Source organism: Anolis sagrei, chromosome 4, assembly GCF_037176765.1.
Source record: "Anolis sagrei isolate rAnoSag1 chromosome 4, rAnoSag1.mat, whole genome shotgun sequence".
In the NCBI taxonomy this organism is placed as follows: Eukaryota; Metazoa; Chordata; class Lepidosauria; order Squamata; family Dactyloidae; genus Anolis; species Anolis sagrei.
Window position 1 is genome coordinate 194,542,269 of NC_090024.1, and position 576,716 is coordinate 195,118,984.

Below are 576,716 nucleotides of genomic sequence, written 5' to 3' on the forward strand. Positions count from 1 at the left end.
ATTATTTCCAGTTAAGAGCACGGGGTCCGGCAATGTCATGCTGAGTGTTGCTGTGTTTCCAAAGTGCAAATCTGCAATGCTTCATTGTGTACCTCATAAGCCATTTTTAAAATTAAATCTTTATTATAACATACACAACAAAAATACACAAAGCAAAACTACAAACAAAACAACAAACAAAACCATCACAAATTACCGCCTCCACGCCCACATTCACAAATAAAAACAAATCAAAAATTGACTTCCCACTCTCCAAGCCAAAGACTTCAATAGGAGATATTTTAAACATCTCATTACTATACAACTATACATTTAATACTTCCGCCTAATAATTAAGCAATAAAACTCTGTTTTTGATGCCCACAAGTGTTATTTTCCCTTCTTTCTTCTCTACACAGTGTAAATGGTACCCAGTCTTTTTAAAAAAAAGTTGTCCAAAGACTTCTCTTTAATTGAAGTAAATAATTGGTTCATTTTTGCCATTTGGAAAATCTTCCAAATCCAGTCCTCTTTTGTTAGTATTTTTCCACTCCCATTGGTGATGTTTACTTGCCAGGCTGAGTTAACTGCTGCCATTCTAATTACCAAGACCTTGAACGGATTCATTTTGGGGGCCTTTTCCAAGCATGCTTGTCTCAAAGCTTGGAAATGTAACTTTTTTTATTAGAAATCCCTTAATCTCTCAACAAACGTGGCCATGGTTGAGAGATTCTCGGTGAGAAAGTCTTTAAAAGCCGCATTTCCAAGCGTCTAGTTTGTCTGTGCCTGTGTATCTATGGGATACATGTTTACTACATAAGCTGGGTTTTAAATATTTGTGACTCAAGACAAAATCAGTGCATTGTTGCTTTTGCGTTATCCTTTCTGAGTGAGATCAGGATTTGAAATTGGCAGAGCATGGTGAATCAGAACCTACAAACCAATGCTTGAACACAAAACTCTGGTTTTCTCCATGCCTGCCTTTAGTCCCTGTGGTTTAGAATAAGTATGTAGCATGTGCCCAGAGATCCCTTTCTTGCCCCCTGCTTAATGGTGTCCTGCAGCAAAAGGTCCAAGTGTTCCTCTGGGTAAATAAACACTTATTTTGGTTTCTTCCTCACCTTTCACTGCGGTGGATGGACATAGGAAGAGACTATATTCATGTTGTCACAACATATCTTACTGTGAAACATTATTCCGTGTGCTTCATGTTGAAAATACAAATAATATATTAAAACATGTTATTATTGTACAAACAAAGGACATGTTTGAAGAATAGGTGATTTTATTGATCTATTGCTAGTGAAGCAGTTATATTTCAAATGGAAAGAGGTTCCATTATAAAGATTGTATTCATTAACAAATGCACTGTTTTATAAGGTGGGGTGGGACACTTGTAATTCTCCAGATATTGCTCAACTGCAAATCTCAGCATCCCTGACCACTGGCTAATAATGGCTAGGGCCAATGGAAATTGCAGTTGGACAACTTCTGAAGGGGCAAATATTGTCTACCCATTGTAATGTATAGTTTGGGACAAGACAAGGATTGTTGTATATGTTGACTGTTTTCTTACTGAGGCTTGTATTGCAAATGTATTTCCAATGCTATGAACACTGAAAATAAACTTTGCTGAGTACCAGGCTGTTTGGTCAGAGTGTTGTTTTGTAATACAGAAAGATAAAATGTTCACCATTGTTGTGTTTTTGCCTTTTTAAAAAAGGCTCCCTGGTGTTGAATTCTTTCCCACCTATAATAAAGCAAAAGTTCCTTTTATGATAAATTGTCATGGACCATTTAACTGGAGGGCTTTGGAACCTAATTAACTTAAGTTCTTCCTCAAATGATTTGGCAAAATTGGACCTCTAAGGGTACACGTAGATGTAGTTTTAGAGGGTCTTTAGCCCTTTTGCCAAAGAGTGTTCATGCCTCACCAAAGTACAACTCCCGTGATTCCATAGCATTGAGCCATAGGAGTTCAAATGGTGTCAAACTGCATCAATTCTACATTGTAAACACAGCCTAAGATGCCTATTAGTTGAGCCTCCTTAGAAATTATCAATTGGAAGTATTCTGAAGCCCTCCCCCCCCCCCAAAATATGAAGACCACTGTTGTGGTTGAGCCCTCCCAGACAGCATTAATAAAAGCTACCAGCAATTTATCCTATGCATACTTAAAAGGTAATGGTAAAGGTTTCCCCTGACATTAAGTCTAGTTGTGTTTGACTCTGGGGGGTGGTGCTCATCTCCATTTCTAAGCCAAAGAACTGGCGTTGTCCATAGATGCCTCCTAAGTCATGTGGCCAGCATGACTGCATGGAGCGCTGTTACCTTCACGCCAAAGCAGTATCTATTGATCTACTCACAGTTGCAAGTTTTCGAACTGCTAGGTCGGCCTAAGAGTGGGAGCTCACCCCACTCCCCAGATTTGAACCATCAACCTTTCGGTCAGCAAGTTCAGCAGTTCAGTGGTTTAACCCACTGCGCCACCAGGGGAGTAAGTAAGCCATATTGAAATATGGGTGAGAGTAGGGTGCCTGATTTTTTTAAATGATATGTATATATATTTTAAATTGTTTGATATATATACTGATGGATCTGATGACCACAAGCTGTTTTAACTATGTTTAACTATGTTTATTGCTTTATCCTTAATTTATTGTGTTTTGTTTATGATTTCTCAGTTCTTGTGGGTTTTTTCGGGCTATATGGCCATGTTCTAGAGGCATTTCTCCTGACGTTTCGCCTGCATCTATGGCAGGCATCCTCAGAGGGTGAGGTCTGGAGCTGGGAAAAAGGGGGTTTATATATCTGTGGAAAGACCAGGGTGAGACAAAAGGCTACTGTAAGATGGGCTAGGTGTGAATCTTTTCAATTGACCACCTTGATTAGCATACAATGGGCTGACTGTGCCTGGAGCAAACTCTTAATGAAAGGTGATTAGATGTCCCTGCCTGTTTTTCTCTCTGTTGTTTTAATTTTAGAATTTTTTAAAACTGGTAGCCAAATTTTGTTCATTTTCATGGTTTCTTCCTTTCTGTTGAAATTGTCCACATGTTTGTGGATTTCAATGGCTTCTCTGTGTAGCCTGACATGGTGGTTGTGAGAGTGGTCCAGCATTTTTTGTGTTCTCAAATAGAATGCTGTGTCCAGGTTGGTTCATCAGGTGCTCTGCTATGGCTGATTTCTCTGGTTGGAGTAGTCTGCAGTGCCTTTCATGTTCCTTGATGCGTGTCTGGGCGCTGCGTTTGGTGGTCCCTATGTAGACTTGTCCACAGCTGCATGGTACACGGTAGACTCCTGCAGAGGTGAGAGGATCCCTCTTGTCCTTTGCTGAACGTAGCATTTGTTGAATTTTCTTGGTGGGTTTGTAGATTGTTTGTATGTTGTGTTTCCTCATCAGCTTCCCTATGCGGTCAGTGGTTCCCTTGATGTATGGCAGGGACACTTTTCCTCTGGGTGGATCTTCATCTTTATTCTTGTGGCTTGTTCTTGGTCTTGCAGCTCTTCTGATGTCTGAGGTGGAGTATCCATTGGCCTGTAGAGCCCAGTTGAGGTGGTTCAGTTCATCTTGGAGGAGGTGGGGTTCACAGATTCTTTTTGCACGGTCTGTCAAGGCTTTGATGGTGCTTCTTTTTTGACTTGGGTGATGGTTGGAGTTTTTATGTAGATATCTATCTGTGTGTGTGGGTTTTCTGTAGACGGTGAAGAAACAGCAACCAAAAAGCCCACTATATGGTTCAGATATGTGGATGACACTTTCACCATTTGGAGCCATGGAGAAGAAGAACTCAACAGGTTCCTGGAACATCTTAACAGCATCCACCCTAACATCCAGTTCACTATGGAAATAGAAAAGGAAGGAAGACTGCCTTTTCTAGATGTCCTAGTCATCCGCAAACCAGATCAACAATTGGGTCACACCGTCTACAGAAAACCCACACACACAGATAGATATCTACATAAAAACTCCAACCATCACCCAAGTCAAAAAAGAAGCACCATCAAAGCCTTGACAGACCGTGCAAAAAGAATCTGTGAACCCCACCTCCTCCAAGATGAACTGAACCACCTCAACTGGGCTCTACAGGCCAATGGATACTTCACCTCAGACATCAGAAGAGCTGCAAGACCAAGAACAAGCCACAAGAATAAAGATGAAGATCCACCCAGAGGAAAAGTGTCCCTGCCATACATCAAGGGAACCACTGACCGCATAGGGAAGCTGATGAGGAAACACAACATACAAACAATCTACAAACCCACCAAGAAAATTCAACAAATGCTACGTTCAGCAAAGGACAAGAGGGATCCTCTCACCTCTGCAGGAGTCTACCGTGTACCATGCAGCTGTGGACAAGTCTACATAGGGACCACCAAACGCAGCGCCCAGACACGCATCAAGGAACATGAAAGGCACTGCAGACTACTCCAACCAGAGAAATCAGCCATAGCAGAGCACCTGATGAACCAACCTGGACACAGCATTCTATTTGAGAACACAAAAATGCTGGACCACTCTCACAACCACCATGTCAGGCTACACAGAGAAGCCATTGAAATCCACAAACATGTGGACAATTTCAACAGAAAGGAAGAAACCATGAAAATGAACAAAATTTGGCTACCAGTTTTAAAAAATTCTAAAATTAAAACAACAGAGAGAAAAACAGGCAGGGACATCTAATCACCTTTCATTAAGAGTTTGCTCCAGGCACAGTCAGCCCATTGTATGCTAATCAAGGTGGTCAATTGAAAAGATTCACACCTAGCCCATCTTACAGTAGCCTTTTGTCTCACCCTGGTCTTTCCACAGATATATAAACCCCCTTTTTCCCAGCTCCAGACCTCACCCTCTGAGGATGCCTGCCGTAGATGCAGGCGAAACGTCAGGAGAAATGCCTCTAGAACATGGCCATATAGCCCGAAAAAACCCACAAGAACTGAGTGATTCCGGCCATGAAAGCCTTCGACAATACATTGTTTATGATTTATTTATTTATTTATTTATTTATTTATTTATTTATTACTGTGCTTGTATACCGCCGTTTCTCAGCCTAAATTGGCGACTCAACGCGGTTTACAACAGTACAACAAGCATCAATATTCAGTTTAAAACCATAAAAAACAACATACACAATACACAATATTGGCCCGTTTGATATTATGTATATTATGTATATTGTTTTGTGTTGTGACCCTCCCCAACTCCCTTTGGAGAGAGGGGGCGGGATATAAATACAATTCTGAGTGAGCATTCTGATTTTTAAAGTTGTCACATTTAAAGATGTTTTGCGTAATAATGGATGTGAAAAATAATTTGCCCTCAACCTGTGAGATGGCAAAATGAATAATGAGCTGTCTGACCAGGACTCTGTATAAACAGCTTTAGTTCACAGACTGAAAGATATTTTTTTTCAGTGCAAACCATTGTGAACCAAACTTTAATACAAACAGTTGTGAAATATTGTTCCAACAATAACAGTGATACTATTAGTCATGATATATGTATTCATTTCAAAGACCAATAAGTGGCCTTTCAAAGTAAATCCTCCCAAGGTGATGTAATAACGGACAATAGGCATCACAGAGCCAAAGAAAACATTGATTAAAAAATTAATAATTTAATCCAAATAGCACTATAGGCACACAACACTAACTCAACGATAGCTCCAGGAAGCTGTTGGCAGCTTCAGGGCCTTTTCTGCAACCCTCAAACTCTTCCTTCAACGCCTCCTGAAGCCAAAAAAGTCTATTTTGCTAAGAAAATTGCAATATTTACTCCAAGGAGCCTCCAAGGGTGATTTAAAAGATATAAAAGCAGGACACAACACCCTCCACATGTTGCTTTTGGCCCCAAATCCCTGAAAGAATGGAGAAAATATATATTCAGTGGTAGCTGTCTTGGCTATGTGGCAAAATACAGCAAAATCTATGGGAAGCGATACCTTTATTCGGCCAGCTATAAAAGCTCAACTGGCTTTTGCATCAGGCAAAATGTTAAAAATCATACAAGAGAAAAAGAGTGATAACAGGCCAACATTCTGAGCTGTTAGTTAAAGTGGGGTTGAGAGAACTCCTTTTGGCACAAGAAATCTTTATTTAACCTGGAGTATATAGGTATAAAATAGATATAAAATCAAACATTTACTGATAACAAATAATCATTTGCGAGGCTTGCTAAACAGGCTGATTTTCCTTTTTATGAAGTACAGCCGAAATATCTTTTGCAGATGCAGTATAAACAATGCATAACATATTCATATGAAAGTCTAAAACAGCAGCTAGGTGACATTCGGAAATTTTTTCAGGACCCCAACAGTGAGCTAAGGGGTCGGCATCCACAGTTTAAGAAGCAGTGCAATAAATTACCCAAGTTGATATATATTGTACCACCATATCTTGTGGTGGAATCTTCAAAGACACTACCACATATTATATGTTAGCATAATCTATTTTTTTAAACTGTGTTTTAATCTCTGTGTTTGTGTGTGTGGTTGAAACTTCTGTACCTCATTCTTTTAAAGGACATTTTCTCTTGCATTTCTCCCTGATTTTCCAAACAACCTGAAGGATTTTATAGTGTAAACCACAACCCTGATGATCTTACATTTTGCTGCTCAGGAACTAGCCAAGCAACTTCTACTGCAGAATGAGCCATATGACAGTATAACAGCAGTATGTCACCGTAAAACACTAACAGCATTCTGACCATTAATCCCTGGTTATACAATCAAAATACATAATCTAGAAAGCCAGTCCTTTACCATATCTGAGCCACTGCAAGCAAAAGGCAAGTAAACTCTGTGCTTTCCTCCAGTTTCTCCATACATCCTTTGAACCCTCCCAGGATCTGATCCCAGATTATTTGCTTTGAACTGGACTATATAAATCTACACTGACATATAATCTGGGTTAAATATCCAGATTCTGGGATATAAAGCAGGGTAGAAGGGGGCTCAGAGAGCTTTCTGAAGGCTCACAGTAGCTATGATTCTGTGTATACTTACCTGGGTAACCTACCCTCTTCTCCAATATCGTATTATTTAAAATCTACCAGAATTTTTTAAAATCTCTAAAATTAGGATAATAAATAAAGAGCAACACTAAAAAAGCTGGGGAATTCCAGCCAAGAATCACGGCCAGCAAATTCCCCCAGGCAGCAACTAGCCAGGCTTTGAAGCTGCAAAGCCATTAAATGTGAATCAAGGTGGACATTTGCAACATTCACACTTGCCTCAAGCAGTCAAAGAGCTGTCGAATGCTTTCATGGCTGGAATCACTAGGTTCTTGTGGGTTTTTTCGGGCTATATGGCCATGTTCTAGAGGCATGCCTCTAGAACATGGCCATATAGCCCGAAAAAACCCACAAGAACCTAGTCAAAGAGTTCTTTCTTCCACCCTGGATATTCCACAAATATATAAACCTCACTTGTCTAGTTTCCAATAGACTCCTCCACCTCTGAGGATGCCTGCCATAGACATGAGCAAACACATCAGGAGATAATACTTCTGAAACATGGCCATACAGCCCGGAAAACTTACAGCAACCCAGTGATTCCGGCCCTGAAAGTCTTTGACAACACTCTACCTTTTAAATAATTGTGATTGCATCACCTCCTTAGCAAACCCGTCTCTCTTTTGCTTCAGGCACCTATGCACACTCACACACACATGCACCACAACTGTGACCTAGAAAATACTTATTAATTATCCAATGCAGAGATACAAGGGAGAGAGCTGCTAAGAGTTGTTTATGTGAAGCAGTTACCTAACATCTCTGCCTTTCCACCACAGGAGTTCCAAAGCTTGTCTACTATAGTAATTTCTCTGACCCAAGAGATGGAATGCTAGAACCATTTGTTCTAAGCTGTAAAAGGCTATATCCTCCAACATTTCACAGATAAAAAAAATAACACATTAGAGTTCAAAGGGACCATCAGATCCAACTCTTGCAATGCAAGAATACGCAATTGCAGCACTGATAAAAGATGCCCACCCAACATCTGCTTAAAGATCTTTGAAGATGGAGAGTCTCTGAGGCCAATTATTCTATTGTTGCACATCTCTGAATTCAGAGTAGAAAAGTAGTTCACATTCAAGTTAATTCACCAAGGGAGAGGAGGGGGAGAAAAATGAACAACACTTCCCTGTAAGCTCAGACAAAAGTAAACAGCCATAGCCTCTCCTGAATTGTAAATTCTTCTTCATTTTGCCTTTGTCTAAATTGCATTTTAAAGTTGTGAGATGCCTTGCCTCTCAGTCAAGAGATAAAAATAGGATATTATTATTATTATTATTATTATTATTATTATTATTAACACCCTGATGTTGCTTGGCTATATGTGTCCCAGTTTCCATCTATAAAATGTTGGAAAGTATACAAGGAAGATAGCTTGGTCCCCTCCTTCTTACCTATCTACTGGCAAGTAAAACCTTTATATTCTGACACATTTTGGCAAATGTCTGGCTGTGGGTGACAAGACTTTTACTTAATGGTACTATTGGAAGGGGCAGGGGAAAGGTGATGGCTACATTTTAAAATTCAAACATATTTATGTTTTAAAAATTGTCCAACTGTGTTTTCACAAGACTTACTGTGCTTTTATTTGTGCCTGGCTTTTAATCATGGATAGTGTGAAAGAGGCCATAAACTTGGTCCCTTTCACACTATCCAATTATAACACAGTGATCCCACTTCAACTGCCAGAGATGGAATTCTGGGATTTGTAGTCTAATAATGCGCCAGAGCATTCTAACAGAGAATTCCCTAAACTGCAAATCCTAGCTCCCTAAGGTGGAACTAAGGCAAATAGAATGAAATCATTATTAGACTATATTTGGGAAGTTTGAAACAGAGTGCCCATACAGAAAAGGCTGGTTATGCCAAATGTCCCAACATGCAGAAAGTTTGACATCTCATTTTGGATGTTGGTTTGTATGCTGCAGAACACGGATATGATATGCTGCAGTGAGTCATGCAAAGGATTGGCACTTTGATTATGGTTGCCTAAGACATTTGTGGGGGGAAATTGAATACTTCCTAGTTCACACCCTAACATTTGGATAAGTAAAACTCCCAGGGCTTAAGCTAGCCAGATAATCTAGGGATTTCATTACATTGAAGCAGGGAAGTGTTTGATAGAGTACTTTTAACATAGGGCTCATAAGATAGTGGGTTATCATAATGGGTTACCACTTCTAAACTCAGTGGTAAACTCAGTGGAATTTAGTAAATGTGATGAAGCAGTTGATCTGTGAGAACTGGACTGGGGAAGTGTGTCCCTGTTGGTTCTGCTGGACCTATCAGTGGCCTTCGATACCATAGACCAGGGATCCACAAACTTTATAAACAGAGGGCCAGGTCACAGTCCCTCAAACTGTTAGAGGGCCGGATTATAATTTGAAAAAACATGAATGAATTCTTATGCACACTGCACGTATATTTTTTGTAGTGCAAAAAAACACTTGAAAATAATACAATAATTAAAATTAAGAACAATTTTAACAAATATAAACTTATCAGTATTTCAATGGGAAGTGTGGGCCTGCTTTTGACTGATGAGATAGGGTTGTTGTTGTTGTTGTTGTTGTTGTTGTTGTTGTTGTGTGCTTTCAATCATTTCACATTTAGATTGACCCTGAGCAAGGGCTGGGTAAATTACCTTGGAGGGCCATATTCGGCCCTCGGGCCTTAGTTTGAGGACCCCTGCCATAGACCATAGTATCCTTCTGGGATGCCTCACGGGAATGGGTCTTGGAAGTACTGTTCTGCAGTGGCTCCGGTCCTTCCTATAGGATTGTTTCCAGAAGGTGTTGTTGGGGGACACCAGCTTGGGCCTACAGCCATTGTCCTGTGGAGTCCTGCAGAGCTCAGTATTATCCACCATGTTGTTCAACATGAGTTTTGGAGTTCAGTGTCACCTGTATGCAGATGACATTCAACTCTATCATTCCTTTCCACCTGTTACTAAGGAGGCTGTTCAGGTTCTGAACTGGTGCTTGCCAGCTGTGATGGTCTGGATGAGGGCAATCAAATTGAAACGGAATCCAGACAAGACAAAGATACTCTTGGTCAGTTTCAAGGCTGAACAGAGTTGCAGCCTGTGCTGGATGGGGTTACACTCCTCCTGAAGATGCAGCTTGGGAGTTCTCCTGGACTCATCGCTGAGCCTGGAACCCCAAGTTTCATTTGTGCGCCAGTTGTGCCCATACCTTGGGAAGTCAGACTTGGCCAGTAGTCCACGCTCTGGTTACATCCCGTATAGACTACTGCAATGTGCTCTACTTAGGGTTGCCTTTGAAGACTGTTATAGAATCATAGAGTTGGAAGAGACCTTGTGGGCTACCCAGTCCAACCCCCTGCCAAGAAGCAGGAAAGTCGCATGCAAACCACCTCTGACAGATGGCCATCCAGCCATGTTCAGAAGTTTCAAATGGTCCAATGAGCGGCAGCCAAGTTGGGAGCATACAACACTCCTGTTGCATCAGCTCAATTGGCTGCCAGTCTGCTACTGAGCACAATTCAAAGTGCTGGCTTTAGCTTATAAAACCCTAAATGGTTCTGGCCCAGCTTACCTGTCCAAACGGCTCTCTCCCTATGAACCATATCAGAGTTAAAAATCATCCAGGAAGGCCCTACTCTCAGTCCCACCTCCTTTGCAGGCGTGACTGGCGGGAGCAAGGCAGGGCCTTCACAGTGGTGGCCCTTGGCTGTGAAATTCTCCCCCAAGGGATATTAGATCAGCCCGTTTCCTCCTGACTTTCCATAAGAGAGTGACAACGTGCCTCTTTGACCACGCCTTTGGAGAACTTGTGCAATAGACAGATATAGAATTATGTGAAAGGACTATTAGAACAGCCCGGATTCCTATTATGGATAGTGTGGTATAACAGTGGTAATATTGGTCTAAAGGTTTTTTCAATGTTTTGATGTATTTTATAATTCTATTTAAAACGTTCATTTTAACTGTGTCTTGTTTTTAATGGCATTGAATAGCTGCCTATGTGTAAAGCTGCCTTGAGTCCCCTCCAAAGTTGAGAAAGGCAGGGTAGAGATGTCACAAATGATAAATAAATAAATAAATCTATAAATGTCACCTCACAATTATTTCTGTTTAAATATTTACCTGAAAAAATGATAACAATAATGACGGTAGGAAACTATTTTTATTTTGTTAGCCAAACTGACCTTCAAGCCCTGACCATTAGCTACTGGCACAAATCCTAACACTATTGTCCCGAGTGTACTTCACATTCAGGATTGGCTTTTCCAAGCGTCATGAACAAAGGGTGTCCCTTGCCACACCGACTTGTTCAGCAAGTTTTCACTTAGCAAAAGATGTTGAAAAGCATAGGCTTCAACGTTCACTCACCTTTCAGCAGATAGAACTGCAAACAAGCTTCAGTCCCATTGTGTAAGTGTATCTGACTACAGGTTCAAACTGGAGAGTGTTCATTTGCATTCCTGGTCATACTGGTCCTAAGTGAACAGAGAGCATTCTCATTTGCAAGGCAACTTCCTATTTCGATATTAATGTACAGTGAGGGGTTTTCCATTTTGGAAAAAAAATTAATTTTTTTCCAAAATGGAAAAACAGTATAATGGAAACACTTCAAATCATTGTCAAGGGCAGAGGAACTCAGGAATGTGTGTGCATGCTTGGAGAGTCAGTATCGTGTAGTACTTTAGCACTGAACTATGAATCAAGAGACCAGGGTTCAAATCCACAGTTATCTATGGAAGCCTACTGAATAAACCTGGGTGAAATACACATTCTCAGTCCCAGTGCTATCCACTGGGATCTCATTCCAGTACCATCACCCTATGGATTCCGAAACAACAAGTCTCTTAATGTTCAGTGCTATAGTAACAAGATGCCTCTATAGTTTATAAAGTATTTTCAAGCTGTGGATGGTTGAATCTGTGAATGGAGAAACTGTGGCTATGGCAGACTGAATGTGTGTGTGTGTGTGTGTGTGTGTGTGTGTGGAGAGAGAGGGGGGCAGTCCCCAAATTGCAAACATCTGACTTAAAAATGACTCACAGTTAAGAACGGGGGTGAGACAACAGGAAGTGGGAGAAATCTATCTCTAGGAAGTCCTGAAAGAGTTATCATGTGAAAAAGATGTCTCAACTGAAGCTTTATTGCTAATCCTTGTATACCAAATTTTTCAAAATCCAATTGTCACAGGGACAGAAAGGAAGGTCAAATCTTCTGAACAGGACATAGGTAAAAAACCAAACACAATAGAGGTTGGGACCCTTCCCTGTGTTATCGAAAGCTAGAATGTGTGTTTGTGTGGCTGGATTTACACTTTAAAAATGTATCTGTTCTGACTTACATACAAATCCCAACTTAAGACAAACTGACAGAACCTATCCTGTTCGTAACTTGGGGACTACCTTTACACACACACAATCTCTTTCCTTGCACAGAGGTCCTTACACAGAGGTTTTCTCCAATACCCCTCCCAGCATGGACTGGGTGTGCTGGGGGGTTGTATTGCATCAGATACATTTTGAGATGAAATCCGGCTGAAAAAGGAATTTCAGTTGTTCAGGATCCTAAGGGACAGGGGAGGTCAAACCCTTACTTTGAAATGTGATTTGATGCTATATTGGGGAGAAAATCACCCCCACAACATGGCAGAATTGGAATTGGGAGGCTTCATAAATTTGGAGAGGGTTTTAGGAATTGAAAAAATGTGGTTAAAGGGCTGTATTTTGTCATAGACTGCTCTTCCCCAGCCTTGTGTTCCACATCTAGACATTTTATAAAAACCAGTCACAACACAAAAGAGAGAGCAATCAATTGCTGCCATTCTCATTGGGTCTCTTAACATTACTTATGGTGCCCTTTGCTAAATCACAAGTCTCCAGACTACAATTCCCATCCCCTGTGACGGTGCTGATCAGAGAGATATTTCATAAATACAATGTTCTGAGTTTGAGAAAGGCTGCAGTGGGCATTTGGAAATGCCTTGGTTTATTCTATAACATCAAAATACTTTACTGTTTAGTACATAAGATAGTAGAGCAGAGCATTGGACATGCAGAAAAGTTGAGACCAGAAGGGCAGATTGGTTCAAATACTGGAACAAAAATAGATTTATTCTCAAAAAAGCAGTGAGGTAGATTAGCTCATGTAATAAAAAGAGTCTTATTTTTAGGGACTTAGATCATCCATTTAAAAAGTGCATAGGAAGGTACTTCTGAAATACACTTTGTCATTTTGAGCAGGATTTGAGTGGTATTTTTAGACTTGAACTCCCATCAGTCCAATTGAATATAGAAAATAGCAAGGGACTATGGAGCAGTCCAAAAGAAAGAGGAAGAATTTCAGCTCATGAAGGAAACTCAGTGCATGAAAATAATCCAGCTCTTTTTAATTTAATAACTGTAGGAAGAATATCTAATTTTCACCTCTCTGAGCTGGTCTGGTCAGGAACTGAGACATTTTCTTATAGCATTTGACCATAATTTACAGTGAAGGTTTTTCCATTTTGAAAAAAAAATTAAATAAAGCAGGAAAGTGAGGATCTAAGTTATTGATCTCCATATGACAAAGAAATGTCTTGGGTGCAAGCTTTGCTGTCTGGTTTCTTTCTCCCCAGATATAATGTTGCCTTCCCAAAATGGAAACAAGTAATATCAAGTTGGGGGATGAATGATGAATTGCAACCAATGTAGGGCAGGTTATTGCACAGTTTGTTTTCACAAGAAATACTAAAACTGAACCTTCTGGCACTATTTGTAGGGTAGAAAACAGAAAATAACCATTAGCCAAAACTGAATGTGCTTCTCTATTCTTTGTAGGCTGAATTATGAATGCTGGGCATGGCTGATGCAAACACTATATTTAGCATCATGTTCTATGAGGCTTTTTCAAGGAATGGTTGCACTTAATGTTGTGCATTTATAATACACTTCTGCAAGGCAACGATGTTTTAAACTGAAAGCTTAATTACACACACTGCAACCATCCCGATTAGGCAGGGACAGTCCTAATTACTCCTCTATCTTCCCAACTCTTCCAGCTGCTTTTAAAATGTCCAATTTTCTCATTTCTCCTTTAATTTTCCTCCTTTGTCCTCAGCTCACTTCAGTTGCTGCAAACCAATTTCAAAGTGCAAAAAATTAGTTTCTATTGACATAATTCAGCAGAGGGGAGAAAAGAGGAGGGGGGTGAAACTTCTACTTCTGGTAAAAGCAAACTGCTGCAACCTCTCCTAGCTTGTCAACACTTTCCTATATTAATACATTCATAGAATCTTAAAATCATAGAATTGGAAGAGACCTCATGGGCCATCCTGTCCAACCCCCTGCCAAGAAGCAAGAATATTGCTTTCAAAGCACTCCTGACAGATGGCCATCCAGCCTCTGTTTAAAAGCCTCCAAAGAAGGAGCCTCCACCACACTCCAGGGCAGAAAGTTCCACTGCTGAACAGCTCTCACAGTCAGGACATTCTTCCTAATGCTCAGGTGGAATCTCCTTTCCGACTTCTTCACCACACACTGATGTTGCTTGGCCACACATGTCTTGATTTTCACCTGAGATTGTTCTCTTTCATACTTTCTAATAAGCATGCAGAGGCGCAATCTGGAACAGAACAACTGTATGAAGGTAGAGGAGTTAGAATTAATGTAGTTTTACAACATTTTTACTGTCAAGACTCAATATTATGAAATACTGGGAATTGTAGGTCTTTTGCCTTCTCTGTCAAAGAGCGCTGGTGACTTACCAAACTACACCTACCATGATTCCATAGCATGGGCCATGGCAATTTAACTGGTGTCAACCTAAATTCATTCAGTAGTGTAGAATGATGTACCCTTAGTCTCTCATCCTCTTAGAAATCTCCTCTTCCTCAATGCAGCATAGTGCTAAAAGAAAACAGCATAGTGAATCATCTGGAAGTTACATGTATACTTGCATAAAACATTTAAAGGGAATGCCACACCCAAAATTACTGAGTAGACTCTGAGCTCTCTTCTCAGCAAACACCATTACATTTTTTATTTGATGGGGGACAATAAAAAGGGATTCAGGATGCAACATATGGCCAGATGCATCTCCTGGCTTTTATTTTTCGAACTCAAACCCCTTTCCAGTTGTGCTTTCTAAGGTGGGTTGTCCACAAAGGTGGAGGGTGAATCCTTTCCTTCTTCCTACAACGCTGCTTCCTGTCCAGAAAATTGTTCGTCAGGAGTGGTAGCAACAGAGGCAATGCCATAATCATATTATGCTGAACAAGGGCATCTGGCTTCCTGCAGAGAATCCCATTACAATACAGTTATAAGTTGTTCTCACCAAGTGCAACTATCCTGCAACAAACAAGGGAAAGTCTTTATAAATAAAGAACCTGGTTATAGTTAGTGCTCTTACAGCAGAAAAATGTGCCTTCTTTGGCTAATAGAAAATTTCCCTTCACTGCCTATCAAAGTGTTTTTGAAGATACAACTTGGGAGGTCAATGGCAGGATTCAATAATGCCCCCAGAATTGTTTCAAAGGGGTTCTTTATGATTTATTGCTTTTATTTATCCACAGCCATTAGGGTAGAGATTGATATGAAATGGCAGCATGCTAACAACTTCATCCCACAAAAGGAGGAAAGCGGGGGGAGGGGGGGCATCTTCTTACAGTTTCTATTCACTTTAAAGATGGAGTCCCGTGGTGCTCATCAAACAACACAGGACTGTTTGAGGTGGATTTCATCTTTAAAGTGTAAAAAAATGGAGACTTGTGTTGCTGAGGAGGAATCAATGTTACTGCTCTTCCTGCAAAGTTGAAGACACTTTAATATTATTCAAACTATTTCCCTGAAACTGGGTATTTAAAGGTGAAATGGAAGCTGCTGTATTTTAAGGTGGGATGGAACTATTGTTAAATTCTCAATTTCCTTTGGAAATGGAAGGCCACTGAACATCACACTTAGGGACCCATCACACTAGAGAATGAATCCATTTAAATCCGGTTGCTGCCTCCTGCAAAATTCTAGGGTTTGTAGTTTAGGGAGGAGCCTTTAACAGCCTCACTAAACTACGGACCCCAGAATTTTGCAGGAGGTAGAAACCGGATTTAAAGTAGATTCATTCTCTTGTGTGAGTAACTAGTTAGAAAACGGCCCTCTCTGTTCCCCCTCCCGTTGTTGGATGAGGTCCTAAGATATTTTAATTGCTCTGAACAGGCAGGATTATTTTAATATATATGTGTTGCTAGCCGTCCCCTGCCATGCGTTGCTGTGGCCCACATGGGGGTTCTGTGTGGGAGGTTTGGCCCAATTCTATTGGTGGGGTTCAGAATGCTCTGTGATTGTAGATGAATGATACATCCCAGCAACTATAACTCCCAAATGTCAAGATTCTATTTTCCCCAAACTCCACCAGTGTTCACATTTTGGCATATTGAGTCTTCGTGTAGAGTTTGGTCCAGATCCATCAGTGATCTCTGGATGTAAGTGAACTACAACTCCAAAATCAAAGGACACTGCCCACCAAACCCTTCCAGTATTTTCTGTTGGACATGGGACAACTGTGTGCCAAGTTTTGTTCTATTCCATCATTGGGGGGGGGGGGGGTTCAGAATGCTCCTTGATTGTAGGTGAACTATAAATCCCAGCAACTACAACTCCCAAATGACAAAATCATTTTTTTTGAGTGAAGGGCATACATTGGGTTGTTCGGTGTCTTGTGTCCAAATTTGGTGTCAATTCCCCCAGTGGTTTTTGAGTTCTGTTAATCCCACAAATGAAAATTTTTATTTATATAGATTGTGATAATTTTATGCTTATGTTGTTTTGTTAATTTTATGTTATGCTGTTTACTCTGCATGTTTTGCTGATGTTGCTTGGAAACTGCCCTGAGTCCCCCTCGGGGAGATAGAGGGGTATAAAAAGTATTATTATTATTATTATTATTATTATTATTATTATTTATAAAAAAAGTATATGTGTACTGACATATGTAAGAGAAAACAGTATGTTTATGCATTGACCTTCATTTATACACATGTATTAATTTATAGCCTCCTGCCAATAACAGGGGTTTTATTTGGCTATTACTAATTAGGCTATTTTTTATTGTAGCTGGCGATGTGGAAAGTTCTGTTTCCTATGTACCAGACATTCCTTAGAAGTCCCCTATTATTGATGGCTTTCAAATCATTTCCTGATTTCCTTTATTCTATCATGCCATGAGGTTTTTAAACCACTTAGGAGATGTAAAAATCCTCAAAAGTGTTTAACCATAAGCAAGTTATTGGGCAAAGCTATGTTTCTCCTTCTATATGATATTTGCTCTCTACATAGATCCTACTTCAAATGTATTCCAAACCCACCTACCTCTCCTTTATATATACAATAATAAAAAGGTAATTGGAGACTTTGCAATGATCAGTGAAGTTCTCCAAATGTTTCAGCTTGCTATGGAATAACAATTCCAGTTGCTGCCCATTGTAGTTGGATGATTGGTAATTCTAGTAAGATACTCACAGCAATGGTCAGTCACGACAGGCTTATACCTGACTCCATTCTTGTTTCTTCTGCCTCCCAATACCGTATTGTATTATAGTAGGTCAAAAATATTTGGAGGATGTATTAATGTTATTTCAATTCAACAAGCCAGAGAAACAGCTCTTAGCCGATGTCATTCTAGCAATAAAAAAGTATTTCAGGATTTTCAGGAGTTTCAGTGCTAGCTAGTTGGAAAAGAATCGCTTCACCCAGGCCTAGAATCAGCTGTAGCTGGGACAACCTGAGACAGTTTTCTGCTTTAAGTAGAACAGCTAGCCATCTGCATCAGAGTCCATATGAGTCCAAGCCAGCCATATTGTTTCAGCACATGAGGGAGGACAATATCCCTTGCAATAAAAAAAAACAATTGCTACAAATTAAATAACAGTTAGCTCATCGTTCATGCTAAACTAGCCATAAAAATGAGTTTCAAGCAACCAATTCCTTTTTCCAATAATGGGAGTTGTATTATGATTGCAGTTTAACATGGGATAAATTCATAGTTTCTGCACTATAGCTATAGCCTTTTGGTTACCTTTAAAAGGGTATAACCTGACTAAACACAGGAAGAGGAATATTACACGATGCAAGTACTGTCTCTCATGATGTGTGCTATAACATTCAGGTTTCCTTGAAATGAGACACAACCATTTCAATTACTTTTGGAGAACTGCAAAATGAATTATTAATTCACAATGGTGGTCCCTAAATACATATGGGAGTCTTGAACCAACTGTTATGTAAGTACAATTGATGGACTGCCATGTATTGTCCATGCTTTGCGTGTATATACAGTGCTGTAGCCGTCTGATATCACTTTACTGATCAGACTCCATCCAGTGGAATCCTGTGGAGTACCTTGAATTTTCTGTTGGAGAGTTTAAATGCTGTAATTCACAAGGCTCTACAGCAGAGGTAAATATTTACATAAATAACAAATCCTATAATCCCACAGAATTGAGCTGTGAATGTTAAAGTAACATCAAATTGCTGGACTTGTGTAATATGGATTCTCTCTAAGAAGATGCATCTTTAATGCTCTCCTATTCTGCCATAATGATGTTATGTTGAACTGGGAAAAATTAAAGTGTCAACTACCAACTGGCTTGCAGTGCTTCTTCTCCTACTGTAAGCCAAAAGAGGCATCAATCAATATAAGGGTAATTCATTCCCAAGGTTCTTAGACCTGAAGCCAGCCTTGATTTGGAGCATGTGCATACTATACAATAATGACATAATGATTCCATTTTAAGTGCCATGGTGACATTCTATGGCACATGTGTCAAATTCAAGGCCCCGCGGGCCGAATCCAGCCTGCCATGTCATTTTATGTGGCCCTCCAGATGCTGAACTACAACTCCTGTATCCCTCATCATTAGACATCATGACTAGAGCTGATGCGAGTTGTGATAAAGTAACCTATGGAAGGCTGCAATTTGTTCTGTTTAGTCAGGACAGTGGATATGATGTCTGACTTTAAAATATCTTTTAACCTTTCCCCAATCTCAGAGCCACAAGTATTATTGAGTTGCAATTCCCATTATCCCAAGTCTGCATCTCTGATAATCAAAAGTGATGAAAGTTGTCATTCAATAACCTCTGCGGATCAACACTGGGCAAAAACTTTTGGAAAACCATAATCTTTATAACCTTTTGGAGAAAAATGACATTCACAACCATTTGAAAATGATATTCTTTTATAAAAGTATGATCTTCTTGAGGAAAGCCCAAAAACTTGTTTGGGTAAAATCATGTCTTCAGTGGTATATAACCATATGTACTAATGCAAGGCAATTTGGCTTCCAGTTGTTAGACTGATAACCTAGTTGTCTGTGATCTGTTAGGAACAGAGGTTATGCCAATGTATAAAATACAGCAGTTCTTCAGAAGTGTTTTGTTTCAGTTGTCCAAAAGTACATCTACCCTCCCATAAAATATCTTATTTCTATATCATGCCCTCAAGAGACAAAAATAAAGTAGACTTTCTGAAAAATAACATATTTGCTTTACTCACAACCTTCATGTATTCATAAAGGTACATAACTTGTCAAACCAATTACAGATAGGTTTGAAGTAGTTTCTCTGTTTAGATAACACAGGGCATCTTTGTTATAACCAACAGCAACATCTTTACATTCTGAGAGTCTAATGGAGTCTGTCCTCTAAAATGGAGTCAGAGCTCTGAGCAGTCTCAGATCTGATCATGTGGACTGCAGCCCCTCCCACAACTTCTCAGGAAAACATAGAGTAAAGGGAAATCTGCATACCAAAACATACATATACAATACAGTAAGCAAAATAGAATCATATGCAAACAAATTACTGGTGGAGGCTTGAAGAATGTTGCTATTTCCAACAAAATTGAAAAAGGACTGACAACTATGTAAAGATAGATAGATAGATAGATAGATAGATAGATAGATAGACAGACAGACAGAGAGAGTTGGCTCTTTGTATCCACAGATTCTCTGTCCATGGATTCAATGGCCCTTGGAAAACAACCATAAGGCTCAGGCCCGTAGCCAGGATTTCGATTCGGGGGGGTGAGTTTTTTTCAGGGGGGATTTGGGGGGGGCTGAGTTTCGGGGGGGCTGAGTCTGAGTGAAAGAGGGTCTACCCTAGCAAACCTTTTGTATCATTACCCTGATATCCCCATGCATATGGGATATATTGAGTATGGTGATCAGATCATGATATGAATAAACATAACAGTTTAAATAATGCACCAGTAAGGCCTATTTGTGAACCACCATGAGAATTTCGGGGGGGGGGGGGGGCTGAAGCCCCTCAAGCCCCCCCCCCCCCCAGCTACATGCCTGATAAGGCTGATGTGGTCCCAAATGAAAATGACTTTGACACCCTGGTCCTTTGGAGTCCTGGGGTTTGGAGTTTGGTGAGACATGGAAGCTTTGTCTAAGAATCCCGAATGTCTCCACCTAACCTCCCACAGGATAATGGCAGGATCCCACATGATGATGGGCAGTGGAATCACAGCACTAGAATTGTGTAATGAGGTGCAGGTGGGTGTATTGTGCCTTCTTGCACAATAGAACCTTTTCCCTGACTCCTCTCCTACACTCTAAAACGGTTGTGAGTACAGAACCAGAAGAAGCAGTTATCCTTCTTTTATGAACTTGGGGTAAACAGATAAAATTTGATTAACGTGCCTGCTGTGTTTCTGCTCACTCAAAATTAAATCTTTGAAGAGGTCTAAATGACACAGCAATCTGTCATTTCCAAAAGGAAAATGCAATTATCATTCATCCCCCACTTTAAAAAATACACGCTGTTTCATCCCCAAGGACTTCAACACCATCAAGCCAATTAAAATAATAAAAACGCGCCACATTATGACTTGTGGATTTCAGCCATAAGTGCTTTTAAGTCTATATATGTTCAACAATTAGTATTTTCAGCATGTAAATTTGCTTTTAAAAGATTGCAATATTCTCCCAATGCCATTTGTTAGGGTCTACCTTTTTCATACTTGTTTTTGACTGACATAGTTATGACACTGTTTTCCTCACTGAGTGTGGCTTCTTTCTCATTCAAAATAAAATCATTCCAGCCAACTGGGATGATACATAGAACACAAAAGCATCATGGTGCAAAGTAACCAATCTTTGTTTACATATAATGCTATCATAGAGAGCACGTAAAGCCAATCAAGTTAATATTTCTGTGACAAATAAAAGTGTGGATTTTGGGTGCTCTTAAAATCATAGAATCAAAGAGTTGGAAGAGACCTCATGGGCCATCCAGTCCAACCCCCTGCCAAGAAGCAGGAATATTGCATTCAAATCACCCCTGACAAATGGCCATCCAATGGCCATGCTCTTCTTTGCTTTATGGTAGATGCAAAGAGAATACCTCCCATGTCAAAGCACAAAGTGCTGAATGTAGTTTGCTTTTCCCGACTGACATTAAAGGTGGCATTATTACATTTTGTAATACACAATTAAAATTAACAAGATGAAAGTTAACATTTTGTAATAATGCTGTTCCCACTAGAAATCCTCCTTCTAAATGTCACTGCTAAAAGAAGGGCTGTAAGCACTAAAACAACTCAGAATGTGATGAGACTGGAAGTGTTTTAATTGTGTATTCATGCATGCTATGAGGTTGGACTAGATGGCCAACTCTATGATTCTGTTATTCCATCCATAAGCTGCTATGGCAGCTGCAGATCTTTGTATTTGCTGAAGCTGATCTAGATTGGTCAAGTACCTGCTGATACTTGCTGATACTTGGTGGTGTAATATTAGCTTTTCTATTTCAGGTGGTTCCTGTATGATGCTTAAAGCTTCCTGGTAATGTTCTTGCTTGAATTACACAGGGATTGTGCCCCTGCCTTTTGTCTTTCCCTTCAGCTATGCTTGGCCAGCTGATTCCAGTTGAACCTTCTACCTTAAAATAGAACTTTATATGTTAGCTTGCTTTTTTAAAAAAATGGATCATGTCTTCACTCACACAGCTTGAATCCCATCCAGAGATCATTTTTGTTACCTGGAAGTGAGAAGATGCTGGGAAGACAAAATGTTGTGGATGTATGGTTGTGAGCAGCTTGTTTTTAATTAGCCCAGATGGTGTATGACAAAGCGGATTTTCATGCTTGTACTAGCTTTCACGCAGTGATCTATTCTGTGCAGAAAAGCACAGACTTCAGGAAATAATATAAAGACCACCATGACCTGCAAAGAAACATTGTACTGAAATTTGCTAAAAGGTATCATGCATGTATGTAGATCTGGAGACATGGATGACCATCTTTCCATACCTGGGAACTACATTGGACCTCCTAGAACCTATTAAGGATTGGACAGTTGCATTTCCCACTGCCAAAATCTACTGACAACTGCTGCAGCTCTCTGCAACTAAAGTGTCTTCTTACCTTGCATGATCCCAAGGAAGAGTGTCCGCTTTCCGTGAGCAAGTCATTCTCTCGCAGCCTCAGAGGAAGGAACAACCTCCCTCTGAATAAATGTTGCCAAGAAAAGTATGTGATAGCATTGTCTTGGGTTTGCAATAAGTTTGAAACAACTTGAATGAACACAACAAATAACAGCAATAACAGCTTTGAAGAGGCGGGTTGTCTGTCTTGCATCTATGGCAAGGCAATTGGATACCTGAGTTCTAGTGTTATGAGGGGAAGGGGAAATGTTTCTCTGCATGCTTCCTTTGTGCTATCCCAATATTTATAAATACCTGTCATATATATCTTTTGGATGACCTGCAGCTCCCTGAACACTGGCAGAGCAAACTCTTCTAAGAAACCTGGAGAGACCAGGAAAATTGTACATTCTCCAAAGTGACATTAGTAAGTTTCTTGTCAGGATGCCGAGAATTACCAAACAAGTTGAGAGAAGGAAACTGCCAGATTCACTGGAAAATCTAGAAAATGCAGGTTCAGCTGGTTGCCAGGTAAAGAGATTCCCATTCAAAGATCAAAACAACTTATGAGTAAAGAACTACTTTTGAGGAAGAACTTTTCAAGGTATTTCTAAAGATAGTAGCTGAATTCTAGGTGGGTTTCTATGAACAAATGCTTTAAAATTCTTGATTGTGGGGCTACTAGGACAATGTAAGTACTCTAGTTTTAAGATATGTGCCCAGGATCCCTTACTACCTAGCTCAGTGTTTCTCAATCTGGGATTCAGGACCACTAGGGGGTCACAAGGGGGTGTCAGAAGGGTTGTCAAAGACCATCAGAAAACACAGTATTTTCTGTGGGCCATGAAGGTTCTGTGTGGGGAGTCTGCCCCAATTCTACCATTGGTGGGATTCAGAATGCTCTTTGATTGTAGGTGAACTATAAATTCCAGCAACTACAACTCCCAAATGTCAAGTCTATTTTCCCTAAACTCCACCAGTGTTCGCATTAGGGCATGTTGAGTATTTGTGCCAAATTTGGTCCAGATCCATCCTTGTTTGAGTTCACAGTGCTCTCTGGTTGTAGGTGAACTACAACTCCAAAACTCAAGGTCAATACCCACCAAACCCTTCCTGTATTTTCTGTTGGTCATGGGAGTTCTGTGTGCCAAGTTTGATTCAATTCCATTCTTGGTGGAGTTCAGAATACTATTTGATTGTAGGTGAACTAGAAATCCCAGCAACTACAACTCTCAAATGACAAAATCAATCCCCTTCAACCCCACCAGTATTCAAATTTAGGCGTATCTGGTATTTGTGCCAAATTTGGTCCAGTGAATGAGAATACATCCTGCATATCAGATATTTACATTACAACCCATAACAGTAGTAAAATTACATTTAGGAAGTAGCAACAAAAATGATTTTATGGTTGGAGGTCACCACAACAGGAGGAACTCTATTAAGGGGTCATAGCATTAGCAAGGTTGAGAACCACAGACCTAACTCATCTTTGGGCCTTGTGTGTTCTGACCCTTTCATATTTTACCTTTGAGGAGACTTGCAAGCTTGAAAAACTTGATTTGTTGGCTCCTAGCTTCCGAGCATTAGTATGTGCCCAGTATTACCAACACATCTTGTCAGCTCCAAAGACTAAAAGTGGGGCTGTGCTTGAAGTATAATGTGACCCCTTCAATATCTCTAAAGCCACTTCACCATGTACATAGAAATGACACAGCCATTTTGCATACTGTTCTTCTGATGTAGCAATGTCCCAAGTGGCATTTGAAAGGCACCAAGGTCATGAGTAAACAACAAAAAAGCCATGTTTCTTCTGACTGTTCCATGATTAAGCACCTTGGATAAGTCCTTCAACATTTCCATTACAACCACTTCTATATCAAACATGGTAAACATCTGACCTACATATCAATGCTGTTGAGATATTACCTCAGTTAGTTTATATTTGCCAATCGCAGATTGATAAATTCAAAGGCATTTGTCACCTTGGCTGCTTCCCTCCTTTTCTGTTTTTCTAATTAACATTATAAAGTTACATAACTCACATCCATATAGATTGCCTCCTCCTCATCTTTTAAAAAGGTGGAGAGCTTTCCTGACTTCCACCCAGCCTTCTTTATTGCAAAACTTACCACAAACATGGCATTATTATGTACATTAATTAAGTGGTCACAGACTCCTCACCCTACAAATATATTGAACTAGATTGATGCAATAAGATTTTTTTTTTCTAGAAATGGATACAGGTCTTTATCATTTTTTTCTTATTGAGCCCTTACACAAACAAATCCCCTGTAAATATAATTTTTGTTGTTGTTGCTATGCAAGCAAACCCCAGTATTGACCCTATAACAGGATTTTCTTGGCATGACTTAATCAGAGTAGGCTTCCCTACCTTGTAGTTTGAGTATGATTTGCCCAAGATCACCTGTCAGTTTCAGTGACTGAGCAGAGGATATTAATACATTTATATAACACCTTTCTGCAAATACAATGAAGATAGTTTGCTATTTAATGTAACAGCTTCTATTCTAAGAGAGAGGATACCATAGGAAAGACAGGAGGAAAGAAATGTGAGGAAAAGACAAAATAGAAATCAGCTATTTCAGAATGTTACATAATGAAGGTACATATCAGAATATAAAATGAGGGAATTGAAAGAAATCCTGCTTTCTCAGCTCTTTTTTTTTTGGTACCAACGGGTGTAATGGTCTCAGACAGGGAAACACACCAGAAGAAACCTGCCTAATGTTAATAAAAATATTATTTAACTCATTCCTCCTCTACTCCACCATGACATAGTGATGGAGTTATCATCATCATCATCATCATCATCATCATCACTATCATCATTAATACCATTCCCTGCTTTATCTCCCCCAAAGGGGACTCAGAGCAGCTTAACATAAAAGCATCAGCATAGCTATTCAAAATATACAAATATACGAACATTAAAACAGGATTAAATATAAATAGTATTTTAAAATTCCCATTTAAAAACCATTAAGACAAATTCAGAGTTAAAAACCACAGCACCCCCTGAATTAATCTTCCTCTTTAAAAAGCCTGTCTAAATACAAAGGTTTTAGCCTGCTACCAGAAAGACATCAAGGAGGGGGCAATTCTGCCTTCCCTGGGCAAGGAGTTCTAGAGCCAAGAGGCAGCCACCGAGAAAGCCCTCTCTCTTGTTCCCACTGAGTTTGAGATGGAGTTAGGACCAAGAGAAAGGCCTCTCCTGAAGGACTCAGGGCTCAAGCAGGTTCATACAAGGGGATGTGGTCGCCCAAATAGCCTGGACCTGAACTGTATAGAGCTTTAGAGGTCATAACCAGCACTTTGAATTGTGCCCAGTAACAAACTGGCAACCAGTGAAGCTGTTGCAACAGAGGGGTTTTCCACTCCCTGCAGCCAGCCCCAGTTAGCAACCAGTTAGTTTCCAAGCACTCTTCAGAGGCAGCCCCACGTAGAGCATGTAACAGTAATCCAGGCAGGATGTAACTAAGGCATGCACCACTATGGTCTGATCTGGCTTCTCAAGGAACGGGCGCAGTTGGCGCACAAGTTGCAATTGTGAAAACGCCCTTCTGGCCACCACCAACACCTGTGCCTTCAGGTTAAATGACAAGTCCAAGAGGACCTCCAAACTGTGAAGCTGTGTTTTCGAAGGGAGTGTAACCCCATCCAGCACAGGCTGAATCCCTCGTCCCTGGTCTGCCTTATAACAGACTAGAAGTACCTCTGTCGTGTCTGAATTAAGTTTCAACTTGTTTGCCTTCATCCAGTCCATTACTGATGACAGGCACTGGTTTAGGGTCAGAACAACTTCTAAAGCTTTACTAAAGCTCCTTTTGAGGCTTTTAAACAGAGCCTGGATGGCCATCTGCCAGGGGTGCTTTAAATGCAATTTTCCTGCTTCTTGGCAGGGGATTGGACTGGATGGTCCATGAGGTCTCTTCCAACTCTGTGATTCTATGAAAAGTCTTTGCTAATAATGTTGAGCAGCCCTTTGCTTGTATGAAAGATTAATGCAATGTGTATGTGGTTACAGCAGTCCTTGGTGTCTCCTTCCTTGAGGACTGGAAGTTTGAAACGCAGATTGTGTGTTTCCAATCTATGAGCTATTCCTTTGGTTTCAATATTTGTTGACAGATTTTAGTAGAACTAGGGCAGAGTCTGTACCCTGAAGCAGCTCTATTCCGGGACCTGGTGATTTATTTCTCCCAAGTGCAGTTTCTAAAATTGGAAGTTCATCTTCAAATGGTTTTCCTTGAATGAATCTGTCATCCTTTCATCTCTGTTATATAATTCTTCCGGTATGATTTTCATTGTCTTTTTGTTTCTACCTGGCCATACAGCAGCCCACGCTCTCGGTTTAAATTTTCGTTTGGTTTCTCAGACCTCCGCCATTTTCTTTGCATTGATTATTATAGTAGTTCTCTTTGTCTCTGCACACAAATTGCCGAACAGTTGCATTTGGGGTTCTGATTCTATTTCTTTAGCCTTTTACTAATGCTTATTGTCAGTCTTTAACTACTTGAAATTTCATATATCATCCATTGAGGCTTCTCTTTCTTTTTGACTGCAGACAATGTCAGGTTCTAGAAGGCTTGTCTTTTTTAATCTATATTTTTCAGCAATAGAAGCATTGTTATACAATTTATAAAGATGGTAATTTCCACCATATGACTTATTTCACTTCGTTGTTGTTTATTTGTTCATTTGCTTCCAATTCTTTGTAACCTCATGGACCAGCCCATGCCAGAGCTCCCTATCAGCCATCACCACCTTCAAGGTCAATCCAGTCACTTCAAGGATGCCATCCATCCATCTTGCCCTTGGTCGGCCCCTCTTCCTTCTTCCTTCAATTTCTCCCAGAATCATTGTCTTCTCTAAGCTTTCCTTTCTTCTCATGATGTTGCCAAAGTACTTCATCTTTGCCTCTACTATCCTTCCCTCCAACGAGCAGTCGGGCTTTATTTCCTGAAGTATGGACTGGTTGGATCTTCTCGTGGTCCAAGGCACTCTCAGAACTTTCCTCCAACACCACAGTTCAAAAGCATTCCTTATTATGGTCCAGCTCTCACACCCATAGGTTAATTTCACTATATACACTAGTTTATATAGTGAAATTATATACCTTCCCCACTGAAAATAATAATGAAAATTATAACATTGAAAGAAGTTTTGCTTTGATGACACACATTTAGTCAGGCATAAAGAAAATCTTTCTAGAGCCAATATGGTGGACTAGAACTCAGGTGGACCATGGTTCCAATCCCTACTCAACTATGGAAAGCTACTTTTATGTAAATAAGGGACGTGGACCCTGTGGACTTCCCAATGGTTTTTGAACTTTAGTTCCTAACAGCTTTATAGTGCCTGACCAGTGGAGATTTGGAGCCCCTGGTGGCACAACGGGTCCAACCCTTCTGCTGGCAGGACTGCAGACCAAAAAGGTCGACTGTTCAAATCTGCGAGACAGGGTGAGCTCCCATATGTCAGCTCCAGCTTCTCATGTAGGGACATGAGAGAAGCTTCCCACGGGATGGTAAAGCATCCAGGCGTCCCCTGGGCAACGTCATTGCAGACAGCCAATTCTCTCACACCAAAACCAAATTGCAGTTTCTCAAGTCGCTCCTGTCATGAAAAAGTGGAGAGCTTATGAGCAGTTTATCAGCATCTAGAGTACCAAAGCTTTCTCCTCATATTACAATATTTGGTAGAATTCGAACCAAATTCTTTAGAACACAACCCTGGTCATAACTGCTCATCTCCATTGAGTGCAATGGGAAAATGTGTGTAATCCCAGGAGAGCGCATATAAATTGCAGACATAATAGCTGTATTCATTCTCTGTGTGAGAGAAGATGGTTAAGATACGAAACGTGATCTGCTTTACCTTGACATGTTTGCATAATGCAAAGACATTATTCTTTTCTGTGTGATGCTGGAGTTTATTCTGAATTATGTAATCTGAATTCTGGAAAGAATAGGTTTATGAATTTTGTTTTTCTATAGGCAACAGAGCTGCCTTTCACAAGTCATCACAGACACCCAACATCCTGATCCCTGATGACAAAACAGATGGAAGCCAATTGGCACAGAAGTAAGAGTAGGCTGGATCAAGGCGCGAGTCTTCATTGAGCCATGAAACTCATCTTGAGCCAGCATCTGACCTTGAGCCATTTCTTAGCAAGGGCAATCTCACAAGATTGTGGAACAAAATGTGGATAAGGGAAGTCATGTACACTGTCTCTGTGCAGAAAAGGCGAGATAGAAATGTAATCAGCAGTGACAGAAATTGAAGTAGGAGCTGAAACCAGGAGCCATTCAAATGTCCAGTGGCTTAAATTAATAATCCTGTTGTGCAAATTGGCATTTCCAGCTTCACCAAGTAAACATTATGAAGATAGATAAAAAGCATGCACGCACCCCAGAAGCACTCAAGCAAAGAAAGAGATAAAGAACACATGACTCTCCAGCATATGCTTGAATCAGTTTATATGCCTGTGTTTTGCTTTGCCTGGAAAGAGAGAAAGAGGGACACACAGAGAGAGGGAGGGAAGCTAGCAAAAGCATTCTAAAAATTGCCAGTTAGCATCTCAAATGCAGCAGGTGAAATATTTATAAACTCAGCTTCCTCCAGAGGGAGTTTTCTGCGTAAGCAAAGCATCAACCACTCCAGCCTTGCCCCAGCTTGCCGGATTTGACAGTCACGGTGTATATTCCTTTCATTAAAAAATATAAGTCACAGAAATTCCAGAAAAGAACAAAATAGAGATTCTTTTCTGCAAGTGTGCTCATTATAAAGGTTCCCGTGTTCCCCGCCTCCTCTGCACATTTTGTGCACTTTGCTGTACATTTTGAAAGGCACAAGATTCCACATTACCATTTCAAGGGAGTCAAGCAGAGCCAAATGTCTAGAGAGACTTTGGAAGCCTTAGCCTGATGTAACCTCTGAGCAATTGCTTCAAAGTAAATGTTTTGGTGGTAATCATAGCTGGTTGCTGAGCAGGGATGCCCTCTCACTGAGCAGAGTGAAATGGCTACTGGACATCTGGAACCACTGTTGACCACTGAATTATATGTAAACATTTTTCATATCTCACCACAGGCACCAAGAATTTTTGGACTACTACACTACTGGTTTATCTCTAGGAAACAGCAACATGGTTGTGCAGGCATCATCTTTGCATGGTTTCAGATAGCGGAAAATAGCACAAAAAGAGACATGTGAGATGCCTCTATTCACAATTCCCAGAATAACAGAATGAGGACTTTTATATAAGCAATTTACATGTCTATTTTGTGGTATTGTGCTCAGCCGCACTCTGCAGTATGCTTTGCACATGCCTGAGAGATATGTTGTTTCCCATTGATCAGGGCTCGATCCTGGCTATGCCTGGATTCCAAATGTATCATAGGTCAGGGATAGGACTATGCAAACCTCCAGATGTTTTTGGACTACAGTTCCTAGCAACCTTAGCCAGCAGTCTATGGTGAGGATTGTCGGACTGCCCAACAACATCTGGAGGGCCAAGATCGTTTAGCATGTTTCAGTATCTGAAAGGATGTCAAGCTTGGTTTTTTTCTGTTTGCTGCTCTAGAGAGTAAGACATGGGGCTTTGATTAGGTGTTTCTGCATTATAGGGAATTAGACTGGTTGGCCCTTGCAGTCTGTTCCACCTCTATATTTCTATGCTTCTGAATCTCATGTCTGTTATAAATGCATAGCTCTCCTCCAGGATCTAACCCAAGCCTGAAAAATCTGTAACCCTCCAGATGTCATTGAGTTCTCATTTCCATCACACTCAAACAGCATGGCTAATGGCCATAGGGATGAAAGTTCAACATCATGATGATGGGGTGACTTTGGGAAGGGGGACCACCATGAGTCTTAATTGACTCAAGGGCAGTTAAAAACAGCCAAGACAGAGTCCAGAGAGAGGGCTCGTGTAATGGATTTACTCAAAGGTTGGATCCTATATATTAACTAAATGCAGATGAAATGCATTGAATTGGATTATGTGGCAATTTATACTCATATTCAGTTCAGTGCAGTAAATCTGCATTCTGAAACTGGATTATATGGCAGTATTGACCCAGCCTTAGTTTGCTAATCTGGACAAGATGTTGTAGGGTTTCTGGATTGGAAACTTTGGGTGTATCTGCACTGTAGAATTAGTGCAGTTTTACAATACATTAATTGCCCTGGCTCTAATACTACTACTACTACTACTACTAATAATAATAATAATAATAAAAATATATAATATTTATAATATTATAATGTAATCTATATAAATAAAAATGTAATGTTAGTTTGTGGGATTAACGTAACTCAAAAACCACTGGACATATTGACACCAAATTCGGACACAATACACCTATCAGGCCAACAAGTGACCATCACTCATAAAAACAATGAAAAACATAGCAGAAGAGCAAAAAATATATATATTACATTACAACGCATGTGCAGTACCACATATATACACATATACACAAATATATATACACAGATTGGGCCACAGCAACGTGTGGCAGGGGACTGCTAGTACAATATAATATTACTAATAATAATATGATATTATAATTATATATTTTATATTACATGTAATATTACTAATAATATTTCAATATAATATATTATTATAATATACAATTTCTACAATATGAAATTATTACAATATAAAATTTACAATATAATGGTATAGTACAATATAGTAATATATAATACTGATATTGTACTATGCTATATTGCATATATATATATCTTGTAAGCTGCTCTGAGTCCCCTTCGGGGTGAGAAGGGCAGAATATAAATGTTGTAAACAAACAAACAAATAAATAAACAAACAAATAAATCTGGTGGGCCACTAATTCTTCATCCAAACTTTTTATTTTCACCATGCAGAGTTGCATAAGACATGCAAGTTTGGACAAATTGTCCACTGGTAAAAGGCATGTTTCTAAAATGCAGGTCTCAGCAATTATGTAATCATTTTACATCCAGCTTACAGGGCCACAGCCAGACACTTCTCCAATCCTGTCCATTCTCCATGAGACTATAAGTTAAGTTGGTGTATGTGATGAATTCTAGTTCTGCATGCAGAGCTACGCTGAGCCATACATGATTGTGGTCAATATATGAATGAAAACGTACTTTGGCGTGTTATGTTCATTATAGGCTGTGGCCCTGTGCACATGTGGAAAGGGAGTATTTTATTCTTTTCATTGCCCGGGCCTGAGGAACTCCTAAAACATCTGTTCACATTTCAAGGAAAGTTGCCCTTCCCTTTATGACTCCCCCTTTGATGACTGAGGGGTCAATCTGTGTCTGTAATGGGGTGTTGTACGGTTTCTGGGCTATATGGCTGTGTTCTAGCAGCATTTTCTCCTCATGCTTCACCTGCATCTGTGGCTGGCATCTTCAGAGGATCTGTGTCTATAATGTTACATAATCACCCCATATTTTACCATGAATGTTAGTGAGATATTGGTAAATTTAGTGCTTAATGCTGGAATTGGCCTGAGATATTGAGATGGACATCCAAGACAAAGAAACAGCATCTGGTGAAGCTACAAGGGATGCCGACATGGTGGAAAGTAATAGAATTAATCAAAGACTATGTCATTCAAATGTGTGTGTGTTTCAACAAAACTAATACAGTACATGCAAATTTTCGGGCAGTGCTCTTGTTCTGAAATCCTTCTGTTGGAGCCTGTGGACTGAGGAAAAGGTCCAAGTGCTGAGACTTAAGCCAGGTCCTCAAAACTTATATCCTATACATACATTACAAAGTGTGGTGGGTCACAACTTCCATTCTCAGTTCAGGGCAGGGGAACAAAGACATCCTCCCCAGGGAAAAATTGATTGATTGGTTGATTGATTGATTGATTTCCCATATTTGTATCCCACCTTTCTCACTCCAGAGGGGACTCAAGGCAGCCTTACAATAGGCAGCAATTTGATGTCATACACACATAAAATAAACAATTAAAACCACATAATCCAAAACATAATCCAGGGCCAATCCGTTTGTCAATTACATTGATTACATTGATTTGTGGTCACTTATTGCATTGCTCCATTTGCTTATCAAAAGCTTGGTCCCAAAGTCATGTCTTAAGTTTTTTTTCCTGAAAGTCAAGAGAGAAGGGAATGATCAAATTTCGTTGGGAAGGGAGTTCCATAGACAAGGGGCCACCACTGAGAAGGCCCTGTCTCTCGTCTCCCCCAGTCGCACCTGCAAAACAGGTGGAACCGAGAGCAGGGCCTGCTCAGATCTTATTCTCCGAGATGGTTCATAGAGGGAGATACATTCGGACAGCTAAGCTGGACCAGAACAATTTAGAGCAGTGGTTCGCAACTTGTGAGTCCCCAGATGTTTTGGCTTTCAACTCCCATAAATCCTAACATTTGGTAAACTGGCTGAGATTTCTGGGCATTGTAGGCTAAAACACCTGGGGACCCACAGGTTGAGAACCTCTGGTTTAGGGCTTTATAGGCTAAAGCCAGCAGTTTGAATTGTGCTTGGTAGCAGACTGGGAGCTATGCTGTGGTTTCAGCTATGCAGGGAAAGTACTTCACTATCCCTAGGCACCCATGGCTGTGTGTAATTACAGCAGCCAGGATGGTGTGGTTGTTTACTGGAATATGACTGCAGAACAGTGTTGAAATCTGTGTTGGATCATCAAAACTCTCTGGGTGACCTTTGGCACGCTCAGCCTCAGTGGGAAGGCAAAGGGACTCTCAGTTAACCAGAACTCAAGCAATTAGAACTCTCAAGACAAAAGTAACGAAGTGGCTAACATTCATTGCCAAATCTGTGTGCACCAGTTGTGCCCATACCTTCGAAAGTCAGATGTGGCCATGGTAGTCTACACTCCGGTCATATCCCGAATAGACTACTGCAACGCACTCTACGTGGGGTTGCCTTTGAAGACTGTTTGTAAGCTTCAACTGGTCCAATGGGTAGCAGCCAAATTGCTCACCGGGGAGGCACACAGGGAGCACACAACCCCTCGGTTATGTCAGATGCGCTGGCTGCCAGTCTGCTACAGAGCATAATTAAAAGTGCTGGCTTTAGCCTATAAAGCCCTAAACAGTTCTGGCCCAGCTTACTTGTCCCAACAGATCTCTTCCTATGAACCATCTTGGAGCTTAAGATCATAATCTGAGGAGGCCTTGCTCTTGGTCCCGACTCCTTCGCAGGGGCAACTGATGGGGACAAGAGACAGGGCCTTCTCAGTGGTGGCCCTTCGGCTGTGGAATTTCCTACCTAGGGATGTTAGATCAGCCCCCTCCCTCCTGACCTTCCATAAGAAAGTAAAAACGTGGCTTTTTGATCAAGCCTTTGAAGATCCTGTGCAATAGACAAAATTGGAATTATGTGCAACAGCTATTGGAATGGCCCAGACGATGACTTTGGATAATGTGATTAATGGTGAAGGCATTGTTTTATATGTTTAAATGTTTTAATGTATTTTCTAATCCTATTTAAATGTTTATTTTAACTGTACATTGTTTTGGAAGGCATCCGGGGTGGAGAAAGGCAGGATAGAAATGCTGTAATCCATCTATACACATCTTCTATCTATACACATAATGAAAGGGAAAATGTGTATGTGTGTATGTAGTAGACAGACTCCCGCCTCCACAAACAGTTCCCACTGAGCAGGAGACACCCATGTCCCTCCTTCCACTGATACTGCAGGTTATAGTGAGCACCATGAACATATAACCCAAACCCTGCCAGTATCCTCCACACAGAGGCGGCCCTAGGTAATTTTCAACGGTAAGCAATTTTCAACGCCCCCCCCCCCCCCATATCAATCACTGATATATATTTTCTGTTCATCATGGGAGTTCTGTGTGCCATATTTGGTTCAATTCCATCATTGGTGGAGTTCAGAAGGCTCTTTGAATTTAGGTGAACTATACATCCCAGTAACTACAACGCGCATATGTCAAGGTCTATTTTCCCCTAAGAGCGCCTCAAGAGCGCCCCTAGGCAAAATGAACTATACTGCAAATGCTTACTTTGTGTAATGGGTTGAGCTGCCCCTGCCTCCACAAACACTATACTACCGGCCCCACCCAAGTGAAGGCTTTCATATGGGGACAATTTCATCCTCAATGTTCTGTTTTTCCTCCATATCCCAGGGTTCCTTTCTCCCTCAATTGCTGTGGAATTTGCATGACCCTGCACACTGCCTCTCCCTTAACACTTTCCTATCCTTTCCTATGGCACACAACAAACAAAGGAATTGGAAAGAATTAATCCCTATCAAGAGAGCCTTGAATCCAGCCGACGACAGATCTGGACCAAACTTAGCACACAGACCCAACATGGCCAACTGCGAAAACTGTCAGGGTTTGGGGGTGATTGCCCTGGGAATCTGAGAATTGTAGTTCACCCTTATCCAGACAGCACTGAACCCAGCCAATGACAGATCTGGACCAAACTTCAGTGACATTACCTAACATCCCAAAACAAAAAATGCCTAATAACACGAGCACGAGACCAGCTTATTTATATAGACCAGCTTAAGCACACGAGTCCTTAAGCTGGTCTATATAAATAAAAATGTAATGTTAGTTTGTGGGATTAACATAACTCAAAAACCACTGGACGAACTGACACCAAAGTTGACCAAAAGACACATAAGAACCCAACGAGTGACCATCACTAAAAAATAAGTCACAAGGACTTAAAAATCCCAAAAAACTAGAAGATGATACAGCTTATGCGCATAAATGACTCCCCTCCCTCCTACATGGGGGAAAACAAACCAAACAGCTGCTTCAATCTAGGAAGGAGGAGATGCAGTGATTCTCAACCTGTGGGTCCCCAGGTGTTTTGGCCTACATCTCCCAGAAATCCCAGCCAGTTTACCAGCTTTTAGGATTTCTGGGTTGAGAACCACTGAGATAGAGGCTTTTGGAGGAAGAAGAAGTGGGTTCAAAGAAGGTGTTTTTCAACCTTTGGAGGAAAATGGACTTTTAGGGAAGCACCTACCCAAGGAGAAGGACTCACCGAGAGCGCAGACCTGCCTGCCCCTCCGGAAGTGGCGCTATGGCAAAGGGGAGCATGAGGGAAAGGAGGCTAGGAGCCCCCAGGCAGGGCAGGTGCCCAAGAGGCAGGAGGCTGAGGGAGGGCGGTGGGCACACAGCAGCCACGGGCTCCGTGGGCCCTTCCTGCCCCTTACCTACCTGCACCTGCCCTACGCCTACTATCCCAGTAAGGATTGCCCTTGGCCCTCATTCCCCTGCAGCTGGGCTGCAGCTCCCAGTATCCCCTGGATGGGACCATGGTGGGCGAAGGATTGAGGTGCAGTCTAGGGGGATCTCCGGAACTGAAAGATATGCGAGAAAGGGGAGGCCAGGACCATCAAAGCGCTCACGATAGATAGCCAACCAGTTGGAAGAGTGCCCCAAAGGCCATCCAGTTCAACTCCCATATTCCCTCCCTCCTTCCTTCCTCTCCTTTTCTTCCTTCTCCTTCCTTTCCTTCTTTCCCTCCTTCCTTCCTTCCTTTCCTCCCTCCTTCCTCCCTTTCTTTCCTTCCCCTTCCTTTACTTCTTTCCCTCCTTCCTCCCTTCCTTTCCTCCCTCCTTCCTTCCCTTTCTTTCCTCCCTTTCCTTCCTTCTCCTTCCTTTCCCTCCTTCCTCCCTTCCTTTCCTCCCTCCCCTCTTCCTTCCTCCCTTTCTTTCCTTCCTTCACCTTCCTTTACTTCTTTCCTCCCCTCCTTTCTTCCTGCCTTTCCCTTCTTCCTTCAATACCTCCCTCCCATCCTTCCTTTCCCTCCCTCCTTCCTTCTCCTTCATATCTTTTTTTCCTCTCCTTCCTTCCTTACCAGACTAGGCCACAGCAATGCATGGCCAGGTTATAGCTAGTAATAAATAAAGCTGTATTACGTTAAGCTTGTCTTTATTTGTCTTCATTGGCTTTTAATGACTGTATTTCCATGTGAATATCAAGACAATACAGAGTTTTGTATTTATTTATCGTGTTATCAGCAACCATTGCATTACAATTCTAACAGAGCACTGTTTTAATGTGGTGAGATGTGTTCCACACTGGGCATGCATACTCAGCAGCAGAGTAGCATAGCGCAAGGGCAGATGTCTTCACTGTGTCTGGTTGTGATCCCCAGGTTGTGCCAGTCAGCTTTCATATGATGTTGTTTCTAGCGCCCACTTTTTGTTTGATGTTCAGGCAGTGCTTCCTGTAGATCAGAGCACGGTTCAAAGTGACTCCCAGGTATTTGGGTGAGTTTTGTATTGAGGTAGGCTGTTAGGAATTGTGGGAGTTGGGAGTCCAAAACACCTGGAAGGCCAAAGTTTGCCCAGGCCTGGGGTATATAGTATTAGCTCTATTTTTATAGCAACTCTCAAGCAACCAGAAGGTTGCCGGTTAACTGAGAGTCTATTGATATTTTGCCACAGAACTCTGACATGAGTCGCCATACATCGGGAACGACTTGAAGACACACAGCAACGAGGGGTCTGTGGTCACCGCGGGGGTCTCACGCACGGACTGGGGAGCGGAGAAAGCCAGGGCTACCACTTCCACGGAGGCGTCCCCAGGTGGCGCTGATCCGCCCTGAACCCCGCCTCAGGTGCCCGGGGGGTTGTCAGGACAGGCTCCACCGAGGGGGCTTCAGCTTGAGGGCAGAGAGAGAGAGAGAGACGGGCTTTGAGAGAGCCGTGGGTGCCGCGTCGGGGCGGGATCCGGGACGGCGAGATCGTGGGCGCTGGCAGAGGGGCGGGGAGGGATCCGGCGCGCAGGTGTTGGCCAGAAGGATCCCAGCAGGAAGGAAGGAGGCAGGCAAGGAAAGGAAAGGAAAGGAAAGGAAGGAGAGCTGCGGTGGGTCGGCTCCGCGCGTGGATCCGGCTTTAGGGCGTCGCCGTCCGGAGGCGGCGGGGGTCCGGAGCGGAGCAGGAGCACGTGACTCGGGGGAGACGACGACGACCCCCTCCCCTCTCGGTTGGGAGGCAGAGAGAGAGAGAGAGAGGGCGAGGGAGAGGCAAGGAGCGCCTGCTTCTCCCCCTCCTCGTCGTCGTCGTCCTCCTTCCCCGCCGCCGCCGCCGCCTGCTGCTGCTCCTTCTCGGGCGGGCCTGGCGGGGCGAGGATGTGGTGGTGGGACGCGCGGGTGTCGGCGCTCTTCCAGCGGCACCTGCAGCCCACGCTGACCTACTGGAGCGTCTTCTTCAGCTTCGGCCTCTGCCTCGCCTTCCTGGGGCCCACGCTGCTCGACCTGCGCTGCCAGACCCAGAGCTCCCTCTCCCAGATCACCTGGGTCTTCTTCTCCCAGCAGTTCTGCCTCCTCCTCGGAAGCTGCTTGGGGGGGATCTTCAAGCGGAAGTAAGGCCACCGCTCCCCCCTTCCTTCCTTCCCCTTCCCACCCTCCCGAGTCCCCTCTGGATTGGAAGGAAGAAGGAGGATGCTCTCCAATGCTCTCCCTCCCTTCCCCTGAGCATCCACCAAGGCTGCTTGGCTCATCACCTGCACAGGTGCCACTGATCCGACTTGGGTCTCCTCTTCTCTGATGCTACTCTGATCCTGTGGGCTCTCCTTCCTCAACTTACAACTTCATCACACTAGAGAATGAATCCACTTTCAATCTGGTTTCTGCCTCCTGCAGAATTCTGGGGTTTGTAGTTCGGTGAGGTTGTAAAAGGCTAAACTACAATGCCCAGAATTCTGCAGGATTTGAATTGGATTCATTCTCAAGTATGATGAGGTCCTTAGGTGGGTGGAAACTTGGAAATTCCACCGACCCCATTGATTCACAGGCAGGAAGGTTTGTGTAGACTACATCTACACCAGGCATGGGTCAACTTGGGCACTTCAGGTGTTTTGGACTTCAACTCCCACCATTCCTAACAGCCTCAGGCCTTTTCCTTTTCCCCCTGGGCCACGGGGGACCCACCAAGAAAATCCAACAAATGCTACGTTCAGCAAAGGACAAGAGGGATCCTCTCACCTCTGCAGGAGTCTCCCGTATACCATGCAGCTGTGGACAAGTCTACATAGGGACCACTAAACACAGGATTGCCCTGACACGGATCAAGGAACATGAAAGGGCCTGAGGCTGTTAGGAATGGTGGGAGTTGAAGTCCAAAACACCTGGAGGGCCAAGTTGGCCCATACCTGATCTACACTGTAAAATGAATGCGATTTGGCACCTACTTGAACTGTCAGGCTCAATGCTATGGAATCATAGGAAGTGTAGTTTTGCAAGGGCTTAAGCGGCTGAGGAGGGAAAGGAAAGGGCCTGAGGCTGTTGGGGAGTTGAAGTCCAAAACACTTAGAAGGTCCAAATTTGCCCATGCCTGATCTACACTGTGAAATGAATGCAGTTTGGCACTTTCTTGACTGTCATGGCTCAATGCTATGGTATCATAGGAACTGTAGTTTTGCAAGGGCTTAAGTGGCTGAGGGGGGAAAGGAATGGGCCTGAAGCTGTTAGGAATGGTGGGAGTTGAAGTCCAAGACACCTGGAAGGAGGGCCCAAGTTTGCCCATACCTGATCTACACTGAGGAATGAATGCAGTTTGGCACCTGGTATGGACTCATGGGAACTGTAGCATTGCAAGGTTTTTTGCCTTCTCTATCCAGCCATGCAAACGGTACCTCCCAGCATTCCAAAGTAGTGCAATATAGAGTTTAAGGGGTGACAAATTCCACTCATTCTCCTGTGTAGATGCACCCGGTACCTCAGAGCAAAAGGTTCATTCAGCAGGCTGTAGTGATCTGGGAAAAGAGACATTCCCACAATTTTTTTTATGTCATGAGCAACTTGAGAAACTGCAAGTCACTTCTGGTGTGAGAGAATTGGCCGTCCATAAGAATGTTTCCCAGGGGACGCCCGGATGTTTGATGTTTTACCATCCTTGTGGGACGCATCTCTTCTGTCCTGACAAAGGGAGCTCAACCCACTCTCCTTGGATTTGAACTGCTGACCTATTGGTCAGCAGCCCTGCCGGCACAAGGGTTTAACCACAAATGACTCAACACTTATGTTTGGGTTGCTGTGAGTTTTCTGGGCTCTATGGACATGTTCCAGAAGCATTCTTTCTAACATTTTGCCCACATCTATGGCAAGCATCCTCCGAGGTTGCGAGGAAACCAGGAAAGTGGGGTTGATATCTCTGTGGAATGTCCAGGGTGGGAGAAAGAACTCTGGTCTGTTTGAGGCAGGTGTGGATGTTGGAATTGGCCACCTTGATCACAGCAATCCAGTGATTCCAGCCATGAAAGCCTTCAACAATACTTGTGTTTTGGTTTTTAAACAAACAAACCTCTGTTTCTTAATGCTTGAATGTTCTGTGTTGTGAAGAAACTGAGCCTGTTTGGATGTATATCCAGAAGGAAGTTATGGTTTATTTTATGTAGACACTATGGGGTATTCTCAAGACATGGTACACAGATGATAGCATGACATGAATAGCTTTGGTTTGGTTGCTGTGAAGTAGGTAGGGTGTCTGTCCATATATTGGGCAATCATAGCAATTCAGCAATATTGCCTTCATACCACAGCATCTCTCGCTTCCTTTGCTGGCAGCATTGCTGGCTGGATCTGTTTTCTTTCCAGCCTTACTCCTGTGTCTTTAAGAATAGCCTGACTCCTGAAATCTAACAGCTGAGTGGCAAATGTGTTGTATTTGTTTAAACACAGATTACAGCAAAGCAAGACACTTATCTTAAATATAATTAACCTCATAAGGTGATCCAAGAAAAAAAAAAAACCTTTCCAATAGCCTTGAACACAAAAGGAGTCTGGCTTTTCCAATGTTTTTGTTCTTGCTCCTGGCTGAAAAAGATTGCTTTCTTTGCAGTATATGCCAGCAGTTTTGTTTAATGAACAAGTTGTTGAAGCATGTGGTGATGTGGAATATTATCGCAGGGAATGGAATGGAAGAAGCACTGTGACAAACCTTGAACAGTCTCATCCCTCTGAATAGAAATCTCTAATTATCAGTAGATTACATCTACTCTCCTAGAAGTGTGGCATATGTTGTCAAAGGCTTTCATGGCCAAAATCACTGGGTTGAGATAAGTTTCTGAGCTGCATGGCCATGTTCCAGAAGCATTCTCTCCTGACATTTCACCCACATCTATGGCAGGCATCCTCAGAGGTTGTGGGGTCTGTTGGAAACTAGGCAAGTGAGGTCTATATATCTGGATGGCCAAATGGCTGGATGGCCATTTGTCAGGGGTGATTTGAATGCAATATTCCTGCTTCTTGGCAGGGGGTTGGACTGGATGGCCCATGAGGTCTCTTCCAACTCTTTGATTCTATGATTCTATCTGTGGAACGTCCAGGGTGGAAGAAAGAACTCTTATCTTCTCAAGGCAAGTGTGAATGCTGCAAATGGCCACCTTGATTAGCACCTTGATCCTTTGTTGGGAAGTGTTAGCTGGCTCTGATTGATTCTTGTCTGGGATTCCCCTGCTTTTTGAATGTTGCTCTTTATTTACTGTCTGATTTTAGAGTCTTTCAAAATACTGGTAGACAGATTTTGTTCATTTTCATGGTTTCCTCCTCTTTGTTGAAATTGTCCACATGCTTGTGGATTTCAATGGCTTCTCTCAAAGGATTTCCACAGGCAGCAACCAGCCAGACTTTGAAGCTGCAAGGCCATTAAATGCTAATTAAGGTGGTTAGTTGCAATATTCACACTTGCCTCAAGCAGACAGGAGTTCATTCTCCCACCCTGGACATTCCACAGATATATAAACCCCACTTGCCTAGTCTCCAACAGACCTCACCACCTCTGAGGATGCCTGCCATAGATGTGGGCAAAACGTCAGGAGAGAATGCTTCCAGAACATGGCCATACAGCCCGGAAAACTCACTGCAACCCAGTGTGCCATATGTTTATCGGAAGCACATTAGGGCCAGAATTTCCCTGAGTAGATATCTTTGTAAGAACTGATAGCTTTTATTATTTATTTATTTGGGTCATGCTTTTCTCCTAGTGGGGAGATAGCATTCATATCTCAAAATGTGTTTGATCATATGCTTCCATGAGGCAGTTCTTATCATATTTAATTTTAGCATCTTCAACTGTATGCCTAAATATATTTTTCTTCTTGTTACTAAGCAGAGCTTTGGCTACTGGTAAATCGATACTGTAAAAAAAACTCACTGACTGAATGAAATGTAAGATCTTGTGAAACCCAGAAATCCCTTTCGAGGAACACAGTTCACAGTATTCTTTAAGACAGAATTTGGGCTAATATTTGTATCCAAACACTGTATATAGGAATGCAGTTGTTCCTTTAAATAAAGCAAGCTACATCCTCTACACTTCCAGAAGCATTCTCTCCTGACGTTTTGCCCACATCTATGGCAGGCATCCTCAATAGTTGTGATGTTTGTTGAATCATAGAGTTGGAAGAGACCTCCTGCCGAGAAGGTCCTCCTCCTGCCGAGAAGGACCTCCTCCGACCCCCTGCCAAGAAGAAGGAAAATTATATTCAAAGCACTCCCAACAGATGGCCATCCAGCCTCTGTTTAAAAGCCTCCAAAGAAGGAGCCTCCACCACACTCCGGGGCAGAGAGTTCCACTGCTGAACGGCTCTCACAGTCAGGAAGTTTTACCTAATGTTCAGATGGAATCTCCTTCCTTGTAGTTTGAAGCCATTGTTCCGCGTCCTAGTCTCCAGGGAAGCAGAAAAGAAGCTTGCTCCCTCCTCCCTATGACTTCCTCTCACATATTTATATGTACATGTCTATCATGTCTCTTCTCAGCCTTCTCTTCTGAAGGCTAAACATGCCCAGCTCTTTAAGCCGCTCCTCAAAGGCTTGTTCTCCAGACCCTTGCTCATTTTAGTCGCCCTCCTCTGGACACATTCTAGCTTGTCAATGTTGTGGTGTCCAGAATTGGACACAATATTCCAGGTGTAGTCTAACCAAGGCAGAACAGAGAGACAGCATGACTTCCCTGGATCTAGACACTATACTCCACAACATCTGAGGATGCCTCCCATAGACGTGTGCAAAACGTGAATGCTTCTGGAACGTGAATGCTTCTAGGAAGTGCAGAGGACATAACCCTGCGAGTTATTAATATTGATTAAAGAGGATTGTATTCTGAAGAGTTTCCAGATTGTGTTGGCCCTCAACAGCACAAGATTTCAAGCACTTACAAGGTTTGTGGAGACAACTTGCCAGCTTTTAAGGGCAGATAACATAACTTGCCAACCCCCAAGAACATAGTTTTTCCTGCATTGTTGACATTGTGTACAAGACTGTTGAAAACATTTGAGCAAGAAGAGAAAATAGAATGAAAGGGCGACTGGTATTTGGGAACATTGGAACCATTAAAATATTAAAATGATGGCATTTGTTCCAGTCCAGTCACTCCACCAACCTCACTATACTGTTCGTCCTACTCCTTCTGTACTTTATGGCTATTTCACTTTGAGCTTAATACTTTCCCAGTTGAACCAAGACAGGTGTGGACATGCTGTGACCTCTAGAATCTAATTTTAAGGTTTCTGATCCCCTCCCACCAGTTTTCAAAACTCCCTCAACACCCCAAATTAAAAATAATAATAATGTGATCTTTAGGTAATTTTTGTCCCAAAAATCCTCCTAGAGTTGTGAAAACATTGAATATCCCAATTCATTCCAGCATGCACCCCAGACCCAAATACCTATAAGTAGTCACAAATATGTCATTTTGTGTAATCATTTTGGGAGGGATTACAGAGGAAAACAGAAGTATGTGGACTTGTTAGAAGGGTCCGCACATGGTTGTTTACCCCTGTTTCTGTTTCTGTTGGATCTGCCAAAAAAAAAGAAAGAAAGAAAAAAGTACCCCTCTCACACCTTTCTTGTTACCTTATTCCTTTCTGATTTTCTCCTTGCTTGTACAGTATTTATCTACCTTCTTGAATTATTTAAGAGTTTATCTTCAAAAGCATTCAGAGGGCTCATCTGAATAAGATCAAAGTAATCTGGGTGCTTCCTGATTGACCCAAAAAATGATCCGGACAGGTTTGACACGGAATCCATGCAAAATGAGTCTTATGTAACTCGTGCAGCACTTAGTCACTTGAGTGACTCCGCTGAAATTGTCAAGTCTGCAAGATTTCTCCCCCCTCTCTGTGGGACCCTGGCTCCGTTGCAGAGCCCACGCAGGCAGGCTCTTGGATTGGCTTATATGATGTCAGCGTGGTTATCTGAGGTCTTCCTTCTCACGTGGAATTGGTTTTAGAATTTGGGAAAGTGGCGCATATGGCACAGATGTGAGAAGATTTACAGTTAGGACAGTACAGTGCACAGCAGTTCCTCATATAGACAGACAAGGACCTCTCCGCTTGCAAAGGTCCTGCTGAGGAGCTCTCAGTGTGTTTTTGGAACCTAAACGGGCTGTTGTAAAAGGCTTGTTTTAACAACCTTGATATCAAAACTCAAGCTGTCCTCTGATCTTCCCCCCAAAAATTGGCAAGCCACATCCAGTGTCAAACAAGCTCATAAAAGTAGATCTAAGGTATAAGAAAGCACCGTAAATATTCCCCTTCCATACAGAGTTTCTGGAAAGAACAATGTTGTCTTTTGCAAATCATCAGTGATCCCATCAATGAGGAATTAGCCCTGCTCGACCAGAGATCACTCTAAAATAAACATATTTTCAATAGTGACACTGCCTTCTAAATAACACTAGAGTTTCCAAATTAATTTGTTTTAGGCATTCTTTTTGAGGTATTTCACTATTTTCATAGGCAAACAGATGTTTAATTGATCAGCAGACACAATGGTTTTGATGTAAATTGAAGTTTTGAATATTATTGAGGAAGTAGGTGCATCATGGAGCCCCTGGTGGAGCACCAGGTTAAACTGCTGAGCAGCTGAACTTGCTGACTGAAAGGTAGGCGATTTGAATTCGGGGAGCAGAGTGAGCTCTTGCTGTTAGTTCCAGCTTCTGCCAACCTAGCAGTTTGAAAACATGCAAATGTGAGTAGATCAATAGGTACCGCTTCAGCGGGAAGGTAACGGCAGTCCATGCAGTCATGCCGGCCACATGACCTTGGAGGCATCTACGGATAATGCCAGCTCTTCAGCTTAGAAATGGAGATGAGCACCAACCCCCAGAGTCAGACACAAGTAGACTTAATGTCAAGGGGAAACCTTTACCTTTACCTTTAGGTGCATCATTGGCTTGGCCTATCTGCTGATAAAAATTTTCCACTTGTTTCACTACCTTACTTAAAATATTTTAGTTTGTAGGATATTTACGTAATAATTAATAGTCTCGTTACTGATTTATGCTTTGTAAAATAATCTTGAAGCATATTGCTTGAATCAAGGCAGGCACATAAAGCAGTCAAAGCTTCCAGTAACCTATTGACATATCACAAAGCATTCTTCTGCAGGGAATGGCTTTAATTAAAATTAATTACACTAATTATAATTTTCCCCTTGCAATTATGAATTGGGCTACATAGTCTTGGGTTACTAGCCCTTTAATTTTCTGTTGTTCATGTGGCCATGTAAATGAACGCTCAGTCACATTCTAACACTTCATATGCTGATTTTACTCTCTTCAGACTAAATATCCCAAAGCAGTGTTTCTCAAAGTGTGCTTCTCCAAGTGTATTGGAGTTCAGATCCCCGAAATCCCAGCCAGTTTACCAGCTGTTAGGAATTATGGGATCTGAAGTTCAAAACATCTGAAGGACACACAGTTTGAGAAATTCTGCCCTAAAGGTACCAAAATCCAGTCATAAAAGCTAAGTAGGGTGATCCCTGATTAATTCTTGGATGGGAGGCTGCCAAGGTGTTATATGTAGGCTATATTTCAGAAGAACTAGCAAAACCACACCTGAATATTCCTGACTCAAGAAAACCCTATGACATTCACAGGATCACATAAGTCAACAAGTAACCTGGCATTAACTAGACAGCACAAACACAAGTATACCCATGCAAACACAAAACCCTTGTTTTAAAAGCAAGCAATCACAATGCACCTGGAAGGGGTTGTGGAGTTTGCAATTTAATTTCATACCCAGAATCAGGAAGGCAGCATATGTTAGCAGGAAACAGTACAAAGACCTTTCTGTCTTGGTACCTACAACATTCCTCCTAAACCTCTCCATGACAAAGAATTCTGGAGTATTTAAGAGGAGAATTATGTCTAAGGCAGATCAACGACTCAAAAATACTGACAGTGGATTCCATGACTTCTTTATCTCTGTGGCTGATGGGTTTACCTGTCCAAATGTATCTCCCTTTACTAACCTTCATGAAGTTTAAGATCACCTGGAGAGGCCCTCCTCTCGATCCCACCATCTTTGCAAACACGACTGGTGGGGACAAGAGACAGGGCCTTCTTGTTGGTGCCCCTCACCTGTGGAACTCTCTCCCCAGTGAAGTCAGATTGGCTACTTCCCTCCTGTCCTTTAGAAGGAAACTTAAAACCTGGTTATGGGACCAAGCGTTTGAACGATAGAGGCAGCAATTGAGAATAAGACTCAAGTGATATAAAGGACAATGGACTGACCAGGACTTTGTCTTTTATTTTAAATGTGCGTGATTTTAACAAATGTTTACTAATGTAATTTTTAAATGAATTGTTTTAAATGTGGCAGGCACTGAATAGTGCTTGTTATGAAGCCGCCCTGAGTCCCCCCTCGGGGCTGAGAAGGATGGGGTACAAATGTTTGAAACAAACAAATAAGTAAATAAATAAATTTCTTCAAGGTGCCTACAGTAATTTCTGTGCTTCTGCTAACAAGACAGTGAGTAAAAAGGAGTTAATGGGGAAATCCCTTTTCAGGGATGCAGGAGGCTGTTAGTGGCTGATTGGTATGCTGTCGTTCTCCGCTGATGTTCTTTCTGTTCTTGCTAAGTCAGTGGTTCCCAACCTTTTTTTGACCAGGGACCACTCTCCAACATTAGTACCAAAAGGATTTGGTACTAAGCGGTTTTTGGTCAACTTTAGATTCAGTTTGGTTATTTGGGGTGCTGATTCAGAAAATTGCATTGGATCGACCACATCAGTTCGAGTTTCTGATACAGAACATATGCCATCCAGTAGTCGTCATTTGCTCACCCAAATATTTAATAAGCCTCACCACTATAAGAGGGTTTTGTGAGACCATTCATTCTCATTGCAATGTGTAGTAATGGTGAGGCCATGGACCATATTTTAGTTCTTGCGGAACACTAGTGGTCGACGGACCACAGGTTGGGAACCACTGTGCTATGTGATGGCAATATTGCCACATTTTTGTCCATCTGGGCCATTTTCAGAGTCTTTTATTTCCATAGGAAGTGGTTCTGACCGTTCCCCCTCCTGATCTAGAGCTACTAGTGGGACACTGAAATATAGACCTTTCTCTGTATAGAATATTAGAGAAATGGATGGTTCCATAGCTTTTGTTTTCCAAAATACTATTAGTGTTGAACATATCTTTGTAGGTCATCATGTCTTGTAGTCATGTGAATATTCCTGTGTAGGAAGTAAGTAAAAAGCAGTGTGTCGCTTGCCACATATAACAATTTGGTGGGTGCATTGTTGTTTGTAGACATATTATGATGCTTCTAAGTATTTGTGCACTAAATATTTGTAGAGTGAAATATGTGAGCATGTTTGTGAGCAATTTACATGTAAGACCTAAACCACGGTGCGCTGGAAGTTGCAACAGAGCTTTCTTTCTTCTCCATACTGCCTCAAAATGGGGTCCAGAAGGCTTCCTTCCTGGTCCTTAGCACTCCTTCAGAAGAAGTTTGGAGGCACAGTGAAGACTGAATGTCCACAATGAAAAGTCCACTGTTGGATCTTGTCCATAGGTTTCATATTATCTCTTACGTGGCAGTGCTTCCTGCTTATTAAAAACTTGAGGTTTCACTTGATGGGCCATCTGTTGCTTTACAACCTTACGTGTTTGGTTAAACATAGACTTCTCCTATATGTTTGTATTTGCAACAGTTTTTTTCCTGAGATGGGGAAGCATTTATCCAGTATTTGAAAGCTTTGAAGGTTGCTTGTTGGCTCTTTGGGCAAAATCCAGTGGCCATGGTCTTTGCTTTGTATTCTATGATGTACTTCCTGGAGTTGAGGTAGATGTTCTGAGCTGTGTCCATGAGAGAGTCAACGGGTTTGTGCCGCATTTATTGACTCTGGAGTTTTCTACACACACAGGCCCGTAGCCAGGATTTTGATTCGGGGGGGGGGGGGGGGGGCTGAGTCTGAGTGAAAGCGGGTCTACTCTAGCAAACCTTTTGTATCGTTACCCCAATACCTCCATGCACATGAGATATATTGAGTGATCAGATATATTGAGTTATTCATATCATGATCTGGTGATCAGATCATGGTATGAATAAACATAACAGTTTAAATAATGCACCAGTAATGGGGGGGGGGGCTGAAGCCCCTCAACCCCCCCCCCCCCCCCGGGCTACATGCCTGTACACACATATAAACAAAAGACCACTAAGTACCTGCCATCCTAGAAGATGGCTCTAGGTGGCATTTCCATCCAAACCTTCCAGTATTGCTGCCAATGCTCAATGTGAGTGCAGTGTTGACTGCATTTATGACTGTTTGTTGAAGTGATGCTCTGATGGTTTAATAATTTTCTAAAGCAGTGTTCTGATTAAACTCTTAAAATAAATAAAGTATATCCTTTTCAAATAAACCCATTAGAAATATCTTTTAGATGTAGAGTGGGAGAAATATGTGGCCTGTAGACTACATGAATCCTCAGAGCCAGGCATGTAGCCGGGGGGGGGGGGGCTTGAGGGGCTTCAGGCCCCCCCCCCTCCCCCCCCCCCGAAATTCTCATGTTGGTCTGCGAGAATGCCTTACTGGTACATTTAAACCAGGGGTCCTCAAACTAAGGCCCAGGGGCCGGATGCGGCCCCCCAAGTTCATTTACCCAGCCCTCGCTCAGGGTTAACCTAAGTCTGAAACTACTTAAAAGAACTCAACAACAACAATCCTATCTCATCGGCCAAAAACAGGCCCACATTTCCCATTGAAATAGTAATAAGTTTATATTTATTAACATTGTTCCTCATTTTAATTATTGTATTGTGTATAAGTGTTTTTTTGCACTACAAATAAGATATGTGCAGCATGCATAGGAATTCATTCATGGTTTTTTTTTTCAAATTATAATCCGGCCCTCCAATAGTTTGAGGGACTGTGACCTGGCCCTCTGTTTAAAAAGTTTGTGGACCCCTGATTTAAACTGTTATGTTTATTCATATCATGATCTGATCACTATGCTCAATATATCCCATATGCATGGGGGTTATTGGGGTAACGATACAAAAGGTTTGCTAGGGTAGACACTCTTTCACTCAGACTCAGCCCCTCCCAAATCAAACTCAGCCCCTCCCGAATCAAAATCCTGGGTACGGGCCTGCCCAGAGCTATTTTATGCTCTAAGAACCTGTATTTTTTTAATGGCCTGCAAACATCTCAGTCCATTTTTTAATGGCCTGCAAACATCTCAGGCAGTTCCTGAGTTGCAAACATCCACCTTACCCACAAGTCAGAGTTAAGAATGAGGATGAGATAACAGGAAGTGAAAGAAATCTACCCCTCAGAAGGGAAACTCACTCCTGAAAGAGTTATCATTGGGAAAAGGTGCCTCCACTGAAGCTTTCTCATCAATCCTTGTTTCCACAACCAGACAATACTTTCAAAATCCAATTATCACAGGGAAAGAAAGTGAGGTGAAATCTTCTGAACAGGGACCCAGACAGCACAATAAACACCATAGGGGTGTTGAGTCTTCCCTATGCTGTCCATATATATGACTGGAGTTACACTTTAAAATGTACCTGTTCTGACTTACATACAAATTCAGCTTAAGAACAAAACCACAGAATCTATCTTGTTTGCAACTTTGGGACTGCCTGTACATGGTAGAAAACTGAGACAAAACTTCAATGGGGAGTACAGTCCTTTAACATCTCCTAGGGGAATAATGCACCCTCTGAGCCTTGAAAGGTTCCTGCCCCCTTTTTTGATCCTATAGAATATGTACAGCAGGCTCTTAGTTAATCAGAACTCCCAAGCAAGCAGAACTCTCAAGCAACCAGAAAACGTTTATCAACTGCAATTTTACTAAAATAATGTACTGCATTTAGAAAGCTGTTTTTATAATACAGTAAAACTGTTACCAGGGCCTCTTGGTGGCACTGAGGGTTGAACCACTGAGCTGCTGAACTTGCTGACCAAAAGGTTGGTCATTCAAATCTGGAGAGCAGGATGAGCTCCTGCTGTTAGCCCCAGCTTCTGCCAATCTAGCAGTTCAAAAACATGCAAACATGCCATAGGGACTGCTTCTGAGAGAAGATAACGGCATGACATGCAGTCATGCTGGCCACATGACCTTGGAGGTGTCTACGGACAACACCATTTCTTTGTCTTAGAAATGGAGATGAGCAACACCCCCAAAAGTGTCGGGGGACACTTTTACCTTTACTTAAAACTGTTACATTAAGTCAAATTTGTTTTTTGTGTTGGTTTGCTTTTAATTACTGTATTTCCATATTAATATCAAGTCAATACAGAATTTATGATATGGTATAGTATGGAGTATAGTGTTATTTAGGTCAAAAGTAACTCTCAACCAGTCAGAAACTAAATGTATTTGGCATCTTCCAATCCCCATGGGTGCTGGTTAACTGAGAGTCTACTCAGTTAACAAGCACCCATGGGGATTGGAACAACCCCAAAACTGCACTAACTCTCATCTGCAAATATATTGCTGGAAGACACATCTTTAAAATAACAGTTACAGACCCCAAGTATATTTACAAAGCATTGCTGAAAAAATCACAGAAATTCTGGCTTGTGGTTCATGTGATATTTAAATGATCATAAAAGGTTCCATCATTTTATTGACCTCTTTGTTTTTAACTCATCAGGAATTCACTATTCAAACTTTTTTTGGAAGAGGCACAATCTGAAAAGAGTGTGAGAGAATGTGATCTAAACCCCATGACATTCTAAAAGCTGGGTTGAAAGAAGGGTGCAATTTCACCCTATTGTCTTGAGACACAACAAGCTGTTACGATACTTGGTAAAATACTCCTTGCCTGTCTATTTGTCTGATTATTTGCCCTTCATGTTGTTAACTAAAACAGTGCCTCTCAGGTTGAAAGACAGAGATGTCAGCTAACAAGTTCAACCCCATCCTGGTCACTAGATTTAACATCTAATACTTTAAGTGCATTCCTGTATTGAAATTGCATCATAATGTAGGGCTGCATAGATAATACAATTTCCTTCCAGGTGTCAGTAAGTGCTAGTGATGTTGTTTTCTGTATTGTCAGTCTTTATTGTTCTGTTAAGTTGTTTAGGGGTTTGTGTGGTTTGATTATTTTTATCATGCACAAAAACTGATTGCTGATATTCATCTTCCCATTGGCGGCTGTCCACTAAATGGCTCAGAGGCTGACTTGACTATTGGAAAAAACAATAAGGAACTCATTTGTGCAATATTTCCCAAGTATGTGTTTCCAAGATTATTAACATTACAGTGTCTTCAAATGTGTTTGGAATTGAGTTGCTGCAAATGCTGAAATCTATTTTCATGGATAGAGATGGATAAGATGATAATGTTGCTGCTGATGATGATACAATTCTTAATGGGTTGTTGTAGGTTTTTCAGGCTATATGGCCATGTTCTATAAGTATTCTCTCCTGACATTTTGCCTACATCTATGGCAAGTATCCTCAGAGGTTGTGAGGTCTGTTGGAAACTAGGAAAATTGGGTTTATATATCTGTGGAATGTCCAGGGTGAGAGAAATAACTATTTTCAGTGGTTCCCTTGATGTATGGCAATTCTTAATTGTTTCTCTCCTTTTGCTCTGAAAATGTAAAGACAACCACTGTTACTTTCACTGAAGTTATCCCTCCCTGAAAAGAATATTTATGTACTTATTCTCCAAGGTTTTCCTTATCTTGGAACTCAAGGTGGCTTGCAAATTTAAAACAAATATAGGTAAAAGATCATATTACTTAAATCATACAAAGGTTAAAGTGCAATTCAACTATCAGTTTTGAAAACTCACAACAAACAATATTTTCTTCATATTAGTTGCTTAGACATGCAGACACAGACGCACTGCTCTCCCATGTCTTTTTTCCACATAGAACATTGGTCCCCAATAAAAATGCTGCCCTCCCCATGACATTTCCTTCAATTTTGAAAATTTTAGTCATGCAGAGATTTAAAATTTCATTTGAGCATTTAGAAATATAATTTAAGACCTCATCACACTTACCAATTTAAGCATCCTAGGATGCTTGCCAGCCAGTTGAAGGACAGATGGGCACACAGCCCATTACACAATGTCTCTCAACTTCTTCCTTGTCAGTATGGGAAGGTTCTATTCTGGCCATATTTCCCCATGTGATGGGGAAAGCATTGCAGCACTGGAGCGGCATGTGGTGACGGAGTCACCCCACACTCCTGCTGGAGAATCAGCACTAGGGATGGGGAGTGGGGTGGTGGTGATAAAGTCCTTAGTCAGCCATAGGAAGAAGGCAAGCAATGTTGGAAGGGGAATAGGAATGTGTATCCAGCAATTTTAGGTATAGAATCATAGAATTCTAGAGTTGAAAGAGACCATATGGGCCATCCAGTCCAAACCCCTGACGTGCAGAAATGCAACATCAGATGGCCATCCATCTCCCAGAGAAGGATACTTTATCACACACAAAGATATCACATTCTATTGACATCAGGTCTTACTCTCATGAAATTCTTGGTGGAATGTCTCCTCAATGTGACATCCTTTCACACATTTAAACATGGCTATTGTATATCCTCTTAATGTTCTCCTCTGTGAATGATTTCTGATATTTTAATCCCAGAATGGTAGAAACTTGGAGAATGAAAGAAAATTTCAAAAGGAGGGGCAGCATTCTTATTCTGAGTAGACAATACCCTCGTTTTGACACCCCTCCACCAGCAACCTCCCTGTTTCCATTCCAGCTGTGCTATTCTTAAATTTTTCCATCACAGCTGTGCTATTCTTGGGAGGGGGGGAAGTTTGCCTGTAGCTTCAACCTCTTCTTATTTCACACTCTAGGCTTCCATTTAAACATTGCCTCATTCTTTCTCCAACTGATGAAGCCTCTTTTCACACTGAAAAATGAACTGTTGGATCCATTTAGAACTACAGCAGTTGCTGAATTTAGTTTCTCTCTCTTTCCTGAATTCCAAAGTATGTTTTTTCAAAGGTTTTTAAAAATGTTTAAGATTTTAATTGGTTCTTGAAAACTGAAAAGTTCTGCGCAGAGTTGGTCTTGAATGTCAAAAACAACAAGCCTCTGCAGGATTTGAAATGCTGCAGGAGTTTAAAAAGCCCCACTAGTCTAATGTTCAGTTTCCCAAAGGCCAGTTGGGTGCCTCTTACAAACAGGGCACTGATCCAATATACCTTTACAGTTGTTTGTCTCAAGTGCCTGTGTTTGAACACAGTATGATGCTCTTGGTATTAAAAATTCCACAATGCAAGCTGCTGTGATAGTATTGTCTGAGGCAACAACAGTCATCTTTGCATAACCTGTGGGTTCATTTAGTGGTGCGAGTGAAGAAAAGTCCTTATTCGTGAATAGTTGCGTCTTAGGGTGCATTTACATGATAGAATTAGTGCACCTGTCACCACTTGGAACTGCCATGGCCATGGTGAGACACCAGCACTCTTTGGCAAAAAAGGCTACAGACCTGTAAAACTGCAACTCCTTATTATACCATAGCATTAAACCATTAGAGTTAAAATTTGTAGATTGGTGAGACACCAGCACTCTTTGGCAAAGAAGGCTACAGACCTGTAAAACTGCAACTCCTTATTATACCATAGCATTGAACCATTAGAGTTAAAATTGTGTTAAACCACATTAATTCTACAATGCAGTTCACCCTATGACCAGATTTCAAAGCAGTGGGAAACGTAAGTAAGAAACCATGCCCATATTCTACCCAGCATAGCAGATTCCCATACATGTGGCATCAGGGAATTATTCTTAAACCACTAAGTGATCAGTAGAAAGTAGAGGCAGTTCTTTTCTATCATCACTAACCTATAGTGTCTGAATTGTATTAAAGTGATGCTTCCCAGTGGTACTTCTGTTGTCTGACCTGACTTGCCACTTGTTGTCAACCATCAGTATGTGAGCCAGTTTCCCACTTCATTTATTCTGGTAGTGCTCAGGAGCATTAACTAACTTATGGACGCTTTTATAACTGTAGCTTAATATTTACAATGTACCAATTGCAAAATCTTTGAACAGATGCTATTTCTACACCATTTATATATGAGGTGGAAATTATTAAACCTTCCAGAAGTTATTGTATGGCAACTTCTGTCAGTCCTAGCTAGCCTACCACTGATAAGGGATAATGGGAGTGTCAGTTCAGGAGGGGACCTATTATTGAATATAGCAGGCGACTCAGTCTTGGTTTACACAGTAGCCCTTCATGTTTTAACATGTGTGGTGATGGTGGATGTCTACTCTCCTTGGAGATGAACTAGACTCAAGCTCTTATTACCTCCTGCATACAAAACATGTGATCTTCCACTGAGCATCTCTTAGGCCGAAAGGATGCATATGTGTTCTACAGGATACAATAGGGTTGTTCATGATCCCAATGCCTACAGTGGTTTATTTTAAGCAGCTAATACAGATACTTCCTAAATTCCTAGAACACATTTGACACTCCAAGCCCTGTGTTGTCTTGTGAGCCAGCATGATGTAGTGGTCCTTATGACTAGACTCGCAGAAGCTGTTCAGTGGTGCATAGAACAAGTGATTGTAATGGTTGCTGGAAGTGCGTAAGAAAGTATTTCCATAATTACTGTAATTATATAACAAAAGTTGTTTTTTTTTTCTTCTCTCCTGCTTCAAACAGTCTCTTGTAAGCAACACAGACTTTTATATTGGTCTAAAGAGGCCACAGAAAGCAATTAATGTTTAACTCCTTAGCGTGTTCTTATGCCAAACAAGGATAGATGAGCTTTTTGTTAATTCTATGGAGCATGCATAAAGTTCCAGCCTTGGCACAGTTCCCTTCTTCTGTGTGTCGGTTGCTAGCATCTGTATCTTTATTCCCTGGGGTGCTCTTTTTGTGTCCCAAAGGTGTTGTTCTTGGGCCTGTTGCTGACACATCACTAGCATTTGGCAATTGTTTTTCAAGCAGTGTCAGTATTATGCATTAAGCATAGGCTTATTTAAACTTGATCGACCTTCATGCTTAAGGGCATTTTGTGTAAGACTCGGTTGGTTGCACATCGATAGCATTCAACTTTTGGGAAGATTGAGTTGACCACTTTTCTCTCTTTGTGCATTTATGTTGCTTGTTATCCTATGATAGTCACATTAGTCCAGGGATATTTAGAGGGCTAAGCTGGACACATGTTCATCTCTTATGTCTTACTGTTACAAGGATAGACTGAAGTTTTAAGGGCAACCAATCCAACTTGGACCCTATCTGCACCTCGCTCTATTTTTTTGGTTCTCACCATGATAAGCAGACTTCTTCCCACTCCTTTGTAATAAGGCAACATACCCCTGTGACCATATAAATATCATTCTTGGGGACATGGATTCTGCTGGTGTCAGCCTTATCCCAGATTCACACACTGGTTAGCTGTTGTTCTCCAGTCTTGAGCACCTTCCAAAAGCTGCTATGCAATTTGAGCTCTGCTCTCTTTAGGAGAGTGAGCTGACTAGCTCCTTGGTCATAACTGAGCATTGTGGTACTCTTGCAACAAACTGGAATTGTCAACACTGGTCCTGTTTTTCAAATTTTCATTTTTATCATTCTTGTTCTCTTCTGATTATATCTGGCTGGATAAGAAAGGAACTTCCTGTCCTGTCAGTAATCTAATTGCATGGAAATGCTTCAAAGAATTACTGGCAGTGACAGGTTTTTCAATAAGTAGTAATAGCTGCATGTGAAGTTTAGAAGATGCAGGATGTTATTCATTTGAGACCATTACTCCTGTAGGAAACTGGAGCCGGGGATACTTGGGAACAGGACTGGCCCTGATCTTAACTCACAATGGTTGGAAGTTCAGGATAATTGCAGGGCAGTAAATTGTCAAGTGACTCTGTTTCCTATCATGCACCTCTTTAGCTGGGCCATTCTGGGAAAGAACAGCATATGGAAAAAATTGAGTCCATTAAATTGTGGGGTAGGGAAAAAAATCAGGTTTCTCAGATCTCATTTGTTTTTATCTACAAGCATGAGATTCTCAGCTTCAGGGAATGACAAGGGCAAACCGTTTCTGAACAAATCTTACCAAGAAAGTCCCATGATAGGTTCACCTTAGGTTCACTTTCTGATCCTAGAAATTTGTTTTGAGCGCCTGTATAATTTATAGGGAGGAGTCATGTTGTTGCTATTATTGTTACCATTACTAAACAGGTAGGAGCCAGAAGTGTTTATGCATCTGTTTAAAATCAATTTGAGATTTACTGATAGAACCTGATCTACCTTGTGTCCAACCCCCCTTTAAACATTTGTTCTTCAGCTGGTGGTTAAAACCCCACAAACTGATGAAGGGCATCCTTTTCCAAGTCTGTTCTCTCCAGCATTCTCAGTCTCAGTTTTCCCTAGTTATGCTGGGCTGCCACTCATATACCTGTCTGCATGGTTGGGGATGATGGGAGCTGTATTCCAAAATATCAAAAGAGCATCTGGTTGGGAATGGCTAATTTAGGATTTCTCTAACTGGGTGGAGGAGAGAGAGGCAGGGAAAGACTTTGGCTTTTAAAAGTGGGCAGTAGAAGGAACTGTGGTCATGGCAGTTTGGCATGTTCTGTAGAGAAGCTGCCTTTCCAGAACTGCATCTATTGAGGATAGGGCTGGGCAGTTTCGTTCGTTAATTTCGTAATTCGTTATTAATTCTTTTTTTATATATATAACGAAGTGATATTGAACCATTCAGGAGCAACTAAAAAATGAAACAAATTTTTCCAATTCGTTTCGTAATTGTTTTGAAATTGTTTTGTAATTGTTTCAAAATTGTTTCGTTATTATTTCGTTATTATTTCCGTATGTCTGGTGCAAGTTTTATAGTCGTTGTTTGTTTTATCAGTGATAAGGAAAAAAAATATCACACCAACAGTCAACAACAGAGGGAGAGGGAAGCTTCAGAAGTTCCCCCTGTCCCATTTGGAGGGTTTTTTAGCGTATTGCGCAATCACGTCCGCCATTAACGAATCGATTTGTTATTGTTTCGAAATTGTTTCGTAATTTCCGAAATTTCGTAAATATCAAACTTTTTAAAAGAAAAAATTCGGAATTCTTTTAAATAACGAAACGCAAAAAACCCCTAAAAACGAATCGAATTTAGAAACAAATTTTTCCGTGGTTGGACAGCCCTAATTGAGGAGTCTGAAAAGAGCTGTCATTCTGTGGTTCTGGTTTAGGTGGATGCATAGTTGGGAATACAATCTGTAGATTGTATACAGCTCTGCATTCCTCCAGAGATGTTATGTGAAGTTGGTAGTCACTTGCCTGCCTAACTGTTCTGCTGCCCATTGTTCTGGTGATCTTGGGATGGTAGCCTGTATGGTGGGAAAGTGGGAAGTCTCAATCAGGTTGAACCAGTATCATTGAGAAGGGACCTCATCAGACGGAGGTCTATAAGCTGGTGGACAGCAGGGGAATCCATGAGCAAGGGAAACCATTGGGCAGTGCCCCACATCACCCCTTCCCATCTGCCCCTGGCTTCATCCTGCACTGTCCCTGGCTTCTTGAATGAGAACATGGGTAGTCCCCCATGTTCTCAGGGCATCCTTTGAATACACTGCTGAGATGGAGCTGGGACAAAGCCCTTCTGGAAGTAGCCCTGTTTCATGTGATGAGTTCTGGCGGACTCTGTCCTGGCTGTATTTTGGCAGTGTCCTAGGATGGGGATCGAACCTGGTGTTGTGAGGTCAAAGGAGATAAGGAGCAATACATTCAGTGAAGACAGCTGGGTAATGGAAGAGATATTCACTTCCTTCACTCCCCATGATCCCCAAATCTCATGAGACAGAGAGGGAGGATTTAAATTTCCCCATTCCATTATGCTTAGGTATGGGAGTATGCTTAGTGGATTTGCAAGTTTGCACACAGATGTCTTAAAGTCTGAAATGTTGAGCCCCTGACATACAGACTCAAATAAAGAAAAGTGGCACTGAATTCCAGGCTGTACCCTGAGCCGCTCCTTCAAATGGTAAGTTGTGAACAGATTCTGAGCTGAGACCAGGATTTAAATCTGCACTTGGATATGGACACCCACTGGGTTGGATAATGTGACCTTGGACAGGTCACATTATCTCAAAGGAAGGCAAAGCATTTTTTTCATTGATTTAATTAAATCATGTATGCCTTGCTTTGCCAAGAAAAGCCTGTGATGAGTTTATCTTTTGGTCACTGTAATCTTAAATAACGTGAAGGCACACAGCAACTATCTTTCACCAGAAAGGTTTCATGACTGAGCAGAAGTTTGAACTTGAGCTTCTCCTATGCTGGTTCAGTGGACAATCTGTATAGTATAGTATTGTAGATGTCTCTTTTCTAGTCCTGTAGATGAGAAGCAAGGGAGAACCAATGAGGTTGATGAGGAAGAATGCTGGACTTGGGTTGATATTCAGCTTCCAGTTTGGCAATGCATGGAGCTTGCATAGATATGTAGACAGGCATGGGTAGGTTAATACCTTGATTGAGGTTCTGTTGTTCCACTTTTAGTTCATCATGAGTGAGATGTAGTTTGGATGTGGACAAAATGAATACTTGTGGGATTTAGGTTGTTCTTAGCATTACTAGATCACCAAGTTCAGCTTGCACCAAAGAAGTGCACTTTTAGTTACAGAACTCTAAGAGTAGAAATTTGTTATGAGATACGAACTGAACAGAGCTCACAATTCTTTTGCACATAATCACATAAAAAAGCAATCAAAGCTTTATTTAATTTTAGCACTATAATTTAAAGTATCTCTTTGTTGTTCCTGGTACTATTCAACAACTGGGAAATCCTTCTCAATTACTGCATATCATTCAGAGACAAAGTAGTCAACTTCACATAGTTGCTGTGAAGTTAATAAAATAATCTGTCATACGATAGACAGTCCATCCTTCACATTTGCTGTAATTAAGGGCATAGGACCTCCATGAAATTTTGATAACTGCAAATAAAAAGCTTTTTTTATTTGAGAGAACACATTTCTAATAATCTAGATCCTCAGGGCGAGACTGTGGACAGTTTTCATTGGAGGTTGACCATAGAGTGACATAGGAGGGCCTAAAGATTCTGAAAGAAACCATATTAATCAAATCCATAAAAGTTAAACCCACAAAAGTGAAGGACCAACTGTGCTGTGAGACTTCCATATTTGCATTGTACAGTTGCAGTATTTGCACTACATATGTATGCTACCAAATGTAGAAAAGTGGACTAAGAAATCTTTTGTCACTTTGTATCATAAGTTACAAGTCCTTAAGGCTGTGAAGAAGGTGTTTAGACAAGGAGAAAAGAAAAGGAGGCATTTCAGTATCCTACATACCTTACTGATTCTGGTTATGATGACATCCAAAACAAAATGTCCTGATGATTTCTTTTTTTCATTGTAGTTTTTTAGAATCCAAGTGTTCTAAGTACATAATTTGAGATACCTTGCTACTGTATCTTGAAAACCAACTTTCTTTTAACCAAAAGAAATAGACTAGTAATTTGTATCTATATAAATGACAAAAAACAAAGTCAAAACTTAGACTAATCCTGTGGCAGTCAGTTAGGGAGAGTTCACAGCAGGGAAGCCATGCCTATGTTCAATCAGGCTCATGCTGACCAAGGTACACGAGTGGGAGTGGGGGGCAGCACTGGACCATTCATCAAGACAGTTTCAAGGTTGGTGTAATTTTTCCTGATGGGAGGCATTCTCCAGGACACCCCTTTTTCTTTTCACCACAGTTGAAGCATTGGTAGCAGTATATTGGCAAGAATATTTTATATTGGCAAGAGATTTTAATTGTTACAGCAGAGAGGTTTCCACTAGCAAAGGAAGGTCTCTTCTCTGATAGGAGATCTACATCACTGATGCCAGAAATGAGCATCCATCAGACCCTGCATCCCTTGAGCACAGTTGGAGCTGGTGTAGTGATTGTGCATTTTCTGGCTGCAAGGAAAGTCAGAGAAATACTTATCTGACTAGTTTATTGGGCAACATTCCATGTAGAGCTGAACATGTTGAATATGTTTAAACCTAGACTCATATCTTGAATATGCAGTGTGATTATCTGTATCTGTGGTAGAGATGTTCCTGAACTTACTGTGTGCAATAATGAATCCTATTAAAATGTACAACTTCTTCTGGTAGTCACCATGCTGTCACTTTGGAGAACCTAGAATTTTCCTAGAAAGGTATACCCTCTAGAAATTTCTTAGGTCCTCAATGGTGAATCCATGGTAACATTTCATGGAAGTATACCATTCAATTGCCTGGAGGACCTACAAACGCTTCTAGAGAGGACTCCTACATTTCCTAATTATGATATGTTATATTTTAGGTTACCCTTAGATGTAACTATAAAAGGTGACTTAGGACCTTTCTACTATATTCTCTTTTTCCCCTTTTTGGCATTTTTCAGGTGTGGGGGGGGGGGGAGGAAGTTCTCAGAAGGTGAGGCCATCCACTGGTTTTGTGAATGACATAAATGCTGACCAGTCAGGCTTCTCAAATCTTGTTTTGGCTGCTGTAAACCAGAGAAACAGGTTTTTTCAACTTTTATCCAGGGAGAAGATATATCTATCCAAAAATCTGTATTTCCTTTGCAGTTCATGGCAAATTGCTACACAGTGTGCATGTATGTGTGTGAGAGAGAGAGAGAGAAAGAGAGAGAAAGAGTTGTATGTATAACATGAAATATAGTCATGGTGGTCCATAAGGTTAAAAAATTACAATTGGGAAATGAATTTATTATGACCTACTCAATATCTTAAAAACTAAAAATATTATTCACATCTCTACACACAACAGACCAACTGGTGGAATTGGATGATATTTCTTTCCAAAGTGGTTCGTACGATCACAAAGCTTGCTACCTACTCTGTCCACAATAAATTAGGCACATAAAGTATATCATCAAAGCCACTTTGGGTACTATTGATCTAAATGTGCAGGAAATGCAGAAGTCTGGCCAAGCAGCAGGATCACAAAGATACTATGAAATTACAGAGGCTGCTCAGTTATTTGTGGCTTTCGCAGAAAACCTTGGTGTACCATCTCCTAGTTTAGAAGCATAAACATCCCTAGTCTGTGGTAAGAATAATGTTTAAGGCCTTTAAAAACCTTGAGACATGCAAGTGAAAGAACAGTAGCTTCTTGAAGATGTTCCAACTACAGGGCAGATAAAATCAATCATCTTGGAAATGATTTGCTTCAAGAGTTGTACATACAAGAACATGATATTTGTGGGAATCAGTGTAGTAGAATGTATGGTTCTTCCTCTTTCTCGGGGATACTGCACCCCTAATCACCAGCAAATGTGGAGGGCTAGCTATATGTTTCAAACAATTTTTTTGGTAAAAAATATTGTATTTAAAAATACTTTAAATTTAAAATTTCACTGGGATAAAACATATGTTTGTACACCTGATGGCTGGGGGACATGAGAGAAGCCTCCTCGCAAGATTGCAAGACATCCGGGCATCCCCTGGGCAACGTTTTCATAGACAGCTGATTCTCTCACCACAGAAACGACATGCGAGTGTGGAGAGGAGCAAACCACTGACCACCTGCTGCAATGCAACCTGAGCCCTGCCACATGCACAACGGAGGACCTTCTTGCAGCAACACCAGAAGCACTCCAAGTGGCCAGATATGGTCAAAGGACATTTAATCAACTACCATACTCACAAATTCTGTATTTTGTCTGTTTGTTTGCTTCGTTCTGTTAGAAATGTAATATAATTGACTGGTTGCCCTGACACGACAAATAAATAAACCTGATGGCTCTCATCCCTGATCTTTTTCAGAGTTTGAAATGTTTTTCGTGTAGATCTTTCCTTTGGCCGCTGCTGCTCAGTTGTAAAAATCTGCATTTAGGGAAAATTATTTGAGTACTCAAAACCTGTTAAAAGCTACTCAAGTATTTGTGGGTGATACTCTCTTATTTAGACCAATTTCCATCTGGCTACCAATCTAGTATTGAAGTTGGAGGGTCTTTTGACACTGTTGGCTGACCTTCATTGGGGAAATGTGTGGGCCTGTTAGTTGTCTTTGGAATCTTGGACAATTTAAAAAGTAACATTGTTGGTGGTATCCTACTGGGCCAGCTGCTGGTAGTGAGAATGGGAGACAATGTGCTCTACTGGTTTCACTCCTAATTGATGGATCATTTCCAGGTGGTGTTGGCAGATTATTGCTCTGCCCATTGTATGGATCTTTTCCAAAGCACCATCATTGTTGTTTAACATCAATTGAAAATGCCGGGCAAGATGATTTGGGGATTTGGAGAATAGTGTCAGCAGTATTTCTCCTTTTTATTAAATCCACAGAAGGCGGTGAGACATATTGAACAAGTTGTCTAGAATCAGAAATCAGCACAATTGGGTGCCAGTAAAGCTTGTATTCTGTCTCATAAAAGATAGTGGTTCTGTTAACTAGTGATATAAAATACCAGGGTCTTGGGGTACAGTGTGATGGATTGGGCTCCACCACTTAGAAGACTTGGGAGCTTCAATTTTAATAGATCCAGTCCTGAGAGGCAGTCATGGAACAAACCACCATTAATTTGCCAATGTTCCTGCTGTGAGTCTTTCTGCAAAATGGTGATTCATACCTTGGTAATATTCTGATTCACTGTAATGTACAATATGAAGTGCTGCCTGTGAAGACCATTAAAAAACTACATTGTGTTCTGAACAGCTTGATGCTAGAATACTGATGGGTTGAAATGGGAGGAGAGGGGGTCTACCTTAAGGTCTGCTTCTTTGTCTCCAAAAATAATTCAGAATGATGGGCCTGATCTATAAGAAACCTTCCTCAAAAGTCAGGGCTTGGAGTTTTCTTTGACTGGTTCAAACAATATTTAAACAATCTCATTTTTAAAACATCTTTGTTGGAAACCCATTTTGACTTCCAGAAGTTTTAGCCCAATTAAACTACAATTAAGATGATAGATCATTTTATGTAATAGTGGCTCACAATTTAATGTCAAAGTCCCACACATTATTTCATGGATGAAGAATACATGGTCATCCTGATGTGGAGAGGCTTCACTTTCCCATCATCCCTCACATTGGTTGTGCTGGTCAGGGCTCGTTTGAATTGTAGCTGGACAAGATCCAGCATCTAGTGGCTTGAACATTGGACTACTCTGGAGATCAGGATTCAAATCCCTGTTCAACTATGAAACCCGCTGGATTGGAAACAATGGAAGACACACACAATAGCATCAAATATGGAAAGCAACATATTCTTCATCGGTTTTTTAATCAAGTAATCTTGTGTTTACTTTGATTATTTTTAGGTACAGTGCTGATATCTTATTGTTTATCTCGGTTTTTATGGATCCTTAAGCAATACTGCTGCTATTTATAATTTTCAATGTGTTGTCCCCTTTTTTTGGTTTAGCATTTAAGCTTATTTTGCTATTAAGGGTAGTTTCTCCCTCCCTCCCTCCCTCCCTCCCTCTAACCTGTCTCAAAAACTATAGTTAGTAGGTGAGATGTAAACATTATCAATGACAACAAATACAAGAGTACATCTTTCTCTTTTTCCTCTTCCCTTTGTTCCAGGTTGGCTCATTCTCTGCTTGCCCTCTTTGCATCATCGCTTGCTATCTCGGTGGTTTTTGCCATCATCCCCATCTGCCACAATGTGGTGGTCCTCGCAGTGGTCATGGCTATGGCGGGGCTGGCCATGGGGTGCATCGATACACTCTCAAATATGCAGTTGGTGAAGATTTATCAGAAGGATTCAGCTGTCTTCTTGCAGGTGAGACAAAGAGCTGTGGGAACCTGGCTTCCTTTTTTGGACCCTTGGATCTTTTGCTGTTTTGACTCCTTGCCATAGTACTACAAACTTTGGCTGGACTTGGTAGCTAGCCAACATACATACTTGGTTCTGAACTTAGACCCAAATTTTCCAGCTTCCCCAGGTTATAGTTTAAAGGTTTTTTTCTTGTTTCACTGAACCCTTTCTTGATGTTCCTAAAGTCAGAATAGATGCTTGGCAGAAGAATGACTAAATTGGGCTCTATAACCTAGACAAAATATACATTTGCCGGTAACATCACAATAAGTGCATTTGTCAACCCTCTTCTCCTGCCTCATTCTCCTGCTTTTATTTTATCACCCTATTTTGTGGAATTCTTCATATTTTATATCTGGGCAGTTGTGTCACAGTAAGCCCTGGAGCATATATGTACAACACTTTTCCTGTTCCAAAGTTAGCCCTTCATTTGTAATCTTAGGAGTCCTATTTGGACTAAGGATGACAAAGAGACAAACTACAACAATTAAGAAAAGGCAGCATTGCTTTCATAAGAATAGTGCAGTGCAATATCACAGGATCCTAACCTGTGCACATGTCCTGTCCTGTGGAGATAGTATTGTAGTTTCCTTCTATCACATAGCATATCCCTCCAGAATTGTTTGCACCATATGAATCTGACTAATGAGGGTTAATGGAACTATTTCATTATGTTTAATTATTTGCTATAAAAATAAAAACCTGTATAGGGATGCAGTGTGAATAACACAACACATTGTAATATTGGTTTGATACAGTTTTATTTGTTTTTAATGTTGCTACTTTTTTACTATGCTATTTTTGCTATGATCATTTTTGTCACATAGTAATATTATAAATCAGTATCTAAAAAGGACTTCAAAGTTGCATTCTAGGAGACTACTAGGTTTCTTATCACATTGCAGTACTTATGGAAGAGGTTTGATTAGGAAAGCTGCTAGATCAGAATCCAGCAATTCCAAGCTACAATTGAAGGTGCAAACCCATGGTGCTCACTTCATATAAATATGTATGGATGGGAATCTGGTGACATTTATCTGGACATATTTGTCAGCAGAGATGCCTGGAATCATTATGTTGAAAGTAATTCCTGGTTTCCCTTTCCATTTTGTAGGTCCTTCATTTCTTTGTGGGTTTCGGTGCTCTGCTGAGCCCACTGATAGCTGACCCATTTTTGTCAGACACCAATTGTATCTTGGCGAATGGCACTGCAACTGGCAATGACAACCTCCCTCACATCCGGAAGTCTCTGGTCCCCCATCATCCTGGGAACCTGTCCAGTTATGACCTGCCTACCAAAGGACTGGTGGTGACACGGGTATCCTATGCCTTCTGGATTATGGCTTTGATCAATGTAAGTATTGCTGCCTTAATTATCAGTCCTTTTAGATCAGTGATTCTCAGTGTTTGGTCCTCCAGGATTTTGGACTTCAGCTCCCACCATTCCTAACAGCTGGCAAATTGGCTGAGATTTCTGGGAGCTGAAGTCCAAAACAACTGTAGGAGCAGAGGTTGGGAACTACTGCTCTAAATTAACATAGTTCAAGATTTTGAAGACAGGACTGGTTGTGTTTGGGCAAATATCTCAAGTCCAGTTCATAGTTTTTAGACTTGAAATATTATTGTGTTTCACTAAACTGTCTCCATTGTTCTGTCTCTGCTTGTGTAATTATGACACTGTTGAATGAAGCGTGGACAGGGAAGAACCTAAAATGGACTTACTTTATTTTCACGGGTTTGTGAGGCTTGTATTCCATATTTTGATACTTAAGGAATCTCATCAATGTTGGTGGTTCAGTGCCAGAGATAATTTGGGGGAGGGTGGTGATTGCAGCTCTTTATCTTTTGACAGAATTATTGTGCACAGAAAGAACAGGTTCAGCCAAACCGACAGGAAGCAAATAAAACTTGTCTGTCATTTCAACCTTCCTAAGGTAGGAAACTATTTTATGGCCATTTCTTCTCTGTTGCAGATGAAGTTATTTCCTTGATAATCACTTTATACACCGCATAGTACTTTGCAAAATAGGAGGCAGTAATGGTTCTTTCACTCAGCAAAAACAGTCCTTCTGAGTGTTTTTCCCATCAACCATAACCTGTATAAATATGAACTAAATGAGGTGCCTCTCCACCAATAACAAACAAAAAATGCAGTAGGCAGAGCTTCCTGCTACAAAGGATTGCTTTAGATAGCCAAAACTGTAACAAGCTTCACATCTCTAGGCTCCCATAAAGACATATGAGATTTTTTCTATAATATTTTGTTCTCTGGGTAATATTTCTCACCCAGGATAGTCAGATGATCTCTGACCTACATCACTGCTTACCACAGCTCCCTGGACAGTCTTTTCCTCTGTAGAAAAATTCAAGATATCAAGAAAGAAAGGGCTGGAACTGGAAAAATTGCACTGGGTTAAAAGAGGGGAAGGCTGATATTGCCTGTCAAACTGCTTAGAATGAATTTATACAATTTCCTTCCATCTTGTAATGTTAGATTGCAAATTCTGTAGTCCCCATCCAGCATAGTCTTTGCTATAATATAGTCTTCTTATGTGTTAGCTATAACTCCCATCATTGTCCATGCTGGCTGATAATTGAAGTTGCAGTCCACAATTTAAGGGAACCAGGTGGGCGCAGGGTCATTGGTGCAGTCAGCAAATGTACCAAAAGGAAATCTAAAATGTCAATCAATTGGAAAAACCTGTTCCCCAGTCCTCAGTTTTCAGCAGGAACAATTCTGTAAAAAAAAGAAAAGAAAAAAGAAATTGGTCTTAATTGCACACTCATGATTAAGCCATCCCTAAATTCATTACAACCTGAATAGCTCACAATATAATGTCTACTCAGGAAATGGCACCACAACACTCTGAATGCAACCTACATTTTCTGATTTGGAAGCTAAGCAGGGTTGGTCCTGCCATGCATTTGGAGATAGGGTTGACAGGTGAAATTAACAACAACAACAACAACAACAACAACAACAACAACAACTCTTACCTGCCTCTCCTTGTGGCAGGTTACAGCATAATTAAAACACATAAACATTGTAAAACTTTTATAAATTCACATATAGAATCATAATCATAGAATCACAGAGTTGGAAGAGACCTCATGGGCCATCCAGTCCAACCCCCTGCCAAGAAGCAGGAAAATTGCATTCAGAGCAATTTTATTAAAACGTTTTTCTATTTTTAAAAAATGCATATTAAAATGTATTTCTATAAAATACATATTAAAATACATGGAACAAAGATTAAACACAAGACACAAGTTTAAAATTCAGGGCCAGGGCAGCTGTCTTTTCAATAATTGCAAAAAAGAAGGAATTTCATCAAGTGTTGTTTGTTCTTGATGGAACATGTGTGTGTGTGTAATCACTAGCAAATAAGCAGCAAAGACACCAGTAGGGAAAGAAAGAAACTAGGGACCTTATCACACTTGGGGCTCTTGGCCCCTTTCTCCTCTTCTGGGATGGGACCTGCTGAGCGCCATCAGATGACACTGGCTTGGCCCCTCCCCATTGATCCCCGAAGTGGTGCCACTAATGCAAGGTACTGGAAGTTGTATTTTGGGTAGCCCGATCTGATGGGGACAGGGACAGGGCACCAACTCACCTTGCCCCATTCCCTCCTTGTCATAGGAAAAGAGGGTGGGCACACGAGGCACTCTGCCATTTTGCCAGCAATTGCCGGCAAAAAGGAACAACAGGGAGGTAAATGTGAAGAGATCAATCTCCCAGACAGGAAAAGAATTTGGAAGTCAACAAGAAGATTTTATTTTTATTTTTATTTTTACATATTTTTTACAGTTTTTCTTTTTCCCTTTTTTCTTTTTTTTTTTAAGAAACTTTTTTCTCTCTTTTTTCTTTTTTTCCTTTTTGCCCCCCCCCTTTTTTTACCTTTCCTTCCCCCCCCCCTCCCCCAGACCTTCCACTCCAATCTCCATTAATAGGGAGACTTCCATACCCCTTTAACCATTGTTAGCTTCTTCCTTTTTCCTACCCATTAAACTTTCCTACTCCCTATTACCCCCCCCCCCTTTTTTCCCTCTTCTTTTTTATTTTTCTTTTCTATTTTCTTTTCCCCTAAAAATTCAATAAAAATTACTTTTAAAAAACTCCAGTGAAGATAAGATAGATAACTGTTCAGAAGTAAACTCGTTTAACTATTGGTAGATACGAGAAAATAAAGTGTCAGTAAAGAAAAGGTGAGAAGATCCTTAAAAACATCAGTTTACATCTCAAAGGTGGGAATAGGTGAATAGGATGCTAATTGCATTGATGTGGGGTTTTTTTTATAAATTTATTAGATATGATTATATTTATTATGTTCCTGTTTATCTTTATTGTATGTTATGTTTTTGCTTTTTATATGTTGTTCGCTACTTTGAGTCCCAACCTGGGACAAAAGCAGGATAGAAATACATACATACATAGAATCATAGAGTCAAAGAGTTGGAAGAGACCTCATGGGCCATCCAGTCCAACCCCCTGCCAAGAAGCAGGAATATTGCATTCAAATCACCCCTGACAAATGGCCATCCAGCCTCTGCTTAAAAGCTTCCAAAGAAGGAGCCTCCACCACACTCCGGGGCAGAGAGTTCCACTGCTGAATGGCTCTCACAGTCAGGAAGTTCTTCCTAATGTTCAGATGGAATCTCCTCTCTTGTAGTTTGAAGCCATTGTTCCGCATCCTAGTCTCCAAGGAAGCAGAAAACAAGCTTGCTCCCTCCTCCCTGTGGCTTCCTCTCACATATTTATACATGGCTATCATATCTCCTCTCAGCCTTCTCTTCTTCTGGCTAAACATGCCCAGCTCCCCAAGCCGCTCCTCATAGGGCTTGTTCTCCAGACCCTTGATCATTTTAGTCGCCCTCCTCTGGACACATTCCAGCTTGTCAATATCTCTCTTGAATTGTGGTGCCCAGAATTGGACACAATATTCCAGATGTGGTCTAACCAAAGCAGAATAGAGGGGTAGCATTACTTCCTTAGATCTAGACACTATGCTCCTATTGATGCAGGCCAAAATCCCATTGGCTTTTTTTGCCGCCACATCACATTGTTGGCTCATGTCTAACTTGTTGTCCACGAGGACTCCAAGATCTTTTTCACACATACTGCTCTCGAGCCAGGCGTCACCCATTCTGTATCTTTGCATTTCATTTTTTCTGCCAAAGTGGAGTATCTTGCATTTGTCATTGTTGAACTTCATTTTGTTCGTTTTGGCCCATCTCTCTAATCTGTCAAGATCGTTTTGAATCCTGCTCCTGTCCTCTGGACTATTGGCTATCCCTCCCAATTTGGTGTCGTCTGCAAACTTGATGATCATGACTTCTAGCCCTTCATCTAAGTCATTAATAAAGATGTTGAACAGGACCGGGCCCAGGACGGAACCCTGCGGCACTCCGCTCATCACTTCTTTCCAAGATGAAGAGGAAGCATTAGTGAGCACTCTCTGTGTTCGTCCACTTAACCAATTACAGATCCACCTCACCATAGTTTTGCCTAGCCCACATAGGACTAGTTTCCTTGCCAGAAGGTCATGGGGGACCTTGTCGAAGGCCTTACTGAAATCCAGGTACGCTACATCCACGGCATTCCCCGCATCTACCCAGCTTGTAGCTCTATCGAATTACATACATAATAGGAAATTAAGACACTTGGAGTCAATCAAAATTCTTTACACATATTGGCTGTCTTATTCAAGGGGAGTATCTACTATGGAATTAATGGAGTTTGACCCTACTTTAACTGCTAAGACCCTGTGTTATGGAATCATGGAAGTCAGGCCCGTAGCCAGGATTTCGTTTCGGGGGGGCCTGAATTTTTTTCGGGGGGGGGGGTTCGGGGGGCTGAGTTTCGGGGGGGGCTGAGTCTGAGTGAAAGAAGGTCTAGCCTAGCAAACCTTTTGTATCGTTACCCCAATACCCCCATGCATATGGGATATATTGAGTATGGTGATCAGATCATGATATGAATAAACATAACAGTTTAAATAATGCACCAGTAAGGCCTTTTCGCGAACCACCATGAGAATTTCGGGGGGGGGGGGGGCTGAAGCCCCTCAAGCCCCCCCCCCCCCCCGGCTACATGCCTGATGGAAGTTATAGCTTTGCAAGAACTTTAGCTTTCTCTGCCAAAGAATTCTGGCCCCTCTCCAAACTACATCTCCCAGAATTCCATAGCATTGAGCCATGGCAGTTAATGTGGTGTCAAACTGCATTGGTTCTAAAGTTTAGATGTACTCCAAGAGACATTTAACTTTTCAAGTACTGAGTGTTGTTGTGTTTTCAACAGTCCTGAGAGTTAAATCTCTCCTTACTGGGCATACCAAGTTGTTTGCTTTGAGGCATGCCGGCCTACATTGTAGCAGTTAAAAAACTATTTGGTGCAATGGGATTTATTCCCAAATTAGCTACACATAGGATTGGTGCCAATGACAGCTTCTATTCCAGGGAGAATAACAGCCTTGCTGGGGGCGGTTTTTATCGAGATGGAACTGCAGAGAGGAAATGCCACATCTCTTGCTTCCCATTCTAACTGAAGCACCCCCCCCCCCCCTTTCCCCTGGCTGCTTTATGAAAGCATTTCATATTCGAACTGGTTGGCTTTATAGTCTAAATGTTTCTACACTGAACTACATGCTATTTAGTTCAAAAATCACTCCTGGGTATAATATCAATACTCATAGAAAATAAATGAGTTTAAATCCTCCAGATCTTGCTCTGAAAAAATGTGCTGTTTCTCTCATGCACACAGTCTTCTTTATCTTAGGGGTGAAGGTAATGCAGCCCTTCAGATATTTGTTGGATTGCACATCCCAGCATTAGCCAGCATATCTAATGGTTACAAATGCTAGCTATTGCAAAAGGCAACATCTGGAATGCTGCCTGATTCTCCCCTCCCACAACACCCAGATGCACAATCTGATGTCCCTCAGACAGCAGTAATGTTTCCAAGCTCCTATGGGTATATATGTCCCTTGTTGCTTTAATCCAGGTGACTTTTGCATTATATTAGGTGCAATGCAGCAGAATCATCCAATAGATGTTTTGATGTGATTAGACCATTGAACATCTCAGAGACTAACAAAGCATTAAAATAGAAAGAAGTTTTCTGGACACAGAATATAACTGTAGGCATAGCAAACAGGATCTTAGCAATTTGTGACTAATGCTCAGAGTATTAAAGGTGTTATAAAAAGATAGCATTACAAAGAATTCTGTACATCATTTGCTCAGTCTTTGGGAATTATGGCAATTCTATCTTTTGCCAGTCAGAGAGTAGTGGCACAAGGCGCCAAACAAAGACCTGACGGCCTTGAGTTAGATAAGTTCAGTTCTTAAGCCTGGAAGGGATCTCTTTGAAGAAGAGTGGTGTCAGAATTTTTCATAGGAAGGAACTATTTTTAGATCCCTTTAAATTCCCTGTTGTTAACATGGAGTACATACACTGAGGAAGCCAAAAAGGAGGAAGAGCCTTCTTATGAACATCAATACTAACTAATCTGTGGTTTGCTGGCAGGCTCAGTTTTAGCTGAACAGGATGGTGGACTTCCTAGCAACAGTTATATATGAGTAAAGGAAAAAAGGTTTGAGGAAATTAGCATTAATCTTGAGTCAATGCATCTGGACATATGTATTATAGGAGTCACTTATAAACAATAAGCCATAGTCCAATGTCACCTGAAAATGAATATTAAGAGGTAGCTTTAAGGCTGAAAAAATCAAATGGACAATATAACCGTTCAGTGCAATCTGTTTCTTCTGTAAAGATTCTAACTTGTTAGTCTTCTCTTTTACAGTACAACTCTGTATCTACAGGATTGGTACACATGGATTCACTTGCCCACATCTGAAAAAAAAATGTTTCCTCATCATTCTGAAGATGTATAACAAGTGGTGTCACAAAGTTATATTGTTAGTCTAGTTTTATTCAGCATCTTCAGTGATAGAAACAGAATGCAAACACATTAAATTTACAAATGACAACAAACTGGAAATATTAGTTCATACCTCAGCACTCTGATTTGTGATCTGGGCCAAAATGAATTTCTACTAGGATGAATGTTCAGGTTAAGAAAAGGCAGATCATGAAGACGAGATGGGTGACACCTGGTTGGCATGAATAATTGGGGAAGGATCTTTGTCTGACCAGGTATCAGCCAGTTGGGGCAAAGCTATACCAACAGTTCTAAACTATACCAGAAGATTAGTAGATCACTAAATCAGTGATGAGATCTCATCTGAAATACAGTAGCAAGTTCTGGGCACCAATATATAGGAAGGACATTAACGGACTGTAATGTGTCCAGAGGGTGACAAGGGTGATAAAAGGTCTAGAAACTAAACAATATGAGGAATGTTTGAGGGAGTTGAGTATATTTATCTTGGATGAGAGATGATTGAGCGTGGAATCAGCAGTTATCTTTAAATATCAGGAAAATAAAGCCAGCTTATTTCCTGCTGTTCCCTGGGACAGAGTGTGAACCAAGGGATTCATATTTCAAAAACAGAAATTTCACATAAACATCATCAAGTACTTTGTAAGAGTTATTCAATAATGAAATGGACTACCTTGAAAGGTGATGGAGTCTCCTTTGTTAGGTTTTTAAAACAAAGTTGGGCCGACAGTCTCAGGTGTGCTTTACTCAGCAGTGGGTTGAACTCAGTGGACCATGGAGTCCCTTACAATTCTATGATCCACAACCTTCCTCCACAGACTTCCAGAAAAACTCTTTTGCCACTTGCATAGCAGGGGAGCAAGAGCTGTGGATCTCTCTGTTCTGCACTTTGGAGATCTGTAGTTCAATGTGCTTTGGTTGATGGAGCAGGACTTCTGCTCCATCCTGTGTTCCAGTAGCTTACTTTCCATGATAGCATTGGACTGTGCCTAAAAGAATTTGAATATGGAAAATAGCATTACCGATAGATGTCTTCACTACAAGCCACTTATTTTTCAAGTACTCCTCACATTAAAAAACAAAAACATTCCCCAGGTAGGCCTGGACTAACCTGTGAAGTGATACAGACAAAGATGATTCTATTAGTCTGTGCTCCGCATGGAAAGCTTTCCTAATCATTCTTCTTATAAAGGTTGGTAGCTCTGAAGCCTTCTGACATTGTCTCTTAAAGGAGTACAATGACAAGGGTGGGAGGCCCTAAAATTGTATTGGGAGCCCTGTTGTGTTTCCACTCATCTTTGTTGTACTGCTGTCTCTGTAGTACATGACTGACTTCTTCATTACATTGTCTTAAAACTGCAAAGCAACTGATATCAACATCAAAATAAAATTACGTTACAAAACAGCTGAACAAAATAAGCTATTCTAGTTTTGGGGTTTCTTTCATTTGGAATTCATATGCTGCTTAAACTGCTAAAGGGTATTTACAACTAAGGCTGACATCTCAGATATGTTTAATAGGAAGTAAACCCCATTGAGCACAACGAGACTTACTTCCTGAGTAAACAGTCCTATGTGCTGTACAAATATTGAAATAACTATCATTAAAAACGCATGATATGCAATGTAGCAGTAATTATACCTAGAAACCTATAGTGTAAAAGGCAAGTATCAATTAGAGATAAGGATGCATTTTTACTATATAGTTGCAGCTCTATGATTCCACCTTAATGTCCATGGCTCCATCCTATTAAATCTTCAGGTTAGTAGTCTGGTGAAACATTACAGTTTGCTGGCAGAGAACAACTACCAGTAAATACCTCACCAAACTACAGACCCCAAGATTTTATAGGATGGAGCCATGGTAGTTAAAGGGATATCAACATGTTATAATTGTATAGTGTGAACAAGATGTATGTTCTTTGATTTGATCCTGTAGATGTTTTGGATTATTATTTCCATAGGGGTTTTTTTTTTACCATTTAGGGTTGTGCCAGGTAAAGTTGAAAATATCAAAGTATCCTTACTTTTGCTTATACATTCAGGGGCCAGTGGGATATACGCCTTGGATACTCGCCTGTGTGATACATCCTTCATTATGACTCATGAAATGACTGCCTCATATATTTTTGAGGGCCTAGTTATGTGTTACATAAGCAGTTGGGTTTCCACTCACAACAAGGTTTCCCCCACTTTATTCCTAGGTTTAAGTGGAAGGTGATTTCTCTCAAGATAGTCACAGTTCCATTGAAGATTGCTTCCTATCTTGCACACACAGGGAAGCACTTCATTAATATTGTAGCAAATTTTGTAGCAAATATTGTCCAAATTTTGTGTGTTAGTCCAAATTTTAAAATGACTTGTGCAGTGTAATCCAAATGCTAAGATTTCCATTTTCTGGATTAAGCTCCCTGCATCCAAGATAAGAATACTAACTGTAGGCTCCATTTCCTCTTGTTGCAAGAGTTTTAAATGAACACCACTGGTTTCCAAAATAAATGGGAATCTAAGAGAGGGGGGAAGACTTGGTAATATTTTCTGCTATAAGTTTCTTGCAAGATTTAATTTTCAGGTTCCCTATGTTTTGCAGTTAACTATGAGCAAACCCAGTGATTCAGACCTGAATATCAACATTGCTGCCACATCACTAAGGAAATATGGGTGTAAACCAAGCAAACTGAAAGCAAGAAAAGCAGGACAAGAATCCATGCTGAATTACATGTCTGTTTCCTTTTCTGTATCACTCAATAGACTCTCACCTTGCCTGTTTCTCTGCTATTTCATATAATGCTTCTTGAGAATGGTGCAGAGTAAACCTGACCCCATAAGCATCCTGGAGAAGGAACTTTTTGAAAACTGAATGTCTAAGACTTCCAGGCATCCTCAAACTGTGGCCCTCCAGCTGTTTGGGCTTCCAACTTTCAGAAGCCCCAAGGGATTGTTCAATTGTCAGGAATTCTAGTAGTTGAAGGCCCAAACAGCTGGAGGGTCGCAGTTTGAGGATGCCTGGACTAAATCTTGTTAGCCTTCTTTTTGGATAAGCAACTGGTGATAATATCTCTGTTTTAACTTATTTAATTTTAACATCTAACTTTATCCCAGAAATGATGCTCAAGATCTCCAAAAAATGATGTGTAATTAAAAGCACAATATAAAAACAAATACATTTTAAAATGAGTTGAAATAGTTCTGTGTAAGTGGTAGTCCATGGACCACTTTTGGACCCCAGTACACTTGTTCCAGGAAGAAAAGAATGAATGAATGAATGAATGAATGACAGACAGACAGTGGACACAAATAGGTCCCTGTTATATTGATGGAGCAAATTATTGCCTGTGCATCACATCAGGTAGCTTTAGAAATGCTGGTTTAAACTACCATGTTGAACACAACATCAGCTCCCAGAATATCCTCAACAGCAGACTGGCTGACATACCAAAACGCTTGCCTGAATGAAAATGTTTTTACCTGCTGGCAGACAAACAACACATAGAAAAAAACCTAGCCTTCCATAATTCAGGACTCTGAGAGCAGCTATCTTCAGTGTGTTACTTAGCTTTGTGCATTTACACTCATACAACCCTCTCCACAAATGGAAGTGTCATCTTTTCAAGGTTCTGCTAGATAAGAGATTTTGAAAGGGTTCTTCATCATCTGGTTCTGCTGGCCAACCATTGTGGGATACTGACCAGCAGGTTAAAAAAAACACCTGTAGCCATACATGACAGTAATATAATCACTTCAAGCCTAAAGGCTGTATGCGGACTAAAAGAGTTTTTCGGGTGCAGCATTCCAGTAGTGGATGGGACATGGTGGGAGCCAGAAGTGCTCACATATGTTATCTTAGTAGTTCTTTCTGCTAGTAACAATGTTAGGTACATTTCAGCCTTTGAGAAGGGGCTGTCTATACAAAACCAGAGTACTAAATCACAAAACAATGTTGTTATGGAGAAGATACCATGAACACCTAGAAAAGCCTAAAAGACTGAATTGGGTTAGGTCCCTCCACAAGGTATGGAATTCCTCCATCCCAAGGTGAGAGGTTCCCCATCCCTGTTATAGATAACACCTCTGATTTTAAAAGCATGTACATAGAAGAGGCTTTTAAAGTATTCCAGGTAATTAAACCTCTCACTCTTTCTTGACATTGCAGTTCCTTGCAAACCCAGTTGCCACACTATAGTAGCCTCTTCTAGACAATGTTTGATAAAAAGGTTCGTTATGATTGTCTTTTCTGATAATCTCAGAGGAAAGCTTTGTTATGATTAATTGCCTCTGAGGGTATTGGCACCAGCTTTTTAAAAGAACTCCCTTGCAATCTGCTTGCACAATTTTCAACACTTCACAGCCTCTACTAGGTTTTCTAGGCCTTGGGTGGGTGTCCTAGCTTCTATTTTCTGCTTTGCTTGGGAAATATTAGAACAGCCAACTGTGCCTGCCAAAGACTGATGCAATCAAACATATGGAATTGGTGGAATTAGAGAAATGGATGTTCTTCGCCTAAGAAAAAATAATTCTCACCTGTGTTTTTGCTAAGGGGGATTTTAATGGAGTGGGCAGGGTGAAAGAACACAACTCAACTTGTGAAAGAAGTATCTGTGGTAAATTTTAAGAAATGGGCATGAGAACAATATAAAATACCAGATATTATTAAAATTGTGTAAATTATGTCACTTTTTCTCCAGGAAATAATTGGGTGTGTTTTTTAAGATGGCAGAAAAAGATTTAGATGCCAGCTTGCTTACTGTTTTACTTCTTGCTTCTATGCCTGCAGTCTAAACTTGTAAAGCACTTTTAACTACTTGGCTAAAGAGGACAAAATGTATAGGTTAGCTCTTCCATATAGTGAAATCTTTTAGACAAAAGATTTTGAGTATGAGCAATCTTATCTGAGCAACAAAATGTTGCATTGCAGGAGCAGTACTCTTAAGACATTGTCAACTATTGTTAAGTTTTTCTTCTACTGTTTATAAAGAGGAAATGGTACCGAACTGTGTACCTATAGAAATAAGCAGTTGCGAAACTGTCAAAACCATATTTCAAAAGATAAGATGAGATTCTTTGTTATTATTGGAAACTGGCAGATACTTGTGTTACTCGGGAACCATTCCTGTGGAGGTGAATGGAGTGGGAGACGGTGACAACAAACAATTCAGATTAACCTTGAAGATCACTTGTGTGTGTGAGCAGGTTTCTGTTCTTACTGGGTTGACATTACAATTCAAGACAAGACTTCAATGGTCTGTCCAAAACTGGTTTCAAAAATAGGTCTGCTCTGTCATACTGTTGACTGCTGAAGGGATGCATGTGGCTTGTGTGATGACGAGGTTTGTTGAGTGCATCTGTTTTTTAATGGGAATTATAACCCATAAGATTGTGGCTGCTTTTGCACCACAAATGATCTGCAGAATCAACAGGCACTAAACATTTTAAAGCCCTTCCAAAAAATATATGGGATCTGAGCTCTTTTCTCTCTCCAAGGACCAAACTTTGTATCATGCGAAGAGATTGTGGCTAATCTTCCTTTGTTTTGATTTTGCCGTATTTTTAACTTTTCCATAAATGGGAGAGCTCCCTGAATAGAGACGGGTAAGGGAATATGGGGAGAGGGCTGACCATATATTTCTCCTAGACATCATGTCAATAAAGTGATTGGATGCACAATCTGCAGTTCTGAAAAATAGTGTTGGTTGATGGACTGATTACAGATTTCATGGCATCACCAGTATCTTATCTCAAAAAAGTGGCAAAGTTTACACACAATCCAATGTATCTCAGGGTGATGTAATGGCAATGCAGAGATACAGGAAACACAAGAGGAATGAAAATACAACTTGCCAAACATAGTGGATTGGATCCAGACTGGCCAGAAGGTGTCAGGATCTAGTGGAGGTTCCCCATTGGAAAAAGATGTCAGCATATTTTGCTGATATTTCATCCCTTTTTGCTATTCTTTTGCTATTCTGATAGTTTTCCATCTAGTATTTGTTACCTTTTTGTTCTGCAACTTCCAAAATTCCTCAACTGGAAGCCATAGTGGCTGATGACTCTTCAGAGTTGGAATCCAGAAATGTAATCTATCCAAACTCTGTGTACATGTTGTTAACTTTTTAGTTTCAGTCATATTAGTTGAGAACACATTCGTCTTCTTCAGTGTGCTGCACTCCAAATATTTGGATGGCAACAGTCACCTGCCTTTTCCATTGATTGTGATGTTTGGAGTCTGATAGAAAGTTTATTCCAAAACATGTGGAAAACCAAAGATTGTGGTGGTTATGTAAATCATAACAACCCCCCCTAATTTAGTGAGTAGGCAATTACAGAAATGCACATCCGCAAGATAGAAGAACAAATCCTCAATGATGATATCTGCTATTGAGATGCATAGTAGCTTTTCCTGGTCTGAGTCCATCCAGTTGGTTGAGCTACAGTCTTATCCTTCAATGTGAGCCTGCTGGCTTAAAAGATGATAACAATCCAATATATCTAAATGGAGCCTGGATGAGGAAATTTGGGTTTTTTTAATCTGTCTACCTTTTATGTCTACCTTTTACTGAATATATGTTGCATCCACACAAATGCTGGTTCTCCTTAGCATTGTAGCCTGAGCATTTAGTCATGTGTGAAATGATTTTGATTCTGCTGTTTGTTTAGGCTTGCACTTGGCTGCTGAGCCCTGTGCCAAGGCCTCTCATTAAACAGTGCACCAGGAGGTTCAGTATGTCATACTAAAGCAAGCATGTCGGGTTGTGAGATCCTGTAATAAAACGCCTTGGCCCTGCCCATGTGTATCTTGGCAGATGAACCTGGCCATGGCAGCCAAGTCAGCTCATCAGCACCATTCAGTCTTAAGCTGGAAAGAAAGGGGGAAAAGGAAAGGAAAAGGAAAGGTAGGATGCAAGAGAAAATTAGAGGAGGCTGAGATATGTGCAGATGTCAATATAATGCATATTCACTGCCATATCATCTTGATTATCAAAGCAGATAATCCCCATTATATGAGTCTCTATTACCATATAATCCAGATCAAACATATAATCTGTATTTTGTATGGCAATGCAGAAGGGGCCTTAAGCACAGGAAAAAATAACAGTGGGCCGCTTAAGCTCATGCCTCCATAAAGCTGCTATTCTACAATGCTTTTGGATTTGAGGGTTGTGAAACATGCAGCCAAAGACCTAATTCAGTCCATAGACTGATCTTGTGCCTCCTTTGGACTAATTTCCCCACATCTTCTGCAAGTGCAAATGGTCCATCTCCCAACAGTCCATTAGGTGGGAAGTGCAAAAGGCAGAGACGTGAATGGAAGATGGAGAGATGGGGGAGGAGGAAGATGGCTAAAAGAAACCTACTTTTGATTCTTGTCCTGTCTGCTGCTGGCTTTACCTTCCATCCGTCTACTGCATAGTGACCATTTCTTGATTATCCAGAAGGGAACATGGTGCTAGATAAATAAAAGTTGCCAACTCCTGTTTCAGTTTGCTATGACTATCTTTGCGTGTTTGTTTTCTAAAAGGAGGCCCTTGTTTTTTAGAAAACAAAACTCCAGTAGGCGTCTTGTTTCCTTCACCTCTGATATATGAAGTTTGAGGATAGGCAGCACTGCAGATGTCAAAGCACACGTACTTGTTGGTCTTTGTAATTTGGTGGAATCCACAACCAAGCCTGTGTATCAGTACTCAGGGTTGCTGTCATGTCTGACTTGTCAGACTGCATTTTTTGCAGTCAGACCATTCCTTTACAATTGTTTCTCTACAGTAGTAAAATGTTACGTGATGGATGGAATAGCAGCCAAGTGATCCTTCCTCCCCCAGACGGTGTGGGGGTGGGGGAGGTGTGATCATTTCTGAATTTTTGTCTCAAGTCCAAATTGAATATATACTAACTTCTGTACTTTTTAACCTCCTATGTGGTGGCATGTTAGAGTATGGAAGAGGAAGCCCATCAACTCTGCACTTCTTAACAAAGGCCACTGGCACTAACCTACCTTACAGGAACAATATTGCGTGTCCTGTTCTGGGCACCACAAGTCAAGAAGGATATTGACAAACTGGAACATGGCCAGGGAAAGTGACCAAGATGATCAAAGCTCTGGATGCTTTGATGGATGACAGAAGGAACTGGAGATGTTTAGCTTATAGAAGGGGTAACTGAGAGGTGACATTAGCTGCTCTAGAAACTGGAGAAACATGAACCAATTGATTTGAATTACAAGAAAAGACATTCATAGAATCATAGAACCCATTGTACCCATTGTACCTGAGCAATGTATTGAACTGCCCCAGAGGGTGGTGGGTTCGCCATCTTTGAAGATCTTTACACAGTATTTGGATAGACATCTTTCAGGAGCTGTGTATTCCTGTATGGCAAGGGATTGAATTAGATGGCCCTTTTGATCACTTTTGGCCCTATGATTCTGGAATGGTTGTGAAGATAAGATTGGAGAGAGAGTGCCATATATGCAGATGGATTTAAAACAAATAGTGGTGTATGTGCATGTATGTTCCTCTTTCTGTGTGTTATAAAATTCTTTTGAACATGGCTTTCTGGGAATGACTGCTAGGGAAGGAAAATAGTTCCCAATAGGCTGTCTGATATCCTAGTAAACAGGCTGTTAATTTCATGCATTTTTCAAGTCTCTTATTAGTTGGGTCCCTAAACTTTGACTAATTATGTATATGTTCTTGACTTAGCAGCAGTTTACCTGGGTGAACACACTGTGGGGCATTCTTGATAATTTCTCAAGTCCCAGTAACAGATATGCATAATAATAATAATACATTTTATTTATATTCCGTCCTTCTCCCCTATGGAACTCAGAGCGGATTACAACATTTACATACATAGGCAAACATTCAATGCCTTTACAATCATATACAAATGAGGCACACAAACACAAATAAAGGCAGAGGCTTCTCCTTTTCATTTCCGGTTTCTGGAGGCGGTGCTTCATCTCTGGCTATGGGGAGGTGCTTTCCTCTATATTTGAAGCTGAGGAGCCTGCATTGTCATTTCTTGATTGTGTGGCCGGCAAGATTGCTTGGAGCGTCTCTTGGCCTTTTCCCACCAAAGTGGTATCTATTTATCTACTCACATTACATGTTTTTGAACTGCTAGGTTGACAGGAACTGGAGCTGACAAACAGGAGTTCACCCCGTCTTATGGTCAGCAGTTCAGTTAAATTCACAAGGTTTTAAACCATCACAACACCGCGGCTCCTCCTAAGTTGGGGTGTCACCAAAATAAATTGATTTCAGTGCATTGAGCTTGGTTGACCTTGGTTCCCAGTTTGTGCTATCACTGGAAACTTGTGAGAAGTATTTACAGAGGTCTTCTTTCCCAGACCTCTACAGCTACCTAAAGTTCTTTCCCAGAAATGTAGGTAGTTGTAGGTACATAATTCAGGTACTGCAATTGATAACTCTGAAGTGCTGTTTGAATAACATTTCCAAGGCAGCTTCAAATGTGGTAGCATATAAAGTTGAAAAATACAAAAGTGAATGGTATCAAACACAAACATATACCAAACAAGGCCATTACAACATTTTAAAAAAGAAAATTAGATTACAAAAGTTTTAGAACTGGTAGAAATGGACAAATTGTTTTGATTGAGTCAATTGATCTCCTCTTAAAAGAATGGGAACCATTTATATTATTCATAAAGGGAAATGCTAAAACACTGCCAGGTTTTGAAGATTGAAAAAAAAATGTAGAATGAAGAAATTTTCTGAAATGATAGATTGATGAGATTATAGCTGTTTTTTGACATGCCTGTGGTGTTTGTTTTGCTGTTTGTGCCCTTGTTCAGAAGATTTCACCTCACTTTCTGTCCCTGTGATAATTGGATTTTGAAAAATTTTGGCTTGTTGTGGAAACAAGAACTAGTGATAAAGTTTCATTGGAAACACCTTTTCCCCCGTGATAACTCTTTGATGAGTGAATTTCCCATCTGAGAGGTAGATTTCTCTCATTTCCTGTTGTCTCACCCCAGTTCTTAACTATGAGTCTTTGTAAGTCAGATGTTTGTAATTCGGGGACTGCCTGTATATAGCGATATAAGTCAAGGAGGGGAAATTATTGTCTTGATAAATTGTATGATAATACATAAAGTAAAGGTAAAAGTTTCTCCTGACATTAAGTCTAGTCGTGTCCGACTCTTGGGGGTGGTGCTCATCTCCATTTCTAAGCCGAAGAGCCGGCATTGTCCTTAGATGTGTCCAAGGTCATGTGGCGAGCATGACTGCATGGAGGACCATTCCCTTCCTGCAGGAGCAGTACCTATTGATGTACTCACACTTGCATACTTTCAAACTGCTAGGTTGGCAGAAGCTGGGCCTAACAGCTGGAGCTCACCCTGCTCCCCAGATTCGAACCACCAACCTTTCAGTCAGCAAGTCCAGCAGCTCAGTGGTTTAACCCACTGCGCCACAAGGGGACCCTTATAATAATGCTTACATTATTGAGATATAACAAATTGATAGATTAAAAATAAATGTTTTTAAAATATCTAAAATGAATAGGGGAAGTAGTAAGTGACATTCAATTCATATTAATTTTTAATGTTTCAATATCAGTTACTGTTTCTTTTGTTTATTTGTGATAAGTTGGTTTATTTCTACTCAGTATATGGGGCTTCTTGGATGTACAAATGCCTCGTGCTCATGATCACTGTCCTTCAGGATGAAAGATTTGCAATGTTTGGAGGCACATCTGAGGCTTGGGCGTATTTCCTGCAGGAGTTCTCCTTTTGCCTTTGTTGCAGCTGTGTTTCAACCAGATGTGTGCATAAGGGACAGCTGTGCATAGCATATGGGCTTCAGGTGTTATAACAACTAAAGCCACTAGGTCACACACATGTTCTCTCTTCTTTTTCTCTTGTTTTATTTCTGAATTTGCTATTGGTTATTATTAATAGCATTTGGAAGAAAAAAAAGAATAGGAAACATTCTGTTTGTTTTTGCAAAGCAGTGTTTCTTTTGCATGAACTGGAGGGAAATTATGGTCCAGTTAAGAGAAAATACTTCCATTTCTCTAGAACCATCTTCACCAATAAACATGAATGTCTATCTAGGGCATGGTTTATACCATTCCTCTTCACTTCTTTGACTGTCCTTGCTGAAGTCTGGATTGTCTGAAGAGTTTTGTGCTCTTGATAGCCATAGCTGTTTTTGAAGGACGAGAAAGGGGAGACATTTTGGAGGGGAAAAAAGTGAGTTCTTGTATCCAGTTTAACATCCTTGCTAAAGACTATCTCAGAGTACATAGTGATAGCATTGTGATTCTATTTTATCTATCAGCCATGGCAACATCCTATGGAATTCTGTGTTGTTGTTTTTAGCTTGTTGGTGCATTAATGCTTTCTAGCTAAGAATTCTAAATACTCTTTGCTAAACTGCAAATCCCAGGACTCCATTGGATGTGGTCACAGCAGTCAGAGTAGAACCATAATATTATAGTTGTATATTATTATTATTATTATTATTATTATTATTATTATTATTATTAAATGTTTATTTATATCCCGCTGTACTCCCACGAAGGGACCCAAAGCGGCTTCCAACGTTAAAATACAATAAAGTACAAAACAAAATCATTAACAGTCAAAGGCACAAGTACAAAACATAATGAACTGTCAATAGCATTTAAAAACCATATACATTCTTGTGGTGCCTTGTCAGATCTTACTGCAATTCATACTGCCTGGCGAAGATTAACCTTCTCATCACTTCAGCCTAGATTTCATCACTGAAGACTTGTTTAAAAGGGAGGATCTTCAATGATGTTTCTTGAATGGTGTTAGGGAGGGTGCCATTTTAAACTCCCTAGGGAGGGTATTCCAAAGCCTTGGGGTGGCCACCGAAAAGGCCCCCTCTCTCATCGCAGCCAACCGTATTTGGGATAGTGGCAGAAACCAGAGTAGGGCCTCCCCTGATGACCTTAGGGTTCGGGCAGGTTGGTATGAAGAGATGTGGTCTGATAAGTAAGTTGGATCTGAACTGTTTAGGGCTTTAAAGGTTAAAACCAGTAACTTGAACTGAGCTCGGAAACAAGCTAGTAATCAGTGAAAGTGATGTAGCAGGAGGTGGTACACTTCCTGTGTCCAACACCTATAAGTAATCTGGCTGCAGCTCTTTGGACTAGTTGAAGTTTTCCAAGCACTCTTCAGAGGCAACCACATGTAGTGCGTGTTACAGTAATCTAGGTAGGATGTAACCAATCTAGGTAGGATGTAACCATGGACCACCATGGCCAGATCTGGCTTCTCGAGGTACAGTCACAGCTGGCACACAAATTGTAATTGTGCAAAGGCACTCATAGACACCGCCAACAGTTGAGCTTCCAGGTTTAGCGCTAAGTCCAGAAAGACCCTCAAGCTGCGGACCTGTGATTTCAAGGGAAGTGTTACCCCATCCAATACAGATTGCCACTCTATACCCTGACCTGCCTTACAACTGACCAGGAGGACCACTGTCTTGTCTGGATTCAGTTTTAATTTGTTTGTCCTCAACCAGTCCATTACTGTAGATAGGTACTGGTTCAGAATCTGGGCTGCTTGACTTTTGGTGGAAATGAGTTGGGTGTCATCTGCATACAGATAGCACCAAACTCAAAAACTCTGGATCATCTCTCCCAGAGGCTTCATGTAGATGCTAAACAACATGGGGGAAAGTGCAGAGCCCTGTGGAACCCAACAGGACTATGACCGTGGGGTTGAGCAGGTATCCCCAAATACCACCTTCTGGACCAGTTCCTCCAGGAAAAAAATGGAGCCACTACAAAACAGTGCCCCCAGGTCCCATCCCAGCCAGGCAGTCAGAAAGACACCATGGTCAATTATATCAAAGGCTGCTGAGAGGTCCAAGAGAACCAACAGGGATACGCTCCCCCTGTCTAGTTCTCTGCATAGATCATCTTACCAAGGTGACCAAAGCTGTCTCAATCCCTTGGCCGGGCCTAAAACCAGATTAAAATGGATCTAGAAAATCTGTTTCATTAAGAAATCCCTGGAGTTGAAAGAACTTTGCTCAAGAAGGGGGGCGAGGAGAGGGTTGGAAACTGAACGATAATTACTCATTTTGGCTGGGTCCAATGATGAATTCTTTAATAAAAGTCTTACCACAGTCATATTATGACAGGACCCTTAGATGCAACTTTTGTGAACAGGCTGTCGTAATGCTGCATCATAATATAATATTTGGTAGTGCTATCCCCATCCATTGTTTTCCTCCTTGCAGTCATATGCATAGGGGATTGAACTAGATGGCCCTTGAGGCCCCTTCCAGTTCTAAGCTTCCATTATGCCACATGCATAGTGGGTTACTCTTTGCATTTTGTGGAAGGAAATGGTGAGTTTTGATTGGGCAAACACAATGTGCTTGACTAGTGCAAATTTTTCCAAAGGGACTGATATTTACGTCTGTTTATGTGGCTTCGGAGCAATATTGCCATTAACGCAAACTGGTCCTGACCTCCGGAAGGATTCTAACTATGAGGGGGAAAGGTTTTCCTTCCATAGGGACCAAAACTGGCTGTTCATGTTCCTATTGTTCAGCAAACAATGAAGAGCTCTTAAATGAATGCAGTTGAGGAGAGTGGAAGGGGGAGCACATAAATTGAACATTTGAGCCAACAAAAACCAGGAAATGTGGAGCTACGGCTCTTTTAATTCACAGACACAGAGAAAACAAATTCAACAATCAGCTCTTCATTATGATTGTCCTTTTCCACATTAATCTGGTTATTTAGCTCCTTTCTTGTACCATTTCCTCACCTTTAAAACATACACATACATACACAAACACATATGCTTAATAAAATCACTGTTTCACAGAATAATTGAGTTGATCCGACAGATAACCATTAGAAGGTGTTGCACCAATGTATTAGAATTGTGAACCTTCCAGAATTGCATTGCAAGTTAGATCCCCAGGCTGTCTCTGCCAGGTTGCAAGGTGGGGAGGACTTAGGTACCTCCTTTTAAATATATATCTCCAATTAGTTGTAGCCTAGAAGTTTTTTGTGTGGAGTGCCAAGATTGCTGGCAACAGTGGGGCTAGGCTGCCACCTGCCAGCAGAGTAAGAGAGAGCATTTCAACAGACTGAAGTAAGGTACAGTTACAGTATGACCCTTATATTTGTGCAGGATATGTTCCTGGACCTACCGTAGAAATGTGATACTGTGCCTAATAGCAAGCCCTATTGAAATAAACTGTTCTGGTGAAAGCATACCATATAGTCACACTGGAGGAGCATGAAAATGCTTAGAGATAACACTGTTCTAGCATTTCTAGGTCCTCTGGTGCCTTTCTATAGTCAGCTTCTGGTAGAAGCATATCATAGAACCATGTAGGAGAACAAAGAAAATTTCTAGAGAGAACGCCACTCCAGCATTTCTTGGTTATCCTTGCAATGCTCTTTCAGCTTCTGGAGGAAGCATACCTTAGAATCATGCTGGAGAACCAAGAAAATTGCTGGAGATAAGATATTATTCAGACATGGGAAAGTGAAACTTTAAGTAATCAGTCCTGCAAATTTGGGGGTCATATTGCACTTTACTCTGTTGATCATATGAAAACTGGTATGTCTCTGGGCAGGCCCGTAGCCAGGATTTCGTTTCGGGGGGGGGGGGGGGGTAAAAAATTTTCAGGGGGGGTTCGGGGGGGGCTGAGTTTAGGGGGGGGCTGAGTCTGAGTGAAAGAGGGTCTAGCCTAGCAAACCTTTTGTATCATTACCACAATACCCCTATGCATATGGGATATATTGAGTATGGTGATCAGATCATAATATGAATAAACATAACAGTTTAAATAATGCACCAGTAAGGCCTTTTCGCGAACCACCATGAGAATTTCGGGGGGGGGGGGGCTGAAGCCCCCCGAGCGCCCCCCCCCCCCTGGCTACATGCCTGTCTCTGGGTCTTGAACATACTAATCATGAATATATGTTAGATTATATATATGTTAGATTATATATACAGTAATGAATTACATGCTATCCTATATATAATTAATGATCTGATAGAAGAAAATGAATTTGGCATGGGTGTGAAAGCTCTCTCTCAAAATTATATGAGAAGTTATATTCCAGTTTTACCGCTTAGCTTGCTGAGTGCCTGTGGATAATAATATAATAATAATAATAATAATAACTACTTTATTTTTATACCCCACCAACCATCTCCCCTAGGGGACTCGGGGCGGCTTACAAGGGACACACCCAAAATTACAATTAAAACACACATGTAAAACACTTAAACAATTAAAACATCAGATAAAAACAAATAATAGCACAATTGAAAGCAATATAAAACAATATGGCTAAAAGAAACATAGCTGAAGTATAGATTCAATGAATGCAATACATCTTTACAGAAGCGCAGGAAAGTGCAACAATATTTCATTTCCTCCTGTGGCAAGGCAAACTGGTGAACAATCAGCCGTATGTTGGATGTGTCCTTGTGGCCACTTGTTCCTGCATCTGTGCCTTATATAAGAAAAGTGTGCATTTGCAAGTGTGTTGTTGGAGTTTCTGGGTGGTAGAACATCTTATGTCATGTGCTTCTTCTCACATACTACACTGCACTTCTAAAAATCACAGCTAAGAACAGTTGGTTTCCATGCCTCAATCCTACAGAATCCTGGGATTTGTAGTTTGGTGAACCATTATCAAAGAAAGCAATAGACTTTGTAAAACTGCAACTTCCGTGCTGGCAGTTAAAATGGTGTCACACTGCATTGATGCTATAGTGTAGACTGACATCCTAACACTGTAGGCAAAAAGCAAGCATCAGTACTCAAATCTGCATGAAACAAAGACATACCAAAACCTTTGATTAAAATCTGTGGAAGAGTAAGATACGGGAGCAGCAATGTTGACCAATAAACAAAAGGGCACAATCAATTGACCAACCAGAATAGTGCAAAATTAATCATGCTAACTTTTAAATCCCACTACGTCATCAAAGGCAAAGATGCTTTTAAAAAACCACAAAAAGGGAAGAAAAGTGGCACTGTTAATGTCATAGGTTTGCTTGAGGTGATTGGGGGGGGGGGGGCACTGTGGCAACAAACCAGTGCCATCTAGTGGCAGAAGATCACCAGTCTATATGAAATGACAGCTGTGCTTGGCTAACCCACCTTTCTCTGCTATCTCCAGCTGCCTGTCCCCATTGCCGTGTTCCTGTTGCTCTACAAGGAAAGGCTGGTGCCGTGCTGTCACAAGAACAGCCCCCCATTGCTGCCAGCAGATGAACTGGCCCTGGAAACCCGGGCAGCCGACGGGGATGAGTCTTCTACTTCCTCTCCAAAAATTCAAACAGAATTAGGTGAGCACTCCTACATCAATTGTGGCATGGATGTAGATCTTTGAATAGTTCCTTTTTTAATTGTCATTTCCCATAATCTCCCAGCCAACATGATCAGGCGTCTGTAGACATGGGATATATCAGCCCACTTGCTCTCACACATGTAGTGTGCTGTTTCATGAAGAATGAGACAAATTATGGTGTGTTCATGATCTCCTTTGGGAAAACTGTCTATTGAGGTGGGGAAGATGCAGTTAACATGGATCTCGAATTCCAAAATATTCCTTAACTTTCTTCTGAAAGAGTGCTGGTTAATTGTGCTTTCTTTTAAGTGTAGTCCTTTAAGCTATAGCTACTATAATTCTCCATCATTGGCTAAGCTGGCTAGAACTTCTGCATCTGGAAGGCCCCAATTGTCAACTCTCATTCTAATGTTTCTTTCAGGGATGTGCAACATTTCAATATCATTATTGAATCACTCATCGTTTGCTGCTGGTGGGTTGTAGACCAAAATACCTGAAGGGCCCAAGGGTTCCTCTCTCTAATACAGTGGTTCTCAACCTGTGGGTCCCCAGATGTTTTGGCCTTCAACTCCCAGAATTCCTAACAGCTGGTAAAGTGGCTGGGATTTCTGGAAGTTGTACATCAAAACATCTGGGGACCCACAGGTTGAGAACAACTGCTCTAATTTACATGGAAAGGAGTAACTCGGTGTTTATTAAACATATACCTCAAAACACAGAAATGCAATGTGGTAATACTTTCAGAATGCTAACCAGATAATTTAGTGCTAAACTAGCATCCTAATCCATTTTGGTAATTCTAGAGTGATTCCCCGAAGCTTCCTCCACATATACGAGGTTAAATGAGCCAATTCAAATAGTGTAATCCTATAATATCATAAGCTGTTTGGGCATATTTTAAGATAGTATTAGCTCTATAAAATATGACTTCTCTGGGCCAGTTTCCTGCGCTAGCATTTATCCAGTTCCTAACACTTTGCAGTTGGTTCCATTCTGGATAACATTTAACACCCAGTCAATGGATAGACAATAGAGGATGCTTTGTCAAAGAAAGATGTGTCCTACCTACATTGGCTTCACCATACACATAGTGTTTCCCTCTAGGCAAAGGTATTTGTTTTCCTAAGTTGCAAGAACTCTTGAGAGTAAAAATCAGGCAATTATCATTGCTCACAAAGTGGTTTGAAGATGAAAAGCAGAGTATGTGCCAAGAAGCTTATTAGTGAAACCGTGTCAGAAGCAGCTACAGTGTGCCTTCTAAAAACATCTCTGCTCATTTATTTTGTAGTTTTGTTTCAGCATGTAGTAATTTACTAATGTACTTACGCATTCCTCTCCCCACCCACCCCCCTTCAAGATCGGTAGGCCCTTTGTATTTATGCCAGTTCCCTGATGCATACAAACAGGTCTTCATATCTGTGTGCATGTCTGTTGTGGTTTCTCTGATTCAGACCCCACAAGCTTTGCCATGTAAGTTGTTTTCCCTTTGGTGCATTTGGTAAAGTAGGAAACCTGAGACATTGATGTAGCTGGCACATTCCCGGTGGTTGAAAGGATATGCAAAACCTCAAGTAACTTGCCTCAAAGTTACACTTTGAGTCTCCATTAAGAGAAGAAATTGGTAAATGATGGTGATGCATCCTTCCTCAATGTGGTACCCTCCAGGTATGCAAGACTACATTACACATAATCTGCAGAGCTATATGGAGAACTATGGGGTGCTAATTCAATATTTCGAGAGGATACTGAGTATCAGAAAGGTAACTGGATCATTTTGCTAGCTGCAACATCCAGCTAAAAAGAACAAAAGAAGTCAGGCATGGAAAAAATAATTTACTAGTTTATAAATATCTAACTATTTGGAAACTATTGAATTCATTAATTCAGCACCTTTGTTGACATAGCACACTAACTTACCACACACACACATACTTTTTTGGTCACATTCCCACAGCATCCAGCCAGGCATGAAGACAGCAGTGCTTCTTAACTGCAAACTCAAATCAGATATTTTTCTAATATGGGAAATCGTTGGAGGCAAAGTTTGTTTTTGTTCCATTGAACCGGAACTCCATTCTTGTGCATATGTGTATGCCAAATGTCCTTGTTTTCAAAAGTCTTAACACCTAAGGTGGGTGTGAGAAACACAGAGATGTCTTGGTGTCTCCTTCCACCTGTGGTAGTCTTGGTGGGAAAGAGTCCCAAGTGCTCCAGTGGAAAGCTTTAAAAACCCATAACCCTAATTGAACAGAGGAATGTTGACTGTCTAGGGAACTTCATGTGTGAGAAGGGAGGATTTTGTGGCTTTGCCCCACTCACTGTTGGTTATGGCTGCTAGGAAATTATTCCTGAAGGAATGCAATCCTTTGGGTGAAAAAAATACCCTGCCTTTAAGGAAGCAAAGCAGTTAGGTGCCAAGATGAGGTTCTTAATCAATGTCCCAGAGGCGAAACAGGTTTTTTCATTGTTCTCCCTTCTTTTCACACCCCCCCCCCCCCGCAATGTTTAAAATATGTTCCTCCTGACATGTTTCTCAAGATCTTGAACTCAGACAATAAAACAGCTAGGAAGCAATTTTAAAAAGCACTAGTGTAAACTGGTGGACTGAAATCTACAAGCCAGAAGGTCACAATTAAGCCATGTTCACAAAGTCCCAAAACCTTGACAAAAGAGCCAGGTTTTCATTTATGAGGATATCACTGCAGTGTTGTGTGGTTTCCAGGCTGTATGGCTGTGCTCTTCCACCATTCTCATGATGTTTTGCCTGCATCTGTGGCTGGCATCTTCAGGTGATCCGAAGATGTGAGATCTGATGGATATGAGGATATCACAGGCAAAAATCAGGTCTCCAAGAAGACAGAATTTCCAGAAATGGGACCCCACACTTTATTCCTTCCCATATATCAAGGATGGGGAATGTTTGGCATGCTAGATATCCCTGGTTATGCTTTCCAGGACTAATGAACATTGCAGTTTTAACAGCATCATACACAGAGAAATGTGGACAATACCCCCTTTGCTGGGTTAAAGTGCACTGAACCATCATGAAAGTGAAAAAAATGTAAATAAAGAATTTGCTAAAAAAAAAATATTAGAGAGAACACCTCTCTAAGAATTTATAGATTTTCAAGCACAACTCTATGGTCAGTTTCCACCAGAAAGTGACCATAGAATGGCATTGGTGGACTTAGGGATTTGGCAGAGAGGTGCTCTCTCTACAACTCTCTAGGCCAGTGGTTCTCAACCTGTGGGTCCCCAGGTGTTTTGGCCTACAACTTCCCAGAAAACGCCAGCCAGTTTACCAGATGTTAGGATTTCTGGGAGTTGAAGGCTAAAGCATCTGTGGACCCATAAATTGAGAACCACTGCTCTAGTCCTCCAGGGTGACTGAAGGAAGCTGACAATAGAATCTCCTGGATGCCCTAGAAATTCCTAAAGGGTACACTTTAAATCAAATCCATCAGTACTCAAATCTGCAAAAGCCAAAACCACAAATGTGAAGGGATGGCTGTAATACCACATTTCCTTGCCCTCGGAATGGGATGCATTATGACTAAGCTTTCCTCTTTTTTGAGAATCAGATGACACCTGGTGCACAGGCAAACACATTCATATGATCCCAACATTCAATTGTTGCTAAACCAGTGCTACACATAGAAAGAAATCGTATGGTATTGTTTTCTTCTTCTCAGGCCATAATGATCTCTTTGGATGCTGCCAGAGCAAGAACTTCAGAGGAGCTCCTTATTCTTACTTTGCTGTCCATGTGACCGGAGCTCTTCTTCTCTTCATGACTGATGGAATCATGGTAAGAGGCAAGCAGTGGGGGAGAGCTGTGTTGAACCCACACAGAGAGCCCTTTCACACTACACCATTGTTTCCCATATTGGTCTCCCAGGTGTTTTGGGCTACAGATCCCAGAATCCCTGATCGTTAGCCAAGGCAGCTGATATTTTGGGACTCCAAAACATCTGAAAGGCTAGAGTTTGTGAATCACTGCATTACACGGGTTTAATGCTATGCTTCCACTTTAACTGAAAGCCAAGTCCTATAAGGAGCAACTTAGGGAGCTGGGCATGTTTACCAAATCCCAGAATTCCATAGGATTCGAACTATGGCATTTGTGCTATAATTGTGTCATGTAAAGGGAGCCCTGTATTACTATACAGTCTGACCTCTCCAGAGTGGGCAGAACAAAGGCTATCTATTATGGTTATTTTTGATTTACATTGTAGAATTTGGAGAAGTTGTGTTTGTGTGAATTCATGTGCCAGTAACTCACTGGTAGCTAAATTTCATTTGGTGGAAACATTCATTAGCCAAGATCCTACATTACTACAATATGACATAAGTAACAACTCACATACTTCCATTATGTGATCTTACTTTCAAGTCTTTCCAGAGCCATCTAAAGACTTTCTAATCCTTCAGGCCTTTAAAACTCTGTGTTTCTGTTCATTTTTGTTGTTCTTTGTTGTGGTTTTCCTCTGGAATTTTGTTGCTTTTGCATTCATCACTTCCTTTTATGTGTGGTTTTAGGGATTTAAAGACTTTGTTTTATGTGCTTATGTTATTATTGTGATGATATTTACAATTGGTCTACGTGGAGGTATGTAGCCTAAATCCAACTGTGAATCCTAGGTAGAGTAGACCTATTGAATCAGTGAAACTTACTAAGGTTCCATAAGTCTGTTCTGGTTGCGATTAACAATTTGATTCAGAACTGTGTTTTAGTTGGCTTTAATTTTTGGCATATCATTCAGATAATTATTGTTGTGGAACAATTAGTAATTTGAACGAATAAGTGAATGCTAGTGTATGTTAATAGGAGACACTTAGAAATTCAAGAGATAAGTTCTATGCTGTGCAAACCTAACATGGGTCATTTTTAATTTTTATTTCAGGGGGAGTATTCTGGTTTTGTGTACAGCTATGCTGTGGAGGAACCCCTCTCTATAGGGCACAAGATGGCTGGCTATTTGCCTAGTCTCTTTTGGGGTTTCATCACTTTGGGCAGACTCATCTCCATCCCGGTCTCATACAGGATGAACCCTGCAACCATGGTTTTCATCAATGTGGTAAGGTCAAATCTGAGTCTCCCTTCCTTTCAATGCAGAGTAGATACTTGATCATGGTCAAGAACCTCAGGTCTGTTCCTTCACTTTCAGGCCAGTGAGCAATGCTAATTTAATCAACAACTGACAGCCTCATCCGGAGATATTAGCAGTTCTTTCACAGAGATTTTCACAAATGAGGAAAATGTAAACCATCAAAATGGGTTGCTTTCTTTCAAGAAACTCTGATAACTGTAGAAGCTAGAAATCCCGAACAGAGTAGTATCTGTACCTTTAAACCCAGTGTTTCCAGGGGCTCTTTGGGAATTCTCACATCATACCTTATATTTTAATATTTTATTTTTAGCTCTCTGTTTTCTGACGTTATCAGTCCTTTAACAATCTTTTTCCAGGAAGAAATTGCTGTTGTAAAGAGATTTTTCAAAAATCTATCCTGCTCTCATTCTACACGGAAGGAAAGCACTTAGCGATGTAAATGAAATGAAATTGTGACTATAATGGGTTGGTTCCAGACTGGCCATTCTATGAATTTAAAAGCTCATTTATCTTGTATTCCACACTGATATCTCCCCTCTGCTTTATTGTCCTTCCAGGTTGGGGTGCTTATAACATTCTTCCTGCTACTGATCTTTTCCTACAGTGTGGTCTTTTTGTTTGTGGGGACTGCTTCTCTTGGCCTGTTTCTCAGCAGCACTTTCCCCAGTGTGCTGGCTTACACTGAAGACATCCTTCAGTACAAAGGTAATTCGAGTCTCTCATTTCCTTCTGCCTTAGAGCTTTGCACTGTGAAGTATCTACCAGAAAATAAATTAAAGAAGAGTGTCCATATTGAGCTGCAATATGAATATTCTGGGTTTTCAATATCACACAGTGGCCCTCCAGATGTGGACTCATACTCCCATAAAGCTTATTCATCTCAGCCTGTGTTCAGGGATGATGTCATTTGCAAGTGAATAGTGGTATTTTTACCATGGATTTCAATCCTTATCACTTGAATAGACTGTTTTGCTCCATAGTTGTTGTGTTTCCTGGTATGATGGAAGCCATATCCACAGAGCTTTCATCTAAGACTAACATGTCCCAGAATCCATGAGAATAACACTTTCAGGTTTTCCATACATATGCTCTAAAATATGGAATATAAACATCCTGCCATACTATTCCAGTCTTCATCTCACCTGCTTGTCTATTTGAAACACAAACAAAGTGTAACTGTGTGTGTGTTTCTCATTTCAGGCTGTGCTACTACTGTGTTGGTAACAGGAGCAGGAGTTGGAGAGATGGTTCTGCAGTTACTGGTTGGGTCGGTAAGTGTGCAAGATACAGTATGAGCAACCTGGTGGGTATAAGTTAAGGGTTGAATCCTTCCAAATGATGTTGGGCTGCCACCATTGGCAAACTTTGACCCAATTTGGCATCCCAGCCCAGAGTTTAAGAAGCTCTGCTCTTCACATCTGACAAACCCCAGAAGGTCACAGAGATGCTTCATCACTCCATATGCAGCTACAGAAAGATACCTGGATGTTTCTCCACATCCCCACTCCTCACTGGCCAGTAAATGTCGGGTTGACTGCAGCAAGTAAAGATGGGTTTGGAGAGGGAGTAAGGTTGTTGCTCAAGGTCAGTAGACAATTCTGACTACTGCAATGACAAAAGAAAAAGAAGACACAGGCATAAGTCACTTATTGAAGTTATATTGATTGAAGCCACAGTGAATGACTGCCATCTTGTTAGTGACATACACATGCACAAGTCTGCAGTGTAAATTGTTCATCCCTTTTTAGCCTTACACCAAGTCACACCAGTGGCCCTCTACCTCAGTACTGGCTATTGAATTGGCAGTAGTTCTTCAGGTGCTTCTTGCCTGGAGATGCCAGAAGTTTGAACTTACCTGCAAAGCCAGTGATCTACTGCTGAGCTTCAGCCCATCCCAACATATTATGTAGCAGATCATCATTGAATAGATAACAGGGTTGGAGAGCATATGACCATCCATAGGTTGTAAGATCAATTATCCCCACCATTCCTGGCCATTAGTGATGTTAACTGGAGTTGGTCAGAGCTGTAGTTCAGGTTTTAAAAGGTCACAAATTCTCCAGCTCAGTACCAGTTTCTTTAACAATGATCTTTATTGAAAGTTTTCATTAAAACACAGTACCACTTTTATGGGACTAGAAAGACATTCTTATTAGGTTATTTACTTTCACAAGCACTATTCATATTTTCCAGTCTGTCTGTGGCCATTGGTCATGTTGGTCAGGGTAGATGGAAGTTGTAGTCCAACAAGTTGAAAATGACAGAGACCAGCTCATAAAAGAAGCAGTTTCATACATGCTTAATATCAGAAACCGAACAGTAGACTTCTTCGCCTGGAAGTCTCTCCCTGGCTGGTGGAAAACCCAAGGAAACAGATGGCATTTGCCCCCTTTCCCTTGGAGGTCAGACAATCTGCCCCAAAGAACCTGCTCAAGGGAAACAGATTCTCCATATCCCCAACAGCATTTGCTGAAGGGGTTGAACATTATTATTTCTCTGGCTTCAAAGCATATCATACTAGTGCTGCTGTTGTGAGTTTCTGGAGCTGCAGAACATCAGCTTTATGTTTTTCTTTGTTGATAGATCATTCACGATCAGGGCAGTTACAGTTTCCTGGTCTGTGGAACTATCTTTGGAGCCTTGGCCTTTACTTTCTACATCTTCCTTCTATTCTTCCACAGGATGCACCCACAGCCCCAGTCAGGTAAGAAGTGCCAGCTCATTGACACCCCCTTACACTTTTAAAAAGAAAGGAAGGGGAGGTCTACATGTTACGGTAGAGTGGGCTGGAGAGTTCCAAGGAGGAGAAAATGCAAGGAAATGTGTATTTTACAGCTGCTTCCTGTCATTTCTTCCTGCTTGGATGGGCCCACAGTGTTCCAACACCAAACACCCATTTACTTTCTTTACTCTTGGAAGTAGAGTTCAGGGAAAATGAAGCATATTGCATAGACAGGAAGTGTGTGGGGGATATCATAAAATGTGTTGAAATTCTGAAGAAGCAAAATAAATGAGCAAACAGTAGTTGGCTTTCTTTGCTGAACTCAGGAATACAGAATCATTTATGAGGATACCTCCTATTGCTATTCTAGCTGAATGATGGAGCCATCCCAAGACATTTTGCTGCCTGAATTGAAGCAGCATATGCCCCACCCAATTTCCCCTAGTTTAAGATATTACCTAGCCAAGCCAGCCCTGGTATTTTGGAGCATAAGTGCTTCTGGTTCCCCTTGAAAGTAAAATAGTGAACAACTGCATGCTCAAAACATCCCGGGTCTGTTGCCTTGGACTCAAATTTTATTGACAAGCATAACTGTGGCAATCTACTCAGTAGAGACAGGGTCACAACAGAGGTATGGTGGTTGCAGGTGTTGTGATGATAACCAAAAGCTCCACCTCCTGAGCACCTTGGCAAAATGGCTTTAGCTGGAATCCTATTAGTGGCATTCATAAACATAGTTATGGCTTATGTGCTCATGTGCCTATTTTTGGATGGGGTGTGAGAGCTAATGTTTAGCCCTTTTTCGGTTAAACAACTTCCCCACCCCAGCAGATTTTAAGCCCTTGGAGAAAGTGTTACTGTTTCTGATAGTTACTAATGGGGAGAGGATGAAGCAATGGCAGCTCAAATAACGAAGATGCAGCTGGTTTAGTCTTCAGAAAGGATAATATAGGTGTATTGTATTCATATATGCACTTGTCTTGGCCTTCCTCTTTTCCCAGAGGTCAAACCATCTTTATCTTCAGGATAATCTCCTGAATCTTTCCATTCCCATGCCATCAATAAGGAGAAGCAATTCCTCCCAGGTCCAGGAGCAAACACAGAAATATAGAGCATTATGCTGTGCTTGGTTATTTTAGGATCTTGGCCCCTTTCTCATTATGGTCACAGTTTTTGTAAGCATCCTTGCTATGCCCAACCCAAAACAGTGAGTCATGTAAGTGTAACAACTCTTTATGCCACCATAAGTCACCAACAGAATCCCAGCCATAGGAGGCTTCTTTGTTAATGCTAATAAAGCCAGTTCTGAGAAATTACAAATATTCAGTGGGTATAAGATAAATAAATGAACAAAGCCATTACATCTCCTACTCTGCTACAAATATATTTCAAAGTGAAAATACGTGATTTTTTTCTTTTGGGGGAATATTTACCTTGGAATAGTTGTCATAGATTGCTAGGAAGAAGCAAAATATCAGTATAAATCCCACTTACAATTCAAATGTAAACCAATGTTATACAATTCTGTATTGCAAGCATGAATTTCCCATGATGAATCAATGGAAGAGAAATGTTTATGTCAAAGATGTAGGTAATACCAGGATCTGGCCATGGTTACTGTCCTGTATGAAGCAGCTCTTGATGAATGGAAGGAGTGGAAAACATTTTACCATGTTCTTCATTGAACAGTCTGTGAATAGGCTTTATTGTTTGTTTTTAAATGGCAGTTGACATTTTGTTTTGCAGATATAGATCTGTCACCTGACAAGTCACCACCAATAGCTGAACCCGGACTTTATCAGAGCTAAATGAAGCCTTGAGTTTGTATTTGGATCAAGCACAATGTCACTCTCCAATTGAAAGAATTGCTCTCACCGCCTGTTTTCAAACTACCTGAATTTTCTACAATCAAACTTGTTGGATATGACTTGTTCCCATCAACCAGTCATCCATTACCAGAGAAGGTTCACTGCAGCAGGAACTAAGAGAAAAACTGCAACATTCTAGAAGGGCTGAAAATTTTGATACGTGAAAGCATAAACTCCTCTGGTGCACTCCTCAATGTCCGTCCAGGAGCGCTGGTGGTGGGGAAAATGTATTGATGTCATTTTACAGGCCTCAAGTGAGAGGTCTCCTAGGTTTTTATATTCACTGTAAACAGGAGGCAGCTACAGGTAGTGGGCATCATTTCCTCATTTGGTAAACTGCAAACTATTTGCTACTGGGTAATTTTTAAACGCCCTCTAATCCCAGGTCTTTGATACAGCCAACAAGATTAAGAAAAAAAATGCAGTGAATCACCCAATCAAATTGAAATACTGAAATCTTACGGTTTGCTGCGGCCACACAGTGGGAAGTATGATAGCTTGAGCTGTGTTGACATTTCAGAATTAGCACCTTAGAATGAATAAGATCTGTGGGCTGCCCTATTAGGCAGAACAGACTAACTCCTGAAGTACATGAAGCCAAATGTCAAGGCCTTTCCATTTGTGCAATATAATAGGTGCCTTCTAGGAGCAGCACTTTTGAGAGGTACTGAATGTCCAGATCGTGGTGGTCATTTTTATGACTGCTATAAATGAAAGTATTGGGATAGTCTAAGATAGAGCTTTAGCAGAATTAAGTTGGTTTTGTTACAAATGCTGTCCCACAGATATACATGTGTATGTATATAAAGGAATGTTTTAATATTGTTCTCGTCGCATGAACTCGTGGAGTGACTTTTAAGATGGGACCTAGCAACTTCACTCAAGCAGAGCTATTTTTCCCCCAAGAGGCTTGTTGCACTACTCATTTCAAAATTGTACATTTATACTAAATTTGTGTTGCCATTTGGCTTTACAGATTGCAATGTTGCATGGGTATGCACACTCATTTTTGATTTTCATGTCGTCCAATTAATATACATCTTCCTTGATTACAGAGCTTGTGTGTTCTTGGGGCCTTAAGTTACATGGACACTAAGGGACCGTTTGTGCCTGCTAGTTGGTGGAAGTTTCAGATTAGGATACAGAACCAGGTGGACATTAATCGGATCAGCAAAACATAGTCTTATGTGGTCCTGAGTAAAGCAACTTCAGTAAAAGAGATGATAGCTGTTAAGAATTATAAGGAATGTGTAGAAACTGTACTCTGTCCTCCAAAGAGAGAAAAAAAGCATCTCCTGCCATTTTGGGTAAAACAATAAAAACATATTTCTTCATAAATTAAGATTTCAAACTTTTAGCTATATCATATCTGCAGGGAGATAGACAGGCATAAGACAAACTTTACACAAACTTGTTCCTGTAACAGTATTTTAAGGAGTTTAACATGTGACTATGTAAAACAACAATTAGAAGTATGTATTTTGAAGTCAAAATTGAGTGGAATTTCAAGATTATTCTAATGTAAATCATGTATATTTTATTAGAACAAAGACATTGAATGTGTGTGGCATAAAACCATCTCCTGCCAAGTAATGGAAGAAGAAAAAACAACTGACTTTTTGTCCTCTACCCATTCTGTCCATTTTTCTTTTCGTGTTAGGAGCAACTTGAGAAACTGCAAGTCACCAAAGGACAGCTAAGAAAACTTAAATTTGGCACCCAAGCACTTACACTGGCATGGCATGCTGCATTGGATGCCTATCAAGCACACTTCTCAGAATAAAATTGTTGTGATGGTTGCAGTATTTTAGTTTTAAAGAATTTGTGGGGAAAGAAAATTGGTACAAACCTAAAAACAGAAGGAGTGGAAAAGAAGAGAGGATCTAGGCGTAAATCCAGCTGATAGCCTCAAGTAGAATAGATCTATGGAAAATTTCCATAACAGGTTGCTCTTAATTCACCATATCTAACCTAGTTGGCACTATAATACAATGGTCTGGTTGCGGATGACACAATAAATAACCTAATGGCACTGATTGGCTATAGACCCTAGATCAGGAGCCATCTACCTTTTTAAGCACGGGGGGGGGGGGGGGGGGGCAGTTCATAGTCCCTCAGACTGTTGGGGCCTGGACTATAGTTTGGAAAAAAAACCCACAAATTCCTTTGCACACTGCACATATTTCTGTAGTGCAACAAAATGAAAGAACAATACAATATTTAAAATGAAATACCATTTTAACTAATATAAACATACCAGTAATTTAATGGGACTGTAGTCCTCTTTTTGGCTGATGAGATAGCCAAGTTAATTAGGATTGTTATTGTTATGTGCCTTCAAGTCGTTTCAGAATTAGGGTGGAACCCCCGATGGCACAGTGGGATAAACCCTTGCACTGGCAGGACTGTTGACCAACAGGTCAGCGGTTCAAATCTGGGTGAGAGCGGGTTGAGCTCCCTCTGTCAGTTCCAGCTCCCCATGCAGAGACATGAGAGAAGCCTCCCACAAGAATGGTGAAACATCAAACATCCAGGCATCCCCTTGCACACAGCCAATTCTCTCACACCAGAAGTGACTTGCAGTTTCTCAAGTTGCTCCTGACACAGAAAAAAAAAGAGTTAGGGCAACCCTAAGCCTAAAGTTTAGAGCAGGGGCTGGGTTAATGATTTTAGAGGGCCACATCTGGCCCATGAGCTTTAGTTTCCCTAGATTCAGTCCTTTTATCCACATATGAGGTTCAGCACCATGCATATTAGTTCAGTCTGGCAAGTGCAGGTTCAAGTGTTGGGTTAAGTGATCAAGCAACTCTCTCCTGAGTGCCCAGTATCCTTGGGAACATAGAACTCCCGGTCTAAAAGGAGATACCATCTGTGGTAGATTGCCAGGCCCATGTGATTTCATCTTCAGTGATTTCATTGAGACTTGAAAGTATTGCATCCAACTCATTGGGGGCGGGGCAGCTGCAGGGATCCTATTTCTGGAAACAAAATGTGTTGGGCTGACATGTTACTTCCTCCACTCAGATTTCAACAGTCAGACATATTTTGGACAGTGTAAAAGAAACAAGCCAATAAAAGTTAAATAAGAAAAGGTTAGAAACAGAGTTCCTAAGACAGGATTTCTGAACTGTATTCTGATACTTGTAGCCGTTAATGGATACATCTGTGTCTTCTGGACGAATGAGAATTCTTCACACAAAAATATGCACTATTTGCATTCAAAATAAAAAGGTACTTATACACACATAAACAAATATTAAAAAACAGCCTGTCAATCACAGACGGTGTGGGTTTAAACAATCCTTCAGAGTTACACAACCACGGTGTATATAAACTATATTGCAATAGCGATTTCTTACTACTACAAAAGAGAACGGCATTCAGGATTACAAATTTTGTTTAAAAATATTTATTTAAAAAAATACAACTGTTTTCCAAGTCTGATTGCACATACATATTAACATGATTTGCTACATTTAAAGCCAGCTTACATTATTATACAAAGCAATTTTTGTCAGATTTTAAAATATTTAACGTTCCCTCAAAATTGTTTTTTTTAAAAAACTGCCACAATTTTTTTCTTTTTGCACAGAAGTCTAAACAATAGAAAAAACACCTGATTCTTCACAAAAGACCTTCATTATGTTTTGATAGGCAACAAATAATACACCAACCATTAAATGCAAACCAATCCACGAAACAGTATGACCCACCGTGCAGTCCCTGACTGAACACCTTATATTGTAGAATTCATGGTTACATTTAAAGCATGTTCCTTTTTTAAAAAAATTTCCCAACATTTTCTTCCCTTTCTAACCAACATCATGAAGGTCCTCCTAATATCTCATTCAGAGGTGCTTTTGGTCAAAGCAGTAACACTGAAACGTCACTTAGAACTTTGGCTATTTATGCAACTGTATTACACACCAGCATCATTTTAACAATGGCATCAATATACTGGATATATGAAAAGATAAAACATTTTCAATGGTTAAAAAATGGAACAAGACTTGAAGAAACTAGTTTCTCACAACTAACTCCACACAAATATTGTAACAATAAGCTAAATATTAGGAAGATATTAAGAAATCAGACAGCATAGCCTTGGATGGATGTCCTGCAACATCTATGAAACATGTAATATCCAGCAATCTGTTTCAGTGAATCTGAGAGACATGTCTTCATGTTGAGATTTTGGCTACTGGAATCATTCAGCAATTGGAAGAGATGGTTCTCAGGTGCACTGAAACAGACTCCCAGATATTTCAGGATGCACAGATGTTGCAGGACATCCATGCAAAGCCAAGAACCATTCCACTTTCTGCAGTGGGTCACAAATGTTTGCACAAGGGCAGGTAGGTGATAACATAAATTTAGATGTGGTTTTTCCTCTCCAAGAAATAGTGCAAAAGCTTGATAAAGGGAGGAAGGCATTCCAAGAGTAGGGCCTTTCTTTTGTTCTAGCTTAGAAGGTGATACCATCTGCAGTACAAAAAACACTGTGATCCAAACATAACTTTCTTCACTTCCTCCTTCCTGTGCTATTTAGCCTGGAGGAGGATCACGTCTTCAGTTAGAAAGTGAATAATTAAGGCTGTTCTACTTTTTTCTGGCTAAAGAAGAGATTCCTCTAGGAGCACTAACCAAATTGTTAGGGAAAGAAGAAATCAACTATGTTAGCTTACTAGTAAAAGAGCAATGGCAGGACACCATCTACATCAGGGTGGGCTGACTGTGGTGGCTGGACAGAGTTGTTTCTTAAAAAGAAATACTCTCCTCCATTTATTTCAATCAACTTCAAAAAAAATTCAAAGCATACACATATATCCTTGTCAAATAAAAGCCTCCATGCACACACCCGCTTGTCAAATAGACTCCACACCCAGGAAAAGGCCTTTATGTAATAAAGATGTAAACCAGATGTCAATTCCTGTTGACTTTACTTATTGAACAAAGGGTCTAAAACAGATCTACATATTCCCTGAAGATGTTGAGTGATTGGGGAAAAATTGAAAAACTTGTTCACAAAACAATGAAGTGGTGGGCAATGTGACCCAGCAGGTGGCCAATGTGGCCCGCAAACTTGTGCAGATAGTTGCCCACCCTTTATCTGTATACACCTACTTGAAATCATGCAGGTCCTGCAACCACATCTCTTCTCCTCAAGGTGCCTCTAAATCATATATATGCTAATTGGCTCGCTTTCCCACTACCCTCTCACTCTTCTCAACCTCTCGATTTCCCTTGCATATTCTTCCATGATGCAGAAAAGTATTAACTGAGAAAATAAACAGAAAACAAAAAGTTTGCTACTGTACTTATCACAAGCACTGTGATGTACATAAGGCCATCTGGTAACACTGCAATAACATACAAATGAAATTTTTACAAATTATGTAGGACAATATTTTTCCGTTTACAAAGTATTCATGAAAAGACATCCTTGAACACTTACGAGCATTTAGAAGTGGGTGCAACTGCACAGCAAGAATGAAAGTCAGTGATGTTACTGAGAGTTTCAAAACTTATTACCAAAGAAATCGCACAGCTCCAAAGGCCTCCTAGAAACCCCAAATATTCACCTCACCATGCTTTGCTCTACTATTATGTCAACCACAAGAAACACCATGTTATAAAGATCATCCAGATGTGAAGACAAACTGAAAATAGAAATTTCCAATTAATCTAGTCTTCTTTTTAAATAAAATTCACAGCTACAATATGTTCAGTGTCCGAGATGTTTTCAAAAGGGGATAAGATCAATTTGCAGAGAAGAGGTTGCTTTTGAGTGAATCACTGTATATAAAAGATTTCAAAATAAATGTTTTATCAAATTCAAATTTGACAACAATTCAGTTAAAGACCAGTTCACTCATTCATATTAAGTGCTACTACCAAGGATCACAGAAAAGCAAACTGAAGAGATGTTTTTCATTTCAAGATTGAATATTAGTCAAGTAAACGATCACTTGGGGGTGGAGAACATTTCAACTTCTGCGCCAAAGGTTCCCCAACTTGGCTTAATTTCAGTCATTTGGATTACTAAATGATATGAACCACTGAATGGAGAATGTTACACATGAACCCATTCCCAGATGAGTTTAAGACACTTTGGGAGAAAATCACACCATATCCTATAGTTTAAAATTTATATTACAACAGATAGACAAAGGATAGCATAACAAATAGAACTAGAAATCCTGAAAGTGCAAGATACTTTAAAAGCTGCAGTTACAAAGTGCAGTACATTTCATGTATATATAATAAATACACAATCTAGATGCCCATATGGGTCCTTTATATTATAGTATATTGACTCTTAACGCCAATTTTCCCCGAAACATTTGGATTAGCCTCCTCCATTTGATTAGTAATATTCTATACCTGGGGGAAAGCGGGATGAGTGTTGGGGAGAAATGGAGAATCATGGAATTTGTTCTTTCATTATAAAGAGTGTTTACATCCAAATTTTGGAAATAGCAGCAAAACCCTCACTGCTGGTGTAACAGATTTCAAAAACTAGTCCAAAGTGGCATTCAAAGAAAAGAAAGATCAAGATATCCACTGGAATCACATAAAGGCTCTTGCTTGACAGTTCTCTGGATGAGTCAAATTATGTCTACATAATTTTATGACAGAGGGACCATTCACATTTTAGTCAGATTTTTCTATAGTTTGAAAAGAATTGAATAGCCATGACAATAGCAAAATTGTTATGCTTTTGTGATCAGTACTTCTTTTGACGCAAACAGTCTTAGCCGGGCAACCTGAAATGTGCAATCATTGAGACAGGTACTCTCAGCATGGGATTGTTTGGATAATGAGGAAAATATACTGTATAGTTGGTACACTTATCTTTCTCCAAATTCAGTAACTCATCCTCATTTGTACTTAATTTCTCATAGAAGATGGGACTAGCAACTTTTATGATGCTCTATTGAGTGATTGTGCTCACTAGCTAGATTTCCTATTTTGAAAGTAAAAGGACAACTAAAGCCAATATTGCTTGTTTCACCCAACCAAGCACTAAACCAGACAGAAAACAAGGAAGACTGTTCAGTGGACAGTTGGCAATGCAATGATCGGTATCACATTGTGCTCACTAACTTGAATAATGAAAAAGTCACCAAGAAAATGGAAAAAAAAACACTCATGATGAAACTGACAGGCAAAAAATGACTTTGGAAATGAGCATTCCTGAAATAACAAGCCATTGGGTCAAAAGAAAGAAAAATACAATTATACACCAAGCTATCATAAGGCCATGTTTACTGCCATTTGAAAAGGGATAGATAAAAGAAAACCTATATTATGAAGACTTAAGCTTTGAAAGATGCCCTTTGAATGGACCAGCATCCTATCCTTTCACTTTTCCAAGACTGTGGTGTTACACAAACTTATATTGAAACAAGTCACATTGGAATCAATAGCATGTCTGAGTAAACATACAGTGTATGTATGTTTTGTGTATAACAAGAACTCCATTCTTTATCCCACCACACTCTTTTCCCAGAATAAGATGTACTCAAACACAAGAACTGAGCAAATATGTCAATTGTGTTTACATAACTGATCATGAATAAAGAATTTCTGTGTGCTAACGGGAAGATTTGCCCAGCTTTTAGTTAAAAGAACACATCAATGCAACAAAACAGATACTGAATTAGGTCAGATGCTGTATTCTCATTTGTTCCCTCCTTCCCTTGCTGATTACACTGTGGTTTAATTATACTAGCATTTGTCATTATACAAAAATGGGAAATTCAGATTAATACTAAATTCCAATGATCTCCTGAAGACCATTTGTCATTTCTCATTGAGGGAAATGAAGAAAGAAAAGGGGAAATCCTTACTACAAAATTGACAAATTTGAAATATAAATTTTAGTTGATTGAGCATCTCTTAGTATTTTCCTTTTTAATGACAAAATGTCTGTTATATATTGTTCTGTAAAATGCAATAACAATGTGGAGTAGATAGATGAATGATATAGGATGTCCTAAAGATTGTAAATTCTGAATGACGAAATAAACCCATTACACACTTGGATGGCACCACTACTGCCAACTTGTTAGACTATGAGCATTGTTCCTTTCTCTATCAGAAAAACTAGGAATAGAACTAAAATATCATTAATTACTAAAGAAAACTCAGTGACACTTCAGAGTGACTCTGTTGTCAGCAAAATACAAATAAAAAGAAAGCATCAGACATTCATTACATCAATCATAATCGAAAATATGGGCAATTACAGATATTTAAAACAGCTATGTTGCGGAAAGGAAAACTGACATGAAAGTAGTAAGTTCTTTCCTTACTTGTATCCAGTTGAATCACAATCTGAAAATATATTTTGGGAACAGATATTTCCTTACTGGGGGAGTGAGGTCCTGGCAGGAATCATTTATTTATTTGTTTATTTATTTATGACATTTACATGTCACCCTTCTCACCCCAAAGGGGACTCAGAGCTAATTTACTCAAGTGGATTGCAGGCCAGAAAACTTGGAAGGTTGTTTAGGTGAAGGCCCAATGGCATAAAATCACAATGACAATGAAAAACGAGGAGAAAGAGCCAATAGGCAAAGAAGAACAAGCTGCCTTTTAAAAACTAGGCAATAACTTCTGCCTTTATAATCAGATTTTTTTTCAGAATTCTTTACTTTCACATGTGCATTTGAACAAAGACGGAAATTTTCAGAACCAGATGCATTGGTCCAAATTTTGGTTCCTGACAATGTTCAGCCCTGAATGGAAATAATCCATCAAGAGATCAATGACTATCTGTTATAAACTCTCAAATGACTGATATTTTTATGAGGCAGAGACAAAGATTGAAAACCACATTGATATATATATACAGCCTCCATATAATGAAACCACAGAGTTTCAGCAAATTGAAACTTCAGCCTTGGATGGTCAACCAGCTTCCACAGTGGAACTGTAAAACTGGTGGATCTGGTTTATGAAAGTAGAATAAAAAAAAACCTGTTACTAAGATAATCTGGATTCACTTGTATGTCTAATTATATATACTGCACAGGTGCATCGCATATAACACAACCAATTACAGTTCTTTTCAGAAAGATTTTCTTCCTGCTAATGGAAAACAGCAAGCTAACAGTTTAAGAGCCATTCTTTTAGTGCTCAAAAAGAATTTAAAGCAAGAACCACACTTGAACACTCTTCTACTTAATACACACACCAACAACAACCAGTTTTGTTAAAAAAAACTGCCCTTAAAAAGTGCTATTACTTGCCCAATAGAAACAGCATAAAAATCACTGTGCAAACACAAAAATGCAGGATGCACAACCTCGTCTACTATTTTCAACTGTTTTTCTGTACATTTTTATTGAAAAGAATCTATAAAATATTGCACATTCAATTTTGGTACAAAAGAACCTTTCAAATTCCATTTTTAAGAAAGGGCAACTGTGACAAGTGCCCAGTGGCCAATTTCCCCTCTGCTCTGAAGAGACCATGTCATGGGTTGAATGTCCCAAAACAGAAGTTTCCAGGAATCCAACTTTTAAAAAATGAATTTTAAAAATGCAGAAAAAGTCATCTCACATCCAAGCACAGCCCTGACTTCATAAGGGAATTACTATTTGCAAAGGCTTTGAGGAGCATTCATTCCCTTTTACTTATGGTTTTGAATGGGGGAATTTGGGGAGAGTTGCACAAACACATTGAGGGCTTCAAACAGTCCTTGAATTAGCTACTCATTCTCTCATTTGGTCTTGAAAAGAACTCACAGTAACCTGCTAGAATTCATAGACAGCACACACAAGTCAGAACCCTATGTTACTTTCCAAGGTGAAGGGAAGTCTGGCAAAATAGTAGTTCGGAGCAGACTGCTTTTCTGATGTTTATTTCTCTATATCTGCGCCTTTCCCCTCCTACTGGAACCTTCTACACTGGCAAGTGCCTCAATAAAGTCCAATCTATGTCTACTGTCTTTTGGGGGGGCTGATGAATTAGATACAAGTTGAGTATCTCTTATCCAAAATGCTTGGGACCAGAAGTGCTTTGGATTTCAGTATGGAATATGAAACTGAGGAGTATGCTTTGGAATATGCTTACATATTACATGTACATACTGAGATCTTGTAGATGGAAATCAAGTCTATAAATGAAATTCATTTATATTTGATATACATCCTACACATTGCCTGATTGTAACTTCATAAAACATTTTAAACAATTTGGCACAAAGGTTGTGTACAATGAATTGTCACAAAGCGAACGTGTCACCATCTCAGACACTACATGGATGGTTCTGGAGAATTTCTAATTCCAAATAATGGATGCTCAAAGCTGTACTCTTTTCTTCTCATCAGACTTTTTATTATGACTGTGTTTGGGAGGGCAACCAAATATAGTGGTTCCTTCGTGTTCACTAAGGGTTTGTACCGGAACTTTCTTGTGGATCTCAAAATCTGTGGATGTGGATCAAATCTCATCATATTAAAATGGCATCCCATATATAAAATTACAAACAACTCAAATGAATGCCTGAGAAGAGTCCCGGAGGATCTGAAGAGGGCTTAACAACAGCATTCAGAGCTGCTGTGTTACGTAACTCCTATTATCAGGAAAACCGCCTTATCAGAGTCCCCAATCAAGAGAACTCTGTAATTATTTTCAATCTAATGTGGTTACAAAACCCTCTTCAGTCCTCTGTATGGCCTCTGATACTGCTGGATGCCTGGGGACATTCAAGATAGTTTATGTCTATTTCCCTTTTAGAGGAAAATGCCCAAATAGAGTTTGAAATTAATCTAGATCTGAAGAAATCCCTTTAGGACAAAACTCAAGTAGTCCATTATTCAGGGATTCACAAAGGCCCAATCTTGGATGACTCCATGCACACAAAACTGAACTACCACCTTCCCTCCAATCCAATAATTTTAGCTTTGCACCAGAGATATTGGTGCAAATGGTTACCACATTTTCATCATCTTTGCACCCAAAGAATCCACTAATAGTCACCATTGTGACTATGATGAGAATTCAGATGTAGTTCTGACAGAAGACAACCAAGACTTCCCAATGCCATAGCTTCCACTCCCAAGCTACATGACCTGATCACTGAAATATTATCAGGCACCATTTCTGGTACTTAATTTCTAATAAATAGTTCCTAGAACTACACAATATAAGGTGCTTTCAGAAATTAGACTTATGAGCTTGGCACCTGCCAACCCAGAGTCTGCATGTTAACATTTATGCAGAAATACTCTTAACTCTTTGTGCATCTCTTTATACCGAAACTACCACTAGTATAAACATCTGTTCTGGGTATTGCATCTGAAAAAAGTGGGTTAATATCCATGAAATCTCATGTAAAAATAGTCTTAAAATTGCTACTATATTTCATCTTTTACTTCTCCCTTTTCTTTCCTTCTTTTTATGCTGCGAGAGACTTACAGGGCTACAACTATGAAAATTATTCTGAGTGAAAACAGTTCATGTTTTCCAATATGGATCATAAAAGCAAGACATCAGTACCTGCAAGTCAACAGAATGTTGTCTCCAGATAACAAGGAATGCTGACATATCACCCCATTCTGAAGATATTTCTTTGGGGATGGAAGGCTGAACTATTCTCTCACCAGAAAGTTAAAGACTACCATTAACTCCCTTCAGATTATAACCAAGTTATACCACTCTCGCCTTACCATCGTAATCAACAGAAAAGTTTCCAGTAATGATATAATGTTTTTGGCTGTAGGAGCATCTATGCATCCAAAATGTTTAGTTCAGCTATTACTCAGACTTAAACACAAAATATATCACACAAAGGTGGGGCCAAGCGAAGTGTTTCCTTTTTTTAGAAGCCTTATTTTCTTGTCAAGCAGTTTGATAACACAACATTTACAACTATATAGTTAATCTGATGACATAACACACCTACAGCACAGCTGTGCCAGCAGGACTGAAGATCGACAGGTTGCAGGTTTGAATCCGGAGAGAGACGGGTGAACTCCTCTATCAGCTCCAGCTCCTCATGCGGGGACATGAGAAGCCTCCCACAAGGATGATAAAAACATCAATTCATCTGGGAGTCCCCTGGGCAACATCCTTGCAGACGGCCAATTCTCTCACACCAGAAGCGACTTGCAGTTCCTCAAGTCGCTCCTGACACACACACACACACACACACACAAAAGCACAGCTCCCTAGTCTGTTTATTTGCTAATTTACCATGTTCTTTTCTCTTTTCTTTGCTACCAAGTAATACCTCACTTGAAGAATTCAAATCATTTTTGAAGACCAAGCCTTTTCAATCCATGATCTATGCACCTTTGAATCATTCAACAGTATGCAGCTGAAGGGCAAGGGTACAGGAATTATCCAGACCTCCAGATGTTGAACTACAACTCCCGAGAACCCTAAATCTGCTTAGCCAAAGAAAGAATGCTGTGAGCCGCCAACATGGAAGCCTGCAAGGGTCCCATCCCTCTGCTAGGAGATAAACTGACGTTTTTTAGGATATGTATATAGAATTTTTTAATCTACATTCATCACCCCTAGTAGTTTGTTTAAATCTCTTGTATACCATCAACATACACTTGTAGAGTTTCTCCTTTCAAAGCCATACATTACATTCCTGTATCAGCAGTACAGAAATTAATAATACTAAAAACAATCTTAAAGGCTTTCCAGCTGTTTTTTGGAATCCAACTTCCAATAAAATAATATAGTGAAACAGAAAAAGAGCATAAGATTATCCAACAAAAGGGTGGCTGTCTGTGGCTGTGATATCAGTTACTACAAATTAAATCAATGTATCCATACAAAATTAGGTTCCCTTTACCAAGAAAAAAAATTCCTAAACCAAAAAGAAGCAAGCGAGAGAACAGATAACAGAGCAGAGTCACCAATTAAGGCATTTCCATATTAATTCCCTTATGTCTTGAAGGGAATATCTGCAAAGGCATTTCAACTGGGAATGGCAAAATCAAGTCAGTATATATTGTTCCTGTGGAATTACCAATCACTCCTTGGGTTGCATCATTTTAATGAACCTTCCTCTCATTTTCCAATGTGTCCTTTTTCGAGAAAGCCATGTGCTATGTTTTCTGTAAATCTGGAGAAAAAGGCCCAGGAGTGGAGGGCCCATCCATTCCTGACAACGTAAATGGTCCATGAGTATTCAGCACCGATGGAAACTATAAAACAAAAGAGAATAGTAAAAAATTAATACCAGCACAAACATTTCTTTTTTTGGAGTGTCAAAATATTAGCAAAAGTCACCAAATACAGTAGAGTCTCGCTTATCCAACATAAATGGGCCGGCAGAATGTTGGATAAGAGAAAAAGTTGGATAATAAGGAGGGATTAAGGAAAAGCCTATTAAAAATCAAATTACATTATGATTTTACAAATTAAGCAGTAAAACATCATGTTTTACAACAAATCGACAGAAAAAACAGTTCAATACTTGGTAATGTTATGTAGTAATTACTGTATTTATGAATATAGCACCAAAACATCACAATGTATTGAAACAGCTGCAGATCTGGGCAGGAGACAGACTGCGTTGGATAATACAGAATGTTGGATGAGCAAAGACTGAATAAGCAAGACTCTATTGTACATCCAAAGATCTTGATCTGAATTCCAGGAAAGCACGGCAATGGCCAACTTCAAATGACCATTTTTACTATAAAGATCAGGACAAATTTGTTGTTTGATTCAGTACTCCTGATGTTAAAAGTGGCTTGCTGAACAGGACTACAAGTGAACATGTCTTGACCAAGGTTCTTTTTTATATAAAAGAGTATAATAAAATCACAGCACATGAGGGAATGTACAGGGTCATGTACATTAGAACCTTAAGCATCATGATTGATTGAACTTTTCCACATTTAAATATTGGTCACCGCCAACACCTGAGGCCCTACGGTCAGCGATGGGTCCAGGATCACCCCCAAGCTGTGAACCTGTGTCTTCAGGGGGAGTGTAACCCCATCCAGCACAGGTTGCATCCCTATCGGAACTATCCTTCCTTTTCTATATTAATGAAAAAAATACTATAATGTTCATGGTTCATTGAGAGATTTCCATTGAGAGAAACAAAGAAGGACTTTCAACTGTAATTGGAGAGAATCACAGAATTATATACCTAGAAGAGACCACAAAGGCCATCCAGTCTAATCCCCTGCCATTTAGGAGAGCCTTCAATAGTTCTCAAAAAACTTTATAGAAGAGCTAGGGAACAACAGTCTTGATTGTGAAGACTATGTGTAAACTATGGTTTGCAGAATAAAGAGTGCCACAGTTTCTGATACAGAAGTTACAGACTCTAGGGTGAGAAAAAAATATTTGCATATAAAAATAAAAAAGCTGAACAGAGCTATTATGTTGGGTGATCTATCTTTGGTTCTCTAGTTGTTTTGGACTTTAACTTCCAGAATCCCTAACCATTAACCAAGATGGCTAGGGCTTCTGTGAGCTGAAGTTCCAAAAAGCCTGGAAACCAGTATTTAAAAACCACTGATCCAAACTGTCATTTACTTCTATAGGTATAAAAGAGTTCATGTTTAAACAAGCCCTCGTGAACCAACATTAAATGTTTCTGATGGCTCTTTAACAGAACGTATCTGATATCCTTTTCGGAAACATACCTGGAAAAGGGTGTTAGCACCTTGTAATCTTGCCGGACTGAGAGGAGCAAATGGACTAAGGGTGCTCCAGAAATGGATACTGGAGAGCAAGGGGCTTGGAGTCAGCAAAATAGGTGTCTGGAAGATATACAAAATGTTACAAAACCAGTTATGAGTATATTTAATATCTGAAGCTCCAACTACCTTTAACGTAACTACGAATTGCTTGTTTAAGCACCTCTCAGATGAGATCAGAACACAAACAGGGAGTTCACAAAAGATTGGAAAGTGATTACATAGATTTGACAGAGCATTTGATTTATGTGTGCAAACCTAAAATGGGAGCCTGGTGGCATATAGAGAGATGTGAATAAATATACCCTCTTTCCCTGACTACTGTTCATGTAAAAGTCCAGAAAGAATGAAAATCTTTGGGCCCCATGCAGGGGGAAAGGGCAAAATATAAACTCAATCAACACATTACAAAAATTGGGAACTGACAGTGTTCTAGCTACCTATTTTCTCCTCAAACACCAACGAAGCAAACTGAAACAAACTGTACATAGTGGGCTATTAAATTTATCTTTCAATTAAGAATGATACTCTAAAAGAGATGATAATAAAAATGAAAAATATAACATATAGCAGGAAAGTATCATGTAAGCTTTTCATTTGCTCCCAGTAGATTCCCATTCTGAATCAAGAGTGGAAGAAACACTTGAGCAGCCATTCTGAAATATGCCTAACTACACCATCACGGTTAAATAAAAGTTGAAAGATTGCATGTTTCTACTTCTATTCCTTTATGGAGTGGAAATTCCCATAAACTGTATCAAATTATTATGTTGATAACAACATAAGATGAGCTAGCATTCGTGCTCAAACTAGGACAGGCATGAGAAAACTTCAGCCCTCCAGGTATTTTGAACTTCACTTCCCAGAAATCCCAGCCAGCTTACCATTAGAAATTGTGGGGGTGACATCCAAAACACCTGGAGGGCTGGAGTTTGCCCATGTCTGATCTAGGATCTGTACCTGAATTAAAACTGATGTTTCAGATCTTGTGTGAAGCAGGAATTGTGGCTATGTTTAACATAGCAGCAGACATGAAAATTAACTACAATCAGACCAGGGAGGAATACTCTGCACTCCACAAGAAGGGGAAGGGGAGATGTAGTTTCACAGCAACCTAGGTGACCCTATTACATGTTTGTTTTTGTTTTGTTTTGTTTTGTTTTTTTGAGAGAGATTTATTCTGAGGTGATTTGCCAGTGTCTTACTCCTCTTAGTATGACTTTCCATGGTCTCACAGACTCCTAGTCCTGTGGGAGATCAGGTCCAGCATTCACAGTTAAATAACTAGGAGCATTGGGCTGGATCAAGGATCTGCCCTACTTGAAGGAAAAGATCTATGCTCACTGAAAATGTCTCCATCTGATTTTAATCACTCAAGATTCAGGATCCCACCCAACTCCTTGTAACACTTCTGTGGTTACCATGAGGAAAACAGAACAGGGTCCACACCATCTTGCACATATCTAAATTTGGATGCTATGAATTCTGTTGGCCCTTAAGGGAACAAAGAAAAATCAGCTCAGAAAGCTTTGATATCTCCGTGATATTTACACCTCCTCCACCAAAAATTACAGCAAATGTAAGCAACTTGTACTACTTGCGTGTATACATACAGAGACACTAGGAAAATGTACTGAACAGATGGCACTGTGGCAATGTATGTGAACACAGTCAAATCAGGTGAGGTTTCCATTCAGTCTCTATTTCTGCTCCAAACTTTCAATCTTTTCCTCCCAGAAAAGCCATATATCACCAAAATGTTTTTCCAATTCCCCCAATGGGCTTGAAGGCTATTTTGATGTCTCCCTATGCCAATAACAATTTAGGTCCATAAGAGATGGGCCTAAATCAATCCCAAGATTCTTAATAAAAATAAGGCTTTCCCTGGGCCTAAAAAGCCCTTGAAAGATGATTCAGCAAAGTTAATCCCCATACCCACTATGAGATGCATTTAAGCATTTGCTCCCCCCACTACCCCCCCCCCCCCCCAAAACACACACACAAAACCAGTGAGGCTCTAAAAGTGACAAAAACTGTCTTGGGGTATGTCTGTGGGTTGCATTTTGTCTACCCACTATACAATCATACAGAATTTTATTTAGAAACAGAAGACATGATTACCTGTGAAAAAAGTGCTGGTGTAAGAGAAGCAGTAGGGAGAGAAGGACTTAGTATTCCCAAAGGGCTTGGGTCACTGCCAGTAACGACAACAGTGGGGGCAATCTCCAGCCCTTTTGGCTTCCTAGTTCGACTAAGACGAAGTTCCTTTTCTACCATGAAGGAACTCTGCTCTTTAAACTCCAAGATTTGATCCTGAGATTCTTCCAGCTCCTGGCAAGTGTCAGACTCTGTGTCTATAATCAGATCGGGATTAGAATTTAAAGACGGCAAAGGAGATCTGGGAGGAACCTGGAGAGCAGGGGAAACGGAAGCTGAAGGAGGCGTAGGGGTGAAATTGGTGGTCAAACTTGGCAAAGATGTTGAGGTTTCAGTGGTCGCCATTTTTGGTGTTACTATAGACTCTACAACCTGGAGACTTTCATCAGAGCTAGAAGAGAGGGTAGGGACAGCTGATATAATAGATGTTGGTTGAGCAGTAGAGGCAAGGGGTGATGGTGAAGGCTTTTTGGAGCACATTGTCACAAATTTTATGACTGAAAGTGTAGACTCCTGAGGAATTTTCTTCTCTGCCACTTTCTCAATTGGATTCTCCATCTTGATTGGCTTAAAGAGTTTTACACAAGAGGAGGAATTAAGGGAGTTCAAAGTAAATGAAGAATATAAGCCTGAGTGGATATAGTCATTACGACTAGAGGATTTTGCGCAGGATTGAGGCTTCTCCTTCCCACAGTTCTCAGTTTCCTTGGTAGTGTTGTTAGCATCTACAATGCCTGTCTGTGCTTCAGCATCACCCTCAATCCTGCCAACTGCTAGAGGATCCATATTCAAAATTTCTGGATAGGACACAAACTTGTAAACAAACTTTTGACCATTCACTTTCTTAATGATATTCTGTGAAGATGAAAAAAAGAAAAGAAAAAAGCTATCAGCTACACCTCCCATTTGCATTTTTGTCAAAGAGATTTATTCATTTGGTTAGATCCAGATGAGATCTTATGAAAGCTACATTTCTGGACTACATCTCCTAGAATACCCAGATCAACATGACCACTGTTTCAATTTTCAGAGAAAGGAACACCTCCTAGTTCCTATTCAGATTTATTAGGACCAACTGAGAGTATTGCAAAAAGTAACCCATGACTGATTTCAACAGACCTAAGTGCTAGCTGATCCTGCATCGGAATGTATGCCTCCTTTCTCATTTGATAAGCTAAAGAGTGGCTTGCAAGGTGACTCAATGGTCTCCCATCTATCTTCTAACTAAGGCACCTCTCTTTGTTTCACTTAACTCATGGCATCTGGTGATTCCACAAAGGTGTATGTTTAAGAAAAGCATTGCCATTTCATTCCTGTCCAACCATCCAATCATCAAAAAGCCCATCCAGGATCAAGATGAATGAAGATGGCTCTGAAACTTTATTACCATTTTAAAAAATCTTCAACATAATGGCTATTCATTCAATTACCTCCACATTTTATGACCTTGATTCAAAAAGTACAGAAATTGAGGCTCACATTCTGAAGACAGGCAAAACACTTCTATCAGTGTGTGCACAGTGTTACAGCACCAAGGTTAAATATTCAAAAGGGAGAACATTTATGTAACATTTTGACGTAGCTGAAGAAAAGCAGCTGAACGCTTCCACAGAATGGCGTGAATAATAACCATTTCAATGCTTCTCAGCAATATTCTGCGGTACTTAATATCTTTTCTACTCACTAAGTCAATCTGTGCATTTTAAAGAAAATACGCAATGCTAGATAACCAAGCCAGTGTTCAAATCAGCATGCCCACTGGAGCTGACATTATCTCCTGGAGACTTATTTTCTTGTTTGTATACTCACACAAAAGCAGCTGCAAAACAAACCATTTGTTAAGATCTCATGATAGATCAACATCTACTGTTCTAAGGCACTACTGATTAAAATGTCTGGTGCTCCTCCAGTTTCCAAAAACATAGAAAATGAAGCAAAGAAGAAAGAACCAATTCCCCTACCATATACTATTCTGCAAAAAGCCAGACAAAGATATTTGGAATAATACAGAAGGATATAGAAGGCTACTCAGGTTCAAAAATCTAAAGGAGAATATGGCAGGGGGTTGGACTAGATGGCCCATGTGTTCTTTTCCAACTCTCTCATTCTATGATTCTAATATTTCAGAGAGAGACAAAATGCAAGAGATTAATTTGTATTGTTAGGCTTGCATCTCCCTCAAGAAAGATGGGATTGCTTTGCTTGGCCCCACCTTTGTGATATATTTTGTGTTTAAGTCTGAGTAATAGCTGAACTAAACATTTTGGATGCATAGATACTCCTACAGCTAAAAAGGGAAATTTCAATTAATTGCCAGATACAGAGTTTACATACATGATGAATATTATGCATTGAAATTTTAAAACAGCCAAATCTAAATCACCGCTACAACCAAGGCCCCTCCTCTGCTCATTAAGCAAACGAAACAAGAGTCTGGGAATTAACTACTTGACATTCTGAAGGCAACCACAATCATAGGGCCAGAACTACCATGAGGCAAAGTGAGGAGATCACCTTTGGCCCCAGATAAGAGGAAGAAGCAAAGGTGCTGAGGAAGAGGAGTATGTCTGCTATACAGACTTTAGCAAAGGAGGTTATCTTGTTGCCTGTACTAAAGAAAGTGTCAACTGACAGTTAGTTTTTGTATGTGGGGATGGGGAGTGGTACCATTATGGACAAAGCCTGCTCATTCAACTAAGGCAGGCCAACAACATTTTTTTATTTACATTCCACTTAACATCAATAAATTGTGTAGCAACAAAACCAATATTATGCTGCACCCTCCTCCTCCCCAACTTGAAACAGAACAAGAAATCTCATTAAATGAAAGCTATAATTCAAGAGGGTTAAAAGACTCTTGGGAAAACAAAAGACTGAGTTACCTTCACATAATAATATCTGAGAGCACGACTGAGTTTATCGTAGTTCATACTAGGCTTGTTCTTACGGATCCCCCAAAGGCGAGCCACCTCCTCTGCCTGCAGAAGTTTGAACTCTCCGTCGTTGGAGGTCCAACAAATAATATCCTTGTTTTGAGAGTCCTGAAGGAGTTGCAAAAGGAACTGCCACAAGGTGATCGCGTTGTCCATAGCAGTGAGCTGAAATTCAAAGATTAGAGAGGAAAAGATCATCACGGAAGCTATGCACAGCCTTCTGAGAACACATAGTAACATTTTCCCTACCTGGAGGTGGGTAGTAGGAAAGGTGTACGTGAGATAAGAAGGTTGGCCAGCCAATAGAAGTTAAACACAAGCAGCTTAGGAGGCACGTGCAATTCCTGACACTTTCTGTTTTCCTCATAGAAAAATCAGGTCAGTTTGAAGAAATACATTTTCTCCTTACATTTATCTGCAGAAACCTCGTGTGGGCTTAAACTATTGTCTCAAAAGAAACTGTGCCATTACAGTAGCCAAATAAAACTTCTCTTCCATTCAAAAGCAAAATAGCACACAGAAGTAAAAGCAATTCCATTGAAGTTACAATAGTAACAATGTTCTCTCTCTTAAGAAAAAAACACAATGACTGTTATATGAAAGCGTGGGTTTTTCTGTCTGAGGACATCTCGCCATTTAGATTTCAGCAATACATTGTGGGTTTTTGGATAAATGAATGACATCAACCAAATAAGAAAATGACAGGATCCAAGCCTATGGGACATTTGCTATATTATACATTATCAGTAAAGGTACATTTGCAAACAAAACACAAACTTTAAAGGAAAACTTGGGTAAAATTCGCTTTCTGATGAGATAACTTGCAGTTCCACATCTGAAAACATGTCTTGGTGACATTCATATACTGCAGTTTTAAGAAGGCATCTAAAATAATTAAAATAATTAATGTGTCAAATGGCACATTATTTTAAGTCTTCATTAAGATGTAAAGAGCAGGGATGGTTGAAAATATGTTTTAACCATTACATCAAAAAACAAACAAGAATCTACTTCAAAGAAGGGAGATGAGCAGCACATCAACTATGACAGTGGGCACACAGGCCAGCCTGACACCGTTTCCTCAACTGTCATGGAAGCTATAGTGAAAGGAAGTGTCAGCCTCCAAAATCTTGGTACATCTTAGTATCAATGCACACGGTCCCCAGTGACAACTCTTTTTTTTTTTGTTTTGTTAAAGTACCAACAAAAAACTGCTCTTAACCATGTAAAGGGGAATTCTAAAAACAAGAGGAAGTTTGTAGCTGTTTCTAAATTTATTCAGTGTCAAAACCTTGTAAGCATTCTTATCATTATTAGCCAAAATGCTGAATTTGTTTCTTGTCTCTTCCAGCCAGCAAAAAGCTAGAAACATCCACTGTTTGAGAAAGATGTAGCCACAGCAAGTCCTCCTTTAATTGTCTTTTTATATAGACTATAATTACATGGAGATGTTCTTGAAAGATGTCTATGAACTACAAATGGAACAGAATGTAATGGACAGACCTGTGAGTCATGTGTTTTATAGACCATGTAGCACTGGTCCTGAATCGCTTCACTTCCAGTTCATTTCTAAGAAGAATTCAAGGTGCTAGTTCTTATTTATAAAGTTCTCAATTGGTTTATGGCAGGCATGGGCAACTCTAAAATGCCTGAATACCTGCTTCCCGCCTCAAAGACTCTTGAAAATAGGATGGATGGATGGATGGATGGAGATATATATATATATAAATAAAAACTGGAAGTGGGCACAACTCTAGTTTCAGTTTTAATATTGGGAGGCGAGGTCAGGAGCTTACAAGTCCATGTGACCACTTTAAGGGCCTCATCACACGAGCATTTATCCACTTCAATCCACTTTAAATACTGCGACTGCCTTCTGTAGAATTGTGGAGTTTGTAGTTTGGGGAGGGGCCTTTAAATTGCTCATCCGGAGAAGCCCTGAGCCTTCCTAAACTATAAACCGCAGAATTCTACATGAGGCAGTCACAACATTTTAAGTGGATTAAAGTGGATAAATGCTCAAGTGTGATGAGGTCCTAAGAGCAAAAATTTTATTCAGATAAAAACAATTCATCAAGGAGATATCAGGGAGGGCAGCAGGCTAAAACGGTCCAAACTCTGCATGCCCTGGTTTAGGACCACAACTGAAGAACAGCTACCATCTCCTATATATATTTGTTGTTTTGTGCCTTCTAATGAGTTATGGCAATCCTAAAACATATAATGGATCTACCAGTGATAATCATAAATTTAAACATTCTGAATTATATCATGGGGTTTTCTGGGATTGAGTATGTGAATTCATGATTAACATGTGCAGTCCCATTATACATAGGTTGGCTCTTATTAATATCAGATGTGGCCTCATTTATGACCTCCCTTTTCAAGGAATGTAGAATGATAATTTCTTTGCTGTATTTCCAAAAGACAGCAGCCAATACCTGTTTTCTCAAACTTTTAATGGCGTTTTTCAAATTTTTATTTTTTACTGAGCATGTTGTTAGTTCATGTATAGGTGGTAATAGTATACCAAATGTTTACATCATTTATGTACTTAACACAAGCAATCCAACAAATAACAAAGAAAGGAAACAAACATCAACAAACACAGAGAAAGGAGAGAGAAAATTAACAGTTAACATCAGGTTAGGATAGGCATGGGCAAACTTCGCCGCTAGGCTGTTAGGAATTGTGGAAGTTGAAGTCCAAAACATCTTGAGGGCCTAAGTTTGTCCATGCCTGGACTAGGATGATGGAATGTTTTGTGGTTAAAAAAAAAAGCTTTATTTTGAACAAAGTCTGTGTTTGTTTATGGAAGTTTTTCTGTGGTCAATTGAAGAAGCTCTGTAGTGTAAAGTTTCCTTCCAGAATGCTTTCTAGGCAGGTGGAGGTTGATGCTGCTGTGAACGTTCGTTTACATATTCAAAAAAATACAAACAAATCTTCGTGAAGCTGTTTCTCACTTGTCCATTATATCATTTAATTCTGTAGGAAAGTTATTAGACATGTTATTCTGGTGAAGAAGAATCTGGAAGTTATTTCAGATAGTTCTCCACCAGATATTCAGAATAAATATTCCTGATTTCCAACATTTGACTATCTCCATTCGTTCAACCACAATAAGAAAGCAATTTATTTTCTGTGCTTTAAATATCTATTGTTATTAACATACCTTGAAAGTAGAAAGAGGACAAAACAAAAATATACAGTTTGGTGTGTAGAAAAGGAAATCCAGAAATCTAATATACTGGCCACATATGTACTTGTATATATGAACAAACGGCTTTACATCCTCTCCAGCAATATGATGGGGCAGTCTTAACCATTCTTGACAAATGTACTCTTGTAAGATACCATTTATGCACAATTTTAAAGACATTTTCTCTTGTGGTGGTTTCAGGTGCGATTCCAATCTGAATCTGTAATATCTGATGTCAGGTGAGAGTGCCATTTGATTGGGTAATGCATTTCCCTGTGCTTGATAAATTAGGGAATTCGTTGGTTTGTTTCTGTTGTGCCTTTTGCTAAGGGACCATCCACGATGGGAAGTTTCTCAAATGACAGCTGGTGGACATGTCGTTTCTCTTGTAATGGTGAGTTGTCATGAAAAGGCGATGATTCAGTTTAATTGGAAGCAAGTGGGGTTGGCAGTTACTAGGGAACTTTTTAGGATATTGGCACAAAGGGCAATCTTGTGATGGTGCTCATGGTCAAGCCAGTTATGTCAGAGCTGTCCCAGGTTAGATTTATTAGCGGTTCAACTGTTAGAGCAAAAATAGGAGGAGATAGTGGTATCCTGTGGATGAGATTTTCCATTCACATACAAAGTTAAAATTTGAGGATTAATTCCATTTAGGCAAGAACTATCCACAAAACCGACTGATATCTATGCAATACAATCCAGTGCAAAAGAGTTAGGATCCAAAATCTCCTTTTAACATATCAATAATTTTTCATTTTGTTTTTATTTTGCATTTCTTTTATTAATCTTTTTTTTTCCTTCTATAGAGGCAGCCACCTATGCATATTGCAACAAAAACAACATAGTCCACAAAACCTCATGGTGTCGTTTGTGTGTCGGGGTTCCACAGGTTTGCCTTGTGAAATTTGAAGTAGGTAGGAATCATGATAAGCACTCATAGTTTTTCTGCTTCTGGCAATCTATGTTTTGGATGCCTTCCAGGTATCTGCTATTAATCACTTTGATGTTAGCATATTCATTTGACAAATGAACAAAAGGAGGCAAGATAATCACGCTGTTGATGATGCAGAAGTATTAAATACCAGTAGTATGAAAAATGACTTGAAGACCAGAAGATAGCATTGAGGTACAAGATAAATCATTTATATGTTCTTCTGGAGTCCTCAAAGGAGAAACATATCAAGACTGAAAAAAGATACTCAAACTCACAATGAAGAAAAGAGGTCAACAGCTCAAGTCAATGTTTTAATACCTCAAAAAATAAATCAGTTGATTTTTTTAATTAACATCCTTGAAAAATATTCTGTCCCTGACATTAGTATATACTTGAAAAGTTAAAAAATAATGTTAAACACCTACAAAGAATTGGAGCAGAGGACTATGGTATCATGCTATCCCTCGATAAAAGAGTGGGTAATCTAGTGCCCTCCAGGAATGCGTTTGTGGTCCTTGATGCCTCCGGAATCTCCAGACTATCCTTTTTCTGTCTTAAAAGAAGGCAGAGAACAGCTTCTAGTGCAACAATTCATCTTTTAAACTCACCCAAAGCCCCCTTTTTAGACTGCAAAAGAGGAAGCTAAACTGGAGAAGCGGGGCTAGCACTCCCAAACTTGTCCTCTAATCCCAGTTCCTACTTGGCACTCTTCACCCTGAAGGGACAGCACACAACAACATCTAACAGCCATTCCCAGAAAGCCCAGCCAGGGCCCTTTTACACAGCCCTATATCCCAGAATATCAAGGCAGAAAATCCCACGTTATCTGAGTGTGAACTCAGATAACCCAGCTCAAAGCAGATATTGTGGGATTTTCTGCCTTGACATTCTGGGATATAGGGCTATGTGGAAGGGACCCCAGTTTACCAGCTGTTAGGATTTCTGGGAGTTGAAGGCCAAAACATCTGGGGACCCACAGGTTGAGCACCACTGGCTTGCAGGGTAAAAATATTTATATGTGCTTCTACATTCTTGTTTAAATCATGTTTGTTTTAAACAAACTTCCAGCAAAGACATAAGTGTTCAAAGGACGAACAGCAGTCTTACAATGCTGATTACAAATCACTCCCCTTTCCTTCTAGAGATCAAAGTCTGGAACGGAAATACAATATTTCAGTACTTTAGCTGTTCTTGTCATCCAAGTTCCATGCAAATAGGAATGCATTTTGTACTTTCAGTTTCCCTGCCCACTTCATGCCACAAGTTGAAGCCTAGCGCTTTCATGCAAAGGCAGTCATTGAGTGCCCCATCTCACTTATTGTTTCAGAATGATATCTGTAGAGGTTTTTAAACACACAGTAAAATGCTCTTATATACAACACCAAGACACTATCAAACATTATTCAAGAGAAGTGAGACAGAAGATCCTCTACTGAAAAAATATCAATTGCTGGGAAATTCAAGTGACAAATGTTGGTACATAAACTCCTCTGCTAGTTTTGGAGTTTTTAAAAATATACATTTGTTTATTTTTCCAGTTAACTCCTACCAGCCACAAAAACATCCTGTTGTATCCTTCTGCTCCTGTAGTTACCACCCACTACCATCTCTTGACCAGGACAGATACAGAGCACAGAGCTGGGGAGGCAAGCATTCAGCAAGCAACATGGAGAAATAACAATATCAAAATATATAATTTTGGCCCCAAACTTGGCCTAGACATGAGATTGACTTCTACATGAATATGCATAGTATATAGATTAACATTAAAATATAAAGTACCCTATTTATTCATGTACAAGTCTACAAATTAGTCAAAAAAAATCAACAAAGAAACTGGTTCAACTTATCCATGGGCCAATGTCTTAATCTGTACCAAAAATGAAATCAGGCCTTCTCCAAATAGACTAGCAAAAGGCAAGAGCTTAGTCTTTCCTAGGAGACCCTAAAGGTGCCAACCCGCTCTACACTCTCTGCCATGGAGACATTTCTGCCTCTCTGAATGCCTGGGTGGGGAATGACAGGGTGGAACTGGAGCTTTCAACTCTCTGCAGACTGACCCTAATCCACAGATCACACCAAAATCCATAGTTCTGGTCCCCAAATCTGGCCTCTATTTATACATAAAGTTGACTTATACATCCGTCTATATGATAGCCACAACAGTAAACTACTTAAAATAATAAAAACTAGCTAAAATAGCACAAATAAAACAAATTCTTCTTTAAAAAAATCTTTAGTTCTAAAAGTCGTTTAGTGTTTTAAAAAATTCTTTGCAATGAAAAGCAATGAAGGAACTAGTTTGGCCCCTGTGGGAAGGAAGTTGATACCAGGAGCAGCCACCAAAAAGGTGGTGGGAGTGAAAGAAGGACATCTTCTGAGAATGTCAGGTTCCAAACAGGCTACTATAGTGAGGTCTCTCAAACAGCCTGGACCTAAGCCACAATCAAACTTGTTAGGAGAGAAATATGAGGCAAAGTTTGCCCATGCTTCCAATTGCCTTTTTAAAGGTAGTGAAGATGCAAAACCATGTAAATGATTTTTTTAGTTTAATAAGGTAGGGAAAGTATGATTTTGCATAAACGTTAACCACGTTCACATTAGTAATTTCAGTTTAACAAATCCCCTTAAATCTTCAATACCATGAACATGAAGAATACAAGTATGGACTGTTCTACTAAAAATGAGTATTTCTTGCAAGGACTGCCTATTAGCGTGTATGGCTGCTTTAGAGAGCACAACAACAAAGATATTTGGCTACCCCACATGACCTCTATCCTTATTAAGAATGCAACCAGAACAGAGGTTGCAATCTCATGTGCTGAAGAAATACACGCTACAACATGTTGACACTCATGTAAAAGCAACCTCTGTGACAGGAAAGAACTGTCACAAGGAGCAGCAAGTGGATGGAGGTGAGTATGAGAAGTTGTAACTTGTGTAGAGTTGAAGTATAGACCCCAGGGAGCCACAGCAGGAGACCCTGAAGATGGGGAAAAGTAGAAAGATACCAGCATTCCTTAGGAGTCACTAATTAAAGAGTCAGTTAAACAGAAAGGGTTAAATTCTGCAGGCTGAAAATTAAGGCCCAATGGCTACAGGACAATGCAAAGCTGCCAAGAGGAACTGATGAAGTCCTGGCAGTACAATTCACAATGACAGACTTGGATTTTTAGTTCCAGGAAAACCAAAAGCCTTTCTCTGTCATTCTTTCTCTGCCTCTTCTCTTTAAAATGAGAGGCATATTGTTATGGCAAAGGTATGATCACAAAGGGCATACAAAATGCCACAAAACACCATGCCTATCAGTAATGGTATATTGATCAATAGCAATGAGAAAATGAATAATAAAGTTAATAGTTACAGAAAGCTGTTCAGTAAAAACAAGCAGGGGAAAGATGAAAGCAATGGGAGAAAGCAATGGGACACAGCATATTATTTGAGAACACAGAAGTGCTGGATCACTCTCACAACCACCATGTCAGACTACACAGAGAAGCCATTGAAATCCACAAACATGTGGACAATTTCAACAGAAAGGAAGAAACCATGAAAATGAACAAAATCTGGCTACCAGTATTAAAAAACTCAAAAATTACAACAGCAAAACAACAGAGGGGAAACAAACAGGCACATAAAATCACTCTCAACAAAAGATCCCCCCCAGGCACTTCCAAGCCATTGAATGCTAATCAAGGTGATCAGCTGAAACATTCACACCTAGCCCCAGCAGACAAAAGTCCTTTGTCTCACCCTGGTCATTCCACAGATATATAAACCCATTTTTCCTACTTCCAACAGACCTCACTACCTCTGAGGATGCTTGCCATAGATGCGGGCAAAACGTCAGGAGAAAAATTGCCTCCAGAACATGGCCATATAGCCCAGAAAAACCTACAACAACCCAATGGGAGAAATGCATGCACAGTGGACTCGTCATATCCACTGAGATTAAGTTTCAGGATACCAACATCTGTTGACATTAAGGTCCAGTTATATACAGCAACAGAGTCAAACTGGCAAAATCAACATTTGCTTTGCAGAACTTTGGGGCGTGGGGGGGAGGTATTTTCAAGCCAGGGATGGTTGAATTCCTGGATGAAGAATCCATGACTATGGACAATGAACTGGAATACTGCCTTTAATATCCTTCCTCGCTGTCATTCCCTTTTCCTAGAGTGTCTTGTTTTATTTAGATTATAATCCTGAGGGCAAGAAACTGTCAAATTAACAATATGTAAGACTAACAATTAATATGTGAGAGTCTTTGTGGCTGAAGTCTTGTGTAAGTGTGTTTATGTGCCTTCAAGTCATCTTTTGACTTATAGAGACCTCATTGATTTCACAAAGTTTCTTTAGGCAAGGAATACTTAGAGGTGCTATTTGCCACTTCCTTCCTCTGAAATATCGCTGCTACTTGTTAGCTGCCTCCCATTCAAGTATTAACCAGGGCTGAGTATGCTACCTGCCAGGATCAGATGGGGCTGAGTGCCTTGAGCATGTGAATATTTTAATGGTTTTATATTATTTTAAGTATTTATTTTCATAGTTCTATGTTTAGTTTGATCTTACTGTTAGGAATTGTGGGAGTCGAACTCCAAAACACCTGGCAGGCTGAAGTTTGACCATGGCTGTTTTAAAATGTGAGTAAGTAAAACTTGATTTATATCCTGCCCCATCTCCCCATGGGAACTCATGGCAGCTCACAACATAAAAAGGCAAACATTCAAATGACATAAAAATAAATCAATAAATTAAGCAGTACAAAGAAATAGTACAAACATTCAACCAGATAACAAATCACAATAAGAGCAGTAAAACATGTTACCCAGTATCAATAAAAACAAAGTTTAAAAGCTATGTCCATATTCCATTCCTTGTATCAAAGGCCAGACCTTTAACCATTCCCTTCTCCATAGGCCTGGGTGCTTAGGAAGGTTTTTTATTTGTATGGATTCCGGCTGTTTCTTCCCAATGTAAGCTGTGGAATCAGACATTTGTTATGCTATTGTTACGGCTATGTTATGTGATTCGATCATGGGGGGAGTTTACGAACAAAGCTCTTCAGCAAAAGAAGGGGAGCGACAGCAACACACACACACACCGGTGGCCAGAACTGAGAACAGCCTCCAAATGACGAAGATGGGAAAGCTTTGTATATACCTCTAGCTATGTACAACTCTTTGTCTTGTCAGTGTATAACAGCACTGAATGTTTGCCGTATATATGTTCTCTGATCTGCTCTGAGTCCCCTTCAGGGCAAGAAGGGTAGAATATAAATACTATAAATAAAATAAAATAAATGTACTATCGTGGTCCCACGTAGAGCTAAAATGTAAAATGCATTGTTTTCAGCATTCTTAGGATCTTTGAGGGCCTTTCCACACAGCCATGTAATCCAGAATATCACGGCAGAAAATCCCACAATATCTGCTTTGAATTGAGTTATATGAGTTCACACTGCTATATATTTCAGTTCAAAGCAGATAATGTGGGGTTTTATTCAGCTGTGTGGAAGGGACCTGAGTCTCCCCTGAGATAGGAAAGTGGGATATACATATTATAAAGCAGGAGATCATCTTTAAGCAGGGTATACTTAAAAATAGTTAAAGAGTATAACAAGCATGAGCAAACTTCGGCCTTCCAGGTGTTTCGGAATACAACTCCCACAATTCCTAACGGCCTACCAGCTGTTAGGAATTGTAGGAGTTGTAGTCCAAAACACCTGGAGGGCCGAAGTTTGCTCGTGCCTGGAGTATACCTCCAAGGAAGGGCGACTAGGGAAACTCTGGCTCTGGTGTCCCTTTGAATCAGTAAACAAAGGAAGGAGGGACATTAAAATAAACTTTAGTCAGCCTTTGAGGAAAATGTAATTCAAAACCTACAATATATAAACCAGACATGGGCCAACCTGGGCACTCCCTCCTGGTGTTTTGGACTCCTACCATTCCTAACAGCCTCAGGCCCCTTCCTCTCCCCCCCCCCCCCCCCCCGCCCTGCTTAAGTTGAAGTCGAGGGTTGAGAAGGAGGGGATAGAAATACGAGAAATAAATAAATAAATAAGTCCAAAACACCTGGAGGGCTCAAGTTTGCTCATGCACTGGGACTGTGGAGCAGCTGGCTGAGTGTCAGCTGCATTAAGATCACTCTGACCAAAAGGTAATGAGTTCGAAGCCAGCCTGGGTTGGAGTGGGTTTCCAACCAATTCTGTAGCCTGTTGTTGACCTTTGCAACCCGAAAGACAGTTGCATCTGTCAAGTAGGAAAATTAGGTACCACCTTAAAGTGTGGGGAGGCTAAATTAACTGATTTATGAGGCCATAAAGAAGACTCCAGCAAAGCATTCCAGCGGGGAAGGATGCGGGGATTGTGGAAGTACTTCATCAATCTCGCAGATGGACGATGAAAGCGACAGCTCCCCTGGCGGTCAGAAAAAGTTAAATAGCCTCTGTGTATGTCTGTATATGTTTGTATGTCAAAAATTGGCATGAATGTCTGCCATATATGTGTACACTGTAATCTGCCCTGAGTCCCCTGCGGGGTGAGAAGGGCGGAATATAAAAGCTGTAAATAAATAAATAATAAATAAATAATGCCTATTATTATTATTATTATTACATACATTTTTCTTCCCACCCTTCTCCCCACAAGGGAACTCAGGGCGGCCTTACATAAGCATCCGATGATGCTATCAACATAGACACCAATAAAATTACAATTAAAACAATAAAATCCATTTTAAACATTATACAGATTCAACAAATAAATAAATTCATTAACAATACATTAACGTGCCAATACACCAAAGCCAAGCTGGGAGAATCCAGTGTCACAATGTCCAAAATTTTCTTTCATATCACCACTAAACAATTGAGAGTGCCTATAAGGCAGGCATGGGCAAACTTTGGCCCTCCAGGCAGGCCTGTAGCCAGGATTTCGTTTTTTTTGGGGGGGGGGGCTGATATTTTTTTCAGGGGAGGTTTCGGGGGGGGGGGGGCTGAGTCTGAGTGAAAGAGGGTCTAGCCTAGCAAACCTTTTGTATTATTACCACAATACCCCCATGCATATGGGATATATTGAGTATGGTGATCAGATCATGATATGAATAAACATAACAGTTTAAATAATTCACCAGTAAGGCCTTTTTGCGAACCACCTTGAGAATTAGACTTCAACTCCCACATTTCTAACAGCCTAGGAATTGTGGGAGTTGAAGTCCAAAACACCTGGAGCGGTGATGTTTGAGCATGCCTGATATAAACAACTGAGAGTGCCTATAAAGTCCACACATGGGTTCACAACGTAAAAGGGAGGTAGATGGATGCACTTTTAAAATGAGATCTGTGTTATGAAGACACGTCCCTCCTAAGCATGTGACTTATGAGGGGGAGGAGGCTCCTGAGCATGTCCAGAGTGCATTTCTGGCCGTCTAGGGGCAACAGGCCCCTGTCAGGCGAAAGGACTCGGGGTGGCCCCAACCTAGACCCACTCACCTAAGCCCGCTCCCTCACGACGGCGGCGGCAGGTGTGGCGCTCCCTGCCGAGGCCCTGCCTCTCATGGCCCGGGACCCCTGCGGAAACTCGCGGGCCGGGCCCCCATTCCTCTTTCTCCTCCTCCACCTCTTCCTCCGCTCCGGACGGACTGCGAGCCTCCCTCACTCCGCCTCAGAACGACGCCTCGCGCCCATGACGGCCGCCGTAGCCGCCACTTCCGGCAGCACACCCCCCTGAATGGAAAGAGGGGCATGCAAGCCAATGGCAGCGAAGCTCTTGAACGCGTCCGCCAATAAGAGGGCTTGTCCCGCCTCTCTTCCGCAGAGCATTCTGGGGGTTGAAGTTTTTCAGTGGTTCTCCTCAGGCCAATGAGGAGCAGGGCATGTGCTTGTGTTGGAATAAGTTCTGTCCTGTTTGAAGGCTGCTTTGGGCCCCTTCCACACTGAACTGGGTTATATGGCAGTGGGGACTCAGATCAAAGCAGATATTGTGGAGTATTTGCCTTGATATTCTGGGTGATATGACTGTGTGAAAGGTCCTCACAACCTCTGAGGATGCCTGCCATAGATACATGCAAAACGTCAGGAGAGAATGCTTCTAGAGCAGTGGTTCTCAACCTGTGGATCCCCAGATGTTTTGGCCTTCAACTCCCAGAAATCCTAACAGCTGGAAAACTGGCTGGGATTCCTGGGAGTTGTAGGCCAAAACACCGGGGGACCCACAGGTTGAGAAGCACTGTTCTAGAGCAGGGGTTCACAAACTTTTTAAACAGAGGGCCAGGTCACAGTCCCTCAAACTGTTGGAGAGCCGATTATAATTTGAAAAAAAACGAATGAATTCCTATGCACGCTGCACATATCTTATTTGTAGTGTAAAAACACTTTAAAACAATACAATAATTAAAATGAAGAATGTTAACAAATATAAATGTATTAGTATTCCAATGGGAAGTGTGGGCCTGCTTTTCGCTGATGAGATAGGATTGTTGTTGTTGTTGTTGTTGTGTGCCTTCAAGTCATTTCAGACTTAGGTAGACCCTGAGCGAGGGCCGGGTAAATGACCTTGGAGGGCCACATCCGGCCCCCGGGCCTTAGTTTGAGGACCCCTGTTCTAGAGCATGGCTATACGGCCCAAAAAACCTACAACAACCCAGTGATTCCAGCCATGAAAACCTTCAGCAATACATTGTGTGGAAGGTATTGGCGCATGTAAGAAATCGGTGAGTGTGTTAACTGAAAATGCAAAGCATGAAGCTGATTGGTTGGGCCATGCCCAGGGAGATAGCTGAGCCTGGGAGTTTTGGCAACAATTACATTTTTAGGCTTAGATGTGCTGGAGCTCAGAGAAAGATATGTTTTAGTGTTATTGCTGCATGAGCTCCTGGAAGGAGATTTTCCACATGGACACATAAAGACCATTTGAAGGTCTTAAAAAGGATATTGTGTGAGTCAATGCAACTGTTCACATCATTGTATATATGTTGCTCTGGTCATCTCCATGCAGAGGCGGCCCTAGGTAATTTTCAACATGTAAGCAAACAGTATTTTGGCATACCCTCCCCCCCCCCCCCCCCCAACCAATCACTGATATATATTTTCTGTTTGTCGTGGGAGTTCTGTGTGCCATATTTGGTTCAATTCCATCATTGGTGGACTTCAGAATGCTCTTTGATTGGAGGTGAACTATACATCCCAGTAACTACAACTCGCATATGTCAAGGTGTATTTTCCCCCAAGAGCACCTCAAGAGCTCCCCTGGGCAAAATCAACTAAACTGCAAATGCTTACTTTGTGTAATGGGTTGAGTCGCCCCTGTCTCCATGGCATATTTTCTTTTCTCTAGCAAGATAGTGTGGCCTGAACTATGTGGACTGAACGTGAACTATGCATGATTTTCATTATGCCTCAGGGCCCTTCCACACAGCCCTATATCCTAGAAACTATAGAAACTAGAATGTAGAAGCACATATAAATATTTTTATCTTGTAGGCCAGTGCTTCTCAACTTGTGGGTCCCCAGATGTTTTGGCCTTCAACTCCCAGTAATCCTAACAGCTGGTAAACTGGGGTCCCTTCCACACAGCCCTATATCCCAGAATATCATGGCAGAAAATCCCACAATATCTGCTTTTGAACTGGATTTTTTGAGTTCACACTCAGATAATGTGGGATTTTCTGCCTTGATATTCTGGGATGCGCCTTTAAGCATCATGATCTGCAACCCTTAAAAGTGAAATATGGATTATCAAAGCAAAGCAAAGGGTTTATTTTAAAGGATCTCTTTAAACAACGTAATAATTAAGGCACCTTCCACACAGCTGTATAAAATCCCACATTATCTGCTTTGACCTGGGTTATATGGCAAGGTGGACTCAGATAGCCCGGTTCAAAGCAGATATTGTGGGATTTTCTGCCATGACGTTCTAGGTCAGTGTTTCTCAACCTGGGGGTTGGTACCCCGGGGGGGGGGTCGCAAGGGGGTGCCAGAGGGGTCACCAAAGACCATCAGAAAACACAGTATTTTCTGTTGTTAATGGGGGTTCTGTGTGGGAAGTTTGGCCCAATTCTATCATTGATGGGCTTCAAGGGGCTCTTTGATTGTAGGTGAACTATAAATCCCAGCAACTACAACTCCAAAATGTCAAGGTCTATTTCCCCCAAACTCCACCAGTGTTCACATCTGGGCATATTGAGTATTCGTGCCAAGTTAGGTCCAGATCCATCATTGTTTGAGTCCACAATGCTCTCTGGATGTAGGTGAACTATAACACCAAAACTCAAGGTCAATGCCCACCAAACCCTTCTCATGTTTTCTGTTGGTCATGGGAGTCCTGTGTGCCAACTTTGGTTCAGTTCCATCATTGGTGGAGTTCAGAATGCTCATTGATTGTACGCTAACTATACATACCAGCAACTACAACTCCCAAATGACAAAATCAATCCCCCCCAACCCCACCAGTATTCAAATTTGGGCATATTGGGTATTTGTGCTAAATTTGGTCCATTGAATGAAAATACATCCTGCATATCGGATATTTACGCGATAATTCATCACAGTAGCAAAATTATAGTTATAAAGTAGCAACAAAAATAATGTTATGGTTGGGGGTCACCACAACATGAGGAACTGTATTAAGGGGTCACGACATTAGGAAGGTTGAGAAACACTGTTCTAGGTTATATGGCTATGTGGAAGGACCCTAAGAAGCTGAGTCACATAATTGATATTGCATGTCTTCACTGAGGATGCATCTACACTGCAGAATTAACACAATTTAACACCAGTTCAGCTTCTATGGAACCCTGAGAATTGTAGCTTTACAAGTCATTAAGTGCTGGTGCCTCATCAAACCATAAATCCCAGGATTCCATAGCATTCAGCCATGGCAGCTAAAGTGGTGTCAAATTCTGCAGTGAAGATGCACTCAAACACACTGGGAGACTATAATTCGAACCCTTTTTTGGCCAGAAAGGCTCACTGAGGCCCATTCTACACTGCCATATATATCAGATTATCAAAGCAGATAATTGGCATTCTCTGTTTTGAACTGGATTATATGGTGGTGTAGACAAAGATAATCCAGTTCAAAATGGATAATGTGGATTTTCTACTTTGATAACCTGGATTATCTGGCAGTCTAGAAGGTTACCTGACCTTGGACATGCCACACTTTCTCAGCCTCAAAGGGCAACCCCCTCCCCCCCCCCCCCACACACACACACATACACACAAATCCTGCCAAGAAAGCCCCATCATTGCCATGCGTTAGAAATAATTTGGAGGCACACAACAAAAATAACAATATAACAAGTTACCAACTTCAAACTCAGAAGACTAGAGGAGGAGGAGGCTAAGGACAGGCACTGGCAACCTCTGACGAATCCTAACAGCTGGCAGGAGCTGAAGTCCAAAACACCTAGAGGGCCAAAGTTTGCCAGTGCTTGGGTTAGCATGCACTGATTAAAACAAGATTGATCCTGCCATATTTTACTATTTTGTGTGAAGGGCCAAGCAAATTAACACTCTGGAGATGTTGAAGTTCTGTGTGTCTGTATATAGCTTTTTAAAAAGATTTTGGAATAGGAGAAGAATGAGTACCTCTATATGTTGAATAGAGGTCATGCTGGACTTGGAATAATTGCTTGCGTTTTAAATCCAACTGAGCCCAACAGATTTATTTCCAAGTATACTTGTCGATATAAGTCAACTGTAAAGTCAGTCACAGAGTTGGAAGAGATCACATGGGCCATCTAGTCAAACCTTCTGCCATGCACAAAAATCACAATCAAACCATCTTTGATAGATGGCAATTCGGCTTCTGTTTAAAAGGCTTCAAAGAAGGAGCTTCTAGTACACTCCTAGGCAGAGAGTTCCACTGTTGAACAGCTCTTACGGTCAGAAAGGTCTTCCTAATATTCAGGTGGAATTGCCTTTCTTGTAATTTGAACCCATAGCTCTGAGTCCGCTGCTATATTAAAACTTCAGCCAGCAGCTGCATTCCCCTTATTCTAAACTACTCTCTTTAACTTGGCATGTGGCCAAGTAAGAGTTGCCTAAGTCCACTTATGTCCCTAGCCTTCACCTGAGAAATTATCTCCCTGCCAGACAGGCATTTATCTCAGTAAAAGGCCTTCTGTTTTCAAGGCTTGAACAGCAGAGGAGATTTTCTCATTGGCTTTGTCCCAGTTCCTCGCTCTTTAAATCATGAAGGCATCGAGCAATATTTGCCTTACATAGGGCTTGGTTCATGCAATCAATAGAAAGGGTTATTTCAGTGTCCTTTGCTCACAAGAGCTATCCATTTGCCTGCCCAAACACCAATCTAGGCTGCTTTTTAACCATACCACCCTTTAGTGTAATTTTAAGGGGGGAAACAGTGACTACATCTCAGCTCTTGGGAGTGTAAACTACAGGGTTAGTCAAAATGCATAGGCCAATAAGCCATTATTGTCCAGTGCTAACAATGCTGGTAGCATTGCCTTACTATTTATTATTTATTTATTTATTTATTTACAACACTTATATCCCGCCCTTCCCACCCTGAAGGGGACTCAGAGCAGCTTACAAGTTATATGTAAATGCAATATATTAAATTATTAGCATAGCACAATATTAGTACCATACATTCCCATATTGTACTATACCACTATACTGTAATATTATTAGTAATATTACACGTAATATAAAATATATAATTATTATATTGTATTACATTATAATATTATCAAAATTATATGTGTTTATAATATATTATTAGCACAGCACAATATTAGTATATATTACTATATTGCGTTATATCATTGTACTGTAATATTAGTAATATTACATGTAATATAAAATATATAATTGTTATATTGTATTATTATTAGTATTATATTGTATTACATTATAATATTATTATCAATATTATGTGTATACAATAATATTGATAATAATATTATAATGTAATACAATATAATACTAATAATAATACAATATAACAATTATATACATAGGGTTGCCCTTGAAAAGGGCCCGGAAACTACAGTTGGTCCAGAGATCTGTAGCCAAACTACTCATGGGAGCTGGTTACAGAGAGAGCTGTTTAAACAGCTCCACTGGCTTCCAATAAGTTTCCGGTCCCAATTTAAGGTGCAGGTCATATAAAGCCCTAAACGGTTCGGGACCTGCTTATCTTCACGATCACATCTTCCCCTCTGAACCAGTGCATACCTTGAGATCTTCTGGGGAGGCATTGCTCTCTCTCCCCCCACTGTCACATGCATGGGGATGAGGGAGAGATCCCTCTTGGTGGTGGCCTCCTGGCTCTGGAACTCCCTCCTAGGGAGATCAGACAGGCTCCCACCTTATCCTCCTTTCGGAGTCAACTAAAAACCTGGATGTTCCGGTGCGCTTTTGACTAAGCAGCTCACCAGTAACTTTCTTGTCCCTACTTGAAGTTCCGCACTTTACACAGGCCCACATTTTACACTGGCATACGTCCTACCTCAACATGTGTTTGACAGTATTTCCTGCTCAGTTTACTATATTGTTGCACTTTCCTATGCTCCTATAAAAATGTATTGCAGTCATTAAATCTGTACCTCAACTATGTTTCTTTCAGCCGTATTGTCTTTATATTGCTTTCAATTGTGCAGTTATTTGTTTTATCTGATGTTTTAATGGGTTAAAGTGTTTTACATGTGTGTTTTAATTGTAATCTTGGGCGTGTCTCTTGTAAGCCGCCCCGTCCCCTAGGGGAGATGGTTGGCGGGGTATAAAAATAAAGTTATTGTTATTATTATTGTTATTATTATTATTTATGCCAAGTTGTGGGGAAAGTTTCTAATGTTATCATAGGTAGCAGGTTTACTCCACTTTTATCCACCTCTGACCTTGTTAATAAGAGACCTTCAGCCTTGCTCAGGTTTTAGTCTTAGGGCTGTATTTATTATTATTATTATTATTATTATTATTATTATTATTATTATTATTATTATACAGTGTATCCATATGCAGTGTGATCTTCCTCTTTCCCTGCTGTCTTCTACCTTCCCAAGTATTATTGTTTTTCTTAATGAGTTATGACTTCTCTTGGTATGTCCAAAGTACAGTAGTCTTGGTTTAGTCACCTTGGCTTATAGGGAGAGTTTGGTATTGATTTGTTCTAGGACCCATTTGTTTTTGTTTTTCTCTTTAGCAGTGTGTGTTATCTGTAGAACTCTCCTCCTGCACATTTCGAATAAGCTTCCTTCACTGACCAGCCTACACAACCATGACAAGTTAAATCAGGGACCGAAGTGAAATAAGGGACTGTTGTCTTCAGATAATCAATTGCTACGTAAGAAGGCCTTCATAAATCATACTTGTTTTCATATGAAAGGAAAGAAAGAAAGAGAAGGAGGGTGGGAGTCACATGGTTACCATAAAACATCTTCTTTTCATAAGGAATGCCGTGGCTGGCAAATGAATCTGCCAGTTTTGATGGCTTATTCAGTTTGTTTTTCTCTCTTGTGACATATGCAAATCTCTCTCTCTCTCTCTCTCTCTCTCTCTCTCTCTGCATGGCTGGGCATGAATCCTGCCTTTCTGCACCTGTGAGCACAAGAGATCTTTTTTGTGGGCTTTAAATAGCAAAATTGCCATTGTACATTTTTCTGCAGGAGGTACTTTTCAATCCCTCTCTTGGTTACTTCCACTACCAGAGGTTCATTCAATGAGAAGGGTAATGCGGCAGCACATATTTTATAGGTTCATTTAGAAGGCTGCATGGAAACTGAAACAGCAACTTGGGATAATGTAGCCGGAGAGCAAATTGAATTTGGATGTATAGGGCTCTGGAGCAAGAGAAAAGTGAGGTGGTGTGAGTCACCCAAGCTGGCACATAGTGAAAAAGAAGGTGCCCAAAGGGGAAGGTGGCTGGAACATTCAAGGCAAGCAAGAACAAGAATTATCCCCAAGCAAACATCTTGCAATCATAGGCTTCCAAGTAAATATATGTAGATACTGCCTCCTAGTCTTACCACATTATAAAATGATTGTTCTCATCATCTCGTAAGATCTTGTCCAGCACATCAGGGCATGCTGGAGGTGCATAAGAAACAAAAGAACAAACATACAGGTATTTGCCTCCCTAGTACTTGTTACATTGCATCTTTGTGCAGTTCAAGAACATGGGAAAGAGAATATTCCCCATTACTCAGATGAAAAGTCATTTATTTTGCAGCAAGAATACATTAATCCAGAACTTGAGAAGTTACTTTTATCAAAGTAGTTTATTTTGAGTTTTAGGTCTGCTGCCACCCCAGAGGTTCATTATTGTTATAGTTAAGCATTTCAAAATATCTTTTCCATTTTCATTTCTTGAAAGTGAATGGAAGATTTTTTTTTCACATAGTTGAACAAAGGTATCTGAATACAAGTTGAACATCCCTTACCTGGAATTCTGAAAACCAAAATGCTCCAATATTGTCCACACTGGTGGCTGAGATAGCGACACCCTTGCTTTTTGATGGTTTAGTGCACACAAACTGTGTTTCAAGCACAAAATTATTTGAAACATTGTGTATAAAATTATCTTCAGGTTCTGTGTATAAGGTGTCTATGAAACATACATGACTTTTTGTCTAGAATTGGGTCCCATCTCTAAGATGTATACGCAAGTATTCCAAAATGGGGAGGAGGGGATCGGAAATACAAAAGACTTCTGATTCCCAACATTTTGGATAAGGGCAACACAGCCTGCAATACAAACTGGTCCATTCTTTGTGCTAAAATCACCGTCACTTCAATAGAACACAAGGCAGCAGCATGTGCCAGCACTCCTCCCTACACTTGAGGACAGGCCTGGGTAAACTTGGGCCCTCCGGGTGTTTTGTGCTTCAATTCTGCTGACTGTTAGGAATTGTGGGAGTTGAAGTCCAAAACACCTGGAAGGCCCAAGTTTGCCCAGGCCTGCTCTTGGGCTTTTTCACATTACACAATAATAGTGTTATATTCCATTTACTCACTGTGGCAACATCTTATGGAATCCTGGGGTCTGCAATTTGGAGCATCACTAAAACTCTCTGGCAGAGAAACCTAAATTCACCCTTCCACACGCACATACACACAACTGAAAACCTAACGATTGCATAAGATGGAAGCATGGTAGCTAATGTGGAATTATAGTGTCATAGCCATAAACTGCAAAAGGGCTCTGTAGTAATTTTAAAAGCAACTAAAAAGTTACACTTTCCCTGCAAAATGGGTGACATCCCCCATTAAGCTGAAATCATGATGTAATGAAATGATGCCTTCATTACTGAAAAAGTGACTTCTGGCTCTGAAGTAGTAAATCTGCACTAGATTTTGGTCTACATTTTAAATGCACTACCAAGGTTCAGAATCTTAGGCTGCATCTACATTGTAGAATGAATTCAGTTTGATACCGTGTTAGCTGACATGGCTCAACACTATGGATTCATGGAAGTTGTCGTCTGGTGAGGCACCAGTACTCTTGTCAAGTGACTCACCAAACTACTTGTGAATTCTCATGATTCTCTCCCAAGAGTCCCCTGCTTTGAGCCATGGCAGTTAAAGTGGTGGCAAACTACATTGATTCTACAGTGATAGCCCTCAGTCCAAAATAGATTCAGCACTTCAATGTTTAAACCAAAACCCAGGGCAGAATTGCCCAGCCACTAACATGGAAGGCACCAACTCCCCTTGCGTTATTGGAATATACATTAATTAGTTACTCAAAGCTCCAGTTTAAAGTAGCTGTGAGTTACGTTCCAGAGGTGTAAATTAAGGCTTGCAAAAACAAAGCAGTGTCTTGTGGCTGGCTGGTTATAATAGAATAGTTTTTAAGGAAAAGATAGTTGCTTCTACAAAAGAAACATCATGAGATTGAAGTATAGCAATGTAATAACTACAAAAGAGGAGCTTTTTAAATCAATATTCAGCCATGAAGTGCAAATGGCTTTTTATCAGTTGCGTCCTTTACCCTGAATTCTATGGTGAAAGCAGAGTTAACAAACTCAAGAAAAAAAATGAAACAACCCCTTAACCAACAACAAGGAACTACGCCCAGGCCTCTAAACACTGGAGCCATTTTTTATGTATGAAAAAAAATCAAATGAGAGAGCAACGATCACATGAACTCAATTGAAAAGAGGGAGAAATCAACTAAAATTCCCAAACTCTGTCAGCCTACAAAGGGAACTCTGAAGGTTTGAACCCCGTAAGCCCTGCTACATCCCCAAAGTTTACAGAATGGGCTGAGCTGAAGATACCTTTTCTTGCCTGTTAACAGAGACAAAGGAGAATCTGTTTTTCACCATACAATTCTCAGAAAGAAAGAAAGAAAGAAAGAAAGAAAGAAAGAAAGAAAGAAAGAAAGAAAGAAAGCACAAAGTTCACTCTGTATGCCATTGTAGGCACTAAAAGTCACCATTCAGAACACAGGCATTTAAACAGGCCGTGAGAGCCAAATCACAGTAATCCAAAATGCAGCGAGTTTCTGCAATGATTGCCAATGAAATCCAAGAAAATAATACTGAATACTACAAAACCTAATGGGCTAAAAACGGTTTTACGAAGGTGAAGCTCATATTTCAAAACAACGAAGTTGAGAATTCATCCAGAAATAGGAATTCTTGGTTTTGGAATCTACCTTTCATAATTTTCAGACTTGCTTCCACAATTTTAGCAGGCGTCCATATAGTGGCATTATTGAAAATTAATGTTCATTTACATTGTAGGATCAGTGACAGAGTGATAAGATAGGATGCTGATGGAAACAGAAATGCTGAAAGAGGCACTCCTGTTTCACTTATCATCCCATGCGTACACAATAGCAAAAGGGTTAGAAATACTTTAAAATAGTCCTGATTCCAAAATGTAAAAGTGAGAATTGTATTCTTCCCACCACAACTTCTTTAAATGTTGCATTTCTTCTTCAAATGTTGCAGAAAGGCTCACAATTATCAAGAGTGACTGTAAGGTATGTTCAGGTGGATGCCATCCATATATTTTAAGCTATCAGTTCCTTGTCTCCTTTCTTCTCAGAGGAAAATCATATTTTGTGTTTCCATCAGATGTCACTGAGAAGCTTCTCTTGGGACAGCAGCCAAGGGAGGGTTAACTGTTTCCAATACAACCTTGCGCTGTCCGACTTCCCAAACTGAATGACCCTTTGTGGATTTTCATATGTTTGGATAAGTGGTCACTGCGGGCAAACTTCTTCTCACAGACTTGGCACTGGTAAGGCTTCAGTCCCGAATGAGAACGCTTGTGGCGAGAGAGCTCATCAGAACGGGAAAACCTGCCAGACAGAGGACAAGATGTTTACTGCACATTTGTGTAAACCAAGGAGACTGCTTTCTTCAGCCAGTATCATCATCACCAAACCACATTATGCAGAAGAGGCTCCTGGGATACAGAATAGATGGCGGAGAAGTTTGTGCTTTAGTTTCAGTCTATTTTTCCCTCATTTCTAAAATTATGCTTCCTTGTCATATTTTCAAATTACATATAGATATATCACAATTAACAAAGTAGATTCGTTCCTGAACATTACTTCTTTTCAGTACAAGAGGCAGAAATAACACTAAAAGAATAAGGATATTTAATTAAATACATTTCAGTGAACATTTTACTCAAAACTAACTGCAAATGGGAAATTTAAAAAACCAGATCAGGTAGGCATTGCAAAAGTAAACAAAACATTTTGTAATTTCTGATCCCATGAAAGCTTCTTCCAAAATCCATCTTGAGACATAATCTTTTCTGTCAACATTTGTAATGATTTCTATTATTGATGACCAAACTTTGAACAAGCTAAAAGTACATCAGGTGAGGCAGGTTTATCTGCTCTCCCCCTTTCTCTATGTTTGGCTGTTCATACATGTTTAGTAAGGTATTCTGGAGGCAGCTGCCATTCACATTGCCTACAGATAAGCACACAGAACTGCAGTAGAAAGGGCTTCAGCAGAATTCCATTCTTTCCCACATTGAGCTTCGTTGAACTGCATCTTGTACTGCAGTTAGGCTTTTACAATCCAACACCAAAAGTCTGTAGGAATGGGCAAGTTCAATTCTATGGATAAGTTCACACCGTCCTTCAGGATCTATGTTCTCCAGGTGTTGGAAATGCCAACTTGTCTCCATATGAAAGAAGCAGAAAAGGAGAGATAGAGTCTTGGAGATTCAATAATAAAGATTTCCTAAAGGTTCATTATTCACATATTCCTCTTCTAACTCACTTCTGTTAGTTGTGCCTTTCCTTCTTTTTTTCTTTTATACACATACATACACACCCGTTCCTTTTCATTTATGAATTGGAATACAGATATCAGACACATCAGTAAGCCTTGGCAAGAGTTTCAACAGAGGCTCCTGATAAAGGAACTCATGTTTTCGTGAAAAACCGTCTCCCTGGAGTGAAGAAAGCAGAAAGGCAGAAGAGAGCACAACTTCTCTGGTGTTACATAATCCAGGAACAGAACAGACATGATCTCATTGCCATTGCAGGAAGAAACCCCAACCAGATACGGTCCCCCTTAATTGTAAAGGGGCCATTGTTCAACTCAATTTTCATTTATGATTGAAAAGATATCGGACAGGTTTGGGCAACCTGCAGCCTATGGCACAGTTTCAAAAATACTCTGCACGTGATCAGTTGTGGGGTCTGGCAAGATGGAGCTATCCTTTCTATGCATAGTCTTGTGAGCAAAATGGAGAAAGAGAGATAAAAGGGTGAGATAATAAAGGAAAGAATGCCAGAGAGAGAGAGAGAAAGAGAGAGAGACTGCAGTGGAAACGTAGGGTGCCAGATAGAAAAATAGAAAATGACAAAGAGAGAGATAAAGCTGGGTGGCAGCAAAAAGGAAAAGAAGGAGGATAACAGAGAGGTAGAGAAAACTGTAAAAAAGAGAAGAGGTGCCCTCATCCACTTCTAGTTCTGTCCACAGTTGGCATGGAGGTCAGAACAGATGACACTAGAACAGGTATGGGCAAACCCAGGCCTGGGGGACAGATGCGGCCCCTTGGACTTTTCTCAGACCTTCCTCTCACACCATCTTATCCTTCCTCCTTTCTCCCTTTTCTTCCTCCTTCCCTCCCTCTTTCTCCTCCCCTTCCATCCTTTTCTCCTTCCTTCCTTCCTCTCTCTTTCTCTCCTTTCCTTCCTTCCCTCTTTCTCCCTCCTGACATTCCCTTCCATCCTTCCTTCCATCCCTCTTTCTCCTTCCCTTCCTTTCTTCCTTCCTTCCATCCATCCTCCCCTTCCATGCTTTCATAATTCCTTCCCTCTCTCCCTCTTTCTCCTTCCTTCCTTCCTTCTCTCCCTCCCTCCATTCCCTTCCTCCCTTTTGCCCTTCCTTCTCTCTTTCCTTCCACCTTCCCTCTCCCTTCTTTTGTCCTTTCTTCCTCTCTTTCCTTCCTCCTTCCCTACCTTCCCTCCCTCTTTCTCCCTCCCTCCATTCCTTTCCATCCTTCTTTCCCTCTTTCCTTCCTCTTTCCCTTCCTTCCCTCTATCCTCCTCTTCCATGCTTTCATCATTCCTTCCTTCTCTCCCTCTTTCTCCTTCCTTCTTTCTTCCATCTTTCCTTCCTTTTTCTCTTTCCTGTCTCCCTTCCTTCCCTCCACTCCTTTCCTCCCTTTTGTCCTTCCTTCTCTCTTTCTTCCTTCTTCCCTTCCCTCTTTCCTGTCTCCCTTCCCTCTCTCCCTCTTTTTCCTTCCATTCTTCCCTTCTTCTCTTTCATCCTTCCTTCTCTCTTTCCTTCTTTCTTCCTTTCCTTCCTTCCTTCTATCACCAGGCAGCCAGTCCTCCTAGCAAGGAGTGCTAGCATACGGCCCCCAAGATAGAAAGTTTGCCCATGCCTGCTCTAGAAGGAATGATGTTGGAGCACCTGTGGCTCTCTCAATATTGGTGGATTATTACTCCCATCATCCCTCACCGTTGACTGGATTGGTTGAGACTGAAAAGATGTACACTTTAACTGGAGAATAACATATTCCTCAGTTCTGGGGGAAAGACTCCTCATCCAAAGGCTGCTCAACAATCGTCATCCTGACTAGTATGGTGCTTAAACCATGGGAGCAAATGGTGTGAGGCTTTAAAAAGTTGTGTACAATTGGATTTAGAACATAAAGTGCATGACAATTTTCAAATTCCAAAATTTACATTAGTAAAATATCTCTATTAGCTAAGGTGAAGGGATTTTTAAAGAAGGAGGGGAATGAGAGAAGGTTTTCTTATTTCTTCATTAGGTATGATACTATAAAAAGCAGGTTACAGGAATGGCAAAGAATTGTTCATGAAACAGGATAAAAATTATTGGCTTGGTAATGATTAATGGGAGCAAAAATGGGTTGAGGGCCCTTTCCATGTCTCTGAACCTATGCATAGGCTAAACTTCATCATTCTCTGGAGCTGAGACCAATATGGATAAGAACGAGCACATCCAAGATCATGAACTTTGCAAACATTTTGCTTCCTTTCTCTACTCTAGCTTTTCTCATGAGATGAAACACAATGACCACTGTTCTGGAGCAGACTAAATATCAATTTATTCTAGCATCCTGCACTCTTGCATCTGTCAAGGTTCAGACTCTCCAGTCTGGCGCAGCAAGCGTATAGTTTCAAAAAATAAACAAGCTCAGGCAGCATTCTTCTAAGAGAGCTTTACTAAAGCATCTACTGCATAGGAACTACATTTTGAAACTAAAAAAGATGGCGACGGACACACAGTATAATACAAGCAGACAAAAATAAAACATCCTGTTCGTCAAGCTGGGTAACTCCCTTTTTCTTCCCTGGGCAAAGGAATTTTCGTTATCTCTGTCTCAAGGTTCTTTCTCTCTCTGCCTCTTAATAACAATTCTAACACATAGCTGAATCCATCTTTGAAAACCAATACTAATACATTGTAATACATTATAATACTAATACAAACACATTGAAAACATACATATGAAATAACTATAACCACTCTGACAATTCCCCCTCTTTTTCAATGTGTTACAATACCTTTCTTATATACATTCATGTGGTTTGCATAATAGTAACTTATTGATTCTTGACTCTCAACTTCAATATTCACTTATTCTTTACTCTTTAACTTTTCTTAGCAATCTAATAACATTTCTATTACATCTTAAACACATATAATACTTCTTCCATATTACTCTGCTTGCTTCATTACTTCTTATTACATATCATTCTTTAAGTACAATATTCATTTGTTCTCTCAATTTTTCATGTTTGTTGGTGGTTAGTGGTTTTGTCAAGATGTCTGCTACATTAAATTCTGTTGGACAATACTGCAATCTCACCATTTTTTGTTCAATCATTTGTTTCACCAGTTGGTATTTAACCCCTATATATTTAGTTCTATTTTTTAGATTTTCGGTTTCAGTCATTGCTATACATGCTTGAGAATCTTCTTTAACAACAATGGGTGTCTTACATTGTTCTCCTACATCTACAATTAATTGTTGCAACCATTGCAATTCATTTATTGTCTCATTCAGAGCCACATACTCTGCTTCTGTGGTGCTCCGTGCTACACAGTTCTGTTTTCTGGATCGCCATACCAACATGTTTCCAGCATACTTAATAATCATTCCTGATACTGATTTACATTTTTGTTCTGTGGCAAAGGAACTATCTGCATAACCTTCAATATCTTCATCGCTGTCTCCAAATGTTAAACAATAATCAATGGTACCCTTTAAATATCTCAATATTCTTTTCAAGGCAATCCAATCGATATCTCTAGGTTTTGCTACTCTTCTGCTGAGACATCCCACAGCATAACTAATGTCGGGCCTGGTATGGTTGGCGATGTACATTAGGCTCCCAATAACTGAATGGTACAAATCTGGTCTTTCAAAAAGTTTATCAGATTCTTGATTTATATAATCCACTAACATTGGGGTGGATACAATTTTTGCATCTGTGAGTTGACATTTTTCAATCAGTTGCTCTATTTTTTGTTTTTGACTCAAGTGTATTTTCCCATCTTTTGTTTTATTTACTTTGATTCCTACATAGTTTCTTAGCTCACCCAAATCTTTTATTTTGAATTTGTTTTCAAGTTCCTTTTGCAACTCAGCTATTTGTTGAGAATCTTTTGTAATTAAACACAAGTCATCTACGTACAACAGAATTCCTATCCAAGCATCATTTGTTCCTCTGGTATAAACACAAGCATCTGCAACACTACGTTTAAAGCCCAATTTACAGAGTTCTTCATGAATACAAAGGTTCCAGCAACGTGCTGACTGCCGTAAACCGTAGATTGCCCTCCGTAGGCGACAGACCTTCTTTTCAGGTTGAAAACTAAAACCTGGGGCTTGTTCCATGTATATATCCTCCTCTAAGTTGGCATTTAAGTAGGCTGTTTCAAAATCGAAATGTCTAATCATGAGTTTCTTTCTAGCTGCCAATGAAAGCATCAATCTCAAACTTTCTGGTCTTGCTGTAGGCGCAAATGTTTTGTCATAATTTTCATATTTCACTTGTGTAAACCCTTTTGCAAGCAATCTTGCCTTATATTTTTGATTCCCATCAGGAAGTGTTTTTCTTTTATATACCCATCTACAGTCTACAATTTTTTCATTTTTGGGTCTATCCACAATATCAAAAACTTCTTGATCCATCATAGAATTGAACTCAGTAGTCATGGCTTCTTGCCACTGTTCTGCATCTATACTTTCAGTGGCTTGTCTATAATTTTCTGGTTCCTCACTTGTTATTAGTGTGGTTTGATAAGATACTGGTTTACCATAACGGTCTGGTGCTTTCCTTACCCTTCTACTTCTTCTTAACACAATTCTATCTGCGCCACTGTTTTCTTCTTCCTGATCAGACACTGGTTTATCTCTCTTTTTCCTGTCTCTCAACCTGGACCGTGGTGATGGAACATTTAGTACTTCTTCACTATCAGACAGCATGGAGTCATCTTCACTACTAGTATCTATACTTCTGACTTCATCACTCTCATTATCTCCAGTTATAAAAACCTCTTTGTTACAGTGTATCCTGTCCCAGCCACTATGGGTTTCAAAATTGGCACTCCTGGACAGAATTACTTTTCTGCCTCCAGCATAGAAACGATACTTGTTCCCTTCATAGCCTATGAATCTTAATCTTTGACATTTTGGTTGTCCTTTTCTCCTTTGCTGTGCAGGTATTAGTACGTATGCAAATTGTCCAAAAATTCTTAAATGTTTAAGATTTGGTGGTCTATTGTACAGGGCAAAATATGGAGTCTGATTAATAGCTGATGACCAAGTTCTGTTAAGTACATAATTAGCAGTGTGTATGGCTTCGCCCCACAAACTATCAGGTGCATCTGCATCCATTAACATACATTCCTTCATACATTTCAGTACACCTATGCGTCTTTCTGCCAATCCATTTTCAGCGGGGGTATAAGGATTAGTGGTTTTATGATGTATGCCAATCTCTTTTAACCATTCTTGAAAAATGTTACTGCAAAATTCTCCCCCTCTGTCAGTAACTAACGATGCTACTTTATGTTCAAAAGTCCTTTCAATCATTTGTACCCACTGTTTAAACACAGGAAAAGCGTCACTCTTATTCTTTAAATTGTACACAAAACTATATCTCAAAAATCGATCTACTATCACCAAGAAAAATCTTGCCCCCCCTGCACTCTCTGGGAGTGGGCCAGCTAAATCAGCATGTACTACTTCAAATGGTCTACTTGATTTCATCTTACTTATCTTTGCTACTGGGTACGCTTTAATTTTCGCTTGTTTACAAATTGCAGAGTCTAAAAAATGATCACATTTATACATTTTCAAATCTGGACAAACATTAGTTAATTTTTCAAGGTTTCGAAAACTTACATGTCCCATAACTCTATGGAAGAAGTGAGCACAAGAATTGTGCAACGGTGCATTCAAGTCCTTACTTGTAAAATTAACACAATCTATATTGTCCTTATCCAAAGTCTCGTTAATATCATCTTCCATAGCTGCCATCATCACTCTGGCTTCTTCTGCACTGTTTGGGACAGTTTCTTCATAATAGTCCCTTCTGCTTCCGTGACTTTTCTTTACTCTAACTCCAGGGACACGGCCCCCTCTGGACTGGTATCTTCTCTCCACACAATTCCGAGCATAATGTCCAATTTTACTGCAGTTGAAACACCTCCGGCCAGCCTGGGCAAATTCTTTGGAAAGTTCCACTTCTCTGGCTGCAGCTGACACCACACAGGAATTTATCTTTCTGCTGCTGTTTCTCTGTTCATCTTCACAGTAACTGGTCTCGGCTCCATATCTCTCACAGGCCGTTCCACTGAGTTGAAACTTCCTCTCTTTGCAATCTCTTTTATAATGCCCTCTTCTGTTGCAAAAATAACACCGATGACGGTCTGCACATCTCACCGACGATTCATCACATCCATCACTCCGTCCGTCATTCTCATAAATTAGTCGGAACTTTGAAAAAGCCATTTTGCAACCTCCGGAATCCCGGATTTAATCCCAGCTGTAAGAAAAACAGCTTCTGGCAGTTTTATGGCTTGGCAGATTCCAACATCAATCACCTCCTTAATCACTTAATTGGCCCAGCGCGCCCCGCTGCGTATCTTCTTCCAAAACTCAGCCGCGTTACTCACCGCAGCAATCTTTGTCATCAACTCACACTGAATAGCCACGGCAAAATTCTCTCTTTTTGCTCCGTCAGGCTGTTTCAGTTCCCATGCTCCGTCAGCCTCTTCTGTCAACTGGGTTGCAATTCAGGGCTCCGGCAGCATGCTTACAGGTCTGCTCCTTGGTACTCTCATCATCCATAAATCAGGTCATCAGGGCGTAATTCTGGGCGTAATGCAGGGCCCATAACCATTGTCAAGGTTCAGACTCTCCAGTCTGGCGCAGCAAGCGTATAGTTTCAAAAAATAAACAAGCTCAGGCAGCATTCTTCTAAGAGAGCTTTACTAAAGCATCTACTGCATAGGAACTACATTTTGAAACTAAAAAAGATGGCGACGGACACACAGTATAATACAAGCAGACAAAAATAAAACATCCTGTTCGTCAAGCTGGGTAACTCCCTTTTTCTTCCCTGGGCAAAGGAATTTTCGTTATCTCTGTCTCAAGGTTCTTTCTCTCTCTGCCTCTTAATAACAATTCTAACACATAGCTGAATCCATCTTTGAAAACCAATACTAATACATTGTAATACATTATAATACTAATACAAACACATTGAAAACATACATATGAAATAACTATAACCACTCTGACAGCATCCACAGTAGTTAATTAGATATGTCCTGAAACTCAGAAAGCAATATGTGAAGACTACAGTCCAGTTGTGCCTTACAGCTTTTGACAGACCTGTCCTTCAGGATTTGTCTACTATTTCTAAGGCAGTGCCATCCTTGGGTAAATTAGTGGTTGTAAATCCATTAATTATTGTGCAGAGAAGTATTTTACTCTCTTCCTGAATTCCTTGCCTCAGGCTTGGAAAAGGTTTGTTGATCACAGTTACTAGACTCTCCAAGGTATCATGGTCCAAAAGAAATCAATGTTAATGTTTTTATTGTAATTTTCTGTCTGTTAGCAAATTGTCATGACTCCCAGTCTAGTAGAAGGTTAGGGTATAAACAAATGATGGATGTGTCCTATTCTGCAAGCAAATGTGGTTTCCCCCTACTTCATATTTTGTCATCTTCTCCAAAGTGAAGGAAGGTGGACTGATCCAGACAGAAAACCAGCACCACTATTTCTCCACCACAATGAGATCCTTGCTCCAGAACTTTCCGAACCCAGAAAAGTACTCTATAACAGTGGTTTTCAACCTGTGGGTCTCAGGGTGTTTTGGCCTATAACTCCCAGAAATCTAAGCCAGTTTACCAGTTGTTAGGATTTCTGGGAGTTGAAGGCCAAAACATCTGGGAACCCACAGGTTGAGAACCACTGCTCTATATAATGGTTGGGGAAAAATTACAAACTACTAACCTAAACTTAAGAATTCCAGGTTTGATTCTCTGCTGTGTCATATATTCCCTATGTGAACCACAGTAAATGACTTGGCAGGTGAAATACAATCTCTTCCCTCACTTGTAACATTAGGTAGGTGAAATACAATCCCTTCCCTCACTTGTAAACTCCTATTGGGGAGTTATAGGCTGACTTACTTCTGGGGAGATTAGATCTGGCCAATTCCATAACATTTGGATCCAATAGAGAGCTACTGTTATATTGCCATGTAACAGAAAGCAACAAAGTGATTGTTGAATAATGACCCCAATGAATAATGGGAAATGCATTGGTTTCAATATGCATTTGGGCACTCATACTTGTGTCCAGTTATTTGTCTTCCCAATTCTTAGCAACTCTGCTATGTAGTCAAGTAACTGTAAAATTATGTAACATGGATGGAGATATAGTATTCCATTAATTATGGGGGCTGGCTGACAACTCCAGAGCCCTAAGTATCATGACAGGCATGTAGCTGGGGGGGGGGGGGGGGGGGGCTTGAGGGGCTTCAGCCCCCCCCCCCCCGAAATTCTCATGGTGGTTCGCGAAAAGGCCTTACTGGTGCATTATTTAAACTGTTCTGTTTATTCATATCATGATCTGATCACCATACTCAATATATCCCATATGCATGGGGGTATTGGGGTATTGATACAAAAGGTTTGCTAGGGTAGACCCTCTTTCACTCAGACTCAGCCCCCCCCCCCCGAAACTCAGCCCCCCCTGAAACCCCCTCTGAAAAAAATTAAGCCCCCCCCCCCCCCGAAACGAAATCCTGGCTACGGGCCCGTATCGTGACTACTGATGGTTGAGAGGTTTAGGGATTTTCAGTCCAAAAAAAGGAACTTTTTCAGGTTTTTTGTTTGTTTGTTTGTTTGTTTGTTTGTTTTTGCATCACTGGGAAAATTTTAAATCTCATACCTCTGTACTGGAGTGTCTACAAGGGAAAGGAAAGAAATAAGCTTTCAAATGAAATCACTGAATTCCTAGCAACTTTCACATATGGTAGAGTCATCAGGAGTGTTTCATCATAATGTACAGTGAAATGTGGAGTGAGGGGCTTGTTATGTTTACCATCTTTCCAATTCATCATCTGCATTTGCAGCCTGTATCTAATGTAGCCAAGGCTTCTACAGAGCATGACAGAGATCAAACAAATGCCTAATACATTTACCAGAGTTCCAAGTTGAAAAAATATAGACTAACTTTCTCTATAACAAAAAAAGAAGTGCATACCAAATCTCAAGTCATTATAGCCAAAGCAATTGGAAGACAACAGACCAGCCAGCACTTTCTTGAGCTTGATAGCCTGCAGGCTAAAAGGAAGCAGTAAATTAAGAGAGTAGCAAAGTAGCAAGGGAGGGAAGAGAGCATGTAGTTTGTTGCTTCATGTATTCATTCTGCCAAACTTCTGAAAGCCTTGCATTCTCTCATTCTTATAAAAGAAGTGTGAGAGAAACCTGGAAAACTTGCTTTGTGGGACTGCAGTTCCTAGAATACACATGCCAGCATCGCAGAGCTATAGGTCAAAATAGGTAACATTTCCAAGTAGAGAGAAAACTGGTAAGCATCTGTCCTTCTATTATTTTAGATCAGTGGTTTCCAACCAAAGGGACGCAGATAGGTAGCAAAACCTGAAATAAGGTCTGCAGCTCTAGATTGTTAAATATGGTTTTCTGGAGGCGAGCAAATGGGGACTACTAGATAGCATATGTTATGTATCAGAAATGAGAGCTGATGTGGTCTATCCAATGCAATTTTCTGAATCAACACCCCAAATAACCAAACCTAATCTAAAGTTCACTAAAAACTTATTCATATTCCTTTTGGTACTATTGTTGGAGAGTGGTCCCTGGTCAAAGTGGTCCCTGCTTAAAAAAAAAAAAAGGTTGGGAACCACTGTTTTAGATTAATATAGGGAGCTGCTGCAGGTCTTTCTTTCTCTATATAACCTAAACTGATAGCTAACAATTATCTGTAGTTTCAGACATACAGTATAGAGCTACAGACTTTCTGTACAGAAACATGTGCACTATCACTGAACTATGGCTCCTTTTTGAGGTTCAAGAATGGCCCATCCATTGGGTAGAGGGAAACATGTGTTTTAGGCAGCAGTGACATATCCTTGATTGACAGATCTGTGTACCGTATGCCACAGGGACTGTGTTATATTTTTTAAATTGCAGTATTTAAACTACTGTGAAGGCTGTGAAGGCTGCTCGTCAATTGCCAATTTTCAGCCTAGTTAGCTTCTGCATGTAGAACATGGGAGAAAGTTTCATCTTTTTTTCTCTTTCTCATGCCCTCTTCCATGTCAATTCTGGGAAAACCTAACCAGAAGTTATGCTTAACATTAAGCACCTCTGTTCCTTTATCCTGCCCCAGACTGTCAAAAGCATAGATAATCTGTTTGGGAAAATGTAAGTTAAAATAGAGAAGTTATTTTAGGATTCTGGGCATTCCATGCATCACCTGAGTGATTCTGAGAGTTGTAGTCCAAAGAAGTAATTTTCCCATATTCCGGGAAAACTCCTCTGTGTGGTCATGTGTGGTCATGCACAGGACCAGCTACACTCACACACATCCCTCCCCATTTTGATTTGGGATTAGTTTGATCCCTACAAATTTACTCTATTTGATACCCTTTAAGCCTGGATACATACATCCTGCTTTGAAAAGAAAATGAGATATTTCATCATGTTCCTCTTCTTATCATAAGCAGTTCAAAAGACTGATGCACCACAGCTCCAACAGACTGTTGCAAAACTCCCTGCAAGCGATGGCAATTGCACATTCATCAGCCAAACACTTCTGGCATTTTGAACATCTTCGCTACTCCAAGGACAGCTGGAAGCCTTTAAATTTTAAATACAACCATCTGTTTGAGAAATAGATACATATATAGCTTGAATGCATATAAAAACAATTTCTCAAGGTTTTGCAACTTCACTGTAGAAAAAGTATCTTATAGTTTGAAAAAACTTCACAAAAAAGTGCATAGAAGTGATTTTCTGGTATGTTCCGAAATCTATGGCTAAGTCCTTTGATTAGAACCAATCCAATATGTTTAACATTGTAGGCACTCTTTCAAGATCTCCACATCTTTTTATAATGCAAAATATAACAAAAAAGAGAGTGATGCTGATGAGGAAATAAAAGGTGTCTTGATGTTAAAGTAATAGTTTACAAAGCTAAAGCCTTTATATGAAAATCAGTGTATTCCAGGGGACATAGAAACTTATAGGTTTCACTCAACCTAATGAAGGAAAATATTCTGGTGACAGTAGCAGTAATGAGGTGAAAATACAGTACTTTCTCTGCATTCACAGAGTTGCAACAGTTAGTTCTTGAACTAACTGTGGCAACAGGAACTGTGGATAATAGTGAACCCTACTGAAACAAATGGCTTCCACCTAAAGGTACTATATATAGAGCTGCCCTAAAGGACCTAGCAAATTCATAGAGAGCATACTCCCAGGATAATTCTATGTCTGGTGAAAGCATACCATGGAATTACTTGGATGGTCTAGAAAATTCCTAGAGAGGACATATTTAGTCAGATGCTGGTAGGTTAAATCATGTATATCGGTCCCTCCGATATGAAGATTATACTGTATCCATGTAGTCATGTTGGATGCAATTCTGTGGAGCAGGGGTGGTCAGGAGGGGTAGGGGCAGCACTGTTTTTCTTGCAGGATAAGGTTCCTGTGCCTTTAAACTTGGCAACAAGCATCAAATCAATAAGCGGGACTTTCTCCCATACTGCTGATAAGTGTGAGAATAAGACTATTGGTATATCTTGCACAGAACTGTCTACATCATGAGGGCAAAAAAGGAGACCATTGGATTCAGGTTGCCATCAATATTTTTTGGCATCTTAAGCCCTCAGAATCCCACAAGAAAGCATGAAGAGCTTTGCCTTGAAACATCGTGACCCCTACACCCCAAGACCACCACAAACCCCACAAACCAGCAAATACCCATCTGAAAATACCAAAATTATGAACTTTTATCAGCTTGGGGATAGAATGTAATTAATTTAAGAAAAGGATTATAGGATTGCATTATTGTTTGAGAGAAATAATTAAGGTGATTTTGAAAGAGCTAATCTCACTTTCACTTATATGAAAAGCAAGACAACTAATCTACTAGCAAAGAATGAAGTCTGAACAGCAGGACAGGGAAAGCAGCATTCAGTGATGTATACTTACTTCCAGCCGCAGTCTGGCCAAGTACATATATAAGGCTTTTCCCCAGTGTGACGTCGGAAGTGTGCTTTGAGGTGAGAACTCTTGGTGTACATTTTTGTGCAGCCAGGATGTGTGCACTTGTGGACTCGGATGGTGGAAGGAGAAAACTTGGGGAGTTTGGCCTCAGTGCTCCTTGTGCTTCCAAGAACTCCAGGTCTCAATGCCACAGGCAAAGGGGCGATGCGGACATACTTTTGGTCTGTGCCTGTGGTAGGGCTTTGGACAACCTGAGGAAGAATAGTCAAGCTCTGCCCTTGCATTTTGATGACCAATTGTGTCACTCTTATGCCCCCAGTAAGACCCTGAGTAGACGGATCACCTTCAGTCACTTGGATGGGTTGGATCTGAAGGACAACAGGGATAGTTCCCAATGTTCCAGGTATGCTTGTGACGCCAGCCTGAACAGAGCATGAAAGGCCATCATCCAAAGTGGTTCCAGTAACAGACTGTTCTCCAGGGCTTCCCAGGTTGATTTCAGATTTTATCTCAAACTGTCTTCCTACTGGCTGTTTCTCACTGAGCTCATCCTTGAGAACTGCCATTTTCTCATTCAGGAACTCTTCAATCTCCTCCAGGGTCGGGATGAAGTCCCTAGAGAGTTCTGTGCACACATCTGGTAGTTTGAGATAAGCTTCATAGACAGTGGTCTGTGGTTTCTCGATTTCCTTCTTTACCTTTGATAATGAGACACCCATCTCTGATGTGCAAATTAGGTTGGAAACATCTTCTGGGTTAAACACTTGTTCCCCACTGTAGTCTTGCAGATTTAGTGGTGACATTGCAGGCTTGACAGCATCTGAGGTATTGTCTAGCTGCACAGAAACTGAGGCCGTCAAGGATCCTGAAGAAGACACTGATTCTCTATTAATTACCGAGACCATTGGTTCCTTTCTCATAAACAAGTATGTAGATTGAGGTATATATAACTGTTAAGTAGGTCAGTTGAAAATGATGCAGCTTGGAACACTATAGACCCACCTACAAGAAGACAACCACAATTTCAGACGTCAACACAGGAAACAGAAGCAGAACACCTAGAAAGGACTACATTCTATCAACGGAAGCAAGAAATGTCAAACTATGTGATGACATTTAATATAAAAACTTATTTTATGCTCAAACATACTTTAGAATCTACCACAGCACTCTTTATAATTTTGTTTTTTCATTCCTTGAGTTTGGATCAGATTTCAATTTCCCAATTAGCAGCCATAGTACCTGCCATAGTTCTGGAAAATATACCGATTATTTTTTCAGGCAATCACATTTTCTATCCATATCACCTTTGGGGTAAATTATGTGACACTCCTTTTTGACAAGGCTCTGTTAATTTGGCAGCTCACCCAACATCTAATTTTAAAATTAGATTTTGAAATTGCATGCGCAATGAAAATAATTTCAATATTTAAATAAAAATAAGACTTCTACATCAAATACAAGAGACTAACACAAAAGAGTCTGGCTAAACTCTATAAAAATAGAAGTTGCAGTTTCAAGCCAGGTACATTCTACAAGTTTAGTGTAAGATAAAGGTAAAAGTTTCCCCTTGATATTAAAGTCTAGTTGTGTCTGACTCTGGGGGGTGGTGCTCATCTCCATTTGTAAGTCAAAGAGCAAATGTTGTCCCTAAATACCTCCAAGGTCATGTGGCCAGCATGACTGCATGGAGCACTGTTACCTTCCCATTGAAATGGTACCTATTGATCTACTCACATTTGCAAGTTTTCAAACTGCTAGGTTGGCAGAAGCTGGGGCTAACATCGGAAGTTCATCCCATTCCCCGGATTCTAACTTCTGACCTTTCAGTCAGCACATTCAACATCTCAGCGGTTTAATTTGCTGCACCACTGGGGGCTCCCAAGTTTAGTGTAGCCACAGGAAACAAACTGGTCCCGGCAACTATGACTCTGTGACAGTGTGTAAAATAGTTGCCACCTGAATCTGTGCATAGGCCACCAGTACTAATGAAATCATAAATCTTCACATTATCAACTTATTGGTTAACAAGAAACCGAACATACTAAAGATTAATTAACTATATTATACTATGCCTGTATGCCAGTGAAACATAATATTTGTCCCTTAAATAGTTTCTCTATTCACTCACAGTTAAAAGGGACCTCATGCCTTTTGATATATTTATGGGATATAAATATGGCAAATAAATAAATAATCAAAAGGCATGAGGGACTCATAAGCATATACACATAAATGTATGGAAAAGCTACAGATTTCTCCATAACACTCTCTTTACTATTGTTACCTTTCCAAACGATTGAAAATGCAACTAGAAATTCAAGGAAGCATTCCTGAGTATACACACCCAGGCCCTAAGAGCACAACACTTGGAATACTCCATGGCCTCCCAGTAGCAAACATCCATGTCAAAGAGTTTGCATTGCACAATGTATTTCATAACACTATTCACAAAAGTGTGTCTACTTCCCACCCTAAGTGGTTCTAAGGTAAGTGAAAAGTTTGTGAGTAACAAGTCTTATTTTTCTTTATCGTTCTCTCCTAGAGGTAATAAATAAATTTAATTGATTAGCCCTTAGGTTCTCTCCCAGATTGTTTGCTAGTAGGATTTCATAAAAGACCAGAGTTTGTTGAATTTTCTCTGTTTCCGACAAGTTTGCTGGTTAAACCAGTGATGATACAGTGCTAAAAAGCTTTGTAATTTAATGTATTTTTGCAACAATTTGCAAGACTGAGATTAGAGCCACTCTGTCCACATGTGATCAGGAAGTAAATGGCTTTCCTAGCTGATGCCAAGAACTATTATTTCACAGACAGTGCCAAACCACAACTTGCAAAATTACAGTTTTTGGGCTACAGTTCCCAGCTTGTGATCCAAAAAGAGTTGATTTCTAAACCCTGATAAAGGCAGCCTACTCCAAAAAGTTATTGTGAACTTGGCCCTTCAAGAAGGGTGCAACCCCATCTAGAGCTGTTCCGTTTCAATCAGCTAGTCTACTTATCCACTGTGCCTTCATATTTTCTCTACGTTTCATCAAACTGCTAGGTTGGCAGTTCTTGCTTCCCACCATCAGTCACAAAACCATCTCCAGACACCTGTTCAAGAATTTCATGGTTTCCTCAAAATTTTGAAGGTAGAAAATGGAAACTGCGTGTGTCGTTACTGTATGGCTGACTCAAGCCTACAGTCATCATAACAAAGTGATCTCATGCATGCTTTAAAAGGCACTAGGGACAAGGTCAAGCCTTGTAATACCCCCATATACCCAATGCGAATTTCCATCATAAGGTTGTGCATCCTAAAGCCAATTGCTGTCCTGTGTGATTAATGTGTATTTTACAGAAATGCTTTGATCTGTATCTTTTGTGGAACTGAATTTAAATTTGTGTTTGTATAATTTTTATAGTATTTGTGTGTTTTCAACTGTGCTGTGACCCACCTCGAGCAGTGGAGAGTGGCAGGGAAGAAATAAAATTATTATTATTATTATTATTATTATTATTATTATTATTAAACACATAACAAGATTAGTACACAGCAAACAAGATCACTATGCAGGCTTTTGTATTTAATCACACGTCGGACACTTCCCAAGTATCTAGGACTGTGTGATCCAGCGATATCAGCGAATAATGTGTGCATATCTGAGTAGGGTGGTCTTTTGCAGCTGACAGATGGTAATTTTGGCAGCACTAATTGTTTTTAAGTGCATGCCAAGGTCTTTAGGCACTGCACCCAGTGTGCCAACCACCTTTACTGGTTTGTGCCAGAGTCTTTGCAGTTCTATCTTTACATTCTCATATCGTGTAAGCTTTTCCAGTTGCTTCTCGTCAATTCTGCTGTCACCTGGGATTGCAACATTGACAATCACCACTTGTTTTTTTTCACAATTGTGAGGTCAGGAATGTTGTTGTTGTTGTTGTTGTTGTTGTTGTTGTTGTTGTTGTGTAGCCAGACCAGAAGGTACCATGGTCAGCATGATCAATAGTCAGCTGATCCAGGGAAACTTTTAGCATGGCACTCCCTGCATACATTCCTCAGTAATAGTTGTCCACTAGATGATCAGAGCTGTTTCTAGTCCCAAATCCAGCCTAAAACCAAAGAGGTCTAAATAGTAAATTTCTTCTAATGTTACTTAAATTTGAGGAGCCTTACTCAAAATTAGAGGAATTGTCATCAAGAAATAATTGTTCTTAACCATTGGATCAAGAGTGATTTCAGGGTTTTTTAGGTTGCTCATCATCACCTCCTTCAAGACAACAGGAACAGTGCTCTGACACTGAGAAGCACCAACTGACTGAGCTCCTACATCACTGCAACTTTACTCTTGACGGAGCTACATAAAGACTACGCATTCGTGAAATATAGTACTGCGCAACTAAACATGCAAATAAATAGCCAATGCATGATCGCAATGTGCAAGTCATACCTGCATGATATGGCACAACATGAATAATACCATTGCATGCACAACTCTGTTTTCACAACCTCCAACTGAATATGGATTTGGATAAACATGCCTAGCCACCTCTGTAGGAGAACTGTGGACGTCTCTTCCAGACTGTGGCTCTCGCTTCCAAGGCCAATTAGGTTTGTTCTCCTTTTTGTCAACCTGCCAGGAGACAAAGGCCTTGTCATTAGGGGAGATGTCTGGTGACTGACTGGCTGTGGCTTTTTAAGTGTTTGTGCAGGTGTCACACTTCTCTGACAACTGTGTGTTTAACCTGAGTTCAATTGAATTACTGTGTAGTTTAATAATGCATGTTTAGTTGTATTTTTAAATCCCAGGCAAAGGGGGAAAGTCATAGGGATATACAGTATGACCCACAGAAACACAGTGGATACATTCCTGGACTTCACATAGACATACAAAACTGTTAATGACAGGGAATCCCTACTTTTCTGGGCACTCCTCATGATGAAGCTCTTTTAAAAGACCAAAACACAACTGGCCAGAAGGTAAACAATTTATCTCCCAAGTGGGAAACCACACCATTCCCTTGAGAACCCTTGCTTACCACCCTTTTGCTCTCACTTCCTGTTCTCTGCCATGGTCCAACACTGATCCTGAACTGACATGGTCCATTTGCATCAGCACATCTCACTGGACTGGGTAAGAAAAAACTCCATTGCAGATACTGTGGTTCCTGGGTTTGGTTCTGACCCGCAATCAGTGGATACTGTGGCCAATGCCTATCCTCGAACTAGTTTCTGGGATGTTTGTATAGCTGTTGCAAAGCAAATCCGATTCCTTTTAATCCACTTCTAAATTGCATTACAGAACTCTGAGCAGTCCTAAGATGAGCCTATTGAAAATAATATGTGCAAAATGTCAGCTTCTTTGGCTGCCATTTAGCACACCTCCTTTACTATCAAACTACCAATATCAGTATCTGACCCATTCATAATGGAATCCCGCCTTCTAACCAAACAGTCCCTGGCCCAGGCAGTTTAGCCTGTTTGGCTGGATTCCTCCACCTTAAACCCTGATTATTTTGTTCTGCATTAACCCTTTCCTGGTTGAAATGTCAGGTTGGAAAAACAGAGCCAGGATGCCCCGACAGGCACGTGAGAAATAGGTCCATCTACTACATTGTAGAATGAATGCATTTGGATCCCACTCAATGCTATGGGATCCTGGGAGTTGGAGTTTGACAAGGTCTTTACCTACTTTGCCAAAGAGCACAACAAATCCCAGGATTTCACAGCACGGAGTCAGACCTCACAACCTCTGAGAATGCCTGCCATAGATGCAGGTGAAACGTCAGGAGAGAATGCTTCTGGAACATGGCTGTACAGCTTGAAAAACTTACAGCAACCCATGGCAGTAAAAGTTCAGTGGGTCTGGCATGTAATCGTGAGACGAGAGCTCTCATTAGAAAAGATGATAATGGTTGGTAGGCTGGAGGAGAGCAGGAGAAGAGGAAGACCACCTTCCAGATGGATAGACTCAGGGTGCACCTGCACTGTACAATCAATGCAGTTTCACCTCATAAGTAAATGCTGTTGAGTCATATAAGTTGCAGTTTTGTAAGTTGTTTTGCCTATCCTTCTGGTGCCTCGCCACACTACAAATCCCATGATTCCCTAGCATTCATCCATGGCAGTTAAAGCAGGGTTAAACGGCATTCATTCTGCACCTTGGCAAGCTCTTAGGACGCATCTTCACTACAGAATGAATGCAGTTTGACACCACTTTGAACTGTCATGGCTCAAGTCTATGGAATTGTGGGAGTTGTAGTGTTCGGTGGTGCCGAACTGCATTCACTCTACAGTACAGCTCAGGCATGGGCAAGCTTGGCCCCTCCAGGTCTTTTGGACTGCAACTCCCACAATTCCTAACAGCCTACCGGCTGTTAGGAATTGTGGGAGTTGGAGTCCAAAACACCTGGAGGGCCCAAGCTTGCCCATGCTTGGCATAGATGCACCCCAGAGCGTAAGAAGAGTAAGTATCTCAGAAAGCTGCAAATCCTATAATTCCAAAGCATTGAGCTATGCCAGTTAAAGCGGTGTGAAACTGCATTAATTCCACAGTGCAGTGAGGAGGATGCACCCATACTTGCCACGTTTGGAAAGGGAAAACTCTTTTCACCAAACCCCTCCTCCTCCTCTTCTTCCTCCTCCCTTCTTTCTTCCTCTTCCTCCTCCTCCTCCTCCTCCTCCCTCGTAGCCCCTTACCATGTTGTCCCAGCTGGCGACTAAGGACGCTCTCTCTCTCTCTCTCTCTCTCTCTCACATGATGCAAGGAGAAGGTGCCAACCGGAGTTTGGGGCGCCCCGCCCACTCAGAAGGCTTGGCTCTTTCCTGGCTCCTCTATTGGGCCGCCCATCGCGGGGGCTCGCCTGGCCCTTCCTCCTCCTCCTCCTCCTCCTCTTCCTCCTCCTCTCCTCCAAGAACCACGTGGCACCCACAGAGAAAAATGCCTGGGGAGGAAGGCCCCGCCCCCCCTCCCCCCAGCCTCTTTCGGATACGTGGAGAGACTCCCTGTCTAAGCGAAAGGACTGTGGGGCGTCTACACTGTAGACTTGATGCAGTTTGACACCACTTTGTGAGAGCTGGACCATAAGGATGGCTAAGCGAAGGAAGATTTAAACTGCATCAAGTCTACAGTGTAGATGCCCCAGGGTCCTTTTGAACTGTGGTGTTAGAGGAAAATTCTGAGAGTGCCTTGGACCACAAGAATATCCAACCAGTCCATACTACCCAGCTACTCATTGGAGGGAATGATAGTAGAGGCCAAGATGAAGTACTTTGGCCACATCATGAGAAGACTGGAAAGCTTGGAGAAGACAATGATGCTGGGGAAAATGGAAGGAAAAAGGAAGAGGGGCCGACCAAGGCAAGATGGATGGATGGGATCCTTGAAGTGACTGGTTTGACTCTGAAGGAGCTGGGGATGGTGACGGCTGACAGTGAGCTCTGGAGTGAGCTGGTCCATGAGGTCACGAAGAGTCGGAAGCCACTGAACAAATAAACAACAAGAGACATCACTTGAACTGCCATGGCTCAATGTTATGGAATCATTGGATTTGGTCAGGTGATGGACTCTTTGCCGGTGACGCCTAAAGACCCTGTATTTATTTATTTATTTCCTACATTTGTAACCCGTCCTTCTCACCCCTGAGGGGGGACTCAGAGCGGCCTCACAGCAAGCACCATCCGGTGCTATCAAAATTATAAACATTCAACAATGCAATTAAAACATTAAACAATCGATTAAAACAATTCATTAAAAACAGTTAATTAAAACAGTAAATTAAAACAATCGATTAAAACATGCCAATTCAAATCCAAATCCAGGTCCAGGTAAATTCATTTTCACGAGCTGCTTAAAACTTCACACATTGCTGCTGTTCACTGGTTGAACACTTGGTCCCACAACCAAGTCTTGAGTTTCCTTCTAAAAGACAGGAGGGAGGTGGCCAGTCTGATGTCCCTGGGGAAGGAATTCCACAGATGGGGGGCCACTGCTGAGAAGGTCTTGTCCCTTGTCCCCACCAATTGCGTTTGCCAATCCCACTGCTGGTGGGATCGAGAGCAGGGCCTCTCCAGATGATCTTAGACTTCATGATGGTTCATAACAGGAGATATGATCGGACAGGTAAACTGGCCCAGATCCATTTAGTGCAGTGGTTCTCAACCTGGGGTCCCCAGATGTTTTTGGCCTTCAACTCCCAGAAATCCTAACAGCTGGTAAAATGGCTGAGATTTCTGGGAATTGTAGGTCTAAAAACTTCTGGGGACCCCAGGTTGAGAACCACTGGTTTAGGGCTTTAAAGATTAAAACCAGCACTTTGAATTGTGCTCAGAAGCAGACCGGCAGCCAGTGGAGCTGGCGTAACAGAGGGGTTGTGAGCTTCCTGTATGCTGCTCTGGTGACCAACCTGGCTGCTGATCAATGGACTAACTGAAGCTTCTGGGCAGTCTTCAGAGGCAGCCCCACGTAGAGTGTGTTGCAGTAGTCTATTTGCCATATTTATACTCCGCCTTTCAAGGCGGCTTACAATGGCACATGCACAGTGCCCCAAAACAACAGATTGTTAGACTCTTGTGAGTTCAGAGCATTGAGATATGGCAGTTTCATGACAGTTTCATTTTGTAAAACTATAGTAATGAGCCCAAGGGACAGCTCTGCTCCTGGGTACAAAGGATTTCCCCCAGGCAGGTGGGAAGCAGCCAGGCTTTGAAGCTGCAAGGCCAATTGCAACATTCACACTTGCCTCAAACAGGCAAGAGTTCTTTCTCCTACCCTGGACATGCTACAGATATATAAACCCCACTTACCTAGTTTCCTCCAATTGGAAAAGTACTCCCTATGGAGCATCCATACAAAAGACAGGAAGTGGTGCATCCACCTTTCAACCTTAGGATTTGTCAGAGCCCTCCAAAGTACTGAATATTAGGCTCAAATTAATAATAGTAGTAGTAATAATAATAATAATTAATTAATTGTGTTATTGAAGGCTCTCAAGGTTCTCATGGCAGGGGAAAAAAAGATACAGAGTTAACTTAAACTTAAAATTCTCAGAACTTAAAATGGACCGGTTAAGCCTGCCAGAAGAGATGGGTCTTCAATTATTGGCACCTTGGATAGCTCCACTAGAATCATAGATGGATGGGACCACACAGGCCATCTAATCCAGTCCCCTGCCATGCAGGAAAAGCACAAAGTATCCCTGACAGATGGCCATCTAGCCTCTGCTTAAAATACTCCAAGTAAGGAGCTTCCACCACACTCCAGGGCAGAGAGTTCCACTGCTGAACAGCTCGTAGAGTCAGGAAGTCTTGCTAATTCCCTTGTAAAAGCTAAAGGTTTCCCCTTGACATTAAGTCTAGTCGTGCCCAACTCTTTGGGATAGAGCTAATTTCCATTGCTTAGCCAAAGAGCCAGCATTGTCCATAGATGCCTCCTAGGTCATGTGATCAGTATGACTGCATGGAGTGCAGTTACCTTCCCGCTGGAGCATTACCTGTTGATCTACTCACATTTGCATGTTTTCGAACTGCTAGGTTGGCAGAAGCTGGGGCTAACAGTGAGAGCTCACCTCGCTCCATGGATTTGAACTTCCAGCCTTTCAGTCAGCAAGTTCAGCAGTGCAGTGGTTTGACCCTCTGCGCCACCGGAGGCTCCCTAGTGTAGCTTTATTCAAAAACACCATGAAAATTGAGAAATGGTCTAATCATGGTTTTTAAAACATTGAATTACTATTTTGATGTGAAGCAGGAAAGGGCAAATTAATGCACCTGCATTAGCAGAATTTTATCCATCAGAGATGGAAAATTACCTCTGTTGATCTCTGTTGATATCTAAGGGCCCTTCCACACAGCCATATCACCCAGAATATCAAGGCAGGAAATCCCTGGGCTGGGTTATCTGAGTCCACACTGCCATATATTCCAGTTTATTATTTATTTATTTATTTATTTACAGTATTTATATTCCGCCCTTCTCGCCCTTCAGGGGACTCAGGGCGGATTACAGTGTATATATACATGGCAAACATTCAATGCCATAGTCACAAAACATATAGACAGATACACAGAGGCTATTTAACATTCTAGCTTTTTCATTAGGATATTCTGGCCACCAGGGGAACTGTCACTTCACCATCCATTTGTGACACTGATGAAGTACTTCCTCATTCTTTGCATGCTTGCTGGAGATTTTTATGGCATCATAAAGTACCTAAATTTCCTACTTGACAGATGCAACTGTCTTTCGGGCTGCTAAGGTCAACAGCAAGCTACACAAATTGGTCAGAAAGTCACTCTGACCTGGGCTGGCTTCCAACTCATAACCTTTTGGGCAGTAGTGATCTTAATGCTGTTCAAAGCAGATATTGTGGGATTTTCTGTCTTGATATTCTGGGTTATATAGCTTTGTGGAAGGGCCCTTAATACATGCATTAAGGGCTTTTATAGAAGCAGTTGGATGGTTTTATCTGAGGCGTACATCTACATTCAGGTCAAGGTTAAGGATTCGGTTGAGTTCAGTGCTGTTATGCATGTAGATGGGCATTCAAATTGTGCATTTCAGTTGTGTAAACAACTAAGCATTCCATAGTGTATCAGGTTCTGTAACATTGCAACTCGACATAACCAATACATGCCTCCAAATGTAAGATCTCAGCCAGTGAAGCCATCCACAACAAAACAGCAGCTAGATGACATTCTTGGATCTAGAGCAACATTCAGCTACTGGCCACTTATGGGTAGCAACAGCAAGTTGTTATGTTTATTCATTGTCATCAGACTTTCCAGGCTCTGCTGTCAGCTGCTCAAGAGTGCCAGCAGCAGGTGCTAGCTAGGCCCATCCTCTGATTTCCCTAACAGCCATACACTGGTCAACAGGCACAATGACTGTAAATATTCAACTTATAATATGCATGCTTTTTTGCAAGGCTTGCCTGCTATTGTATGACTTTTAACACAATTGCTTGAAGAAGAAGCCAGTAAAGTTTCAAAAGTTCACATACCAGTAGAATATCTCATATTTTGGAACTGGTCCCAAAAAAGTATCATTACTTGTGGATTCTGCATATACTTGTAGCTGATATGAAGAGTTCTGAGCTGTGTGAAGCAACCTTCCACAGCCTTTCAGCACCAAAAGCAAGCTACTGGCTAGCTAAAAATGAACAGAAAAGGAAATTTAATCATAGTGCTGCTGTGCTCAGGATGTCTACAGCACCATCTACCGGGGAAAATGTAAAACGCATTGAAAAAGGACTCTAAGCCTTACAAGCAACTTTCAAAAGGCAATGCCACAGTATTGGACAAATCCCTGTCCAGTGCTCCAGTGATATAGTTTCAGCAATTCTTCTAGTGTTGGGAGCAGGCATGTAGCCAGGGGGGAGGCTCGGGGGGCTTCAGCCCCCCCCGAAATTCTCATGGTGGTTCGCGAAAAGGCCTTACTGGTGCATTATTTAAACTGTTATGTTTATTAATATCATGATTTGATCACCATTCTCAATATATCCCATATGTATGGGGGTATTGGGGTAATGATACAAAAGGTTTGCTAGGCTAGACCCTCTTTCACTCAGACTCAGCCCCCCCCCCGAAACTCAGCCCCCCCCCCGAAACCCCCCCTGAAAATTTTTTAGCCCCCCCCCCCCCCCCCCGAAACGAAATCCTGGCTACGGGCCTGGTTGGGAGGACAGAAAAATGTAGCTGCTGACCTTCATCCCTAAAAAGTATTACTTTACTTACTTACTTAGACAATTCCTTGTAGTCTGAGGATGGTGGTCCTCCAAGTGATGTGTCTTGCCGGTATTTATTTATTTATTTATTTATTTTATTTATGACATTTATATGCTGCCCTTCTCACCCTGAAGGGGACTCAGAGTGGCTTACAAGATATATATACATACAATATATTATATTATTTTTTAAATTATAATTTTATTAATTTTATATATATATAAATATATTATATTATTAGCATAGTACAATTTCAGCATTATAAATTACTATATTGTACAATACCGTTATGTTGTAATATTATTAGTAATATTACATGTAATATAAAATATATAATTATAATATTGTATTATTATTATATTGTATTACATTATAATATTATAAATATTATATGTATCTACAATATATTATTATATTATATTATTAGTAAAGCACAGGAGACAAGATGGAACTGTTCCTTGACACACACCCCTCTCTTCACTCTGGCTAGAGCAGCAGTTGGTGCCGGGGGGGGGGGGGGAATCCCAACGGATGCTATAGGCAGGAGACAAGATGGAACTGTCTTCTGTCCCCCTTTCTCTTCACTCTAGCCAGAGCAGCAGTTGGTGCCAGGTAGATATGAAGGGGGCTGTGGAGCCCTATTCTTGACCTGCAAGTTCTCCCACAGTGAGGGCATTGGTTTCCAAGTGGAAGGTGGTCCCGGTCAGGGTTGGCTTGATGTGCCTTCCTCTTGGCATGTTTCTCTCTTTTGCCCTCCATTCATGTGTCTTCAAATTCTACAGCACTGCTGGTCACAGCTGACCTCCAGCTAGAGTGCTCAAGGGCCAGGGCTTTCCAGTTCTCAGTGTCTATGCCAGAGTTTTAAAGGTTGGCTTTGAGTCCATTTCTGAATCTCTTTTCCTGTCCACCAACATTCCGTTTCCTGTTTTTGAGTTCGGAGTAGCTGCTTTGGGAGATGGTCATCGGGCATTCTGACAACGTGGCCAGTCCAGCAGAGTTGATGGCCGAGGAACATTGCTTCAATGCTGGTGGTCTTTGCTTCTTCCAGCACGCTGACATTTGTCCGCCTGTCTTCCCAAGAGATTTGCAGGATCTTTCAGAGGCAACGCTGATGGAATCACCTAAAACATCTAAAAAGTATTATTTGCTATACAATTTATGCCAGGTCAAAGGCTAGCACTTTAACCTGACTTTTTTTTTTCCTGATTACAAAGTTGTTCAGGTTCTAAACCAGTGCTTGGCAGCTGTGACAATCTGGATGAGAGAGAACAAATTGAAACTGAATCCAGAGGCTCTCCTGGTCAGTCATAAGGCCAAACAGAGTATAGGGTTGCAGCCTGTGCTGGATGGGGTTACACTCCCTTTGAAGACACAGGTCCGCAGCTTGGAAGTCCTCCTGGATTCGTTGCTGAGCCTGGAACCCCAGGTATTGGCAGTGGCCAGGGGAGCTATTGCACAATTAAAACCCTTACCTTAGGAAGTCAGACTTGGCCACAGTGGTCCACGCTCTTGTGACATCAAGAATAGACTATTGCAATGTGCTCTATGTGGTGTTGCCTTTGAAGATGTTTGGAAGCTCCAATAAGCAGCAGCCAGACTCCTCTGGGCCAGCATTCAGGGAGCACACAACCCCCCCTGATGCGCCAGCTCTATTGGCTACCAGTCTGCTACCAAGCACAATTCAAAAGGCTGGCATTAACCTATAAAGCCCAAGCCAGTGGTTCTTAACATGTGGGTCCCCAGCTGTTTTGGCTTTCAACTTCCAGAAATCCTAACAGCTTGTAAACTGGCTGGGATTTCTGTGAGTTGAAAGCCAAAACACCTGGGGACCCACAGGTTGAGAACCACTGCCCAATCCAGCTTACCTGTCCGAGCATATCTCCCTCTATGAACCATCTCTGAGGTTAAGATATTTGGAGGAGGCCCTGCTCTCGGTACCACCAGCTTTGCAGACATGACTGCTAGGGATGAGAGATAGGACCTTCCCAGTGGTGGCTTCACAGCTGTGGAACCCTCCCCAGTGAAATTAGATCAGCTCCCTCCATCCTGTTCTTCAGAAAGAAAGTGAAGCCATGGTTGTGGGACCAAGCCTTTGAACAGTAATCTGCAAGTGATCTGCAATGTAATAAGTGACTAAGGAATAGTGCAATTTATGGAGAGGCTCCTGGAATATGCCTTTGGGCTGCGTGGTTTTTAATGTAACTTTTTTAAGATTATGTGTTTTAACTACTGATTTTAATGTACATGTTTTGTTTTATTTTATGTATGTTAAAGTGGCATCAAATTGTGCCTTTTTTTTTTGTGTAAGCCACCCTGAGTCCCCTGTGGGATTGAGAAGGATGGGATATGAATGCTGCAAATAAATAAATAAATAAATAAGCTGTTTCCACATTTTCCCTCAAATTAGATCTACATAATTACAACCTTTAATTTCTTCAATAGCATGACACTCGAGATATCACTCAAATGTAATTTTGTTCCTCAACATGAATTTATTGACTGGGGTTAAAGTAAGTTGATGCAGCAGTGCCAGCATGAATGCTCATCTCCATCAGCATCATTCATCATGGCATGCCAGAATTTTGTAGGACCAAAAATGGAATCGCAGAACGGGCTGAGTATCCCTTATCCCAAATATGTCTGACCAGAAATGTTTTGTATTCAGGGTCCTGTCCCATCCTATCCCCCAATCTTGGAATACCTATATTTGCACATATGTATATGATGGGACCCAAGTCTAAACATGAAATTCATTTATGTTTCATATATACCTTATGCATCTAATCTGAAGATCATTTTATACAACATTTTAAAATAATTTTGAATCATCAGAAATAAAAGGTGTCACTGTTTCAGCCACTGATTTAACACATTTTCAGATTTTGAAATATTTTGACATTTCAGAAAAAACATGCGAACTGCAATTGTATGGCATGAAAGGCCTCCAGTTGACCTTTCCCCCCTGAATTGCAATGTTCTTCACACATGCCTATTCAATTTTCAACAGTTCAGTGTCTCTCTCTTTTTTTTTTTGCTTAAAAGTGGAATCTTCTATTTTATCTGCCTTTATCTCTCTGAGTATTCAGTGATAGAGTCCTCCCAGGGGTGAGAAAAGTGGTATATAAATACTATATATAAACAAACAAACAAACAAACAGCTAAAGGTTGTTTTTTTTTTCATGTCAGGAGTGACTTGAGAAGCTGCAAGTCACTTCTTGTGTGACATAATTGGCTGTCTACAAAGACGTTGCCCAGGGGACACCCAGATGTTTTATCATCCTGTGGGAGGCTTCTCTCATGTCCCCACATGGGAAGCTGGAGCTGACAAATGGGAGCTCACCCCACACCCTAGAGTTGAACTGCCGAGCTTTCAGTCAGCAGACCTGCCAGCACAAGGGTTTAACCCATTGCACTACCAAGGGCTCCTACGGCTTAAGGTAAAGGTTTCTCCTCGACATTAAGTCTAGTCGATTCTGACTCTGGGGGGGGGGGGGTGCTCATCTCAATTTCTAAGCTGAGGAGCCAGCATTGTGCATAGACACCTCCTAGGTCATGTGGCCAGCATGACTGCATGGAGTGCCCTTACATTCCTGCTGGAGCTATTTATCTACTCACATTTGCATATTTTCAAACTGCTAGGTTGGCAGAAGCTGGGGCTAATGACAGGAGATCACCTGTCTCGTGGATTCGAACCACTGACCTTCTGGTCAACAAGTTCAGCATCTCAGTGGTTTAACGTGCTGCGCCATCACGGCCCCATTGAAACTGCTAACGTTTGCCATTATACAACTCTTAAGACATAAGAATCCTGCCTAAGAGCTGCCGAGACCTGCTGATACCTTTCAAGAAAGAATGAGAGAGAGTAAGAAATGGAAAGTCAATATCTCTGTCAATTTGGGTATGATGTCTCTCTCAGTGTGAAGTGTGTATATGCCTTCCTAATGAAGTGCAAAATTAAAGACAACACAGTGAGTACATTGACCAATTGGGTATTTGTAATTTCTCCATTCTTTAGAAGGATTTTCTTCTTGCAATTGTCTGTGTTTTCAAAGAATGTATTATTTTGGTGTTTTGCAATAAGCTGCCATCAGTTCATTGTAATACAGTACTTCAAATTCCTGTTCTTAACCGGCAGCTGCTTTGTCTTCTGGAGCACTGTAATTCTCAGCTTTTAATCCTATCTTCATAAGCAATGTCTTATTGTAATACCTTGATTAATCGGCATGTTTGAAACAGCTGTTCCAATAAAGCATGAGATGAAAGCAGTAATTAATTATACCTGCAGTCATGTGAATTCCGTCTATTATCTTCAGTTTTTATTATTTTTTTTCAGTTTGGGACAAAAAATAAGATTCATTCAGCATCCAGTTCCAAGTCCAAAGAAAGTTCTCATTGGGTCATTAAATTATAAACACACCATTCTTAAAATTACCACTCCTTAATAGACTTTAATATCCCCTGAACATAAACTATACAAAATATTTACTTCCGTAAATAAATAAACACAAATTGCAGATAGCAAGACACAGCGAGGGAGACGTGTTCCCTTTCAAACAAATACAGTTCAAAGAAATCTCTTGTTTGGAAGTAAAGGCACCCATCCAATCACTGGCCTAAACATTTTCAGTAACTTCCCTTTAAATAAAGCTATGTGGGGGGAAAGCAGGTGGACATCAGTAATGGAGGAAAAATCCATTGCTTGACAGAAAACACTTGAAAGAAAAACTTGTTAAAGGGAATGCCATTGTAACTGAGGTGATGTTAAATATACAGCAACAGTTGAAGTGGGTTGATCCATTATCCAGTGGCTGAATACTTGGTTGGGATGGAGTCTTCACTGGCCCATCTCAACTATTTCTGACAACTAGAACGGGCTAAGTGCTAAAGAATGTGAGCAAAACTGGAAAGAACACTGCACTGTGGGACAGAGTTACAAGCAGCAACTGGAATGGCTCACAAATCAGCCCTCAGTCACCCCTTATTAAACAAAAACAATGGCAAAGATACATTTAACATTCTTTTTGCAATGCCCATGTCACTGGCCTCATGAAACAAAAAAGTGAAAAAACCTGAAAGCAGGACAAGTTGGGTAATCATTGGGATTTCACATCATAATTTTCCTCATTCTCCACCCCAAAGACCAGACCAAAGATACTTGTGATCCAAAGAGGGCAAAGGCTTTCTTCTCATTCCTCTATCTGAAACACTTGTTCAAAATAACAAAACAATTATTTTAGATGTTTTTTAGATCTTTGGGGCTACAACTCGAAGCACAGTAAACTATAGTGTGGTCATCTTCTTGCCTTGGCTGATGTCTAGGATGTAAAAAAAGGAAAGCAAATTTGTCAATAGGGCACAAAGGACAGTTGAATTCCACACCACTGGTTTCAAAGTGACAGAAGTATATGTTGGACTCTAGCTGCCATCAGCCTTCATCAGCATGGTCATTCCTCAGGGTGATGGAAATTAGTCTCAAATCTTTGGACGACACCAAATTGAGAAAAGCTGGATTATGACAATGTACTTCTCATTTTGCTTCTATATTTTTAATATCCTGTACTTTATTCCCTCTCCTGTTTGAGTTCTGAGATTGTTGGGAGATTTTGTGGCTCTCTCATAGTTTCGAACAAGTCCCTTGGGGCGCTTCCACACAGCCACATAACCCAAAATATCTGCTTTGAACTGGGTTATCTGAGTCCACACAGCTATATAACCCAGTTCAAAGCAGATAATGTGAGATTGTATACAGCTCTGTGTAAGGGGCCTCAGTTGGGAGAGCTCCCAAGTCTTTTTGCTCCTATTTAACTTTAACTTGTAACTTTACTTCCAGAGTAGCAGACTCTACCCAGCCACCCACAAAATTGGAAAGACTACCACAGTAAGATCTTTTACAGTGGTTAAGGCTGTTCTCCTTCCACATTCTGTGCTGGATCCCTGGCTCACCTTCTTGAAACATTCAAAGATGGCCCTTGTATAGTCAACTACCATGAATATGTGGCAAAAAAAGATTAACCAGTAATTCCTTAAGATTATTTGGTAGGAAACAATCATATTTGACAAAGCTTTAACTGATTTTCACATTCAGCCTCAGAAAAGTTTGCCTTCATTCAAATCCTTTACCAATTAGGAAAAGGGAAACAATAGTTTTATATGGCAAATGCTGGGTACAGGAATGCTGGGAGATTTTTGAGTCACAGAAATAATATATATATGCCGCCTTCCTCTTTGCACAAGATTCAAGGTGGTTAATTATAGCATTGTGATTCCACTTTAACTGCCATGGCAACATCTTACAGAATCTTATAGAATCCTGGGGTTTGTGATTTGATGAGGCACTACAGCTCTCTGGTAAAGAATTCTAAACACCTCTCTCTAAACCGCAAATCCCAAAATGAAACCATGGCAGTGAAGTGGAACCATAGTGTGTGTGGTGTGAAGGGGTCCCTACTCTGGAACTTTATTGACAGAGGTGGCTGACTAAGTGGTTTTCCTGTCACTACAGAGTCCTTGTGGATCAAACCATGGATGAGAATGAACTTGGGAGAGCACCCAGCCCATTCAGTCCACAAGCTATCACCACCTACAAGTCTACTGAATGGTTACCTATATAATTACTTCATCACTCAAAAGGGCAAAAGGTTGGAATTCAACACTGATAATGGGTGTGAGGGCCACATTAGATGTGCCATTAACCAAATTAATATGATTAATGTGCCTGTGTATTTCTTGGAATTATAGATCAAAAAACTAACTTTTCTAGGCTGTTACATTTTATTGCCTCAGTAGCCATGGGTTGGGTTTCACCTTCAAGTGCCCTTCTAACCCAAATATTCCATGTACCCTGATTTTCCCTTACTAAGAGTTGTTCTACTCCTGGTTAGAAACAGCTGCACTGCCTAGTGCTGCATGAATAGTTGCGAGCCACATATATTACTTGCTCAAAACTGATTTGTTGTTTTTAAAAAATGCAGGAAAAATTTACAGAGTTCAAAGAGAGCCATTTGTTCTGCAAAATTTGCCTGATGGAGGGAGTGCCTCCATTCAATCTGGGTGGCAGAATGGCTAAATCACACACTGGAAAAATTCAGCTTGGTGCCTGTTTTGTGGTATTAAGAAACATGGTCGGTTTTTCTATAGAGCCCTTTAGTACTAGCAGGCTGTAGGATGCGTCCTTAGTAGGAAAGGCAGCATGTATGAGAGAACTTTTACCACTCTGGCACACTATGCCTCCTTTTCAGGACTGCACACAGTGAAAGGCACTGTGGTTTGTTTGTGCCAGTCAGTCACTAAAACCAAGCCTTCCAAAAGGGTGTGTTCTTTGGCTGATGTTTATGCGAACTTCTCTGTTTGCACTCACTGCAAGCTCAGTTTAGAACAGAGGTGCGGGGGAGGATCAGATGATGACCAAGTTTTTCATTTCCGTCAGGCCACTGCTCAGTTGCTGCTAGTTCAACCAAAGTATCCACACCTAAACAAGTCCCCCTCCCAGTCCTATGTGATACTGTTCAGTTTGTTTATATCACCTCAGTCTTGACTTACAAGACACCTGGGTAAAGGGAGTGAATTATTTCTACCTCTCCTTTTAGAAGTGCCAACTTATAGTCCTCTTTTCATGTATTTTCTGGATCATGCCAAGACAAGGAGACTTACATTACAATAGTGTCTTTACCTATAAGACAATCTGGAAACCAACCAACAGCAGTGCTTTAAAATTTACAATAAAAAAGTGAGGTGAACAAGAACTTTGAATAATCTTTGGCCCCTTCTGTGCCAGTACCTCCCACACAATTTGACATAGTAGTCAGAGTTTAGGAAAGTTAGCTTTCTGAATAACAGCCCCATCATTCTTGGCAACAGTAGTCCACAGGAGTAAATGTTCCCATCTCTAATAGCAGTTATGCAAATGTTCTCCCTTTACTTTTTAAACCTGGAATCCTCTTTCTATAGGCTTCAATGCCAAAGCACTTTGGTGTAGGCATTACGAAGAAACAGGCAATGTGATACTATACTCCCTTTCATTAGATACCCTGAGATTAGCCCAGTATTTTTCTTTTGTTTTCTTATCCTTCAGCCAGGATTTTTGCATATGTCCCTTAACAATGCAACCTGGGAAGAAAGAAGACACAACCTGTATACAAACTGACTCTTCTCCACGACCCTTTTTCAAGTTGGAATTTGAGTCACATCCTTTCCCTTCCTACAGTGAATACTTGGCCATGTCACTTTTGTCAAAGGTAACTTTGGTTGCAAAGTAAATGGCCACCAAGCCAAAACCAGTAGCAGATGCCATATAAGCAGTGACTGACTGAGTGAATTGAACAAGTGAACCCATGAGGAGGGATGGGATGACCTGGGAAAGGAGAAATGCACTGTCCAAGATGGCCAGGTCTGAACATATGCCTCGGCTTGCAGCTGCAGTGTCTGCATCTCCCACCATCATCATGAGAGGGACTTCACAGGGAGAGCCGACGCAGAGGGAAGAGCCAGCACCAGGGGCGGAGAAGAGGTTTCCATTGTGTCCATTTTGGTATGTCAGTTTCTGACCAGAAATATGGCTTTTGAGGAAGCCGTGCTTCTTGTCTAGTTGAGCTGCATCTTCTTCTTTGCTTTTATACTTAGGCAAATATATCTGCAATGACAGAAAAAGAAACATCAGATGCTGCTCCAGAATCCTGCAAAGACAAAATCAGCTGTGAAATACGCAAATAGCTGGAGCAAGGCGGAAATTAGGAGAGTGGAGCTACTTGAGGAAAATGGAACTGACTTCAGATCCAAATCAAGCACATTCTAACCTGGTTAGGACTGAGTAGACCAAGTTAATTTTGGCACAAGGATGATCTTACTAGGAGGTAGCTGCACAACTCGGCATTACGCAGAAAGCAGCATTTTGATTGAAGGCAAGAGCCTCTTCTGCTTAAGCATACACTTTTATTGCTCAAAACAGCTGGAGATGAATAAAAATGTATTGAGCTCCCAAGTGGCACAATTGATTAAACCCTTATGACGGCAGGACTGCTGATCAAAAGGTCGGCAGTTCAAATCCAGGGAGCAGGGTGAGCTCCCATCTGTCAGTTCCAGTATCCCCATGTGGGGACATGAGAGAAGCCTCCCACAGGATAGTAAAACATCCAGGTGTCCCCTAGGCAACATCCTTGCAGATGGCGTATTATCTCACACCAGAAACAACTTGCAGTTTCTCAAGTCGCTACACACACACACACACAAAACCCAAGAATTGATGACTGAGTTAGGGCAGGGTTCTCAGCCCGTCATCCTCCAAATATTTTGGACTTCCAAATCCCAGAATCTCTTTCTACAGAACATTTAGACTTGTGCTTCTTAGAGTTGAACAAAAAAAAAAATCAATTACAGAGTATGATTAGAGTTGAGATCAAGAGGGAAATACAGTCTTACCACAAATCATGCACACACCAGCTTGAGAGGTTCTGAACTGGTTGAAACATGGACATTGGGGAAACAATATTATTATTATTATTATTATTATTATTATTATTATTATTATTATTATGGAGCGTATAATAAAGCACACCAGAAAGTGCTACCGGAGGGGAGCTCAATTTCATTATCTTCAAGTAGCAGTTCTTGGTATAAGGCAGGCAGGACCAAAATGGGGCCTGATTGTTTATTGTATATCTGCATAGTGAGAGAACAGACTTTCACGCACTTTTCCATACACAGTGCTTCTGGTCAGTACAGATGTGAAGGAAGAACATAATGCTTTAAGAATATGCCTGTCAAAACTACAGTGTTTCCTACTAGAAAACTGAATGCTTGTACTATAGTAGGAGAACATACATATTGCTAAAACACAAGAAAAACAGTGCTGGATGAGTCCATATTTTGCAGGCTCCTTTTTCTCAGGGAAGTGAAACACATGCATTTGGGAAAGCATACCAGGAGGATATGAAGACAAGAGCCCCCTCCTTTCACTGCTGCCTTGAGGCTAATATTTTGTGGCAAATTGCTTCAGCACTCTGTTTCTCTCACTAGCTTCCAGATACCAGTAGTATGTAAAAGAGAAAGATATCAGGTTGAGATCAAGACTTTAAAAATATATTTGTTGTCCTTTCTGAATTTCTATTCATAAAATAGTACTATTATAGCTATTTTTAGTTTTATAGCTAATGGGTATCGACAAGTTTATCTTCTACACATTTCTGTAATCTTCCTGAAAACTCACTTGTTTGCTATAGTGCCCAAGTTATGAGGAAGGAAACTTGCAGCCATTGTTAAATATGCCAGTCAATGCCACTGCTTAGTTTTGCTCATATAGGTCTTCCAATCACTTTGCTAGATCACACACAACCACACATGCATAAGCAATCCTTCCATTGTTTTATGAGCCTCCATACTGAAGCCATTCAAAATATTAATCAGTCCTCCAAATACATTCCAGTGTCCACAGCATGCCAAATTAAAAATCTGCCTAACACTCATGTTGATGCACGTATCATTCCAGAAGTTGTATAACCTCATAATTTAAGTCTCTAGGTAGAGATGTTTCAGGCAGTAGATTATGCTGTGGAAGAGAATGCCCTGGGCGAGGAAGAACTTCTGGTGCAGAAATGTTGTTTAGGATCCAATGGTTAACTAGCTAGATATTACTCTTTGCAAAGATTGTTCCTCTGTGTTTTGTAATCAGGGTCTTGTTTTAAAACCTTAGGAATTATCAACACAACTTCCACAGATTCCACATTTCCGAATCTCAACTCTTCCTCTGCACACAGCCTACAAGTAACAGATGCAGGTTGCATGGTCCACATTGGACCCACACCAGGTAACAAAGTATGACACATGTCATACTTCAGTTTAGTATGACATAAAGCCATGTTACTGTCTATATTCACAGCTACATTTGCCCAGGCCAGCCTACACTATCACTCAACCTAATGGGTGCCCATTCATAAAGCAAACACCACCTCATAAACAAGCTTGCTCTTGGAAATGTAAAACTATGACAAAAATAACTGTAACTCTTGTCTATTTGTCTTTGATCAAGCGGCACTTTCCACTTAAACACAAAAAGATTTCTTGCTATGCACCATCACTCTTTGATCTGCACTCATGAAAAGGCAATGAATGTGTGAACTACAAGAATACAGAGAAAACAAACAACAAATTCACAATCTCAATGGCACTTTTTCAGGCTATCAGTTATAGAAGGTGATGCTGACTCTATCAGTTATTCATAATACACACATTTTGGTCATCATGGCTGTGTCCAATGCAACATTAAACTGTAGTAAAATATTACATGTGTGTGATTTCAGTATTACATGCAAGTATTTTGAGTTAATACACTCCCCATCTGTCTTTCTCTTGTACAGCCATTAGGTGATCAGAAGGCTTTGTTTATGTTTTCAGTTGACCAATGTTATTACATCTAAATCTGAAACTGTTGCTAATCTAAAAGGAGGGGAAAAGAACCTTTTTTCAGTCAGAATTCAGTCAAAACCTATTAGAGGTTACACTTCAGCTATTGGTGCAGGAATCCTGTTGGTGCAGGAATCAAATCCAAAACAGGGCATGTTCCAAAAAACAGACCAATATGACATTTGGGATGCAGGTTTCCTACCCATGCTTTAGGAAACTAACCCAACTTAATATGAGCCACAATACAAAGCTGACTTGGGCAAGAAATATAGGTAGTTAAGTCAAACAACAATTTTAAAAGCTTGGAAAAAAATTCAAAGAAAATAGCAGGCTTGGAGATGGTGAGGAAGGCTACTTTAATCTTTTCATTCCCTTTGATTGTCATTGCCTACTATCTGCATAATGCTGGACTGGAGGACATACTAGATCAAAGTAAATCCTAATCCAGATCAGGAGGCCAATGCCATTTTGGCAACTCTGAAGCAGGCTGGTCATGAAAGGAGCAGAGAGTACAAACTTCAAAGTAGAATTTTGAAAAGCTGCTCCTTGGAAATAAAGCTCCTTGGAAATAAAGCTAGTGACCATGCAGAATGGAGGATTCTGGAAATAGTAATCTGATAAAGTAACATTTCTTAGCTCTGCAATAAATTGTGCATCTTCTGGGTTTTCAAGAATATCTTCTGTGTTTTCAAAATTCAAACAGCCAAATATTAATTCCAGAAGAAGACACTCAGGAAAAAAAAACAAAACACATAAAATGCAAACTGTGTGGTTGTGTGGAGAAGCTGAATGGCAAAAAGAAGCTTTTTCAGTGTGCATATTCCATCTCCAACATGTCCCATTAGCTTCAGTGGGGAAAATGTTACCTATATCAGCTCCAAGTTACTGTAGGCAATGGACTGAGCCCAAGGCTTCTCGGGGGAAAAGAGGAATTCCGTATCTATGTCCATCTTTGAGCAGCCCCCTTGAATACACAGGGTATGTACTGGGGCGTATCCTTGCAGGGAACAACTTCAGCAGTTGGAACTTTTTATGGGTGTCCCCTGGACCAGAGAATGTGCCTCACCCCTATTTGGGCCATCTGCAGCCACAGCAGCTGGTAGGGGGTTAGGATTCCTCATTTAAGCCTTTGGTCCAAACTCTAAAATGTTTATAACGGTTGTCAAAGTAAAGATCGCATAATGCTGGAAGTCTGAAATAGATCTCTGCAGGTTTGAATCAGGAACAAAAGTATACACAAGGAATTGTTACACTCCTCTGAAATTCCTAGCTATTATTTGAGTTGAAATGTAGTTCAGAAGAAGAAAGACAGTCTTTGTGGGAATTACATTCATCATCATAAACCAAACCAGAAGAAAACAGGATTCACAATTTACAATTTGGGTAACAAAAGGTTTTGTGCCATGTTACCTGTCCCAAGATTTTCTTAGGGCACTTAAAAGGGTGAAACGCCGTAATGAGATGGTCCAAGAAGCAGCACATCACAATTGAAGGGCATGTGAGAAATGCAAGCGACTTACGGGGCTTGCGAACGTGAAGCATCAGACAGGGTTAGTCTCGCAGGCTCTCACAACACTGGAATGGCAGCAGTTATGGAGTAACTCTCTTAAGGGGAGAGAAGCAAAGAAACACAGGAAGCAGACAGAAAGGATTGACAAGAAGCAAAGAAAACAGGTGGCTTAGAATAGTAAAACCCCTAAGAAAGAAATGGCTACAAAGAAAATATTAAGTCTTAGCGTAATTAAGGTGGGAAGAGTTAGATATCTGTTTTAGACACAACTTAGACAAAGAAGCAAAAGTAGTAATAGTCATGTACTATGTAATATTATGGAGCCCCCAGTGGTGCAATGGGAGGTTAAACCTTTGTGTTGGCAGGACCACTGGCCGACAGGTCAGCGGTTCAAATCCGAGGAGAGTGGTCAAGCTCCCTCTGTCAGCTACAGCTCTCCATGTGGGGACATGAGAGAAACCTCCCACATGGATGATAAAACATCAAACATCCGGGCATCCCCGAGGCAACGTCCTTGCAGATAGTCAATTCTTTCACACCAGTTTCTCAAGTCACTCCTGACACACAAAAACAATATGTAATGTTGTGGCTGTGTGCCTTCAAGTCATTTCCCACTTATGGTGGCCCTAAGGTGAACCTGTCACAGGAATTTTTTAAGCAAGATTTGTACAGAGAGAAATGTTAATGCCTTTTTCTGAGGATGAGGAAGTGTAATTTGCACAAGTCCACCCAGTAGGTTTCACTGCCTGACCAGAGATTCGAATGCTGGCCTTTCAGAGTTCTGGTCCAAACTCACACAGAACACCACACCGTTATAAATAATAAAATACAAGATTAAGAAATACATTATTTCACATTTTCAGTAATGAGACACACATTCAATGGGGCAATTTGAAAACCCAAAAACATGTTCAATGGTTTATCAAGAGCAACCATGCTCTGAAAGCTCAACAGCTAAAACTACCAGGGTGAAAACTGGAGAGAATTCCTGTGCTTTTGATGGCTGTGTAAAAGAGGAAATTTCAGCAGATGTTTCTTGCTATCTGACAACTGCTGAAACTCCCTCTTCCACCTAACCATTAACCATATCAGAGATTTTTCCAGTTTTCATTCTATTACCTTATCTACAGTACAACCATCCATCAGATTTTACTAATCACACCAAACCAATTTCGGTTAAAACACTTGTATTCATGCTAACCTTTAATCAGTTAGATACCATGGTCTTTAAACAACACCTCTTTGTATGTTTGCAGGGAGGCCATGTGAGGGGCAGAGACATGAATAAAAAAGCTGGGGGTCGGGGTCAGAGGCTCAGGACTTTCTAATTAACAATCTCATTTATCACCTTCTTTGAATTCCCTAGTTCCTTCTGGAGCTTTTGGCTCCAACCCAAAGAGTAGGTGAACGAGATACTGATTTTCTACAGCTACAATGTATTGTTATACCCATTCCCATCGAAGTGTTTTGAGTGCCTTGGTCATGAGTGGGCAGTCCTATTAACTATTGTGTGTGCTTAATACCAATCAACACAACTGATTGCACTTTGAGAGTGTAGCTATAAGGACTGTTAATGACCATTGCTTCAATGTTTATCACTGCACCACTAAAGGCCCTTCCACACAGGCATATAACCCGGAATATCAAGGCAGAAAATCCCACAATATCTGCTTTGAACTGGGTTATCTCAGTCCACACTGCCACATATTCCAGTTCAAAGCAAATAATGTGGGATTTTATTCAGCTGTGTGGAAGGGGCCTAAGAAGGGCACAGGATTTTGAGCTTGCCTCAAGCTCCAGAATTGTTTATTATAGCACAGACACCCTCTGTCCAGCTTCTCTCAGATGCCCTGAGCTACCGTAATGATCTCATTTTTTTGTGCTCAGTTACATCAGAGTCCAATCTGTGTCCTGAAAATATAAAAAATCAAAGACTGGACTTCTGTCAGGAAATTGTTCCAGGAACCCCCCCCCCCCCACACACACACACACATGTAAGCAAGAAGGGTCACAGTTCATCACTGTCTTTTGAAGGCATTGCAGTTTCAAATGACCATCTATCCTTCTCTTTGAGATAGGAGTAGAGAATGTTTGGCACTCCAGGGATTGTTGAACTAACACGTTCATTTGCCCTAGCCAGTTCAGTCAACAATGCCTGCTCTAGACTAATAACATCTGGATTTCCCCACATTTCTCCTCCCTGCATTATGACATGTCTGGCTTGGAGACAACATGCAATCTATTCTGTGAGATGTCTAAGTTGCATCATTACCAAGCAACCATGGACTTGCTGGAGGGTGGATGAGGAGAATACACAAGGTGTATTAAATGGGATGCTGCAAACACGTTTTGATAGCCTTGAAGAATGTTGCATCCTATGATATTGGGTAGGAACAAAGGGTTGTCACTAGTCAGTTGGTTTTCCATTACAGTACTTTTTATCATTACAAAATTGGAAATGTATAGCCAATACTGGATGAGGAGAGAGACATCATTATCCATACCTTTAAAACTTGGTTATAAAAGGGACTTCCAATGGGCAATTCCGGGTTCACAGCTGCCACACAGTTACCATGGGATAAGGATGATGACCACTGAGGGCTTTATGAAATAAGGTAAAACTAGAATACTCCAGAACAGTGATTCCCAAAGTGGGCATTACCGCCTCCTGTTGGGCACTGCAGCAATCTGGGGGGGGGGGTGGTAATGGCCACAGGTGCATTTGGGGGCGATGAATAACTGTAAGGGGGCGGTGAAAGCATAAAAGAAAGAAGAGAAGATTTAGAAAAAATGATTTCCAGGGGTAAACCAAATAAGTTGGGAATCACTGCTCCAGAAGAACAGAATAGAACAAAAGTTGTTAGGCCTTTTAAGCTTAGTTTGGGCAAGTCACTATGGATTCCATTTTGGCCAGGTTGCTTATTCTCCTCCTCACCCATTTCACCTAGAAATACCCCAAATGTCTCCTAAATACTTTCTCTTTTCTGCATCTATATGAATACATACCTGTTTTTCATGATGGTAGAGTGATGCCAGTGTGTACGGTAGGATCTGCAGCACTGAGAAAGGGAAACCTGTCAGGGCAGCAGAAACAGTGACTATAACGATGCTCTGAGAGAAGCACATGATGAAGGCAGTCAGTGGGAATAAAGCCACACTGGCCAGGTAGACCATTCGTGTCCCAAAGTGTTTCACCATCCAGTCCATGATTGTCGAGAAGAAGATGGAGATGATGCACTGGAGAAAGAGGCCCAGGCTTCCCATACGAATTCCTGAAATGAGACACATGGTCATTGGGTGAAATGGAAAAGAATCTTTGGGCAGACTAATCAGAAGTCAGTCTATTTTTATAAAACCAAATAAAATCAAAATAGTGGTCAACCAGTGAGAGTTTAACAATGCAAACTTATATATGTCTACTACTCAAAGGTAAGCTCTAATGGTTTTAGGGCAGCTTACGCCAAAATTCATGAGTATGTAACTTAAACCTAAAAGCCTTTATTAAGTTTTAAACTTTCATAACCAGATAATAACAACAGTAACAACAACTACTACTGCTACTGCTTATTTATTTATTTACTGTGCTTATAGACCGCTGTTCTCAGCCCAGGGGCGACTCACAGCGGTGTACAACATGGAGAATAAGGTGCAAATTACAGAACATAATCCAACAACAACCTAGCAATATCAAAACAACATCAAAACAGCATTACTACTACTTTATTTTTGTACCCAGCCTCCATCTCCCTGGAGGGACTGGGGGCAGCTTACATGGGGATGAGCCTGATCAACATAGTTAAAATAGAACACATTAAAATACATAAACAACAACATAAAACAACAACAGATATTCATTGAATTCTGTCCTAGGATTTTGCATGGGAACTGCAGCACATATTGTTAACACCAAGGATGAGGTAGTATGATTAAATTGCATGACGACAACAAAAATTGAATTAACTATTGCAAGCAGTGCCAAGACCAGTTTCTCAACCATAAAACTATCAAGGATATCTACAGAGACATGGAAATGGATCCATGGACATGGTCGTGGTTTGTTGCAATCCTTCAATGTTCTTCATTGTGCACACACAATCAAACTTTGAATTTTGGCAGGGCTCATTGGCAGCACTGGGCAGAGATGTTAAAAATTAAATACACTCGAGATGGGTCACCCAGACCTTGTGGTGAACTATTGTATATGGAACATCAGGCTGGCAAATGATCTAGTAGCTTTAGCAAGGAATGCTCAAGAATTCCCACATCTGAATTGTTTTTTCTATGTTAGAAAAGAAATGAGACAAATGTTTAGATTCAGATTGTTGCAAAACTCATGCAACAAGAGAATTCATATATGAGTAACATCTCCAGCCAACTCCAGGCTAGATGTTAAAAAGTGGGTGTTGCAACAGCTGTGTCATCTGTTCCTTTCATAAAGAACTATTTTTGTTCAAAGTCCACCACAGATTATTTTTGGTTTGCTGATTCATCCAAAGCATTTCATTCAATGCTGAAGTATCATGCAGGATGAAATGCCAAGTATCTTTTAGAATGGGTGTGTTAATGAGTCAAAATGATATCCAATAGAAATTGGCTCTTTGCAGTGGAAGGGAGCAGGTTGTCCTCATATTTGAACAAAGTACAGTGAATTAGATTATTGCTTCATATGGTGGAATCCCTCCAATTTAAAAATGGCCTTGGACAGTAAGCTAGATTCTTCTCCAAGGTTTCTCAGACTTGCTGAGTGGTCCTGTGATCTCAGCAGATCACTGGTGGGATTCTATTGTATACAATACTGTATACAATATATATAATACTGAATATATGGTGCAATATTTTATATATTGTATTGGCAATATATACAATACTGCACCATATATTCAGTATTGTATATATTGTGCAGACATGAATGGTAAAACATCACCCCCAAGTAGTCTTAATAAATATATCAATGAAAGCAGGGCCCTCACAAGAGACAGTGGGTTTCAGAAAAATACTCTTACATTCGATGTTTCACGCATATGCTTTTCTTCACAGAATATACATTGGAAAGAAAATTGTCCTGGTACCGAATGGGTCACAAGTGGATAATAAAAAGCTTGTTGACTTATTAGCATCATGGCACAATAAACTAATACTTTGATAAGAATTTAATTCTGGAGAAACATTAATGCTGAAATTCCAACTTAAGACAATTTTGCATTTCATTAAAATGCAAAATATTTACGCTTCATTTTAAATTTTAGTACCTATTCTGACAAGCACAGAAATGGTTCTATGCTTAAGGATACAACTTAGTGTTTTCCAGGTGTTTTGAACTGCAGCTCCCCAAGAAAGCTCAACCAGCAATGCCAATGGGTATAGTTTAAAACATCTGAAGAGCACTCAGTTGCTGATGCGAGGTACATGTTCAGGCCAATGGACAGCCTAAGCCTCTTAAAAAGTAATATTTATATTTTGGATTTTTGAAAAGTGGAAAAAAAATGAGGGAATTCATACTTGAAGATCTTCAAAAGACTAAAGCATTTGAACAAATGCATTTCTGCATATAAAGGTTATAAAATGTTGGTTTCCTGATCTAAGTCCAGGACTACCCCAGGACCACACTGATACTGGCTTCATTCCTCCTGCCCTCAACTTCCTCCCCAAATTCCAAGTTAAGCAAAAACCAAGGATTTGCAAAGTACAAAGGAAACTTTATGCAAGTCTGCTTCACTTGCATAATGTATTGGAGCTTTGAGAGTTTCAGTTACATAACTTGAATGACACTAACATCTTCCAAATTTAGAAGAAGCAAATACCTCCCACCACTACCCCAGCTCCTGAAAAAAAATCATCAGCTTACCTTCATCATAATGTCTCCTGGCCTCTGTGCCTGGTTCAGCTCTGGGAACTCCCTGGTATAGTCCTTCCCCAACAAAGTCAGTGTAAAAGAGCATGAAGGTCATGAGAGCCATCCAGCTGCACAACTCAGCGACAAAAAGCTGCCGGATTACCTTGGGGATACGGCAGCATACTCCATGTAGGCGTGGGGCCAAGGCACAAAGGCTCCTAAAGGCTTGCACTAGATGCCTGGTCCTGAAAAAGTTCTGTGGAAGCCAGAAAGAGCAGCAGCTAAAGGGTGGGGATCTGGAGGATTCCTTCATTGCAGGGCCTGTGAGCACTTCCACCTGAGCAGCCACCTCCTCAGTCACAAAAGCAGTGGCCAAGACACAGCCAAGGAAGATGATGGTAAGGAGGCTGAAGAGGCATTCCTCCTGTCCTCCCAGGTAAGGAGCCAAAAAACTACTGTCCCAGTCAATGGCTGGTAGTAGGTAGCCGATGCAGCCCCCCAGGCTAACCATGAAGGAATACATTGAGAAGGCCTGGCGACAATTGTCTGGCTCCTGGAAGAGGTCAGAGAGAAGAGCCTCCAGGGGAGTGAAGCAGACTTGGCCACAGAAGTCAAGCAAACCAATGCCCATGATGAGGAAGGCTAACTCCAGAGAGCGGGTATCCAGGGCAATAAGGCTGGCCAGACGATGAGCATGAGGAATGATCAGAAGGCTCAGGAAGACTCCCAGACATAGGACCCAGATGAAAGGCCGGCGACGGCCAAAGCTACTGTGCCAATGATCGCTGGCAGAGCCAATGAGCGGCACAAAGACTAGGCCTAGAACTGGTCCAATCCCTAGAATTAAGAAAGGAAGAGAAATGTTAACTGAGGTGATGAGATTTGACAAGATGATCACTCTTACTCAGCACTTGGAAAAGGTAACTTTTATGGATGACAGTTCCCAAAATGTCCTGCTGGCCTGTTCCTTGGGGGGAGTGTGGATTGTGGAAGTTCACCATTGGATATATTGGCTAAAACTAATGAGAGCTGTAGGCTAAATAGAACTAGAAAGATAAAACCCTCAATTATGGTATATATACAAACTCCATAATGATTTGCATCTCTTTAATTAAGCATTGCCTCCAATGGAAGGTAGCCTCATTCTAGTGGGGGCCGGGCTTAGCACAGCAGGCTAAACCACTGTGCTGCAGAAAAATCCTGTTGATTGGGTCAGGATTGAGCATTTAGTCCCAGCTCACCTTCCCACCTAGCAGGTCAAAAGCAAAAATGTGAGTAGATAAATAGGTACCGCTTTTAGAGGGGAGGTAATAAAGAGGCCCTTAAGTACATCGATTGAAGGAAAAGCTCCTCGGCATGGAAGGTGAAGTGACAGTGTGCGGGCACACATACCCCTGGAGTCAAGCACAGCCTCCAAGATGCTGGAAATTAAATGGAAAAAACTGCCTTTACCTCTGTTGTGTTGTTTGTCCTGTTACTGTATAATTGGCATTGAATGTTTGCCATATGTGTGTTCTGTAAAACCACTCTGAGTCCCCTTCGGGATGAGAAGGGCAGGGTATAAATACTGTAAATAAATAAATCTACAATGGTGGATGAAGCCCTTCCACATATTCACATCAAAGATTGCCTCTGGATATCTCTCTGTGTGCATACTTGCAACACTATGCAGTTTTTGTGTGTATTATGTATGTGGCTTCAAGTCATTTATTGTGACTTAAGGTATTCTTAGGCAGGGGGATAGTCAGAGGCAGTTTTGACAGTCCCTTCCACCCCAAAATAAAGACTACAGCACCTAGTATTCTTTAAAAGTCTCTCATCCAAGTACTAACCAGATCTGATCCTACTTAGCTTCCAATGTCAAACAAGCCTGGGTGCATTCAAGGCAGTTTAAACCCTCTCAAGTCAGACATCAGACCTCACATAAAGAATGCATACCTTATTAAAATACAATAAAGAAACTACCTACCTAGAACCATTGTCATGAACTTCTCTTCCACTCCCACTTCCAACAAGAGTGGGGGCACATAGGTGATGCCTGCAGCAAGACAGACTTCCAAGCCAAACGTTAGAGAGTTGACCAACAGCAGCTGGGCTTTGCGGTTCTGGAACAGTGTGCTGAGCCAGGCTTTCTGAGCCATGCTCCCCTCGCACCTCAGCACCGGAAGGCTGCGCCAAGCCGAAAGCATTCAAGGTAATCCAGAACAGGATATCTGAGTCCTGTGTCTTCTTTTGAGACTCAGTAGCAAAAGGCTGAGAGCCATGGTATACCCAGTAGTAAACACCTTCTGTTATGCTGGCCACTGGTCAAAATCAGCAGAGTGTCTGGTCTGAAAATGGCGGCATGACGATCCGGAATGTTTTCCTGTGCTTCACATTCTGCATGAAAATAGAGAAAGTTAAGCCAAACTCCCCATCAATACCCAACATCCTCACATCTACACTTTTTAATAGCCGCAATACCTTATAGAAAATTCCTCTGCTGCTTAGCAATCCCACAAGCCTTCCTGCCACCCAGGTATAGACTACTGGCAGCTTCTTTCATTCATAATTGAGAACAGTCTTACTTTGAGTGAATTTAATAGCTCATCTTCCCCCTTAAGTAGCTTCCACATGGAGCATCTAATTGTTAGGAACTGTAATGTGGAAATTATGTATTGAGACCCATAAGCTCTAACTAAGTTGGGGAACTGTTTCAGGTCAGAAGTTGAATTTCAGTTTGGAAAGGCTCTGACTCTGAAAGTGGATGGATTGAAGGGCATGGGGTGGAGAGAAGTGTAATTCTTACTTAGCTAGATACTTTCCATCAAGCATACAAGGTACAACCCAATCCTGCAAAGGTCTGCAAAGTGCAAGAGCTTTATGGGCCACACACCAAAGGACAGTTCCATACTATTACACGTCTTATCTTCAATCACTGACCATTTTTAATAGCCTTTAAACTCCAAAACAGTGATAATAAATAAGAGATGTTGGGATGAAACACTCTCCAAGGGCATAAACCCTAGAGTTTTCTTATCTCTAATCTATCAGAGATAAGGGAGAGTCCCTGGTTAAACCACTGAGCTGCTGAACTTGCTGACCAAAAGGTCGACAGTTTGAATCCGGGGAGCGCGATGAACTCCTACTGTTAGCCCCAGCTTCTGCCAACCTAGCAGTCTGAAAACATGCAAATAAATAAGCAGCACCACTTCAGCAGGAAGTTAACAGCATTCCATGCAGTCATGCCAGCCACATGACCTTGGAGGTGTCTATGGACAATGCCTGCTCTTTGGCTTAAAAATGGCGATGAGTACCACCCCGACTCAGACACAACTAGACTTAATGCCAAGGTGAAACCTTTCCCTTAATCTATCAGAACTAAACTCCTTAAATCTCCTTGGTTAGGAATGCAATGCTATACAAGCACATTCAGATTTAATCCCCAGAAAAATAACTGCAGCCTTAAACCAGTTTAATTGTCTAATACAAACTCTGGGACTCTCTCCAGTGGGGTAGAGTGGCACCTTCTTTATTCTCTTTCTGCATGCAGATTTATTTTTATTTTATTTTTTAAAAACACTTTTATTCTTACAGGCTTCTGAGAATTGAGTTTCTGTGGGAGAAAAAGGGTTTGCATAGCATGCTGGATTTTTAACTCATTTTAATCACTGGCAGGTCAGTTATTTTTAAATATGGCGATCTAGGTTTGGTTTTAATGGTTGCAAGCTGCCTAGCATCCCAAACTGGGGAAATTCAGCCACAGTAGTAGCAGCAATGTCAAAACATAAAAAATGCAAGCATTAGTGAAAAGGGGAAAATGAGAGAAAGACAAAGATTGGCAGGCAAATGAAATATACCCAAAGCTGCTAAATGAGGTTTCTGTCTTAATGAGGCTATTTATCTATTTATAATTTTACATTTGCAGCTAGCCCAACAGATCATATGGTACATTTAATTCTCTGGATGAATGGGCAACAAATAGCAAATGTAGCAACTTTAATTAAAATGATGCATCTCAAATTGAGGCCTCAAACAAAGCATAACAAAGGCCTAGCACAGTGCTTCTCAATCTTCCTAATGCCACAAATACTCAATATTCCCAAATGTGAACACTAGTGGAGTTTGGGGAAAATAGACCTTGGCATTTGGGAGTTGTTGCTGGGATTTATAGTTCACCTATAATGAAATAACATTCTGAACCCCAACAATGATAGAATTGGGCCAAACTTCCCACCCTAGTGGAGATATTAGTGAAAGTACATCTTTGAAAAGTCAATTTCATTTGAGTGAGACGATTACAAGAGAGATCAAAAACAAAACTAACAGTATTTTACTTCCCCTATATAAACCTATGTTATGATCACACACTGAAAAGAATAATCATATCAACAACTGTAGAACTGGACTGGGAGCCAATGTGACATAGTGGCTTGTTGAACTATGCCTCTGGATACCAGAGTTCAAATTCTCGCTTGGCCATGAGACCCACTGGGTGACCCTGGGCAAGTAGGGGTCTCTCAGCCTCAGAGGAAGCAAACCTCTTCTGATCAAATCTTGCCAAGAAAATATTGTGTTAGGGTCATAATGGGTTGAAAACTACCTGAAGACACTCAACAACAAGAGCTGGATAACATAAAGGGAAGGGCAATAAAAGTGATCATAAAGCTGGAGCAAGTCCTCTATGGGGAAGCACTATATCCAACAAGTTATTATGGCCTCATTATCATGTGATTATGGTTACTGGCTCAGGCCTTCTTCTTTCATGATTTGTGCCAGAAGAATGAGGACAACAGGGAACTATTGCTCTCCTTCAAATCCAAGACCTCATCAAAAGGTCTTCCATGTAAAAAACATACTGGAGTTTTGCACATAGGACATGTAGCTGAACAGAACAATAAATGGTACTACAATGGATTTGCCCCACGAACCCGATCCCTTTTTTTTCCTGCTAAACAACCACTCACCAAACAGTTTAAATTTTATGACCAAGGTTTTTTTGTGTGTGTCAGAAGTGACTTGAGAAACTGCAAGTCGCTTCTGGTGTGAAAAAATTGACCATCTGCAAGGACAATTCCCAGGGAACGCCCAGATGTTTTACCATTCTGTGGGAATCTTTTCTCAGCCTTGGCTAAACCGGCAGGTGGAGCTATTGCTTCCAAAACCATGCCATACCTGTTCTTATACATTCACTCCAATATAGTCCATCCTTTATCCAATTAGTATTTGTTTGGTATCTGGACAGTACAGCCCAAAATATGGAGGCCCTACTTTCTCTTATTATGGGGGGTCAATGAAGATAATATTTTATATCACGCGCAAGCACAGTTCTCTGTTATAGGCCAAATTGCCTTTCTAAAAATTACTACAACTGGGGATAGAGTTATTTTACCAGTTTCTTAACCAGCATATAAGGATGCACGTTACTTCTGTACTCTGGATTCAAAATTCACTAAAATTAGAGCAAGAGATAAATAAAAGCAGCCATTTAAAAAGGAACCCCCATTCCAATATATTGAATAATACCTTCATATGTAATTTCTGCCTTATGGTGATCCTAACATGAATATATTGTGGTGTTTTCTTGACAAAATTTGTTCAGCCAAGGGTTGCCTTTGGTTTCTTCTGAGGTTGAGGAAGTGTGACTTCCCCAAGGTCACCCAGTGGGTTTTCATGGCCAAACAGGGATTTTAACCCTGGTCTCCAAAATCTTAGTCTGATGCTCAAACCATTAAATAAATTGCCTCTCTATAAATTGCTTAATATATCTGAACCAGGGTGCCTTTTTAGGTGGCTGCGGAGTGCTTTTTATTTACCTCTTGCTTTTTCTTCTTTAATTTTGGTGCACTTTGACAGAAGCGGATAGAACTGCCAGTCAAACTTCTGTGCTGGCAAAAGTATTCATAAGTGCTATTTACTCCAGTTGCTATAATTTCCAAAATAAAGAAGTCTAGAAATCCGATTTGGGTTCAGAAAAAGAAGGTGATATTATTGTGTTGTAGAGTAGATAAATCATTAGATAGATTAATATCAGTTTCAACCACCATATCTGACCTTATAAGGTCAGCTTACTTAGTGTGGGAACTATGAAACCCTAACCAACACAACACATAATGAAGAATGCTGGGGCCTGAAATTCAACAACACCTGGAATGTCACGTTCTGTAGCTGAATAAATATTATATGAAGAGCAAGTGTCTACATTTATGGAACCAATCTTCTTTTCTGGATGCTCTGCATTGCATAGTATGAGGACAAAGTAGTCAGGAAAATGCTAAAAACGCACAGAGGTGCTGCAAGAACTCAAGCCAACTTGAAGTGTTCTGATTTTAAAATTAGGAACACGGGCAGATGTGTAACAGACAAGCCTTTTCTAATTCAGAATCATGGGAATGGTTCTTGAACCAGATAATTTGCTAGACGTTAGTATCCATCTTTTTTTTCCTAATCGCCACAACTGATTTTTGTCGAAATCACAACTTCTATACATTTGTTTTCCAGCCGGCAGCCGAACTGCTTCTCACATACAACCATACTCAAGCAATTATAGAAGGAGAAGCATAAAAGAAAACAAGAATACTAATAATCCAATACTACAAAGATTCAGATTTTTGGAAGCAACTAGTGGGAAGCATTCTGGGAAAAGGTGCTTGCATTTTTTAAATATTTATGTGCAGAGATGTCCTCTAATGATGTTGACATTTCCTATTTGCATAAACTTATCCTTGCCACAGCAAGATAATGATATCCAGAAAGCAGTGAGTCTGTTGCCATAAACAACATTGTGTATTCCAACTGGCACCAAGGGAAAACGGCTGCATGATGAGTCCAGATGATTTCACTATTCTCTAATATTCAAGATTTGATAAAATACAGAGAATTAACTTGAAAAATTTCAACTCCCATTAACGGACTCCTTTAATTGACTAATTCAAATGTATAGGCTTCACAGAAGGTCGATGCTCTCTATACCAGGCACATTGACCTCTCCCCGGAGAAGCAATTATGGCCCTTAAGGGAGGAGCATCTTTGCTTAGAGTTGAGAAGTTCATGGGGCCATCATCTTCATTCGACACATAACTAGTACAGACATTTCATGCCTCACATCTTCCCTCCCTTCCTCCCCCCTGACAACTCATTTGCTCCCACCCATCCTCATGGTTTTAATGAGTCTGCAGAAGATTGCATTTCTCTAGAATATCTATTGGGGGAAAAGGTAGGGAGAAAGATGCTTTGATGCTTGAGGTGGAACAAGTGGCACTGATCCACGCACCCAATTTACAAATGCCAATTGCACCCAAGTTATTTTAACGCCAGATGAAGATTAAATCCAGAAATCCATCTTCCTGTCCCTGGTAGTGAAAAAGATGAGGGGGGGGGGGAATCAAGAACACATTCAACCATTAACCATTGGCAGCCTTTCCATTACATAAAAATCTGCTCTTTTACTCTGTTTTATGGTAGGCTGACCAGCACAAACTGTATATAGAAATATGGAGAGAAAGAGAGATAGTGTGTGCTCTCTGAAAGATGGATGCCACTGCAAGTTTCTTCATAATCTTAAATAGTGTCTCTTTGCGTCATTTTCCTGCCCTATAAGTGGAAACTCAACTGGGCGGAAGGGATGAAATACAAAGAGAAATGGAAACAGCCTCTCACAGTGAACATGTTTTCCAGTTTTAAAATGAGCAGAATAAAGTTATGAAGATTCTAAGAGATGCTTCTCACATTTATTTACTAATAGTCCTGAGCAGTAACAGCAACTCATTTGGAAAGCTGAGAAGCAGCACTGTTCAGAGAAGTTAGGGCTCAGTTGCATCAATGCAGCCCTATGTTGTAAGGAAAAGCAGAGAACTTTATAGTTCCTTAAACAGTTAAATATTTTCACATATTCGTGACTCACATGTGAATCTTTCCACTCTCACAACACACCGTTTGCATTTGTGTGTATATATTTATATCCTTTTCAATAAGAGGAATTGCAGTTGAGCTAATTTGGAGGACACTAGGCACAAGTATTTATTTATTTATTTACTTTATTTCTACCTTGCCTTTCTAGACCGGGGGAGGGGGGGGGGGGGAACGACTCAAGGCAGCTTACAAACTTGGCAAAAAATCAGTGCCACACAGGTAAACAATAAAACACATCCCATAAAAATAGAAAAAATCTAAGCATATAAGCAATTAAAACACATAACAATCTATCAAACTGATTAAAACCACATATAAAATGTCGTCATGTTCTCACGTCCATATTGTTTTCCAAAATCCATAGTCCATTATTCAAGCCATTGAAATCTCATTCAGTAGTTTCCTATTCACCAAACGCTTGCATAAAAAGCCAGGTCTTAAGTTTCTTTCTAAAAACCAGGAGGGATGGGGCCTGCCTGATATCACTGGGGGGGGGGGAGTTCCACAACTGAGGGGCCACCACTGAGAAGGCATTGCCACTCATCCCAACCAATCACACTTGCGAAAAGATTGGTACGGAGAGCTGACCTTAAAGCTCCAAATCCTTTTCCTGGAAACTTGCTCCGAACCCAACAGCCAATGGCTCATGGATTACTACTGAGCCACAGGCTATCACTTTGAGTAGCACTGCTCTAGGATTTACTCAGAAACAAAACACTGTATTACAGAGGCTGTGTGCAGAACATATGAGCATATGAACTGCACATGGTGTTCGGTTTTTTTAAAAAATCTTCTCCTAAGACACCTGGTTTGAATTAATCATTGCTATCACTACACATGAAAGACAAAGGTGACTGCTGATTTTCTGCACACATTAATTCAATTATATATATGCTAACTTTAGACATTGCCTCTTGACTAGTAGGAGTTGAACTAGTCAGCCATAAGGCACATGTGTGCACACAGACACAGTCAGAGCATTTTAAAACTTGTCAGAGTGAAACTCTCTTTGAGATACATACACTTACCCTAAAGCCATGAAACTCAAAAGGAAATATGAAATATGATCTCCAACAAGCACATCACACAATTTAGATACAGGTAAGAGTTTAATCTGTAACATGCTGATTTTGGGAGTGCTTCTCCGTACAAATATGGTTAAGCTTAACCATATTTAAGCTTAACCATAAGTATAGATAAGTTGATCTTCTACCACCTAAGCTCTTTTAAGGCTAAATAGTAGCCAGGAAAAATGTTATGTGCCAGAAGGAAAGAAATCCACAGTCTGAAGTCAAGATTTATTGACGGGCATGAAAGGCAGGCATTTATTTGTTTTTTAAAAAAACATATCTACTATTGGCTGCTTTACAATTCTATTTCTCCACTATCATTTATGAAAAATGTATTCCCAGCAGATTTTTAACTGCCATATTTTACAAGTGAGGTCAAACAAACGACCACAGCTTTCCATTGAAATTACATTTCTCTCAAAATATTTGCAACACTTCCAGGAGGAGCGTTCAGCAGCCTGGAGCAGAAGAGAGAGAAAGAGAAGAAGGGGAGATAAAGGAGGAATCAGAGGAATTACTCTGGGACAGAAACATGAAGCAGTTGTATATGGTCACAGCAAGATTGTGCTACTCCACTCCCTTGAAATCTTCTGAAAAGCTACCGCTTTCTGTGGACCAACTCACCTGACAGTCTGAAGAGGCTGTGGACCAACAGGTGAACACATTGGTTTCATTCCCCAGACAAAGCTTTTGCAGCAGAGAGTTCAACCAAGACATAGGGAGTGTGCCATTCATTATGAGAAGCAGGGAATATAATTGCAGGAAGGAGAGGCGGGGCCAAGTTAACCTGTACCTGTATATTCAGCACACCTACCCTATGAGGTTTGGGAGCCTTCCCTCTCACGCTGCTGCCTCTCCAATCCCCATTGTCAACACAGAAATCACACTGTGAAACTATTGTATATTTTACAAAGAGTAGGAATTCTATTCTTTCCCTTTAATCTTATAATTCACCTCAAAGGCCCTTCTTTATTTGCCTCCCTTCCTTAAAGATGCCGATCTTTCAAATTAGCAGACCTTAATGAAGTCACTTTTCTTTAGCCTACAGCTCCCAGAATCCCTCTCACCATGCTCACGTTAGCAGAACAGATTGCAGGGGTTGTAAAAAGGGAAATATAGACATGCTGAATTGAATGCCATTATACTTTTGCATGCCACTGATACCTTGCTACAAGGCACTTGTACATTTGGGGCAAATACTTCTCCAGAAATATCTAGCTTCTCCAGGATGATTCAATATAATTTCCACTGGATCATACTAGAAGACCTAGGTATTCATAGAGAGGTTTTTAAAGGAATCTTCAGGTATTCCAGCATAGCTCTATGATCAACTTTTGGCAGTCACTGATTATAGAGTTGCACTGGAGGACCCAGAGATTCCTAGATAGTACATTTTTAAAATCAAATCCTTTAATAATAAAATCCACAAAAGTCAAATTTGCCAATGTGGAAGGCTGAATTATATATTTTCTTACTTAGCCTTTAGAAATTTACGTAGAGTGGGGGAAATCCTCAGAAACTGTAATTTTATGAACACAGAACAATGTCCTTGTGAAGCTCCACCCAAGAGGAACCACAAACTCAAACAGTGATTTACTTGTAGTGAGATGTTAAATAATAAGAAAAATACAAGGGGAAAAATAAATAAAGCAACACAAATACAATACAATAGACCTTGGTTCTCATCTCACAACCTTCTTAGTACATAGACATAAGATCCTGGAACAACCAGGAAGTCAACTAGTAAAATAGCAGTCTTTCTGTACATATACCATTTGTCACAAAGAGTAAAAAGCAGTAGTGGTATGTTAAGCATATAAAGGGAGGAGTTTTTTTTAGCACTGCTTATTTAATTTATCTTTAGGTTGACCACAAACAACTGGACTGAAGCAATGTATTGGAAGAGACAGAAATCAATAGAGGAAAAGGATGCCAAGGACATTGTTAACATTTGACCAGCACAGTAAACATATTTCTGGTCTAGAGCACTCGTTCCCAAACCTGAGTGCCTGGATATTGTTGGACTTCAACTTCCAGAAGTCCTTGCCACCGTGGCAAATGGTGAGGTATTCTGGTATTAGCAGTTCAACACCTGAGGACCCAGACTGGAAATCCAATGATTTAGAATGAAGAACAGTATTTAAAACAAGATAAAACAGATCCTAATTAACATGGAAAATGTGAAGAGAAGATTATTCTTTTCAAAGCTCAAATGATTTGATTCTGTGATTACACTCCAAGCAAAGATGTTTCATGTAGCTTTGCCACAATACAACTCATGTTTAGGACTGTCATGTTGCATATTTATTTAGTATTTATTTATTTATTTATTTATTTACTTCACTTGTATACTGCTTTTCTCATCGTAGCAGAGGGCTTAAAATGGTTTCCAACATAATTATGCCAAAATTTAATGCCTTACATACAGAAACGTAACATAACGATTTTTGTGTCGTGTCAGGAGCAACCTGAGAAACTGCAAGAAGCTTCTGGTGTGAGAGAATTTGCCGTCTGCAAGGACATTGCCAAGGGAACGCCTGGATGATTTAATGTTTTATCATCCTTGTGGGAGGCTTTTCTCATGTCCCCTGTCTGTCTTCAGTCCTGCCGGCACAGGGGTTTAACCCACTGCGCCACCGGGGGCTCCTTAACATAACGATAATAACATACAATTATCAATTAAATAATAAAACATGACCTGATTTACATTAAAATGTGAAATTAAAAACATATCAATATAAACAATTAAAATTATATAATCAAACAATCATAGCCCAACACTAGATGTTTCAGTTACAAAGAGTCTTGTAATTCTGCTGCTGTCAAATGACTCCTCAGGAAGAGTTCACAATATTTTACCATTATTCCTTCCATTTTTGACAGACAAATATTCTGTTGACAGGTGCAGTGGAATCTCTGGGCAGTGATTTTGGTTGGTTTTTTGATGTTCCAAATTGCCCACATGTTCTTAGCTGACCATGTGGAGTCTGGCTGCACATTAAAAGGATAAAGAAAGGCCTGGCACACAGTAGCTCAACAAGTATAGTCCCTATTCCTGCATTTAATCACCAGCAACATCATCTGATGCATTCTGTTTGTCACCCAGCTGTTTAAAAGCTCCACCCTGAAAAAAAGCCTTTAATACAAAAAAAAAGAGAAATACTGTTGTGAGGTATTGTGCATCAGAATGCTTCTGTTTCCAGTACAATGAGGTTTCCAGTACAAAGGCCTACTGGAATACAAAATGCAAAAGTTTGTATTCCAAGGGATGCAAAATAATCCAGACTAGACTGGCAAGGAATAAAAGCTATTGTGCAGGAAGCTCTTATGTGATTCCTGAGCAGTTCATTCAGGACTATGTCAGTGTACATGGTGCTCACTGTCTCAGGACACAGTCCCTGGTAAAAACTGGTACATTTGTTTGTGTTAGCTCCAAACCTCATGCATATTAAGAAACTGAACAGCTACATCAAGATAACACTCCCATGGGAGGACAGTATTAGAAAGGACAAACCAACAAAACAGGGAACAATTTTATAAGACAGCTAGCTTAATTATGGGCTGTTTATTAGAAAGAAACTTCTGACTGTGGCTTCAACTAACTTGAGCAATTATGAGAAGGGAACACGAGAGAACAACACAAATGTGATGCCATCTCCCAAAGTAACTGACAAATTGTCCTTCTTCTAACAAGTGAATGAGGTGATAACAAGGCTTTTAAGTATTATGTTTTGCATGGGTTCTGAGGACAGAACAAACCAGGGATTCACAGAAAGCTTGGTTTGTCATGTATGAACAATCACTCCTGTCTGCAGTGGAAGTGGCTAGAGCCGTAACTACATTGAACTTCATGGTTTCACATTGATGTGGCATAGAGGGCTGTACAGTGCTGGATGGAGTGTGGAGGAATGGGTGTGTTGTTTTTGTGATGGGTGCAGGGGAAAGCAATTAATTTTGTTTTGCAATGTAAAATGACAATAAAGCGATTCTATTATATTCTATCCTATCCTATAAACCACAATTAAGTATGTCATCCATATGTGGGTGCTTTCCTCCCTCTGGTTTGTTTTTCTCCCATCAAAAAGTCCCAACAAAACTGTGGATTGTTTCTCTGAACCACAGAACATTGATTCATAGATGGAAAAGCATCCACAGTCAGAAAAAATGATGAACAAACACAGTAAACAGCTTGCAAGCAGGAGTGGGTAAGCAGCTATTCCATGCTAATCGTAACTAAGCCGGGACTACTGTCACTCTTGGTCCCCTGGCTTATCGTGCTATCCGATTTTGACCACTGTTCGTGACAGATTAGCACAGAGATCAAGGCAAATAATTAAGTGGAAGCTAGATAACTCTTTCTTGTGCCTTGATCAAAGTCTTTCTTCATCCTAGCAGTTCAAATTTAACACTTTTCTTAAAGATGGTCAGTATTATAATTAAAAGTCAAAAGTATAATTTTAATTGGCTGAAGATATTTTGCTAATGAGCAATACATCTAATGGTTTTGAGTCTCTTAAAGAGAAAAATGCAGTATATAGATGATGATGATATTAATAATAATAAAAATAATAATAATAATTTGAACCAATGAAGCCAGAAACAATTGACCATTATACAACTGGACCTGGATGCAAACTCAGCATGTAGTATAGTCAGCACAGCCATGACACAGAAGGCTACAGAAGGTCTAGGTTATTTCTAAATAACCTATAGCAGACGTGGCAAACTTGTAATTTTCTCAATTGCTATGTTAACGGGGTTTCTGTAATCTTAAATCCAAATCACCTGAAGTTCCAAAAGCTCTCAAGTCCTTATCTAGAGTAAACAACTATCAAGATGAAGAGGGGGGTATTGCCTTCAATTTAGCACTCCCTACTTTGCAGGTGCCAGTGTGGCTACACACGTTCCCACTCAGAGTTACGTATTTATTATAAACGACTCCACTCTACTTTACTACAGGATGGGATTTGACAGGCACACTTTGTGAGACACTACAGGAGAGCAGTCCCTGTCTTAAATGAATTTGGATTGAGTTGGCTGGGGATTCTGGGAGATGTAATTCACAAAAGTAACATTTCTAACCTCTGATTTGGGGTTTACTGCACTTAAAAGCCACAGCCTTGAGGCTGTCTCAGAATCCACACATCCCTTCAACCTGCTCTGGAATGCTAAACTCCACATCAAAGGAAATCCAACTTTCATACTCAAAATCCAACTGACCGTGTGTGACTCTACATGTTTTACTTCAAATTGCTTAGCTGAAATCACAGACATATTTTTACAAGAAGAATATTTAGCAGCACCAAATGACCAGAACCCATAAAAGACAACAGGCAGAAAGACTGAATTGCTAAATAAGAGATCGCACTTAGAGAAAGGACATAGCTCAGTGGGAAAAATGGATGGCAGCCAGTCTGAAAATCCTGGAGAACCACTGCTACTCAGGATTGGAGACCATTGGCCCTCCAGATGTTGGTAGGCTACAACTCCCATCATTACTCAAAACTGAATAGTGAAAATTGGAGTCCAATATTACCTGGATAGACACAAGTCCTCTGCCTTATTGTAGACAATATAGAATTAAATGTGCGAATGGGTTGGATGCAGTACTTTATGCCAATCTCTAGCAACTACCAGCTAAATCAGTGGTTCCCAAACTTTTTTTGACCAGGGCCTACTCTCCAACATTAGTACCAAAAGGGTCACATATCAGTTTTTGGTCAACTTTAGATTTGGTTTGGTTATTTGGGGTACTGATTCAGAAAATTGCATTGGATAGACCACATCAGCTCTAGTTTCTGATACAGAACATATGCCATCCAGTAGTTGCCATCTGCTCATCCATAGAAAACTATATTTAATAATCTAGAGCTGATGTGATAGCAGTAAACTTTAGTGGGTAGTTAGCCTCTCCCCTCCTGACATTCCTGTTGCCTCGGAACTATAAGAGGGTTTTGTGAGACCAGTTGCTCTTGTTGCCATGTGGTTTCAAGGCAATGGTGTAGTAATGGTGTATCCACTGACCATATTTTCATTATTATGGACCATTGGTGGTCCATGGACCACAGGTTGGGAACCACTGAGCTTAATACATGCTAATTGTAATGGGAATTCTGTAACTGAGCCTCCATATTCAAATTTTCTTGCTAGGCAAAGAGTAAATCGATGTGACTGTGGTGAACAATCTGTCCTACTGCTTCTAAATCCCTCCATGAGTTTCCTTTTTTTAAAAAAAAATCCTATGTCAAATATTACTTTCTTACTTTTATTTATTTATTTACTATATTTATACCCTGCTCTTCTCAGCCCGAAGCGGACTCAGGACAGCTTACAGATCATGGCAAAAATTCAATGCCCACTATACATACAATAAATACAACATATCAATTTAGAATACAATTGAAACATATAAATACAATAAAACAGCTTAAAATGTTACATAATCTACAAATATGTCCATTATGAATATCCTACAAGCCATCTACTACTTGCACTTCTTAAGAAATATACACATTTAAAGAATAAAATAAGGAACTGCCTGCCAAGAAAGTAACAGAACCAACAAGAGTCTAAATCAGGCATGGGCAAACTTCGGCCCTCCAGGTGTTTTGGACTTGAGTTGAAGCCCAAAACACCTGGAGGCTGAAGTTTGCCCATGCCTGGTCTAAACCAATCTGGCAAAGGATCAAGAAGGTTGTTTTACAGAATGAGAGACAGAAACCGAAAATTTCTATTAAACGCAACATGTATAAGTCCTACCTGATGTACCGAGAACAGCTCAGAGGTGTTTTCCCCATCTAAGAAACAAGAAAATAACTCATCCAAACTTCCCTACCTGGAAGTCAGGTAAGTGGGTTGGGCCTCAATGCCTCAATGTAATTGAAAGGCAGGGGGAATGCCAGACAAAGGGAAGGAAGGGTTAGAGCACTGTTTCAGAGGGTGACAGGCAGTTCTGACAATGGCCAACCTTGAGCGAGGTTGGATGCTTTACATTCCTGCAGCTTCAGCATAACTTTCTCTCCTATTCCACTCTGCAAGGTATTGGGGAAAAAAGGAGGGGTGTACACAGGAGTGAAAAGGATGTTCCAAAGAGAGACACCCAGAGGGAAAATACTCTTCTAGCAGATTTCACATCTATGGAAATAGCTATTTTAAAACTAAAACATTTTTCCCACTTTTTGCTTCAGCTTACCAGGACAGGAATGTTTTTGTTTTGCTTTCTTCGGTGAGGAATGAAAAGCCTTTCAAAGAAGAGTTACTCACTACCACTAATACAGACACAATTTTGCTCTTCTGTGCTAGTGTTTCACTATTTTGTTTGTTGTTGCTGTGTACCTTCAGCTCGTTTCCAACCTATGATGAACCTATAACAGGGCTTTCTTGGAACAATTTGTTCAGAAGAGGTTTGCTGTTGCCTTCCTGTGCTGCTGAGAGAGTGTGACTTGCCCAAAATCACACTGTAGGTTTTATGGCCAAGCAGGGTTTCCAGACAGGCCCTATATCCCAGGATCTGCTTCCAGGTTTTCTGTTTATCCCAAATTAACTGGCAGTAAGAACTCTCATAATCCAGGGCAAAAGTATGATAGCTGGGACCCAGTCCTGGTAGTGCTTCGCTGGTTGTGTAACAGGGCTCTGAATTAGAGAAGGGAACATGTGCGCCAGACATAGCACCACATGCGGAAGAGACCGCACGCAGTGAGAGACGCAGCTACAACAGAGTCAACAAGGTAGTTTGGTAGAAGGGGGGGGGGCAGCCAAGCATACTGATGTAGGCTATCCGGAGATCATATGCTAACACGTTCAAAAAATGTTATTGCATTGGAAGGAAGAATAGATAGGAGGGGAGAAATATGAGCAGTGGTGAAAAATGAATGAAATCCTGTCACTCTTACATTACTTCACTGTTATCCTGTCCCACCTGCATTACAGTACTTCAATGGGATCCTGCCGCAGCTGCATCTCTCATTCGGTGCGCTGTCCCGTGCATGTGTTCCCTTCTCTAATTCAGTGCCGTGTTACGCAACCAGCGTAGCACTACCAGCACTGGGTCCCAGCTATCATACTTTTGCTATCATACTTCAAACTGCTTTAATCCAGTTTAAAGCAGAAAATCTGGGACCAGGTCCTGGGTTATAGAGCCTGACTGGAAGGGCCCCTGGTTTCCAAACTCATAGTCAAATGCTTATCAACCTTATACTCACTGAAGACACATTAACATTGAATGAGAATCGGAATACTGTATTTAAGTATTTGTGATCTATATATTCATGTATAAGTTGACCGCATGGTTTGGGGACAAAATTATGGATTTTGCTATGACTGATGGGTAAATCAAGGGTCTTTCCATGAAAAGGGGACAGCACCAATGCTACCTTAGGGGGCCAGCCATGCCTGGCCACCACTACCATTTCCCCACACAGCCTTTCATAAAGGCCAGAAGTGGCTCCACGGCTGAGTGAGTAGAGGGGGTAGACACTTTTTTTAGGTTCCCCTGGGATGGACTACGCTCCTGCCTTTTCCTACTCTGCTCAGAGAAGGGACAATTCCTTTGAGGATAAGAGTTATTTACATTGACTCAAAGCTAAGTCGATCTAGGTCTAGGAGGCTGGTTTTGTGACCAAAATGTCTAGACTTATACATAGGGTACATCTTGACCTATTGTGGACAGATGAGGGTTTTTACCACATGCATGCATGTGCACACACAAAGACTTTGCCAAATCATCTCAATAATTTAGAATAGCTGTAGGCACAGTCAGAAAGTCGCCTCAATCTCAATGACCTTGCTGAAGATCACTAGGTGAAGTCAATGTTAGAGGCTTTCACCGCCTCCTCCACCAAGCCCAGCAATCTAGTAGCAGGGAAAGAGGGAATGTGAATATTGCTCATCCTGAGAACTCTGGCATCTATCTTCCCTTAAAGAGATTTCAGAACTTCTGGTAAGAGAATGCTAGACTAAAGCAAGGATGGAGAATATATGGATATTCAAAGGCTCAGAGGCTACAACTCCCAACAGTCTCTGCCAGCACAGCCAATGGCAGAAAATGCTGAGAGTTGCAATCTAACATCTGGAGTGACACCTGTTCTCCATTCCCAAATTAGAACAAGCTGCAAGTTTCCCTGGACTAACAAAGGCACACAAGCGAGGTTGACCTGTGCTTTAGTTCTCAAGTGCCAAGCTATTATTTGACACTCCACCTCATCAAATTGCAATGCCACAACCATTTCAGATGAGCCTAATTAACATTGTATACACATCCATTCTATTCTAATCTACCTCTCCCCACCAATCTATCTTTTTGATCTTTCTAACCCCTCCATTTATTAGGCCATGAGAAGAAAAATAAGTTCAATCAAGAGTTTTGAACACCATTATGAAATTGATACAGTTGTTTCATATTTGCAATGAATCATTTTTTTTAAAAAAAAGAATTTTAATTATTAAAAATAACAATAAAAAGACTTGGTCCTCCAGCACTTTTGAAAACCCACACAGGGTCAGTTCCGGTAATTTTGCTATCTGAGACAAGGCAAAAAATGGCACCCACTCATGCCAAGGTAGATGGCACCTACAGCCAGCTGTGTTATTCTGGTAAATGAGACAGAAAATGCCACAAGCACCGCTCCCTCTTCTTGACAGCAAAAATATGATAACAAGCAGCTAATAATTTACTGACCTCTCAATATACTTTCTAACTCCAGCTAATAACAGAGCCAGCCCCAAGTACACAAAAACAAGTGAACAAAACCTCATTAATTGGATGGCTGCCTTATGATTTATGCTTCCTACTGCCAGGGCTTATGATGAGGATATGGGAGAAGGGTTTCTTTGTCCAGCATCTGAGTCAAGGGCAAATATAGATCCACAGCATGAGCAGTCTGATATTGAGGAACCCACCTCTGCAGAGAAGGAACCCCAAGGAGATAGGAATCTAGAGTCAAGACCGGATCAGGGGTTTCAGGAAGCAAACCAGGAATTAAGTATTCTAGCTAGGCTGCAGTTAAGATCTGATGCCATTCAACCGAGGAGATCCAGTCAGTTGGCTGAGAGGAGGGTCAACAGGTGGGGTTCAAATCCGGGGAGAGGCAGATGAGCTCCCTCTATCAGCTCCAGCTCCTCATGTGGGGACATGAGAGAAGCCTCCCACAAGAAAGATAAAAACATCAAATCATCTGGGCGTCCCCTGGGCAACGTCCTTGCAGATGGCCAATTCTCTCACACCAGAAATGACTTGCAGTTTCTTAAGTCGCTCCTGACACGACAAAAAAAACTTGAAAAAGTGGCATAAGTAGCTGGAAACTAGATTGGCTAGATCAGTGGTTTTCAACCTGTGAGTCTCCAGGTGTTTTGGCCTACAACTCCCAGAAATCCCAGGCAGTTTACCAGATATTAGGATTTCTTGGAGTTGAAGGACAAAACATCTGGGGACCCACAGGTTGAGAACCACTGGGCTAGATACTGGAAGCAATGTTTGTGTAACTGCTACAGCTTGAATTGATGCTGGTAAATTCTTGAAGTATTGACTGGACCTTAACTTTGGTGTGTGCATTACAGTTTGGCTTGCAGCCTTGGTGTTGGTGAGATTACTTTGCTTTGAACATTTTGGAAAGGACTTTGGGCCACTCTTGCATTTCACCCTTATTTTGGCTGACTGCATTGGATGACCTCAGACTGCTTTGGACTATGATATGGTGTGTGGTTACTTAACAGTATTCTGGTGGACAGGATTCTGACCCCTACATTTTTATCAGGTTGGAAGTATAAAGAACTTTTCTATGGTGGCCAAAATCTTTTCTATACTGACTAGTTATTTCCTTCTTACCTTTCTCCCTCATATCCAGCTGGAGCTTAATTCCTGGCTTCTAGCTTTCCTTTCCTTTCCCCTCAGGATGTGTGTAAAAGATGCTATAATCTGGATCATGAGCAGAGTAAATTAATTTCCACTTTGACTTCCAGAAAAATATGGAGCCAAAATAACTGAACATTAAATACACAATGAACAATTCCAGCTAAATTGCATGAGATGGAATGGAAGTCTCACCTGACCTTCTCCAACCCAATTCCTGCTCTTCCTAAATTATGTGCCTACAGCAGGGAAGATGAAAACACAGTTGTAATTTATTTAATCTCATCTCCCTGAATTAGCTTCAGGTTTCCGGTGAGCTCAGACCTCTGTTACATTGCTGGCTCTTCACCAAAGAGCACAACTAATAACAGACTGCTAGAACTCTCTTATTATACAAAGAGGAAGGCAGAAATGATGGAGCATTTTCTCTAGGTACAAAGGCAAAAAGCAAGAAAACCCAGTCCCAAGTGTAGACTCTTTCTCTATGATTTATGAATCAGCATTATAGTAACATGATGAGTTCCCCCATTAAAAATGTAATTTTACACACTTACTGAAGAGTTAAACCCATGAAACCTCTTCAGACTGAACTCTAGAGACCCGCACAGTCACAACTCTATATTTACTTGGGTTAGGGCACAGGACTGCCATGAAAGTGAAAAAACACAACCCAAGAGAACACCTCTTTATGAAATTCTAGATGGACCACTGCGACGCTATGGTCAAACTCTGGCAAAAGTTGAACACAAAGTCACAGCAAAGGACCTAGAGATAGCGTTTTAATCACATTTGTGAATATTCAAATCTGAAAAAGTAAAACAAGCAAATATAGGTGCCTGTCTGGCTTCTAGTACACTGCATCTTGACTTCATTGAGTACAGAACCCTATTCTGCCTCAGGCAGCAAAATGTATTGAGCTCTCCCTGTTGGGTGGGCTAGAACAGGTCTCCATTCCTGAACACATCCTGTGGAAATGTAATAATGAGAACTCCCACACATACAAATCTGAGCCACATGGAGAAAAGGCAGGATACAAACATAACTAAAACCCACCTTTACGAACCTAGGACTTTCCAGATGTGTTTGAGTGTAATTCCCATTATTCCCTGGTGGCACAGCCATGCTTGGTGGGTGGTAGAAGTTAGTCCAACATATATGGAAAGTAACAAGTTGGGGGAGGCCAACTTCAACCTTCTGTAGGAAGCCCACCCACATTGTATGATCAACTCTATGCAAATACAGTGGCAACAAACCCATCCCACCCAGTCTATAAGTATTTCAAGCTCCTATGTGAGTAAGGTAAAATCTCAGTCATTTGGGTGTATATGTTGTGTGGCTAATACAAAAACATATAGAGTAGGAAGCATGTCCCACTCCAGTTGTCTTTGAATTACAGCACTTTTGGCAGTTTCCAAGTACAACAACACAATGTGCCAATGGAAGCAAGGGCAGTTTAAGACATATGAAGGTGTGAAGTTATGTAAAAATTAAGAAGCTTTATAGCAGTACCTCTCCACCCAAATGCACATTATTCTAAGATGATGCAATTACAAATCAATATTCGTCCCATGAAGTTCATGTAAAGATGTTGGTCTAACCAGCAGTTCTGTAACTAACTTACCTTACAGCAGTGATATGAAGATTCTAAAGAAGGGGAAGCACATGCACTGCCTTGAACTCCTTGGATTTTTTTTTTATGTCAGGAGCAACTTGAGAAACTGCAAGTCACTTCTGGGGTGAGAGAATTGGCCATCTGCAAAAAGGTTGCCCAGGGGATGCCCAGATGTTTTGATGAGGAATTGTGAATCATAAATGTGAAAATACAATATCTTTCCTCAGATAAACTGGTGTACCTTTTCGAGCATGCTAACATTTAAGGCATGGCTGGACTCCACCTTCGATTTAGGCCCATAGCTCCACCTTCGGCTTTGCCCTCTGCCAGACCCTCCCCACTTCCATGTCTCCAAGTTATGAAAAGAAGAATAAAAATGTAAATCAAAGCAAGTGGGAAAAGCCCAAACTCGACTCAAACAGGTGCCCCCCTCCTTAACCTCTAGGCCACGGTAGTGGGCAAGGATTAAACTCTGCACCACATGACCAGCGCTCTTGTATTTATATGTCAGTATGTAAAACCCACCCTGCTGAGCGGCCTTTTCTCTGCCTGGGGCTGGGGGCTTCTGCTGAGCGTCTCACCCAACAGGCACACAAAAGGGATTAGCCAAGAGCCTCTCAGCCCTGCAGAGTAATCCATCAAATTATCCCCTTGTTGGTGCTGCTGTCCTCTTCAGAGAAGGAGCAGGATGAGGGGGGGCAGGGGGACCCTCTAAAAGGCTTTTGAAGAAGCTGAAATTACACTTGAGCCCGCCACAGTCTGCCCAGCTGCTTCGAGCCTGAGAGCCACAATGGGACGGTTGTAAACAGAACCCTGAGAGATTGGGAGCAAAAGAGAGGGGCACCAGCAAGGAGAAAGAGGACAGACCCACACTGTTAAAAAGGGCAGCGGCCTCCCCCCGCATCCCAATGTGTCAAAATCCAACAGGTGGCCCAGCTCCCCTCCCTTGGTCCTTTTCTGTTTCTCGGAACAGGAACAGGAGCCCTGAAAGGGGGCTGACAATGTACACTGACTGTCCAATTCTCCACCTCTTGCCTCATTTAGGCGGATTCTAGAGATTGTGTTTTTTCATTATGCACCCATGCTGCCCTGCACCCCCAACCCCGAAACAACAACTTCCCAACTATGCCAAGTTCAGGGCCTTTGTATCTCTTCTGCTTTTTAATGCATGGGGAAAGAGTCCTAAGCAACTTTTCCCCAGAAATTCTGAGCTATCTTTGACGATTAGAAATAGATTTAGGGCCACATACTTATCACAATTAGGTAACAACCCAGGATGCCAATTTGGAGACATCATTCACATGGGTTAGTGGGGGGGGGGGGGGGGTTCAATATATTGCACCTCTGGGATAATTTAGGTCCAGAAGAAGCTTTTATTAAACATGGAAACAAACTGGATAAAGCAGTGCTTCTCAACCTGTGGGTCCCCAGGTGTTTTGGCCTGCAACTCCCAGAAATCCCAACCACTTTACCAGCTGTTAGGATTTTTGGGAGTTGAAGGCCAAAACATCTGGGGACCCACAGATTGAGAATCATTGGGATAAATAAAGGCTACTTCTGCTCTTAAAAGAATCAGTGTCAAATTTCAGTAAAGGTAAATTTGCCAGAGGGGATCAGCCAGGCATGTAGCTGGGGGGGGGGGGGGCTTGGGGGGCTTCAGCGCCCCCCCCCCCCCAAATTCTCATGGTGGTCCACGAGAAGGCCTTACTGGTACATTATTTAAACTGTTATGTTTATTCATATCATGATATGATCACCATGCTCAATATGTCTCATATGCATGGGGGTATTGGGGTAACGATACAAAAGGTTGCTAGGATAGACCCTCTTTCACTCAGACTCAGCCCCCCCCCCGAACCAAACTCAGCCCCCCCCCCCTCCGAAACAAAATCCTGGCTACAGGCCTGGAATCAGCAGAAGGGCAATAGGGGCAACCCTGCTCCCCACTCCCCAGTTTCACAAATCTTGTAGCCAACCCAGCCAATAGCAACTGGCCAATTGATATTTAACCAATGTGGACTAAATTATCAAAATGATTTAAACAACATGATCAGTTTTATTCTAAATATAAATGCTGCAAATAAATAAATGAATATTCTAAAAAATTACTTGAGAACCCAGAGAGGGCACATTTGCTTTAATCCTGCAAAATGCACACATCAATTGCACATCAAATTCACGAAAGTGTGCAACCAACAGACATGTGAAAAAATCCAACACACACAGACATGTTACAATAATGAACATTTTTCCAGGGCTGCAGAGTGGTAGAAAAATCAGGCAGCCAAAAATCTACTGGTGAGCTCAAGGCCTTACTTCCTTCACAGCTCTATCTATGGCTTTTGTGTTCCTGCAGTCACTGACTACCATCAACAACATCAACCAAGGTTGGCACAGTAGATTGGGGTAGGCAACAATGGAATTCATGAATCTGATGGCCTACAACCCCCCGTAGGCTATAATCAGCACAATGAGAGATGATAAAGTGCAGCCCTACAACCCACAATTGCCAATGTATCAAGTGTGGGCAACAGTGGCAAATACAGGCCCCTTTTTCTTTTTTCTTTTCCTTTTTTTTTTTTTTTTGCAACTCATCAAAAAAGGAAACAAACCCAAAATAGTCAGCAGCCATGAGGGAGCCTCTGGTAGCTGGTGCAATGGGTTAAACCCTTGTGCCGACAGGACTGAGGACTGACAGGTCACAGTCTCGAATCCGGGGAGAGATGAGAGAAGCCTCCCACAAGGATGATAAAACATCAAACCATTTGGGCGTCCCCTGGGCAATGTCCTTGCAGATGGCCAATTCTGTCATACCAGAAACGACTTGCAGTTTCTCAAGTCGCTCCTGACACGGAAAAAGAAAAAAAGCAGACCTGAGAGGACTGTCACACTTTGGAAGCTGGAGTAAATGAATTGGCTACAGAAGAATTGCAAAAAAAGGAAAAGAAAAATGACAGAAGAAAGAATGACAGTAAGAAGAACAAATATCAGGTCTTTGTTCTACATTGCTAAAAATGCTCAAATAATATTACTAAGAATTGGGAATGATGGAGAAATCTTAATAATAATAATAATAATAATAATAATAATAATACACTGGGTGCGGTGCCTAAAGACCTTGGCCTGCACTTAAACACAATCAACACTGACAAAATAACCATCTGCTAGCTGCAAAAGGCCACCTTACTGGGATCTGCACGCATTATTCGCCAATACATCACACAGTCCTAGACACTTGGGAAGTGTTCGACGTATGATTCAATAAAATAGCCAGCAGAGCAATCTTGTTTGCTGTGGACTCATCTTGTGTTTCAAATAACAACAACAACAACAATAGCAATAATAATAATAATCTTTATTTATATCCTACCACCATCTCCCGGAAGGGACTCAGGGTGGCTACAAGGCAATCCAAGTGCAGCATAACAGAAACAGTAAAGGTTTTCCCTGACATTAAATCTAGTCAGTACATAAGTTTAAAACAATATCACATAAAAATTATAAAAACAACCACTATGAACACATATAAAAATAAACTAAAACAATTATTAAAACACAGACCATCTTTTGTTAAAATTAACCGCAGTTATCTTCACTAACATGAGGCTTCCAATACAATGACTCTGCTCTGAACATGTTCACATTAGATCCCGGATGCTGAATGTAGGCTTTCCAAATCCCTATTCACCCTCTTCCTCCACAGTCCCTAGCTCCATACTAGCGATAAAGTTGGAGGATGCAGTTCAGTCAGCAAGGTCACAGATTGAAAACAAAAGGGACGGAGGAGAGGTTGCTCTCACTGCCAGATTCCACAATATAAAACATTCAGACAATGCTAGAAATCAAAGAGCACATGATCTGAAGGTTTTCGGACTCTGCCTCCATCCCATATCCCTAGCTCTAGTCAGAGGCAGATACTTTTGTCAGCTTAACATCACTCCATGGCATCAAGAATTTGAAAAATGCAATGGGCTTTAAGAAGGTCAGGCTAAAAAGAGCAGCATCAGACACTTTCTTGCTTATGATGGGGCACAGTCATGCTGTCAAAGATAATTTAGACTTATCCCTTTGCTTTCTTCTGCCAACCAGTAGAATCTAAAAGCATCCGGCAAAACATCCAGAGAGGGAACAAGTCAAACCTGCAACAATCTGTTGCAATATAGTGATAGTGTTCAATGTTCTACAGATATTGTCTTATAGAATTAGTCTAATATCTTCTTTGCAATCTAGTAACTAGTTTAGTGATGGTGGGAATGCTGTGAATGTTGTTTTTCTGGATCCACAATTGCATGGAAAACTGTGCTCAAAGAATTGACATCAGTGGCTGCTTTTCAAAATGGAAGGAAATCTGGAGTGGCGAGCCTCAGGGTTCTGTCTTAGGACCATTAGTCTTCAATATTTTTAATCAATGACTTAGATCACATGGTGGAGGAAATCTTATCAAGTCTGCAGATGAGACAAAACTGTGAGGGGCAGCTAACACACTGGAAGAGAAGAACGGAATTCAAAAGGACCAAGTTAAACCAGAAAACTGGACAGAAATTAATAAAAAGAAATCCAGTGGAGACAAATCCGGAATTCTACATTTAGGTCATATGCACAGGTATATGATGGGGAATACATAAACTCTGCAGTACTACATGCAAAAAGATCCTTGGAGCTATTGTTGGTCATAAATCAAACAAAAGCAGCAGTGTGATGCTGCAGCAAAGATGGAGAATGCTATTTTCACCTGTCCTAATAGAAGCACTGCTTCCAAGTTGAGGAAAGCAATAGTCTCCCTACATTATGTGCTGGTCAGGGCTGCTCTAGAGTTCTGTGTTCAATTCTGGGCACCTCATTTTAAGAATGTTATAGACAACTTGGAGCAGTTTCAGAGGAGAGCAACAAAGATGATAAAAGGTGCTCAACATGCTAAATTTGAAAAGACAATTAAGCAATGACATAATTGCACTCTTTAAATACCTCAAAGGCTGTCACAGTGAGGAGAAAGAAGAACTGTTTTCAATTGCCCCAAAGGGTAGGAACAGGTCTAGTGGTTTGAAGTGACCATTTCGAGTGAACATTAGAAAGACTTTCTTGATAGTAAGACTTATTCAGCAATGGAGGAGATTGCCTAAGGATTTCCTTCTCTGGACAACTTCAAAAAGAGGCGGGACAGCTACTTGCTGGAGATGTTTCCATTGCAAATTCTGCATTAAGCAGGGGTTGGACTCGATGAAGTCCTGCCCACTTCTATGATTCCTTCAAGAATATTGATACCTGCCTCTTTTTTCTCAGTAGCACCATTTCCCCTACAACATCATCACTATTCTCTACCAGTGTGGGCTATAACTATATATCAGATGGTGCAACCTACAGACCATGCCCACCTGTCTGTTTTTGCAAATGACCCCCACCCCCAAAAAAATATTGGCACAGCAGCACAGGACAATTGCATTCTAGCTTTACAACTGTCTGCACAGTGAGCATTCACCCTATTTTTGGGTGCACAATTTGAATTAAAACAAGGTGCACACTCCCCACATGATTTGTTTCAAAATAGAAATGTGATCTTGTTACTATATTGCTAAAATCTGGCAGAGATATTGAGTACAACCATTAGTGAACTTGGGGACCAAATACAGCCCCTTACCCACCAAATGTTGGCCATTGTTGCAATTCTATGTGAAAGTGAGGGAGATATTTAAAAATCAGGACTTTTTTCAAGCAATTAATTTAATTTACCATATTACTAATTTAGCATTTAAGGGGCTGCTGGTGGTGCAATGGGTTAAACCCTTGTGCTGGCAGAACTGCTGAACAACAGGTCAGTGTTTTGAATCCGGGGAGAGCAGATTGAGCTCCCTCTATCAGCCCCAGCTCACCATGCAGGGACAAGTCACTCCTGACATGAAAAAATAGCATTTTATAGGACCTTTTGTAGACTTTTCAGGCTAAATTAGTAATATGTTACAGATCATGTGAACCTGCCTTTGCCAAGATCGGAATGGATATTGTCCCTGGAAAATGCTAGTATTTAAAGAGGTTACAGGAAGTTAGTTAGTTCCTGGCCAATGAACTTAAGTGACCCCAACCTACTCATACTATTAGAATTTGTTTGGTATTTCGTGCAAGTAAGCAGAACAAAATAAGAGGAAAGAAAAGGTTCAGTGGTCACTCATTACAAAAAGGAACTGAAACGTGAACTTATCTAAAACAGAAATTGTATCCTGAACAATTTAAGCAGTTTATGTTCCTTAGGTAGGATTATAAAGTGCTAATTCGGTACTTGAATATTCAAGTCACACTCATTCAGGAAGTGCCCAATTTATAGTCATTTCACAGAAGGTTTGCATTTCCTATATGAATACAAGTGCTACAGAGAGAGGATTGTATACATAGTCATATAAGGACAGAAAGACTATTTTACCATGGGTAAATATTGCAGAGCTCATACAATAATGTCAAGTTTCCCAGAATCCCAACACTCATGCACACATTCATGGGTGTAACACAACCTTGCGCACAACTATATATGACAGAATTAGGCAATATGGTTATTGGAACCATTTGATGCAGAACTACAGTTTCATAGCACCAAAATATTTTAAAAGCATTTCCTACAATTTAATCTTATCTTTGAGACATATGGACATGTGTACAACAGAGGGCATGACATAGGTAGATAGGGTCATCTGAAATTCAACACACATTCATTATGTTGTTGCTTATTTGTTCAGTCACTTCCAACTCTTCATGACTTCATGGACCAGCCCACGCCAGAGCTCACTGTTTGCCATGGCCACCCTCAGCTCCATCAGAGTCAAGCCAGCCACTTCAAGGATGCCATCCATCCATCTTGCCCTTGGTTGGCCCCTCTTCCTTTTGCCTTCCATTTTCCCCAGCATCATTGTCTTTTCCAAGCTTTCCTGCCTTCCCATTCTGTGGCCAAAGTACTATATCTTTGCCTCTAATATCCTTTCCTCCAGTGAGCAGTCGGGCTTTATTTCCTGGAGTATGGACTGGTTTGATCTTCTTGCAGTCCGAGGAACTCTCAGAATTTTCCTCCAGCACCACAGTTCCAAAGCGTCTATCTTCCTTCACTTAGCTTTCCTTATGGTACAGCTCTCACATCCATAGGTTACTATTGGGAATACCATTGCTTTAACTATGCAGATCTTCATTGCCAGTGTGATGTCTCTACTCTTCACTATTTTATCGAAATTGGTCATTGCCCTTCTCCCAAGAAGTAAACATCTTCTGATTTCATTATAAGCTTTCAAAGAGTGTTATAATGATAATTGTCATATTATGGCACTAGAATACAAAGCTCTTTCTGGGGATTCTCAGCGACCAAATATATATATATATTATTGATAGGCTGGAAATGATGTGGATGGAGGCCCATGTTTATAATTCTGGAATATAATAATACTGTATTTAGATTACAATCGAAATGTTACAAAGTCTTGAGAAAGCTGTAAAGTTCCCCAGCAGTTTTAAGTACATAGAGGCGGACCAATACAAGGCATGCAAAGAAGATATAAGAACAATGTTGTTGCCCCACAATCTGCAGTTTTGAACATTCTTAAAACTGGGTATAGAAAGTGTTATATGGACACAATTGTATTTGAGTCTTACAAGCTGCAAAAAAATTGCAAGGAAAGAAAGTCTATCCAAAACCTGTGTCTAATGTTAGTTGTTCTGTGGTCCAGTAAAATGTCCAATTATAGAAAAGCGATTGGACATTATGGGGAGTAATACCCAAATGAATTGACATTTTTGCAACAAACCAAACACTATCCACTGGTCAACTCAATACTAGCATTAAGAGGGCAAAACTGAACAAAACTAAATAAAAATAAGATATAATGACGATCGGAAACCCTTATCTAGCACACATTGCCAAAGGAGCACTGATAGGAAAAATCCCACTGCCCAATCTTGGTTATAAGCGGCTTTGAAGTGATTATGACAGAAAGTTTCAAGTTTTATTACTTTCCCCCTGATTGAAGTGAAGATCATGACCTTGTGCTCTTAACTGAAGAATACACTTTGAATCCCAGGCACAAAACCCTAATGGGTCCTTTTGTAATCACATGGTAGCTAATGCCTTTTTCTCCCCTTGGCAATTTTCTGGTCTGAGATTCCAACTATTTATATCCCTGTCAGACTAATTTAATGCCATCATCTCTTGAAGCACTCTTTGACCCTTCCAAACAGGTTCCCTCTTTGTAATTTCTAAAAAGAAGAAGAAGAAGATGAGATTGCTTAGAATCTAAGAAACTTTGCAAAAAAAAGAGGAGACAGGTACTTGGGTTGCACTAAATAGGAAGCAAGACAGAAACAGGTGAATTGAGTTAAAAACAAGGCTCTTCTCTACAATGGAGCTAGAAATTGCATAGGTTTGGATACTAGTCGCCTTGATCTTCTCCAATCAATGAACTAAATGCTGTTAATGCTTTCCCAAATTTTGAGACCTACATTGTGGATCTGTGGAGATGCCAGTCAAGTTAACTCTTTCCATTTAAAAGAAATGGTATGTCCCCTGCTTACCAACATTTGGGGAGATAGATGCCCTTTTCAGAGTTATTGTCAATGGCAACTACTGGTTAAGAATTCCTTATCTGAAATGGTTTAGACTAGAAATGCCTTGGATTTTTTCAGATTATGGAATGTTTGCATATAGATAATGAGATATCTTGGAGGTAAGGACCCAAGTCTAAACATAGAATTTATTTATGTTTCGTATGTGCCTTTTATAATAGTGTGAAGGCAATTGAATACACAATTTTTAAAATAATTTTGTCAATGAAATAACATTTTTGTACATTGAATCATCAGAAAACAGAGGAGTTACTATATCAGCTACCCATGTAAATGATTCTGAAGCATTTTGCTTTCAGCTTTTCAGATATGGGATACTCAACTTGTATTGTCAAGTGCCTAAAAGTTCATTAGTGGATCTGAGCTAGCTCCTTCCTGATAAAAAGGCATTGTTATTATTATTATTATTATTATTATTATTATTATTATTATGTAAGGTGATTTCTATTTATTCCTAAGGCGAACTTGTCATAGGGTTCTGTATGCCTTTAGCTTCCTGTAAGGTTGAGACAGTGTGACTTGCCCAGGATCACCCAGCAGGTTTCCATGGCAGAGAGGGATTTGAATCCTGGTCACCCAGTGTCCTGTTGAGCTTGTGTATGTCTTTTTAAGTCAACTATTGATTTCTGATGGTCATGAACTTTATAGGTTTTTTAAGGAAAGGAATACTCAGAGGTGGTTTTTCCAGTTCTTTCCTCTGAAATATACCCGACAGTGCCTGGCATGCACTGGCAGTCTCTCATCCATATCTTAAACAGGGCTTACTCTGCTTAGCTTCCAAGATCAAATGGGAGGGACGGTGTCTTTAACAGACACTCTCTAAGAACGACAGGACACATTCTTGCCTCCAATTGCCCTTTATGGTTAATGTCTTCGGATGTTTGCCCACCTCTGGCTGTGTTTACCTGATCAAAGTTCACAGGGAACACACGGCAAGTAGAAATGTAACTGAGTAATAGTGTTCACATCTTCGTAATTATAATGTTACAAGTGCCTTTGGGAAGCTTTAAGAAAGACCTGTTTGATCATTCATTTCAGGAAGATTGACTCTTTATCATTTATATAGCAAGAAGTGTTTTACTCCTGAAGTTCATTTTTTGTAAAGCTACACTTTTCATTATCTATGAACAAAAATACTTAGATACCACAAAAAAGCATCTGAGAAGGAAAAACAACCTCTTTTTTAAAATCTAGGATCTCTTTTCTAGTCCATCAAAGTCTGAACTTATCAAAAACTAGCCAGGATTATAAATGGAGTACTTATATAATAGTGCACTGAAATGAATATGAATACAGTAAGTAGAAAATGCAGGACTAGTTTTCCACAAACACAGATTCGCACTCGCCATTTGAAACTTGAAAAAATTGCAGAATTAGAAGAGACCTCGTGGACCATCCAGTCCAACCCCCTACCAATAAGCAGGAAAATCGCATTCAAAGCACCCCTAACAGTTGGCCATCCAGCCTCTGTTTAAAAGCCTCCAAAGAAGGAGCCTCCACCACAATCCAGGGCAGAGAGTTCCACTGCTGAATAGCTCTCACAGTTAGGAAGTTCTTAATGGACAGGTGGAATCTCCTTTCCTGTAATTTGAAGTCATTGTTCCATGTCCTAGTCTCCAGGACAGCAGAAAACAAGCTTACTCCCTCCTCCCTATGACTTCCCCTCACATATTTATACATGGCTATTATATCTCCTCACAGCCTTATCTTCTGCAGGCTAAACATGCCCAGCTCTTTAAGTTGCTCCTCATAGGACTTGTTCTCCAGACCCTTGATCATTTTAGCTGCCCTCCTCTGGACACATTCCAGCTTGTCAACATCTCCCTTCAATTGCAGTGCTCAGAATTGGACACAGTATTCCAGGTGTGGTCTAATCAAGGCAGAATAGAGAGGTAGCATGACTTCCCTGGATCTCGACACTATACTCCTCTTTATGCAGGCCAAATCCCATTGGCTTTTTTTTTTGCCACCACATGACATTGCTGGCTCATGTTTAAATTGCTATGTTTAACCTTCTTCACATGTACAGTTGTTGAGCCAGGCGTCCCCCATCCATCTTTGCATTTCATTTTTTCTGCCTAAGTGGAGTACCTTGCATTTGTCCCTAGAAGATACAAATCACTGGAGAAAGCTCTTTTAATCCACACATTGTACAACCTGATAAACAGACTATTAAGCCATAATGTACATGTGTGGATCAGAAGCAATTCCCATTTATGTCAATATGACTTTCTCTAATACTAGCACACAAAACATTTCAGCTTAAACTACACACTGTTTATTGCCTGGTCCACAGCTTGAAAAGCTGATGAAATATAATAGTTCTTGTTTGCCCAGTACTATCAGTGCACCCAGTTATCAGTGCACTTAACATTTCATCTGGCTGCAACAGAAAAAAGGTGAGATCATGAGGTCCTTGCATAGCCTGTCTGGGACAAACTGCTCTTTCACTTTCCCACTCATCCCAAAATATTTTTCTGCAGGGACTCTGGTCATTCAACCTGGTTATTATCCAAAAGTATGGAAGACTGTTGCCTCAATTTATTTACAATTTATTTATTTACAACATTTCTACCCCCGAGGGGGGACTCAAAGTGGCTAACACTGGCAATAATTCAATGCCACAAATATCACAGGAAACAACAATATAACACCATAAATGCACAATAGATTAAAAACAATAACATTAGTTATACAATCATATAGCCATTTCTATTATTAAAACAACCATGTGGTCCAATTTAATGTACAAAGTGCAGTTATGCGTGCTAGCCAAAAGCCTGGTTCCAAAGTCGCAATTTCAGTTTTTTCCTAAACAAAGGGATGGAGGACGCTGATCTAATCTCGCTGGGAACAAGTTGCTCATGCGGGGGGTCACCACCGAGAAGGCCCTGTCCCTCGTCCCCACTAGATGCGTTTGCAAGGCTGGTGGGACCGAGAGCAGGGCCTCCCTGGAGGATCTTAAAATACGAGGTGGAACGTAGAGGGAGATACATTCGGACAAGTAATCTGGGCCAGAGCTGTATAGGGTTTTATATGCCAGGGCCAGCACTTTGAATTGTGCTTGGAAATGGGCCGGCAGCCAGTGGAGTTGACATAGCGGGGGGGGGGGGTGCTCCCTGTATGGTGCTCTGGTGAGCAATCTGGCTCCTGCCTATTGGACTAGTTGAAGTTTCCGAACAGTCTTCAAAGGCAACCCCATGTAGAGTCCATTTCAGTAATCTATTCGGGATGTAACCATAGTGTGGACCACTGTGGCCAGATGTACTTATTTGTCTCTTCCACTCCCACCTCCTTTTGGATACATATGGTAGTTTGGATTGCAGTCCATTATTTTCAATCATAACCCACCTTGATAGGTGATCTGTTAATAACAAGGAAGTGAATACATGGAAGTACCTTAAAGGCAAGTACCAGATCCTATCTGATGTTGGAAACTAAGCAGGGTCAGCACTGGTTAGTACTTCGATAAGAGACTGCCAATGAATACCAGATGCAACAGACTATATTTCATAGGAAGGAACTGGCAAAATCACATCTCAGTATTCCTTGCCTAAGAAAATACTATGAAATTTGTGCATCTACAGGTGACTTGGAAAATGTACACACACAATACAAATGGTTAAGCACCTCAGACAGATACACATGTGTCAAATACATAACCTTTTTCTTTTTCTAGGAGAAAATACAGGGAGAGGAAACAAAGGCAGGAGTAATTATGGGATATTAATATGAACATAGGTCTCATTTACACTACAAAATCACAGCATGTTATAGCTGCCAAGTCTCCATGCAATTTACAGTTTCCCTAAGTATTTAGAATTTTTTGTCAGAACAATCCAGTGCCTTCTCAAATGACAGATCCAAGGATTTCACAGGGTGAAGCTATGGCAGTTAAAGTGCTACCAAAGTGCTGTAATTGTAGCGTGAAAGGGATCTTAGACAATGGGTAAAGATCATATGACCCTCCAGAAATTCCTATCCCTAACTCAAACTCTGCTTCAGCTAAACTGAGAGCTAATGGGGTTCAGCCAAAGGCTTTACAGAAGAGCAGGAATTAGCATCATGTAGGCATTCTGGCAGAAAGGCAGCCTGTTAAGACAGAGATTTGTTCATTGAACATCAGATTCCATTCCAGCACCATTTTTTGTTTTGTTTCCTGGAATATTAATTTGTGTTGGCTTGTCCCTTTTTGTTCTGTGGTAAAGATAAATGGGTAAAGGTAAAGGTTTCCCCTGACATTAAGTCTAGTCATGTCTGACTCTGGGGGGTGGTGCTCATCTCCATCTCTAAGCCAAAGAGCCGGCGTTGTCCGTAGACATCTCCAAGGTCATGTGGCCAGCATGACTGCATTGTACACCATTTCCTTTCCACAGAAGCAGTACTTATTGATTTACTCACATTTACATGTTTTTGAATTGCTAGGTTGGCAGAAGCTGGGGCTAACAGCAGGAGCTCACACTGCTCCCTGGATTCGCACGGTCAACCTTTTAGTCCACAAGATCAGCCGCTCAGCAGTTTAACCCACTGCACCACCAGGGGGTAGTGCCAATGACCAACAATTAACTACCTATTTTCACCCAATCAGTTTTGGATATATGTTTCTCTAAGACAAGGCTAGGCAAATTGTGGCCATCCTCACTTTTACAGTTTTGGATTACAATTGCTACATGCCCAGCTAGCATAGCTAATGACAGGAGATGATTGAAACTTCTGTCAAACAATCTCTGGAAAACTTCAGGTTGCCCACCTCTGATGGAATAGAAACTCTGAAGCCACAAGTCAAACACAGTTTTTTGGGATACATTTACACATAACTATGTATCCCAGTTTCTTATATGATGGCCCTCTGGTAGATTTCAGTAATCTGAAGCTCCACCGGCAGCTGGTCTTGTCTAGACAGTGAGGAATATTTAATACTAAAAATACGTAACAGTTTGAAACTTATTTTCCTAATGAAATGCCTGTGTGTAGCAAATCAAAGTTTTCTGAATTAATCATCAGGTAAGCAAATAAAGTTGGGAAAGGTTATATTTTATTTTAAAAAGAAAAGAAAGAGGCAAAGGGAAGGCTGAGGGAGAGATCAAAGTTTAGAAATGTTTTCTTTTTGGTAGGCACACTGCCTGGGAGATTCTGGGAGTAAGCCAAAGAGTAACTTTTTTAAAACCTTGTAGTTGTCCTATGCTCAAAAGATTCCAGAATAACCCAAATATCACTTCAACGCAACACATTTCATTGGAGCCTATTTTCTAATTCAGCTGCAAGTCACTAAGTGTTTTGTGAAGAATTAAATATGTCCAAAGGTAGTTTATGAGCAGATCTCAGATGTGAAGCGCAAAAGAGCAGCTACCAGATCAAGAGAGGAACCCAAGGCTTTGGAATGAAATGCCAGCCCATCCCTTTGACTAGTTTACTGTTAGTAGAGAACAATGATGAATAGCTTTTGAGGGCGAGGGACAGAGACATTGTTCATACAAATCAAAAAGAGATGAAAAGGACCCTGTTGCATCATCATCTTCCCCTCCGGGGACAGAGCTAGTCCACTCTGCTTTGTCCAATCTTGTTGGGCACATTGCAGCTTGAATAGCTGTTGCTCACATTACCCATATGCTTTGGTCAAACAGTTTTCATAAAATGATGCAGGGAAAAAGGACTGTCTTGTGCCTACAGTGCCTATCTAAGACTCCAGCCCACATTTCTGTTGCACATAAACAGCAGTCCTTGGTCCTACATTTGGATAATTGCCAGTTCTGTTTCTAAAAACCCAACTGAAGTATGGAAGGGCAATCAGGAAATTTTAGACTCTGGCCTTTTTTTTTTTTTTAAAAAAAAAGCCCTTTATATAATAATGTATATTACTTAATTTCCAAAAAGATTGGAATGTTAGTTTATTGCAACAAAAATAACAACAACAAAATTTCCCCTCTGCTTCCGCATCCCCATATATCCTAAAAACCTGTTCCAAGGATTTCCTAGTTCTTTGGAGTTGATTTTTAAGGTGAAATAATAGGATGCTTCCAGACAGCACTAAATCACAGGCAAAAAATCCCAGGACTTCAGAAGACGTCCACATACAGACCTGTTGATCCCAGAAATTCTGCCTCTGTTGTCCAGACTTGATGCTTTGTTGCAAGATTTAGAAGCTCCCAAGGTGGTCACCACAGGACTTCTGCTGGAAATTTTGGTGTTTTTTTTTTAAACCCTCAAGATGTGAATATGTGGAGAATCACTGTAGTGAATCACTGCAAAAGTTCCATTATTTGTCCTGGCCAGAGAAACTGTGCCCTCAAGATATTTCACACACAAACAAAGGTTTTGCCTTCTACTCAAGTGTCACCTTCTTTTTAGAAAATGACCAATCAGTAACAACCATCAAAACCCAGGAAAACAAACCTAGATAAAAATTCTCATAATTTCCAATTGCAGGTACATTCAGACTTGCAAAGATCTACATATTCAGCTCAAAACTATGATATTCCTGCACATGGAATTCTCACTTTTTTTGCCTTTTGTAGTGACTGCTTCTGCATTTTACAGGGAATGGCATCTGGTCGCCCTCCTGTTTCTTTCGGGAGCTCCTGGCATAATGGTACTGTCTAGATGGGCCCATAGAGGCAGGTGGGTGCCAGTTCAGAACCTAGCAATATTATGCCACTGGAATCTGGCTTTAAAATCCTGCTGCACATGAAAGAAGAACAAATTTGTCCTGCTTTGATATTTTGAGGAATAAAATCAAATAGTAAGGTTAGAAGAAATTTAAAATTTCACACATTCAGTCCTCCACTGGAAGTTTGGAGTAACGGTTTCTCATCATACTGTCTCTTGTACTGTTTACTATTGTAGCTGTTGATTGGCTTACCTAGAACCAAGATGCTGCTGTCACCAACCATATAACATATTTCTCACCAACTGTACTTTCTGCATTTAATTTCCTGCTTACCTCCTTATCTACCATCTCAACCCCCAATCATGTGTATCAAGTTTATAGCTGAAATTTGGAGAATGCTTGCATGCATCTCTGATCAAGCAGATCACAAAAAGCTCATAATATATGTTGGTTTTTAAGGTGCCCCATAGCTCTTTGTTGTACTACTTCATTTACTTCAGCTTATGGTAATGGCCAGCCTTTGCCATATCTGCCATAACATTTCTTCTTATTCTGCCCTAAAGTCCTGTCCTAACAGTACCCATGGCTGAGAAGGATGCTGTGGCCCCTGTTCACAATAAGCTCCCGCATTGGCAATCCTACAGAAAGATGATACTCTGGTAGTTTGGGAGGTGAGCCAGCACTGGCTGCAAGCAAAGGGCCAATTGAGTAAAAATACATAAAACAGTAAGACTGTGCTGGAAATGAGCTCTGCTAAGAGTGAGTAACTACCACCATCAACAGCAAAAATTAAAAAATTAAAAAATAGGAAAGATGACTGGAGGAAGTCATATTTATAGAGGAAGCACCAAGAAGTGGTCTTTCCACCAAGACATGAGCTCTGCTAGTTCTCAAAAACAGTAGAATGATGGCTCAGTGATTCAACAAATGCAAAGATGGTGGAAATCAAAAGTGAGGATCTCGTAACCAATGCAACAATGAACTTCAGCCAATTTAGCCCTAAAGTCTGAAAGTTTAATTTTAAATATCAGGAAGGTGTGTGTACTCTTAAACTCCAGGATATACGCATTTTGTGAAGCCCATTAACCCAAAATTACCAGCACTCAAGACCTTTTCAGTGTATGCATGTCCATGCTTGCAAGTGTTTATGAATGCAAATGAAAAGAAGATAATCCACATTCAGATTGCTATGAATCACACATATTTCAATAAACATCTGCATTTTAAGGCCTAAATTCCAACATTAACATGCCATTTTCAGAAGCTACCATATACAATTGTGCTGAACTCCTCCCTACAATTCTGTCAGGATGTCTTGGTATCTTTCTGCATCATTAGATCACACCATAAATCATCAAAGCTCTGCAGGCAAACCCCTCCTGTGGTTCATTAAAATCCGCATGATTAACCTCATGGCTTGTTCAAGTCAGGCCCAGAGCAGGTGATTCTGACTGTAAACAGCTGGAACAGAGGTTATTTCCAGAGCAACGAAGGTCAGTGTCATCTCTCATGAAAGGGATAGTTTCTCTTCAGTACTCGCAATCTTAAGAAAGAGACTTTTATGATCAGAATGTAGTCACCCCACAGGCATTAAGGGATGTTTTTATGGCGTGCCTGCAGACACTGGCACCTGAATACTTGCTGCTAACACTGTCCAGTCCCTACTCTGTCTCCCCGCTCCAACCAAAACAAAAAAAAAAAATGCTATTTGAGTTGTGTTCTTTCTGTTTTGTTTCTTACTTTCCCATGGTTGATCTTGCTGATATCCAGAATGGTAAAATGTTAAAACAAATATTTTCAGACTTAACACACAAGAACCAGTTTTTGTTTGGATAGGGGAGGCGAAAACCAAGGATGCCACAAGTTCAAAGGCTCTCCTAGGAATTCAATGGGGAGAGAAGAAGAACAAGTTCAACAATACAATACAGACATCGATTTTCTTGCGCAGTTCCACAGAAGCAGGAATTTAGGTTGTCGTCAAAATGGCCAAGACTTCACAGCTTTGCAGCTTCCAAGGTTTTCCCAGCTTTAAATTATGTCTAATGTAAAGAAAGCATTTGAGGCTGCGCCAGTGTCCCTGCAAAATATCTCAGATCCATCATATTTTCCTACAGGTTGACTATTCCTCCTCTAAAATTATTGGGACCAGAAGTGTTTTATATTTCAGAATTCTTCAGATTTTGGAATACCTGTATTTGCATATGCATACATACAAATACATGCATAATGGAGCCCAGGTCTAAGCATACATTTCACTTACAATTCATAGCCTGAGGATAATTTTATGGACAGTATTTTTCATAATTTTGTGCAAGAAACAATATTTGTGTACCTTGAACCGTCAGAAAGCCAAGGTGTCACAATCTGAGCCATCCATGTGGACAATTTCAGATTTTGAAGTTTTCAAGTTTTAAGAATCTGGATAAGGGAAAGTGAACCTCTAGAATGGGAACAAAACCTTTTGCGAAGTAAAGTCTACTTTGTCAGATATATGAAATGATATCCTCAGTTAGCAAATATCGGCTGGCATTCCATTAGTGGCATATACAGCTCCAACATATACATTTGTTTGTCTTTTTAAAGTAATTGTGGAGGTTCCTACTCTTCACCTCCTAAATGACTAAAGCCAATATCACTAATTCACTGTTTAGCTGACACAACCCATATGCCCCATAGCCAGTAGTGAGGGGAGCTGAGGCTCTGAGAAGCATCTGGCTATATTCCTTAACCGGAATATACCCGTCACTTCATTCACTATGAGGCCACTAGTTACACTACTCCATCCATCTATCTCACCTAGGGTTTTTACAATTTTATCCTTTGCATTTGTCACAGCCCATAGTACTCAATTTCTATTATTTTATTTTTTACCTTATCCTGTGTTTACCCTATTGTATTACTATGTTATTGGTTGTATTTTATTTGATGTTATTATTTGTTGTATGTATTTTATTTTGCTTTATTGTATTACTGGGCTTGGCCTCATGTTAGCCAACCCAAGTCCCCTTGGGGGAGATGGTGGTGGGATATAAATTATTATTATTATTATTATTATTATTATTATTATTATTATTATTATTGGATAGGGGAGGCTCCAGTGTACCTGCAAAATTATTATTATTATTATTATTATTATTATTATTGTCAAACGCTTCTTCTCTAGCTCTCCAACAATGGCCAGGGGAACTATCGAGGCTAAGAGATGCGAAAGGAGGCTTGAAAAGACACACTACAGTTCCACCATAATCTTGGCCATAATGTGCACACACTTGGTGAGGGAATAGAACCAGAGACTAAACATAAAGTGCAATACCATGCCTAGTTACTCCAAGTCCCATTTAGTTTCCAGAGTTGGACAGGATCTCAAAGACCATCTAATCTAACCTCTTATTGGTGCAGGAATCTGCTGCTGTAGCACCCCTGAGAGACGTCTATCTAATCTCTGCTCAATGCTCCAAGTCAATCTATTCCATAGCCAAATAGCTCTTTCTGTTGTTCTTATAATTTGAAATCACTGATTTCTGTCCTATTCTCGGGAGCACCAAAAACAAATTTGCTCCTTGTTCTATGTGACAGCCCTTCAGATTTTTAAAGATATTTGTGGCTAACTCAGGTGTGTGTTTTAGACTGCAGCTTAAATATAAACATAAGAAGTAGAGCTACCATTAACAACAAAAATGATTAGCGATAGAACCTGTTGTAATGACCACTGTGCTTGTATTGTTTAAGCTTTAACTTAGACTTCCTCAAGATGTAAATTAACAGTTGGACAGCGCTGTTTTGCATTTAATTGGTATCTGACCTCAATGCTGAAAATGCCTCTTCTAGTCACCCACATCCTCTCAAAGGATAACAACTCATGTCTCTGATAAAGAAGATGCAAGCCTACAACTGTCATGCTGTAATACATGTGTTAGATTTGGATGGGCCATAAGACTATTTTCTCCATGGTTATGCTTTCAGAAAATGCTCATCTCCCTTTTCACCATATACTCAAGAATATGGTGAAAAACGGACCTGAGCTAAGAAGAAAGCCCATATACATCAAGAGATTACGGTAGGTTAGAAGGCAGGATTCAATCACTAACATCAGACCACATGAATAGACTACAGTAAGTTCAGTTCCTGTAGATCTCCGGTGTGGATAGATACTATCAGGTCAGGAAATTGAGCCTTTCAACCCTTTGGTAATCTCTTCATCTCCCAACTTAAAAGGAAATCTGAATTGTACTGTACAAAAGCTAAGCCATACAGCCCAGAAAACTCACAGCGCCGCAGTGATTTTGGCCATGAAAGCCTTCGACAACACATCTAAAGCTACATTGTTAACTTTAACATTAACATAGTAAGCAATAATAATTATAATTATATTTGTACCCCACCTCCATCTCCCCAAGGGGTCTCGGGGTGACTAACATAGGGCCAAGCCCAAACAATTACAATAAAACAAAATAAAATACATATAAGACACACGACAACATCAAGTAAAAATGCTTATACAATAACATAATAAAACAATAAGATAGTAACAATAACATAACAAAACAGAGTATTAAAAACAATACAAGAATATAGACGAGGGCAAGCTAGGCCAAGTGCGAGGAATGAAAAATTTTAAAACCCATGAGTGAGGTAGATAAATAAAGTGCTGTGTTTAGAGAGAGACTGGGAGGGATAAACAATGAGGTTATTCTCAACTGAGGGATGGGATAAAGTGCATCGGCAAACCAACTGACACTGAGACAGGACCTGACATGGGAATTAATTGTTCATTCCTCAAAAGCACACTGGAAAAGCCAAGTTTTTAAACTTTTCGTAAAGGCTGCCGGGGTGGGTGCTTGCCTAATCTCTGTGGGGAGTGAGTTCCAGAGCTCAGGAGCTACCACAGAGAAGGCCCTTTCCCTTGTGATGGAGGCGGGAGTGAGAGGAGGGCCTCCCCCAAAGATCAAAGGGATTGCACAGGTTTGTAGGGAGAAATGCGATCTCAAAGGCTGCACCTTGAATTGGGACCAGAAAATAAACGGCAGCCAATTGAGTTCCTTTAAAAGGGGGGTGGACTGCTCCCTGAAATTCTCTGCAGTCTGGCTGCCGATCGCTGTACCAATTGAAGTTTCTGGGCCGTCTTCAAGGGCAGCCCCACATAGAGTGCATTGCAATAGTCCAATCTATAGGTAACTAAAGCATGGGCCACCATGGCCAGATCAAACTTCATGAGCTACTGTCGCAGCTGGTGCACAATGCCGACACCGGTGAATCAAGCAGTAGCACTGAATCCAGGAGGACCCCCAGACTGCGAACCTGTGTCTTCAGGGGGAGTGTGACCTTGCTGAGCACAGGTTGCCACCCTATACCCCAATACCCTGATTTGCTTTAATATGAGAAATTTCAAGAGCTGAACATTCAGAGCAATTGAATACTACAACGATTCTCATATATAAGCCAGAAAAGAAAATGTGTTGGGAAACTCATATTAATATAATTGGTAAGCAGGCTTCAAATCCCTGTAATTCATAGATTAGTTTTTAAATTAAGAACTCAAATGCAGAAGTCATAAAATCCAGTTTTTGTGACCAACTCAGCTGTGTCACAATTGCATGAACACAGATACCTCATCCTGGATGAGCGATCTTAAATCTTGATCATTTAGAAATGTGACAGGAAAAACAACTGGGTCGTTGAGAGAAAAATGAGAAACGGTTGCCTTGAATCAGCCACAAAGGGGAAATGGAGGCCATGAGATTGAAGGCAGAATTAAAAGGCATTAAATCCTGATCTCTAGCCCCTGGAAACAGAAACAGCCACTTTTAATTTGTTAACTATAAACAGAAATTGCCTACAAGCAGGAGAGCAAGCGACCTTTATTTTAAGAAGACGGACAGATCTTTACAGGTCTGAAAAAGACACTGCCTTAAATATTAGTCAGGTATGCCTAGCTATTCCCTGCTTGGAAAGGTAAGATACATAACCAGCCCCTCATGTTTTCAGGCTCACCTTTTGTGGATTAGGTTATTTACAGATTTGATCGATATGGTCTCTCCAGAAATATCTAAGCCTTACAATGTGATTTTATGGTTAACTTCCATTGTGCTGGAGGACCTAGAAAAGTGTTCTCTCAAGTTAAAAAGAAAATTTTAGAAATGTGTTTTCTACTTTTGCCATCACCCCCATGCCTCAAACCCCAGCAAATGTGAAGGGCTGGCTGTAATTTAACAATGTAACAAATAAAATATGATATTAAAATTCCTGGTCTGTGCCTCTAATTTACTTTTAATATCTATACTCAGGTCAGGAGCTGATATTAGTCAGAACAATCAACAGTGATAATTAAAAACAAAAGGCAGGCTAATGAACAGTTCAGCAAATAATTGTACCCAGAGACAAGAAAAAAGTAAGGATGAGAAAGCAAACAATATATCTTTCAGGTCATAGTAAAGGTAAAGGTTTCCCCTCAACATGAAGGCTAATCGTATTGGACTCTGGGGGGTAGTGCTCATCTCCATTTGTAAGCCGAAGAGCTGGCATTGTCCATAGATGCCTCTAAGATCATATGGCTGGTATGACTGTATGGAGCGCTGTTACCTTTTGATATACTCACATTTGCATGTTTCAAACTGCTAGGTTGGCAGAAGCTGGAGCTAACAGCGGGAGCTCACCCCACTCCCTGGATTCAAACCGCCAACCTTTCAGTCAGCAAGTTCAGCAACTCAGCAGTTTAAACTGCTGTGCCAGCAGGGGCTTCAGGTCATAGTTCTGCGAAAATTAGAAAGGCTATGGAACATTACCAGTGTAGGAGTTCAAAGATGAGATGTTCTGGGCCAAGAAGTTCAATGAAGGTGGGGAAGATTATCATGGCCCAAGGCAACCAGAAGATCACTGGGCTACAAGTCTTGTGATCCTTCACCATTGGCTATACTGGTTAGGGCTGATGGAACTTACACTTTAGCAACAACTGGAAGTCTATGCATCCTTCACCGTGAACCAGGTACTGCCAACGAGAAGGACCAAGAAATGGCCTGGAGTCAGTTTGAGTCATATGATAACAGCACCAATGTTCACTGCTGACCCTCTTAATTTAAGAGGCAAGGGTTCTGGGAGCCACACAGCAGCTTTGAGGGTTGCATGTGCTCCATAAGACATATAATTCCCAACCATGATCCAGAATATGTGAAGATAATCCCTGATAGCAACATACAACCTGACTGATACACTATCTCATTATTAATGAAGTTTAACAGAAACAACATTTCTTCAGTCTCTTTTAGGGCCCTTCCAGACAGGCCCTATATCCCAGGATCTGATCCTGGGCTTTAGAACAGCGGATTACACCACTAGCTGTAGAAAATCTTGCCGACCGAAAAGTTGGCAGTTCAAGCCCAGGTCGGGGTGAGCTCCTGCCGTCAACCCAGCTTCTGCTCACCTAGCAGACGGAAAACAGCAATGTGAGTAGATAAATAGGTACCACTTTAATTGGGGAGGTAATAAAAAACGCCCATAAGGACATGCCGGTGATTCGATCAGGAGGACAACTAAGGACAACAAAGCTCCTTCGAATGGAATGGAAGATAAGAGTAACAGCACCTCCTCATGGCCGGAGTTGAGCAGATGGCAGAGAGGAAAAAAGATAGGAAAGCCTATAACTCTGTTTATGTATTGTCTGTCCTTGTTAATTGTATAACAGCACTGAATGTTTGAAGTATATGTGTTCTGTAATCCGCCCTGAGTCCCCCTGGGGAGATAGAGCAGAATATAAATAAACTTTTTTATTATCATCATCATCATAATCATCATCCCAGGTTTTCTGTTTATCCCAAATTATCTGGCAGTGTGGACTCGTATAATTCAATTTAAAGCAGAAACCCTGGGATCAGATCCTAGCATATAGGGCCTGTCTGGAAGGGCCCTTAGGGAAACTGCTCAAAGAAGAATCCACATCACACTTGTGGATGTCCTCTCAGACCCACCAAGAAAATCCAACAAATGCTACGTTCAGCAAAGGACAAGAGGAATCCTCTCACTTCTGCAGGTGGCTATCGTATACCATGCAGCTGTGGACAAGTCTACATAGGGACCACCAAACGCAGCATTGCCCAAACACGAATCAAGGAACATGAAAGGCACTGCATGTTCAACCAGAGAAGTCAGCCATAGCAGAGCACCTGATGAACCAATCTGGACACAGCATTTTATTTGAGAACACAGAAATGCTGGACCACTCTCACAACCACCATGTCAGACTACACAGAGAAGCCATTAAAATACACAAGCATGTGGACAATTTCAACAGAAAGGAGGAAACCATGAAAATGAACAAAATCTGGCTACCAGTATTAAAAAACTCTAAAATTACAACAGCACAATAACAGAGAGGAAACAAACAAGGACATATAATCACCTCTCAACAAAAGTTTGCTCTAGGCACTGTCAGGCCATTACATGCTATTCAAGGTGGTCAGTTGAAACATTCACACCTAGCTCCAGCAGACAAGAGTCCTTTGTCTCACCCTGGTCATTCCACAGATATATAAACCCTTTTTCCTAGTTCCAACAGACCTCACTACCTCTGAGGATGCTTGCCATAGATGCAGGCGAAACGTCAGGAGAGAATGCCTCTAGACCATGGCTGTATAGCCCAAAAAAACCTACAACAATCCAACCCTTTATTGCTGCTTTATAATGATATATAATCAGCAACATCTCCTGGTCATGGCAACACTCCACATACATGCACACATTTTATAGCTAGATGGATATTCTTTAGAGAGATACCACACTGCAATACCATCAGTTATCACTAAGCACCACATAAGAGTGTTGTGGTTCTGTTCCTTTATTTTAATAATTGGTGTGTTTATCCCTCTGAATTGCATGAGGAACCCACTTGGAAAGTAACCAAAGAACTGAGATTTCCAAGAATGTGCACTCATCTTCCGCAAGGCAAAAGAAAGTGCACACACAAAAAGAAGAGTTGCAAGAAGAGCTGCAACAACAAAAAAGATGAGAGAGAGAACCTAAAAACACCAGAATAGTGATTCTGAGCTGAACATGCTTAAGAGCGTTTAAGCTACTCATTACTCAAATATTTGTACTTTCCATTATCATTGCACTAAACTACTCTTCATGCTTGCGTTAGCAGGTGCTCCGTATCTCAGATAATCCCAACTAAAACACTGGGGTTATATCCTTCCCTGTCATAAGGGCTTAGTGCTACTTAGAGAGTCCATTATTCGGGCTTCCAAAAGAGAGTAAAAGAAGAAAAAAACAAGCTGATAGCTTATTGGATTACTTTTTGATACAGGAGTGTGCAAACTTGATTTAGCACAGGCCTATTCAACCGGCAGGGTTAGCAAAAGAGTACATGAAACAAAACGTATACTGCTTGCAAGCTATTAGTTAATGCATTTACAAGGAGGCAACGGAATTATTGTTTGTTCTCTAGAGCCATGCTGTATCAAAAACGTTAGAAAACAAATTCTGTTTCCTCATTGCTTATGGCGGCAATAAGCAATGAAGAAGATAACATTCAATTAGCTATCAGGAAAAGATCTCAACAGTAGGAAAAGTTGAGCAATCGGAGTTCCCCTTTGCTTTGGATGAAATGTTAAAAAATATTCACACTATTAGAAAGAGAAACATTGCTAAACATTTATCAAAGCCACACAAGGACCAATTCAATCATCTAAATTTCTCAAAGTTTCAGAGCTTGAAAACGTTACTTCCTAACTATATTTATTTTATTTATTTCAAACATTTTTGTTCTGCCCTTCTCACCCCGCAGGAACCTCAGGGTAGAGCACAACATGTGTACGGCAAACATTCAATGCCGGGACATAAAACCATAAATATATACAAACATTAAAATCACTTATATCCACTTTAAAATCAGCTGCTTAAAAACTATCTCAGGACACCATTCTATTATTGGCTCATTGTACTGCCCCAAAGGCTTGGTCCCACAGCCAGGTCTTCACCATCCTTCCAAAGGACAGGAGGCAGGGGGGTGATTTAATATTGCCAGGAAGGGAGTTCCATAGCAGGAAGGCAATCACTGAGAAGGCCCTGTCTCTCATCCCCGCCAAACACGCCTGTGACGGTGGCAGGACCGAGAGCAGGGCCTCTCCAGAAGATCTTAGTCTTTGTGGTGGTTCGTAAAGAGAGATGCGTTCGGATAGGTAAACTGGGCCGGGGCTGTTTAGGGCTTTATAGGCCAAAGCCAGCACTATAGCTCTTGGAATGCCAGGCACTACATTCTGGTGTTCTTCCTTCTACATAGCAGAAAGCACACAGAAACCTGACTTTGTGACAGGGGCTCTTCAGTCAACCTGTTTCAGTATATCCATTCACTTTTCGTCTCAAATATTCATAGAGGTGTCCTGTGCATGGTACGGTCAGTTCCAATAGCTGCCAGAATGGAAGCTACCCCAGATATAAAGAGAAAATCTGTCATGCAACACAGCTTGAAATAGTAAGTGATGTTATTTCGTTTATACGGATGGCTGGCATCAGCACCTGGCATTTTTGGGCAGCTGCCAATGCCCCAAATCCTAGCAAAGGCAATCACTGACACCTTCCCTGCCCTGAACAACAAAAAAATTCCAACCCTGTGATTCAGTCAGCTTCAGGAGGCCAGATCCAATGCCATTTCACTTTCTAACCGAATCAATCCAAGTAATTGTGAAGAAGAGTTCCGCATTTGTATAGCTACACCGTTAACAACAATTTGCTCTTGTTTATTTGTTCAGTCACTTCCGACTCTTTGTGACCTCATGGACCAGCCCACACCAGAGCTCCCTGTCGGCCGTGGCCACCCCCAGCTCCTTCAAGGTCAAGCAAGTCACTTCAAGGATGCCATCCATCCATCTTGCCCTTGGTCGGCCCCTCTTCTTGCTTTCTTTCATTTTCCCCAGCATAATTGTCTTCTCTAAGCTTTCCTGTCTTCTCATTATGTGGCCAAAACACTTCATCTTTGTCTCTAGTATCCTTCCCTCCAATGAGAAGTCGGGCTTTATTTCCTGAAGTATGGACTGGTTGGATCTTCTCGCAGTCCAAGGCACTCTCAGAACTTTCCTCCAACACCACAGTTCAAAAGCATCTATCTTCCTTCGCTCAACCTTCCCTGTGGTCCAGCTCTAACATCCGTATATTACTACGGGGAATACCATTGCTTTAACTATTTAAACTATTAACAATTTGCTAAAACCCTATAATTTTAAACTATTAGGTAATGGTAAAGGTTTTCCCCTGACATTGAGTCCAGTCGTGTCCGACTGTGGGGATTGGTGCTCATCTCCATTTCTAAGCCAAAGAGCTGGTGTTGTCCACTGACACCTCCAAGGCCATGTATCAAGCATGACTGCATGGAGCACCGTTACCTTCCTGTCGGTCTTCCTGTCGGCAAATGTGTTGATCTAAACACATTTGCACATTTTCAAACTGCTAGGTTGGCAGAAACTAGGGCTAACAGCAGGAGCCCATGCCACTCCCCAGTTTCGAACCTGCGACCTTTCAATCAACAAGTTCAGCAACTCATCACTTTAGCCCACTGTGCCATTGGGGGCTCCTTTAAACTGTTAGCTCAGGCTAAAACTAAGTTATATAAAAAGAGTGAGGGCCCTTGGCACCCCAAGACCACAAAAATGGCACCAGGTAAGCCCGTCTACTAATATTGCTCTGTTACAGAGCATCCAAATATACCTTCTCCCTAGCCCAGTGGTTCCCAACCTGTGGTCCATGGCTGTTATTAGACCATTGCAATGAGAGCAACTGGTCTTGCAAAACCCTCATATAGTGCTGAGGCTTATTAAATATGTTTGGGTTTTTTTTTTGTGGTGAGCAAATGGCGATGTTCTGTATCAGAAACTAGACCTGATGTGGTCTATCCAATGCAATTTTCTGAATCAGCACCCCAAATAACCAAACTAAATTGAAAGTTGACCAAAAACTGAATCGTAACCCTTTTGGTGCTAATATTGGAGAGTGGTCGCAGGTTACGTGGTCCCTGGTAAAAAAAAAAAAAAGGGTTGGAAGCCACTGCCCTAGCTGAAGTAACGTACCTACCTCACTCAGAAATGGCCTCATGAGATCTTAATGTCTTGGTATGTTTATATGGCAAAACAGATTGTTCTTTTCAGTGTCACCTGGTTCTAAGCATTTCCAGGCTTGCATTATGACTTGGACCAGTGCCTCTGATAGAGCCCATATAGATAGATGCTCCCCCCCCCCCCAAAAAAAAGCTCATTAAATACTGTACAACACCCAAGAGCCCTTCTTCTTTTCAGTGGGTGGGTGGTCAGTTGGCTCCCAGAAATGCTTAAGAGCCACACCATATTGTACAGTGGGATAAAAGGGATAATCCGCCAAAGAAAGTACTCAGCGAAGGATCTGTGGTCTCTCTCCCTTGACACACGCAAGCTACTTAAAAGCATTTTGTTTGTATTTTACAGGACAACCAACCAACTGGGCTGTGTCAAATTCAAATCGGCATTCTTCATATTTAGCAAATGGACTCGTTTCAACGGCCCTATCGGAGCTTGAGATAATTAACTCAGAAGTCCAACTCCTTGTTTAGATTAACAGAGCCAACAGCAGGTCATGGACCTAGGAAAGCCAGCAAAGCACTGGGAAGAAAGGCAAGACCAGGAGACAGAGAGATACAAGGAAGCCTTTGAAAAGATTTGGGGGGAGGCTATAGCTCCCAGTTTCCCTCTGTGCTTTGGGATTTGCAATCCCCAAAAACACAACTTTCTCAAATTTGGTCAAGTAGTTCCAGTCATCCATTCCTTTGAGAACTTGGGCACATCAACACTATGTGGTTAATGCAGTTTGACATGACTTTAACAGCCATGGCTCAATGCTATGGAATTCTGGGTGTTGTAGTTTGGCAAGGCACTAGTACTCAGTGGCAAAGAAGACCTTGCAAAACTACAACTCCCAGGATTCCATAACACTGAGCCATGGCAGTTCAAGTGGTGTCACACTGTATTGATTCTAGAGTGTAGGTGCACCCCACTCACTCTCCTCAGGATGACACTAGCTTTGGCTCACTGACTCTAACAGGCTTCGGCCTACTCACTTTCCTCAAGACGACACTAGCTTTGGCCCACTTTAGCATCGTGAACATGTACAACCCCTGCCAATGTTCTCCACAAACACAAGACTGCCCACCAAACAAGTGAAGGCTTTCATATGGGGACAATATCATCCTAGATTTTATGTGTTTTCTTCACCACAGACATCTCAGTGTTCCTGACTCTCTCCATTGGTGTGGAATTGGCATGACCCCACCCATTGCCTCTCCCATAACCCTTTCCTATACTTTTCTGCAGGGTGCAGTAAACAGAATGGAATGGGTCAGCAACTGAACATACTGGAGGGGGTTGGGGGACTAACTCAACATGATGGAAGTTGTAGTTCACCCTGCATCAAGACAGAGCTCTGTGACACCCACCGACAATGGTCCTGGACCACATTTGGCACACAGAACCCTCATGAGCAACAAAAAAATACTGGAGGTCTTTGGGGAGAATTGACCTTGATTTATAGGAGTTGTAGTTCACCTACATCCAGAGAGCACTGTGAACCCAAACAAGGATGGATCTGGACTAAATTTAGCATGCATACCCGATATGCCCAAATTTGAGAGGGAATTGGCCTTGACATTTGGGAGTTGTAGGTACTGGAATTTATAGTTCGACTGCAATCAAAGAGCATTCTGAGCCCCACCAACGATGGACCTGGACCTCCTCACTTGGCATATAGGACTCTCGAGATAAACAAAAAAATACTGGAGACAGAAAACTGGGCTTTGTCCCAGGGAAGGGAGCTGGCCTCCGGGTCAAGACCTGAGAGCTGAGGCGACGCGGCCACCAACATCAACAGGGAGGGGACTCACACCTCGATTCCTCACTCCTCTTTCCCGGAGAGCGCTCCAGAAAAGAACCCGAAGGACCGGCAGAGAGGAGAGGGAACTTTTCCAAAGGGAGAGAGAGAGGGAGGGAGGGAGGGCTCCGAGGATGCTCGAAGGAGGCGCCCGGGATCCAGAGGCAGAGAAGAAGAAGCACCTGGGAAGAGCCTTCCTGGGGAGGGGGAGGAGCAGCCCCCGCTCTGCCCTGCAGACCAACTTTGGGGGAAACTCCTCCAAAACCCCAGGATCTACCAACAGAGGCTTGGAAAGCAAGGGAGGGATGCTCACTCCCCCGCCTCGAAGGGGCTTTACGCCAGACGGTGCACTCTACCTGAGCCGGGAGCGCCGCCGCAGGACTGCCTCTCCTCCTCCTCCTCCTCCTCTTCTTCGTCCTCTCCTTTTCGGAGTCCAGCCGGGCTCTCTCTCGCCTCTGCCGCCTTTTAAAAAAGCGAATTCGCCTGGGCTCGGAGGCGCATGCGCCGAGGTGGCGTTGGGAGGAGTGACCTGATCCTCTCTCTCTCTCTCTCTCTCCCCCCCCCCCCCCTTTCCTAATTTCTTTTTTTTCACCCCGGGAACTGGGCGGGATGGGACACGTTGCTGCCTCCTGGGCTCCGGCAGGAGGGGTTTCCAAACTCCCAACTCTCTCTCTCTCTCTCTCTCTCTCTCTCTCCCTTCTTTCCTTCTTTCTTTCCTTCCTGCCTTCTTTCCTTCCTGCTATTCTTCCCTCTTTCCTTCCTTCTTTCTTTCCTTCCTGCCTTCTTTCTATCTTTCCTTCTTTCTTTCCTTCCTTCCTGCCTTATTTCTTTCATTTTTTATTTCCTTTCTTCCTTTCTTCTTTCCTTCCCTCTTTCTTTCCTTCTTTCCTTCCTGCCTTCTTTCTATCTTTCCTTGTTTCTTTCCTTCCTGCCTTCTTTCCTTCCCTCCTTCCTTCCCTTCCTTTTTCCTTCCTTCCTGCCTTTTTTCTATCTTTCCTTCCTTCTTCCTTCTTTTCTTGCCTCTTTTCTTCCTTCTTTCCTTCCTGCCTTCTTTCTAGCTTTTCTGCCTTCTTTCCTTCCCTCTTTCCTTCCGTCCTTCCTTCCTTCCTTCCTGCTTGCCTGCCTCCCTTCTTTCCTTCCTGCCTTCTTTCTATCTTTCCTTCCTTCTTTCCTTCTTTCTTTCCTTCCCTCTTTCCTTCCTTCCTTCCTTCCTCTCCTTCCTTTTTCCTTCCTTCCTGCCTTCTTTCTTTCCTTCTTTCTTTCCTTCCCTCTTTCCTTCCTTTCCTTCCTGCCTTCTTTCATTCCCTCTTTCCTTCCTTCCCTCCCTCCTTCCTTTCCTTTCTTTTTTCCTTCCTTCTTGCCTTCTTTCTATCTTTCCTTCCCTCTTTCTTTCTTTCTTTCTTTCTTCCTTTCTTCCACACTTTTTACTGCAACCAAAGGTTAACACAGAAATAGAAACCATCAACTTTTCAGGTTCTAGCAGGAAATTCAGTGATCACAATCAACATCGATAATATATTCATCATCTGTATTGAAGCCAGGAGGCCCCCCCTTCCCAGTGGCACAATGGGTTAAACCCTTCTGCTGGCGATCAGTAGTTCGAATCTGGGAAGAGCAAGTTGAACTCCCTCTGTCAGCTCCAGCTCCCCATGTGAAGACATGAGGGGGGGGGGAGAAGGGGCCTGAGGCTGTTAGGAATTGTGGGAGTTGGAAGTCCAAAACACCTGGAGGGACCAAGTTTGCCCATGCCTGCTCTAAAACATTACCCTTCACTCAAAGTATGGCATCACACTGGTTCTATAAATTCTACTTACACTCCGTCTTTTCTCCAGGGAACTCTAAGGATGATGCAAAACAGCACAACAGGGATGTGCAGTGGATTGTATGGCACTGTAAAGATGTTCTGCTGTGTTATAATTCAGCAGGAACTTCCAGTCTGTCAGCATTGCTCTGGCAAGGAAGGGGGTCCTTATCACGTTATCCATGGATCCCAGAAAGAAGGGCGGGGAGGGCTTGAAACCCACTCACCTTAATAGGCTAAGAAGGGTGACAAACATCCACTCACCTAGCAACACTATGTACTTGAATAGGAATGTGAATAATTATACAGACCACCCAAAAAAACAAAACACCCTGGTTTTTAGACCTGTTCCTGGGGTTATTTGAAGCTCAGATTCAGAAAATTGCATTGGATAGACTGCAGCAACGCTAGTTTCTTAGATATGGTTATCATGCTTTCCTATAGGTGAGTAGATGGCGACTGGTAGATGGCATATGTTCTGTAACTCAAAAGCTAGAACCGATGGGGGAAACAGGTGCCATGTTTGAAATCAGCAGGTCAAATATACCCAGAAACAGGTCTATCATTTGATGAACCAAAATGTGTGTTAGCAGTGGAGAGTTCCTCAAGTAGTAGGTTGTCTGAAGTTCAATCAATTGGCTTACGGATACAGGGAGAAGCCTAGCAACAGCTACCAATGCCCGGGAGACTTTCTGATAATGATCTTCCCCTTTCTTATTAGTTATATTGTTTCCAACTCTAAATAAACATACTATATTATATTTCATATCTCTATATTAAATCCTTTTTGGAAAAGCATGCCACTGACCAAGTCTTTGTGGTGACCTTTCACCCACATCTCCTGACTTGGGAAGACCATCCAGCTGCCTTCTTGGGCATCATCTACATAAGAAGGCCTTGATCACCCATCACCTTTGGGCCACTCCATCTATACTGACCTCATAGATCCATGACTGTGTAGAGGATAACAGGATCCATTTGCGGGGCCACCCATTTTTTGTTTCAGTCACCTGGACATTAAAATGCTATTCATCACCTGGCATGACTACCAGTATGCCAGGAGGCCATGCCCCATTCTCCAACAATGACATTTCCTCTTTCAGCTGGGACCTGGTAATCCACTGAAGACTCATCACCTTTGCTTTGTCTCCTGAACTCTCCTGCCCCTCGTCCACCACTGGAGAACAGGAATCTGCATTAGGAACGGGGAACGCTCTCCTATTGGCAGATGAGAGCTGCAGTCCCACCTCTGCAGGGAATCCTCCCTCAGTTGTTCTGTGACATCAGCAGTTCCTAGCCAATCACAGCAAAGCCACGTCCAGCTGAGTGGGAGTGGGAATTTCAAAGGGCTGCACTGTATAAAAATGTCAGTTTTGCAATGTTATGGTATCTCAGCTTCCTTTGGCGGATTACCTTGAGCTGGCATCACTTTCAGGTGATTGAATAAAACACCTCGATGGCTTCTGGAATCCTAAGCACACTTATGTGAGAGTGTGCTACACCGAACACAAGGAGACAGTGTCATCACTAGAGTTGTTGAAACCCTTCAAGTGCAGTAAATTATGGTGTTACCCTCACAGACCATGGCGCAACATTGTTGCTAAAATACCAGAAACTTTGACAAAAACAGCTACAATTTTCCAAAAAGCAGGAACAAAAACAACAGCACATGCTTGTAGAACATGCAGACAAAATTATGTGATTTGAAACATAATTGAGTAACAATGACAGCTCTGACCAGAACGCTTGCACATAAGAAGGTTCAAAAAGTAAATTAGCATAGTGTTATTGCCCTATAGGTATATTGATACAGTACATGTAAGCTAGGTTTATGTTTGTGGTTATGTGTAACTATAGGGCTACTTTTACTACAAAATTATAAATGTCTGCTGAAACACTGCACAAACATTTTCCAGACGTTCATTTTGGTGTCCCTTCATTAGATTGTGTTATCCAATGTTTATATGCTAATGGATGGGGAAAGTATTTTGCCCTCTGCCTGCAAGTGCCTGCAACACTCTGCCTTCCAATGTTGACTCTACCCCCTGAATAACAGTTCTGGGGTCCCTAGCAATACCGGCATACTTGTGTTATCAATAGCGATTGATAAGAAAAAACAGGTGGGCTACAAATGTGCCTTAATATGACACACATCCTCGTGACATCTTGTTTGGATTACTGTCATGCACTCTACACGGGGCTCCCTTTGAAGAGTGTTCGGAAACTTCAGTTAGTACAAAGAGCTGCCACCAGACTCTTATCTGGGACTGATTACAGAAACCACAAAACTTCTTTCTTAACAGTCCCAATGGCCACCAGTCCGATCCAAGGCACAATACAAAGTGGTTGTGCTCTATAAAACTCTTCATGGCTTGTGTCCTCCCATAGATCATATTTCTACACATGATGTTGCTTGAGTCCTCAGCGCCTGTGGAGAAGTCCTTCTCTCAGTCCTTCTCTCAGGACTTCTCCACTTGGTGGAGAGCCAAGACAAGGGCTTCTCGGTGGCTGCTTCAAGAACTTCCTTACCAAGCAGATCTGGCTTTTTTTATTATTATTCCAACAAACGTTTAGAACAGAAGGTTTTTGGGAGAAGGGCTTTTAAGAGGATGCTCTACTGCTTCAATTGTTTTAAATTAGCTTTTTAGCATTTTAGGTATATGATTTAAGTTGTTTTAATATTGTAACTAAAATCATAGAATTGGAAGAAAACACAAAGGCTATCCAGTTAAACCATATTCTGCCATGCAGGAACACAAAATCAAAGCACTCTCGACAGATGTCATCTGCTTAAAAATCTCCAGAGAAGGAAACTCCGCCATGCTCCAAAGATGCTTCTTCCACTATTGAACAGCTCTTATGTCAGGAAGTTCTTCATAATGTTTAGATGGAATTTCTTTTCCTGCAATTTATCCTAATCTCTAGATCAGCAGAACACAAGAATTGCTCCCTCCACAGTGTGTCATTTTTTAAAATACTTAAACATGACTATCATGGCTCCTCTTTTTTCTAAGCTAAACATAACCAATTCTCTAAGCTGAGCTTTATAGTGCTAGGACACAGTATTCCCGGTGAAGTCTGATCAAAGCGGAATACAGTGGAACTATGACTTCCCTTGATCTAGACACTAGATTCCTATTGATAGAGCCTAGAATTGCATTGGCCTTTTTATCTGCCATATAACACTGTTGACTCATGTTCAGCTTTTGCTCCATTAAGATTCCTAAATCCCTTTTACACGTACTATTTTCAACCCATCCTACATCTGTGCATTTCTTTTCTTTTTAGCATAAGTGTAGCATTTTACATTTCTCCACATTAAAATTGATTTTGTTAATTTGATTCTCTTTTAATTTTGACATTTGAGGAATTAAAACCTATATTGTACTCACTGTCATGTGTAAGCTATCTTGAGTCCCAATTTTAGGCAAAAGGTGGACTATAATTAAAGACAGAGAAGGAGTCATTGTCTGATCTTGTGCAGAATTCTGTAAAGGAGGGCAGAGCATTTGCATGGCACTCCCCTAGAAACACCTCAAGTGACAGGCTTTACTGCTTCCTAGGAACCCTGATGAATGCATAGTGATATATGCTGGCTGGGGTGTCACTCTTTTTCCATGGAATTCATTTCCATGTACGTGTGCAGCATGTTCTGATGCAAGTGTATAGCCTATAGATATTTCTCACAGCTGTATATGAAGGATTTCAGTCTTTCTTAGGGTGGGGTAGGCAGTGAAGGCAATATTAATGTTGATTTTTTTTTGTAGAAATGACTTACATTAATGCCATCAGTGGGCAGGGAACAGGCTCTCCACTCCACCTAAAGTTTAAATAAAAACAAACTAAGTGATTTAACCATTGAACACAAAACAGGTTTATTTCAAACATTTCTAAAATTTCTAAAGTATATATAACTTTATTCAGGGGAAAAATCAGCTCCAGTCACAAACTATGTTGAATGATAACACTATGTAACACAATGCTTGTTCCTGGGTTATACATGTCATTTCCTAATTGGTTCTATCATTTAAAAAAACATGGAAAAACCTTGTTTTTGGGGACATCTTGCAGCACAGTTTGCTCTAGTTTTTCAATTTTACCGAGTCTCAACCAATTCAACATAGTTTGTTGCAGCCACGAAAACAAAGTTTCTGGAGTGTAACGACCACTTTCCAATTAAGTACTTCACAATTAAACAAGTATAACACTTTCAAATCAAGAACAGAATATATTTCAAATTTTATCACACAGTGGAACTTATGATTACTAAAATCCATTGCTTTTGGATTTTCAGACACTGGAAGTGAAAGCAGTGACCTCAGAAGTAGTTTCAGTCCTTCTTATGCAGCCTACGGCTAGCATAGTATCACTGTTATTCATCAACTACAATCTAAACAATAAGCTGAGTCATAATGTTGTTTCAAATATATAATATTTTGGGAGTGACGGGACCACCCATTAATGCTATTTATCTTTAAGAAATTCCATACTCCATTTAGAGCTTGAATTTAGGAGCTTATGTGAAATGCAGCATCAGCCTTCTTATTAATTAATGAAAATTAGTAAGGCCTTGTTTGAATGTTTTGGAATTATTATGTATTTATTCCAGTAAAAATATTATAACAGGAGTATGTACATTTATTTATTTTTCCCTTTTCTTCAAATTTGAAGACCCCAAATTTGATGATCAATTTCAAATAAATATTTGATGCATTTCAGGGCTTTATGGAGCTGCGGTGGCACAGCGGATTAAACTGCTAAGCTGCAGAACTTGCTAACTGGAAGGTCAGTGGTTCAAATCCATGGAATGGAGTGAGCTCCTGTCATTAGCCTCAGCTCCTGCCAACCTAGCAGTTAAAAACATGTAAATGTGAGTAGATCAATAGGTACCACTGCAGCGGGAAGGTAACAGCGCTCCATACAGTCATGCTGGCCACATGACCTTGGAGGTGTCTATGGACAATGCCAGCTCTTCGGCTTAGAAATGGAGATGAGACCATCCCACAGAGTCAGACTTGACTAGACTTAATGTCAAGGGGAAACCTTTACCTTTACTAGGGCTTTATATCTTGAGTTCAGTCTTGGGAGTCCAAAGCAACAAAATACATTTAAAGAGGGGACTCCAGGAAGAAAAACAAACCATTCTGCATTACTTACTTAACATACCAGAAAATAACACTTTGCTTCAGAGACATGACCACCATATGCACCAAAGATCTTCAAGGGAGTGACCTGTTCAGCAGCTTTTAGAGGACCTACCTTGTCTTTTTAAGTAGCAATTTCTTCTTTTAGAGTTCCGCATCTGATTCATTAAAATACTAATATGGCTAGTTGGCTTTCAGTTATTATTCTGTTTAAGATGGCATTAACCCCTTAGCTCTTGACTATTGAATGACTGATGGGGAGGCAGCTTATAAAACTGAGCTGGAGAAGAAAGAAGAGGAACAAAGAAAGTAATTTTTCATTGAACCTGGTAACCACTGAGCTTATAATGTTTGTATTCAAGAAATTAATCTTGACTATAGAGACCAATTGAATTTTATGTCAGTTATCTTTCTGTTTTCATAATTTAGAGGTCTCAGTATAATTTTGACAAGCTTTTAGTGAGCCAAGCAGCTACTGTATGGAGACCCCACAGACTGGAGTCCATGTTTTCTGCCATCAATATGCCAGTTGCAAATGATAAATTGACTCTTTGTTTCAGCTCCATGTACATTTGCATGCAAATTAATTTTACACTTTTGTCTGTATACATCTTCTCATAGTGTGCGTTTGTTTCAATCCTTTATCCATACACAAATGTGAACTTTCCCTGAACATCTGTGTGACCAAGTAGATGTTTGTGCAAATCCTCATAAACAGAAGCACATATGGAGAGTGTGGGAACATCTGTTCTCCAATTAGACAAGCATTTACAGATATACAAGTCAATGGAACTAGGACCATTATTTTAGCTTACTGCTAGACCAAGACATAAGCCGAATGTGCCTGCTTTGTGAGGTACCATTCAGAATGCCACAAATTATTGCCTTCTTCCCTTCCCTAGCATCTCATCCTTCACACTTTTCACTTGATTTTGGAGCAAGAGTACAAATGCCACCTTGTTTTCCACACTGGACAGCTGTTCAGTCCAAACAGCTTGCAGACCCACACTGCATGGAGAAAAGCATGTGAAACATCTGCACTTGCAGTCACACGAACCAATAGGAACAAATCCATTGGCATGGTTCTCTGAGGCAAATGAAGTTTGCAAAAAAGTAAAATAAAAATCTGGTGCTGTTTCCTGTATGAACCCCACATGGTTTCCAGTTCTCACTCTACAAGTGAACAGAGCTGGATTCTATTTATATTTGTAAAAATAATAAGAGTTCGGAACCTGTATGGAGAGATTTCAAGCCAGGAAACATCATTTATTTAGTGTCCAAGAAAGGTAGCTGGATAAATGTTCGTAAGTGGCTTCCACTGTGATCTGAGTTCCAGATCGAGTGTGTATTTTTCAATTAGCCAAAGCCAAATGTTTTCACCTGCTACTGTGACTAACACGAGGTCATCCTCACAAGGGTGAAGAGGTCAGCAACAAAGTGGGAATCAGAACATGCTGAAACTAAAACCCAAAGGGTCTCTGTTTATGATTAATCATCTTGCTTTTAAATTTTTACTAAATCAGCTAAAATAAGAGCCAAGAGGCAGTCCATAGGCTGTACATTCGCTCTGCCAAACTCTGTTCTACTTTCTACTGAAAATAGCCATTGCATTCTCTGAGATCCAATCCAATCGATGAGTGCCAACCCAACTGGGGCTAAATCAGAAGCCATGGAGCAAAACCATTTAGAGGAGCCCAAGGTTTTGCTGAAATAAATACACATGCACAAAAATAGCCACAACTTAGGACTTGGTTGTCGCCTGACATCCAACAAGGTGTCATGGTTTGAATGTTGGTCTAGGGGTACATCCTCACCATCGAATTAATGCAGCTGGGCATCGCTTTAACTGTCATGGTTCAATGCTCCAGAATCCTAGAAACTTTTTTTCTAAGTCAGGAATGACTTGAGAAACTGCAAATTACTTCTGGTGTGAGAGAATTGGGTGCCCTCAAGGATGTTGCCCAGGGGATGCCCAAATGTTTTACCATTCTGTGAGAGGCTTCTCTTATGTCCCCACATGAGAAGCTGGAGCTGACAAATGGGAGCTCACCCCACTCCCCGGATTTTGTAGTTTGGTGAAGCACCAGCCCTCTCTGGCAGTGAAGGTTAAAACACTGAACCATGGCAGTGAAAGTCAAATTTCATCCTACATTGTAGATGCACCCTGGGGCTCAGGGAAACCAGGGTTCAAATCCCCTCTCTGCAAAAAAAAAAAAAAAAAAAACCTTCCTGCTGGATAACCATGCACATGTCACACACCCTCGGCCTAAGAGGAAGGCAATAGCAAACCTCTTCAGAATAAATCTTGCCCAAAATCCCCATAATGAAGTTGTTGTATGTCCAAGGAAAGTAACTTGATGACCCTGTCCCTCAAAGGTTCTTTACCCTTGTTGTAATCTAACACCAAAACAGTACAATGAAGTCACACTTTCCAAATCATCACAATCATCTGACTCTTAATGATTTTTATCCATTTGAATCAAACCCAACACTCACAGCCAACTTAGAAAAAATATATTTTTGTACTAAACTCCCAGAAACCAGCAAGAAGCATAACCAAAGGTTCTTGCCACAACCCTGTTTATTGTTACATGAAAATCCAACTGAGCCCAACTTGACAGAATAGTAAATTTGATTATTCTGTACAATTATGCTCTGGATCATGGCTACTGACTGCCACACTCAAGTCTGAACAGAGTTTTCTGCATTGAGGGACAATATACTTGGGGGGGGGGGAGGGGTCAAATATAGTGATGTCTGTGTATTGACTTTTTAGTATAAGATACATTATTGTTTTTAGCATTTGATATAGATACAGTGTCATGATTATGCTATGTATACATCTGTGGTTGGAAAGAATACAGTTATTTTAACTTGCACTAAGAAGTCAAGGGAGAAGAAGGGTAACTGTCACATTGGCCGTTCCTCCCTGATTAGATGACTTCACAGATTTTCCTTTTATCTAAAATGGACATACCCACACAATTTGTAGCTAGCCAAGTTATCAGCACACAACTCTTCTCCCTTTGAGCTATGGCAGTAAAGCAAAACAGCAAGAGAGAGAGCAGCTGTCCTAAAGCCCTGTTAGTTCCTGATAGGCAGCAGAAAGTGCTATGTATATCTGGGGCAAGTAGCAGTTTCAGGAGACAGGAAGACTGTTTATATAAGAAAAACAGCATGGCAAATTGGGGCAAAAAAAAATCTATTTCCTGGTACTGTGGTCCTAAACTGAATTGGGAGCATTTTTGTTTTTAAATAATACTAGCCGTTCCCTGCCACGCGTTGCTGTGGCCCAGTCTGTGTTTTCTGTGTGTATATGTGTGTGTATATATATTGTGTATATGTGTATATATGTGTGTTTGCGTATATATGTGTGGTTTTGCTCATGCATTGTAATGTAATTTTTGTTTCTTCTGCTGTTTTTTTCTGTGTTTTATGAGAGATGGTCACTTGTTGGCCTGTTAGGTGTATGGTGTCCAAATTTGGTCTCAAGTCGTCCAGTGGTTTCTGGGTTATGTTAATCCCACAAACAAACATTACATTTTTATTTATATAGACTAGCCATCCCCTGCCATGTGTTGCTGTGGCCCACATAAGGGTTCTGTGTGGGAGGTTTGGCCCAATTCTATCGTTGGTGGGGTTCAGAATGCTCTGTGATTGTAGGTGAACTATAAATCCCAGCAAATACAACTCCCAAATGTCAAGATTCTATTTTCCCCAAACTCCACCAGTGTTCACATTTGGGCATATTGAGTATTCATGTAGAGTTTGGTCCAGATCCATCATTGCTTGAGTCCACAGTGATCTTTGGATGTAGGTTAACTACAACTCCAAAACCAAAGGACACTGCCCACCAAACCCTTCCACTATTTTCTGTTGGTCATGGGAGAGCTGTGTGCCAAGTTTGGTTCAGTTCCATCGTTGGTGGGGTTCAGAATGTTCTTTGATTGTAGGTGAACTATAAATCCCAGCAACTACAACTCCCAAATGACAAAATCATTTTTTTTTTAGTGAAGGACGTACATTGGGTTGTTAGGTGTCTTGTGTCAAAATTTGGTGTCAATTCGTCCAGTGGTTTTTGAGTTCAGTCAATCCCACAAACTAACATTACATTTTTTTTGTTTAGATAAATAGATGGCCCCAATGCTTTGTCTGATTTAGCCCAAATATCTTTCAAGATATCAGGCTGCAGAAAAATAAATCTAATCATATGATTTCACCCTAAGCCTTAGACTGCCTCTACCACATTGAATGAATGCAATTTGAATGATCATGGCTCCATACCATAGAATTCAGGGAGCTGTAATTTGGTGCGGCATCAGCACTCCTTGACAGAGAATACTAAAAACCTTGTAAAGTTACCACACCCATGACTCCATGACAGTTAAAGTGAGGCCAAACTGTATTGATTCTACCATGTAGAGCAATAGTTCTCAAACTGTGGGTCCCCAGATGTTTTGGCCTTCAACTCCCAGAAATCCTAACAGCTGGCAAACCGGCTGGGATTTCTGGGAGTTGTAGGCCAACACACCTGGGGACCCACAGGTTGAGAGCCACTGGTGTAGAGGCATCCTTAGTGTCTTTGGTAATGGCTAGTTTTATACTAGAAAATCAATTACCAGATTCATGTTCTGTGTGGAAAGATTATTGCTGGTCTCCTGTTAGGGGCAATCTCCAGGGTAATACTAATGTATGCCCTCCTTTTTTAAATTGTGGAGTTAGGAGTTCAACACCTCTTTATAAAATGATCCCCGCCTGTCACATGCTGAGCAGTCATAATTCACCCATTTAGTAACTGGTGGAGAATTGGGGGTGGCAGCAAATTATCTGGCTATGCCTCTATATGTCCCCATTGAAGACATTTTCAGCACCTTTGTGGTTTGGTGGGCTATTAAAGCTGTCTTCTTGAGAACTCTAAATACATCTCCTTAAATTCTAAATCCCAGTATTTTATAGGATGTTGCAGTGGCAGATAATAATAATAATAATAATAATAATAATAATAATAATAATAATAATAATACAAGAAAACTCATGACCATTCATAATTTACTACATCCTCGCAGTAATGTTGACTGGTGGCAGAGGACTTCTACAAGTAAAACAAGCAGTTGAAGAAGAAAAACACACCCTGGCAGAATATGTAAAAGAAAGCCAAGAACCTGCTTTAACTGAAGTCAGTAATCAGAAACTTCTCAAAGCACAGCAGACAAAGAATCAGTACAAGAAAATTGCACTACAAACCAGAGCTGACAGCTGGCACAACAATTCATTGCATGGGCAGTTTCTTGACAAAATTGAAAGAATTTTTAAAAAATAATCTTTATTGAGTTTTCCAAATAGAAAAATATACATACACACATATCATAACAGGAAAGTAGAAAGAAGAAAGGAAGGCTGAGAGGAGAGAAGAGAGAAGGAAAGAAGAGAAAGAAAAAAGAGAGAAGAAAAGAAAAATGTATATACCCATGCATACACCCACTCACCCCCACACACTCTGCCATACACCCATATATGCATACACGCAAACATCCCTAGAGTAAAAGAAAAGAATAGAAGATGAAAGAAAAATTAATAAGGAGAAGACCTGGTTATGGCTCACGAATGGAACACTGAAGGAGACAGAAGGCCTGATTCTTGCAGCCCAGGAGCAAGTCATCAGAACAAATGCAATTAAGATTAGGATTGAAAAATCATCTGATGAATCAAAATGCAGACTGTGCAAGGAAGCTGATGAAATCATTGATCATATCCTCGGCTGCTGCAAGAAAATCACACAGACAGACTACAAACAGAGGCACAACTCTGTAGTCCAAATGATTCATTGGAACTTATGTCACAAGTACCACCTGCCAGTAGTAAAGAACTGGTGGGATCATAAACCTGCAAAGGTAATGGAAAATGAACACGCAAAAATACTGTGGGTCTTTTGAATCCAGACAGACAAGGTTTTGGAAAACAATACACCAGACATCATGATTGTGGAAAAGAATTGGATTATTGATGTCGTCATACCAAGTGACAGTCTCACTGAGGAAAAATAACAGGAAAAATTCAGCCATTATCAGGACCTCAAAATCGAACTGCAAAGGCTCTGGCATAAACCAGTACAGGTGGTCCCAGGGGTTATCGGCACACTGGGTGCCGTGCCAAAATATCTCAGCTGGCAATTGGAAACAATAAACATTGACAAAATTGTGATCTGTCAAATGCAAAAGACCACCTTACTTGGATCTGTATGCATCATTCGAAAATACATCACACAGTCCTAGACGCTTGGAAAGTGTTCGACTTGTGATTTTGCATATATATCTTGTTTGCTGTGACATACTGTGTTTTTGTGTCAGTAAAATAATAATAATAATAATAATAATAATAATAATAATAATAATAATAATACTTTTTTGTACCCCGCCACCATCTTCCCGAAGGGACTCGGAGCAGCTAACAAAGCACTCAAGGTGCCACACATAAAATAGAATTACATATCATCCAAACAATACACAATTTGACTGAATACAAATAACAGAAAAAAACAATTGATAAAATTTAAAAAATTAAAAATTCTAAAACACAGTTATACCTGTGGGTCATTGGGTTTCTTCGAACACGAACTAAAGTGCTGAATAACAATGGCCAATGTCATTACATGACCATAGTACATTAAAATGGAGTCATTGTGCTATAGCAACAATTAGGGCTCCAACTAATCAGTACCACACCATACAGTTGTGTATTGCAATGTCTCCATGAATGACATTTATCCACAAGACAGAGAAAATTCAATATCCTGGTTTGCACTCACTCTGGATTCTCTCTCCCATCCTATCTGTTTTTAGTAAATACTAGGAAATCTGTCAATGACAAATGATTAAAATTGTTCTTCACTATAAGACCTTTGAAAACATGCACATCATAAGCTATTTTAAGAATCCCACAGCACTTGAACAGCAGGGTCCTTGACACCATCACAGCAGGCGTCTGGACGCGCCTTGTCTTCTAAACAGGAAATGTACCCTCGACTCAAGCATTTTTCTACAAAAAGAAGAACTGGGACAAGAGTTCTCAAAAATTGAAGGGTGACTGATATTTCTCTTCTGCCTTCTCTGGGTAGTAGGAAAATCAAATATTTACTAATTAAGTTAATGAAGATTGTTAGGTGTCCATTCCGCAGTGATAAAAATCTAGAACACTCATCCAGTTGCTTAAGTATGTATTTGGAAGTTATTTGTGTATATTAACCATTCAGCACTAAAGAATAAAGGATAACTGTTTGGTGGCTCTTTAAAGACTAGCAATTTTATTTGGCAAAAGCTTTTGTGGACTGCAGGCTACTTAAGCAGATTTCACGGACTGATAATGTGGGCTGATGGCCTTGAAAGTTTATGCCAAATATCTTCAGTATCTTCAAGATACTGCAAGGCTATTTCTTGCATGATAGTTGCTGCAATAACTAACATGACTACCTTCCTGGAATTAAGGCCCCTTTCATATGACACAATTGTAGTAGTATAATTTCACTTTATCAAGCATGGCTGCCAAAGTTGCCACACACCTGGATGGTTTTATTCACCCCTAATCATTAACAAGTTCTGGGACTTATGCACTGGACTGTATAAGCACATCTTTCCCTAAACAACTCCAGCACATACAGTTGTACTTGTATCAATGAACATATGGCCATGCAAGAATTATGAATGAAATTGTACAGAGTTTATGGATGAATCTCAAGAGAGTACACTGGAAGATGCATGGACCATCTAGTCCAACCTCTGCCATGTAGGAAAAGCACAATCCAAGTACCCCTGATAGATTGCCATTCAGTCTCTGTTTAAAAGCCTCCAAAGAAGGAGCTTCCATCACACTCTAAGGCTGTAAGTTCCACTGTTGAACAGTTCTTATAGTCAGGAAGTTCTTCCTAATTTTCAGGTGGAATTTCCTTTTTTTGTCATTTGAACCCATTGCTCCTAGTCTCCAGGGCAGTGAATGAGTGGTTCTCTGTGAGTGAGCCACTCATTCACAGGGGGAAATGCTAATGTCTCTGGGGTGTGCAATCAGTCAGCCTTCCATGGGAGGGTCAATGAAAGTAGGACAAAAGGTAGCACAGAGAAAAGCTGCTTTCTCAGAATTGCAAAGTTGTATAAAATAAAAATAAGATGTCATGTAGCCTGTGTTGAGTCCATCTTTTAGGAAGGGTGTGCAATTTCTCAATAACAGAGGTACAGCAGAAAAGTAATGAAATTGGCAACATTGTGCACAAACTGACAACACTGCAACTCTCCACTTCACATGGCAGTTAGGTTAACCCCTACCTTAAATGCATTACAAGTTTGAACTTGCTACAGTTGCTACGCAGTTGTTGAGAGCATCTGATGTGAAGTTCTATTTGTGAGCTGCATTACAAAACAGACAACAGAAAGAAGATAATTCCAAAAATAAACCCTCATGGCTGAGCTGAAGGCCAATTGGAGCGATGTGTGTGTTGATCTTCTGAACTTCCTGAGAGGGAGCCAGAATTCTTCAGTCACATGATCACAGGTGATGAATAATGGATTTTTGAGTACTATCCAGAGCCCAAGCGCTAAAGTCCAGAATGGCACACTGCAAATTCTCCCTGTCCCCAAAAAAGCAAGAAGGAGAAAATTGAAAATTAAAATGATGCTCATTTGTTATTTTGACAGGCAAGGGATCATCCACAAGGAATGTGTCAGTCAAACTTTTCATTGGGATGTCCTTGAAGAACTCAGGAAGAGGGTTGCATGTGTGTGATCAGGCATTGCACGCACTTGGGTGCCGCACCACAACAAGGCCCTATGTCACACAGCAGTCTCCTCTCCATCAATAAATTTTTGGCAGAAAAAAGCATTCCTGTGGTTCCCCAACCCCCTATTTGCCAGCTCTCAGCCCATAGTGATTTCTTTTTATTCCCCCAACTTAAAAACCACTGGCATAACAATAAGTTATTATTTTGATACTTTGGACAATATCCAGAAGAGAGTAACCACTGAGCTGAAACGCATTACAGAAGAAGCCTTCTAGCACTACTATGAACAATAGAAACCATGTCTGTGTAGCTGCCCAAAGGGGATAATCTTGATTTGGACACAGAATAAAATTCATAGTTAAAAGGAAATCAGTCTTTTCTGCCATACCAGATGTGTGTGTGTGTGGTGTGTGTATATTGATGAAATATGAAATTAGTGAAAAAGTAACCATACACTGTTTCCTAGTTATTATACAATATTAATTAAACATTCTGAAGGAAACCAGACCACACTTTTCTTCCCTCAGTTGCTGCCATTCATCCTTACTTACCTCTTCATCTTGCCCTGTGAATATGTAGCTTTTTTGCAATCAGTGAAACATTGATGGCAAATATTACTGATCTTATGAGAATAACACTAGAAGTATCTACATGACAATAAGTTTGTGTTGTTTTGTTTGTAATTTGCTATAAATGTACATTTCTAAAAGTTTCTCTTTAAATCTTCACAGCAACCTCTTATGGTAGGTTCGCTGAAATGTAGGGAGGCCCTGGTAAATGTCACAATCAAGCAGAGAATTGATCTAGCACTTTAACCATTAACTCTATACTGGTTCGCTCTCAAAACAGCTGTATCTGCAAAAATCCTATGAAGATCCAAAATAGTAGAGTTTAAAAATGCACATTTAGAATACAAATCACAATAATTTTTATCATTAGAATAATTTACATGGATATTTAAATTAAATGTCTAGTTTTACAGAATTGGATATAGCAATCCTATTAGCTACTTTCTGTGGAATACTGGGTTTTGGTGAAGCACTATCTTTCTCTGGCTGAGAGTTCAAGATATGTCTTCCCAAGTAGAAATGTAGTGCTATTCAATGCATGACATGAAAGAGCTTCCCATCTATAGCAACCCAATTTTACAAGTTGAAGCTTTAGTTCTCACAGATTTACTAGCAAAATTGAGAGTAGCTTTTTATAAGTACATTGCACACAAAACCCAACCACTCAAGACCCCTGTTTTACCTCCAGTGCAATCCTGTGTCTGTTTACATTTCAGGTTCAACTGTGTGCCATGGGGCCAAGGATCAAGGCAACAGCGGTGTATGTGAGTAGACCCACAAAAATCTACACATTTATATGGATTATAGAAAGTAATAGGGATGTTTCTTATACAAACATTGATCACAGGAAATGGAATTGCATGGTCAAGGTCACACTGCAGGATGCAAAGACTAATTGCAAGAATTAAAAACACACACAGAGATACCAACATTTCCTAAAACTAAGATTGGAGTTTTGCCCAATAGGCAAGACATTACTTTTGCCTGGCAGTAAAGCCTTGTCAGCCATTATACAGGAAGGGTAAAGACTGATGACACATTTTAAGAGTTACTATGGTGGATTAATAGTACAGTAGTAAAAGGTGGCACCTCTCGTCAAACTCAAATTTGACAGGTACCACGCCCACTTTGGGGGAAGGCCCCTCCCACACCCCTCCCACTCAATGCCCGGAAGTCCCGCCTCTCCTAAACAGGAAATGGATGCCTGTGAGCCCCTCCCACGGGCTGAAACCCCACCCCCACTGCCCACCCCACCCCCACCCTAACCCTAACCCCTTTGTGTGGAACATAGCATGGATAGACCTAATCCCAACGAATGGCATGAGGAAATGAGCAGCCAGGGGCCCGTGTGGTAGTTCTAAGATGCCATCACGTGTTGCATAGTAACCAATAGGGAATGGTTTAGGCTCATAAGGTGACCATGTGATAGTGGGGCCCAATAGGCGGCGTTTTTAGGGATAAATACCCCTGTGTGAGTTTAGGTATTAAACTCCTCCCTGTCTGATGTATCCCTCTGACTGAAGCCCTATGCCCAAGTGTCCCATCTTGTTCTTCTGGCATTTCTTATGCCACATATGCTAAATGTCTTTATAGAACTTTTTAAAAAGTTTCCATGTTTTGGAAATTAAGGCAGCAGTCTGTCGTTACTTCAATCCTTGGCGTCCCTTGTCTTGGAGGGGTTGGAATATATATTGCTGAAGATACAAACCAGTAAAACCTAGGGATATCTTGGTCTTTCAAAGATTTGTGAATATTATTATGGGAAATGGATATATAACATAAGTCAGATCTGAGTAAAATTAAGTAGAGCAATTTTTTTGCATGGTCAGTTTGGTTTGGCTGTTTAGTGTTCTTTTTGGCTAGAAGTGTCTGGATCCTGCTAGTTGTCAAACTGAATGTACCGGGCAAAGAGTCATGCCCACTCCTACTGCTGGAACTTACCATGTGATGGGACAAGCCCAGACATGTTTCACCAAAGCATTCTTTGAGATGCCTATGGGCCGAAAGGCCCTGCCTACATCAACTCCTATGCTTGAGGAAATGAGCAGCCAGGGGCCACATGCTTCCTCTGAGGTGCCTCACGTGGATGCTCTGTGACCAATAGGCAACGGTTTTAATAATGGATGCAGTACTGTCATCCGAAGATTCCTCCCCTTGGCCCTCAGGAATAGGAAAGAGGGGCTAGGCCATGAAATTTGAGAAGCACAGTACTGGAAGCTGCTGTCTTAGCAGTATGAGAAAGCCTTTTTTTAAAGAACCAAGCAAGACTTAAAATATTTTCCAGTTTGCAACAAGGAAAATAAGCCCAAATGTGCCCTGCTGTGTGCTACCTATACCCTTTTGCCTGGAGGAATTCACCAAGAAACTCAACTGATTACTTCCACCACTGTATAAAAATTTCTTAGTCTGTGGTACATGTGGACATTCAAAGTTTAATAAATCTTCAGGGGACAGGACAGACCAGTCGGCAATGCAGAGAATTAAGGTTCTTTACCTTGCGTCCCAATTAGTTTTTTTCTCAGATGTTCATTTATCGGTGTGAGGATTGTAAAGCACATCTTAGCTTGCTTGTGTACAGCTAGTCATTTCCTAAGGTTTGTTTTGGAAGTGCTAGAAACCTTACTTACTTGTGTCTTACTTGAACAAGTGCTTCAACTCAAACTGGCAAAGTAATGGGTTCACATCCCAGAATCATTTTTATAGCTGGTGTATGAGAATAAAATATTAAGAGCCCTAGGTTTATTTTTGTATATATATGTGTGTGTGTGGGGGGGGGGGGGTGTCCTTCCCTCCCTTTTCCTTATGAGCATCCATAATATGGAGAAAACAGAGAATTTGATCTTTGACTTCCAAAGGCTGGCATATTTGGGGAACTTCGAACCCTTCCCCTTTAGTGCAGCTCTGGCCTAAGTAAGCCGAAGTCATACAAGGGAGGAGACCCTGAATTTCCTTTTCAAAGCTTTCTACCACTATCTCTCACTGCAAGAAGAGATATGCTGTTCATTGCAAACACACAAAGATAAGCAGAAGTAGTAGGAACAAAGATGGGTAACACACATTCACGAAAAACCCACTGGTATTTTCTCTTAACCAGGCTCCCCCAAACCTGGCACTCTTCAGATGTGTTAGACAACAACTCCCATTATTCTCTGATGTACAGATCAATGCAAAAGTAGTGTATAACTAGATTTGGGGAAAGCAGCCATAAAACCAGGGAACTTTCCATCATGTCCTGTGTTTAAAACTGTTGGGTTTCATCCCTGACTGCGCAAGTCTCCAGCTCTCAATGAGTAGATAACCTAGATAGACTTAGGGATTCCTTCCCAATTCCTTTAGCTATATTGGTTAAGAAGGGGTTAAAAGGGGGAATTGTCTCACTGGTGTTTGCATGGTACTATCTCCTCCCCATTTGAATACCTAGGAATGTAATCCTATAGGGAAACTTCCTCTTTTAAAGGTCTTTTTATTGCCCAGGGCTGGGCCATGTGGCCTGTCTCCATTTTCAGGCCGCTTCCCTTTGTCTTCTCTAGAGTGAGGAAGCATCTTGCCATTGTCTAGGCAAAGATGTAGTACACATAGTTACTTTTATTATTTTTTCTTTTACCTTAGATGATAGCTCAGTGAAGCTCAGTGAAGCTCCAAGAACCTTTCCTATCTAGAATGGATTTCTTTTATCTTTAATAAACATATTATTTGATCCTATGAGTTGTGGATCTGCAATCCTGTTCCATCCTGCTGAATGGAAGTCAATCCTTGCTCACTACATGTAAGTTTCTGCTGCTTATTTACTGTGCATCCTGCACTTTGCTACATTTTTGGTGGAATCACCCCAGAGAGGGTTATTTTTGAGCCTAACAGCTCTTGATTCCCAACAAAAACTAATCCTGCAGAATAGGGCTGCTATGTGTGTTTTCTCAATAAAATGGGTTTGTTCTGTACCCGTGTGTTGCATTAGGTGACATAATGTCAGATGCGGTAAGAAAAAAGCATTTTGACATTGACTCAATGCTATATAGTTTGACTCAATGCCATGGGGTGTGTAATTTGATGAGATATAGAATGAATGCAGTTAGGTGCCCAATGAACCTCCATGGCTCAATGCTATGGGTTGTGTAGTTTGAGATATAGAATGAATGTAGTTAGGTGTCCCTTGAACCACCATGGCTCAAGGCTATGGGGTCCCGGGATTTGTAATTTGGAGAGATATAAAATAAAATACAGACAAATTAAATAAAAATATAACTCATGGATAGGGATACTAGATTATATTACATTACAATACAGAATATTATTAATTATATTATAATACTAAATATATTATATATGTGTGGGCCGAATTACAAATGGATTACTGATTTTTAAATCTCAAAATAAAAGTGTTGTACTTAAAAGGTATGTAGAAACAGAGCTTTCCCTTAGAACCATTATCTCTTTTATTGAAATAAAAGCATCCTAGGTTTAAAAAAGATACTTTACCATGTGTCTTCTGCTTGTAAGAGGGGGGGGGGGGGCTCGCAAGGACATGGAGCAGTTAACTGAAATATTACTACACCTCAAAAGGGTTGTGTTTAGGGCACCAGCCAATGGGCATTCTCAGTTTTAAAAAAGGGGGAGTCATCCAGAAATATGCCCCCACCCCTCTCCGCATGCTTAAAACACCCCTGAAATCTAGGATCATTCCTTTGGTCATGCTGCCTTTCTGGCTGAAATGGTAAATCTCTCCCCCCCCCCCCTTCTCTTTCTCTCTTTCTCTCTACCTCCTCTCCACCAATCCCCTCTCTCTCTCATAATGATTTTAAATGACATGGAGGGGATCCTTTTTGTGGTAGGATTAGTTTGTTGAATTTTAAAAACTCTCTCTCTATATAATCTGCATATGCATTATTTCATTAACATTTAAAATTATATGTATATACAATATATTATATTATATTCAATATATTGTATATTTGCATATTATGTTAAATTCTATATTATATTCACAACTTGTATTATACTTAATATATAATATATAATTAATATTATGTTGTATTACATTATATTATAATATATTATATCCAATATATTGTATTTTACTCTGCATATTATGTTAAATTCTATATTATATTCACACTTTGTATTATGTTTAATATATAATATATAATTAATATTATGTTGTATTACATTATAATATTATTATCAACATTATATGTATATACAATATATTATAAAGTCTTAAGACTTTATTTACTACCATTCCTCCATGATGGTAATGGGATTTTGGCCTGCATCAATAGGAGCATAGTGTCTAGATCTAAGGAAGTAATGCTACCCCTCTATTCTGCTTTGGTTAGACCACATCTGGAATATTGTGTCCAATTCTGGGCACCACAATTCAAGAGAGATATTGACAAGCTGGAATGTGTCCAGAGGAGGGCGACTAAAATGATCAAGGGTCTGGAGAACAAGCCCTATGAGGAACGGCTTAGGGAACTGGGCATGTTTAGCCTGAAGAAGAGAAGGCTGAGAGGAGATATGATAGCTATGTATAAATATGTGAGAGGAAGCCACAGGGAGGAGGGAGCAAGCTTGTTTTCTGCTTCCTTGGAGACTAGGACACGGAACAATGGCTTCAAACTACAAGAGAGGAGATTCCATCTGAACATTAGGAAGAACTTCCTGACTGTGAGAGCCGTTCAGCAGTGGAACTCTCTGCCCCGGAGTGTGGTGGAGGCTCCTTCTTTGGAAGCTTTTAAGCAGAGGCTGGATGGCCATTTGTCAGGGGTGATTTGAATGCAATATTCCTGCTTCTTGGCAGGGGGTTGGACTGGATGGCCCATGAGGTCTCTTCCAACTCTTTGATTCTATGATTCTATGATGGCAAAGACAATTAGATTTCCCATTTAGCAAGTACACAGAGATGCATTCAGCCACATTATTCACACGATGTTCTGTGTAAGGCAAATTTCTGACTAAAATGCAACCAAATAATATTATAGAAAAAATCTACCTCAGTTAACCTTTGTTTGCTGCATTACATGATGAAGGATTTCACAGTTCTGTGTTGGGGCTGTCCAATTGTAGTGATGATATTATAGGAAAAATCCTTTTCTCCAACACACTCATTCTTTGTAAAGATAAACATATTTCACTATCTAATGATGTTTCTTTTGGGGGGGGGGGCTTTTCCAGCAGTGGTGGGGTGGGGAGGGGTGGGTGGGTCTTGTGTGGAAAATGTGTCTCAACATGTTTGTGCAATCTGTTTTTTATATATTTTTATTATTTTATCATGATTCAATACACATGTCATACAGTGTTTGTTTTGCAGCAGATACATATTATTTAATACATGCGACCATACTTTAACTTTAGCATCTAGTATTATTTTTCTGCTTATATATATATTATCTAACCCTCACCGCTGTGCTCCCCTTCCCCTCCTCCCCAAGCCATAGCTTTTACATATCATCTGTCCATAATTTCAATTCTTCTTGTGGAGGTCATTTTCCTTCTTTATTTTTTAATCCCTTTTCAATAAATTTTCTCCATACATAATCAAAATCACTATGTTTCTGTATACCTCTTTTAACTTTTAATATACATGCCAGCTTATCATTTATTGCCAATTTCCATACTTCCTTATACCACTCCTCTATTTGTATATTTATTTCTCTTTTCCAATGCCTTGCTATAAGTAGTCTTGCTATTGTTGATAAATTTGTTATCGCTTCTTTATCCTCTTTTTTCAAATATTTATTATTATATAATGATAATAAGGCTATACTAGGACTTCTTTCTATTTCAATGCTCATTATATCTTCTATTTCTCTAAATACAATCCCCCAAAATTTATTTACATATTTACATTGCCACCACATATGTATGTGTGTGTATGTATGTGTGTATGTATGTGTGTGTGTGTATGTGTGTATATATGTGTGTGTCTGTATGTATGTATGTGTGTGTAGTGTGTGGGTGTGTGTGTTCCTGATTGTTGACATCCTTTCCAGCAATTTTTTGAATAGTTTTTATTTATATTTGCTATTCTTACTGGTGTTAGGTACCATTTCCATATTAACTTGTAATAATTTTCTTTAACCCGTATTGATAAGTTTTTTAGATGTCTTTGTCTCCATAATTGTTGCCATTCACATCACGACATGTGGCATTTCCTATCAGAAATAGCTACGTGTATTTGCTGTGCATCCTTAGTAAAGGAATGTAACATTCTGTTGTATTTTGCAGATAGAAGGCCTGATTTCAAATGTGTTTTCCTTACAAATTATTTCTTTAAAGTTAAATGAGGATAAAGGCAGAAATGGTATTCTGTTTTGTGGAGGAGTCTGTTTTTAGCTGAGCATGAGCAGATGGGTCATAGATAGTTGGCCTTTGAAGAAAACAGGCCTTTGAAGGACATAGAAAACAGGCCACTGAAGGTCTGTTTTAGCAGATGGGTCATAGATAGCTCCGACATAGGGTATTTTCCTATCAGAAATAGCTACGTGTATTTGCTGTGCATCCTTAGTAAAGGAATGTAACATTGTTGTATTTTGCAGATAGAAGGCCTGATTTCAAATGTGTTTTCCTTACAAATTATTTCTTTAAAGTTAAATGAGGATAAAGGCAGAAATGGTATTCAGTTTTAAATCATTTTATTCCACATCATTTTAAAATACATTTTACATTGTAACGGAATTATTGCTTTTTAAAATTAGTTATAATAGGCCAGGGTTTTGTTTCATTTATTTTTATCCCTAAATCTTCTTGCCAGGTCTCCTTGAGGATGTTATTTTTTGTTTTTCTTTCCTTTATTTCATTTATTATCTTATATACTTTACTAGTTATTCCTTTCAAATTTTCATACTCTTCTACAAACCTTCCATTTTGCATTAATTGTTCAAATTGGTTAAGCTTACTTCCGTTTTTGTTATTTTCCCCAATTTTTAAACCATTGTTCTAAATGTGTACAATGGAACCATTTCAATTTTAATTCTCTAAATTCCTCCATAATCATTTCCTTCTTCATTCCAACCTTTATCCAAGTCCAACCTGTTTTAACGTTCATCTCTTCCTCTCTCCCGCTTCCTAGATTCAACACACTAATTCCTTCAGAAATGAGTAACATCAAACAGCATATCTTTTCTCAAATCCAAATTCAAAGTCCAGCAATCCAAGGCAAGAAACCACAACTGACACACTTACAGAAGCTGAAGAATTGGGTATTGGTACTTTATACTCCAAAGGTTATTGAATATTGATGTGGGGAGATGGCTCAACAAAGTATATTCAGGGAGCAACTCCTGGTTATTTCTTTTGCCATGGTGGGGTATTACCCTCAGCAAGTATCACTTTTGTAGTGTAACTTCTAAGACAATGGAGTTGTTGGGGATTTAAGGGGTCAAATTTTGCACCCGCTCTTTCAGAATTGGGGGAGGGGGAGGGGGGCGCTTCAACAGTCTTGGTCATGGGCTTGAAACTGCAATATATACAGCGGATTGGCAGTGGGCATTCACAGGCGTTCAGGAGATACATTTGTCCATTCCAGGGGAAAGGGGGGGGGGTTAATTTTCTTAGTTTTTAGTTTTCAGACCCACTTTTTTCATGTCGAAGCATCCTGATCTGTGGCCACAGTATGGTCTACTGGGCAAAGTGGCAGGCCTGTCTCACCCCATTGGGCCACAATTGGGCATCATCTGGTCAGCTATGTTGCCACACTTTGTCTGGGCGCAAAGGTGACCCCTGGGTGCTAGAAAGAACTAGATGTAAAGTAAATAAGGAGATGAGAAAGAGTGTGGAAAATTATCGGGCCAGGACCTCCACCATCCAGACATTGTTTTCCACAAGCTTTATAGGCCAGATGGGGTGCATTTATCTGTGGATGGGAATATTTCTTGCAGGTTTTAAAAGGGTTTAGAGGTTGCTTTTTGATGGGTAAAAGACACTAGACTAATTGTATTTTTACTCTGTTTTTATTATGTTTGTTTAGTCTAACCCTTATGTTACTCATAAGTGATATTGAGTTATTTGATTTCATGTTTAGGTTTGATTGAGGTTTATGTGTTCATGGGCATTGAATGTTTAACCTTTGGAGTATAAAGTACCAATACCCAATTCTTCAGCTTCTGTAAGTGTGTCAGTTGTGGTTTCTTGCCTTGGATTGCTGGACTTTGAATTTGGATTTGAGAAAAGATATGCTGTTTGATGTTACTCATTTCTGAAGGAATTAGTGTGTTGAATCTAGGAAGCGGGAGAGAGGAAGAGATGAACGTTAAAACAGGTTGGACTTGGATAAAGGTTGGAATGAAGAAGGAAATGATTATGGAGGAATTTAGAGAATTAAAATTGAAATGGTTCCATTGTACACATTTAGAACAATGGTTTAAAAATTGGGGAAAATAACAAAAACGGAAGTAAGCTTAACCAATTTGAACAATTAATGCAAAATGGAAGGTTTGTAGAAGAGTATGAAAATTTGAAAGGAATAACTAGTAAAGTATATAAGATAATAAATGAAATAAAGGAAAGAAAAACAAAAAATAACATCCTCAAGGAGACCTGGCAAGAAGATTTAGGGATAAAAATAAATGAAACAAAACCCTGGCCTATTATAACTAATTTTAAAAAGCAATAATTCCGTTACAATGTAAAATGTATTTTAAAATGATGTGGAATAAAATGATTTAAAACTGAATACCATTTCTGCCTTTATCCTCATTTAACTTTAAAGAAATAATTTGTAAGGAAAACACATTTGAAATCAGGCCTTCTATCTGCAAAATACAACAATGTTACATTCCTTTACTAAGGATGCACAGCAAATACACGTAGCTATTTCTGATAGGAAAATACCCTATGTCGGAGCTATCTATGACCCATCTGCTAAAACAGACCTTCAGTGGCCTGTTTTCTATGTCCTTCAAAGGCCTGTTTTCTTCAAAGGCCAACTATCTATGACCCATCTGCTCATGCTCAGCTAAAAACAGACTCCTCCACAAAACAGAATACCATTTCTGCCTTTATCCTCATTTAACTTTAAAGAAATAATTTGTAAGGAAAACACATTTGAAATCAGGCCTTCTATCTGCAAAATACAACAGAATGTTACATTCCTTTACTAAGGATGCACAGCAAATACACGTAGCTATTTCTGATAGGAAATGCCACATGTCGTGATGTGAATGGCAACAATTATGGAGACAAAGACATCTAAAAAACTTATCAATACGGGTTAAAGAAAATTATTACAAGTTAATATGGAAATGGTACCTAACACCAGTAAGAATAGCAAATATAAATAAAAACTATTCAAAAAATTGCTGGAAAGGATGTCAACAATCAGGAACACACACACCCACACACTACACACACATACATACATACAGACACACACATATATACACACATACACACACACACATACATACACACATACATACACACACATACATATGTGGTGGCAATGTAAATATGTAAATAAATTTTGGGGGATTGTATTTAGAGAAATAGAAGATATAATGAGCATTGAAATAGAAAGAAGTCCTAGTATAGCCTTATTATCATTATATAATAATAAATATTTGAAAAAAGAGGATAAAGAAGCGATAACAAATTTATCAACAATAGCAAGACTACTTATAGCAAGGCATTGGAAAAGAGAAATAAATATACAAATAGAGGAGTGGTATAAGGAAGTATGGAAATTGGCAATAAATGATAAGCTGGCATGTATATTAAAAGTTAAAAGAGGTATACAGAAACATAGTGATTTTGATTATGTATGGAGAAAATTTATTGAAAAAGGATTAAAAAATAAAGAAGGAAAATGACCTCCACAAGAAGAATTGAAATTATGGACAGATGATATGTAAAAGCTATGGCTTGGGGAGGAGGGGAAGGGGAGCACAGCGGTGAGGGTTAGATAATATATATATAAGCAGAAAAATAATACTAGATGCTAAAGTTAAAGTATGGTCGCTTGTATTAAATAATATGTATCTGCTGCAAAACAAACACTGTATGACATGTGTATTGAATCATGATAAAATAATAAAAATATATAAAAAACAGATTGCACAAACATGTTGAGACACATTTTCCACACAAGACCCACCCACCCCTCCCCACCCCACCACTGCTGGAAAAGCCCCCCCCCCCCAAAAGAAACATCATTAGATAGTGAAATATGTTTATCTTTACAAAGAATGAGTGTGTTGGAGAAAAGGATTTTTCCTATAATATCATCACTACAATTGGACAGCCCCAACACAGAACTGTGAAATCCTTCATCATGTAATGCAGCAAACAAAGGTTAACTGAGGTAGATTTTTTCTATAATATTATTTGGTTGCATTTTAGTCAGAAATTTGCCTTACACAGAACATCGTGTGAATAATGTGGCTGAATGCATCTCTGTGTACTTGCTAAATGGGAAATCTAATTGTCTTTGCCATCATAGAATCATAGAATCAAAGAGTTGGAAGAGACCTCATGGGCCATCCAGTCCAACCCCCTGCCAAGAAGCAGGAATATTGCATTCAAATCACCCCTGACAAATGGCCATCCAGCCTCTGCTTAAAAGCTTCCAAAGAAGGAGCCTCCACCACACTCCGGGGCAGAGAGTTCCACTGCTGAACGGCTCTCACAGTCAGGAAGTTCTTCCTAATGTTCAGATGGAATCTCCTCTCTTGTAGTTTGAAGCCATTGTTCCGTGTCCTAGTCTCCAAGGAAGCAGAAAACAAGCTTGCTCCCTCCTCCCTGTGGCTTCCTCTCACATATTTATACATAGCTATCATATCTCCTCTCAGCCTTCTCTTCTTCAGGCTAAACATGCCCAGTTCCCTAAGCCGTTCCTCATAGGGCTTGTTCTCCAGACCCTTGATCATTTTAGTCGCCCTCCTCTGGACACATTCCAGCTTGTCAATATCTCTCTTGAATTGTGGTGCCCAGAATTGGACACAATATTCCAGATGTGGTCTAACCAAAGCAGAATAGAGGGGTAGCATTACTTCCTTAGATCTAGACACTATGCTCCTATTGATGCAGGCCAAAATCCCATTACCATCATGGAGGAATGGTAGTAAATAAAGTCTTAAGACTTTATAATATATTGTATATACATATAATGTTGATAATAATATTATAATGTAATACAACATAATATTAATTATATATTATATATTAAACATAATACAAAGTGTGAATATAATATAGAATTTAACATAATATGCAGAGTAAAATACAATATATTGGATATAATATATTATAATATAATGTAATACAACATAATATTAATTATATATTATATATTAAGTATAATACAAGTTGTGAATATAATATAGAATTTAACATAATATGCAAATATACAATATATTGAATATAATATAATATATTGTATATACATATAATTTTAAATGTTAATGAAATAATGCATATGCAGATTATATAGAGAGAGAGTTTTTAAAATTCAACAAACTAATCCTACCACAAAAAGGATCCCCTCCATGTCATTTAAAATCATTATGAGAGAGAGAGGGGATTGGTGGAGAGGAGGTAGAGAGAAAGAGAGAAAGAGAAGGGGGGGGGGGAGAGATTTACCATTTCAGCCAGAAAGGCAGCATGACCAAAGGAATGATCCTAGATTTCAGGGGTGTTTTAAGCATGCGGAGAGGGGTGGGGGCATATTTCTGGATGACTCCCCCTTTTTTAAAACTGAGAATGCCCATTGGCTGGTGCCCTAAACACAACCCTTTTGAGGTGTAGTAATATTTCAGTTAACTGCTCCATGTCCTTGCGAGCCCCCCCCCCCCCCTCTTACAAGCAGAAGACACATGGTAAAGTATCTTTTTTAAACCTAGGATGCTTTTATTTTAATAAAAGAGATAATGGTTCTAAGGGAAAGCTCTGTTTCTACATACCTTTTAAGTACAACACTTTTATTTTGAGATTTAAAAATCAGTAATCCATTTGTAATTCGGCCCACACATATATAATATATTTAGTATTATAATATAATTAATAATATTCTGTATTGTAATGTAATATAATCTAGTATCCCTATCCATGAGTTATATTTTTATTTAATTTGTCTGTATTTTATTTTATATCTCTCCAAATTACAAATCCCGGGACCCCATAGCCTTGAGCCATGGTGGTTCAAGGGACACCTAACTACATTCATTCTATATCTCAAAACTACACAACCCATAGCATTGAGCCATGGAGGTTCATTGGGCACCTAACTGCATTCATTCTATATCTCATCAAATTACACACCCCATGGCATTGAGTCAAACTATATAGCATTGAGTCAATGTCAAAATGCTTTTTTCTTACCGCATCTGACATTATGTCACCTAATGCAACACACGGGTACAGAACAAACCCATTTTATTGAGAAAACACACATAGCAGCCCTATTCTGCAGGATTAGTTTTTGTTGGGAATCAAGAGCTGTTAGGCTCAAAAATAACCCTCTCTGGGGTGATTCCACCAAAAATGTAGCAAAGTGCAGGATGCACAGTAAATAAGCAGCAGAAACTTACATGTAGTGAGCAAGGATTGACTTCCATTCAGCAGGATGGAACAGGATTGCAGATCCACAACTCATAGGATCAAATAATATGTTTATTAAAGATAAAAGAAATCCATTCTAGATAGGAAAGGTTCTTGGAGCTTCACTGAGCTTCACTGAGCTATCATCTAAGGTAAAAGAAAAAATAATAAAAGTAACTATGTGTACTACATCTTTGCCTAGACAATGGCAAGATGCTTCCTCACTCTAGAGAAGACAAAGGGAAGCGGCCTGAAAATGGAGACAGGCCACATGGCCCAGCCCTGGGCAATAAAAAGACCTTTAAAAGAGGAAGTTTCCCTATAGGATTACATTCCTAGGTATTCAAATGGGGAGGAGATAGTACCATGCAAACACCAGTGAGACAATTCCCCCTTTTAACCCCTTCTTAACCAATATAGCTAAAGGAATTGGGAAGGAATCCCTAAGTCTATCTAGGTTATCTACTCATTGAGAGCTGGAGACTTGCGCAGTCAGGGATGAAACCCAACAGTTTTAAACACAGGACATGATGGAAAGTTCCCTGGTTTTATGGCTGCTTTCCCCAAATCTAGTTATACACTACTTTTGCATTGATCTGTACATCAGAGAATAATGGGAGTTGTTGTCTAACACATCTGAAGAGTGCCAGGTTTGGGGGGAGCCTGGTTAAGAGAAAATACCAGTGGGTTTTTCGTGAATGTGTGTTACCCATCTTTGTTCCTACTACTTCTGCTTATCTTTGTGTGTTTGCAATGAACAGCATATCTCTTCTTGCAGTGAGAGATAGTGGTAGAAAGCTTTGAAAAGGAAATTCAGGGTCTCCTCCCTTGTATGACTTCGGCTTACTTAGGCCAGAGCTGCACTAAAGGGGAAGGGTTCGAAGTTCCCCAAATATGCCAGCCTTTGGAAGTCAAAGATCAAATTCTCTGTTTTCTCCATATTATGGATGCTCATAAGGAAAAGGGAGGGAAGGACACCCCCCCCCCCCACACACACACACATATATATACAAAAATAAACCTAGGGCTCTTAATATTTTATTCTCATACACCAGCTATAAAAATGATTCTGGGATGTGAACCCATTACTTTGCCAGTTTGAGTTGAAGCACTTGTTCAAGTAAGACACAAGTAAGTAAGGTTTCTAGCACTTCCAAAACAAACCTTAGGAAATGACTAGCTGTACACAAGCAAGCTAAGATGTGCTTTACAATCCTCACACCGATAAATGAACATCTGAGAAAAAAACTAATTGGGACGCAAGGTAAAGAACCTTAATTCTCTGCATTGCCGACTGGTCTGTCCTGTCCCCTGAAGATTTATTAAACTTTGAATGTCCACATGTACCACAGACTAAGAAATTTTTATACAGTGGTGGAAGTAATCAGTTGAGTTTCTTGGTGAATTCCTCCAGGCAAAAGGGTATAGGTAGCACACAGCAGGGCACATTTGGGCTTATTTTCCTTGTTGCAAACTGGAAAATATTTTAAGTCTTGCTTGGTTCTTTAAAAAAAGGCTTTCTCATACTGCTAAGACAGCAGCTTCCAGTACTGTGCTTCTCAAATTTCATGGCCTAGCCCCTCTTTCCTATTCCTGAGGGCCAAGGGGAGGAATCTTCGGATGACAGTACTGCATCCATTATTAAAACCGTTGCCTATTGGTCACAGAGCATCCACGTGAGGCACCTCAGAGGAAGCATGTGGCCCCTGGCTGCTCATTTCCTCAAGCATAGGAGTTGATGTAGGCAGGGCCTTTCGGCCCATAGGCATCTCAAAGAATGCTTTGGTGAAACATGTCTGGGCTTGTCCCATCACATGGTAAGTTCCAGCAGTAGGAGTGGGCATGACTCTTTGCCCGGTACATTCAGTTTGACAACTAGCAGGATCCAGACACTTCTAGCCAAAAAGAACACTAAACAGCCAAACCAAACTGACCATGCAAAAAAATTGCTCTACTTAATTTTACTCAGATCTGACTTATGTTATATATCCATTTCCCATAATAATATTCACAAATCTTTGAAAGACCAAGATATCCCTAGGTTTTACTGGTTTGTATCTTCAGCAATATATATTCCAACCCCTCCAAGACAAGGGACGCCAAGGATTGAAGTAACGACAGACTGCTGCCTTAATTTCCAAAACATGGAAACTTTTTAAAAAGTTCTATAAAGACATTTAGCATATGTGGCATAAGAAATGCCAGAAGAACAAGATGGGACACTTGGGCATAGGGCTTCAGTCAGAGGGATACATCAGACAGGGAGGAGTTTAATACCTAAACTCACACAGGGGTATTTATCCCTAAAAACGCCGCCTATTGGGCCCCACTATCACATGGTCACCTTATGAGCCTAAACCATTCCCTATTGGTTACTATGCAACACGTGATGGCATCTTAGAACTACCACACGGGCCCCTGGCTGCTCATTTCCTCATGCCATTCGTTGGGATTAGGTCTATCCATGCTATGTTCCACACAAAGGGGTTAGGGTTAGGGTGGGGGTGGGGTTTCAGCCCGTGGGAGGGGCTCACAGGCATCCATTTCCTGTTTAGGAGAGGCGGGACTTCCGGGCATTGAGTGGGAGGGGTGTGGGAGGGGCCTTCCCCCAAAGTGGGCGTGGTACCTGTCAAATTTGAGTTTGACGAGAGGTGCCACCTTTTACTACTTAGTACATTTGCTGCCCTCAGTGCTTATATAGATTTTGAGAAGATTCTGGAAAAAAATGACTCAATAATTTTTGTGTGTGTGTTTTCCAGTTGGAAAGGGGGAAAACCAGTTCCTCTTATATTGTTATGGGTGCCTTTTTGACAATACCACTCATTGCTCCATCTCAGTTCCCAGAGCAATTAAAAATAATTGAGGAAAGAGGAAATATTATAATTTTCCTTATTTTTACCCCATTCTTTCTTTCACTCACTCCTCTTAACAGAACTTAAAAGGTTACTGGGTGTTAGAATATCCTTATCCTGTGAATATCTTTGGGTCATCTTAGATCACTAACACTTTCTAAGTGTGGAAAAGTTATATTTTGGAGTTTTTAAAGGCCACTAAATAGAGGATTCTAGGAGATACTGAATTGAAGTATTTTTTTTTCAAGTTTGTCTTCATACTCACCTACCTCCAAAGGTTGTTCAGAAGATAAAAGGAGGAGGAAAAGCAAACATACTTTCTTAAATTCACTGGAGGACAGGCAAGAAATACATGCAATTAATACATAAATTAAACACATCTTTGTGATCAGCACAGTGAGGGCCAAGTTAAGGCCAGGACTGCTTAATATAGAGCAGTGGTTCCCAACCTTTTTCTGACCAGGGACCACTTTGATCAGGGACCACTCTCCAACATTAGTACCAAAAGGGGCAGGGCTGGTTAGCTCTGCGGAAAGGAGAGGAAATAAAATAAAATAAAGAGGAAGGAGGTTCACAAACTAGATTTTTGTTATCACGGCCCACTCTGGGTTGTGGCCCACAGGATGAGAACCACTGATATAGAGTGAGGTGACCAGAATTTGGCCAGTGACCTCTCTCCATATGCTATTCCTTCTGAGAATTCTGGCCATTCTCTTCTGTTGGAGCTGCATGCACCAAACAACCAAGGAGGCCTCTCGGGTGCTGGACGAGTGCCTGGCCGCTGTGTCTATCTGGATGAGGAGGAACAAGCTGAAGATCAATCCTGACAAGACAGAGGTCCTTCTGGTCGATCATAAACCTGACCGGGGTATAGGGTGGTAACCTGTGCTGGATGGGGTTACACTCCCCCTGAAGTCACAGGTCCTCAGTTTGGGAGTCCTCTTGGATTCAACGCTTATGCTTGAGGCTCAGGCGTCGGCGGTGTCTGGGAGGGCTCGTGCACCAACTGTGACCGTACCTCGCGAAGGCAGATCTGGCCGGAGTGGTCCATGCCTTGGTCACCTTCAGATTGGACTACTGCAATGCGCTCTACGTGGGGCTGCCCTTGAAGACGGCTCGGAAGCTCCAACTGGTCCAACGATCAGCAGCCAGGATGCTAACTGGGGCCCCTTACAGAGAGAGGTCAATCCTCCTGTTCAAGGAGCTCCATTGGCTGCTGTTTATATTCCGAGCCCAATTTAAGGTGCAGGTGCTTACCTACAAAGCCCTGAACGGTTTGGGACCAGCCTACCTGTGTGACCGCATTTCCATCTACGAACCCACACGTTCACTTCGGTCATCTGGAGAGGCCCTGCTCATGATCCCACCGGCGTCGCAAGCACGCTTGGTGGGGACGCGGGACAGGGCCTTTTCCGTGGTGGCCCCCCGACTCTGGAACACCCTCCCCAAAGACCTAAGTCAGGCCCCTACATTGGCTGTCTTCAGAAAGAACTTGAAGACCTGGCTTTTCCGATGCGCCTTCCCAGATTAGGAAATCTCCACTACCAAGTCCCATAAGCACTTTATCAGAACCAATGATTGCTGCACATCGCACATCGCACTTGCCCTAGAAGCCCTAGATACACATCCTGTCACATCAGCACTTTTAATCTTTGTACCCATTCTCTGGCCCAGCCCAGTTTTATTGTGTTTTAGTGTATTGTGCCTGCTGTTTATTTTGCTTTATTCTGTTTTTAATTTGTTTGATTTGCTTAGATTGTACTGTTATGTCGTGTGTTGAGGCCTCGGCCTGTGTAAGCCGCATCGAATCCTTCGGGAGATGCTAGCGGGGTACAAATAAAGTTTAATAATAATAATAATAATAAGTTGCATCCCAAAAGAGTGTGTGGTGGGAGAGGGCATGCTGTAACATTTTATTTTATGCATTGTCGAAGGCTTTCATGGCTGGAATCACTAGGTTGTTGTAGGTTTTTTCGGGCTATATGGCCATGTTCTAGAGGCATTCTCTCCTGACGTTTCACCTGCATCTATGGCAAGTATCCTCAGAGGTAGTGACCTCACTACCTCACTACCTCAGAGGATGTTTGCCATAGATGCAGGTGAAACATCAGGAAAGAATGCCTCTAGAACATGGTCATATAGCCCGAAAAAAACCTACAACAACCCATTTTATTTTATTTTGCATGGATTTCTTTTTTGTTCCAAGATATATTGTTTTTAAAAAGTCTTCCCTTCCTTTCTTTCCTTTTAGAGATGTAGGGCATCAATGGGATTAAATAACCTGAAGGCACCAGATGAAGCTGATCTAAGCAGGGTCAGCCCTGTCTAGTATTTGGGTGGGAGATTGCCAACATATACCAGGTACTATAGGCTGTATTTCAGAAGAAGATACTATATTTAAAGGAAGAAACCTTGCCTTAGAAAGCACTGTAAAATCCACCATAAATGTTGTCATAAATTGACAAGTGACTTGTAAGCACATACATATACAATCATCAAAATGCGATGACATCTTTGTACTAAGGCCCCTTCCACACAGCTGAATAAAATCCCACATTATATATGGCAGTTTGGACTCAGATAACCCAGTTCAAAGCAGATGCTGTGAGATTTTCTGCCTTGATATTATGAATTATATGCCTGTGTGGAAGGGCACCAAAATTAAGTAAAGTAGCATTTTTGCAATATATTTTTCTTTTCTTTTTTTCAGTAATATTTTTTATTATTTTATCATGGTTTAATACATTTGTTATACATTGTTTGTTATACAGCCGATACATATTATTCAATACAACCTACCATACTTTTGGCATCTAGTGTTATTTTTCTGCTTATACATATTATCTATCCCTCACTGCAATATATTTTTTCAAAATTTGCTGAGGAGGAAATGCACCTTTCACACTATTGAGAACACTGCTTTAAAAAAGCTCAAATGCAGATCCTACTCATCACCACAAACAGCCCCCTTAGACGAATGTATTAGTAAACACAAAGGCAACAACAACAGGAAACCCTGCAAAACACACCAGTGTATATTATGAATATTCCTGCTTTTTGAAATCAATCTGGAAGAGTTTACTGTTGTCTGAAATAAATCTTGCCGGTGCCACCCTTAGACAGGGATGGGATCCAGACAGCTAATGAGCATGCTTGTCTGCTCCACTTTCATTGCAATGCTTGGAAATGTTACCTTTTTGGACAATAGCTTTCCTGACTCTTCTTCCCCACTGTGGTAGGCTGCACTGTATTTATGTTTAAATTAGAGCACATATTTATAGCAACATCCAGGAAAAACCACTGTAAGCAGCTGTAGTCCAATATGATGCAGCATAATTGGTTATTATTGTTGTTGTGTGCCTTCAAATTAACTCTGACTCATGGCAAGCCTATCCTAGGGTTTTCTTGACAAGATACAGCCAGGAGGTATTTCTTTCATCAGAAACTGAGAAAGTGTTTCCATGGTTGGGTTTTCCAACCAATGGGTTTCAATGGTTGAGCAAGGACTTGAACTTTGGTGTCCCAGAGTCCTAGTTAAATACTCAAACTACTACATCATATAGATCTTATTGCAGAATATGAATCAAATAAATAAATGGCCAGAGGAATTAATAGAGCCAAGGCCCCTTTTTAATTAGTGGCTACCGCCGCATTTTACTGATCTTTTTTTAAAAAATTGAGTTGAGCTTCTGTTAATTTTTGTTTGTTGTGGTTTTGTGTTGGAAATAGCAACCTTTTTCAAACCTCCACTAGTTATTTGTTATGTATATAATTGCTTACTATATTGTACATGTGTATATTGGTTTGCAATTTTACTGTAACTCTTTGTTGTGGGAGGGGCCGCAGACCATGTGATCAAAACTGGGCTTGTTCAGGACTCATTTTAGAACAGTATGCTTTTAAGAAGACAAGAAGGAACAGTTTGCTTTTAGATGCCAGCAGGAACTGTAGGCTTAGAGACTGCATTGGACTTTCAGACTAGACAGAGATTGCATTAGACTCTCAGAACAGAGAGATGCTTTGGACTGTTGAGTATAAGGAATGATGCCTTTGTTACCTACACAGAGAAACTACTTCAAATCCTATTTGTAACTGGATTGATAAGCGAAGTGCCTGCATGCTGAATACATGAAGTTTGTGAGCAAACCAACTATGTTACTTTTGAAGAAGTCTGTTGATTTTTGTCTCTTGAGAGCATGATTTAAAGGCAAATATATTTTAAGGGAGAGTACATGTTTTTGGGCAACTAAAAAAAGAACACTTCTGAAACTCTGCTATATATGTCTGTGTGTGTTTATGCATTGACATATATTTCCAAAGATAATAAAATCTCATAAAGGTTATGGAAATTTCCATTTTCCCAAATTATGTAAATTGACATGTTCACTGATTTTATAAATGTTGCTTTATTGTATTTATGTGTTGTATGCTACTTTGTAAGCCATCCCGAGCCCCTATTGGAAGATGGTGGCAGGGTGTAAATAAAGTTTTATATTATTATTATTATTATTATTATTATTATTATTATTATTAAGCTAAAAACAAGCACTAATCTTGAACTGTAGGCCTGACAATATCACATTCAGTTTCAATGAGACTTTTTTATCTATAGAGAATATGAAGTTAGAGAACCATATGCTTGGAAAAGTACAATATCAATGTCACGTTGCCTACGTGGGATGAAAATATATAATAAGATAAATACTGAGGACATAAATGCTAATTAAAAGGGTGGATGATGAATGTTGAGTCAACCTATCAAAGTGGACCATAGGACTGAAACTTCTGTGCTGTGGTGATCCACATGTAGACACAAGCCCACAAGGTATCAGAGAACAAGACTGGAAAGAGGATTCGTTTTTTAAAAATGCTGCAATTTTGCACGTAATTCATTTAAAATGTAGGAATGGGTGAGGAGCACAAAAAGAAGTCCATGAAAGCAAAACTTTAATTCACATCTGACTGTTTTAAATCTAGCCACATGACAACCATGTCTGTCTCCTAACGTATTATTACTTCTATGACTCACTAGAAAAGGGAGGTATTTTTTTCTGGAATCCAGACTCTCCAAATACTGGGAGATAATTTGCACTTTGTGCAAGTATTCATTACTCTTATTTGCATGCTATTAATGTGGCATTTATTCAAATGGCTCACAGCCTAGTTTTTCCACATTTCTAATCAAATGGAAGAAAATATGCAAGGAAAAATCTTACACTGATATGTTTGCAATGAACAGCTTTGCCAGACATATTATGTATGGGCTCAACCAGACTGCTTGAAAATATTCCAATTCTGTTTGTAAAAAAAATCACCTGCATATTCATTCACAGGTTTCCATGCTTTTCCATCTAGTCCTTTTTAAAAATATTTGTGGTTTCACCCTCTCTCTACTTGTTCATGTGTCACATCGAGTCTGATGAACAATTCAGAAACTGATTTCCACTAATTTCCTCTGAGCTCTTTATATTATTAAATGCACCGGTATAGGATACTTGGTTCAGCAGCAATACATGTGAAAAGGATCTCATGATTATGAGACTCAGCTGTCTCATAAACTGAATATGAGGCAGCTGAGTAAGGCTGTGGCAGAGGAAGCAAATGTTATCTGAAGGAAAATAATGGAAGGATAATTTCCACAAGAGAATAATAGTCATCCTGTATTCTGCATATTATCTGGGATACTGTATTCATTTTGGAGCATCTCATTTGAAGAAGGATATAGACATGCTGGGGTAAGTTCAGAGAAGGGCAACAAGGGTGACAGAAGATACGGAAAACAAAACATATAAGGAAAGGTTGAAAGAGCCGAGTGTGTTCATCTTGGGCCCCTTCTACACTGCCATATAAAATACAGATTATCTGTTTTGAACTGGATTATAGATCCTTTTCAGTGAGATCTTGCTAGTGAGGGCAGTTGAGCAATAGGATCAATTGCCTAGAGATAATGGATCTCCTTCTCAGGTTGGACAGCTATCATCTGAGGATGCTCTAGCTGGATATCCTGTATTGAGCAGAGGGTTGGAGCTGATGGCCCAAAGGACCCTTCAGCTCATGATTCTGCGATTATTTAGAGTTTTATTTACTATGCTATAGTGCTTTAGCAATAATATGCTAGTTAAGCATTATGATCATCATTTTCATTCCAGCCATTCTCTTTCCCTTGTTTGATGTCTGTTCAGAAAACAGTATCTTGGTTTACTTGGCCGTTATTTTTATTTGTTCCGAGTCACTAGAAACACACAGGCAAGTAAGCAATCTTTTTCATTTTGGAATCTACTGGGTTAACAATAAACCTACCTAAGTCATGGAAATAAAAAAAAAATCATATTACCTGGAGTTTAATTAAAAATATATTGGAAGGACACTGGAAAAAGCAAAACATCTCGATATCAGAAATACAGTTGGTTTGTATAGGAACTAAAACCAGCATTTCCTGAGAGATGTTTCTCAAGGTAGTCACAATTAATGCTTGCATTCAGAAGAGTGGGAGAAGAATATTACTATTTATTTATTTATTTATTTATTTGTCGTGTCAGGACAACCAATCAAATTATATTACATTTCTAACAGAACAAAGCAAACAAACAGACAGAATACAGAATTTGGATGTGCATGTGGCAGGGCTCAGGTTGCATTGCAGCAGGTGGTCTGTGGTTTGCTCTTCTCCACACTCGCATGTCGAGGATTCCATTTTTTAGCCCCATTTCTGAAGGTTGGCTCTGCATCTCATGGTGCCAGAGCGCAGTCTGTTCAGTGGCTGCCAAGTCGGCCAGTCCTCTGTGTGCCCAGGGGGGAGTCTCTCATTTGGTATCAGCCATTGGTTGAGGTTCTGGGTTTGAGCCTGCCACTTTTGGACTCTCGTTTGCTGAGGTGTTCCAGCGAGTGTCTCTGTAGATCTTAGAAAACTATTTCTAGATTTAAGTCATTGACGTGCTATTACTAAAAACACAGGATATTAAATCTGAATGCATGTCTTTTAATAACTGAATTTAATTTTTTTTACCTTTGTAAAAAAAAAGTCCCTTTGTCATTGTGGTTTGATCTCTTCCAGAAATACAGGACAAAGAGAGGTAATTGTAGCATAGATCGTAAATGCATTTCAGGTTGAACTAATTCAACTTTTGCATGTTCTAGGAAGCCTGCCTTCCTTCATTACTGCAATTCTATCATCATCATCATCATCATCATCATCATCATCATCATCATGCAATTGCACAATTCCACCATTTTAAAAAGGCAAATACAATAAAAGGAAAACAGCCAATTTGGGAATAGCAAGGCAGAGGCAAGGAGGGAAAGCGAAGGAAAATCCTGCCTCCTGATAACACTTTACTACCAGCATACTGACACAGAAGTGGAAGGGATTAAGTGCACTAAGATTGGTGACAGGAATGTTGGGGGACTGGGCGCTATTGACAGAATAATCATGATGGGGAACCAAACTGTGTGATATGGATTGTGTGATATGGATTGATACCTGTGGGATAAAGTCCTAAGTGTTCTGCTGTCAATGATTGGATGGTGGATCTTATAAGCAATGTGATACCTCTAGGAGGCCCTTTCTAGTTGATTTAAAGTCAACTAATACCCTAAATGCTCTAGATTCCAATATTGGCAACTAAGCAGGGCCAGCCCTGGTTATTACTTGGATAGGAGACTGCCAATTAATACCGGGCGCTTTAGGCTATATTTCTGAGGAAGAAATTGACAGAACCACCTCAGATTATTCCTAGCCTAAGAAAACCCTATGAAATTCATGGGGTCATCATAAGCTGACAGGCAACTTGAATAGGAAAGGCACAAAGTTCCTGCCACACAGAAGTACATATTCTTATATGCTTTAACATGCCTGGTCTTCTTTCAAGCCTGAGTGGCACTGAGCCAGCAGAACTGGGGAGACCTCCAGGGAACTGCAGAAATGCAAATGTTGGCATTTGCTGTCAAGTAAAAAAAATAAAAGAAAGAAGCTTAAATTGGGCTTTCCCTGGGAAGTAAATTAACTGATGCTGGATCACTGCCAGACTGAAAAATGGCTAATCTTAGATGGTTAAGAAGAAAAGAAAACAACAAGTCTCATGACTTTCTTTTCAATGCATTAGAGCAAATTAAGGTGTTCCGTTACACTGCACCTTGATTCATCATGGTTTGATGAGAGAGCCATTTGTACTCCATACGGCCCACTCCTTAATTTCCCTGGGAAGAAAACGGCCTCTTCCTTGAGCCAGATCAGTATTGACACATGTTATTATATTCCTTCCGAAGGAAATACGAGCAATGGCGTTGGCAGAGGCTAGATCTAGGCCCACTGATAGATTTCAAGGGGGGGATTTGCAGCATATTGACAGCAAGGATCTCCTGTTCCCAGTCATTTAACTAAAACAACAATAAAATGACTCTTTCCCACCAGAATGCTGGAATAAAAGGAGTTTGCAATAGCCAATAGTCTGGAAGGATTGTGAAGCTCAGTTCAGTTTCTAGTAGAATAGTTCTGGTCTCAGAATTCTTACATTTTAAGAATTAAATAATGAAATTAATCAACAATGTGGGTTTCCAAATAAAAAGACAAAGTAGACTCTGCAAGCAAGAAGTTTACCCACCCTTTTTTTCTAGCCACAACTTGCAAATAATTCGTTAAAATCAATCTATCATCCATAGTTTCCGTAGTTATATCAGCAACCACAAATAAGAGTTCTTAAATCAATTACAATAGCAATAATAGGTTGAATGGTAATTAACATTTCATATTGTTTAAATACTTTGGTGTGGTAATTTTTTGTGTTTAGTTATTTTGGTAATTTTTAGAAGTTTCAATGTGTCCTTTAAAATGTAAACAATCTACATGTTAGTATAATGTTATCAACGATTAAAACAAAAAATATATAATTTTCACTAAAATGTTTAGCATTACTGAATTAATTTCTGAATGTGTTTATTAAGTATTTTAAATTACATTGTTGTTTTAATGTCAAAACTTTGTGAATTCTGTTGTTTATTGTTCCTGAGATATCTCAGGGCCTAGTATTTTCAGAAGATGGCATATAAATCAAAATAAAAGAATAAATAAAAATAATGTTAGCCAAGATATAAAAAGCACACATAAAGTTATTACAATCATTTTTATTCCTAGTCTGAGATTTGTAGACCTATTCTCTGTCTCTCTTGTAACAGCAAGTCACACTCACCTGCTTTAATCTGAATTGAAATTGGCCACATAATTGAACCTCCCTAGAAGTCATCTTGATACAAAAAAGGTATTTCTGACATATTCACATGTTCTGAGTATCAGATTACTTTAGGTCATATGACCATAGCAGCTTCAGGGTTGTTGATTTTCCAGCATGGATAAACCTATCAACCAAGAGCCTTTCTTATTTTCCTGTAAATATTGCCAATCCTCTCGCATTCCCATTGGATTGCTCCCCCGTTCAAACCCCTTCCCCTCCTACTAAGTGTAATTAAGGACCTCATTAGATGGGGTTTTTTAAAGCAATTTTATACTGATCTCCACTTCTTTTATCCAATTTTACGGCAACTAACACATCCCTCCACATGATGCACAGATGGCCACTCCTCTTTTGGCATGTTTGCAGCATCTCGTCAGCCATTGCAAATTTATACAACACGGGCAGCACTCGTGATATAGGTAAATTTCTCACCAATTTCTCTTTTTAGCACTATTTTTGTGCTTCCATTCAATCTGATGGAGAAAGCGATAGGGCGCCCTGAGCCCCATAGCGATTTCTCTGCCCTTCCCTTTCCACCGCTGTGAGTCGCCCCCGGGCTGAGAACAGCGGTATATAAGCAAAGTAAATAAATAAATAAGGAGGGGGGGGGGCACACAGCTAACAGGGCAATTTGAGTTGCCTTGCTGCCTTCCTCTAACCCTTTAAACATTACAAGGGATGGCATAGTGTGATGAGGTCCTAGGACTGAGTGGGTGAGCACAGGAACTTCAAATGTCATTGCCAAAACTGAAGAATGGGGAAGCAGTTATCCCAACAAACAGACACATGGGACAGAGTGCAGGTGGTGAATGGCTCAATGGTGCAAGGGCAGTTGGAAGGGGCTTCAGTGGTGCCAAAATGGTCTCCTCCCCTGCTGTGCTCCTTATGTCTGCCTTGAGAGCCAGGCACCAGCAACTCTTCCTCCTTCAACCATTTGTCCTTCAACCATTTGCACCTTCTTGGAAGGCGAGAGATAAATGCACTATTTCCGGGTTTGGATTGCAGAATACTGTCCAGACAGTATTCCCACAGTTTACCAGACTAAATAGGCCAGTAAACTGTGGGAATACTCACCCCCTCTTCCCAATCCCCTAGATCACTTAGAAAACTAACTAACTTATGTGCACTCCATTAGAAGCCCCGGCAAGCTCTCCTGGCACGTAGAAATTACGTGCCAGGAAGGGGGGGAAGGGGGGAGGAAAATTGCTCACCAGGGCTTCAAATGGAGTGCACTTAAGTTTTTCTTAGTTTTCAAAGGGGTCTGGGGGCTTGGGGGAGGGGGTAAGGTCTCCACATGTTCTCTCAGGCTAGTCCAAACAGAACATGTGGACAACCCATCCTAGAAAGCGTGCACTTTCTGGGGTGAGTATGGACAGGCCCCCACAAAGATCCGGTTTAAAAAAATGGATGCTTGTGGGATAAAGGCTTGTCTGGATCCGGCCCCAGCCTCCTGTCCAAGTGATTGATCAGAGCAGTTCAGTTGTCCTCTCTCTTCCCTGCCCACTCCATTCAGTCCCCTTCCTCGCCTGTCACCTGAGGTCAGGACAGTACAGGTGTAGATCGTTTCTGTAATACTCATAAATACGGATTGTATTTATTCCACCCAGATCCCAATTTGGACTCAGGACACATGTTGCCAGAAACAGTTTTTTCTCGAAACCACAGAGCTAAACATGTTTTGAATTGCTTTCAAACCTAGAAATACTTTCACTTTTAATATAGAAGTGAATCATGGGTTCCAGCAGCACCAGGAATAACATAAAGACAATTTATTATGCAGGTGTGGATTCAGCCACAGTTTCTCTTTTCACGTGATGGGTAAAATGCATTCAGAAATAGCTGCTTCTTTTAATTTGCCATTTGATCTCCTACACCACATACTCTTTATGTGGTTATGTTTCAGTGACCTGAACAAAACAAAACAAAAACATACAGCTTTTTTTTAATAAGAATTCCTGATTAAAAGTGTTGTGCTATTGAGTCTGCTTCAGGTATGAAGGTTTGGAGGAAAACAGAAGCCAAGAGGGAGGTTTCTAAGCAGTTTGTTCAAAGAATAAAGAAAATCTCCACTGGCTAGACTTTAATTGGATTACAGTACAAATTTGGCCTTGCCCAGAGGGAAACGGTTCATGGCTCAGATTTCAAACAATTCATTAATAATGCCTGAGGCATTTTATTCTGTGTGCAATAATGTCTTAAGAATATCCCTTTATCTTACCTGTCTTACAGTACAATTCTACAGTAGTTTACTCAGAATTGGGTTCCACCATATTCGATGGGATCTACTCCTCAATACGTGTTGTTAGGACTTCAGCCTTATTATGTGGGAACAATGTAACATCCTCCAACCTTCCTACTAGAGATAATGCCACGAAGGAAGGTGGCAGAATAGTCAGCATTGCGTATTTCTTTCAGTGATTGACTAGCACTTGAAGACCAGGGTGTGAATCCCAGCTCAAGATACTCTATACCCAAAGCCAGCCAAGGTATTTTAATACCTGAGCCAGAAAATCTCATAAGCACCTTCACCAGTCCTTTAATTTTTAAAAAGTTTACAAAGCAAAACAGCAATGATAACAAATTAGATATGTAATATTAGTTGTCCATGCATCCATGACCCCAAATCCACAGCTGCTTAAAGTAGCTACTTAATTCTGTGTAATATTGGGGTCAATCTTGATTAATATTTTTAAAAGGTCAACCAGATGTTTCCAGATTCAGGATACTGGATATTAGGCCTGGGTAACAACGGAAAAAATTGTTTCTAAAATCGATTCGTTTTTTGGGGGGTTTTGCGTTTCGTTATTTAAAATAATTACAAAATTTTCCTTTAAAAAAGTTCTAGGCACCTTTCGTAAATGTGAAAAAATTACAAAACAATAACAAATCGATTTCCGAAACAATAACGAATCGATTCGTTAATGGCGGACGCGACCGCGCAATACGCTAAAAAACCTCCAAATCGGACAGGGGGAACTTCTGAAGCTTAATTAAACCAAAAACAACTATAAAAACCCTTAGAAAACCAAAAACAACTATAAAACTTGCCCCAGACATGCGGAAATAATAACGAAACGACCTCAAAACGATAACGAAACGAATACAATAACGAAATACAAAACATTTACGAAACTATTTAAAAATTCGTTTTTTTAAAAAAATTGCTCCAGACTGGTTCGTTATCGTTTCGTAATTGAAAAATTAACGAATTTTTTAACGAATTATGAATTAACGAAACGAAACCGCCCAGCCCTACTGGATATCTGTCTTGAGAAAATGCACCGTATCAGAAGAGATGGAATACCTGCTTGTAAATAAAGCTGAGATTATTGCATAATATTTACAGGCTTAGCAGAATGTAGTCAACCAAGGATAATGTTTTATTGATTTTGGAAAGGTGCCTAGAGTCTCTGCAAAAGGAAAAACTGGTTTCGGGGTGTATATGTACAGCTATCTCATGGGAGATCAAGTCTTCAGAATTCAACACCATGTTCTCAAGAGACTGTACTCTTGACCTCTGTGCCCCTGGCCTTTTTGACAATAAAACCAGAGAACTATCACATCCTTTTACATCATTTACGGTTACCATCTTTCACTGTGTTGCAATGGGTGAACTGCCGAAATCAACCTGACCTAATCTATGCACTGCTCATGGATGAAAAAGATAGGTGAAATGCTGAATTTTAATAAGAGTAGTTTTATGGCCTCTGTGAAAATATCATTGTTAGATCATTTTTTGCATGTTGGAGCCAAGGATTTCAAATCCAGTTTGTGACATTTTCAATTTATTTATTTATTTAATGTATTTTTATGCCGCCTTTCTCAGCTGGTAGGCAACTCATTTAAATGATTATACTTAAATATGCAAAAAACAGCAGGTCCCATCTGATCTTGGAATGTAATCAGGGTCAGCTCTGGCTATTAATAAGCGCATTTTGGTGCTGTCTGGAGTGCCCTGAGTATTCCTTGCCTAAGAAAACCCTATGAAATTCATGTTCACCATTAGTCAATCAGCAATTTGAAGAGGTATGCACACAGGTTGAACATCTCCTATCTTATAGGATTTGCAGTTCAACAATATCTGAAGAACTACACAGTACTTTGACCACATAATGAGAAGACAGGAATGCTTGGAGAGGACAATGATTCTGGGGGAAATGGAAGGAAAAAGGAATAGGGGCAGACCAAGGGCAAGATGGATGGATGTTATGCTTGAAGTGACTGGATTGACTTTGAAGGAGCTGGGGGTGGCCATGGCCTACAGGGAGCTCTGGTGGAGCTGGCCCATGAGACCATGAAGAGTCGGAAGTCACTGAATGAATAAACAACAGCAAACACAGTTCCTATCTCTACTTAAAACAGACAGTAAAGGTTTTGATTGTAAAGAAACAGAAAGATTGGGGAATACTTCTGAACAACCCTCCAAATCTATTTATTAGAAAGACAAGAAAAATGAAGATAGCAAACAAGAGGTAAAGATGCATCAGAATAATAAACCAAATAATCCCATAGTTATATGGCGGGATATTTCCTAATATTTTTAAAGAAACTGCATTTTGACAAGATAACAACACAGCACCTTACAGAAGTTATTGAATCTAAAAGATCTGGGGAAAATATTTTGAAATGTTACCCAGAAATTAAAGGAGAACTAGGGCAGTGTCGGCTAGACATGACAAGGAAGTCTTCCAGTTGAAAATATCTGTTCTCTGATTGTTACCAGCTTAATTTCCTAAGTCATTATACCAAAAATGGCCAAAAAGAACCAACAACCTTGGACTCGCTCCCCCTCCCTATCCTTCAGAGCAAGCAACATCTTCCATTCCAAAAGTGCAGCCAACTATCGCATGGTAAGGGCAACTCATACATTGGACTTATTTACTGTTTAAAGGCAAATAGGAAAAGGTAGTTGGTATGAGGGATCAGATTTCGGGACAATGACATTTGAAGACCAGAGTTCAAAACTCACTGGATCACTTCTCAGGCTCATAGCAAGGCAAAAGCAAACTCTCTGTGGAACAAATTCTGTCAAGAAAAGTTTGCTTTAGAGTTGCCATAAATCAGAAATGGCATGAATGTGCACAGTAACAGCAACAGCAACAAGATGATGGAAAAAACAAAGATTGGTTTACGCATACTCCTAAGGCCCGTCGCAAACTAGGTTCCTGCTGGAGGAAACCTTGCTAGCAAGTCCCTGACGTCATGAGCCTGCGCCTCTCTCCCCGCCCCTTTCTCCGCCCCTTTCTCTTTGCGAGCGTGGTTTTTCCTTTGCTAGGGCAGCATTGCCCGCATTTTCTCTCAGTTGAATTCTGCCAACTGAGAGAAAATGCGGGCAATGCTGCCCTAGCACAGGAAAAACCACGCTCGCAAAGAGAAAGGGGCGGAGAAAGGGGCGGGGAGAGAGGCGGAGTCTCGTGACGTCAGGGACATGCTAGCAATTTTCCTCCCGCAGGAACCTAGTTTGCGACGGGCCTTAGATTCGGCTATCATGCATGCAAGTAGAGTTTGCTTTTCCCTTCTTGCAGAGAGTTGTCTTGTGGCTGGTTTGTAAACAACCATAAAATATAAATCCTGGAAGAAAACAAAACCAGTCTTGGAAAGAAAAGCTGGTTAGAAACAGACCACCAATTATTTTACAGTGGTTACTTCAACACTTGCTGTCTTCTTCCACCAATGCAGTTCTAATTACTTGGGCAGTCAATTACCCAAAAGCTCTTGCTAACCTGCAATGTGCTTCTGCAGCAGGGTGCAGCAGTTGAGAAATGAAGGGCTGGAACATATAAACAAACTCTTGATGTGCCTACATGTATAAACTGTTTTTTTTTTAATCTTCTCTTTCTTTGTACATTCAGCTTCACGGTATATTCTGCCCTCTGTATTTATTATTAAATATGGTGATTCCAGACTATGAAATTCTTTCCCACAGAAAGTTAACCTGGAACCCTCTATGCTCTCCTTTCATCAAAAGGTAAAGACCTCCTTATGTAGCAGGCATTCGATGATTAAAAGACCACGCAAAAGGTTTTCATTGGGTGAGGATGCTGCATTTTTAAAATCTTTTTTTCTGCCTTTTAAATGATTTAAATTATAGCTGATTTTATATGATAGTCAATTTAAATCTTTTTAAGACATGGAGAACACTTCTACATACATGCACCTTAATGCATATATAGTAAAGGTAAAGGTTTCCCCTTGGCATTAAGTCTAATTGAGTCCACCTCTGGGAGGTGGTGCTCATCTCTATTTCTAAGCCAAAGAGCCAGCATTGTCCATAGACATGTGGCCAGCATGACTGCCTGGAGCACTGTTACCTTCCCGCCAGAGCGGTACCTATTGATCTACTCACATTTGCATGTTTTCTTACTGCTAGGTTGGCAGAAGCTGGGGTTAACGACATAAACTCACCCCAGTCTACAGATTTGAACCACCGACCTTCTGCAGCTTAGCAGTTTAATCCACTGTGCCATCGTAGCCCCAATATAAATACATACACGTTAATAAGCTGCCTGCCAAAGCTGAGTCCCCCCAGCCTTAAAAACAGTCCCGAAATCCCTCTTTAAAACATCAACTAATCATACAAATGGAAGAAACTACAATAGCCATTCAGACCAACCCCAATGTTATTTGAGGACTTTATTGCACAAAACCTCCATTCTACAGCAGTTGCCTTAAAGCAGCAACATACTGATATATGTACTCTCACTAGCGTACATCTTGCCTTTCACCCAATTGCATAAATACTGTCACATAACCTCAAAACTGCCATGGGAAGTCAACATGGGCAGGAGCAGCCAGAAGGCGTGGAGGCTGCTAAGACGGTTGAGCAATGACCCCTCACAGACTAATACCCATGCCAACATAAAGGCAGATCAGATAGCACACCAACTCTTGAAGAATGGGAAACCCAACCTTGCCACCAAAGTAGGAAAGAAACCAATAGCCAGACAACCAGATATTGAGAACAACAACCTTCATGAACCTTTTACATCTACTGAATTGAACATGGCTCTCAATAAATGTAAAAATGGCAAAGCAGCTGGCCTGGATGATCTATGGATGGAACAAATCAAGAACTTTGGTCCAAAAGCAAGGTGTTGGCTGCTGGAACTGATGAACAACTGCACTGCATTCTGGCAGATCCCCAAAATCTGGAGGAAAGCAAGAGTCATAGCCATCTTCAAATTAGGCAAAGACCGTAATGACCCAAAAAGCTATAGACCAATCTCCCTGCTGTGCCACCTTTACAAAGTTCTGGAGAGACTTATTTTGCATAGAATTATGGAAAAAATAGACCCATGTCTGATTCCACAGAAAGCTGGCTTCAGGAAAGGCAAAAGCTGCACATCGCAAGTGCTGAACCTGACTCAGCACATAGAAGATGGCTTTGAAAGGCAGCAGATCACAGGAGCTGTCTTCATAGACCTGTCAGCAGCTTATGATACTGTCAACCACTACCGCCTCCTGAGAAAAATGTATAATATCACAAAGGACTACCACCTCACCTGCCTCATAGGAAACCTGCTACAAAACAAGAGCTTTTTTGTTGAGTTCCAGGGCCAGAGAAGCAGATGGTGGAAACAGAAGAATGGCCTACCTCAAGGGAGTGTGCTTGCTCCATCCATGTTCAACATTTACACAAATGACCAGCCACTTCCAGAAGGGACAGAGAGTTTCATCTATGCAGATGATCGTGCCATTACCGCTCAAGCAGGGAGCTTTGAGATGGTAGAACAGAAGCTTTCCGAAGCTCTAGGTGCTCTTACTGCCTATTACAGGGAAAACCAGCTGATCCCTAATCCATCTAAAACACAGACATGTGCTTTTCACCTCAAGAACAGACAAGCATCCCGAGCTCTGAGGATTACCTGGGAAGGAATCCCATTGGAGCATTGCAGCACACCCAAATATCTGGGAGTCACTCTGGACCGTGCCCTGACCTACAAGAAGCACTGCCTGAATATCAAGCAAAAAGTGGCCGCTAGAAATAATATCATACGCAAGCTGACTGGCACAACCTGGGGATCACAACCAGACAGTGAAGACATCTGCCCTTGTGCTATGCTACTCTGCTGCTGAGTATGCTTGCTCAGTGTGGAACGCATCTCACCACACTAAAACAGTAGATGTGGCTCTTAATGAAACATGCCGCATTATCATGGGGTGTCTGCACCCTACACCACTGGAGAAATTACACTGTTTAGCCAGTATTGCACTACCTGACATCCGCTGGGAAGAAGCAACCGATAGTGAAAGGACCAAGGCAGTGACATCTCCAGCTCATCACCTGTTTGGACATCAGCCAGCACGTCAATGACTTAAATCAAAAAATAGTTTTCTAAGATCTACAGAGGCACTCACTGGAACACCTCAGCAAACAAGAGTCCAAAAATGGCAGGCTCAAACCCAGAACCTCAACCAATGGCTGATACCAAATGATACCATCCCCCCTGGGCACACAGAAAACTAGGCGACTTGGAAGGTGCTGAACAGACTGTGCTCTGGCACCATGAGATGCAGAGCCAACCTCAAGAAATGGGGCTAAAAAATGGAATCCATGACAAGCGAGTGTGGAGAAGAGCAAACCACTGACCACCTGCTGCAATGCAACCTGAGCCCTGCTACATGCACAATGGAGGACCTTCTTGCAGCAACACCAGAGGCACTCCAAGTAGCCAGATACTGGTCAAAGGACATTTAATCAACTACCAAGCTTGCAAACTTTGTGGTTTGTTTGTTTGTTTGTTTGTTAAAAAATGCAATGCAACTGTTTGGTCTGCCCCTAACACGATAAATAAATAATAATAATAACTGCCATGCCACACTTCTGCTACTTCATAATTTTAAAAAATAACTTTACTGTAAAGGAATGTTGTAATTCCTGTTAAGGTTATATTTTAAAAATCAAATAAAACTTAAAATCAAAGACTTACTGCCTCAGGAACAGTGAAGGGGAGGTGGGGAATGTGGGAGAGAAGGTGAATCCCAGTCCCTGATGTGCCAACATACTGGCCCAGAAGCATTGTACCAGGTATGTAGATGTATAGGGAGATAAGTTATTGCAGGCCTGAGTCACAGACATGTGGTACTTCAAAAGTAATATTCCTTTATGTGAACAATGCTGTAATCATTAATCATAATTTCCCATCTAAGGGAGGGAAACATTACAGCCTTCTGTGTTAAGATGATGCATCTGTCAAGACAGGACTCCGGGGCTAGAAAAAGACACACAAGGGCTATCAAACACAGCCATTGTTTAGAAGTAAAGCAATACACACTAACAATACATCTAAACCAAATATGGGAATCATGTAGCCCTCCTCCAAGAGTTGTTGAACTACCATTCCCATTAATTCTAGCCAACATAGCCAATGGTGAGGGATGCAAATAAATCTCTTGAGCAGTGGTTCACAACTTGTGGGTCCTCAACTCCCAGAAATCCCAGCCAGTTTACCAGATGTTAGGATTTCTGGGAGTTGAAGGCCAAAACTCCTGGGGACCCACAGGTTGAGAACCACTGCTCTAGAGAACTGCACTATTCCCTTTCTGTATCCTCGCCTCTTCAGAAAACAATTATGACTGGAGTTTAATGTTACTTCACTGCATTCCTACTTGATTGCAGATGGTCAAATTTGACTACCACTGCCATAAGGAAATAGTAAGCTTGCCGACAGAAAAGTCCTCCCTTTAAAAAGATTTACAATTCCATGTGTATGTGATAGCTTCCTGTATGTGTTCTCCTGTGAGCTGCTGCTATGAAACTATTGAAAGTAGGTGAGAGTGGCCTGTAGCTGCTAGCTTGCACCAACCTGGGCTACGGGCCAACCGCATTTTTACAGAGTGTGTACTCGGCAGCTCCAACCGCTCCTTAAAATCTCTCACGAAACAGCTGCACTCAACAGGAGACAAAAGCAAAAGTCTCTTGAGGGTGAAAAATGCACACACACACCACTCCAGAGCCTGTGGTTTCCTCTGTGCCATGAATTTTGCTGGACCTTTGAACAGCTAAAAGCTCAAGAGGAGTCTGAGGGCAGCCGCCGGAAGATGAGCAGCAGCTACTCAGAGGACCACCCCAGAAGGTGACACTGATAGATTGAAGGAGGCCCGCCACCATCAGTGATGCCAGCTGTTCTTCCACTCAAACGTCAAGAGGTTTACATCACATCCCACCAGTCTGAAACATGGGTGGCCAACCTGCTGCTTGCAGGGCACAGATGTTAGATTAAGTGGCACACTGTGAGCCAAGCTATCAAAAACAGTCAGGCTTAGTATTTTGCTTGCCTCCCCTGTACCAGACATTGCTGAAATATCACATTTTCTTCATACAAATCTGGTTAGATATGAGGTTAACATTCAAAGCCCTACTCCCGGTCTTCCTGCATTAACTCAGGTAGGGTCCAGATATATGATCTCTTGGAGTTACAGCATCAATTTGAAATTCAGGTTGAATTTTTAGATACAGCTGGGAAGTTGTAAGGCTGATTGTCAAGGCAGAGAAGAGTGAGAAATGATAAATGGTTTTCTCATCCATGGGGGAAGAGAGGACTATTAGAAATAATGACTGAGTATTTAATTTCAAAAACATTCAGATGGCCCATCCAGAAAGTACCTTTATCCCAGGAGTTCCCGCAGCAATCAGAAGAGTGGCCAGATGCCGTTCCCTGTAAACCTGAAAGCAATTGCTACAAAGGGAAAAAAATGTGAGATTTCCAGGTGTGGGAATATTGTGATTTTGAGCCAAATATCCAGATCTTCACATGTCTGTATGTCTCTGCAATCGGAAATAACGGGATTTTGTCTGGGTTTGTTCCCGGGTTTTAGATCCTTGTTCCTGATTGGTTAGTTCCTAAAAAGAAGGTGTCACTTGAGTAGAAGGCAAAACTTTGTTTGTGTGCCAGAAACTTCATGAAATGTGAAGGGCATATTTTGTGAAGGGCATAAATGCAGAGGGCATATTTTCTCTGGCCAAAATAAAGTTGTGGCCCCCTAGTTAATGTTGTACATCTTTTGACAAGAAGAGGAATCAGGAACAGCCATATATAACCCAAGAACAGGACCCTATTGTTTGGTGCCACAAGTACACAACCAAATCTGTCTGGACAGATGGCCAAGTGGCCAGGCTCTAAAAGGTGTCAATAATGACAAAGTTCTGTTCCTGGCTTGAAAGTGTGTGTTGTGTTTGATTGTGCAGTGCTGACCTGGGCAGAAGTGGTCCTCCATAAACTTTGTTTGTGTGGCAGATACTTCATGAAATGTCTGGAGGACACAGTTTCTCTGGCCAGGAAAAAAAATTGCTGGAGCGATTCTCTGCATATCTGCATCTTGAGGAGATTTTTTTTTAAAAAACAAAACAAACAAAAACCTGCTGATTTCCAGTAGAAGTCCAATGGCAGCCATCTTTGAAGCCTCGAAATCTCAGAACAAAGAATCAAGTCTGGACAACAGAGGCAGAAATCCTGGGACCAACAGGTCTGTATGTGATCCTCTTCTGAAGTCCTGGGATTTTTTGTCCCATGATTTAGTGCTGTCTGGAAGTGCCCTGAAAGAATACTGTTATTTACCCCTTCACCCCAATGTACAATTTCCAAACTCCTTCACATATTCTTTTTCTCTTTCACAAAATGTCATAAAGAATTTTGAAAAATTTGAACTTCGGGATTAATGTGAACTTTTGGATCAATAATCAGTGTTTTAAAATGCTGCAGTGCATGATGCCTGTCTTGAACCCAAACCTTACTCTTGGTATGGTAAATGAATGATAGTAGATAGGGCTGGCCTGATTTGGCTGGGAGACTGGAGCAGTGATGGCTTCAGTTTATTAGAATTAATCTTCAAATATGTGGATGCTTCCTTACAATGTTTACATTATTTATAATTTTTTTCTAAAACTTTAGCACCTCTAGTGTTTTTTAAAATCTCTCTAGATTTTTATCATTATTGCTATACATTTAGCATAAGTGCTATTTTGGTTTTTGCTGTAAGCCATCTTGGATTCCACACTTGGAGACAGAATGGGTATAAACAAAAACAACCAACCCACTGCTGTGGTAGCATTGCTGTGTTTTTCCATGCAAGTTTGTTTTGGGAGGGTGATCCTAGAGGAAAACAGCCATGCCACTGCAGGAGCTCATATCCATCATGAACTAAAGCACAACAGAGGTTTTCAAAAATAGTTCTTTTTACAGGAAGGTGACCAGTTTCAGTAAAGTCATATCTGGCAAGTGAGAAATGGAAGTGGGGACAAGTAGCTGGCTGCAAAAGCATGAAAAGGTACTGCCCACCGCCCACAAGGAACTGCCTAAAATAAAATCAATTGCAACAAAAGTGCACATGTGGACTTTAGAGTTTAAAAGGTACTAAAGTGTACCCAAACAGGCAAAAGAGCTCAATTCAATTGAAAAGTAAACATTGGAGTAATGGAAAGAAATCACTGGGAAATATCCCAGGACAAAAAAAAAATATTTAAAGCAAGGAACAGCAGTAAAAACTGCCATGTCCCAACATGTAGCCAGTCTGGCTGAGCTTTTAATATATAATTGAGATAATAGATTTATTTACTAGGTTCTTGTGGGTTTTTTCGGGCTATAGGGCCATGTTCTAGAGGCATTTCTCCTGACGTTTCGCCTGCATCTATGGCAAGCATCCTCAGACCTCACTACCTCTGAGGATGCTTGCCATAGATGCAGGTGAAATGTCAGGAGAAATGCCTCTAGAACATGGCCCTATAGCCCGAAAAAACCCACAAGAACCTAGTGATTCCAGCCATGAAAGCCTTCGACAATAGATTTATTTATTCATTCCTTACCAAAAGCATTGCATAATAATAATAATAATAATCATCATCATCATCATCATCATCATCACCATCATCATCTTTATTTGTATTCTACCCAAGGGGACTCATGGCAGATTCCAACATAACAATGGCAAACATTCAATGCCTACATAAAACACATGATACTGACATAAAATCCCAGAAAAAACCCCACATATAAAAGTAGCATTAAAACCTAACATCAAATAAAAAACCTAGCATCAGTAAATTAAATTTGACATAAATAAATTAAACTACATATAGTCAAACAAAATTCTATAATAACATAAATCTAAACAAAACATCCACATTAGTGTACAGCATTCATTTAAAAATTGATAAAAATAGAAGGAGTACAAGCAATTAAATATCTTTTGACCAAAAACGAGCAACAGCGACCACATTGTCCATAGCCTCAAACAACTCTTACTCTGTACATGAGGCAGGACATTGCAGACAAGCATACAGATGCAGAGTTGTCTGTTCCGCTCCACAGTTGCTGAAGGTGGAGGATTCTTCTTCGCCAGGTTGTCTTTTGATCTGCCCAGTCCAGTTCTGAGTCTGTTCAGGGAGTTCCAAGTTCCCCATTCTTGGTTTGCCCCTGGAGGCAGACCTTCGTGGAGAAGAGAGAGTTAATTTAGGGGATTTGAAGGGGAAGGAAGGAGGGAGAGTTTTGGGAACTGTTATGAGAAAAATACCTCTTTAAGAGAAGTAATTAAAGCCTTCAGGGAGAAGGAGTAAGAAATATAGTAAGCCTCTATAGTTTTAGAGGGCTGGTGTTGAAGCCTCAGAGAAAGAGGATTCAAAAGGTTTAAAAACAACCTGTTTTTATTCCTATGTGTGGAACATTGTTTGCAAGAAACTCATGATATAAAACCTTGCACTGTAAAAGTAAATCCTGACAGTTTATTGAAACTATTACACATCTTTACTGTTCAAGAACAAAATAAACATCAATTTCTTGTTTTTATTTCACTGGGTTATCTGAGTCCACACTGACATATAATCCAGTTCAGTGTGGATTTTATACAGCTGTGTTGAAGGGGCCTTGATATTCTGGGTTATATGGTTGTGTGGAAGGGCCCCAAAACAGACCACTAAGGTCATTTGCCTGTACACCACCTAAAGGGAGATGAAAATTTTAAAAACTTTAGAACCAACCACTCAGCAAGCTACACTAAACCACTAAACAACCTACACACTACATCATGGTATTATGTGAGCTTTGTAAGACTGGGACCCTGGCTTGATCAGTGACACATGGACATGTCACAGGTTCAGGAGGGCACATGGACCACACTGATCCCAGGATGGGCTGTATTGCTGCCACATTCCTGAAATTTGGTGGGTGCCAGGCCTGTAGCCAGGATTTTGATTCTGGAGAGCTGAGTTTGATTCGGGGGGGGGGGGGGGGAGGGGGCTGAGTCTGAGTGAAAGAGGGTCTACCCTAGCAAACTTTTTGTATCGTTACCCCAATACCCCCATGCATATGAGATATATTGAGCATGGTGATCAGATCATGATATGAATAAACATAACAGTTTAAATAATGTACCAGTAAGGCCTTCTCGTGGACCACCCTGAGAATTTCGGGGGGGGGGGGGCTGAAGTCCCTCAACCTCCCCCCCCCCCCAGCTACATGCCTGGTGGGTGCCATTATGAAATACCGTTGGCAAATGTGGGATGGGGATGCCAGGACATCCGTTTGCATCATTTGAAATTACAGCAAAGTGTGATAGGAAACTACTGTGGAAAAGAGCAGTAGGATGGAATTGGCAGGAAGTTCAGATTTGGACGTCTTGCCAGTGCTGCTTGGGCTTCAAACAGGATTGTGACTTGAAAGCATCATGTGGCCTTCTGGTGACATGTTGCCCATTTCAAATGCATGAGAAGACCTTCCACAAGACTGCTTCCAGGGCTCAGAGACTGAGAAGGAATCGAAGCACTGGAGGAAGTTACACAATCAAATATGTTCCTTCTTATGGCTCATATTAGAAGACATTCATCAAATGTTTTCCATGACCAGGCACATATATATCATTTCTTCTTTACAAACTTGTTTCCCATAATCTGCAAATTGTGACTTCCCAAAGTTAAATATTAGTACATAGCTTAGAAATGAAAACACGTGATTCATACATGACATCTGCCAAAGTATGGAATTCCTGGAATCATGCCCTAGCCACCTCCTGTTTAGAAATTGTAGCGTGCTAGTTGTTCCTCAGAGTCACGTAGTTACATCACTGCAAAGCTGGAAACAGAGGGCGGCAATAAACAAGGGTATATTTGCAAGAGCCACCCAGTTTGAAACAAAATAAAGGGAAAAAAAACATTGTGCAAACAAAATGATCTGCATCCATATTTCCAATTGTGAGCCATCTGTTCCATTATCTTGGTTTCTTTCACATGGAACACAAACACAGATATGCTGTTTGCTCCAGGTAAACACCCTCAGCCTGTTTATTGGATTCGTTGCAAATTGTCCCCAGTGTGTTTATTCAGAAACATTTGTACCACATAAGCAAAAAATGACTGCAAAAGAAAGAGAAGAAAGAAAAATCCAGTTTAAATCACCAGCAACATGTTGTTTTATTCCTGCTATGTTAAATCCTCGGTGAGGTAGAAACAAATTGCTTCCTGTTTGGGCCCTTGAGGATTATGGAAAAAATTGTCTTTTTTGCTTCCAGGTAGTATTGACTAACGACAACCATTGAATTAAACAGATTGAAGAAGGAAGCTTGGTAAGGAGTCCTAGCTTAGCAGAGAAACAGCTCATGGATATATGTGTGCATGTGTATAGTGTTATTGCAATGTGTGTTCACATCAACTATGAATTATGATGATGATGTTATTGTTGTTGCTGGAGCCCCTGGTGATGCAGTGGGTTAAACCGCTGAGCTGCTGAACTTGTTGATTGAAAGGTCACAGGTTTGAATCTGGGGAGCAGTGTGAACTCCCGCTGTTAGTCCCAGCTTCTGCCAACCTAGCAGTTCAAAGACATGCAAATGTGAGTAGATCAATAGGTACTGTTCTGGCAGGAAGGTAACCACACTCCATGTAGTCATACCTGCCATATGACCTTGGAGGCATCTACGGACAACACTGGCTCTTTGGCTTAGAAATGGAGATGAGTGCCAACCCCTAGAGTCAGACATGACTGGACTTAATGTCAAGGGAAAACCTTTACCTATTGTTTTTATTGCTGCTGCTGTTGTTGCTGTTATATTTATTTATGCCCCAATTTATCTTTCCTGAGGAGACTTAAAGCAGTTATTATAGGGAAGATTTGTTCTGAGGGGTTTTTGCCATTGCCTTCTAAGGCTGAGAGAGTGTGGTTTTCCTAAAGTCACACAGTGAATTTCCATGGCTACTATACAATTTGTCCCCCCCCCCCTCTCTCTCTCTGTGTGTGTATGTATATGTATATGTATGTATCACACACAGAGATAGAAAAAAAGACAGCACTTGATAATATTTTTGTATGCAAAACACACTATATTCAATCATATTGAATGTAGAATTTGTTTTAGTTAAAAAACAGGAGTGATGGGAATGACCTTTTGGTTCCCAGGAGTTTTGGAAGCTAAGAGTTATGGACCAAGTGAGGAATGAAATGGCACATCTCAGGCCTGCTTTTTGCCCCTCGGACTCAGCAGAGGTATCACAGGCTGCCAGAAATGTATGTGTCTGAGAGGGAGGGAGGGAGGGAGGGAGGGACAGATGACAAAATTGGAACTGACTCCGTTTGCAGTTTTGAAATACTAGAAACAGCTACAGATATATGGACATACAAAAACAGTGCAGGAAGAGCTGCTGACTACAATATAAACTGCAAATTTTGGAAGCTTCAAGAAGAAGCCATTTATGCACAGGATTTTTTCAGAAAAAAAGGTCAACAGGGAGAGCGATGATCAATAATGGCCTAACATAAAAATGTTCTTAATGTTTTTAAATTTTAAATTTAATGGTTTTATTTAATGTGTAATATTGTGATATGTTGTGTATGTATTCTCTATGTCTTGGCATCGAATTATTGCCGTTGTAAGCCGCCCTGAGAAGGGGTTGAGAAGAACAGGGTACACATGTTGGAAATAAATAAATAATTATTCTCAAATAGCTCTTTGAAATAATTTGGAGTAAATACATAAATGCCATAGATTAAACATTTTATACATCAATCCATGGTATAATTTTCAGAGTTGTTTTTCAGGAAAAGGGGCTTTAAAACTTGAAAAAGAAAACTTTTTACAAAACTTTCCTGGTTGCCCCAGAAAATGTTTATGCATCTTTAGATATGACTAATTTTAGGATGCCTTCATATATTTTATACATGATGAGCTACAATAGATGGAATTTTTTCAGATTAGACTGTCAAAACACAGATATAGCACTAGAAGACTAAAATAGGGATGGAGAACATCTGGTTCATGGACCACATTAGCCTCCCATCTGGTCCTCCTAATCTCCTATAGATAATTAGACATAGTGTGCATCTGTACTGTAGAATTAATGCAGTTTGACACTATTTTGACTGCCTCAGTGCTATAGAATCATGGGAGTTATAGTTTGGGGCACCAGCATTCTTTGGCATAGTAGGCTAAAGACCTTGTAAAACTACAATGCCCATGATAAACATAAAGGCAACAAAGCTAGACGATCCCTCATTAAGTTGTGGTTGAAATGTAATGTGGTTAAAAGACCATTATTGAGATAATGACTTAATCACAAATAAATAGCTTGAAGGAGCTGAGGGTGGTGATGGCCAACAGGAAGCTCTGGCATGGGCTGGTTCATGAGGTCACAAAGAGTCAGAAGCGACTGAATGAATAAACAACAACAAAGCTATAGGGATAATGCCATGAGCAAGACTATTCTGGATGAATTTCTTCATGCTTTAGTTAAGTTTGAAAATAACTAGTGGTTAGTAGCATCCCATCTTCAAAAAATGAATCAAGCGTATCTCTTTTGGCTACTGCCAAAAAACCGGATATCAAATTGTTACAATTGAAATCATAACTATATTTGAATCTAGCAATTGGGGGGGGGGGGGGGGGGAGAGGTAATGGATTTCTATATGTAACATATTATATTTTTCAAAGAGTAACTTTCCAAACTCAATATCTTCGCCATTATTGGCTCCTATATATTCCAACCCAGTTACAGTTTCACACTTGGATGTGTGTGTGTGTGTGCGTGCGTGTGTGTCAAGCCTGTGTTTGTATATATAAGAAGTTAGGGCTGTGCATCTATATATGATTTGGGAAGAAAAATGTATGTAACTGGATGGTCTAATTTTCCTATGCCATCAACCCTTCACCGCAAATATCCTCCTGACAAGAGAAGAGGGTGTACATGCAGGAGGTTTCAAGAGAGCATCAACTCTGTCTGGCTAAAGTGTTTTCTTTTGCTGACTGCCCTGCAAATGCCTCTCCCTGTGCACACACACTCACACACACACATTACTTTAAGAAGTAATAGTAGTTATACTGCATAAAAGTTTGTTCTAGTTGGTTACGCATACTCCTGAAATATGTTCCAGGCCCTTTGTTTGTCCAAGGAGGCATGTCAACCTTGCCCTGTTCCACAGTAGTATTGTGAAGCAAGACCCCACTAAATATTGCAGTAGACATATGGTCTGAAGTTCACCTGAGTGTTTCAACATTGACTGCAACTTGGTTGGCAAAAGGTAGAGAAAAGTTAGGTAGAAAGGACTTTTAACTCTGTTTCAGTAGTTTAAAACAAATTCCTTTGATAAATCCTATCAATAAGTAAAAGATTGAGCGTGCCTTGATTAACTGTCTAGCAATAACTCATTTTTCTCATTCTGTTCTTATGTTTTCTTAAACCTCATAACTCTTAGTTCCCTCTTCCTCTTCTGTCCATCACTTCTAAATTATTAATGGCATTTATGAGCTGTTCAATAACAAAGCGTAGAGGGCAGGTTAAAATAACAATAAAATACAATAAAACCAAGAAGTAAATTAACTATGATGTCTGATGCCAATTTAAGAGCTTTAAACGGGTGGGAAACAACATTCAAATAGCACCAGAAAGACTACTAAGTAAGTACATCAACTTGATACATTTTAAACATTTGATCTAAAATTTCAGTTGCAATTTCACCTGCGATAGTACTATGTCTCAAGACTTAGTTTCATTCACAATTGGAGCTAGCAGATTTGGAAAGCATAGAACCTCACTTTTGACTGTATCACTTTGAATTGCAGAAGAGGTATATTTTGGATGGATCTTCCACACAAAAAAGCTCCTTGAACATTGTGAAATTTAGCACATGCCTAAAGGTTTACATTACAAGTTGCAAGGGTTTTTTTTAATATGGATTAATTATAACGTTCCAAAAGGTCTGCCACTTGGGTCTGCCACTGCACTCCATGCAAGCTGTATATACATCCAAAAGTCATAGCTATGTGAATTCGTTCTATATGATCAACACCAAAGTTGCATCCTACAAATGTACAGTGATACATCCAGTTCACAAAGGTAACCAGAACAAACCCTTTATTATAAACACTTACACTTCAAGTTTCAAGCCAGAGTACATGGATATATTGACTTCGTTCCACTTTGTGACAATGAATGAAAGCTAGATCAAATCCAAGAACTGGTTTGGAGGATCACAGCTTCAATGAGACAAATATTTGACTGTACTACCAGATTTCTTTCACACACATCTGATTGTCATGCTTATTTTTCCAATATTTCACTTTGGGTGAAATGCTACCATCTTCGCTATACATTTAAGGAACTCTACTCAGAGGTGGCACTTGACTGAAGGGTGGAGCAGAAATGGAAACCAGGGTTCAGATTACATAGAGCCACAACATCCATTATATGGACTGGTTAAGCCGTCCACGGCCGCTGCCGCCGCCGCCGCCTCCTCCTCCTCCTCTCCTCCTCCTCCTCTTCTTCTTCTGTTTATTTATATCCTGCTTTGTCTCTCCATAAGGGGACTCAAAGAGGCTAAGAAGACTCCTTCTTTTCCTCTAAGGGTGCTTCTACACCGGGAATCTTCAAACATTTTAAGCCAAGGGCTGGTTCACTGTCCCTCAGACTGTTGGACAGCCAGGTTGTAGTTTGAAAAAACATGAACCAATTCATTTGCACACTGCACATATCTCATTTGTAGTGCAAAAAACCCTTACCAGAACAATACAATCTTTACAATGAATTATAATTTTAACCAACATAAACTTACCACTATTTCAATAAGAAGTGTGGGCCTGCTTTTGTCTCATGACATAGTCAAATTAATTAGGATTGCTGTGAGCTCTCAAGTCATTTCAGACTTAGGGTGACTCTAAATCTAAAGTTTAGGATGGGAACTGGGTAAATGACCTTGGAGAACTGCATCCAGCCCATGGGCCTTAGTTTGGGAATCCTTATTCTACACAGACATTATAAACCACAATAGAAGTCAATTAAAACAAATTGGGTTTGCTGTGCAATGTCTACACAAGCATCCCAGGAACCGTTTTGAGGCTGGGATGATAGCCACAGTATCTGTTGATTGAGGATTGGAACTGAACCCCAGACCACAATATCTGTAGCTAGATTGGTTTCAAATTTTGCATGGCATATACTCTGCTCATTATCTGCCTTATTCTGGACTTTCTGGTGAGTTTTTGTAATGCACTATTTCTAGCTTGATACATGCAGCAGTGTGCATTGGGTGGTGATGTGTGTGTGTGGAAGTATTTTGTGGACACCATGCCATAGAGTCATCTTCAAACTGCATTATATGGTCTGTTTATAACTGCCCGAACCGTTCTATAAATATGTTCCAAAGTGGTTTTGAGTGGGTGATTCTAAACATTAGCCGTGTCTCCTGATCCAGAAGACAGGCTGCCCTCATTCTAGTTGTATGGAATCAGAGTGCTCTTACTAGCTGGTGATAGAAAGGTATTCTATAAATTCATAGCTTCTGTGGTTGAGCCCTAGCAGAAAAAGAAATTTTCCAAAGCTGAATCATCATTCATATTAACCTCATTTCAAAAGAAGGATATGAAACACTAAAATGTATGGCACTGAGAGTGGCTACATTTAAAAAAAAAAAAGCTTTGTGCTAGTGCCTCATAGAATCATAGAATCATAGAATCAAAGAGTTGGAAGAGACCTCATGGGCCATCCAATCCAACCCCCTGCCAAGAAGCAGGAATATTGCATTCAAATCACCCCTGACAAATGGCCATCCAGCCTCTGCTTAAAAGCTTCCAAAGAAGGAGCCTCCACCACACTCCGGGGCAGAGAGTTCCACTGCTGAACGGCTCTCACAGTCAGGAAGTTCTTCCTAATGTTCAGATGGAATCTCCTCTCTTGTAGTTTGAAGCCATTGTTCCGCGTCCTAGTCTCCAAGGAAGCAGAAAACAAGCTTGCTCCCTCCTCCCTGTGGCTTCCTCTCACATATTTATACATGGCTATCATATCTCCTCTCTGCCTTCAGGCTAAACATGCCCAGTTCCCTAAGCCGCTCCTCACAGGGCTTGTTCTCCAGACCCTTGATCATTTTAGTCGCCCTCCTCTGGACACATTCCAGCTTGTCAATATCTCTCTTGAATTGTGGTGCCCAGAAGTGGACACAATATTCCAGATGTGGTCTAACCAAAGCAGAATAGAGGGGTAGCATTACTTCCTTAGATCTAGACACTATGCTCTAAGGAAGTAAGCCTCCATAATATAAAAAACTTTACAGCCTGTCAAATTATCATTTCCTTATCAGAGAATGAGTATATGCATGGGCTGAATCACCCATGCATATACCATGCATATACACCATTATTATCTAAAAATGTCATCAGAATTCACATCCATCTGATGAGCATTCACAATCCGTTTCCAGTTTAAAACATTAAAATGTATTCAGTTGTTTTATGTGCAGAAAAAGCATTTTTCTATGCAGAACATGGGGTTTCCTCTATAAGAAAATCATGTGACACTTTTGCACGAGCAAGTTACCTTTGTTCAGCAGGAGAAAATTGCCAAAACTACTCTTCCTGAGAGAGAAAAAAGTTTTGTCCTCATTTGGCAGTGATATATTCCTAACATGGTTGTGCATGCACACACATGTGATGTGAATTGTAAGCAGTGAGGTCACAGAATTTAAATGTGTTAAGTACAGATAATGAGAATTCACCTTTTTGTTCATATAAGTGTTATCAAATAATACTGCTCCAGAGTAACATATAGAAAACATCAACTTCCTTCCCAGAAAGTAAAGTGTGGGGAGATGTATATGATGCATAAATTGGTTTTATGTTTAGTCTTGGGTCCCATCTCCAAAATATCTCATTATGCTGATATATGTACATATAAGTATTCCAAAATCTGCAAAAAATCCAGTATCTAAAACACTTCTGGTCCCAAACATTTCCAATACTCAACCTGCTTATATTTCCTTTTCGAGTATCTGACTCCTACTTCTGTTTTGGTTCTCTCCTCTGTAAACTGAATTTCACATTCATTTCACAACACTAAGACAAAGGCAATCTAGTGTTTTGGGATCTTTGATTCCAAACCAGGAAAAAACAAAGCCACACATTCAAGGCCATCCCACAAAAATAAGACAGAATAGTTCTCATGACCCATAATGCACTCATTCATCAACATTGTTTTGTATGTGTTTGGGGTGGGGTGAGAATGCAAGTTGGAGAGAGGAGACCAAAGCTGGCAGAATACTTTAAATGATGGTGCTCAGTCCAAGTCTCCAACTCAGGCCAAACATCCTGTCCAAAATGCTTTGGGGGAAAGAGCACACTAGCATGATCAAAGAAATTAATCATTGCTTGGAATATTCTTATCTTCTGCAAACATTGATGAAATCCTTATTTTGCCTGAAAGACAAGGGGACTTTTTGAAACACAAAGAAACAATTTAATTTTTAAAGTAAATATAAAAGAGAACCTACTCTGTTAGTGGGATAAACCATTTGCACAATCGTGGCTCTAATACTGGGTTTTCACTGTCCCTTATTTCAGTAGTTCCCAATCCTTTTTTGACCAAAGACCACTTTGACCAGGGACCACTTTCCAGAAGGGTTACGAATCAGTTTTTGGTCAGCTTTAGATTCAGTTTGGTTATTTGGGGTGCTAATTTACAAAATTGCATTGGACAGACCACATCAGCTCTAGTTTCTGATACAGAACATATGCCATCCAGTAGTCACTATCTGCTCACCCATAGAAAACCATATTTAATAATCTAGAGGTGATGTGGTCTATCTAATGCAATTTTCTCAATCAGCACCCCCAAATAACCAGAGGAACAGGCCTAAAAATAAAGGCACCAAGGCACTCCCAGCCCCTGCTCAGGGGGAGGGAGGAGGAGACGCAGCAGCAGTCAGGAGGCTTGTTGTTGCACCTTTTGTGGGTAGTCAGCCTCTCCCTCCCAGCATCCTCATTGCCTCAGCACTATAAGAGGGTTTCGTGACACCAATTGCTCTCTTTACAACGATGTAGTAATGGTGAGGCTGCGGATCATATTTTGGTTCTTGAGAACCACTGCTTTAGTTAGTGTCCCCCAGTGGCACAATGGGTTAAACCCTTGTGCTGGCAGGACTGAAGACCGACAGGTCAGAGGTTCGAATCCAGGGAGAGCACGGATGAGCTCCCTCTGTCAGCTCCAGCTCCCCATGCGGGGACATGAGAGAAGCTTCCCACAAGGATGGTAAAACATCAAAACATGTGGGTGTCCCCTAGGCAACCTCCTTGCAAATGGCAAATTCTCTCACACCGAAAGCAACTTGCAGTTTCTCAAGTTGCTCCTGACATGAAAAAAAAAATCCTTGTTGCCTCAGTACTACAAGAGGGTTTCATGAAACCAGTCACTCTTTTTGCAACGGTGTAGTAACGGTGGGGCTGCGGACCATATTTTGGTTCTTGAGAACCACTAGTGGTCCATGGACCACAGATTGGGAACCACAGCTTTAGTTTGTGTGATTGTATATAATATAAACAAGCTATGCTCAACATGAAGCTGCAGACACACAGTTTTGGGTCGGTTTTTAGCTTTGGGTTCACAACAGCAGTATAGAGATGGCTTCTGAAATGCATGCAGTCATTGTGGCAGGATTTTGTCACCCCTTCAGCCCCAGAAATTCAAGAAGCTGTGATGATCCATCCCACAAATTATGCATTGCTGTCTACATTTCTACCAAGAGCATATCTTTTGGAAAATGAATGGGACTTGACTACTGATGATTACACCAAGTCACTGTTATGTGTTTCATGGGATTCCTGTATTATTTTTTTTATGATCACTCATAAAAAATACAGGAATCCTGAAAATCCAGCTCAGCCCACTGCTACGTTCCCAACTATAGTGAGGTTTGTAAGATTTATCGAATAAGAATGTAGAAGAGACCACAAGGGTCATCTAGTTAAACCCCCTGCATATAGATCAGACTTACACAACATACGGCCACACAACAAGTGTACAGCAGAAAAAAAGTAATTTTGCTTTATAATGGGAAAGCACCCACTCAGCCAGTGGGTATCATACCGACTTTCAAAGGCTCCTGGTACTCCTCTCCATTGGCTGTGCTTAACAGGGTTGACGAAGTTGTGGTCCAAAAATATCTGAAGGGCATCTGATTCCCATTTCTGGTTTACTCAGTATAGTCTCAGGGCATGTAATGGTCCACTTCACTCAACAATTAAAGCCCCGAAGAGTTCCTTTTTACACCTGACAATAATGACAATTGCTATGGTAATGTACTATGGACAAGCTTTGTCCATAGTCCATTGATGGAATTCCGAGATTGATGGAATCTCCAATCACAGAATTCAGCTAGATAAGGCCACAAGGCTGTTATATTTAAGCATATTTAATTGAATTGATTTAATGTTTTAATTGTATGTAATGATTGGTCTTTATTATGTATTTTATTGTGTGTACATGGAGGCATCGAATCGTTGCCAACTAGAAGCCGCCCTGAGAAGGGTGGGTTACAAATATCTGAAATAATAAATAATAAAACTGAAGAAATTCAGTAGTGAAAAGAAAATTCCTTGGTTTAAAAAGAAGCAATATTCTTTAATTTTCTGGACAAAAAGTTTCTTCAAGTGCATTCAGAGGGTGCAAAGGGTGCTGTGATATAATGCAATAAGGGCCTTTAAATATGCTTTTCGCTTCAGCTGGCAAATTAAGCTCTTCATGACCATCAACATTAGGTGATTTGATTGTGGGAATTAATACTGCCTAATCTCAACCTCACAGAATATGTAATGTCACTTTAAACTCCCACAATTTTATTTATTTATTTATTTATTTACTTTACTTGTATACCGCAGTTTCTCAGCCTAACTGGCGACTCAACGCGGTTTACACAATTGACTTTGTCATCAAATGCATCCTGTATTTTCTTAAGTAACCCACTCAAAACTTAATGCCATCAGTGACTCAAATGCTTTCTAATCCTCTATCATGATACATGGGCAAAAATTCGACAATGGAAATAAATCACTTCCACTAGAGATCTTTCAAGCCACATTTTGGACTTCCAGGACAATTTGCTGTTGAACTAATTGCAGTTTAATAAGAACACTTCAAAGGAAAATACCAGTCATTAAGTGGTGGGGCTACAATTTTATCATCAAGCTTCATTGTATTTACATAGGAGTCAGTCAAGATGAGAAGTTTGCTCTCTTTCAGTTTTTTCTGTTGGTCATGAGAGTTCTGTGTGCCAAGTTTGGTTCAATTCCATCGTTAGTGGGGTTCAGAATGCTCTTTCAATGTAGGTGAACTATAAATCCCAGCAACTACAACTCCTGAAGGACAAAATCAATCCGCCAACCCCACCAGTATTCAAATTTGGGCATATCGGGTATTTGTGCCAAATTTGGTCCAGTTAATGAAAATACATCCTGCATGTCAGATATTTACATTACAATTCATAACAGTAGCAAAATTACAGTTATGAAGTAGCAATGAAAATAATTTTATGGTTGGGGGTCACCACAACATGAGGAACTGTATTAAGAGGTTGCAGCTTTAGGAAGGTTGAGAATCACTGGACTAGAAGTATATTTTAAAAATACAAAACCCCTCTTCGGTACTTCCTTCCTTCCTGCATCCTTAATTCTGCCCTTAGCATCAAATTGGTTCCAAAACAAATGCCTTTCCACACACAACTGGTAACATCATCCTGAAAGTGCTTCTTTTGGTTTTAAATTAAAGAGCAACTTTTCAATAAAACTTGGACTTGGCATCATATAAAATATTGCACCACTCATGCTCCTGTCTCTTTCCATCAGCAGGTGACAACATGCCCTTTGTTATAGGCAACCACCCTGTATGTAAATAAGCACTCCTACTCTTCGAAACAATGCCAGCGTGTTTATAACCCGGCACAGTACAGATTGTACAAGAATAGCACGGACTGAAGCATGGTCACTGAACTAGCAGGCTATGGAGTGAGGGGATCACGAGAGGGAAAGCAACAGGAAGGTGTAAGTGGATAAGCAATTAGTTTGAGAAACAGAGTGAATGCATTTGGCATTGAATGAACAGTCAACTAGTAGAAACCAGCACCATCAGGGAATGATTTGACACTTAGAATAGCATTTCTCAAGCTTTGCATCATCATCAGGGTTATGTGCATTCTGTAATTATCCCATGCCAATTCAGAAAAGCTTGTTGTTAGCTGGCATCAATTTTTAAGCAGGCCCGCACAACCTGTGGGACTTCGAATCACAGAAGCCTCAGCCAGCTTGTCCAATAGTCAGGAATTCTAGGAGCTGAAGTCCAAAGCACCTGGAGGGCCACAGGTTGTGCTGGCTTAATAAAAATGACCTTATAAGTGAGAGTCACCAGAAAAGTACATTAAAAAAATGTGGGCTTAATTTTAAAAACATGCAAATGAAATACTGGCAACAGAGGATTCTGTACAGATAGGTTATGATGTAAAGGGGACAATAAAGCCTGACTTTATTGTCAGGGCTTCCTGAAAAATTGAAAGCTGGACCAGGCTGTGGCGCAACTGGTTAGTAGCCAGCTGCATTGAATCACTACTGACCAAGGCTGGAGTAAGCTCCCGACCATTAAGTCTAGCTTGCTGTCAACCTATGCAGCCCGAAAGACCGCAGCATCTGTCAAGTAGGAAATTTAGGTACAGCTTTATGCAAGGAGGCTAATTTAACTAATTTATGACACCATAAAATCTTCCAGCAGCATGCGTAACAATAAGGAAATACTCCATTAAAGGACTCGGTGTCACAAGTGGATGGTAAAGCGGCAGCTCCCCCTGTGGCCGGAATTGAGCATACCCTCATGAAGCCGGAAAGCTGAAATGTTAAATTGCCTGTGTCTGTCTCTATATGTTGTATGTCTAAAATGGCATTGAATGTTTGCCATATATATGTGCATTGTAATCTGCCCTGAGCCCCCTGCAGGGTGAGAAGGGTAGAATATAATACTATAAACAAACAAGCAAATAAATAAGCTGGGAAGTGGTGGCATCCATTTATTCTCCTTCATGCCTGATTCAACAGAAAGCAATATCCATTTCATAGAAGACGCTCACAGGTAACCACTTTTTGCTATGTTTAAAGATCTAGCAAAGTCACCAAAACTTTGCTGTGGCAGAACTGTTAACAAAGATTGTGAAAAGGACAGCCTCAGGCAAAGAATCTAGCTCTGTCAGATGAATCATTCAGTTTCATTCCATGGTATGCTTCACTTACCAAGACAAGAATGCAGGTTATTATACCAAAGCTTTGGAAGAAAGATGAAAAGCCCACTCTCTTTGTGAGGTGGACCTTGATCAGTGATGTAAGAGCCTAAAAATTATTGCTTCAATAAATTCAAAAATCCTGGATCATAGAATGATAGAATTGGAAGAGACCACATGGGTCATATAGTCCAACCTGCCATGTAGGAAAGCACATGTAGGAAAGCTTGTCAATCTCTCTTTTAAACTGTGGTGTCCAGAATTGGACACAGTATTCCAGGTGAGGTCCAAGCAAAGCAGAATACAAAGACACCACGATTTCCCTTGATCTAGACGCTATACTCCTTTTGATGCAGCCCAAAAAGCCCATTGGTTTTTTTTTCTTTTGCTGCTGCTGCATCACACTGTTGGCTCATGTTCAACTTGTTGTTCATGAAGACTGCAAGATCCTTTTCACATGGACTGTTGACGAGCCAGGCATCACCCATTCTGTATCTTTGCATTTCATTTTTTTCTGCCCAAATGTAGTATCTTACAGTTGTCCTTGTTGAAATTCATCTTGTTAGTTTTGGCCCAGCTCTCTATTCCACTAAGGTCATTTTGAATTCTGATCCTGTCCTCTGGAATATGAACCATTCCTCCTAATTTGGTGTCATCTGCAAACTTGATAAGCATGCCTTCTAAACCTTCATCCAAGACATTAATAAATGATCAGTATTAGGCCCAGAACTGAACCCTGCGGCACTCCACTAGTCACTTCTTTCCAGGATGAAGAGGAACTGTTTGGGTTTGGTCGCTTAACCAATTACAGATCCAACTAATAGTAGCATTGCCTAGCCCACATTTGACTAGTTTGCTTGCAAGAAGGTCATGGCGGACTTCGTTGAGAGCCTTGCTGAAATCAAGATATGATACATCCACAGCATTCCCTGCATCTACCATGCTTGAATCTCTATAAAAAAGAGATAAGATTAGTCCAGCATGACTTATTTTTGAGAAATCCATGTTAACTTTTAGCAATCACAGCATTCTAGGTGATTACTGGCCTCCTCCTTAACAATCTGCTCCAGATCGTTAAGGTATTGATGTCAGGATGAGTGGGCAGTAATTATTTAGGTCCTCCTTTTCCCCTTCTTGAAGATAGGGATAACGTTTGTCCTTCTCCAGTCTACTGGGACTTCTCCTGTTCTTCCAGAATTCTCAAAGATTATTGCCACTGGTTCTGAATTGACTTCTGTTATTCCTTCAATACTCTTGGATGTAGTTCATCTGGCCCTGGAAACTTGAATTCATTAAGAGTAGTCAGGTATTCCTGGACTACTTCTGTACTTATTTTGGGTTGCATTTCCCCCATTACCTCATTTGCTCTGTATTGCGCAGGTTAAACACCAATCTCCCTTTGGGAAAAGACTGAGGCAAAGGTGTTGAGCAGTTCTGCCTTTTCCCTATTCTGTTAGCATTTCACTACCTTCTCCATGCAGAGGCCCTACTGTTTCCCTTTTCTTCTGATATAACCAAAGAACACATTTTATTGGTTTTAATCCCACTGGCAAGCCTAAGATCATTTTGTGCCTTAGCCTTCCAAACCTTTTCCCTACATATGTTATTTGTTTGAATTACTCTGATGATTTCCCCCCCTTTCCATTTCTTGTACATATCTCTTTAAAATCTTAGCTCAATTAAAAGTTCTTTGGACAACCATTCTGGTTGTTTTACACTTCTCCTATTTTTTCTCCTTGCTGGCACTGCTTGCAATTGTGCCTTCAGTATCTCACTTTTAAGAAACTTCCATCCATCATTAACTCCCTTCTCTTTTAGTATATCTGTCCATGGAATCACGCTCAAAACTTCCTTAAATTTCTTGAAGTCCGTTCTCCTAAAGTCTAGAATGCATGTTTGACTTCTCTTACTTTCACCCTTCCTTTGTATCACAAACTCCAGGAAACACATGGTCACAACCTAAGGATCCAATCACTTCCATTTCATTCACTAGATCCTCAGTGTTGGTTAGGAGCAGATCCAGAATAGCTGATCGCCTTGTTGCCTCTTCTACCTTCTGGACAATAAGATTGTCTGCAAGGCAAGTGAGTAATTTGTTTGATTTTGTACTCTTGGTAAAAAGGTTTTCCAACAAATATCAGAGTAGTTGAAATACCCCTTTTACCGCTGTTCTTTCTGCATGTTTGGTCATCTGCTCAAGGAAGACTTCCAGTTCTTCCGTCTGGCTTGAAGGGCTATAGTAGACCCCCACAACAACTTTTTCAGTCCTTGTTCCCTTAATTCTTATCCAGATGCTCTCAACCTGGTTTCCAGGATTGGATCAGTTCCTAACTATCTTCAAATTCTGCTATTTGCAATTGAAGCTTTCCTTCCCTGGTGTTGTTTCTAACATGCTAGGACATACTTCTCTCGTCACTGCAATATTTTATAGCTACTCTGTCCCTAACATAGTGTGCCTTTTTGAGCATTCCCTATATACCTTACAAAATTGAACCTGTTCTTGTTGTTCAAACACACTGGAACCAGGCCCAACATAGACCAAACTGCAAATGCTAAGACTGAAGTATACAAATTTCTAAATGATTTGAAATGTTTATGTTGTTTGAGCTTTTAATAAATGTCAACACAACCCAAGAAAGAGAACAGGAAGCTTTTGTTAACACAGGAGACTTGAAATACAATTCATAAGGCTCTCTGCAAGGGGGTAAAAAGGCAACGGAGGTCGAACTACGCCCTCTGCTGCTTCTGGAGATTATGTGCAATGTTACGGTTGAAAGATTTCTTCATAGCCTTTTTGAACCTCTCTGTACAAATTGATTTGCCTGGTTCTACAATTTTGACCTGCTAACTCCAAAGATGATTTAGCATTACTCCCAAAACAAAGGTAACAGCCAACGCTAATCACCACCTTGTTCAAAGCATGATCATGCTCTTCGAAATTTAAGGATATTTGTTTGGATCTATTTTTGCACCTATAACTCGCTTTATCAGTTTAAATTCTATTCATAGAAAAAAAAATGTTTGATTTCTACAAAAATGTCTTAAATTTAGTCTATCTTCAACATAAAGAGAGACTAATTTCTGATATTACAGTTGACTATGCTGAGGATGCTTTTAACTAATAGTGGCTGTTTATATCCAAGATGTTCCTGCTTAAGTTTTAATAATGCTGTATTTATTTGGTTTTACCTGGTTTTTAATTATGCAGTGTGTAGTATTTTCAGGGTGCATCTTGCCATTGATATATGTAGATTTTAATGATCTATAGGATTTTAATGGTGTATTTTATATTGTATTTAATAATCTGGTTTTCATGTATCTTTGTTTGCCTTATATGTGAAAGACCTATGGTATAAGCATTAAATAAACTATTCAATATAAATAATTAATAAAATGGTATATCAATTGGAAATCAGGTGTGGAGAGTCTGGATTGAATTGCAATTCCCAGTACCTTTGACCACTGGCTATGGTGGCTTGGACCATTCCAGAGTTTAGATCCAGTATCTGGTGGGCTACACTCCTGTTCTAAAGTAATATTAGGTACTGTTTCTGTTTGTAAAACTTTGAATTCACATATTATAGAAATGAAACCTTTTCCTCTAGGCTGTGATGAAACTGTCCTTGGAGGGTTCTTCTAATACAGTATGATTCCATCTGTGGGGTATATATTCCAAGACTGCCTGTGAAACCTGAAATCATAGATAATGAAGTTTATAGTTTTACTATATATGGGCCAGAAGCATAGCATAGAATTGCACCAGGCCCTAGAGAAGTGATGAATGTTTTTTGAAGCATGACTAAATTAAACTGTGGATATTGAATTTGTGGATAAGTGGGTGGCACCATAATTCACATGGTTTGGGCATCTAGAGAAATCTGTTTTGCTTAATGTGTTGTCGAAGGCTTCCATGGCCAGAATCATTGGGTTGCTGTGAGTTTTCTGGGCTGTATGGCCGTGTTCCAGAAGCATTCTCTCGTGACGCTTCACCAACATCTATGGCAGGTACCCTTAGAGGTTGAGAGGGTCTGATGGAAACATTCACACTTGCCTCAAGCAGACAAGAGTTTTCTCCTGTACTGGACATTCCACAGATCTATAAACCCCACTTGCCCAGTTTCCAACATACCTCACAACCTCTGAGAATGGCTGTCATAGATGCGGGCAAAACGGCACAAGAATGCTTCTGGAGCAATGGCCATACAGCCTGGAAAACTCACAGCAACCTTCTGTTGTGGTGTCTCACTTTTGGCTTTTTTTCTGTTTTCCCCATTTCCCCTGAACAAGGAACATCTCCTCTCTTCCCTTAAACACATTCTTAGTAATCATCTTTGACATTCTGCTATCCTACTTCATTATGGCCTTACAAGTCCAGCTTCTATGATGAATTAATTTTCTGCCTGCCACTGGTGCTCTAGGATAGGCAGGATTCCCATTTCCTCCTCTGCTGAATCTGGGTTAGATTATCTTCTTCCATGATTGTCCATTTGACTTGAACCAACTTTCTGTTTTGACAGATCATTTTGGTAGCTGTATGGCAAACAGAACTATTTCAATGAAGTTTCGCCTTTGGAATAGCCATCCAAGATTGAAATTTCTTAACATTTTATGTTTCCTTAATGTGGTAACACTGCCACCCCTTCAAATGAAATTCTTCTGCTTACTGGTGAAATTTCGATGCCTTGATATCTCTACCATCCACAGTAATTCTGTTGCAGACCCTCTAATCAGGAAGGACCTCATATTCCCAGAAATCAACTAGAAAGAATAAAATGGTAATACAATCTTTGACAAATTCATTTTTCATCTTGTACATGTGATTTCAATTCAATGTGTCTATAAATTACAGTGTCGAGCATCACATGCTGGTCTGTGACTGAGGCACAGACTTGGATTAACCAGGTTAAATGCAACAATAAAGCAAGCACAAAGCATTAGAACTTGGGAGAATCTCTGAATAATGTGGTTGCAATTATTAAGACCTTGCTATCTAGACTAAGCACAATTTCTAGGAAGGAAACTCTGCTAAATAGAGAATTACACACTGCCTACTGTGCAAGATATGTACAGTAGAACTAAAAGAGTAGGTGACTTCAATATGAATCCTCAGACCTCAATGGTTTCTACACAGGATTTGCTTGCACTACTTGCAAGTTTAAAAAGCAAATGAACTGATACTAGGGAGAAGAAAAAACACAGAAGGCACCTATATGGGTTATAAAAGCCCTTTTATAAAGCCATTTTTAAACAAAACCAAAATGTTTACAAAAGAAATTAAGATACAGAAGAATAAGTTGCTTAATATATTCAAAAAATAATAAAAGAGAGAGGGGGGAAATGAGGGGGACACAATTCCAACATGCTGAACAATAAAGGGTTCTTTTCCATATTCTCTTTTAATACAAAATACAAGCCAAGGATACACATACTTAAAACAGAGCTCAGGAGCAGATATGCAGTCCTGGAAACCCTTCAATAAAAAGCAAAAGCAAGGACTGTTAATTTTGTTTTGAAATTGCAAGTACATACAGAGACTGGAATATGTAAAATTAAGTAGCACAAAAGACCATCACACAATTCTACCAATGCATGTTGCATCTATAATTCACGAACATGGTCAACAACGTCATGTTCACTTCAAACCCTCCCTCCCTCCCCCCTTTTTAAAAAATGCATTTTTAAATAAAGCATCAATGTTACATTCAAACTGAACTCCTAGTACCATGCTGCAGATTTCACTGTCAAGGGATTCACAGCCCCGTTGGTCATCATCATGATGTGGGATCTTCTACGTAGTAGCACAGAGTATTTTATTCAGCAGTTGCCTTACACAACTGCTCATGAAATATCCCAGGGGAGACCAGGATGCCAAAAGGGAGGGAATACCCAAGACAATTATCCACTGCATTCCACTGAATCTACTCCTATCTGCTGTTAAGGGCACTTGCCCAACTTGGAGCCTTATTGTTCATTGTGTTTGAGAACAGTTCAGGGTTTTGCTGTGACGTGTTCCTGGAAAAAAATTATGCAATTCTCTTATATACAACTTTTTGTAATAATTGTTTCTGCAGGAAAAGTAAAATTCACAAATTCCTAACACACATTAAATTGTCAGACGGACACCCACGCATGCACACATATGCTCACTGTTCACTCCCATTCACACAAGATACTTGAAGGGGTTTTCATGTCATTGTGGCTTAAGCAGGTTTGTGTATTGTTCTGCCCCAAATGCCTACAGTTCCCTATTAAAAAAATCCCTCCCCAAATATACAAAGTGTATGCACAGTGGAATCTTGCAGTCACACCAAAACATGCTCAGACTGAGGGGACCATTTCATTTTCTACAGTTTTGTACAGGGGCAGATGGGCAGCAAATCTTTTCAACAGTGGTCAACGGATCTTCAGCATGTATGTGAATGCTTTAGTGAATGTGAAAAGGGGAAACTTTTGCTTTAGGGGCTAGGAAAGAATGTAATACAGAATAGGAAAGCGTGAGCTACTTAGTGAAGCAGAAAACTAAAAATGTAAGTCAGGGAGAGGAGGCATATCCAAGGAAACTGCAAGTATATTTTTGTCAATCCATGAACGATGGAGCCCTAAATTATTACAAGCACACCCAACTTCTGCCATGTGAATTGAACTGATGGCATGCTATCACACACAAATCACAAGGAGAATTCACTATGCAGTTTCCATTTGGGGCTCATGTTCTACAAATAATTTGTTCAAAATGCAAGGGGACAGGGTATTCAGTAAAAGGTGGACCCAAGCCTCACAAAGAGCCTACTGAATGAAGCTACTTGAAAGGAGGGGAAGGGGAAAAAATCTCCCCCACAAAGTACTAATATCACTTTTCAAATACCTAAAATCATGGGAATCAAATTCCTTTTATTTTATAAAATCATGTGCCAACATTATGATTTGTTATAAAAAAATAAACACTCCACAGAAAAAATACATAAAGCAAAAGCACCGATTTCTACAGCTCATAAGCTTCCAGCATGTTATAGCTTTCCCCCTTAACCCAACTCCACTCCTTAGTTTAGCTGTTTGTTGTACTTGGGGTAATGAATTTTTAATTCACTTAATTAACAGTTTGGGTACTTGGTGCAGGCATGTAATAGCTGAATATACTGAACATCATACTGGCCCTTCCAACAATTCTAGAAAGCTTTATACCTGAATGCACATCATCTCCATCTCTCCATTGGGGGACATGAAACATAATTCTTCGTCAGATCAATCTAATCATGGCATTCTTGCATTTGGTCTGTCCTAAAATACTACACCAAAGAGAAAAAGCCCTCACAAAATTGTATGTTCAGATTGGATATTCAGTTTTAAGTTATCTGGGCTGTTTCTTCAGCAACATAACTATTACCTGGTCAAGCCCAAAACATAACCGGCAAATACTTCCCTGAATTCCTAGCTATTCTCACAATTACTTGAAAAGTGGTAAGTTACATATACTAAACAAGTTTGCTTTTGGTTTTTTTTTAAATGTCAGAAATACTTAATTAAAGTAAGATATTAAATAACCTGCCATTCCTTGGAAGCAACTGATATAGAGTGATGAATGCACACTGGAGTATTTCTACTTGTTTTTCTGGCAATAGTTGTTCAGCGGAACAAAGTAATGAACTAACAAGGCTATTGCATCCCTAGAATACTGCACTCAAAAGGCAATATACACAGAGGACAAAAGTGAAAATGATGACTGTATTTACTAGAGATGTATGAACTGGAGGGGAAAAATACTTTCCTTCTGTGTCTGGACTGAACAGGTGGGCAAGTGCAAGCAAGTTATTAAGTATGTTAGTGTTTTGAGGACCTTCTAAATTGTTTGTTTCTAGGGTGACATATACAAACCTAAATGAAAGCACAGTATTTAGGGTTTTCACAGATTCAAGACAAAGACATCTGCTGCCATCATAAATTTGAAATAAGTTGTTCACAAAATTAAAGGTGATAACTGGTTCAAACAATTGAAGAAGAGATAAAGGAAGAGTCTGAATAGTTTTACTAAGCCAATTATGCACAGTTGTATCTGTTAAAGAAAGGAACTAAGAGAAAAATAGGCATTTTACAAAACAAGGCCTAGCAGAAGTATTTTCCATATATCTGGCTGACCATAATGATGAGAGGTAATCACTCCAAACATATACATTTGAAGCAGATGAACAGTCTAGGACCACCTTTTTATTTGCAGTATTGGATAAAACCACCAATTTGGACTCAACTCTTTGAAAGTATCAGTACAATCTTTGTGTCCATTGTATCCATATCATTCAACATTTAAAACTTGGTAAAACCGACAAAAGTGACTCAAACTGGATTGGTTTCTGTCCAAAGATGAACTCAGGACTTTTTAAAAAAAATTCCAAATATTATTCAACAATATAAATGTCAGCTTCTTCTTGATAAAAAGAATGAACTTTTAATCCTTTGTACACACTTAAATCAATTTATAGCAAACACCACATTGATGTGAACAGAGTTGCTTTAAACAGCAGAAGAAAATATTCTGCTAAGTCTTAAAACTGTATACATGTCATTTCCTTTTGTATTTTAGAAAGAGGTAACCCCCATTACGCTTTCCTGCTTATGCATGCTTTACTTTGGCTTTGTACTATCAGTCTGGCAGGCCTGATCCTCTATGAGAATACTTATAAATTGCATCCATTTTGTTTTTAAACAATCAATTAAACCAGAAATGTCAAAGGTTGAGGCTTCAAATCTCTAATAATGTCACTTGGAGAGAAAGGGTTGTGACAGGAAGTGTTTCTTATAAATGTGCAAGACAGAAGGTGAGAAGCAGATAGCACTTCATCTCACACCAAATACTGCAATTTTTTTACCTAGTAAGGACAAAGTCCATCTTGTTGAAACTGGCTAAACATACACACTGCTTGAAACTTAATAAAAAGTTAGCACACAGCCCTCTTGAATATATTTTACATTGTTAAAATATTTTGCTTTTGTGAAGCACCATACTACATTGTTCAGGAGCTGTGTCTTTCATTTCACAGCCTGTATCTTGTTTGGCCTGGGTGTATGATTTCTTCTGAATATAGAACCTCTAAGACCTGGCAATGAAAAAACATTCATCACAAAGGAAGCAGTGAAGGTAAATTAAGTCAAGGAGGGGATGTCTACAGGCAAATTATATTCTTTGCGGAAGAAGCGGAGTTGTCTTACTTCTGAAACGCTAGAGCCAGTGCACATGGATCAAAACACAAAGACTGTGCCATTATGGAAAACTGTTTTCACATTTGTAAAGAACAAATGACCTCAGCCTTCCAGAATGCCTCCCTGAAATCAAACTTTACACAATGTATGCAAAGATTCAAAGTATGGCAAAAGAGAAACTTTTTTAAAAAAGAGCTGGAAGGAAACGGCAGCATTTTGACTAACTGAAATGCTATCCTACTCAGAAAAAATTAAAATATTAATGACATGAACAGGCAGGGCTTTTCTAAAGATTAAAATACAGAAGAGACTACATGGTCATTAAAATTACCTTGGCCATTAAAAATAGATTGTGGAACCCCAAATATTCAGAATATTAGAACTTTAAACCCTTGGATGGAATTCAAAAGAATTCATATACAAAGGATGCTGTGTGCAATAATACACTTGTTTTGGATTCAATTAAGCAAGTTGGCTTAGATGAATTTCCCAGCTTTGAAAAACCTATTCTGTTTGTTAATTGTGAGCCTCCAAGTGTCAGCCTTAAACTTTATTGCTTTACAACTGCAGTGAGCCTTCAAAATATATCTTTAGTAAGATATTAATTTAAATTTGGTTGGGGAGAACGGAATGGCCAGTAGAGACTGTGACATCAAAATATTATTGTGTAAAGGTTCTCTTTTAAAAAGGAGAAGGAAGAACGGTACTATTAAAACAGCTAAAGTAAAGGTGGCATTCACAGCCCATGAGTCAAGCCACAACCAAAACCATGTTCTACCCCCTAAGCATATTCTCTTTTCCTTACTCTCTCTCAAAAAGTTTCTCTCCCACACCATTTAATCTTCACCAGATGGGGCTTCATCTTCGGAACCCTCATCCCCAGATTTGTCTGGAGGAGGACTAACTGATTTCTTCTTTGCTGGAGGACTTTCAGGCTCTTCGTCATCATCCTTTGGGGATGGGGTCTTTTCTTTTGACGTCTTTGAAGCTGTGGGACGGCCTCCCTTCCCTTTGCCCTTCACTGGACTCGGTGTAACTGGTGAAAGCAAAACATCAAAATATAACAAGGAGTCTGAGCACATATGGCAGCATTCCTGGGTTGTTTACTTATCTTTGTCTTAATCATAAGAACTAGTAAATTTGCAACGAGATGACTATTGAACAAAGCTTGAATTTCTACAAAATAATGGTCTGGAACGTATAAAACGTGTGCAATAAATCTCAGTTCATTATAAAATTATTCTGCAAACAAATGTGCCCATGTACTGTTGAGATTCCTTCAATGTGACATCAAGACTTTGCTAGAAACAATGCTTGCCTTTCACATGTTCTCCAAAAGTATGAGCAATGAAATCAATTATGATAAAAAGTCCATATTTCTGTGGCAATATGATGGCAGCACTGCATTCAGGGGAGGGCATGTGCTAATATGGTAGTTCTTCATTGCTTAAATAACATATAGCTTTTCAAGTGTTATAACTAATTTGGGTTGTAAGCAGGGCTAATGTACAAACAGCATTCTTAAGTTCTTCATGAATGCAAAAGCTAGAGACTAAGCACTCTACACCTTCCTTTATCTGAGGAGAATATGTATTAAATATAATAGTCATGCAGACTAGTGATCCAAAAACATATTAGATAATTTAAGACAAATCTCCAAACAGAAATTTCTATCCAAGATGAATTTTGAATTTTTATTAAGGTAAGATTCAATCAAAGGAGTATTTTTAGTCAAACACGTGTGTCGTTCTGGGTACAGCAAAACCTATGTCAACACTCAGCATCTTGTATTTACTTGGAATCGAATGAAAAGAACTATTCATGATGCACAAACATCACTTGTTTTAATCAGCACTGGCAAGTGGTCTGAACACAATACTGGCAACCAAGAGAAGTCATAGAATCCCATCCTGATTCAGTCATTAATTACTTTGAATCTCTGGGAGTAAAAAAAAAAAAAGAGTAATCCACAAATGATTTCTCCAAACCTACTCTATCATACTATACAAGCTACTGCTTATGTTAAGAAGAATAAAAAGGGTTTATTCAGATCCATTTAAACAGAAGAGGTGAAGAGCTGAGAAAATACAAGCACCTTGTAAGCAAACCTCCATTATGCTATTCCTAACAGCTGCAAAGGAAGAACTTTTGAAGCAAGCCGAGCTCACCTGTAGCCTTTAGCCTTGGTTTAGGCATTTTCTTTTCTTTCCTTTCTGGTTTGGATTTCTTAGCCACTTTTTTGTTCTTCTTTTTTGAACTGCCATAATCACTATCATCATCATCTTCCACAAGGAAGTCTTCATCGCTGCCAGAATCTTCTGTGCAGAGAGAGAGGAATGAAATGTCTCTAAGAAGGTCTGTCCTTGTTCACTTGGAAAAGAGACAGAATGAGGGAGAGAGTCTGGTAGGTTGATCAGGGGACAGGAGTCAGTATCCTTGGCTTCTACATCCTGTCACATGCTTCCTAGAACTTGGAGAATCAGAGCTTCTGTCCCAGTATTTCCTCATGTAAATCTCCTTAATGACTGTTGATAAGTAGCAAAATTATTTAAATCATTGGCTGCATAGGTAAATTTCTCCTTCCCTCATGGAATATTACATGTAGTCTCAGCCTGACCATTTTCTATACCAGCTGCTGCTCGTTCTATATCAATGCCCTTCCCAGCCTTTTCTCTTGTTCTTCCATCTTGCAGCAGGCTGAAGAAGTGCCCTTTGAAGTCAACACCAGTAATGTACTACATTTGGGACAGCAATAGTTTACTGCTTCCTATAACAGACTTCCAGGTTTTGTATCCAAGGGTGTTCATGATTATAGTTCATCAGTTCAATGATTCACTGGGTGCCTTCTAATTTGTACACATCACTGCAAATTTCACAAAGGTCCCCATCTTTCATCATTTTGAGCAAGTGTCTGTCAATTTACACAACAGACAAATCAGAACAAAATATTTAAGTTGCAGGTATTTATGTATTTTGGGGAGGAAGGGAAGGGTAAAGTTTAATTTAAGTTTAATCATGAACATAAGGGCATCACTGCATCATGAAGCTAGATAGGATGGTATTTGTAATCAAATGGTCTGTTCAGTTTGTTGCCCAGTGCTGAAGATAACAATGATGAATATAGCAAGAGAAGTATTGCGAAAAAATTCTCCATGTGTCCCTAAAAGGTTTTATTCCCTGAATAAAGAAAGACAGTATTATTGTTGTTAGTAACGAAGCTAAAGATAATATATATTAGTGATGGATTGCACTCAGTACTCAAGAAGTTGCAACAATAGGTTTGCCTGTCTGGGCAACTGAATCTGAACCCATGATCAAATTTGGCAGTTCTTTGTCAAGTCAATTCCCATTTTCCATTCGTGTGTATCCAGTACCACTTACTTTCCTGAAATCCTGCTTCCTCTTCCTCCTCCTCCGGATCTTCCTCCTCACTGCCTACATCATCCATGAGCATTTCCCGTTGCTTGGAAGCAGCTTTAGATGCTGCCTGTCTCTGCTGGCGCACATTTTTGTGGTCTTCTTTTTCATCCTCACTGTCATCTATTACAAAGTCATGAAAACACAATGAAGGTGTGCAGTATACCACCACAACACCATTCACTTTCCTAGAAGTACATACGTGGTGTGTGAAGCCACCATAAAGAAAGAAAGGCTAACTAGACCGCTCTAAATCAGGGGTGAATATCTGTGGAAGACTAAAGAGCTGCATTAGCCCCCCCTTGGTGCACCTGCTCCCACCCAACAAAACAAAATATGCTCTCTGAACTGTCTGAAGAGATAAGCACCTACCTAGAAACAGCTATGGAAAAATTAATTGACCTGTCACCTCCACTTTTATCTCACCAACCTGGGGAAGATCTGGCAGGTTGAAGCTGGTCCCACAGTAAACAAACAATATTTTAAATAAAAATAAATCAATTTTAAAAACAAAATAAACCTACAATACACATACCCAGATGCCTTTTATTATCTACTCATACATCTATATTTCAAAGCCATAGATATATCTACACTGTCATTTCATTTTATTACTACAGGTAAGAGTCCTGTAAGTTTTCGTAAGTGTGTTACCTCAATTTTATGTGAACTACATGAACAGCGTCCATTACTTTGGCATAATCTGAATCTGTAAGGGGGGAAAATCTCAATATAGTGAGCGGCTTCATTTAAATCATAGTTACCTGCAGCTCTTTTTCTGGATTTGGAAGTTGCTCTTTTGTTCTTCTCAGGTTTGGCTTTCTTTCCTTTTTTGTTCTTTTGAGAACTTTCATAGTCACTATCAGCTTTACCATCACCTGCTCCTAAATCATCCTCACTGCCAAAATCTTCATCTGAGATACAAGAGTGGGTGAGGGAATACTGTTAGACATATGCCATACGGAAAAATTAGAAAGAGCTAACTGCCCTAGGATTTGATACTAAAAACCATCAAGAAAATTGAAAACAAAAGAAAATTATTTGGATACTGATAGATGATTTATAGCCAAAAAGCAAGGGGCATTATCCTAAATTGAGCTTATTGAGTATAACACTCTCCTAGTGCAGACCAAAGGCAATTTTCATGTTCCAGCTTGTGGTACTATGATCATTTAATGCCCAGTTAGCATCTAGTCCTATTTCTGCAGCCAATGCAAACATTTGTCCACATTTTGACCTGCCCTTCCCCTGACAATAAAAGGCTGTGTGGGCATGCACCAGTGTTTGGAAAGTGCCTTCTGAACAAGCACCATGCAAGGAGATGCTGACTGACTCTTTCTGCAATGTTGCAAACTTAACATACAGTGGTATCACTAGCTAGATCCTTTCCATTTAAAGTTATCAAATCAGGTGCAATGGCAGGGCAAGAAACTGAAACCTACAGTTGGTTAATTATACTATAATAGATATGTAAATACCTGCTGAGTGTGAGTCATCCCTCTTTGCCTTCGTATCTTTTTCTGAGTCCTCACTGTGAGAATAAAATAAATTCCAATGGTTGTAATTTAAGTGTAACCTCAAAGAGGATTTTTATATTACTATGTTTTTAGATGGGGAGGTGAGAAAAAGTAAAACAAGTAGGTCGCATCATGTAACCAGAACAGGCGAATGATTCTACTACCCTTAACAGTGTATGTTCTACTTGCCCCACAGATTAAAAGATAACTTGCAAAGCTTCCAGATACTGCACGACAATTATTAACAGCTAAAACAACCCCACCATTTCCATAGTTTCTTCAGGACAACCTGCAATTTAAAAATTCTACATAAGAGAACATACAAGCACATTTCAAAATAATACCTCTGAAAGAAACTCCAATGTTCCTTGTCCTCTGTCCAGCTATAACTTTTTAATATAAAAGCAGCTTTACAGTACTGGATGGATTGTGGAGGATTGGAGAAGCAAAGAATTTTAGCGCCACGTTACAATAGCATGCCTGCAGTAAATACTGCAATACAGTTTGTATTGGAAAAGTTTGTGAGTCTGCTATAGCCAATCTTATTGTAGCTGTATGTGCTTGTCTTCAACTGACATAGTAAGCAATATCTGCCTCCAATATTTTTTACTAAACATGCATGAGTAGCAAAACAGCCTAGCAGCTGTGATGAACTGGATGAGGACAACAAACTGAGGCTTGCAAGACAAGAGGTTCTCCTGGTCAGTCATGAGGCCAATCAGGGTATAGGGTGGCAACCTGTGCTCGATGGGGTTACGGTCGGACACATGTCTGCAGTCTGGGGTCCTCCTGGACTCAGTGCTGACACTTGAAGCTCAGGTGTCGTTGGTGGCCAGTAAAAACTTGTGCTCCAGCTGTGACCATACCTCAAAAAGCTGAGGTCCATGCCTTAGTTACATCCAGAATGCACTCTACATGGGGCTGCCTTTGAAGATGGCTTGGAAATTAGTTAGTGCAAAGGTCGGAAGTCAAATTACTAACTGGGGCTAGGTATAGGGAGCATACAAAGCCCCTATTAAAGCAGCTCTACTGGCTGCCGACAAGTTTCCGGGCCCAATTGAAAGAGCACGTTATTCCCTACAAAGCCCTATACGGTTTGAGTCCAACCTATCTTCAAGACTGCATCTCCCCCTATAAACTGGCGTGGCCCTAACTTCTGCTCGGGAGGCCCTCCTCTTGGTCCCACTTCCATTTCAATTGTGGCTGGCAGGGAAAAAAACTTGAGGACCAAGTGAATCGTCTCACTCTGGCACTTTATGTGACTGAAATTGAATATGGCCTACCTTAAATCCGCAGTTACTGCTATGTTTTATTGTGTATCTTATTAAAATTAGTAGGAGTTTCACATGGTGTTTTATGTACAGTATATTTGTTTTATGTAAAATTACATCATTATTGTTTTATAAATGTTTATTGTATGGGGAACTTCCATGTTCTCTCTCTTATTATTAATAACAATATTTGTTATAAATAAATGATCTTATCAAATCTTTTACCTAACTGGTTCTGAGTGATGTCTTGCCTGCAGACCCCCATTCACAAGTTCTTCAACTTTAACTCAAAGATGGGGAGCCTCCAATCCACATATATCTAATTAGCATAAATTACCCTGCAGCCTCTCTTCCTTGGTTCTTCCAAGGCTCTCCCGCTGCTTTTACAACTCTCCAATCCTCAAAGAAAAATGAGGAAAGTTTATTCAACTAGCATCAAATTAGCTATGCGCTTCTCAGACATCTTGGGAAAAGAATGAAGAGCAAGATGCACTACGAAAGCCCCCTACAGCTCACCACCCCTTTTCTAAATTCAAGAAGAAGAAGCAGTGCTGTGCTTACAGGGAAGGGGGGTGCAAGAGGTGAAAAAGAGAATGTTGGGTATATGTGCCATATGCCTAACAAATTACACCGGAGGAAATGCTATCTTGAAAGGTTCCCCTACCTCTCCTTTATATCCAATAGATGATAGTAATTATTACAGCTGCTAAGATATGCTTTCCATACAAAAGAATCAGCAACAAAATATTTCAAGTATAGAGTCTCGGTATAAAAAAACAAGGAACTTGAATGTCCATTATCAAAACTATCTACTGAATAACCAGATGTTAAATTCTAAGAAGGATTAATACTTAAATGAGCATAATTTACACAAAGCCTTTAAAAGATTCTAGCATTGGCAAAGACTGTTGTACTAGTCCTTTAAAAAAACCTGGTTGTCCATTAGCACCAGAAGACTCGTGTAGAGCTGTCTAGAACACATTGCTGAACAGCAGAGATGAGGTAACGTGAAGATCTACAGAGCACAGTAACTTGGAATTGTTGCGGGGTTATGTCAAAAGGCATACTCTGAAACATCTAGATCAAAACATTTACAGACCTGCTTCAACCTCGAAGAAACTCAAGCTACATAGTATTTCTATACTCACAGTCCATTTTCTAACAATGAGCAGGGAAGAACAAGATAATGCAGAACACAAAAGAGACAAAATTTCCATGACTGGATAGTTTGTATCAGCTTTGCCACTCATTTTTTTCAGAGATTCCAACCTTCCACAGTGTATTTGGAAAAGGCTGAGGAGCAGTAAAGTGCTTTTTCGAATCCCAGAAAATTCTTTAATTATCATGGTTTCAGTGGCCAGTATTTTCAGGACTGATTTCTATTTCATAGTCCAACCTATTTTTAAACAACTGGCATTCACAATCATAGGAAGCATAATGGTATTTTCATATGAGCAGTTTTCTGTATTATCAACCAGAAGGGAAATCAGGCCAGCTAGTCAATCTTTTCCTTCTTAATAGTATGGAGCAAAATGTGAAGATTAAAAAAGGTGGAAGCACTGGGAAAATGTACGAGTTATCAATGAATATTATCTGGACTCTTCATAAAACAATACAAGCAGGATAGAGTGGTTGCATAGAAAAAGCTTTAAACTACCCCTAGATCACCTCAGTCCACTTCATAAAAATTCCTTGCATGCAAATCAGTGCACTTCTAAATGTACAGATATTTTTATTTATTAATCTCTCAAGAATGTACATATAACTCAACTACTTAAACCAATCACGGTAGAATGTACAACTGGAATATACACTAGCATTGTAAATGTAGAAAGCAAGACTACAACAGAGAAAGTAACTCAAACACAGAAAAATACACTCAAATCACCATAAAACCAGACACTTAAGGTGTGTAGATATTAATTTCTCTAGGGAGAATGCTCCTAAAAAGGAAGTGATCACTACAGTTTTTAAAAAGACCCAGGATCACATCTTCACTCTCCAAACATCAGAATAAGAGTGTCTCCACTGAAGCTTAGAGTCTGGGCGAAGTATAAATGGGTGAAAAGTAATCCTTTACATACTAAAGTTCTAAGCTGTGAAAGTTTATAGGTCAAAACTGGTATTCTGAATCAGACTTACAAATGAAGATAATATGGTCATGAAGGCAATGAAGAAACGCACTGAAACATTATGTACATGCCTAATTCTTCTTTCACAGCCATACTTTGGACTAAATGAAATTCATAAGCAAAAGTTCCTTTGTTCAGATTCACCAATTTGCTTCTATGAAAATATATTCACTAAAGATTTACAAACAATCCCAGCAACCTGTGGAGAATAAAAATTATCTCCAAGATTCATAAGGAAAATTTGTTTTAATAAAGTAAGAGAATCTTCTCCTCATCTTTTGTCAGAATGCCGCAAATGATGATTACAGGTTGCGAATAGTCAAGGAAGCCAGTAATCTACTTGCGAAAACTTCAAAGAACACAAACGGTCAGGGTCAATCCCATATTATAACCTTTCAGCTCCCAGAGATTCCAAATTTATCCCAGAACACATAATCTCTAGTGAACCCAATGAAGCCCAGGATGCATATGGACCCTAAATGTAAGACTACAACTTCTGCTTTATATCCAATGTGTAAACGGTAAGAAACCCAATTGCTATACATTTTAAATCCAGCTCACCTATCTTCCTGAGAATTTTTTCCAGGTCGCCTCTTATTTTTCGCTTCCCTTGGTGATGAACGGATTTTCTTGGCTGGAGGACCTGAATCTCTGCCATATTCTTCATCTACATAGTAAACGGATAAAACAGGCTTAAAAGGAGATAATAAGTTTTGATGATATAATTTTAAAGGCATAACTTTAAGAAGTTAGAACTCCTACCAAAACAATATATAACATAGGAAGAAAAGTATTAAAAAGACAGCAAGTTTTTAAAGACATAGTTTTGATGCTCTTTTCCATTACATTACACTCTACTTTGCTAATTTCAATTGGGTTTAATTTTTATCATACTATATTTACTAAAATCTAGTGCTCACCTATTTTGGCTAAAAGAGGTATCCAAAATGAGGGTGCGCATTAGATTCATGTAATATGATAATCTTAGTGCTGAGCTAAAGCTAATGGGGAAGCTGTTTCAGGAGCCACTGGAGTTCCTATTTGAAGGAGGTTGCCTTTCATTTAATTGCCATGCTCAATGCTGGGATTTGTAGTTTGATGAGGCATCAGCATCCTTTGACAGCCTCCATGATCCCGTATGAATGATCCCCATAACCCCATAGCATTGAGCCAGGGCAGTTAAAGTGGATTCATTCTACAGCATAGATACACCTCGAGGTTTTTTTACTTTCTCCATTGCTGAAAGTTTTAGTGCGCCAACACTTTTGCTTTCAAAAAAAGAATCCTAAGCAGGCAGCAATGGGCAAATTACAAAGAGTGCACTTTTGCCACTGCGCATTACATTTGCCAGCAAATACTTTTTTGGTTTCAGGGTTTTGAAAATTGAGCATTCGATTTGATGGTGCTTTAGACTTGGGTAAATACTGGGCATTTTCCTGTAGCCTGAGGATGTTGCAACTTTTGTTGAAGTCAAATGCTGGAGAATTTGGGATAGGTGGGGTACTGGGGGGGGGGGTCCTTAACCATTATGGAGGATAATGCCTGTGGTGTCTTTAAAGATCATTTCACAGACAAAATATCTCATATAATAGCCAACTTAGATTCCAATGTTAAAGCAGAAGTTGACAGTGAAGTATCTGGCAACTTCATGAATAGGATTACACTATATCAGTTTCAGTTAATGACTGCCACAAATGTTTATAATCTACTAGGACAAGTAAGGAAGACCACTTATCCTCTTGATTCCTAGGTGTCCAGGGAGGAGATAGCTAGACTTCAGCTGCAATGTATTATTAATACAACTCTCAGGGAGGGAAATTTTTTATCCTGTTTAAAAGCAATGCTACAATCATTACAAAAAAGAAGACAAAACTCTCCTTGGACTGATGCAACTATAGATCAGTACCAAATCTCCCTTTTTGGGTAAGCTGATCCAAAAGGCATTTGCCTCTCAACTCCAGGCAGTCTTGGATGATACATGGCATACTGCAAATTTTCCTTCTCTCCCTAATGCTGTACAATATCTGCATGAAACTACTGGGAGAGGTAATCTGGAGGCATGGAGTGGCATGAATCAGCATGCCAATGACATCCAAAAACATTTCTCCGTTCCTTAAAACAGCTTCAGCTTGAAGCGTTAAGATCGGCCCCTTCTTTAATGGCATTCTGGAAGGGTGTGAAGACACTTAATTAAGCCAAATAAGTGGCAGTAGAAGCTCTGGATTTTTATCTTGGTTTTAATATCCATAAAATTTTGTTGTGTTTGCCGTTCCAAATATTTATAATTTAATGGATTTTTTAAAACTTTGTGTTGAATCGTTTTATTCTGTTCTAACTACCTTGGGTCTGTGCTCAGAGAAAGGCGAGATATACATTTTTCAAATTAATAAATAAAGACCATGTTTCCTCTGTAATAAATGCACTAATGAGGTAATGGGATGAATGAAGAAAAATAAACTGAAGCAGAATCCGGACAAGATGGAGGTGCTTATTGTCAACAGTCCTAACCTAGTCCTAGATATACACTCTTCCTGAAAACCTGTGTACACAACTTAGGTGTGCTTCCTGATTCATCATGCCAAACACAGCTCAGATAGATGTGACAGTCAGGAATGCTGATTATTCGCTTTGATTATTACACCAGCTGTTTCCCTTCCTAGAGCTGGAGAATCTAAAGATGCTGGCAACATCTAGGCTGGGCTTCTGTAATGTGCTACCTTTGTATCAAACTCCAATGAGTCCAAAACATGGTAACCAAATTGGTCACTGGTACACCTATGCTAAAATTACTCCACTGGCTTCAAGTTAATTTATGGGAAAAAGATCAAAGTACTGACCACTACCTTTAAAGCCCTGAAAAGTTTTGGTCCAGATACCTACGGGGTTAATATTCCCCATGCACTGAGCTTCTCTGGGGGACATTTACTACAGTTAGCCAAGACTAGACTGGCAATAGACATGCAGATTTTTTTCCCTTTGCCTCTCCTAGACTGTGGAATGGCCTGTCAGAAAGGTTTCGACAGCTGAATATACTATCTAAATTTAAAACAGAAATAAAGACCTGTCCCTTCCAGAAGATTTATCCAGATGATTTTTAAATTGTGTAATAACTGTTTCAAATGCACTGGTCTTTTCAATTTATGTTTCAACTGGTTTATGTGTTATGTGTTTTAACTGATAATTCATATTATAATATGCTGCTGTTCAGCACCTCAATTCATGAGGAGAGGCAGGCAATCAACCAATCAATCAATCAGTCTTATTATCTGTAATAACAACAATCCAAAGGAGCAGAAGGGATTCTATTGTTCTCACGTACTCCTTGTGGGGTTCAATTGGCGTTTGCATGGCTATATGGAATCAAATTCTAGACTAAACCAGTGTCTTATTTTCTTAAGCAGGACATAAACTGAAACACATATTTATACAAAGGTACTTCACTACATTCCTTTGCCCCAGCCTTCCTATTATAATGCTTGTGTTGTATTATGTTTGTATTGGCTTAAATATATTTTGTTATTGTTTATATAGAGATGGTAAATGGCTAATTCAAAAGCTTAGGTAGAATACGGTCAGCCCTCCACATTCCCTGTGCACCAAATAAAGTGGAAACATATGGGAGTAGGGGAACCAGCTTTTTTTAAAAAAACTAAGAACAATTCTTTAGGAATCTTTAGGACTAGAGATTCCTAGATATAACATTTTCATCAAATCCATGGATTGACGTTGTGAACCTCACAGCATCTGAATTAAGACATTATTACATGTGCCAATTACCACATTGAGTGAGTGACCCTGAAAACTGTAGTCCAAATACCTGATTGTCCAAGAATTATAGTTACCTGCATCATCTGATTCTTGAAACTGTGAATAGTCCACAACTTTTCTGTTCCTGGAAGGGCAGAAAAATATATTAGATGGAAATAGATATCAGATAAATTAAGACTGAAATTTATGTCATCTTCAATCATTTTTGAACATTAAGACAAATTACTTCTTTATCAATAGATAAATTTTAAGCCTGATTTAGTAGTTCTATTAAGCAAATCTCTCCGTACCTAATGTACCAGGCAAGCTAGGCATAGGGAGTTTTCCTCTTTCTTCTAAAAACCTGACCAGTCAAAAAAGAGGTAGTCAATTATTAGCTAGTTAGATAGTGATCAAAGCCTTTAACGAACTAACTTTAGCAAAACACCAAAACAGATTTTAGCTTTCCTAAATCCAGCATAAATTAATGCCTCACTCACAGAAGACTATTTTATTTCTGTTCAGTTTTTGTAAGGGGCTTTTTTACTGAAAGAAATATAACACAATTCAGCAGGACAAAATAAAATCAAGAGGCTATCAGTTGATTATCCAGTTTTGGTGTTGTTTACAAAAACACATTTAGAGGTGCTAGTCTCCCAAATTTCAAGTCACACCTGTAAATTGCTGAGACTGTGCACTGGTCACTCATTTACAAGTACAATAGGTCTGAAGTCAGAAACACAATCTATCAACTCTCCCTAATGCTGGCACCATGAACTTTTAGGACCACTTTTCCAATCTGTGGCGCTATACCATGATGGTTCTATCCTTAACTACAGAAGAGACAACAGATTAGCACAGATGCAATGTACTGAAAGTGAAAAGCCAGCTTGATAGAAAATATATTTTTTCACTTATTCTGCTTTTTTGGTGCTAAAGACTTAATAATACATAGGAATTTATTTTATCATGGGGTAGTAATTTGTCAACATAGTAAAAATTATCAACAGTACAACATGGAGGCAACTTCTTCCACTTCTTTTAGGCAAATTATGCTGGACTTTTTCTTCTTTTTTAATATAGATGTATGGTCCAGAGTTTTTTTTAATGACATGTAATATGAACTTTGTATAACCATGTCATCTAAATAAACACAAATACACGTGTACACACATATTTTTAAAGAGTGGAAAGTACAGATTAACAATGCTTTTAATCAATCTTTCTGCAGCTTGTAGAAAACCTTGATAAGTTTGCTATCATATCTCAATGAAGAAAATAGATAAGTCGTTATTTCCTTAACAAATACAGAAACAACATGGAAAGAACAGGAATAGGTTTCTATGCCACAAACACGTTTCACCAAAGTTTTTATCTAGAATCACAAGATGGACATGTCAAAGGAAACAATCAAGCCAGGTAAGTTTAGCTTAAGTCAAGAAAATAATTTTATATCTTACAAAAATCACTTGAAAACTTCTTCCAAAAATATATATTTCTTTCACTAGCATTTTTTTTCTCATGAGTTCCATTTTTGGTGGTCAAAATTATAGATATATCCTTTAATATAAGGGTAGCTGGTGATTGAGTCTCATCTGCTTTCCCCTTTTCACAAGCTTCTAAAGGCAACCACTGTTTACGCTGCCTGTTTTAAATATGAGGGTTGGAACTTTAATAGTAGCAACTATTTATTTACATATAATACAAAAGTAAGCCATGCCACCAAATTTTACAGTCCTTCAATATAGTAGCCAGCATTGTGTACAACCCATTTCCAACAATGTGGAAGTCATAGGACACCTGTTGCAGTGCCTGTTCTGTTGATAGTTCATATTGAGCGGTCTACTGCTGCAAGAATCTCTGGAACAGTTCTGAAGCGAATGCCACGACGTGGTTCCTTCATCTTAAGAATTAAGTCAAAGTCACAAGGGCTTAAGTCTGGGGGGTATGGTGAATGGTACAGCACTTCCCAGCCCCACCAACTGAGCAAATCAGCCACAGCTTGCGCTGCATGTGGCCAAGCATTATCATGCAAAATTCTTCAAAGTTCTACAGAAAGTGTTGCCGTTTTTTTTCTCAAAGCTGGTTTGAGATGGCGTTCCAAAAATGAGCAGTAATACTGCGCATTGATGATCTGATGTGTGAGAACAGTATGCGTTAGGATGACACCATCACAGTCGTACACGAGGATCACCATAACTTTCACATTGCTGGGGTTCTGACAAAAGTTTGAACTTCGTGGTGACCCGTAATGATGCCATTCATTCGACTGGCATTTCAGTTCTGGCTGGTACGATCCAGCCTAAGTCTCATCCAGCATAATGATACAGCGTAAGAAAGCCTCTCCTTTGCACTCATAGCGCTCCAAGTGGGTACGAGCAGCATTATATCGTAGCCATTTCTGCATTTCTGTCAAATAATGTGGAACCCATCGTGAAACAATTTTTCTCATGCCCAGGCATTCCTTCAGAATGTGGAGCAGTCGTATGTTCAAATCCTGTATTTTGGGCCAGCTCACGAATCGTATAGCGTCGATCACTGTCTATATGTGCGGCAACAGCATAGCACATTCAATCTTTACCCAACTTCGTTGTTCTTGTTTCAAAAACATCGTGACACTTACTTTAGGCCGCAAGCTAATATGAGGCACAGTTCTTCATGTCACTCTACATGCCCGTGCCGTGCTAAGGGCGAGTATTTTCACTCAGAAGTAAGGTTGGCATGTAACGTGTGGTATACGTGACATTCTTTGGTTTCGTTCCAACCCTCGTAGATACACACAGCTCTAGCAGGATTGGTAAAACTCAGCCAGGTTACCAGCTGTTAGGAATTGTGGGAGCTGAAGTCCAAAACATCTGGAGGAGCACAATTTGAGAACCACTGAGCTAGACCAATATTCCTTCCGAATTCCAGTTTATGTCCAACACCAAAAGTCTCTCTTTACATGTCCACCAACCTTCTAATACTAATGCTACTGAAAAACTTCCAGCGAGACAGAAAAAAAATACAGGAGGATTGAAAGGGCACAAAAATCCTTTGTACATATATTAAGATATCCCTGTATATAACAACTTTTTTGTGACATCCCAAACATCTTCCAAAGCCTTCTACACAGTGCGGGCAATCAAAATGATTTGGCAACAATAGAAAAACATCAATGCCTCTCTCACTTGATAGTTTGTGTTAAGTTGGCTCTTAACAATATGCAACACTAATCTTGTATTTGCAATTTCATTTATTGCTTTAGTAGGAGCTACATCAGCTTTCCTACTTAACTATTGCAGCTGGACTTTCATAATGATTTCCTTTTGAGTTTAATGAATTTGAAAGCTATTCGTTAGATAAATTATCTGCAAAACCAACAAGGATCCATAATTCTGGTAGTAAAGCCAAAAATTCTGATTGCCAAAGAGAGAAAACAATTCCTTTCCTGGCCTGACCAACACTCAACTCTACCAAACAGAACCAAAAAGCTGGTTTCCAAGCTGTTTCCTGCTGAAGGAAATCTTAAGATTTATTGAGGTGTTGTGTGGTTTTTGGGCTGTATGGCCATGTTCTAGCAGCATTTTCTCCTGATGTTTTGCCTGCATCTGGGGCTGGCATCTTCAGAGAATTGGAAGATTTATTATTATAGGAAATCATGAAATTTAGCTAGTTACAACTGCTGTTGACATCTCTTGTGGAACAGTTAATTCCACTAGGCAGACCACTTCTTTGGTATGACTTGCATTCTTATTTAATACATCACCCTAAAGTTCTTGTTGTGTAAAGTGCAGTGTCTATTTCTTCCTTTTGTAGATTTGTAGATTCCACAGAGAAGAGTGCTGTACAACACCAACCATTATTTTACTCAACTTCTACAGTATCACCCATCAGAACAGCTTACCATACACAGGACTTGGTGTTATACCATCTGTTTTTTAAAGTGCTGATTAAATGTCTGCTGAAAGCTAATCATGATATGTATGTTTCTAAGCGTAAGACTAGACATGGGATTTGTATCATATATGTATGGTTTTTAAGGGACAAATAGCACCAGCCATAGAGCTTATAATTAACTTATCAGGGCAGTTTTAGGGAGGAAAAATTAACCCTTCCTTTCTTTGCTTTGGTCAAGCGGAACCTCTTTTCTCCAGTTGAAGCTGGTACTTGCTTGGAGAAAAAATACCCATATTTATTCAAGTCTAATGTGCCATTGAATCATTCATTTTTCAAAACTCTGGAAAAAAGTATTTTCTGGCAAATGTAATGCACAGTGGCAAAAAGTGCACTCTTTGTAATTTGGTCAAAAAGGTGTACATTACAGTGGCTGCATGCTTAGAATTATTTCTTTAAAAAACAAATGTGTTAAGACACCAAAGCTTTCAGCAATGGAAAAAAAAACCTTTGGGTACATCTTTGCTGTAGAATGAATCCACTTTAATAGCACTGACCCTGGCTCAATGCTACTGGGTCATGGTGGCTGTAGTTTGGGATCATGGGGGCTGTTTAATAATGCTGATGTCTCACCAAACAGATTCCAGCATAGCACAGCAATGAGCCGTGGCAATTAAATAAGAAATGATATCCATGTGTTCTTTGCTTTGGCTCAGCACTAATATCACCACGTTACATGAATCTAATGCGCATTCTAATTTTGAGAAGGCAAAAAGGGTGAGCTTTAGATTTGAGTAAATACAGTACCCATTACAGAAAATTCAGCCTTGCTCGGAAGTTGTCAAATTTAATTGCACAATTGGCAGCATGGGGTCAAATCAAGTTGACTAACAAAAGAAATTACTAAAAGTACATTATATTAAGCTGCCCTTGATTATTGTTTAACAGCTAGAGCCAGAAAGATCTAGAATGCAGAAATTGTTGACTGTTATCTTCCACATACATTGCAAAGCACCTGTTTCTAACCAACACAAATTGGATGAAAATTAAACTCCATTTAAATAAAAATCATGTTTTTAAAAAATCAAAATACCATATTTATTCTGAAGATTAATGAGATTAATGGTAACAAACTTAAGGATTATAACGTGACAGTTACCAGCTTAACCAACTCCTACATGTATTCACTGTGTAAAAATATATTTTTCTATGTCAAAGAAAAAACAATTGGAGCACATCTGAAATAGGGATGCTTACATTCTTCCTGAAATGCAGATATTTTGTTTTCACCCAATAAAAGTAAACAGATTTTCTCTATCCATTAATTTTCAGGTGTCAGTTCTAGTGATCAGTCATGATTATTTTATACTTTTCTTTTTGCTATTGAGGCAATCTAGCAGTTTAACCCAGCCTTCTAATTCATCTAAATCTGCTTTGATTTCAATGAGAGATTTACAGCCTTTTCAGGCCTAAGGTTCATTCCTGTGAAGTCAAATGGTATCTATTTAAGTCTGTTGCTCTGATTAGGTTTTTTTTAGATTGCTTTATTGGACTGTAATGCTTTCATTTAACACAGGTTTTGCATTTGGTCATTTTATAATTTACAATTATAATCTTTATGGCTCTTTTTGTGATGGGTTGCCCTTTTAAGTCAGTTTTTTAAAAAAATAAAAAAGACTAATTAAATTTGATTGAATGCCACATTCACTTTAGCCAATTCTACTATGCTTCAGGATACTATGAACTAAAAAGCTGCCTTTTGAGAGATAACCATCCAGGTCTTTACATTTTGGATGAATCTTTTCCATCTTTATGATATAGTCAAATAGGTGAAGATGGACAAATCTGAAATTAATCTAGCTAAACGGTGACTCAGCTGCCTTCATACAGCCCAATGACCCAATTTTTCTGTGAACAGATTCAATTCTAAATGTATCCTTTAGAAGGGATGAAGTTCCTGGCCAAGGGTGCAGCTATGCTATAGAATTAATACAGGTTGACAGCAATTTAACTGTCATGGCTCAATGCTATGGAATCAAGAAAAAGAAATATACTTTTAAAGCATTATGTTTATTATAAACATTACCACGTATACATATATACACACTAAAACAATGATTAAAAGCTTCAGAATGTCTTGTAATAATAAACATATGTATTTATTTTGTTGCTTCTTTTCTGCTGTTAATTTGGGGTTCTCATTTTGTAGGATTATATTTATTTTACAATAAACCAAAAATTTACCAAGCATAACCTTCATTTCCAGTTCCCAACCAAGTGTCAACATATCTTAGTATCCTAAGATGCTGTAAATAATTGTCCCTTGCAGAATCTACAATAAAAGCACCAGGAGAATTTGTTAGGACTCTTTCTGCACTGGGAAACTAAAACAATATTGTGTGTCTACATGTAACAGTTTTTTCCTGCTTCCCACCTACCATGAGATTGGGATCATCAAGAAAGAACAATGCCAACATGTGAAATTAATGCCACCATGTACATTAGTTTTCCAGCTTCCTGAAGGGGTTGAGATGAGTTGCTGCCAGATATCAGCGCACAGATTAACTCTGTACCTTTCATTTAAGTGTTCATAGTTATTAAAGGTGTGCAATTTTTTGTTAGTTCTCATACGTTGTACCAAATTTGTTAAATTCATACTTACAAGGCAATATCCAACACGTGGGCATGGCCCACACCAAATAGTTAAGAACAAAAAATTACCCAATACTTTTTCATTTGCATTTTATAAATCTCAGAAGCCTCCAAAAGATTAGTTTTATTTTTAGTGCAAGCAAGCCAAGAAGTCTGCCTTTCCTCTTTAAATCAATGGCCTCTTGCCATTAGGAGAGGGAAAGCAGGGAAAAAGTAGTTCACTGGGAAAGAAAGCACAGAACTCTGGGAAATGTAGTTTGGTAAGGTGATGAGCCCTATAGCAGAGAATGCAGAAAGCCCTGCTCTAAACAACATTTCCAAGAATTCCACTCACATCAGAAAGCCTGAATCAGGAGAGGGGATAGATTTGTCTCTCTGTAGCAGCAGCCAGCCAGAGTTCAAATAAATTATTGAATCTGCAAAGAGGAGATCCCTAAATGGATGGCCCTTAGGTGTCCCTTCCAACTCAACAGGGGAAGCATATTAATATGTTTAGAGGCTGGATGGCCATCTTTCAGGAGAGTTTTGAAGATGCCCTTCTGCCTGTAAGAAGGGAGTTGAACTAGATGGACTCTAGGATTCTATGAAAATATAGAACTGGTTAATATTGGCTAATATATGAGAGACATTCAATGAAATAGCTCTTGTGGCTTTTTTTAAAGCCATGTTTTTGTCAAAACTTCAAAAATCCCTAAAATCAATAGATGTATGAATATTTCTGAAAGTTGGGGAAATGATTCAGTATCTTGTGTCATTGTATAAAAAATTCAAGGAGATATAGCTCTTGTACTTTTTTTAAAAAAATATTATAAAACCTTTGAAAAATTCCCCAAAAAAATCTATGGATAAGTGAAACGTTGTGAAATTTGATGGGCTAACACTGGTATATGTGTTCTATCACTGTAGCAAGTTTCACCCCAATAGCTGTAAAATGAGGGAGAAAGGAGCCCCTTAAGTTTTCCCAATTATAGTAATTATGCACAATTACTATAACAAAAAAGTAATGAAATTTCATTACTATAGTTATAGTAACAAAGTTTTCACTAACTATAGTTTAGAAACACTTTAGAATCCGAACACCAGCGCCTCTTAAGTTTGTAATGATTTTTGAAATATTTTTATTGATTGTGCATGCCTAATTGTTACATAAAAATCCATAGTGTTCTCTAAAGCTCATCCCTTGTGTAAACTGGAATGAGCAATTAATCTCATTACAGACTGCTCTGCATATTGCCCCACTACATTCCAAGGGTCTGTACCTTTCTCAGGGCGGATCTTCCAAATGACTCAAATTTTCAAATCAATGAATGACAGCTATTTATTTTCTCACCATGGAGGAAACCCCAACCACCAGTTAGGAAGCATCTCTAACCAACAAATTCCCGGATCCTAGCTGGAGAAGCCTTTCAGTCAATCTGGGGAATGCGCAGGTATCCTGAATGGCTGTCAGACTGAATAAAATGTTCTGTACTTTGCTGCATGGTTTATGTTAGAGCCTTTGAGTGCGCACACTCTGCATCTGACATCCTTTCAAATCTGAAAGTAATAAACCTCTGTTCCTGTTGCCTTCAAACCTGGTTTGCGTCTTGGATCTGGCTCAATCTTGAATCTGGCGTAGCAAAGCACACCAGCCTAGAATCTGCTTTTCGCAGTTAGTTGAAATCACTCTTCACAACTGTTCTTCCAATTTACATCACTTCTTATGTGTATATCAATCACTTAACAGCTACGTTGAGGAATTTAGTATTAAATGCCTTTTCTGAAGAGAATCATATGCCTATTTTCCCCTCAGGTCTTCTGCACATATTGGGGGAGGTGAGAATGCAAAGGAGAAAGAGGCATTGTGGCTTGTTAATGTGGTAATGAAATAAGTTCTGAGAAACTAACGTCTAACTGGGCTCATCCACACTACCTAAAACTGCAATATTCCTTAAGAAAACAATTCCAGTGTTGTTTGCAAGTAACTTAACTGCATTGCCTTGGCAAAGCTTAAAAGTAAAATGAGGGACAGTTAAAGCTGCAAGAAACTGAAACCTGGTCTTCTGAGTTATTAATTCTGATTCCTTTTATTCTGAAACATATTTATTGAAGTTTTACGGGCCTAATGGCGTCTTCCTAATTTAAACTATCTAAACTCCTGAATATGCATACATTTAAAATTATTCCTACACTTACATTTTAAACATGCTTTTAGATCAGCTGTCAGGAATTGTGGAAGTTGAAGTCCAAAACACCTGGAGGGCCAGAGTTTGCCAATGCCTGGTCTAAAATATTTAAATTATTTTTATTTTTTAAATTATATAAACTGATTTGATAAATAAAGCAGAGATCTTATGATATTGGGCATAATGTAAATATTTAATTAATAAATAAAGTACATTCTTTAAAGAAATATCTGTGTCAACCTATGCATGCATTATATTGAGAATATATCAAATGATAATTTTATGAAATACGTGTATAGTGTATCTCTTGTAATTATGTAATACTGGTCATTGCTACCATAAAATGATCAACACACGAAACCAATGGATGATTGCAGGCTATTTATTTGTTTATAGTGTCAGAAATGAGAATACAGTTATAATGTATAAAAAACCACAAACGAAGTTAAAAACTTGGCATTACACTAAATTTCCTTTGACCAGAAGCTGGCCATTTGAGTGCATCTGGTGTTGCTGTAAGAAGGTTCTCCATTGAGCATGTTGCAGGGCTCAGGTTGCATTGTAGTAAGTAGTGGTTTGCTCTTCTCACTTGCATATCATGAACTCCACTTTGTAGCCCCATTTCTTAAGATTGGCTCTGAATCTCGTGATACCAACACGCAGTCTGTTGAGAACCTTCCAAGTCACCCAGTCTTCTGTGTGCCCAAGAGACAGTATCTCATCTGGTATCAGCCACTGATTGAGGTTCTGGGTTTTAACTTGCCACTTTTGGACTCTCACTTGCTAAAGTGTTCCTGTGAGTATCTCTATAGATCTTACAAAACTATTTCTTAATTTAAGACATTGCATACCGATTGATATCTGAACAGAGGATGGGTCGGAGATGTCAATGCCTTGGTCCTTTCATTACTGGCTGCTACTTCCCAACAGATAACAGGTATAGGATAAATTAGGTATCAGCAAAAGACTGGAGACTGTGTATACATGACTGTATCCATTTAAAATACTTAATTTCAATCCAGTTCTAAAAACCATACTCGTCTAGATAATTGCATTTAACAGCCAAAAAATAAAACAGAATTCAACAGGTGGACCTTTTCTACTTTAACAACAACCCACATTCCTCAGAAAAGGCATGGCAGGGACTTTAAGATCATAAATGTAAATGAGCAAGTGGAAGTCCATAGAAAATACAACCACATACATCACGTAAGGAAAACGCAGAAAGTTAGTTCTTTGACCCCAGTAGCATGAGTAGCTTTTTCTTAAGGTTGAATGTGTGGGAATAAGGGGTAAAATGATGATGGCCCATGAAAAATAAAGTCTTCTTGTTAATAAAATGGTTTAATATTACTCATGTTTACATGAAACTATGCTCCAAAATTTTGTAAATTTTGTGATTTAACATTATTCATGTTTACCAGAAACTAAGTCCCCAACGGTTATTCTCAACTAAATTAACCCACTGAATCCAAAGGAAGTTGGCAAATCAATACTTATGCATATTCCATTAATAAAATAGGTCTAGCTGGGACAAAAAGTAGAAACTAACCCCAATCACAGTCACAGGCCCTACCTCTGAGAAAATATGCATTGTTAAACATGTTATGATTGGATTGCATCCTGTCTGGGTTTAAAATACACAATATTAATATTAATAAGGCTTGCATGGCATGATCATGTCTTTTAAAAAGGGAAACTTATTACCAAACTTGTTTATCCAGGTTATAATGTCAATATACCATTCATGGAAAGAACATGTTCCCCAAAGCAAATTGTACAGAGAGGAAGCAGATCGCATGAGGCATTTATTTATTATATTTTTCACTCAGTGGAGATATGCAGTCAACTCCTAAAACACACACTTCTAACAAGAGAGAAATATATTTTCTCATATAAATTTAAACATCTTTGCTTGATGAAGAGGCCACTGAAACTTTGAAAACATGCATGATGTATATTTCTGCATGTTGTCTTGGTTAGCTAATAAAAGTATGGCTTTTTTGTGGCTGTCATTGTATTTTGTTGCAAGACCTATAGGACTGCCCCAGAATATGTTTTTGTTTCAGCAAAGCTATTTTATCATTATTACAAGGAATACAAATTCCTAGAAGATTTTCTTTCTATGTACTACTAAGTACACTATTTATTTCCTTTAGAAAATACAGCACCTAAACAACTTCCTTGGAGATAAAGTGGACTAAGTATTTGAACTGCAATGAGGCGTGGGGGGGGGGGGGAAGGAAGCAGAAAACACAATTAATAGAACTAAAATGAAGGCCCAAACATAGAAACAAAGAACACTATATAGGGAAAAGGAATTAAATTATATAACACCTCTAGAGTGGACATAAAAATGGTAGATTTAAAGGACAGGAAGCAAAACCTTCATACAAATAAAAAGGCAGTAAGAACATCTCTGGAGAGGAATGAGTGTTTGCTTCTAAATAATACCAAAATAATTTAACAAATACAGTCAGCCCTCCACAACCACTACAGTTATGGATACAGGGTCCACGCCAAAACTGAAAAACTGTTTTTTAAAAATCTGACAAAATATCTCCTGAGGAATCCCTAGATACTCCAACACAACTCTACGTGGATCCTCCGCTGGTCAACCTTTAGGGATTTAATTAACGTTTTTGCTAGGAATCTCTAGATCAGTATTTCTCGAACAGTGCTCCTCCAAGTGTTTTGGACTTCAGCTCCCAGAAATCTCAGCTGTTAGGAATTGTGGGGGCTGAAGTCCAAAACATCTGGAGGAGCACTGTTCGAGAAACTCTGTTCTAGATTATCCAATACAACTCTATGATCAACATCCTGCAGAGGTTAACCGCAGGTCTGCACTGAAGGGACAATTGTACTGTGATTTTTAAGAAGCAGAATGTTATTTCTTGCTGTACTTTCTAAAATTCTAGTCAATATGGAGGGGAAGCCAACACAATGAAGATAAACCACAGGGCTGGCCTAATCATCTTCTGAACAAGCAGGATGATGCTGAGCTGAAGCCCAAATACAAAGAAAACATAACTATTAATTTCACCACATTAAAATGGCAAAAATCACTCTAGTATTCCAGAGCCAACCATTACACCAGATGTTATTACTGCTCAATCTCCATTTTAAAGTGTGTTTGTATCCTTCCCTGAAATGAACAAATGTTCAACAGCATGGTTCATCCTGTACATATATGAAGTCTTGAAAATGCCAAGGTATCTAAAGGCAGAGTAATTTAATCAGAAGAGATGATATAAATAAAAATATTAACTAAAGTTTAATCACAAACAAAATAAAGCTAACTGATAGCCTTTTTAGAGTCTCGCATCTTCCTAGATTGAAGGCACTTCCCCCAGGCTGTAAGAACTTGTATGAAGAGCAACAGTCACATGTAGAATTGCTTCCATGTAGGGGTAGTAGCAACAGCTTCACTCAATACATGAATGAAACAATTGGCAGGCAATCTCCTTCACTAGCTTTGGGAAAAGTCTGTTTTGCTTCTACTGGTGTCATTGTCCTATTCCATCATTCTGTGCCCACCTTCTACTTTACCCGTAATATCAATCTCAGCTATGACAGAATTTTCTCAAGAACTGTGCCACTGAGAGAGCTCATGCCAAGACTTACTGTTAACACAACCACTCCGTTCAGTGAAAGTGCACGTGCTGATCATTTCTCTTTCTTACTCTTGCCTTTTGGGAAATTCCTTGTGCTCAGATACACTGAGCCTTAGCATTAAGCTATGTTAGGAAAAGTGCTTGGTACTACTTTCCAGAAACCTAATTCCAAACTGTAGAAACAAGTTAAAATTGCTCTTCCAATTCTTCTAGCTCCAGGAATGATGTTTACATACAGTGGCCTAGAGAAGCTGCATGATTCTTGGGGGATTTGAAGCAGCACCTAGAAACCTCACAACTCTAATGAGGAACATGCTAGTATGATCATGCATGCTGGTAGAAAACACTCAAATAAGTTCATTGCTTCCCTTTCCCATTAGAATGAAGGCTGAGTCTGATGCTTCAGTTAAGAAGCTCCTGGTCTTGACAGCTCTATGATTGGACTGAAGAAGACTCCACACCCCTCTGGTTTCTTAGAGGAGTGTATAGGCTAGGTTTCTCTGACTGTGTGTCTGGGATGCTCTTGGTGCTTTGGCTGTACAATACCCAAAGGTGGACATGAAAATAATTGTTTGCAGCTTGTCAATAAAGTGCAACCAAAAAAGAGAAGGCTTCTACACACACAGACCAAAATCCACCAATTTTACGTCCGCTGGAGAGCAATGGTGACATTACTTATTTTCAGCCTCACATATCTCATAGGACTGTTGTGCCCATAATTCGATATGAGCACCTTGGTGAATTGGCTTAGAATTAATAAATATTCAAATAGAAAACACCTATAATTGAATTCATCACTAATAATAATAATAATAATAATAATAATAATAAACTTTATTTCTAGACCATCCTCTACCCCCGAAGGGACTCAGGATGGTTTATTTATTTATTTACTTACTTTATTTATATACCACTTTTCTCAGCCCTCAGGCGACTCAAAGCGGTATATAAATAAAGTACATTTATTTACATTTACACATAAACAAGGCAAACATTCACTGCAGACTCCTTGCTGCCCAAGGCAAAACGGTGCAATAGTGGGAGATCCAGGGTCAATGAACTCATCATCAAACAATTTCTTCCCTCTACATTATGAACCTTATAAAAGTGTTGTATGGACATAATGGATGGGAGATGGGTATCACACTCACTACCATGCCTGGAGGAAAAATGGCATATAGGAAGTGGAACAATGGCTTCAAACTACAAGAAAGGAGATTCCATCTGAACATGAGGAAGAACTTTCTGAGTGTGAGAGCCGTTCAGCAGTGGAACTCTCTGCCTCGGAATGTGGTGGAGTCTCCTTCTTTGGGGGTTTTTAAACAGAGGCTGGATAGCCATCTGTCAGGGGTGATTTGAATGCAATATTCTGGGGTTGGACTGGATGGCCCTTGAGGTCTCTTCCAACTCTATGATTCTATAGAGGACCCTGCTCAGGCATGGAGTTCTAGCGGGGGCTTGGCGATGCCTTCCCGCCCGAGCGAGACGAGGGAAGCAGGCCCGACCAAGGCCCGCTACGGAGGCCGCGAGCGGCCAATCCGCACAGGCCCCTTTCCCCGCGAGCGCAGCGCATTGGGCTCCTCCTCGCGGCCTCGCCTCCCTTTCGCTCTGCGCCGCCGATGTGCGCAGGAGGCCAGGCCCGCGCGCTCCCCTTTTCCCGCCGCCGCCGCCACCGCGGCCTGTGCTGGCGCTCACCTGAAGGGGCAGCACCGCACCCGCCTGGAAGGACCCGCAGGGCGAGGGCGGGAGCGAAAGCCCTTCTCCCACGGAGCCCACGCGCCCCTCCTTCCCTCCCTCCTTCTCTCTCTGTTTCCCGCCGGCACAGGCCTCTGAGGGGAAGGCCTCTCCCGCCCTCCCTCCCTCCCTTCGCAGAGGACTCACCTGACGGGCCTAGACATCTTGCAGAGCCGAGCGAGGCCCTGAGGCGCGTCTGAGGGGCCGGCGCCGCTCTCTTCTCGTCTCCTCCCGCTCTCCCTCTCCCTCCCTCGATCCCCGGCTCCGCGACTCAAGCCTTTCCTCCGCCTGGCGCCCTTCTTCCTCCGCCAGCCGCTGCTCGCTGCTCCCCCCTGCAAAATGGTCGCGCTTCGTCCAGCGGAGGAGGATGCGCCGAGCTGAGAGGGGCGGCGCAACCTACTCGGCTGGCATCTCCGCCCTCCTCTTCCCATTGGCCGCCCGCCGGCCTCGCCGCCTCCCATTGGCGCGTTCGAACCATCACGGAAGCGACGGCCCGCCCTTTCCTCGTCGAGGCGGGAGGAGTGAAAAGGAGCTCCCTCACTAAAGCTAATGTGAGAGAGCTGGAGCCAACAAGCCAGAAGGAAACCCCGCTCGGGGTTGTGCGCGGCAGATTCGCCACACCTCCGCGCATGCGCAACCTGTATAAATGTGTGTGTGAGTGTTTCGCGTTAGGTTCCCTCTTGGAAGGAAGAACACGGCGACCTCCATACAAAGGGAAAGAGCCCGCAGTTGGGGAAAGGAGCGCTTTCGTGCCACATGTTGGGCCAAAATGGATGCGGAGGGGGATGAATGAGGAAGAAGCATTGTAGCCCCAGAGAAGCTGGCTTTGCACTCTCCTTGCTGTTGGTTCTCTTTCTGCTTTCTAGTTCACCCACAGACATAGGATGGCACCTGGCTTGAAACAGTCAATGAGAAAGGGCTCTAGGAGTCGTAGGGCCCATCCACACAGCCATATAACCAAGGATATCAAGGCAGATCATCCACAATATCGGCTGGATATTGTGGATATCCAGCAGATATTGTGTGGGACTGCATTATCAGAGTCCACACTGCCATATAATCCAGTTCAATGTGGATTTTATACAGCTGTGAGGAAGGGGCCTCAGTAGACCTCAAGCTGAACCATGTACTGCTGCAGCTAAAAGGGCCAATGCGATTCTAGGCTACATCAATAGTATAGTATCTATACCAGTGGTTTCTTGGCCATGCCCCATTATTATTATTAGTAGTAGTAACACAACAAGATGAGTCTACAGCAGACAAAATCACTCTGCTGGCTGTTGTATTGGATCACACGTTGGACACTTCCCAAGTGTCTAGGACTGTGTGATGTATTGGCGAATAATGCGTGCAGATCTCAGTAAGGTGGCCTGCAGCTGGCAGATGGTAATATTGTTAGCGCCAATTGTGTTTAAGTGCAGGCAAAGGTCTTTAGGAACTGCACCCAGTGTGCCGATCACCACTGTGACCACCTTTACTGTCTTGTGCCAGAGTCTTTGCAGTTCGATCTTTAAATCCTCATATTGTGTCAGCTTTTCCAGTTGTTTGTCTTCAATCCTGCTGTCACCTGGGATTGCAACATCGATGATCCATACTTTGTTTTTTAACACAATCGTGAGGTCAGGAGTATTGTGCTCCAGAACTCTTGTCTGTCTGAATTCGGAAGTCCCAGAGGAGTTTGATGTGTTCATTTTCTGTAACTTTCTCCGGCTTGTGATCCCACCAGTTCTTTGTTGCAGGCAGATGCTATTTGTGGCACAGGTTCCAATGAATCACTCGAGCAAGGTGTTATGCCTCTGCTTGTATTGTTATTGTTATGTATACCCCACTTTATCTCCCCTGAAGGGAACAACACGACTTAACATAATAGCATCATCATAACTATTTAAAATGTTGCCAGTTGCTTCTAGTGTGAATCAGCTGTCAAAAAAAAACGTTGCCCAGGGGGCGCCCAGATGTGTTACAGAGATACTAGCAGGAAAACCTCAACAAGTGACAATCCAAAAATGGCAGGTTAAAACCCAGCACCTTAATCAGTGGCTAAGACTGAATTAGAAACTTCCTCCTTGGGACACAGAAGAGTGGACAATCTGGAAGGCGCTTAACAGGCTGTGCTCTGGCACCACAAGATGCAGAGCCAACCTTAAGAAATGGGGCTTCAAAGTGCAGTCCACGACATGCGAGTGTGGAGAAGAGCAAACCACTTACTACAATGCAATCTGAGCCCTGCCACATACACAATGGAGGACCATCTCACAGCAACACCAGAGGCACTCCGTGGCCAGCTTCTGGTCAAAGGACATTTAGTATAATGCCAGGTTTTTAAACTTTTTGTTTTTAAATACATGTTAGCTGTACCCCCAACTCGCATCTGACACAATAAATAAATATACCATGAAAAATACACACCTAAGCATCTCTACAATCCTGATGCCTCTCTACAAACACACATTCACACACACAAATATAATTCCTCCTTTCCACCTGGAGGAAGCCTAAAAGGCCATAAACTTGGTCTAAACAAGCTTCAAAAGAACATGGCATCCATTAAAGAAAAGAATGGAAGGCTGAAATAGTGAGGCAGAAATTGATAAAAAAATAACATGGAGATATGAAAAATATCCAATAAAGCTTCAAAATGTATGATAGAGAATTGAAATGCATAAATATACAACAATGTTAATGGAAGCTTTTTTCTGTAATACTTTGATCTTTTTAATTACTATACAAAAAGACATTTTTAATATATTTTGTATAGCTTGTAATGTTGAGAGATGTAGGGATTTTGGAGTGAAAGTTGCCTCAGTTTTCTGTGCTCATGTGCTCTCTCCTTAATTCTATGCCAGGCATGGGGAACCTTCGGCTCTCCAGGTGTGGTGGACTTCAACTCCCACAATTCCTTGAGGCCAAGGTAAGCCTTTGGGGTGAATGCCGAGCCTCAAGGAATTGTGGGAGTTGAAGTCCACCACACCTGGAGAGCCGAAGGTTCCTGACCCCTGTTCTATGCTGTCACCACTCTTCTCTACGAGTAGGCTTTGCCCCTCTGCATTGTCACCAGCTGATTGCTGTGTACATTCTGACTTTAATTTTTAAAATGTGTATGTCACTATATATTTATATACTCTATATGAGACCCCTAGAACCATAAGAAATGCAAACAATTCACTGTTAATAACTCATTCTTGAATTGCCAGGGGTCTCTAGACTGAAAAAGCAATAGTCCCACTCTATTCTACTTTGGTCAGACCTCACCTGGAATACTGTGTCCAGTTCTGGGCACCACCATTCAATAAAGATATTGACAAGCTAGACCAGTGCTTCCGAAAATCATAGTGTTTTTTATATTCTTACTATTATTACTATTATTACTACTACAAATACACTGACAGGCCTTAACAAGCAAGTGTTGGTATTGTTGGGAAGTGCAGCATGCATCAACAGGAATATGTACACGTCATTACTTCTTTAAAATGTTGTTTATTCGTTCAGTCGCTTCCAACTCTTTGTGACTTCATGGGCCAGCCCACGCTAGAGCTCCCTGTCAGCGTCACCACCCCCAGCTCCTTCAAGAGAGATATTGACAAGCTGGAATGTGTCCAGAGGAGGGCGACTAAAATGATCAAGGGTCTGGAGAACAAGCCCTATGAGGAGTGGCTTAGGGAACTGGGCATGTTTAGCCTGAAGAAGAGAAGGCTGAGAGGAGATATGATAGCCATGTATAAATATGTGAGAGGAAGCCACAGGGAGGAGGGAGCAAGCTTGTTTTCTGCTTCCTTGGAGACTAGGACGCGGAACAATGGCTTCAAACTACAAGAGAGGAGATTCCATCTGAACATTAGGAAGAACTTCCTGACTGTGAGAGCCGTTCAGCAGTGGAACTCTCTGCCCCGGAGTGTGGTGGAGGCTCCTTCTTTGGAAGCTTTTAAGCAGAGGCTGGATGGCCATTTGTCAGGGGTGATTTGAATGCAATATTCCTGCTTCTTGGCAGGGGGTTGGACTGGATGGCCCATGAGGTCTCTTCCAACTCTTCGATTCTATGATTCTAAGGTCAAGCCAGTCACTTCAAGGATACCATCCTTCTATCTTGCCCTTGGTCGACCCCTCTCCTTTTTCCTTCTATTTCCCCCAGCATCATTACCTTCTCCAAGCTTTCTCGTCTTCTCATTATGTGGCCAAAGTACTTCATCTTTGCCTCTAATATCCTTCCCTCCAGTGAGCAGTCGGGCTTTATTTCCTGGAGTATGGACTGGTTGGATCTGGTTGTGGTCCAAGGCACTCTCAGAATTTCCCTCAGCACCACAGTTCAAAAGCGTCTCTCTTCCTTCACTCACCTTCCTTATGGTCCAGCTCTCGCATCCATAGATTACTATGCGGGAATACCATTGCTTTAACTATGCGGATATTTCTTGCCAATGTGATGTCTCTATTCTTCACTATTTTATCGAGATTGGCCATTGCTCTCCTCCCAAGAAGTAAGCGTCTTCTGATTTTCTGGCTGCAGTCTGCATCTGCAGTAATTTTCTCGCTAGAAATACAAAGTCTGTCACTGCCTCCACCTTTTCTCCCTCTATCAATCAGTCAGGTTGCCATAATCTTGTTTTTTTATGTTTAACTGCAACCCAGATTTTGCACTTTCTTCTTTCACCTTGGCTAGAAGGCTCCTCAGCTCCTCCTCTCTTTTGATACCATCAAAGTGGTATCATCTGCACATCTAAGGTTATTAATGTTTCTTCCAGCAATTTTAACTCCAGTCTCGGATTCATCAAGGCCGCACATCACATGATGTGTTCTGCATACAAGTTGAATAGGTAGGGCGAGAGTATATAGCCCTGCCATACTCCTTTCCCAATCTTGAACCAGTCTGTTGTACCTTGGTCTACTCTTACTGTTGCTACTTGGTCGTTATACAGATTCCTCAGGAGAGACAAGGTGATTAGGTATTCCCATACCACCAAAAACTTGCCACAATTTATTATGATCCACAGAGTCAAAGGCTCTAGAATAGCCAATAAAACATAGACTCATAGAATAGGAAGAGACCTCGTGAACCATCCATTCCAACCCCCTGCCAAAAAGCAGGAATATATTTTTTTTCCGAAACTCCCTCACTTCCTCCAGTATAGGCAACACACATTAAATCTAACTTAGTTTTTTATATTGTGCTGTTGACAACAACTTTAATAAATTGATAGTAGTGTGCAAGCTTTATCCTTCTCATTTAGGATTGTTTTTAATTTTATTTGTAATTTTATTTTAATACTATCTTTCATGATCTTAATTTTCTGTGTGTAATGTGAATGTTACTAATTGATTGATTAAAAATAATTTTATAATTTCAAGCTTCAAGGTGTCTTGTTTACAACACCTTTATCATGTTGTAGGATGTAGGTAGAAATATAGATATATAAAGGAATGCAAATGTGTCAGTGCATCGTTCACTTAAGACAGCGTAGATTTCCAGGCGGACACTGAGTAATTTTTTTCCTGAAAAGGAATCAGAAGGCCAAAAAAGTTTGGGAATGTCTGTGCATCCAGAGAAGGGCGAACAAAATTATCAAAAGGTCTCGAAGCCAAGCCATATGAAGAGCAGCTGAAGGAGCTGGGTGTGTTTAGCTTGGGGAAAGGAAGGCTGATAAAAGACGTGATAGCGATGTTTAAATATTTGAATGGATGTCACATTGAGGAGAGGCCAAGCTTGCTTTCAGTTGTTCTGGAGACTAAGACCCCTTCCACACAGCTGTATAAAACCCCACATCTGCTTTGAACAGGATTATATGGGAGGGTGGACTCAGATAAACCAGCTGAATGCAGATATTGTGGATTATCTACCTTGATATTCTGGGTTATATGGCTGTGTGGAAGGGTCCTAGGAAATGAAGCAATTGCTTCAATTGCAGGAAAATATATTCCACCTAAACATTAGGAAGAACTTCCTAACAGTAAATGGAATATTCTGCTTGGAGTCTGATGGAGGTTTTTAAGCAGAGGCTGGATGGCCATCTGTTGGGAGGGCTTTGATTGTGTTTTTCTTGCATGGCAGGGGGTGGTAGCTCTTGCTGTCTCTTTCAACTCTAGAATTCAGCTATAAAAGGAAGCAGATCATACAAAGGAGATCTTTGATCCAGTCTGGAAGCATGCAAAGTGTGTGCAGACACAGACAACCTGGCAGTCTTAAATTAGGACTAGCACAACCCTTTCTTGTAATTTGACACTCTTGAATAAAAGGCTTTCAAGTAGATAGAATTTGAATGCACACACGCTGCTCAAAGGCAACAGGAGATAAGATGGAGCCATACAAGTCCTCCCCACTCCCCAATAATTAGAAAGTGAGTTACCACAAGAAAATCCTCAGTATCAATATGGATTTCTGCTTCCCCCATTTCCAGTTAAAAAATTTATTTTTGCCATTTATGAAAAGGATGAAAACATCAAAGAAACAATGGATTGTTTTATTTGACTTTGTTTCATTGTTTTCATTGTTTAATTTAATTTAAATTATGACTTCAGTTGATATATTATATAATTTGTTTTTAGTGGTGTTAGGGGCATTGTGTGCTCTTTTTTAATGGAAAGAAAACATGAAATTAATGTAATATATGTCACATGGAACCTGCTGTCAGATATAAATAGCATGGCATGGTGATCGAAAAGTCACAGCTTTTATGGAATTATCCATGGATTCCCATCCTACAATTCAAAAATCCAGTCTACTTTATTCATGAGAAAATTAGTCTTTGTGCTGATTTTATGGAAAACAAACAAGTCTGATAGTTTCAGGCTAGGATTTTGGAAGTAAGGAAGATTTATATTCAGTTCTGTCCCACATATCTGTGACACTGACCAATCACAATATTTGTATAATTAATTCTTATATGTCTACAATTTTGGGGTCAGTCCTAGATTTCTTGGAGGATGGTATTTATCTTTTAAAGCAGACGGCAACCACAAAAAAACATATTTGTAATTCTGTCTTTTTCTCCCCCTTTAGAGACTACCTGCTCTTTCCTTATTTACCTTTATTTTCGTGGCTAATTCAATATTATTTCTAAGACTGCTTAGAAAACGGAGGATTAACACAGGGTTCAACCCAAACAAGCAAAGTGTTTTCCTCTCAAGCCCTGAGTTGCCACTTTCAGACTTCCTAGCTCCAAATCTTTAAGGTCCTGTGGCACCTTAAACGTTTCTAACAGATTAAGCCAGAATTACACCAGATGCATAAAATTTTTGTTTTGTTTTGTTTTTTGTATCAGGAGTGACTTCAGAAGCTGCAGTTGCTTCTGGTGTGAGAGAATTGGCCATCTGCAAGGACATTGCCAGGGGAAGCCTGGACGTTTTGATATTTTATCATCCTTGTGGGAGGCTTCTCTCATGTCCCCACATGGGGAGCTGGAGCTCACAGAGGGAGCTCATCTGTGCTCCCCCCGGATTCAAACCTATGACCTATCAGTCTTCAGTCCTGCCAGTACAAGGGTTTAACCCATTGCACCAATGGGGGCTCCGGATGCATAAAGTGTTCCACGAACACTCAACACACATAGCTTGGAATGGCTTTGGAGATACTGAGGTCAGAGGGAAAACTGAATGCACGCATTGACATTTAAATTCCTCTAATAACATTCAAAAATGTACTGATAACACACATTCTGGCACTAGATAAACTAATCAACACATGCATTGGGATAAAAATATTATTGTACGTAATATAGCTCAACAGTCTAGTTTGGAACTTGCTAATGGTTCCAATTCAGCAGCCTTTCTCTAATCTCCCCTTGAACTTTGCTTAGCAAAAACCACTTTAGCATCATTGAGAGAGGATCCTGAAGCATTTTCATGTGGAGTTTGACCATTGCTCTTTCTGATGTTTATGATAGGAAGACTTAAAAGGGCATTTCTGAAACAAGATTGTGAGTAAAAATGAGCAAATGAATGAGCTCTTAATGCTGTAGATGTCATTGTTATCAGAATAAGGAAAAGTTCTATATTAATATTCATGCTCTACAGCCTCTTGCTGCTAGTGTGAGATGGTTAAGCAGACGTGGAGGCCACACAGATTACTAGAAATGCCAAACAAACAAAATCCAGCAGGCTCTGCAACCTACTGATAAAGTGAATTCTTGCTTCCGAGAGAAGCGGATTGAAAAGCCCCTGTCCTATTGTTTTTGATCAGAAAAAAAGAAATCCTCGGAGTCCTGATGGAGTGCACCTGCCAACATACCTTTAGGGGCCAAATGTGACTCAGGGCCTTGCTGTATTTAAGATGGCTTGGGGCACGTTGTTTATGAGCATGCGCAGGCCTAGTACCCAAGGCAATGAGAGTGAAGTGTTGCAAAGCAATCTATAAAAGCAAATATTACCATAGTTGTTCACCTTTAAAGTTGGCTGCTTCAGTCCTAGAATTTAACTGCAAGGTTGCTTAACTGCTGCAGTAATAGTTATGACAATGCAGTCCACTGTCCACTCAAAACCATCATTTCATATATAGTTAATTTGAGTCTACTTGCTCATAAAAGTTGTTTCAAATAATAACTCAAGAAGATAGGCAGCCCATACTCATTTCATAGATCATAGAATCAAAGAGTTAGAAGAGACATCATGGGCCATCCAGTCCAACCCCCTGCCAAGAAGCAGGAATATTGCATTCAAATCACCCCTGACAGATGGCCATCCAGCCTCTGTTTAAAAGCTTCCAAAGAAGGAGCCTCCACCACACTCCGGGGCAGAGAGTTCCACTGCTGAACGGCTCTCAGTCAGGAAATTCTTCCTCATGTTCAGATGGCATCTCCTTTCTTGTAGTTTGAAGCCATTGTTCCGCGTCCTAGTCTCCAGGGAAGCAGAAAACAAGCTTGCTCCCTCCTCCCTGTGGCTTCCTCTCACATATTTATACATGGCCATACATTTAAATGTAAGTCCCACTGAGATCCAAACTGAAAGTGTGTCAGGTTGCACCCTTCCTAGAAAACATATTATATTTTCAAACAATATTCTGCCAAATTTCCCATCAAGGGACAGAAGTTCAATTGACTGGACTCTACCCCCTAATTGTCCCAGGGGTTTTATCTATGTCCCCCCCTTGGTGATTTCCATTTGATATGGAAAATTTGACAAGACTAAAACTGACATAGAAAGGAAAGGCTGACAACTAAGTTAGGGATGATTGCTGAATTAAGATAAATTCCTGTTTATAATAATGAAAGGAGACTTGCAACAACCATGTACCACCTCTCTCAAAATACTAGATCCCAGGATTACACACCGAAGTTAATCAGTGAGAGATTTAGAACATATTTCTTCAAGCAACACATAGTTAAACTTTGGAATTCCTTGCCACAACATGTAGTTAAGGCTGCCAACTTGGATAGCTTTAGCAAAGCTGTCTGTTTTGAATTCAGCATACAAGTCTAGCAACTAGTCTAGGCTCTAAGTCAGTGTTATTGACAACATTGAATTTATATCCTGTTTTTCTGCTACAAGTAGAGCTCAAGGCAGTTAACCTCTTCACCTTTCACTTAAAACTTTAAATAAATTACATAATGCTAAGAAAATGAGATTGGATGGCCAACTGGTACCGTTTTTATAGATTAGTCTTGCCATATCCTTGCTACCATAAAATAATTTCACGAATTATGTTGTTCCATAGAATCAAAATCATAGAAAATAGCAGTTTCTCAAATTGTGCTCCTCCAGATGTTTTGGCTTTCAGCTTCCAGAATTCTTAACAGCTGGTAATTTGGCTGGGATTTCTGGGAGCTGAAGTTCAAAAACACCTGGAGGAGAACAGTTTGAGAAACACTGGAATATAGAGTTGAAAGAGACCACATGGATAATCCAGTCCAACTTCCTGCCATGCAGGAAAAACATAATCAAAGCACCCCTGACAGATGACCATTCAACTTCTGTTTAAAAGCCTCCAAAAAGGAGCTTCCATCACACTCTGAAGTATAATAAATGTGTTTTAATTGTAATGTGAAGAGATCTAGAATGCATTCACATGCCTGTTTTTTAAAAAAAATCTAAATGGACAACACTTGCTAAGACTGTATTCAATCCTTGAAGGCTACGTATACCAGCAACAAGAGGCACATACTTTCTATTTACATAGATGGGAATATGAGGATGGGGACGTTGCCAAATCTAGGAAAAACTGAAAGCAGCCAATGTTTACAGAGAACTGTGTCATCCCACTTTTTCATCTGTTTTCAACATTTCCTAGTTTCTCTGACCTCCTCTGGTGTTACCCCTTTGTCCTCTGATTACTTCAAAGTGAGTTCAGAAGTAAATTATGCTCAGTTAATTCAGCAGAAAGAAAAATGGAATTGTAGTTCCATAACCCCCCTCCCCAACATTTCACAGACAAAATGTATGATCAAGCAACATCAGGGTGTGGTCAAGATGGCACAAGTTATTAAAGAGGAAAAAGAGATGAGGTGCTGTAGCACCTTGCTTTTCTCTGACCTACTGTGAAGGGCAAGTTTTGCTCCCTCCCCACTGCTTAATAGAGTACAAACTTTATGTGCCTTGAACCTAGCAAACTACAAATTCTGAATCTGGAACATATAAGGAATAGTTGGTCAAAGAGAAAGGGCAATGGGCACTTAAAGGTAGAGAAGAATGGGGGATAAAAGACTGGTTCAGCTTCTTCCAACTGAACAGATTTGGGAAGGACGCAAAGGTAGGATTTGCCTCTTTAAAAAAATCAGAGTTATAATGTGTCTTCGAGAAGAACAAGAGAGGCCTAATCTACAAGCTCTATAAATATATTTTAGAATACAACTTAATAGACAACCAGATAAAAACTGTTATGATTATGTGTCCAAATATTTAGGTAGAAATATTGAGTTGGAAGGTTGGAAACATCTTTGGAAAAGGGGAAATATGTTTAAAATATTTTATAGAAATTACATAACTCCAGAATTATTGGCCAAAATAGAGAAAACAGGACAAGGGGCTTGCTAGAGATGTAAGAAGGTTAAAGGGTTCTGGTAAAAAGTGGTGAAAGAAACAAACAATATGATTAACAAAAAAAGTAAAGAAAAACCTGGAAATGTGTTTATTAGGACTATTCAGTATTTGCGCAGGAGATGAAGAAATTTGTTAATATTGCTTTTGTTGCTGCGCGACTAATAATAGCTAAAATGTGGAAGGGGGAAAAAGAGTGAACTATTAAAGATTGGAGAGTCCTGGGGCACAGTACCATACACCGGGACTGTGGCACAGCTGGCTGAGAATCAGCTGCATTAGGATCACTACTGACCGAAAGGTCATGAGTTCGAATCCAGCCCAGATCGGAGTGAGTTTCCAACCAATTTGTGTAGCTTGTTGTCAACTTTTGCAGCCTGAAAGACAAGTTGCATCTGTCAAGTAGGAAATTTACGTACTGTGTATGCAGGGAGGCCAATTTAACTAAATTACGATGCCATAAAAATCTCCAGCAAGCATGCAAAGAATGAGGAAGTACTTCATTAGTGTCACGGTGAAGTGACAGCTCCCCTGGTGGCCAGAATGCCCTCATCAAAAAAGCTGGAATGTTAAGTAGCCTCTGTGTGTCTGTCTATATATGTTGTGTGTCTATGGCATTGAATGTTTGCCATGTATATGTACATTTTAATCTGCCCTGAGTTGCTGTAAACCCACAACATGTGATATCTATTTAATTTCATTTTCTAAACTTTTGATTTGTTTCCATGAAGATTATATGTTGTTTTTCAGACTTACAAACTGGTGTGCAAAATCTCGAAATGATTTTGAATAAAAAAAATAGTTGGACCTCGGAAATGTTGCTTTTTTGGACTACATCTCTCCATATCTACCCGCCAACATGGCCAGTTGTTAATTTTTTCAAAATCTGAAATAAATACAACAAAGCAAAAGAGCATTTAAATGACTAGGTAAACCCATCTGTCAAATGAACCGTTGTAAAATGCTTCGGCAAATAAACTCCTCACTTGGCACTGAAAGACAAATTAACCAGATAGCATTAGGAAAGCTTCTCTGGGCACTGATTTCCAAAAATAGATTATCTTACCAAAGTCAAACCTAGTCAGGTGGAAAAGCAGTCCTGATAGCTCACATAAGCCTTTTGGAGAGACAATTTTTTTAACACACTGATGGTTTTGTGCCAGTAATAATAGAGTATTATTATCACACCCTGGCCAAGTCCTTGTCCTCTTGTAGCACTATGGCTGCCCTTCCTGCATCATTAGCTCTGGATAGCAGATGCTCTCACCACAACACTAGGAGCCAAGGATGACTAAATTCAAATTGCATTTTCAGTATTTAAGCTACTTGTTCACTCTTGTCAGAGATATTTACATGGCTATCGAACAAAGCAAGACAACAGCTGTTTAGAGATGCAAATAATCTGTGGATCACACAAAAGGTTTCCTACAACCAAGTGTTCAAACACCATGACAACATGTATGCACTAAGTATTTGTATATTATGTCATAATATTTCCTCATAATTTGCAGCAATGATGAATACCTAATGTTGGGACTGCTATATAGAGAATATAACAGCAACTACTATTCTTCCTTCCGTTCATCTGTCTTTTTATCGAATTCAGCTGTATTTTTTTCCATTGAAAATGCTTCTGAGATTTAATGTACAAAGTTCAGTTCAGGGATTTGGTTCATAGATTTAAGGTGAACTTTCTAATGGACTGCCACTTTGCATGGAATTGATGAAATTTTGGGTTGGGAGAGCCCATTGCTTTCTTATCAGTTGAAGACAAGCACTACATGTGCAACTGTATAGTAGTTGTTAAATATATTTGTATATATAAAATGAGTAAAACATTTTTTTAACAATACAAACCATTTTACAGAATATTCTCTGTGTGTTCCATTTAGCTACTGATATTTTTTATGTTGGAACAACACCTGTGACCAGGAGAACAATGAAAGTCACAACAAGGATAATCACCACAATTATGATCTTTTTTTTCCTTTTCCACCACATCTTCCTTGCAATTTTGTTGTGGTTTTTTGGAAACCATGAGCAGCTGTTTCAAGATCATCACTTCTGTCAGCCAGGTTAGGCAGCCACTCTATTCAAGACCTTTTCAATATTTTGAGTCATAATATTTTTGACACCATCCACTTGAACTTGAAGTGTAGAAATAGCAATGTCATCATATTTCTGATTGTTTTTGTTGTTGTTTATTCGTTCAGTCGCTCCCAACTCTTTGTGACTTCATGGACCAGCCCACACCAAAGTTCCCTGTCAGTTGTGGCCACCCCCAGTTTCCCTTCAAAGTCAAGCCAGCCACTTCAAGGATACGATCCATCCATCTTGTCCTTGGTCGGCCCCTCTTCCTTTTGCCTTCCACTTTCCCCAGCATCATTGTCTTTTCCAAGCTTTCCTGTCTACTCATTATGTGGCCAAAGTACTTCATCTTTTTCTCTAATATCCTTCCCTCCAGTGAACTGTTGAGCTTTATTTCCTGGAGTATGGACTGGTTTGATCTTCTTGCGGTCCAAGGCACTCTCAGAATTTTCCTCCAACACCACAGTTCAAAAACGTTTTATCTTCCTTTGCTCAACCTTCTTTGTGGTCCAGCTCTCATATTCATAGGTTACTACGGGGAATACCATTGCTTTAACTATGCGGATCTTTGTTGCCAGTGTGATGTCTCTACTTTTAACTATTTTATCAAGATTGGTCATTGCTCTCCTCCCAAGAAGTAAAAGTCTTCTCATTTCCTGGTTGTAGTCTGCATCTGCGGTAACCTTCCCACCTAGATTTCTGATCAGGCTTCATCTAAAGCAGTTTTAGAATACTCAGGAGTAGAGTTAAAACACATAAAATATATGTTCCCCACGGATGTTTGAAAGACGTCTCTCAATTTGGATGATGTACTTATTTTTTCCAAAGGCGTTCTGTAAAACGATGTAGCTGCAGCTTCCAGAACTCCCCATTATATGTTAATAACTAATACGTGTTGCCTTGAGGGAGTACATGAATTAAAAACCTTGGCTTCTGTGGCCTCCCCCCCCCCCCAACCTCAGGCAGCCTAATATCTCCCTTTCCCTTTATTGAATCCAGCTGTCTTATTGGTGGCAGGGTATCTGGTGGAAGATAACTCTATAGCACTAATATGTCTAAGAGTAGAAATCTTACAGTGTAATAGGATTACCCTCCCCTCTTCACCCTCTTTCCATCTTCCTGCAGGATCAATCCTCCTGAATAGGCTTTGGAAGGGTTTCCACAATATTCTGGAAGATCTTGATAGGTTCTTTCAAGGGAGGATTTTAAACATCTAGAACAGGGGTCCTCAAACTAAGGCCCGGGGGCCGGATGCGGCCCTCCAAGGTCATTTACCCGGCCCTCGTTCAACCTAAGTCTGAAACAACTTGAAAGCACACAACAACAACAACAACAACAATTCTACCTCATCAGCCAAAAGTAGGCCCACACTTCCCATTGAAATACTAATAAGTTTATATTGGGTAAAATTGTTCTTCATTTTAAGTGATTTTTAAGTGATTTTACAGTACAAATAAAATATGTGCAGTGTGCATAGGAATTCATTCATTTTTTTCAAATTATAATCTGCCCCTCCAACAGTTTGAGGGACTGTGATCTGACCCTCTGTTTAAAAAGTTTGTGGACCCTGATCTAGCGACACCGATACATTTTTGCTACTGTCTAATTCTAACCATCTTTTTCAGTATAGTAGGCCCAACTGAACTACTATATGGATACCAGCCTAGATTTATATCAAATCAATAAGTAAAAAGATCAGGGATGGGGATTTGTAAGGCCTTCCAGATGTTGTTGAACTGCAACTACATCTGTAAGGCTGCAGTAGTCGGTACAGAACCAAAATTACATCAAAGCATGAGTGAGATGAAAACTGTACAAATGAGAAATCAATAACCGCAAACAACTCAAGAAAGTTCATTTATTTATTTATTGCAGACGTCTGTTCATTATTTCAATACTGCATAGGTTGTTGAATAGCACACCTAAAATCCCTCCTGTCCTTTAAATATAAAACAATATGTTAACATGGTAGTTAGAAGTTATGAATTTTAGAATTATCTATAGCTACAGGAAGAGCAATTGATACTGAATAAGCACCAATTCTTCAGATGAATCATCAGCTAAAATACTGATCCGATATGAAGGACAATGTCTATCCCTCTATGAGAACCCCACAGAATTGCTTGCAGAGAGATCATCGCTAGGTGAAATTTCCAGACAGACAGGCATTATTTTATGCAGTAGAAACATAAAATGTGCAGTAGGAAATAGATTTTGATGCAGTTTGCAGCATTGGTTATAATTAGGAACAAAGTTATTTCTGAAAGTAAAAGATGAAAAAACACAGAAAATTAATCTTTCCATCTTCATAACTTTATGTTAATAATATACTACTAGGGCTTAATACCTGACTGCTGCATCTGTGAGAAAAGAAAATATATCCATGAAGATACAGTCAACCCTCTACATTTGCGGTTGCAACTTTTGCTGATTTTATTATTTATTCATTTTATTAAAAATTTCTCTTTAGGTCCTCCAGTGCAATTTTGTGCTCAACTTCCAGTGGACATTGACCATAGCATCATGCTCAAGGATCTAGAAATTCCTAGAGAGGTATTTTACAGGTTAAAAAAAAGGATAATTTTTTAAAATTATATTTATTGAAATGTATATATTAATAATAGATAAGAAACACTATAACTGTGATTTTTTATTCACTGTTTTCCACTTTCACTGGGATTTTGTGGCCATAACACCAGCAAATTAGGAGGGCTGACTGTATTTCTAGCTGCTCTGGATCCAACCTCATTGTTGCCAGAATTGTAAACTGCAGAGTACTCCTTTTATAGTATGGTTGTAGGATTCACTGGCATCTAAAAAGTATTAATTTTCATCACCAGATTTTGCTGTGATTTCCACTATGGCATAAACAATGTGAGTTCTGTTAAGGACCACATCACAGCTCAGGCAAAGTGCTAATGTGTCTTCAGTCAATGTCACATTAATGTTGTCTCCATTTACTCCAATTCACTGTATGATACTGGGCAAAACACCACAAACTCACTGGATTTAAAGGCTATTGGGATCAGGGTCTTTGCTCAATGACAGAACCCAATTAGTTCCCTCGTTCAGCATTCTGATTTCTTGTGTGGTAAGAAAACCTTAGAATAAACCCTGAGACAGATAATTCTTAGCACTATCTATCAACTGTCTTCTCTCTATAAGCTGTATGCAGAATTGGAATTGATTTTTCATAAAATTCAGTGGAAGATTGACAGAACATTTTTGTCACTTGGCATGAGCACTAGTGGGCAATACACGATATATCCCTGCACATGAAAATGACACATTTTGAGTATGCTGCTTTTAATCAACTTTTAAACAGATTTGTTATTATTTCCATTTAAATAGTTTAAATAATACTAAAGTGCCTTTATGTGTTGGCAGTATTGTTTGATTACTTTAGTAGCATTTTTAAAGGGCAGCTGAAAGGTGTTTTAATAGAAAACAAAAGAATGAAGGTGGGATCACAGTGTTGCCCTTGCTCTTTATGCAATATTTATGTCAAAATGCCTTTTTATTTTTGTCACAATAATTTTTTTTCCAAAGGACAAAAATACAGTGTAGTCCAGATTAAAATATTAATCTAAAATGTTGATAACAAGTTGACAAGTAGAAAGGTAATACTGACATTTAAATGCATGTTTAGGTTCACCAGTGCAATGCATAACTTCAGATGTCAAAATCATACAAAATTAACACTAAAGTAATGTATATCTAGATATTATATTATATAGTATCATTTAAAAATTATTTTTACCCAGACTAATGAGAAACAAAGGAAGCCTGGCAAATATGATCAAACATAGAATAAATGTCACTGGGACATCCTTCCCTGTTCAACAAAGCCAATTTGGAAGAGGCGGTGCATTGTGTGTTCAATTGAATAATCAAATTTAGCAGAGTTTCTATGTCATACAGACGCATGAAGGAGTGAACACATGGATAGTGGATTCTACAAGAATATGGTATCATTATGGAATATCCTACATCATGTCATGTTTTGTTTGGTAGTGGGACTGAAAACCCTTCTGTCCATTTTGCTTCAGCCTAAATATACTAATAGAATAGATGGGAAAGACTTATACAGACATGATCATGTACAAAGGTCTTACAGGTTACAAGCCGAAGAGCAGAAGAAGAGGGCTCATCTATATATAAGGTACACAGCATTTATGACCTGAGATACATTTAATCAGTCCTCTTCTTGCAGCTCCCAGATGGGTTTTCTTTGCATATGAATGGAAATGGAGGACAATCTCCAATGAAGAAAAAAAACCCCTGCCATTTGAATCCATCTCTACTTACATGGCTTTCACTTCATCTGCAACAAACCCAATAGCATTTGATGAGAGGTAATGGAGTGCCATAATCTATAAAGGTGCATGCAATTTAAAAGCCCACATAAGCAGCCCTTAAACCAAGTGACAAATTCCATTATGACAAAGAGTTTCATGACAGAAATTTGCAGAGACTCAGGACCAAAATACATATGCAGAGAAGAGGGGGGGGGGGGGGGAGAGAGAGAGAGAGAGAGAGAGAGAGAGAGAAACACATCACTTCTTTTGCAAAGAACTATCTTAATTTTTAAACCCTTGTAGTTTTTTGTTTTATTTACATATCTTGTATTGTAGTTGGTCCTAACAAAGCAAATCTTTAGGGCAGTGGCTCTCAATCTGTGGATCCCCAGATGTTTTGGCCTTCAACTCCTAGAAATCCTAACAGCTGATAAACTCGCTGGGATTTCTGGGAGTTATAGATCAAAACACCGGGGACACATAGGTTGAGAACCACTGCTTTAGGAAGTCAGTTGTTTTCCTAGCTTCCAGGACTTTTAAATGTTTATTCAAGTTTTTTGTGTTTTTAATTTTTTGGAAATAAAACCTTGCTTGTAAATTATTAGAAAGGCTCAAAAACAGGCACTTTGTGAAAAAGTAATGTGCATGAGTTCCCAAGTGTCACAGATGCGTCCCCAACACCCAAGTACCACAGGTTAGTAACTTGGGTTGTCTCCCAACACCCAAGTAGAATACATTTGATTCCTCACTACCAAAAGTAGTTTTATTGCTCTGATAGAGATCAGTGTTGTGTTAGAGATGCTCTTGGAATGATCTGAAAAATGTGTTCAAAGGCTCTTTCTTCCAGTTACTGAGTAGAAATTTCTGCCAGACAGACTCTGTGCTGTATAATACTTTACAAAAGAATGGAACAAAAGGCATAACCTACCATTATATACTAAGTTTTAAAAATGACAGTATCATAAAGACTGTCTAGATTATATGTGGTGAAGTGAATGTTTCTAGACAGCTCTTACTTAACTCCTTTCCCAACCATTTTAGTTACTGGTTCAGGAAGAAAATGTGTGCCTGATTCACAAAGAACCAACCTGAGATTAGTTTTCTTGTGTCACTTCAGATAGTCAAAAGAGATGTTTAAATGTATAATTCGCAGTTGAGTTATACAATGCTGTTTGTCTACAGATAAATATTAGGATACTATAAAGATGCCCCTTTAAAAAAAGTCCAGCTTAGATTTCTCAGCGCTTTGCATTTTTACAGTATTTTTCAGATGCAGCAGAAAAATTCAGTAAGTCTTCAATCATTTTAAAAAAATACTGGTGATAAACAAAAGTTAATGTCATTCAAAATTTGATCTAAATCAAAACTGATTCTACTTCCCCATCCAGTGCACATAACTTTTCTTAGCAGCAGTTGTTCAATATCCTATATTTTATTATAATTTATATCATAATATAAACCCACAACACTTATATTACATGGGGAAGGGTAATGGAAAAATAATTAGTACCCTTTCTAGTTTGTTTAAAAAAACAGTCAAGAGGTATCTGTTTATCTGGCAAACATACACCACAGTCTAATATTATCTGCAACATTATTTGATATCTATTTGCAGCTACCGTGAAGATTTTCCTTGGATACTAATAAAGGCTAATGTTCATACCTTTAAAGGTCATTCTTAACCCGTCTCCCAATTACTTTCTAAATTGCCAAGCACATAGGTATCTTATTCATCCACAGTATCTTTTTCCCATAAGAATTCAACCTTGAACTTTTTATTTTAAAATTAAAATTAAAAATTCAGACACCTTAATGCATTTCACCACCCTGTTATTTCAACCCTCCTGAATTACGAAGTGGCCACTTAAAAAAAAGAAAGAAATTAAAGTATAATTGTCCTTATTCAAGAAAAAAACACAAGTCTGTCACTTGTCATAACATTAAAATAGCAAAATACCTGCTATCAAAGGGATGCAGGGGAAATTTAACTCTTGCTTTTTGTCTCGCTGGGCCTCTTATTCTGAGTTCCCCCTCAGATCACTAAAACCGGTGGGTGGGCTTTCAGGCAGCATTGCATAATGGCAACCGAGACCCACACAGGAGGACAGCTGAGAGGAAGTAATTCATCAGAATTTGAAAGAGGCAAATTAGATGCTGTGAAGGAAAGGACTATAAAAAACAAAGAACACGGTTGGTGCTCTGCTAAGGTGCATCAATGCAAAACAGTTTACAGCTTTCGCTTCAATTCAATGTTGGGTTCTCTGATAAAATGGCACCAGGAAAAGGAACAACTGTGCAACCCACAAAAAACAGGGACACAAAAAAAGGCCAGAGTTCAATTTAAAACTTGCAGTCTTTGGCAAAAGAGAAAGGCACATACAGAAGAGGCAATAGGTTTCCCATGGCAAGAAATGGCACCTTCCCGCGAGTTGTGGTGAATGAATTCTGCAGCTGGGTTACAGTCCGAAGCACATTTCTAGAGATGATAAATCAAAGGCAGTCTGGTTCAAAACACGTGTGCATGCACATTAGTCACAGATTCCTTCGGCTTTGCTTTAGGACTGCTGAAAGATTCCTATAAGAACTTCTTCTGCCATAACATCTTGGATTAACTGGAGTGGAGACTTTCTCTTCAACTGCAGAGGAACCAGCAATGAGCGGAATATAAGACCTTCTTGACTTTACCAAGGTCGCAGTGTTCAATAGGGTATTACTGGTGGACCACATCAGAAGAACAAAGGAAGTGGTTTCAATTATATCTGCTAGGTTGAAGGGCTTCTTTCTCCTTCACTCCTCACAAATGTGTAAAGGAAACTTGCTATGACTCTGTAAAAACACTAGATGTATTTATCTGAAAAGTACCCTTGATCTGTGATCAGATGCAGAAGCACATGCAATTAGCAGCATCCCCAATTGGACGTAGTTGCATCTTTTAGATTGATGTAGTCTCCTTGGCCTGAAATAGAGATATCTCTGTCACTTAGTGATGTTGTGGTTGCCATCATCATCTTCTCAATAAGGACCCTACAGAGAAAAAGAATTAAATCACAAAAAGAAAACCTCAGGCCTCTCAGGGCCTTTCCACATAGACCTCTATCCCAAAATATCAAGGCAGAAAATCCCGCGATATCTGCTTTGAACTGGGCTATCTGAGTCCACATTCAGATAACATGGGATTTTCTGCCTTGATATTCAGGGATATATGGTTGTGTAGAAAGACCCTCTTTTAGCAGGATTCCAAGAAAGGCCATCTATGACCTTACAGTTGCAACCTCTCCAGCCTGGATTTTTTTTCTATATGAGCATAGAAAGAGCTCTATATGAGCACTGTATGATTATTAGAATGGGCACAGCACTGTTAGTGCTGCATCATTTATCTCAGAACATTAAAAAGAAGGATGACAGGTATGATATTCAACTCTAAAGTTGACCTTTGGAAAAAGTATGCCTTCTTGAGAATATGAGAGTGGTAGTTTTGAGCGTTGGATTGGGATTAGAGATCCAGATTCTTGTGTACACTGAACCCTGAAACTCAAGGAATGACCTTGGGCCACTCTCCTTCTATCAACCAGCTCTACTTTGCAAAATTGTTGTGAGGATGATATGAAGGGGAAGATAAGAACCATATACATTTCCTTGAACTCACTGAAAGAAAGACCAGATATTAAGAGCACTTGAAGGCACTCAACAACAAAAACAGTAGCAACAATATAAACCAAAAGGTGCCCAAAACAAGTTCCATGCACTCAGTTAAACAGACAGACAACATAAACAGTAGCAACAATATAAACCAAAAGGTGCCCAAAACAAGTTCCATGCACTCAGATAAAAAAGGTTTGCATACTTCATTGGATCTAACTTATAGAATGTATAAGGTTCTTTCATCACCAAAACTGAAACATTTATAATGTACCAGTTTCTCACTATCACCCAAGACTGTGACAATCTTGTTTAAACCATGCTGATGCCAGGATCCTGATGTCAGCCTCACTCCAAATGTAGCCAGACCCTAGCCTGAATATCACATCAAAATGAAAAGTTCTCATCCCCTTTAGATACATAAACACTGTTATTAATCTATCACATATGAACAATCGCCCATGCTCAGAAGCCCACATGCATATGAAGAAACTATTTTAATTTTGCTTACCTCATGGACTCATTTACATTCTTGTTTTCCTTGACAGATGTTTCAGTCCATCCAGTGAATCCATTCTCTTTGCTGAATTGATCGATTTCTTCTCTAGTCACAGACCAAGGATAAAGGTCACACTGCAAATGGGAACCCAGGAACATTTGAATCGCTTTTTTAAAGTACCATTAGAAGAATTCATTTTTTTTTCCTTTTTGTTCATAAATCTTCACATGCCAAGACATACTGGTTATAAGGCAATGCTTTTATTTCTTTACTATTCCACCCTCTTCCTTAACTAGAGTTCAAACTGCCTTACAAAAATTAAAACAGATTTAGATAAAAAGAAATGAATTGTATGGTGTATTGTCCATTTTTGCAGTTCCCAAAAGGCTGTCAGGCAACAGTGCTATCCATACAAAAAAGGGGCTTTCCTTTTTTACATATATGCTATAACTCTTGTGTCAAGGTATATTACTGTATCAGCCAGGTAATTCATGGGATATCGGTGTCTGTTTTGTCTGTGATTTTGCCTTTCTCCCACTCATAGGAACAAAAGAGCAGCCATGTTAGATGAGGCCAATGGCTTATCTCATCCTGAATTCTGTTCACATGGTAGACAAACAGATGCCTTGAGGAAGCTCAGAAGCAGAAGATGAGGGGAGCAGTGCCTGCTGATTCACGTTCCCTGCCCGCTGGAGTTGATAGATGCCTCTGACAACTCTGACCTTGGAGGAAATATACAGCCACCATGGTGGGTAATTATTGACAGGACATATCCTTCACAAATTTGCCTAACCCTCTTTTAAAGTTATCCAAGTGGGTGGTCATCATCCCATCTTATGGTAGTGAAATCCTAGTTTAAAGATATCCTGCACAAAGAAGTCCTTAATTTGTGCTGCCCTAAATTTAGAACCATTCTAACATTATTAGAGAAAAACAGGAAGAAATATTTATCTGCTGAGATGAAAGAACTAGCTAACTTTATGAATAATACATTTTCTTCCCTATGCAAGGCACCCCCATTGCTGTTTTTCTTTTTTGGTATTGGGAATGTCCACTTTCTGTGTAATGTTTTGAGGCAGAATGCTTGGTGCTGTCATCATAGGCGATCCCTCATGGCCAAGTATGATTGCCTTCCAAGTGTAGGGTCTTGGCAGTGTGTCCGTAGGTGGCCGTGGAGACTTATTCTTGATCTGTATGCTCTTTCACAGTGAGGGCATAGATTTCCAGATGTAAGGCAGTCCCTTGACACGCCTTCTTTTGACACATTCTTCCTTTGGCGTTATAAACACATACTCTGTTGAAGGTTTTTTGTGTATTTTAAGCCTTGGTAGGAATTCCCAAAGAGCCTGGGTTGGCAATGCTGGCTCTGACCTATAAAGCCCTATACAGCCTAGGTCCAGGCTATCTAACAGACATTTACCAGATTCCCCAGATCCCTTAGATGTGCAAATTAACCTTCTTTCAGTCCCGACATCTTCACAGGTTCAGTTGACAGAAAAATTAGATCAGTAGAGTCTTCTTGTTGGTTGCGACCAGGCTCTGGAACTCCCTTCCTACGGAGGCGGGAATAGACCCCACTTTGCTGCTGTTCTATCAGTAGGTGAAAGGTTTTTTAAAAATTTCAATAGGGTTTTAGAACTGAAGGCTTTTAAGAAAAGGACCTAAATTGTATTTTTCTAACTGGTGTTTATCCTTCTAAAATTATTTGGTACTGTTCCATTATCCAGGCGGAGTCTACAAAGGGGTGCTAGAGAGAGAAGGACAGTCCATTCTGGGGGGGGGGGGTTGAAGGAGAAAAACCATTTTCCCTGTGCTCACTGGTTATTCCCCCCCCCCACCCCCCCCCCCCCAATTTTCATAAACGAGGGTTGTTTCCAAGACAGGGACATGGGTGGAGGAATAACAGGAAAACAAGGGAAAATGGTTTCCCTCCTTACTTCAACCCACCTTCCACCCCTTAAAATAGACTATCCTTCTCTCTTTTGTGCCCCCTTGTGGCCTCTGCCTGTATAATGGAACAGTACCAATTATTTTAATATTGTTAACAGTTAAATCTATTTTAACATTGATTTGGGGTATGTTTTTAACTACATTGTTATATGTTTAATTTGTAAAATGTGTTGTGGAAATACAGGGCATAAAGATAGTCATCAATATTACAATCAAAATTTGTTTTGTATCACCTCTGTAGCTTTGTTCAGCTGGTCCATTAACTCCCTGCTGTCTCGCCTCTTGCAGTATGTCCTCCTTTTGCATGTGACAAGCAGTGCAGTCATTTGACTAATATAACATGGCATGTGTCTAGTGGACAGTAGGAAGAGTTCCTTTTCTTGGAGACTATAACCCTCACAGTTCCTCAGTCATGAGGAATTCTGAAAGGCATGGCCCAAAAAAGCAACTTGTTGGAAGTTCTGGTCCAGTGGTGGATGGCAGTTTCTCTTTGTAAGCAGGGGATACAACTATAGGGATATCCAATTCCAGTTGAGACCACTCTTGCAAACCACTGGTTTCCCTCTAAGGAGCTCGGACCGTGTCTTCCTTTCTCTATGTCACTTTACCCAGGACAACTGTGCCAGTTAAGCAGAGAAGACCTAATGACCAACACCCTACTGAAGAGACTGTCCAACCTGCCTCTGTCATTCTGCGATGTTCACTATCACTCTATACTTGAAAGTTGTATTTTTCTTTTACAGACATACAGAAACAGAAAAGTCAAAATTCTTGCTAAATTGTCTTTGGTAAAAATAGAAAGTCACCTGACAATTCTTTATCCTACCATCCTCCAGGCAAAGTGTTTATGCTGCCTTTACTTTTCAATAGCTTTGAATCTTTAAAGATCTTGTGGTAAGACAGAATTAGGTCAGATAATGATGGCAAAGGGGTACATTCTCCAAGCGCAGTTTCACCAGTCTCCTTTTTAGGGCCAAGCTTACCATTCAAAGACTTTATATACACACTTAAGGAACTAATTATGAATCAGTAATAAATGTGCTTATTTATGTTTTATTTTATAAATGGTTTAATGTGTTATATATGCTGATTGTTTTGGACTTGTATTGCTTTTAATAGGTTGTAAGCCACTTTGGGTCCCTTTGTGGCAGAAAAGCAGAATACAAATAAAGATCTAGTATTATTATTACTCACACATTAAACTCAGATAAAAATATTTTTATTCCACCTTTTTTCCACAGGTAAACTGCTATGATGAGTTTGTTTCCAATCCCTACTTCCTCTTGCCATGCCCACGGTACCCTTGAAAATATGCACCTGAGCACTTTGGGAACCTCTTCAAATAATGGGGGATTTGGGGAGCTGCAGAAATAGCCCCCAGACTCAGGCTTTCTCTAAAATGGAAAAATCCTTTCCTTTGTAGGAGGTCAAATGTTTAGAGGTGGGATCTGAATAGCCGCTTTTGAGCTGTGGTGCTGGGGGAAAATTCTGAAGGTGTCTTGGACCACAGGAAGATTAAGCCAGTCCATACCCCGGGAAATAAAGCCCAGTTGCTCACTGGAGGGAAGGATATTAGAGGCAAAGATAAAGTACTTTGGCCACATCATGAGAAGACAAGAAAGCTTGGAGAAGACAATGATGCTGGGGAAAATGGAAGGAAAAAGCAAGAGGGACCAAGCAAGGACAAGATGTATGAATGGTATCCTTGAAGTGACTGGTTTGACCCTGAAGGTACTGAGGGTGGCATGGGCTGGTCCAGGAGGTCACAAGGAGTCAGAAGCGACTGAATGAATAAACAACAACTGAAAGCATGCAAAAATTGAAAGTGCTTTTGACGATAAAAATAAAATTATAAGACTAGACTATGGCACTCATTTAAAAGTAGGACAGTGAGCATCAGGAAAAAAAAAACCTGTCTCGGTTGTCAAGGACAGGCAAAATTACACCAAGGAAACTGGAGTCAAAGCATCTACAGTGATTTATTTCATGCAGCAGAAATATTCAGCAACACTATATAGATATTAACCATTGACAAACAGATCCCATTTTTGAGGTACAACCATGTTAAAACAGGGGTGGGAATGATGTGGCCCAACATAATCATTGGCAAGAAATATATTCAAAAGCATATTGACAAGCTGGAACATCTTCAGAGGAGGGCGATCAAAATGATATAAAGTTTGGAAACCAAACCCAGGTCTGAATAAGCCTGTGATCCTTTCTGATTCTATGATTCTCAGAATGGTGCAAATGACATCTAACAACATCTGAAAGGCCAAATGATTCCCACCACCGTCTTTGACTTATCCAAGCAGGAATCTTAGCTAACCACACATAATCAGAGCTTGGAAAAGTTACTTTTTTCACTACCAGGATCCCTGAGTCAATATGGCCAGAGGCTAGGGGATTCTGGATGTTATAGTCCAAACATCAACTTTTCCAAGCTGTGTTTATAATCACCTGGTAGAAAAGTTGGTTCTATCCAATTCACAGATACTCACTTTGTTAGCTAGTAGCAGACAAGGGACAGGGTTTCCATCTGGTAGCCTCAGCTTGCTGTCCAAATCCTGCTTCCACTTCAGGCAGCTGGTGAATGTGCTCACACTGGTGACATCAAACATGATAACACAGGCAGATGCCTCCTTATAGTACAGTCGAGTCATAGATGTAAACCGTTCTTGACCTAGAGATTTAAGAAAGAGGTGTTTACTCATGACCTTAAGGTAGTGATTCTCAGATTCAAATGCAGTGAGCCTCCCCCTTTGTATCCCATCTTAAATTGTTCCAAATCTAGATAAAGGAGATGTGAGTTTAAGAAACTCAAAATGGAGCCTTGCCACATTACTCTCTCCAACTTATTATCTGATGCCTAGCAAGAACAATAGGGAAGAGAGGAAGCAAGATGACTCACATCAGTGCCTTAAGTTTTATGGTTTAAGGTATCTATGAGTTTGTTTAAAGATCTCTGGTAGTAAAAACACAACAAAGATCACAATTCTATGACACAAAAATGTACTGTCTCTTATTTAATTCATTTCTGTCATCGAAATAAGAGTTTCATGGGAACTATAAACCTTTGCCAATCTATTACTAATCATCCAGGGCCCCCAGAGATTTGTCAGTAGATTTCAGTCTACTATGCTCTCACTCATTCTTACTATACCAATTGGTGTGGGCTCATATAGGAGGCCTAGTGACAGAGAAGATGCTTTGTCTTAATATTACTGTTCAAATCTGTGTTCCTAGTCTGTATCTCACTAGACAGGTCAAAACTACTACCATCACAAATTGTTTGAATATTAGTTGTCCATATACAACTTAGTAAATCTTGATAGTATGAACCAGTCACCCAACACCTTTCTCAAAGCGTTTCTAAGGGGTACCATTTCCAGTCTTATCCAGAAATCTGTACAAATCACAACACAACAAAGAGGTACGTATTGTCCCCCAAAACTTGTGATGGGCAATATGTTTTTTTTCTTCCTTTTAAAAGTAATCTTTCAAAGTCAAAAAGAAACAAATTGGGAGGGAGGAGCCATTGACACACGAAAAAGGAGATTTTCAGGAGCTCACCTGCAATGTCCCACAACTGCAGCCTCACTGTCTCCGAATCTGACCATTGCACCACCTTCAGAGCAAAATCCACTACACCATGGGTAGAGAGGCAGAAAAAGAAACACAGGCAAGTGAGAGACTGAGCAAAAACATTATGAACAAGATGCATAATTATGCATGTAGCAATAATATTATGCATGGATTCTCCTCCCTTGAGCAACTTTGCCTCAGGTTTGATAAATGATGTTTGGAAACACACATTACTTCATCAGGCACTATAGCATTTGCTCTCGCAATACTGGTTTTCTTTGACTATTCAGTTGCTTCCTATTTGTAGGAAATACAGTGCATAAACCACAACATTACTTTAGCACTGCTTACCTCAAGGGATTTATTATGTTTTAGTAAATCACACTGACTAAGGGTGAAAGGAGACACACATGAAAGATATAGATATTGCGTTAGACCTTTTCACACACGGCTCACATATTTCTCAAGCACTGCGCCATTCTTACTTCATCTATATGCTTTGGCATGAAAGCACAGTCACATCTGCTTTTAGGAAAAGATCTGTGGTCTCTAGTAATAGGAAAACACACACACACCCTCTTGCAACATTTATGCTGAAATGAACCAGATAGGATTTTAGCATTCTGGATTGCAGTGAATTCTGGTCATTACATCAAGTTTCATCCCAAAACTGGTTGTAAATTACCATTTCCAAGTCATAAGAAGAAGACTGTTTTTCGCCCCTACATTGTTCATGATTTACATGAAGACACTGGCTGTTTGAGGTGAGGTTATACCAATATATTATGAGGCAAGACTTTACTGTTTCTTTTCACCTAATACCAAGGAGGCAGCTGATATTCTTAAATGATACTCAACTTTAAGAAAAGCAAACTAATTCAGACTAAATCCTGATGAAACAAAGGTGATCAGGGATTTGAATTCAACCTGTTCTGGAAGAAACTGGGTTCCATATAGGAGACACACTGCACACTTATAGTACTATCATTCCACTTTCACAGCTATGGCAACATCCTTTGGTATCTTCCAATGTGTAACTTAGGGATAGGAATTTAGAAATCTCAACCAGAGAGCAACAGTGGATCACCAGACTACAAACCTCCGGATGCCATAGGACAGAATGATGGCAATGACAGTGGAATCATGATGCTAGAACTATGTAGTGTGAAAAAGGGAACACTCCTGGATTTAAGCAAGCCTCCCTCTCTTATGGCTGCTGATCACAATCTACAATATGACGATAACAATATCTTAACCTAGATTACCTTAATTTGATTTGGGAAGGGAGAACTAAAGGAAAATAATGGCTGTATTGGACTGCATGCTGTAATATAGTTTATTGCTACAGAAGTCAAAGTGTGTCCCTGGGTTGGAAGGTAGGCCCACTGAGAATGTCAGGCTGTTGAGTGCACAATTGGGCTTCAGTGGAGAAAAAAAGTTTCACCACCATTAGATTTGCTAAGTCTTTCAAACAGCAATACAGGACAATGCTTCCTATTGTTAGGCCAGCTCAAGACTGGATGCTACACAAGGGCCAGTCTATATAAAGATCATTTCAAATCTCCTGAGATTAAAGATCTTTCAGTTGCCTAGATCTCCTGCAAGAAATCATCCTTTCACAAAATTGCAGGTGGATTGTATATATCTATGCCACTTCAACCTATAGGTTTTGATTAACTGCACACCCTGGTCTGGAAGTCATAGCACCCTTTATTTACCTGAAGGCAGTAAGAAGAAGTCTTAGGGCCCTTCACACAGCCATACAACCCAGAACTATCAAGACAGAAAATCCCACAATATTTGCTTTGAACTGAGATATTTGAGTCCACATGCCCATATATTCCAGTTCAAAGCAGATAATGTGGGATTTTATTCAGCTGTGTGGAAGGGGCTTTAGATTCCTTCTCCAGGCTGCAGAACCTATGGAGAAAGTGAGGCTACATTGGGATGGAAAACTTCTGCGTCTGGGGATCATTTTTCTCATTCATAGGCTATACTCACATATCTAACACCATGTTTCATGTGAATAAAACCCACATGAAACCTTTTTTTAATTCATACAAGTTGTTATTATAATAACATTGGATGTCATCTCTGAACAAGTTAGGGAGAGATAATTTTATTCACAATACAAAGAAAACATGATCTTGGAAGCACAATTTCTGGTACCACAGATTAGGTTGCCAGGAATATTATATACATTATCCAATAATAAAGTGTGACCTTGGCAAGATGTGCTGTACGCTGTGCTCGAAGTGGTAACAAAAGACATTTAATTTGGGGGGAAAGTGTTAAGAAAAAACTGTTACTAGAACAGTTCTGTAGTATGGCTAGAATCCTACTTGTAACGTACATGAACATATCCCAGAGTTAGATTCAGTTTATGTTTTTTTTGGGGGGGGGGGATGTTGTACAAAGAGGTATTTACTACCTCCTCATGTAAAATGCCCAAATATGCCATTCTTCTGGCATTTTCAAATTATAGTCATTTGATGAGCAGGGACAAATGGGAGAGCTAACCAGATAGCACCCATTCCAGAATAAGAAATGCAAGCCAGCAAAAAATTATCAAGGTCACCCTTGCAGATCTCCAATAAGTTGTGCTCTACATGCCCGGATATAGGATCACGGTTCACATTTCTAAGGCATATTTCAATTCCATACAGAGAGTCATTCATGTAAGCTGGGTTAGGGGCACAGGGCCCCCATTTTAAAATCTGAGATAATTTAATCTAGGAATGCCTAGTCTTCCAGCATGACTTTATGATTGATTTCTGCTGAAAGCTGACATGAAATATCTAGATCAGGGGTCCTCAAACTTTTTAAACAGAGGGCCAGGTCACAGTCCCTCAAACTGTTGGAGGGCCAGATTATAATTTTTTAAAAAATGAATGAATTCCTATGCACATATCTTATTTGTAGTGCAAAAAACAGTTTTAAAAAATACAATAATTAAAATGAACAATTTTAACAAATATAAACTTATTAGTATTTCATTGGAAAGTGTGGACCTGCTTTTAGCTGATGAGGTAGAATTGTTGTTGTGGTGGTTGTTGTGGTGGTGGTTGTTGTTGTTGTTGTGTGCTTTCAAGTCATTTCAGACTTTGGCTGACCCTGAGTGAGGGCCGGGTAAATGACCTTGGAGGGCCGTATCCAGCCTCTGAGCCTTAATTTGAGGACCCTTGATCTAGGTCCTCAAGTGTGATTCTTAGAGACTTGTTCTCTTTACAATTTTTTAGGTCATCCAGCATGACTGGAGGAAGTTTACCATAGCGTCACACTGGAAGACCTAGAGATTCTTGATTAATCAAATATGCGAAAGTCAAAACTGCAAATGTGGAGTGATGAGTGTGCTTGCATTCTATACATTTTATAAACATTGTAAACCACTCTGAAACCTCCAGACATGGACGGAAATAAATTTCTCCGTCTGATAATCAAATAGCAGCATTGACAAATAGTTCCAAAAATGAAGGTGAAAGAAGTTTGTGAAATGGAATTTTCTTCCCAAAACTGTTCCTACTTTTTCTGCGCTCAATTTACACTACCCCTAGATTTACTCTAGATTTTAAGCAAAGCATTCCGAATCCAAAAGCTTTAACTCTCAGGGGAGCTAATCAGATCATTTTGATTATGGTCACCGTTATGTAATGGGGATAACTAAGAAGGCTAGCTCTCTTAATCTTGTCCTACTTTGGTTCTGTTCTTAAACTAATGATCTTATAGACTTAGTGCAAAACTAAAGAAAAACATCAAAAGATTATGCCCAATAAGATTATTAAAAAGTTTGGCAAATATATATAAGCCAAGTCTTGTTGATGGGGCATCTGCAGATTTATTTTCAAGAATTATAGTTCACTGTGCCTGCTTTTCTCTTATAGATCAAACAGGAAGACGTGACTCCTGAGAACTATATTTTTTTCACTCCTGGAGCGCAACAGGAACAAAATTAACTGGTCAAAATCTATTATCTAGGTCAGTGGGTCTGAGATGTTTCAAGTCAGGAATCTTTTTTTTTAAGGCAGACTGGAGAAGAAAGGAAGAAAAGAAACAGCCCCAAACCTCTTCATCATCTCCACAACACTGATCAAAGTGGAGTGGAAATGAATCTCTTGCAGAGGGAAAGAACTGGATCCTTTGTACACCAGTTCCCCATTGGGATGTGAACTCTACTTCAAGGACCTCTGACCTACTTCTTTATTTTGTATTCACTAATGTGGAGAGAACAGCTAACAAAAAAAGGGAGGGGATCCCCACACTGAGAAACCGTTCAGCCAGAAACCTGGTCTATTCTCCAGCTTGCCGAATCTTCTGCCTCAATCACTGTCAGGCTTTCAGTTGTGCCAAAGAGTACTTTTCAGTACAAATAAGTTTCATAATTGAGAGCATGCTCCTGAATCTACATGCTGCAAGCCCAAAAATGTTGTGAGTTGCAGCATGGCTGAGTAACCTCAATAAGTAGATCATTCAAGTCACTGACTGTTCCTTGTACTTGCCTTCCCTCATGTTTCCTAATGTATTCCATTTCATGTTTTTGCGCTATTGAATTGTTTAAGATGCTTTTAGAATTTTAAAATTGCTATTATTCTTTTAAATGTGATTGTTCTACATTTTACATTGATCAACTGATTTTGTTGTAAGTTGCTTAGAGGATTGATATTTATATTTCTGATACTCGTGATCTGCACTGATGATAAGGGATAGATATAATAAACAGCTGGTTTCATTATTTTGTTTTAAAATCATATCAATACTCAAGAGGGGAAAAAAATCTAACAAAAGCTATCAATATTTTTTAAAGTCACTGTTTAGCACTCCAAATTCTTTTCATTCCACCAGTAGGTTTTCTAGGAATGGCATGTTTGGAGAGTGAGCAATTTTATTACCACTACTATTAAGCAACTGGGAGTCAGAAATCATTTCCAATCTACAAAAGTGAATTCGGAAATCTGCTGTCAGATCCACAAGACTGAATAGTTCTCAGTCCTTCATGGAAACATAGAAAGTGATGAAGACTCAAAGGCTGTAAAAGGAATAAACGTTGTTTCTCTCGTCTAACTTTTCAAATAACAGGTGCTACAAATTCACAAAGAACTTGTTTTACCATTTGGAAAGATTACAGATTTGTTTTTGTTTTATTTTTTAAGAAACACCAACATTTCTATATTGTTTTAAAATCTAAATAGAATATAATCTAATTTATCGTAGATATGTTTAGGTTTGAAGCACAAGAAAAAAAAACCAATATTTTCAAAGCAACTGACTAGTGAAACTGCACTCTGTTTCAGTAGAACTCATACCAATTTGTCTTTTTTTTTGTCATCTTTAGATTGTAAAATCAATACACAATGTTTGCATTACCCATATAAAACCCATATAAACTATAAATTGAAGCTAAATTTTCCTTCCTCAAAAACTGGGTAAGCTTTCAACATGCGCAAAACATGTCTAATATTCAAGGTAAAGGCATTCAGAAAATGGGCACCATCATGCTCCGTATCCTGTTGCAAGTATCTATTGAGCAGATCTGTAAATGAAAAGTCTGTAGAAAAATCAACACAAAAGGAGAATCCAGTCTCCCCTTATTTTTATCTGAAGCCTTTTTTTTCCTAGAAAAATTGTAAAAGTTGATTATGGAATATTTTCTTTTAGAAAAGTGGTTCCCAACCTGTGGTCCATGGACCACCAGTGGTCTGCAAGAACGTAAATATGGCCTCACCATTACTACACTGTTGCCTCAAAACCACATGGCAACAAGAGTGACTAATCTCACGAAACCCTCTTAAAGTGCCGAGGCAACTAGGATGTTGGGAGGTGAGAGACTGACTACCTACGAAAGATTACTACTACCACATCAGCTCTAGATTATTAAATATGGTTTTCTGTGGGCGAGCAGATGGCAACTACCGGATGGCATATGGTCTGTATCAGAAACTAGAGCTGAAGTTGTCTATCCAATGCAGTTTTCTGAATCAGCACCCCAAATAACCAAACCAAATCTAAAGTTGACCGAAAACCAATTGTTAACCCTTTTTGTACTAATGTTGGAGAGTGGTCCCTAGTCAAAATGGTCCCTGTTCAAGTGGTCCCTGGTCAAAAAAAGGTTGGGAACCATTGTTTTAGAATCTATATAAATAAAAATGTAATGTTCATTTGTGGGATTAACAGAACTCAAAAATCACTGGATGAATGGACACCAAATTTGGACACACGACACCTAACAACCCAATGTATGTCCTTCACTCAAAAAAATTGATTTTGTCATTTGGGAGTTGTATTTGCTGGGATTTATAGTTCACTACAATCAAAGAGCATTCTGAACCCCACCAACGATGGAATTGAACCAAACTTGGCACACAGTTCTCCCATGACCAAGAGAAAATACTGGAAGGGTTTAGTGGGCAGTGTCCTTTGCTTTTGGAGTTGTAGTTCACCTACATCCAGAGATCACTGTGGACTCAAACAATGATGGATCTGGACCAAACTCTACACGAATACTCAATATGCCCAAATGTGAACACTGGTGGAGTTTGGGGAAAATAGCATCTTGACATTTGGGAGTTGTAGTTGCTGGGATTTATAGTTCACCTACAATCATAGAGCATTCTGAATTGGGCCAAACCTCCCACACAGAACCCCCATGTGGGCCACAGCAACACATGGCAGGGGATGGCTAGTGATTAATAAAATGTTTAAAACATGATGGTCACGTATCCAAATCAGTTCTACAAACTATGTAATAAGAAGACTTGTATATAAGGTCATGTATAGTTTCAGATCATTAGAATTCCTGATCTTGGGTTTCCATTTTTCAGTTCTATTTACAGCAATGAATTTATAATGGGGAACTTGTAGAAGCAAATAAATTTTCAGTTTTACTAATGTCGATGTTTTTTCCCCCTACTTTTATGAAGGGGAAGGGATTATCTGCCTCACAATCTGACAAAACCAAAAAGGACCCTTCAAAGTTCAGATGTTCCTTGAAGTTCAAAACCTTCTGGAAAAAATAATTTTAAAAATTCAATTTGTAATCATAAACTTTTCAGTAGACCCCCATATCCATAGGGTATACATTCCCAGCTATATCAGAGTTATGTGAAACTGCAGATACAAATGAACAGTATTAAATTACCTTTCTTCCAGTCCCAGCATACTATACATTTTGTTTTGGTAGACCTAGATTTTCCTAGAAGATATCCGCTCCAACAAATATAATATAGATTCACCTTCAGGATATTGTAAATTTCTAGAGATACAATTTCCCTTGTGAGCGAGGATAAATGAAATTATGAATATAGGTTTCATAGTTATGGGAGGGGGGGGGGCATTTTTACCCAGTTTTCTGGAGATCCTAATTTTCTTTTCCCAAAACACTGGATGAAAAAAGAGCTTTCTTATATTTTCAACTTTTCCATAGATTTTATATCTCAGAAAACCTCAGAAGTATGTAAAGCTGGAAAGGAACACATTACTTTGACACACAAATTTGTGAAGTGTTTTATATTTTTATGCAATAGACAGCTGGAATTAATGTGACTGTAACTAGAATGGCTCACGGACTCCGATTACGGACTATGTGGCTGTTTTAATTACCATTTTAAACCCTGTTTTATTTGTATTTATATGTTATTGTTTTATGTTCAATGATTTAATGTTTAATGTATTTATAATCTATTATGTTTAACTTTCAATGTGGCATCAAATTGTGCCAAGGTGTAAGCCGCTCTGAGTCCCCCTTGGGTGATATCTTCCTTTTGGGGATAAAGCAACAACAAGGAGTTACAAAATAATTAAATGACCAAAGAAATATTAGAAGTAACAACATTCTGCAGTACTGTGGCAACATTTACTTGCTACTTCTAAAACATGGCTTTTGGGGATTTTGTGAGTGGATTTCTAAAAATGATTTGTGTACTGAAAATAAACAAATGTACAATTGACATATTACTCTGCAAGTAACAAAAACTTTTAAAGGGAGAAATGAATAACTGATTAAAAAAAAAAAGAATGCCCTAAGCTCTGGGAATATGATATACTATTGGAAAGGCTGCATCTTGAGAAGATCCGAAGGCCAGAAAAGGTCTACAAACTAAGCTACAGCTTTACTTTGATCCTCCTATCCAAGTATTTAAGTGGTTTTCTGCTGCAGTTATTACAGGATTGTCTGTTCAATATGCTTACAGAGCAGCAAGGAAGGTTAACCTAATACCTGTCTTATCTCCAACTGTGTTTCACTGACAATAGTGCTTTTGTGGATTCTTCAAGCCAAGAGACAACAAAAATGTGTTTATGCTTGACAAGGCAGCTAACAATCTGGTTTCCAAATAAAAAACATCAAAAGACAAAGAAGAGAGCGGATACAACCTCTAGTCCAATTGTGGATTTCCAAAATTAAATATGTATTTTGGAGTATTTTTAAAATAGCTTATGACAACAAATAATTGTTATATAGGTGGAGTCTGTGCCTGCCAGAGCTAGTTTGTTAACAAAGAAGTGAAGACAGGGTCAAAATCTCATATCCAAGAACTTTATCACACGACAGCATCTATCCACTTTAAATTCAGTTGCTGTAAATCCTAAAGAATTCTGGGGTTTGTAGTTTAGGGACGGGGCCTTTAAATTGCTCAGTCACAGAGGTCTTGTACCTCCCTAAAATACAAACCCCAGAATTCCGCAGGACACAGCAACTGGATTTAAAGTGGATAGATACTCTAAGGCAGTGGTTCTCAACCTGGGGTCCCCAGATGCTTTTGGCCTGCAACTCCCAGAAATCCTAACAGCTGGTAAACTAGCTAGAATTTCTGAGAGTTGTAGGCCAAAAACATCTGGGGACCCCGGGTTGAAAACCACTGCATGAAATCCCGTTATTTGTAAGAAAAATGAGAGTGAGTTGCAAAACTGAGGAACCTTTAACTCTCCAGGTCTTTTGGATTTTACCTTCCTCAATCAATGGAAGGGTATTTTGGAAATTTTACTCCAAAATCAGCAGTATAAAGGAAACAAGAGTGCTAGTCTTTCCTCATCTTTGATCCATTTGGAACACTCTTCAAGAATGTACAATTTCTTAATTTATGTATTTATTTACAGTATTTATATTCCGCCCTTCTCACCCCACAGGGGACTCAGGGCGGATTACAATGTACACATATATGGCAAACATTAAATGCCAAAGACAAACAACAGATACAGACAGATGTCAGAGGCTATTTAACTTTTCTGGCCGCCAGGGGAGCTGTTGCTTTCATCGTCCATCTGCGACACTGATGAAGTACTTCCCCATTCCCCGCATGCTTTTGCTGGAGTGCTTTGCTGGAGTCTTTTTTATTGCCTCACAAATTAGTTAAATTAGTCTCCCCACACATAGGTGGCACCTAATTTTCCTACTTGACAGATGTAACTGTCTTTTGGGTTGCAAAGGTCAACAACAAGCTACACAATTGACTGGAAGCTCACTCCGACCTGGGCTGGCTCATGACCTTTTGGTCAGAAGTGATCTTAATGCAGCTGACATTCAGACAGCTGCACCACAGTCCCAGAATTTAACTATTCCAAAATACACAAAAGCATTTATTTTGGCCAAATTGAATCTGCTTCCATCTGGAAAATGAAAGGGAAGATACAGTAATGTGTGATAATGTGAACACTGTTGGGATTAAAAGAAAATGGAAACTGTGGGACACACTCTTTTGGATTATTGTCTCCAACACCCTGTAAACTATGATGCCTTTTGATTACTCTAGTTGTGTAAAGTAAATCTGAGAAATGTGAAGCATTTTATATTGATTAGCTTCTGAAGACTCAGTTACATCAGATTGCAAACAAGGTAGCCGCTAAACTGCTGAAATTGCATGCCAGCATAGGATGCTGAATTTGTATTTAGGCACTGCTGTTTTATATTATTTTATAAAATGATGTAATGAATATTTATACTATATTTTATACATATTATATGTAATGATGTATTATATTTCCGTCTTCTTTTCTGACCATTAAAATAGTCATTCAATTCCTTTTGCAACATCAGTTAATGACAGTAAGTTAGGCTATAAGCCAGGCCTGCACAACATGTGGCCCGTGGGATGGATGTGTCCCTCACAAGGATTTAGTGCAGCCCATAGCAGCTCTGAGCCTAAGCCTTAGATAGGGAGGTGACATACAGCACTACAGCAGAGTAACAATTTAGTCACATTACCTTTTATTTGCTTTTTGGTTGTTTCTATCATTTCCTCCTCCTCCAGTGGGAAAACCCATCAACTCCCCACCATTCATTTCCCTCTTTTGTGAAGGAGAAACATAAGTTCACCATGACTTTGTTGTGGGGTGTTATTCATGGCAGAGTTAGTGGTTTTTCCTTCTGTCAGAAAAGGACTGCTAGTCACTATCACACTGAGTCTAATGTCTAATGGCTTTCTACCTTTCTAAAATTGAGTCTGATTCCTGGACAATCCCAGGTCTGATCACATGGTCAGCAGCCCCTCCCACAACATAGAGTTAAGAAGCAAAACTGCATACCAATATACACCTATACAATACAATCAGCGATCTGAATTATATACATAACAAATAACTAATGGAGGCTTGAAGAAGGTTACCATTTCCAACAGAGGGAAAGGAGCCCCCTCACAAACCCAGAGGGAAGCAATAAATAACTGTGGCCCAAAACAGGTTTAGCCTATTTAATTTCTACCCCTTACTACTGCCAAGTTGTGCAGACCTCCTATAAGCCAACCACCATGATTAATCTTGTACTGAGATTCTACTTGAATTAATGATGAAAGAAATGCCTCTGTGTATGTGCTTCCAGGATTTATGATGACCCTATGAATTTCATAGGGTTTGCTTAGGCAAGGAATACTCAAGAGGTGTTTTTTCCCAATTTCTTCTTCTGAATTATAGTCTACAGGATTCCTTGGTGGTTTTCTATCCCAGTCTAACCAGAGCTGACTCTGTTTAATTTCCAAGATCAGACAACATTGTGTGCCTTTAGGGTATTCACACGCGTATGATGAAAGACTACAGAGCAAATATAGATTGAAATATTACAGACCTACCCTAAATCAATTTCAAGAAAAGACACTGACATACTTAAGAAGTGCCTTGTAACCAGAGTCATAAGCAGATGGTTACAAATGAACCACAGCTGGGAGTCAGTGAATGGAAAGAGCATCACATTCACCCCAGAATGGAGAAAAGGCAGACATACATATACTGGACAAAGCCTACAATTGCTTCTGCCTGCAGCTTATGCTATTGATATCCACCTTCATACAGCAGGTCTGTAGTATCTGCTGGGATTTGGTTCCAGGACTCCCCTTGGACACCAAAATGTGTGGATGCTCACGTCCTTTTATATATAACAAAGCATTAAAATGGTGCTCCTTATATGACATGATAAAATGAAGAATTACTTTTTTGGTTTGGTGAGGGGGGAGGATTTTGAAGGCATGGCTGGTGAAATCTGTGGATGCAGAACCTATGGATATGGAGGTCAACTGTTCATTTTACATTTTCATTTCACACAGATCCAGCAATATTACCATATAACCTAGAGCTCACATCCAAGAAAGCCTAAGGTAGCTCCTTCCCTATTGTCTTCACACCTGGAAACAAAGACCTTTCTATTAAAGATGGTGTTGGGCAATTTGTTTACTACAAATGGGCTTATAACCATTTGGGTATTGTAAATTATGTTTTGAATATTTTAATCTTTTATGTTTAATGGTATTTGCAACATTTAATTTTATTTCAATTGAGTTACATTCCTGAGAGAAATAAATAAAAGTGGGAACTCAAATAAATATCAACACTATCTAAACACACCAATTAATCTCATTAGTTGCTGTCCTAGTTGTTCACTCCAGCTGCTTCACCCACACACTCTACCTAAGCACTAACACCCACGGATGACCTATATTTTAAATGATCAGATGCACACCTTGATTATCAAGAAGATAACTGTAAGTATCCACTCATTCTTTGCACAACTATCACACATTAATGTAAATATTCCTTGTGTCCTTCACATCAATAGCTTATCCCACAGAGTCTGCAACCTTAATTGTAGTCCAATCATAGAATCATAAAATAATATTGGAAGAGACCGCATGTGCAATCTAGTCAAACTCTCTGACATGCAGTAAAGCACAATCAAACTATCCCTAACAGTTTTGTTTAAAAAGCTTCCAAGGAAGGAGCTTCCACCACACCCCAAGGCAGTGAGTTCCACTGTTGAACAGCTCATATGGTCAGGAAGTTCTTCCTAATGTTCAGGTGGAATCTTCTTTCCTGTAATTTGAAGTCATTTCTCTGAATCCTAGTTTCAAGAACAATAACCTAAAGTGAGAAAGACTTTTTTTTTTGCCTGAGACACATTGCCCTCCCTATGTTCATAAAGAAACTGAAACAGAAACAGACAATTACATCAATCTTAACAATGAGAAAGTGTATTCCAGCAATCTTGAATAAGTTAAGCAGTAGTCTAGTTTAGGAGAGCCTAGGCAGGGCTGATTTTGTGACAGAAACAGCTCTATCTTCCAACATAGGGAGAAAATCCATGCCTACTAACTACCATTACTACTCCCACATAATGTCACGATGCCTTATGGTAGAGCCAGCACTGTATGCATACAAGAGAGGATAGAAGCAAGGGTGTCACTATCTCAACCACCCATGTGAACAATTCTGGATCTTGAAGCATTTGAGAATTCAAGATAAGAGATGCTCAACCTAGACTTAAATACTACAGAGATTTGAATCTTAGAGATAATAGTCATGATTATTTTCTCCTATCCCTTGACTGTAAAATGCTACTAATCTGTTGCTTTTCAGCCTGATTGAGAGCCTTGTGCAATTCAAACATTGGTGTAAGTCTTCCAGTGCCAGAAGCCATAGTTCATGATACTGCCTTCTTTCGATTCCTGTTTCATTGTATATTGCGTCTTTCAGTTCCTTTTTGGGTCTGCTTTTTGTTTCTACCATGTGTTGCAATGGAGCCAGGGATGTTTTATTATCATTATTATTATTTCACACAGTGAGAAGCAATATGCTACTGGTGTGTCATAGTTAAATATGTCTGTACTTTCTCTTAGTCATGCTCTTAGCTTCCAGTTATTACAATCTGCTGTTTATGTTTTGGTTATTCAGTGCTTCCTTTCATAGGAGAAACTGGTTGTATCCAGATAGTGTTTACTATAGCAAGGCTCATTCGTGTGTGTATTTTGTGTTTTAAAATCTGGTGTGAGCATATGAGAAATATTAGGTATACATTTTTACAATATGTTCTAGCTAGTCAGTTATGTCTTTACAAGAACATGGGTGTACAGACTGCAGTATATTGTTTTCTGGCAGTTCAGTGTACATAAACTTTGTTTCATGTACAAAAGGGTTTGGTTTGCTTTTTTGGGGGTGAGGAGCGACTTGAGAAACTGCAAGATGATTCGGATGTTAGAGAATTGGCCGTCTGCAAGGACATTGCCCAGGGAACGCCTGGATGTTCTGCCATCCTGTGGGAGGCTTCTCTCATGTTCCTCACATGAGAAGCTGGAGCTGACAGATAGGAGCTCACCCTGCTCCCCAGATTCAAACCGCCAACCTTTCAGTCAGCAGTCCTGCCAACAAAAGGGTTTGACCCATTGCACCACTGGTATTAAATTGCTTTCAGGGTATGTGTTTTAAGGCGTGAATATGGCATATAAATGAAATTTAATGTTTTGATTTGGGTACCATTTCCAAGATATCTCATGCACATACATGCAAATAAAAAGTTCAATAGACTCTCAGTTAAATTAAACTCTCAAGCAATTGGCAAAATATCAAAGAAATAATACTGTTTTTATAATACAGTAAAACAGTATTTTATTACCTCAAGTTTGCCTTTACTTGCTTTTAATTACTGTATTCCAATATTAATGTCAAGTCAATACAGAATTTATGGTATAATATGTATAGTATTTGTCAGGTCTATTTTTAATAGTAACTCTCAAGCAACCAGTAAGTACATTTATTGTTGGAAATAGCAACCTTCTTCTAGCCACCATGGGTTGTTTGCTATGTATATAATTCAGATTGCCTACTGTATTGGTAGGCAGTTTTCCTTAACTCTATGTTGTGGGAGGGACGACAGACCATGTGATCAGATCTGGGACTATTCAGACCTGAGATTCCATTTTAAATCTCAAACTCCATTGAACTTTCAGACTAGACAGACTCTATTAGACTCTCAGACCAAAGATATGCTTTAGACTTTAGATTATTATATAGACTGTTAAGATTATAAGAAAGATGTCCTGCGTTATCTACACAGAGAAACAACTTCAAATCCTATCTGTAACTGGGCTGATATGCAAAGTGCCTGTATGCTGAATATTTATTTATTTATTTACAGTATTTATATTCCTTCTCACCCCGCAGGAGACTCAGGGCAGATTACAATGCACATATGCATGGCAAACATTCAATGTCATTAGTCATGCAACATATATAGATAGACACAGAGGCAATTTAACATTCCAGCTTTTCTGGTTTCATGAGGGTATGCCTGATTCCAGCCACAGAGGGAGCTGCTGATTCTCCGTGCACTTGTGGACTCCTTGATGGAGTACTTCCTCATTCTTACGCATGCTGCTGGAAGGTTTTATGGTGCTGTAAATCAGTTAAATTAGCCTCCCTGCATAAAGCGTTACCTAAATTTCCTACTTGATAGATGAAACTGTCTTTCAGGCTGCACAGGACAACAGCAAGCTAGACTATTAATGGGCAGGAGATAACTCCAACCCAGGCTGGTTTGAACTCATGACCTCTCAGTCAGTAGTGACTTCATGCAGTTGGCTACCAACTAGCTGCGCCACAGCCTGGTCCCTACACGAGGTTTGTTAACCAACTATGTTATTTTAAAGAAATCTATTTAATTTTGATCTCTTGAGAGCATGATTACATCAAGCTGTTTTAAGGGAGAGTAGATGTTTTGGGGCAACTGAAAGAACACTTCTAAAACACTGCTATGTATGTGTGTGTTTTGTGCACTAGCATTATCTTTGTCCCTAACAGTTCAAAGAGATATATAGGTATATCTGTTTAACAGTTGAGAAACCTAATTTCCTTGTATGAATGCTAGTGGATATTTACCACTAGGGAGAAGATTTGACTTAAGCGAGTTTTTAACTCTTCCCAGGGAGATTCCTGATTTTCCCAAATAAAACTGAATACCATTTTCCAAAAATGTATGGAGATTTCCATTTCCCAAAAGGTTATGGCATCTTTTTTCCAGTGTATTGATATCTACCAATCTGCTTGGGTGCCAGTTAACTGAGTCTGGTGCTATTTTGCATCAAAACCCTGAATTTCACCTATAAAGTCAATGAGCATGAGACAATATGGGATGTAGTATTAGGCCTACTTTTAAAAGTAACTCTCAAGAAACTAGTTAGTACATGGATCTGATATCTACAATCTGAATGGATGCTGGCAAGAATCTGGTTATATCAGGCTAAAACCTTTTGATTCCGGCAGACTTTTAAATAAGAAGGTTTTAAAAATCATGTCAGGGGCTGCTGTGGTTCTATATGTTTTTATTTATTTATTGCTTACCATATTTATACCACACCCTTCCCAACCCCAAAGGGGACTCAAGACAGCTTTACACATAGCCGTCGCTGCTTTAAAAGCAACATGCAATGAAAATAAACATTTAAATTAAGATTTAATTTAATACACATTAAAATAGTTAAAAACATTGCATGCATTATTAAAACCAAGCCTTGCATAAGCATAATCCGGGGCCAATCCAATAGTCATTGCACATATTCAATATCCTTCTATTGCATTTTATGGATTTAATCTGAATTGTTTTTAAAACTAATGCTGTTTAATACTGTTTTAATATTTGTTTATGTTAAATTGGATTCTAATGGTTTTAATGTTAGTCGCTTTCAGTCTCCTTATGGAGAAAAAGTGGGATATAAATATACACAACAACAACAACAACATCTTTCCCAAAAACTCTGAATTTGCCCCATAAAGTCAATGAAGAGTTTATGGCATGAGATATAGTAGTAGCTAGGCCTACTTTTTAAAGTAAATCTCAAGTAACCAGTAAGTACTTTGAGCCATTATCCACCAAACTCAATGGCTGCTAGTTAAAAAGAAAATCTACTGTACTCCAATCCCCCCCCCCCAAAAAAAAAATCACAAATATTTTTGGTTCCAAGAATTTTGGATTACTGTAATGCATCAATAATTGTAGTAGTAGTAGTAAAGGTAAAGGTTTCCCTGATGTTAAGTGTACTCATGGCCGACTCGGGGTGGGTGGGGTGGTGTTCATCTTCATTTCTAGGCCAAAGAGTCAGCATTGTCCATAGACACCTCCAGGATCACGTGGCCAGTATGACTGCATGGAGTGGCTTTACCTTCCTGCTGAAGCGGTACCTATTGATATACTCACATTGGCATGTTTTCAAACTGCTAGGTTGGCTGAAGCTGGGGCTAACAGTAGGAGCTCACCTTGATCCCAACCTTTATGTCAGCAAGTTCAGCAACTTGGCAGTTTAACCCGCTGTGCCACCAGGAGGACCCAAAAATATAATATGATATATGATATAATACTAAAACTTTATTTATATTCCACCCACTTTCCCTGATGGGACTCATAGCGGATTCCAACAAAAACTGGCAAACATTAATGCCGAACACATTCAAATAAAAAAATACAAAAGCAAACTAATCGAATGTCAGAAGTAAACAACAGCTATGACAGAATTGAGCAAAAATTAAATGATAACATAACCTACCAATTACCTTACAACTTTCATAAAACATTACACATACATTATATAAACACACATAACCATCATTGAAATAGTTATTAAAATATTAAGCAGCCAATAAAGCCAGTGAGCCAACTGTACCAAATGAGCCAGAAGTAAGTCAACAGGTGGGAACAACACCCATGAGACTTACCCGCATGGTGTAGCACAATGGTTTTCAATCTGTGGGTCCCCAGATGTTTTGGTCTTCAACTCCCAAGTGGTTGGGATTTCTGGGTGTTGTAGACCAAAAGACCTGGGGATCTATAGGTTGAGAACCACTGTTATTGCATTTACCGGTTGGATTAAGATTCCCATAAATGCAGGTTCAAACTCCGTGCTCAGTGGGTGACCTTGGCCAAGCGACACCCTCTCAACCTGGGAAGAAGGCAACACAAATCTTCCAAATACAGACGGCTGGATCAAGGTTAAGTAAGGGACCTCATAGCACTGCGATACTCACCTCCAACGGTGGACTTGTAATGCTTGTTAAAACTGTCGTTGGCGTATCGCTGGACCAAGGAGGTCTTCCCAACAGTGGCATCCCCAATGATCAGCACCTTGAACATATGGTCATGGTGGCCCACCATGGTAGGAGGTCAAGAAGCAAGGGGCGGGCAGCCCACTGTGCCTTCTCTTTGAGTGGCTTTTGAGAAAGAGAACAGCAACCTCCAGGGAAGCTGAGGACTCAAGGCACTTTAGTTTTGATTCTGCAGAGCATCTCCTCCAGGAACAACAGGAAGTCCTAGACCTGGGTTCAAAGGGACCAGGAATCACTCAACAGGCAGGCGCTTTACTTTGAAAGTTGGAGACTTTGGCTGGATTCAGAGTAGCAAGAGAAGGATGTAGCAATGGAAGTTAACTTTGTTTCTCCTCTCAGAAAAGGTCTCTTCTTTCTTTCGTGGGATGCTGCAGCCCAAGCAGAGGCGCAGTTCTTCCGAAGCGGGCTCTTCCGAAGGCGGGTGGGGAGAAGACAAGAGAGAGAGCTCTGTCAAGGGATGCAACCTCGTCCGGACTTCCTCGCCCCACACCGCGCGCCTGGCTCTTTTCCGCATTCTGTCGGGCGTCATGTGAGAGGGGAGGGCGGCGGCGGGAGGACAACCCCACCCAGGAAACTACAAAACCCGGCATGCTCCGGGAGAGGCGTCCCTCAGCCTCTGGGGAAGAGGCTTCCTGGGAAATGTAGTGTTTCCAAACGACCAAGAGGCGAGCCTAGGCTTCGCCTCATAAAGGGAAGGGCTGAGCAAGGACTTTGGAGAGCATTAGCTGCATTACCTGGGAAAGGTATGCTTAGCCTGAAGAAGAGAAGGCTGAGAGGAGACATGATAGCCATGTGTAAATATGTGAGAGGAAGTCACAGGGAGGAGGGAGCAAGCTTGTTTTTTGCTGCCCTGGAGACTAGGATACGGAAGAATGGCTTCAAACTACAAGAAAGGAGATTCCGTCTGAACATGAGGAAGAACTTCCTGACTGTGAGAGCTGTTCAGCAGTGGAACTCTCTGCCCGGCCCCCAGAGTGTGGTGGAGGCTCCTTCCTTGAAGGTTTTTAAACAGAGGCTGGATGGCCATCTGTCGGGGGTGATTTGAATGCAATTTTCCTGCTTCTTGGGAAGGGGTTGGACTGGATGGCCCAGGAGGTCTCTTCCAACGCTATGATTCTATGATCCTAAGACGTGGAGCAATGGCTTCAAACTACAAGAAAGGAAATTCCATCTGAACATTATGAAGAACTTCCTGACTGAGAGCTGTTCAGCAGTGGAACTCTCTGCCTCGGAGTGTGGTGGAGGCTCCTTCTTTGGAAGCTTTTAAACAGAGGCTGGATGGCCATCTGTCATGGGCGCTTTGAATGCAATTGTCCTGCTTCTTGACAGGGGGTTGGACTGGATGGCCCATGAGGTCTCTTCAACTCTATGATTCTATGGAGCATTGCAACACACCCAACTACCTGGGAGTTACCTTGGACCCTTTTCTGACGTACAAGAAGCACTGCCTGAATATCAAGCAAAAAGTGGGCGCTAGAAATAATATTATACAAAAGCTGACTGGCACAACCTGGGGATCACAACCAGACACAGTGAAGACATCTGCCCTTGTGCTCTGCTGCTGAATATGCATGCCCAGTGTGGAACACATTTCACCACGCTAAAACAGTGGATGTGGCTCTTAATGAGACATGCCACATTATCATGGGGTGTCTGCACCCTACACCACTGGAGAAATTACACTGTCTAGCCAGTATTGTACCACCTGACATCAGCCAGGAAGTAGCAACCAATAGTGAAAGAACCAAGGCAGTGACATCTCTGGCCCATCCCCAGTTCGGATATCAGCACTCTTAACAATTTAAATCAAGAAATAGTTTTCTAAAATCTACAGAAACACTTGCAGGAACACCTCAGCAAGCGAGAGTCCAAAAGTGGCAGGCTCAAACCCCGAACCTCAATCAATGGCTGATACCAAATGAGAGACTCTCTCCTGGGCACACAGAAAACTGGGCAACTTGGAAGGCGCTGAACAGGCTGTGTTCTGGCACCACAAGATGCAGAGCCAAACTTAAGAAATAGGGCTACAAAGTGGAATCCACGACATGCGAGTGTGGAGAAGAGCAAACCACAGACCACCTACTGCAATGCAACCTGAGCCCTGCCACATGCGCAATGGAGGACCTTCTTGCGGCAACACCAGAGGCACTCCAAGTGGCCAGCTACTGGTCAAAGGGCATTTAATAGAATACGAAGTCTGCAAATCTTGTGTTTTGTTTGTTTGTTTGTTTGTTTTTAATGTAATACAACTGTTTTGATGCCTTCCTGACACAATAAATAAATGTGGTGACCCCAACCATAAAATTATTTTCCTTGCTACTTCATAACTGTAATTTTGCTACTGTTGTGAACCAGAATGTAAATATCTGATAGGTAGGATGTGTTTTCATTGACTGGACAAAATTTGGCACAAATACCCGATAGGCCCAAATCTGAAGACTGGTGGGGTTGGGGGCAGGGGAGGATTTGGTTTTGTCATTTGCCAGTTGTAGTTGCTGGGATTTATAATTCACCTACAATCAAAGAGTATTCTGAACTCCACCAACAGAACTCCCATGACCAACAGAAAATAATGGAAGGTTTTGGTGGACATTGACCTTGAGTTTTGTAGTTCGCCTACATCCAGAGCACTGTGGACTCAAACATCTTCCAAATGTCAAGATCTATTTTCCCCAAACCTCCACCAGAGTTCACATTTGGGCATATTGAGTACTCATGCCAAGTTTGGTCCAGATCCATCCTTGTTTGAGTCCACAGTGCTTTCTAAATGTAGGTGAACTACAACTCCAAAACAGTATTTTCTGTTGGTCATGGGAGTTCTGTGTGCCAAGTTTGGTTCAATTCCATCATTTGTGGAGTTCAGAATGCTCTTTGATTGTAAGTGAACTATAATTCCCAGTAACTACAACTCTCAAATAACAACCCCCCCCCCCCAAACCCCATCAGTATTCAAATTTAGGTGTATTGGGTATTTGTGCCAAATTTGGTCCAGTGAATGAAAATACATCCTGCATATCAGATATTTACATTATGATTCATAACAGCAGCAAAATTATAGTTATGAAGTAGCAACAAAAATAATTTTATGGTTGGGGGTCACCACAACATGAGGGACTGTATTAAGGGGTCGTGACATTAGAAAGGTTGAGAACCACTGCTCTGGACCGTTCTCTGACCTACAAGAAGCACTGCCTGAATATAAAGCAAAAAGTGGGTGCTAGAAATAATATATTTATTTATTTACTTACTTACAGTATTTGTATTCCGCCCTTCTCACCTTGCAGGGGACTCAGGGCGGATTACAATGTACATATACATGGCAAACATTCAATGTCATAGACACACAACCTACAAGAGTTGAATTAAAAGTAATGTCTCCAGCTTCGTAACTCCTCAACAGATGGCAGTACTGGTATGTGGCAGGTACTGGCTTCTTCAGTAGACTCTCCTCTACAGTTCCATTTTGGTGGGAAGCCTTAGCACTGAATGGATGTGTTGTTAAAGTGCGAAGTATGGAAACTTGCGCAGACGGTCGGTCAATGCAACTTAAGCAATGTGCAGTCATCGAATTCTTGACAGCAGAAGGTCACCAGATCCCCCGGTGGCACAGTGGGCCATCAGGACTGAATATGATGTAGGGCCTTTTTAAACTTGGCCAAAAGGTCCCCAGTCCTGCATGATCCTGGAAGCTAAGCAGCGTCAGCCATGGTGAGTACTTAGATTGGAGACCGCTAATGTTTTCCAGGTGCTGTGGACTATATTTCAGACAAAAGAACTAGCAAAACCATCTCCAAACATTCCTTTGATCTGTGATATTGGAGGAAAATTCTGAGAGTACCTTGGGCCGCAAAAAGATCAAACTAGTCCATACTCCAGGAAATAATGCCCAGCTGCTCACTGGCGGTGGGGGGATATTAGAGACAAAGATGAAGTTATTTGGCCACATCATGAGAAGAAAGGAAAGCTTAGAGAAAACAATGATGCTGGGGAAAATGGAAGGAAAAAGGAAGAGGGCCGACCAAGGGCAAGATGGATGGATGGTATCCTTGAAGTGACTGGCTTGACATGAAGGAGCTGGGGGTGGTGACGGCCGACAGGGAGCTCTGGCGTGGGCTGGTCCAGGAGGTCATGAAGAGTCAGAAGCGACTGAATGAATAAACAACAAAACACTTCAGAATGAATGCAGTCTGACCCCACTTTAACTGCCATGGCTTAATGCTATGGAATCTTGGAGTTTGTAGTTTGACAGAGAAGGTTAAAGCCTGTGTGAAACTACACCTCCCATGATTTCATTGCACTGAACCATAGCAATTCAAGTGATGTCAAACTACATTAATTCTATATTGTAGACACACTCCTTAGACAAGGTCTCTTAGGACCTTTCCACACAGCCCTATATCCCAGAATATCAAGGCAGAAAATCCCACATCTGAATGTGGACTAAGATAACCCAGTTCAAAGCAGATATTGTGGGATTTTCTGCCTTGATATTCTGGGATATAGGGTGGTGTGGAAGGGCCCTTATTCAGCAAGTGAGCATATGTTAAAGGTGACTTGGGGCCCAACTACAATGTGGGCTCCAAGTCACAAACCTGCATGATCTCTTCAATCCACTGAAAAGGCCCTTCTCTTGCCCCTTCCTCTATCACAGACTCGTCTTATGGGAACAAGGGAGAGGGGCTTTTCCACTGTGGCCCCCCGCTTTTGGAATTTGCTGCCTAAGGAGATCAGGCAAGCCCCCACCCTAGCTGGTTTTATTTATTTATTTATTTATTATTTTATTTTATTTATTTGCTTTACTTGTATATCGCAGTTTCTCAGCCTAACAGGCGACTCAAGGCGGTTTACAACAAAGGTACAACAGTCAACAATATACAATTTAAAACCATAAAAGCATAATACACAATATTGACACAACAATAACAACCCAATGCATCTCATGACTAAAATCGTGATCCAGTTTCGTCGTCCATATTACCATTCCTGTAATCATCACATTCATTGCACCGATTAACCAAATGCCTGTTCGAACATCCAGGTTTTTAATCTTCTTCGGAACACCATCAGCGAGGGGGCTGATCTTACCTCCATGGGAAGGGCGTTCCATAGCCGAGGGGCCACCACAGAAAAGGCCCTGTCTCTCGTCCCCGCCAGCCGCACCTGTGAAGTAGGCGGGATAGAGAGCAGGGCCTCCCCAGAAGATCTTAGGGTCCTGGTGGGCTGATAGGCAGAGATACGTTCAGATAGGTAGGTTGGGCCAGAACCGTTTAGGGCTTTAAAGGCCAACGCCAGCACTTTGAATTGAGCCCGGTAGCAAATCGGCAGCCAGTGGAGCTGGTGCAGCAGAGGAGTTGTATGCTCCCTGCGCTCCGCTCCTGTTTGTATCATGGCTGCCGAACGTTGGACTAATTGGAGCTTCCGAGCCGTCTTCAAAGGCAACCCCACGTAGAGAGCGTTGCAGTAGTCTAAACGGGATGTAACAGAGCGTGAGCTACCGTGGCCAAGTCAGACTTCCCAAGGTACGGGCGCAGTTGGCACACGAGTTTTAACTGTGCGAATGCTCCCCTGGTCACCCCCGAAACCTGGGGTTCCAGGCTCAGCGATGAGTCCAGGATCACACCCAAACTGCGAACCTGCGTCTTCAGGGGGATTGCGACCCCATCCAACACAGGCTGTAACCCTATACCCTGTTCGGCCTTACGACTAACCAGGAGTACCTCTGTCTTGTCTGGATTCAATTTCAATTTGTTCGCCCTCATCCAGACCGTCACAGCAGCCAAGCACCGGTTCAGGACCTGGACAGCCTCCTTAGTAGCAGGTGGAAAGGAGTGACAGAGTTGGACATCATCCGCGTACAGATGACATCGCACTCCGAAACTCCGGATGATCTCCCCCAGCGGCTTCATGTAGATGTTAAATAACATGGGAGACATAAGAAAGACATAAAAACCTGGCTCTTCCGTTGTGCTTTTGGAGAATGACCATTCAACTCATCTGGTTATCTTAGTCTACAGCTGCCCTCAGAATAAAGTATCTCTCCCCCCCCCCCCCCGCCCCCAAATGGCTAAATCCCATGGTTCCTCCTTGTTGGGCTCCTTTCCTACAAATGCACTTTTATCCCTATCTCACCCAGGGTTTTAACTTTTTTAACATTTTACCTCACACATTTAGCCTGCCCTCCGTGTCTAGTTTTAATATGCTGTTTTATATTGTTGATTTTGTTATTTTATATTTTGTTATGATGTATTTTTTTACTGTGTGTTTATTAGGTTGTATTATTTTGGGCTTGGCCTAATGTTAGCCGCACCGAGTCCCCTTTGGGGAGATGGTAGCGGGTTATAAATAAAGTGTGTTGTTGTTGTTGTTGTTGTTGTTGTTGTTGTTATTATTATTATTAATTTGATACTGCTTTCGCCACAATGGCTCAGAGCTATGCAATCATGGGTAGTTTTACATAGGCTTCTCTGCCAAATAGAGCTATGTCTTCCATGATTCTTTAGGATGGATGCCCTGTGTTATCTGCACAGAGGAACTACTTCAAAATCTATCTGTAACTGGATTGACAAGTTATGTACCTGTATGCTGAATACATTAAGTTGTTTAGAAGTAAAACAACTATATTATTTTTAATGAAACTACTTATTTTTGTCTCTTGAGAGCATGATTTAAAGCCAAATATACAATTGAGAAACCTAATTTGGCTTGGATGAATACTAGCTGGCATCTACCACTAAAGAAAAGAATCACTCAAATGAGTTTTTAGCTTTTCTCAGGAAGATCATACTTTACAAAAAGGTTATGATTTTCCAAATTGTAGTGAATGACAATTAATCTCCAAAAGAAGAAGAAGAACTTTATTTTTCTACCCCGCCTCCATCTCCCTGAAGGGACTCGGGGCGGCTTACTTAGGGCCCAAGCCCAAGGCAGAATACAATTAAAAACAAAGCAAAAACAATTAAGACAGAATAAAACAGCATAAAAACAACATAACAATAAAAGCTAGCAACAACAATAACAGCAGACTAATTTTGGAGGGTGGGAGGAAAACCACTACGTGAACTAGTTAAAGGATAAGTGGTTTAGTAAGTTTTGGAAGTGTGATACATTTAGAATGTATCACACTTCCAATAGGTCACATTTCCAAAAGGCTTGGGAGATCCTGGTTTTCCAAAAGGTTATGCCTGTTCCAAAATGAATTGTTGTCCCTTTTTATATATAATAGCTAATGTGGAACAGTACAAAAACATTATTTAGGAGTCCCTATGGAAGAAAGTCCATGGGTGCGGCATCAACCCCACCGCTGCTGCGTCAGCTTCATGCATTTATCCTATAACACACCCTGTGGCTTTCTTTTTATAAAGACAATGTTTGTGTAGTCTCTTGACTGAAACTCTATCAGAGATCTGTGATTGCATCAGTGTGAGCACATGATTCCCTTCTCTAGACGGCTTCCTCAATCCTTGAGAAAGCAGCTCTCTCAATATTTGCCTGAGAATTAAAGTGTATTAGAGGAGCCCTCCTATGTGTCTCACCGGTAGAGGAAATGCTTTTATATAAGAATTTTTGATTCAAAATGACAGAAAATACCATAGAAAAGAAATAACAATCCAACAAAGCAATTTTAATACTATATAATGCTACATTCTAACTCAGGCATGGGCAAACTTGGGCTTCCAGGTGTTTTGGACTTCAACTCCCACAATTCCTAATATCTTCAGGCCCCTTCCTTTCCCCCCTTAAGCGGCTGAAGGGGTAAAGGAAAGGGCCTGAGGCTGTTAGGAATTGTGGGAGTTGAAGTCCAAAACACCCGGAGGGGCCAAGTTTTCCCATACCTGTTCTAGCTACTACAAAACAAATAAAATACACTCCAACATAGACATGTATGTACACAAAACTACACAAGCAAACAGACAAGAAAACAATTCTAACAATAATTCTATGGTTTTTATTCCTTATTATTCTACCTATTATTCAAAGTGTTGGCTTTGGCCTATAAAGCCCTGGTTCTGGCCCAGCTTCTTTATCTGAATGTATCTCCCTTTATAAGCCACCTCAGAGTTTAATATCAAGGGAGGTCCTACTCTTGATTCCACCACCCTCGCAAGTGCGATTGGTGGGGACGAGAGACAGGGCCTTCTGAGTGGTGGCTTCCCATCTGTGGAACTCACTTCCCAATAAAATCAGGTTGGCCCCCTCTCTCCTATCATGGCTGTGGAGCAGCAGGTGCAGCAATAATAAGCATTCGAGCAGCAGGTGCAGCAATAATAATGCAATGATTAATGATACTGACAATGGACAGATCTTAGATTATGACTCTGGATTCAGATTTAGATTTGGCTGTGTTTAATATTTTAAATGAATATTTATAATCTGTTGTTTTTAGCTAATGTTTAATTGTGATTTTATTATTACTGTTTGTTAGCATCTAATGGTTGCCGGTTGTAAGCCGCCCTGAGTCACTCCCTCCCCACCCGGGGGGGGGGGGGGGGGGGGAGAGTTGAGAAGGATGGAATATGTTTGGAATAAATAAATAATACTGCCTTTCATGATAATATATATCCCCACTTCTACTTTTGGCAACCCTCTTCTTATTCATCTCTGTGGTAGGATCTTAGTTGTGGAATTCCTTCCCCCTCAAGGTCCAATGGCACAAACATTTGGACCATTTCAGCACTAAGTTAAAATCTGGCTTTTATTAAAGACATCAGGCCTAATTGCTTTTATCTGGAATATAAATGTATTACAGTAGCTTTTTTCTTCCCAGCTCTTGGTGAGAGAACTCCAATTTTTAGTCATCCAGCTTGTTTGTCTTCTTAGTTTTGACAAATTTCCTTTTCTTTTTTAAAAAGTCAGTTTTTCAGTCTATAAATGCCTATTAAGTAGCAAGTACAGTTGGGTCCAGTCTGGCTTACTCTTGGGTTAGTGGAGATAGGATGGACCATAGCATGCATCGGCAAACTTCAGCCCTCCAGCTGTTTGGACTCCAAATCCCACAATTACTAACAGCCTCAGGCCTCTTCCTTTTCCCCTCAGGCTGAAACCAGTGGGTATTTCACCAATAAAAAGGATAGGAAGATGATCTTGGTGTCAGTGAAGTGGACACATGTAAGAAGCCAGGATTTGTTTTACACCTGGTTAGGAGTATCAGCCAAAAAATTCAGCTACCGGTGATTAACATCTTTTAGCAGATTACAAATAAAGGCTCAAAAGACATATAAATAAATGTAATCTTTATTTTACCAAATATAATTTATCAGTTAAATTGGCATCAATTTAGTTACAGCAACTGTAAATAATTAAGTTCGTTTTTCTTTTAAATAAAAGATGTATACCAATAACTTCATCTTCATTTGCATCCTGGTCTGAATAAACATGCATTTTGAGTGCAACTGGCAAGAATAAAAATATTCTTCAAAGCTTTTGGATGACATTCAGTTCACACACACTTCCACACTTTACCCCCTTTAGAGACAGCAACATTTAGGGATCTCATCAAAATAGCACAAGCACAACTTCCTGGCCTAGAGACAAATCGGTATTATTTAGACCAGAGGAGATATGCTTAAAATGAGATGATGCACAGGCATAGTTCCTAATAAGAGAAGCATACACAATGAGGAACAAAAGATATTCAATTGGAGTTGTGTATAAATTACTCCAGCAGTACACAAAACACTCATGAGGCAGATGAAGGCTATTTAAAAAGTTTAACAGAAAGAGAAAGGATGAAAGCATTGGGTAGGTGACATTAGGTAATAATTTTGGACAACTCGATTTTGAACAATGTTTTCAGGAGTGCAAGAATACACACTTGCAGAAGCAAGGCAACCATGACATCCTCATCATAATCCATTGTTTTGAAATAACCAAGACTACCCTGCAAAGCAGAAGGTAAGGATTTATCAGTCAGACTTCTTTGCAGAAGTGTCCCATTTCTTTTGTTTTGGTGGCATGTTAGAACATGAAGGCTGCTGTGCTCATGTCAGTCTCTAAGGCAGTGGTTCTCAACCTGTGAGTCCATAGATGTTTCGGCCTTCAACTCCCAGAAATCCTAACAGCTGGTAAACTGGCTGGGGATTCTGGGAGTTGTAGGCCAAAACACCTGGGGACCCATAGGTTGAGAACCACTGCTCTAAGGTCTCAGAACTACTCCTAAAATGTTGTCAATTGAAGGATTACAGGATTAAAAGAAGTGTTCCAACTGAGATCACAAGGCACCATAATAGCACCATTTCCCTTCCCAAATTCTCACTGTAAGCCCTTTTGAATTGTAACCATTTTGCCTCCTACAAGCATTTTCAGCTCAAAATTTCAATTCAAATTAAGTGGAAAAGCAGTGGTGGTTTCCCGAACCCAACAAAAGATAAAGCTTACGATAAAGAAAGACAACCTACATAATATTTGTAAAGTGAAGTTATATTCAGGCTATGTTTAAGAACTGGTGACAGTAGAAAGCCAGTGCCTTCAATGCATTCCTTTATTTTCTGCAATGCTACTACCTCCAGCCAGTATAGCTAATTGACATATTGCCTGGAGGCTCTGCAGGACTGTAGACCCAAAAGATTAACTTTCTCCAGCTCTAGTTGAATCTAGGGGCTCACACCTCAAGACAACATACTAATTACCACCTTCTCTCTCTTTCAGTTATTATGTAGGAATTAAAGCTAAATGATGTATCAACAAAGAGAAGTTGTCACAGGAACAAAAAAAAATGAACCCAACAACTTCCAAACCCCCAATTTAGTAGAGCTTTGATGAAATGCATTTCGACTGTTGCCCCTCATAGATGTGTTAAATATATCGTTTTCATCAGTGCAAGCAACTTCAACAATATCGTTGAAACCAGTATTACAACAAACCCAGATCAATGGAAGCAATCTGTTATCCAGGAGAGTCTAGTAGTTACTCACAAGCCTTTCCACACCTAATTGTATGGAACTAATTTGTATGTTTCAGTTTTAAATTTCTTCAACTTCTCTGCATTACCTATACAGTGTCAGAGGACTGGACTTGCTGGATTTTGTCTAGAGTTGTACACTTAAGAACAGGAAATCTTTGCTCATGGAAGCCAACATGTATTCCTCACTCTGCCCCCTACAAAGACTGAACCCTAAATTAGCAACTCATTATAGAGTCAGCAAAAGAATTCAAGGTGTCTGCAAGCTAGGCTTCCTAATAGTCAGATGTAGCAAGGAACACTTGACTCAAATTTAAGTGTCATATTTCCCAGGTAAAACCTATGCTGTAATGCACAACCCAATTGTAAAATGGAACCATTAATTTTGACACCACAGAAGAGCCAGCCTAGGGTTGTAGAGAAGTAATATTAAATATGAGCTACATCTTGCTCTTATGTCGTGTGTCACGTGCTGACTAGTGTATATCTATTTGGCTGACCTACCCTACAAATCAAGTGAAGTGCTGGAACACCCGATGTGTGTGTGAAGCCTTGATACAAACTTTCTGCACTGTGTGAAGGGGCAAAAGAGATATGATTGGTCACTGGGTTGACATTAAATAGTATCCAACTTGTATTCAGACATAGATGCACTCAACAATCTTGTGTTGGTTTTCTCTAGATCTCAAAGGCTACCAAATAGTGATTCTTCATATTAAAGCAACCTGGCTCAGCATCAGTATATCAATTCCAGGCATTTAAGATTTGGAAACCATGTACGCATTAAGTTCATTAATTCAAGTTTCCAGTTCCATATAAGCCAGTTGCAGATAAGATACAGCATCATGGATTTAAAAAGGCAATACGTGAATTGGCACCCAGGAGACACCGGTCAGTGTAAAGTAGGTGATAAAAAACACGACTTTCCACAAGAGAAATAGGTAGCTGGAGGCATGCAAAAGTGTCAGCCTTTGTTTTATAGACTGCCACATTTCTGCAGAGATAACTGCTGTATCACAGGAGCAAATCATGTGACTTTTTGGAAGACTAGAAATGTAACATAAAATGACAAATCTACAATGGGTACTAAAAAAGAGCTAGTTTGAAAAGATCAGGTGAAAGCGTGTCATCTCAAGGCAGGTTTTCATGGTGACATCAGCTGAGAATTAATTTGGAATTGGAATGAAGAGCAGCTCTAGACTGCATATGGGCAACTGTGGAGTGGGGGGCATTTTAATGTCCACTCTTTTGCCAGGACCTGTACGCATATGTCTGATGAGACCGGAAGTGATCCCCCCCCCCCTTTCATTTATGTTTCTGGCCATTTTGGTATGTGGGAGGCTTGGGGAATAAAACCTCTGCATTGTGTAGAAGTTTTGAGCCATTTGGGAACATTTTTAAAGAATATTTATGGGGGTCCAGGAAGCTTTGTGAATCTTAGGGGGCTGCTAATTGGGACCTGGTAGGCTGGGTGCACCCACTGAGCATCTCTTTCCTACCAATGCGCTAATCTGTAATTATTATTGCCTCACTTCAAAGACCAAAGAAGCACTTCCATTCAACCACATAGTACAAAATGCACCCCGCCATCGTGACTGATTTTGTTTTTTACGAATAGCTATGGTCTTTTTCCTAAGTCTGGTTTGTGATCAAAGAAGAGTGAGAATCCAAACCATTTAATCTATTTCAGAACCCAAATGTGACAAATGAGGAATTCTTGTGATGCGTTTAACACCTTAGGAACCTGAATTGCATTTCAAATATTCTCTCTCACGCATAAACAAAACCACACACACAGATTTACATGTAGTGCCTTAAAGGGGGTGCAAATTGAGAAACATGTGATTTCTTTAAAGATTGTTGATGCAATCATTCTCTATTGTATCCTACATATTAACCATTATGAAATTGCACTTGGTGATTGTCTTTACACATTTGTTTTCTTTCATCCTTCCTAAAACTATATATACTTTTATGTACAAACTTGGCTTGAAATAGAAACCACATAAAATTCCCATTGAAAATAATGAGAATCCATTAGCAAAGTTGAAGTCCCAAAGAGAGACAAATGATGGCAATAGGGCTGGGGTCGGTAGGGAATGTCACTGAAGGAAACCTACAGGAGGGTGAAGAAGCTGAAGAAGGAAGGGTTTTAGTCCCCCACATCTGTGTCCCGGTCCCCAATGAGCCAGAGGATATGGAAGCTGAGTGCCAGAAGACCAGTCCCAAGCAGATCGCCCAGCGCCGTCAAATATGGTATAGAAAAGTTGTCAGGGTCTAGGCCTCTGCCCCACATCCAGTGGACCATCCAGTCAGCAATGTAAAGAAGGATGAGAACCTGGAAGACAGAAGCACAGTGATTACAACTGATGTATTACGAGTTACCTGAACACCACTTATGAACCGGGATGTCCAAGAAGACCTTTTCTCCCCATGCGTGCCACAATGAATACGCATGACATATATTTTCCAGTCTATATATATAAATCTGTTAGGTTGGTTCAACGGGACAGCAAAACTCTAAAACCCCCCAATGAAACTTAACCAAAATTCCCATGCCCATAACACAACCCACAAGGTACAAACATATCTACTCAAAACGAAAAACAACACAACAACAAACTCACAAAACGGCAAAACAACAAAACTCAAAAAAAACCCAACGAAACTTAACCAAAATTCCCATGCCCATAACACAACCCACAAGGTACAAACATATCTACTCAAAACGAAAAACAACACAACAACACACTCACAAAACGGCAAAACAACAAAACTAAAAAAAAAACCAACGAAACTTAACCAAAATCCCCATGCCCATAACACAACCCACAAGGTACAAACATATCTACTCAAAATGAAAAACAACACAACAACACACTCACAAAACGGCAAAACAACAAAACTCAAAAAAAAACCAACGAAACTTAACCAAAATTCCCATGCCCATAACACAACCCACAAGGTACAAACATATCTACTCAAAATGAAAAACAACATAACAACACACTCACAAAACGGCAAAACAACATAACTCAAAAAAAACCCAACGAAACTTAACCAAAATTCCCATGTCCATAACACAACCCACAAGGTACAAACATACCTACTCAAAATGAAAAACAACACAACAACACACTCACAAAATGGCAAAACAACTGAGCATGCGCAATGGCGCCCAGCCGCAGAAGAGAAAGAAAAAGGGGGAAAGAAGGAAAGAGGTAGAGAAGGAAGAATTTATAGACAGAGGGAGGGAAAGAAAAAGGGGGAAGGAAGGAAGGAGAGAAGGAAAGAAAAAAGGGAATGAAGGAAGGAAAGAGGGAGTGAAGGAAGGGGGAAGATGTAAAGAAAGAGGGAGGGAAGGAAAGAAGGAAAGAGAAGGAAGAAAAGAGACCAGAAGAGAAAGAAAAAGGGGGAAGGAAGGAAAGAGATAGAGAAGGAAGAGGAGAAGGAAAGATGGGAGGGAAGGAGGGAAAGAAGGAGAGAAAGAGGGAAGGTTGGCCACAGCATCACGTGGCGGGTAACGGTTGCTATTTCTATTATTATTATTATGCTATTATTCCTATTAGACCCTGGGGGAATGGGAGAGGTGTCAGGTCCCAGAGGCAATGCATTGCATTATTGTTATTGTTATGATGGTGGTGAAATAAAAGGAAATAAAAAGTGAAAGAAGGAAGCAAACAGGGAGGGAAGAAAGGCAAAGGAAGAAAGGAGGAGGGAATGAAAGAAAGAGAGAAGGATGAAACCAAGTAGTGAAAGAAGGAAAGAAAGAAAGAGGTAGAGAAGGAAGAAAGGAGAGAAAGGGGGAGGAAAAGAGGGAAGGAATAGGTAGGTACCTCTCTTTCATAATAGTCCAGATATCTACCTCAACTTTGATAAGTTTTACTATAGGCCACAGCAACGCGTGGCAGGGCACAGCTAGTATATTATAAAAACATCAGTCTTGATGCAATACTAAGAAGGCAATGATCATTTTGTTCTAACGGAAGTGTAAATAAACTGCTCCTTGCATCTTCTGCATTGAACCATTAATTGGTTGAATTTATTTATTTATTTATTTGCTTAAATTCTATCCTGGCTCTTCTCACCCCGTGGGCGACTCAGAGCAGTGAACATCATATGTCTAGGCAAAAATTCAATTCCTCATTATACATAAACAAACAATATAAAATCACTAAAATTAACAAATATATAAATACACATTAAAACTCCTTAAACGTATTAATGCATAATAAACCCCCACACAAATAACGCATTGCACCATCCCTTAATCATAATTTGGCTGGTTCATTTCTAACTATACCATGATAGGATGTAAAACTACATTTTCCTGATTCACCAAAGATCTGTTTAAGCAGCCAGGTTTTGACTTGTTTCCCGAATTCCAGGAGGAAGGAGGCCGATCAAATCTCACTAGAAAGCAAATTCCACAGCCAAGGGACCGAGAGCAGGACCTCCCTGGCAGATCTTAGTGCTCAAACTGGTTCATAAAGGGAGATACGTTTGAATAGGTAAGCTGGACCGGAACCGTATAGGGTTTTATAGGCTAGAGCCAGCACTCTGAATTGTGCTTGGAAGCTAATTAGCTAGTAGTGCAGGGATCCCTGAATTGGTAACTGGGGACAGTGTTGAAGCTGAATCCAGAAAATATAGAGGTGTTCTTCATAGGGAAATCTGCCGACTTGGACAAAGATGTACTGATTATTCTGGATAATTTTGCAGTCCTGAGAATTCCCCTGGATTTATCATGGGGGAACAGGAATTGCAGTACTTTAAAAATAGATTTGGCTTGTTTGTCAAAGATCCAAAAGAACCCGACCTGAATCTGCTGTAGTTACACCCAGGCTTGATTTCTGCATCATACTTTATGTAAGACAATCTTTTTTTTAAAAAAATAATTATTTTATTAATTATTTGACACAAACTAATATACAATCAGAAAAGGTACATTCAAAAATAATGAAACGTGTCTCTGGAGTTCAATTTCATTGCTAATAGAACTATATTCAAATGGCAACTTGTGCAAAATAAGCATATAATGTATTTTACCATTCACTAGAATACAATCTTTAAGGTAAAATTGGTACGGAATGCAGGAGCAAGAATACTTGGAGGAACTGGGTGTACAGATGATGTTACACTTATGCTCTGCCTGTTTCTAGACTGAATTTAAGATGCTGGTAATGAAATGTCTGAAGGACTATCTGGGCCTATTTGTGCTTGTATGTGCGTTACGGTTAGAATCAGAAATTCTATCCTTTGGCCACAGAATGAGATTATCTGTGATTGGTGAACATCAGGAAAATGCCCTTTCTATGCTGGTGCCACAATTTTAAAATGCCCTCCCCCAGGACATTAGGAAGTTTTAAAGACTTATTTATTCTAATTAATTTCAGTGTAGTGTAGTTCTAATTAAGACTACTATATCACATCTAGCTTCTTGTTTTAATGATCTGTACATTAATATTTTTTGACGTATGATGAGTATTTTATAATCTTAATTCAGTATTTATCGGGTCCAAATACTTTAAAGGCATGGAATCCCATCTGAACTTGGAAGCTAAGCAGGATTAGCCATGATTAATACTTGGATGGAAGCCCATGTTGGGGCTCAGCAGCAAGATGCTAGGGATTCTGCCTCAGAGGACCGGTTTATCCACCGTTTTTGGAAGATCTCAATAAGTGCCAAATTCACCATCCCCTATTTTGCAGGATGTGGCGATCTGGTGGGGCAGTAGGGACTGAGCAGGCTGTAGATGGGCTGCATCTTGAATGTCTATGTTAGAGGAGATATAGCAAATCTCGTGTTCAGAAAAGCCTTTTCCTCCTAATATGGATACATGGTTAATAAAAACTCATTCATTATTTTTAGCCAAGTTCCAACCATAACAATAGGGCTGCAAATTGAAGAGCCAAAACAAATATTTACCTGCAAAAGTGCTGCAGTCATGTAGAACAATATGAAGATCAAGGTGAGTGTTGTGTGACCAGCCCTCATGCAGTTGATGGTGTAAAGGAAAACTAAATGACCAGGAACTACCAGGAGGAAGAGGACCCGAGCAGATCGGGAATTCACATCTGCAGGATGGAAGAGGCAAAAAAGATAGCTGAGGATAACACTTAGGCATTAGGCTAATGAAGAAGGGGAACATTCCCTGGCTTTATTAGTAAAGCCTCAGTTCAGCCCATTAGCTAGAAAATATATATGCACATTGAACTTATGAACTTCAAATTATACACAATAAAGAACTGGAAATCATATATACTTGAGTATAAGCCGACCCAAATATAATATAGGCACCTAATTTTACCACAAAAAACTGGGAAAGCATATTGACTCAAGTATAAGCCGAGGGTGGGTAATGCAGCAGCTACGGGTAAATTTCAAAATAAAAATAGATACCAAAATTACATTAATTGAGGAATCAGTGGGTTAAATGTTTTTCAATATGTACATAAAACTGTAATTGTGCTCTGCTCTGAGTCCTCTTCAGGTTGAAAATGGTGGAATAGAAATGCGTTAAATAAAATAAAATAAAATAAATAAATAATTTAAGATAAGACTTTCCAACTCTGATGAAACCATTATTCTAATCTTCTTCAATGTAAAAGTGATTACATATCCTTCCAATAATAATAAAGAGAGTAAAATAATAAATGTAATAATAATAATAATAATAATAATAGAGTAAAACAATTGAAATGTAATAATAACAGTAATAATAGAGTACAACAACAATAACAACACTTTATTATGGTCCAAAGATCCTAATACATAAATGTAATAATAATAATAATAATAATAATAGAATAAAATAATAAATGTAATAAAAATAACAGCAATAGAGTAAAATAATGTAAATGTAATAATAATAATAATAAATAGAGCAAAATAATAAATTTAATACAAATAATAAAAATAACTAAGTAAAATAAAATATATCCTTGACTCGAGTAGAAACCGAGAGGGCTTTTTCAGCCTTAAAAAGGGCTGAAAAACTCGACTTATATTCAAGTATATACGGTAATTGAAATATGGAAACAAGTATAATGTTGTCTTGAGTTGCATATTCATTTCCACAGTACAATAAAGAATTATTCCAACTTTACCCAGATTTTTATGTATCATGTGAATTTTATGTTTAAATAACATGAAACAGTCAATATCTATTCATCTAAAAAAATCTAAGTACTATCTATGCCTTCAACTGTAAGATGCTATTGATTGTAAGATGCACCCTAATTTCTGTACGACCATCACCAACAAAAATACATAAGATACACTTGTGATTCTAAGGTGCATTTTTAGAGATGGTTATATAAGGGGAAAATGTGTCTTAGAACTGAAGAAATTCAGAAGTTTTTTCTGTCCACCTTGAAGATTGTGTCTTAGCACAAACTATACACTTTAAAAAGTCACCTACATTTTATATTTGTGTTTTTCCTCTCTTCCCACAATCTGGCCTTAGGAACCATCTAGTTTGATAAAGTGCTCTGGAGAACTGTTAAGTCTGCACAGTATTTTAAGACATTACGCCTGTAGTTTCTTTTTTTAAAATCTTTAGCAGAGTTTCTTTTGCTTTTTAAAGAATATTTAGGAAAAACTTTTTTACATCTCCTTGCTGCTTTCAGACAGTAACTTGGCTATAACTTATAATGTTGTCAAGTTCTGCACAGCTGCGATTAAAATCCGGCAGTCGATGACAAATAGCACAAGTCAGGATTTGATTTTAGCAGAAAATTGGGATTATAGTCTTTTAATTATAGTATAAATGTTGCTCCCTCCTTTGTTTGACTGGACTTCCCTTATCTGTCCACATGAGCACCACAATCCCCTTCCTTCAGACTCCCTTCCTTTTAATTCCACAAATTCCACAACAGTGGATGTGGCTCTTAATGAGACATGCTGCATTATCACAGGGTGTCTGCGCCCTACACCACTTGAGAAATTACACTGTTTAGCCGGTATCGCACCACCTGACATCCGCTGGGAAGTAGCAACCAATAGTGAAAGGACCAAGGCAGTGACATCTCTGGCCCATCCCCTGTTCGGATATCAACCAGCACTCTAATAACTTAAATCAAGAAATAGTTTTCTAAGATCTACAGAGAAACTTGCAGGAACACCTCAGCAAGTGGGAGGCTCAAACACATAACCTCAATCAATGGCTGATACCAAAGAGAGACTCCCTCCTGGACAGACAGGAAAGCGCTGAACAGACTGAGCTCTGGCACCATGAGATGCAGAGCTAACCTTAAGAAATGGGGCTTCAAAATGGAGTCCATGACATGCGAGTGTGGAGAAGAGAAAACCACAGACCACCTATTACAATGCAGTCTGAGCCCTGCCACATACACAATGGAGGACTTTCTTATAGCAACAGCAGAGGCACTCCACGTGTCAAAAGACATTTAATATAATGTCAAGTTTTCAAACTTTGTTTTTTTTAAATACAATACAACTGTTTGGTTCGCTCCTGATACTATTAAAAAATGCCACAAATTGTGTTGGGGTTTTGTGTGTGAGATAGATAGATGGCTTTTAGCTTAGATTCTTAAACTAATTGTATTCATGTCCTAATAATGTTACACTTGACTCTTAAATCTAATGTGATTTTACGGGACTGCATCCCTCTTCTCTCGAGCTGGTCACTGACCGTAATAAAGTGAACTTGAACTAGGAAACACTGGATTACAGAACACAACAACCACACATTGTAATCCCAGTGACAAAATGCTCTCTTGCCTTAAAACATTTCAGAATTCTCTTACATGGCAGAGCAATAAATACAGTGCCAATCTATTGTTCCTACAGAGATGTATATATACAAAGCACAGCCATGAAATACTGAGGTAAACATGCTGGCTTGCTTATGAGTTTTGTAATATTAGTTAGAGCACCAAATAGTTATATAAATGCAGCCCACAATCTCCTGTGTAATTAAATTGCTCTAATTTAAGATACCAAGATTAGTTACAGATGAGAGGAGATGTGCTTAAATTGATTTGCAACCGAGCTAGAGCTATGCATATTCAAGCCAGAGCACATGCCAACCAAGACATTACCAGTTAGCTTTCTTTCCTGTTTATAAAGGGGGCTTTCTGCCATGTCAGTCTTTTGAGAGGCGTATCTATGATTTAAAAGGAAAGCAACCAAACACAAGACACTTTATATACACTAAAACTACCTGAACTGAAGAAAGTGCTGCAAGGGCTTGGGCATTTCCGGGCGACTGTTTCTGAGCTCTCTCCCGGCAGTCCACTCATATGGAGGTAAGTGGAGATGCGGCTTGCTTGGACAGCTACCAGGTTGCCACCCACACCTGCAAGAAGAGAGAGGGACCATTATGATAATATTGAATATCAATACATTCTAGAAATACATTTCATAATTACATAATGCTGTCCCACCACAGTATGCATTTCTTATAGTATAGTCAGTTCCTTAAAAATGCAGCTTGACAACACATATAGACATTAAACATCCAATTGGATGTTAGGCCTTTATCCCAATTAAGAGTATACAAAATAGGGCCCCTTCTAGATGTTGCTGGACCATAAGCCCCATCAGCTCTAGCCTACATAGCCAGTGGTGAAGAATACAGAAAGTTGATACCCAACATCTGGAGTGCTACACTTTGTCCAACTAAATTACACTGATACTTTCAACTAGTATTAACCCATTGCCATTTGATAACTTCCATTACTTTGGAGGTTCAACTCTGATTGGGATTAATAAATAGACTGAGGTAAAAAGTAAAGGTTTCTCCTTGACGTTAAGTCTAGTCGTGTCTGACTGTGGGTGGTGGTGCTCATCTTCATTTCTAAGCTGAAGAGCCGGCATTGTCCACAGACACCTCCAAGGTCATGTGGCCGGCATGAATGCATGGAGCACTGTTATCTTGCTGCAGAAGCGATACCTATTGAACTACTCACATTTGCATGTTTTCAAAATGCTAGGTTGGTAGAAGCCGGGGCTAACAATGGGAGCTGACTCTGCTCCCCGGATTCAAATCAGTGACCTTTCGGTCAGCAAGTTCAGGAGTTCAGCAGTTTAATCTGCTGCACCACAGGGGACTCCTAAACAGACTGAGGGTACATTTCTATAGTAGAGATCATGGATATTTGGACTAGCGCCTACTTATGTAGCTGCGTGTATGAGTTACAATTCAGAGCTCGTGGTACATCTACTTAAATTCCCACTGACGTGATAATTTTATGAACAAATTGCAAAACTTACAAGAAGCCACGAGAAAGAGATAAAAATCCCCACAAAGTATACAATCAAAGCCAGTCTTTCATACCAGATATGTATAAAATTTATCTTCTATTAAAACTACAGTATTGATCATGCTCAGGACAAATAACTCAGAACTCTAGGTTTGACTCTAATAAGAGGTGACTGGCTGTCAGCTTTCTAAAAAATCAATAGCCTATATTAACTGTTCCTGCCAACATAAAAGGGAAAACAATTTTGTAAGCTTGGTATTAAATCTTTCATAACCTATTTATGTAATTATACTTGGTATTTCATAAAACTCTCAGGGCAGGTATTAATCTTAGGACAATAAAACACTCCTCAGCAGAATAAAATAGAACACATCTGAAAAACCAGCAAAGTAATAACTTGAAAGCGGAAATCTAAGCATATTAACTTTCAACTAAAATGCTTAAGATGAAATGCCAGCAGTGTTGGCACCAAGCAGATCTCTTGGGGTAAGGACATTTTAATTGCAGGGTCAAAACAGAGAAGCTCCATTTCATATCTGAGAGCACGTGCTTCTCTAAATGGTGGGAGAATGAGAGATGAACTTTTCTTCGAGATCTAAGGGCACAGGCAAGCTGGTAAAGGGGGATGTGTTCCTTGAGGTTCCCAAGTTCCTAACTATTTAAGCCTTTGTAAGTCTACACTAGCACCTTGGCTTCACTCTAGAAACAAAGAAGTCACCTAATGCAATCAATTAGATTAGAGTTCTGTAAGCATTCTGGTAGCTGTACTTTGTATCAAGTCTACTCATTAAAGTGCATAACGATAATCAAATGAGAAATTACCATATATACTTGAGTATAAGCCGACCCAAATATAAGCTGAGGCACCTAAATTTACCACAAAAATCTGGGAAATCGTATTGACTCGAGTATAAGCTAGGAGTAGGAAATGCAGCCACTGGTAAATTTCAAAATAAAAATAGATACCAATAAAATGACATTAACGGAGGCATCAGTAGGTTAAATGTTTTTGAATATTTACATAAAACTGTAATTTAAGGTAAGACTGCCCAACCATCATTAAACAATTAGTCTAACCTTCAATGTAAATGTGCTGACGTATCATTCCAATAATAATAATAAAGAGAGTAAAATAATGGCAATGTAATAATAATAATAATAATAATAATAATAATAATAGAGTAAAATAGTGGAAATATAATAATAATAGAGTAAAATAATAAATGTAATAATAAATAGAGTAAAATAATAAATGTAATAATAATAGAGTAAAATAATGTAAATGTAATAATACCAATAATAATAAAGTAAGATAATAAAGGTGATAATAATAGAGTAAAATAATGTAAATGTAATAATTATAATGAATAAGAGTAAAGTAATAAATTCAATAAAAATAATACTAATAGCAGTGTAAAATAATAAATAACCTTGACTCGAGGATAAGCCGAGGGGAGCTTTCTCAGCCTAAAAAAGGGGCTAAAAACTAGGCTTATACTCAAGTATATACAGTACTAAAATATGAGCCACAGTGAGTAAAATATCTCTGTTGATGAATGGCTGTAAGTAGAACACTAACTGAAATTGGGCGAAGCACTTCATCACAGATGCCTCCAAGTGACAAAGTTGGATCAAGGGGGGTCCCCAAGATCTATTTACAGCAGAATTGGTATCTATACATTGATTTAAAAACTATGAGTAATAGGACTCATAGTCAGGGTTCATTACAAGCACAGTGGCCCCCATCCCATGACACACTATGCTTTCTAGTTGCTGATTATGCAAATCCTTTGCCTTCATCCCCCCCCCCCCCCAAGGTGATTTCTTTGGTATGCCAGTAGGCACTCCCATACATAGTCCCAACATATTAATTCTATTCTGGTAGTCTATAGAGCCAGTGGTCCAAATAAACTACACTTGGCTATTTGCTAGAATTGTAGTTTAGCAAAGAGCCATAATTATTGTAACCTATTGGAATTAATTACACACATAGTAGCAATTTAGGTTCCCTAAATCGTAAATAATCTAAAATTGATCTGTCATGGGTACAGAGAAGAAGACCCCAGTGGTGCAATGGCAGGACTGAAGACCGACATGCCAGAAGTTTGAATCTGAGGAGAGCATGGATGAGCTCCCTCTGTCAGCTCCAGCTCCCCATGCGGGGACATGAGCAAAGCCTCTCACAAGGATGGTAAAACATCAAAACATCTGGACGTCCCCTGGGCAACATCCTTGCAGACAAGACAGCCAATTATCTCACACCAGAGACTTGCGGTTTCTCAAGTCACTTCTGACACGGAAAAAAAAAAGGGTAGAGAGGAACTTACCATTGATAACTGGAGTAAAGACTGCCATTCCAGCAAAATTTGGATCTGACACAGTTTTCCCCAATATCAATCCACCAACACTGTAAGGAGAAAAACAGAAGAAAATGTTTGGAGTCACGATTGCAATCTTTTGTACTTAGCAAAAACTTCATTGCTAGTACTATTTTTGTTGTCTTCAGTACTGCCTTGGGAGCACCAAATACATTCTGAAAGCATCACAGGCATTTATATAAATATTTCCTCAAAAAATATCTTCCTTTAAAGCATATCATGTGATCTTGAGAAAGTAGTATATAGTAATTTGGAGTCAAAAACAGCCCATTTTAGAAGACGGATTTCACTTGTTCAATGTATGACTTGGAACACAATGCTTAGATTTTTTTAATGGTTTTGCAAAAAGAAAGGGCTCTTTAAGCATTTGGCCAAGAAATATGAATTCAGGGTTTGCTCTGGCCAGGCAAAAAGTTTAAATAAATGTGAGCTTCAAAGTGCATATTTACACGAACCCCTTAACACACTTCATCCTTGAAAAGGTTGCCTAATTAAAAGATAGACTCGGCGATACTGCATTTGTTTTCCCTCTTCGGTTTTATGTGCCTCCTAAGTAAGAGACAATAGACTGGAAATCCTTGACTCTACAAACACTTGAGTGTAAAATCTGCATCACCCGTACCAAACAATAAAGAAAAGTAGAAACTGTAGAACCAAAAGTTTTTGGAAGGCCAAAGCTTCTCCATTCTCTGAAGCCAAGGCATCATTCTTTAAGAAAATGCATCCCCCATCTTCCTACCTGCTAATAGCCATGGCAATGATGACTGGCTCCCAACCAGAGTATAGGACCTCCCGGGCTGCTGGATTCCTCCTTGCAATGATGATCCAGAGTGGGAGTAGTGCAACGAAAAAGGCACACACCAGGGGATTCACATAGGGTTTGTCCTCTGAACAAAAAGAACGAAGAGGAGGTGAAAAGTCAGGTTGTTGCACTGAAGGAGCAAATCACAAAAAAGACGTGCCATGTTCCAAGTCCACTCAGAGAAGCGGGAAAGCAACGTCCCCTTTTGACTATAGATGGATCAAAAACTCAAGGATAACCTAAATGTTGTCTTTCACTCTCTTTCACACACACAATGGACATACTATTCGAAGTCAATGGCAGGGAAGCTTTGTTCTTCTCATGCTATGGCTTACAACTCTAACAATCCCAGCTAAAGGTTACATCAGCAGAGTTCTATCTTGGAAATTCATACATCTTGTTCCAACGCAACCACACACACACTACATTAGCACAGGAAGGATATGAGATCTGTCCAGTTGTCATCTCTCAATGCACACTGCTGACTGAGATTGGAATTTGCACAGATGGGCTCCCACTGTAGATACAAAGTGACCTCAGGCTTCTGCCAAGGTGATCGGCTCATTAAGTTCCAGATAGGTCCACGTGTTTAACCAAAGAGGGAGGTACAGTTCTGCTCATTGGAGAAGATGGTGAAGCCCTAAGGCTGGATCTACACTGCCATACAAGGCAGTTTCAGAATGCAGATTAACTGCATTGAACTGGATTATATGACAGTGTAGATCTAGCCTATTTAAGGAGAAGGCAAACTTCAGGCATATCCAAGTTGCTTGCTTTTTTAAACAAAAAGCACATAATTCCCTAACCAATCTGCCAATAGATCTAGATCAGGGGTCCTCAAACTAAGGCCCGGGGCTGGATACAGCCCTCCAAGGTCATTTACCCGGCCCTCACTCAAGGTCAACCTAAGTCTGAAATGACTTGAAGGCAAACAACAACAACAACAACAATCCTATCTCATCATCCAAAACTAGGCCTACACTTCCCATTGAAATACTAGTAAGTTTATATTTGTTAAAATTGTTCTTCATTTTAATTACTGTATTGTTTTAAAGTGTTTTTTTTGCACTACAAATAAGATATGTGTAGTGTGCATAGGAATTCATTCACATTTTTTTCAAATTATAATCAGGGCTTCCAACAGTTTGAGGGACTGTGACCTGGCCCTCTGTTTAAAAAGTTTGAGGACCCCTGGTCTAGATAGAAAAGATACACATTTAAAAGAAACAGTCCTCTGAGTATGTTAGATCAGCGCCCTCCCCCCTGGCCTTCAGAAAGAAAATAAAGACGTCATTGTGGGACCAGGCTTTCGGTTATTATGTAAAGAATAATAAGGAAATATGTGCTATGACAATTGGAATAGTCATGGCAGACAATGTTTGGATCATGTGATTTTAATATTTATATTAATATTTATAATATTTATATTTTAATATTTATATTATAATGTTTATAATATTTATATTATGTTTTTAAGGGTCTGTCTTAGTGATTACATGCCGTATGTGCCTATGTTTAATGGTCTTAATGATTTTAATTTACAGTTACTGTCAGTATTTAGTTATTGTGATTTTATTTTATTATATGTATGTTCGCATTGAATTCTTGGGGTCAGAAAGGCAGTATATAAATATACTAAATAAATAAATAAATTCTGAGTCTAACAATTTATTTTCATAACAGAACTGAACTCAATAGTTAATCCACACAAAGTCGACTTAGAAAAAACAACAAAGAATTAGAAAAAAAATCTGTATCATGTATCTCGGAACAATGGATAACACTGACAAATGAAAGAGTAATATGGTTTTGGGGAGGGGTGCAAGACACAGCATACTACCTGGACTGGTTCATGATTTGTAAGAAATGTTTACAGAGAGATGCCAGACTGGACCAATATATACATAAATGCATCTTAAAATTAAATTATGGGCATGAGCTAATAAATTCTAAGACTGGAATCCAATCATTATTTCCAATTTGAGGAGACCCGCTGAATCAAACATTTCACATTTTTTACTTATGAAGTTCTTATTGTTCAACAGGCCTACTCCAGTTGGAAGTAACTACTGGTTTTAGGCCAGGGAGCTAAATCAGGTAGATCTCCCGATGTTGCACTATAACTCTCTGCAGACTTTGGCGTTGACTATGCTCATTAGAGCTGCTAGGATCTGCAGTCCAATATCCAGAGACTTGTATGACTCCTGTTTTGCTTAATGTAAAGTACCCAACTCTGTTCATACAAAACAAAGACATGCAACCGTCTTAGTCTTACCCAATTCTATATACAACCCCCAGCTGATCCCAGAGAGCAGGGCAAGAGTGATGAGGTCACCGAGGCTGGCAGCAATAGGTGTTGCCACATTGTCAGGATTGATGCCCATCTTTCGAGAGCCAATTATTACACCAATCATGATCATGCCTAGAGAGAGGAGAAAAGAAGATCTGGTGATGCAGTAAAGGGACAGCAAGCAGGACACTTTCTCCCACCTCATCATATGTATGACTTACCCAGCACGAGGGAGGCTATAAAGGCAGTGGCCACACTGCTGGCACAAAGAAGAACCGCATGGCCCATGCTGAAGTGTCCATCTGGAATCCAGCCAAATACTACTGCAGCAATTGAGGCCAAAAAACCAACCACTGTTGCTTGAACCTAGGAGAAACAGTCAGGTATTAGCTGGACTAATTAAAGTTGACATTCTTACTGACACCATTAAGGAGACTACTACTGTTTACCAGTGGCCACAGATGGTATATCAAAAATTGGGGGGGGGGGGGGGGGGAAGGCCGCAGTGCCCCAGATATTGATGGACTGCAACTTCCACTAATCTTAACCAGTACTGCTAAAAGTGAACGAAGCTGCAAGTAGGAGCTGTGGTCCAAGAACATCTAGAGGACCACATATTCCTCACCTCTGCAGTAGAGGTTCATCAAGCATGCCTGTGAATGTTGTCACCTCACTGGTTCTTGTACTAGCCCCACTCGGCAGTGCTTGACAAGACCCAGATGGCTTTTTTGAAGCATGTAACAAAATATATGTCTGAGAAGAATCTTCTTTCAGATGGCTGCAGCAAAGTCTAGCAATAGATTCCTCACCACTCTTTGGTGTTGGCAATCATGTGACTAATACATCCCAGAACCTTTGACTAACAGACAGCTAGGACTCTGCTCTCCTTGGTAACATTTCATTGTTACCATTCAGATTTAGAGCACCTTAGTCTTCCCTAGAATTTACCTGTATTAAAGCCATGTTCCCAGTTATCATCTTCCAGAGTTCTTTACGACTGTCCATTTGCCCAATGTTAGCCTACAAGAAAAACACAGAATAAGAGTAAGTTTTGGTATTAAAGCCAATGAATAACTGGTTCACGAACATCTTTATTAAGATATGTTTACACTATTTGTATGCAGCATACTATTACTGTAGGATAATGAGTGAGGAACCAACAGGGCACCACAATGTATCGTCGAAGGCTTTCATGGCCGGAATCACTGAGTTGTGGTAGGTTTTTCGGGCTATATGACCATGTTCTAGAAGCATTCTCTCCAGGAACACAATAATTGTATTATTTCTAGTTTACGGAAACCGTTTAAATCATATTATTATTCCCAAGTAAGCTGAATCACTGAATCAATTAAAATTATATAGTGCTAAGACACCATGTTCCCAGTGATTCAATGGGTGTAATTTAGTTGGGAATAATAACTACATAATTATTTCTGTTCTAATTATGCTAACATTTAAAGACAGGTTTATAATTTATATCCTGAAAACTGGAGAAGTAATCTTTGGACTTGAGAAAAATCTATATAGTGTTAATTTGAACAAGATTAAAAACTGTTTTGATGGATGAAAGATACAGCTGTCAGATAGGTAAGGAACAATTTATGAGAAAGAAAGAAAGAAAAAATATCCTGCCAGAATAAGACACCCTTCCTCAAAATAAACTGCTTAAAACAGAGGAATCATCCAAGTATTTTGAAAGGGAAGGATTGAAATGAGTTGCTCACTAGGTATGTTTTGACAGAGGTGTGAATTTGGCATATTCAACCATTTCCGTAACTATCTTACTCACACCATACACCTATCTACATACCGCTGGAACTAGTTATTCACCTTGTTTTACCTAGAGGCTATATTTAACTAACTCATGAAGAAGGAAAATAATTCATCAGCAAAGAAACCTGCGACCAATAGCTTCAGGCAGCCTGAAACCTGGCAAGTCTCACAGGGAAGAATGGGGCACCAGGCTCTCCATACAGTGCCATAAATTAGTTCTGCTGAATTTGGCTCCTGGGCTCCTTGTTCTCTTGCAATTAGAGTAAGGATCAACATAATGTGGCTGTACTCAAAAGCAATTTTTAATCTGCTGTGCAGGATGGAAAAAAAAAACCCCTCTTTTGCCTGAATGTCAAAAGGAAAACTATTCTGGGAGTCCTAATGCGCAGCTAATGAGAAACTGTACTAAGCTTTCTTCTCACACAGCAAGCATAATGACCAAGCCCTCCCCAGGAGAGCACTTTAAGAAGCCCCTCCTGGATTCTTCCCTCCACAGGTGGGCAACTCCTTAGATGCTTTTTCCTAAGAGAAGAAAAGAAGGAGCCCATGTGATTCCCACACATGTGTCCTCAAACTACAGCTAACCGAGTAGTGAAGCTAATCGCTGACAAACAGCCAACAAAATACTGAAGCCAGGCATGTGGGCACAGCTTGTTTCTTTTAACTTCAAGCTTTGTTGCAGAACATAGTTTTGGAAAGTAACAACATATCTGCATCATGTCCCACTTAATGACATTGAATTAAGAGAATGGTTTGCAGAGCATGAGCCAGAACACCCTGCAGAAGGACCAATAGAAGGGCCAATTTCATTCCTAACAGGATTTTAGCCCCCTTTGATGGCAAAATTTCCATGTAGGAAAAAAGAGAATTTGAAAACTCTGGACTATAATTTCCCAGCTGCCATGGTCAATCTCAGGTGTTGCTGAACTATAATTCTATATTATTAATATAAGGTTGTGGACACACACACACACATATATATACACACACATATATACATACATACATAGATACACACACATAACAACAAACCTACAGAACATATCTTGTTCGTAACTCGGGGACTATCTACATACTTATCTTCATGCATGCATCCTTCTTGGGCATGGATGAAACAGTTTCTAATACTATACTATCAATATAAGGTCATAGACACTGAAAATGATTTGTAGTCATTTTAATGTTCTATTTTTTTTACATTTTCATCATCTATTTATTTTAAGAAATCCCTTGTTCCTGAATAAAGCCCACATTTCCAACTGTACGAAATCTATTGCCAATGGCACATATTTCATAGTGCACAAAATGTTTCCTGCTGTGTATATATGTACTTTCAAGTCACTTGCCAACATATGGTGACTCCATGAATTTTACATAGTTTTCTGCAGCAAGGAATATGCAGCAGTGGCTTTGCTAGTTCCTCTGAAATATAGCCTGCAGCACCAAGCATTCATTGCTAGTCTCCAATGCAAGCACCATCCAGGGCTCTGGGCGTGCTGGAGCTCTATGATCTTGACAGCATTCATGTTGGCTCTGTGTACTTGGTTTCAAAACCCTTTCAGATGTGACAAGGCATGATCCAAAAATAGATGACTCTGAAGCCAGGACATAGGTCCATGTCAGAGAATGTTTTGGGAGAGGCTATTCCAGGATCAGATGGGTTGTGGTCTTTTTAGAATACTGTAGTTCTAATAGTTTTTAGAATCTGTATAATGCCTAGATTAAGGGGAATAACTTGTCATAGTAACTAACTAGATCTAATTTGGACATGTCTTCCTACATGGAACTCTCTCCCCCTTGTGGAAACTGCCAGAACCCAAACCATGAATGACCCCAACTCTTCAGTTGACATAATGCTTTTCATTTCCTCCCGCTCAGAGATCCATAGGCTTGTCTTCCATGTGTTCCTTCATTGCCTGATAAACCATTTATGTTCTCGTAGTTTAGTCTTCTCAGTTTTTAAAAAAAATGATAATCTGCAAACTAGTACTGAGTTTGGGAAATATTCAAAGTCTTCATATTAATACTCAATGCAATTAATAATTCTAATTAGCAAAATAGAAACACGGTCTTCCCTTGAATTGTGAAATCACTAAAAGCATTGGAGAAGGCCTTGCAATTATAAAATGGGACTTCACCATGATGGCACCTATCCTTCGAAAAGCTATCTCCCCCTGTTAGTCAGAAGCACCAGAATTTTAAATGAACCACCTCCTTGTGAAAGCATTTCCTGATCATCAGCACAATGATTCAATCATTTTATCAATGGGGGAGCCCCCGGTGGCGCAGTGGGTTAAAGCACTGAGCTGCTGAGCTTGTTGATCGAAAGGTCGCAGGTTCGATTCCGGGGAGCGGCATGAGATTCCGCTGTCAGCTCAGCCCTAGCTTCTGCCAACCTAGCAGTTCGAAAACATGCAAATGTGAGTAGATCAATAGGTGCCACTCCGGCGGGAAGGTAACGGCGCTCCATGCAGTCATGCCGGCCACATGACCTTGGAGGTGTCTACGGACAACGCTGGCTCTTCGGCTTAGAAATGGAGATGAGCACCACACCCCAGAGTCAGACATGACTGGACTTAATGTCAGGGGACTACCTTTACCTTAAGCTGATGGGATGGAAGGAATCCTAATCAAATTTGTAAATGGTGACATTATACTATGTAAAAAAAATGAAAAAAAAATCTGTTCCTGGGTTGAAAGTGTTATTTCCTGTTTAATTGTACAGCATTTACTTTCAAAGTAATTGTTATACTCTAGAAACTTCATTTTTCTAGCTGCCACAAACTATGCTGAATTGGTTGAGACCCTATGAGATATTGATTGAAAAATTATAGCAGAATGTGCTGCAGGTTGTCTTGCAAAAATGTTTTTGAAGTTTAAGAAACTTTCCCCTTGTTTTTATGATAGAACCAATTAGGAAATGACATTTATAAACCCAGGAACAACAATCATGTTACACTGTGTTATATAGCAAACACATTGGAAAATATTAACAGAATTCAAAAGGATCCTGATAAACTAGAAAATTGGGCAAAAAATAATAAAATGAAATTTCACAGAAATCAATGCAACATTCGACACTTAAGGCCACAAAAACCTAATGCATGGATATAAGATAGTGGCGACTTGGCTCAGAAGTACTGCATATACAAAGGACCTTGGTATTATTGTTGATCATAAGTTGAACATGAGCAAGTAGTGTGATGTTACAATAAAGATGCCGCTTGAGACTTTATTAATGTAAGCGTAGTTTTCAAGTTAAAGTACATAATAGTCCCACTTTATTCTGGTCAAGATACATCTGGAGTACTGAGCTCCTTATTTTAAAAAGTATGTAGATTGACTGAAGTTGGTTCAGAGGACGGTAAGACATATGGAATGCAAAACATGAGGAACTTGAATGAACTAAACATGTTTAGCTTGGTGAAGAGAAGACTGAGGGGTGAAATAACCACACTTTTAATGTACCTCATGAGCTGTCACAGAGAAGACATTTGTTTCTGGAGGTCTCAGACAGTAGAACAAAGTCCAATAGTTTAAAGTTACAGAAGGGTAGATTTCAATAGAAGATTAGAAGGAACCTCTTGACAGTGAGGATGTTGTAGCAAATTAACCAATCATCTAGGAAGGTGGTGATATCTCCTTCTCTGGGTCTTCAAAAAGGGACTGGACAACTGCCTGCTTGGATCCTCTAACTCAGTGGTTCTCAACCTGTGGGTCCCCCAGATGTTTTGGCCTTCAATCCCCAGAAATCCTAACAGCTGGTAAAGCAGCTGGGATTTCTGAGAGTTGTAGGCCAAAACACCTGGGGACCTGCAAGTTGAGAACCACTGCTCTAACAGGAGATCCTGTACTTAGGATCCTGCCTCCAAGATGCTTTAAGCCAACCTTCCTCAAATCAGCATCCACTGTTAGTGTTAGATTAGAACACCTATTGTCAAAGTCAGCAAGATGAAATATCTGGGTTAATAAGAATACTAACATATCATGAAGATGTCCATCTGGAGAACATGATGCTTTAAGCAAAATAGCTCTCTACATAGAAGAGCTTGCCAGAGTGACAGGAGGAGGGTGGGAAAGACTTAGAAAGTTTTCTCCCAGCAAGGGGGTGTACAATTTCTTTGCCAATCCTCTCTTCCTGCCAGAGCCATTAAGCTCTGCTGGAATGCCACAGGGGCTTAAGCTGTATTGCTGTGACACGAGACCCATGGAAGCACAGCTCAGTGGAGGACTATTCGGAGGAAAGAAATCATGCTCAAGTCAAGGTCATGGGACAACTGGGGGAGAAACAGATGAAGAGCTCTGTGGCTCAAGCATTTATGTGAGAGGTGGAAAACACAAACCAAAGCTCTCATTTATGGAGGAACCACTTCACTGAGACCAATTCAGACACTTCCTTGAAGGCGGGGGAATCAACCCCAAACCTACTTGATGCCTTCACATATATAGACAAGTGTCACGACAAGTAAGGCATTCCAAGACATCAAGCGGGGATCCATTCTCCCATCTACAAAGAAGGTAAGCAATTCATTGAAAGGAAAACACTGAGAAACAACATGAAGCAGAAATTAAAATGTGAGGCAGGTATTTGGGCTACCTAGGTTCAGATCCCCTGGCCTGTGAAACTCAAACAGATGAATTTGGGTCATCCTCTCTCTTGCCCTTCCTTTCTCTTGGGTAAAGAGAAAACAAAGGTGAATGGGACTAGCTATGCTACATAGAGGTGATGGAAGAAAAGGTGGGATATAAGTAAGCTATTCTCTACTGAAGAATTACAAGATTAAAGTAGTCATGCCACAGAGACTTGAAGGCCTAAAAGTCGCCTATACAAGTGAAGGTTATGAAGGGGAAACAGTGAAGGAGAGGAGATACTCAAGGAATTGGTTTCTGTACTGCTCCTTGTTAAAAATATAACTGCACCAGGAAGGCTTTGGGCGGGTTTCATCATCTGTCAGATTGAGGGGTACTGACAGGTGCTAGCTGGCAACACTACATTCAAGATGTTTGTTCAGGAAAGAAGAGAGTGCATCTAAGAAAGAGTGGATGCTGCTTGCAAGAGCCTCATATGTGGGATACTGCAGTGGTATACTCTCTCAGTTTTTCAGAGGTGTCAGGTTTTTCAGAGCTGTCAGAAGAATATACCTCACAGATCAATGGCATCATGGCTGTTAGTTATGGGACCCATTTCTACTTGACCAGAACAATATATTTCAACCAGCTTTATCTGCACCACTATGTCCCACCACATTCAAAATTACCTCCTAAGCCCCATGAATGTATTTGCAGAGGACGAAGAAGAAAGGAAAGAAAGCACAATTCCACAAATGCTATTTTCCAAGGGAAAAATTGGTTCCAAGACATAGCATACTTTTATTTGTTCAGTAAAATTATCTTATTTTATCCATTGCCTTCCCACCTGGAGGGAAGATTTGACTAGAACCGAGGTCAATGGCTATGTTTAGACTTTCATTTACCTATTTGTACATGTAAGAAGCCTGTATGTCCTTTCACCAAATTCAGACATGCTTCGCCATGTCTTATAGCAAGACAGAAAACAATGTTGTGGGTCGGGAACAGTGCCAGGTCATTCTGCTGAAAACATTTTTAGTAAAATGCTCTCCGATTTTTGTTTCTGGCAGTCAAAAGTTGGCTTTGGCTATTGTGCTCACAATTGAGTTTGAAGTCCAAATTGCCATTTGGCAACTGCCCTGTGTAATGAGATATTTTAAAAGAGAATAAATGTGAACAGCAGCATCAAAGGAAGAGGTGCTTTGCTAATCAAAGTAAGAACAGCCGTTATACATGGAGGCATTCCCAATATAGTTTAAATGCATAGAAAGTGACTATGTCTGTTTTCAAGAGCATTCAGCTCTTGAAGTCAGAAATGACTTTATTTGAAATGATTAAATGTGTTTCTAGGTCTGTTTGCCTGAAAATGTTACACAAACAGGATTCATTTTTCAAAATGAGGTCATTTTCAGACATGAACTAACTTTCCACAAGTTGATACCATCCCAATCCTTTGGAGTGGAATTCTCACTACTTTGCCCAGAGACAATAATATTTAAGCAGATGGGAACTACAGCCCCAAATGTCTGATGGGTACTTTACTGGGTGATGATTTACAAAAACAAAAAAACAAACAAAAAAAAAACACCACTTTAAATCTATATATGTAGAAGGGGAGAAAAGCCAAGCATTAAGAACAATATATTTTAACCAGCAAACACTTGTTGCAGTACAAAGACCAAAGTACTCACAGCTGTAGAAAGTCGAGAGGCTAGTGTCATCTCCAAGTTGCCCTTCAATCCCAGAAGTGCTGGAACCAAGATGAAGACTTCTGTCACGTACTTGAAGACATCCCAGTGCTGGAAAACCAAGATGATAACTCAGGATCTACTTAGAAGGCAGTAGATGTTTTGGAATTAATTACAAAAAAATTGAGATTTTTCAACAGTTTATCAGGGGAATTCTCAAAAGATCAGAAACAGCATGCTAGCTGCTAAGAAGATTGTTTATTGGGGGCCTCCTATCATATTAGTGTGTGGGACAGTGTGAGATTCTCAAAAATTATATTACTAGATACAATAGCTAGATACAATGAAGATGCCATAACATAGATCACAGAATCTTCGAAACTGTGCTAAACTGGGGGGAAAGAGATTATGGGTGGAAATTACTTCTGAGTAAGTATGTAGAGGACTATGTTATACCCTTAGTCACATGTTTGTTTCAGAGTCCTATACCAAGGACATTCTCAGACTATCCTTTCCCTTTAATCCTTTCTCTTCCAGAAATGTGAGCATAAACAAAAAAGTGGCAACTACAAGTAATCCAAGAGCAAAAAATTAGCCCTTGGACCTACTGGACCACTCTCTCGAAAAGAAAAAGTGCTTCTGAAACAGATAAATACAATAACTATAGGAATATTAATAAAAGGGTGATATCTACAGAAAGGTGTTGTTAAGCATTGACCTTAAATACATTCCGTTATCCACAACTGTGCTTCAGAATGATTTTCTCTTTCATAGTAATGGACAGAAGCCAACAAGAGCAATTTTTCTTAATTATTGGCAGGTGCTGCACAGCGGTATAAAGAACAGACATTCTTGCTGCATGTTTCCCATACTCCATATATACCTAAAACCAATGCACATTTGCAGAGGACGACAATTCAAGCGATTGAACAAGCTTTTTTATATTCAACATTCGCCATTAAAATTATGTTATGAATCACCACCAGAGATGATTTTAAAATGTGTGTTGTTTATATATTATTCTTATTACCAAAATCTTATTTCACACTTGCAAAGTATTTGTTCTAATATCAGGATTGATAAGTAAAGAACACCTTTTCTTAAATATTTTATTCTTTGTTCTACATAAGAATTTCTCACAATCCATTTTCAGTCTTTCTGCAAAAATAAGCTTTGGAATTAAAATGGGTGAAAAGCCCCATATCCCAATTTTCTACTGACACATTGGGTCTTTTTTCTCTTTTCTCACTACCTAACAACTAGCAACAAATTACCATGTCTCTCTTTGTATAACACCCTCCCCAAAACAGTTTTGTAGCACAAACCACAGTTGTACTAGAGAAGTATTTCTCAAACTTTGGTTTTCCAGATGTTTTGGACTCCATCTCCCAGAATTCCTGATTGCTGACCAAACTGCCTGGGACTTTTCGAAGTCCAATAAAGCTGGAGATCCAAAGTTTGGGAGATTACTGGGGATTAAGCCATTCCCAATAATCCTAGCCAATTTACCAGCTCTTAGGATTTATGGGAGTTGAAGGCCAAATTACCAATTAAAGCTAGGTGGAGATAACAGCAGAAAGGATCTATGCAATACCATTATAATCATGGCAGCTGGAAAAAATAGTCTAAAACTATTTTGCTTGTGAATGCCATTACTAGACTCAGAGGTAAAGAAGTTAAGTGGAAATCATCTCAGATCACAAAATCCGAATACTACTACCTTTAAAAATCTGGCAATACCTTCCATTAATGCACTAGCCACAGAATAAGAACGTAATCTCTAAGTTTGGAGGTAGAGTTACATAATCATAGAGTTGGAAGAGACCACAAGGGCCAACCAGTCTAACTCCCGGGCAACAAGGAAAACACAATCAAAGCACCCCAACAGATGGTCTTCCATAGATGTATCACTTTTGTGAATCAGCGTGATTTCCGCGTTACCTATCTGGTGTATTCACTATCCAGTGGAAATAGATATGCCCTAGAAAGATAAATTTTTTAAACTATCCTAACATTAAGACAAATTCTCTATTTACAATGTCTTATTTGTAAATTCTTTCAAGACCTTGAATCAGTCTTCATAAACCTGGTGCCCTCCAGAAGTGTTCGGCAGCTGTTCCCGTTATTCCCTTTCAGCATAGTGATTCCTTGAACAGGCTGTGGAAGCCTAGCTTAAATAAGTATCTAATAAGAATAACTTCCAAGACAAGAAACTATTCACCAGGCAGGACCCAAGAGAGCAACAGTGAAACATACAGCATCTCACATGACCCAGAAAGAAACTTAATATTTGGCAGCCTATGCAAAGCTACCAAATCCATGTCAGCTCCTTCTTTCTTCTCAAGTTCAAATTAGACACACGTTTAATTGCATTTAATGAACAGGTTATAGAAGTGGACATAGTATTGGGAAGGAGTGGGAGAGATACATATAACAAAATTTAAAATGTATGCTGGTTTTACAAGAATTTGACATTCCAAATCCAAAAATAACATCAGATTTGTTCCATCACTTATGGATTTTACTAAACTTGCTTTAACATTTCCATGTAACACAATGTGACTAATTAAAATTATGAAATTTGTGACAAGAAATTTGGACAGTATTTTTATTGTTTTCTTTGGATTCAACATTAAAAAATACATTAAAAACAGACAAATTATGTAAAAACATTTTTTTCACTGGCAGCTTGGGTAATTGGAACCATAATATTGATTCCAACTGACCCTTTTAGTTGTATCCTGAAGTGTACATGGAGGGTCTGCAACACATTTAACCTTTGCTCCAAAGCTGAAGGGCATCCCAGTTATTGTAGCACTGTTTATGGGAAGGACAATAATGATGTTTAGATATGCATTTTTCAGTTAATGTCTGTTCATCAAGCCAGAGCCTGATACATCTATTACGGACTGTAACTGAAACCAAGGGAAAGAAGACCCACATAAGGATGTTCTCCAAGGGAGAAAAAGGTCTTTCCAAGGAGGGAAAATAAGACGCCTTACTTATGTCAGAAGATAGGATTCATGGGTGCTTGCCAGCTCCTTTAATAACACCCCCAAGTCAAGTTCTGCTGGCATATTTATAACTGTAATGAGGACTTTCCAGGCTCCTGCAGATAATGCCTCTTGCTTGAAATTGCTAAGCTCTGAAAGGAAGGCCCACAACACTTGAACTTGCAATTCTAAACATACTTACAGTGAAATAAGCGCATAGAGTATTGTGGGATTTAATTGACATAAAACATGAGCCTATATGTCTCTCCAGTAAGAGGATGATATTGCTCAAACATTCAGCTTAGTCAATGTGAAAATAGGCAGCCTCAGTAGGAAGAGAGAGATGGGAAACAGAAACACTGATTTGCCTTTAGTCCAATTGAAAATAATTGGATTGAAGAGCCTTTAAAAACAACAATAGATGTTCTAAGGTGCCAAAAAAACCCAATTTGACTGGTATCTTTGTGCTCCTAGCCAGAAGAAAAATGCAATGATAAAACACATCATAACACTTACCTGGAATCAGTTATCCAGCGAAGTATATTATGTGCCAGATTGATTTCTACACTGGGTTTTTAAAAGCAGCTTTGTTTTGATGACAGCTTTCAGAACACAGACGGTTTGCTCCAAACCAGGCCTTTAGCATATTTCACTAGCAAACTGAAGCTCTTACTTGCTGTTATTTTAAAGCTACAGATCTTAATACTTTTGTTAAATGAGCATGAAAACTTCTTCTGTGTCCTTCACGCAAACAGCCAAATTCTTAGAAGTCTTTGGCAGAATAGTAACAAGAAGTCTTTGCTATCAAATCTTAATATGGCCAGACATCGAAAGAAAGAGGAATGGGACAGGTAGACTGGGGACAGAGAGCAAATTTGGTCATAATTCCGAAGTTCCTATAACAAACAACTGGAATAGAACAGCCTCCTCCTTTTTTCTTTTTTTTTAGTATGGCTGGTATTATGTGACAGATGAAAAAATTGCAGAAGATCTTAGTAAATGCTATGATGGTTGTTCAGTTCTCAAGACACAAGGAATATATTCAAGCAAAGTCAAACCATTACAAGAGAGTAATAGCCAAACAACAACAAAAAGATAGAGATTTGGCACAAGGCACTAGAAAGTGTTATCATAGTTTCAAAGTATGTGCAAAGACTATTCAAAGGTTAGGAAAACTCAATTCATATTTGAAAGATTCTTCACTGACTAAAACAAATTATTGGAGGAGGAGGTGGTACTGGTAGAAGTAGTCATAGTGGTGCATGTCTCTCTAGATCCAGTAATCTAGACCCATCTAACAAACGAGCTATAGCAGGCATGGGCAAACTTTGTCCCTCCAGCTGTTTTGAACTTCAACTCCTACAATTCCTAACAGCCATTAGGCTGTTAGGAAATGTGGGAGTTAAAGTCCAAAACACCTGGAGGGCTGAAGTTTGCCCACACCTGAGCTATAGGATAGATTCATGAGATCCAGGTTACATCTATTCTGTGCTCTGCTCCCAAGTCCAAAAGAACCTTGCATGATACCACACCAGACATATTGTATCTTGGCCTGCAACTAATTTGGTACAAAACTCCCAAGGTCAGTTTCATAATTACCTATATTTACTTGAATCTAATGAGTCATTGAATCTAAAAGAGTCACTTCAGAGTTACTGCATGGGACTGGTTCAACTGCCCTACTCCAAACGTATGATTGCCAAATATATCACTCTCGAGTCAACACCTGTAATAGCTTCTCAGCACTCTATATTCACAAAACATTAAATTTTCTCCCTAAAATGGATTCCAGCTTCACCACTTTAAGATCAGAAAAGATCCTCAAGCTGCTAAGCTGTCTTCCAGATCACCTTCTGAAGATCCAAAAGATCTTTGGAAAAGGGAAGGGAAAGGAGAACCGGGATAGTATTTTTCCTCAGGCAACAAATTGTTAAAACTGAGTTCCCATGAGTTATTATAAGAAGCCCAGGAATAAAATTACAGTGATTAGATTAAAATTACAGTGATCAACTTTATGATGAAAACCAATTAGAATCTGAAAGTAAACAATTGGGATCACACTATGCAGAAATGAGATCTATTTAATGTTGCAAGCTATGATAGGTTTTTCTATAGAAAATGCTTGCAAATATCCTCTATGATTTCCTAGGTTTCTTAATAGAACAGAAGCAGCAACAACAAAAACCCTATTTGGGTAATTTAAGCAAACCTATGAACATATTTTATTTTCAACTACATTACCCAAATGTTTAAAAACTGTCAATAAACAGTAATGAAAGTGAATGTGCCAATTAATCTCTGTAATGATACTTGTACTTAGAATGCCCATTGTGCAATCATTGCTTAAGACTGCAATGCATAATACATGATTTGAAGGAGGAAATGCATGCAGAGACCCCTTCGGACACTGAAAGACTCAACTCTAAAATTCAATGCATGCAAAGACATTGGAGATCTCATAGAAATCATTAGTGGTAGTGTTACATGCCTTCAAATAATGGTCACCCTAACAAAGATTTTTCTGGGCAAGATTTGTTAAAGGGCCTTTGCCTTTACCTCCCTCTGAGACTCAGAAGGTCTTATTTTCATGGCTGTGCAGTTATCTGAACAATAGTCTCTCCAGAGTCACAGTCCCAAATTCAAACTGTGATGGCTGAGAAATCATTGGTGCCAAACCATTGTAGAAGCCAGCTGTATATCAAGTAAGTATGAATGTAGGTAAGTCTTGGAGGAAAGAATCTCAGTTTTGAATCTACTTTGCTCTGGAAATCTCATCCAGTGTGTCTTCTGGATCTAGTGATTGACTTTTTAATTTGACTGATGAACAGAAATTAATATTATAAAAGTGTCAATTTTTGAACCTCGGGGAAATCTAGAAAGTAAAACAAAATAAAATAGCATAGTAGAGCTGCCTGGCAAGATTGTGAGATAACTTGTGCTGCTAAGCAGTTAAAAAGCATGAATCTAAAAACCTGCCTAAGAATTGGATTATATTAAAGGCCAATCTAGCCTAGTAGTGTGTTCCTCTAGCTGAAACCTAAATGCCAACAGGAAGCCCACAAACAAGAAATAAATGTAATAGTATTCTCCTGTTTCTGTTCCTCTCAACAATTGCCTCTGACACCAAGGGTAATATACAGCCATCACAACTCAAAACGTCCATTAATTTGTCAAGTCTTCTTTTAAAACCACCCAAATTGAAAGCCGTTATTACATTCTGTGATAGAGAATGCCTTTCGTTATTCACAGTGTAAAACAAACTTTATCTCATTTATCTTTCCATTAACTCCCACTAATCAGCCTCAAAGGATGACCTGAAGATCAAGTGTTAAGGGTGAAGTTCTATGTATTTTCTTCACACCAGCTTAGTTTTATATGTACTACTCTATCATGCCTTCCACATAACCTGACCCTTTTCCAAGGTGAAAAGTCTTTAATATTACAGCTCTTCTTAGTATATGAAATTCTCCAACTGCTTGTCAATTTCAGTTGCTTTTTCACTTCCTGCGGTTCCACAACATGCCCCTCCAGCATCCACTGACTCCAAGTGCAATCCACGCTTCAGGATGTAAACACATCATACTTCAAAATTCAAGACATAGAGATAACACATTACTACTAGTGGAAAAATGGCAACGAGCTGGAACCATTACAGAAGGAAGCCAAAGGAGGAAGAGCAAAAGAAAGTTTACAACAGAACATTAAGGAAAATAATGAGCACAAATTATTTTCCATATCTTGGCTCAGTTGTTAAACAGAATGGAAAATCAGAAGAAGACTAAGAATGTAAAGATATGCCATTGAATAGTAAAGATAGGTTTTAAAAGTTGGACAGTGAAGGAAACTGACAGGAAGAAAATTATTTATTTACGATATTTCTATTCTGCCTTTCTCAAGCCCACGAAAGGCGGGATAATTAATTTGAAATGCAGTGTTGAAGAATTATTCTATGTATACTGTGGGTTACTAAAAAAACAAATAAATGGGTCTTGAAGCAAATCAAACCTGAATTCTCATTGGAACTCAAGACACCTAAACTGTGGTTGTCATACTTTGGACATATCATAAGAAGTCCTAATTCACAAGAAAAGACAATAATGATTGGTGAAGTAGAAAACTGCGGGAAAAAGAGGAAAGCCAAATTACAGATGCAAAAGTTCAAGGAAGCCATGTCCCCGAGTCTTCAGGACTTGAAATGGGCAAGATAGGATTACTAGATCTATCACTCACAGAGTTGCTAGAAGTCAACAACAATGCATTTAGAAGAATATCTGTTAACTCTTTGCTAACTGATAAAGTGAGAAGCAGAATCTTTCCATGCTCAAGAATCAACATGCCATTAACTTCAGTCTGTTAGGAGGACATGCCCTCAGTGAAGAGGTCAGGGACACCTTTAAAAAAAGAAGAAAGAACAGCTGTGTCCAAAGCCCTTTGCATTTGAATCAGCAGCTTCTTATTAGCATTTCAAGTCTGATAAACAAATGGCAATGTTTACTTATTCCAAATGAGGAGAAAGGTCTCCAGATATCAAATATACCGCCAAATGCCAGAGAAAGCGGATGGCAACCCTTAAGGAGACACTATGCATTCTCTTGAGCTGCCTTAAATCAACTGTCCTCATCCTGGTTCCCTAAAAGTATAAGGACTACAATTAACACTGTCCCCATATCAACAGGGGTTTATTTATATCCCATCCCATCTCCCAAAGGGACTCAGAGCAGCTTACAAAAAATACCCAATAACATAAATAATAATAAAACAAGTAACAAGTCAAACAATTTAAATCACCAGAAATATAACGAGTCATAATAAAGAAGATGGAATATAACTCAAGAACGTTACAATCAATATAAAATTATGTGAAAGTTAAGCATATAAAACATAAAATGTATAAACATAAAACGAGTAAACATCATGTGACCTGCTCTTGCTAGTATGAGCACTAGGGTCAATTAAAATCAGTTAGTCGTTTCCAAAAGCCTGTTTTCACAGCCATGTTTTCAGTTCCTTCCTGAAACTGAAAACTAAACTGGGAGCCAGTCTGGTTTCCTTGGGAAGGGCATTACAGAGCTAGGGGGTCACCACCAAAAAGGCCCTCTTCCTCATCCCCGCCAGTCGTGCTTATGATGGAGGCGAGACCATGAAAAGGTCCCTTAAGACAGATCTTAAGGCCCAGGCAGGTTCATATGAGGAGATGCGGTCGCACAAATAGACTGGACCCAAACCGTGTGGGGCTTTGTAGGTAATAACCTGCACTCCTGAATTGGGCTATTAAACATATAGGAGGATGGGTACAGATAATGCACTTAAGGTGACTTTTCAAGCACAAATAAATTGAGTTACCACTTCTACATTTCTACTCAGCATACAATTGTTGAAATCTTCATAATAATAACTTTATTTTTGTACACCACCTTCATCTCCATGAAGGGACTCGGGCAGTTTACATGGGGATGAGCCTAGTCAACATAGTTAAAATATAACACATTAAAATATACAAACAACACTATAAAACAGAATAAAACACCAACATTACAAAATATAAGAGCAAGCATCAAACCAACAGCCAATGAGCCTGTGATAATGATCAATTTCTGGGCACAGGTGCAGACTGGTGCGTAAACAATTGTGAGGATAAGGCTGATGGATAAAGTACATAGGTTACAGATAGAGGGAAATGTGAGCTAGAGAATTATAACTTTGAGTACACAACAATAGTAAAGTGAGGGCAAGATTTTGGATCCTAGCTGGGACCAAGCTATCTGGGGAATAGTCTAGTCAAAAGCCCAGTGGAACATCCACGTCATTAGATCTTTGAAGAAGATGGACAGGATGAATGCTAGCTTAATCTCCCTGTGGAGGGAGTTCCAGAACTGGGGGGGGGGGGAGTACCACTGAAAAGGCACTCTCTCTCATCCCTTCCAACCATACCTGAGATGGGGGTGGGAGCGAGAGAAGAGCCTACCCAGAAGATCTTAGAAATCGTGCCAGTTCGTAGAGATCGTGTCAGATTGCAATTCAGCACTGAATTGCAAAACTGAGTCAATAGGGTAATAGTAATGTGAAGCAATTTCTGTTACATCTATCAAATGATGCTCCAAGAGGGGATTAATTGTATAAACATTTATGTTGCAGAAAACTACTTATTATTTTGCTACAAAACATCAACCACTCTGATTTGTCCTTGCTAGGATTGGCAATCACACGAGGTAAGCTGATACATATCTATCTTAATGTCTTTCATCGTCATCCCATCCACACCCTTTCATTCATAGAATCATAGAATTCGACCAATCCTTTATTGGCGTCGAGGCATGTTTGGAAATCTTTTTAAAAGGTGAAGGGGAAATCTGATCAGTTGCAGATAGACTATGTTTTGCATTCCTAAATGTATCCAACTACAGCAGTAGTGGGAATCACATGCCCCACATATGCTGCCCTCTCTTTATGTCACTCAGAAGCTAATTACCTAAAAATAAGAAATTACTGTTTTTTGTTACTGTTTTCGTACTGTCTTCATTGAACATGGATAGTGATATGCCAGGATGGCAAGGAAACTTTGAAAGTCTCCCAGGAAAGAGAATTCACAACTTCTTTGAATAGCTTGCTCAAACGCTTGAACTCAAACAGGTTTCACTGATGTTTAACCTAAATCTGCCTGCTCCTTAAAGCTCATTCCTTTCTTTTATTCCATTTTCAGTATTAATGCACATCTCCTGACAGTACTGTTCTCTTGGTAGTTCACAATCAAAACAGAAGAAAATACAGAATCAAAACAAATCATAGCACTGAAAATTGTCAGCAGAGAGAAATAAAACAAGTTTCCCAGTGGGGCTAAAAATAAACAGCACAAATACAATTCAAGCTGTTAAGATCAAATTTTAATAAAACCAGAAGGCTTTGCTTGGCATCAAACACAAGCATAAGCACAGCACACGGTAAATCTTTTTGGGAAGTTTGCCCTTTCTAATAGGCACCTGCTATGCTATTCGGGCAGTCTCCAAGTTACAAACAAGATAGTTTCTGTAGGTTTGTCCTTAACTTGAATTTGTGTGTAAGTTGGAACAGGTACATTTTAAAAGTGTAACTCCAACCATATATAGACGGGGGGGGGGGGGGAGAGAGCATGTATTTTAGATAGCATAGGGAAGGGTTAACAACACTTTGTTTTCCTATATGTGTCCCTGTTCAGAAGATTTCACCTCATTTTTTGTCCTTGTGACAACTGAATTTTGAAAATTTTGGCTTGTGGAAACAAGGATTGGTGATAATGCTTCAGTGGAGATACATTTCCCCCATGTTAAATTTTATAGGAGTGAATTTCCCTTCCTAGGGGTAGATTTCTCTCACTTCCTGTTGCCTCAGCCCCATTCTTAACTATGAGTTGTTTGTAACTTGGAGACTGCCTTTACTTGGTAGGAGCCTCACAGTAAGGCTCCACAATAAAATCTCCAGGTTTTATTGTGGAGGCATGCAAGGGTTGAAGGTACTCTCTCAGGCATCTTAGCTCCAAACTGTTAAGAATATCATATTCTTCGACTAGCTTCAATGTGTAGGAATTGAAATCAAATGGATCTTTAGATGTTGCTGGACTGAAGCTTTTATCAAGTCTACTCATCAGAGCCAGTGGGATTAAATCCTGACAGATGTTGTCCAACAAAAAATAGATACCTGCAAGATTCCCATTTCCTCAAGGACTATTTGCTCAAAATCCGCTCACACTATTCTGAAAGAAAATAACAGAAAGCACTTGCACCTTTAATCCAGTAAAAGGCTCATTTGTGAAGAACTGACAGACAGAACTCTTTGGATGAAAATATGGTGTGAAAGACAACATGTGACAGATAAGTTGTAGATGTCAAGTTGCTGGACACAAAAGAACAGAAATCAAGGCATGCAAAATGGTAACCTGCTTCCATTTGATGGAAAAGGGGCATCAAACATTTAAAACAGAGTTTTTCAAACTCTGTGTCGTGACACAATGTAGCGTAGCGTATAAGCACAAACATAACAAGAAATGACAAAAATCTGAGAAATATATGTTATCATTTACAAATCATAATGTAAATATATATATATATAAATGAAAGTTTTTCATGAGATATTTTGTGTCTCCATAAATTTTGTTATATAATTTGAATTTATGTATGTGCCTGCATCTCTTTTAAGGGATTGGTTTAATCTCCCATTTGCTAGTAAACCGAATTACTATGTTACGAAATGATGCAAGTTTAAAAAGCTGTGCTTTAAAGGTTAAAAATGAATTATCAACCAGTTTGCTAAGTAAAATATTTGGTTTTTTTAAGAGTTACCAACAGACACATGCTGCTAACATTTGGGTGTTACATCTTTCTTTTAAAAAAAAAGAAGAGAATAAATGGTCCAGATTTCCCACTGAGCTATGAAAGAAAGGCCTGGAAACCACCTTCTAATTTCCAGCGTGGAGGAAATGAACATGAAGATATTCATAACAACTTTGACTTTAAAGAAAAGCAGCCAATACAAGCAAATAGGCTGGCATTTATTTTCTTAAAATATTGGATGTTGGTTTCATGTTCTGCTATTCTGAAGTTTATTATGAGGATGAAATATTATATCCTGGCATGTATGAAAGAGTACGCACCATCGTATGACACAGGGTTTTAAAAAGAATTGTTATTTTGGAGTGTTTTGCTGAAAAGCTTCACATTATGTCTTATCCACTCCTAGTGACCACAATAAATAATACTAAACAACTAAAATCACTAGAAGATGCTTCCTTGAAGCCAGTCTGGGACAGAAGAGATAACCTGGACAAAATAAACTCACACTCCGTTTCCAATATATGACCAACTTGCATGTTTAGTTTGAGACCTCTCTTACCAACCTGGACTGACAAGCAAGATTCTTCCTGAAAACCTATGAACTATATCTAGGAAACTGCGGGACTCAGCTGGTAGAAGACTGATTCCTGCATGCCCTTGTGTAAAGGTAAAGGTTTCCCCTTGACATTAAGTCTAGTTGAGTCCAACTCTGGAGGGTGGTGCTCATCTCCACTTCTAAGCTAAAGAGCTGGCACTGTCCATAGACACCTCCAAGGTCATGTGGCCAGCATAACTACATGGAGTGCCAGTACCTTCCCGCCAGAACGGTACCTATTGATCTACTCACATTTGCATATTTTCAAACTGTTAGGCTGTCAGAAGATGGGCTTAACAATGGGAGCTTACCCCATCCCATGGATTTAAACCGCTGAACTTCTGGTCAGCAAGTTCTGCAGTTTAACCATTTAAGCCGCTGCACCACCATGCCCCCTTATGCTCTTCGGTACAATATTAAAATATTATTTACACAGATATATTTCTTGCATGGTTTCAAGCTGCCTTTAAAAGAACTGAATATGAAATATATTATGATGATGTGACTGATATCCTGTACTCAAAAGCTAGTAGTTTTACTTATTCCAAGTATGTTTGAAGGCAAACAACCCAAATTACGTACGCCATCATTCATACATTATGGTGCCTTGCAAGAGTAAATCAAGTTTGAATTATAGAGTTCCACAATCCCATATTTTTAGGAAACATGCTTTATTAAGGGATACAATAATAATGGATCCAATTTTATAACTTACGTATGCTCCTTTTTTATTTTAATTACCAGTACAAGTTTAGCCTGTCCAACAACAAAGAAGACCAAAATCAAAAGCACTGGAACAACATCTTCAAATATCCAATTGTAAGGAGTGGGAGTTCCTTAAAATAAGAGGCTACATTTTAGGTTTTATATTGCTTAAAGGTGAGAATTAACTTCACAAAAACTAGCAATAAACTGCCCCCTCCAAGTACCTGAAAACATGTAAATAGCTTGAAGCCAAACTTTTCACAAATATCTAAGTTGAAGAAGGCTGAGGACAGGAAGCCATGATAACCATCACATCCACGGCTATGGATTTAATGTTGCCTACATCACAGTCAGACCTGTTTTCACGGAAGTGCAAAAGGCAGCCTGCTCAGGCTAAAACCAATTTAGATTGCTATTTATATTAACCCACCACTTCCTATAACAGCTATAATTTAGAACCTGGAAAGCTGGTTTCTTCCCAAAGTGCTACCAACCTAACATAAATGACAGAAGTAAGTCTCTAACTGAAATGCCATGGCCTTTAACATGATCTGCCAACTAGTTGCATTGCGAGCACAGGGGAGGGGGGCAAATGGCATTATTATACTCCAGGTAAAACAAGGATGTCATTTGAGAGAGTGGGATAAGTTTCATGTTTTGAAAAAAGTCTGCTGGAAATCTCCACCGTAGATTACGTTTCTCATATTTACTCAACGTAGTCTGAATTTGGAGAGAGTAAGAGCACCATTTTTTTCCTCCCTCAGCTAAAGCAGCCTTTCAGTCACATAGCAGCTGCTCCGTTTTGTCAGTATTGATATCATTAACAGCTACACAGTTTTACTGCAGCACTTCGAGTCATTCCCAGATTGGCAATTGTTCAGGCTCATGCATTATCACCAATGCCACAAACATCACATAAATCATGCGTTTTTTAAAAAGTCTGCGTAACTTTTTAAAAAATGCTGTTCACTCTGGGCTTTTAGGAGATTTTTGAAGGTTTTAAAACATCAAACTTTCCAATTGTAACTAAAAAAGGTAAAGGTTTTCCCCTGACATTAAGTCTAGTCATGTCCGACTCTGAGAGGTTGTGCTCATCTCCATTTCTAGAGTCAAACCTGGTCTCTATAATGAGACTCTCAAAACACTGCACCACACTGGCTCTCACAATTCTGCCTATAATGTCTAGGATAATGGGTTCTTGGCTAAGGAACAAAAAAAATCCCAAAATTACTAGGCAAATAACTCAAGTGCGTCTTTACTCTTTTCACTAAAAGATCAACACCTAGAAAAAAGAGTGAGAACACCAGATCACTACCTAAAGGGTAAAACAGACACAACAACATGTATAGATATGTGAGATTCTGAATCCATACCATATTGAAAACAACTTTTGTCCTTTCTTACCTGCACAATGTCCAGGACCATTCCAGCAGCTACTGTTCCGAATCCTGCCAGCAGGAAAGGAAAAAGGACTTGTAGCCCAATGGAAAAAGATGTCTCTTTGAGTAAAGAAACTGGTTCTGGACCCCGATCTGTGCTGGTATCATCACTCTCAGTAGTTTGACTGCCATTTTCCAGCAGAGCATCCTCTTCACAAACCCCTTTGGCATTGGCTCGGGATTCTATCACTATCACCTCCACTCCTACTTCTTCTTCCGATCCTAAAAACTCTGAGGATTCAACCAGATGTTCTCTGTCTGGGCTAGAGAGACAATCTATAGGCCCAACTACAATGGGCAGCACGACTCCATTGGAGTGATGAGTCTCCTTTTGTTCCAGCTTGGATGACATGTTGCTAGGCTGTGTGGTTTTGTTCCAGTCCTCAATACACTACAGAAGGCAACTGTTGGAGAAAAAGCCTTTCCTTCTTGGATTCAGATAATCTGCCTGTTGGCATATGGGTTCCAAGTCTCCCAGATCCACAATGTTGTCCTTTGCTGCAAAACCTGCTCCCCTTCCAAAAACCCCCATGAAGCACAATTCAGAACTGGAAATGCCAGCCACAGAGCCAGCCAAGGAACCACAAGCGTTTCGAGCAAAATTAAATCTAGTTGGTCTTTCCTGGAAGTTCCTCCCCAGGCAAGAAGCCTTGGTGCGCACTCAATACACAGTGCAAAATATTCTGCTTATTAATGTTGGCTTGTAAGTCTCTGAAGCATCATCTTTCCACATTTGTACCCTTTGGATTGCAAGTCCAGCTCTTACTGCATTTGCCAGGAATCATTCATCTGCTTTAAAGAGTTGAAGGAGGAAGTTTCTTCATAAAGGCACTTTGCAAATTAAGAGTCTTTAAAACCAGAGAACTTTGGATTCTAGCTTTTTATAAAAAACACAAGCAGAATAATATAAATGGTTTTGAATTTAGCTTTCCAGCTAGTTCTGTCTATCCAGAAATGAAAAATAAAATTCCCCAAGTATTTTCTTCTCTTCTCCACAACAGAAAGATCTAATCCTGTCAAGAATGCTGTGCTTTGATGGTGTTCCAAATTATTATGAAGGGCTTGGTTAAAGTCTTGCTTTTGGCTTCAGTTTCTTCAACTCCCCTTTCATGCTTCTTAAAAGACTGCTTGGTTGCTGCTGCGAGAAGAGCCCTCCTTCTTCTCAGAAAAGAGATCTCTCACCTTACATGCGGCAATGAAGTGTTTTATTTAAAGCAACACGAAGACTTCAGACCGGCTTACGCTGTGAACTCGTTCAATGCTAGCACTGGGAAAAAAATGTCAATGGACTCTTCAGGGATCACACTGTTCTCACCTTGAATAGAAGAGTGGAAAATATAAGAAACATCTTTCAGCAACTTGAAAATTACGCTTTCATTCACAAATTCCCTCTCTCTCATAAATTACTTCATATATCAATAACGTTACTGTTCTCCTGTATGCTTTTTTTTTTAAAGCAACTACACAAGCATATGCCTGCCCAAGTACGTCAATATCAAAACAGCTGCAAAGGAAGAGGCCCTTATGTTTCCGCTGTCACTGCTATGTTTACCCAGTTTCCCTCTCAACACTGAACTCTGTACAAGAACCTCAAGCGCAAGAGTCATAGGACATAAGTTCTACAAAAAGGACAGGCACTACTGCTCCCTCCTATCAGCTTGTATTGACACAGCCAACAAACATCCTCAAATGTGAACCAGGCCAGCATGCTGTACTTTCAAGATCATTCCTCAATCATGACAGATATGCATGTCATTTCTGAGTTCCAAAACCCTTTAAGCCAGTGGTTCCCAACCTGTCGTCCATGGACCACCAGTGGTCCACAAGAATGAAAATATGGTCTGCAGCCATTGCAACGTTGCCTCAAAACAACGTGGCAATGAGAGCAACTGGTCTTGTGAAACCCTCTTATAGCACCGTGGCAACAGTGGGATGTTGGGAGGGGAGAGACTGACTACCCACAAAAGATTACTACTACCACATCAGCTCTAGATTATTAAATATGGTTTTCTGTGGACGAGCAGAAACCCAATGACCAAACGCAATCTAAAGATGGTACTAATGATGGAAAGTGGTCCTTGGTCAAAGTGGTTCCTGGTCAAAAATAAGGTTGAGAACCACTGCTTTAAGCTTTTGTCTGCAGCAAGACACCCTACCACACAAATGCATTATTGAATGCACACTACTGCCCTCTGCTGTGTTTTGTCTATTAGGCTTTTAAAAATCCCACATCCTGTAAGTATAAGAATACAAGCACAGATCCTAGCCTAGGGTCATGGATTCTAGTATTTCTTGCTTGTGTGCCTTCAAATTGCCTGTCAACTTACGGTAGCCCCATGGATTTCAAAGGATTTTCTCAGGAAAGGAATACTCTGAAGTGATTGGGTCACTTCCTTCCTCCAAAATACAGTGTAATCTCCGGCATCTGGTATTCTTTGGTACTCTACCATCCACGTACTAGTGAGAGCTGATACTGCTTAGCTCCTAAGATCAGATGGGATACGCCGCCTTGGCATATTGAGGTGGCTATGTACCTTATTTAAAACGTATTGGTCCTCTTGATCCCAAAAATATATCAAAATTCTAGTTTTATAGGATTTTGATATTTTCTTGGGGTCAAGAGTACCAGAGATCATCTCCTTTCCTCTGCCAAACAACTCCTTACATATAATTTGAGGCAGAAGTGATGGTTGCTTAGTGAGCTATTTTTGTGCCTGTCTATAGTTTTACAAATACAGGCAGTCCCCAAATTATGAACAAGATAGGTTCTGTAGGCTGGTTCTTGTTGAATTTGTATGTAAGTCAAAACAGGTACATTTTTTAAAGTGTAACTCCAACTACACACACACACACATCTTTGGATAGCATAGGGGGGTGTTTGTTTTGCTGTCTGCGTCCCTGTTCAGAAGATTTCACCTCACTTTCTGTCCCTGTGATAATTGAACAATTTGGAAAATTTCGCTTGTTATGGAAACAAGGACTGGTGATAAAGCTTCAGGAGAGACCCCATTTTCTCCATGATAACTCTTCCAGGAATGAGGGGTAGATTTCTCTCACTTCTGCTGTCTCCGACCCGTTGAGTCATTTGCAAACTGGATGTTTGTAACTTGGGGACTGCCTGTAATCCCAACACACCATACCCTCTTCCAAATAATTTCTTATTAAATACAATATAGTAGACCCTGGTAGTGATGTGAATGGTCATTAGTAAAGAGCAGCATGATGACAAAAACCAAGAAGACCATAGATTTGGAAGGTCAGATCAGGCTGAGTGCCGTCTCACTTACCATACTGACAGAATACTATGCATTCATTTGAGAACAAAAGAGCTCTAATTTGGGGGGTGGGGGTTGGTGGGTAGGGGTACAATCCCAACTACAATCTGAAATTACAATCCCAATTACAATCTGAAAGCACACAAAAAAACCAGAAGAGGATATACTCAAGCTCAAACAGTGAAAAGATCTATTTTTACTTACACTCAGAAAAAATTGGACAGGAAATGCTGCCAGTATATGAGTCAGGCGATACCACATTTACTATGAGATTACATGACACATGGATCAGCAATGATGCACTTCAGGATTTTGAGCAGTCCACCTAGTTTCCTAAACTAGATATGCACACCAAGCTCTTTTTGACAGCAACTTATATTCTCTCTCATCTTAATGAATCTAACTTTGTATCTTCCCCTGTGGGTGGGTGGCTAGCCATCTGATACCGTACTCCTATTCCATTAGTAGAATGGATCTTTATATCATCCCACCAACATTGAACACCTGGGACTTTGCCTCCTCTGCCAACCACTCAGAATAACCCCGTTTCTAATTCAGCAAAATGCATAACTTACCAATCTATGCTCTTCCCACCCGTCTAACCCATAACAAAAGCATCTTACTATAAGAGAGCACAAATCCATCTAACAGAAATACACTCAGTCACAAATCAGACTTACCACCACACTATCTTTGGCTCGGCCAGATAATTGTAAATGCCGCTTCCATCCCAAAAGAGAGATACATCTCCAGCTAACACAGATCGAGGATCCCTTGTCCACAATACCCCAGAATCCCAAATGCTGCCAAAATGTCATATGGGGGAATGAGGTAAGGACACTTTTATTTTCTACAAGGTAAACATGAACTTGTGTGCCTAGATTTGAGTCCCATCTCCAAGTTCGCTCATTATAGGCACACAGTATATATAAATACAAGTATTCCAAAATCTGGAGGAAAACCCCCAAATCCATAACACTTCTGCCCTCAAGCATTTCAAGTAAGGGATACTTGTACTAAAAAGCAAAAGACATATATGCATGTGCATGTGCGTGTATGCATATGTATACATAATTCCCCAAACACTGACAGAAAAGCAATAATTAAAGCAATTTAAACTCCGATGGGACCCTAGTTCTTTGCCACCATCACAATCCCATAGTCATTAACCAAAGTCTTTAATTTTCACTTGGTCTATATCTATATGGTATATAAGTGCATGGTTGATGAATGCAGTTGTATTGACTTTTGCTTGGTGTTTTACTTATTGAATTTTATACTGCGTATATTTTATGTTCTGGTTTTAGGTGCCATGTGTAAGCCATTCTGAATCCCTTCAGGGAGATGATGGCAGGATATAAGAATAAAGCTCTGTGTGTGTGTGTGTACACACACCCACAAACACAAAAGCAATAATGCGTTCGCGGAATAGACTGGTGAAGACAAGGTTTTATTTGACCGCATTTGGACCGATATGGATGGCGATTTTAATCTGGCAAACTGTTTTTAATGTAGATTTATAATTATTTTAATGTATATGGCTGTATTTTGTTATGTGTTTATGTTGTGTTGGCATTGAATTGTTGCCGGTTTGGAAGCTGCCCTGAGTCCTTCCTCAGACGATGAGAAGGACAGAGTATAAATGCCCTAAAACCTCGATGAGACCCTACTTTTTTGCCACCATTCCCACCCCAGAGTAATTACCCCAAATCATTTCACTCCCGTGGTGTATCTGTGTGTATGTATACACACACACATATATACCCTATAGAGAGCCACAAAAACAATAATTAGATTGAATGAAGCCTATTAAAACCCTGATGGGACTCCACTTCTCCACCACCATTCCCACCCCAGAGTTATTACCCCATATCATTTCACTCCTGTGGTGTATCTGTGTGTATGCATGTATACAGACACACACAACATACATATATCCTTATAGAGAGCCACAAAACAGAGAGCTCTCTCCCTAGAGCCACAAAAATAATACTTAGATTGAATGAAGCCCATGTACCCCAAATCATTTCACTCCTGTGGTATATCTGTATGTATCATAGACTCCTAAAGTTGGAAGAGACCTCATGGGCCATCCAGTCAAACCCCCTGCCAAGCAGCAGACAGACACACATACATATATCCCTATAGAGAGCCACAAAAACAATACTTAGATTGAAGGAAGCCCATTAAAACCCTGATGGGACCCTACTTTTTCACCCCCATCCCCACACCACAGAGTAATTACCCCAAATCATTTCACTCCTGTGGTGTACCTGTGTGTATGCATGTATACAAACAGACACACACAACACACACACATACATACATACATACATACATATATCCCTATAGAGAGCCACAAAAACAATACTTAGATTGAAGGAAGCCCATTAAAACCCTGATGGGACCCTATTTTTTCTCCCCCACCCCACTGTCCTGATCCCAAACCTTCTCTCCTGGCTCCTACTGAAGCAGGCACCTGGAGGGCACCATACACCTGGGGAGCGGGAAGGAGGGCAGGGAGCAAGGCAAGCCCACTGCCGGCCAATGCCTGCCGCTTTGCTCCATCCCTTTCCAGCCCCTTCTGCCTCCAGTGAGGCGTTTTTGGCGCCAAGCATCTCCTCCCCGCTGGACTTCTCGAAAGCCAGCTTCGCCTACCTGTTTCCGGCAGGTGCAGCCAGCCTCCGACCCTCACTCTCCTCCGCCGACCTCTCTCTTCCACTTGCAAAGCGGACTGGGGATTAAGAAGCCGCTGCTGCCAGCCGAGCGAGGGAGAGGCGGGCAAGACGTAAACCCCACCCACAATTGGGTGAGTTGACATCACCGACTCCCAATGGGAGGCCCACTCCGCCCCGCCTGCTTCCTCCGGATTGGTCGCTCCGTTTGACGCGGTCAAACCGGCGGAGACGATTGGTAGCGGCGCCAGCCAACCGCGGCAAGGCAGGAGGCGGACTTTTGCCTGCGTGTCGGGGAAGGGAGGGAGCTTTCCGCTCCGGCGGGAGCCAATCACATGCTCTTCGTGGAATCCGTAGCATTCCTTCGCCGGAGAAGTGCTCCTGCTGCTGGCCCTTTAAGGCCGCGGGCTGGAAGGGAGCCGAACGCTCGCTGTAGCTCTCGGGCTGCATGAATGAGATTGTGCCCCTCTTCCTTCGGAGTGCGCCTACAATACAGAGAATCCCTGCAGTTTGACACCACTTTAAAGGCGCATGGACATACATAGAATGCCAGAGATACAGCATTAGAAAACGTTGACCATTTCTGCTCCCTTGGCAGCCACCTCTCCACAAAAGTCAACATTGACATTGAAATACAACACTGCCTGAGCTCTGCGAGTGCAGCATTTTTCCCAATGAAGCAGAGAGTGTTTGAGGACCGGGACATCCGCAGGGATACCAAGGTGCTTGTTTATAAAGCTACTAGCCATCCCCTGCCACGTGTTGCTGTGGCCCACTCTGGTGGTCATGGGGGTTCTGTCTGGGAGGTTTGGCCCAATTCTATCGTTGGTGTTGTTAAAAATGCTCTGCGATTGTAGGTGAACTACAAATCCCGGCAACTACAACTCCCAAATGTTGAGATCCTATTTTCCCCAAACTCCACCAGTGTTCACATTTGGGCATATTGAGTATTCTTGTAGAGGTTGGTCCAGAATGATCTGTCATTGTTTTAGTCCACAGTGATCTCTGGATGTAGGTGAACTACAACTCCCAAACCAAAGGACACTGCCCACCAAACCCTTCCAGTGTTTTCTGTTGGTCATGGGAAAACTGTGTGCCAAGTTTGGTTCAATTCCATCGTTGGTGGGGTTCAGAATGCTCTTTGATTGTAGGTGAACTATAAATCCCAACAACTACAATTCCCAAATGACAAAAACCATAATTTTTGAGTGATGGTCACTCCTTGTGTTGTGAGACGTTTTGTTGCCACATTTGGTGTGATTTCGTTCATTGGTTCTTTTGTTTTTAGGGTACTCATTGCGCACATAACATTTTTATATATATAGATTGTCATCCCAACTCTGCTATACGCCTGCGAGACGTGGACTGTCTTCAGACGTCACATGCAGCTCCTGGAACGATTCCATCAGCGCTGCCTCCGGAAAATCCTGCAAATCTCTTGGGCAAATGTCAGCATGCTGGGAGAAGCAAAGACCACCAGCACTGAAGCGATGGTCCTCCACCATCAACTCCGCTGGACCCACCATGTTGTCCGGATGCCTGACCACCGTCTCCTAAAGCAGTTGCTCTACTCCGAACTCAAGAACGGAAAACGGAATGTTGGAGGACAGGAAAAGAGATTTAAAGATGGGCTCAAAGCCAACCTTAAAAACTCTGGCATAGACACTGAGAACTGGGAAGCCCTGGCTCTTGAGCGCTCCAGCTGGAGGTCAGCTGTGACCAGCAGTGCTGTAGAATTTGAAGAGGGCAAAAGAGAGAAACATGCCAAGAGGAAGGCACACCAAGCTGTCCCTGACCAGACTGCCTTCCACCTGGAAACCGATGCCCTCACTGCGGGAGACGATGCAGATCAAGAATAGGGCTCCACAGTCACCCACGGACCCACTGCCAGTACACTGATCTTGGAAGACTATCCTACTCAGACAACAAGGGATCACCTAAGTAAGTAACATAGAATCATAGAGTTGGAAGAGACTTTGTGGGCCATCCAGTCCAACCCCCTGCCAAGAAGCAGAACAATTGTGTTCAAAGCACCCCCAACAGATGGCCATCCAGCCTCTGTTTAAAAGCCTCCATAGAAGGAGCCTCCACCACACTTTGGGGCAGAGAGTTCCACTGCTGAACAGCTTTCACAGTCAGAAAGTTCTTCCTAATGTTCAGGTGGAATCTCCTTTCCTGTAGCATGAAGTCATTGCTCCACATCCTTTTCTCCCTAGGACTTCCCCTCACACATTTATACATGGCTATCATGCCTCCTTTCAATCTTCTCTTTTGCAGGCTAAACATGCCCAGCTCTTTAAGCTGCTCCTCATAGGGCTTGTTCTCCAGACCCTTGATCATTTTAGTCGCTCTCTTTTGGACACTTCCAGCTTGTCAATATCGCATCTACATAGCCACTTCAGATACTTGCAGGAACATCTCAGCAAGCGAGAGTCCAAAAGTGGCAGGCTAAAAATCCAGAATCTCAATCCATGGCTGATACTGAATGAGAGACTCCCTCCTGGGCACACAGAAGACTGGGCAACTTGGAAGGTGCTGAACAGGCTGCACTCTGGCATCATGAGAAGCAGAGCTAACCTTAAGAAACAGGGCCACAAAGTGGAGTCCACAACATGCGAGTGTGGAGAAGAGCAGACCACAGACCACCTATTACAATGCAGCCTGAGCCCTGCCACATGCACAATGGAGGACCTCCTTATAGCAACACCAGAGGCACTCCAATTGGCCAGCTACTGGTTAAAGGACATTTAATAGAATGCCAAGTTTTTAAATTTTGTGTTTTCTCAAATACATCTCAACTGTACCCTTGCTTCGTTCCTGTTACGATAAATAAATAACTACATAGCCACATCTGCTGGGAAATAGATACCTGAATAAAGTGCATATTTGCATAACTGATGCTTTTTCCAAATAGTCCTAGCTCTCTCCAATTACTGTCTAGGTGAAGCACATTTTCTTGGGACGTGGGCCCTTGGCACAAATTGTCCCTAATTGGATGTAATTAGAACTTAAAATACTACTTAGGCGACCCCTCGTAGCCTAAGGATGATAGTCACCCAAGTGTCTTGGCGATGGGTCCGTAGGTGGTTGTGAAGCCCTATTCTTGATCCACATGTTCTCCTGCAGTGAGTACATTGGTTTCCAGGTGGAAGAGAGTCCCAGTCAGGGTTGGCTTGATACACCTTCTTCTTGACACGTTTTCCCCTTTTGCTCTCCATTTGTGCCTCTTTGAATTCTGCAGCACTGCTAGTCACAGCTGACTTCCAGTTAGAGTGCTCAAGGGCCATGGCTTCCCAGTTCTGTTTGTCAAGGCCACTGTTTTTAAGGTTGGCTTTAATCCCATCTTTAAATTTCTTTTCCTGTCCACCAACATTACGTTTCCTGTTCTTGAGTTGGGAGTATAGTAACTGCTTTGGGAGACGGTGATTGGGCATTTGGACAGCGTGGCCAGTCCAGCGGAGTTGATGGCGTAGGAGCATGGCTTCAATGCTGGTGGCCTTTGCTTCTTCCAGCATGCTGACATATGGCTGCCTGTCTTACCAAGAGATTTGCAGGATTTTTCGGAGGCAACGCTGATGGAATTGTCCCAGGAGTTGTGATGTCTGTAGACAGTCCACGTTTTGCAGGCATATAGCAGGTTTGGGAGGACAATAGCTTTATAAACAAGCACCTTGGTATCTCTACGGATGTTCCAATCCTCAAATACTCTCTACTTGATTCGGAAGAATGCTGCACTCGCAGACCTCAGGCGGTGCTGTATTTCAGTGTCAATGTTGTCTTTTGTGGAGAGGTTCCTGCCAAGGTAGTGGAAACGGAGAATAAATTGGTTTATGGAGAAGGCGTCTAACATTAGCCTGAGTGTATGGCAGCCAATTTTTATCTGAGAATGAACTCTGATGAGTGTAAAATACCTTGGGAAGTCAGACTTGGCCACCGAAGTTCACACTCTGGTTATATCCCCACTCTATGTGAGGTTGCCTCTATGAAGGGGACTCAGAGAAACTCACAACAAAGGCACAATTTGATGCCATGAATATCAATAAAAATAAAACAACATATACTTGAAAATAACATAATTTAAGCATATCAATTTAAAGAAGTTAAAAACATTAGCATACGTAATATTAAAATCACCAACCAACTGTACAGTATAAACAGTATAAAATCACCAACCAACTGTACAGTATAATACTGATTTTAAATACATGATTTTAAGGTTTGATATATTTTTAATTATTGTATTAAAATATATGTTTATTTTACTATGTTTGTCCATATGGCATCAAATTGCTGCCTATAACACTCATGTTATATCCAGGATAGACTACTGCAACACGCTCTGTGGGGTTGCCTTTGAAAACTACTCAGAAGCTTCAAATAGTCCAAGGAGAGGCAGCCAGGCTGATAACGGGGGCTGCATACAGGGAGCACACAACTCCCATGTTACGTCAGCTCTACTGACTACTGGGCACAATTTGGGGTGAGAAGAGCAGGGTGTAAATATGCTAAATAAATAAAAAAAATACAAGTTATTGATTAATGATGATCTCACCTTGGCTATATGAAATAATATCATACAAAAGCTGACTGCCACAACCTGGGGATCGCAACCAGACACAATGAAGACATCTGCCCCTTCGCTTTGCTACTTTGCTACTGAATATGCATGCCTAGTGTGGAACACATCTCACCATACTAAAACAGTAGATGTGGCTCTTAATGAGACATGCTGCATTATCACAGGATATCTATGCCCTACAACACTGGAGACCTTATACTGTTTAGCTAGTATAGCATCACCTGACATCTGTCGGGAAGTAGCAAACTGTAATGAAAGGACCAAGCTCATCCTCTGTTCGGATATCAGCCAACACGCCAATGCCTTAAATCAAGAAATAATTTTCTAAGATCTACAGAGATACTCACAGAAACACATCAACAAGTGAGAGTCCAAAAGTGATAGGCTATACCCAGAACCTCAATCAGTGGCAAAGACTGGAGGAGAAAGTCCCTCCTGGGCACACAGAAGGCTGGGCAACTTGGAAGGCGCTGAACAGACTGCACTCTGGCACCACGAGGTGCAGAGCCAACCTTAAGAAATGGGGCTACAAAGTGGAACCCACGACATGCGAGTATGGAGAAGAGCAAACTACAGACTGCTTTCTACAATGCAGTCTGAGCCATGTCACATGCACAATGGAGGACCTTCTCACAGCAACACCAAAGGCACTCAAAGTGTCCAACACCTGGTCAAAAGAAATTTAGTACAATGCCAAGTTTGTAACTTTGTAGTTTTTCTATACATTATAACTGTATTCGCAATTAGCTTCTAACACGATGAAAAAATAATCTTGGCTGTGGCAGCTGCACATTTGGTTGTTTCTCCCATTACTACCTTGTTTCTGACTGCCAATAAATATAAATTATAAAATCCATCTTTTCTTCAAGGCTGTGAGGGTAGACAATGCAATTATAAAACAAAGTAAATATTATTGTAAAAACTGCAGTCCAACAGCATATATCCTACTATTTCAGCCTATTCTTCTGATTGACAAGGACAAAGGACTCTTGATTTTTATTTTTTTTAAAGCATCTCTCCCTAATGTATGAAGGAAGACAATTAAACTGAGCTACTGAATAGGTTTTTTTCCTATATTTGACTTTAGATAAAATCTGGAGGTTGTTAGCCAGGGAATCGTCTGACCTTGGCTCTCTCTCACATGGTAGTGATGCGGAAACACACATTGCTTCTCAATGTGCCTCCCGAAAACCTACGGTATATCAATCTGTTTTTAATGTTGTGTTTAGTTTTTGTATAAACACATTTCTTTAAATAGAGTAATTACAACCCAGTATGATTGATTTTAATTTTTAACTAAACATAGGGTCAATAACCTGCCAATATTAAGAACCAGGTAGTTTGTTACCATCAAGAATATATGTAAATATACCTCTTATATGGAGTCACAAACTAATTGAAGGCACACAAAACAACAGCAATAGAAAAGTTCCAGACTTACTGTAGCATGAATTACCAATGTTCTGTCACATGGTTCATGGCCATAACCAAAATCTGATACCTTATGATCAGATCAATTATCCTAGCAAGTGTTGAGGGCACATGGCTTCCTATTCTGTAGAAAAGAATTGAAATAGTTCTCCTGGTATTGTCACTCTCCTTGATTGCAAGAGCTTTTTGTGCTGTTATAAGAGCTTATTGGAAGGGAACGCTTAGGTAATAAGCAGGACCGCAATGAATAGCCTTAACTTGGGCATACATTCACATGACAAATCTCTTCCAGAAGAAGATCTTTGCTTGCTCAGGAGTACTTGCAAAGTCTTCCATGTAACTGGGAACTTGACCAGAGTTCCAGGATGTGCAAAATCTTAATGCAAACAAGCATGCATGCAAAGGGCTCCTTTCTTCAGAGATTTATGTTCTTTACATGGATGCCAGAGAGAGGGGTTGCTCAGGGATTACAGAAAGGTGCAGAATAAAAAAAAATACTGGTGCATTTTCACTTAAAGTTCTAAATCCAAGTTTTAATCAAGTGGATTTACATAAGTGTTAATTTACCATTCTGCTGCAACTGACACCATTTTGTATGGTATAAATTTAATTATATTTTATGTCAACTACTGAGTAGAGCATTGCATATAAGGCACAAGAAAATGTTTAGACTCTAAACCTAGATACTCTATTTTTAAAAAAGGAGATACAGTAGAGTCTCGCTTATCCAATATAAGCAGGCCGGCAGAACGTTGGATAAGCAAAAATGTTGGATAATAAGGAGGGATTAAGGAAAACCCTATTAAACGTTAAATTATGTTATGATTTTACAAATTAAGCACCAAAACATGTTTTACAACAGTTGACAGAAAAGGAAATTCAATATACAGTAATGTTATGTAGTAATTACTGTATTTACGAATTTAGCATTAAAATGTCACAATGTATTGAAAAAGCTGTGGATCCAGGTGGGAAGCAGACTGCACTGGATAATACAGAATGTTGGATGAGTGAAGGTTGGATAAGTGAGACTCTACTGTTTACACCAGTAAATATTTAGCAGGGTCTGTAATTTCCTGGAGGAATGCAAGCCCTCACAGATTTCCACCTGAAGACATAACTGGGTGATAAGTCAGATTTTTCAGTAATCTGTTTAAGAACATCAGGAGTAGAGCCACTAAGTTATTATTTACTTATGCTTTACCTTGGTTTGTACAGAAATATCTGATATGTAGGAGCTCATTGATATAGTTTAGGGAAAGACAACAAGTGGGAACTGAGTAGCAAATTTCATATTAGTCAAGGACTCAAGTTTGTGAGGAAACAATATAAAGCAATGTTGACATATTCAACTTAGCTCCTGAATTTCAACAGAAGGTCAGACCTTGAACATGTTCCTAGGGACAAAACAGCACTAATAATTCCAGTAAGAAAACACTGAAATATCCCCACACTTCCAGAACTTTTTTCCTCCCTGATAAAAAAAAAGTTTTCCTGGAAAAGTCTCATCAAATGTATAATATTTAGAATTACAATTAAATTTAATTTAGAATTTAAATAAGCTCCTGCATTTCTTTATCCGTTCTGTCAGTGAAGTACTATTGTAATAATCAACATGATAAGTAGGCAGACTAGCTGGGATCTCGGAAGAATCTTTGTCAGATGCTGACCTGGGTCATTAGGCCAAGCAGTGACTGCCAGGATATCAGTCAGTCCTCTTTCGAGTGTAAGCTAGTGTTAAGGCAACCTGTTCTGTTATCTCCTCTATGTGTTTGCACAGGATTCCAGACTTCAGCTGTTGGATTGAGAGGAACAAAAACCTCTTTAACAAAGAAGACTGAGCTGGACTAAGGGTTACAACCAGTGTTTCCCAATAGATCACCTTTCAGGTGATATATCCTAATATCTCCAGCCAGCACGGACTGTGCTGTCTCAGGATTATGGAAGTTTTAATATTTTGAGTGTGGTCTAGAATTCTGGAGACTAGGATTCAAATCCCTGCTCAGCCAAGGAAAATTCAATTTAGATTTAATTATTGACTTCAGTGATGACATGCTCCTGTTTGATCTTTAAACTACATTTTTTTTCCTAACTCGTGTATTAGATTCTTGTCTGTTTCTGCCCTTGGTCAGGAGTATAAACTATTGATTAGGTTTTAACCCCAAAGCTGGCTGCAGTCAAACGCTAAAGCCACATATGGGATTATTATTATTATTATTTTGCATGGAGTATTTCTATATCATCTTTCAGAAAAACAAAGAAACAAGCAGCAGTTAAAAAAACCCAACAACAACAAATAAGCAAAACAACATAACAAAACATTAAAACAGGAGCATCTAAGTCCAGATATTAAAAACACAAAACCAATTGACAAGGTTAACTTGAAATGATGCTTCTTGGTAAAAGCAAAATAGGTGGGTGACAAGCACAGCTCCAAAGATAGTGTGTTCCACATTACTGGATGAAGGTCAGTGTTCTCCTTATCTGGAAAATGACAATATGACAAGGACTGAAGTTCCCTCTGACCTTAAAACCCACAAACACACAGCTGCCCAGCTGTGGATTTCTCACATGCAAGTCATGTGCTACACAAGATATAGAGATACTATACAACGCACTGCTTTGAAAGTCAGATTTCTCCTCTGTTGGGATTTGAGGCACAGCTTAGATAAAAGTAGCCTCATATCCTGTGTCATGAAGCCAGGTTTTTGTGGCAGCAGCTGTTGATCTGGTGACAAAGCAGCCACCTGCCAAATAAAAATCCAGGCCATCTCCCAGTTTCCCCCCATCACCGGATATAGTTATTCAGAATGTTTTGGTCTCATTAAAGCTGGAGGTAGGAAGGAAGAATTGTGATGCACACATTTACCTATTATCTCTTGGAAAATTCATATTGCTCACTCTGGTTTGATTCCATTTAATACAAGAGTAAGAATCCTTTGGTCTTTGAATATTGTTGGCTTAGGGTGCTTCCAGATAGCACCAAAACATGGGACAAAGAAATGGGTTTTTAAAATGTCGGACCTCAATAGGAGTCCAAACACAGACCTGTTAGTCCCACTGCATAGCTCCCCATTGTCCTCACAGCTGTTTGTTTTTTTAAAAAAAAAAGTGGATTAAGATGGAGGGCATTTGTGCATTCCAGAGATGTGCACTCCAGAGATGTGCACATGCGCATATGAGATCCAGTACATATGAGCAAATTAAAAAACAACTTTCCTCAGATCTCTGTCTTTCCCCAATTGTTAATTCAAGCTCTGTTTACCATTATAAAGTGTAAAAGACAGAATTTAAGAGAGCTGTATTGTGCCTCCATTTGACAGCTGATCAGCTGTTTTGGGTTTTTCAGAAATGCATAAGCTCTGGAGGAGTCCATACAAGGCAGACAAAAAGGAAAGTGTGTGTTTTCCATGACTGCTGGGATGCACAGTCATGAAAAGATGTGTGTTTCTCAGAAATAATCAGGTTTAAAGGGCACATTTTAAACATGTGTTTTCTAGCCCTTAACCCGATTCCTTGTGATTGTTCCCACCCTTTGGCTAAATGTGGATCAGCATTTTAACAGCTGAACACATAAAAAGAATTAAACTGCAGCAATTTTTAAAAAATCATGAGTGGATGGGTAAAGCATATAGAACTAAAACATCGTTTAACCAAAACACACACGTCTTTGGGGTTTAATGTATGTGTAGAAGGGCCCCTAGACAATATCGTCAATTGTATGAATTCAGTAAGCTGGCCCAAGCTATTTTGTTGCCTAAGGCAAAAGTGTTGCTTTCATATATAAAATCCAATTGGACTGGCAGCTGAATCTAACTTTGCCACTGATGATGGGATAGCTTCCCCTATCTCTGGACACTGAGCATTTGGATTCTGGGAAAATTGAGGTGAGGCTGCCTTCCATGTCACCAGTGCCTGCTTCCTGAGGCAGTTGCCTTGCTTTGTTCAATGGGAGGGCAAGCCCTGCCAACCTTGTACTACAGCTATATGAATGCTTACTTGGAAGCACTTTTTGGAAACAATGAGAAAGAATTTAAGTGGTTACTTTTTTCAAGAGTCTACTTTCCAAGAGCCCTTCTTTTAATCTAGGAAGCTATCTCTCTATAATAACTGGGAACTAAATTTTGAGGAAGACTTATACATAAGGAGGTAGGCTGGAGGGATGGAAAAACAGTCAATAAAGGCAAATTGGAAAGAAAGAAGAGCAGAAAGAGAGCAAAGAGCTCCAGGGGGAGGATATAATGGATTTCAAATACAGGAAAGCTGGTACTTCTAGCAATGTCACAAAGGAAGCTTTTATGCCATTCTCCATTTTAGATCACTAGAAGTTATTATCTGGTCTAATTCCTGATGGATGGTTCCAACTATTAATACTCAAAAAGCACTTTGTGGCTTTTCCCTCAATGGTTTCCTCCTGTGATAAAATGGAAGAAGAAGAAAATGACTACTAAATAAAGAGAATGATGATGTGCCACCCACTAAAATTACATGAATAGTGTGCAATTGCAAAGTAAGAGATTTCTTTGAAAGTCCAGTAATAGAAAAGTAACATCTCACTGCTCTGGATACTGGAACACATCTCTCATTCTATATGCTAGTTGTTGTTGTCGTCATCATCATCATCATCATTTGTTTATATAGCATCATCAAAACGTATGTCTGTATGTGCATTCAAGTTACTTGTCAACATATGGCAACCCTATTAATGTACATGGTACATTACAAATAAAAGAGCAACAAAACAGTTCTCTGCCCTATGCCATTGCTACACCACTAATTGATATGTTTGGCTATTTAGGAAGATTTCTCTCAGGAGAGCAACAAGGATTTCTGGGTTATTGTAGGTTTTTTCAGGTTACATGGCCATGTTCTAGAGGCATTCTGTCCTGACGTTTCACCTGCATGTATGGCAAGCATCGTCAGAGGTAGTGAGGTCTGTTGGAACTAGGGAAAAGGGTTTATATATCTGTGGAATGACCAGGGTGGGACAAAGAACTCTTGTCTGTTGGAGCTAGGTGTGAATGTTTCAACTGACCACCTTGATTAGCATTTGATGGCCTGGCAGTACCTGGGGCAATCTTTTGTTGAGAGGTGATTAGATGCCCTTGTTTGTTTCCTCTCTGTTGTTTTGCTGTTGTAATTTTAGAGTTTTTTTTAATACTGGTAGCCAAATTTTGTTCATTTTCATAGTTACCTCCTTTCTGTTGAAGTTGTCCACATGCTTGTGCCAGGCCATCAAATGCTAATCAAGGTGGTCAGTTGAAACATTCCACAGACATATAAACCCTTTTTCCCTAGTTCCAACAGACCTCACTACTTCTGAGGATGCTTGCCATAGATGCAGGTGAAACGTCAGGAGAGAATGCCTCTAGAACATGGCCATATAGCCCGAAAAAACCTACAACAACCCAGTGATTCCGGCCATGAAAGCCTTCGACAATACATTGAACAAGGATTTCTTATTCCTTGACTTTTGGCCTCAACTTCAATCATATTTTGAAATGAATAAAGCTTTGGGTAACCAGAAGTGAGTGCACAAAATGATTATGGGTGCTCTGATCAAATTTGTTGCCTGATACACCTCCACCTCTCCACTTTGAATACGCTACATTAAGGCCTTTAGTGCCACATAGTTATAGCTCAATGATTCTACTTTAATTGCCATGGAAATACTTTATGAAATCCTGGGATTTGCAGTTTAGAACTCTCAGCTAGAGAAGTCCAATGCCTTCCCAAACTATAAACACCAGAATTCCATAGGATGTTGCTATAAGTATAATCATGGTGCTACAACGGTGTAGCATGAAAGGTCCCTAGGTATAAGTCTTTTTGACCATGCTCCACTTGTAAGATCTGAGATCTTATTTTTAAATAAAGGAGATTTTTTAAATCGGCCCAATTCTGTGCTATGGAAGATAAGCAGAAACAGCTATTGAAACCAAAGATTGGATGATTGCTTCATTGTAATGGGAAAATGTTTAAGATTTTGAGGAAGCCATATAGTTTGACACTATATGATGCAACTGGAGCAACTTCAAAGGTTAGTTCTCCATTGCTTATAATTAAACACCACAAGCATGAATGGAATATGGAACATTCCATGGAAGGGTCCATATCTACACTTCCCTGCTTTGTTGTTCCTGCTTTGCCCAGCTGAGTTATCATTCAATCCATCATTTTCCCTCCCCTCAATGTGGTCATTTTCCTTCCTGCATTATACCATTTCCTTTTGCACTGGTGGCGGCCGTTCCTAAATCAGTCACAAAGGAGAGAATCAAGGGGAATAAGGCAGGTCACTCCCTTTCCCATCACACTGAGCTCATTCAGTCTGCAGAGCTTGCTGTCCCGGGAAGCCACTAAGACCTGGAAATGAGCAAGAGTTCCCTTGCAGGGCAGCTAAGAAGATATGCCATACTGTGCAATCATGAAAAATGTTCCTATAGCTGTATTTTTGCAAGGCGTCAACTAGACAGAAAATTGTTTTCCCATGAGGTCTGTTTAGTAGGTCTCTGCTGCTAAAAGAATGGCAATTGTTTGGTGAGAATTCATCATGTTTAACACTGCAGCTTGGCAGAACAACAGGGATGAGATAGTAGTGGGTGGGTGGTGATATACAGCAGTTGAGTAGGGACAGCTGTGGCCTGGAAGTAAGTGAAGCAGGGCTGAGAAGGAGCAGCAGAACTGAAAAGGGATAGGAAAAACTTGCATTGCTCTTGTAGGCAGAAGAAAACCTTTTCCTATGCAGGCCAGGGGTGTAACTGTGGGTGTGGCAGAATGAGGCCATTGCCTTCCAAAAGAATCCTTTATATGAGGATTTGAAAAGAGACACCATGATGTAATGGGTTGACTGGAAAGACATGTGTCGGCAGCTGATTGGCTGAACATGCCAGGAGCCAGAGTTTTGATAGGCTGCTGTCTCTGGCTTGCTGCTGAGGCAAACAGTTTTAATTGCCACTTTCACTTTGGAGAGTGAAGAGAGTGCTGACTGGAAACAGCCAGGAAGGAAATGGCTGCCAACTATTTGAAGCCTGAACATTTTAAAGGCACGAAGCATATTTTAAAGACTTTAAAAGGACTGTTTCTTCCCTTTCTTCTCTGTGTGAATTCAGAGAGACTGCTGCATATATTGTTGCTCTGTTTGATTTTTGGAACTGAAGATGCTGTTACTTGTTACACAAGCCCAAGTGACACTTTGTTATAGTGCAGGGCATGTCTTGGTTCAAAAACTGTAGTAATGCTTCTCTTTATTTACATTTACCAACCCCCACACTTTATTCCCCAAATTTTCCAGCATTGCAGAGAAAGAGATATTACAAATGTTCACATCTGGAGTCCTTACATTTGTTGTGCTCAAATTCTCTTAACTTCACTGATACTTTTTTTTTGTATAACTAAACTCTGCTGAAATTTTGAGCACTAGAAATGTTGAACTAAATGAAAATTGCATGGGAGAAGGCAGAATTTTTATTGGAGAGCAATGCTCTTATTTTGCCAAGCCTCTCTAATACAAGCCAGTAAGTATCAAGGATATATAGTGTATTAGGTTGTTAACTGTTTTTATACTGTAGCACTGATTTTTTGCTGTTCATATTTGTTGTGAACCACTGTGAGTCGCCTTCGGGCTGAGAACAGCGGTATATAAGTAAGGTAAATAAATAAATAAAATTATGACTGAGTTGCCTGTGTCTGGCAAGACTGAAGAAAAGAGATCCTCCTGCTGATTCTGGCAGTTGATTTTAAACTCAGTGTATTAAAGAAGATGGAGTGGGCAAAGTAGAACTGGCAGTAAGTTAAAAAAAAATCCTAAAATATGGATTTTTTCCTCCAGAGTTTGTAGCATTAAGAAATGTGGGTGATTTGCGGGCACGAGGGGGCAGGGATATCAGTTGGACCACCTAAAGGCTTCAGCAAGTCCAGAAACAAATACTGTTTCCAACTATCATGTGTTCTTAGCATTTGGTATTTAACAGCACACTGACTCAGAATACACAAACTTCAGAACTGCCTTCTAGATGTTGTTTGACTGCAACTCCCATCATACCTTAGCACTTGCAATGCTAGCTAGAGATGGGAGTGTCAGGTAAGCAACATTTTGAAAGCCATATATTTCACATTCATGCTCTGCCTTCCCAATCGAGCACCTTCCAGGTGTGGACCAAAGCTCTCCTTTCCCCCTAACAGTAAAGCCAAGTTATCTGGAATTACTCAATTCATTAGAAAGAAAATCAGAATTTAATATTTTATTTTCAGCTTTTTCACCAGTGTAACAGTGCAGAGGGAAATTTGGATAGGTGAAGATTGAGTGAGGGTGGTTTTGCAGAGTGGATGGTACTTACAGCATCCCCCATATTTGAAAGCACCACTAGCTGTTAAATAGCCTGACATATCATGACCAGACAGACATGAGCTGAGCTCTCTACAGTCACAGGCTCAGAATAAATCTGGACCTTAAAATAGAAGCTTGCTTTAGAAAACACAGGTGTGGGATTTGACCTTGTTTTAAATGTGAGCCAGTGCTTCTAGTATTCGTCAGTAGGATGTTTGTTTAAGAGGGCTGATGTATCCTTGGTATATAGCCAGCAGAATAGGCAACATTCTTGTCACTAACGCAGCAATGCGCAGCAGATGAAACTGGCAACCACAGCAAAGGCTAAATGGATGAATAACTTACAGCTCCAGCACACCTACCCAAGCTCAAAGATTTATCATAAAGAGAATGAGTGAGAAAGGTGGGAAGATTTTTTTAAAGTAATTTTTTCCAGGTACCCTAATACAGTTCCTTTTCTAAGACAAACAGAGATCCTATAAGCCAGACTTATAGGGCTACAATAATCTTCACAAGAGTACTTTATTCTGCTTTTGTAATCAAATTGGGGAACACTTTTTGTGTCTGATCTTGGGTCTAGATCAGGCATGGGCAAACTTCGGCCCTCCAGATGTTTTGGACTTCAACTCCCACAATTCCTAACAGCTGGTAGGCTGTTAGGAATTGTGGGAGTTGATGTCCAAAACACCCAGAGGGCTGAAGTTTGCCCATGCCTGGTCTAGATCTTACATGTATTGTGTTGGCATGTGAAATAGCTCTAATTGTATGCAGCAGGGGGGCCTAATCTGCAAAATAGTTTTCAAATCCTCTTCTTTGTTAACTGTAGTCTGCAACCTAACATATTTGCTTTGTAAGCTCTTTTCACACCTGCTGGTTGTTGGGGTTTTGTTTTTGTTTTTTGCACAATATGTTCTGAATTTATATCTTTGCTTGACAAAATGCCCAACTAATTCAGTTGGCAAGAAAACACCAAAGAGCATATATTATTTGGAGCAGGTTGACAGAAATTAAAGACCTATCCATTTTCTGCAATACCGCAACTGTGATTGGGAAATAAATAAAGTATATATAAATAAATAAATGTAAGGACTGATTTTTACACATTAATTATGGCTAAATTATTGGACACCAGCACTCTCAGAATTCACGAAGTATATTTTCCATGGTCTAGAAAATATACTTCATGAATTAATAAATTAATATTTCTCAATATTAATAGTTCTATTTCCATAATAAATTAATGTTTCTATTAATATTAATAGAAACATTAATATATTAACAATAAATTAATATTTTATTTCCATACTCCTAAATGGCTACAATTGACCAAATAAAGTTAAAACCACTAGTGAAGTCTGATGGGAAATTGAGAATTCAACCAGGAATGATTTAGCAGATAGTTAAGCATTACATTTACTCGGCTGTTGATAAACTAGAGAAGCAGGCATTAAAATTCTGAAAAACGCCATATAGTGGATTGAAGGCACCACCCTGCCCTCCCAGAATTAACTTTTGTTGGCTTCAAACTTATTTACTTTGGCACTGTCAACAGGACAGAGGGCAGGAAGTATACACCTGTTCACATCCCTGTTTTCTACTTAGCCTTACTTAAATAATCAACTTTTAAAAATGTATTAAATATTAAATAAAAGTATTACATAATAATTATGAGGTATTATGGCTATACCACGTTGTGTCATGTAGTTGCTGAAGATGCAGAGGGTGGGGGTAGGGAGTGGGGTGGGGGATTACTTTTCAAAAAGCTGAAATTCTTTCAGTAGGCCTTTTGATGTGTTTTTTTAAAATAGGCCATTTTGATATCTTTTTTTTGTTTTCAGAAAAAGAACTAAAAATATAACAAGAAAACCAGTGAGCAATGAAACTAGCTACTCTACTCAAAGGTAATGCTACCCCTCCCCAAAACAACCAAGGTTACACAATACATTCCTTTAAAAATATAATTGAAAATTGAAAGCAACCAAAGATTACAGAGAAGTAGTAACAAACAGCAGAACATGCATTTAGCAAAATAACTCATAACCCATATCCTGCTTTCAAGGATAAAGTAGCATATATCCCTTTTAGCTGTTACTATTTTGGTTTGATACAGCAGCAAAAAGCTTGCTTTGTAACAACAATAACTTTCTCCTTGAGGAAAGTGAGCAGGAATGCTTAGTGAATTATTGCAAGATTAATGACCAAAGGAACTGAAGCTGAAAATGAAGTAGAGGGCAGAAAAATGCACACTAGCCCACTCTAGCTAACAGAATCATGTCAAAAAAGAGTCTATTTTTAGTTGTAAATACATGCAACAAGGGCCTCCTGGTCGTGCAGTGGGCTAAACCATTGAGCTTCTGAACTTGCTGACTGAAAGGTTGGCAGTTCAAATCCAGGGAGCAGGGTGAGCTCCTGCTATAAGGCCCAGCTTCTGTCAACGTAGCAGTTCGAAAAAATTGCAAATATGAGTTGATCAATAGGTACTGCTTCTGCAGGAAGGTAACAGCACTCCTTGCAGTCATGCTGGCTCCAGGACCTTGGAGGCATCTATGGACAATGCCAGTTCTTCAGATTAGAAATGGAGATGAGCACCAACCCCCAGAGTCAGACACGACTTGACTTAATGTCAGGGAAAACCTTTATCTTTACTATGTGCAACAAAACGTGTTATTGTGGAATATGCCATGCCCTGACATATATGAAATCATTCTAGCTTTCCACCCTGATTTCTGTTCTCTATCCCAACATTTGAATACTCGGCATAATGTGGCCTGTGGACATGCTCAGGTTTTGATTGGGATGTTTTGATGTTGCTCTTTGGCTTCTTTATTTCTTCAACTGTTAAACAGTTCTTCAAATTTGGGAGGCAAGTCCTTCCTCCTCCTCCTCCTCCTCCTCCTCCTCCTCCTCCTCCTCCTCCTCCTCCTTCTTCTTCTTTTTACAATTATTCATATTTATTTGCACATGAAACCATGGATAACAGCAAACCCTGTATTTGACAATATGTGGACATAACATAAAATAGCACTGTAGACTCTAGAGAGGCCCAGAAACACTTGGGGAGGGGGTGAAGAGGATTTTTTTGGAGAGTAGATTGGTGAAATTATGGATGTCAATCCTCAGATAAGTGGTTGGTATGGCACAGAATAAGGAAATTTGTAATATTCATGGTGTAATAATTACCCAGTAATAGCCTTATTTCTTTGTGCCAGAGATATCTGAATCACTTTGTATCAGAAATACTAGAGATCTTAATGTTTCTTGAAAATGCCTCCCTAAGGAACCAAACTCTGAAGATTTCAGCTTTGTTCATTTGGTTTACAACCTGTACCTATTCTAAAGGATAAAGATCTCTATCAAAAATTTCTCTTTTTTGCCAATTATGTAATCATGTTTCGGGTGATAAGTTTCAGTGAGTGCAAGCAATATGAATAAAACATGACAAGCTACATTAAGGACTGTGCAATTATGGCATCTCCATTATAGCATCTCCCACAGTGATTACACAGATAAGAGCTACATCTGACACAGGAGGAGCATGAAAGAATGAATCTCCCAGGCTCAAATTAAACTTGGATGTAAGTTTACACTGAAGTAAGGAAGAATTCAGAAGCAAGCCCATTAAAAACCTGGGGAAGAGGTAGAGACATGTGAATCAGATGGTCAGAATAAAAGTAGGGGTGGAGAGCCATAAAGCCCACTGACTTTTCTCATCTTCATCCCTGTCTTTGCGGCCATAATTTCACATCAATTTGACCTTTCTTCTAAGCATAGTTGCCACCAGATGGAGAATGTGGGCAGGAAAGCTAAATATGTTCCTCTTCCCAACCCTGAATTTACAATTAAACTTGAGATAGATCTTATTCATGAGGGGAGAGACTCAGTAGGTGGTCTACCAACAGGTTTGGATTCACATACCTTTACAGTGCCAGTTGCTTATTCAGATCCCACCACCCCAATATTTGATTTTTCCAATAGATTTTGCCTCAGGAATGTAGCCCTAGACATCAAAAGAGTCAACTTTCCAGGTTTAAAGTAATCTAATCAATCGGAACCCAAGGGAATTAAATTTCTCTAAAATGGTGGCTTTAAATCTGAAATTACAGTCACCATAATTTGTTGTTGTTTAACTTCAAGTTAACTCAGACAGTATTGTATTTCTGCACCAATGTCAACTTTTGTGGACAGGTGGCTGACTGGGTAGCGGAAAATGGTCAACATTTTGACCATTTTCCGCTACCCAGCAGGGCCTTCTCGGTGGTGGCCCCCCACCTGTGGAATTCGCTCCCTGGGGAAATTAGATCAGCGACATCACTCATTTCCTTCAGGAAAAAACTGAAAACATGGATTTGGGACCAGGCATTCGGACAATCGTGCAGATAAAGAAAGGACTTTGAGAATGGCCAGGAAATGACTAATGGAATGGAATTTGGAACTCTGAAAGACGAATGCTGAGCATGTGAATAGTTTTTATATGATGTGATATATATTGATTGTTATGATTGTTTTAACTGTGAAAGTTGTTTTAACTATGGTTTTTGTACACTATGTATAATTTTTGTATAGGCATCGAATTGTGCCTTTTGTAAGCCGCCCTGAGTCCCCCCTCGGGGGTTGAGAAGGGCGGGGTAAAAGTACCCGAAATAAATAAATAAATACATTTTCTAGGTTACACCATTAAGCTTTATTTCTAGCATTGCAGAGGGATTAGTTGGTGCATGCTGGTAGAGCACTTTGATTGGCTCGATGCTCAGTGAGAGGCCAAGCTTTTCATATGGTGTTTAAGGTGGCTTGTAGGTTTTCCTTTGAATGAGCACAGGCTACATTGTCATAAGCATATTGGATTTCCAAAACAGAAGTTGTTGTGATCTTACTTTTGGCTTTCAGCCAGCTGAAAGAGCTTGTCATCTTTTTGTTTGATACATGATTTCTATATCGGTAAGAAGAAGAGTGCCCCCAGTGGCACAGTGGGTTGAAGCCCTGAGCTGCTGAGCTTGTTGACCGAAAGGTCGCAGGTTCAAATACAGGAAGCACTGTGAGCTTCCGCTATCAGCCCCAGCTTCTGCCAACCTAACAGTTCAAAAACATGCAAATGTGAATAGATCAATAGGTACCGCTCCAGTGGGAAGGTAACAGCGCTCCATGCGGTCATGCTGGCCACATGACCTTGGAGGTGTCTGTGGACGATGCTGGCTCTTCAGCTTAGAAATTGAGATGAGTACCACACCACAGAGTCGGGCATGACTGGACTTAATGTCAGGGGAAAACCTTTTACCAAGAAGCTTCCTGTCAAGATGTAGAATCATAGTTATGAAGATGGAAAATAAGGTTAGGATAGTAACGCATCCCTGTTTGGCACATGACACCAACTTAAATGGGTTGTTTTGGGAGCTGTTGCTGTCCAAGACAGTTGTCATTGTGGAGGAGCTGCAGGATGTTCACAAATTTATCAGGGCATCCAATTTTCAGGATTCCTTATTTGAAATGCTTTGAACAAGAAGTGATTTATTTCAGATTTTGGAATATATGTATTTGCTTATATATACATGATGAGAGATCTGTGAGATGAGACCAAAGTGTAGACGTGAAATCAATTTATGTTTCATATATAATCTTACACACATAGCCAGAAGGTAATTTTATACAATATTTTTATTTTATGCATGAAACAAAGTTTGTTTACACTGAACCATCAGAAAACAAAGGCATCACTATTTCAGCCACCCATGTGGACAATTCTAGAAATCAGAATTCCTGGTAAGTGATACACAATCTGTACTACCAACTTCAACTACACACAAAAGGTGTGTCTCCTTTGTCTCTTGCCTCTACATGAAAAACTGTCATTTTTCTATCTGAGAACAATTCAAATGTTCTTTAGTATACAAACTTTATACTGCTGCCCTATGGAGATTTTCAAGACTCTGTTAATTATGAGGTAGAACAATAACAGCAAGCTCAATACTTTGTTTTTATCAAAGCCATTTGTTCGGTTTAAGTTTTCAGTAGGTTTTCTAACCACCTGTGAAGCACAATATCTCATTACTTTAAATCTGAATGCAACTCATTATTCCTAACAGCTACGCTCTGGAAAAGAAGGCAAACTGGAACAGAGCTGTGCTATATATTTCAAATTCCTCGGAAACCTTGATACTTTTTGCTTTCATAACTCATGAAGGTTTGCATGTGGCACTGTGGGCTGGTGAAAATCGGAATGTTGAATCACTTGGAAGAGAAACTTCACTTGCCTTTCATACCCATCAATAGAGATCCTTTCATTCAACCCATGGAACCTGATTAAAAGAAAAATAATGATGTTTTATACCAATCAGTATCAAATCATCTCCATTCTACTGTGACTATGTAATTAGCTGATTTTAATAGGTCTACTAAGTCTGGGAGAGTCAGCATAGTTTCAGTGTATGACTAGGACAGTGGGAGACCAGGGTTCGAATCCCCACATGGCCACTGAAATCCAGTGAGTGACTTTGGGCAAGTCACACTCTCTCAGCCTCCAAGAAAGGCATAATGTAAACAAATTCTGCAAAGAGAAATTCTGTGATAGTTTCATTTTAGGGTTGCCATAAATTAGAAATAATTTGCTGGCATACAACTAAATCTGAAGCCAACCTCAAGCTTCTGATTACGAATCCATTAAGTATGCAGTTATTTTTTTGTCAAAAATGTACATTTCAGTCCTCTTCAATTAAGCCTCAGGCCCCATCTACATTGCCATAGAATGTAGTTTGAAACTGCTTTGTATGGTCAGTATAGACATATATTGCAGTTCAGTGCAGTTAAACTGCATTATATGAGTCTATATTGTCCACATAATGCAGTTTCAAACTGCATTATATGGCAATGTAGATGCGGCCGAGTGGTTCACTGAGTGCAAAAACAGGTATCTGTAGTCATTTGTGTTCTTTAGACCCCATCTACATTGCCATATAATGCAGTTTGAAACTGCATTATATGGACAATATACACTCATATAATGCATTTTAACTGCATTGAACTGCGTGGACTCATACAATGCAGTTCAATGCAGTTAAACTGCATTAAGGAAATGCATAATATCTCAGTGTAAACAGGGCCTGTTTGGTGTAAGGTCTCAGGTGAGAAATTTGGATTAAGAGGTAAACCTCACTAAGAGTGTTTAAGAGCGTGCCTACATTAAAGTTAATGAACTTGACTTTCAGTTAATCATTTATGCTTTAACTAACATATGTACTCAATAACTTATTTACTTAATTTATTTAAAGTGTTTATTGTCTCTAAGTCTGCCAGGGACTCTGATAATGCTATGGGAAATTTGATCCATTGGTTATGTTGTGGTGGGATTTGCAGTCCAACAATGTGCGAAGAGCCACATCTTCCCCATTGCTGTACGGAAAAATGCTGCAGCAGTTAACAACATGAAACCATAGAATTGCGCGGGAGGACCAAAAATGCTTAGCCATAATCTATTCTTTCAATCATCTACAGGGCAGAGGCAGTGGCACATACAGTAATGTGTGAATAATTAAATCCGTAAACATTTAACTCACAAATTTTAAGGGATGACTGTGTATCTCAGAAATATATTTTGAAAGTATGGTTATGCAAAAAAGGAAACCAAAAACAGTAAAATGAAAAAGATGGGGGAAAGGGGGAAGTACAGAGGTTATGAAAAAGGGATAGGGATATATTGTCAGATGCTTTCATGGCTGGGATCACTGGGTTGTTGTAGGTTTTTCGGGCTGTATGGCCATGTTCTAGAAGCATTCTCTCCTGACATTTTGGCTGCATCTATGGCAGGCATCCTCAGAGGTTGTGAGGTCTGTTGGAAACTAGGAAAAATGGGTTTACATATCCATGGAAAGTCCAAAGTGGGAGAAAGAACTCTTGTCTGTTGGAGCTGGGTGTGAATGTTTCAATTGGCCACCTTGATTAACATTTGATGGCCTTACAGTTTTTAGGTGTGCCCTGTTACTGCCTGGGGGAATTCTTTGTTAAGAGGTGATTAGCTGTTCCTGATTGTTTCTTTTCTGGAGTTCCACTGTGTTTGAGTTTTGTTCTTTATTTACTGTTATAATTTTAGAGGTTTTTTTAATACTGGTAGCCACATTTTCATGGTTTCTTCCTTTCTGTTGAAAATGTCCACATGCCTGTGGATTTCAGTGGTTTCTTTGTGTAGCCTGACATAGTGGTTGTTAGAGTGGTCCAGCATTTCTGTGTTCTCCAATAACACAGGTTGGTTCTGTGTTCTCCAATAACGCAGGTTGGTTCAGCAGGTGCTCTGCTATGGCTGACTTCTCTGGTTGAAGTAGTCTGCAGTGCCTTTCATGTTCCTTGATTTGTGTTTAGGCAATGCTGCGTTTGGTGGTCCCTATGTAGACTTGTCCATAGCTGCATGGTATTCGGTAGACTCCTGCAGAGGTGAGAGGATTCCTCTTGTCCTTTACTGAATGTAGCAAAGTACAAATGCCACATCCAACCTCTGAGGATGCCTGCCATTGATGCAGGCAAAACGCTAGGAGAGAATGCTTCCAGAACATGGCCACACAGCCCGAAAAACCTACAACAACCCATATAGGGATATTCTTTGAATTTTTATTTTCATATATCATTGTGGTTTGAATGGAATCTTAATGCATTTGTGCTAATACGAATACTTCCAAACTCTGTACAAAAACTGTACAAAGAGGGGCCTATATTGCTCTTTGCCAACTACCAACCTCTAACATATATTTGAAGTTCTGGCCATTTTCAAACTTAAGGATCAGGCACCTTGTGTTTTTAGGTACCTTGTGCCATGTGTAAGCAACCTCGAGTCCCTTCAGGGAGATGGTAGTGGAATACAAGAATAAAGTTGTTGTTGTTGTTGTTGTTGTTGTTGTTGTTATTATTATTATTATATAGGAAAGTTTTGTTAGGATCTCTATGTCTGATGTAAATAAATAAATACAGTTTGTTTCCTTTTACTGTGTGTGTGAAGCAATAACACAGGGTGAGATTAAAACAAGCCAAACCATTTTTAGATCTATATCATAGTACTTCCTAACTGTTTTTGCAGGCACAGGTTGCCTCCTGCAACATGCTCTAAAACAGCCCCAAACATGGCTTTGTGGAAGAAAAGCTGGGCCTAGAAATACGATACTAATGCTATTATGGACCATAGGATTTTTGTTGCTGGCTTTAGGTTACACTTTTAATCATTACACTATGTAACAATTTTTTTTAAAATGTTCATGGTCTAAAAGTGTTATTTCCCGTTTAATCGTGCAGGACTTACTCTGAAAGTAGTTGTTATACTCCGTACACCTTGTTTTTGTGGCTGCTACAAACTATGTTAAATTGGTTGAGACACTCTGAAAAATTAATTAAAAAACTGTAGCAAAATGTGATGCAGGTTGTCTCGCCAAAAACAAAGTTTTTGCAGTTGTATAAACTTTTCCCGTGTTTTTATGATAGAACCAATCAGGGAATGACATTTATAACTCAGGCTCAAAAATCGTGTTACCTTGTGTTATTATTTCTTTACATTAGGCTCACCTGACAATGGAACATTATGTATCTGTAACATAAGCCAGAATTGTTGGGGTGGGGGAATTCTTTTCTCATCCACATTTCCCAAAATCTTCAGGCCTGCCTGGCCACGGGCTCCAGTGATTGGAAGTTTTGGGAATTGCAATCCAAATAGTTGTGGTTTTTAGCTTTTAATATGTTTTAATGGTTTTTAACTGTGAATTTTTAATACTGTTATGTTTAATTCTGTTTTAAAGTTTGCATGTTTGTATATTTTAAATTCTGTGCTCATACTTTTAATGTAAGTCACTTTGGGTCTTCTTTGGGAGAGATAAAGTGGGGCATAAATAAACATAAACAAAATAATAATAGTCCTAGACACTTGGGAAGTGTCCGATGTGTGAGCAAATACAACAGCCAGCATAGTGATCTTATTTGCCTTGTACTAATCTTGTTGTGTATCAAATAATATTTTTTCCAAGCTGTTCTCCAGGCAATTCAAGAGGGATAGGAATTGTCCTTCAGACATAAAAGAGTTTTCAGTTTCTGTTCAAGATCAAGCTTTGTCTGACATCTTTTGGTTTAATTTGACTACAGTTTATGGAAACTCTTATCATTTTATTGGTAAAGATTTATTCAGAGGTTTACCATTGACTTCATCAAAGGTTGAATGTGACTTGCCCAGGCCACCCAGTGCATTTGCATGGCTAACAGAACCTCGGTCTCCTGAATTCTTTTCTGAGACTCAAACCACAATATTATAAACCCATTCAAGGCTATAGAGAAGGGCTGCTCTGCATCCAGTTTCAATAGTAGCAATTTATTTGCAATGATAGTGAAACATTCGTGTTTATCTCCACGAGCTTTCACTAGGAAGAAATTATCAAGTAGAACAACTATACCTTGGTAAATCTGTGGGGTTGAAGAACACTGGGTTGAATCGATAAGCAGCGTTTGTAAGACTGGTGTAATGTCTACTGTCAGTGTTTCCAACACAAATACCTAGAAGAGAAAACATCAGTGTAACTCAGGAATGGCAGCAAAGAAGTCAATGCTACTTTAAGACCATTATAAGAATTAGATCTCAATGTTGGGTAATTTAAGAATAGAAAAAGTATTTCCTACATAAATCAGCAACAACAGTTTAGCAGATCAGAAGCTTCTTAAACACAGCAGTAGAGCAAATGAGATTCAGCAATTATAGGAATAGGGTCAAGCTTTAAAAATTATGAGAGACTTTATTGAAAGAACTACATTTCTATATAGTAAAGTTAGGACCCATTTATCTATCTAGCTCTCTGTAGACATCTTCTCTCTATATATGCTTACAGGAGAAGCATAAAATGGAAGTCTCAAAGGCTTACTATGTGGCCAGGACACTTGGATAAAAAGAAGTGTGTCCGTGAGATCTAACAGCCCAACAAACAGGAGAGAATGAGAGAGAGAGAGAGAGAGAGAGAGGACCATGGGGAAGGACTTTCTCTACCAGCTAACTCATCTGCCTATATATTTCCTTGATGAGAACTATAAACTTGTGCAGGATGTGACTGAATTTCAACACTCAAGTCCTCGGAGTCCAATTGCAAGTGCCAACTAGAGTAAATACACTATATCAATAGGTTGATCTATTATTCAGTAACTGATTCAGCTATTTTCTTTAGTTGGAACTATCAACTGGATTTAGGTCCCAGCTGGGAGAAACATGCTGAAATGTCCTTAGGATGCTAATCAAGGTGTCCAACTGAATCATTCACACCTATCGCCAACAGACTCCTATGACTCCTACTACTCCCAGAATGCTTCAGTGTGCACATCCAAGGCACAACGCCATCCAGGCCTCCTGGGAGTCGTCATCTGGAGGGGCAAGGAATCGTCTCTGGACAACACCCAGCAGCCCCGAGCGACAGCGTGCCTTGGATGTGCTCACTGAGGCATTCTGGAAGCAGTAGTTCCCTGATTCTTATGGCTCGCAGAATGCCTCAGCGAGCACATCCAAGGCACCCCACCACCCGGGGCTGCTGGTAGTCGTCCAGAAGTGCTTCCTTACACCTCTGGATGATGACTCCCAGTTGCCCTGGACAGCAGCGTGCCTTGGATGTGCTTGCTGAGGCATTCTGGGAGCAGTAGGAGTCAGGGAACTACGGCTCCCAGAATGCCTCAGCGAACATATCCAAGGCACACCACCACCCAGGGATGCTGGAAGTCATCATCCGGAGGCACTTCCTTGGGCCTAGGCAAGCCCAGTGGCCTTTGGAGGTGAGCGGTGAGGGCGGAGGAGGTCCTTGAAAAGAGAGTGGTGAGGGCCATAGGGTCATAGTGTTGGAAGAGGAGTAGTCTTAAATGGCGAGTATATCTCAAATTCTGTATTTTATCTTTAAAAGTTGGGGGTCGTCTTATACCCCCAGTCGCCTTGTATAGCGGAAAATATGGTATATGTGATAGCTTTGTATAAGCTCCCACAAATTGTATATGTGAAATGAGAGACTGAAGTCAAAGTACACTTGCCAGTTTTTATTAGTTTTTTTTTTAAAATAATGCTTACTGCCAAAAGGTTCTCAGGTCCAAAAAAAGGGGGGGGGGGGAAGAGGAGGGAAAACAAGTTTTTAAAAAAATCTGAGCAAGTGTATATGTGTTGTGGATGCTACAATGAAATAAAATTCAAAAAAATTAGAAACAAAATAGGGATTACTGAGCAGAAACAAAGAACAAAGTAATAACAATCATGCATTGCCAGTACCTGGAGCTATACTGCCAACATCTGTGAAAACATCCAGAATAGCCTGACGGAAAACCTGCACGCCGAAGGTCTGGTCATCCCAGGGACTAATTGGAAGTGGATCAAAAGCGTCCTCCAGTTCTATCTTCACTTGGCCATCATCAATTGTTTGTTCTATTATTTCCAAGACCTAAGAACAAATCCAAAAGAACAAGCGAGCCCATGTAGCAAGACGGTTTTTGTCACACAATTAACACAGATTGTAGGTCAACTCTGCAAATCAATTACAGCTTTCTAAAGGAAGTTACAGAGTCAGTATAGAAGCCAGTATGGGGCCTGGCTATTGAACTTTTTCCAGTTACACAACGGGATCACAAGTGTTAACAAGTTCTTGACAGGAAATTAATTTTGAGCAACCACCTCTAAAGACCCTCAGACTGTCTACATTTCTAATGTAGAGATCATTGAGAGATGCTAAAAATAAAATGAAAACAGAAGACAAGAAGACACATTCATTAGTTATTCCATCACTGATTTTAGAATAGGAGGGCAATTATTAAAATAACTCTTTTGTTATTTGATATTCTTGGCCTACTAACTCAATTTATGTTTGTCAAAACAATAATGTATCGCTCAACAGTCTTAGTCTACAAAAGAGAAATCTATGGCTATTGTCTGCAAGGTCTCTGTCTCACTGCCAAATTGAAAAGACAACAATCCCAGACTTGACAGTTTATACTAAGATAAAACAAGGAGGGTGAAACAAAAATCACATTCCACATACCTGGTCAACTGTTTGAGCTGGATGAATGCGGAAATTTGCAGTTGCATTTGCGAACGGTGGAATGACATTGGACTTGACAAGAGGGAAGGAAAAGAGGCACAGAGAATAAGGGTACAATCTTCAAGCAACAAGGCAAAGATTTAAAGCAATCCATTGCCCACTAATTATTGTTCAAATTATTATACAGTCTTTAGTTTGTCTGTGATGCCTTATGAAAATTAAATGAGCCATGCATTTAAGGAATACACATTTTACTCTTTGCGCTTGAAATTCATTATTCCCTTTGCTCTTAAGTTATACTAACACAAAATAAAGTTCTGTTTTGATGCTTTGGCAATGGAGGGATCCACAAGAGCTGTATCCTAGAAGGAAAGCAGCTTCAGGGTCAGGTTGTTCTGTCTTTAACTCATTTCTAACTTATTGCGACTCTTAAGGTGAATCTATCACTGTGTTTTCTTGGCAAGATTTTTTCAGAAGAGATTTGTCTTTGCTTTCCTCTTGGGTTGAAAGTGTGTGACTTGCCCAAGGCTACCCAGTGAGTTTCTATGGCAAAGATCCCAATGCCACTCTTCAGAGCCCTAGTTCAGTGCTCAAAGCCCTACTTGCCTTTTTGATGCATTCCCTTTAAACCATATTCCACGCTTGCCACATGATTGGGGCAACAGTACATTTAAAAGGCACAAGTCTGCCACCACTGGGTGTTATTCGGGCTGCTTTTTAAAACAGAAAATTACGAATAATAAAAGCCCAATGTGCCCTTTCTCATTCCGCCACTGAGTGTCACTGTTTAACTAGCACATCAAATAAAGCCTCTTAATAAAATAATATTATTTTGAGGGGAATTTGTTTGAGTACTGTTTCTTATACTGAGAATCCTGGATCCAACTGGGATTCCCTTACCTCAATACACTCTATATGGGGTTGCCTTTGAAGACTGTTCGGAAGCTCCAAATGGTCCATTGGACGGCAGCCAGATTGCTTTGCTGGACCGGGGTACAGGGAGCACACAACCCCCCTGTTACATCAGCTCCACTGGCTGCCAGTCTGCTACCGAGCACAATTCAAAGTGCTGGCTTTAGCCTATAAAGCCCGAAATGGTTCCAGCCCAGTTTATGCGTCCAAATGTATATCCCCCTGTGAACCATCTCGGAGGTTAAGATTGCCCGGGGAGGCCCTGCTCTCGTTCCCACCTTCTTCACAGGCGTGACTGGTGGGTACGAGGGACAGGGTCTTCTCAGTGGTGTCCCCTTGTCTGTGGAATGCCATCCCCAATGAAATTAGGTCAGCACCCTCCCTCTTGGCCTTCAGAAAAAAGCAAAAATATGGCTGTGGAAACAAGCATTTGGGCAGTAAGCAGGACAAGAAATGAACCCGGATTATGTACAATGTTATTTGATACTGGAACGGCCTGGACCATGCTTCTGGATTGGCTGATGTTAATGTTTATATTGAAGTGTTTCTAATCCCATATTTTAATGTTTAATGTAATTACATTTTATGATTTAATTGATAGTTTTATGTTACTGTTGTTTTTATGTTAGGTTTTCATATTTTGTAAGGCATTGAATTTTGCAGTGAATACATTGGAAACCACTTTGAGTCCCCCCAGGGGTGAGAAAAGTGGTATATAAATGAAATAAGTAAATAAATAAATGCTGGGTTCCTGAAAAAATCTGCAATAGTAAACAGGATTATAGATCTGTTGCCAAGTAGATGTTTTAGATATTTACATAAATTTGATTGCGGCATTTACAGTGGATTCAGATATATTTCAGATATACTTACTAAAAAGGGTAATCCATTTGTTTAGCTAGCCTTGCAAATGCTGATTTATTATTAGTAAATCTTTGGTTTATACTGATTTTATATAGCTATATATTCTCAGGCCAAAAAGGGTAGAAAGTTTAAGAAACTTTGGTTTAAAGTACTTTATTTTTTAAGAAACATTTAGTGCCAGCATATCAACCCAACTCAGACCCCAACTCATCTATGATCCAAATTTCCATTTTGTGGAGAGGAACTTCAGCTGGTTTTCAATCTTGAACCTCCTGGTGGTCCTTCAGAATGCCTGGATTCTTTCTCAGTCCCAGGTTCAGGACTGTGGTCATTCAGCTACAGTGGCCCCTTCTACACTGTCATATATATCAAAGTAGATAATCCACATGATCTGCTTTGAACTGAATTATATGAGTCTATACTGCCATATAATCTAGTTCAAAGCAGATAATCTGGATTTTCTATGGCAGTGTTGAAGGGGCCTGCATCTAGTTTCCCAATCATAACAACAGAACCTCATGTGGAAATCCTCTATCAAGATATACCTTCTGATGGTGGAAGGGAACTATGCATCAGTTTGCACCACAGTGGAATTCTGACTTCACCACTATATTCGGCATTTAGGCAGACATGCTAATAAGTAACTATATCATGCCATGCAATGTCAAAAATCTACTGTACATGTATCCAAACGTTGTGGCCTTTTAAAAAAGTTAGGATTTCCGCATTTGTTCAACCTCTCCTCTACCCACTTTTAGAACCTGTGAGCACCAGTGACATGCTGAAACTGGCTACTGCTCTCTGCTTAAAGTACATATATTTAGAGGCAAACTAGTAGTTCATTTTCTATCTAACCAGAAAGTTATTCATGCTATATATAAGGGGATGGGGTGGGGGTGGGGATGGGGATGCATGCCCTGAGTCAATATGCTGAATTCAAGAAAAGGGAATAGACAGCCTGGAAAGAGAAACTGCCACTTGGAAAGGCAGGGATGTATTCTCATAATATTCACATTAGTAATCTGGGAGACTCTCAATATACTTTAGGGCAGTGGTTCCCAACTTCTTCTTCTTCTTCTTCTTTTTTTTTTTTTTTTACTAGGGACCACTTTTACCAGGGACTACTTGACCAGGGACTACCTCTAACATTAGTACCAAAAGCATTATGAATCGGTTTTTGGTCAACTATAGATTCGGTTTGGGTTGCTGATTCAGAAAATTGCATTGGATAAACCACATTAGCTCTAGTTTCTGATAAAGAAAATATGCCATGGTCAGCAACAGGGAAGGAGTGGCAGGCAGTGTGAAAGGAGCAGAAATAAAATAAATAATAAAAAATAAAGAGGAAGGAGGCTTGTGGGTCAGATTTTTATCCTCATGGCCTACTGATGGTCTGTGGCCCACAGGTTAAGAACCACTGCTTTAGGGAAATCCCCTTAATTCATAGAATGGTACCTTGATTCCTCCATTAAACATAGTCAGTGCGGTAGTGGTCCGAACAAATGTATTTGTGCTGGGTGTCCGCTCAAGAAATCTGTGTGAAAATGAAGAATTTCTTCAAAATAAAATAATGTAGTTTTCCCTTTCACAAATTAGGTACAATATTTTGGATCAATAAATATACATCTATCCCCTATGTTTGTGTGTGTTCCACCTGAATTTCTTTATTTGAAGGTTTTGGCAGGAACACCGCATTTCCACATACAATGTATTAATTATTTCTGATTGCTGTATGAAATAAGAAATTTTGACCCAGTGACTTGGATGAAGGAGTAAAGAGAATTCTCATCAATTTTGCACATTTTGCCGAACTGGAGTGGAGGATTGGTAACAGCTCATTAGATCGAAAATGATTTATAACAAATTGAAGAAATGGGAGAAAATAAGCCAATTGAATTTCAACAGACATAAATGTATGCTTTTATACTTAGGAAGGGAAAAATCAGATGTAGGTACTTTATGCTGTCCAAACAGCTATATTTAGAGGTTTTAGTAGACCACCTACTAAACATGAGTCAGTAGTGCAACATGGCAGCAAACTGAAATCTAATTCAATCTTAGGCTGTGTCAACTGTTCAACACTTCCATCAATGGAAGTAGCAATAGATTGTTAATTTGGAATACTGTCTCTAGTTTTGGGCACCATTTTAAGGAAACTGGTGGGAATACATTTTATCATCTCAAATATACTGGAATTCCCATAGAATCAGAAAATAACCTGAAGTTATACTTTTTATCCTTGTGGATGTGTGTTACATAAATTAAATGTATTTAAATTAGATAATCTATTTAATTTCAGAAAATCTTGAGAGGATGAATAGTCCCTTTCTTCTTCTATTTCAGTATACAATGTAGTTACATTCTGCCTGCATTACCATCTGTTAAGATAGTATATTATCTTCTTGACACTCAAATAGGTCCTCTTTTAGAATATCACAGAAAATAAATGTAATGGACATATTTCAGCAAAATAAATCCCTTATTGTTTTGCAACTTCCAAAAATTATGAATAATTTAAAGATGAAAGCAGGTACTTCCAAGAAGGGAATGCACTAATATATCCTGCCTCTTTCTTACCTGCCAACTAGAGGTGCAAATAGCCACAGATTTGCCATGATGATATTGAGAGGGAACTTAAACTGAATGTAAGAGAAGAAAACAGGAAAACATATCAGAAAATCTAGCTCTTAACAAAAAGTATGTTCTGAAATAATATTTCTGTTGGAAGCATTCTTGCAGATTATGCGTACAAAGCATAATCCAGACTATTTCTTCTATATGTAAGCCACCCCATCCACTTCCATTTGCTTTTGACTTCAGCTAATCTTATTTTGAAGTTATACCCAAATGTATAATAATTTATGCTTGCACTCTACAGCAGTATTCAAAGCTGGTTTGCCATCACATTGTAGTACACATTGTAGTACTGTTGGGTCAGATATAATGGCAACTGCTAGACTGATCAAACCAAGAACTAAAATGGCATAGAAACATGTAATTCACTGAAAACAAGTGGAAGGGCACAAATTGCTAAATCCTTACTTCTGGTGCCAATTCCTCAAACATCAAGAGTTCAGGTCCCTGACCAAACAGATTTGGCATTGGATTCTTCTCCAGCCTGGAAAAAATGCAGGACAAACAAACACTCCATTCATAATTTTAGCCAACTTAACAACTGGTGCAGTTATATAGCCCTTTGAGAGCATATTTTAATAATAGTAGTAGCAGCAACAATTTTTTGGTCCTTTAAAGAACTTAGATTTGTACACAACACATAAAATGACAACTCCTGCCTAGACATACTTGTAATCAGATAATGTTTCTATGAGTATGTTTCTTTAAACAAATGATAACATTTTAAATAAATACTCCACTGAAGCTTTCTCACCAAAACTTGTTTCCAAAACAAGGAATTTTTTTTTCAAAATCCAATTATCACAGGGACAGAAAGTGAGATGAAATCTTTTGAACAGGAACACAGAGAGCAAAGCAAACACCACAGGAGTGTTAACTCTTCCCTATGCTACCCAAAGCTTGCTTGCTCTCTCTGTCTCTCTGTTTCTCTTTCTAGATAGATAGATAGATAGATAGATAGATAGATAGAGGCTGGAGTTCCACTTTAAAATATTCATGTCCCTATTTACAAATAAAATCACATTAAGAACAAACCTATGGAACCTATCTTGTTCATAACTTGGGGACTGTCTGTACTTTAATCCATCATAGTAACTAATGATTTTGTTTAGATTAAGGCTATCTAGAAAAAAGGTAAGATCTTTAAACTGTAATTTTGTATACATTTGCATGAAAAGAAGTCCTACTGAACCCGAAGGGACTTTCATTTGAGTAGACTTGTCCTGGAAATTTACTACAAGGACAAATACTCACTTGGACATAGCTTCAGAAAGAATGCCGATACTTGTTCTCTTAGGTGGTGCAGAAGAATGACCTGGTGATGATGTCACAGTGAAATGTGCTGTAATTGCACCCTTTTCTGTGAGGCCTATCCTGATAAGTGAGGGAAAAATCATTGATGAAATTTCATAAGATTTTTCATTATCTTCAATTGGACAAATGTGCTTATTTTGATAATCAGGTCCATTATTCGCCACCGGATGAGTGTATCATGGTGCACACTGTGCTTATGGTTTCTGATCAGTTCAGAACATTGGACTATTCTGTACCCCACTATAGGTCACAATATCAATGGGAAAACATCACATTCACTTTAGATTCAAAGATTCCTTGTCCTGTCCCCCCACCCCCACCGAGTAATATGACTGTTTCCTGTAAGAGCTGTGGTTCCCAACCTTTTTTTGACCAGAGACCGCTCTCCAACATTAATGCCGAAATGATTACGAATTGGTTTTTGGTCAACTTTAGATTCAGTTCAGTTATTTGGGGTGCTGATTTAGAAAATAGCATTGGATAGACCACATCAGCTCTTGTTTCTGAACATATACCATCCAGTAAATGCCATCTGCTTGCCCACAATAAAGCATATTTAATAATCTCATTTTAGGTCTCACAGCCCACCAGTGTGCCATGGCCCACAGGTTGGGAACCACTATGTAAGAGGAACACCAACAGTCTAAGAACAGGTGTGCCAGGCACATATATATTATTCCATAGCTGGCAGTTATTTTGGCTAAAAATACCGTATTTCATAACATAGTAATCACACTGCTTAGCCCTTTTTTATTTAAAAAAGGGGGTGCAACTATTATCTGATTTAAAAAATCTGCCTTTGGTTCTCCAGTCTCTTGCCTCCAAAACAGAAGGAGGAGGGATGATCCAGCCTCAAACAGACAGCTCAGTTTCTGTTTGTTTGCTTTTTTGAACTGTCTTGCTTTGGAGGAAGAAGAAGGGTAGATTCTTTTCCTTTCCTTGTTTTTCCAAAGGCAGAGCAATTTATAAAATCTGAAATAGATCTCTTTGGAGAAATGAGGGAGAAGTGAAGCTCCAGAGACCTCAATTTCAGGTTTTTTTTAAACTTGCCTTTCCTTCAGAGAAAGAAAGAAGGAAGGAAGAACCAGCACCAAATGTCTCTGCAACTATTTTGCAAGGAAGACAAAAATACTGATTTTGCGACCCCAAAAATGGGGGTGTGACTATTATGCAGTGGTGACTATTTGGCAATGAAATATGGTATTTCTATGATCATTCTGTTATATTCATATTGAAGTAAAATGAAAGTCAGTAGTATACATTTTCAACATTCTAGATCAGGGACAGATAAAAATGTCCTGTCAGATTGTATCTGAATTGCTTGCATTTAATCAGGCATGGCTTTTGGCTTCCTATATGTGCAATAATGACATTGGGTTGTTGTGAGTTTTTCGGGCTATTTGTTGTGGTAAACTGTCATCTTTACTTACAGAGCTACAGGTTTCTCTATTCCTGTAACGACTCCATCAAGGATGAAGCTGCCCTCATCAAGTACAAAAGCAAGCTTCACGCCTTTAGATTCCAGCTCAGCCACAATCTTCTTTGCTCCTTTTTTGCCACCTACCTGAAAAACACACAGCAATATGTTCTCAACACATTAAGCCACTACCTGACTATTCTGCATCTGGCATCAGCAAACATCCGGTATTTCAGTAGAAGAAAGCTATTATCATAAAATTATGTTATACAGGAAATAGCATTTTGCCTCAAGATTCTTAGGTTTTGGATTATCTGTATGATCTCATTCAAAGAAATATATTATTCGCTGAATTCTCCTAAAGCCCAACAGGTGAACTGTGGCGATGAATGCCACAAATAAAGAGGAAATTGTCATAAAAATGTTTTAGCAGAGTATTAGATCCTCCAGCAATAAATGGAAGTAACAGAGTACCCCAGTCTTCAGTTACAATCCCTGAATTACAGTAATTATTTCAAATGTTTCTTATAATGATTGATAGGTTCAAATCTAATGTGGAAATGATGGCATTCTTCACAAAATAAAAGACTTGTTGCCAGAACCTGACTAGTCAGTAATCATTTTACTATTTTATTATCCGCAGACGACACCAAATTGGGAGGAATAGCCAATACTCCGGAAGACAGGAGCAGCATTCAAAATCATCTTAACAAATTAGAGAGATGAGCCAAAACTAACAAAATGAAGTTCAACAGGAACAAATGCAAGATACTCCCACTTAGGCAGAAAAAAATGAAATGCAAAGACACAGAAAGGGGGACAATGCCTGGTTCGACAGCAGTAGATGTGAAAAAGATCTTGGGGTTCTCGTGGATGAGCAAACAATGTCATGCGGCAGCTTAAAAAGCCAATGGGATTTTGACCTGCATAAATAGAAGTCTAGTGCCTAGATCCAGGGAAGCCATGCTACACCTCTATTCTACCTTGGTTAGACCACACCTAGAATGACACTGTGTCCAGTTCTGGGCCCTGCAATTGAAGCGAGAAGTTGACAAGCTGGAATGTGTCCAGAGGAGGGTGACTAAAATGATCAAGAGTCTGAAGAACAAGCCCTATGAGGAGCGGCTTATAGAGCTGGGCATGTTTACCCTGCAGAAGAGAAGAGACATGATGAAGGCCATAGATAAAGAGGTGAGGGAAAATTACAGGGAGGAGGAATCAAGCTTGTTTTCAGCTGCCCTGGAGACAAGGATGTGGAAGAATGGCTTCAAATTACAGGAAAGGAGATTCCACCTGAACATGAGGAAGAACTTTCTGACTGTGAGAGCTATTCAGCAGTGGAAATCTCTGCCACAGAGTGTGGTGGAAGCTTCTTCCCTTGAGGCTTTTAAACAGAGGCTGGGTGGCCATCTCTCGGGGGTGCTTTGAATGTGATTTCCTGCTTCTTGGCAGGGGGTTGGACTGGATGGCCCACGAGGTTTCTTCCAACTCTATGATTCTACTGCAATTTATATAAAAATCTCACAGTATGATAGCACAATATCAAAAAGGTACTCAATAGGTAAACAGAAAAGCAATTGAATGCATCATTTCAGCCTCTTGGATGGACTAAGTTCCAGTGCTAAAATAAATAGATGGAAAAATTTACAAATATATACCTCTTCATCATGCCCAAGACCAATATAGAAACTTCTCTGAGGCCTGTAATTTCGTTTTAACAAGAATTCCAGTGCCTGTAGAATCCCCTAAGAATGGAAACAAATAATGTTAAATATCAAACTGTTCTCTATCTTTGATAAATAATCCTGACAATAAGGATTTGGAAGTAAACTCAGTAGAATAAGATATGACTACAAAACAATAGAACTACTTCTTCAATATACATCTCAACTGCATTTAGCAAGGCTTTTCATCTACTACAGTCAGTCTCCTGGTTTTGAACAAGATAAGTTCTGTAGGTCTGTTCTTAAGTTAAATTTGTATGTAAGTTGGAACAGGTACATTTTTAAGTGTAACTCCAGCCAATTTGTTTAAAGTTTTGGATAGCATAGGGAAGAGTTAACACCACTGTGCCCTCACTTTCTGTCCCTGTAACAACTGGATTTTGAAAATTTGGGGTTATTGTACAAACAAGGATTGGCAATAAAGCTTCACTAGAGACACCTCTTTTTGGTAATAACTCTTATAGAAGTTGATTTCCTTTTCTAGGGTTAGATTTCCTCTAACTTCCTGTTGTCTCAGGGGCAGGAAGTGAAATAATGGTAAATTTCAAATGAGGAAATAGCAGCTGAGACAGCATACTAACCAAAACTTTTTTTAAAAAAGCATGGAGTTCTACTTTAAATACAACTTAGATTGATGTTTATCTTAACATATTATTTACTTTTACCTTTGCATGCAAATGCTTAAACATTTTCAAATACCGCCAAAGGCCAAGAGCACCAGCTTCCTCTGGGGTTATAACTAGGAGTCATATATAAGCCAGGTGTTTGTAACTTGGGGGCTGCCTGTGCAAACATGGGAGATTTAGGATCATAATATTTCAGAAAAATGTATGCTGCCTTTAAAATAATTTGGTATTTTAAATCCAAAAATGACCCTAGATTTGCTCAATCATGGACATTTTTTTTGCTTTGATACTCCTATGTTGTAAGATACAACTAACTGAAATTAGTCATGAAACTTGTGAACGAAGTGCATGTGATATTTCGTTGCTCAAATCCATCACCCCAAAATACATTTTAGAAGTGACACGATTGAAGAAGTTTTCTCACTGTAGGCCTGCTGTGATCTATCATGATTTTATTTCCTCAAATGGGTGCCCCATTGCACAAGGCTCATTTAAAACAGATGTTTAAAGCAGATTAAGGATTGTTGTGTCATTCTCCACACTTAATCCCTTTCCGAACTCACCAGAATGGTCAGACAGTAGCATTTCAGCACCCCTGATACTACCATTAAAAAACTGCATGTTCCACGAATTTCTCTAAACTGTTTTAAAATGCATCCAAATGAGTAGCCATCTCTACTTCTTGTGAGAAATTACATTTCATGCACATCTGCATCTTGCAAACATTTTTTGCTTTCTCCAAGAGTTGTTAAATCTATAACAAATATACCATAACAGAGTTTTTGTTATCCAATGTTCCTCTTCCATAGATGAACCCATCACGTTCTTCAGCAGAGAAAGGGTCACTAACATCCCAGCCTTCTGGGGAAGCTGGGACTACATCTATATGGGCAAGCAACATGTAGGGCTGTAGTTGTGGGTCAGACCCTTGGACAGTAAACAGGTGGCTATATCCTCCAATAACTTGATGTTGGATGAATGTAGTAGAGAACACTAAAGGAAAGGCTTCATGAAAGAGAAAAACAAGGAGAAATACTTAGATTTGTTTCTAACATTGAAACATTAATTAAGGCAAATATTTTACAATGACATTTGAATGAATGAGTTACTGAAGGACAAAGAAGAAGAATACTGTATAGGTCTTTGGTTAGGGTTAGGGTTATAATAATAATAATTTATATGTCTAGAACTACACAGCACACATGCACATTAAGTCCAAGTGTGTCTGAATATAGGTTTCTTCCCAAGGGCCTAGGATATTAGAAATATTTTTGTAGAATATGTTGAGAAGTGCTCCCTTCTGCAGCATGTGGATTGATGTTCTGTCCAAATTAAGGCTTTTCAAGTGCTTTTCAATGTTTCTTGGAATGCCTCCAAGAGCACCAACCACTATTGATACCATTGTTGTTCTCTTTTGCCATACTCATCCAATTTCAATTTGTCAGACCTTATATACTCAGCATCTGGAGTTCTTTGTTGCAAATTCTGGACTTTTCAATTCTGACTTTGATGGCATTTGTTCTAATGGCTTGTTCTTGGGCTGCCAGAATCAGGCCCTCCATCTCCTTTTTCAAAATTGTTGTTGTTGTTGTTGTTGTTATTATTATTATTATTACCCCACTTTTTGCCTCTAAAAATACTCAAAGCAGCTTACAGCAAAACCACTACAATACAATTTAAAATATAAAATATATGAACATTAAAATAGAATTAAATATTAACTGTATTAAAAATAAACACTTAAACTCCCTAAAACGGGATTAAAAACCTATTCATAGCTAAAACCTATTTATACCCAAGTGGGAATCAAGGATTGGGAAATCTGCAATTATAGATTTCATTTTCTCTTGGCAAACTTCTGTAACTGTATTCAACACCAAATCTATGTTTTGTCAGTTGCTCCACTGAATAATTAATGACATTTTATCAGTTCAGTACTTTGGTCTTGTCAGATAAGAGCAATATTAGCGATAGAAATAATAAGCGTTATTTAACCATACAGCAAAATCAGATATAGAAAAAATGCCATTTTATTCTGTCAAGATCAGAAATATAAATACCTTTACGAATATATGGTTCAAATTCTGCCAGGGCTGTTACATTCTGTTCATCTTCTGAGAAGGAAACGGTTTGTAATCTGATTGAACCTTACATAAAAGAGAAGAGATTTTGATATTTTCACAGATAAGCAAAACTCTACACTACAACAATACTGCAATACTGCAATGAACTGAATCACTCCACCATTCTGGGCAAATGCCTCTTTCAAGCTTTTCTCTGTCAAAAACAAAACACAACACAACAAAGCCCGTCACATTCTTTCCATTCCATATATAAAGATGTTTTTATATTTCAGTAACTTCTTATCCACCTGTTTCTGGTGTGATGCTGTTGCTTTTTTTGTGTGGTCTAAACTTCCTTATAATGGCAGAACTGTATAACAGCTTAAGCAAACAAATATAACTAAAACTTAATTGGGAAAATCAATTGTAGCAAGGGGGAATTAATCTTTTTGCTTGTCGCCTTTTCTGTTCCAACCTTGAGCTGAAGGGCCAGGAGAAACAAAGTGACTCAACAAAACACCAATCAACCAGTATAGAGAATTTCTAAATGCTTTAAAATCCAAAACTGCCTGTAAAGATGACTGAGGGTGCATCTACAATGTGAAATTAATGCAATTTAGTACCACTTAACTTCTGAGGCCGGTGCTATGGAATCTCATGATTTGCACACAGTTTGAAGAGGCACAAGAACTCTTGGGCAGAGAAATTTTTGATTATTTAATGATAATTATCAGAATAAAGGTTTCCCCTTGACATTAAGTCTAGTTATGTCTGACTCTGGGGGGTGATGCTCATCTCTGAGATGAAGAGCTGGCATTGTCTGTAAACTCCTCCAAGTACATGTGGCCGGCATGACTGCATGTAGTGCAGTTACTTTGCCGCCAAAGTGGTACCTATTGATCTCACATTTGCATGCTTTTGAGCTACTAGGTTGGCAGAAGCTGGGGTTAACAGTGGGAGCTCACCCTGCTCCCCGGATTTGAACTGCTGACCTTTCAGTTAGCAAGTTCAGGAGCTCAGTGGTTTAACCCACTGTGCCACTGGGGGCTTGTTTTTAAAACACTGTGTAACTGTATTGTATTGTATTATTTAAATTTTTTCTACCGTTGTTTATACAGGCATTGAATATTTGTCTGTCACTATATTGGAAGCTGCCCTGAGCCCCCTTGGGGAGATAGGGCGGGTTACAAATAAATTATTATTATTATTATTATTATTATTATTATTATTATTACAGAAGGCTCAAAACCTTATAAAATGACAACTCCTGTGATTCCATGGCAATGAAAGTGGGGTCAAACTGCATCCATTAAATCCCAAGCATTTCACATAATATATTCCAGATATATACATAATACTCTCTCTTAGGACTCCATCTAATGAGGTTTGAAACTCTCTCAAAAGTTGTTGTAGGTTTTTCCGGGCTATATGGCCATGTTCTGGAGGCAATTTTTCTCCTGACGTTTCGACTGCATCTATGGCAAGCATCCTCAGAGGTAGTGAGGTCTGATGGAAGTAGGAAAAATGGGTTTATGTATCTGTGGAATGACCAGGGTAATGTTTCAGCTGATCACCTTGATTTGCATTCAATGGCCTGGAAGCGCCTGGGGGGAATCTCTTGTTGAGAGTGAATTGATGTGCCTGATTGTTTACTCTCTGTTGTTTTGCTGAGGATGCTTGCCATAGATGCAGACGAAACGTCAGGAGAAAAACTGCCTCCAGAATATGGCCATATAGCCCGGAAAAACCTATATATTATTATTATCTTGTATTATTAGTAGTACTATATTGTATTACATTATAATACTATTATCAATATTATATGTATATACAATATATTATTAGCATAGCACAATATTAGTATTATATATTACTATATTGTACTATACCACTATAATGTGATACTATTAGTAATATTACATGTAACATATAATATACAATTATTATATTGTATTATTATTAGCATTATAGTGTATTACATTATAATATTATTATCAATATATGTATAATACAGTATATTATATTATTAGCATAGCAGAATATTAGTATTATAAATTACTATATTTTTGCTGGGGGGAGCAAACTTTGGCAGTCCAGGTGTTTTGAACTTCAATCCCCACAATTCCTAACAGTCGGATTCCTAACAATTATTAACAAAACACCTGGAGGGAGGGCCGAAGTTTGCCCATGCCTGGGATAATGGAACAGTACCCCACTTTTTTCAACCCTGGCTTGAAACTGCATTGAATGGTTGCTTTGGATGGGGGATATACTGGCAGACTGTTAGGAATTGTGGGAGTTGAAGTCCATAATAATAATAATAATAATAATAATAATAATAATAATAATAATAATCTTTAGTTATACCCTGCTACCATCTCCCCCAACGGGGACTCGGGCGGCTTACATGAGGCCAAGCCCAAACAACATATTACAGCAAAATAAAACCAAAACATAAGCAACAAGCAACATCATAATTACATAAAAACATATTAATACATTAGCAAAATAACATTACAATAAACACCTGGAGGGAGGGCTGAGGTTTGCCCATGCCTGTAAGTGATTTCAGTATGGAATGGAATGTTTTTAAATGTTTAATATGTTTTAATTTTAATCTAATTCAATTTTAATATTTTTTTTGAATTGTATGTGTTTTAAGGCATTGAATAATTGCCTCTATGTAAGTCGCCTTGAGTCCCCAAAAGTGTTAAAAGAAGACATATTTTTTGATGTGATAGATCAGTTTACTTAAAATATAGTCCACAGCAAGGTTGTTACACATTCACAGGTTTTGCTGAAGGGATGATATGTATTTGGAACAGATGTTTTTTAACTTTTATTTTTTTCCTTTATTTTTTATTAATGATTTGACACAATCTATATATATATATAAAGGCTCTGTGCATAATGAGTACCTTAAAAACAAAAGAACCACTAAATAAATCAATAAGTGTCTCTATATTCCTGCAGAGCGACTTGAGAAAGTTCGGCCCTCCCTCCAGGTGTTTTGGACTTCAACTCCCAAATTTCCTAACAGCCGGTAGTCTGTTGTAGTCCAAAACACCGGGAAGGAAGGCCAAAGTTTGCCTATACAGTGCCTATATTCCTGCATTGCTCTCCGCTTCCGCTTGTGGCCTGTAGGGGGCGCGGAAGGACAGCGCCTCTCCGCCTGCCGCTGCGCCCTCCCGTCTGAAGTTTCCCCCACTTTCGCAGCCATGTTTTACCGCGGAGGTTCTCCTTGAGCGCCTGCTTTTCTTGGGCGGTGAAGACGGGCTCCAGGCGGCGGGCGAGGGGCCCTCTGTCCCGCAGCGGCAGGCCCAGCGTCGGGGGCCGGGAGGCGCCGTAGGTCCGGCCGAGCACCACCCCGACCAGGACCAGCGCGGTCCCCGCCAGGCCCAGGCCCAGCGCCCAGAGCAGGCCTCGCAGGCCGGGCCGCAGCGCCGCCAGCCAGTTGGCCATCTCCCTCTCGCGCTGCAGCCGGCGCTTCGGGGCGCCTTTAAGGCCTCCCGGCAATCATTAACGAGGCAGGCTGTTCCTTCACCCCTCGGGAGGGAGGGAGGCGCTTTCCGCCTGGCAGGCCTCGCTCGGGAGCCCGTTGGGCAACCCTCTCCTTGGCTGGGGATACACCCCACTCGCCAACCTGTCCCAGTGGCTGTGCGTGGAATAGGAACGACAGAAGCATTCCTCAGATTTCGTAATAACAGTTCATTGTCTCTCACCTGATCCTTTTGGGACCATATTTACATAGTATTTACACAATGCCTTGAAAACTAATGAAAGCGAATGGTTAGTAAGCTCATACGTATTTGTTGTCTTTAGTGGCAATTCTATTCTATTCTATTATCCACTTCAAGAATGTTGCTTATTTGTTCAGTCGCTTCCAACTCTTTGTGACCTCCTGGACCAGCCCACGCCAGAGCTCCCTGTCGGCCGTCACCACCCCCAGCTCCTTCAAGGTCAAGCATTTTCAGTATAGTTGATTTTGCCCAGGGGCACTCTTGGGGGAAAATAGACCTTGACATTATGAGTTGTGCTTACTGGGATGTATAGTTCGCCTACAATCAAAGAGCATTCTGAACTCCACCAATGATGGAATTGAACTAAATATGGCACACACAACTCCCACGATGAACAGAAAATATATATCAATGATTGGTTGGGGGGGGGGGGGCGCCAAAATACTGTTTGCTTACTGTTGAAAATTACCTAGGGCCACCTCTGAGGTCAAGCCAGTCACTTCAAAGGATGCCATCCATCCATCTTGCCCTTGGTCGGCCTCTCCTCCTTTTTTCCTTTCATTTCCCCCAGCATTTATTTATTTACTTTGCTTATATACTGCTGTATCTCAAGCCGAAGGCGACTCACAGCGGTTCACAAACAGTAAAAACAGTAGAAACAGCAGTGGTTCCATACAACATATAACAATTGACTTAACACATTATCCATAAATTACCAATAAGCAATTACAATGCACAATTATTACAAAAAACAACCGTAGCCAATCTTCTCATCATCCAAGCGTAGTCCAGGTTCGTCGTCCATTGTTCCATTCCTATGTTCCATTACCAGATTGCACTAAATTACTCAAATGCCTGCACAAACATCCAGGTCTTCACCTTTTTGCGGAATACCATTAGAGATGGTGCTAGTCTAATGTCCGTAGGAAGGGCGTTCCACAGCCGAGGAGCCACCACCGAGAAGGCCCTATCTCTCGTCCCCGCCAGCCGAGCTTGAGAAGCAGGCGGGATCGAGAGCAGGATCTCCCCGGAAGATCTCAAACTCCTGGTGGGTTCATAGGCAGAGATGCGGTCAGATAGGTAGCTTGGGCCGGAACCGTTTAGGGCTTTAAAGGCCAACGCCAGCACTTTGAATTCAGCCCGGTAGCAGCATCATTTTCTTCTGTCTCCTCATGATGTGGCCAAAATACTTCATCTTTGCCTCTAATATCCTTCCCAATGAGCAGTCGGGCTTTATTTCCTGAAGTATGGACTGGTTGGATCGTCTCACGGTCCAAAGCATTCTCAGAACTTTCCTTCAACACCACAGTTCAAAAGCATATATCTTTCTTCGCTCAGCCTTCCTTATGGTCTAACTCTCACATCCGTAGGTTACTACGCAGAATACCATAGCTTTAACTATGCGGATCTTCGTTGCCAGTGTGATGTCTCTACTCTTCACTATTTTATCAAGATTTTGCTCTCCTCCCAAGATGTAGACGTCTTCTGATTTCCTGGTTGCAGTCTGCGTCTGCAGTGATCTTTGCACCTAGAAATGTCACTGCCTCCACGTTTTCTCCCTCTATTGCCAGTTGTCAATCAGTCTGGTTGCCAGAATCTTGGTTTTTTTATGTTTAAGGGCAACCCAGCTTTTGCACTTTCTTCTTTCATCTTGATTAGAAGGCTCCTTTCAGCCATCAAAGTTTTATCTTCTGCATATCTAAGGTTGTTAATGTTTTTTCCAGCAATTTTTACCCCAGCCTTGCATTCATCAAGCCCCGCACATCACATGATGTGTTCTGCATACTAGTTGAATAGGTTGGGGGAGAATATACAACCCTGCCATACGCCTTTCCCAATTTTGAACCAGTCTGTTGTTCCATAGTCAGTTCTCACTGTTGCTGCTTGGTGATGGTTAGGGACCACTTGTCAAGGGAATTGTCAATCGAATGCACAGCAGAACATCCACGTCTTTAGTTCCTTATGAAATGTGGATATTGAGGGTGCTAGCCTGATCTACCTGGGGAGGGAGTTCCAGAGTTGAGGGGCCACCACCGAGAATGTCCTTTCTTGGCTTGTTTTATGCTGTCCTGGAGACTAGGATACAGAACAATGGCTTCAAACTACAGGAAAGGAGATTCCACCTGAACATTAAGAAAAACTTCCTGACTGTGAGAGGCGTTCAGCAGTGGAACTCTCTGCCCTGGAGTGTGGTGGACGTTCCTTCTTTGGAGGCTTTTAAACAAAGGATGGATGGCCATTTGACAGGGATACTTTGTGCTTTTCCTGCATGGCAGGGGGTTGGACCAAATGGCCCATGTAGTCTCTTCCAGTTCTATTATTCTGTGATTTTATGCTTCAAATACACATTACAGGCAGTCCCCAAGTTACAAACATCCAACTTACAAATGACTCATAGTTACAAGTGGAGGTGAGACAACAGCAAATGAGAGAAATCTACCCTTAGGAGATGAAATTCACTCCTGAAAGAGTTTTCATTGGGAAAAACTGTCTCTACTTAAGCTTTATCCCCAATCCTTGTTTCCATAACAAGCCAATTTTAATAATCATCGTCATCTTTATTTATAGCCCACCATATCTCCCCAAGAGGACTCAGGATGGCTTACAACAGTATAAAAGACAATGGCAAATATTCAGTGCCAGTGAAACAACAAATCAAAAACAGCTTAAATGAGCATGACATAATACATGTAACACATTTAAAGTATTAAATCCATTAAAAACTCTTAAATCCGATTAAAATGTTTGGGGCTGAGATGGTATACAGCAGATTAACAAAGATAGATGTTCAACAACAGGGTCCCCGGGTGTTTTGGCCTACAGCCAGTTTACCAGCTGTTAGGATCTCTGGGAGTTGAAGGCCAAAACATCTGGGGACCCACCGTCTGAGCACCACTGCATAGTATGAATGCAACTTGACACTTTTAATCGCCCTGGCTCAATGCTTTGGAATACTAGGAGTTGTAGTTTGTCAAGCTCTTTAGCCTTTGTCAAAGAGGACTGTCGCATCTCCAAACTACAAATCCCAGGATTCCATACACTGAATAATGGTGTTATCAGGCAGTATGCATGCTTACAGTATAGTCGCATCCTAAATGATTCCAAAGTCCTTGGGTGAATCGGCACTGGAATTAATGCAGACTGACACCACTTTCACTGATATGGTTCAATGCTATGGATTCATGGGGGCAGTAGTTTACAAGATCTTCAGCCTTATTTCCAAAGAATGCTGATGCCTCATCAAACTCCAACTCCCAGGATTGTATAGTACTGAGCCATGGCAATTAAAAGTGGTGTCAAACTGCATTAATTCTGGCGTCTGAGACTTTATCCCTCAAATCTCCTTAGAGCTGCAAAAGGGAACCACAAGCAAATCACATGGAAAACTCCCCTAACTTACTGAAAGGAATTATGGGGACTAAATACTCCAAAGACAATCACCCTAAAATGGAGTCCCCGGTGGCGCAGTGAGTTAAACCTCTGTGCCGGCAGGACTGAAGATCGACAGGTCGCAGGTTGGAATCCGGGGAGAGGCGGATGAGCTCCCTCTATCAACTCCAGCTCCTCATGCGGGAACATGACAGAAGCCTCCCACAAGGATGATAAAAACATCAAATCATCCAGGCGTCCCCTGGGCAACGTCCTTGCAGACGGCCAATTCTCTCACACCAGCAGTGACTTGCAGTTTCTCAAGTCGCTCCTGACACGACCAAAAAAAAAAATCACCCTAAAATAGGATTTAAAGTCTGTGCCTGCAGGATTCTGGGACTTGTAGTTTAGGGAAGGGGTTTCTCATTTTCAGCAAGATAAGTCCTGGGCTCATTGAACTAAAAGCCCCAGAACGCTGCAGGTTTTAAAAGTGGGATAGGAAAGTCCTATCTGGTCTTGGAAACTAAGAAAAGTCAGTGCTAATTAATATTTGAAAGGGAGACCCTCAATGGTATGCTATATTTCAGTGGAAGGAGTTGGCAAAAATCACACGAATCCTGTTGAGCCACAGGCTGGGCTGGAAGGTTTGACTTAGGCTTCTGACTCTCCTCATGGGAGAAATAGCTCGAGGAAGGAAAGAGATGCTCTTTCTTCCTCTGCCCCCAACTTGGGGGACAAAGGAAGAAATGGCTTGGGGAGGGAAAGGGGTGCCATTTCTCCTCTATCTATCAGCTGGGAGGCGATCAGCTGTGAGAGGAAGGAGAAAGGCTTGGGGAGGGAAGCCCTTGCTTCACCATCAGGCAGAGACTAGTGAGTTCGCTAGTCTCACCCTGATGGAGGGGCAAAGCACCTTTTGGCACACAGTTGTAATATGCCATCAAATATAATGTGCACCTCAATTTTGGCTAATCCATTAAGCTAAAAAAGATGTGAATTAGATTTGAGTAAATATGGCATATACCTTGGGAGTTTGCATGTTGCTATTGCAGTAGTCTTGAAAGATGGGATCCAAGTCTAAACATGAAATTCCTTTATGTTTCATACACACCTTATACATATTGCTTCATGCACTAATGAAAAATAGTATGCATATAATTAGCCTGAGAAGTGTTTTTTTTTTCTTTTCAGTTTTTAATGAAATAATTACCTATACCTAATGAGGTATCTTGGGAAATGGGGTTCAAATCTAAACACATTATTCATTTCTGTTTCTTATACACCTTCATGCACAAAATTAATAAAAAAAATATTGTGCACAAACTTACCACCAGGCTATGTGTATATGGAGTATGGATGAAACAAACAAATTTTGGATATTCAATTTCTACTAAAATTGTTATTGAAAAATCACAAGTGGGTTTGGCTTTAAGTCCTGCAAAAACATGATATTAAAATGGGAGGAGTAATTCCACATAGTGGAAAATTGATAAGCAACGTTACGATTCTAAGGTTGTAACTCATAATTGGGAAAGGGTTGTTGCCTTCTTTTCTAACCATGGAATTCCTTTATGCATCTGTATTAATCTGTAGGTTAAATATTCCTAGCTTGCTTAACCTTTCTTCGTAGGGCTTTTTCCAAACCATTTAGCACTTTGGTCTCCTTTCTCTAAGCCCATTCCAACATACTGATATCCTTGAACTGAAGTGCTGGGAATCCAGTACTCCAGGAGAAATCTGACCAAAGCAGAATAGACTGGTTCTGTTATTTCCCTTAATTAGTCTGAAAGAATTAAGTTGATTAATATGATTATCAGTGGAACCAGCAAAAAATTCAGACTTTGAACCTTTGAGACTAATTGAACTATCATAACCTATCTGCTAAGTGCATTCACACAGAAAGCTAGGATATTGAAGAAGAGAGAAAAAAAAATGTTCTTGAGCCTGGTGAAAAGCACTTGCAAAATCTTTAAGAAAAGAGGAGGCATATCATGGCTCATAAGTGATTTAGCCAGATGTCAGTTTAATAGTTGAATGAGTAAATTCCTGGCCATTGGGATACCTGTTGTCCAAAAACATCTGGACAAAAGTGCCATAGGCCTTCTGTAAATATAACCCAGTAGGACATGCTTCCAAAATACAGACTTGAGTGAGGTGAGAGGAAGTATGCACGTTTGAGGTGCAAACATGTAACATGTTGTGATAATCGGGTAGTGGCTGTGAATATCATTCCTTGATGCTGTTGCACATACTTGCAGCAAACTAAAGCTCAAAGAAAATAATGATGCTGGGGAAAATGGAAGGAAAAAGGAAGAGGAGCCGAACAAGGGGAAGATGTATGGATGTTATCCTTGAAGAGACTGGCTTGGCCTTGAAGGAGCTGGGGGTAGCAACGACTGACAGGGAGCTCTGGGGTGGTCTGGTCCATGAGGTCACGGAAGCAACTGAACGAATAAACAACAAAGTTATGATCTAACTTTTGTGAGAGTGGTAGAGAACAGGTATTGGGCCTCCCTAAGATTTTGTGCTTTAACATGCCTTAGGGGGACATAACATCTTTCTACATATTCACTGCCTTCACTGCGAAGCATTTCATCTTTTTTACCCATTTCAACATGTAAAGAATACTTCTATAAAGGTACAGTTCTCTCCTAGCCTACAGTTAGCACGTTTATTTTCATTGAATTACCTTGTTTAGCATAATTATGCAACCTCTATGATTCTCTATTTAGGTAGTTTTCAGTTAACTTGGAATTACATGAGTCATGGTCCCACCAAAATTTATACCATTTTGAGCATCGTTACCCTCTTATAAAGGTTACCTAAGGGACAGGCTTCATCTATTCCAGTCTTCTTGGTTTTAAGACCATTATATCTCATGCTCTGGTGTCTTGTTTTCCATGATAACAGACCTTTTGCTGAATACTAAAGACAGGGTCTGTTTGCAGTGTTTTCTGTGGAATTCCTTCTTGGGTCTAATTGGCTTCAGGCTCATCTTTATATGCACTAAAGTGTTTTCTGAAAGCCCTTTTACAATAGAAAAGCATTTTATGATTTCCTTGTTTGTTAACTTGCTTGTTCCATTTTAAGTAATAGAAAAATAAGTTTGTATTACTTTAGAGATTGCTTTGACTTTATCGTTTACTTTGCTGTTTTATTATTTGTATGGCAATTATTTACAAGCTTGTAACAACTATATTGTGGACGGTCTCAAGTAGCAGTGATGCAAGCACACCTCTCTTTTCTTTCCAAGTATGATCATCACACTTCTAGGTTTTTTTTTCTAAATCCTGTGACGAATATATTCTAATGTTTAATACTGGATACTTTATGATTCTCTGTGCTCCTGTCCACTTAACACATTTTTTCCTAAAATAAATAAACTTTGGCAGTTTCTGCAGTCATGGGTAATTTAATGTTTTCTGTTGTGTGACCCTCTACAGATGGCCATCCAGCCTCTGTTTAAAATCCTCCAAAGAAGGAGCCTCCACTACAGTCCTGGGCAGAGAGTTCCACTGCTGAACAGCTTTCACAGTTAGGAAGTTCTTCCTAATGTTCAGGTGGGATCTCCTTTTCTGTATTTTGAAGCCATTGTTCCGTGTCCTAGTCTCTAGGGCAGTAGGAAACCAGCTTGCTCCCTCCTCTCTATTACTTCCCCTCATATTTATATATGGCTGTCTTGTCTCCTCTCAGCCTTCTCTTCTGCAGGCTAAAAACACCCAGCTCTTGAAGTTGCTCCTCTTAGGGCTTGTTCTCCAGACCCTTGATCATTTTTATCATCCTCCTCTGGACACATTCCAGCTTGTCAACATCTCCCTTTAATTGCAGTGCCCAGAATTGGACACAGTATTCCAGGTGTGGTCCGACCAAAGTAGAATAGAGGGGTAGTACGACTTCCCTGGTTATAGACACTATACTCCTGTCTATGCAGGCCAAAATTTCATTGCCCTTTTAAGCTGCCATACCATATTGTTGGCTCATGTTTAACTTGTTGTCCACAAAGACTCGAATATTTTTTTTCACATATACTGCTATTGAGCTAGGCATCTCCCATTCTGTTAGGGTTCCTTGTTTGAGATCAAAACTCTGCCTTGGCAGATGGAAAGATTCAGTCTTTCCTGTGTTCCTTTGGTAATGCTTCTTAAGTTATCTGATGTGGGAGACCTTTGTGGCTTTTTTCATCCCAATGTGATGTCCTCTAACATTTGCCCACATGGGTTTCAACTGTTTCTTGAAAACTCACCGGGGACCAGCTGCCAGTGGTTCAGGGAGCAGCATCACTCAATGGACTTCCACTTTGAGTAACACTGCCTTATGGACCACTGTCTTTTAAGAACCAAAACAATGCACTGTAAATTATTTCCTGTATATCTTTTCAAATGTTTTGCTTGGAAATGCTTCTGGAGATGAAGTATGACACAGAACTAAATTAAAGAAAGTCTGCTATTGCAATCCAGGATGTGTTTACCCACTCTGAATGATTCATACAGTTTTGTTTTCATTGCAAAATGGGCACCATTTATTTGAAAGCCACAATGTAACTGAGTTATCCAGCCTACATCTCTTCCTCTTTCCCAAGATAAATCTAAGAATTTAACAAACATTTGGATTTATCTTCAAAATAATGTATTTTAAGAGTTTGAAGTTAACTACATTAAGCACACTCTCAAAATCTAATTGATATTCCACTATTTATGAGAATGCAAGATTTTGAAAAATCAGCTAATATAATTTTTGTTTCACGTTACTTTAATTATCTTGCTGTTTTACATTTTTATTTGGAAGTTACTGGAAAAAAATGATCTCTTCAAATTACATGCACACAGTGACATTTTAGTGATTTTCATACAATCTGAACTTTGAGACTTTCCTCCTCCCTTCATGTCTTGTACATCTGAAGATTTATTTTAGAAGAATTGATTCATGAGATTTAAAAATTCAGCCCATTGGGGATGCAAGAAAGAGTTTGAAGTTAACTACATTAAGCACACTCTCAAAATCTAATTGATATTCCACTATTTATGAGAATGCAAGATTTTGAAAAATCAGCTAATATAATTTTTGTTTCACGTTACTTTAATTATCTTGCTGTTTTACATTTTTATTTGGAAGTTACTGGAAAAAAATGATCTCTTCAAATTACATGCACACAGTGACATTTTAGTGATTTTCATACAATCTGAACTTTGAGACTTTCCTCCTCCCTTCATGTCTTGTACATCTGAAGATTTATTTTAGAAGAATTGATTCATGAGATTTAAAAATTCAGCCCATTGGGGATGCAAGAAAGAGTTTGAAGTTAACTACATTAAGCACACTCTCAAAATCTAATTGATATTCCACTATTTATGAGAATGCAAGATTTTGAAAAATCAGCTAATATAATTTTTGTTTCACGTTACTTTAATTATCTTGCTGTTTTACATTTTTATTTGGAAGTTACTGGAAAAAAATGATCTCTTCAAATTACATGCACACAGTGACATTTTAGTGATTTTCATACAATCTGAACTTTGAGACTTTCCTCCTCCCTTCATGTCTTGTACATCTGAAGATTTATTTTAGAAGAATTGATTCATGAGATTTAAAAATTCAGCCCATTGGGGATGCAAGAAAGTGTAACAACAGAAAACTATGCAACATCAATAGTATTTACATTCACATTTTAATATAAAAATTACAATCAGCCCTCTGTATCCACAGGTTCTACATTCACAGATTCAACCAACCATAGCTTGAAAATATTCAAGGGAAAAAAATCCAAAAAGCAAATATTGATTTTGCTGTGCACTAAGCACTCCTCTGATGTGTAGGCATACACTGTTGTAGCCTCCTGCCATTTCACAGAGCCTTATGATCTTGTTTGATTTGTTCACCATTTTACATAACGAACACCATTTTACTATGCCATTGTTCGTAATGGGACTTGAGCATCCATGGATTTAAATATTCATCGGAGTGGGGGTCCTGGAACAAAATCCCAGCAGATATCGAGGAACAATCCTACATTGCATTTACAAAATACAATTTTCAAAAGAGACTGTTCTCTAGTTATCTAGGCAGACAGGTCTGTCTTAGAGGTAGATTCTTTTCATCTGTGGCATACATGAAAGAAAATCCATTTGGTATTGAATAGATGAAAAGAGTTTAAGAAGGATTAGATAATAATCCTTACCATTATATGAATGTTGCCTAAAAGCCTAAACTGCATATGAGGTGTTGCTTTCTAGCTGAGGTGCCTGTAATATATTTTTAGTAATGAATTCAGCAGAATGAATTCTTTGGTTATTTTTTTACTGAATATGTATGGGACAGCATCAGGAAATTGATCCCTTTAGAAACTTTGTTTATTACTTAAAATGAACCAAACTCAAACCCTTTCTTAATGTTTAGTTATGCAGAAAAGGAAGTTAAAGCACTAAATATTGTGCAAGCAGCTATTCTTTGGAAATTTCTAAATAAAAAACTAGTCAAAACAATTTCTTTGGTTTAAGTGTACATCTAGTCAAATAAGCTTGATTGTTTGACTAGATGTACACTGGATGTCAAATAAGGCACTAGAGGTCAAATAAGGCAGTAAGAAGCCAGACCTCGAAACTGCTAGGCCATTAAATGTTAATCAAGATGACCAGTTGAAACATTCACACCTACTTCTAACAGACAAGAGTTCTTTCTCCCACCCTGGACATTTTCCACAGGTATATAAACCCAATTTTTCTAGTTTCCAACAGACCTCACAACCTCTGAGGCAGGCGAAACGTCAGGAAAGAATGCTTCCATACAGCCCAGAAAACTCACAACAACCCAAGCTTGATTTTGTAAGAATTCAAAGTACCATGAAAGTATCTGTTCGTGCAAGAAATTCCTATGCGAAATAATAGGTTTTTCTTCACAGGAAGATAAAGGTTCCAAAAAATGAAGAAAGGGGGCTAGTGGAAAGGCAGCACTGTCTTTAGATAGTATTTGGGTGATGTTCATGACCACTACAGATACAGAACTCATTCCAGGAAATGGCAGATAGTCATCAAATATACTGGCATACATAGTTCTCAAAAAACCCCAAGGAGGTTATATTAGCTTTCAGTGAGGAAGAGCTAGGCATCATCATCAGAAGCCTATTTACTTATAGTGTGAAGTCCATAAAGTTCAGTGCACACTTTAGAAACTGTCTGCTTTCATACCCAAATATCTCATGATAGACTCTTTATAGTCTCTCTTTTTCCTGATAAAACAAGTTTGCTGCTTGAGACCTCCTCCATATGCATATATATTACATGCATTCTCGTGGGTATATAAGCATGGCTTGAAGCACAGGATGAAGGAAATTGAACTAGTGATTGTCCTGCGACTTTTCTGCTGTTTCTGGATAGATGAAAGGTATTCCCTGAGTTCCCTCTTCTGCTGTCCATACCAACTGCTCCGATAGTCAGTTGCTCTGGTTTTGAAAGAAGAGAATGTCACATAAGAGGCCTCCATGCTTCAAAGGTACTGTTCCTCCCGTGCCAAAATGTATAAAGGCAGTTGTCCTTGAATGTTTCTGTTTTTTCAGGCACAGAAACTTTTCTTTATACATGAATGCCATGGTCAAAATGTTTGCCATCACACAATCCTTCTTCAAGAATTCACAACGCTGTTTGTGCTTCTGAATGAAAAATGCTTCCAAACATTTCCTAAAAAAATAATAATGAGGGTTTGGGTTAGAAATGAATTATTAACTGATATGACCAGGACAGAAAGTTACTAATGTGGGATCCAAATCAGACTGTAGTTCCATTGAAATAAATTAGATCTAATTTGGTTAGACATTTGCATTATTGATGTCACTCGGAATAAAGCATGATTCAGTCAGATCACACCTGTTATCTAATGAAAGGTTGAGATATTTACCCATAACCATCTTTTCCTTTTAACATACCTCTTCCAAGTTTTGAAATTCAGCACTGCTATCTTCCAGAGATTCATCAGAGACAGAGACTTCTATCTGACTTGATCGCTGTATGAAAAATAACAAAGACAGTTAGGCCAATATAGCTTGCCAATATGGTGGGCACAAGAAGGATTTTCAGCAGATGGAGTGTGTCATGTTGCAAATGCACTCTACGTTAATATACCAAAGTACTAAATGCCTCACAAGAATAGACCGTTAAACATTCTGTGTACAGCTTGGTATCCGTGAGATATCATTTCAGTTCTTAACAGTTTTAATGAGTTCAAATGGGAAAATGATGATATAGGAAATCACAAGATTTCTTTGTTTTATGTTCACCAATTTGCCAAAAGAAGGCATAGAGGGGCAGTCACTGAAAGATTTCTTAAGTTTTAGACAAACAGTAATGAATACGTTTAATACATTTGTGCAGGTACAACTGTACCAGGAGCTCCTATTTTGTTTGCTTTGCATTGAATGTTTGTTGTAGTCCTAAGTTTCAGGGACTCTGCAGATAGGTAACTTCTTTTGGCTGCAATCATAGGGCAAGCCACCTGTCAATTATAGTTAGGTTCCCTGGTCCCGCCCCCTTTTTGGGTTTTAGAGGGAATAGGCGCCATTTTGAGTTCAGTCCACACAGAGAAGCCTTTCACCCAGGACAAAACCAAGAGCTCCTGTAGAAAGCTTCGTCTTCTATGGCTTGGCCGGGGAGATATACAGCTCACAGCTTGGCCGGGGTTATACAGCCCTACAGCTTCTTTGCTGAGGGACTTCAGCCAGCCATCACCGAAACCTGAACTCCTTTTCCCCTGGAAGTCTACAAAACTCTGGTAAGGGTCACTCGCGAAAGCCAGAAGCAGTTGGTACCGGGTGCAGGGGCTCCACGCCAACAAAGGCAAAGACAGACTGCCCAGATTAGAAGTTAAGGATTTCCCCATTAGTTACAGTTATGAAGATAGTGCCTGTTCCCTGTGGACAAGATTGAGAGAGAGCCAATAGACTGTTAAGAAAGCCTTAAAGTACCCGTTTGTTTTCAATAATAAAGAACTTTGTTGAACCTTTAAGCAATCTAAAGACTCTGTTTTAAGGAAATCCAAGGGCCTTTAATCTGACGCAGCCCCGGCGTCCCGTTGGGCACACAGAATTTATGTCCTGTCTACAGTCTTATGCACAGGCCCAGCGTGCGACAGCACAACGTTTTTACATTTAATACATCTTCCTTCACAAAACACGAAAAATAACTGCCACCGCTAACTCCTTCCTGAAGCCAGAGGCCATCATTTCAGTGTGGACAATACAGCCTTATGCTTCGGGAGAGGAGGGCATGAAGAATTGCCACTGCCATGAACCCCCTCCTGATGCCCAATCTACTGTTTCAACATGGATAAAGCAGCCTCAGGCTTTAGGAGGGGGATGGGGGCAGTGACAATTTTTTGTGTTCTCCCTTCCAGAAGACTGCAGCTATAATATGTACATTGACATGGTGGCCTCTCCTGAATCCTGAGGCTGTTGTGCAAATTTGTGTAGCAGCAATTCTTTGTGCTATCATTTTCCAAGCCAGTACTTGCACATTGGCATAGCCGTAGAGCCGCCGCAAACTAGGCTCCTGTGGGAGCAAACCTTGCCAGCACGTCCCTGACGTCATGAGGCTGCGCCTCTCGCCCCGCCCCATTCTCAGCCTCTTTCTCCGTGCCAGAGTGGTTTTTCCTTTGCTAGGGCAGCATTGCCAGCGTACTCTCTCAGTTGGCAGAATTCAACTGAGAGAGTATGCTGGCAATGCTGCCCTAGCAAAGTAAAAACCACTCTGGCACGGAGAAAGAGGCTGAGAAAGGGGCAGGGCGAGAGGCGGAGTCTCATGACGTCAGGGACGTGCTGGCAAGGTTTGCTCCCGCAGGAGCCTAGTTTGCGACGGGTCTTAGGTTTTGGGAGAGATTTGACTATAACAGTTATTTGTGCCCCCCTCCCAGGCTTGAGGCTGTTGTGTGTATGTGTGTGTGCACAGCCCTGGGCTTTGGGAGGAGTTGGTTCTGGTGATACCCATCTGTCAGGCATGCATTCCTTGTGCTTCTTGGCCCATATAGGCAAAAATACAGACTGAGCCAAAGTTTGAGGAACTTAACTCCATATGCCTAGGAACCTGAGTGATGTGCATGTTCTCTCCTGGAAGGCAGGCGAAAGCCGTGGTAGGAGAATATCAAACTGAATAGCAAATAACTGAATCCGTGAATGTTAAGCCAGTGAATGTGAAGGTGATTGTATTCCTATGCAGGATGCAGGCTGGGCTTCATAGCATGTTGTTCTTGTCTCCTAATGAGCTTCATTTTGACCCACCCTCAGTGTGGAACAAGGACTTAGTCCTTTGCCCCGTATCTAAATGATAACCAGATGGCTTCACCTTCAGTAAATCTCTTAGGAGCAAATATAGTTGCTATACAACAAAGATAAGGTGTTTCATCAAGTCAGCTGAAGGCTGGGTTGACAAATCCTTTATCAAATGGAATAATGCAAATAAAGAATCTGGAGCAAGACTATCCCCATGACCTCAATAACTGAATGCAATGTTGCATTTTAAAAATGCATTCTAGTCTGTTGCATGTAGATCTGATGTGTAGCAGTGTGTTGTTTCAAGACTTTCACATGCATTTGTGTGTCTGATAAAGGCAGCAAATTGTGACTTCAAAGTCTGAATGAAGTATCATAGATTAAATATACACATATTTTCATAGTGTTTATTGACACTTTCACAGATTTAGTCCATAAATTCCTCTGTAGTGAAGTGCCATCATTATACTTGATTTTCCTTTTAATTAATTCAGGTTTGATGACAGATAAGCAGTTCTTGACTGATGGCCAATAAGAAAAAAACTTGTTCTTATAAAGGACCATCCAGGCTGATTGTCTGTGTAAATTGAAGGCACAGAACATGGTCATATAGTAAAATATCATTTACAGGCGCTTTCCTGTCCAAACATTAAAAAGCTAACTCTGAAGTCTCTTGTTTTTGCCCCAAAATGCGTCCTTTCAGTTTTGAATTACTTTTGTAACTTCTCTATATAGTATTGTTGAACTGATAGGTTCCAATGATATTATTGCACTTTTTTGGTAGAGCATTATCACTGTCGATCTTACTGGCACTTTTTAGGAAGGAAACAGGAAGAGACCATGGGTTTCAAACAGTATTTGGTAAATATTGTTTACCGAATATTGTTGACACAGCAACATTAAATGCCACATCTTGTTAGGATGTCTATTAATCCATTTGGAAGTATATTTATTTTTAAAGTTGCTCTTCTGGTACAAATAAAAAGTGGAAAGAAATACTTTCGCTTCGTTTTTGTTGGTTTGCCAGTTGCACTCTTTCCTAGGGAGGACAGATGTGACCAAAGTGCATTGTGTCTTAAATTACCTTTCATATCAGTTTGTTCTATGTGAGACTGCCTTTGAAAATTGTTTGGAGGTTATAGCTAATGCAAAATACAGCAGCCAGACTGTTGTTGGGTGTGACTTTCACAGACAAACTGTATTGGCTTCCAGTTTCTTAGACAAACTGTAACTGCATCCAATTTATTCTGAACACAATTCATGGTATTGGCTTTGACCTTTTCTTGGTCATGTGCCTTTAAATCATTTCCAACCATTGGTGACCCTATCACGGGGCTTTCTGGTACTGAGATTGTGTTACTCACCTAAGGTCACCAGTAGTTTCTATGGCTGAGTAGGGAATTGAATTCCTGAGTTGTAGTCAAACACTCAAACCACTGCACCATGCTGGCTCTTGGTTTTGACCCTCAATAGCCCCATTGCTGCCACCCTTGGGAGTCTACCAGAAATCTGGGATCTTCAGTTGTGGGTTTTTTTTTTTGCATTTCTCGCCACTTTTGATAGGATAGGCAGCTATCTATGTGATGACATGTTCTATTTGTCCCCTTTTACCGGGTTCAAAACAAGCAGCTCACACTGATATTTTGTATGGTCAACTGTTCTTAAAACCAGAACTGACTCCTCTGACTGTTTTAACTGTGCATAGTTTTGAAAACACTGGTTTTAAAAATGTTTTTATCTATTTTATATCATTTGAAGGTTCTGACTTGAGGATCCTGACAAGTTGAATGATGCATTAAATGCTTCTGATAAGGAAATAGCCTGAAACATCTTGGAATTAGAAAAAAGCGACAAAAGTCCTTTGTCTCACCCTGGTCATTCCACAGATATATAAAACCCTTTCCCCAGTTACCAAACAGACCTCACCTCTGAGGATGCTTGCCATAGATGCAGGCGAAACGTCAGGAGAAATGCCTCTAGAACATGGCCATATAGCCCGAAAAAACCCACAAGAACTTAGAAAAAAGTTGTTTGACTATTGGGAAAAGACAATTGCAGCTATAAAAACTGCCACTTCCTTACACATTTAGCCAGCCTGGATGAGCCCTAACTCAAAATTTGTTGAACCTGGAAGGTCAATTCATGCATTATTTACAGAATTTTATTGTTTTAACAGAAATAGAAAAATATATATTTTACTATTTTATAGTATATTTCTATTTTTACTGAAATAAAACAGAATCAGTAAATTTCTGATCTCTGATGATTTTACAACATAGGAATCCTGCAAGTTTGTGATGTAATCATAGTTTGGCTTGTGAAGGTTTCCATGGGAAGGGATCTTAAAAGCAGATAACCTCTGTCATGGACTATTTTCTTTGACAGCATTCCATTTAGATGAATGATGGAGATAAAGATTGCACACCCATAACATACACACACAATTGAGATATGGGGCATTTTGCATTGTTATCATTCGATAGCTTGGTGAGGGCCACTGTTTCTCATCATGATTAAACAAATAACATACTACTCATTTCAAGCACATGTCCTGCTATTGCTTGTTTCTTGCCTTCTGCGCATCTGTCATATTCAGGATTTATTTATGGTACTTGTTTCCTGCTCTTTTCCTCTTCCTAGTCTTGGTGCCTCTCACAAACGGATCTAGCACTCAGTAACCTTGATGGGAGCCCTGCTCTTTACTCTCTAATGAGCTCCAGCCCAGCAGAGCTATTCTCTCTTCAGTTTCTCTCTATTCGAAACAAGAGCAACACCATTGGACAGTTATCTCGTTAATTGTGTAGCTCCCTCTCAATATAATCAACCTCTGACTTTCTTACTGATTTTTTTCTTCTATTTTTCTTTACTTTATTCAAAGTGATGCTGTAAATTGTGACTTAGTTCTTAGCTATCTTAGATATATTTTTTAATCTTATTCAAAGGTTAAGAAATGCTTTGAACCCTTAAGCATCTGACTGCTGGTATCTCAAGTGAACACTTCCTCCATATGGGCTCCTATATGGTTATCACGGTTATCTTCAGAGGCTTTCTCTGGTTAAACCTGTCCAGAATGATGAGATAGCTGATGACTGGAAAAATGAAATCTTCTTAATGGTGCCCTTCACCCAGCTTGTGGAATTTCTGCCCAAGTGAGATTTGTGTAGTGTCCTTACATGATGTTGAAAATGACAAACCTTCCTCTTTTAGCAGACATTCAATCTTTTATTTTATCTTTGTATTTGTTGTTAAAGTTTTATTACTGGCTCTTAACTTTCAATTTTTGGGTGGATTATTTGCTTTATGGTCAAATCTGTGCTTTCATTATTTTGTTTGATATTTGTAAGACATTCCAACTGTATTTGTCAGTTAGATTATATATAAACATTCAAATAAATAGATAATTATTTTAACTTTTCCATCCAAAATATGTTTAAATCAGGCTTTCCCCATTAAACCGGACTTTGTATCTTCCTTTTTAGCACTGCTAGCAATTATAGAGCTATTGCCGGTGATATATAAGGTGGAAAAGGACAACAGTATGTTATACTAATCCAATTAACATGTTTGCCAATCTAATTACTGACTATTGCTTTAACACAAGGTCTACCAATGAAAAGGAATACATAAAAGAAGGCTGACTGAGTAAGGAGACATCAGTAATTTATACCTGGTCCAAGGCTGAGCAACGCACAGCTCTGTTGCCATTCATTGTTGCAAACAAAACAGCATCGTGGATGCTCACAAAGAGATGACTAGGCTCAAGACCTCCTTCTTCAAAGACTCCCCCTGTGCGAATGTCATCATACACTTGGGCTAAAAAAAAGGAGACAAGTACACTTGAAGCGATGGAAAGCAAGAGTTACATGTTTGAAAGTTAGTTGTGTCAGGATATTCAATGTTAAATAAATTTGCAGTAGTAAAGAATGAGAAAAAGCACATGCCTATTGGACCAGGCCTGTGCAGCACACAAATCTATATCTATAGCCCACATAACATAGGATGACACATTCGTTTACAGGCAAGTGGAGTAAGAATACAGTCCAATTGCTGCTGTTTCCATTTGAGAAAGCCGAGAGAACTAAAGAAATTGGGTTTACAGACAGCAGATAACAAGAAGTGGCATGGACAAGAGGGGGCAGTAGTATTCGTAGACCCTTTTAATAATTGTGATGCTCAATATTTTATGCCTCACTCAAAGCCCCACCATATACATGAATAATGTGATCCTCTGCATTAATTTTAGGCTATAGGGGGAAATTATACATTTCTCAAAAAGCAATGGCTAGTATTCAGTGGTGTCTTTCTTGCTTGCATTTGTAGATCCTTGTCTTGGAAGGCAGGACTTTACAACTGTACAACCTATTCTACAATAGGTTGTAGAACTGGTTGTACAACTATGTACAACCACTTCATAAGCAGTAACATGCCTAGAGACCATAACAACAACTGGGGAAAAAACCAAGGAGTATTATCTCCCAGTAGTATTATCTTTGACTTAGAGTTCAGGTTCCCAACCTTTGGTCCCCCAGGTGTTTTGGACTTTAATTCTGAGAAATCCCAGCAAGCTTTCCAGCTATTAGAAATTGTGGAAACTGAAGTTCAAAACACCTGGAGGACCAAAGGTTGGGAACCACTAACTTAGAGGAATAGCTAGAAAAGTTATTTTTGGAAAATGTTAATCACTATCAATAATTACATCTTTATTAAGTAAGAGTTATAATTCTTTAAAAACTCAAATACTAAGTTGGTTCAAAGGCAAACTGTAAAATCAGATACTGCTATGGATGGTACGACTGGTTCCATTTTTTTATACAGAAGGAAGGGGCAAAAACTCCCTGTGTTTTAAAAAGACAGGTAAAATTGCACTCAAACAATTCATGGGCAGTATTTCTAGTCCTACTTCCATTTTCTTCCCCTTTATGGGAGACAAATGGTGTTTGCTACATGGAATAAATTTCTTACCAGGTACATTTGCCAGGAAAACTTTAATCCCAATTTTTTGATAGTTGATGCACAGCTACATGATGAAACAAAAAAAAGTATTTACTTCCACATATTTTTATTTACTTCCAATAAAAAATAAGAGAACATTAATGCAGAAAACACAGCAAATTCTAGACATTTTATGCCAAGATAATTATTTCCAGTGTTAGAATGTGGACAGAAGACAGTAAGCTTGAGGATATAGATAGTCCCAGATTTTTTTAAAAAATAGATGTTATTCCTGGAATGTATAATCCCAACTCCAACAAATGGACAACAATGGGAGGAACAAAGCCCCCAATGTTTAGAGAAAAGGGGTGTTTTAAAATAAAAGTGATATTATAAGCAATGTCATAAAATATTGGATTCAGGGAAATCATACTATAGTACTACAGTCAGATAACTATAATTCTGAAGCAGAATAGAAGCCCCAGCATCTTCTTCTTCCTCCTCATCTTTCTCCACAGCCTCAGGAGGGAAAGTGAAGGAGGAAGGAAGGCAAGGAGGGAGGGAGGGAAGGCGAGGAGGAGGGCCATGCAGGGAAAACCGCAGAACAGTGAGTCCACGGTAAGCGAACTGAGAAGGAGCATGGGAACACTATATATGTAATTTCTTTCCAGCCTGATTTGTCACATCACAAAATCTTTCCTGACTACTGATTTGCATTCTTAAAAGTTTGCAATTTATTTTGATTGCTTAAATACCCAACTCTCTGAAGCATCCTCATCATCGGCTATCACTTATAGTCGGGTATGATTGTCTTCGAAGGGTAGAGCAAGCTCAACTCAAGCTTTTACCTATCACTGCTCCTCTTTGAAACTACAGATCATTTAATGGAACTTGGTGGGATATTTTAAGAACCACCTCTTCAAATAGCAATTTAAGGCGATACAAAAGATGAATGGAGCCATTAAGAATGACCTACCTTTCCCAAAGCCTTTGTCCCCATCAGGTCTACAAAGCAGACACCACTCATATCCAAAATGATTGTGTGGAAGTTGACAAATGGAGGTGCTGTAATTATAGGATCAACATTTGAGGCTGGGATAACACTGAGGACACTGCTTCGATGACTAGGAGTGCTTTGTTGTTCACAAGGGGCATTAGCCTGCCTTGCAGCATTCATAGCTGGGTTGAAGGCAATAAATGAGATGCTATTTCCATTAGAAGCTGTCTGGTTGTTGTTTGTGTCTGTTGGAGAATTGCTCTCAAAGTCCTTCTGGAGCTCTTGCAGAGACATAGTCTTTAGGAAAAGAAAGGATACTACATTCAGAATAAACTTATATTTATTTTATTGATTAGATGCACATAACCACACTTCCACCACTCCTGGAATCTGAAATGGTTGGCAGAGTATCCTAAAATACTATAAAATAATAATGACAAATAAAAAGCAAGGCTATGACATAAAATTATACAATTCTTTTAAAATGTTACAAATTGTATGTAATACAGTTGGCCCTCTGCATTTGTGGGTCTGACTTTTGCAGATTTGATTAAAATGTTCTCTTTAAGAATCTCTAGGTCCTCTAGTACAACTCTATGATCAGCTTCTCCCTATCATAGAGAAGATCATAAGAAAAAGGGAGAAGAGATGTAATCCCCTTGTTATTTTGGTCCAGAAATTCCAGTTTCTAGCACACTTGTATATTTATTTGACATTTTTCATTTCAGAATCCAGCATTGGGTTTTGAACAGAGAAACAATGAATGGAGCAGTTTTCAAAGAGAAGCTGTGTTTGTTCATTATAAAAAGGAGGATGAATCTAATGGCATTTTGAAAACAGATTTATTTCAGCATCACCTTTCATGGATATCATCATCATCATCATCATCATCATCATCATCATCATCAGATTGACACAGTTGGAAAATATCTAACCTAGCCAGTGTTTTAATCTGAAATATAAATTTGCAAACCGGAAAACTGGTTTGAACCCTATTATTAGTCCCCAACTAAAGTAAATCAATTGAATCAATTAGATTTAATCAATTAGTGTTGACTTACTATTCAAATATTGATTCAGTGGGTCCCCTTTGCTTGGGACTAACCATTTGGATTCAGGCAACAGCCTCTAGATTGTGGTCTAGCGTGCAGTTTTTCTGGGCTGGTCATGCTACTGAGCAAATAATAGTTGCTGAGCAAGACATTCCTGTTCCATGCTGCAATCATTTCTGTAGTTTTAATTTTTTCCCCTTCCAGTTGCTGAGTAAGTATGTGAGGAATTTCAAAAGAGCAGTACATAGAAAAGCAGTAGCAGCTGGAAAATTATATATCTAATTTTAATTAAATTTATTAAGGATGCAGTCCTATATACACTTCCCAGGGAGTAAGTCATGTTTAACATGCTCAGACTTATTTCTAAGTAAACATAAATAGAATTGTACAATCAAAATATAAAGAGAATGCTGTGGCAGTTTGATGACTAACACGTTTATTGTGTCATCCTGAAACTGCAAAGCTAGCCCGAAACTGTTGCATTAGACTTTACCACAAAATTTCATTCTATTCATTTAGTACTCGGATGAGAGCAGAGTTTTCTCTTCCACTGCAATTATTAATGAAGCTTTCACCAGTTGCCAAGGTTAACTGTGTGAATCCTGTATGCATTTGTACTTTGTATTAAAACAGCCAAGGTTGTTCAGTGGTCTTTTGATTCATATTTCACATTTATCTCTCTCTATGCCTGTATCTGTGCTACGTGTCTGATGAAGTGATCTCTAGTTCATGAATGCATAAGCAAACTACATCTGTGAGTTTTTAAGATGCTACAAAATTAGATGATAAACTATACATTTGATATTAAACTGGATTGTCATGATAATCAAGCAACAGCCTTTATGGAAAAACAAAGATATATCTGTTTCAGATATTTCTTTCAATATTTGCTCATTGTGAAAAAGTGAGTGCTGTCCTCGATTACTGCATTCACTGCAAAATTGTTGGATAGTGCCTGTGACACCACTTGTGATGAATGATTCAGCTATTTACTCATGATGTTTGCAACCTTTTAAAAAAAGTTTTAAGAATCTCTTGATGTTCTGTCATGTGAAGTGCATTAAAACTATCTCGAGTGGTAAACAATAGCAAGGCCAAGCCTTTCCCCAGTGGCAACCATTTTTTTCCAGCATTGCGATGCATTCCTCCCCATCTTTTGGGAAGGGGATGGAGGTAACGTTATTAAACATGAATGAAGCTATCTCCTGTCTCAAAAAAGCAAATTAGTAGGCATTAAAGTGAGTTACCTTATTCTTTCTGAAGAAGGATTTTAGTTTGCTCACTTTCTGTGCTGCAGCCACCACCTTTTCTTGATTCTTCACATACTTTCTTCTTGCCAGGAAGACTTTTATAGGGTCAACACCAGTCTGTTTAAAGGAAACATAGCACTCTGAGTCATTTTGCTGCCTGTGCTCTTATGATAACTGAACTTGAATCTGGGGTTCAAAGAGGGAATGTGAATATTACTGTAAGGCACAAGAGCTGAAAAATTAAAGGATGGGCTTCTTTATGTTTGGAAAGCCGTTGGCAAGGCTAGGATATTGAGTCCAGTCTAAGATCTATCCAGTGGCAGCTTCTCCCTTTATGATTGGCAACCTTTAATTCAGTAATTTTTATGCAAACTTCAGAGTTAAAAGCTTGGAAAAATTGAAAAGTGGTGCTAATAAGATATAAAAATTTAGCGCCAAATAATACCCCACAAGGAAAGTATTTCTCAAAGAGGCTTAAATATGCAAAGTCTTTTCTTGTCACCCTCTTGCACCACATATACAGTAAAATGAATGTTATTCCCATATACCCGTATGTTAACAGAGAATTATGTGAGTTGTAGTTCAACAAAGCTAACTTTTCATAACTTGAAGTAGGACTTCTGAAAATGGTGGGCGAGAAGGCTTATTTTGGTTTCCCAGCTAAGAAGGTTTAAAACTAGCAGTGAGATTCTACTGTCTTTTTTTCTGCTCTGCCATTTTCTTGTGAAATTCCTACCACAGAACCTCTCTGTCCCTCCCCACTATCTCTTTGGGGTTCCAGATCTTTTATTGTAAAAGGAACAAGAAACCTGTGTTGGGAAAAGCAACTTGGTGGGATAAAATTTTGTTTATGTTTGGCCAGAATTCTCTTACCTTGGCAATAACTTTCTCCCGGAATATCTCTGAATTAGCAAAGTATAATGGAGAGCAGTAAGTGACAATTTTAACTCCATCTATTTCTTGGACCTGCAAAGATATATATATATACAGTTTTAGATAGAAGACCAAATGAGATGCAATGGGACCACGTGTCTTGGGGTGATGGATGAAGAAGATGCAAATAAGTTAGGCCAAATTGAGGGAAGAATAATTTCTTGAAGAGGAAAGTTCTTTGTACATTCATCCACAGTGAAATGCATGTGCATAGTATTGTTTAAAATTTTAAAACTTTGTTAAGATAAATGAACATAAAACACAATCTAAAAAACAATCAAATCCTGTAAATAAACTAACACAATTGCAAAGCATCAATACAGTGCACAGTAGTAAATCTATACATTGTATTAATTACAGGCATCAAATCACATTAAGCATCTTTAAAACAAAATCTCATGTGTGTAGATGCCAAACAATGAGAAAATAGAAAATGAGGAAAAATTGTAGTTTCGTTTACCTTGTTGTAGACCTTGGGGTTCTTGTATATATCAGAAACAGCTACAGGGCCAATGACACAACCATTGCGGCTAGAAAGAAATATTAAGAATAATGTTAAAAATATAATTGTGTAGCGTTCCTTCATTGTATTAAATGTGTAGTTCATGAAATAAAAGGTTGATTAATCTTCAAGCTGTGACAGGGCTCTTTATAGTTTTAGCCACAACAGACTAACATAGTCTTGTAAACTCTTCTTCTTGATACAGTGGTGGATTGAGGTAAAGCTGAAGAGGTTTAATGTGGCTGATTTGCTTACAAGAATGTTATCAATATCACATAATGTTTTCTATAAGCCACCACCAATATGCATCTAGTGCCACCATGTATCTCCTGTTGACTTATAGTCACCACATGAGTTTCATAAAGGCAAGGAATACTCACAGATGGTTTTGCCAATTTCTTCATCAGCATCTCAGGCTAAATATATGGTGCAAAGGAGCATCATCCCAACAAGAAAGCTTTTGCTGGGATGATGGAAGGCTTTCATGGCCAGAATCAGTGGGTAGTTGTGAGTTGTCTGGGCTGTATGACCATGTTTCAGAAGCATTCTCTCTCTCTCCTGATGCTTTGCCCACATCTATGGCAGGCATCGTCAGAGGTTGTGAGGTCGTGGGACCTGAGAACCTCATGACCTCTGAGGATGCATGCCATAGATGCAGGTGAAATGTCAGAAGAGAATGCTTCTGGAACATGGCCATATAGCCCGGAAAACTCACAACAACCCAAAAGCTCTCTTGCTGTCTCAGACCAAGATTTAATGGGCAGGATTTCCAAAATATGAGGTTCCAGTAATTGCTAGAATACAACACTATAATAGCAGAGTTCTCAGAACCATGTTCCACAAAATCCTAAACCAAATCTACCCAAATTAGGAAAAAGTACATTCTATTGATGATGTTATCATGGGAGGAAAAATAGCTCAAGGAAAAAAGAGTACTCCTCCCTAATGGAAGGGCTGGGACTGTGGTAATCAGGCTATGGAAAAAAAGAGATATTTCCAATTGCCATTCTTGTTCTTTACATCCCCTTTTGATTGGCTAATGGTGAAATTTTTGAAATTACACCACTTTGAACACTTTCTTATGAAAATAGGAATAACCAACAATGACATTTCCCATACTTAAATTATTGTATTATAAATACGCCCTCTTGTGGTGATAATCTGGTAGCACAATAACATAAAATGACCTGAGAAAAAATCATTAGATGAAGCCAGAGAATGATTTGCTGTCTGAAACTAAAAGTTATACATCATTTCCTGATAATGGGCCCAGGATCTTTTTAAAAGTTGCACAAATGAAGAAAATGCAATGATTGGCCTTTTCCTCTTTCTTCCAATAATAAGTCATGACCAGCAGTATCTTCTGACATTTCGCCTACTACGCTATTGTTAAAAGAATCGTGTTTTCTATCTTCTTCCTAGTATGAGAATTGTTTTTGAGAGTTTGTTTCCAAAGTGAGGATATGTCCTCCTGTAGTTAACTTTTCTACTTTTGTTTCCTGAGCAGAGATGTTTCACTCCTGTGTGAAAAGGGAAAGCTAGAAAGCATAGACCATTTTGCACTGTATCTTCTAGTCTTTTGTTGCCCTGCATCTCTATAGCTGCAAGGAAGAACATTTGGCTGTGGGTCAGTGACCCGAGGCTGAAGGGGAGCTTCCCTTGCCTTCTATGGAAAAACATCATGGAGACTAACCTAGCCACATGTGGCATCAAGACAAGAAGTTGCTATTCTTCCCCCCCAAATTCTTTCTTGTTTTGTCTTGGATCTATCAGATTGTGATCCAGAAAGCAAGGGCTGTTTTAGCCTCATAATTTCTTGCCATTGTTATTTTTCAAGGATTATGCAGTGTTTCCATTTTTCCAAGCCTTAGATCTTTAAAAAGGAATGGTAGTAATGATTTACAATCATAATTCACCTGCATCAAGATGTGCATGTTACTCCCAAAGAAAATGTCTCTCATTCCTCAACAGAAAAGCTAATTAATGAGTTTAAGTTTCTCGCTAAATGAAGCTGCCACAAAGAAAGAACAGCATAAAACGTATTTATCACTTATACTGAGAGCTTAATGAGTAATAAATGAGATTTCGCATGTATGTACATGTGTGAGAGAAGGATAAGTCGGGCAGGTGTTTTCATGCATGACGTAAATACTTTCATATTTATATCAGCCTTGAAATATATTTATAGAAATGGGAGATTAGGGAGCAGTTATCTGAGACTGACATCATTGTTTACCAACAGGGACTGGTCCTTTCATGTTCCACATGCTGCTAGTCACACCTGCCCTGGAATATTTGACCCAGGTGATGGGAAATATCTTTACTTTGCTTTCCAATCACAGGCCACCATCAAAATGATACTTACAACTGAGTATGGAAAACGACAACAAGGATGGAAAACCCGACTCCTACAGCGAGTCCAAAGGGCAAGCCCAGGAAGAAAGCAGATAGGAAGCTCACCACCCAGACCATCTGTGGAAAGACATAAACACAGCAAGTCATTTCCTTGCGCTGAGGTCAGCCTTCTATGACGAGATGGAACACGTGCTTTAAATATGACTGCAGAGCTATGGCTGGAGCCTGAGCTATGGAGCCTGAGATGATGTTGTTATCATCCTAAACAACTTAAGTCCAGGCAGCATGCCAGAAATATGTTGAAACTTAAGTCCAAAATGGTTATCTCGTGATAACCATTTTGATTTTGAAAAGTGGAAGATTGTAGTGTTACATTAATGGGTAATGGGTAAGCTGCATAACAAATTCGTTTGGGGGAAAAAAAGAACTTTCCAAGCCCTGTTCTGCAGAGTTTGAAATCAGAAGCAGGGAATCATATCGGTAGGGCAAACCTCTTCCACACTACACACCAAGGGTCCTGATCGGAGTTCTCGGTTTAGTGCATCATCTAAGAACCCATCTTTGCTCCTTCTTCCCCACCAAACAAAGCACTCCGAGCTGGTCCTTGCAAGCACTAGCTGAGACAGGGGAAAGGGAAGGGAAGGAAAAGAAACCTTTTCTATCTCCCACATAGCATCTCCTTCTACCACAGTGCAGCAAATATTGAAAGACATAGCCAGAATGATTTGATTAACTGAGCAGTTAAATGATTTGATAAGAAACATAAACCACATCACTCCTTGATGCCTCTGTTTATAAGCCAGCATTTCTTTAGTGCTATAAGTTATATCCCTCCTTTCTAAATGCAATTTACTTATGTCAGCTATGAGTAAAGTGGCTCTGAATATTGCTGTCAAGTACACCAAAGAGTGTTTGTGAAATAAGTGCTCTCAAAGTTGAGGAGCTCCTTCAGTAGCTTGAAAGGTAACTAAGTTGTGTAGGTGCTATATTCTGTTGGGTGTTGTGCTCGGCATACTTCAGGGCATTCAAGTCCATTATAATGCAGGGCACACTTATAATCTCTTAAACAGAACTCCAAAGCATAACCTCCTTCCCCTTCTGTTTGAACAGTACTTTAAGAAAGTTATTGATAGCTGTGGCTGGACAATTTCAATTATTCCTTTCACTGATAAAGTAATGCTTGGAGAAACTTGTAAGACTCTGGCACAATGTATGTAAATATAATTTAGAGCAATAAATCTTCTTTATCCAAGAACCAGACATTTATAGTGTTTGTATTTAGTGAGTTTTTATCCTTTTATAAAAAGGTTTCTCCTTTTCTGGATGGACATATACTCGGATCAGCACACTATTCGCTGATACATCACACAGTCCTAGACACTTGGGAAATGTCTGACGTATGATCAAATACAAAAGTCAGCATAGTGGTCTTGTTTGCTGTGTACTCATCTTGTTATGTATTAAATAATAATATTTATTTGTACCCTGCCACCATCTCCCCGAAGGGACTCAGGTGGCTAACAAAGAGACCTCATCGGCTATCCAGTCCATCCCCAATGACATATCATCAAAACAATACACAATTTGACTGAATGCAAACAATGAACAATGCCAATTGATAAAAAAAATAATTAATTTCTAAAACACAATCATACCTGTGAGTTATTAAATTTCTTCAAACATGAACTAAAGTGCTGAATAACAATGGTTGACATCATCACATACCCATAGTACATTACTCCAGGTCAAAGGCCTGTGTAAACAGCCATGTTTTTAGGTTCAAACAGAAGGTTTGGAGATTTGGAGACTAATCTAATCTTTCTAGGAAGGGCATTTCAGAGCCAGGGAGCCATCACCAAGTAGACTCTCTCTCTTGTCCCCAACCAACTGCACCTATGACTTTGTTGGACTGAGAGAAGGGCCTCCCCAGCAGATCTCAAGGCTTGCTCTGGTTCATAGGCGATGTGGTTTCGAAGATAGGTTGGAACCAAAGTGTATAGGGCTTCTTAGGTAATAACCTTCCCTTTAAATTGGGCCCAGAAACTTGTCAGGAGCCAGTCTGTTTTCACTGCCAACTCTCTCTAGTTTTGGGAAGAGGTCTTTATCATTCTTTTAAGAACAATTTATTGCCATGCCAAAATTCAGCCTTTGTAAGGATAATTCAAGTCTGTGCATTAAAAGGTACTAATCAGGAGAGTGCTCACCTATATTCTTATTGTTGTTGAACTCAAATCACAGACATATTTTTGCAATCTAACATTACATGTTGATACCACACTCCCACAACCTAATTGCTGTACACTGTAAGGAGATACAAATTCTGTTTTCGGCCTGTATGCCAATAGAATATTCTAATATTCTTAATCTATGTTTGATTTTTGTAGAATATTTGTTTATGGAATAGATGTGGCTTAAATATATCTTCATAACAATTAGAAACTTTCTTTTAAAAGGACCTTTGACATACTCAGGGTGCTAGATCTTAGGACCTTTATGCAGCAATGTAAAAGGCAACCATCACTGTATGCAAAATTTCTGTTCATTTGGCTTCATGCTGCTGTTTATATCTATCTCCCAAGACATCTGAGATGAGATACTCACACAGTCCAGCTTGCTTTTTTTCCAAAGGTAGTAAGGATCAGTCAGCTGCTTGAGAGAATTCTTCAGATTCACAGCAATCAAAGCTCCAAGCACTGCCTAAAATAAGTATAATAAAACACTACAATTATTTTTTTATCATGTCAGAAGTGACTTGAGAAACTGCAGGTTGCTTCTGGTGTGAGAGAATTGGCCATCTGCAGAGATGTTGCTCAGGGGACACCTGGATGTGTTACCATCCTGTGGGAGGCTTCTCTCATGTTCCTGCATGGGAAACTGGAACTGACAGATGGGAGCTCACCCCCTCTCATAGATTCAAACCACCAACCTTCAGGGCAGCAGTTCAGTTGACACAAGTGTTTAACCCATTGCACCACTGCGGCTCCTATTACAATTAATGACAAAAAGCCACAAGTATAGTGCACATGTTAGCTGCCGCAGCACAATCCTACTTTATGGCACAGCAGCTACAGCTGCTTTGGAGCAGACCATAAGCTAGATATTGTTGCATATTGGCTAAAGAATCACTAGTAGGTGATTCTAGGGTTCATGAGATTGCCAGATAACTCTCCTAAATGTCAGTGTTCTCAATTTCATAGCTCATCCTAGTTGTTTCCAACCAAAAATGCCCAAAATTACTGGTTGGGGCTTTGGCCCTGGTTTGTTGATAGCTGTAATGCACTACCCTCAATATATTCATTTCTGTTCAACAACTCTTTTTTCCTGTTTGAGATATGGTAAAGCTGTGGGGTGGATATGGTTTCCTTGTCACCCTCAATTAATTGAACACCTATCTATCTCCTATGCTCTTTCCCCAAGTATCAGTGTTCTCAGTATCATGCATTTCATCTTATGTTATAGCTGTAGGACTATAACATTTTAGTTCTGACAACTAAAAATAAAAACAAAGAATAAACATTCAACCCGTAACCAGAAATGTAATGAGAAAACTAAGGCACACCCTCATTAAAAATGTGGGGCCATTCGAAACCACGTAGATCCAAGAAAATAGTTAGTTATGTGACATTCACCTAACCTATATCAGAAACTCCTCGCAGTAGGGTTAATGTTGGCTCAGTTGGCCCAGGGCTATTTTTGCCAATTAGAGCTAATTCCAATAGACACAGCCTGGAAACATGTTCATAAAGAAATCTGTTTGATTTTTACCTTAGGAAGAGGCTGGAGATAAATCCCCAAAGACAACATGGTTATCATCACTACCAGCGCCACACAGAAACTTGCCATCTAAAGGGAGAAGAAAACTTATCACCAAAAAAATCAAAACCAAACCTTGGAACATACATTATGATATCTTTCAATTGAGGGACCAAGAAGTGATGCTAAGTAATTGGTTTGAGGGCTATGAGTGGAAGGTACTGGGAGAGGAAGATAATTTTGTGATTTGATTTAACTTCTTGTTTGCCTTTAGTTATTGTTTATAATGAGAAATCACCATATTATCAGCTACATTGTTGTCACAGAAAAAGGATGTGCTACATATGATAATATGTTTTAAATAATTAATTAATTTTAAAGCTTTATTTCTAACATTTTAGTAAATATCTACAGTGAAACAGGCAAAGAGAACACAACAAGATGATTTTTTTCTACCTCCACAAACTATTGTGGAGACAAAATAATCTACACATCCTTACATACATCACTATTTTCAACAACTCAGCATATGTCATTTTGCACAGAAACAATAATACCTGTTGCTCTTTTCTTTTTCTTACTCTATTAGTTACTTTCACCATTTTTAGGTTTTCTCAAATATCTGTACTATCTGTATTTATTATGGCAAAATTAAGTGCCGCATTATAAATACAGATACATATATACATAATGTTTGCATTATAATACAATAATAAATATAATATATCAATTTATAAAACAGTTAAAACATATAAATACAATAAAACAGATTAAAAACATACATAGTGCAAAGTTCCATAGTCATTATTCAAGCTGCTACATTTCAAGTTGGATTGCATATTACACTATTCCCTTGAATGCCTGTGTCTTTAACCTTTTTCTGAAGATCAGGAGGAATGGGGCCAGTCTGATGTCACTGGGGAGGGAGTTCCACAGCCAAGGGGCCACCACTGAGAAGGCCTTGACTCTCATTCCCACCAGTCACACTTGCAAAGGAGGTGGGGTCGAGAGCATGGCCTTCCCAGTAGATCTTAAGGTTCTGGTTGGCTTATAAAGGGAAACACGCTTGGACAGGTAAGTTGGACCAGAAGCGTTTTTCAGATCATACATAGGTTTTATAACCTATGTCTCAACCAATCTATTTCAAGAGAATACAATGATGTATTTTTATAGGGTTATTTTAAGAATCATTACAAATATTTCTAAAGTTTTCTGAACACATGAAATGCTATATGATTCCAATTGTAATTAGATAGATCTGATTCTTTGGCAATCCAAACTATGATCAACTCTGCTGTAATGGCAACATAGATATGAAATTAGTTAGCTAACTCTTGATACATATTTATAATTATCAGAAATATTTTAAATCAATTTTAAAATATAGAAATTTGAATAAAATAAGCCAAACTTTAAAGTGTGAACATGGCATTTTGTGACACTGAATTATGGCAGCTCAGAGGTAAAGGTAAAGGATTTCCCTGACATTAAGTCTAGTTATGTCTGACTCTGGGGGGTGGTGCTCATCTCCATTTCTAGGCCAAAGAGCTGGCGTTGTCCATAGACATCTCCAAGATCATGTGGCCAGCATGACTGCATGGAGTGCCATTACCTTCCTGCAGAAGCGGTACCTATTGATCACTCATTTGCATGTTTTCGAACTGCTAGGTTGGCAGAAGCTGGGCCTAATAGCTGGAGCTCCTGCTCCTGTATTCGAACTGCCACCCTTTGGGTCAGCAAGTTCAGCAGCTCAGTGGTTTAACCCACTGCGCCACCTGGGTGTAGATAATAGGAATTTCCTTAGAAAGCAAGGTGAATGGGAAGAGCATACTTTGTTTCAAAACATAATTAAGCTTTCTCGAGGTTTCCCAGAGAACAATTCTGCTTTAAAGCCATGTCATTCCCAATCATATTATTTTCAAATAATTTGGGGGCGGGGGGGGGGGGCTTCCTTCAGTTGAAATTTGACAGCAAAATTACTTTTGGATGGGGTGATGGGAGCAAAGTTCCCAAAAATAAGGGCTTGTGATTTATGAATCACATATTGATCAGCCATATTATCAATGGTATTCGTTTAAAAATGAAGTCCCTGCCCAAAGCATCACGAGGTCAAGGATCCAACAGGGATAAAAGGAACCCACTGTTTTAGATGCTGAGATTTGGATAAAGAGAATCACTCTTGCATCAGTTCAAGTCCATCCAAAGATGTAGAGATATTGGTGTTCTTTTATTTTGAGAGGAGAAACTAAATAAATAAATAACCTGAGATTTCCCTCCAGCTCCATCCACAGCTAATGTCACTGAAAGAGCACAGCATATCACATGGATTTTGAAGAAGGATCCAAAAAAGTTGCTGCAGCCCAGGGCTAGCATTTCCTGTGGAAGCAAGGAGAAAAAGCTAAGCAGAAGTCGGTAGCAAAATAAACGTCATGACTGTGCCCTTTGTCAAAAGGTTCCTTTCACAACCATTGCTTGGGTGGAAGAACTAGGTCAAACAGTCACATAACAGTCGTACGTATATGAAGGCGGCATTTATTAATAGAAAGGGCCAGCAGTGTCACCACCAGTCTATCTCCTGAGGTTTATCTCCACTCCTTGAGTCCTGCATCTGCTCATTTCAGAGGTATCCCAGGATTCTCTGAGTCAGATTTCTAGAGCACGTGAATTGCCACTTCTTGGGTCAGAATAATTCTTTCAGGATTCTCTTAACCACAACTGTCTCATCTGAGATTGTTACCACTAGTGAATCAGCTATGCAGCAGCAAAGAACACAAAAAAGTTTCTGCAGAGGAAACATGCTCCACATGTTGCTATTATAAGCCATGTGGTGTACTCGTAGTATTCTCACGTGTCACAGTCCTAGGCTGTCTTTTAAAGAAGTTTATTTAATTTGACAAAGTATTTCAAATTAATCCCTTGAACTAATTGTTAAAGAATATCTTAGTAATCGTCCTAATGGATCTGTTCCAGATTCTATTTTGAGTCAGGTTGTAGGCTGTAATTGTGAAGGAGCTATAAAGGAGCAAGGACTTGCAGCTGGGATGGGAAATATGTGAAACCTCCTGCATGTTTTCAGAGGCATCCACTGTTGTGGTCATGGAGGGAGAGAAAAAAAGGCAATATCTACTAGACCCCTTTTTCTTTTCATTAAGTTGTAAGCCTGAGAGCAGGAAACTATTTGTTGTTGTTTTGCTTGTAAAGAGCTAGGAACAGTAATGATCCTATGTAAATAAATGAATACGATGATGACAATGATGACAACAATAGTAATTATGGTTTGGCATCTCTTTTTTGGAATTCAGAAATTCCAAACATTCCCAAATTTGAAATCCTCCGTATAGGTAGCTGAGATGCTTTTGGAAGGTTCAAGGTATACAAACTTTTTTTCATGCACAAAATTATTAAAAATACTGTATATAAAATTATATCCAGGCTATGTGTATTAGGTACATACAAAACATTGAAAATTTTCATGTTTAGATTTGAATCTCGTCTCCAAGATACCTCATTATGTAGATAAAGGTACAGGTTTCCCCTGACATTAAAGTCTAGCAGGGTCCGACTCTTTGGGGGGGGGGGGTGCTCATCTCAATTTTTAAGCTGAAGACCCGGTGCTGTCCATAGACACCTCCAAGGTCATGTGGCTAGCATGACTGCACAGAGCACTGTTACCTTCTTGCAGAAACTGTACCTATTGATCCCACATTTGCATGAGCTCACCCTGCTCCCCAGATTCAAACCGCCAATCTTTCGGTCAGCAAGTTCATCATCTCGGAAGTTTAACCCGCTGTGCCAGCAGGGGGCCCATCTCATTATGTACATATATGCAAATACAAATATTTCAAATTTGGAAAAATCCCAAATTCAAAACAATTCTGATTTCAAGCATTATATATAAGGGACACTCAACCTATAATTATAATGATTGCGTTACCTGATTTGGATCCACATCATAGCCATGTTTCGTTCCAAGTGTTCTGCCCATGGCCAGATTGATCACATATCCCACAATGGCAAGAGAAAAAGCTGTGCCAATCATGTCTTTCCACTTGCTCACCTCAGGAATACTGACTGAAGGAAAGCTAAACCAAAACAAAAAAGAACATGAAAGTCATGAAGCAAAGCAGCAGCAATTTAAACCAAGAGGACAGGCTGGGAGCATTTTTTCCTAATGAGAAAGTAAGGTTCAGTTCAGCCACCATTAAGATATAGACAGCACTGGATAAATATATAACCACTAATCACAATGTATTTAAGGATAAATAGCGAACTGAACTGGAACTATAGATGTTATGCCATTTAACAGGAATTGAGGACTCTATCTGCAATAAAATTAAAAAGAAATAAGTATGCTAGTCAAAGCTTCGGCAATACTAATTTTCACTGCAGGATTATTATACAGTTTGGCATAAAATCATGAGATTGGATTGCTTATATTTCAACACAGGTCAGTTCGATGTTGTTTCAACTTTTTCTGCTGTTGTTGCACTATTGCCATCATTTTTGAAATGCTTGTTTTTATTGTTTTAGAATTGCTATCTACTTTAAACTTTAAGAAAATTGTGCAACCTTTCAGTTAAACAAATTGATTGGTCCTGACTCAGACTGTGACTCAGCACACAATATTATGACATTGCACAATTCTTGAGTAGTGACTCAGGTTCTGCTAGAATGTGATTTGGTGATTTGATCCATCTGTCTCCCACATCTGCCACTCCATTGGAAACCCATCCAGACTAGCATATACACTAAGGTTCCATATGCTACTTTTACAATTCAGTTGCTACTGTGGAATCTCTCCATTGTGGCTGGCTACCTCAATGCAATGGCCATACACATATGTTTTCTTGTAAGTGGCCCAAATTCAGTGGCACTGTGCCATTGCACTTGGAGCTAACAGGCAATGAGATGTCAGCAAAGGAAATATCCACATAATCAGTCTGTCCACAAAAAAAACAAAAACAAATCATATATAGGTAAAGGTTTCCCCCTGACATTAAGTCCAGTCATGTCCAACTCTGGGGTTTGGTGCTCATCTCCATTTCTAAGCCGAAGAGCCAGTGTTGTCCATAGACACCTCCAAGGTCATGTGGCTAGCATGACTGCATGGAACGCCGTTACCTTCCTGCTACCTTGATCTACTCACATTTGGATGTTTTTGAACTGCTAGGTTGGCAGAAGCTGGGGCTGACAGCGAAGCTTACACCGCTCTCCGGATTCAAACCTGTGACCTTTCGGTCAACAAGTTTAGCAGCACAGTGGGTTAACCCACTGCACTACCGGTGGCTCCCTGACATCATATATATCATATAAATCATATATACATTATCAATATTGCTTGCAAAACCTCTCCAGGAATCATATTTTCTATCAAACCCCAAAGACTAAGTATTAGGTCAAAGAACATTTATGGTGTTAGTTGGATTGAAGATATTTCCTTCAGCATAGGTATGTAGCTTTAATGTCAATCTTATTATAATGAATTACATAGCATAGGCAAGTCTGTCACGTTTCATACAGCAGTTATTATTATGTACTTTATAATTACTCTGTCCTTGTAAATTCATTAATAGATGACTTGAACAGATCAGGGCTTGCAGACATTATCCATGTTGAGTCTGCCCTACTTTTCACTCTAACTTGTAGCAACATCCATTCATTGGCAACTTGAAGGCTTTTTTCAGTTTGTTTTATATAAAGGTTTACAGTTTTGTTATCTTTAGCATGCCTGATGGCTAACACTGTAAACCAGTGGTTCCACGCCTTTTTTTTTTTTACCAGGGTCCACTTTGACCAGGGTCCATGGACCAGATTTTTGTTCTCACGATCCACTGCCGGGCCACAGCCCACAGGTTGAGAACCACTGCTGTAAACTAATGAGAAAGGGAGCAGGACTTTATAATAGTATGGATTTTTTTTTTTAAAAAAAGGTCTTTTATTTTTGTTTCTTTTCACTGTTCCCAGCTATACCACCATTATTATTATTATTATTATTATTATTATTATTATTATTACCCTGCTTTATCTCCCCAAAGGGGCTCAATTCACAAGATGTTATTTCCTGTTTCTATGTCTTCCATGTCATATTCAGGAAGGAGTTTATTATCAAATAGATTGGAATTAATGTATCAGCATCACAAGATTGGTCTCATTCCGGAAATGAAGGAGTTTGGGAAAAGAGAATAATCTATTGGTTTACTTACCCCATATTAATATGTCCAACTACTGGCATATCATATTTCTCAGGCATATTAAAGCTTCCAGAAACTGCAGTAGCTATGATGACCTGAAATCAAAGCATTAAAAATGTTGTAGCTTCATAGTGGATTATTCGTCATGTACCTGTATAAATTTAGATGTGCCAAAATCCATCCAATTAGTTTACTGATGAAGTATATTTATACCTCAACTTTCTCCTAAAGAATGTCATTCAAAGTTCCAAAATGTAGCAATAATAAAAACAATGAAAACATTTTAATTCTTCATTAAAAGAAGAAATTCCATGAAAAGAACAAGATTAAATGCCAAAGGCATATCTAAATAAAATACCCATTGCTGTTTCGGCAGTTAGAAATGGCTCCAAGCATCTCCTTGGCAGCGCCTTGCCGGTGACATAATTTCTGCTGCTCTCTCCTGACCTCACCGAAGGTAACGTCACCACTATAGCTGTGTCAGGGAGTTGTTTCAAGCTGGCAAAAGATCAGAAGTGGCAGTGCCCAGGAGGCCAGGGCACTACTGACAATGTGCTGATGGGCTGGCTGGCCACATGGACCCCAAAAGATATCCAGGGTTTCCACAACACTAGTTGTGCATCAGGGCAGCTCTGAAGGCATTTACATTAGTATTTTGGCTAGTGTAGATGCAGACTGAAACTAGGGTCTCACCTGAAGATGTCTCCCACATCTGCCACTCTATTGGAAACCCATCCAGACTGGGACATGCACTGATTCCCCCCCCCCCCCCAATTTTAGCAATTCAGTTGCTACTGTTGAAGCTCTCCATTGTGGCTGGATCTCAGCAACCATTCACATCTGTGACTGAAAAAAGGTTAGGGGAAGAACCAATAGACAAGAATTGCATTGTTTTTTAACTGAGAATTTGTTGTTGAGGATTGTCTGGTCAATTTTAGTTGATGGTGACGCTATGACTGAAAGACCCCCATGTCACCCTACAATCAACAGCCCAGAGGAAACACTTGGATACAACAAAGTTCAGCACTACGTCTAGTGACTCAGTTACATTGTATTCAGACAGCCCAGCAGGCCTTCAAATAACAACAAGATACTGTTATTTGACATGCTACTTTTTAAGGGACTGAGTACCAGAAAAAGCCTTGTGGCTTCCATTCCTGGCATATGGCAAGGGAAAGAAAGGGCATATGGCAAGGGAACATAATGCCTCATCATAATTCACTTTTGCCAGAAGTCCTGAGGGCTGGGCATTAGATTGGAGCTCTTGTCTCTTCTTTTTAGCAAGATTTTGGTCACTTGTGTCCTGATCTTGGCAAGTTGAAGTGATATTGGAGTATAGCTGCATGTTATATGCACTTAGATCTGTGAATGGATTTCCTTTCGAAGTCTGTTCCCAAGCTTTTTTGTTCTAAAGATAATTTCAAAAGCTCAGCTAGAGAAAATGATATATAAAAGTGTAGCTGTTTATTTTAGAGAGCAATATGAGATTTATATTTTCTGGACAACTCTTCTGTATGTTGAATTTTCTGAAAGAAAATTAACTTCAATTTTTCCTGTTTGTCTATAGCTTTTTTCATGTCAGAAGCAACTTGAGAAACTGCTAGTTGCTTCTGGTGTGAGAGAATTGGCTGTCTGCAAGGACGTTGTCCAGGGGGTGGCCAGATGTTTTTTGATGTTTTACCATCCTTGTGGGAACTTCTCTCATGCAGGGGAGCTGGAGCTGACAGAGGGAAGTCATCCACACTCTCCCCGGATTCGAACCTATGAGCTATCAGTCTTCAGTCCTGCTGGCACAAGGGTTTAACCCACTGTGCCACTGGGGGCTCCTTGTTTATAGGTACCACCAGCAGATTAATTTGTGCCTCATATCTTTCTATACAACTGTACATACAAGGAAAGAAAGGGCTAACAATGACTACTCAACAATAGTTGTACTTCGTCCCCTGGTGGCACAATGAGTTAAACCCTTGTGCCAGCAGGACTGCTGACCAAAAGATCAGTGGTTCGAATCCAGGGAGCAGGATGAGCTCCAGCTTCTCATGCAGGGACATGAGAGAAGCCTCCCATAAAACATCTGGGTGTCCCCTGGGCAACGTCCTTGCAGATGGCCAATTCTCTCACACCAGAGCAACTTGCAGTTTCTCAAGTCACTCCTGACATGGAAAAAAAATCTTTAGTATCAGAGGCATTCTGCTTTGTTACACACATTTCTAGGAGTCAAAACCAGGAGAGTGCTCCTATCGTCATGTCCTGCTTGGGACTTCTCATAAACACCTGGTAAGCCACTGCAGGAAAAAAAAATGCAAGACTGCATAAGCTTTTCATTTGAATTAGCACAGATCTTATGTTCAAACTGTTGCAATAGCAAACTGTGGAATAACTGCAAATTGACACCAAAGGCAACATCTGTCAAAATTTTGCATTTTGCCCAGCTCTAATCACATGCTCCCTAGATGCCAGATCATTCATTGGCCTCTTACCTCCCCCAATCATCTAAGGCATGTGGGCATCTTACTACACTTTCCTGTATTATCATGTTTCATTATGTTGACACGTTTCCTGTTATAAAGCCCAGGGATGTTTTTACTCAGACTCATTGAAACATGAGTCTAGGTTGACCTGAATAGACCAGTCCTTCCTCTCCCTTCCCCAGTGCTCCCAGGTAAACAAAATAGCATTCCTGATGATTCCATGAAGAGTGTAACTTTGCAGTGCTCTTTATCTATACCAGAAACCCAGGTCTTCAATAGTGTTAGCACCACCAGAAGTTTTAGCTAGACTGAAAATGTACATCACAATATTTTAATTTCAGTACTCTGCATAGTGTGTACAAAGAAGCAGTAACTAGGACTTCATGTACCAGCAGGTAAGTTCCCTCATGCGTAATGAATTGGCTGATTCAGAAACCACTTTGGTTTCTTTCATTCTCTGAAATCTAAGCAAACAGATCAGCGTTTGATGACAACAGATCTTCCTTAGTATTGGCTCCTTAATAACTTGCTATTACAGATGAAACAAGGCTTTCACTTCAGTAGCATTTTGTCCGGATTCCTGATTTAAGTCTATCTTGATCCTGTTTTCAGCTCCTAGTCCAGTCTTTCCACCTGCTACTGAAACACATACAGTAACTCACTCCTTGATTCTTTCCTAAATTACTGGAAACAATATCTAAGGAAGCCACAACAGAACACGTGAAGAGGTTCCCTTTGCCTTCCCAACAATTTCTTGACTGCCTCTATTTTTTTTATCCACATGTTACAATTTGGGAGAGCAGCATTTCTTGTGGAATTGCATCTGAGTAGATTCCCTCCCAGTTCAGTATCTGTTTTCTCAACACACCTCTTGAAAGTTCAAAAAAGATGGAAAGAGATCAGTAGTGTTAAACTTGTGCACCACCAGGTGTTTTGGATTTCAGCTCCCAGAATTCCTGGCCATTGGACAAACTTGCTAGAGTTTCTGGGAATTGGAGGCTTAAACATCTGGAAGGCCACAAGTTTGACACCTCTGAAAGAGACTCAAGTAAGTAAATAGTGCTGTTGGCAGTCCATCTCAGAACTACCCACCATTTAAAATCATATTGCTAAAGGACAATTTCCCAATTGTAAAGCAGGGGAGTGCTTACTCACTTACTAAAAATTCTGAAGAGGAATGAATTACTGTAACTTAAGTGTTCACAAATGGGGAGGGTAGCTCTTTCTTCATCATGTCACTGACTCATTCTGATGGGTGGCTATCATTCACATGAATGATAGTCCTGTTTGGTGGCATGTTTTGAGAAATCAAATATTCTCTGAGATCAACAAGTGAAGTGCTATTGGTGTGTGTGTGTGTATGTGTGTGTGTGTGTGTGTGTGTGTGTGTGTGTGTATATATATATATATATATATATATATATATATATATATATATATATATCTTAGTAAAAAAAAACCTTGCAGCATCCTAAATACCAATAAATGTAAATGGATCCCATGAAGTCCTAATGGTTTTACAAAAAAAAAAAGTTCAATGCAACACAATAACATTTGTACTTTTTGTGCAAAGGAAAAACCAACCAAGCTCCAATCCCAAAAGATTACTAATGTGATCACAGGCACAGCAATATCCTTAAGCTGAATTAAACCTGAGCATAGTATTTCATTAAGCAGTGAATCGTTGCAATTGCATCCTCTATTTTGGACTACTTTAATAGTCAACAGTTCCTTTACAAATGTATCCTTGCCTCTGAGAAAGGAGGGCACAAACGGCAATGAGAGCCCTCTAATAACTGCTTAGACAGACACAGAAAGTATCTTGGGAACTGCTACTTACTATAATGATCTCCATAGGAATGGGAACTCGGATTTTTTTCATGTATTTTATGTTCAACTCTTTCACAATAATCAGGAGCACCGAGCTGATCAAGGAAAACACGAGAGAGGCGATGTTGGTCTTTGGCAGATTTTTACAAATGTCGATAAAAGTCTAGGGGATGGAAAAGGAGAAAAGGATTAAGCAAGGAAGCTCATACCATCAGGACTTGAACATATGGCCCATGTGAAGTCATTTTGAACTGAATCAATCTATCTGGAACAATGTTGTCATTGTTGCCTTACATTAATGCTGCAACAGTTTAGGCAGGATGTTTTCCTTTTCCAGAGAAAACTGAAGCTTTCTGCATGGAAAGTGTATGATGGACTACTGACCTTTGTCACCTCTCCACAATGTCATCGTTTTTCTACTTCCAAATGCAAAGACTGTACCTCAATGACCATTACTTAGCCTAGGAAGCACTGGCATCACAACAGTTGGTGTCACCTGTTAACTCATGGTGTCACCTCCATGGAGCTCCTCCCATCTAGACCCATACAGAATCCTTAGCCATGTTTTTTGTACTCACGTTACTCATAAATCCTAATTCTCATATATCATTGAATGTAATGACAAAATCATGGAACCATTGTAGTGTAGTGGTTTAAGTATGTCTGGAGACTAGGGTTTCAATCTCCACTTGACCATGAAAACCTATTGGGTGACGTTGGGCAAGTCACACCCTCTTAGCTTTAGAAAATGTTGTGATAGGTGAACCTTAGAATTACCATAAGTCAGAAAGGACTATAAAGCATACAAAAACAACTTCTACTACGATTACTACCACTACTACCTCCTGCCCCCCGTCCCTATATATATATATACAAGTTTAAACATACAATTCAAAGTGTTGAGTAATAATGACAGTTCTGGCCAGACCACAATTGCACTGGATGTTCAAAAAGTAAATAGGCATAGAATTTTAGATTTGTAAGTATATTGTTACAGCACATGTAAGCTAGATCTATGAGAAATGTTTTTGTGGTTATATCTACCTTCAGGGATATTTTTATTACAAAAATACAATTTTACTGAAATATTGTATGAAAAGTTTAAGGTAAAGGTTTCCCCTGACATTAAGTCTAGTCGTGTCCGAATCTGGGGGCTGTACTCATCTCCATTTCTAAGTTGAAGAGCCGGCGTTGTCCGTAGACACCTCCAAGGTCATGTGGCTGGCACGACTGCATGGAGCGCCGTTACCTTCCTGCAGAAGCAGTACCTACTGATCTGCTTACATTTGCATGGTTTTGAACTGCTAGGTTAGCAGAAGCTGGGCCTAACAGCGGGGCCTCACCCCGCTCCCTGGATTCAAACTGCCAACCTTTTGGTCAGCAAGTTGAGCTGCTCAGTGGTTTAACCTGCTGCATCACCAGGGGGCACGCAAAAAGTTTATAGACAGTCATTTTAGTGTCTGATGGTGTCATCTGGTGCAGTTTGCACACACGCACACATCACACTCACTGGTGATATCCCTACTAGGAGGCTGTACCTGACTGTAGTACCCAGTCCTCAAAGCAGCTGAAGAAGAAAAAGGTTTATTTATACCCTGCTTTTTCTCTCCACAAAGGAGATTCAAAGCAGCTTACATTAAAAGCATTTCAATGTACAAATACAAATATTAAAACAGAATTATATATCAATGGTGTTTAAAAATTCACAGTTAAAATCTATAAAAACTGATGAAAAATCACAGCCCCCCCCCCCTAAATTGATCTTAAAAGCCTTCTTCTTTAAAAGCCTGCCTGAATAAAAAGGTTTTAACATGCCACTGGAAGGGCAGCAGGGAGGGGGTCAATTCTGGCTTCCCTGGGCAGAGAGTTCCAGAGTCGAGGGGCAGCCACCGAGAAGGCCCGCTCTCGTGTTCCCACCAACTGCACTTGAGCTGGAGGTGAGTCTGAGAGAAGGGCTTCTCCTGAAGATATCCGGTCCCAGGCAGGTTCGTATAAGGGGATTAGGTTAACCAAATACCCTGAACCTGAACTGCCGAGGGCTTTAAAGGTCATAACCAGCACTTGGAATTGTGCCCAGAAACAGACTGGCAGCCAGTGGAGCTCCTGCAACAGGGGGGTTGTCCACTCTCTGCAGCCAGCTTCAGTTAGCAACCTGGCAGCAGCTCACAAAGTAAAGAAGCTGCAGTCCCTTTAGAAGCCAACTATGGGCTAATTATAGGCTCAATAAGTAGGGCCTGACCAGACGGGATGCATTTAATCTAACTTGTTTCCGATGATGGCATCTAGCTGAGACCTTAGAAGAAGGTTCAGGAGGTTGACAGCAGGGAACTCTGGATTAATTGCATGCAATCTTTCTCATAATGCCTTGTAATTAAAGTTTGGTTGAATTAATTGCAACCCTTGTTACTTAGGTGTGCATTCCCTAGTAGTATAAGGAAAGCACTCCAGCATCTTTCAAGAGTTGCCTAGGAGGGGCATGTGTTCCAGGTACAACTTCTCTTGTTAAAGCAAATTAAAATCTGTTTTCCCTGTAAGATTTGACAGAATTTCCAACTATTTTCTTTCTCCTTAAGCAGCACTATCTTCTTAAACTCCACTTTTATTCACTCAAGGCAATTCATTGGCTAAAGATAATATTTTCTTTCAAGAAGATTTGAAGGAGTTGTTTGTTCTTCTATAAGAAAAAAACTAAGTCATTTCAACTCAAAGTGGTGGCCTGTGGAGCAGTATTGGTCTGTGAACCAATGGCTTCCACTCTGCAGGAAGCTTTCAGGAGAAAGGAAGTAGTTGCAGTCATCAACATAATACGAATCCATGGAACAACAGGGGAAAAATACTCATGATCCAGATTAAATAGCCTAATGAGCATTGATCTAAGTGACCTTTTAAAATCACATACAGAAGGCCCTTCACATTAGCAGGTTTGACTTTTACAGATCTGATTATTCACAGATTTGATCAATTTCTCTCTCTACAAATCTCTAGGTCCTTTAGTGCAACTTTATGGTCAGCTTCCAATGCAGATTGATCATTGAATCATACTGGAAGACCTAAACATTCCTAGAAAGATATTCAATCAAAAGATGACGATGAAAAAGGAGAAGAAGCAACAGCAGCAATTTTGTACATTTGTGTTTCTTCACTTTCATGGGTGTCCTGTGCCCCTAACCACAGAGAATTTGTAGGGCTGACTATAATACTAGTTTGCATTCCTCATAAGTTCAATATACATTTACCTCAAGAAATAATGCATCCACATCTTTCCAAATTGGTTTATATACTTCTACAGCACAAGCAAATTCGGACAGAATTTATAACACCAGTTTCATGTGATTCACTTACATAGACAATGGCAAGAGGCCCTGTGTAGGATTCAATCTTCACGCCAAAGACATATTTGAGCACTGAGATCAGGATTTGTAAACCAGCTGCCGTCATGAAACCCCTGATGAAGGACTCGGAAAGGTAGATAGCGACAAAGCCAAACTGCACAAATCCTAAGCATATCTATGGAGAGAAAGACAAGCAGATGCATTAGACAGAATGATGAATAGAATCTCTCACAGAGATAGCTTGCAGTTCATAGTAAACCATGAAATACTTTGTATGTGTGGGTGTGAATGCCATATCTCTTCCAAATGGTATTTCCCCAGAAATCCCCCAGTGTAGGACTGTGGCATAAGTCTGACTTATGTGATCCCTCCCAACTGCTGGAGAGATGAGGTAAGAGAAATTGAGGCAAGGCAGCCAGGGAACGCTGTGGTTTAATTCCTGGAAAGATTATCTCCACTAATTTGAGACTTACATTTTGAAAATGGACACTTTATATGGCAAATAACAGCCTTTTCTGTAAGGAGTGCTGGTGGGAGGGAGCGTTACCTCTTCATTTTACCAGAAGGGTACACTGGAGTATGCTATATAGTAAACAAAGAAATTGTTCTATTCTCTGATCAAGGGGTGTGTCTGTCTGTCTGTCTATTCATCCATCCATCCATCTTCTTTTTCAACTAGTAGTTGCAAAATGTGCACAAAAAAAGTCTCTATATGGATATAGTTCAGAATCACTAACAAGCTAGAACTTATCCAGAGAAGGGCAACCTAAATGATAATAGGTTTGTAAGCCATGCCCTACAAAGAGCTGCTTAGGGAGTTTGGTACTTTTAGTTTGTAGAAAAGAAGGCCAAGAGGGGACATGGTAGCCAAGTTTGAATATCTGAAAGACATCACATTGAGGAGAAGGCAGGCTTGTTTCCTGCTGCTCTGGAGACTAGGACACAGAACAATGGATTCAAACTGTAGGAAAAGAGATTCCACCTAAATATAAGGAAGAAACAAGGAGAGGATAATAGCATCCTACAGACCAGTGGTTCTCAACCTGAAGGTCCCCAGGTATTTTGGCCCACAACTCCCAAAAAATCCCAGCCAGTTTACCAACTGTTAATATTTCTGGAAGTTGAAGGCCAAAACATCTGGGGACCCACAGGTTGAGAACCACTGTTATAGACCAAATTACTTGTTCTGTCATTGAAACTGTAAATACCCTTGACATGTCTCAGTGTTGGTGTAGTCATCCCTCAGTATCAGCAAACATTCAGCTCAATGCTAAACAGTCTGGATGTTCTACAGTTTTGAATATAATGCAGCCTTACCTGTATTATAGCTGTCAAGCAAGCCAAGGTGGCTGAGATTTCCAGCCTGGCTGCTTCCATGGCTGTGTTGTTCACCATCTGCTCATTGCTTGTATAATTGAAGTAGTAAAATTCAGATTCAGGAGCCAACTCATGGCAAACATTTCCCACAATAATACTGATGACTGCAAAAGTACCTATGAGAAATACACGAATGTTGGTTGCAATTTTCATACGAAGCTTCTTCACATTTATTCAGGGCCAAAAGCTGCTGATATGAACCTCCAGCTTTACCGTACTTTACCCCTCTCAGCATACTCTGTACCCTTTTCCCATTTCGTATAAGCAAGGGAAAGCTTTTCTATCCATCAGAGATAAGGGATTTCCTCTTCTGTAAGTAATTTAACTAAGCTCGCTATTCAGAGTAAATAGATTTTCTTTGCATTCCAGACTGCCAACCCAAAACTGCATTTCTGCTTCTATCAAGCCCCCTTTAATGCAAATGAGAGATGTTTTTTAAAAAAATAACTGCAAGGAAAGTGGTAAAGAAGGGAGAATCATTCTGACCCTTTGTCTTTGATGGATGGGTAGCATGACTGGAAACAAAGTGACAGATAATTGTTGTACAACAAGATCTACTAGTTAGTTTTCTCTCAGTCTTACAACTGGCTCACAAAACTAAGTCTCTACAGCAGGGTGGGAAAGGTTCAGGATGCATACCAGGATGCAACCCTCTAAAGGCATCCAAAATTTGCCCCCAAATGACCTCTAGGGTCAATGGAGAGCATTTCTGTTATATTTCAAGGTCTTCTAAGGGTCAAGAAAACATTTTGCAAAATTTAAAAAATCATTTTGCCCCAAAATGCTCTCTAGGAAGTATGATGAAGCATGTCCACCATATGTGTATGTGTGTGTGTTTGTGTGTGTGTGGAGTTCTACAAAACATTGTGAAAATGCTCCATATGCCTCTCAAATGGTGTTTTTCATGTATGTATGTATTAGGGCTGGGCGGTTTTGTTTCGTTAATTCGTAATTCGTTAATAATTCGTTAATTTTTTCGATTACAAAACGATAACGAACCATTCTGGAGCAATTTTTTTAAAAAACGAATTTTTAAACACGTTTTGTAAATGCTTCGTATTTCGTTATTGTATTCGTTTCGTTATTGTTCTGAGGTCGTTTCGTTATTATTTCCGCATGTCTGGGGCAAGTTTTTTGTTTAATTAGTGAAAAAAAATTATAATATCACACCAACAGTCAACAACAGAGGGAGAGGGAAGCTTCAGAAGTTTTTGGAGGTTTTTTAGCGTATTTCGCGGTCGCGTCCGCCATTAACGAATCGATTCATTATTGTTTCGGAAATCGATTCGTTAATGTTTTGCAATTTTTTTCACATTTACAAAATTTTGTAAATATCGAACTTTTTTAAGGGAAAATTTTGTAATTATTTTAAATATCGAAACAAAAAAAACCCCCAAATACAAATCGATTTTAGAAACAAATTTTTCCATTGTTACCCAGGCTTAGTATGTATGTATGTATTTTTGTGCAGTGGATGCAGTGCAGTCCCTTAGTCTTTCACAGTTGGCCATCCCTTCCACAGTCATTAATAAAGCTGTAACAACAAATTGAAAGTGGGAGCAAATGGAATACATCTTGAGGAAGTAAATCCACTCTCTGGAGAGAACAGTTATGTTTATTTAGACACTGAGATAGACAATATGGTCTTACCTGGGACCATCTGATGAACACCACCAAGTAGGAAATAGGTTATCAGAGGAAAGAAGGAAGAATAGAGTCCGTTAACTGGAGGAAGGTTGGCCAGTAGAGCAAAAGCCATGCCTGTAAAGTAAAAATGAAAAATATATCTCAGAGCTTCTGGTGGAAGCATACCATAGAATTGTCTGGAGCAGTTAGAAAATACCTAAAGAGAACATATTTTATCAGATGCAGGTAAATAAATTTGTTCCCTGAGTCATACTGTATTTTAAAATCCTCCACACTGAGGAGCTACATCATTGCAATTTAATGGAAGAAGAGAAGTAGGAATAATAAAACCTGTTCTACTACTCACATATCTTATCTTGACAATTATGAGTTTGGATTTTAAGATTTTTTTCCTGGAACTCAGAAAGCCATTAAGAGGCAGAAAGAGGAGGAAGAAAGTGAAAGATAATGGAAATATGTAAGGAGATGTGGCATCATAAGACAATAAATGTGAGAAATATTGGAATTTCTTTTGCAGGGAAGGACAGACAAAAAAAACACTGTCTAGAAATACCCAGACACATTATTTCTGCATTTAAAGGCAGATAAATGGTATGCAAGAGACATCCAAAAGACCTGTGTTGACATATATACCTCAGCTCATATTTCTTCCTCCAGAAATTCATGATAGGAGATTCTTAAATATGTGGACCAAGACATCATTTTACACATGAGTGATTCTCACAAATATGAACCAAAACAAAACTTTAAAACAACTTGAATAGTGAGATTCACAAGGCCATAGATAGGAACAAACAACATACCTGGATTTTAAACCCATGGTTTACATGAAATAGGATATAGAGGTGGATGCCTAAATGTTCTATGGAGAAAATATCCAAGGAAAGTTTGGACAGCATGGATAAGGCAATGTTCTCTCACCTTGAGGCACTTGAATAGTTCCTGCGCTGATTCCACCAAGGACATCAGGAATAATGTAATCTTTGATTTTGTATTTTGGAAGCCATACAAGTATAGGAAACAGGCTATAAAGAATGAGTTTGAATCTGGATGGTGAACATCTTGAAAGAAAAGAGGAAAGTCGTCATGAAATCAATCAGGAACAATTTCACTGTAAATTTCTTTGTGTTCAGCTATAAGGGAGCTGGTGATCCATTACCCAAAATAATAATGAGACACATAGTAGAAGAAACATTTTTGCCTTCTGAGTTCCCGACCTTCTCTGGGTGAATAGAGATATATGTAACATACTACCCTTCCCCACCCCTTAACATCTGAAGCACTAGAATGGGGTCCAGACAAGTCTCCCTTCCAATGTGTCTGTCCAAGGGAGGGGGTTCTCACTCTTTCCCAAAGGGGGAAGCAACACAAATAAAACCATAGGCTGTTAAAAAAAACATACAGAAATCAAAATTAAAGTAGTATTACACTATCCATGGAGTTAAAATATTTGGTGATATTAAAAGAACTAAATATTAAAAGGATTTAAAGCATTAGAAAGTATTCAATAAAATTAATACATCACACTAAAATGGAGAATTTTTGCATATATAAAATCTGTTCCCAAATGCTTGCTGAAATAGGAAAGCTTCACCAAGAGATGGAAGGACACCAAGGCCGCTTCCAGATACTGCAAAAACCCTGAAGGAAGCAGGTGAAAATAACCCACTTCCTCCTGGGTTTCCACCCCCACCCCCAACCCAAACCTTGGGCTTTTCCCTGAGGGGTGGCTAGATGTCATCCTGGGTCAATCAAAGGTTAACCTGGGATGGCATTCAGCCAGTTTTCTCCACATTAATTTGCTTTTACCAGATGTGTTGTTTGGACCTGTTTGGAAGAGCCCCAAGAAAAGAGCCAGACTTGCTTCCCTGGAAAGGGAATTTTTTAGTCTGGGGGCAACCACAGAAAAGTCCCTATCTCACTATCCTCCCAAAATGCGAATACCCTCCCCTAGGAGATCCAATTGGATTTCTTGCAAATGGTACATGTTTTTAAGCTGTTTTTTCTCAACATGCATATTTTAGCCTTTCGAGATTATTATTGTTTACAATTCCATATTGATTTAATTTTTAAATTGTTTTTCCTAAAACTCTGTGATATGAGATATCCATATGCAAATAAAATAAATTAAAGCAAAGTAGTCTGCTGCCTTTAGATGTGAAGCCTGGACACTATCCAATTGCTAGTGTCAGAGTAAGATTTCCCTATACAGGGAAAGCCATTTTGTTTTTTGCCTTAAGCAGCACAATGTCTTGGGACAGCCCTGCTAAATCCTACTTGGCAGAGCAAAAAAAAAGAAAAAGAAAAAAAAGACTGGGCGTGTGAAGTTTTGTACCTCTATAGTGTTGGCACGAGGAACAACCGAAATATAGATCACTCTCATTATTCATAATTAGTCTCTTACATGCTTTAGTGTTGTAATGCATCAGTATCCCGTTATCTCATCCTCCACTGAACTTTGGAGACCACATTACTTAGCCAAATATTCTTACTGTTTGCTCAGGATTGTTTTCCAGTTATGTTACATTAAACGTTAGCATGACCTTCAACATTACACAGATATAAATCAGGACACATGAGGCCAAACAATGTAATAGTGTGGTCAAGATGGCAAAAGTTGTTAATGAGGAAGAGCACACAAGCAGTTCGTTTTTCCTTGGGTCTAATGGGGAGGTTTAGGTTTTTACTTCCTCCTCTCCTCTCTGCTGAGTTAATTCAGTACTTTTGTACTCTGAGCTCAGCTTGTAGCAATGGAAGTAAGCATAGAACAAAGGGGGAAGTGGGAGATAGACATTGACATTTTAAAAGCAGCAGGAAATTCAAGACAACAGAGAATTAACTGGGACTGATCCTGCCAAATCAACTGTAAGGTATGCGTTAAGGATCCTGTGTCCATACCAAAAGAAATTCGGAGCAAAATTATGGTATGGAAAATGTTACTGTCATGATAAACATGAGTGTAATAAACCACCACATTATTAGTCTGGGCAGCTCTTTGACAGCTGCTCAGCAGCTTAGCTAATAGAACGAAGCAATTCTCCATGGCCTACTTCAGCACTGGGATATGAGAAATCAACAGGATGTAAAACCCAGGACACTTAGCACCTTGGCCTTATGAGTGAATATTTACATCACAGATGGCCCTATTGCTGCAAGAGAACCTCCTCCAAAAGCTACCTAGTACTGAGTCAGAATATAGTTGCAAATTTAAGAACATAAACATTTAAGCATTTCACAATCTGGTCCTATGAATGTTTATTTTAAATATTGTCTTCTTGCTTCTAGAGAACTTCCTCCTAATGGCTGCCATTGGAGGAAGGCTCCATTATAGACCTGGTAGTGTCTATACCTGACGGAATAGCAGCTCACCAAGGTGTTAGATGTAAGGCTATCTGAACCTTAAATTGGAGATGCTGAAAACTGAAGCTGGGACTTTCTGCATTGAAAGCATGTGTCCCATCCCACTTTGATGGTCTTTCCTAAGTTTGTGTAACACTTATGGCTTAAAGTTGCAGTTTTATAATTTGATTCTGTTTGCTAAGCAAAGACAAGATCACAAATGGTTTAAAAAATACACAATCGTAGGTTTATGAAGATAACATTGAACTGTTTTAGCCCTTAGGGCTAACAAATACTAGGCACCTGAATCTCTGGCAGGATCTACACTGACATATGATCTAGTATCTGATCCCAGATTATCTGCTTTGAACTGGATTATATGAGTCTACACTGCTACACTGATAATCAAAGCAGATAATCTGGTGTGAGATAACTAACTAGATAATATGGAAGTGTACATGGACCATAAGTTTATTTCTTATTCAGAAGTGAATCTGATCCCAATACTAGTATCTTTCATTATACAGTTATAGCCACTTTAATTGTCATGGTTTCATCTTACAGAATCATGAGGTTTGTACTTTCCAGAGTTATCCAGAAATCTCTATCAGAGAAGTCTAATACCTTATAAAACTGTTTTATCAAACTCTTATAATTGTGTAGTGCAGATGCAAACCTGATAAAGAAATACAGAGGTTGGGTGCATGTACATTACAGAATCATGGCGATATTACCCTATTTTGACTGTCATGGTTCCATCTAGTGGGATCATAGGGTTTCTAGTGCACTTCAATACTAGAGCTCCCTGGCTGTGAATTCAATACCCTCCCCTGAACTGTCAATACCAGGATTCCACAGAGTGGTACCATGGTGGTTAAAGTGGAATAACACCACTATAATTCTGTAGTTTGAATGGGTCCATTAGTGTCACACCTAAGGAACCAAAGGTAAACAGATAAGGACCTGGGCCACAGAACATTGTTGAAAGGCTAGACATTTTCCTCAAGCTTGGCGAGTGACCATGTTGGGTGGGTGATTCTGGGAGTTGCCATCCAAAAACATAATGCTTCCACATTCTACACAAAACTTCTTAACTAAAGGAAGAACACAGGCAAATAACAGAAAGAGCAGGTTGCTGCCACAGGCATGAGAGTGGTGGCAGCCATACTTCCCTTTCAGTGGCATTCACAGCTTGCAACAGACTGCCTAATTCAGTGTGAGAATCATCAAGCACATTTGGTGTTGTTCTTTCCATATTAACTAACATTATTGGCTTTGCTTACCTTTATTTAACAAATGTGTAAACTATGTAACATTTCCAAATACATAAGTGGTGTGTCTGATTAAAACCTCATTTAACCATAGTAAAACACATACATTCATGCTATTTAATAGCTGGTAATATACTTAGCTAGAATGGTACATTGGGAAGATTTGCGGTAATAAAAAAGGGTTTTAACATGCACTAGAAACTTGGTATCATTGGCATGTGCCTAATGTTCATGGGAAGATATATATACAAAGACTTCCGTAATTTTTTTTTAAAAGCTGTCACTGCTAATAGAAACCCTGATCTTAATAGCTGTCATGCAAATTCTGTGATCCTGGGATCACCTAGGGAAGGGCCAAACAGCCTTCCCTAGATGATTACATTAACCAGGTAAGGATATAAGGGATCAAAAGGTACGCGGATGATCTGCTCCAAGTTGTTAAAGGTTTAAAACTCTTAATTATGTTTTGGTAGCAAATAAGTAGGCAACACTTCTGCTGTGTTCAGATTTACTGCAAAGAATATATTTTACATATATTACGACCACTGCTAGAATGGATTTTGCTAGAGAATGGAAGCAAGAGTCAGCCCCACCCATACAGGAATGGGTGGAGAAAATGAGAGAAATAAAGGACATGGACGAATTCACTTTTTTGTTGAAGAAAAATACAGGCAAGAAGAATGAATTGGGATGATCTTCAGGACTATCTGGACAATTTGGGAAAATAAAAAACAAGAAAGACAATTTTATTATGTTTATTATAATTTTTAATGTTTTTGAATAATAAGAAAATACTATCCAAGAAGATGGAATGGAAGTCATTTTTTTTTGTTCTTTTTTTTGTGTGGGTGTATTTTTGTAGAATGTATTTTAGAGTCTTCATCTATGCTCTTTCTCTCTTTCTTCACTTTTCTATATCTTTATTGTTCTCACTCTTTTGTTGTATTTTATACAAAATTTAATAAAACTTCTTTTTTTAAAAATGATTCACTGCAAAGAAATACAGCTTATGCCAGACAAAAGCATTAAATAATTGTAATACATGGCTAAGGCAATGCTTAATATTTGTTTTGCTACTCTTCACCAAATGTTAATGTAGCCTGTATAAGAGACAAGTGGGACCTTTCCCACTGAAGCAGGTTCTTCTACATTAGGAATCTATGACTATTTTTCCCCCTGAATAGCAGTGTTTCCTTTTTGCTTTTTAAAAATAATATAAAAAATCGCACAGAGACCAGTTATTCCATTGGCATGATTCCATAAATTTGTCCACTTAAGAGACCATTCAGTCACACTGGGGGCCACCTAAATCTAAAGTCAACACAGGCGTTATTGTGTAGTCCAAAGTAATGGGTCCAGTTTACTTAAGTAGTGCTTGCTTGGCTATGCATTAGCCTATGTCACTCAATACTCAAGAAACTTTTGCCATAGAAGACTGATATCAATGTTCTATGCTTGATGTTCAATGTTCAATGTTCTGTGCTTGACTGAGAATTGTTTTATTTGTGTACTTGGGTTGTATTTTAATGTATATTTGTGAGTGCATTTTATGAGGTTAACTTCAAGTAATCTCAGTGTTCCTTCTATTACTTCCTTCTATTACACATCCAGCAAATCACTTCTGAATTAATTCGGAACAAAGTAGGGTTTCCCTGCTTTGTTCCAAATTAATTAAACACGTGGTAAGATCAAGATCATAGGTAAGATCCGGGTCTTACCAGATGTGGGCCCTGTGTGGATGTGGCCCAAGGACAGAGTCATGTTAATCCACATGGCTGTCTCCAGGAGCCCGAAAAACCAAGATGGTATCCACTCTATCTCCTGGAACATCATTTCCTCATGCCAGGAGGATGAGATGAAGAAGATAATTGTGGCCAGGTAAGGGTTTTTTTTAAAGGTAGGGGTTGTTTTGGGGGGCTTTGAGGTGACTGCATGCCATCCTAATAGTAATCAGAATGGAGTGCACACACACACACACCTGTTTTTTGGGGGGAGTGTGGGACTTAAACCCGCACTGAAGTGGGTTTTTAACCCTACTTTGATGCACATTTAAGTGATGTGTGGAAGTGCCTTGAGACACACTATGAAGTAACATCATGATATTAAATAACAGTATTTTCTCCATAGATTGTAGAATAGGCCCCAACCTAAAATGGAAGCTATGCTGGAGATATGATTATCAGGAAGTCTATGAACTATGAAGAGTTTAGAAACAATTAGTTACAATTACCAAGTCATTCCTTTCTGCAATAAATAAGGCAAGGGTCGGAGGAATTAATTATGTGTTTCTTCATTGATGGCTATATTGGGTTAGGATTGCTTGGATGTGCCATTCAGCAACATCTGGAAGGTGGCATGATCCCTCCACTAAATTAAAGCATAACTAAGATACACATTATATATTTAGTGACAATTCCCTCCTTTTCTGTAATGCTTCAGTATTTTATAGTTAAAGGAGTTTATGCTTAGGTTTGTTTCATCTTACAAGCCAGTGCTTCGCTGCAATCTGACTTTTCCTTACTTTTGTACTGCAAGAAAGTAGACATATTTTTGAAAAAAGAACTGCAGCTATAACACTAACCAATGATTGATGGGAAGATGCTTTGGAAATGTAAATAACTTTCCAACCTCTTGGTAATGTCTTACTGTATTCCAGAGACACATTCACCAGATTCTCAATTAGTCCTCCATTACCCAGCGTGAAGAGCACAATACAGATATTAATACTAATATTAACAAGAATACATACTGATATCAATATTGTTGTTTTCTGAATGTGGCCCTTGTGTATCCAAAATAGTCCTTGCACAAGAAGGAAGTATCATAAAGCTCAGAGAAAATAAAATATTTTCACAAAAGAGAACATCTGGTGGGGAAAAATAAATGAGGAAGGAGGCATTGTCTCACCCTGGTCATTCCACAGATATATAAACCCCTTTTTCCCAGCTCCAGCAGACCTCTGAGGATGCTTGCCATAGATGCAGGCGAAACGTCAGGAGAAATGCCTCTAGAACATGGCCATATAGCCCGAAAAAACCCACAAGAACTGAGTGATTCCGGCCATGAAAGCCTTCGACAATACATTGAAGGAGGCATTATCCACCAACTCCACTTCTTTTTGATGGACAGGTCCAGATTCACCTCTTGCTCTTTCATTTTCTAACTGACCTTTCCCCTTTGACTTTTCCTTTCTCATATGTGTCTAGTTTCTTAGACTGTAGCCTCAGGGCACCAACTGTGTCTGATATATTGTTAAGTACCACACCTCATTTCTTCACACATAATATAACTACGGTAATAAATATATCAAGAAAAATAGTATGGAACCTGGGGACACTTTTTGATTAAGTGTGTCACTTTTACTTTGAATCCTTTTTGAAGCATAATGGTAAACTTGAATATTGTTTCTATTGCCTGTAGAAACTTCAGTGTGTTGTTGGACAACTTGCACATAAATCTCTTTGGACCAGGAACCTATGACTGGGAAGCTCTGTTCATGGTTGACACAAATGTATTCCTGTTCTTAATGACTGCCTAACTTTTCCAACATATTCCTAAAATATATAGCAGAGATGTAAAGTTAAAAGATGAGGCAGATTTCTTGGAAAGCATTCATTATTATTATTATTCATAAACACACAACACCAAATAACATGTGATGGTAGCAGTGAATTAGTACAGCCTTATCTGCATCCTTAACTATGTCTTTGTGATGCAGAAGGTTCTCTATATCTGTAGTTTGCTTATTCTAATGTCCCTTGACTTTCTCATTGGAAACATACGTTTCTGCTCTTGAACAGTTAACAGCAACCCATTAACATCAAAAGCAAACAAATAAATAAGTGTAAAATGCTTCTGATTTTCCATTCTCCATTCAGAATATATTTATAACAGAGCTGTCAAATACAACATTACCAATTGTAATCAAGTCCTGTTCAAAAAAGGTGGGAAAGAAGAACCAACAGGAGAAGGTAGAGAATAATAATAATAATAATAATAATAATTTATTACCTGCCTCTTATTATGGCTTCAGGCAGAGCACAACACAATTCAAATGCATAGCCATAATAAAATACATTCAATAAAAATATATTAAGATGACTACACGTTATGGAAAATTGTACAGTTGCATTTTTGAATTGGAGGACTCATTAGCATCATTACTCCTGGTTTTCGCAAAGCAAGAGCATGGGCTAACGTATATCTACAAGGTTTCATTGAAAATTTGCATGGGTTTGTGCATCATTTAGCAGAGTACAACAATCTAGAGTGGGTATTTATGATACAACACCTAATTTCAAACATGCAACATACCTGAAAAGATGCTTTATTTTTTCTCCAAGAGGGTAACTTCTATTTTTCCTCTCAAACTCTTCATCAAAGTCTTTGCTAGAATAAGCCGGGCGGTTGATGACATAACGTGGCCGAGCATCAGTCATTTTTGCTTCAGTTTAAGTCCTTCACCCCAGAAAGAAATGGAAGTAAAGTGGAATGAGAACTGAGCATCACCAAGAGAAAGACCATCAGTGAGGTAGGCTGCTCCTCTTTATCTCATTCCCATAAGTCTGGCTGAGATATTCCTTCCAAAAGTCCCGCCCTCTTTACTTCTCTATTTTTTTTTGTAGTCGAATGACTTGGACTACTTCTGAAGTGTCATTATATCTTGGCAGACTGCAATGGATTTTAAATAATCCATTCATTTATTGTGATGTGGGAGGTAGACAAAAACAAGCACGTGGCCAAATGTTAGGTCATGTGCCACGGCCACTGTATTGCTATTTAGCCTTGGGCAAGCCACTTGGCTTTCCTATACCATGGTTTCACCACAGAGGAAATGAGATTCATGATTGCCGTAAGGATGAATCAGCTCTATTCCTGCAAAGATGGGTTGTGTTGCAGGAAGACTTCACACATATTCCAGAATACCTATAAAAGGTGCTTGTGGATTCTGCCCATCGGTATCCTATTATTCCGCCTTTGCTTTGTGGACATTTAGAGCTGCTGCTCTGAACCCTTTATAGCCGTGATCTGTAGCTCACTAAATATTCAATTAAACTAAGGACAACTAAGAATGTTATAGTTTGACCTATTTTAATTATAATAATGACAAGCATTCCTGTTCAACCAGTCCTACATAGTATCAAGGTGTTTCCAGAGGCAGGTAATAAATAAACTCCTCGAAGTGCAGGCTTAGTGTAAACAAAGCTATCAAAGGAGGTGAAAAGAACACCTTTGCAAGATGATAAGTCTAGAACAAGGATATGGATAATTACTTCAATGTTGTATTGAAGCACTTAGGTGTCTAACAAGTAGGCAAATGAGTGGGGAAGGAATTACTATCAGGGACCAGCAATCATGGATGATGTTATATGCTTCACGCGCGTGGAACAAATTCATCTAATCAATTAAAGCTGATGTTTTAAATGTTAGAACTGCTTTTATCTGATTAACTGGATAAGCACATAATCAATTCTAATTATTGTATACACATTCAGTTTTTAAATTACCGTTGAATTGTAGAATTGCAACACTAAAAATCAACATTTAATTAATTAATTAATTAATGTATATCCCACCTTTTCCCCATGTTGTTTATAAAAGGAACAACAGTAAACTTCAACCAGTTCTTTTGAAGTCAGCCTTGCTTGATTCAACAACAACAAGAACAAAACTTTCTTGCAACACAAACATGAGCAATGAGAACAATATAACCAAACACTGAAAAGGAAAAGGAAACTTAAATTTATTTATTATTTATTTATTTCATTTCTACCCCACCTTTCCTGGCAAAAATTCAAAGCCACACAGGTTAACAATAAAACACGTCTCATCAAAATATAAAACAATCTAAATTTAAAAGCAATTAAAACACATATCAATCAATCAAACAGATAAAAAACCATATAAATGCTGAATCATGATCTCATGTCCATAAAGAAGTTTGAAGCAAAACTAGCTAGAAAGGGGGAAAAAAGTATTGGTTTGAATCTCTTAAATAAATGTAGAACCCGCTGAGAATATTTGCTTGAGTAAGCCAATGTGATACAAAGGGTTTTTTTTTTTTTTTTTTTTTTGGAAGAGGGATTGATGTTTGCTTTAGCTCTAGCATGGAGAGAAAGGGGAGAGCTTGAAGAGAGACTACACGAGAATGAGAATATTCTCCAGAAAGCCTGAGTTTTTGGAGATAATAATTAATTGATGCAATACATCTGTGCTAGAAGTGGTTGGGAACGAATAAATGGCTTTTGGAGCAACCTGTTTATCAAGCAATCTAACTAATTTTGGTAGAATAAGGCTCCAGTCCTAAACATGGTTAGTCAAGACTGAGTCCTGTTTGGATATAGAGATGGTTGCTTATAAATAAACATTCTCCAATATTTCACAGTTGAAAACCAAGACATATGTGGCTAAGCAGCATCAGAGTGAGGTCAAGACAGCAAAAGCACACAAGCCAGGAGGGGTTACAGTAGTTTGCTTTGGCCTGAGTCTACTGGAAAGGGCAAAACTCAGCCACTCTTCTCTCTCTCCTGTTGCATTGAGTATAAACTACTTTTGCACTTTGAACTTGGTTTATAGCACTGGTTCTCAACCTGTGGGGCCCCAGGTGTTTTGACCTATAGCTCCCAGAAATCCCAGCCAGTTTACTAGCTGTTAGGATCTGAGAGTTGAAGGCCAAACCATCTGGGAACCCACAGGCTGAGAACCACTGGTTTATAGCAACAAGGCTAAACTGAGGAGAAAGGAAGAAAATGGGAAGATTAGAGTGAAAACAGGACCATTTTTAAAACAGTTGAAAAAGTAGCCAATTAACTGGGACTGTCCTTATCATATTGGGACAGTTGGAAGGTATGAAGTGGTGCTGCGTGACTTGCATGAATTTTACTGAGAATTTGTCTTTTTCTTTTTTTGGCCCCTGGGAGATCTTGGATGAAAGACTTCACCTTGTGACCCACTTCTAAATGATTTCTTAAAAAAGAACCATCTGCTAGATTTATGTAAAGGTCTGAATATAAACTGGGAGTTAATGACAGGTGACCTTCTACACTCCACCCTGAGACCGCCTGAGGGAAGGAGAGGGAAAGGAAGGGGCAGCAGAGGTTGCCAGGGGTATGGCAAGTTTCTGCAAAAAGGGAAACTAATCATAGTTGTCAATCGAGGAATTTGGCCTTTGTCACTCCTTGTAGAATTTACACTGTAGATCTTTTCTCATGAGAATGTAACAAAGGGTTACTCATGGATCAGGCCCACTTGCTGGCTCCACTCTCTGTCTGGCAGATGTGCAAAAACCAATGAAACCATTCTGAGTAATGAACGCAGTTTAAGAGCTGTGGTGGGATACAGACCCAAAGTTGTTACACCAGTTTCTGCTCTTGCCCAATGTAAACTTTTCATTGGGACACTCATCATGTTGCCATTGAATTATAAACGCTCAAAACTTCAGGTCTTTGGGCAGATTCAGTATTGAATAGCTTTTAACAGGACAGAATTTGGGCAGGCTCCATATACATATTTTTATCATTGCCAAAACCTGGTATGAGATTATAGTTTGTTGCTTAGATCATAATGTTCTCATTCGTAACAAACTCAAGGTGTATTATAAACCATATCTTGTTTTTAAAACAAAAAGAAATATGTACATCCAAGGCTTTCAAAAGGCAACACATTCTCCTAACATGAAAGCGTGTGTCTGAATTCTATACATGCCTAAGAACTATTCTCACAGGTTGAAATGGAAACGTTTTTAAGAGTCATCATGGGTGTTTCTTCTCTCATTTTGGAAATTACTTCCTTGAGAGTTAATAGACTTATAAGCCAGATTACCTTTTGGAAATCAACGCTGCTCCCATTATTTTTATCCTTCCTTTCTTCAGACAGCTCAAGGCAACCTGCATGGTTCTCTCCATTCCCCTATGGTCAATGTCCACTACTGTTTTTCTAGAAATTTCTGGTTCTCAGCACAACTCCATGGTTACCTTCCAGTGGAGAGCATTATCTTGAGCATTATCTGAGAATGATCCGATAGTGTTGTTCCAACATACACTTTCCATATGCTTTAGTCAAGGAACAAAATGAGGACATTTTAACTTTCTTATCCAAGCAATTCTTAAACCCTTTGAAAAAAAGATTTTGGGGCAAAATGGAGATTTTATGAGGTACATTACAAAAAAACCAGGGCAAGTGACTAGCTTGATAACATTTTTGCAGCACTGGTCTGTACTTGTAATTGCTGTTGCAGTGGAACAGCACTGTTGAGATTAATCTTTTTAACCTTAGAAGGGGGAATTTTCCAGCAAATGCATGGGACCTAATTCAATACCCATAGTTTGGTCTTACATGCATACTTTGAGCTCATTTCATAGGCTTTCTTGGGAAAAGGAAATATATCAAGCAATCATCCCTCCCAACAGAATGAGTATCTGCAACAGTTTTGCATGTGGTATTTTAAATATACAGATACCAATTAAATAGAACTGCATCACACTATCATGGGGAAGACTATATCTGCTTTCAGTCTGTTGTTCATTTAATGTTCTGCTCCTCTTTTTCATCACCCAACATTTTCTACCTGAGGAAGCTATCACTCTCTATAATGGAAGAACTGGCCATGACAAAACAGGCAGAAGATTACTTCTATGGCACATGACCTACTGTTTCCACATAGCAAGATGATTTCATGATGACAGAAAGCTATGCTATAAATCAATGGTTCCCAACCTGTGGTCCATGGACCATCAGTAGTCCTCAAGAACTAAAATATGGTCTGCGGCCTCACTGTTACTACACCGTTGCAACAAGAGCATCTGGTCTCACGAAACCCTGTTATAGTGCCAGGGCAACTACTCATGTAAGGTGTGACAATAAGCCTCCTGACTGCTTCTCCTCCTCCTCCTTCCCCCTGAGTGGAGCCATTCCATCTGGTACCTGGAAGTGGGGACACCTTGGTGTCTTCATTTTTAGGCCTGTCTCTCGGGTTATTTGGGGTGCTGATTCAGAAAATTGCTTTGAACAGACCACATCAGCTCTAGATTATTTAATATGGCTCTCTTTGGGCAAGCAGATGACAATTACTGGGTGGCATATATTCTGTATCAGAAACTAGAGCTGATATGGTCCATTCATTGCAATTTTCTGAATCACCACCCCAAATAACTAAACTGAATATAAGGTTGACCAAAAACTGATTTGTAACCCTTTTAGTACTAATGTTGGAGAGTGGTCCCTGATCAAAGTGGTCCTAGTCAAGTGGTCCCTGGTCAAAAAAAAAAAAAAAAAAAGCTTGGGAACCACTGTTACTTTGTACTTAAAAAAAACTTTACCTCTTCCGATATGCTTTAAACCCTAGATTAGGAGTGTCAAATTGCTTTGAGTCCTTTGTTAAGACTTTATTTCTACTATTAGTGTGGCTCTTCAATAATTCTCTGTTTTTCTTCTTTGGCTAACATCAGAACTATTTTCAGATGTCATGCTGTGGAAAAATGAGCACAGACAGATAAAAGTATAGTAGTAATCACTGCCCTCAAGTTATCCATGTCCATTGCAATAACTGAAGAAAATATGTCAACATCTGCAAAGGTCTGAGAAAAGCTGTATTTCTGTCTGTCTGTCTTTCTTTTGCGTTGTTCTGTTTTATGCCTTCTCTTGCATTGTTTCCATCTCTACATAGCCCTGAAATCTGAAAACTTTCAACTTGTGTTTGATCTAGGGCAAGGCCATTGATAACACCATCTCAAAAACTTGACTTTCGTTGATGCTGACATCATTGGCCTGTTTGCTTTAGATGGAATTTTAATCATGGGACCTTTTTGCCCTTCTGCCTGCCTTCAATCCTCTATGGTTTGTTCCTTATTCTTAAGAATACTTCCTAGCACTTTTATCAGTAGGGAAACCAGGAAACAAAAACAGCTGTGCGTGCAAAATCCTATAGCTGACAATTTATTATTTATTTTTATTTTATTTCTTGCACTTCTACCCCGCCCTTCTCAACCCCTGAGGGGGGGACTCAGGGCGGCTTACAAAAGGCACAATTCGATGCCGGCACAACAATAAGGTAAAAATAAACATATGTAAACAGTAATTAAAACAATTTAAAAAATCCATTATACATCATACATCAAAATCTATCAAAATCTATAAAACCAATCTAATGCCCAACGTCTGCCAAAACATTTTAGTAAAAAAACTGATGTGATGAAATAAATAGTGGAAGAAAACTCTGGGGAAAAATTGACGTATTTCCAATGCTGGTTCGATTCTGCAGCATTCCAATATTGGCTTGTAGCCAGATTGCCTGTAGCTCAAGTTTTGAGATAGCTATGACCAATGTGTAGCTTGAAAATGCTTCGAGTGGCTGAGCAACAGCCAGTCTTTTGGAAAAGCTTTGAAACACTGGAAACACTTAAGGAGATATTTGCTTGTCTAGACGTGAGATACCCTCCACGTGCATGAACAATAACTAATACGGATTATAATGTGGACAAAAAAAGTTATGACTTTATTTGGTTACAGCTATAGACACTGACAGGCCCATACATGGGTCTGGATGGGCCCATACATGGGTCAACCTACTTGTTGACCAATAAGCCTACAAATCTGGCCCAGTGCCAGATCTTGTAGGAATGACCTGAGAAATACCCAAATTTACTAGAATATAATATGCCATCAAATGTAATGTACACCTCAATTTGGAAGGTGCAGATGATAAAAAATGGATTTGCCCTTGAATGTTATGCGCCCAACTACACAGACATAGAACATCAGGGAGCAGTCAACATGAATGATGCCATTTGGGAAGTCATGCTCCTCTATCAGGCAAAGACTGGCAAATCCACCACCCTCATATGATTCCCAACTGGCCACATTCACGAAGCCATCAAAATGGAGGGGGAGGGAACTGCATGGGACTGTGGGGCACGGGTGGGCAAGAGACCCTAAGGGTTACCTGGGAAGCATGTTCTGTGGCTCAGTGGTAGAAATGACTGGGTCATCAGTCAGGTGCTCCTCTATTTCCAGGTGCCATGGAGCCCTAAGGCTGCAGCAATCACCAGGAACAGCCTTTTCGAGCCCCTCTGCTTGGTCACCAGGGTTCTGGGTTACTCCACACCTTTTCATGCAGGTGGGTGTATGCCTGTGATTCTAATATACCATCATCTTTAATATGTACCTCAATTTTGGAAATGTAATTTAACAAAAAAAAGTGAACATTAGATTTCAGTAAATATAGTACCTAGAGGACTACCTCAGCTGTGCTCATTCAGCCAGTAGAGATGTATTAATTGTATGCTCCCTGGCTGGGCAGAACCAACTTTGGATCATACTCATGCTAATTAACACTGGTCCTCCAGTCTTGAATTTATGACCTATGCCAACTGCCTCAATAACAATACACAAAACCCAGAGGATGCTGGATGGATGGGAGCTTACTCTGTTTCCATATTATATAGCCAAATTGGGAGTGTGGAAATACTGCTTTTGTGTAAACATGCATAGAATTAGTCTTTGAAGCAGATGGAGGGAACATGTGGCCATCCATGTGTTGTTGAATGTCACACCCATGAGCTGTAGCAAAAATAATTGATGATAAGAGAGAAGAGAGTTGCAGTTCAATACCCCACTCCTGCTAAATTGGAGAGCAATATGATAAATATTATGAGAATGTCCTATTTAGCACCATTTTAATGGGAAAAGGGGTCAACATCTTTAGTGGAAAAGGCACTAAAGTTGGCACAGAGGTTAACTGTAATCAGTAGCACAGTAAAACAGTACTAAACGAACAGTTTCCACCACTACTACTAAATACAACTTCTGAATGCAATCTGAATTCTTTAGAAAGAGTTTTTGGCATTCTTCTCTATTTGCTGAAGCAGTACCATGGGTAGTCCTCAAAAAGTCACTTAAATAAACCTTTGTCTATTCTGACTGGTAAAAGGTCCTAGTGCCTAAAGCAGTGGTTTTTCCCCCCAAAATATACTCAGATCCACTAACTGCAGATGCTTGGAATGGGGTCTTCAAGATGCTACAACAGGTGCTCTTATTTCTGACTGTCTGAGTTGTCATGTTATCCACGTTCCTCCCCCACAGTCCCAATAAAATGTTGGTTTCCCATCCATGACCTCAGAGGATTCTACTGATAAGATATTTTAAGTATATAATGAGGGAAACGTGAATGATAATGTAGTCTTAAGATAAATGTTGATGGCTATTGTCATATTACAATATAGCACTTACCTAAGTAGGTGAAGAAACAAATTGACCACAAAATGACAGAACACTCCTAGTGGTCACATACAGTTCCCAGCCATTCAGATGCATTATCAATGAGCTTTGGCAGCACATATACTAAAATTGTACAACAAATTCTAGAAAATAACACATTCCTCTCACAAATTCTGAGAGGCAGGCATAAGAGCCAACTTAGACACTATCATTGGAGCAGAGGCCAACAATGAGGTGTCCAACAACTCTGTGAGTGGGGTTATACTAGGTCAGTTTCAAATGGTGAGTACTGTTGGTTTGGACAAGCTGCTGGAGCTAGTAAGGAGGACAACTTGCTTTCTTGATCTCTGTCCCTCTTGGCTGTTCATCCAAGATAGAGATGCAATTTGATCTCAAATACAACTTCTCTCAGAGAGGGGGACTTTCTATCCTGTTTAAAAGAAGCAGTAGTTAGATCGCTGCTGAAAATGCCCTCCCTTGATTCTCTGGACCTTAATAACTACAGACCAGTCTCTAACCTTCTTTTTTGGGCAAGGTAATTGAGGAGGCAGTTGCTCTCCTTTAGAATCTTGGATGACACACACTTCCTTGACCCATTTCAGACTGGATTCAGAGCTGGATATTGAGTTGAGACTGCTATGGTCACCTTAGTGGATGATCTCCGACCTAACACTGACAATGTGTGTGTATCACTTTTGGTGCTTCTAGATCTCTCAGCGGCTTTCAATACCATCATCCATGGTATTGAAGGTTCTGGTTGTACCTCTCAGGCAGATTCCAGATGGTGGTACTTGGGGACAGCTGATCCTCAAAAAAGAAGCTGTTATATGGCACCCCACAAGGTGCCATTTTATCCTCAATGCTTTTAAATATTTAATATTAATATTTATGTCCTAAATAAGTAAATAAATAAAATACATGAAACCACTGGGAAAGATCATCTAGAGGCATGGGGCAGGGTGTTATCAGTATGGTGATGATAACCAAATATGCTTCCCCATGCTTTCAAAAACAGTCTCAGCTAAGGACAGCATGTCTTTTTTGAACAAATGGCTGGAGGAGGTAATGGGCTGGATGAGGCAAAACAAATTCTGACTGAATCCAGACAAAACAGATGTGCTTGCCATCAAGGGCCCTAATCTGGGAAGGGAGATGTGTCAACCAGTTCTGGATGGAGTTACACTCCCCCTGAAAGACTATGTTTCCAATTTGGGAATCCTCCAGGATCCATCTCTCCAAATGTCAACCCAGGTAGATGCGATGGTTGGAGTACTAACTACCAGCTTTGATTGATACACTAGCTGTGCCCCTTCCTAGATTTAGAGGACTTAAAGTCCACACACTGGTAACCTCAAGGTTGGATTTCTGTAATGCACTTTACATTGAGCTCCCCTTGCGCCAAGTTTGGAAACACAGGCTGGTTCAAAATACAGCAGCCAGATTGGTTACAGGAACATGTATTACACCTATCCTAAAGTCACTCCACTGGCTGCCAATTAGTTTCTGGGTGAAGTATATAGTGTTAGTATTAACCTTTAAAGCCCTACATGGTTTAGATCCAGATTACCTACAGGATCGCCTTCTCCTATACAATCTGGTGCACACACTTAGGTCCTCTGGAGAGTGGTTAATCCAACCTGCCAGAACCCGACTGGTGACCATAACCCAGAGGATCTTTTGATTGGCTGCCCCAAAACTGTGGAACGACCTGCTGAAAGAGCTCTGACAGCTAAATGAGCTATTAGAATTTAAAACCCCTCTAAAGACAAACAAAAACTACACATCAGAAACGGCAGTACTCAAAAACCAGCTGTAGAACATTTCAATCTCAGCCCCCTTCTACACTGTCCTTATATCCCAGGATCTGACCCCAGGTCATCTGCTTTGAAATTGATTATATGAGTCTTACTGCCATTAATCTGGGATAAGAAGATAATCTGGAATCAGATCCTACAATATAAAGACAGTGTAGAAGGGGCCTCAGTAAGTGATTTACAGGTTGTAGTTTTTAAATAAGGAAATTACAAAGGAAGACAAGAAAAAGAAACAGCTTAATTTAGGTAATCATATTCATGCATTCTAGTGCATCAGCAGAGGTATGAACTGGGGAGGGGGGGTGATGCTTTATGGCACCCTACAATACAAGAATCCTCGTCTTACTTTGCATACATGGCAAAGTAATCTTCTCAGATAGAGTTTTGAACCCTGGAAAATTGACTTTTGATAAGCCAATTTATTGTTTTCATAATATTAATATTTATGTCCTAAATAAATAAATAAATAAATAAATAAAATACATGAAAGATCTGAAAGACTGGACAAGGGTCAAGATTTGATTTAGATCCTATTACATTCTACCTCACTCCCACAACTATGCAAATATGCTTTATATTAGAGAATCCAGTATCACTTTATAACCCATCTGAAGAAATAGGTTTATATCCACAAAAGCTCATGTGAAAAAAAACCCAGTTAGTCTGAAAGGTGCTGTAACATTTCCCTTTCTTTGTTTTTCCTTCCCCTTCCTCCCTCCTTTTTTAAATTAGCAAGTGTATGACTTCTTACTCCAGAATCTAGAATGTTCAGGAATTTTTCAGACCAGTTTTCCAGTGAGTTGTGTACATGAATTGGTCTTTAAAAATTTAGCAACTCTGGCTACAGGGGGATCATTAAAGTTTCCATGACACAGTTTGTGTTTGATTGTTATTTTGATTACCTGGCCATCTTCCTAATGGGTTAATTCAGGTAGGTGACCTATATTACTCAGTCAAATCACCTCTGCAGAGCATCTTTGACTTCCTGCTGCAAGCTGTTAAGATGCATCATTGAAATCATCAAAGCTCCACTACAGGAGGAAGGTACATCTTTATTGGGGATGGTGGTTGCTCAGAAAAGGTAGCTTCTGGGTAGGTGCTCAGCACATAGAAAATACAGTAAGACGCCCATATCTGTGCATCCCATACCAATGGTTTCACTTATCTGCTATTCACATAACAGCCTCAGGCTTGGGGAGTAGGGTAACTGCTGCCACCATTGCTATGTTGCTAGGCAGAAGTGGGGGAAGCCACCATGTCTCCTCTCAGGCAACAAAGAAGAGTAAAGGCCCCGTCATCCAGGGAAGGGACAGAATCCATCTCAACTTATCCCTAGCAATGAAGAAGAGCAAGTGCTTTGTTACTTGGGAGAAGTCACCTTGCCACCTTGCTTCTCCCAGGCAATGACACAGAGCAAGCACTCCATTGTTGAGGAGAAGGGAGGGAAGCCACACCATGCTTTTTCCATTCAGCAAAGCGTAGGACCTTCACAATGTCTTATTATTGGGAATTAAGGAAGCACTTTTCTCATAAGACCTCTACTGGTAAAGAACAAAGAATGGAGGTGATGGCTGTGGATGTTCACCCTGCCCCAAATACTTTGGCTAAACACGTCTTACGGTACAGTGTGGGATTAAGATCCCCAACTATGACCACTGTTGTGTTCAACTTTGAGGTGGTGTTTTCATAGGTGTTGAGCTGTTTGATGGTTTGCGTTGAGCTTTGTTCCTTTGTCACAACTTACAGGTGTGCAGCTTGGGCCCTGGCTTAATTATCCCCCCCCCCCACTGGAGGGGGGCATCCAGTGGTTTATCAGGGGTGCGACGGTAATGATGTCCTGGTATTGTGCCAGTCGGTAACAACAGCACCCCTTGGCATGGTTAAGCGGTATCGGTCAGCAGCGGGCTGTCTAATCCCTGATCCAGGACCCATGCAGTGCGGCCAACCCTGAGTCTCTTCTGTAAACAATAAACAAGTCGTGGCTTTTTGTTATCCCAGCACTGTGCATGTGTCATAATGAGGTTTGCTGGTGAGAGGCAGTAGTTGCATATGCCCATGCAATGACCACTGTTGTGTTCAACTTTATTTCAGCTGACCTGGTTTTTAACTTTAGTCACAAAACTGAGTGACCTGGAGAACTGAGCCAAAAAGAACATCGGGTTGTATTTAGACATAGAAATAGAGATATAATGTCAGAGATCCCCCACCCCCCTTGATTATTGGTAAAGGACAGAACAGGGTTAAGAATTTGCAATCTCTCTTGGAGAAAATTTGAGTGAACACAAAGGATCTTGGTCTCAAGTGGGGATTTTGCTTTTAAAATACACCCTAACAAAATGAAAGTGAAATGTGAGCCTTTCTTCTAATTTATTGCTTAAAAGTGAGGGAAATAAGCTTTGTGCTTGATCATGAATGAGCTCGTTCATAAGCAAAATTCAGGGGAAATGATTGGGCAAGTGTAAGCTGCAGATTAAGCAAACCTGAATACATCACAGTGGGCACGCTACAGTCATGAAGTGTGTGTCTTTGTTCTTGGGTACGGACTGGGAATCTTTGACAGAACCAAATATGGTTGCAGTGAATTTACCTATTTTTGGAGAGTTAATACAACCACACTCTACAAACCTTCAATGATCTTTCTTTTTATCCCAAGCTTGGAAAGTACTTTTAGAAATATTGTTTTTCATCCATGGGCATCACGGTTTGCAAACTGATTGAAATCAATGTCAGTCTTACATTATTCTGAACTATATGTTCCAGCATGCCTAGCATGGGTTTTGCACTGAATTCTGGGAGTTGCAGTAAATAAAGTTTCAAAACTCTGCTATTGGATTATTCCCCCCACCCCTTTCAATACTCCTGAATCTTATAGCTCTTGAAAGAACTAAGCAGGAATGGAAACACCAATGGACCACATGACAGTTTGATCATCGTTGGATTACAGCTCTTGTCATTCCTAGTAGTAGCTATGCTCTAAGAAATCAGGAGGAACACACATTAAGGATGCAATCTTTGGTTATTTCATCCATACAAGAACAAATAAGTGTCATAGTTTTCTTGGGGTGGGGGACGAATATTTTATACAGTTGATTTTTCTTAACCTCCCCTGGTGGCACAGTGGGTTAAACCGTTGAGCTACTGAACTTGCTGATTAAAAGGTTGGCGGTTCAAATCTGGGGAGCGGGATAAACTACCGTTTTAGCTCCAGTTTCTGCCAAACCTAGCAGTTTGAAAACAAGCAAATGTGAATAGATCAGTAGGTACCACTTCTGGGAAGGTAACAATACTCCATGCAGTCATGCTGGCCACATGACCTTGGAGGTGTCTATGGACAACGTCTGCTCTTTGGCTTAGAAATAGAGATGAATATCACCTCCCAGAGTCAGACACGGCTAGACTTAATGTCAGGAGAAACCTTTACCTACCTTTCTTAACAAATCCTGAAATATTCTAGGAAATTGTTCTGTAAAATTCACATGTAGTTTCTGTTTTTTAAAAAAATGTTTTACACTTATACACAAGAAAACCATCTGTATTTTTGCATGAAATGGTTGCACAGAATCTTTCAGGGTCTGCGTATTACAAGATGCGCAAGCATTTCCCTCCTGTATTACTCTCACCAACAGTTTCTTGAATGTCAGGAAATTCCTTTTTCAACCAGGAAACGAATAATGACAAATATTCGTTCCATCTCTACAATTCATACTCCATCTCTGACTCAAATAATGACAGCACTTACATTGCAGTTCCTTAGATGCCAGCCGTGTGGTTACAGAAAAGGAAGTGTTGGTAAAAGGACAAGCAAGGAAGGAAATCTAGGTTCAAGGGACAGACTGAAAAGCCAGTGCTTTATAGTTGCATAGAGTTAAATACACTTAGGGAGGCAAATCTATGACTCTTTTGTCCTTGTGTTTAAAAACAAAACAATTCATTATTTTCTCCCCATCCTATATAAAAATTGATATTTGCATTTTTCACTTGGCATTCTCACATTCCCAAAGGTTTTTTTTAATTATTCTGCACAGAAGGTCAACTTTTTATGGAAAAATCATTTTGTGCCCATCCACACTCCTTGTTTCTAGAAACAGATGTGTGGGATGTGTGTGTAGAAGGCACTGGACACAAGTGTTTTTTTTTCTTTTGGCAGAAAAATACCCTCCAGAAATACAAAAAGATTTTTAAACACAAACTGCATTTTTGTGCAAAATTGCACATCGTAGGCTTCATATATGTGTCTCTGGAAGCATTCCTATGTGAACCTGCAGGTGACTAGTTTGTTGTTCTCATGTTTTCCTCTGAAGCCAAAAGGCAGAGTCTGCTAATCAAACCCATGACCTTAAAGTATAGGCCTTTAAGTGTTCCTAACACTGATACAAAAGGCTGAAATTTGATTCTGTATTTCCTGGATCCGTTTTGTAAGTCCGCATTAATTCAAAATTTACATTTGCTTTCTCAGTGGGCGTATTCCACTTTTCTCCACACAGAAACAGGACAAGAGGATCAAAGGTACCTTTTGGGTTGAACACATCTATAGCATTTGCAGCAATGCTGTATGTAGACTTATGTCTGCTCGTATTTCCCACTAGCCAACAGTTGCTAGTAAATTTACTGAGCCTTATCATCTACAATTGTTCTGGAAAGTCACATTGAAGTTCCTGCGTGGTGCTACTTAATCATAACTTTGGCAGAACGGCCTTTTGAATAAGCAAAGGTTTTTTTTTCTTCCTATCGTTACTCCTGCATGAGTTAGGATCTTTAGCAGCCTAACTGGAGGTGTGTAGAGATGTATGCCCTAGGAAGAACAGTATGTTGCTCTGTGGCAACATTTCCTCACATACTACTTCCCCCTGGTGTTTTAGACTTTAGGTCCCATCAGCCTTAGTCAGAAAGGCTAATGGTGAGGATTGATATGAATTGTACAGTTCAAAATATCTGGAAGGAGCCAACTGAAGCAAAATCTTCTAGACCAGACATGAATAAAATATGGCCCTGTTGATATAGTGGAGAGGAATGTTGGGAGTTGCAATTCAAAAACATTTGGAAGACATGCTCTGAATCTAGTGTGGAATATATTTGATTTGGTATACTAAAAACCAGCTTTTTGTTTCAGATGAAGGGAGACCTACAGGAAAAGGCTAAAGACATGGATGTGGGATCAAACGTTCAGTTAGTAACCCACTAGAGAATTATGGAATGGTGCAATGACAATTTAGAATGGCCATAGATTATGATTCTTGATATGTTTTTAATTATTGTTTTAATATATATGTTTATTTTATTTATTTATTATTTATTTAAAACTTTTATATCCCGATCTTCTCACCTCCATAGAGGGACTCAGACCAGATTACAGCAAGGATTCAATGCTACTAATACAAGTTAAAACATCATACAACAATACAAGATTAAAATACATATAGATAAAATACACATATACCAATTTTATTATGTATGCATGTTTACATGACATCGAATCATTGTCTATACATTGAAGCCACCTTGTGTCTCCTACGAGATTGAGAAAGTATAAATAGAGTAAATAAATAAATAAAGATAGATAGATAGACACAAGAAAAATCATTGAACTTTAGTTCTCTCCATATAGAAGTTCTAAAACAGTGGTTCTCAACCTAGGGTCCCCAGATGTTTTTGGCCTACAACTCCCAGAAATCCCAGCCAGTTTACCAGCTGTTAGGATTTCTGGGAGTTGAAGGCTAAAACATCTGGGGACCCCAGGTTAAGAACCACTGTTCTAAAAGGACCAGGAGCAGTGGTTCTCAAACTGTCTTGTCTGATGCAGGAAGAGGGAGTGGTGAGCAGCAGTTTTTCTTTTGGATCATGGACTGGCACCCACTCTGTGGCCATTGGCCACAGCTTGCCAGGTGCCCATCATCTCAGGAACAACATAGGTTGAGTGACTACCACTTAACGTGTCACCATAATCATAAGTGAGGGATACCATTTCCATGAGAACTCTACAGTGTTGACTTCTATGTTGTCCTATATTAAAAAGCAGGAAGTCTTTGCAAGGATTAATTGTGAATGTTACAGACCTTTAGTACAATATAATGTATGCATTTAGCTCCCAGGGTATTATTGCAAGGATTTACTCAATGTGATAAACCTTGAGCACTTAGAAAAATAACTATATGAATGCATAATGACCATATATGTTGTCTGAAGTATTTTTGGGGGCTAACTACTAAATATGGCTCAAAAACTATGTATATAAAATCACTCCTTTTTTCTGATCAGTCAGTGTTGTATAAACCAACTACCAGAAGTTCTGAATTCACAATTAAAAACACAAATTTTAATCCACTTAAATATGGATACAGAAGGACAGAAACATCACCTGTCTTCTACTTGCTAGGATACATGTTGTTATGGAGTAACTAATCTGTACTGAGTGTTCTTGAATATGATTGTAAATTCTCTTGTATTTACCTGGGGCAAGTGATATTATTTTAATTAACAACTTTTTAAATGCCAGAGTTCAGAGAGGTAGAGGCATTAAATCAATGTGAACTGACAAAAAATCGCTGGATATCTTGCCCTGTTTGGAATGTCTGTTCTGATGATTTTCTCTGCCTCATGGTTTAGATTTAGTGCCATCTAGAGGCATCAGTCAGGATCAGGGCCCTATCACACTAGGTGCTGCCTTAAGGCCCTTCCACACAGTCCTATATCCCATAATATCAAGGCAGAAAATCCCCCAATATATGTTTTGAACTGGGTTATCTGAGTCCATACTCAGATAAAGTGGGATTTCCTGCCTTGATATTCTGGGACATAGGGCTGTGTGGAAGGGCCCTTTGATATACAAAAAGGAGTTGTACTTTTCTAACTTCTGATTATCATAAAGTCAGGTGAGATCTTTTATACTATCTTGAATTCTTTTAACAGAAGATGGCAAAGACAGGCATATATGGATACAAGTGGAGGATCCCTTATCCAGAATTCTGAAATACTCAAAAATCCAAAGTTTTCTACATGGGTATCTGAGGGCCCTTCCACACAGCCCTATATCCCAGGATATCAAGGCAGAAAATCCCACAATATCAGCTTTAAACTGGGTTAACTGAATCTACACTCAGATAATGTGGGATTTTCTGCCTTGATATCCTGGGATATTGGGCTGTGTGGAAGGGCCCTGAGAAAGTGACATGGTTTCTTTCTGATGGTTTGGTGTACATGAATCTGTGCCCGAAAATATTAAAAGTACTTTATAAAATACATTCATGCTAGATTTATAAGCTGGATATGAAACATGAATATTTGGGTTCATGTTTAGACTTGAGTCCCATCTCCAAGTTATCTCACAATGTATGTACATACAAATATAGTTATTCCAAAATCCACTCCCTGCCCCAGTCCAAAACCCAAAACACTTCTATTTCCAAGCATTTTGGATAAGGGATACCTAACCTGTATAATCACAACATTAAACAATGGAAATACCAGGGACAATAAAATGGAAGAACTCCACACCTGAAATAACATAAAAATGGAATAAGTATTCAAATCACTTGTATGTTCTCTATGGATGTCATAGGGCCCTTCCACACAGCCATATAACCCTGAATATCAAGGCAGAAAATGCCATAGTATCTGCTTTGAATTGGGTTATCTGAGTCCACACTGCCATATATTCCAGTTCAAAGCAGAAAATGTGGGATTTTATTCAGCTGTGTAGAAGGAACCTAAGAGTTTCAGTGAGAATAGGCAAGGCAAAGTGTGTTTTGTCTTTTTTTCATTTTCCCTTATCCTGTTTACCTTTTCAAAAGCTCTTAAATTCTTTTCCTAAAGTATTATGTCAAAATAAAGGTCCCCATTTTCCTCCCAGGCCTCTTGACTCTCCAACAACTACGCTGAATGTCAATGTTTTCCTTGGCTTAAATTAAATATTTGGGAGAATTTATAGACTGGTCTCATAGGCAGATCGTCCTTTAAAAAGAAAATGTAGCCAACAGTCATTCACAGATCCAGCACTTTCTATTGCTGCTGAGCCTCAGCCAATGTTTGATGTACCACTTCACATAAGTTTCAAACCAAACTAACTGTGCACTTGGCAACTAGAATGAAGTCTCCAAATATACAACAGCAGAAGAACCTGAAGCAATTGCATTAAAAATAGGCACACATATTTCTTCTCCGCCTCTTGAGTCCAAGACTTTGAATTGAAAGTAACCCAATAGCGCCATGGTACAGTGTAGGTACCCTACAGATTTTTGGGTGTCAACTCCCATTAGCTTAGTCAGCGGCAACACCAGAGGCACTCCAAGTGGCCAGATACTGGTCAAAGGACATTTAATCAGCTACCAAGTTTGCAAAATTTGTGTTTCTTGTTTTTTGTTTTTTATCTGTTTTGTTTGTTTTGTTCTATTAGAAATGTAATACAATGTTCTGGTTGCGGATGACACAATAAATAAATAAGCTTAGTCAGCATGGCTAATGGTTAAGAAACATAGAAGTTATAGTCCCAACACTCTTCTAGAGTACTAGGTTGCAGTGCTAAATCAGGCTCAAAACATTTTGCTACCTAAGTCCTAAATCAGGATGTATGATACTTTAGAATAACTGAATAATTTTGGAAACCGACACAGAGAATATCCCAAGTACTCCTCCCCAATGCTTGTTACTAAAAATGTAATAATAAATGAAATAGCAATATGCTGCCTTTTCACAATCCATAAAATTTGATGCATGAGATGAAGTTCTTGTTTCACTCAATGGTAGGATCAACCCTGTCCAGTTTTACATTTTGACAAGGTGTCCAATAAAAAGTGGTTTTCACTCTTTACTATAATGAACTTGAGCAACCTAACTCAATGCAAGGCAAATCAAGTGTAAAATTATGTCTACTGGGTTCATGTTACATCAATGTTACATCCACCCGTGTTACATCAATACTGATGGGAGTTTTGCTGTTAATGAGTGAATGGAAAGGAGATTGTTTACAATGTGATGAACAGTTGCATTATGAGGTATAATGTGTGACAGCTGGTGTGAATAAGGCAAAAATCCATGCTGCAATTCATGAAGAGAAGAATTGCATTAAATCTTCCAGCATCATAATAGCTGTTCTGTGCTTTCAAGATGACTGATTTGTGGCAACATTATCATGGGGGGGGGGGGGGGTGGTAGGATGTCTTCAGAGGAGGTTTCCTATTGCCTACCATTAAAGATCTGAGAGTGTAATGCATCCAAGAAAATTACTGAGATAGGATTCAAGAAATGGTCTTTCACTAGTCCTAATCCAGCATCACTAGCTCAAACTGGCTCAAATCTCTGGGCCAACCTGGTTCAAATGTGAGATACAGTTATGCATTTTGCAAAACTAGAAAAGATACACAAAAAGGCAGCCCAAATGATCAAGTGACTGGAGCAAAAGATCTGTGAGGAGGGCTAACACCAATTGGAGTGTTTTAACATGGGGAGGGGTACAAATAAGGGGAGGGGTGTATAAAATTTCAAATAGTGTGGAAACCAGAGAGAAAGCAACCTCTCTCATAACAGCAAAGACCAAGTTCATTCGGGGAAACTGAATTTTAGGATTGTTGAAAGAAAAAACTGCTTCACACAAAAAATATTTGATACACTAGCACAATGTGGCTCAATATTTATGGAGAACATGTCCTCCAACTATTCCAATTTGGCAGAAAGTCCTGATTAATCATTTGTGGTTCTACTTTTTCAGCTACTTTTAAAATGTCCCCGTTTTTCTCTCTTCCTCCAGCTTTTCTCTTCCGTCCTCTGTTTACCTCCATTGTTGTAAACCGAGTTCAAAGTGAAGAAGTTGAGTTCCACTCAACTCAGATGCTGGGATCCATCCTAAAACAGGACCCCTTTGTACATAGGTGTGAACTATTATAAAAATGATGGCATAGAAATTAAATAGTACAATTGACAATACAACAACAATAATCACATCTGAACCCATTTCCAATTCTGCAAATATGGGGAAACTAACAGCCTGATCCTATGCTATTTTACTTAATTACTCAACAAATGCACAAACATATCAACAACACCGAGAGATTCAAGAAATGATTAAACATGAAGAGGAAGCAGATTATGTTTTTCCCCCTTTAACACCAGGCTTCTTGCCAGCACAGGGTTTGGAAGAAAGCACCAACTGAACCACTGATAATTCTCCTTCCCTGTCTCACAAGACCAGGTATTAGGAAATACAAATGGGAAGTTGTTGGCTTTGTTCTTGTCCAATTTATGGGATTCCCTTAGGAGCATTTGGTGGGCTATTGTAGGAGCCTAAAGATGGATTATATTAGGCCTTTGGTTTGATCCAGCAGGTTTTGTGTTTTCTAAACAGTCAAAACTTTCAAAGACCATCCAGCAATTGAATCAACTGGTACCTATTTTATGTCCTTACCTGAGAGCAACTGAAAGACTCCAGGGAAACATTAAGCTTCCCTATGCAAAGTGCAGCTCAATATTATTTAGCAAGAATCTCACAAATTCTTTCTCAGTTCTTTTTCCCAAGATCCTTTAATACATGGATCACTTGCGGCTTTCCAGTTGTTGGCCTGCAACTTCTAGCAACCTAAGCCAATTTGGGTTGTTGTAAGTTTTTCAAGCTATATGGCCATGTTCCGGAAGCATTCTCTCCTGACGTTTCACCTGCATCTATGGCAGGCATCCTCAGAGGTTATGAGCTCACAAGCTCTGAGGATGCCTGACATAGATGCAGGTGAAATGTCAGGAGAGAATGCATCTGGAACATGGCCATACAGCCTCAAAAACGTACAACTACCCAGTGATTCCGGCCATGAAAGCCTTCAACAACATACTAAGCCAATTTACTTTATTAATCTGGGTTAAAGCATTCTAGAACTGTTCTGATGCAGCTCGGGAGCATCCTCTGAGTCCTTTGGCTGCCTACTTTGGGGCTGTCACTGCTATTGTGTCACTGCCAATAGGCAGCCCAGCTCTCTGCCAAAGGCTTGCTGGCAATATTGCATATCTGATCACATGTCTGGGTGTCCTGATATGACATTATCAGAAACAAAGTTGCCAGCAAGTCTCTTGCAGAGAGCTGCTTGTCAGTAGCAGCACAGTAGAGGGTTGGTTGGAGGTTCGAATAGCAGTTGGGTTGAATCTAAAAGGATCTAGCTCTCCATGTTTCTGAAACTCTGGGTTCACTTTGGAGCCTCCTCCATTTCCTCCTGGGTATGGGTAAGTTAGACCACAGATATGGGTTCTACTTTTGCAGGTTGGTGAAACATTGTCACCAGACCATAAACGTACAATGGCATAAACTTTCATGGGATATAGTCAGTGAACATTATGCTATCATGAATGTAGGTTTCTTTAAGGTACTTCAGGAGTTGTTTCAACCTTCTTCATCTCTGATATTTGCACTGTTGTTGCACTTTGAAAAACACATGGCAGACAAAAAGTCTAAAGGAATTAGAAAGTTTGCATTCCATTAGCACCTGAGAACACTTTTATCCAGGATGCCTGCCGAGAGCACTCTAACGCACACATTCTGCTCCTCCCACCCTCTTTTGTTTCCAGAGCACCAGGCATAGTGAAGGACAAACTGTTTCAGGTCACCTACCCAGTGCCTAAAGGAGCTTTCTTTCTTGGAAAGGGATTCCTGGGACAGCATAACTGCAATGCTTTATAGGGTGTGTCTGCATTGCCAAATTAATCCAGTTTCGTGCCACTTTAACTGTCATGGCTCAGTGCTATGAAATCACGGGAGTGGGAGTTTAAAAAGTTTTGCCTTCTCTGATAAAGAATGTTGTGCCTCAATAAACTACAAATCCCAGAGTTCCATAGCACTGAGCCATGGCAGTTAAAATGGTATCAAACTACTTTACTTTTACAATGTAGGTGCATCCATATCCTCTTCTTCCTAACTCACTGTTGCCACACAAGCACTTGCCAGCTGAGATAGGGTCTCACTTTGACTTACGACAGCGCTGGCCCTGTATTATAAAAATTGTAAATCACAATCAATGTTAGGTTGCTGTTAAAAATATAAACATAGTACGTACTCTCATAAATGCAACAAACTGCAGCAAACAAACATCTCATCTGAAGATTACTCTTAACCATTCAGAAATAAAGGCTATATAAATGCTACTTTCCAATACAGAACAAAAAAAACCCCATTTCTCTCAATTCAGTATGATTTCCAAAATAAGAGCGAAAGAAAATGAGCGAATCCCATTCAGGTCAAATTAGGACTGAATGAGATTGTGAAATATGGTTGAGTGATTATGATCTGTTTGTTAAGATCTTATATGTACATGGAGACACGGTAAAGTGCTGGCATACTTCCTTTATCTAATCTCAGTGTATCACACTCCAAAATGTATTTGCAAGTTGAAAATCAAGATCTGAATGTCTGCTTTTCCAGAAGTCCAAGAAATTCTTCAAAGGACACCAGTTCAATTCATACATCACTTTAAAACAAATATGTTAATCAGATAGTACGTATTGCTTACATTCACAGCTTGTACAAATATTACACTCTCGTGTCACAGATATAAATGCAAATACGTAATTGGGGGAATTTTTACTGGAAAATGGTCCTGAGGTAACAGTTAAACCACTACTCTCAACACTATATAGTCATTTGTTTTATATGGGTTATTTTGCAAAAGGTTTCTAGAGCCACAGATCCATTCACACGTCTTGGCTACTACATGTTGTTTAGTCCCAGGGTTGTTTTGCATGTTCAAAAGAGACAGTGTGAAACCGTTGTACTTCTCTTGAGGGAAAAATCCTTTTTTCGAGGTTGAAGGAAATACAAGACTGGCATAATAGGAGCAGTAATCCTAAAAAGGGTAAAATATATTTCTCCTTTTTTCAGATAAAACCCAGGAAAAATAAGAGGGGGGAACAATCCCTGGTAATTCCACTTTTACCACTTTCAATGCTTAGAGTAGTTCTTGATTGTTGTTGAACCCAGAAGAGTGTCAGTTTGCACCCACAATTACAGAGAAGTAGCAATTAGCCCCCTATATATAGTAGGAAGGGAGTCCCTAGGGGTGCAGCAGGTTAAACTTGCTGACCAAAAGGTTGGTGGTTCCAATCCGGAGAGCGGGATGAGCTCCCACTGTTAGGCCCAGCTTCTACCAACTTAGCAGTTTGAAAACATGCAAATGTGAAAAGATCAATAGGTACCACTCCAACAGGAAGGTAATGGCTCTCCATGCAGTCATGCTGGCCACATGACCTTGGAGGTGTCTACAGACAATGCCGGCTCTTCAGCTTAAAAATGGCGATGAGCACCCCCCCCCCCCAAATTGGACATGACTAGACTTAATGTCAAGGGGAAACCTTTACTTTACATAGCAGGAAATTGCTTTTACCCATTCCTTAGGAATGGGCATGCAGCTACCAAAAATAAATGCAAATTTTTTCTCCTGAGACAGTACACAAATGTGACATGGCACCCAGTACACATACCTCTGGTAAATTAATTCTTGCTAGAACTTATAAGGAGGCTTTGAAAAACAAACAGGAAATTAGGACAAGACATAAAACACAGCATCTCCAATCTAGAGGTGTTCAAAAGCAGCAGGAAAAGTTGTGGTACTTGTTCTTATAAAAGACATTGCTTCCCACCCTCTGGTGAAAATAGCACCATGAAAATATTGACCTTGGTGGCTGGGGATTATGAGAACCGTAGGGCACTTGCATAAAACTGTCGCCACTCATCCACATTTCCACCAACATTTTTGCAGGTAGAAAGTTGGTGGTCCACAAGCAAAGATTTATTTCTCTGATCGTGGATCTTTACTGATGGATCAAAACAGGTATCTGTCTAGACTTTCGGGGATGCACTTGCTATACATATAGCAACATTTTGGACAAATTCATTTTCTTTGAGCCTAAAAAGTTCCAGGCTACTACATATCATTTGGCTTTTTAGATATGAGGAACACAGTGATACACTTTCATTTAACTGCCTGCCCAAAATCACGCTGAAAAGGGATGCAAGCCAGCTTGCCTACAATCACTAGAACTATGTCCTTAAAGTGTCATATTAATTTTAAATCCTCATCTCACTCAGGTAAAGAATGCTTCTTCTGCTGCTATAGGAAAGCTCTTTCCTTCTGTGTGATTATGACCATTTTTCTCTTCTGAGAAAACCTGTATTTTGACAGACTTGTGGATAAGGTCCCAGTTTAAAAGACCCTGTGATTTAACAGGTAGTCATCACTCAAGACAACAAGCAAGGCTTTTGATTATATCTATAGCAATACTGTAGGTTTAAATGCTGCCATATTTTCCTTCATAAATCATTGCAGACTAATTCCTTGGTAAATTTGCTTTGCAAATAGGGGAGGAAATTATTTTAAAGAGAGGACCCCCCCCCCCACACTCCCCCAAGTCACATAATATTGAAATTCACACCCAATAGTTTTGTGAGCCCAGGAGTACAAATCTTCACCGCCAGCCCTCCCTATGCCCACCCTGAACAAAGAGTGCAATTGTGTTGGGAGCAAGGCTTACCTTCACTCTCCAGGAGAGGAAAGAGGGACTGATTCGGGCAGGTGAGTGAGCTGCGAGAAGTGACAGGAGAGCTGCTCCTAAGGTGGTGCAACTGAGAAGCTCTGTTCTCAAAGAGCCCAGTGAGTCATTTATAACTCTCCTCAGTCAACGGAACAGAGGGCTGAGCTTGAAGTCTGATTGGCTTACTGTGGAAGCAATTGTGGGCAAATATATTAGGAGATTGGAAAAGGAGATAAGAGGACATTGGAAGAAGGGTAACCCCCTTTTTCCTCTTCCTTTTTTTTGGTGTATGACTCTGTGTCTACAGCTCCCCTCTTTATTCTCTCTTGTTATATTCAGGTTGTTTGATCCCTTTGACATAGGTGGTCACTCCTAGACAATACATCACATTCAATGTCCAGCAAAATCCACCACTATTATTCTGCTTCCAATGTTTGGACTTTGGGGGGAGGGTTGCAAGTAGAGGAGTTGCTTTTGTTTATCTGTTCTATAGTTTCATGATGGACCAGTCTCCGGCCTTTGTATCTTCTTGATGGCCTTTTTGCTTCAGGCAAGGACAGTGGGACTCATTGTTCCAGCTCTTGAACTCCCACAAGGTTGGGCTTTGAAGATTGGATGTTCAGGGGAACCATTTCCTTTCTAACGTCAAAGTTTTTTTATTTCTTTTTTAAAAGGATAAGATAAGAAAGGTATAAAGAAAACAAAGAGAAGACCTTCTGAAAAGCAGTAATTGATTCTGGACTCTCTGAGATGAGCAAGGAAAAAGAGCTGTAGGTAATCTGTTTCTGTACTGGCATACACACATAAAATTAGTCTCTATCTTTCAGTGATATGATTTGTTGTTGTTGTTGTTTGTCATCAATTCCACTTCAACCTAAGGTGACCATATAAATGAGAAACCTCCAAGAACCCTGGTCATAAACTGCTCCCCTCAGGTCTTACAAACTCAGGGCTGTGGCTTCCTTGATTGGATCATTTCCTTTTATTCTACTACACTTTACGTGTCAAAGGAAAGATGTTCTCTGCATCATAATCAAGCAATGCAAATAGCTTGCAAAGGCTCAATGTACCACATATTTCAGTCACTAGATACTACTGTGTTTTGATGTAAATGAGCTTCTGGACTTTTCAGATGTTTCCCTATGGTCATTCAGAAACTCAATTGATTTTTATAAAGATAAGGATGTAAACAGATCATACTTGAGATAGATCTTATCTCCAAATAGCCCTAAATCAGAAACATGTCATTTCTCATACAAGCAAAGAGTTCTCTATGGATAAGATGGATTGCTAAAAAACCCCGAAAATTGAGTCTTAGAACAAATAAAACCTGAGCTTTCTCTAGAAGCCAGGATGACTGAACTGAGACTGTTGCACTTCGGCTATATCATGGAGACATGCTTCACTAGAGAAGATAATAATGATTGGTAAGGTAATGGCACTCCATGCACTCATGCCAGCCACATGACCTTGAAGGTGTCTATGGACAATGTTGGCTCTTTGGCTTAGAAATGGAGATGATCACCATGAGTTGGACATGACTGGACTTAATGTCAAGGGAAAAACTATACCTTACATATGGATGGACTCAAGAAAGCAGTGGCCTGAATACGCAAGACCTGAACAGGACTGATGACTTGGAGGTATCTCATTTTTAGCATCACTATAAGTTGAAATCAACTGGACAACAGTTAACAACAATTTTGTGTTATCCTTTTTCTTTGTGTTGTCCTCACTACAATATCTGTGATGACCTATTGAACTTAAGAAATGTGTTATAGCAGAACTTTTAATGTGATATCATTCTTGAGCTTAAGTATAATTTCTGGGGGGAAATAGGTGGAGTTATTTCCCTGGAGATCTGACAACATTAGACAACAAATGAATAAAATTTGGTGGCATTTATGTATTTAGGCCATGCACCCAGAAGATAGTGAGGGAATACCAGTTATGCAGGAGAACCAATGATCACAAGTAGGTATGTAGGACCAGTGGTTTTTTTTAATGAGCAAAGATGCTGCCATTATTTGCCTTAAACTTCCTGTTCAACTGTCAGAGAAGCTGGAGAAGAATCAGATTTTCTTAGCAACAAAATATGAAATATTATTTTGAGGTATCCATATTGCGGTATTCAGTCTTGAACAAACAATTCCTAATTGAAGACCCATTTGTTTTATAAAATACATCTTCCTGGTGGGAATGAAAACTGCGAGACTGCTTTGTTGATAGGGGTCAGCACAGCACCCTGCCTTTTGGAGTGTCCTTAGGGCAGTGTTTCTCAACCTGAGGGTCAGGACCCCTGGGGGGGGGGGGTGGTCGTGATGGGATGTCAGAGGAGTTGCCAAAGACCATCAAAAATAGGATTTTCTGTTGATCATGGGAGTTCTGTGTGGGAAGTTTGGCCCAATTCTATCGGTGGTGTTCAGGATGCTTTTTGATTATAGGTGAACTATAAATCCCAGCAACTACAACTCTCACATGACAAAATCACTCCCACCCCAACCCCATCAGTATTCAGATTTGGTCCTATTGGATATTTGTGCCAAATTTAGTCAAGTGAATGAAAATACATCCTGCAAATCAGATATTTACATAGCGATTCATAACAATAGCAAAATTACAGTTATGAAATAGCAACAAAAATAATTTTATGGTTGGGGGTCACCACAACATGAGGAACTGTATTAAGGGGTCATGGCATTAGGAAGGCTGAGAAACACTGCCTTTGGGTATAGCTTTAGAAGTTCCTAAATTTACCATTTCAATATTCAGTTAACTGAAAATCCAGATAGTACAGGCTGGAGAGGAAGTGTATTTTGGGGGGAACCTGATGATAACTGTTCTAGTACTTGGCTATTTTGAAGGCAAAAGAAAAGGCAAGGAACAAAGGAGGCAGCAGGGTCATAACTATGGCATTAGGTAGGCTGCAAAGAAGGAACAGAGGATGAAGAAGGAAGTGGTCATCTTTGACATGTTCCCAGGAATTTGTTGTCCAGCCGTGGGAAAATAATTTTGCTACACTAAATAGTCCATATCAGGAGCTCAAAAAGTGTCAGTAATTTTTCTTCATTAAGTATCATTATTAAGAGGAACTTATCACAGTGTCCAAATGGAACACATTCACAGAAATCATACCTGTTCAGTTTAGTCAGTAGAAGTCTGATTAATTATTTTCTGAGAGATAAGAGAATATAGTTGCCCAATTGTTTGCATGTAAGAGTCATTAATAATCAGTATCTCTTGATGTTAAAAGCACAGCTTGATATATGAAACTGCAGAGGCCACAGAAGCAGGAAGCTTGCAGGGAGTTACGTGGCTACATGAGACCCTACCAAGCTTAATGCTCTTATATCACAGTCTTACCCAGATGGTGGTTGTTGGCATTGTTGTGTCTTACTGGTATATCTTTTTCACCAGTACAGGTGTATTCCTGAAGAAGAGTTTCCTGAATTGAGCAAATGCTGGGCTTTAAAAGCAGGTTGGGTGGTTTATCTAGCAAATCTCTCAGGGTTACCACTTTGGATGATATACTACCTTTAGGGAGGCTCATCTATTGTCCCATTACTATTGTATTTGACACCATGACTTTATAGTTTATTTTTCCTGATATAAGTTTCATTTAAACTGTTTGTTTTTCAAAAGAAGGACAAACTACAAGAAGATGGATGGGATTTAAAAGTCCTACATTATAAAATATACCAAATAGAACTCCTTTCAAGAGCCCAGCTCCTCTGCAATTTAATTGATAATACTGAGAGATGTGAAGAAAAGGTGTTTAAATACATCAGAACAATAACAGAATATGGCACCATGAAAGCTCTCATCTGATGCTGCTTATAGGTTGTTGTAAATTTTTCGGGCCGTATGGCAATGTTCCAGAAGCATTCTCTCCTGATGTTTCACCTGCATCTATGGCAGGCACCCTCAGAGGTTGTGAAGTCTGTTGGAAACTAGGGCAATGGGATATATATCTCTGTGGGATGTCCAGGATGGGAGAAAGAACTCTTGTCTGTTGGAGGTAGGTGGAACATGAAAGGCACTGTAGACTACTTCAAACAGAGAAGTCAGTCATAGCAGAGCACCTGATGAACCAACCTGGACACGGCATATTATCTGAAAAAACAGAAATGCTGGACCACTCTAACAACCACCATGTCAGACTACACAGAGAAGCCATTGAAATCCACAAGCATGTGGACAATTTCAACAGAAAGGAGGAAACCATGAAAATGAACAAAATCTAAAAAACTCTAAAATCAGGACAGTTAATAAGGCACAAAATTCAAGAACAGGGGGACACCAGATAAGAAACAATCATTGACAACTAATCACCTCTCAACAAAGGATTCCCCCCCCCCCCAGGCAGTAAGAAGCCACACCTTGAAAACTGCTAAGCCATTAAATGCTAATCAAGGTGGCCAATTGAAACATTCACACCTACCTCCAACAGACGAGTTCTTTCGCCTACTCTGGACATTCCACAGATATATAAACCCTATTTTCCTAGCTTCCAATAGACCTCACAACCTCTGAGGATGCCTGCCATAGATGCAGGCGAAAGGTCAGGAGAGACATGGCCATACAGCCCGAAAAACTCACAACAACCCAGTGATTCTGGCCATGAAAGCCTTCAACAATACAATCCTGCGTATGTTTACACAGAAACAAACATCACCAAATTCAGTAGGTGGGCAAACTTCAGGCTTGTGAGATCAAATTTATCATCTACTAGAACTCCAAGATTTAACATCTTGAGTTTTGTGTTAAATACTTAAGACTTGTACAATATATCAAATATATAGCATGTAATTTCACATTTGTTCTTTATGCACAAATAACTGCACACAGCTCCAGTCACGTTTAAGACCATTTCACTTGGATGGGAATGGTTTAAAACTTAACCCTGAGCCAGGATTTATCCCCTCTCCCCACAAGCAGATGTTTACGATGCCCCTAAGAGCAAATCTTTGTTTTGGGGGGCAAAGGGCCAACCATATGGCACTAGGGCATTGCTGAAGGGTGTTCAGAAATGATATTGACAAGCTGGAAATTGTCCAGAGAAGGGCGATCAAAGTATTCAAAGGTCTGGAAACCAAGCCCTGTTAGGAATGGCTTAGGGAGCTGGGCATGTTTATCTTGGAGAAAAGAAGTCTGAGAGGGAAAATGATAGCCATGTTTAAATATTTGAAAAAAATGTCACATTGAGGAGAGGGCAAGCTTCTTTTCTGCTGCTCTGGAGACTAGGATGTGGAGCAATGAATTAAAAATACAGAAAAAAATATTCCACCTAAACATTAGGAAGCACTTCCTGATTCTAAGAGCTATTTGACAGTGGAATACGCTGTCTCAGAGTGTGGTGGGATCTCCTTCTCTGGAGGTTTTTAATCAGAGACTGAATGGTGTTTGTGCTTTTCCTGCATGGCAGAGGTTTGGACTGGATGGTCCTTTTCCAACTCTATGATTCTGTGATCTGCCAGATGTTGAACTACAGCATCCATTATCTTTCACAACTGACCAGTCTGCCTGGGGCAGATAGGAAATAGAGTCCAATAAATCTGGGATATTTAATGTTCACTAAATTTACTTCATACAAAAGTAGGCAAGGCATCTCTGAGTGTGTAGAAGAGGGAATTCTGTCAGGTGTATACCCTGAAGGTAGCAGATACTATCTGATCTTGGAAACTAAGTAACGTCAGGCTTTGGATTCACTAAAGAATACCAGATGCTATGGGTTATATTTCTGAGAAAGCTAACTGCAAATTGCCTTTAAAAAGTTGTTTGGGTTGTCATACCTTGAAGGTGACTTGCAAACACAAACTCACACATATACCCAGAGAAAGCTAGCATGAACAGCTCTCCAGTGAAAAGCACCATTCTTCAGTCTCCATTTTTCTATGCTGGGCACCAGATATGCCCACTTCGTTCTGCCTAATGTTCTAACTGGCTCTCTTTTCCTGTGAAATACAGCAAATACTTCCTGAAATATGTGCCCCATTTGGAAGAATCCAAAGACAAAACAACAACAACAACAAAAAAACATTTAGTCCTCTTTCTCAGGATCCCACTCCCAGCTAGAAAATGGTTGGGCTGGATAACTCCTGCCAAAATACCTTGCTCTCCTGACTTCACCAGATGAAAAACAAAACAATGAAGGGTCATGTTTAAGCTTTGTATTGCACACAGACATAATTAGTTATTGCTCTGGTGACAAGTGATTGTAGGAATGCTTCAAGGCTGGGAAAAGGGAAGCAGCAATATCCTGAGCTACGCCCAAGTGTACCCCACATAGATGTAAAATATAATGGTTTTATCTGCTATTGTGATAACACCCTCATAATAGAAGTTTTAATTCCAGGTAATTAATAGTAGCAAATTGCTTGCTCTTGGGTGGAAAACAGTAAAAGTTTATTTATTGCCATGAGCCCAATGAACCCCAACTTGGAGCTGGGAGTTTGATTTGTAATATAATGAGGTCAATAAGTATGACTAACTTCACTAATTTCTAAGTTCTAAGACTAGTTCTAAGCAAGGCTGTGTTCTAACTTATGGCAATTCTAGGTGAACATATCGTAGGGATTTCTGGAGCTGAATGTATGTAACTTGCCCAGGGTCACCCAGTAGGTTTCCATGGCCAAACTGAGATTTCAACCCTATGCATGTCTACACAGAATTAAGCCCAATTACACTCAATGAGACTTAATACTAGATAAGCATTAATTATTTACACATATTTATATATTACTTATATTTGGAGATTCCGAAGTATTGCAAAATACAACAACAGACATAAAACGCATTTACTTTGTCCATGAAAACGGATTATCGATTGGACAATTTAAGGAAAGTTTAGAAAAATGGATACCTTTTCAACAGGTTTCTAAAATTTGATATCAACTACTTGAAATTGGTCCCATCCAGACAATTTGGATCATAACTCAGATGATCCGTGATCGTGTCCAGGCATGGGGAGATTGGTATATAGGGTGACAGCCACAGGAATATAAATTCAGTTTTTACTAGAAGAGAGGGTTGCAGACTAAAAAAATGATTTGGTTTAACCATTAGGAAAATATGCTACATTCACTTTGCTGTTATGTTACCTGTTTGAAATATGGTAAATTTCATTTTTAAAAATAACCAGTGGGCTTCAGTGGCCAAGCAGGGATTCATACCCTGTCCTCCAGAGACATAGTGCAATGATAAAACCACTACACCACATAGTCTTTTGCACAGCTGTAGCCATCCAGAAAAATCTGGCCTAACTCCTATAATTTGTCACAATTGGCTATGTTGTCTAGGTTTGATGGGACATATAGAACAGGGATGAAAGTTATGAGGCCTTTCAGTTCTTGTTGCATTGCAAGTTCTAGCAGCCTTTTCCAACAATAATGAGAAAGGGAGGTTTGTGTGTGTGTGTGTGTGTGTGTGTGTGTGTGTGTAAGGAGCGACTTGAGAAACTGCAAGTCACTTATGGTGTGCGACATTGTCCAGGGGATGCTCAGATGTTTTACCATCCTGTGGGAGGCTTCTCTCATGTCCTCACATGGGAAGCTGGAGCTGACAGACAGAAGCTCACTCCGTCTCATGGATTCAAACCACCGACCTCCAGGTCAGCAGTTCAACAGGTACAAGGGAGGTGCAGTTTAGCAACACCTGGGAGGCTGCAGAATTCTTTATCCTTGATCTGGAGAGACAGAGCAGCTTGCCTCTAAATAGCAGAAATGAGCAAATAACAGATTTGATTATGCAAAGAGAAATGTAATCATTGGTTCATTACTGTGTGTTGGAGGGCGTCAAAAAGTTGGAAATCCTATATTTTAAAAAAGTTTGTTACTAATTACTATTTGGGTTTTTAGGAGAATCCAGAAGAAACATAGATTCTCCACCATCTTGGAGCTAAAGCTAAAAGTTATGTTAATAAATTCAAATGAGTTTCATAGGTGTCATTGATATTATGCTATTAATGGTTTGATCCTACTTTAACTGCCCATTCTGCAGGTTCCTGGGATTTGTGGCTTGGCAAGAAACTTAGAATTGCCCGCAAGCGTCACTCTAAAGAGTTGTATCTCGATCTTTGGTCCTTGTGCAGGTACAACTGCACCAGGAGCTCCAATTTTGTTTGCTTTGCATTTAATGTTTGTTATAGTCCCAAGTTTCAGGGACTCTGCAGACAGGTGGCTTCTTTTGGCTGCAATCGTAGGGCAAGCCACCTGTCAATTATAGTTAGGATCCCTGGTCCTGTCCCCTTTTTGGGTTTTTGGAGGGAATAGGAGCCTTTTTGGGTCAGTCCACACAGAGAAGCTTTCCACGCAGGACATAAAACAAAGAGCTCCTGTAGAAAGCTTCGTCTTCTACGGCTTGGCCGGGGAGATATACAGCCTGACCGGGGTTGTACAGCCTTACAGCTCCTTTGCTAAAGGACTTCATTCAGCCATCACGGAAACCTGAGTTCTTTCCCCCTGGAAGTCTACAAAGCTCTGCTTGGTAAGGGTCTCTCGCGGAAGCCAAAAGCAGTTGGTACCGGGTGTGGGGCTCCACACCAACAGAGGCAAAGACAGACTGCCCAGATTAGAAGTTAAGGATTTCCCCATTAGTTACAGTTAAGAAGATAGTGCCTGTTCCCTGTGGACAAGATTGAAAGAGCCAATAGACTGTTAAGAAAGCCTTAAAGTACCTGTTTGTGTTCATTAATAAAGAACTTTGTTGAACCTTTAAGTATTCTAGAGACTGTGTTTTAAGGAAATCCAAAGGCCTTTAATCTGAGGCAGCCCCAGCGTCCCGTTGGACACACAAAATTTATGTCCTGTCTACAGTCTTATGCACAGGCCCAGCGTGCGACAGCACAGTCCTACTGATCATTGGGATTCCCAGAATTTCTGTCTAATCGTCAAGCTGGCTAGGACTTCTAGGAGTTGATGTCCAAAATGCCTAAGGGAATGAAGGATAGGAACCACTGCACATGATATGTGAAGTGTGGGTTTACTCATGGCACACTGCATCAAGTTTAAACTTAATTTTCCACCAACATTGATTTTATTTTTTGACTTTTATTTAAAGCATTTAAAGTATTATTTCTTTGATTATTTTGCCAGTTGACTGAGAGTTCTGATTGTTTGAGTTCCTGTAAACCAAGTCTACCGTATATCTATATTTTGTGCATAGTGAAATAAGCTGATAGTTTTAATCTAGAAGAAGAAATGTGCCAGTTACTGAAAGCCTGGAGTGAGCCATTTGATGCTTGCAGGACAACTTCCCTAAGAACTCATATCTGCAACATTACTTTAGATGAAACCAGTAGCATTGCCAAGTGTAATTCAGGAAGAGTTTGTGGAAGTAAACTGACCTGTGCTATTTTGGTTTGAGAATATTTCAAGAGTCATATAATTATATGGCAGATGGTTTATGATGTCATTTTTACACACCATGATTAGCCAGCTTCTGTTCAGGCTGGAGATTAAAATGCGCTCATGATAAGATAAAGCATGCCCACTGCAAAGGGCTTTAGCATTGCAGAAATCAGGAAGCTCAAAGAACCTGGCAAAAATCCCTTGTTCATACATTGCTCTTACAAGAGAACTGTGTAATATGATCGGGACTATTGGCTATTTCATGGAGGGATGGGCATGGAGAGAGGCAGAGGGCCATAGGGCAGAGGGCACCTCAACAGCCCTACCTGAGCTTGCAGAGTTAGTCTCAGGCCTGGCATTGGAGTCCCAGTGGCTTGTTGTGCTGGGGGACTTCAATGTACATGCGGAGTCCACTCTTTCAGGAGCGGCTCAGGACTTCATGGCCACCATGGCAACTATGGGGCTGTCCCAACTAGTATCTGGCCCTACCCACTGTGCTGGACACACACTTGACCTGGTCTTCTGTCAGGGCTGGGAAGAAGGTGGCGGTGTGGAGGAGTTGTCAATCTCTCCTTTGCCATGGACCGACCACCATCTGATCAGGTTTAGACTCGTTGCAACATCTAACCTCCGCAGGGGTGGTGGACCCATTAAGATGGTCCACCCCAGGAGGCTTATGGATCCAGAAGGATTCCTGATGGCTCTTGGGGATGTTTCCGCTGCCTTGGATGGTGATTCTGTCGATGCCCTGGTCGCTCACTGGAATAGGGAGCTGACTAGGGCAATAGACATGATCGCTCCAGAGCGCCCTCTCTTAAGTCGCCGAGCGAAACCTGCCCCTTGGTTCAACGAGGAGCTGGTGGAGCTAAAGCAAACAAAGAGATGGCTAGAGAGCGTGTGGAGGAAAGAGCCCAGCGAGCCAAACCGAACACGTCTACGCCTTTATCTAAGGGCGTATGGAGCGGCAATAGAGGCCGCGCAAAATGCTTTCTATTCGGCCAATATTGCGTCCGCAAGGAACCGTCCGGCAGAACTGTTTCGAGTAGTCAGAGGGTTGTTGAATCCCACCTCGAGTGGGTCCCCTGACGACTCGGCAGCGCGCTGTGAAGCATTTGCTCAGTACTTTGCGGACAAAGTCGCTTTGATCCGCGTGGGCTTTGACACCACATTAATTGCGGTCTCTGAGGATGTAACTCAAGCATCTGCTTGTCCAGTTTTGTTGGATTCGTTTCAATCTGTTCAACTCAATGAGGTCATCAGGGTTCTGGGAGAGGCGAGACCTACCACATGCATCCTAGACCCCTGCCCTTCCTGGCTGGTAAAAGAAGCCAGAGGGGGTTTGGCAGAGTGGGTAAAGGTGGTGGTTAATGCCTCCCTTCGGGAAGGTAAGATTCCAGCCAGCCTAAAACAAGCTGTAATTAAACCGCTGTTGAAAAAACCATCACTTGACCCCACTCAATTCGTCAACTTTCGTCCAGTTTCCAATCTCCCCTACTTGGGCAAAGTCTTGGAATGTGTGGTGGCCTCGCAACTCCGGGAATTCCTGGTGGACACGGACTATCTAGATCCGGCACAGTCAGGCTTTAGGCCGGGACATGGTACTGAGACAGCCTTGGTCGCCTTAGTTGATGATCTGCACCGGGAACTGGACAGGGGAAGTGTGTCCCTGTTGGTTCTACTGGACCTCTCTTCGGCCTTCGATACCGTCGACCACGGTATCCTTCTGGGACGCCTCACGGGAATGGGTCTCGGGAGTACTGCCTTGCAGTGGCTCCGGTCCTTTCTCGAGGGTCGCTCCCAGAAGGTGTCACTAGGGGACTCCTGCTCGACTCCTCGGCCATTGAACTGTGGAGTCCCGCAGGGCTCAATACTGTCCCCTATGTTGTTTAACATTTACATGAAGCCGCTGGGAGAGATCATCCGGAGTTTTGGGGTGCGGTCATCTGTACGCAGATGATGTCCAACTCTATCACTCTTTTCCACCTACCACTAAGGAGGCTGTTCAGGTCATGAACCGGTGCTTGGCCGCTGTCTCGGACTGGATGAGGGACAACAGATTGAAACTAAATCCAGACAAGACAGAGGTACTCCTGGTCAGTCGTAAGACCGATTTGGGTCACATCAGCTGCAGAAATTCTCTTCATTTCCAGAAAGTTGTTTTGGGTGGGAAGCAATGAGTGTAAGGCCTGGCACAAACCTCATGTATGCCTTGTATATTTAACAGACAGAATCTGTTTCTTGAACGTTCTTTTTGTTTGGAACCATATTCACCTATTCATTCCGTTTGTAAGTGATGAATAGTGTGTGCTTATTATGTGTATGTTTAGCTTGGAGAAAAGAAGGCTGAAAGGGAACATGATAGTCATATTTAAATATCTGAAAGGAGATTGTATTGGAGATGTAGCCAGTTTGCTTTCTGCTGCTCTGGAGACTAGGACATGCAGCAATGCAGGAACACAGATTCCATCTACACACTAGGAAGAGCTCCCTGATGGTAGGAGCAGTTCCTCAGAGGATAGTCATCTGTCGGAGGGGGGGGGGGGTATGGATTTGACTGCATGATGATGATTACAATAATAATGAATTTATTACCTGCCTCTCCCTGTGGCTTGAGGCTGGATACAACATGATTAAAACAAGAGATAAAACACTATTAGATAGATATGGGGTTGGACATAGATAGAAATTGGGTTGAATTGGATAGCCCTTGGAATCTTTTCATACTCTAGAATCCCATGATTCAGAAGCCAAATGGCATTCTGTTGGGAAGGTTTTGACTGAGTGTTCCTGTATGGCAAAAATTGGACTGGATGGCCCTGGAGATATCTTCCAACTTTGTGATTGTATGATTTTATGAGGCCTTGATGGAAATAAGAGAGCGGGTATAGACCCATTTCCCACCCATGGCCCACTCTACAACCTTTTTTCTTTAATTGTGTCAGGAGCAACTTGAGAAACTGCAAGTCTCTTCTGGTATGAGAGAATTGGCCATCTGCAAGGATGTTGCCCAGGGGACGCCCGGATAATTTGATGTTTTTATCATCCTTGTGGGAGGCTTCTCTCATGTCCCCGCATGAGGAGCTGGAGCTGATAGAGGGAGCTCATCCGCCTCTCCCCGGATTTGAACTGCGACCTGTCAGTCTTCAGTCCTGCCGGCACAGGGGTTTAACCCACTGCGCCACCGGGGGTTCTTACTCTACAACCTGGGACCTTTAAAGTTGGAGGTATGGACCCCCACAGCACCCCTTGTGGTCCCCCAAATTAGGCCTGCAAACTAAACATGTCAGCATGGCATGAAAAATGTTGCTCTACATTCTGCAATATCAAGTATTCAGCCAATATTTAATTATTTATATAAAATAAACAAGTACTTCCATCACATTAGTATGTATGGGACAAGTCACTCCAAATGAAACACAGTACAATTACTGTGAGCAGGTGATACAACTGAGCAACACTATCAACAACTTAGAAATTAGAGGAAAGACCCTGCTGTAACCCCAACAGGCTAGTACAGAGTTGCCATGCAGACCTGTAGCACTTGAGTATGATCACTACCTGAGGGACAGAGAAAGTGCTGCTTTGTGTTTAATAAGGTGATAGAACCATTCCTCCCATAGTAAAACTAATAATGACATTTATTAACAAATGCCATTACAAAATAACTAACCTGGGCAATGCTGGGTACCAAAACTAGTCTTTAATAAATGATAAAATTTTATGTATACCAAAGAACTGTTTAAAATACATTTCTGTATGATTTATTATAAGTAATTACTTGGTTTGTATATCTATATATATCTGAGGTCAAAACTGTATAAAGAAGAAAAAATAGATAAAAATGCAATCTACAAATACTTAGGGGAAAAAACCATACCCCACATAACAGAAAAACAAAGAGAAACGCTGAATAGCGAAATATCCAAAAAAGAAATTAAAAAGGCAATAAATGAACTGAAAAAAGATAAAGCCCCGGGCCCGGATGGGCTAACGGCCATATATTATAAAACATTTCAAGATGAACTGACCCCCCTGCTCAAGAGAGTAATGAATGAAATTAGAGACAAGAAAGAAATGCCCCAAACATGGAGACAAGCCCTGATAACCTTAATACATAAAGAAAATACAACCCCAGAAGACGTAAAGAATTACCGACCCATTTCATTACTAAACCTAGATTACAAATTATTTGGAAATATTATTGCAGAAAGATTAAAAAAATATTGAGTGAAAGAATTAAAGAAGAACAAGCAGGCTTTTTACCTAAAAGATCACAAGCTGACAATGTTAGAACAATTATAAACCTCATAGACCATTACGGAAACAACATTCAAAAGAAAGTAATGTTCTTAGCACTAGACGCTGAAAAAGCCTTCGACAATGTAAATTGGGATTTTATCAAAATTGTAATAAAAGAGATGGATATGGGTCACTATTTCGGTAATATAATTGAAGCAATATACAACAATCAGGAAGCGAAACTTATAATAAACGGTCAACAAACAGAGACAATACACATCCAAAAAGGAACAAGGCAAGGCTGCCCAATATCCCCGCTGATTTTCATCCTGACGTTAGAAATTTTATTGGATAGAATTAGAGATGATAAAGAAATTAAAGGAGTACGAATTCAAGGACAGGACTATAAGATAAGAGCGTTCGCGGACGACATCATTGGAATAATAGAAGATCCAAAAAATAATCTAGAAAAATGGCTAAAGACAATAAAAGATTACGGCGAAGTCTCAGGATTTAAGATCAATTTAGAAAAGACCAAAGCAATAACAAAAAACATTACAAAGAAAGAACAGGAAAAAATTGGGAAAGATTGGAATATCCAAATTACACAAAAAATAAAATATTTAGGAATAATTCTCACGGCTAAGAATCTACAATTATTGGAAAATAACTACATAGAAAAATGGAAAAAAATAAAAAAGATCTGGAAAATTGGGGAAATATGAAATTATCCTTACTAGGAAGAGTAGCGGCAGTGAAAATGTCAATTCTGCCAAAATTAGTGTTTTTATTTCAAAATTTGCCAATAATTAGATACCAAAAAATAATTAACAATTGGAAAAAAGATATAATGAGATTTATTTGGCAGAAGAAAACACCAAGAATAAATTATAAAAACATGACAGAGGGTAAAAACAAAGGTGGATTAGCTATCCCGAATATCAAACTGTATCACGATGCGTGCGCTCTTATCTGGATAAGAGATTGGGCAAAACTTAAGAAAGAGAAGATCCTAAACATAGAAGGGGAAGGACTGAGATCAGGTTGGCACGCCTATTTAGGATATGACAAAGCTAGTAAAGAAAAACAATTCGGCAACCATTTTGTACGTTCATCTTTAATCAAGGTATGGAATAGATATAAAGATAAATTTTACAAAAAAACTCCATTATGGCTGTCGCCACTTGAAGCCTCACAAAGTAGAATTTTAGGATGGAACGATTGGCCTAACTACAAGGACATAATAAGAAAAGAAAGAGGAGAATTCAAGATCAAAACCCAACAAGAACTAAAAAACATAAATAGTAAAATCTCATGGTACCAATACGAACAAATTAAACAACATTTCAAGAGAGATAAAGAAAAAGGATTCGAAGAAGGTCCCTGTTTCTGGGACAAAATAATGCAATCAGAAAACAAATTAATTTCCAAAATATACAAAAAACTGCTAGAAGAAGAAGGAAACGCAGGAAAGGAAAAATCCTATATGAAGAAGTGGAGGGACAACATAGGAAGAGAGATTAAAAAAGAAGAATGGGAAGAAGTCTGGAATAAGAAGTTAAAATATTCAAAGGCGATGGAACTTAAAGAAAATTGGTTGAAGGTTGCCCACAGGTGGTATATAACGCCCCATAGATTAGGAAAAATCAATAAAAATACGAACACCAAATGTTGGAAATGCGGAAAACAGGAAGGGACATATTACCACCTATGGTGGACCTGCCCAAAAGCAATAAACTATTGGAGAAAAATACAAAAAACATTACAAAAAATACTGAAGACCAATATACCGTGGAAACCAGAAATTTTCCTATTAGGAATACATAATATAAAACTGGAAAAAAATAAAGATAAAATATTATTTCTATTGTTGACTGCTGCCAGAATAGTCTATGCAAGACATTGGAAAGGAAAAGACCCTCCAGAAGAAGAGGAATGGCTAACGAAAATCCTAGATATAAGAAATATGGATAAATTAACATACATACTCTCTAAAAGAAGGGGCACTCCAACAGCTGAAACAGATTGGAAAGATGTAACAACTTACCTAATAGAAGGAAAAAACATGGAAATACTTATATGAAAGAGAAAGAAAGGACAAATAAGGGGAGAGCTGTAAAGAGACGAAGAGGGAAAGTAAGAAGAGGGAGAGATCGAAGGAATAGGAAGAACCTCCCAAAGATACCGGGAAGTCAAAGACAGAACAGAACACACATACTCCCTGTCCCCCACGTCCTACCCCACAATTCCTTCCAAATTCCTTGTTTCTTCACCCGGTACACAGTAGTGATAATTACACCATCCGTTGTAAATACTCAGAAACCACTTTGCTTTCTATTCTTTTCCAAGCTTTTTAACCCCTCCCCTATCCCCCCCACCCCCTCTTCCCTACCCCCTCTCACCTGACCTCTCATGTCTTTTTTTACTTTGTATGAAAATTTAATAAAGATTATTTTAACATATCTGAGGTCATGCAAAACTTTCTCTGACAAAATGGAGTCACAAGAGTAAAAAAAAATTAAGAAGCCCTGTCTTAGAGAATACATTCAACAACAAGGAATGGCAAGGAGAAGAACGAGGAGAAGGCAGAGCTTAGAAAAGTTACTTTTTGAAGTACAATTCCAAGTCAGCTGGGCATTCTGAGAGTTATAGTTCTAAACATTTTTTCAAACCTTGCAGACCAGGAGGCTGAAGGGATTGGCCATATATGAGGCCAGCCCCAGTCTTTAAGCACATACCTGCTTTTATCTTTGGTGACTTTGAGCTACTGTTAGTTTAGAACTAAAACATAAATCTTGAATAGAATGTTTTATTTTTCCTGCCAGATCAATGATGAATGATGGCAATATTGAATTTACACGGGAACCAGAAATTCAGAATGCAAGAGAAGAATAGGACATTCAGCTGTAAAGAATGTCACAGTGCATTTTTAAAAAAAATCAAGAAGCCAATATTGTATAAGTGGCTTATAAAGGATTAATATATGCAGATGCCTTACTGTGTTAATCTACTTACAAATGTTTTACATAAAACTCTGCACATTGCTACTTGTAGCAAAATCCTGATTAACTCCAGTTGGCTCACTACATTTATCAAAATCCTGACTTCAGTTGGATTATGATGGTCACAGTTTCTCAATAAAGAAACAGCTCCATTTTCTTTTGTACCAGGGGGTGTTGTGTGTTTAGTCACAAAATACAGGAAATACCACACTTTTGGGGTAGATGTTAAATAGCTCCTTGAAGTTCAACTAGGTATTTTTTTCATTTCTAGGATGCAATCTCTACCCCATCCCCAATATAAACATAGGTGTGTCTATGGGATGGATCTATGGTTGGATCTGCATTGCTAAATAATTAAAAAAAATTTTTTTTCCAGGCTCTGAGTATGACATCAACTTTTCAGGTCCTGTCTAAACAATCTACCAAATGCACTTTACTGGAAGATGAAGATTTAAATAATCCAGTTCTAATGTATTATCAAAATGCAGGAAGAAACATCTTTTCATTCTTCTGTCCACATAAATATTGTGAAAGTATCTTCTTGTTTTTATTCTGGGATTTCAGTGCTTAAGATCCCAAACTGCCTGCAATAAAAGGAAGCCTCTTTTCAGCCAAAGTGGAAAGCAAATGTTTGCCTTGCTTCCAAAGAGCACCAAGATAGCCATGTTGAAAGTACCAATGGACACAAGAAAGCCTGTTTTATTACACTGTCTTGTGGTTAATGAGTTCGGGGAAGGACATCCCACTTCTGTCCATTGGGAACAGGTGCTTCCATTCAACTGCATTTATTATTAGGACCCCTCCCTTGTTTATGCCAGCCCAATAAACACCCTAGAGCAAAGTGTTCAGCTGTGCATGGTTCCTAAGTGGACTGTTATTCTAGTAGGCATAGAAAAGTGGTCTGTTTCCAACATAAAATAGAAAGTATGGTATGTATAATCCACAGCCCATTCAATCCTTCTCATGTTTTCAATCAATATTTATACTTCCACTTAAGGGCCATATCCATTGGATTCACAGTGCTTGTTCTAATTAATTTTCCTAGTCAAGCACCCAGGTAGGATGGCCACTCCTC

General features: G+C 39.9%; 9 protein-coding genes across 14 annotated transcripts; 1 reads left to right on the plus strand and 8 right to left on the minus strand.

Annotated features, from left to right (window-relative positions):
- Positions 1-36,912: 36,912 nt before the first annotated feature.
- MFSD4A (major facilitator superfamily domain containing 4A) lies at positions 36,913-99,146 on the plus strand. The gene is made up of 10 exons (XM_060772904.2): positions 36,913-37,756; positions 63,179-63,377; positions 64,528-64,767; positions 87,473-87,641; positions 91,336-91,451; positions 92,548-92,721; positions 93,312-93,459; positions 93,955-94,025; positions 95,338-95,458; positions 97,223-99,146. Exons 1-10 carry the CDS (start codon positions 37,524-37,526, stop codon positions 97,282-97,284), a joined length of 1,533 nt encoding a protein of 510 aa, XP_060628887.1. The 5' UTR covers positions 36,913-37,523; the 3' UTR covers positions 97,285-99,146.
- Positions 99,147-100,737: 1,591 nt separating this feature from the next.
- On the minus strand, positions 100,738-128,967 carry ELK4 (ETS transcription factor ELK4). The gene is made up of 5 exons (XM_060772905.2): positions 128,753-128,967; positions 117,074-117,289; positions 114,156-115,046; positions 111,981-112,097; positions 100,738-110,522 (listed from the first exon to the last, which is right to left on the minus strand). Exons 2-5 carry the CDS (start codon positions 117,278-117,280, stop codon positions 110,424-110,426), a joined length of 1,314 nt encoding a protein of 437 aa, XP_060628888.2. The 5' UTR covers positions 117,281-117,289; positions 128,753-128,967; the 3' UTR covers positions 100,738-110,423.
- Positions 128,968-136,487: 7,520 nt separating this feature from the next.
- Positions 136,488-438,585, minus strand: LOC132773622 (Krueppel-like factor 15). 3 transcript variants are annotated; one of them, XR_010909890.1, is made up of 4 exons: positions 159,140-159,311; positions 152,446-153,462; positions 138,370-139,538; positions 136,488-137,992 (listed from the first exon to the last, which is right to left on the minus strand). XR_010909890.1 is itself a non-coding variant. In XM_067468053.1 (3 exons), exons 2-3 carry the CDS (start codon positions 153,378-153,380, stop codon positions 139,355-139,357), a joined length of 1,119 nt encoding a protein of 372 aa, XP_067324154.1. In that variant the 5' UTR covers positions 153,381-153,462; positions 438,576-438,585; the 3' UTR covers positions 136,488-139,354. The 3 variants fall into 3 exon arrangements, 2 of the variants coding, with proteins under 2 accessions (XP_067324154.1, XP_060628885.2); XM_067468053.1 differs by lacking the exon at positions 159,140-159,311 and adding an exon at positions 438,576-438,585 and having other exon boundaries at positions 136,488-139,538; XM_060772902.2 differs by having other exon boundaries at positions 136,488-139,538.
- Positions 168,456-233,889, minus strand: SLC45A3 (solute carrier family 45 member 3). 2 transcript variants are annotated; one of them, XM_060772900.2, is made up of 5 exons: positions 233,744-233,889; positions 184,868-185,277; positions 182,911-183,735; positions 180,072-180,337; positions 168,456-172,790 (listed from the first exon to the last, which is right to left on the minus strand). In XM_060772900.2, exons 2-5 carry the CDS (start codon positions 185,085-185,087, stop codon positions 172,359-172,361), a joined length of 1,743 nt encoding a protein of 580 aa, XP_060628883.2. In that variant the 5' UTR covers positions 185,088-185,277; positions 233,744-233,889; the 3' UTR covers positions 168,456-172,358. The 2 variants fall into 2 exon arrangements, with proteins under 2 accessions (XP_060628883.2, XP_060628884.2); XM_060772901.2 differs by lacking the exon at positions 233,744-233,889 and adding an exon at positions 192,483-192,565.
- NUCKS1 (nuclear casein kinase and cyclin dependent kinase substrate 1) lies at positions 307,980-338,561 on the minus strand. 2 transcript variants are annotated; one of them, XM_060772897.2, is made up of 8 exons: positions 338,233-338,561; positions 324,140-324,189; positions 320,859-320,964; positions 316,856-316,908; positions 316,142-316,291; positions 315,342-315,500; positions 314,129-314,278; positions 307,980-312,996 (listed from the first exon to the last, which is right to left on the minus strand). In XM_060772897.2, exons 1-8 carry the CDS (start codon positions 338,544-338,546, stop codon positions 312,797-312,799), a joined length of 1,182 nt encoding a protein of 393 aa, XP_060628880.2. In that variant the 5' UTR covers positions 338,547-338,561; the 3' UTR covers positions 307,980-312,796. The 2 variants fall into 2 exon arrangements, with proteins under 2 accessions (XP_060628880.2, XP_060628882.2); XM_060772899.2 differs by lacking the exon at positions 314,129-314,278.
- On the minus strand, positions 352,974-382,984 carry RAB29 (RAB29, member RAS oncogene family). Its single transcript, XM_060772895.2, has 5 exons — positions 382,363-382,984; positions 365,089-365,160; positions 364,017-364,198; positions 359,578-359,699; positions 352,974-358,451 (listed from the first exon to the last, which is right to left on the minus strand). Exons 1-5 carry the CDS (start codon positions 382,487-382,489, stop codon positions 358,325-358,327), a joined length of 630 nt encoding a protein of 209 aa, XP_060628878.1. The 5' UTR covers positions 382,490-382,984; the 3' UTR covers positions 352,974-358,324.
- SLC41A1 (solute carrier family 41 member 1) lies at positions 391,654-437,149 on the minus strand. 2 transcript variants are annotated; one of them, XM_060772891.2, is made up of 11 exons: positions 437,036-437,149; positions 431,068-432,417; positions 417,071-417,178; positions 409,986-410,057; positions 409,259-409,403; positions 409,023-409,169; positions 406,685-406,832; positions 405,895-405,974; positions 402,526-402,660; positions 399,267-399,415; positions 391,654-395,675 (listed from the first exon to the last, which is right to left on the minus strand). In XM_060772891.2, exons 2-11 carry the CDS (start codon positions 431,452-431,454, stop codon positions 395,490-395,492), a joined length of 1,557 nt encoding a protein of 518 aa, XP_060628874.2. In that variant the 5' UTR covers positions 431,455-432,417; positions 437,036-437,149; the 3' UTR covers positions 391,654-395,489. The 2 variants fall into 2 exon arrangements, with proteins under 2 accessions (XP_060628874.2, XP_060628875.2); XM_060772892.2 differs by lacking the exon at positions 431,068-432,417.
- An 18,434-nt stretch (positions 438,586-457,019) lies between the features above and the next one.
- Positions 457,020-479,602, minus strand: PM20D1 (peptidase M20 domain containing 1). The gene is made up of 13 exons (XM_060772890.2): positions 479,174-479,602; positions 475,944-476,030; positions 474,653-474,888; positions 473,192-473,278; positions 471,547-471,680; positions 470,057-470,176; positions 469,211-469,286; positions 468,746-468,807; positions 467,624-467,702; positions 464,393-464,464; positions 463,630-463,798; positions 461,795-461,894; positions 457,020-457,678 (listed from the first exon to the last, which is right to left on the minus strand). Exons 1-13 carry the CDS (start codon positions 479,406-479,408, stop codon positions 457,549-457,551), a joined length of 1,587 nt encoding a protein of 528 aa, XP_060628873.2. The 5' UTR covers positions 479,409-479,602; the 3' UTR covers positions 457,020-457,548.
- Positions 479,603-488,696: 9,094 nt separating this feature from the next.
- Positions 488,697-559,132, minus strand: SLC26A9 (solute carrier family 26 member 9). Its single transcript, XM_060772889.2, has 21 exons — positions 559,054-559,132; positions 534,848-534,991; positions 526,845-526,984; positions 525,927-526,037; positions 524,217-524,392; positions 522,910-523,074; positions 519,578-519,730; positions 515,279-515,361; positions 513,010-513,157; positions 511,338-511,451; positions 509,088-509,165; positions 507,924-508,019; positions 505,333-505,439; positions 502,926-502,995; positions 502,406-502,498; positions 501,530-501,649; positions 499,210-499,527; positions 498,264-498,318; positions 496,969-497,114; positions 490,968-491,045; positions 488,697-490,722 (listed from the first exon to the last, which is right to left on the minus strand). The coding sequence occupies exons 2-21, from the start codon at positions 534,970-534,972 to the stop codon at positions 490,675-490,677; spliced, it is 2,424 nt and encodes an 807-aa protein (XP_060628872.2). The 5' UTR covers positions 534,973-534,991; positions 559,054-559,132; the 3' UTR covers positions 488,697-490,674.
- Positions 559,133-576,716: the final 17,584 nt, after the last annotated feature.

Coding starts and splice junctions, on each gene's coding strand:
- SLC45A3 (XM_060772900.2), bottom strand. CDS start 185,087: ATGCTTTCGGCTTGGCGCAGCCTTCCGGTGCTGAGGTGCGAGGGGAGC. Junction 183,736..184,867: donor GTTCATGACAATGGTTCTAG/GTAGGTAGTTTC, acceptor TCTTAATTCTAG/GGATTGGACCAGTTCTAGGC. Junction 172,791..180,071: donor TCTACCATCATGAAAAACAG/GTATGTATTCAT, acceptor CTGTCATTGCAG/ATATATTTGCCTAAGTATAA.
- LOC132773622 (XM_067468053.1), bottom strand. CDS start 153,380: ATGAGAAAGGAACCAATGGTCTCGGTAATTAATAGAGAATCAGTGTCT. Junction 139,539..152,445: donor TGGCCAGACTGCGGCTGGAA/GTAAGTATACAT, acceptor TCTGTCTGGCAG/GTTTTCCCGTTCTGATGAGC.
- MFSD4A (XM_060772904.2), top strand. CDS start 37,524: ATGTGGTGGTGGGACGCGCGGGTGTCGGCGCTCTTCCAGCGGCACCTG. Junction 64,768..87,472: donor GGATTATGGCTTTGATCAAT/GTAAGTATTGCT, acceptor TGCTATCTCCAG/CTGCCTGTCCCCATTGCCGT. Junction 93,460..93,954: donor AGACATCCTTCAGTACAAAG/GTAATTCGAGTC, acceptor TTCTCATTTCAG/GCTGTGCTACTACTGTGTTG.
- PM20D1 (XM_060772890.2), bottom strand. CDS start 479,408: ATGGCCAACTGGCTGGCGGCGCTGCGGCCCGGCCTGCGAGGCCTGCTC. Junction 474,889..475,943: donor TGAACCATATATTCGTAAAG/GTATTTATATTT, acceptor TCTTTCATGAAG/CCTTTCCTTTAGTGTTCTCT. Junction 457,679..461,794: donor AACCCCACAGATTTACCAAG/GTATAGTTGTTC, acceptor TCTTTTAATCAG/GTTCCATGGGTTGAATGAAA.
- NUCKS1 (XM_060772897.2), bottom strand. CDS start 338,546: ATGGGAGGCGGCGAGGCCGGCGGGCGGCCAATGGGAAGAGGAGGGCGG. Junction 320,965..324,139: donor TCAAGAATCAGATGATGCAG/GTAACTATAATT, acceptor TTTACTATGTAG/ATGAAGAATATGGCAGAGAT. Junction 316,292..316,855: donor GGATGACTCACACTCAGCAG/GTATTTACATAT, acceptor CTTGTATCTCAG/ATGAAGATTTTGGCAGTGAG.
- SLC26A9 (XM_060772889.2), bottom strand. CDS start 534,972: ATGACTGATGCTCGGCCACGTTATGTCATCAACCGCCCGGCTTATTCT. Junction 519,731..522,909: donor GGCCTCTTGCCATTGTCTAT/GTAAGTGAATCA, acceptor TCCATCCCCTAG/ACTTTTATCGACATTTGTAA. Junction 509,166..511,337: donor GAGCTGGAGGGAAATCTCAG/GTTATTTATTTA, acceptor TTCTCCCTTTAG/ATGGCAAGTTTCTGTGTGGC.
- RAB29 (XM_060772895.2), bottom strand. CDS start 382,489: ATGGTGGGCCACCATGACCATATGTTCAAGGTGCTGATCATTGGGGAT. Junction 364,199..365,088: donor GCAGTTGTGGGACATTGCAG/GTGAGCTCCTGA, acceptor TTAAATCTCTAG/GTCAAGAACGGTTTACATCT. Junction 359,700..364,016: donor GTCTGCTACTAGCTAACAAA/GTGAGTATCTGT, acceptor TCCCATTTGCAG/TGTGACCTTTATCCTTGGTC.
- SLC41A1 (XM_060772891.2), bottom strand. CDS start 431,454: ATGTCATCCAAGCTGGAACAAAAGGAGACTCATCACTCCAATGGAGTC. Junction 417,179..431,067: donor TGGTCCTGGACATTGTGCAG/GTAAGAAAGGAC, acceptor TTGGTTTTCCAG/CACTGGGATGTCTTCAAGTA. Junction 405,975..406,684: donor ATTGCCATGGCTATTAGCAG/GTAGGAAGATGG, acceptor TTCTCCTTACAG/TGTTGGTGGATTGATATTGG.
- ELK4 (XM_060772905.2), bottom strand. CDS start 117,280: ATGGACAACGCGATCACCTTGTGGCAGTTCCTTTTGCAACTCCTTCAG. Junction 115,047..117,073: donor TCAGATATTATTATGTGAAG/GTAACTCAGTCT, acceptor TCATCTTCACAG/AATATCATTAAGAAAGTGAA. Junction 110,523..111,980: donor GTGCTAACACCCTTTTCCAG/GTATGTTTCCGA, acceptor TTTGTTTTATAG/TTTCCATCGGTGCTGAATAC.